Genomic DNA, 576,716 nt, shown 5'->3' on the forward strand with positions numbered 1-576,716 from the left:
ATAAATGTTTAAATAAAGAATATAATAATTGGTTAAGACTTAAAAGAATATTTATAAATACATCGCCGATTTAGATAAACACTCCACTACGATAAGCAGGATTAATGGTCAATTTGAAAATTATAGAGCACAATTTGTAAACACACTTGATATCTACTGTACAAAACACCTACACTAATTGATAGATCTACCGGAAAAAGGGGAAAAGAGGAGAAGGATACAGAAATAAGAAAAAGGAAAGGAAATTGATAGGGAGAGGTTGCGATTGACACTAGAACAATGTAAGACTCATTTCCACTTGAATCGTCACTTCGTCAGCTTGTAAATTTGGAAGTAGAATCAATGTATACAAGTTGGTTAGGATTGAAGTAAGTGAAGTAGTACTAAATTCCGTTTTACCGGATAGTTCCGATAAGAAGATTATTTTTGGAATACTGGAATCAGGTAGGATGAATAATCCAATAATATTATAGTCCAACCGAGCAGCACCTCTTCTATACTGACTGACCCACGCCGTTTCATCCAATCAGGACCCAGTTGGTATTCCATACGAAATCACGAAGCTTTGGCAAGGACTAGTTCCAAGGCAAGGGAATAGCAGAAACTAGAAATCATACTGACCACGTGTCACCCTTTTCAACAGTCCAGACGGCCAATACCAACGAGCGCAAATCTACATGCACTCAACTCGTCAGGCCACCCAAACTAAACCGCCCTTTTGACGAGTGTTGGCGAGCACCCGAGAAACTAGCCTTCCATCACAGATTGTGTAGAAAACGATTATCCCCACTCGACGTCGTCCTAGCAAACCCCGCCTACAGTAGATCACATCACCGCCGGCCGGCCACTCGTACACACACATATACACACACACGCACACAGGGGCAGCAGGGACAGGAAGAACAGGAGTCTAGGGGCCTAACGAACCCCCCCACGGCCCTACTGTGAGTTGGGGAGTTTTGCTAGGATATGGTGGGGCTAGCATTAGGCTCTTCTAAACCTCTAAAAAAGGCCATAACTTCGAAAGCAGCTCCGACGAAGCGAGTCTGTGCCGCTTCTGCTAAGATCCTAAGATTCCAATAATCTAAGATCTTAGCAATAAAAGCACTCTAGCCCAACTGGAGTGCCAACCGGCACATCAGGATCGACACCAGTAACATCCTGATTATGGAATACTGGCCATGGCGAACGTCAACGGACAGGACACGGATCACGAATAGGACGGCGACTTTGGGCTGACAGGCGTGCTGTTCAACTCCCTGTGTAAGGAAAGATGACTCCGATTTGAAATGGCGAGTGAGCTAACAACATGGCTGCCTTCGTCCCAACAAAACCGTGGCAGGTCTCCGGGTACGTTCGAAACTCGTCATCATTTGGTTGGTGGTACTAGGGTCGGTTGAAGCATTCCTGATTTACGCCGATCCGGCTCTGAACACTACTTCCCATGAATGATAGTGTCAACCCTTGCATGACCTCATTGCTGCTTTTTGGCAGCATAGATAATCATGGGATCACGAGAGGCAACTATGTGCAGCGAGTGGAGATAGCGGCCCGGAGTTGGGACCCAATAAAATGGAGAAACAACAAGCAACCAATATAAACGGAGCAGGAACGATGAATCCGTTTGCCAGAGGTGGGTTGGTGAGGTCACCACCACCAATAGTAGTTGCAGTCATTCAACAAGAGCAGGAGGAGGGGAAGTCGAAACAATAGCAACAGCAGCAGCAAAAACAGTCAGAGCAGAGCGGAATGAGCTACACCCCACAAAAGCCAAAAGTAGTGGCAGCGAAGCACATGGTGGAGGAGTTCCACAAGTTCGTGGACACGAGAAACAATGTCCATAAAGACATTAAGGAGATGGTCATCAAAATCCGGAAGGCGCTACTGTCTGCTGTGAAAGAGTATGATACGGCAACGCAGACGGCGGACTCAGCTGAGCGAGCATTGGCGTCGGCTAAGGCCATTATCCTCCTAGCCCCTCCGAAACAGGGTAAAGAGAGGCAGATTGGAGTTGAGAACACGTCAGTTCCCATGACTCCAAAAAGGACAAGATCCTCGCCAGGAGACGAAAGACCAGGCGGGTCAAAGAGCCACCTTACAGGGTAAAAGCTGGCGTACCGTTGTAGGTCGGAAGGAGAAACACGGGAAACAGCAAAAAAAGAAGGAGGAGCGAAAAGGGGAGCAGAAGAGGAAATCAAAACCCTCGGGTCGTCAGAAGGCGCCTAAGGGAGAAACCGTGCTCGTCAAAGCAAATGACGAGACTACGTACGCAGCACTGCTCAAAAAGGTCAGAGAGGACCCGGAGCTGAAAGATTTGGGAGAAAACGTGTTAAGAGTCAGGCGTATCCCAAACAATGAGATGCTCCTCGAACTGAAGAAGAATACTACGACTAGTAGCTCTGCCTTGCAGGAGTCTATAACTAAATCAATGGGTGGAAATGCAGAAGTTAAAGCCTTAAGCCCGGAGATGGTAATTGTGTGCAAGGACCTTGATGAAATAACGACGGAAGACGAGCAATGAAGCAGCAGTGCAAACTGGGCGAGGTGCACATGACGATCCGGTTAAGGAAGGGATACGGAGGAACGCAGACAGCGATGATTCGTTTACCGGTAACCGCTGCAGACAAGGCACTAGAGGTAGGTAAAGTTACAATTGGATGGTCGAGATGCCTACTGAGAGCCGCCCCACGAGTAAATAAACAAGCGGAGAAATGCTTCAAATGTTTAGGCTTTGGACAATTAGCAGGGGCTTGCAAAGGTCCAGACAGATCCGGGATGTTCTGGAAATGCGGAGAGACGGGCCATCTTGCGAGAGACTGCAGGCAGAGGCCGAAGTGCTTGCTTTGCACCCTAACGGAAGGAAACGACCATCAGACGGGTGGCTTTTAATGCCCAGCCTACAAGAAGGCGACTGCAGGCCAACGGTGATGGAGATGACCCAGATAAATCTGAATCACTGTGATATCGCACAGCAACTGTTGTGGCAGTCTACGACAGAAACTATGTGCGATGTCGCTTTGATCGCAGAGCCTTATCAAGTCCCCCCTAATAACGGTAACTAGGTGGCGGATAGATCAGGAACCGCTGTGATACAAGTAATGGGTAGATTCTCCATCCAAGAAGTAGTAGAACGTTCATATGAGGGTTTCGTGATAGCCAAAATCAACGGCATCTTCGTATGCAGCTACTACGCTCCTCCAAGGTGGACAGTAGAGTAGTTCAGCCTAATGCTGGAGCAGTTAACCAAGCAGTTGATCGATCGGAAGCCGGTAGTCATTGGTGGTGACTTCAACGCCTGGGCTGTGGAATGGGGCAGTAGAGTAATCAACACAAGAGGGTGTATCCTGCAGGAAGCTCTAGCGAAGTTAGACGGACGATTGTGCAATGAAGGTTCTGTTAGCATATTTCGGAGAGACGGGAGGGAGTCTATCATCGACGTCACATTCTGTAGTCCCTCATTGACGGCGAACATGGATTGGAGTGTATGCGAAACGTATACGCATAGTGACCACCAGGAGATTCGCTACTGTATCGGTCAACGGAACCCCGCGGCAGTACAGAGAAGGGTGACCGGCGAACGAAAGTGGAAGACGAAAGCCTTCAACAAAGACCTCGGATCGGCAAGTGACTAACAAACGTGGTACTGAAAGCTGCGATCCTGGCATATCCGGACATGTTCAGGATAGTGATGCAGAAGTGCCTAAATGAAGGCAACTTCCCCGAAATGTGGAAGGTCCAGAAGCTGGTGTTGCTGCCGAAGCCAGGGAAGCCACCTGGCGACCCGACCTCGTACAGGCCCATATGCCTGCTGGATACACTCGGAAAACTCCTGGAAAGGATCATTCTTAACAGGTTGACGAAATTCACGGAAGGTGAGCGCGGACTGTCCAAGATGCAGTTCGGTTTCCGCAAAGGAGCATCGACAGTGGATGCAATTCGAATAGTGCTCGAGAGTGCTGAGAAGTCATCTAAACAGAAGCGAAGAGGAGATCGACACTGCACTGTGGTCACGATAGATGTGAAGAACGCGTTCAACAGTGCTAGCCCAGCTGGGAAGCCATCGTTGCAGCGCTGCGTAGAATGAGGGTTCCCGACTATCGATGCCAGATCCTGAAGAGCTACTTTCAGAGCAGAGTGCTGCTGTACGAGACGAGCGAAGGACAGAAGTCATTGCGTGTCACAACGGGCGTTCCTCAGGGCTCCATTCTCAGTCCTACCCTTTGGAACGGGATGTACGATGGGGTCTTAACGCTGCAGCTACCTAGGAAAGTGAAAATCGTGGGTTTCGCGGACGACGCGTCACTAACGGTGATGGGTGAGACACTTGAAGAAGTGGAGGTGTCGGTGACGGAGACAATAGACGCGATCGAGAGCTGGATGAACGGGGTCAAGCTGAAAATAGCTCACCACAAGACGGAGGTGTTGTTGGTCAGTAACTGCAAATCGGTTCAACGGATGCAGATCGACGTCGGAGGGCACGTGATTGCATCGAAGCGTGCATTGAAGCAATTGGGACTTATAATCGACAATCGGTTGAGCTTCAACAAGCACGTTGATTACGCCTGTGAAAAGTCGGCGAAGGCAACGAACGCAATAGCGAGAATCATGCCAAACGTCGGCGGCCCGAGAAGCAGCACGAGACGTCTGCTTTCTACTGTTTCGTCATCGATACTCCGATATGGGGTTCCTGCCTGGAGTGCTGCGCTGAAAACCAAGCGGAACCGTGAAAAGCTAAACAGGACATTCCGGCTGATGGCCGTACGAGTCGCGAGTGCCTACAGAACAATATCGTCGGAGGCAGTATGCGTTATCGCCGGGATGATCCGCATCTGCATTACTCTGGCGGAGGACGTGGAATGCCATTAGCGGAGAAATACACGTAACGTTAGGAGACTAGTCCGAGCGGACTCGTTGGCTAAATGGCAACAGAAGTGGGACAACGCGGAGAAAGGAAGGTGGACCCATCGACATAGAAAGGAAGGTGGACCCACCGACTCATCCCAAATGTATCGGCCTGGGTACATAGGAAGCATGGAGAGGTGAACTTCCATTTGACGCAGTTTTTGTCCGGGCACGGATGCTTCCGGAAGTACTTGCATCGGTTTGGACATGCTTCGTCACCCCTTTGCCCGGAGTGTGCGACTGTGCAGGAGAAACCGGAACACGTGGTCTTCGAATGCCCTAGGTTCGAAGAAGTTCGTAGGGGTATACCTGGTATGACAGTGGACAATATCGTCAAAGAGATGTGCCGTGACGAACATACATGGTACGCTGTCAACAGAGTGGTCTCGAGCATACTCTACGAGCTGCAGAGGAAGTGGCGAAGAGACCAACAAGAAGCCACAAATCGGGTTTCGAGAGAAATTCCGCCGCTGGGGAACTCTCCAACTGTGTAGACTAGGTCCACCGCCGGGGGCCAGTTGAGTAGTACGTGACGTAGCACCGAGTTGGGTCGTCGGGGCGCCGCTTCATCGGAATCGCCGAACTGATCTCGACCGCCGGGGATTAGACCGAGTAGACTGCGTCGCAGAGCTGGCAGTGGGTCGTTGGGGCGCTGGTGAACCGGAAGTTACGCTCCACCCGGAATCGCCGGATAGACCTCAGCACCTACTGTATGGCCCGTTGAGTAGGCTAGATCCACCGCTGGGGACTAGATCGTGTAGATCGGGACGACACGGAGAGCTAAATGGCTCACAAAAACAAACATCGTAATCAGAAGAAATCTACCACTCGGTTGCAGGAGAATAGGCTAGATCCATTGTTGGGGACAAGGTGAGGGCGGGAGCTGAATGGCTCATCGGGAAAGTAGAGCGAAACGGAACCAGAGGAAGCGAAAGGGCTCAAGAAATTGTGGTGCTAAAACAAAAGAAGAATCGGTATCGAGAGAGCTTCCTTCACCGGGGAACTCTCCGTCGGCGTAAGCTAGATTCACCGCCGGGGACTAGACTGAGTAGACCGCGATGAGATACCACCAGTCGCAGGTCGTCGGGTCATCAGCGAACCGGACGCCCTGCTCCACCGGAATCGCCGAACTGACCTCGACACCTGGTTGGTTGGCTCGGTTTCGGAAGAACTTCTCTCGCCGGGGAATGCTCCGTCGGAGTAGGCTAGGTCCATCGTCGGGGACTAGACCGAGTAGTTCGCGAACAAGTCTGGTGCTCAACGAGTAAACGGCGCTGAATGGTGCGAGAAGGGAGTTGCGGTGCTAACTGGCACAAGGGAGCCGAAGGGCTCGGTGAATTAGACAGTCTGAAGTTTGCCGCCCAGATTGTCTTCGTAGGGGAGGAATTTGCCATGCAGAAATTGTCAGTCTGTGTGGATGGTGGAGAATTGGTGGTGCGTCGAGGAGTGGGGCTGTAACCCTGCGGAAGAAACGAACTAGTAAGTAGTTGAATTAGAGTGTGTGACATGCACAAACCCCTCCCCGAAGTAATGCCGTAAGGTTCTGAGCAAGAGCAGTGATTTTTTAGCGGGTCGAGTGATGGCAGCCCAAACCCGTTCCCTGAGACATTGGGGTTTTTGTATATTTTCCCTCAGGTCTCAGGGTTTTCCTGAAATTTTTTTACTGCTCTCCAAAAAAAGATAGATAAATATAGAATAAAGATATAGATTTTTCTAAACAGGAATCAGTTTCTCTAATTTATATGATATTTTTATAAAGAAATGTATATAAAAAGAATGGGTAGCCAGAATATCAGCGGTAGCGAAACGTTCAATTAAGACACGTTTACAGTCTACTTTCTACTTCTGCCGCAATCAGACGTACAAACGGGCCAAGTGAACAACAGGCCTCTCGATCTAGTGTGCATTGTCTCGAGAACAAAGGAAATATTGGATTATTCTTGTCATCATGAGTAAAGTTGACGAAAAAGCTCTACTCCGACCCAACGCTGCGGTCGTTGACTTTAAATTTTGTTTAAAACGACCGAGTTTTCGTGAAGTGGAATACCTTCTGAAGGTAAAAATGCAACATCATCTACGCAATGTAGTGTTAATATCATGCAAGACGTTAGCACAAGCCGAGCGTTTCGTTTTGAAGAACAACTTAAAACACGTGGTTGAAAGTGACAACGTTGGAATTAAGATTCCCGTATATATTGAGAATGATTATATAGATGTAAGGTTATATGACCTATCACCTCGTACCCCTCCTGAGCCAATTGCAAAATGCATGTCGCAATACGGAGAAGTAGAATCCATTACAACTGATACTTGGAGAAACTTCTTCCCGGGTACTCCTAACGGCGTTTTTGTAGTGAGGATGCGGGTTGAAAGGCCTGTACCCTCCTACTTGGCAATAAAACTCAAAACTCACGGAACTACAATTATGCAAACTACGCTATGGACCCATGAGGGGCAAACTCCTACGTGCAAGTATTGTAATCAGACAGCTCATCATGGACAACCTTGCGCGGAAGATGCAGAGGAAAATGCATCTCAACCGATTGCCAACTCATCTACGGCAAACCAACCTAAAACAGAGTTTTCAATACCAAACGCCTGAACCACAAACGGTGGCCAAATTTGTGGCAGCTGTTCAGACCATAATGACAACCGCAAAAGAATCATCCAGCACCACAAAAGCAACTGTAAGCAACATCGGCAACGAATGCAGTAACAATGACGACGGATTTACACTGATCAACAATAAGTGCAAGAAGCAAAGGAGAACATCTGATCCCGGACACCGAGCTAGCTTCGACCAGGACGTGAAAAACAAGATAGAATTAAATGACCCCCTGACGCTGTTTGCCAACAGACCTCGCGAAGGAAGGTGAATACGCGCACAAGATCCAATTAATTAATTCTTGTTTGTATTTTTATTTTTACATGTATTGTAAACGTATAAAAGATCCACGGCTCCGTTAAGCTACCGCGATGAGCCGTAAACGAATTAAAAAAAAATTAAGACACGTTTTCGACTTCCTGTTCCGATTTGCATAATATGTTTATACAGTAAAATTAATGTTGAAACTGTTTTCCGTCGATAGTGTTCCATCCAATGATGTCATGCAGTTCCGAATTGGTGAATTATTCCAAGTCATTATAACAGCACACATACGCTAGCCAAAATAAAAAAAAATGCGAACGTCCACCAGTAAAAAAACCATGGTGCGAAGTAAACCTGTTTCATCAGTTTATGTCACAATCACTGCAAATTACAGCGTGTGCAAAACAGCAGCTCAAAGGGTGCGATTTACCAAAGTAAAAAGAAAAGTTGAAAAGCCCACGTGAATAAATTTCAGCAGAAAGCACGATTTAGTCGCATCCATCGTGGCTTCCCAAAAACGGTGTACCTCGAATTCTGTCGCATATCAGCGCTCGACGTGTAAACACATGGCGAATATGAAATTTGCAATCATAACATTTCTCCGCATTCGTAGCGTTGATATCGGGCGCCCTGCTGGAAGTGATTTTTCTACGCAATTAGTTTTTAATTTTACTCCATCATTCATGGTGTTGTCTGCGTTTCATCAATTTTTTGGCGTGATTTTTAATTTGGCATTTTTGTATCAAGGTTTGAAGTTTTAACTAAATCGACACGTGCGGTAATCAAAATAGTAAAAAATCGCGTTAGACATCGAATAATGCACCTTCGGGTAGGCACGTGTTTAACCAGGTGGTGACGATGCTGTGGTTGAATGCAAAGGAAGCTTAATTTACATTTCCATTTGACACGAATAATTTCATTTTGATTGAAATGTTGCCGCAAACATTCATAAAAGTGGATTTGAATGAAAACCAGTTCGCGGTATAGACGGACAAAAGGACGCTTTATTTGTTATTGGCAGCCGATGCCTTTGCTTTAGATTTGTGTGGGGTTTTTGCATTTTTGGAATGGTAAACGTGAGAGATATTAGTTTTTTTGTTTGAGCTAAAACCACAAGCATAACAATTGTTAGGCATAACATTCTGTTTGATACCCTGCAGTTAGCAAAGTTATGAATGATAAGCAAACTAGAAACGGTCCATGAAAAATAATATTAGCTTACTAGTTTTTGATTTGGATATTAACACTCTAAGCAGAGTGCATGGTACTTTTCAAGCTGCAAAGAACGCTAATATTTTCAATATGAATATAATAAATAAATGACTTTAAAAATTATAACACGAACAATAAACACAATTTCGACCACGCACAGAAACGACGGTCAACACCATCGCTTTTTTCGCGCCCCCAAAACCCTTACAGTGCCCCAACTTCCCGTTCGTTAGTTAGAACGCTATTCACGAATGAACCAATCACGCATCAGTGTGAGTCAAACAGTCAATCACATAACCCAGTAGCTGTTTTGTCGTGTGAATTTTGATCACGTCCCACGCTCCGTCCGTGTTTTAACGCAACAACGCAACCGCTCGATGCACGTGGCTGGTAATCCGTTGAAAGGATGCGAAGCTGAAATTTAGAATTCGCTCAAACTGACGGAAAAGCTGTACGCGACAGGAGAGTGATGGTAGCAACAATTGAACTATCGTGAAAAAAGAGCAAACTCATCATCTTCTGAAACGCTCAAAGTCATTGAATTGCTGATTGACTTGGGACGAACTGAATTTGTTTTATAAACATCACCCTTTTTCTTGATTTCGCATTATTAGCATCCGCTACTTGTGTGTTTCGAATCATGCAACACACGATGCTTTAGCAGCTTTGATACGTGACGAGGGCGGAAAGCTTCCGCAAAGTTTACACTAACCTCCACCATTAGACAGTGACATCATCCTCTCCGACGTCAACTGTATTCTGTAGTCAACCCACGTGTCGGCGAGTTGGGAAGTAAAGAATGGAAAATAACTTTGAAAGCACGTAAAGCAGAAATTTTGGAATTGAAGTTTTGCACTGGAATGTATTGTGAGTAAGAGTAGACCCGAAGTGGCTTTTGTGTTTGTTTGACTGGTTGGTATTAACCCTGGTCGGGTGGTATCGAGGTAGTTTTCATAAGCTAGGCAATATATGTTCGAACCCCGATTAGGAATGATTCAAAGTTTTGTTCATAGCTCTAGCTCTAGAATCATCCGGCGTGGCGGGAACGGAAATGAAATATAAAAGTATCGTTCTGGATTAATTAAAAAGTGTATCAGAATATATTGACTCGGCCCCCTGTAATTCAGAGATTTTTACCTTTAAAGTTTTATTTATTGTCGTCAAACAAGAGTAGACCGTTTTGTTACAACGATAAAATATAGTATACACTTAAAACATAAAATACTAATAACTAAACTAGACACTATCTGGTTCACATAGCACTACTTTAGGATGTTCTTTATAAGCGAATAGAATTGAAATATTTTTTTAATTTGCTTTTTGTCATTGTTAAGTCAATAGCTTCGCAGTGCTTGTTGTAAGTTGCCATCATCTGATTTAATGGTCCAAACTTGGCATAATTTGTACGATAATTGTTTGTTATAAATGTATTTCGGATTCGTAACTGCCGGGAAGGTATATAAAAATTAAGTTTAGATAGAAGTTCGACTGAATCAATACGACACGAAATTATATCGTTTAGAAATGAAACCATTGCATATTCTCGGCGCTCTTTTAGTGTTTGGATGTTAATGAGCATACAGCGAGCTTTATAAGATGGGAGAGGAAATCGTGTCCAACCTATTTTGCGAAGTGCAAACAATAAAAATTGCCTTTGTACTGATTCTATTCTTTCTTCATGTGTGATTGAGAAAGGTGACCAAACTATGCTACAATATTCCAGTATTGACCTTACATACGAGATGTATAATGTTTTAATTGTATATGGATCATTAAAATTGTAACTAAAACGCTTTATAAATCCAAGCATGTTATTTGCTCTATTGATGATTGTGTTGTAATGGTCAATGAATGTTAATTTTGAATCTAGAATGACTCCCAAATCTTTAACTCTTTCGCACTTTTGTACCACTTGATTTCCTAGAGTGATTGAAATGTCAGGTGTATTTCGTTTCCTACTAAAAGTTATTGCATTACATTTTTTTACGTTTAGTTGCAGAAGGCTTTTGTTACACCAGAGGTAAAACATATGTATTTCTTCCTGTAATATCTTTATGTCTTGTTCGTTCCTAATTTCTAAAAAGAGCTTCATGTCGTCGGCATAGATAAGAACTTTTATGTTTTTGAGAATGTATGATATGTCGTTTACGAATAAAATGAACAAAAGTGGGCCTAGATGGGAGCCTTGAGGAACTCCTGATGTGACTTGAATGGGATTCGATTTCTTCCCTTTAAATCTAACTATTTGTTGACGGTTAGTTAAATATGATTCGAGCCATTTGAGAAGACCTGATTCAATTCCTAATTTTTTCAGTTTGAATAATAGCAAGGGTATGTCGATACGATCAAATGCCTTGCTAAAGTCCGTGTAAAGAGCTTCAGTGTAGTTTCCATTCTCCATTGCAATCAATGAGTAGTTAACGAATTCTAGTAAATTTGTATTAGTTGAACGTCCTTTGAAGAACCCATGCTGCATGTTAGTAATTCTGTTTTTGATTTGATTGAATAGTTTTTCGTTAACGATTGCTTCAAAGAGTTTAGGCATACATGACATAATGGCAATTCCACGGTAGTTACATATGTCAGATTTTTTGCCACTTTTAAAAATGGGTACCAGGTACGAGCTTTTCCATAAATTGGGGAAAATGCCAGATTCAAGCGACATGTTAAAAAGCCAAAACAGAGGAGCTGTGAGTTCCAACGCTAAGTTCTTCATAAATACGGGTGGGATCCCGTCAGGTCCAGAACCTTTGGAGGCATCTAGTTTGTTTAGAGCCTCCATAATATCTTGCACACTGACATGATTGACGCCAATGTCTGTGGTGAATTCTGGGAAGAAACCGAAATATTCGCGATCACGATCTTCTTCAGAAAATGTGGTATAGATGTCTTGAAAGAAGGTTGCGAAAAGATTGCAGATTTGTTCCGCGTTGACACCGACATTTTCTTTAAGTTTCATTTTTGAAGGGAAGTTTTCCGATTTTAAATTATTTTTAACATGATTAAAGAAATTTTTTGGGCAAGATTTTATTTGAAGTTCGGTTTTTGAGTTATACTCTTCAAATGCTATTTTAATGGATAGGTTTAGTTGATCGCAAATGTCCAAATAGTTAAATAAGTTCCTTTCATTTCTGATTTTTTTATACTTTTTGTGGGCCTTTTGTTTACGATTTTTTAAATTTTTAATTTGCTCGTTATACCAAACTGGATATTTTGTGTTGCCTTGTCGCCTAATTTTTTTCAGTGGTACTTGTTCAACTATTATATCAAACAATTTTGTGTAAAAGACGTCTACTGAATTTTCGATACTTGTTTCATTTCTAAACAACGTTTGCCAATCTATACTGCTTAGTCTTTGTTTTATGTTGTCAAAATTTGCCAATTGAAATTGAAAGGCCTCTTCGTACTCGCAGTCATCGGGTCTTTTGTTATCATGTACAAATACAGAAAACTCTATTGCTGTATGAAACGCTTCATTTTTCCATAGTGGAGTTAATGATTCGGTGACGCAGAAGTCTTCAAGAATGTTTGTGAATAATAAATCTAAATAACAGTTTTGCTGATTTCTAACATGATTAATTTGGTTAAGTCCTAAACTTGCAGTTTTGTCAAATATGGCCTGCAGAGTTTCGTTATCCCCAACGACTGGAAGTAGAATGCTTTCATTTTCAGTGTCTGGAAAGAAGTCAATGCTTCGTTGATTGAAGTCACCATAAATATGAACTTTTACCTCTGGGGGGAGCTTGGTTATAATGTCTTCGGCAATAAGAAAAAACTTTTCAAATGTATCTTTGCGGGCATTATTTGGGGGGAAGTACACACAGGCAAATATATGTGTTTCACCTGCCAGATGGGTTTTAACCCACACATGCTCAAATTCTTTAAATTTCCTTGTAGTAATGATTTCTGCATTAAATTTTGATGTAATTGCTATTAAAACTCCCCCTCCTGACTTCTTTTCAGACATATGAATGTCTCGGTCAGCTCTAAACACATTGTAGCTGTTCCCGAAAACTTCTTCACTTCTAACACTTTCGTCCCAACTAGTTTCTGTAGCCAAAATAATTGTATAGGAGCTACTTAAAATATTCTTGTAAATTTCATTCATTTTCGATGCACTTTTCATTCTATTAAAATTTTGACAGTAAATTAAAATTTCTACTGACGACTCTACTTGAGGAATCGAGATTACCTCTTTTTGTTGTCGTTCAAATGGCGTCGAATCTTGGAAAACTACGGTGTCCTCGTCATTTCCTTCTTCTAGGGAATGCGTCAATGTCGTCGAAAACACGAATGTTGAGAATGGCACGCCTTACACAAAACTGTTGACAAGCGCTCCGATGTTGGGTGCATTTGCATCGTCGACCGTGGTAAATCATCCACTGGATAGGGATTCAATGTCGGTCCTCTTTGAAACTGAATTGTTGGCCTATAGTTCGTGGGGGGTCCTGAGAAATGATCTTTTGCAGCCGCAAGAAGCACTCTATCCGGTGGCAGGAAACTATTGTTGTAGTGACTACTCGTATGGTTTTTGTTATAATGGGTGTTGCCGGCCCTAAATGTGATTCTGCGATTGGTATTACTCGTATGGTTACTATTAACTGGCTGTCGTGAGTGGCGCGCTGCTTGCTCTTGATCAGGTCGAGGAAAATTTGTGGTGCTTTTGTTTTTTTCATTAACGTTATTATTATTATTTCGCCTCGATCTTTTTTTACGTCTTCTAGCCTTTTCGGCCTGTTTTTGCTGGTTCAGGTTTCTTAATTTGCGTGCATCGTAATCGCTCCAGTCTGCTTTCCATACTTTCCTTGTACCCAAAAAGCGCCAACCTGAGTTATCGATATTTTTGTCGTTATTTAATTCGGCTTCCAAACTGGGGCATGAATCAAGCGATGATGTAGCGTTTTGACTTGCCGTTATGTTTGATGAAAGCGCCTTAAGTTCGTCGAGGATATCAATAGTTAGCGCAGAATTTGTGAAGTTTTGACTGGTGGATATGTTCGCTGACAGAGACTTAAGCTCGTCAAGAATATCAATCCCCAGCGTCGGGTTTGACGTCATAGTAACACTAGCCGCTGTGTCCAGAGACAGTTGATTAAGCTGGTTTATTTCATCATTCATGGTGCGCAGTTCAGCTGATAGCTCTGACGTCACTGTTTTCAGCGTGCTATAGACATTATTTTTCGTTGTCGTCATTGCTGTATCGAATAGCGAGGTAATGTGATTTTTAATGGCAACAACACTTCCAGTCAAACTGCTGTTTTTGTTTATTGCTATCAATTCCTGTTTTATTGTTGTAAGCAAAATTTCTAGGCCATCGATCGCTTCGTGAACTATGTTAGGCTTCTCCAGTTGAAACGCGAGCCGGTGCATTACTTCCGTATTGGCTTGCAGTTGTGATTCCAGAAGTTGTTGTTGTTCAATAAGCCCTTTGAACTCAATCTTGGCCTGCATCAATTCTTGACATGATTCACAGCACGGTAATAGATACGAGTTGATGTCCACCCTCTTGTCCTTCTTCCGCAGTGATCCCCTCGGAACAGTCACTCCAATGCAAGCGGCGTGGAATTTTCTTGGGCAACCTATACACGTCCACATAACTGTATCGGCGGAAGTGTCGAAAGTGCAAATTTCGCAACTCATTATGATTGATGTACACACACGAAAAGCTGAATTAATAAAAAACTAAATGAAATATCGCGCACGGCACCTGGATCGAACGATAAAAGCGTGCGAACTTGACGACGACTTGTTGTGAATGAAAGTGTTAAGAGTCGAGGAATTGCGCTTTGACTTTGTCTCACTATCTATAAATCACGAAACAAAATGAAATTTCCTGCTTTCCATAAATTGTGGCTAAACAGATACTAAGAGTTCCAATCAGATTAAAGCAGTTTGCAAACATCTTGGGATCATGGAGATCTGGGACGATGGCTACACTCAATTATCCCTAAAGTACCAACGAAGGCATGGTTCAAAGGATTGGATGCAAGTCAGGACTTCATCCGTGTTATGCTTATGTCCAATTATTATACTTTAGATGCGCATCTCCGCCGTATTAGGCTCGCGGAGGGTAACCACTGTGCTTGTGCAGAGGGTAACCACGACATTGAGCATGTTGTTTGGTCGTGCACCGAATATATGGAAACATTAAAGTGATTATAGTGTTAGTTTTAGACAAATTACTAGTATAGTTAATTTAAGGATTTTTGTAACATGCTATGTAAAAAAAGAAACTTTGGCGTAAAAAGCTTTTGTAAATGCCTTGTCAAATAAACGAATGAAAAAAAAATCAGATTAAAAATATTCATTTAGTAGTTTCTGTGATCAATGCATCGGCCGATTTAATCCATCTAACACTGAGATGAGACACTTTTTATACATATCATTGTGTTTGCTCATACATTAGTTTGCATAACTAAAGCGAAATATGCATCCGAGCAAAATGAGTTTCCAGTCCTGCGTGAAAAACATCTTGAAAACAATGTAATTATTATAGAAAGTCATTTGAATGAATAGGATTTCAACAAATTAATCAGAAAATAAAATTATGAAAATATATAAAACGAATTTAGCGTTATTTAAAAGATGGTAAAAAAATCTGATTCCAAAAATGAGCAAAAAGTTTATGTAAATCAATCCAATGAAATAAATAAAAAAGGGATCAAATGAGAAAAAAAATAAATAAAATGAGTATTATTATTTGTTTATTTGTTTAATACTAATCAAATTTTTCAAGAAACTAACTGCTTCAAATATTTAGGACTTCACTTAGACCCCACACTCTCCTGGATTGAGCATATAACATCTATAGAGAGAAAAGTTGCATCGTTATGTGGGGCTATGCGTAAAGTATGCTCTTTTGTTCCCCAGCATGTACTTCTAAAATTTTATTATGCGCACATCCACTCATTGCTGAACTACCTTGTATCTGTGTGGGGCCGTGCCAGTATTTCGAATCTGAAAAAGCTACAAACGCTTCAAAACAGATGTCTTAAAATTATTTATAAAAAACCATTTATGTACCCTACTATTTTGTTATACAATAATAATGCCCATAACATTTTACCTTTGCTTGGGTTGACTAACTACCAAACAATAATGTACATCCACAATGCTTTGCATAATACTATTGCTCATAATAATCTAGAATTTACGACAGGAATTCGAGCTCACAGCACCAGACAAACCAATCATTTATTATACTCCAGAGTATCCACGAACCTTGGTCAAAGACGCATTTCTTTCATCGGACCTAAGCTATTCAACCAGCTTCCTACGGATTTAAAGCAAATAACATGTCGCACTCGTTTCCAAGCAAAATTGAAACTAATTTTAAAAAATAAAGTAGGAGAATTTTTAATATAAACTTCGTTCACCACCAATCGAGCTTATTCCTTTAGCTATAATTTGTTAACATTTTTTAAATAAAAACAATTGATAAATGCATTTTTTATAGCAATAAGTAATAAATAAATTTAAATTATTATGAGCTTCCTGCAAAGCTACGATGGGACCCTTAAAAGGATTCTTTTCCGCTGGGTACTCGCCGTAGCTTCTTGTCAAATTTTGTGTTTTGTCGGTCTCGTATTGTTTTTTTTTGTTCTCAGCGTTTCCGCGATTCGTAACTTTGTTTTGTTGTGCTGACCTTTTTTTTTGTACGCTGAGAACTGATGTGTCCACTACCAGGGGGCTCCGTTTGTGAACTTTTTGGTGTGGGGGTAAGAGGCGGGCTATTAAAAAAAAATATTAAAAAAAAAAAAAAAGAAAATTTCTAACAATCAAGCACACAAAAACAATAGTCATACAAAAATTAAAATCGAAGAACAAAAAGGTCAAGTGTTGTTAGCTAATTGATTAAATAGTCTGGAAAAACGTACACGAAGAGTTTATCGAAAGACTTTGAAATCGAATGCTGAAGCTGTCTGGTTAAAAATTCGTTGCAGACCAGTGATAGTTATTGCTTTACCAACTGCATAGGAGACGTGATGTTTAAACGTAAGTTGAGAATCCAGAATAACTCCCAGATCTTTAACGTGACTAACGCATTCAGTAGCTGTTTCTAGTAGACGGTAGTTAAAATGAATCGAATACTTTTTCCGTGAAAATGAAATTACCGAACACTTCTTCGGGTTCATGCACATGTGGTTCGTGTTACACCAAACATTGAAGTATATCAGAAACATCAATAGTCACAAGTGGCTTCCTTGAGCTATTCCTGACGTAGAAATGAAGGTGGGGGCCTGAAAATCTGCTATGATAACCGCTATCTCTCGGTCTGTGAGGTAATAAAATAAAATGCTTAAAATGCATAAAATGCATAAAATGCATAAAATGCATAAAATGCATAAAATGCATAAAATGCATAAAATGCATAAAATGCATAAGATGCATAAAATGCATAAGATGCATAAAATGCATAAAATGCATAAAATGCATAAAATGCATAAAATGCATAAAATGCATAAAATGCATAAAATGCATAAAATGCATAAAATGCATAAAATGCATAAAATGCATAAAATGCATAAAATGCATAAAATGCATAAAATGCATAAAATGCATAAAATGCATAAAATGCATAAAATGCATAAAATGCATAAAATGCATAAAATGCATAAAATGCATAAAATGCATAAAATGCATAAAATGCATAAAATGCATAAAATGCATAAAATGCATAAAATGCATAAAATGCATAAAATGCATAAAATGCATAAAATGCATAAAATGCATAAAATGCATAAAATGCATAAAATGCATAAAATGCATAAAATGCATAAAATGCATAAAATGCATAAAATGCATAAAATGCATAAAATGCATAAAATGCATAAAATGCATAAAATGCATAAAATGCATAAAATGCATAAAATGCATAAAATGCATAAAATGCATAAAATGCATAAAATGCATAAAATGCATAAAATGCATAAAATGCATAAAATGCATAATATGCATAAAATGCATAAAATGCATAAAATGCATAAAATGCATAAAATGCATAAAATGCATAAAATGCATAAAATGCATAAAATGCATAAAATGCATAAAATGCATAAAATGCATAAAATGCATAAAATGCATAAAATGCATAAAATGCATAAAATGCATAAAATGCATAAAATGCATAAAATGCATAAAATGCATAAAATGCATAAAATGCATAAAATGCATAAAATGCATAAAATGCATAAAATGCATAAAATGCATAAAATGCATAAAATGCATAAAATGCATAAAATGCATAAAATGCATAAAATGCATAAAATGCATAAAATGCATAAAATGCATAAAATGCATAAAATGCATAAAATGCATAAAATGCATAAAATGCATAAAATGCATAAAATGCATAAAATGCATAAAATGCATAAAATGCATAAAATGCATAAAATGCATAAAATGCATAAAATGCATAAAATGCATAAAATGCATAAAATGCATAAAATGCATAAAATGCATAAAATGCATAAAATGCATAAAATGCATAAAATGCATAAAATGCATAAAATGCATAAAATGCATAAAATGCATAAAATGCATAAAATGCATAAAATGCATAAAATGCATAAAATGCATAAAATGCATAAAATGCATAAAATGCATAAAATGCATAAAATGCATAAAATGCATAAAATGCATAAAATGCATAAAATGCATAAAATGCATAAAATGCATAAAATGCATAAAATGCATAAAATGCATAAAATGCATAAAATGCATAAAATGCATAAAACGCATAAAATGCATAAAATGCATAAAATGCATAAAATGCATAAAATGCATAAAATGCATAAAATGCATAAAATGCATAAAATGCATAAAATGCATAAAATGCATAAAATGCATAAAATGCATAAAATGCATAAAATGCATAAAATGCATAAAATGCATAAAATGCATAAAATGCAAAAAATGCATAAAATGCATAAAATGCATAAAATGCATAAAATGCATAAAATGCATAAAATGCATAAAATGCATAAAATGCATAAAATGGATAAAATGCATAAAATGCATAAAATGCATAAAATGCATAAAATGCATAAAATGCATAAAATGCATAAAATGCATAAAATGCATAAAATGCATAAAATGCATAAAATGCATAAAATGCATAAAATGCATAAAATGCATAAAATGCATAAAATGCATAAAATGCATAAAATGCATAAAATGCATAAAATGCATAAAATGCATAAAATGCATAAAATGCATAAAATGCATAAAATGCATAAAATGCATAAAATGCATAAAATGCATAAAATGCATAAAATGCATAAAATGCATAAAATTAGCGAAAAATGTATAAATTGGCGAAAAATGTATAAATTGGCGAAAAATGTATAAATTGGCGAAAAATGTATAAATTGGCGAAAAATGTATAAATTGGCGAAAAATGTATAAATTGGCGAAAAATGTATAAATTGGCGAAAAATGTATAAATTGGCGAAAAATGTATAAATTGGCGAAAAATGTATAAATTGGCGAAAAATGTATAAATTGGCGAAAAATGTATAAATTGGCGAAAAATGTATAAATTGGCGAAAAATGTATAAATTGGCGAAAAATGTATAAATTGGCGAAAAATGTATAAATTGGCGAAAAATGTATAAATTGGCGAAAAATGTATAAATTGGCGAAAAATGTATAAATTGGCGAAAAATGTATAAATTGGCGAAAAATGTATAAATTGGCGAAAAATGTATAAATTGGCGAAAAATGTATAAATTGGCGAAAAATGTATAAATTGGCGAAAAATGTATAAATTGGCGAAAAATGTATAAATTGGCGAAAAATGTATAAATTGGCGAAAAATGTATAAATTGGCGAAAAATGTATAAATTGGCGAAAAATGTATAAATTGGCGAAAAATGTATAAATTGGCGAAAAATGTATAAATTGGCGAAAAATGTATAAATTGGCGAAAAATGTATAAATTGGCGAAAAATGTATAAATTGGCGAAAAATGTATAAATTGGCGAAAAATGTATAAATTGGCGAAAAATGTATAAATTGGCGAAAAATGTATAAATTGGCGAAAAATGTATAAATTGGCGAAAAATGTATAAATTGGCGAAAAATGTATAAATTGTCGAAAAATGTATAAATTGGCGAAAAATGTATAAATTGGCGAAAAATGTATAAATTGGCGAAAAATGTATAAATTGGCGAAAAATGTATAAATTGGCGAAAAATGTATAAATTGGCGAAAAATGTATAAATTGGCGAAAAATGTATAAATTGGCGAAAAATGTATAAATTGGCGAAAAATGTATAAATTGGCGAAAAATGTATAAATTGGCGAAAAATGTATAAATTGGCGAAAAATGTATAAATTGGCGAAAAATGTATAAATTGGCGAAAAATGTATAAATTGGCGAAAAATGTATAAATTGGCGAAAAATGTATAAATTGGCGAAAAATGTATAAATTGGCGAAAAATGTATAAATTGGCGAAAAATGTATAAATTGGCTAAAAATGTATAAATTGGCGAAAAATGTATAAATTGGCGAAAAATGTATAAATTGGCGAAAAATGTATAAATTGGCGAAAAATGTATAAATTGGCGAAAAATGTATAAATTGGCGAAAAATGTATAAATTGGCGAAAAATGTATAAATTGGCGAAAAATTTATAAATTGGCGAAAAATGTATAAATTGGCGAAAAATGTATAAATTGGCGAAAAATGTATAAATTGGCGAAAAATGTATAAATTGGCGAAAAATAAATAAATTGGCGAAAAATGCATGAATATATAATGTAATTGGCGCAAAATGTATAAATTGGCGAAAAATGTATAAATTGGCGAAAAATGCATAAATTGGCGAAAAATGTATAAATTGGCGCAAAATGTATAAATTGTTGAAAAATGTATAAATTGGCGAAAAATGTACAAATTGGCAAAAAATGTACAAATTGGCGAAAAATGTATAAATTGGCGAAAAATGTATAAATTGGCGAAAAATGCATAAATTGGCGAAAAATGTATAAATTGGCGAAAAATAAATAAATTGGCGAAAAATGCATGAATATATAATGTAATTGGCGAAAAATGCATAATTTGGCGAAAAATGTATAAATTGGCGCAAAATTTATAAATTGGCGCAAAATGTATAAATTGGCGAAAAATGTATAAATTGTCGAAAAATGTATAAATTGTAGAAAAATGTATGAATTGCCGAAAAATGTATAAATTGCCGAAAAATGTATAAATTGGCGAAAAATGTATAAATTGGCGAAAAGTGTATTGTCTGCGACCTGCCTTCAACTACATCCCTGGTGCAGACAGTTTGAAAACAGTACATTGTTCTGCTGTAGGATCGCCTTACCCGTCTAGACATCCAAAACAATACGGCATCGATCGTCCGGTGCCCTTGATAAAGAACGAGCCAGTGATGAGAAGCGGTGACGTCATCAATAATCTGTCGGACTCTCCGAGAGATTAGCCAGGGAAGGAGAATCCGGCTGATTACACTACCACATGCTGCAGCTTCAATCCCGAACGGACTGACAAAGATCGATCTTGAGATGCTGTGAGTTAGTATCCATCTAGATCGCGCCGGAGTGACACCGATAAGGCCCGCATGCCAAAATTATTATAATTAAGTTAAAAAATATGTGTTAGGCAATAAATGTTTTATGGTAGATTAAATTGTGTGCAGATAATAAAATGTGTTTAGTGTAATGAACTATAATAAATTGGATTGTTACTACCGAGTGATGTGTTAAGCATGCAATTGGAGAAGTCCTGGATCAATTTAGTTTCGGTCGGCGCTGGTGGAATTGTTTAGCCTGCTGGATCCTATTGTGTCGGGAGACATACTTGATTCGATGTTGGGAGGCCTGAGCTGGTCCACACTCTAGCTATCGAAGACCCTCTGGTAAGCCTTATACTCAGGAACCCATCATTTTGGTCCTTCGAACCGGATCCAATTCGGTCGGACCTTGGAAGGACGCCGTCGATGCTAGGGGCATTGGACGCGTGGATACTTTGCTCCTATTCATCTCGTACCGCTATTGTATCCGGATATATGGAGCCATCGACACGCCGAACAATTAAATAGCGCCCATTATTACGGACATTGTACCTTCGGACAATTGGACTTCAATTACACCGCGCGCTTGGCGTCATTTTGTGGCTTGGCGTCCCTTTACGGATTGGCGTCTATTGGATGGAGATAGTGCATGATCAATTTTGGAGGAACAATACATCATAGTGCTGCTGCAATTTGACGTCGGTGAATATTAAAATTTGGAAGGCAGTAACGGACGGTAGCTGCTAGTGAAAACTCCTTCGTTGCGGTGGATTTCGGATACTCGATTGGATTTTCTACGCTGATTGGACCCTGAACAGGAGAATCAACCTGTTCTTCCAGGTAAATATTACATGTTCAGGTGTATGTCCGGTCGAAGCTTTCTTGTAACAAAACTAATGCCATCTTTCGATATCTGGACCACTGCAATCTAATCTCATCACGGAGGATACATCGGTCTTCAACAACGGAAGGAAGGCAAATTCGACTGCATGTGGATTACAACCTTATTACTTCATCTGGAGTTTGATGTGCGCGTGTCTCATACCGGTTCGTCGACATATGCTGAGAGCATTGATGCTGGTTTCATCGGTATCCTGAAGACGTTTATGCATGCTAAGACCTGGGAGCCCCAACATATTTTTCTCCAGGTTAGTAAATGCACAGTATATGCCCACCGTTGTCTAGGCATCAGATAAATACACATTTGGTGATTGAATTTTCGTCCTTTTGACTGTACCATACTGATCCCTGAGCATAACTCCAGCACGGTTGTGCATTCACAATTATTGGTTGTCGCTTTTCATCGGAATATTTTGGAACTTCGAATCTTCTGTTGGTTGTCGTGGTGAGTGACCACAGTATATGTCCAGCCGTCGCTGGCATTCTTTTTGATACTACATACTCGCTTCCTCTCCTCTGCCCTCGCACATTGGCTGGTTATACATCGTGCACCAAGTGTTACATCTGCATGGAGTTAGTGTGACGTCATTGCATTGCTTGTAGTTTGACATTTTAACGCTCTGGGGCGCATCTATAGTTCCTGTAAGGTCAGTGCTGCAGATAGTATATGCCTAGCGAAGCTAGGGCCGTTCACAGGGTATTGCACTGAAATCATCTCTCATTTACCGGTTTCCTGAGTGAAATAAGCACCATGCCTCCTGCCGCATCCAGCACGAAGAAGTCTCCATCGTTGAAGTTGCTCGTTACCAAGCTGAAGGATGTCCAATCTTCTTTTGACGATATTTATCGTTTCGTCGAAGACTTCAAGGAAAATACAACTACTACCCAGATTGAAGTGCGTCTGGAAAAACTCGACGAACTGTGGGAAAAATTCAGCGACACCCTTATAGAGTTGAAATCTCACGACGACTATGCAGCAAAGGGTGATGACTACGAGGATGAAAGGTTGGACTTCAGCGATCGATACTACAGGGCAAAATCGTTTCTTGTGGATATGGCCAAAGAAAGACAAGAGGCACCAGCCATGGAACAATCGATACGGGTCGGTGATACGTCGGTGCATAGCACAATGGACCATGTGCGGCTGCCTCAAATAAAGCTGCAGACGTTCAACGGCGACATTGACGAATGGTTAGGATTCCGGGATCTCTTCACCTCACTTATACACTGGAAGGCGGATTTACCAGAGGTGGAGAAATTTCACTACCTAAAAGGATGCCTTCAGGGTGAACCTAAAAGCTTGATCGAACCGCTACAAATCACTCGGGCTAATTACCAGGTGGCTTGGGAAATGCTGTTAAAATGCTATAATAACAGTAAGCAATTGAAGAAGCGTCAGGTCCAATCGCTCTTCAAACTACCAGCACTAACAAGGGAATCCGTTGCTGATCTCCACTCCCTATTGGAAGGCTTCCAAAGGGTAGTTCAAACACTGGATCAAATTGTGCAGCCGCATGATTATAAGGATCTTCTATTGGTAAATTTACTTTCTGCACGTCTCGACCCGATCACGCGAAGAGGCTGGGAGGAGCACTCATCGAATAAGGATCAAGATTCGCTAAATGATTTGACGGATTTTCTTCATCGGAGGATTCAAATTTTGGAGGCGTTACCTTCAAGGGCCGTGGACACTAGGGGTGTCCAGCAATCACAACCTCCGTTGAAGCCGAAACTCTTTGCAGTTAAAAATAGTTTCAACACGGTTCAAGCAAACCACAGTAACTGCGTAGCGTGCAAGAGTAGCCATCCACTATATCAGTGCGGTAAATTCCGAGAAATGCCGGTTTCAGAGAGAGATGTGTTGTTGCGCAACAACTCACTCTGTCGCAACTGTTTCCGCCAAGGGCATCATGCAAAAGATTGCCAATCAAAATATTCCTGTCGCCATTGTAAAGGACGTCACCATACATTGGTTTGCTTCCGAGCTGGGAGGAATGAGAAGCCCAAGGATACAGCTGGTAGTCAAGGTTCCAATGCTTCCGTTTCACAAGACAATTCAAGTAGCTCTATCGCTACACCCTCCTCCTCCTCCTCCTCGCAAGTGGCTAACATGGCAGCCACTGAAGTTTCGCTAGTTGGATCAGTACATCGACACTCGTCGCAGGTTTTGTTGGCTACAGCGGTGGTCATCATTGAGGATGATGGTGGCACTCAGTACCCAGCACGGGCTCTACTCGACTCAGGTTCGGAGAGCAATTTCATTTCGGAGCGATTGAGTCAACGTCTAAAGGTGGATCGAGATAAGGTGGACATCTCGATATTAGGGATTGGTCAACGGACTAGCAAGGTAAAGCAGCGTATACAGGCCACAGTATTGTCACGAGTTACTGATTTCTCTCGGGCGATGAGTTTTTTGGTGCTTCCGAAGGTGACGGTAAATTTACCAACGGTTAACATCGACACAATCGGTTGGCCGATTCCACGAGATGTTGAGTTAGCAGATCCTGCTTTCGGTGTTTCTCAGAGTATTGACATCGTACTAGGAATCGAGTCATTCTTCGAGTTTTTCCAAACCGGACGCAAGATTCCTTTGGGAGAACGATTACCCTCATTAAATGAATCCGTATTTGGATGGGTTGTGTGTGGCGATTCATCTGTGCCCGATAAAACATTGAATATTAGCTGCAATGTTTCTACTACGGAAGGCTTGGAAGAGCTGATGGCTAGATTTTGGACCTGCGAAGATATGGGATCAACCAGGAACAATTCACCGGAAGAAGCACGCTGTGAAGAGCAGTTTGTGCGTTCGATTCAGCGTGGGGAAAGCGGCCGCTACACTGTATCATTGCCAAAGGATGAGGACAAACTAAAACAATTGGGCGATTCTAGGGGAATCGCATTCCGACGTCTCCAAGGTACGGAACGAAGATTGGAAAGGGATGCTGCATTACGGGAGCAGTACAAGGCCTTCATGACCGAATATGTGCGATTGGGTCATATGCAGCGAGTCGATACTACCATTCCCAACACGGATAAACGGTGTTATTTACCACATCATCCGGTGGTTAAAGAGGCGAGTACCACCACCAAGGTTAGGGTAGTATTCGACGCCTCCTGCAAAACGGCCTCAGGAGTGTCGCTGAACGATACATTGCTGGTAGGGCCAGTAATACAAGAGGACTTGAGGTCGATTATTCTCCGTTGCCGAACAAGACAGATAATGCTGGTTGCTGATGTGGAGAAAATGTTTCGTCAAATTAATGTGAACCCCGACGAACGACATCTTCAATCGATTCTATGGCGCTCATCACCAAGGGATGAGGCAGTTACCTATGAGCTGAACACCGTTACTTACGGAACCAAGCCTGCTCCATTTTTGGCCACAAGGACACTGAAACAGCTAGCGATGGAGGAGGAGCAACGATATCCGCTCGCAGCCAAGGCAATTTCGGAAGACACATACATGGATGATGTACTCACGGGTTCTGATAATGCAGCGGAGGCACTTAAGATGAGGATACAATTGGACAAGTTGATGGCTAGTGGGGGATTCCAGCTCAGGAAGTGGGCATCCAATTGTGTCGAGGTTTTACGTGGTATTCCTGAAGAAAATCTGGCGATCCGTGACTCAGAAATCGAATTAGATCCAGACCCATCGATCAAGACACTAGGATTAGTGTGGCAGCCTAGAACAGACGTCTTCAAATTTCAATTCAGCATACCTTCCATTGACGATAATCTGCTTATTACCAGGAGGCAATTTTTGTCGATCATTGCGACTCTGTTTGATCCTCTGGGTCTGGTTGGTGCAACCATTACAATGGCCAAGCTTTTCATGCAGCAATCTTGGATGCTGCGTGACGAACACGATCAGAGATTTGGCTGGGACCAGCCGTTACCTTCGATGGTGGGTGAGACGTGGCGGAAGTACCATCAGCAGCTTCATCTACTTAATCAAATACACGTGGATCGCTGTGTAATCATCCCCAGGGCAGTCGTGATGGAATTCCATTGCTTCTCAGACGCGTCACTGAAGGCCTACGGTGCGTGCCTATATGTTCGAAGCATCGATACAGCAGGAAGGGTGAAGGTTCAATTGCTCACATCGAAGTCAAAGGTGGCTCCGGTTAAATGTATGACGATCCCGAGGTTGGAGCTTTGCGGAGCGGTCTTAGCCGCTCAACTATTCCAAAAGGTGCAACAGGCAACTCGCTCGATCGCACGTGCATATTTTTGGACAGATTCAACGTGTGTGCTTCGATGGTTGCAAGCTTGTCCGGCCACATGGACTATATTCGTCGCAAATAGAGTGGCAACAATCCAGACTATAACAGAGGGGCATGAATGGAGACATGTTCCAGGAATTCATAATCCAGCCGATCTTATCTCGAGGGGAATCTCTCCAGAAGAAATAATTCATAATAATTTCTGGTGGAATGGCCCAAGCTGGTTAACGCACGACCATGAGGAATGGCCAAATAGTTTCGATAATTCATCGAGTGAGGGGGTTGAGGAAAAGAGGAGACGCACAGTTGTTGCTAATACGGCCTCGGTGGTGGCGGAATTCAATGAATGGTATTTATCCAAATTCGCTACATACTCCAATTTAATTCGCCGTACAGCAATATGGCTCCGATTGATTTCGTTACTTCGTACCCCGAAGAAGGATCGACGATCCGGTTGGATTACTACAGAGGAGCTGAAAACAGCCGAATATATACTTATACAACGGGTGCAACGGGAAGTCTTTCCTGATGAACGAAAAGCACTGCTAAAAGGGGATATGCTTCCAAGGAAATCTCCTCTGCGATGGTTCAATTCATTTGTGGCAGAAAGGGAGGAGCTCATAAGAGTTGGCGGGCGGTTAATCCATTCAAATGAACCAGAAGATGCCAAACATCCCATAGTGCTCCCAGCTCGACATCGCTTGACACGCATGATTCTTAAGCACTACCACGAACGTTTGCTCCACGCGGGGCCACAATTGTTGCTGAGTGTGGTCAGACTTCGCTACTGGCCGTTAGGAGGACGCAATGTAGCCAGGGAAACTGTTCATCGTTGTCAAAAATGCTTCCGATCAAAGCCCACTCCGTTGCAGCAATTTATGGGAGATTTGCCAGCAGCGCGAGTGACTATTTCTCGTCCTTTCTCAAGGTCGGGAGTGGACTATTTCGGACCTATCTACGTGCGCCCTGTACCACGACGCGCAGCAGTAAAAGCGTACGCGGCAATTTTCGTGTGCCTTTGCACGAAGGCGATTCATCTGGAGCTTGTCGGGGATTTATCTACGGATCGATTCTTGCAGGCTTTGCGTCGGTTCGTTGCCCGTCGAGGAAGGCCAACCGATATTTATTCCGACAACGGTACTAATTTCGTTGGAGCTCGGAACAAACTGGAAGAAGTACTACGTTTGTTGCGGGATAAACAGCATCAGGAGAAGGTATCCAAGAAGTGTGCAGAAGAAGGCATTCGCTGGCATTTTAGTCCTCCGGCATTCGCTGGCATTTTAGTCCTCCGCGTGCACCTCATTTCGGAGGCTTGTGGGAGGCGGCTGTGAGATCGGCCAAACATCACCTCTTGCGCGTGATTGGGGACAGCGTCGTGTCGCCCGAAGATATGAACACGCTTCTTGTGCAAGTGGAAGGCTGTTTAAATTCTCGACCACTTACACCTACATCAGACGACCCGAACGATCTTGAACCGTTAACTCCTGCGCATTTCTTGGTTGGATCGTCATTGCAGTCACTTCCAGAACAACACTTGCAAGCAGTTCCCATAAACCGTTTAAACTATTGGCAACGTATGCAAAGGATGCTCCAGGATTTTTGGAGAAGATGGCAGAGGGAGTACTTGTGTCAGTTGCAGGGTCGAACGAAGCGCTGGCGACCACCAATAGAAATTCAAATCGGTAAGCTTGTCGTTATTTTCGAAGAAAACCTACCTCCAACTCGCTGGAAAATGGGTAGAATACAGGAGTTACATCCAGGACCAGACGGTATTGTTAGAGTGGTCACTCTTAAGACCGCTTCTGGAACATTGAAGCGTCCGGTTGAGAAGCTGTGTTTGCTGCCTACACCAGAATTCAACGAACAACCTAGCAGCCACCAGCAGCAGTAGCCTTGCCTATCCCATACTAGTCGAGAGGAGTTTCTTTTCTTTATTTCAGAAATAGCGAATATTTCAGGGTGGGTGAGGATGTCTGCGACCTGCCTTCAACTACATCCCTGGTGCAGACAGTTTGAAAACAGTACATTGTTCTGCTGTAGGATCGTCTTACCCGTCTAGACATCCAAAACAATACGGCATCGATCGTCCGGTGCCCTTGATAAAGAACGAGCCAGTGATGAGAAGCGGTGACGTCATCAATAATCTGTCGGACTCTCCGAGAGATTAGCCAGGGAAGGAGAATCCGGCTGATTACACTACCACATGCTGCAGCTTCAATCCCGAACGGACTGACAAAGATCGATCTTGAGATGCTGTGAGTTAGTATCCATCTAGATCGCGCCGGAGTGACACCGATAAGGCCCGCATGCCAAAATTATTATAATTAAGTTAAAAAATATGTGTTAGGCAATAAATGTTTTATGGTAGATTAAATTGTGTGCAGATAATAAAATGTGTTTAGTGTAATGAACTATAATAAATTGGATTGTTACTACCGAGTGATGTGTTAAGCATGCAATTGGAGAAGTCCTGGATCAATTTAGTTTCGGTCGGCGCTGGTGGAATTGTTTAGCCTGCTGGATCCTATTGTGTCGGGAGACATACTTGATTCGATGTTGGGAGGCCTGAGCTGGTCCACACTCTAGCTATCGAAGACCCTCTGGTAAGCCTTATACTCAGGAACCCATCATGTATAAATTGGCGCAAAATGTATAAATTGTCGAAAAATGTATAAATTGTCGAAAAATGTATAAATTGTCGAAAAATGTATGAATTGGCGAAAAATGTATAAATTGGCGAAAAATGTATAAATTGGCGAAAAATGTATAAATTGGCGCAAAATGTATAAATTGTCGAAAAATGTATAAATTGTCGAAAAATGTATAAATTGTCGAAAAATGTATAAATTGGCGAAAAATGTATAAATTGGCGAAAAATGTATAAATTGGCGAAAAATGTATAAATTGGCGCAAAATGTATAAATTGTCGAAAAATGTATAAATTGTCGAAAAATGTATAAATTGTCGAAAAATGTATGAATTGGCGAAAAATGTATAAATTGTCGAAAAATGTATAAATTGTCGAAAAATGTATAAATTGTCGAAAAATGTATGAATTGGCGAAAAATGTATAAATTGTCGAAAAATGTATAAATTGTCGAAAAATGTATAAATTGGCGAAAAATGTATAAATTGGCGAAAAATGTATAAATTGGCGAAAAATGTATAAATTGGCGAAAAATGTATAAATTGGCGCAAAATGTATAAATTGTCGAAAAATGTATAAATTGTCGAAAAATGTATAAATTGTCGAAAAATGTATGAATTGGCGAAAAATGTATAATTTGGCGAAAAACGTATAAATTGGCGAAAAACGTATAAATTGGCGAAAAATGTATAAATTGGCGAAAAATGTATAAATTGGCGAAAAATGTATAAATTGGCGAAAAATGTATAAATTGGCGACAAATGCATAAATTGGCGAAAAATGTATAAATTGGCGCAAAATGCATAAATTGGTGAAAAATGTATAATTTTGCGAAAAATGTATAATAAGGCGAAAAATGTATGAATTGGCGAAAAATGTATAAATTGGCGAAAAATGTATAAATTGGCGAAAAATGTATAAATTGGCGCAAAATGTATAAATTGTCGAAAAATGTATAAATTGTCGAAAAATGTATAAATTGTCGAAAAATGTATGAATTGGCGAAAAATGTATAATTTGGCGAAAAACGTATAAATTGGCGAAAAATGTATAAATTGTCGAAAAATGTATAAATTGTCGAAAAATGTATAAATTGTCGAAAAATGTATGAATTGGCGAAAAATGTATAAATTGTCGAAAAATGTATAAATTGTCGAAAAATGTATAAATTGGCGAAAAATGTATAAATTGGCGAAAAATGTATAAATTGGCGAAAAATGTATAAATTGGCGCAAAATGTATAAATTGTCGAAAAATGTATAAATTGTCGAAAAATGTATAAATTGTCGAAAAATGTATGAATTGGCGAAAAATGTATAATTTGGCGAAAAACGTATAAATTGGCGAAAAACGTATAAATTGGCGAAAAATGTATAAATTGGCGAAAAATGTATAAATTGGCTAAAAATGTATAAATTGGCGAAAAATGTATAAATTGGCGACAAATGCATAAATTGGCGAAAAATGTATAAATTGGCGCAAAATGCATAAATTGGTGAAAAATGTATAATTTTGCGAAAAATGTATAATAAGGCGAAAAATGTATAAATTGGCGCAAAATGTATAAATTGTCGAAAAATGTATAAATTGTCGAAAAATGTATAAATTGTCGAAAAATGTATGAATTGCCGAAAAATGTATAAATTGTCGAAAAATGTATAAATTGGCGAAAAATGTATAAATTGGCGCAAAATGTATAAATTGTCGAAAAATGTATGAATTGGCGAAAAATGTATGAATTGGCGAAAAATGTATAAATTGTCGAAAAATGTATAAATTGGCGAAAAATGTATAAATTGTCGAAAAATGTATAAATTGTCGAAAAATGTATAAATTGTCGAAAAATGTATGAATTGGCGAAAAATGTATAAATTGGCGAAAAATGTATAAATTGGCGAAAAATGTATAAATTGGCGAAAAATGTATAAATTGGCGCAAAATGTATAAATTGTCGAAAAATGTATAAATTGTCGAAAAATGTATAAATTGTCGAAAAATGTATAAATTGTCGAAAAATGTATGAATTGGCGAAAAATGTATAAATTGGCGAAAAATGTATAAATTGGCGCAAAATGTATAAATTGGCGAAAAATGTATAAATTGGCGAAAAATGTATAAATTGGCGAAAAATGTATAAATTGGCGCAAAATTTATAAATTGTCGAAAAATGTATAAATTGTCGAAAAATGTATAAATTGTCGAAAAATGTATGAATTGGCGAAAAATGTATAATTTGGCGAAAAACGTATAAATTGGCGAAAAACGTATAAATTGGCGAAAAATGTATAAATTGGCGAAAAATGTATAAATTGGCGAAAAATGTATAAATTGGCGAAAAATGTATAAATTGGCGACAAATGCATAAATTGGCGCAAAATGCATAAATTGGTGAAAAATGTATAATTTTGCGAAAAATGTATAATAAGGCGAAAAATGTATAAATTGGCGCAAAATGTATAAATTGTCGAAAAATGTATAAATTGTCGAAAAATGTATAAATTGTCGAAAAATGTATGAATTGCCGAAAAATGTATAAATTGTCGAAAAATGTATGAATTGGCGAAAAATGTATAAATTGTCGAAAAATGTATAAATTGTCGAAAAATGTATAAATTGGCGAAAAATGTATAAATTGGCGAAATATGTATAAATTGGCGAAAAATGTATAAATTGTCGAAAAATGTATAAATTGTCGAAAAATGTATGAATTGGCGAAAAATGTATAATTTGGCGAAAAACGTATAAATTGGCGAAAAATGTATAAATTGGCGAAAAATGTATAAATTGGCGAAAAATGTATAAATTGGCGAAAAATGTATAAATTGGCGAAAAATGTATAAATTGGCGAAAAATGTATAAATTGGCGACAAATGCATAAATTGGCGAAAAATGTATAAATTGGCGCAAAATGCATAAATTGGTGAAAAATGTATAAATTGTCGAAATATGTATAAATTGTCGAAATATGTATAAATTGTCGAAAAATGTATAAATTGTCGAAAAATGTATGAATTGCCGAAAAAGGTATAAATTGGCGAAAAATGTATAAATTGGCGAAAAATGTATAATTAGGCGAAAAATGTATAATTAGGCGAAAAATGTATAAATTGGCGAAAAATGTATAAATTGGCGAAAAATGTATAAATTGGCGCAAAATGTATAAATTGTCGAAAAATGTATAAATTATCGAAAAATGTATAAATTGTCGAAAATTGTATGAATTGGCGAAAAATGTATAAATTGGCGAAAAATGTATAAATTGGCGAAAAATGTATAAATTGGCGAAAAATGTATAAATTGGCGAAAAATGTATAAATTGGCGAAAATGTATAATTTGGCGAAAAATGTATAAATTGGCGAAAAATGTATAAATTGGCGAAAAATGTATAAATTGGCGAAAATGTATAATTTGGCGAAAAATGTATTAATTGGCGCAAAATGTATAAATTGTCGAAAAATGTATAAATTGTCGAAAAATGTATAAATTGTCGAAAAATGTATAAATTGTCGAAAAATGTATGAATTGCCGAAAAATGTATAAATTGGCGCAAAATGTATAAATTGTCGAAAAATGTATGAATTGGCGAAAAATGTATAAATTGGCGAAAATGTATAATTTGGCGAAAAATGTATAAATTGGCGCAAAATGTATAAATTGGCGAAAAATGTATAAATTGGCGAAAAATGTATAAATTGGCGCAAAATGTATAAATTGTCGAAAAATGTATAAATTGTCGAAAAATGTATAAATTGTCGAAAAATGTATGAATTGGCGAAAAATGTATAATTTGGCGAAAAACGTATAAATTGGCGAAAAACGTATAAATTGGCGAAAAATGTATAAATTGGCGAAAAATGTATAAATTGTCGAAAAATGTATAAATTGTAGAAAAATGTATGAATTGCCGAAAAATGTATAAATTGCCGAAAAATGTATAAATTGGCGAAAAATGTATAAATTGGCGAAAAGTGTATTGTCTGCGACCTGCCTTCAACTACATCCCTGGTGCAGACAGTTTGAAAACAGTACATTGTTCTGCTGTAGGATCGTCTTACCCGTCTAGACATCCAAAACAATACGGCATCGATCGTCCGGTGCCCTTGATAAAGAACGAGCCAGTGATGAGAAGCGGTGACGTCATCAATAATCTGTCGGACTCTCCGAGAGATTAGCCAGGGAAGGAGAATCCGGCTGATTACACTACCACATGCTGCAGCTTCAATCCCGAACGGACTGACAAAGATCGATCTTGAGATGCTGTGAGTTAGTATCCATCTAGATCGCGCCGGAGTGACACCGATAAGGCCCGCATGCCAAAATTATTATAATTAAGTTAAAAAATATGTGTTAGGCAATAAATGTTTTATGGTAGATTAAATTGTGTGCAGATAATAAAAATGTGTTTAGTGTAATGAACTATAATAAATTGGATTGTTACTACCGAGTGATGTGTTAAGCATGCAATTGGAGAAGTCCTGGATCAATTTAGTTTCGGTCGGCGCTGGTGGAATTGTTTAGCCTGCTGGATCCTATTGTGTCGGGAGACATACTTGATTCGATGTTGGGAGGCCTGAGCTGGTCCACACTCTAGCTATCGAAGACCCTCTGGTAAGCCTTATACTCAGGAACCCATCATGTATAAATTGGCGCAAAATGTATAAATTGTCGAAAAATGTATAAATTGTCGAAAAATGTATAAATTGTCGAAAAATGTATAAATTGTCGAAAAATGTATGAATTGGCGAAAAATGTATAAATTGGCGAAAAATGTATAAATTGGCGAAAAATGTATAAATTGGCGCAAAATGTATAAATTGTCGAAAAATGTATAAATTGTCGAAAATGTATAAATTGTCGAAAAATGTATAAATTGGCGAAAAATGTATAAATTGGCGAAAAATGTATAAATTGGCGAAAAATGTATAAATTGGCGCAAAATGTATAAATTGTCGAAAAATGTATAAATTGTCGAAAAATGTATAAATTGTCGAAAAATGTATGAATTGGCGAAAAATGTATAAATTGTCGAAAAATGTATAAATTGTCGAAAAATGTATAAATTGTCGAAAAATGTATGAATTGGCGAAAAATGTATAAATTGTCGAAAAATGTATAAATTGGCGAAAAATGTATAAATTGGCGAAAAATGTATAAATTGGCGAAAAATGTATAAATTGGCGCAAAATGTATAAATTGTCGAAAAATGTATAAATTGTCGAAAAATGTATAAATTGTCGAAAAATGTATGAATTGGCGAAAAATGTATAATTTGGCGAAAAACGTATAAATTGGCGAAAAACGTATAAATTGGCGAAAAATGTATAAATTGGCGAAAAATGTATAAATTGGCGAAAAATGTATAAATTGGCGAAAAATGTATAAATTGGCGACAAATGCATAAATTGGCGAAAAATGTATAAATTGGCGCAAAATGTATAAATTGTCGAAAAATGTATAAATTGTCGAAAAATGTATAAATTGTCGAAAAATGTATGAATTGGCGAAAAATGTATAATTTGGCGAAAAACGTATAAATTGGCGAAAAATGTATAAATTGTCGAAAAATGTATAAATTGTCGAAAAATGTATAAATTGTCGAAAAATGTATGAATTGGCGAAAAATGTATAAATTGTCGAAAAATGTATAAATTGTCGAAAAATGTATAAATTGGCGAAAAATGTATAAATTGGCGAAAAATGTATAAATTGGCGAAAAATGTATAAATTGGCGCAAAATGTATAAATTGTCGAAAAATGTATAAATTGGCGAAAAATGTATAAATTGGCGCAAAATGTATAAATTGTCGAAAAATGTATAAATTGTCGAAAAATGTATAAATTGTCGAAAAATGTATGAATTGGCGAAAAATGTATAATTTGGCGAAAAACGTATAAATTGTCGAAAAATGTATAAATTGTCGAAAAATGTATAAATTGTCGAAAAATGTATGAATTGGCGAAAAATAAATAAATTGTCGAAAAATGTATAAATTGTCGAAAAATGTATAAATTGGCGAAAAATGTATAAATTGGCGAAAAATGTATAAATTGGCGAAAAATGTATAAATTGGCGCAAAATGTATAAATTGTCGAAAAATGTATAAATTGGCGAAAAATGTATAAATTGTCGAAAAATGTATAAATTGTCGAAAAATGTATAAATTGTCGAAAAATGTATGAATTGCCGAAAAATGTATAAATTGTCGAAAAATGTATAAATTGGCGAAAAATGTATAAATTGGCGCAAAATGTATAAATTGTCGAAAAATGTATGAATTGGCGAAAAATGTATAAATTGGCGAAAAATGTATAAATTGGCGAAAAATGTATAAATTGGCGCAAAATGTATAAATTGTCGAAAAATGTATAAATTGTCGAAAAATGTATAAATTGTCGAAAAATGTATAAATTGTCGAAAAATGTATAAATTGTCGAAAAATGTATGAAATGGCGAAAAATGTATAAATTGGCGAAAAATGTATAAATTGGCGCAAAATGTATAAATTGTCGAAAAATGTATAAATTGGCGAAAAATGTATAAATTGGCGAAAAATGTATAAATTGGCGAAAAATGTATAAATTGGCGAAAAATGTATAAATTGGCGCAAAATGTATAAATTGTCGAAAAATGTATAAATTGTCGAAAAATGTATAAATTGTCGAAAAATGTATGAATTGGCGAAAAATGTATAATTTGGCGAAAAACGTATAAATTGGCGAAAAACGTATAAATTGGCGAAAAATGTATAAATTGGCGAAAAATGTATAAATTGGCGAAAAATGTATAAATTGGCGAAAAATGTATAAATTGGCGACAAATGCATAAATTGGCGAAAAATGTATAAATTGGCGCAAAATGCATAAATTGGTGAAAAATGTATAATTTTGCGAAAAATGTATAATAAGGCGAAAAATGTATAAATTGGCGCAAAATGTATAAATTGTCGAAAAATGTATAAATTGTCGAAAAATGTTTAAATTGTCGAAAAATGTATGAATTGCCGAAAAATGTATAAATTGTCGAAAAATGTATAAATTGGCGAAAAATGTATAAATTGGCGCAAAATGTATAAATTGTCGAAAAATGTATGAATTGGCGAAAAATGTATAAATTGGCGAAAAATGTATAAATTGGCGAAAAATGTATAAATTGGCGCAAAATGTATAAATTGTCGAAAAATGTATAAATTGTCGAAAAATGTATAAATTGTCGAAAAATGTATAAATTGTCGAAAAATGTATAAATTGTCGAAAAATGTATGAATTGGCGAAAAATGTATAAATTGGCGAAAAATGTATAAATTGGCGCAAAATGTATAAATTGGCGAAAAATGTATAAATTGGCGAAAAATGTATAAATTGGCGAAAAATGTATAAATTGGCGAAAAATGTATGAATTGGCGCAAAATGTATAAATTGTCGAAAAATGTATAAATTGTCGAAAAATGTATAAATTGTCGAAAAATGTATGAATTGGCGAAAAATGTATAAATTGTCGAAAAATGTATGAATTGGCGAAAAATGTATAAATTGGCGAAAAATGTATAAATTGGCGAAAAATGTATAAATTGGCGAAAAATGTATAAATTGGCGACAAATGCATAAATTGGCGAAAAATGTATAAATTGGCGCAAAATGCATAAATTGGTGAAAAATGTATAATTTTGCGAAAAATGTATAATTAGGCGAAAAATGTATAAATTGGCGCAAAATGTATAAATTGTCGAAAAATGTATAAATTGTCGAAAAATGTATAAATTGTCGAAAAATGTACGAATTGCCGAAAAATGTATAAATTGGCGAAAAATGTATAAATTGGCGCAAAATGTATAAATTGTCGAAAAATGTATAAATTGGCGAAAAATGTATAAATTGGCGAAAAATGTATAAATTGGCGAAAAATGTATAAATTGGCGACAAATGCATAAATTGGCGAAAAATGTATAAATTGGCGCAAAATGCATAAATTGGTGAAAAATGTATAATTTTGCGAAAAATGTATAATTAGGCGAAAAATGTATAAATTGGCAAAAATGTATAAATTGGCGCAAAATGTATAAATTGGCGAAAAATGTATAAATTGGCGAAAAATGTATAAATTGGCGCAAAATGTATAAATTGTCGAAAAATGTATGAAATGGCGAAAAATGTATAAATTGGCGAAAAATGTATAAATTGGCGAAAAATGTATAAATTGGCGCAAAATGTATAAATTGTCGAAAAATGTATAAATTGTCGAAAAATGTATAAATTGTCGAAAAATGTATGAATTGGCGAAAAATGTATAATTTGGCGAAAAATGTATGAATTGGCGAAAAATGTATAATTTGGCGAAAAACGTATAAATTGGCGAAAAATGTATAAATTGGCGAAAAATGTATAAATTGGCGAAAAATGTATAAATTGGCGAAAAATGTATAAATTGGCGAAAAATGTATAAATTGGCGACAAATGCATAAATTGGCGAAAAATGTATAAATTGGCGCAAAATGCATAAATTGGTGAAAAATGTATAATTTTGCGAAAAATGTATAATTAGGCGAAAAATGTATAAATTGGCGCAAAATGTATAAATTGTCGAAAAATGTATAAATTGTCGAAAAATGTATAAATTGTCGAAAAATGTATGAATTGCCGAAAAATGTATAAATTGTCGAAAAATGTATAAATTGGCGAAAAATGTATAAATTGGCGCAAAATGTATAAATTGTCGAAAAATGTATGAATTGGCGAAAAATGTATAAATTGGCGAAAAATGTATAAATTGGCGAAAAATGTATAAATTGGCGCAAAATGTATAAATTGTCGAAAAATGTATAAATTGTCGAAAAATGTATAAATTGTCGAAAAATGTATGAATTGGCGAAAAATGTATAATTTGGCGAAAAACGTATAAATTGGCGAAAAATGTATAAATTGGCGAAAAATGTATAAATTGGCGAAAAATGTATAAATTGGCGAAAAATGTATAAATTGGCGAAAAATGTATAAATTGGCGAAAAATGTATAAATTGGCGACAAATGCATAAATTGGCGAAAAATGTATAAATTGGCGCAAAATGCATAAATTGGTGAAAAATGTATAAATTGTCGAAATATGTATAAATTGTCGAAAAATGTATAAATTGTCGAAAAATGTATGAATTGGCGAAAAATGTATAAATTGGCGAAAAATGTATAAATTGGCGAAAAATGTATAAATTGGCGAAAAATGTATAAATTGGCGAAAAATGTATAAATTGGCGAGAAATGTATAAATTGTCGAAAATGTATAAATTGGCGAAAATGAATAATTTGGCGAAAAATGTATAAATTGGCGCAAAATGTATAAATTGTCGAAAAATGTATAAATTGTCGGAAAATGTATAAATTGTCGAAAAATGTATGAATTGCCGAAAAATGTATAAATTGGCGCAAAATGTATAAATTGTCGAAAAATGTATAAATTGTCGAAAAATGTATAAATTGTCGAAAAATGTATGAATTGGCGAAAAATGTATAAATTGGCAAAAAATGTATAAATTGGCGAAAAATGTATAAATTGGCGAAAAATGTATAAATTGGCGAAAAATGTATAAATTGGCGAAAAATGTATAAATTGGCGAAAATGTATAATTTGGCGAAAAATGTATAAATTGGCGAAAAATGTATAAATTGGCGAAAAATGTATAAATTGGCGAAAAATGCATAAATTGGCGAAAAATGTATAAATTGGCGCAAAATGCATAAATTGTCGAAAAATGTATAAATTGTCGAAAAATGTGTAAATTGTCGAAAAATGTGTAAATTGGCGAAAAATGCATAAATTGGCGAAAAATGTATAAATTGGCGCAAAATGCATAAATTGTCGAAAAATGTATAAATTGTCGAAAAATGTGTAAATTGTCGATAAATGTATAAATTGGCGAAAAATGTATAAATTGGCGAAAAATGTATAAATTGGCGAAAAATGTATAAATTGGTGAAAAATGTATAAATTGGCGAAAAGTGTATAAATTGGCGAAAAATAAATAAATTGGCGAAAAATGCATAAATTGGTGAAAAATGTATAAATTGGCAAAAAATGTTTAAATTGGCGAAAAATAAATAAATTTTGCGAAAAATGCATGAATATATAATGTAATTGGCGAAAAATGTATAAATTGGCGAAAAATAAATAAATTGGCGAAAAATGCATAAATTGGCGAAAAATGTATAAATTGGCGAAAAATGTATAAATTGGCGAAAAATAAATAAATTTTGCGAAAAATGCATGAATATATAATGTAATTGGCGAAAAATGTATAAATTGGCGAAAAATAAATAAATTGGCGAAAAATGCATAAATTGGCGAAAAATTTATAAATTGGCGAAAAATGTATGAATTGGCGAAAAATGTACAAATTGGCGAAAAATGTATAAATTGGCGAAAAATGTATAAATTGGCGCAAAATGCATAAATTGTCGAAAAATGCATAAATTGGCGAAAAATGCATAAATTGGCGAAAAATGTATAAATTGGCGAAAAATGTATAATTTGGCGAAAAATGTATAAATTTGCGAAAAATAAATAAATTGGCGAAAAATGCATAAATTGGCGAAAAATTTATAAATTGGCGCAAAATGAATAAAATGGCGCAGAAAGCAAAACAAATATGAAAAAGCAGGAAATGCATAAAATGACAGAAAAATGCAAAAAAGCAAAGAATTTTGAAGTGCACAATATGGCATAAACTGCGTAAAAGGGCGAATACATAATGCATAAATTAATTAAAATGGATAAAATGAACAAAGTGAATAACAAAGATAAATCAATAAATAAAATAAAATTATTAAAATAAATAAAATTCATAAAATAACTAAAAATAATAAAATATAAAATCTAACGGAAATGAATTAAATGAATAAAATAATTAAACAAATGAAATTAAAAAATTGATAAAACGATTAATAGGAGTGAAATGAACTGCATGAATAAAATTAAATTAAAGGAATTATATAAGGGATCATCCATAAATGACGTAGCATTATATGGGGGAGGGGGAGTTTTGTATTTTGTGATGATGTGTGACGACAGAAGGGTAAGAGGTCATGTCATGCTATGTAGCTTTTTTAAAGGGGAATAGAAGAGAATTTTTAAAAATTTACGATGAAAAGGGGGGCAGAGTTACCGTCAAGCTACGTAATTACCAGGGGGTTTTTAGAGGTTTGTGACAAAATGCTACGATGGGGGAGGGGGGTGTTAAAAATCACTCAAAAAATGCTACGTCATTTATGGATCATCCCTAAATAAAACGATAAATAGAGAATAAAATGAAAAATAGAATGCATAGAATACATAGAATGCATAGAATGCACAGAATGCATAGAATGCATAGAATGCATAGAATGCCTAAAGTAGTCAAATGCCTAAAAAGTAGTAAAATGCCTAAAAGTAGTGAAATGCCTAAGAAATAGTAAAATTCCTAAAAAGTAGTAAAATGTCTAAAAACTAGTAAAATGCCTAAAAAGTAGTAAAATGACTAAAAGTAGTAAAATGCTTAAAAAGTAGTAAAATGTCTAAAAAGTAGTGCCTAAAAAGTAGTAAAATGCTTAAAAAGTAAAAAAAATCCCTAAAAGTAGTAAAATCCCTAAAAAGTTATAAAATGCCTAAAAAGTTACTACTTTTGTCTAAAAAGTAGTAAAATGGCTAAAAAGTGGTAAAATGCCTAAAAAGTAGTAAAATGCCTAAAAATTAGTAAAATGTCTAAAAAGTAGAAAATGCCTAAAAGTAGTGCCTAAAAAGTAGTAAAATGCTTAAAAAGTAGAAAAATCCCTAAAAGTAGTAAAATCCCTAAAAAGTTATAAAATGCCTAAAAAGTAGTAAAATGTCTAAAAAGTAGTAAAATGTCTAAAAAGTGGTAAAATGCCTAAAAAGTAGTAAAATGCCTAAAAATTAGTAAAATGTCTAAAAAGTAGAAAATGCCTAAAAAGTAGTGCCTAAAAAGTAGTAAAATATCTAAAAAGTAGTAAAATGTCTAAAAAGTGGTAAAATGCTTAAAAAGTAGTAAAATGCCTAAAAATTAGTAAAATGCCTAAAAAAGTAGGAAAATGCCTTAAAATTAGTAAAATACCTAAAAAGTAGAAAAATGCCTAAAAAGTAGAAAAATGCCTAAAAAGTAGTAAAATGTCTAAAAACTAGTAAAATACCTAAAAAATAGTAAAATACCTAAAAAGTAGTAAAATGTCTAAAAAGTGGTAAAATGCCTAAAAAGTAGTAAAATGCCTAAAAATTAGTAAAATGTCTAAAAAGTAGAAAAATGCCTAAAAAGTAGAAAAATGCCTAAAAAGGTAGTAAAATGCCTAAAAAGGTAGTAAAATGCCTAAAAGGTAGTAAAATACCTAAAAAGTAGTAAAATGTCTAAAAAGTGGTAAAATGCCTACAAAGTAGAAAAATGCCTAAAAAGTTGTAAAATACCTAAAAAGTAGTAAAATTCCTAAAAATTAGTAAAATGCCTAAAAAGTTGTAAAATGCCTAAAAATTAGTAAAATGCCTAAAAAGTAGAAAAATGCCTAAAAAGTAGAAAAATGCCTAAAGAGTAGAAAAATGCCTAAAAAGTAGAAAAATGCCTAAAAAGTTGTAAAATACCTAAAAAGTAGTAAAATTCCTAAAAAGTAGAAAAATGCCTAAAAAGTAGAAAAATGCCTCAAAAGTAGTAAAATGCCTAAAAAGTAGTAAAATGCCTAAAAAGGCGTAAAAAGTAGAAAAATGTGCAAAATGCTTAAAAAAGCCGTAAAATATTAGGTATTTAGGTACGTGAAATGTCCAAAAATGCGTGAAATGCCTAAAAGGCGTAACATTTCTTAAAAGGCGTAAAGTAGCTAAAAAGGCATAAAAGGCCTAAACAGGCGTAAAATACCTAAAAAGGCCTTAAATGTCTGAAAAGGCGTAAAATGTCTAAAAAGACGGTAAATGCCCAAAAACGCGTAAAATGTCTAAAAAGACGGTAAATGCCCAAAAACGCGTAAAATGTCTAAAAATGCGTAAAGTGAATAAAAAGGCATAAAATGCAAAATGCAGAAGCAAAGTGATCAAAAAAGATAGAAACTGGCGAAATCGACGTTAAGAGATTTCAACCAATGTTGGAGCAATTATTCAACTAGGGCCAATGTATAGAAATTTATTTTTTTGTGTCAATTGAATCACCCCTCGGTCCTTGAGAGCACCCCCGTTTGGACAAAGATAGATGAAACCCTTGATTTTCTTTTGATTATATCTGCGGTTCTATCTACTCTAGAATCGAACCGCGAAATGTTTTAAGAAGGAAATCTCTTAAAATATCAATATAATTTGAGCCAATCCCGAGATACATCGTTCTGAAGGAATGATTCGCATGTTGCCATATAAAATTGCATTTTATCGACAAATTTTGTCGATTCTGATCTGCCAGATGCAAAACAAAAACGTACTTTTGCATCATTTCTCGTGTACTTCACGATAAATTACGTGTGAACGCAGTATACTAAAGTTGGATTTTGGCCAATATGCGCTTGTGATTTTATATAAGAAATTTGGGTTTTTTCGCTTCAAAACGGTGTATGTTCAGGATAGACACAACATTTTCATTATCTACCTGAGTATACAACCAAACTGCTTCATTACCACTATACAACCGTACAATAGTCCTGTGGTCTTGTATACCCCAAAAAACACTTGGTCACGTAAAATACAATAATTAAATATTCAATAAATAGTATAGAACTCCAAAACGAACTTTTCTGCATTAATAACTGAAGTCAAAAGTTTGTTTACTCTACATAGTCGCAATCGGATCGACCGTTCCGATTCGACTAAATTCACTTAGAAACATTTTCCCCATTCGCTATATTTTCCACATTCGGATATCAACCAGCGCCTGCATACAAGCAAACTCCGAATTAGTTTTCATCAAATTTATATGCTAATCACGACATCTTTGCTAAATCCTCCGTAGCAAGACAACTTTCGCTTCATATTGACAGTCCTTCCGATGAAAAATTATTAGTCAGCAGCAGCTGCAATCTGTGGCCTGCGGATATTCGGATGTCCGAAGATGACATTTGTTTGCAAGAAAAATCGAAAGTTTAAATTTTGTATGAGGAAGGCTGCCGTCAAGATCAGACCGTTTGAACGTTCGCTTCGCACGTGTTTTATTTCAAGATGAGTAGCATTTTAGTGTGATTCTAGCAAATTGTATTATCTAATTATAGGTCTTTCAGCTGGGATTTGGTGTTTTGGACTTATTTGCTCTACAAATCAATACAGCTGCTTCCAAGAAGGTACAATTGTAGGAAAATACAATTTAGTGCCATATTTCAAGGGCATATATTTTTCTCACGATCGTTCTTCTGTGTACCTGGTTTAGAAATACTCACTGATATGTAGTACCAGTCTCAAATATTTATGTGCATCTCATGATCGATTAATAGCTTCAGTTGCTCCAACTGAGCTATTGTTATGCACGCTGAGAATCGGCTTTGAAGCCTTTCGAAGTCGATAGCCATGTTCCGCAATAGAAAGTAGTACTACAGGGCTTTACATTTTCGCTTGCTCTGCTTAAAATATGAAAACCACTCTCGCATCATTTGTTAGATGGTACCGGTTTGGAACGTTCTTGTTGCTCATGCTACTAGTTGTCATGGTCATTAATCATGGAAACAACGTGCCTTGGAAACGCACATTGGGTGGAAGCCGGACAAAACCTAAAAATATTATATTTCAAATATTTATACCTTCGATTTTTCTAGGTTGGTTATGTATTGAATAACAAATACTTCCAATTTTGCGACCACTGAGTGAGGATTAGATTTTTAATAACAATTTAAACGTCGGCAACTCCAATGATTTTCATTTTTGAAATCACTGTATCTATCTTCATCTCGAAAACATCTTGCTTATTCAATTTTGATCCGATTTGAGCACAACTAGTTTAATTTTAAAGGAAATTTAAAGAACTTTGTTTACCATTTCAAAATATTCACCAAATTTGATTCGAACTATGATTTTATTTTACAAACATATTTTAAGTGGTCTGATTGCTATACTTTTCTCACAAATGTATTCTGTACAATTAAGTAAAACAGTTCGGAATGGTCACTTATTTTATAATCTATGGGAAATCATCTCTACTTTTAGAATTGTTCTACCCATTTTCGCCTGGAGGGGAAAAAGTCGACATTTTTAAATGTTTGCTGATGTGGAGGCGCATAGTCATTACTGCAAAATAACAAATATTATGTCGAAATTGTTTTTCGCGTTCCGCTCTTCAGCACATGATAGCCGTCGTGACCGCCATGTAGACGTTAAGTCCAACAAAGCAAACATTAGGGGAACTGGGGACAAGCCCGACACCCTGGGTAAGCCCGACACCCCACGACTGTTCCCAGTTCTCAAATTTTAAATCATACAATAATGACAGGATATTATTAGTATGATTATTTTAGGCATTTCGATACAAATCGATGCCATATGGATTTATTAAACGTCAACAAAATAAACAAAACAAGCGAAAGCAAAGTTGATGCGCTTTTGCATGTTATTTTTAGTTGATACATTTTAAGGTTTAAATTACACAAAAGCTTTGAAAATTACCAGTTTTTTTGTCGCACATTCTATTCTACTCTCCATATCGTTATTTGTGTGTATTGAAGATAAGTTTGAGTATTTCAATACTGTTAATTGAGCATTTAACAAAAATGTGCGCTGTTGGGGTAAGACCGACAGTTTTTGGGTGGGGTAAGACCGACACGGTGTTTAGATGATAGGATTCGTTACCGAAATACGAACGACTGGGTATATTTATTGTGTTCAATTATACTATAATTACGTCATGTTAATAATTAAAATACACGAAAACAATGTTTTTTGCATTTATTTATCAGTATTGTCTCAAGCCGACAAAAAAAAAAAAAAATAAGAATTAAATTGAACGTGATTAATAGTTATATTACAAAACGAAACGAAAAGTATAATCTAATATGAGATTTTGAAATAATATTGATGAAAAATTTTCATTGATTGTCGGATTGTTGATCAACAGTGTTCCGAAAAATCACAACACGAACCGGATAGCTTACCACGAAGCGTGCGTCACTTCTAAGTGAATGAGTCCTAGTAACAGTGTATATAATCTGCTTGCAGAACAGCTCTTCCTCGTTCGAATGGCTATACAAGTGGCAATAAAGCTCTAAAGAATTACTTGAGAAAAACCATAATATAAACCATGCGTTAAACATTATTTATTCATAACACCACGCATTCGAATGCTCTTCCTCTTGCTACGCGATGAAACTACAGAAAGCATGCGTTTGCATCACACATACTCATATATACATAATTGCATTTTATCACACATACACAATATATTTTTAATGGAAAAAATGGACAAAAAGAAAGTTCAAAAGGTGGTCGCTCTTGCCCCGTTGGGGTGTCGGTCTTACCCGCAGTGTTTTTAAAATGTAATTTTTCTCCATTTTTTGGCAACCAATAATTTTTAATGAATTCAATTTGAAGCGCTGAAAATATTATATTTTGTTAAGAAAAACCTAAACAAGGATAAAAATATTGCGCTTAAGGATCGGACTTGCCACGCGATCCCCCCTCCCCGTTCACTTCGACAGGTTGACGGATTTGAGATTGTCTCAGTTTCGAGCGGGAGTGGCATTAGTGAAGATCGGCTAAGATCTGTGGTCGTATGCTGACAGGAAAAGGGGGACAAACGACGCGCGCGTAGAACTGCTAGTGTACCCGTGTTCCAGAGTGAATATTTGGGTACAGTCAATGGTTATTTTGGGCAGCTCAAAATTATTTCTTGGTTTTCTTTTGTAGGTTCGGGTTGTATACAACCCTCGATTAATATTTTTTATCAGCCCCAATAAGAATTTAATCTGACTAGACGATGGTCACTGGTCAATACGTACTGAAAATTCGCCGCTTCTGTTTTTATGAATCTAATTTCAAGTTCCGTTATTGCTAACAAGCCCGTGCATCAGATTAACGATCCTTTGTATTTCCCATCGATGTTCGATATTATCGTTCATATACATGTATTTCATAAACAATCCGATATGGAAAATAATAAATACTTCCTTTGATTTATAACATCTCGAGCAATCATAAGTCCTTGTCTATACAATGTGTTATGACTCGGTAGCTTTCAACCTAATAAATATATCGTAGAGAAGGAACAGTGAAATTTGTCTGAATACTGTCGCAATAAATAGTGAACCAGCCCATTATGTAGATAGGATTGGCTTTTCTAGGCAATACTCTCACGGTCGACTGTGTGAAGTAGAAAATTTAGAAAACATACGATACTCTCGGTAGCTGGCTACCCAGAGTTTAAAATGAAGCAAAAACTAAACAAAATCTTTCCTTTTTCGAGTGATCGTGTGATCAAAAACAACTAAACTACTACCTAATAAACCATGTTTTACAGGTCGCATCGCTTGCTTCGAGCGAAACCTAGACCTTATACCCTTCCAAACCACCAACTCCGCGACAGCTAAGGAAGAGTCTGATGAGTGGCGGCCGGCAATGATGGCTATCATGCTGTGGAGTGTTAATATGGGTCGGATTGGTATGAATTCCTACTTACCACTACCAAAGCAACTCTTACTAGATAAATCTGCAGTCAAACATGATGAGGTCAGTATGCAATCCGTCAAAATCATCGTCCCACCGTACAGTGCACAGTGGTCCGAATGTGAATTTAGTAGAAATTTTGGCTTTTTGCTAAATTTAAAAGACTTAGCCTTACAATATGTTTAAACAGATGCTATGGTGGTTATAATTTTAGCAATATTTAAAATTAAACTTTTTAACGGTTCGAGATAGAGCTTTACTGTCTTCGATGAAGTTGTAGAGCAACACATTTTAGACAAATTTGCTGAAAACATGCAAGCTCTAGCTTTTATGCTTTCCATTGCACGAGAAATCCAAATGTAAGCTATAGGGTGTTTGTTAAAAATCCGGTTTTATTTCTATAAACTTTGTAGTTTTTTCTTTTACACAACTTGAAGATTATTTTAGGGCGCATAATTTACTTTAGAATACCAACTACTAAACTCTTTTTGTTTAAGTGTTATGAGAAATTTTATATAAAGAACATAACTTTTTCAAAGAGCATTATCTTCGATTAGTTCACTTGACATTAAATACCGTTGCTACCATTTGAAATAGCGTGTTTTGTAGTATAGATCACAACGAAATGGCAAAAGCAATATTTCGTCATGTCTTTCAATATTTACTCAATAAATAAGTTATTTTTAGTAAAAAGTATATATAACTTCCTAACGAAAGAAACTAGAGGTTCGGTTAAGACAAATTATTCTCCTTCAAAATATCTGTAAGTACACTGAAGTTTTTTTAGGCGGGGGACACGTAGCGCATAAAAAAACCGCATAATTTCGAAAATCCGTATAAAAACATATAAGGTTTGAAATATTTTCCAACATTAAGAGCCATAGTACTCGAAGAAACAGCAAGGATTTGAAGTAAGAAAGTTTAGAAAAGCGTGGAGTAGGGTCCTATGAGCAAGCTTAGAGTTTCCCGGCTACTTAACTCTTTGTCTTCTGCAACGCAGGAGTCAGGATCTTTTGGCATTAAATGCGAATCACCTGAGTTTGCGGCATGTCCGGACAAGCGTAAAGTCAAAGTGACTCCCTGGAATCGCAGGACTGAACTCGGCACCTAACCGACCAGCATCGAAATAACGATGTCGACGTCGGGAAATTTCTCTGTCGAAGTAGACTAGGCCAACCGCCGGGGACTAGTTCGAGTAGATCGGGAAGTAGCACCGGTAAATGGTTGTCGGGGCGCCTGTCATCTAGAAGTTACCCTCCACCCAGAATCGCAGGACCGACCTCGGCATCTGCCCGTGTTGATTGCCCCGTTCATAGAGTGACACCGATAGTGTACTGAGGGTGCACCAGCCGAGGGATCGTCAGCGATGGTGAAGGTGACCTACCTAGCTTATATCGATCGAGCGCAAGTGACAGAGAGGAAAAAGAGAACAGATTGATAACGTGCGAAGTGATAGCTAGGCGTCCCATCATATATTCTGCTAAGTAGTTGAAATCTAGGGTTTCCTATTGAATATATTGAAACTTAAATCTAATTAAAATATCTCGGTGAGAAAATACTTGAAGAATCTTAAACTTAACTTAAATTTATTGGAATACTAATTAAAACTAAATCTTAACCTAAATTGAAATAATAGCTAAGTACTGAAGAACAATAGTTCGGACAGGTGGCTGGTTGCTGCATATAGGCAGCTCGTGCATAATTTAGGGTAATAACTCAAAAAATTTACTAGTATTTATATTCTAAACGAAATATTTTACTTGTTCAGAATCAATATAGCTTGAAACTCCGCATTGCGCTGTGTAAGAACACTTGCGAGAACAACTATTAGGTGAGTTATTATAACAGTAGCCATAGCCATCTCACCTAAGCATATTTACTACTAGATTCCGCGAACTTTAACAGTTGCAACGCGTGAACATATGTAAAGGTTATACGGAGCGTTGTACGACAAAAAGAAATACTAAGCGTAAGCACAATTCGTTTACAATCTTAAATCTACAACTTACATCTACTTACTTATTTCCTAGAAATTTTATAATCTAAATAAATTAAGGATTGATAAAATTGGATTATTTCTTGTCGCTGCAGCGTGCGTAACAGCCCGGGTAGCATCGGTTTCGGAAGATCTTCTGCCAGGGAACTCTTCGTCGGAGTAGGAAAAATCCACCGTCGGGGACTATTCCGAGTAGTCCGTAGCGAATCGCTGGCTTGAATTGTCGGGGCACCAGTGAACAGGACTCAATCCTCCACCCGGAATCGCTGGACTGACCTCGGCATTCTGCCGGACTGCATCGAAGGAAGAATAACGCGTCCGTCACTCTGACCCAGTAACAGGTGCATTTGTAGATGCCAAGCTATCACACGGAGTGTACTGGAGTGTCGGGCTCCACCATGACAAGGTAATACCCACAAAATTCTATTGGCTCCGCCATTGTCCTCCCCAGGGACTACCCCATGGTATTACTTCTGGGGGATGGCTGTACTTGATGTACTCACTCACTCTCGCTCACGCGTTCATACATCCTGTATGAGGCTTACTTGGGTGCTCGCTCTTTCACACCTGATTCAGTCTCTAACACTCCATATGAGGCTTACTTTTGTGCTCACCTCTATCACGCCATGCGAGGTATACTTGTGTGCTCAGCTTTTTTGTACCTTGTGAGGCTTACTTTTGTGCTCATCTCTAACATACCATGTGAGGCTGACTTAGAGTGACAGGAAAAAAATGACCCCATTCGGCCCACCACTGATTCGATTCCTAGTCCCACCAGGAGTACTTGCACCAAATTTGAAGCAAATCGGACAAGTCTAGCTACTGGACCAACGTGCCTGAAGTTTGTATGGGATTTTTCGACAATTTACATGGAGAAAATCCACTAACACGCAGTTTTGCCGTTAGGTGGCACTGTATGTATCGTATTATCACTGTAAGTAAAAATAAGAAAGATACTTTAATTGTCTACAACTTTGTCGAAGACTGCTAGTGAATCCGGCTTTGTTAAAAGAAGTTATCAAACTTTTAACGAAGTGATGTCTGAGTCAGTTTTGCATAGGGGATAGCATTGCATGGTTGTGTATCAGAACTCGATTCGCGCGAACTAAACATTTTTGTGGAATAACTGTAAGATTTAGCTCTATGGTATGTTCAGAAGAATCCGTCATAGTCAAGAGCGCAGAGCGTAACCGTACCTGAGGATAGATACGGCAACGCCTGCCAGTAGCCTACGTCTACTGGCGCACACCTTTGAGCTGTTAGACATTATCCTCGCTACAGCAGTCGAAGCTCTTTTGCACGTATAGTCGACATGGCTGCCGAAGGTCAGCTTGTCGTCTATGATGACTCCGAGAGAATTCAGACTCCGCTGTGAAGTGATCGCGACTTCTCCCACATGGAGGTAGGCTAGCTTCACCGCCGGGGACTACGCCGAGTAGCACCGAACGCGACAAACCACCAGTATAGGGTCGTCGGGGCACCAGTGAACCGGAAGCCACCCTCCAATCGGAATCGCTGGATCGCACGGCATCCAACTGGTCAACGTAGAGAGGAGGGCATGTAGAATATCATGCCGTGAAGGACTGATATGGCGGGTATGAGACCAGCGAAATCTAGCACGACCAGCTAGACTTGGAATCAAGTGAAGTGCATTAGCACGTCTCCTCCGAAGTAGTCATTTCAAATGGAATCCGGGGGTCCGGTAAATGTCGGATTTGTTGGTGGAGAGACTTTTTTCCGATATCGCCGAAATGAGTCGAATGGTATAAAATATTCGGCCCTGCGGGCTGTTTTTATTTTCACTGACATCATGAATGCTCCCCATATCCTTAACTCAATGACTAGTAATTAATACACTCAGTTTTTACGCGGGGGATACGTATCGCGTAAAAAAACCGCGTAAAAAACCGCGTTTATTGGAAAATCCGCTTAAAAACCGCGCTAATTCGAAAATCCGCGTAAAAAACCTTCAGCAACCTTTTGGAAGTTTTTTTTTGCGCGGATTTCGCCATCTTGGATTTAAGAATAAATTTTTGGAATCTACTCGTTAAGTTCATTCCAAAAACACTCATATTGACTGGTTTATAGTGAATGCGGCTACCCCGGAAGTCGCCATCTTGGAATTCAAAATGGCGTCAAACATCGATCTTTGTCTACTACTCGTCAAGACCATTCCGAAAATAAATTTTTTGAATTTGCATTCAAAAGGACGGTTTTTTGCAAAAACCGTGTTAACCCTCTAGTTCCCAACACCGCCTCTAGGCGGTCTCTATAAAAATCTAAATAAAACTACTAAAACATGATTGTATGTTGTCATCCGCACTATCATTTCTTCTCAACGCTCACACCTTTCATACACACACATTATTTGAATATTCGTAGCTTTCTGTCAAATGCAATTGAAGCTCAAAGTTGAAAACTCGAGGAAAACGTGGAAAAAAATTATTTTGTGTTTAGTGGTGATCTTCATTAAACAAATTTTAACTATTTTTGGAAATTTCAAAATCTAAAAAAAATATTTTTGAGTAGCCTGTTACTAGCATTTCACTGTAGATGTGAATTGGTTTAGTGGAATAATTCGGAAGTTTTGGTTTTTTGGTAAAATACTTTGCCCGCCTAGAGGCGGTCTTGGGCACCCGAGCGAAAAAAATTTTCAGTCTTTAGTGATTACTTATCGTACTGAAACAAGTATTATGTGCAATTTTAGCTGAAAAGAAGTATGTTTTAAAAACTTTGGGTGAATTTTTCTGTTAGAATATGGATATTCTTATCATTTAATAATATTTAGGGGAGTCTGGGGCTAGCTGGCGTCATATTTTTTTCTCGTTTTGAATTAGACATATGGTGCTGTCTCTAGTTCTGCACTCCGAGTACTGTTCAATCCATTCTCCAATGTGTTTATGTTGCATTAAATTCTGTCGCATTAGGAAGGGTGCCTCACCATTTTACTAATTACTCGGAATACAATTGATGCAATGCGTATGAATTGGCACCAATATCTTTGCTTTCTTCTTATGAACCATTATGATATCAAAAATTGCCATTTGAACCAATACGTTGAACAAAGATGGCTAACGCCGCTCTAATCAACGGTTTTACATGGTTAGGGCGAACATAGGCTCATTACCCTAAGTATAGTTTTTAAATTTCAGCATTTTTGTTATTTAGGGCTAGTTCAAAGCTATTCCACGAATGACTAGATTTTTCGATAGCGCGCGAAAACAACTTTCCTTGGCCGTATATGTAACCACAAGCAAAATTTGTTTTTTTGTTTGTTTTTTTTTGTTTGTTTACTTCGGAATTTCACCTGAAGAATTTCGAAAATTTAGCTTTTGAATACAAAGTGTGTGCAGATATTAATATGCAGGAGCATTGGGGCTGAAAAATAATAACTAGTCTCGATTGATTTGCAGTTTTATTCAAAAAGCATCTCACGCGATCCATACTTTATCATCAAAAAAGGCCAGGTGGCATCATAGTGCGTATAGTCGTAAATTGGCGACATTCCCGCGTCACATATTTAAAATTCTGTAATGCAGCTAACAGTCTGCTCTTTTATGCAACGCATTCACTTTTACACGATCTTCTTAAATGTTTTTAAAACATGATAAGTGTAACCATCGCCAGCAGACCATGGACTCCCCTACTATAAATTTGAAGTCAAAAATTAAACAACCAAAGCACCAGAGAAATACTCCTTACAGTTTAGGCATTTTGCGTTCTGATGGAGTCCAAAATATAAGCAAACATCTGTATTCGCTTATGTTGAAGTAACCAGGGAAAAAAGTTTTTATTTTTATTCGCCCAAGTGCCCAACACCGCCTCTAGGCGGCCTACTTATTTTAAGGCTTTAATGAAAAATCCATTACTTTCAAGAATTTTCAACATTATTTTCGTTTTTCTCATCACGAAGCCCACATTCAAAGATTTTTTCAAGCCAAAAAAAAAATTTGGGCACTAGAGGGTTAATTGCGAAATCCGCGCAAAATTAAAACTGCTAAAATTCTTATAAGTTCTTTGCATTTAAAGAAATTTTTTCAGAAGAAGGTCAAGTCTTTTGCATTCAAAAGGACTTTAATTGGAAAATCCGCGTAAAAAAACGCGTTAATTGGAAAATCCGCGTAAAAAAAACCTCGCGAAAAACCGCGCGAAAAACCGGGTAAAAAAACCCTGGGTGTAATGTAAAATAAAAATATGACGATATTATGTTTTTTGTTTGCGTATGTGCATTCACGAGGATCTATCTTTCGATAAAATTCGCTTCAGGTGATGCCCCAAAAACTAAAAGGAGGCTGCATAAAAAGAATCGAATAACTTTGAAAATCCGCACAAAAAACCGCATAACTTTAAAAATCCTTATAAAAAACCGCATAACTTTGAAAATTCGCATAAAAAATTAACATAAAAACCGCATAAATAAAAATCGCATAAAAAAGACTTCAGTGTATTCTTAAAGTGATCTTGATGAAAATCAAAACAGCGAAAGTTAGATAAAGAAAACGTTTTTTTAAGAAACGCTCTAATTTTTTTTTGGCAAATTTCTTATAAAATTAAAAGTACACGACATAAAGTTTCAGGGTCTTCAACAAAGTTTTTTAAAATTTTATTTTCTTCAATTTTCTGCAAAACTCTATCTCGAAACATTAAAAAGTTAATTTTCTGACTTTAATATATTTGGAACCACCCTACCCACTATTTAAAATAATTGAAAAGTGCAGTAAAGTGTAATGTTTTATCATGAAAACGAAGCTTTTTTTTATTTTGTTCACCGTGAAAGTAATTAAAAGATATTACAAAGGGTCAATTCATGAAAAACCAATTTTTTAATATATATTTTTCAGTTTTCATTTTTTTGTTCTGATGTTTTTGAAGCTTTTAAAGATGAACATTTTCTTCTAACACTTCAAAACTCTAGCTTCTATCGTTCAGAAGATATAAGCACTTAATGTGTCAAAAATAGATTATTTTAACCCAATTTTCTAAAATTTACAAAAAATATCGTGTTCGCCATTTTTTGCTCAACTACAACTCTAATCATGGCCTTATTTATAGTTGAAAAAGAATTACCTTTTGTTTGCCCCAATGAGCTATATTGTTATTCCAAAAAATCCCATTTGTGGCGAAAAAGGGTTCATAACTTTTCAACGATAACCAGTTAGATGTGTGATGCCGCGAAACAAATTATTTACCTTAAAACAATCTTAAAGTTGTCTGAAGACTACTGCTGTTTAAAATATTGCAAAAGTTGAATAAAACAGTTTTTCTAAGAAACACCTTAACCTTCGATTTCAAATTTGTTGTAAAAGGAAAGGTATGAGAGCTAGAACTTAAATGTCTTCAGCAAACTTTTTTCATTCTACAACTTCGCTGAAGGCCGTGTGGCTCTAGCTGGAACGATTAAAAATTTAATTTTTTGATCTTGGTAAAATTACAATCACCGTCACTGTTGTTTTAACAAAAAGGAGGAGCTCACAAACTACGAAAACTTCTCCAAAGACTTAATGACACTAAGTTGTTTGGTTTTAGTAAAATTACAAAATTACTGCTAAATTTGAATTCGGCACCACTGTGCACTGGTCATAAGATAGCACAAAAGCGACGAAATCGGACGTAAATGTCACTAGATGCGGGAACGGCAAATGAATGACGGAGTCATAGTTCTTAACAAATAGTGTATACCTGTTGCGAATATAATCATCTTTGTTCTGCCTTGATTTTGTTGTTACTTTGCAAGAAAAAGTCCGCTTACAATATAGCAAAGGTCAACGAAGTTAAGATGATAAATGTAAAGTTTTCGGAATTTTCGACGATCATTTGACATCATCTCTGGAATTTAATTTTAAATAAAAGTATTATCAAATAAATAGTCCAGTTCAGTATTGACTATCAAGTGCAACTGAAGTGTTCACTGGTACATGACAAAATCGTTCTCAAACTCCGTTATTCCTTCAATAATGGGGAATCTATAGACCAAACTCGGGAACCCTACCAAACATTCCCCACTCTTTTTAATGATTCACTCTCAAACCCGTAACCATAAACCAGTAAAATCGTTATTCAAATATGCTTTTCACTCAAAGCGTGCGCCCCTACTCTCAATTTGGGAAAGTTAACAATCTTGCTTTTGCACGCACCGAAACCAATTTCCACCGATACTGGGCAAACAAACCGAAACTGGTTCCGACATCCGGCATCGGTTCCCCCGGTTCAACGGGTAAACCAACCATACAGCGTGCACATCAAACCAGCGCTTGGTATTTGCTTGAAAATTCCTCTCAACCATGTTTGCTCCCTCGTTGGAAAAAATTCAATCTTCATATACTTATCAAAGACCAAACTGCCTCCTACCGTTTTGCACTCCGTTTCGCATCTTTATGGCTTTGGAAAAGCGTTTTTTTCCCTCCCACTCTACTGTGCCGGCTGGTCTGGGTCGAATCGGGTTGCTACAGAATGTGTTTCCCGGATGTGCCTCCGCACACGCACGCAAGCGGCTAACACTCCATTCATGCTCGCCTCCGCACTGTTTATTCTAATTCAACTGACTTCAATTTGAATTATATGGAAATGTTATGTTTCCACTTCGTTGTCCCACATTGCCGGCTTGCTGGGTTGCTCTTAACGGCCGACGCACGCTTCGGCATCTGTAGGCAATGCACCGGGATAAAATTCAATCGCTTTTAGAGCTAGGTAGGTACATGGGCCGCTCGTTTGGCCGCTAACAATCTCAACAATCGAACTGGTGCAGCTCTGTGGTCGAAATGTGCCTGCTAGCCAACCGGACCCGATCACAAATGATAGGATCAAAGGCATTTTATTTGAATTTCATGTTTTACGGGCATGTTGTGATATACTATACATACCAGTATAAACTTGATACGAACGAATAGAAATAAAGACACTCAATTAAGTTAAAATTATATTCGATACGATATTAAAACTATCAATCCCTGATACATTAAATGTTAAAAAATTACTACTATCTACTACATGCTGACAATAGCAATTAAATGAGGAGCACTGCATTTGTTTATGAAGACGAACGTAGAAAAAAAATTTCGCGGTATTCTTATATTGGGTCGCTGTACATTCGTTAGAGCTATCACCTTCCATCTCAACGAATTTGGTTGATCAATTATAGCAACTTTTTAACAAATTTTAGTTAAAATATAATTGAACAAAAAATTTACTAAATCATAACGTGGTTATATACTTGATACACTCCTGGAATGCTATATGTAAAAGTGTAGAGTGTAGTGGGTGATTTTATCAATTCTTCTGGCTTCTATAAAAGTTTGAAAATTTAGAATTTAAATCTTCTTCAATACTTCTGTGACTGTTTTTTTGACATTGAAAATGTCTTACTGCACTCTCTGGGGTAGGGTGTCAATCTAAAATCAAACGACGTCACGTTTTTGCGTCACTATTCTGAACGCTAATAACTTTGTTATTTATGGACGGATTTCCGTCTGGTTATCACCAAAGAATTCGGAATTAACTGAAATTATGTTTTATTGCTGTAGTGTTTTTGTATTTCAATAGCACACTAGCAAGCAAAAATGAACAGATCTCGCAAACGTGAAAACTCCCATACTTCAGTTAATCTATCCCCGGCAAAGCCGTCAATAGGGAGCAGCTTAGCAGAGCTTGGAAAACGAATCAGCTGAAAAAGAACGAACACTCTTCATTCGTTCTTCGCTTCACGAATATACCACTCATTGAACCATTCACCACTGAGCTGCGGAGTTGACGGCTTTGGTTCACCACTACCGAGGCTGGTGAACCATTACTGTTCTATAGTGTAGGTATATGAGCATAGCGTAATAGTACCCGTTGCTCATTCTCTCTCTCCCATTCAAAGCATTGGAAGGAACAAGAAGTATAGGTTTAGTCGGTAGGCTTACTACAAACCACTCCAATAAAAATCCGACACTACCATAAGCCAGCAGGCGGCGATGTCTGATCGATAACAATTTGTTGAACCAAGACACAAGACTCAGCCCTACGGGACTCGGAAAAATCTTCATCCTTTGAGGGTTTCTATAACTTCCTTATATGAGGCTGAAAAAAAACCCCTCCCTTGAGAATTTTCTGCGCACGGGCCTGCAAGACATATCAATCTTCTAAGCGAGGTTTTTAAAGGCAAAAGTTTGCTTTTAAAACTTCAAAATTGCTTTTGTTGAGAAGCGCCTAAATAATTTGAGAAATGGACGGTAAAAAATATCAATATTTTCCAATATCGCTCAAATGTTCTACAAGTCATGACATACTATGAAGTTGAACAAAAATAACCATTGCTTGCCCTAATCAGTGCTACTGGAATATTAAACGGAAATATTTTTAATGAAAAAGTGTTCATAACAGTTTCATAAATAAATGCAAAATGTCCAGCGTGAAAATGCGTTCCGCGAAATGTTTTTTTTTTAAATCGAGTAATTTTGATCAGAAATGTGTTGATTATCTTGAAGCTTGAGTTACTAAATTTGATCAAGATGTTTATTTTAAGTGAATGAATCTTAATTATACGATTGATTGGAACTTGGTACTTCTAACATATTTCGAAAATGTACGTAAATTTAATTGCTCCGACGACAGAGTAGGGGAACATGGGGAGACTTGACTAAGCGAAAGTTTCTACAATTGGCTATAACGTATTCTATTATCATCGACACTCTGCCCACAGATCACCACTTCATCATTTCGGACAGCCTCAACTCTATCGAGGCTCTTCGTGCGATGAAGCCCAAAAAGCAATTCCCATATTCCCTGGGGAAGATACGGGAGTCCTTGTGTACGTTATCTCAAAAATCTTATCAGATTACTTTTGTTTGGGTCCTCTCTCATTGCTCTATACCGGGCAATGAAAGGGCCGACTCTATAGCAAAGGTGGGCGCATTAGATGGTGACCTATACGAAAGACAAATCTGCTTCAACGAATTTTTTAGTATTTGTCGTCAGAGGACACTCAACAGTTGGCAAACCTCGTGGAGCAATGGTGAACTTGGACGATGGCTACATTCCATTATCCCAAAGGTATCAACGAAGCCTTGGTTCAGGGGGATGGATGTGGGTCGGAATTTTATTCGTGTAATGTCCCGAGTTATGTCCAACCACTACACCTTGGATGCGCATTTGCGGTGTATTGGGCTTGTGGAGAGTAGTCTGTGCGCTTGTGACGAGGGCTATCACGACATCGAGCACATTGTCTGGGTATGCACCGGGTATTTGGACGCCAGGTCTCAGTTAAAGGACTCCCTTTCGGGCCCGAGGTAGACCACCCAATATCTTAGTTCGAGATATGCTGGCAAATCGAGATCTTCCCTATATGTCCCTTATTCATACTTTCATAAAAACGATAAATATCCCAAATTAGCCCCTCTCTTTTATTTATCGTTTTTAGAAATTTTCTCTTGTCTTGTGGAATCGATCAGCTCCCCCGACCAGGAGAAAATAACTGGGCAATAACCCGAGCATACTATTTTTTGGTATTCATACCAAAACTTAGTATTAATTGATTATTATACCTCATTGAGGTATTAAGCAGGTATTGAAGAAACATTTTTCAATACCTGCTTAATACCTCAATGAGGTATAATACTTTGTTTTAGTATTATTTATGTATTCCAGTTATTTTTACAAATACCAAACCAATACCTTATTGAATACCTCCATAGAGTGAATTTTATTATTGGAAGTTTGAAAAATGTTTTATTATTATTCAGGTATTATAATAACTCGTTTCATTATCAAATAGTTATTTGTAGAATATGTCTGTGTTATTTTTTTGTGGTATTTTACCTCTTATGTAGAGCTCATTAATACCATATTGTGGTAAACAGTCGTTGGTATTGATACCAAAATTTAGTATTCCGCAGTTATTTTCTTCTGCTCGGGCCAGAGTGCCAATATGTAACCGCCGTCGCCCTTACCATTACGCCTGCATAGAAGGAAACCGAAGCGAGAGCGACTCGAGGTCCGAAGACTTTTGAAGGAATTCCCGCAGGTCCGAAGAATACCATCCGCCAATCCGGTACTCGACGACTTACTAGACTGAGGCGCTAATTTGTATCATGATCTCCCGTTCGCCTGAAAGTTGCAAGTTTTGCTCTTCTTTCCCTGTCACCATCTACGCCTTCTCTCCCCTGTCTTTGATACAACTGCTGCTAACCTGATGTGGAAATAAGCCCTCTTCTGAATATCTTGACCAAGCATAAGTCTTCGTTAAAAAAATCAAATTTGTATTCTGTATTCCTAGTTTTAAGATAGCTGTAATTTTTACTCTTTCATAAAAAAATATTTCAACATTGAAACCTCCTAGTTTTAAGATATCCAAAATGTAAAAACAAGAGAATTTGGAACCGCCAAGCGAACGCATTTGTGCCTATCAAATAAACGAAATGAATAAAAAAAACCTGTTTTAATCCACCTAATGGTGTAATTGTGCCTTTCTCATTTATCCAATAGCAAGTTATATTCAATATGTGAAAATGTCTATTACATTCTTATTACACTTTGCATATATTTACAAGGGCACAAGTGCCACGAACCTGATGAGCAACATGCTGACGATGACGTCCTTGGAACAAAAAATATAATATTTAAGTGGATAAATCAGCATGAATTAAATGTTGTCTTCGTATAACATATTTTGGAATGCAGTCAGTGAGATGGGAAAGGGATTATACCTGTAAAAGAGGATGTGAGAGAGGCCTAGTTGGTGAAAATGGATTCAGTAATCACCGAATCCGATGAGACTTTAATTCTGGAATATGCCCGGTACCTTATTTCGGTTTAAATTCCTATGTAACCGTAGTAACTCCGAAATCAAAAGTCAGATCTGAATGAAATTCAATAGCAGTCAATGGGTGTCTTGTATTTATCATTTGAAATCAAGTTTGTAAAAATCAGTTAAGAATTTGTTGAGAAATAGGTGTGAAATTATCATACAAACTTTGATTGTTACCCGAGAGTATCAAGAACCGTCATAGGTGGCCAATATTTTTTTGCTTTGATTATAAAGTTTTCAACCTTGGGATCATTCGCCTCTTTGTCGGGTTGGAGAAATCTCTATCTGCGGGGTTGGGAATTGAACCCAGGTGAGCTGGGTACAAGGCAATCGATTTACCAACTACGCTATCTCCACCCCTCTAAGTGGTGGCCAATATGGCCTAAACTACTTTGATTGGTCTTTAGGGATCTAGGCTCACTAATCCAAGTAATGTTAAATCCGTTTCAATATGTATTGCATCATTTGAACATCTTCATGTTGCAAGTTTGTATAGGAATTTGCTATGTGGCTGCAGTCTTCAGCCCATAATTCCGAAACCGGAAGTAGAATCAACAAAAAATACTATAGCAGCTTGTGGGAGCATTAGAACCGTTCATTTGAAACTAAGTTTGTGCAAATCGGTTCAGCCATCTCTGAGAAAATTGAGCGGCTTTATTTGATACACACATGCACCCGCAGGCATTTTGCGGCACTCAAATGGCATGTCGATTTTTGAAGTGATTTGCTAATATGTATATAAGAAAGCCAAAAATCATTTATATTTCCAAACCAAACTAATTTCATATCTGTATTGCAGAGTAGATTTGTTTCGTAATGACGTATTTGATAGGTCGATTGATTTGAGGTATCAACTAATGAAAGTAGTACTGTTCGTGAAATCTTTGTTCAGGTTGTAGCTTCGCGAAACGGTTGACTGCTCATCATTTTCGTTTAGCTGTATAAATATTTTTTCAAGAACATGGTAAGCATGTTTGGTTATATTCAAGATGATGCTGTTCGAATAATACTTCTAACATTGATAGTATTAATTCAGCAAAAATTATTAGCTTTTATCAGCCCACGATTTTGTCAGGCTCATATGAAAATTGATAGTTGGTAGTTTGATGAGCTCTAGCAGACGAACCAAGTCGAATTCGAGTAAATTTTTTCTTGAACATATTTTTCTTATCTTAGGATCCTTAATATGAAAAAATCCAAATTTCAATTTTATTTTAAATTTTGCGCTGTCTGACACTATTAAGCGAAAATTATACTAAATAATCGGAAAGGGTTATCAAGCTATATCCAGGGACTAAAGAAGCTTCGGTTTGTTAAAAAGAAAGAAAAATTATGTCCCGATTTTGTCAATATCCCCGTTTTAACAGCCTAAAACTCACCAAAGGGCTGTTAAAAACGGATCTTCACTGTATTAGAATTGTCTAAAGTTGATGCAAGTTATTATGAAAATTCTGCTAGTTAACATGAGTGCTTATGCTTATGCTACAGAATTTGCGAAGTTAAAGGCTGATGAAGTACTATCTCTGATCGCTGACACTAAGTTAACAAGGCATCAATACTTATTAATTTGCGCATAAGTACTAGAAAGGCGCCTGGAGTACTAGGGCTCTAAATTTTCATAACTTTCCCTACCCAGTAATCTCTAACTAATATAATGTCGTTAAAATGTAAAAAAGTGTTATATCTAAATCGAAAATACAGCTAAGAAATCAACCGAATTGAGGCTAGCCTAAACACACAATTAATAAAATCGTCAATTAAAACCAATAAACGATACCGAGTTGATAGCTGAAAGTCATAGTAAGAATAGTAAGAATGTCGATAGATTCTCTCATCTAATATAAAATTTGTAGTAAAAAAAGTTACAGTTCACTAAAGTACGGTGAAATCTAATCCGCAAGAACCGAATTGACGATAATGAAATCTTATAGTTTATTTATGTTCTCATTCGTATTCATTACCAACTATTGGCAAAACTTATATCATAAAATGTGTGACAAAATCAATTTATCACTATAAGATGGATTGATCTGATCTTTTCGATATCAAATTTGAGCTGAGCGACTCCAAATTCACTTATAATATATGGCTATGGGGCGAAATTCTCTAAAAATGTATATGGCGGATGAAGAGAATGTAGGTTAAAGGGGAGGGAGGGGGAGAGGTAGATGTAGAAAGAGATTGTGTGAGGGGAAGCTGAGGGGAAGCTGAGGGGGGGATGATGGAGTATGCAAAACCAAACCGCATATTATACCCACTATTTGAGATTTGGTTTATGAAAATCGGTTCAATCATCACCGACTAATCGATGTGACTAATTCTGGAATACGTCCAGAACCCGAAAATTCCGGAACTGTCGATAGTGGACATTATATTCAAAGAATCTTTGATTGGCCATCAGTGATCTAGTCTTGTAAATAGAAATGATGTTATCTAGATTTGCAAATAGAAATGGATAATACCTTTGAAGTATTACGATTGTACCGATATATATGGGAAATTCCTATGTGGTCGTAATAAACAACCTTTAACTCCGGAACCAAATGTCAGATACGAATGAAATTCAATAACAGTTCATGGGAGTACTGTATCTTTCATTTGAAACTAAGTTTATGAAAATCGGTCAAGAATTCCCTGGTGTGAGTTTACCTGGAAAGTACCCGGGGCATCAAGAACCGTCATAGGCCAATGTGGTCAAAGCTGCTTAAAATGATCATTAGTGATCTAGACCCGCAAATCCGAGCTATGTTGCACCCTTTTTGGTATGTATTACACCACTTGGACATCATGGTGTTACCATTTTATATGGGAATTTGCTGGGTGACCGCACTCTTCAACCTGTAACTCCGGAACCGGAAGTCCGATCGACAAAAAATTCAATAGCACCTTATGGGAGCGTTATACCTTTCATTTGAAATCAAGTGCGATTCGGTTCAGCCATCTCTGAGAAAAGTGAGTGAGATTTGAAAACACACACACACATACACTCATACAGACATTTGTCAATTTCGACGAACTGAGTCGAATGGTATATGAGACTCGGCCATCCAGGCCTCGGTTAAAAAGTCGGTTTTCAGAGTGATTGCATATCCTTTCTTTATGAGAAAGGCAAAAAAATTTCGAGATAACGTAAAATCTCGACGTTTCATGCATTTTAAAGATGTTTGGCATCAAAAATACGAATTCGATTTCTAAAATTTCATGGGGTCCTCCCATTGAAAAAAATTTTGAGTTCCGGCTTATATGGGATTTTCATATGTGACCGGACGGTTCAGTCTACATTTCCGGAACCATATAAGCGATCCATGCGAAATTTTATAGACATCTGTGGGAATATTATAGCTATCATTTGGGACTAAGTTTGTGAAAATCGGCCTAACCATTTCCGAGAAACTGATATGAGTTTGCTAGTTTTGAAAGATGGGTGCTTTTCCCGGGCATTTCCGGAACCGTCTATGGTGGTCAATGTAGTCAACGAAAATTTGTTTGGCCGTCAGTGACCTAGAACTGCAAATTTTAGTTGTTTGAGAGACATTTTAGCGAATTTTTTACCTTTTTTGCTTTTATCGGAGTATCGGTTTGAATCACAATTTGCTATGTGATCGCACGCCACAACCCGTAACTCCGGAACCGGAAGTCGGTTCGAGATAAAATTTAATAGCCATTCACGGGGACGTAATATCTTTCATTTGAGGCCCAGTTTAGTCGAATCGGTCTAGCCATCTCCGAGGAACCGATGTGACTGTTATTCTGAATTTAGATTCTTCCGCCGGGGCTTCCGGAACCGATGATGGTGGCCAATGTGACCAAAAAGACTTTGAATGGCTGTTATTGACCTAGTACTACAAATTGAAGCAGTTGTGGTCACATTTTGGAAAAATTTTCACCATTATACATTCATTGCATAATTTATTAAAATCGACATTTTCTGCGTGATCGTACTCATCACCCTGTAATTCCGCAACCGGAAGTCGGATCCATTAGAAATTCAATAGCAGCCTATGGGAACGTTGCACCTTTCATTTGGGACTATTTCTGAGAAAAGTGAGTGAGATTGTGTTCACGCGCACACACACACAGACGCACATGCACACACATACATACACACACAGACATTTGCCGAACTCGACGAACTGAATCGAATGGTATATGTCACTCGGCCCTCCGGGCCTCCGTTAAAAAGTCGGTTTTCAGAGCAATTGCAATACCTTTCTATTGAGAAAGGCAAAAAATCCATAACTAATTTAACAATCATATTCCGTCACTGCAAAACACTTCAATTCAAGGTCCGCGTTTCCTTGACCATGATGTATTGGTGTACAATATGTGCTCAGTTTGTTTGATATATAAAATGTTCATGGCACAAAAAAGCAATAGTTTCTTTTCTTATGAGAAGAATATTTTTCTTATTGATTTCATTTTTCATGCATGTTTTATGATATTACGTAAGAAAGGACGGAGCTTCCCTCCCCATTAGATAAGGAATTTGTAAGATATTTTGAAACACCCTCTCCCATATGCCCTTACGTAATTAGTGTATGACCTTTAATTAATAAATTTGTGTAAAATTATGTATTTTTTTTTATCAAACTGTGGTACCTACTGTTAATGTTAACCACGTCACAAAAAATCTCACCTTGAACGTCAATCTATCTTTATAGCATTAGTTAACAAAGTTAGCAGTGATGGCTGAATTCGTGATGTGTGCATATTAGACTGGTTCAATTTTTGACTTTTAGCTCCACCAAGCTTTACTAATTCCTTTTATGACCCATAGCAATTGTGCAAATTTTGGTACCGATCGGTTGTGTCCACGGACCTTCTAAAAATTTCAAAGTTTATATGGGAATTAGTATGTAAAATCGATTAAAATTGAAAATAAATTCTTTAAAAATCACCTCATCAATCAGTTCATGAGAACACTATATATTTCTAAAGGTATTCTTCAACTAAACACATTCGTGGAACATTTTAAGTTTGTAAAAATTTGCTGAGAAAATTTATTAACTTAAGAAGCAACATGACTTCAAAACAAGTGGATTTTATTATTAATCATAGCAACCCTGTTTGAATAGTTGCATCTGCCGTACGGGAGCGGTTGGTGGTAAGCCTAGTTTACAATTGTATAACGATGGAGTTATTAAAACAGGGCTGCTATGATTAATAATAAAATCCACTTGTTTTGAAGGCAACATGACTTAAGTTCTTAAGTTAACGTGAAAGTCAGGTAAAATGATTTTTTCGTTCTCGGAGATTAACTCAAAAATAAAAGCGTTTTTCGAAAATCCAAGAATACTTATCTCTTCGTAATTAAATTTTCTACAACTAAGTATGCTTGGAATTTTGAAATTTTCCTTTCTGAAGCCGGGAATGTCTTTTGTAGCAAGAAAATGGCTATAACTTAGCTCTGACAGCATACATCGAAAATTGAAAAACACTGTTCGATGCGGAATTTCATAGGTAATTCCAATATATAATAATATATTCAACAATTATTGCGAAAATAGTAGAAATTTTCATTTTCCGTCTCATAGTTTTGGATATTTTTTCCGGTTTTCAATGATTCTTTTCACCTACCGCATCGCTTTGTTTCGCATTGAATTGGTGTGCGAGATGCACGGGTGGTTCGATGGCATAATATTGAAAGAAAAAATGCATGCAAACAATCCAAACAAACCGATGCAACTTGCCAAGTACAGAAAATGATAACTATTTTGGAATTGCTTGTTACTATATTTCAGAATAGTGTTAAAGTAAAGTACAGTGTAGACTTTATTTACTAAATCGTTAGTTTCACTTTCAATGCCGGTTAGGTTGATAGCAATGCCTATACATATTGTGCGCGTTTCTGATATTTCTGCTGTTTAGAAGCTCGTATATAAGGAAAACCAGCTGAACAAATATTTGTGCTCATTTCGATTTTTTGCTTATTGTTGGAGAGCAGGTAATATGATTTAGATTTAACTCTTCTGAAAAGTTCTATTAGTTGTAATAAATTGGAGCTGCGGTTCCTGAAGCCGTAAACAATCCGTTCACAAGCAATGAGGTGTAAAGCAAACCGATAAAGTAAAGCAAAGTCATTTTCGATAGACTTCACAGCGCACAGAAAATGTAATTTTACATTGATTATCATGCACGTATTTGTAGCATGAAAATAGATGTAAAACCAAATTATTCCGCAAATACACGTGTTTTATTCAACGGATTTTGCATTCATTTTTCACGTCAATTGAAAACTAATGCATTTCTGCTTTTATATTCGGATGTGTTTGAAAAATACATGGCGTGTAAAAGCATATGAATAAAGAAATAAAACTATATATGCCTTTTGATGCTCTAAATATGTGCGTTGATTCGAATTTGATTTTCAATTCAATTTTCGATTCAAGCTATGCATGTTTACAACCATGCTTGTTTGCATGTCGTATACATTTCATCATTTTTATTATGTTGATTTCTAGTGCATAACACAATTGCAGGGCAAATGCTACTGAATATATTGTTCCAATATATTTGTTCTATTGATAGGTTCTATTCGACTTCTCGCTGTATTTGAAGAATTGTGTACAATAAGGTTCAAAGTTATACAAGCTCTTTCAATAATTTTGGGAAAGGTTTTGCGTGAAACGGGCCTGATTCTCACAGATAGGCTGCGGGTCATAGAAGAGTTTGACTCGGAGTTTTCTATACTATTGTTCAAAAGTCTTTCATCACGGTCATGGTAACTGATCCCATGGCTTATTTCTTCCTCATCTTGTTGATCGTCTTGCAAATCTTCCGTACTACGTTCTTGATAAAGTTTTCCACTGACTCTACGTGTATCTGCTTGTCGCACCCATATTTTTTGCGGCTGTCCTCAGTTCGCCATATCATTTCCTATTATGACTTGTAACCACTAATAACTGACGTGCAAATCATGTTTCTAACGTGTGTAAGAGAAATAACTATCCTTTCCAAATGACAGCAGCAAGTAGCAATTTATCACTAGCCGGCGCTACGATCAGCCGGTGATGTTCCAGCAATCGGTATTTTGAATAGACCGATTATTTGTACAACCCTTCGTCGCTCGAGGTGTTTGTCTATTCTCTGTAGTAAAACTATTCTAAAATGTGTTACCGGGAATCACGTTTTCGTTATGAGAGAATGTGCACTGCAAAGTATGACATTTGTCAAATAATTAAAACCTAATATTATATTTTATTATTTTTGTTGTCGGATGCCCCGTGTAATAAAACATAATTTCATAGCCAAAATGCCTATAAGAATAATCTTCCAAAATGTAAAAATGTAGTAATTTTCGAGATAATTTAAATTTTGTTGCAGTGATTTACTTTGCCGTCAGACTGATCGGCCTTCTGATCTTTATCTCCTAACAGGTAACACGACACCCTTTAGAAGCCGTGTGGTGTCCGGCGGGCTGAAATCTTTTTGCACTATTTCAACCAAGAATAGAACCTCTGGGAACTGCTCCCATGTCGTAAGAGGCGACTAACAACATGCTAGGAGTTCCTAGGCCGAGGTTTTGTTCCGTACCGAAGACTTAATCTGGGCGGACCTTAAGGTTTTCCATATTACCCTCTTTCCAGTCTGTATTTAGTGAATCACTGACATATACCTTTTCTGATTCGCCTTTCTTGATTGTGTACCAACGTTTTAAGTTTCTTCTGGCGGTTGTATATTAGCCGTAAATGACGAAATCTAATTCTACACTAAGTAACAGAATATATTAATATACCGGCACTTCCACGCCAAGGTTTAACTTCCAAAGCTTTGGCTTAAAAACCGTTTTTAAAAAATGGAAACTTTCATGCAGGAAATTTATTGAATTGGCCTAAGATGGAGCTGTCGAATTTCACAAAAAGCTTTTTATGTTGCAAGTGATCTGTAGTTGTGTTAAATTAGGTATTTTTCTATTATATTTGGAACCGTCTACCGACAAATCTACATTTACGAATACCTCCAAAAGTGACTTCTTGAGGTCTCATGAAGGCCTGACACTAGCTTTATGATACTTTTGCTTTTCTAAACAGTAATAAAAATCTCAACATTCAAGAACTTCACTTTGTCAGAAAATGTAGGGCCATCGGAAGCTAAAACTTCGTAAAATCGCACTCCTGGTCCTTTTTTCAGTGCAGTACTCTACGTCACTCGTTCAAATTTGCACCGCTCTTATGGTAGTCGGTATTTGCTAGTATTACTGTTCTCCCATCCATTCTGGTAGTCAAACGGTGGGATAGCAAAATTCTTACAAGTTTCCTATCTCATGCCTCCACGCGATTCTAAGTCTATTGATGACATTTGGTCCTTAGACCGCAGAATGAGAGGGTGCGAACAGAATGAGAGGGTGCGAACAGATCTAGTCGAGAAAACATTGCCGTAAAAATGAATAGTTGATCGGAAATTAGCCCCAATACGACTAATCTGACTAGTATCTATGAACATGGCTCAATACGTATTGAAAATTCGCCGCGTCTGTTTTTATGAACCTAATTTAAAGCTCCGTTATTGCTAACAAGCCCGTGCATCAGATTAACAATCCTTTATATTTCCCTTCAGTGTTCGGTATTATCGCTCGTATACTTGTATTCCACAAACAATCCGATATGGAAAATAAGAAATACTTTCCTTGATTTATAACATCTCGCGCTATTTTTGCCAGTATAATATGCTGTCACTTGGTAGTTTTCAAGCCAATAAATATATCGTAGAGAAGAAGTAGCGAGTTCTGTCCAAATACTGTTGCAATAAATAGTGATCCGGCACATTACGCAGATAAGATTAGCTTTTCCAGGCAATACTCCCACGATCGGCTGTGTGGAGTTCAAATTGTTTTTGTTTAGGGAACATAGTATACTCTCGGTAGCCGGCTGCCCAGAGTTTAAAAATAACCAAAAACTAAACAAGATCATCTCTTTTTCGAGTGATCGTGCACTCGAAGACTAACTAAACAACTACCTAATAAAATATGCTTTACAGGTCGCATCGTTTGCTTGGAGCGAATCCTAGACCTGATACCCTTCCAAACCACCAACTCCGCGACACCTATGGAAGAGTCTGATGAATCGTCGTCCTTCCGTTAAGTAGGTGGAGCATCAACACTTCCTGTCTACCTTATCCTTTATCCTTCCCCGTGAACGATGGAGATGGGGGCGGCCGGCAATGATGGCTATCATGCTGTTGAGGTTTTAATATGGGTCGGATTGGTATGAATTCCTACTTACCACTTCTTAAGCAACTCTTATTAGATAATCAGCAGTCAAACATGATGAAGTCAGTGTGCAATCCGCCAAAATCATCGTCACAACGCAACGCAACGCAACGCAACGTAACAGGTAACACGACACCCTTTAGGAATATATCTAACAATTATTTGCTGACGTAATTTTAGAATCTATTCTGTTTGAAGACGACAGCAAGATTTTTCATAATATGTTTGAAGTATTCATAACGTTTTATAAGTAGAATTGGAAAGATTTAATCTTTTTTCGATTCCCAAGAATAATTATATTTTTTAAATATAACATATAACGTTAAAGAGTATTCAGTATTTGTATAGATCTTACATATAACCACAAACAAAAGATATTTTTAATACTTTACTAGTAACGCATACGGGGAAAGTTAGCGGTCTAGAACTACAAATGCATGTAATTTTAATAGGTTTTGCATCATCTTGAAACCATGGCGGTACTAGTTTATATGGGAAGTTATCGTTTGACTGCATTGTGCACCTGAACCAGGGACTCCAATCGACAAAAACATCAATGTCCTGTGTGAGCGCTATAATGTTTGCCTGAAACTAATTTTGAGAAAAAAAGGTTCAGCCATCTCTGATAAAATAAGTGAATCAAAATTATACATTAGACCGGCAACAATTTCGACATTTTTTCGGAACACTGTTAAATCAAACGGTAAATGGCCTCACATACCATTTGTCAAATATGAGCTTTTTCCGAAAACTATAGGTCGCTCACAAGAGTTTTCAAGTTTGTATGTGAGAATATATGAAATATTGGCAAAACAAACAATAAATTCAGTGAAAAATACCTGTATCATCTTATACATCACCAGTGGCGTAGTAGTGGGGGGGGGCGTTGAGTGGCATAGTTTCCCCTCACAAAAAAGCTAAAGATAATCGTTGAGAGTCTCTCCCGAATCGCGATCCAACTACATGGTTACCGACACCGTACGGTGAAGAAGAAGAAGCTAACACAGCCGAGTGGCAAGCGACTAACGACGAGCTCAAAGGAGCGTCGATACAACTAAAATAAAAGTAAGCCCTCGGTCCGGATGTAATACCAAACGTGGCGCTGAAAGCGCGATCCTGGCATATCCGGACATGTTCAGGATGCGACTGCAGAAGTGTTTAGACGATGACAATTTCCCCTAAATGTGGGAGGCACAGAAGCTGGTGTGTGCTGCACAGAAGAATGAGCCAGATCCTGAAGAGCTACTTCCAGAGTAGAGTACTGCTGTACGAGACGAACGAGGTCAATGAGAGTCGGAGGGAGCGTTCCTCAGGGCTCCATTATAGGTTCAACTGTTTTGAACAGGATGTACGATGCCCGGGAAAGTGAAAATCGTGCTTTTGGCAAACGACGTATCACTAACGGCGATGAGTGAGACACTTGTAGAAGTAGAGATGTTGGTGACGGAGACAATAGACGCGATCGAGAGCTGGATGAACGAGGTCAAGCTGCAATCACCACAAGACGGATGTGTTGTTGGTCAGCAACTGCCAAGCGGTTCAGTGGATACAGATCACCGTCAAAGGGCATGTGATTGCATCGAAGCGTGCACTGATGCAATTGGGAGTAAGTGACCGGTTGAGCTTTAACACTACGTTGATTACATCTGCGAAAAGTCGGTTTATTATCTAGCGTTTCGTCATCTATACTGCGATATGGGGTTCCTATCTGGGGTGCGACGCTGAAAACCAAGCGGGAACGCGAAAAGCTGAATACGACGTTCCGGCTGGTGGTCGAAGGAGTTGCGATTGCGTAGTGAATAATTAATTCGATGGTGACCTGGCAGCAGGAATGGGATAATACGGAGAAAGGAAAGTGGACCAACCGGCTCCTCCCAAACCTGTCGACCTGGGTCAATAGAAACCACGGACCTTCCACCTGAAACGGCTCCTGTCGGGCCACGGTTGCTTCAGGAAGTATCTTCATCGGTTCGGGTACGCAACGTCACCATTGTGCCCGGAGTATGAGAACGTCGAGGAGACACGGTAGCATGTGGTCGTCGAATGTCCGAGGGTTGAAGCGATGTGCAGAGAGTTTCTTAAAACGGGAGGACCGGGCATCAACCCGGATAATGTAGCTTACAGAATGACAGCGATGTAAAGACGTGAAACGCAGTCAATACAGTTATGATGTAGATTATGATCGTCTTAGAGCGGAAACGGCGTGATGAACATCGATCAACGGTTTCGGGAGAGCGATCACCGTCAGGGAACTCTCCGCAGGAATAAGCTAGACCCACCGCCGAGGACTAGTCGAGTAGACTGCAACAGAGCACCGAGTATGGGTCGTCGAAACGCCAGCGAACCGAACGCCACGCTCAATCCGTAAGCGCAAGACCGACCACGTCACCCCACCGGTTATTCCGATAGAAATATAGCGAAAACCAAAGAAGAATCGGTATTGGGAGAACTTCTTTGGCCAGGGAACTCTCCGTCAGCGTAAGCTAGATTCACTGCTGGCGACTAGATTAAGTAGACTGCGACGGGACACCACTAGTCGCGGATAATCCGGTCACCTTTGAACCGGACGCCCTGCTTCACCAGAATCGCCGAACTGACCTCGACACCTAGCTGATTGGCTCTTCTCTCGCCAAAGAACTCTCTGTCGGAGTAGGTCAGGTCCATCGTCGTGGACTAGACCGAGTAGTTCAAGAACAAGTCGGGAATCTGAATGGCTCATCAAGAAAGTACTGCTAAATGGTACAAGAAAATAACTAAAAGGCATAAAGAAGTTACGGTGCTAAATGGCACCGTCCACGGAGCTAAAGGGCTCAAGAACTTGTTATACTGAAATCAAAGAAGAATCGGTATCGGGAGAACTTCTTTAGCAAAGGAAATCTCCGTCAGCGTACAGTCAGATTTACCACCGGGACCTAGACTGAGTAGACTGCAACGAGACACCACAGCCGCGCTGGGGCTCCAGCAAACAGGACGCCCTACTCCACCGGAATTGCCGAACTGACTTCGGCACCTGGCTGATTTGCTCGCTTTCGAACTTCTCTCGCCGGGGGAACTCTTCGTCGGAGTAGGATAGATCCATCGTCGGGGACTACACCGAGTAGTTCGCGAACAAGTCGGAAGCTCAACGAGGAAGTGGCATTAAATGGCACAAGGGGGGGCGAAGGACTCAGTAACGTAGACAGACTGAATTTTGCCGCCCAGATTGTCCTCGTAGGGAAAGAGCACTAATTCTAGACCCATAGTTAGCTTTCCTACTACCATACAGAAATTGTCACGTTGTGTGGATGGTCGAAAACTGGTAGTGTGTAGAGGATGGGTGCTGTAACCAGAGATGCGAACGGTACCGGTAATTTACTTTTTTTCAGGTACATTTACATTTGCACAAGCCGTACAGCCTGCTACAGCGACGCATCACTACTGCTCTTGCCAGAGCGGTAGCCAAACCGAGTACACTTTTCCGTACAGCAGTAAAATACATTTTTGTTTTGCTGCTATAGTTTGCCCTCTCGCTTTGTACACTTTTCTCTGCATAGTCAAAGGGAGAGGCCCACACACGAAAGCGTTGATGCCGGTCGTGGCTTAAATGAACCGCATTCATTGTCGTCGTTTGTGATTAAAAATATTGAAAAGTGTAAAATTAGGAAAGGGAAGCTTTACCGCTCGCGTCTGGTGGCTGTCCTGGGGGCAGTATTTTTTGTTATGTGTTGCCTCTCTTTCTCGCACATGTTTAGAATTCCTTAATTAATATTTCAAAAAAATCGGTTGGTCTTCAAAGTTTGTCGGGGAACCTCTAATCAATATGCAACCTTCATCAGAGCTGTTCGTTTTAAAATAAGCTATACGACCGAAGTTTTGGGATATGCAGAGTTACTGTGGAATTTTTTATTTGATTTTAAATTTTTATTTCCAAGTTTCCATAAATATTACTATAGAAACTGGAAACCTATTGTGGGTGAACTAGAGTTATCGGAGAAAGCTCATATTTTGCACATGATTTTTGCATCGAATTACCATTTGAGTTAGCAGTGTTCCCAAAAAAATCAAAATTGTTGCCAGTCTATTATACATACACTCATAAATTTTTCGATCACGACGAACCGAATCAAATGGTATATGGCTCACAGCGCTCCAGGCCTAGATTATGTTGCCGATTTTCAGAGTGATTGCACAACTTTTCTATAGGAGAAAGGCAAAATGATGCAGGGAAATTCATGTGTGATCAGACTCTTCAACTCTTACCTAAGGAGCCAGAGCTCCAATCCAAATTAAATTCGATTACAATTAATAACGTTAAGAGAGAGTGGGTACGCTTGATCCCACTTTTGTTTGTGCTACTCCAAACATTGTCGTCCAGAGCACGACACAATTCATCTCCGAAAAATAAGCCCAGCACATAGCGAACCCTGGAAGGTTGCTTTAGGACTTCAGAGATCGCTTAATCCAGCAAGGGCCTCAAGATACTTCGTTCGCAACTGACTATTCAGTCATCGGCACGGAGATACACTTGACGGCTGCTGTTTGCAATCGCCTCCTACGACATGGGGAGCAGAAACCTAATGGATATAATATTGGCCAAGATAGCCTAAACTGCCGGTTTTCCCTCCCATAAACTGCCATTGAAAAAGAAGAAAATAAAAAAAAATAGCTAGCTTGCAGTACTCCTCTGTATTTGTGAAATTATGTTGTGAACACCGGAAATAAAAGTTATTAGCAATAAAATCTATAGCTTTCGTGAGCTGGCAGTATATTTTCCAGCTTTCTCATTACAAAAACAATCTACAATAGTATTTTTAAGTAAAACATAATTTGGGCATCAGAGGGTTAAGGCTCATCACCGCGTACTCCCCGTGATCAATTACAATTCGAACAACTGTGTTACCGTTCTGAGGATGGCACAAAGGAAACAAAAAAGTAGGCTGAAACGTAAACGGTAAAATGTATTTCTTTTTAATTAATTATCACAGAAAAATATCAACTGAAAAACGGTATCATTCATGAACGGTAACTAAAACCTGGAAACAATTCGAAGAATTGGAATCCGTTACACATGATACCTGGATAAATTACATCGCGGGTAACGGTGTTATTGTGGGGAGGATGCTTGCCGAAGGACCTATCCCTATTGCTGAGGAGAATGCATCACAACCGATTGACATCATTTACGGAAAACCGATTCGAAACACAATCTTCAATACCATCACCTGTACTACAAATGGTTGCTAATTTTGGGGCAGCTGTTCAGGCCATACAAACAACTGTAAAAGAAGCATCCAATAGCTCAAAATCAACTGCTATCACCAATTACGACGGATTTACGCTGGTGACCGGTAATGCTGTAGGCAAGGAAGAACATCTGATCATAGGCATCAAGATAACATTAACGGTAATGTCATTGACGTGAATAAGAGAAATTGACCCCCAAGATGCAGTAGATGAGTAGAAAAATCTTTCCACTCCGCGAAAGAAGTATGCAAAGGGGTATTGAAAGTTGCGTGGAAGAGATCCGAAGGACACTCACTAATATTTGTTTTTGTTTTATTTTATTTTCACATATGGTAACTTCTTAAAAGATCCACGGTTCCGTGATGTTACCGCATTAAGCCGTGTTATATAAACGAATTAGATAATAAAATGAAGAAAGCATTGAATTTATGCTGATTCAGCTAAATAAATGTTTTTTTGCCTTTCTCAATAGAAAGGTATTGCAATTGCTCTGAAAACCGACTTTTTAACGGAGGCCCGGAGGGCCGAGTGACATATACCATTCGATTCAGTTCGTCGAGTTCGGCAAATGTCTGTGTGTGTGTATGTATGTGTGTGTGTATGTATGTGTGTGTTTATGTGCGTCTGTGTGTGTGTACGCGAACACAATCTCACTCACTTTTCTCAGAGATGGATGAACCGATTTTTACAAACTTAGTCCCAAATGGAAGGTGCAACGTTTCCATAGGCTGCTATTGAATTTCTAATGGATCCGACTTCCGGTTCCGGAATTACAGGGTGATGAGTACGATCACGCAGAAAATGTCGATTTTAAGAAATTCTGCAATGAATGTATAATGGTGAAAATTTTTCCAAAATGTGACCACAACTGCTTCGATTTGTAGTACTAGGTCATTAACAGCCATTCAAAGTCTCTTTGGTCACATTGGCCACCACCACCGGCGGAAGTATCCAAATTCAGACTAACAGTCACATCGGTTTCTCGGAGGTGGCTAGACCGAATCAACCAAACTTAGTCGCAAATGAAAGATGTTGCGTCCCCGTAAATGGCTATTAAATTTTATCCCCAACCGACTTCCGGTTCCGGAGTTACGGGTTGTGGCGTGCGATCACATAGCAAATTGTTATTCAAACCGATACTCCGATGGAAGCAAAAAAGGTAAAAATTTCGCTAAAATGTCTCTCAAATAACTTAACTTTGCAGTTCTAGGTCACCGACGGCCAAACAAACTTTCGTTGACTACATTGACCACCATAGACGGTTCCGGAAGTGCCCGGGATAAGCGGCCATCTTTCAAAATTTACGAACTCACATCAGTTTCCCGAAATGGTTGGGCCGATTTTCACAAACTTAGTCCCAAATGATAGCTATAACATCCCCATAGATGTATATAAAATTTCGCACGGATCGCTTATATGGTTCCGGAAATATAGACTAAATCGTTCGGTCACATATGAAATTCCCATATAAGTCGGAACTCTAATTTTTTTCAAAAAATTTCAGAAATCGAATTCGTATTTTTGATGCCAAACATCTTTAAAATGCATGAAACGTCAAGAGTTTATGTTATCTCGAAAAAAATTTATTTATGAAAATCGACTTTTTGGGACTTTGCCGATTTCGCACCTTTTTTCAGTTCAATATTATATCAATATTTTTCTTTTACAAAATTTTAGAACTCGAATAATGATTTATTTTCCTGTATATGGTTGTCATGTGATGTATAATAATAAAATGTAATATATGCATTTAAAAGTTTTTAATGAATATAAACAACGCACACATTCTCGTGATTCATGATTGAGAAAGGCACAATTGCACCGCTAGGTGGATTAAAATAGGTTTTTTTTTGTTTCAAGTGTGTCTACGTTTACGTGTTGCTGATCAAGTTCATCGCCTTCGTGTGTTTGTATATACTTGCCAAGTGTAATAAGAATGTAATAAAAATTTCCACAATTATATTGAACAGCTATCGCATCATAATTTGAATAAAAGAGAAAGGCACAAGTTTGAGAGTATATTAAATTGTTGAAACCTGTTGAAACATTTACTAGATCACTTGAAAAGTACAGGATGGGGCAAAATTTTGGTTTCCTTAATAGATAGGTTATATAATTACTCTGAAGATCGATTTTTTACCGAGATCCGGATGGCCGAGTTTCATGTTCCTTTCGATTCAGTTTATCGATTTCAGCAAATGTCAGTGTGTGTACTGTGTATGTACTGGGTGACAATAAATAATATCTTTTCTTATAGTATGGTTTAAAAATCTTCAACACTTTTGTGTCAAACTTTAGGTCATTTAGATCATCTGTGCACTTGAGCCATTTGACTAAAAAAATCCAATTGGACAGTGACTGGCGGTGAGCTGCCGAGTTATTTAGCTCCCGTCGATATCTGCTCCGATAGGTCCCTGCGATGAATTTACCCTAGTCCGACTGAGAGTTCCTCGTTGGCGGTATTTTTACCGACACCGAAGCGTGGAGGTCAGTCCGACGATTCGGTATGTAACGCAGTTTCCGGTTTGTTAACGCTTCCACCACGTACCGCTGGTAAATCGACGCGGATTTAGTCTACTCCACGGGGAACCGGTAGGATGAGTTTATTCAAATTGTCAGCTCCACCCTACTAGTATCTGTGCGACTATGATTTTCTACGCTTAGAGCCGACATATCGCTTCACACTTCCCCGAATCAGGGGTACTCAAAGACCACGTGCTCCGGCGTATCTTCATCACATACATACAAACACATTTTAAGACAGGAGACGGGCATAGCGTAGTTGGTAAATCGATTGGATTGTAGGCAGCTCACCTGGGTTCGGTTCCCAACCCCGCACATAGTGTTAGAAATTTTTCCAAAAGAGATTTCTCTAACCCGGAAAGAGGCGAATGACCCTAAGGTTAAATCCTCTATAATCAAAATAAAAAAAAACATTTTAAGACGTTGGGCTCAAGTTCTCAATGTGGCCAGAAAACGTCTATTACTGCTCCATCACCTAACATCACTGTTGTTTCAGTACACGCATCGATGTGATTGATATGCCTCCAGCTGTGTTTTGAACCAGCTGTAACACTTTTCAGTTGCTGCCAGCACCACCTTATTTTGTGGGTAGCTTGCTGTAACCTAAAACCATTCAGTTTTCTATCGTCTCTCTTGTAATTGTGAGAACGACGTCATCTACGAATCCAACTATTTCGACTACTATAGGCAGCTTTAGCGTTAGAACGCCATTATACATCATGTTCCAAAGTTGTAGGCCAAGTATGCCTTATTTCACTCCCGTCGTTACACTTGTCGATTTCTGTCCCGAATGTGTGTCGTAGACCAGCACTTGGTTCTGAACAGACTACTGCACAGATGTTCGGGTAATCGCATTTTGTGCACAGATTCTGCTATATCTTCCTAGCTGACGCTGAAAAACGCGGTCTTGACGTCTATCGTTACTACGGTGCAGTAACAGCTCCTCCTCTATTTGAGCGTCTCTTCTGCTCTGTCCAGCTCGCTTCTCTGTAGATTTTATTTTCCAGATTCCAAATTATCTGTTTGACAGACCGCATTCGCGTTCCGTGCATTTCGTTATCCTGTTGAGGATAACACTTGACAAGAACTTTCCGAGAACATGCACCCGGAATAACGTATGCGGAATAAAATTTGGACAAAATTCAAAAGGCATTTTTTTTGTCGAAAACCATTTATTAAATGTTCTCTCTATATGAAAACATTTGTCAGCTTTTTACTTAAAGTAGAAAAAAATTTGAGCTCATTCGAGAAGCTTTACGACAGTTTGCAGGAACTTTTTGCAAAGGAGTCGAAAAAATTGATGTTGGCATATTTTTAATTTCTTTCTTAATTTTGATTATCATTTTTGTTAGTTTTATGTCGAAAATTATGAGCATTTACTCTCTGCTTCATATTATCCCAGAAAAACCTCATTTGGACGCAGTTGTGGTACATTTGGAGGGATATCAGCCTTTTGTACAAAATATATACCATAATCCTCCAATGCGCCAAAACTTTTTTTTGGCATAATAGCTAAGTGCCAGATTGGGCGTTCGCTGCCATTTTGTTCACATGGTATCTCCTAGTGGGTCGAAATTAACACTGGATATTTGAAATAAGTGTGCCTAGAGTATGACATTTAGTATGGTGCTTTGCGCAGGGTTGCATTTTTGTTCTAATGCTGGAAGCGTTGTCCAAATTTCATTCCGCATACGTTATGGGTCTGAATAATGTTAAATCTCTTGGCGGTTTCCGTTGTTTAGACAGCAGCACAGGCTTTTAAAGTTTTCATCTCACTAAAATCAGTAAGCTGAATAAATTGGCTCGATTTGCACGTTTCCCATGTTATTAGGAGCTATAGCTCTTTACTCCAAAGGGTTAGGAACAATAACATGTTTGGGTTTAATTTCATGTAGATTGGTTCGTCTATATATGAGGAGCAAAATATCCAGATACGCGATTGGAGTACTGCAGAGTTGTTACATATTGAGTCAAACCACTTCAAGTGGTTTTCCACAAAATCACCGATTTTCATGTTCCTATTCAGAGATATGAAATTTTTGCGGCGCATTTCGATGATGCCCACGATAACGCACTAGCCACAGCCCACGTGCGCTCGACCAACCGGCATGTTCAAATTTGCGTTGAGCACCTTGCGGTATCTATCGTTTAACACGCGGCAACTTCTATTGTATAGCACATAGAAACTTCTATTGTTTAGAACGTCGTCAGTTCTATTGTAAAAATTTAGTTTAACATGCGTTAATTAAAATTATCATTATTGAGGTTTTATAGTTGTAACGAGTACGATACACATACAACGTATATGATTTATAGTGCACTTATTGTAAGCTTGAATGTTTCATATTCGCATCAAACTTACAAATGTCTTTACCAATGTACTGTTCGAACTTTTCATTCCATCAAGTTACTGAGAATAAATTGCGACTATTGTGAAATATTTTGCCGCATTCCGCATTTATTCAGCTTAACCATAAATTGAAACTCAAACCACCTCGCAAATCGAAAACGAAAACACCGTAGGCTAACAAAATTCATATCTCTGGATAGGAACAAAAGGACAAAAATATCTTTACAAATTATTGAAGGCGAAAGTTTGCCGCGTCAGTTGACATATTTTTAATTTTTTTTTCAGCGCCGAGAAGATAAAAATATTTTTAATTGTTTATTAAAAATGTATGTAAAATGCAGCTATAAAAGCAATTATTCCGTAAATTTATATTTATACGATAGTGTAAACATCATTCTATAAGTGTGCAAAATTTCATTCAAGTATCTGAAGTAGTTTTTGAAATAAAAGAAATTGAAAAAAAACAATTTTACTGTTTTCAAAAGTATAAAAGCCCATAATTTAAACAAAAAAAGCAATTTTGCAAATATATTTATATCAAAAATTACTCTCCATGTCCCCTACACAAAAAAAAAAATTTTCATGAAAATCGGTGATTTTGTAGAAATTTCGAGGCCCACTTGACGTGGTTTGACTCTATTAAATAATATGTAGTTCCGAATTCGAATTCATAAAAATTATACGAATAATATTCAACAGTAGCCATGTGTAGATTGAATGCTGCAATTTTGCTTGGAGAACAAATTCTTTGACACTTTTGGACTCATATCAAGCATAAATATTTTTGTTTGAGCGCAAGTTTGCAAGCTACGTCCATAACTGACAAGTTGGACAGATGGAGTTCAAGAGCAAATTTTGTTTTTATCCGTAGTTCCCAGTCTTATACGAGCGCGCAATTTGATTTTATCTACGAGCAAATGCCCACGCATTTCAACTACCTGAAAAGAACTCAGGGGCAGTCGCTGTTGTTTGGTCGATACACCCTGAAAAGTGTGTGTTCAAAAGAAGTTCAGTACACTCAGGTTTTTTTTTACGCGGGGGATACATGCCGCGTAAATGAAAACCGCGTAAATGAAAACCGCGTGAATTTCAAAATCCGCGTAAATAAAAACCGCGCAAATTTCGAAATTCGCGTAAATGAAAACCGCGTAAATTTCAAAATCCGCGTAAATGAAAACCGCGTAATTTTCAAAATCCGCGTAAATGAAGACCACTTAAATTTAAGAATCCGCCTTAAAGGGAACCTCGTTGATGGATACCGCGTAAATTTCAAAATCCGCGTAAATGAAAACCGCGTAAATTTCAAAATCCGCGTAAATGAAAACCGCGTAATTTTCAAAATCCGCGTAAATGAAGACCACTTAAATTTAAGAATCCGCCTTAAAGGGAACCTCGTTGATGGATACCGCGTAAATTTCAAAATTTCGAAAACCGCGTAAATTTCAAAATCCGCGTAAATGAAAACCGCGTAAATTTCAAAATCCGCGTAAATGAAAACCGCGTAAATTTCAAAATCCGCGTAAATGAAAACCGCGTAAGTTTCAAAATCCGCGTAAATAAAAACCGCGTAAATTTGAAAATCCACGTAAAAAAAACCGCGTAAAAAAATCCGCGCAAAAAAAAACCGCGTAAAAAAACTTGAGTGTACTTCACTTTCGTCAGTAGAGTATTCACTATTACCAGTTCCAATTGCACTGACATTTTTTTTTTTTATAAAATAGAGATAGAATATCAAGATGTTCAGTGGAGTTATTACAAAATGCCTGTTCTACAACTTTGTAGAAGACGCTTAATTTATATCTCTCTCCGTTCAAAAGTTAGTGTTTGCGCCCTCTATGTAGTCACACTTGAAACATACATTTTCTAACCAAAACATAATTCGTATTATGTACCAAAACTCTTCTGAACATACCATTGAGCTAAATCTAACCATTATTTCACAAAAATGGATAGTTCATGGGAATGGAGTATTGATACACAACCATGCACAGCTAGTCCCCATGCAAAACTGACTCAGACATAACTTCGTTAAAAGATTAATAACTTCTTTTAACAAAGCCGGATTTTCTAGCAGTCTTTAACAAAGTTGTAGACAATTAAATCATCTTTCTTATTTTCACTTACGGTGATATAGGATGCATACAGTGCCACCTAGCGGCGAAAATACGAGCTAGTGGGTTTTCTCCATGTCGTTTGTCGAAAAATCCCATATAAACTTTAGGTCGTTGGTCCGGTAGCTAGACTTGCCCGATTTGCTTCGAATTCGGAGCAAGTACTCCTGGTGGGACTATAAATCGACTCCAGGGTGGGCCGATAGGGGTCATTTTTTGTCACTCTATTGCATAAGTTTCTATATTAAAATGGTTTCTGCAATATTTACGAACAACAAATCCTACAACATTTTTGTTACATTATAATTGTATAGTTAAACACATAACCTAGTTAAAAATATGAGTCTATATTAGTACTTTGAAAACTGTCACTATTACTATAGACGCTGACCAACACTAATAGTTGAACCTATACGAAAATTTGTTATATTAAAAGTATAATAATTGTTTACAATTCCGTCAATCTCATTAATTTTTGACTCTAACGGATAAAATCAATTATCTATAATATCCTACATACAGATACTGACAACCCAGCTACTAGTTTGATTTCACACTAAGGGAATATTTTTGTAAATCTGCTGCGAATAGGTTTCGTACAGAAAACTTTCGTAAAACAAACGAATTTTTCGCACATATGATGAATCATTCGTAATTCTACGGAAGCACTTTTATTTTTATAACCAGTTTTTCATAAAAACCATGGAACGACTTTCGTAGGCTTATTACAAATGTAGTTCATTAGCCAAACGAATTGTTTGATGAAATATAGGAAAGCTTTTCTAATATTTACGAGCATCTTTCATAATATAAACAATTTTTTGGAGGAATCCTTAAAATTATTATGCACAAAAAATCTATTCGCTGAACGAATTTATTCGTAAATCTGCTACAAATAGGTTCAACCACGGATCCGAGCATTTTCGTGCATTGTAAATAGTTGGTTTCGTTCATTTCACGAACTAAAACATGGTGACTTGAACAACAATTTTTTTGTAATTTTTCGTATTTAGTGTTCGCAGAAAAAATTTGTAGAATGAAAATAGATGTAAAATTAAATCATTCCACAAATACATGTACTTTTTCAACGGATTTTGATATAATTTTACACGTTGATTGAAAATTACAGTTTGATTAACTGAATGACCAATTGATTTTATTTCATTATGATTGAAAAATATGTTACCTGGAATATTATACGGATAAAAGTGCAAAATCATATGTTTTTATGCTTTATTTATGTGCATTGATTTTAATTTGATTTTCAATCATATTTTCGATTCAAGCAATATTTGTTTACAACCAAGGCGGTTTACAGGTCGTGTAAATTTCATCATTTTTTGTGTATATATTACACGAAATTTATCGTCGAAGACGAAACTATTTCTCGTAATTGAAAAAAAATGTCCGATCTCGAAGTCGGTTTGTATACGATACGCGGCCCTCCAGACCAGGATTAGGTTGACGATTTCCAGAGTTATTGCAAAACGTTTCTATATGAGAAAGGCAAAACGATTGTTCCGGCTCATATGGAAGTTTCATATGTAACCGGACGATTCTGTCTATATTTCCGGAACAATATAACCGATCCGTACAAAATTTTGCGGCAGTCTATGAAGGTATATCGTTTGAGACTAATTATGTGAAAATCGGCCCAACCATATTCGCGAAACTGACATGAGTTTGGTAATTTTGAGAAATGGCCTTTTTCCAGGGACTGCAATGACCTTTTATAATCGTCAATATGACCAACGAGATTTCGAGATGGAGGTGAAGGTATGACCTGGGGTGCACCAGCCATATTTTAAACCTTCTATTTCATGCTTGGTTTGTGATGTGAAAATCGGTTCAACTATCGCCGAATAGCTGGTATGGGTTTAGTTTTGGAATATGCCCGATACCTGGGACTTCCGGAATTGTCGATAGTGGACAATAACTTCAAAGAATCTTTGATTGGCCATCACTGGTCTAGAACTGCAGATCGAAGTTTGTAAAAAGTTTGTAAAAATCGGTCAATAGGTGTGACATTAACTTGCAAGTAAGCAAGTTCCCTGGGGGCATCAAGAACAGAGCATAAAAACATTGACCTCCCTGCCTGAACTTGAAACAGAAACGAAATTCAATTCATGCCCGCCGCGATTTCCTTCGTCATTCGTTTTCCCTATACAGCGCATTCTGGTTCGGATATGTCCGGTTTCAGAAGCAAACTGAATTTTGTTTCTATGATAGCGAGGAGAGGGATTATATTGAGCAAAAGTGCACCAGATATAGATTACGCAGTTCACTTAGGCTTCGAAAATGTAGAAGATGTCATCTTCTGTCTTCAAACTGTCCACATAATAACAAATAAATGCTTCGGTTTCTTGTATTTCCCTTGCACTCGAGTGTTCGATTTTGCATGAAAGCACTGATCAAGAAGCGTCATAAGTGGTCATTGTGATCAAAGCTACTTCGATTGGTCATTAGGGATGTAGACTCGCAAATTCAAGTAATGTCGCACATATTTTAATGTGTATTACATCGTTTGGACTTCATGGTGGACTCTTTTATATGAGAATATGCTGTGTTACAGCTTTCTTCAACCCGTAACCCAGAGTCCACAAGTCCGATTCAACACAGCCGATCGGAAGGTTGTACCTTTCATTTGTGTAAATAGGTCCAGGAATCTATGAGAATCAAAGGTGACATTATTTGCCTCATGCACACATACATACACATATGTACATTTTCCGATCTCGTCGAACTGAGTTGATAGGTTTATGAGACTCGACCCTCCGGGCCTTTGTTAAAACTTCAGTGTTTAGAGCGATTGCATAAGCTACACGAGAATGGCAAAAATATCACAATCATTCTAGTACTCAATTGTTCTGAGCTCTTTAAAATAAAATCAATTTTGTTAGATTGATCTCTTACATATTAAACCTTTTTAAATCCACCTACTGGTGCAATTGTGCCTTTCTCATATCACCAAACTCTGATTCCATGGCTGGTTATGTTCAAAAAAATTGTGGAAATGTCCATTAAATTCTTAGTACACCTTGCACCTATATACAATGGCTCGCCAGCCACGAATTTGATAAACTAAATGTCGACGCTGTAACATTCGAAACAAAAAATATCATAGTTTATTAGCCTAATTAGCATTACCGTCGAACGGGGTAACTTGCAACAGCGGAGCAACATGTTTCTGTTCCGATGGACAGCCCTAGTAACAATTCAATACAATACCGTAAAGGGTAGTTTTATAGCCACCGATAAAAACTATAAAACTATAAATGTTACTTGGGAGACAACGCTAACAATAATGTTTACAATTTAGCTCCACTTCAATGGTAAGAGCATATCATTAGTATCCCTTACGTACAGATCGAGTATACAACAGTAAACGTTACTGTTAGATATATGATTGCTAACCAACTCAAATATACGCAAGATAACGATTTAACTATATAAACGATTCATGTGGGGTAATATGAAACAGTAATTTCTGTTATTACCAATACACCTTGAGTCTGCTGACTGATACAGCGATTAAAATAATCGAATTTATATTGTTGTAAATCACATTTTGAACGTTTAAACTGTAGAACTAGAATAAGGGGCTCACTAACTTCCAAAACTCTCTTAAAGGATTCTAGAACATTTTCCCGAAAACCATCTCCCAACAAATACAATTTCGAAGCTTTTTCCTTAGAAATACATTTACCAGAATACATCAATTTCCAGAAATCTAATTTCCAGAAAGTACCAAAGCCCAGAAAATTACTTGACTGAAAATTCAATTTTCTGAACTAAATTTCTAACAAACGTTTCGTTTAGATTTTATTCACTTAAATGCTTATTGTGATTACAAAAATAATGATAATTTAAACAAAGTACACACACCTAAATATTTGAATTGTTTTCATTCTTTTGATTGAGTTATTTTAAGAATTGTTCAGTTGGCACTTATATATAAATGTGGTGGTTATGTTTTCGCTAATTCTCAATGTGCAATTCAGAAAGAACTTTTCTATGGCTGAGTAGTTCCTCGGGCTCGGGGAAAGCGTTGTTTAGAGTAACAACACGTTTCAGATGGTGAATCGGATTACAAATTGTTTGAAACAGTTACATGAAGTAGCAAATTACGTGTTACGACCAAAATTTGGTCCACTTAAACGTGATGCATTTCATTTAAACATTTATTTAAAACCCCTGCGTACCTCTTATTTTGTCATCCATAAATGACGTAGCTTTTTTAGTGAGGAATTTTTAACACCCCCCCATCGTAGCATTTCGTCACAAAATTCTAAATACCCCCTGGTAATTACGTAGCTTGACGGTAATTCTCCCCCCACCCCTTGTCGCCGTAAAAAATAAAAAAAGTAAAGAACGATGTTAGTTAGATGAAACGGGTAAGGTTGTCGTGACATCAGGTTAACCCATTCCCCTTTAAAAAAGCTACGTAGCATGACATGATCACCTACCCCCCTGTCGTCACACTTCATCACAAAATACAAAACTCTCCCCTCCCCCATATAATGTTAAGTCTTTTATGGATGGTTTATAGGAGTGTGCAGAATTTTACCCCTATTCGATTTTACCGTTTGCTATTCAGTTATAAAAATGGTCTTCAAGCAAGAGGAGCAAAGTTTTGCTCGAGCATTGCGAAAATCCGACCAATTTGCACGAAATTGAGGAGATCGTAAAAGTATACATATGTATCAACAGTCACCAACGTATTAATGTGTTTGAGAAATGTTTGTTGATAGCCAAAATGTGTAGATTGGGGGGAAGTTGGAAATTGCAAACACTTTCAAACAAATGAAATTGTCCAAGATCAATAAGAAATGTCTGGTTTGGCAGCCTATCTGCTCCTGTTGTTTGAAAGGCATTTTGATTGCGAGGGCAACCGTCAGCTAGGAATTTCTGGGGAATGAATATCTGGTTATTTGTTAAATTTGGGTAATACTTTTCTGCGAAAGGAAATATTGTTTTCCAAGAATTGGTACTTTCCAGGTAATGGTTTGTTGGAGAATAGTTCTTTCTGCGGAACAACTTCGGTGTTTTAGTTTCTTGACGAAAACTGACTTATAGAATTTCCGGTGCTCTTTCTGCATTAGTACTACAATACTTTGCCGAATTTTTATTCTGATACGACATACTTCAGCTCCATATTTCTATATAGAAAAACCCAGAGCCAATTCGAAGGGTTTTCAATGTTCATTTGTTTACTCTTTTTAATTTGGATAGATCGAGCAAAATTGACAGACAAGTGCAGACTATTGCATACAACTCATTGTTTTTTTTTATTTTTGATGTATTGCCTTCAGTTTTACAGATATAAATGTATGATGCGAGAATTCGGTCATCTTCCCTATTATCGTATGTGAGGACTTCCACAAAGATCCGTCCGAAAATCTCCAAAATCGTGACGACTATTTTATATTCCGATGAAACTTTACAAGTTTCACAGGCATGGAAGTCTAAACATTTTCAACAACCAATAAGATTATTTTGACTCAAGCGCAATTTTTTAAAAGGGCGTAGATGTTTCTACGTGCATTAATTTCAATTTTTTGTTCAGTTACTTTATTTCATACAGCAAAACAAGTTACAGGGAATCCTTCACGAAAAAAATCACACCGAAAAAAAATGTGTCATTTTTCACAAAACCAGAAAATTATATTAAAAATTTAAAATGCAAAACACCCATTTTTTAAATTTTTTATATTTTGAAACCTAAAACCTAAAAAACCTAAAGAGAAAAGAAACATTTTGAATGTGATTGCATGATGGAGAACTTTTCAGTGAAAACTTTACACATGTTTTCAAATTTTATACTAATTGCCTGTAGAAAAAAAACTGTAATTTTATTACAGAATAATAATTTTTGTAATGAGCATTTTAATTTAATTTTTTTTCCTATTTAAAAAAAAATATTTTATCGGCAAATAGTATGAATTATAAAAAAATGTCGAAAGTTTTAGTTAGGAAAACTTTGTTTATTAAAAGCTTCTCCATGATCCAAACATACTGAAAATTTTTTGTTTACGTCTTTAAAACGACAAACATTAGAATGTTGATATTCTAAAAAGGCATAATTACACAAATTTATTGTTTTTGTTGGAGCAAAATTCCAAATATCTCGAAAACTATTCCATTTTGGAAAATTTTTGTTAAATGAATTTTGATTTAACCCATTCATGCCCATGTTGTTTGTGGACAACAACGTTTTGAAACAGCTATAACTTTTGATTGAGTCAAAATTTGCTCACAAAAATAAGTAAGGCTGATAAATGTGACTATTAACTTTCATTTGAGTATTTAAAGTTAGAAGGAACAGCTCTAGAACTGAAGCTATTGCAATTAGTCTGATTGGATTCCGATGGAGCAGTGCTGCCAGGGACCGTTTACGTCGATGATCGAAAAATTATTTTTCATATATTTTCGTTATGTTGCAAGATTATTGAAAACTGATAAAACTTGTCAATTTAGACTGTCTTTGGCTACGTTCTCCACGCAAGTGGACTATTGTAAATGTTCTAGGAGAATTGTATTGAGCATTGGAAGGTAAAAATTGAGCTGCTTCTAGCACTGCGTGAGAGACACCTATCTTTATGAAAAAAACGCTTTTCGTGTTTCTTGACCCCACTATTTTCAAGGAAAAATAGTTTTGAAACCCTATCTGCACTAGAAAAAAGTTGGGCATGAAAGGGTTAAAATGATACTTAGAATTATATTCTGTAATAAAATCACAATTTTGTACGTCAATTAGGACGAAATTTAAATACATGCACACCAAAAAAATCTGAATTTTATCGTTGACGTAATTGAAAACATGACACAATTCAACAAACCGTAATTTACGAAATGACGGAACATTAGCTTGTTCCATTCAATTTTACATGAAACATATACTTTACATGCGCAATGACATAAAATTACACTTCCTACCATTCAGAACAAACGCTGTATGTGGAGCAAAATTACATGTTTTACGAAATTAAACGCCATGTAAAATTAAAATCAAACGTAAAACTAAGTCATTTTTGATGCTCGTATATGTCAGGGTCAGGAGACGTAAATTTACACTATTTTTTCTAGGTGTGTGTATAAAGTTATTGTTTGAAAAACTTTTTATCGATAAGTTCTCCTTCATGCAATTACATTCAAAATGTTTATTTTCTCTTTAGGTTTTTGTAGACAAAATTTAAAAAATAGAAAAAATGTTTTTTTTTTGGAATTTAAATTTTTAATATAAATTTTCGGTTTTGTGAAAAATGACAACATTTATTTCAGTGCATATTTTTTTCTTATAGAAGTATTCATTCCCTGTAACTCGTTCTCAGCTAGTTTTGTTGTATAAAATAGGGTAATCGACCAAAAAAATTTGGAAGTTATTGCACGTAGAAACGTCTACGCCCTTTTGAAAAATTACTCTTGCATCCAAATATTGGAATTGCCAGAAAATGTATGGAGATTCATAAACCAAACACAGCTGTAAAGATGCGTTCGAATCGATTTTGAGGTCGGCCGGTCTCTCATGGAATCCCCCAGGAAGAACCTCATGAAATTTCAGAAATCGAATTCGTATTTTTGATGCCAAACATCTTTGAAATGTATGAAACGTCGAGATTTTATGTTATCTAAAAAAAAAATGTTTGATGAAAATCGATTTTTTGGGACTTTGCCGATTTCGCACCTTTTGTCTTTCTCTTAAAAAGAAAAGCTATGCAATCAATGCAAATATCAATTTTTTAAACGAGGCCCGGAGGGCTGAGTGTCATTTACCATTCGATTCAGTTCGTCGAGATTGGAAAATATCTGTGTGCAGATATATGTGAGTGTGTCATTTGAACTCACACAATTTTCTCAGAGATGGCTGAACCGATTTTCACAAACTTAATTTCATCTTAAAGGTATAACACTCCCATAAGTTGCTATTGAATTTTGAGTTGATCCGACTGTTTCGGAGTTACGGGTTGAAGATTGCGGTCACATAGCAAATTCCCATATAAACTGGTACAACTATGATCTAAAACATATTAAAGTGGGTTGCGGGTCTGAATCACTATTGATTAATCAAGACAGCTTTGACCACATTGACCTCCGGTGGAACTCGCCAAGTTCCTAACCCATGTAACAATTGAAGTTTTATAGCACGCTGCAAGTGCAATCTATATTTTATCAGTGCCTATAAAACTATCACAAAACTACATTTGTTACTAGGGTAAGCTAATATCACACCTATTTCCCAGCAAATTTTCTACCGATTTTTGCAAATTTATTTTCAAATGAAAGATACAGTAACACCTTTGACAGCAGCTGAGTTTCATTCGGTTGTGACTCTTGGTTCCGAAATTACAGGTTGATTAATAAGGTTACACTGGAATTTCCCATATAAATCGTTACAATCGTAATACCTCAGAGGCTAAAAACTATTGAAATGGTCACCAAATTACTTCGATTCACACGTCTAGGTTAATGATTGACAATCAAAAATTCTTGGAATATACCCAAGTAGCAATTGCAACTTGTTGAAAGTTTTAAATGTTGCACAACTGCTACACAATATTTTTTGTTGTTGGATATATTTGAAAATAATTTCCACGGGTTTTTAAACTGATTGTGCAACTATGTAACTGTAGAGCTGGCCAATAGTGTTAAGTGTGCAAACATCAATTACAGTTGTGAAACTAATCAGAAACTTTGCTAACTTGCACAAACAGTCTAACAAGTTGCAAATGCCTCTTTGTTTGCCAATCCACCCTAAAACAGAACTGTCCAACTACCGAGTGCCCGAGAAATGGCACAGTTATTGTTTTCATTATTTTGCTGCAATTAGGAACATGTTGCACAACATACAAACAAAGTGCGCTTTTTCCATAACATAGTTGTTACCAAGAGAGTTACAAATACTATACAGTAACAAAGTATGCTACTTGGGTATTGTCCACTGTCGACGATTCCGGAAGTCCCAGATTCCTGGCATATTGCACAATTGAAGTCACTGAAGTGATGACTGAATCGATTTTCTCATACCAAGTCTCAAATGGAAGGCAAAATTTGCAGTTGAGTATTGTGTCGTCATCCCTCCGTCCCTCCCCTTGCCCTTACACTTCTCTCCTTCATCACTCCTCTCCCTGTGGACCACCACAATACGCGCATTTCCTTCGTCCACCCCATATACCGAAATAAGATGAAGGATTTCTGGCGTATCATCCACTCCCACTCTACCAACCCCCTACCCCCATCACTTCCAAACATATTCCATCAACATTTCAAAATATAATCACATGAAGATAACATTGAACTCATGCTGATTAAGCTAATTAAATATTGTATTTTTTTGTTTAATGTGAGTCAGTGACTACTTTCGTGGTAGTCATGGAATACCTGCTAAGTAGAATAAGAATGTAATACACATTTCCACAATTTTCTTGAACAAAACCAGCTAAGTTTGGATAAATGAGATAGGATCAATCGTACCACTAGGTGGATTAATACAGGTTTTCTTCTAAATTATTCATGTTACCCCATCATAAAAAGTTAATAATCTAATTTTTATCACTTTAAAAGCGTAAAAATTTTGCGTATTCATGGAGAAGCTTTCAATAAAAATGTTTTCATAACAACTTTCGACATATTTCTATAATTGATACTATTTGCAGTCAAAAATACAATTTTCTTTTTGAATATAATTTTAAACGCCATTTTAAATCAACATGCCCATAACAAAAATTTTCTGAAATGTAATAGTTCTCGAAATACTATAAATTTTGTTTAAACAAAATAATTAATTTATTTTATTACGACATTTTCAAAAGTTATTTGCATTTTTATATCAACAACAATTGGTTTTTCAAAAGGCTTAAAAAATTTCCTGTAACTTTCTCTTTGAAATCACAACGATTTTGTGAACCATTTGCAAGTTATAGGAAAACAACCAAAATATTATTCAACTATATAGTTTATGGTTGAAAAATATACTGATTGTTTTCGAATAACTTTCAAATGGTTTACAATATCGCCTTGACGTTGATGAGAAAGTTACAGGAAATATGATGCATCTTTTTTAAAACTTATTGTTGTAGATGTAGAAACGCAAATGACTTATGAAAAGGTCGAAATTAAATAAAACAACTGTGTTGTTAAAACAAAATTTTAAATATCTCGAGAACTACCACATTTTAAAAAAATGTTTGTTATTAAAATTTTGATTTAAAATGACGTATATAATCAAATTCAGGAAGAAAATTGTATTTTTGACTGCAAATAGTATGAATGATAAAAATATGTCAAAAGTTGTAAGGAAAACTTTTTTTAATGAAAACTTTATTGAAAATTTAAAACGATAAACATTAGCTTATTGACATGTTATAATGAGGTAACGTGAGTAACTACAATAATTACACGAATTAATTGTTTTTGTCTGAGCAAAATTCAAAATATCTCAACAACTATCGCATTTTGAAAGAATTTGGCATTTTGATTTAAAATGACATTTAGAATTGTATTGAGCTTGAGTTTGAGCTTGTGCGACCACCCCTGGCTGCTACTCCGTTATCGATCGGGACTAGCTGAAGTTGCACAGGGAATCACTAGATAATCATGCTTGGGATTAGCGAAACATCATTCAATGTGCAAATTCTGGTAATCCTAAAGTGTTTCTGATCAATACCGGCGCCGGCCAGGCCCGAACGTAGATCGCGGAAGGAAAGGGAAGGAATTGTTAGTCCGATACTTGCTTTTGCTAGAGGCCGTATATACTACTGCGCACTCCACAAGTATCACGGGAGGAGGATATTTTTGTTAGTAGAGTATAGAAGTTGGATATACTTCTTCTTTACCGACGCCAGAGAGGTGATTCAACTACCTGGACTAGATATCGATCCACCAATTTCATGGACCGGGGACCAACGGCTTTACTTCCCTTCCGAAGGAAGACGTGACCACAGATTTTTTCACCTCAGAAAAATCTCAACGACCTCGGCTGGAATTGAACCCAGGCAAATTGGAATGAGTGGCGGTCACGCTTACCACTCAACCACCGCACAGTGTCTCCTAGCCGGACAAAACCTCAAAATTTTATTATTGATTTTTCATTATTTAACATTTTTATCTATTTCTTAACAGGTTGAATAGAGTCTTCTCGAAATATTAAGTCCCGAGGACGATAGTTCGATTTTTTACATGACTTCAAAGGTGAAATAGATGATAAATTCTGAGGAAAACTATTTTCAAACCTAAGTTATTCAAATGCATATATCTTTTTAGTTAAGATTCCAATTGGGGTCAAACTGATTTCATATGAAAGGTTATTCGCTGGATTTATAGCTGCCATTCGATTTAGTCGATACAAGCCTTTCTTCTTGCTCAGACATGAAAAACAAATAATAAATCGAGCAATAGTTTAACGTTATAATGTTCAAAGTAGCTGTACTTTTTTTTGAAACGGTTCGGAAAGATCGCTTGTTGTTCACGATACTTGAAAATTAGTGTACTTTCCGAAAATGAATATCTTGTTTTGCCCCTTTCTGCCCCGAGGTATGAAAAAAGGTGGTTTTTCATGATACGTCTGAAGGAGACGCATGGTAGCCTTTGACTACTCAGGGTTCGCAATATAATTTATAGATGTGTCTTATCATTATCAACAATTGAAAAGATGTGTGTTCTGCTAAAAAATTCACCGAACCTAATTTTTTGAAAATGAATTTTTGGAAATAGTGCACTTTATATTTGTAAATGTTGAGTTTTCGAACCACCCTAAGTGCCAAAATTTTGAGGAAATAAAAAACAAAAAATAAACATCAAATATGAATTTAGCGTCACAAAATTACCCTAATGTGAAGTTTTCATCAAATTCGGGCCACTTTTGAGGTTTTGTCGGACTTTTGTATGGAAGGTGATCACTGTGCACCGGCGCCGTCAAAAAATGACATTTAGAATTGTATTCTGTAAAAAACTAAAGTTTTGTATGTCAATTAGTTGAAACTAAAAAAACATGTATAGTCATTGTTAGAAAAAAAAAATTTAACGATAAGATCTCCATCATGCAATAGCATTCAAAATGTTTTTTTACTCTTTAGATTTTCGTTAGAAAAATATAAAAAAATTAAAAATGGGATGTTTTTGCAATTTAAATTTTTAGTATAAATTTTTGTTTTACTTAAAACTGGCAACATTTTTTCACTGTAATTTTTTTTCGTACAGAAGTATTCATTCCCTGTAACTCGTTCTCAGATAGCTTTGCTGTATAAAATACAGTAGTCGAATTTCTTTTTGAAATTAATGCACCTAGAAACGTCTACGCCCTATTGAAAAATTGCTCTCGTATCAAAATTCTACAATTGACAGAGAAAATTATGGAGATTCATAAACCGAACACAACTGCAAAATATCGTTTGAATCGACGAAGATAACATTTTGCGGTCGACTGGTTTCTCATGTCTAGAACACATTAAAATTGCTGAAGGAGTCCGTATAGAACGCGTTCCATGTGTTTTCAATTATACTTAATTCCAATCGACTCCATGCTACTCCTTTCCAGACAACAATGATCAATATTCTCAGTTTATTAGTTCTAGGTCATTTATAGTCACGAAATATGCATTTGTTTTAAATGCTTACTCCTATCAGCTTCTGAACCTTGGAGCGAAGTGACCATAATTCAAGATAAATCAAATACTACCGGAATATGGATATGGGTACCAAATTACCTATTTTCGTAAACCTTTATTACTTGTAGTAATAAATAGTAATGTGGGTCGAGACTTCATTCGTGTAATGTCCCGGCATATGTTCAACCGCTACACGTTCGATGAGCATGTGCGACTTATTGGGCTTGCAGAGAGTAGTCTGTGCGCTTGTGACGAGGGCTATCACGACATCGACAATTTAAATGTATTTTCTAGATTCGTTTACTTAATCCAATAATACCTCTTGATAAAATCTGAATTACCAGGTCCAAATAATATATATGGGCCATTTCGCGCGAAGTGATCTTGAAGTCGACCTTCACAGATTTAAACCAATTTTGGAGAAATTATTCATCTAGGGCCAATATATAGAAATCGAAATGTTTGTGTTAATTAAATCACCCCTCGGTCCATGGGAGCTACCCCGTTTTGATAAATAGCTAAAACTCTCGATTTTCTTTTGATTATATCTCCGGCTCTATTTACTCTACAACCGTAAGATGCTTTTAGAAGGAAATCGTTCATGGAGTCTAGGAAAAATATTATTTTAGCAGCAGTACTATGCTATTTTCGAGGTAAAAATTAATAGTTTATTTTACTCGCTATACGGATATTTCAATTTTGAAAATTCTTATTTCATCGTATTCCTCAGATCAATTCTAATATCAATATAATTAAAGTCAATCCCTAGATTCACCGCTTTGAAAGAAATCCGTTACAGGAGGTAGGATCAAATTGAAATTCAATAACAGCCAATGTGAATAATGAAACCGATATAAATGTCCACACACACACAGACATTTTACGATTCGAAAAGTATATGCAACTCGGATGGTTTTTGTAGCAACAGCATAACCTTTATATATTGGAAAGGTAAACAAGTTGCAAAGTTCAATAAAAAAGTCGTAGATTTTTGTCAACGTTTTTTTCGAGATCACATAAAATCATGAATTTTAAAAACATTTAACAGCAAAAAGGCAAGTTCCGTTTTTAAAATTTCAATCTTTGAACCAACATTTTTTCTCCCCTTTGGAAAAAAATTCCGATTCCACCTGACAATGGAAATTCATGTATGACCGAACAATTCAGTTTATATTTCCGGAACCATATAAGCAATCCAAACGAAACGTTATAGCAAGCTATTTGGATGCCCTTGATTTAAGATTAAGCTTGTTTTTATCGGACAATCATCTCCGATAAGTCGATGTGACTGTTAATTTTGAAATATGGTCACTTTTCCTGAGACATCCAGAACCATCTATTTGGTAATAAATGTGGCCAAACAGACGTTGAATAGCAGTTAGTGACCTAGAACAACAAATTCAAGCGATTATACTCACAATTTAAAAAATATTACCTCAAATTCAAGTTTGTGAAAATCGCTTTAGAAAATTACGAGAAACCGATGCACAGTGGCGGATTTGCCTAAAAACCTGGCCAAAAGTCGAAAATTGCATGGTAGTACCTTGGGTTCTAGTACATATATTGTACTATTTCAAGTGAAACAGCGAAATATAAGTATTATTCAAGTGCAGCTAGATTTTGATAAAAGTACTGGTTTCAAATGTGTAATAATGAAAAGTTATGCTGACGGTATGTACTTTATTTATATGTATTGATGTCAAAATATATTATTTTGTTTGTTTATAGAAAATGTCAATAACTTTCACGCTTTTGTAGCAGATGGTTTCAACAGACATTTTTGCTAAATTATTGAAATACTTTTTTTGTCCACGTATGTCCACTATATTTCAAGGCAATTTGTGTTCCTTGAACGATTCTCCATTTGGAACATAATAGAATTCTTGCCCGAATTTGCCCGTTTATGAGTAATCTTTGATTAAGTGGAGACGGAGATGGATTATAATATTTTCAGTTTAAAATTTGGACTCGTACTTTTAATTACTGCTGCACTTCCGGTTGTCATAGCGAGTCGCACAATACTGCATTTTGGTCAGGAAGAATTGTGTATTTAGTGGTGAAAATTTGATCGAGATTCATAAACATGTTCAAAAATTATCAAAAGTGGAACGCAAAAGACGTAGATAATTTTAGTCATTCATATTGAAAATCAACGAGGTCAACAGAAGTAATCCAAATATCAAAAATTGATTATGAATATCATGATTAAACGTTACCGGGGAACTAGGATCATTGATCATGCAAAGCAAAACAAATCTAGAGGTAGACTATATGACTGAATACCACAAGCGAAAAGAGTAGAGTAGTGCAAAAGAATACTGGGATCTCCGGCCGGGATTTTGCCAAAGAGCTCACTTTGGCGTACACTCCAGCTTGTCAAATTTGTTTGTGAGAAGGTTAACAGTCGTAGCATGTCAGCAAGCATGACAACAAAACGTGGTTGTTCAAAACTATACTAGGAAGCAGTACTAGCATGTTCTGACCAAGTATAACGCATGAATTTAAATGGACGTTTTATCGTAATAATGTACTTTGGACAAATCCTCGGTCAAATTTAATTTAAATAAAACTATGAATCTTAGTGAATTTCACTTATTTTCGTATTTTGCTCATATTCATTTTTAGTTACTGCAATTTGCATGCAAACTTGTTGTCAATTTTCACTCCATGCATTTCATCGCAGAATCGGCTTATTTTCTGTATATTAGAAAAATACTATTTTTCGTTCTTTGAGAAATATGTGCATCAGCAATTGAACAATAATCGTACAGAGAGTTCAAGGGCTTTGTAACTATGTTGCATAATATTTCAAAATACATAGTTTGAAATGACTAATAAATCAATTCTTATAATAGCTACATTATCCAGACACTCAAACATCTTAATGCGTGAAAATCAACAAATTCTATCATTTAAATACACACTATTTAAAATTCGATACATTATAAACGTTATTGGCATACACTAGAACCATTTAATCTTCATTCGTGAAAATTTATTTGTATGTAGATTAAAATGTTGGCCATTTTGCATTCGCCATTTTGAATTTTGAAAATTTGACATCAAAATCGTAATCTGCGCCCCCAAAAACCATGGTATGCAACTTTGCAGATCAATCAAAATCATTGTCGACTTTTGGCCAGGTTTTTAGGGAAATCCGCCACTGTGCGATGTCGTCAAATTATTTAGAGATTTTCTATGTAACCGTACTCTTCAACTCGTAACTCCGGAAACAGACGTCAGATTCAAAATGAAACTCAGTAGCAACCGATGGGAATAACAATCAGTACGATTTGCACATAGTACATACAATGGATCGACAGCCACGATTTTGAGACACTATGTGTCGACACTGAAACATCGCTTAAAACCAGCGGCGGATCAAGGAGGAAGATCCGTTAAGAAATTTTAAACTAGTTGTAATTTTAAAGTAGCAACCCCTTACTGCATACTCCTACCTAAGACAATACAAGCCAAAAAAATTAGGTTGACGATTTTTAGAGCGATTGCATAACCTTTCTATATGAGAAAGGCAAAAATGTGCCAAAGTCAAAAAAGTCAATCTTCGTAAATTTTTTTTTGAGATTACATCAAATCTCAACGTTTCATGGATTTTAAAGTCATTTGGCATCCAAAATACAAATACGATTTTGAAATTTTCCCTTACTCCCCCCTTTGAGAATTTTTCATTTCAGTTTATATAAGAATTTGCTGTGTGGTCGCACTCTTCAACCCGTAATTCCGGAACCAGAAGTCCAATCAACCGAAAATATAATAGCAGCCGATGGGAAGGTTGTACCTTTCATTTGAGGCTAAGTTTGTGCAAATCGATCCAGCCATCTCTGAGAAAAAGAGGTGACATTTTTTCCACATACACACATACAAACATACACACACATGCATACACACACAGACAGATCTTGACGAACTGAGTAGAATGGCATATGACAAGAGGCCGGGGTTGGGTTTGCGATTTTTAGAGCGATTGCATAACCTTTCCATATGAGAAAGGCAATATTCCAGCACTGTAACCTACTTGTTTTAATATATTCAAAATGTGAAAAAATAAATTGACACTGTCAAGCTAACGCATTTGAGCCTATAAAATAAGCGAACTGATTAGGAAAAAACAATGATTCAATATTTTTAAATAGAGCATACTTCCGAAATATTTTGAGGAACTATATTGTTCGGCACAAAATGAACATCGTTTACTTTGTACCAATTAATTTTAACACTTGCGCAAATAGCTTGAATTAAGGTACTATCAACATTTTCCTCTTGAGAATGTGTTTTGCTATGGGAATAAAAGGAGCATCGTCTTATTCGTATTACGGCTAGTCTGACTTGATGTGCGTCTCGTTGTACACCAAAAACGCAATACATTAGGTGTAAAGCTCTTTAGACGTTTTTGCAGCGTTATTTATTCCGTTTTTACTTGAAGCGAAACTGAGCCAGGTTCTAACCCCAGCTGCTGTCAAAATGTTCGAAATGACAGCGATTGGGGTCGCAACCTGACGCAGGTTCGTGGTCAAGCTAAAGCAGCATTAATTTATCGCCGAGAGGTCCATAAAGTTTAATTGTTATCTGAATGAAATAACCTAAAATATTCATCCTTTTTCATACATATCAAATCAATAAGTTTGAACGATATTAGAAATTGTTCTGTTCCTTTTTAACCATTATCGAAACAACTTAATCACATTTTCTGCCACAATCAACCTCCGGATTTGTGCTGCCGATAACTTTTCACCGATCAACATAAATGTAGCCGGTTTCTCTCCAGCATTCGCACTAGATTTCATTCTGGTCGTGGTAACTCAAATTTCCTTCGCGCACATTTTTGCGATAACATAAAAACCAATAGTTTCTTCCAAAATTCTAATCATTCTACTACATGTTTTCGAATACAGTCGTTAGGAGTATTGACACTAATGATCCGTCCTATCCCAGGTACGAAGGGTGCCTTACCGTTTGCACCACAGGATAAAGAAAATGATTCATACTTATTTATAGCCATGCTAATAATTACGTACAGTCGCAATAATTGATATGATGCAAGACTTTATCATACTATCATATTGGTTTACTTATGCTAACTAATTTGCTAACCTTCGTTTTTATGAAAGAAAGAATAAAAGCCATCATCAATAGAAACATAGCTTTACATTATGATCATCAAAAACGAGCGCTAGACCCACTGCGTACCATTTGTGTAGTGATCATGTAGGATATATGTGTCGGTTTTTTCATTTTGCGCTTTGTGCGGAGGTTCGTCACCCCAACTCGGTTGATTTTTTGCGCGCGCTTTTTCGACCTGAATTTCACCTTAATAACTTTTCTCAGCAAATTTTTACAAACTTAAAATGTTCCACGAATGTGTTTAGTTGAAGAATACCTTTAGAAATATATAGTGTTCTCATGAATTGATTGATGAGGTGATTTTTTAAGAATTTATTTTCAATTTTAACCGGTTTTCCGTACTAATTTCCATATAAACTTTGAAATTTTTAGAGGGTCCGTAGACACAACCGATCGGTACCAAAATTTGCACAATTACTAAGAGTCATAAAAGGAATCAATAAAGCCTGGTGGAGCTAAAAGTCAAAAATTGAACCACTCTAGTGCACATGCAATGTAATCGTTATAGTTAATCCTTAACAGGAAATGCATTAAAAAAATAGAAATTCAACCACTTTATCTCGATCTCGACAATATGGAGAAATATAATTACAGCACGTTTTTATGCCTTTATTTTCACAACCCTCTTGGTCAAGTCTTCCCCGATGGGGGAACAAAAAGTAATATTTGTATTGTCCATATTACATCCACTACACACTGTTAACAACCGTGCTGATTAAGCGATTTCGTCGTGATACTAGTACAACATGCGCGATAGGTTAAATTACTGTGATATAACGCCATGTGCAGATTAAAATCAAAACTTCATCCAAAAGAATTTTATTTTTTTATGCCTAATTTGATCACCAATTCAATTTCCTTTGAATACTTGACAAACAAGGTTTCTATTAAGATTGTTCTATATTTAACAAATATTGCCTTGATTCGGCTGTTAGTTTAGCCCATAGTTTTGTACTGAAGAACCAGTAGCGCATTGGCTTGTTCCAAACAGTACAACGCATCAGAATAAAAATATATTTCTCGACAAACATATGATAACGGCCTAAAAGCCAACTGTCAAAATGCACTTTGAATGGAAATTCCAGACAAACCATTATTAGTCGAACACAGTTCACAACAGTTTATAAAAGAGAAAACTTTTCTCTTTCGTTTACTACCAACATCTGTGATTGGTTTGTAACGGTTTGTCCGAAATTTCCATTCAAAGTGGATTTTGACAGTTGGATTTTAGGCCGTAATCATATGTTTGTCGAGATTTCTTCGCGAGCCATCATTCTGCGAAGATAAAATTGTAGTCATCTTCATCAAAAATTGTAAACGATCATCGCTATGGTGATGAATGGTTTGCTGAAGATTTTATTCGTCATTCACTTTATAGCTTCCTCGTGCAGTTCGATGAGATGAGTAGCAAGGCAAAAGTGTATGGATAAGGATTTGATTCATATTCACCGTGCTTCGTCGCGATGAAGATTCTGAAGCAACATTGTTTGGGGGTCATCCAAATATAACGAGCTATAACTTTTTAAGCAATTAAAGAGGAGACTTCATGTATTAAGCAAAGATATTTGTGAAAGAAATCTCCAGAACTTCTCCAAAGACATGAGAAATCTCGCTTATAGGAAGATTAATCACGGAAATCATAGTTGCAAATAAAAAATTTTGCTATTTTTGATTAGTAGTTTGAAAACACTATTGACGTAAACTCAGCCGCTTCCACATTAATAACCAATCACCATTTGAAATTCTTTATTTTTTAAAAATTGCCAAATTAATTTGGAAATGCACGAGATAAGCCATTATTGTAGTATAGAAAGTTGTCCATACCGAACTTGTCAGAATGATATTTAAAAATAAATAATAATGAATTAGCTTTAAAGGGACCATCAACAAACAACCAGTTATAATGTTGAAGATGTTAAAGATAAAGACTTTGTGTCTTCAGCAAAGTTGTTGACAAAAACAGGCTCTACAACTTTGCGAATACATAATTTTAATATATGCACTTGGAAGAAAGTAAGTAAATGTATCGCACTTTTAGGGGAATAATCAAATAAATAACAAAACTATATAAAATGGCTTTTAATGTGCATAAATTTCTCCAAAGACATCATTGATTCAAATTCAACGATTTAAGCGTAATTATTAGATCGCACGGTTTTGGCAAAAAACCACTGTGAAATGGTGGAAATTGGTTATTTAAATCAAATTATTACACTGATAGAATATATTCGTAAATCGCTATGAATTAGTTTCGTACAGATAATTTTCATAAAATATGCGAATTTTTCGTACATATAATGAATCGTTCGTAGTTCTATTAGAACACATTTATTTTTTATTACGAGTTTTTCGTGAAAACCACGAAACGACTTTCGTTGGCTTATTACGAAACAGCTTCGTTCGGCAAACGAATTGTTCGCTGCTATATACGAATATCTTTATAATATTTACGAGCACCATTCGTCGAACCGTCAACGTCAACAGAGCTTCAATATGGAGTCATTGTTGCTATACGTCATATAACTGTTGATGATCACGACGGTCTCGGTCTGACTATTTAGTAGCCGTATCCGCGTCCGCCGGTTTCAGGAAGATTTTCTAAACCTTTTCCGCTTCTAGTTGATCCAGTTGAGCCATCGCAAACTGCTCGATGGTTTTGTATGAATAATTTTGAGTTTTTCTCTGCTGGAGCAATGTGATAAGAAAATGCTATTAAATACGAAAACTTCTCTTAGATGAACGAAATGAATTCGTGCGATCAACGGAATTGTTCGTAATATACATAGACGTTTATTAAAATAAACAAAACATTTCGTTTCATTCACGAAAATTAATGTCGTTTTAAACGACAACGTTCGTGCAATGTAACCTAAATAAGTAAAATTTACGAAAATTTTCGATCATCAAGCGGCTATTTCTTCGTACCACAGTAAAATCGATTTGGCCACATCGATTTTAAAATAATAAAAATAATAAATAATAACAATAAAAATATATTTCAATGTGATAAATAAAAAATTTCTTAGCAAAAAAGCGGTCGGATTTACCCCAATATTTAGAGGTCGGATTTGCCCCATCGCGTCATTTTTCATTACGATGCAATTAAAAAAAAATATGAAAAAGGCTGAACTAAATTCATCTATGCACTTTGTAGGACTTAAATCAAAGAATTTAAATCCACTTACATTTATTATGCAATTACTTTTACAATCAGAAATATCCTGTAGTCAATGATGCACAAAAGTCAAAACAAAAGTTGTAAAAACACACTTTTTGTCGTATGAGAATCTAAATGCAGACTAATAAAATGCTGTCATACCATGATTATTTTCGCTGCTCTACACGACAACATTGATATTAGTTCGCGCAGTGCTTCTGATTTTCGGTAACAGAGGGGGGTCGGGTTTACCCAACGGTCGGATTTTCCCCACCTTACCCTACATAAAAATGTATTAAAATTCACGAAACATTTCGTTTCGTTCACGAAAAATAATGTCGTTATCAACCATTACATTCGTGCAATGTAAACTAAATAAGAAAAATTTACGAAAACTTTCGCTCATCAAGCGGCCATTTCTTCGTACCACAATAAAATCGATTTGGCCACATCGATTTTTTTAAATAAAAAAATCTATGTTGTCAAACATCGATCCCAAAAGATCGACTGAAAACAATAAGAGGATAATAAATACGAACACTTTTCTAAGATAAACGAAATTAATTCGTGCGCCCAACGAAATCGTTCGTAATATACACACACGTTTATTAAAATAAACAAAACATTTCGTTTCATTCACGAAAAATAATGTCGTTATCAACGATAACATTCATGCAGTATACATCAAACGTGTAAAATTTACGAAAGATTTTGTTCACCAAGCGGCTACTCTTGTTCATGAAATGAACGAAACCTACTATTTAGAATGCACGAAAATACTTTGTTGCAGAAAACGACGAATGAATTCGTGTACTGTATGATCGATTTCATTATATTTACGAATTTATATTATCAGTGTATTTTTCTTCACTATGTACCAAACAAAAATTTGAATTAGAAACAATGATCCTCAACACATGTCACTTTCCTTAAAGGTGAGCTGAGCGAAAAATATATGATTTCGAAATTAATTTACGTTAATGAAAAATTACATTCATTTAACGGTGCACTGACAATGCAATGGCAATGTCACATCTGACGGGTTTCATACCACGCGTTAACCAACTCACCTGTTTATCACGCTGACCACCAAGTGATGTTGAGCTTTCCGCAGATGCATCGACTACAAACACTGCTAAAGATAAACATTTAATCCCAACGAAGCTGAAAAGGTGGAAAATTGTGTGAACTCAAATTCAACGGAAAACCCCGGACGTAAATATTTATGCGGACAGACCGGACAGGGACATTCAATATGAAAGAAAAACTCACGAGTGATTTATTTTTAATCCAAATATATTTTTATTAAACCGAGTGTTTGTGTGTGGGTGTATGTGTGTGTACTGTGTCTGTGTACTTGCTTTGCGTTTGCTCTATAAATTACACCTATTTTATCATCAGCGTCGTCATCTGCGACTAGTTTTCAATCGATTCTGTATATTCTTTGTTTTAATCGGTTTTTTACCAGTGGGACAACTCTGTGATGAACATTCGGCCCAGGATAACATATATTTTTTTTTCAATCGGTTTTCATTTCTACACTGACACTTGTATTTACAATTTTACATTTACGTAGATAGTTTTTTTTTAATAGTATTTTCTGTTGTTTCATGTGATCATTTGCCAACATCAGGACAGTTTTTACCGCTGCTGTATCAGCTTGTTAATCGTGTACATTGATTTTTTTTCTATGATTCCGCTGCTTTGCTGCGCATTTTCAGTTAGCAGAGGGATTTTCCACCATTCACAGCCTGTACCTTTGGTGGCTTTCCGTCGGAGTTGAGTAGATTTGTTAGTTGTTCAGTGGGGAGGAAAAATGTTTGCTAAAACGTGTTTCAAATTAAACAGAACATGTTTTATTATTTTTTTTTATAAAAACTAGTTCAAAGTTCGTATAATCTATAGCATCGAGCTCGTATGTTCTACCGTTGTTGTTGGGGTTTAATGTATGAGTGTGGCGGTATGTACAGGATTCCATCAATGTTGTGTTGTGTTGTGATAGTTTGCCGCGAAAATTTCCCGTTCAATCGGAATTAGCGGCCGCGGAAGAGAGTTTAGTTGCAATTTGTTACCCACTGCGAATGTTCTACTGGAGTGCGGATCAAAAAGTTGTTCTTTATTTTCTATTAGCAGGACATCAGTTCCTATTTGCGCTGTGTTGATCCGCAGTCTGTTTTACACTACATTTTCTCTAACCTATATGTACAAATTGTAACTCTTTTTGTTCGAGTAGGCTGTGAGCGGAGTTGAGTGCGTGCGGTCGGTATGTTCGAGTTTATTTAATCGGAAAATCGGCTGCGAATTTCAGTTGCAGTTTCTGATAGAATCACCAAAATTCATTAACAATTCAAAACAACAGTTCAACTGAAGTTTCATTCAACAGGCTACTGCAATTTTATTCAACAAAGCAGCCGATGCGGAAATGCTCGCCTCGGTCGCTTGGTACATTTCAGGGTAACGTCGGTTTCTTCAGGAAATGGCAATAGAGGATAGCAGAACACTTAAAAAATGTTAAAATGGGAAATGTTATAAATTAAATGTGGGGAAAGGTAATATTTTTTTGATCCAGTAGAAATAAAGATAACAGTTCTTTGCTTTTGACATCTACTGAGTTTTTCGACAGCAACAGTCTTTCTCAAGATCAATCAGCAGCAGCATACCAAGAGGCGTGTCCGCTTCCGACCACCTTCCTTCTCAAATCAGTGGCACGTTTAATCGACCAGTGCATTCGGGATGTTAGTTTGGGTGAGCACCCGCTGCAATCAATGCAACCAGGGGAAGTCTACTACCAACTTGTTAAATAATGTTGTCTACAACATTGAAAAAACTTTTTCGCAAAGGTAATCAAGTTTGGGAGTTTTTCTTGATATTGAAAGTGCTTTTGATAACGCGTCTTTCGAATTCATTTTGGAAGCAGCATGAGGTCATGGAGTATCTTCGTATATCATGAACTGGATACACGCAATGCTTAGCAACCGATATCTGTGCTCATCGTTAAGACAAAGTAGAGATAAGGAATGCTCTAAATGTGGTGTGCTGTCACCACTTTCTATGGAACCTTGTCGTCGATGGCTTGTTTAGAGAGCTTAAGGGGTTTTATCACTGTAGTGCACGAAAAATAGGCATATTTCGGAAATTTTTCTTGACTCAATAAAGAGACGAATCGAGATCCTTTCAAATAGGATTTGTGATGCACAAAAATTAATATTTTTAAGTAATTCCATTACAAGATGGCGGCAGCGCAGCATTTTCGCGCAGGCGATGTTTACGATAGCAAATGATGTACGTAGGATACTTTCGAAATTTTGATGTTTCGTGAAATGGCTTACTTTTTAATAGAAAAAGGCTGAAAATGTGTTAAAAATCTAAACAAAATTGTTTTCTAAAAAAAATTGCTTATGAAAAATTGCAATGAAAAAATAAAATCCTACATATGTAGATGGACAAAAAAGTTTTGAATATACTATGAAAATTTCAGCACGATTTAAAATCATTTGTTTTAGTTACATTTCCGGCCAGCTAAAGTTTTCAGTACGCTCAGGGTGTAGAGTAGATAGGGTTAAATAGGGATGGGAGTACAATAGGTATATGAGATTTGCCGAAAATAACCATCAAAATAGATACAGATTGGTATTAGTATAACGTCGTATATAAACGTATAAATTGTATTTGCTCTTAATTTATTTTGAGACTATCAGAGAGACGTAGGCTTAATATCGTACGGGCTTAATCTTTGTCTTCTGCTAATGAGGGTCGAGCTTAGGCAGCATAACTACGAATCATACGAGTTCACTAGCATGTGTCCTGGTATAGATGGACGTGTCCATCTTTACCGTAACAACCGACACGGTAAATTTCATGGTGGTACGATCACTTCATATTTACCGTCACAATTCAAAGGCCATCGTGGGGGACGGGCATAGCCATGGCCGTCTTAAGACACTCGAGGCCCCTGGGCACAGCTGAGGGGCCCCTATAATGGAATAACTATAAACTGCTGTAGAGTAGGATGGCTAAAAAATGATCACCAGCATCAAGAAGCCATTTCCGCTACTTAGACATGTATTTTTTTAATTTAAACCAAATCGTTCAACCATGTGAAAGTATTAAAAGGTATGTTTGAATCAAAATTGAACAATGATTTTGAATGATCTTAAAAAGATATTAGCATTCGTGACCTATTTGACCGAAAGTGGCAAAGGGCCTAACACACTACATGCGGTTGTGGGAGTTCAGGTGAGCTGCTTACAGTAAAATGGACTTATCAAGCGCAGCAATTTCCTCCCCGTATGATATAGTCTATCTTCATAGTTGTAAGACATTGTTTGCGGCTGAAGCGTGTTTCCGTCAATAATGAGGAATAATGGTGTAAGGCGAGTTTGATATCCACACTGCAATGTCGACGATTCATTCAATAATTATCCTTACTCTATGACAATAAAGGAAAAAAAATATTTAGCAATATTCCAATAAAACTTGTTAATAGATGATGACTACGTGATTTACAAAAGTCTAATTCGTACAATGTTGTTCTCAATTTCTTACTGTTCCTGATATGATGAAACTGGAAAAAGCCAATTTCCAGCTTTAAAAAAGCCAAATTTCTTTTAAATCAAAATTTAACTAGATTTACAGATGACAATATTGAATATTGCAGCCATAGAAATCAATCGATATTGAGTCGAATATAAGTGCGCGATGCGAGGTTCATTCATTTTAGATAATCGAATTTTTCGCAGCAGGAATGGAAATTTTTTTGAAATCGTGTCTGTTCATGTACAAATTGTTGGTTTGGAGGATTTTGGTTATATATTCTGACAGAAGTTTTGTGTTTTCTTTTATAGTGAACGATTTGGAGAGGTGAAGATAGCAAGCAAGAGCATTATAAGTAATATTAATATTTTCATATTCAATGAATTAGTATCTGAAAGACTGCGCCGGTAGTTAAGTGGCAAGTCAAAACTCAAGACTGATAGAGTTGCCTCTCTGGTATCGGTGATAGGCACTCAGTGCAGAAAGAGACCGAAGGAAAAAAAATTAAATAACAATAATTAATCTTTTCGCCTTTCGAAAGTACAAATGTTTAATGCCTTCATTGTTATGTAAACAAATAAACGTAGCGAAACATCGAAATTACTCGAATCTATTAATATGAGCAACACCATTCATTTCAATAATTCACTACCACAACTAATAACATTTCATTCATAATCAGCCACAAACAGAAATGCAACCATCTACCAACGAAGCTCATCAAAGACGAAAAGCTAATGTTATATCACTTAGACTGCAATATTCTACAAAATGTAAGCCCAAACATAAATTAATAAAAATTTAAGTTAAAAAAATTCATTTCAATACCAGTCATGTAAAACAGTCGAAATAAGAAAACGCATCGAATGCTGCCGTGAGGCACAAATCCTCGACTACCTACGGGATACGTTCTATTTGAGTCAGTATATTCTGATTTCTAATTCTGATGGACTAAATATTTTTTTAAGACGGACTGTCGCACAAAAATAGCATAATTATTTCTGTTCCATACTACGACGGCGTAGTGGAAAATGCCTAATATGGCCACGAAAGTATCGTGAGACCTCAAGGTGTCCAAGTGTCATTTTTAGAGGTTTTTATGTAGATTTGTCCATTCACAATCCCTGATGTGATGAAGAAATGAAAATTTTCCACGTGCGCGGATCGCTTGCCAAACAAGGATTGTGATCCTAATTTCGATATCTTCTTCTTCCACTTTCTGTACAGCTTGTTTATGCAAATATTGCCACATTGTTGGTTGCCGCTCCTGCTTGTGCCCATGCGTAAAGACGGTACTGGGCATAGCGTAGTTGGTGCATCGATTGCCTTGTGCGCAGCTCATTTGGGCTTGATTTCCAACCCCGCACATAGAGTAGAGATTTTTCCAAAAGAGATTTCTCTAACCCGAAAAGAGGCGAATGATCCTAAGGTTAAAACTAGGGCTCGTCGCGGTGCGGATGTGGGCGGTAAATGGATAGTCCGCACCGCAACCGCAAAAAAATAATAAAACCGCACCGCTTACCGCAACCGCATTGCATTTACCGCACCGCACCGCGCGGTAATGCGGTAAATGCGGTAAAATTCATGTATTTTAAAAATTGTGCTGAAAAATTAGTCATTTGTTTTGTATAGCCATATATGGTAAAATGTTATTCTTATTTACACGAAAATTATCTGTGACGGACTCCTCAGAATGTAACATTTATGAAAATATTCAACTTTGCAAGTTTAATTAAGATGGGTAAGGGGTTTGGCGCGAAAAAAAACGCTTTTTCACGATTTTTTTTTGAAACCTTGCGTGAAGCGAACTGATTAAAACTTTTGTACATTATAGTGTATCATTTCAATTACATGCTGTAATTTTTCCATGCAAAAATATCCACAAACGACTTGGTAACGAAGCTTTTTGCAGAACAGAACGTCTCTGGAAAAATATGATTTGCTGTGTTACCTGCCATTCAAAAACTACTTAACCAATTTCTTTCAAACTTTGTATACAGATTCTATGTAAAAATACCTAACCCCTACGTTGAAGTTTCGAGATAAATTTTCAATTAAGGCAAAAACTGTCCAAACTATGCAAAATTTGGTATCTGGGCTAACTTTGACACTTGTCACAATATGAAGGAAGACCTTAAGGGAGACTTTAAGAAACACAAAAAAACGCAATGCCCTACACTAACTTCGAAAGCTTTACTTTCAAAAAGTTACCAAATTCTCCTAACTGAAAAATATTATTTGTTAATTTGATAGAAAATTCCCAGTTGGACGAACAATAGACGCACGCGAAATTCTTCCAAATTCGTTTGGTTTGATTGATTAATTACATTCTTTTGATTGTTTTTAAGTCGTATCATTAGTTCATCTCTAAGTTCTCCAAATTAATCAAAATTCACAGTTGAGAATGTCATCGAAAACGATTGATAATTCCTCGATTGCCAAGACGAATCAGGAGAAATGAAACATTTTGAAATTGGATTCGACAGTAAAATTTAATTGTTTTTCAATGATTCAAATTAATTTTTTTCCTTTGAAGTATAAAATGAATAGTTTTTAAAATATGTCGTAAAAATAATGGTGCTAAATTATATTGGACACAACTTATAGATTTTATTTCTTAGTAACAGTATGTTTTATCATATTTGAATGACCAAAATGTAAAAAATCAAGTAGAGTAAAGCCATGTCAAGTGATCCTCGAATTTTTCGCAAAATCACCGATCTTCATGAGGTATATTTTATTGGATAGGGATTATGGTGAATAGCTTTTGGTATAAATATTTCGTTAAAACACCTTTTATTCTTTAAGATATTAACCCTTAAACTTTATTGCCTGATAAAATTGTAAATTTTATATCTCAAAAACTACTGAAGATAATTCAATGATTTTTTGCACACTTATGGAATGATATTTGCACTATCCCTTAAAAATATTTTTACTGTATAATTATGTGAATAACGGTACTTTGCATCTATTTAAAAATTTCAATTGTATTTTTTCTTGTGTTCTTCACGCTAAAAATTTTCAAAACGTATGTCAAATTATGCGGCAATTTTTCACTTTCAATAATCTGTATTGATCATTTTTCATTTTTGTTCCTATCGAGAGTTATAGAGGATTTTGTAACAGTGCGCTCTTTCAACGCACGCCCCACTTTGATGCAGCCCGCGAGAACATACATATTGGCAACGTCGCACGTCGCAGCGTCGGAATGCGCATCGCGTTGGAAGTGCGCATCGCATGACTAAAAGAAACCACATCTCGATTAGTGCAAAAGGGTAAACTTTTCTATACGGATTATCGAAGATGATTTTTTTCCGGATATTTTAAGATGCTAAAAAAAATTTTGATCGAAGTAAACAACAAAAATTGTAGTTGCTTAATTTTTTTTATTAATATAATTTAACGTTTCTAACAATTAACATCATCAAAAACACTTTTGTTAGGGTATATCTACGTTATATCTAAATTCATTTTTAGTCTACTACATTAATATAGGAAAATGGTAAATATTATGACAACAGCATTTTATTTAACGTTTTTATTTTCACAGAGTGATATTACCTTTAAACAACTATGTGTCTTTTGAAAAAAAATTTACTTAGAATCTGTTGTTCAATCGCATCGATGTAAAGATTTTTTATCGCTATTGCTCCTGTTAATTCTGTTAATTTGTGGTTCTCCAAGTTCTGGTAAGATATTATTTATTTTATCGAATTTCAGTTAATCATCAACGTAACACACATGTATTGACCAATATAATTTTTAAATTTATCACTCCACATGGATACGTCAGGTGGGTTAAACAGATACGACGAACACATTTATGATTTTTTTTCTTACGAAATACATAATTCGTGTGATCGACCCATATTTATAACATAAAACAATCGAAAGTTTTTTTAAGCAAACTTTGTCTATTTTGAGATAGTCTAGCATTTCGCCGAGTTTTTCCTATATGGGAAACACTCGAGTGCGATCGAAACCAAAACAAACGTCAAAACGTTTTATCACTCGCACTGATGCAAATTAAATGGGCGCGTAATTTAACGCAAGGCCCGATGGCGCATGGCTGAAGAGTTGTAATGTGGATTTAAGAAAAGATTCGCAATATACCAAGCTACCTCTCTGACAAACGAACTGACAACAAAATGTGGTGAAAATGTTAATTTGCAAAAAATATGTCAACGCAGGTTAAAACATGCCTACTGCTCAACTTTCCTCATCGGCTGCCAATATCCGAGCGCACTTGTCCGAGGTATTGAGTGACAGAAAATTAAATAACTCCTGAACAAAGCATTCACCTTAAATAATCCATAAAGAAAAGCTTGACTTTTTGCTTTAATCTCAGAGATTTCCGATTTTGCACATGAGATACGCTCCTTCAAAGCGATGCGCATTAGGACGTTGCAACGTGTGGCGTTGCCAATATGTACATACGTTCTCGCGAACTGCATCAAAGTGGGCCGTGCGTTGAAAGCGCGCACTGTTATAAAATCCTCTATAACTCTCGATAGGAACAAAAATGAAAAATTATCAATACAGATTATGGAAGGTGAAAGATTGCCGCATAATTTGACATGCGTATTGAAAATTTTTAGCGTGAAGAACACAAGAAAAAATGCAATTGAATTTTTTAAATAGATGCAAAGTACCGTTATTCACATAACTATACAGTAAAAATATTTGTATGAAATAGTACAAATATCATTCCATAAGTGTGCAAAAAATCATTGAATTATATTCAGTAGTTTTTGAGATATAAAATGCACAATTTTATCATGCAATAAAGTTTAAGGGTTAATATCTTAAAGAATAAAAGGTGTTTTAACGAAATATTTATACCAAAAGCTATTCACCATAATCCCTATCCAATAAAATATTCCTCATGAAGATCGGTGATTTTACGAAAAATTCGAGGATCACTTGACATGGCTTTACTCAGTAGCGATAGGTCGAATACAGATTATATTCGGATTTCTTTTCAAATCATTGTCAAGTCTATGGAAATTAGAGCAATTAAATGGTCGGTGTTAAGTCAGACCGGACCAAGTCGCAAAACATCAAAAAATGAGTTAATGATAGCACTGGATAAAGAATTTCTTCATCTACATTCCACTTTTACCAGATTTGAAATATGAAACAATAAACAAGAATTATGGTAAAAATTATTTTCCAATTATAATGTAAAGGATGCTGCGATTCAAATTTTAAACGCGTTTTTCTTGAAATCAATTCACTGTCACTTAGTCCGGTCTGACCTAACACCGACCAAATGTTTATCATGTTTCTTTATTGTAGCGTAATAAATAAAACTCGAACGTTCTGACAGAGAGATGTTCCTAATAATGACATTGCTAAGCATTCGTTCAGAAAATAAATCTAGTTGCGTCCTTCTTAAATGGTAAAAGTCATAGTTTTAATTCACTTTTTAATGCAGACTACAGACTTTTTCAATTATTTTTTGAAGTGCGGTTGCGGTAATACCGCGCGGTAAAAGCTCATTTCCCGCACCGCATCCGCGGGAAAAAGTGCCTCACCGCACCGCAGTTTTTACGGTGCGGGTGCGGTAAATACCGCGCGGTTGCGGTAATTACCGCAACCGCGACGAACCCTAGTTAAACAATCTATAGTGAAAAAGGACCATCGTGAGATTGTACAGCACTGCACGTAGGGGAATTATGGTTAAAACCGACACCTTAAGCTTAACAATTTTTCTAAGTTGCCACCAAACCAATAAAATTATAGTTTTTATGCAGAATTCTTCTTCAGAAAATTCTTAACAAGACTTAATTTTTTCAGCGCTTCACAAAATTAATTTCATTAAAAATTATTGGTTGTAAAACTTGGAAAACAAAGTGACTTTTTGTAGGCACTGCGGGTAAAACCGACACCCTATAGGGGTAAGATCGACACCCCCTTTAATTTATTTTCTCTCCACTTTATTAAAATCTTTATGTTTATTAAACATGAGATATATGCGTGAATAATAAAGTGTGAGTATGTATGATGCTAATATGTGCTTTTTATTGCTTCATCATGTAGTGAGGGGAAGAAAGTTCGAAAGCGTAGTACTATAAATAAGAGTATTTTATGCTATAGAATTATTTATTGATGAGTATTTCCAAATAATCCTTGCGCACATCGTTGAAACCTCCAGTTTCATATTATTTCGTAAGAGAAGATTTGCAAGCGTTCTACGTTCTGCTAATTGGATTCATTCAATTATAAGTGACACACACACTTCTTAGTAAAACTATCTTTTTCAGATTTGATTTTTCGGACTCTGATCATCAACGATCTATTGGGTTACACATAAGATCACTGTCTCATTGTGATAAAGTTCGTCTATGACAAACCAAGAGAACACTAGAAATTCGGTTTGATGAGCTTTTTGCAGAAATAGCAACAGCTTCGATAGAATCAGATAAGCAAAAATTCCAATTTTCGATTTTTAAAGAGACTTACAAGAAATAAACACAATAAGAGTATTTCTGTGCATTTCTGTTGATACTATAGTGTTCTAATAGGCTAATTGAAGTGTCACAAAGATCCCCAGTATTTTGAAATGAATCGCAAATATACACAACCATCTTAACAGCGTGTCGGTTTTACCCTAATCATAGGGTGTCGGTTTTACCCCAACAGCGCACATTTTTTTTATAAAAGCGATTAAAAATATTGAATTTCTCAAACTCGTCTTCAATGCACCTAGTTGATCATAGGACAGGCCGATAATAATAGGTAGTGAAAAATGTGGTGATTTGAAAAGCTTTTGTTCGGTTAAAACCTTAAAATCTACCAACGAAATTTAACATCCAGACGAGTATGAACGCTGCTGTCGTATGTTTTGTTTATTTTTATTACATTCGGCGTACTAACATAGATCCAATTTTTCTTCAAATGCTCTAATTAAACGTACTAATAATAATGTATCATTATGAAATGAATAAAAATTTGATTTCTAGGAAATGTTGTGGGGTGTCGGTTTTTCCCACAATTCCCCTACGTCATAAAAACAATAAAATGGAATCGCTGACGTTAGCTAAAATTCACAAGGTTTACACAAAAAAGTAAAAATTAAAGCAATTGGCCTTGTTCCTCGAAGGATTCTGCACATTTTGTACTGAACAGATAGTTGCAACATTAAACCGACTTTTGGAAACATCGTTAGATTCACCTTTTTGCTGCCTCCTTCGTTACTAAATACATACAAAGCAAAACAATCAAGACAACGCCTCTTCTTCTTTTGATTCTATGGAAGCGAGTAGCAGAAGTGGCGACTTTCGTTTTTCTATGACAATACGAAAATTCAATCTAGTTTTAATTTTAAATCAGTACTTTTGATTCTCATTTTAATTTTCCTGAAATGAAGTTATAGCAATGTGCATCGAAGAACGCCGCAAACACGGAAAATATGCACACCAATAGTCGTCCAATATCATATTAATTCCGCAAAATCGAGCAACGAATATCGAAGATAGGGGAGATCGGGGCTAGTTGGCGGTGTTTTCAGTTTTCAATTTTTGTCGATAGGTAGATCGTGCAAAATAGAACACGCGGCATGAAGAAGCAGACTGTTGACAACATCTCTGATTTTTTAAAGTGTTTGCTGCATTGTCTCCATTTTTTTTGAGACAAAAATATGTGACGCGGAAAACCCGCGAATTTACCCCGACCCCGGGGTAAGTTGGCGGTATGTTAGTATACGCCAAAAATTAAGCAATCATATGGAGATTCAATTACTTCAAGATTCCTTTTGGAACGTGCTGAATGTCTGTGAATGAGAAACCTTATATTAAATGACATTTGCTATTATATTTCTGTTTCAATACCCAGGCATTTTGACTTTGACGCGTACTCCGTACTATTCAAAAGCAAATTTTCGAAATTCTTCATGCAATTGGCCGGAATAAATGTCTCCTACATTGGCGAGATACACAAGAAAAAGATTTTCTAACTTTGGAGTGAATTCCAGAAATAATTTTTTTTTGATAACTTTTTTTGTACTGTAAATAGTACCGTCAACTTGCCCCGCGTGCAGCACCGCCAACGTACCCCAACCGCATATTTTATTAAAAACTATTAAAAAAATAGCTGTTGTTTGTGGTTAGATGTAATATCTATACGGATACTGAAAGCTCTTTTCACACGCTATCGAAAAATATAATTTTTCGGGAAATAGATTAAAACTCACCCTAAACAACGCAAAGTATTTAAAATTTAGAAAATTTACTTGGTATGCTCGAAAACAAAATATCACCCACAGCTTCCACCAAACAAATCGTTTTGCAACAAAAGCACATTGGATAACGGGTTTCACATAACTTGAGGTACACAAGAAGAAGCAGAGAAAAAGAGATTCCTCCAACTTACCCCAACCGCCAGCTAGAACCGGGCTCCCCTACTAATCTCGTTCTCAATCTCGAAGCGAAAACGAGTGTGTGGAGGAAATAATGAAATTGAACTTACACGCACGCTTTTTCGTAAGGCGTTGTTTCATTTTTGTTTTCGCAATGTGTTCTGGTGGTTTAGAAAGTAGGGTAGCTCTCTTTTAATTTTTGCCTGATTTTGGTAAATGAAAAAAATGTATTCTTTTATTATTATTTATTATCATTATCTTCATTGCTCCGAAGTTGAAGAGGTCAAATATTTAATCCATATGCATGCTTTATTTTTTCCTGAGGAGAAAAAATTGGATGTACCGATTTACGCTTAAGAGCACAACACCTAACTTAAAGAAGTTGGATTTGAATGTTTCGTGTTCCACTCGTCAGTAACTGAGAACAACTTGCTGCCAGTTAGACTATATACCCAAACTAACACCAAATTGGCACCAGTTTGATATTAAATGCAAACAGCTCACATAACATGTGTGAACGCCTCTTGCATCTGGGTGGTACCGAGCGATGTCTCGGTTACCCGAAGCATTCATCCAACTTCTCTACTTAAACCGGCCAAACCAGTGGTAAACTGTTAGATTAGGTAAAGGAGAATAGGGCCCCTTAAAATGAAAGGTAAAGTAGATGAAAGTGAAAATTGGCTGCCACACGGAAAACCGATTCATCATAATTTCAACTAAAAAAAATATTGAGTTTTTGGTTTCGTCTAGTTAATATTTGGGCGAACTAAGTTTTTGTTAAAAACAACAATCCAACGCTGTTGGTTTTATGCTGTCAGTTTCAGTCTGGACACGAACGTTTCAGCCTAACACAAAACTTAAAAAGCCTACCTGAGCTAAAGCTTGAAACGCTTGTCTCAGCTTGTAACGCTTGTTTTAGTCCAGACACAATTGCATATGCCGTTACACTACCTTTTCAGCCAAGACACAAACGACTGGAATTCAACGGATCTCATTGTTAAATAAAACTGCTTCATCGTAAAATACAACATAGGATATTCCAAACGATTTGTTTCACCGAATGACGGATGAAGGTATGAAATTGAATTGTTGAAATATTCCGTATGCAAGTAATTCACACGTAAATAGAATATAGAGTTATGTTTCTCATAGTGTTATCTTTTAATAAACTGCACTCTTAACCCATTATATCCCAGGGGTTTCAAAAAGTGAGCCAAATGCAGTGATATCTTCAATTCCATCAAAAAATGTATCAAAGATTATGGGAAAAATAAAATCGCCGCTTAAAATGGTTTTGAGAATGAAAATATCTCGTGCAAAAAATTTCGTGCGATTAAATAAAAACAACAAATTTTGAGTTGTTTCACATATTTCTTCGTATTTTCTGATAGACAACACTTCTTTTATACCTGTGGGAACGTTTTGTCACATAATGGTATTGTTAGAACGAAGTCCAACAATAAAATCTAATTAAATGTATTGCTTACTTTTCAGCCGCCATTTGCCCTAACTATACACGGTTCAAAAATGTAAATAAAATTACCAAAAATGGCGGCAGTCTTGTTTCACATTGAAATATGAGGTGTAAAGATCCCATTAGTGCAATAATAAAGCAGTTAGATTCCAAAATTCTACAGCAAATACACGATAAACGATGGATAGTTCTGCGTATGAAATTTCATACGCTAGGATATAATGGGTTAAATGAGATGAACTAGCCAAAGGTATTTAAGGATTGTTGGTAATTGATTAATGATTTCAATTTTAGATGAAAGGTATAATTTTTATTTCTTCTCTATTTAGTCAGCCAGCACTACAAAAAACTTCATGGTTATTCCATATAGATGAGTTTGTAATCTCAAAAGATGAAAAATAATTATCATATTGCATATTACATTTGTTAATAATTGAAATTTTACTATACAATCGACTAAATCCGAAATAGAATGATTTTGACAATTTTCGACAATACTTTCAACTTTCAGTATACATGTATTGAAAAAAAAATGTGAATCAAAATCATTCCTTTATTGAAATGTGTTTAAAGAAAATGAAGTCAGTTGAATTTCTGTTTTTTGTGTACTGGTTCAGGTAGTTGAGTCCAGGCTAAAACAAACTTTCCAAGCTGAGACAACTACCTACCGGTATAACCGTTATGCCCAGCGTGTATGAACATAGTTGCTGTCGCTACCTTGATGTATTTCAGTAAGGTGTGCATCTTGGCTACTTTGCTGTCATTTCGATGTGCGTCTTGAATCAAAATCAATAATAATTTTCAATAACTATTATTTGAGAATCTCGCAAAATTAAGAGAAAATTTAGTTACATTTTTCATTTTTCTGTTGAAATCAACTAATTAGTTTGAGGATGTTATCGGCTGAATCAGTCAAAATAAAACGGCTAAAACGAAGTATTGCTTCTTAATCCTGAGGATTAAAAAGCAATACTTCGTTTTTGCCGTTTTATTTTGACTGATTCAGCCGATAACATCCTCAGAATAATTAACAACAGTCGACAAACAACTTAAAGTCAACTAATTAGGAAACAAGAATTTGTTTTGTTATTTTCTAGTGGGAATCAAGCTTGTGCAAAGGTGCTCATTAGAGTGACAGGAAAAAAATGACCCCTATCGGCCGACTTCTGAGTCGATTCCTAGTCCCACCAGGAGTACTGGCACCAAATTTGAAGCAAATCGGACAAGTCTAACTACCGGACCAACGTGTCTGAAGTTTGTATGGGATTTTTCAACAATTTACATGGAGAAAACCCACTAGCTCGCATTTTCGCCGGTAGGTGGCACTGTATGCATCGTATTATCACTCTACATGAAAATAAGAAAGCTAATTTAATTGTCTACAACTTTGTCGAACACTGCTAGTAAATCCGGCTTTGTTAAAAGAAGTTATTAAATTTTTAACGAAGTGATGTCTGAGTCAGTTTTGCATGGGGCCTAACAGTGCAAGGTTGTGTATCAGTACTCGATTTCCACGAACTATACATTTTTGTGAAATAATCGTTAGGTTTAGCTCAACGGTATGCTCAGAAGAATTATAGTAAATAATACGAGTCATACTTTGATTAGAAAATTTTAGTTCCACATGTTACCGCATAGAGGGCGCCAACACTAACTTTTCAAGGAAGAGAGATAGAAATTTGTTGTCTTCTACAAAGTTACAGAACAGGTATTTTTCAGTATTTCTTCCGAATATTTTGATACTCTATCTCTCTTCTATGAAAAGTTAGTGGTGGCGCCCTCTATGCGGTCACAGGTGGAACTAAAATTTTCTAATCAAAACATAACTCGTATTATTTACTACAATTCTTGTAAGCATACTATTCAGCTAAATCTAACCCTTATATCACAAAAATGTATAGTTCGCGGGACTCGAGCACTGATACACAACCATGCACTGCTAGGCCCCATGCAAAACTGACTCAGACATTACTTCGTTAAAAATTTAATAACTACTTTTAACAAAGCCGGATTTACTAGCAGTCTTCGACAAAGTTGTGGACAATTAAATTATCTTTCTTATTTTTACTTACAGTGATAATACGATGTATATAGTGCCACCTAGCGGCGAAAATACGAACTAGTGAGTTTTTTCCATGTGAATTGTTGAAAAATCCCATACAAACTTCAGACACGTTGGTCCGGTAGTTATACTTGTCCGATTTGCTTCAAATTTGGTGCAAGTACTCCTGGCGGGACTAGGAATCGACTCAGGGGTGGGCCGATTGAGTTTTCAAAAATTCATCATTTTTCTGGGCAGTCTAGTGCTCATATCCTACATCTCCGTTTCAGGTAGATTGCTGTCGCTGATTACACAGAAAAAAATCTTGTAACTTTCCGTCTTGCCAGATGCACATAAAAGGAGCGTCCCAATTCACATAAATTTTAATTTAATTTAACATGTAAAAATGTGAGTTGCTCGGCGTTTTTAGGTTATTCAGTCTGAGTTTTACATCAATAGAGCCGCAATATTTAATTTTAGATATCATAACATGTAAAATCCTATTGTCAGACAGAAAAATACGTCGCTACGTTGTTTACGTAAAAATGCAATTTTCATTTTTTCTAAGAGTGAGGGTTAAATAAAGAAAACGTTTTAATTTTATCTCTGTAATGTGAATGTAAATTCTCGGTCGCACCAACTCAACCCAGCTCATTGCCCTACGCCGGTATTTTCTACTGCCTATTACCATACAATTGTTATAAAAGCCATTTTCCACATTTTTTTTGGTTCACTTTTCATTCTACAATGGACCACCGTTGTCGGGGGATTTTTCCCGTGCGTTGGTTGCCTGATTTATACCTACTTGCGTTTGTCATTATCATATCTCACGGTGCTTTTGCACCTGAAGCGGCGATGCTCACTTCCTTCCCCATTCAGCAGCCCCGTGTGTTGGCTTGGCGCAGGGCGCGTTCAACGGGAAACCGGGGTTTCCGTTTGTCCGTTTGGGGGTTTGAAAAAAAAGGAACCGTTTCCACACTGTAATTTCGTTTCGTTGCCCCTTCCTTGTCTTGCCGTAACCTCTCTCTCTCTGTGCATGTACGTAAACGGGTGCGCAATCATATTCGCCAATACACTTTTAATGGGCACATAATAACGAATTGATGACGTGATATGTTACAATTGTCGCCAGCAGGTGGATATGGGCGGCCGCCAGGATAGCGTTACCGTGGTCGCCGTGCTGCATCGCCGCCGGATTTTCACCTGGGAATGTGGTAGACAGAGAGAGATGAAGGAGAAAATAATCCGATTAATAGGTCATAAAAATACTTATTTTTTTAATATCATTTTGTGACAATAACATGAATGAATGATCCCAAGTAAATAATAGCATACAAGACCAGTGATTATCGGTATCGATAGGAGATTGTGATGGAAATTGCTAGTTAATTGGGAAAATACAACCGATGTAAAATAAACAGATTAAGAAGCGTAAATTCAGAAAAATATTTGATTTCTCATTACAATATGATGTTAAAATGTTACTGTCAGAGACAAACCTCAATTTAGAACTCTTCTCTGAAATCTCGCAGTAAAATTTTAAAACCTTCTATTTTTCAGGTCATCAAAAAAAATAAAATCGAGGGCAAAATGCTATTGGGCAGCACCGGCCGTTGGGCCAAATGGGTAATTTGGACGAATGTCGTTTAGCAGAACGTCATTTGACCGAATAACGAACGCATTTTAATCTAGTCGAGTCCATCAATTTGTATTACTGGTGGATGCAAAGTCTAAGCTTATCGACAAGTTGTCTTATAATATCGTGAATATTAATAAAATGCTCTTCAGAGTAACGAAAAACATGTTTACATAGACTCAGCAACCAGCGTTGCCAATGTTCCAGATTTATCTGGAAACTTCCAGATTTTTCTCAACTGAACAGACATTAGTCCAAACCAGACATTTTGCCAGATTTTTCCAGATATTCTGATTTCTACGTTACAACCCAGCGGGGTTACCTTGATGCCAAATTTATCTGGAACAGTAGAGTTTTTTTTAAGCGCCTAGCAAAAAGTCAAATTTTTTATTCTATCAGATTTTTAAATTAAGGAAGTTGTTACACACAATTTCTGGAAATGTTGATCATATTTGATTAATATACGTTCTATGAAGACCAAAATGTATGCAAAATTTCGATGACTTTAAGGTCGCTGTCAAGTGACAGATTTTGCCAGACATTTTTTGTTGAACTACCAGATTTTCTCCAAAAAATAGTGGTAACCCTGACAGTAACGTAGATCAAGGCATTTTCGCCATTCGTTTTCGAGCGTTCGGTTGAGACACAAGTGTTTTATTTCCAGCGTGTAGCTACAAAGAGTAGTGCTAATCCGCGTTCAAGGTTATCTTGCGCACTCCTTGCCTCGTCGAGGTATTTTTTCCCTTCTTTTGTGTTTCTGCTTCTGAGTACCGTTAGCCGGCCAGTGGCCAGTGAAGCAGTGTTTTTCAAGTAAGCTGTCTGGATACTGTTACAGATACAAGTTAAGTATTAGTTTACGTTTCCCCTTCTTGGTTGTCTTAATAACGTGCACTGGGCAATAGGCCCGTGCAAAAATGACTTCCCCTAACAGCGGTTCATCTCAAGGTGAGATAAACGTCGAAACAAAATCGTGATCTTCTTCCGGACCAAAGACAAAAAAGTGTTTGAATCTGCTGCAGATTTCTCGAGTTCTGACGGATCATTCGGCCGTGACAGAAATATCGAATATTCGCCCTGATAAGCTTCGGGTTGTAAACAGTTTAACTCAGGCAAACGATATTGCTTGCTATGCGCCCTTTATGAAGGAGTACAGGGTGTATATACCAGCTAACAGGGTTGAAGTCCGTGGGGCCGCTTCGGATTCGAGACTGAGTTGCGAAGACCTGCTGAAATATGGGACTGGCTGTTTCAAAGACCCTATGCTTAAGCCAGTGAAGATACTGGAGTGCAAACGTTTGCATTCAGCATCATTCAGAGCTGACGGGAAGAAAACATACGTCAACTCAGACTCTTATCAGGTGACCTTCGCCGGTTCTGCTCTACCTAACTACCTCCTCTTTGACAAGGTTCGTCTACCTGTTCGCCTCTTTGCGCCGCGGGTCATGAACTGTACTAATTGCAAACAATTGGGACACACAACCTTCCATTTTAGCAATAAGGCCAATTGTGGGAAATGCGGTGGAAATCATGAGGATGATTCTTGTGGAAGGGATGTGGAAAAGTGTCTCTACTGTGGGGGAAACTCGCATGGTCTCTCGTACAAATAGCGCGAGGAGAATCTTAAGCGTTCCCTTCAGGGACGCTCTAAGCGATCTTTTGCAGAAATGCTTAAGATAGCTACGCCACCGGCCTCTACGAACATCTATACCAACTTGTCTACTGGTGAAGGCGACTGTGATGAACCCCAGGAGGGAACATCTTCTGCTGTGTCTAGAAGCAATGGAAAAAGGAGGAACATTTCCTCTCTCTAGCTTCGTCATAAAGGCCAGAAGTCACTTCATGGTCCCCCTAAAATTACTACTCCAGGAAGTACTGGTGCAAAACCGAAGCAAGTCACTCCCGGTCTCAGAAATCTGAGCTCAGAAAAGGAGTTCCCAACACTTGCAGAAACATCTAAAACCCCAAGTGTTTCCATATCTCAACCAGAGAAAGAAACCAGCGCTGGTTTAATAAATTTCTCTGACATTGTGGATCGTATTTTTACAGCACTAAATATTTCTGACCCTCTTAAAAGCATCTTGATAAGCTTTCTCCCCGCAGTAAAAAGCATTACCCCAAAAATCGATTCCATTAAAATCTTACTAAATAACTTAAATTATTTGCACCATGCGAGACATGGCTTACTTCAGAAATAGACCTACACTTCCACAATTTTAACATTATTCGCTTGGATCGAGAAGACTCTTACGGAGGAGTACTTTTGGGGATCAAAAAGTGCTATACTTTCAATCGAATCGACCTCCCCTCGACACCAGGCATTGAAGTTGTCGCTTGCCAAACCAGAATTAAAGGCAAAGACCTTTGCATTGCTTCCACCTACATCCCTCCTAGAGCCTCAGTTAGGTGTGATATTGCGGAACTCCTCCCCGCACCGAGGCTAGTTTTAGGTGACTTCAACTCCTACCGTACGGTATGGGGTTGCCTTCATGACGATAATCGATCTACTCTACTCCATGAACTTAGCGACAACTTCAATATGACAATTTCGAATACGGGTGAAATGACACGGATTCCGGCCCCTCCAGCGCGTCCGAGTGCCTTAGACCTGTCCCTCTGCTCGACATCGCTGCGGTTAGATTGCATGTGGAATGTAGTCTCTGATCCTCACGGCAGCGACCATCTGCCAATCGTAATTAATATTGCTACCGGTTCTGGGCCACCGAATACAATCATTGTTTCTTATGACCTCACACGAAATATTGATTGGAAGAGCTACGCGTCCGCGATATCCGACAAAATCGAGTGCACTCAAGAGCTTCCTCCGGAGGAAGAGTACGGGTTCCTGGCTGGCTTAATTCTCAATGCCGCGATGGAAGCTCAGACTAAACGCATACCGATCGCGAACTCACGCAGGCGTCCTCCAAATTAATGGTGGGACAAAGAGTGCTCAGACGTGTACGCGGAGAAGACCGCTGCGTATAAGACCTTTCGACAGGTTGCCAGATAGCTACCGACAGTATGCGATGGCGAAATGCGCATGAAGAGTTTGATGAAGCCAAAAAACGTAGCTACTGGCGCCGGTTCGTCGACGGACTAACGAGAGAAGCATCGGGGAGCACTCTTTGGAGTACGGCCCGGCGCTTACGAAACCGTTGGATATTAGATTTTGCCAAGAGGGTTTGTCCGGATTCCGCCCCGGCACAGAAGATCTACCGCGCCGTGTCCTCTCACGATTTTTTTTATTCCTTCGGCTTTATTTGGTTGGCTCGGAAGCCTTTCGGCGTTAATGAGCCGGAGTATCATTATAATAAATTAGAGTAAAACATAAACAATATAGATGGTGGTCTGTGGGGCATTTCTTGAATCCAGATGGCGCATTCGCTTGTCGAATCGTCGTTCCTTTTCTTCTTGGCAGGTGTGGTAGTAACCGGTAGTCCATGGTGCTTGTTGGTAGTCCTTGCAATAGATCGCTCGTTGGGTGGTTAATCGCAATTCCCTTATCCGCGCCGACGTCGAATCTCATAACAGATGGTGTATCTGCAACGAGGAAATCCCAGTTCTCGTTACAGTCAAAATGTCTGTAACGAGAACTGGGGAGAAGGGGTACTGGTGTAGATATCTGCTGATGAGGTGTATTACTTTGCTAAGTAGGAATTAGTATAAGAAAAACATTATAAGTTCACATTAATCGACTTGAGGAAGAGATATATGGGGTACAGGATTTGGAGGTTTTGAGTTGCCAGGGCGTCCCGGATCGGTATATCGGGTGGTCTTCCGTGTGCTTGTAAAACTCCATTAAGTTTTGCTCTAGCTTCCCGATGATCAGAGTCAGGCTCTGAGCACGACCAAACGATGTGGTCAATGTCTTGGTAACCTTTACCACAATGACACAGTGCACTGTCGGCAAGCCCTATACGTGAGTGGTGAGCATTACTGTTGTAGTGATTTGACATCAGTCTTGATGCAAAACGGATAAAGTCTCTTGACAGATCTAAACTCTTAAACCAAGGTTTAGTTGAAACCTTTGGAATAATGGAGTGCAACAACCGACCTTTATCGCCCATTGTCCATCTCGTTTGCCAGGCAGCAAGGGCCTTTTGCCGAGGAACACTGAAATATTCGCTATACGTGATAGGCCTTTCGAAGACATTTCCTTCAGTAGCACCTTTTTTGGCGAGCTCGTCCGCTTTTTCATTGCCCTGTATTGAGCAATGGGCCGGGACCCACACGAATGCCACGTGGAATGACTGGTCGACCAAAGCATGAAGAGTCCTTCGTATTTCCAACAGCAAATGCGAAGGGTGCTTGGTCGGTTTCATTCATTGGAGAGCTTCAATGGAGCTGAGGCTGTCCGAAAAAATAAAATATTTGGCTGAAGGCAGAACCTGTACTAGACCAAGAGCATAATGTTTTGCTGCCAGCTCTGCAACATACACGCTACATGGCTCTTCCAATTTGCGAAAAACACTATGATTCACGTTGAATACTCCGAATCCTGTTGATCCATCAATACTTGATCCATCGGTGAAAAATTGTTTGTCTTGATCGATACGATTATAGTTAGCCGAAAAAATAGCTGGTATAATCGACGATCGCAGATGATCAGGGACACCTTGTGTGGATTGTTTCATGGTTAGATCAAAGGTAATCTGTGGGTTGTTCAACTGCAGTGGGATATTTTCAGCATGATTTGTTATTGATGGACTAGGTAGCGTTAAGTAGTCGTAATAAGGGAACATGCGCTTTCTATGCACTTCTAAGCTATGCAATACTTCGAAATTGTTGATGACGAGTGGATTCATAATTTCACTGCGTATAAGAAATCGAAGTGACAGCTCATAGAACCGTTCGGAAAGAGGAAGCACTCCAGTTATTACCGCAAGGCTCATCGTGTGAGTAGAATGCATGCAGCCCAGAGCTACACGTAAACACCGATACTGAATTCTCTCTAAATGAAGAATATGTGTTTTGGCAGCGGATCTGAAACAAAAGCTTCCGTACTCAATCACTGACAAGATAGTTGTTTTATACAATCTAATCAAATAGAGTGGATGAGCACCCCACCAAGTTCCAGTAATCGAGCGAAGAAAATTTACTTGCTGCTGGCATTTTTGCTTTAGGTAACCAATATGTTTACCCCGTGTGCCTTTGGAATCGAAAAAGATCCCCAGGTATTTGAAAAACATCGAATGAGTAATTGGTTTGCCACCTAGTAGAAGCTGAAATTTAGCGGGATCGCGTTTTTTCGAAAAAATAACCATCTCTGTCTTTTCCGCCGAGAATTCGATGCCCAGCTCGAGAGCCCACACAGATAAATTGTCTAGGGTATCTTGCAGAGGCTTTTGCATATCTCTGCCGTTTGTGTCTACTACCGACACTACGCCATCGTCTGCAAGCTGCCTCAATGTACAATTACCTGTCAAGCAATCATCAATACTGCTGACGTAAATATTATACAGAAGTGGGCTAAGACATGAGCCTTGAGGAGACCCGAGTAGCTAAATCTCAACGTCGATGAAGAACCATGCGCAAAGTTCATGTGTTTTTCACGCAGCAAGTTGGTTAAGAAGTTGTTCAACTTGGGTGAAAGACCCCTTCGGTGAAGTTTCTCTGACAGGACATCGATGGAAACTGAATCAAACGCTCCTTTAATGTCCAGAAAAACCGAGGTCATTTGTTGACGTTTGGCGAAAGCAATGTCCATCCCCGTTGCGAGCAGCGCAAGACAATCGTTTGTTCCTTTGCCTCTCCGAAAACCGAACTGTGTTTCCGAGAGCAACTGGTTTGCTTCGGCCCAGTTGTCGAGACGACGAAGAATCATTTTCTCGAGCAATTTTCGTATGCAAGATAACATAGAAATTGGTCGATACGAATGATGGTCTGAAGCTGGTTTACCAGGCTTCTGGATAGCGACGACTAAAGACAACAAACGTTTCTTAGCTGAGTCAGAGGCAAGTTTTTAAGCAGAGCAAATTTGATGTTATCCGGCCCTGGAGCATTATTGTTGCACGATAGTAGAGCTATTGAGAAGTCCACCATCGAGAACGAGAGCTCAGAGTCATTTAAAGTATCTCGAGAGACTTCTTGTGGGGGGACCGTATCTGGACATACCTTTTTCGCAAAGTCAAAAATCCAGCGATCTGAATACTCAACCTCCTCATTTGTCGTTGGCCGATTACGAATGTTCCTGGCTATCTTCCAAAGAGTACTCATTGAAGTCTCTTTTGACAAGCCTTCCACAAAATGACGCCAAAAACCTCTCTTTTTTACTTTAATGAGACTTTTTAGCCTACGCTCAAGTGAGGTATATTCGACACGAAGTTCTGGCTTGCCTTCTCGACGCGAGTTGTAGTATGCATTAGATTTTTTTTCGTACAATTCCGAGCATTCTTTGTCCCACTATCGGTTTGGGGGGCGTGCTTGAAAGGTTTTTTCGCGGAAGTGCTTAGTTTGAGCTTTAACTGCACTGTCGTAAAATAAGCTGACGAGAAGTTATACTCGTCCAATGGTGACATAACTGCAGTAGACTCAATTGTCCTTGCTACCGTTTCCGCATATTTCTTCCAGTCAATATTACGTGTAAGGTCATACGAAATACCTACTGGCTCCACTGGACTGGGTTCATTGGTAATATAAATAGCGATCGGCAAATGGTCGCTGCCGTGAGGGTCTTGAGTAACTTTCCAAGTACAATCGAGCGACAGTGAGTTCGAGCGTAGAGAGAGGTCCAACCTACTTTCTCGAGCGGGAGACTCTTGTGGCTTCTTTAGTATTCATGATAGCCATGCTGAACTCATCACAAAGGTCAGAGATGAGAGGGGCTCGATTATCATCGTAAGACTCCCCCCAAACGAGACCATGTGAGTTGAAGTCCCCTAAAATTAGGCGGGGCGCAGGGAGAACCTCAGTTATATCTTTGAGCTGCTGGAAGTTTAACAGAGCTCTAGGTGGGATATAAACTGATGCAACGCATAGGTCTCTTACTTTGATCTGTATTTGACATGCCACCACTTCAATACCTGTGAAGGCAAGGGGGTTGACTCTATAAAAAGAGTAACATTTTCGTATTCCCAAAAGTGATGATCGTCCCTATCTTTTCTAATAATATTGAAATCACGAAAACTTAAAGTATGATCGGGCCGAAGCCATGTTTCAGAAATAGCGAAAATGTCACAATGTGTGTGGTGCAGAAGTTGCTTGAATGTGTCTAATTTTGGGATGAGACTTCTACTGTTCCATTGAATAATGACAGTATCCTTAACACTGTTCGATGTATTAGCCATCGAACTGATTAGTGAAGACAGGAGGGGCCATTTAGCGACTAGTTACTTAGCAAAATCGCTAATAGTTGGGAGCCAGGCAGAAATAATACTTTTGAGTTGTGTCGGAATTTCAAAAACATTAGGAATCCATTCTACAAATGTTTTGAAGGAGATCAGACCTGTTTCAGTCTTGCTCTCCTGCTGTGGTCGAGCGCTACGGTCTTTCTTTTGAGTTCGAAGACTCGGAAAGTCCTTGCGTTGAAGTTGGAAACCAGGGACTGCTAATTTATTAGTCGATGGCTTCTTTGAGGTGGCTGGTTTGGTCGGTACCCACCCTTTTTTACGTGGGAGCTTCTTGGAAGAGGCAGCACTTCTCTTCCTTTTGGCTCCAAGAATAGGTACATAATCGGTGTCCCCTTCCGAACTACATCCATCATTTTCAGATAAATCTGAGAATGTGTTTTGCAGTGGTATGGGATTCGGATTCGATGCTTTTAGAATTTCCGCAAAAGTGCGTTTGGATCGCTCTTTCGTGGAACGCTTAAGCTTGTCTGAACGTAGTTTATATGTTGGACCATCACGTGCAGAGTGAGGGATACCACCACAAAGAACGCATTTTTCAGCTTTCTTTGTACATGTGTCATCGTTGTGTGCTTCTTCGCACTTGGAGCACTTCGCTTTGTTGCAACAGTAGGTACTTGTATGGCCCAGCTGTTTGCAATTAGTGCAGCTCATAATTTTTGGTACGTACATGCGGACCGGAAGTCGAAGTTTGTCCAAAAGTACGTAATTTGGTAGAGCGGCACCTTCGAATGTCAATCGAAATGATTTCGAAGGAGTGTAAACTTTTGTATCGCCTGTGCCTGATACTGAGTTCAACTGTTCGATTTCCAGTATCTTAACCTGCGGAATGGCTTTAAAAATGCCCACACCATTCTTTAGGTCGGCGATAGTTAATGATTCTTCCGTTACAACGCCATCTATTTCGTCGACGTTAGCCGGAATATACACGCGATATTCAATATTAAAACGTGGATCAATAACTATTGTGTTAGCCTGCTTCCGGTCTGAGAGCACGACGCGAAGTTTATTCGCGTTGACTTTCATTATTTCGCGCACGCTAGAGAAATTGGCAGTTAGGCTTTTACTAATTTGGGAGACCCTCAAGGGTTTTCCTTTCGGCCGGAAATAGACCACGAATCGATCGCCTGAACGGTCATTATATTGCCGAACACGCGGAACATTATTGTTGGGAACGAAATTTTTGTAGCCAGTACCACCAGTACCAGTACCAGAACCCGCCCCTACACCCGAACCAGAACCGTCACTAGAACCCAATGGAACCAAGGGAGGTAGGGGGAAAGAGGAATTTTGGTTATTATTTTGAGTTTTCGGTATTGCACAGGTTGGGTTAATCAAGGGAGTGGCGTGATAATCCATGTCGTCCTCGTCAGACATCGGGACGGCAGGTATCACCGGCACCAAGAAAATTTAAAAGCAAAAACAAGCAAAATTAAAATAAAACAAAACTGAAGGAATAATAGAATAAAAGCGGGAAACTTAGCTTTTCTGCTACTCACTGATGCGCCAGCTGGATGGCGCGAAGTGGCGAAATCACCAACACCGTCCAATCACCCTACGCTTCAACACCGATGCGGCCGCCGCCGCTACGGTGATCGATGCGAGTTGAAAAATACCACCACCACTGCGTCGCCGCCGAAGTCACCTATACTGCAACAGCCGATAAGCGCCAAAGCACAACTTCTGGGCGAAACGCCCCGTCGCACAGTGGCTCAAAACAGCGTTTTGAGGTACTTAATTCATTGGAGTCAAAACTGTCCATATTAGCGATTTTACATATTCTACAATGTTTGTGTGTGTAAAAAGCGCCATCTTTTGGTAATATTATTATTTTTTTTAAATTGATCATGGTAGGCTACAGAAAATTTAACTTTTGAACTGAAAGAGATAGCGCTTGGCTGTCTTCGACAAAGTTGTAGAGGAGAGTATTTTTATAAATTTTGCAGAAGATATGTTGTCTCTGTCACTCATAGTAATCGAGTTATGAGAAGTTCTCTATGGTGAACTCCTTCATTTCCTATTTTTACTTAAAACTTTTTTATTTCTGATTTTTCGCATTAACAATGTTCTAAGGTATTTTTTATCATCATAAAACACACAACTTTTCCGAAGAGACCAGATAGCTGTGAATGCTGTTTAATCGCTTATAGCTGATTTTGATTTAATTTTGGCCTGTTTTTGAACCCGCCTTTGGCCTGTTTTTCAAAGACGCTTTCGCTTGATTTCCTGAGTGACGCGCACTCTGTGTACTAGCGCGTCTGCCGGAAGGTTAACACTGATATTGAATGATTTTGCAACGGGTGACATACAATTTATCTCGGTCCAGATTATCGTATGAATGTTAACTTCAGGGCAGAAAAGATGATGCATAAAATTGCTGCCTTCACCACAGTCTGAAAAATTTGAAAATATCCAGTCGGTTAGTGCAGCAATTATATGGAAAATGTGTATCTTTTACTTCTTTATCCATATCGTGAAACTAAAATTCATACGATATAAACCAGACCGAGATGAAATTGTATATTACCCATTGGAAAATCATTCAATATCAGTGTAAACCTTCCGGCAGACGCGCTAGTACACAGAGTGCGCGTCACTCAGGAAATCAAGCGAAAGCGTCTTTGGACCACAGCGCCTACTCGTTCAGTGAGCCATTCACGCGACTTCAAGAGGGCCAGAAATAAAGTTTTCAAAAGTGTATAACTTTTGAACGGGTGCTTATGGACAAACAATTTTACCTTCGTTTTGTAGGTGAAACCTAGTTCTATCAGAATAATTGATAGTATATTTGCAATTTTTGCCGATAGTGAAGTTACACGGGTTCAAAAACAGGCCAAAATTAAATCAAAATCAGCTATAAGTGATTAAACAGCATTCACAGCTATCTGGTCTCTTCGGAAATGTTGTGTGTTTTATAATGTTAAAAAAATACCTTAGAACATTGTTAATGCGAAAAATTAGAAATAAAAAAGTTTTAAGTAAAAATAGGAAATGAAGGAGTTCACCATAGAGAACTTCTCATAACTCGATTACTATGAGTGACAGAGACAACATATCTTCTGCAAAATTTATAAAAATACTCTTTTCTACAACTTTGTCGAAGACAGCCAAGCGCTATCTCTTTCGGTTCAAAAGTTAAATTTTCTGTAGCCTACCATGATCAATTTAAAAAAAAATAAGAATATTACCAAAAGATGGCGCTTTTTACACACACAAACATTGTAGAATATGTAAAATCGCTAATATGGACAGTTTTGACTCCAATGAATTAAGTACCTCAAAACGCTGTTTTGAGCCACTGTGCGTCGCCACCCTCTTCACTCTCGCTTGTGCCGTATGCGTCACACGATACACACCAGCACAAATCACTCCCGAAAGCGCGCGGGAAACTCCACTCGTAAACTGACCCGAAAGGTAAAAAACTGCCGAGCACCGAACAAACGCAGACCGATAAATCACGTCTACCTCGTCCGAGATCAACCGAAGGAATGACCTCTCACGATATCGCGAACGAAACACCGTTTTCGATGGTGGAGTTCTCACTTGCACTCTTGTCATGTAACAATAAAGCCAGACAGAATCAAATTTAACTTGTTAAAGAAATTGCCAGACTCTGCCAAGAGACGCTTGTTGAATTTATTTAATAAATTTCTTGAGGGTAATTTTGTCCCTCATGACTGGAGGCAAATGAAGGTTATCGCCATTCAAAAACCACGAAAACCAGCCTCCGACCACAACTCGTATTGACCGATTTCGATGCTGTCCTGTATCCGAATTTTTTCCGAGAAAATGATCTTGTTTTGCCTCGACAATTGGGTTGAAGCAAATGGCTTACTGTCAGATACACAATTTGGTTTCCGCAAAGACAAAGGGACGAACGACTGTCTTGCGTTGCTCACAACAGAAATTCAAATGGCTTATACTAGCAAAAAACAGATGGCATCAGTTTTCCTAGATATAAAGAGGGCTTTTGATTCAATCTCTATCAAAATTCTTTCTGAGAAGCTGCACCAGCATGGTCTTTCACCGACTCTAAACATTTTTTTGCTAAACTTGCTGTCTGAAAAACACATGCATTTTTCGCATGTGATTTATCGACATCACGAATTAGCTACATGGGTCTTCCCCAGGGCTCATGTCTAAACCCCCTTCTCTATAACTTTTACGTGAATGACATTGACGAATGTCTTGTCAATTCCTGCACGCTAAGGCAGCTTGCAGCTGACGGTGTGGTCTCTATTACAGGACGCAAAGCCGTCGATCTGCAAGGACCATTGCAAGATACCTTGGACAATTTGTCGGCTTGGGCCCTCCAGCTGGGTATCGAGTTCTCCGCGGAGAAAACTGAGCTTTCAAGGAAGCGTGAACCAGCGCAACTACAGCTTCAATTAATGGGTCAAACTATTGCTCAGGTTTCAACTTTCAAATATCTCGGGGTCTGGTTCGACTCTAATGGAGCCTGGGGATGTCACATTAGGTATCTGAAACAGAAGTGCCAACAAAGGATCAACTTTATCCGTAAAATAACCGGAACATGGTGGGGTGCCCACCCAGGAGACCTGATCAGGCTGTACCAAACAACGATATTGTCGGTGATGGAGTACGGGAGTTTCTGTTTCCGCTCCGTTGCGAACATACATTTCATCAAACCAGAGCGAATCCAGTATTGTTGTTTGCGTATTGCTTTGGGTTGCATGCACTCGACAAATACGATGAGTCTAGAAGTGCTTTCGCTGAAAATCGATTTCTTCGCTCATCCGATGCGATAGCTTAAACCCGTTAGTAATTGCAAATTTCTAAAGGCTTGTGGAGCTCAATTCTCAAACCCGATTTATGTCCTTGTACTTCGATTACATGGCACAATATATCAATTGTTCTTCATATTATCGCAGCCGTGTAAATCTCCCTCATGCTTCTGTTTCAACTGTATTCTTCGACACATCCATGAAAGACGAGATTCGTGGAATCCCGGATCACAAATGCTCGCAAGTGATCCAAAGCATTCTTCATAGTAAATTTCGAGAAGTTGACTGCAACAAAATGTTTTACACCGACGGGTCAAGCCTCGACGGCTCCACTGGCTGCGGTATATTCAATCAAAACCTCAATGATCCTGCTTCGTACAAGATTACCTTAGTTTGGGTTCCCTCGCATTGGTCCATCTCAGGTAATGAAGAAGCGAACTCTTTAGCTAAGGCGAGCGCTTTAGAAGATGACATCTATGAAAGACCAATCTGCTTCAATTAATTTTTCAATATCTCTTGTCGGAGGACGCTGGAAAGTTGGCAGACATCTTGAAGCAATATGGAGAGTTAGGAGGATGGCTACCATCCCGAAGGTAACAACAAAACCTTGATTTAGAAGAATGGATGTGGGTCGGGATTTCATTCGCATAATGTCTCGGCTTATGTCCAATCACTGCACGCTGAACGCCCATCTCCGACGTATTGGGCTCGCGAATATCAGTATCTGAGCTTGTGGCAACGGCTATCACGATATCGAACATATTGTCTGAGCATGCGTCGAGTACTGTTCTGCCAAATCTCATTTATTAAATTCCCTTCGGGCTCGAGGAAGATCACCCAATGTCCCGTTTCGAGATGTACTGGCAAGCCGCGATCTCCTCTTTATGTCCCTCATGTACGCCTCCCTAAAACCCTTAAATATCTAGAATTAACTGCCCCTATTATTTTTCCTATCATTCTCGGAAGTGCCCTCTTCCGTCTGTACCACGATCAGAAACACATAACAGAAATTTTTCAAAACCATATCTCGCATTGTTACTTGTTATAAATGTCTGTTATTTTAACTACTAACGAGACCTAATTTATAACACAATATGTTATAAAAATTGTGTTCTGTTATAATCTTGTTATTTCGTTCTGATCGGGATCGCACATGATCTGATGCGACTTTAAGACGACACAAAACATCTCTGTCATTTCCCTACAAACAGGAGACCTACATCACGCGCGCAACGCGGTGTGTTGCCGACCCGAATCAGAGCTGTACTACGAAATAGACTGGAGGAACCCCTGCCGGTTCGAGTAAGACCGCCCGATGTTCCAATACATTATGCATCCTGATGAGTACCTTCAAAGCCTGTAATCGTTACCGTCGATTCCCGATTCCGGAAACTGGAAGTTAATATCCTTCTCTCCCTTACCAGCTTTGTCCACCTTCTCTCCCCCGTCTCTGATACACAGATATAGGACTTCATCCACCTCGTCTCCCTGAATATCTTCCCAAAACTTAATTGCCCCCTTGTCTTTTCTATTTTAGTTGATTAATATAAAATCTCTTTAACCCTCCGGAACTCCCGCCATTGTATTTAGTGCAACACCTTCAGAAAATCTAGCGAAATCTTCTTTCAACACCAGCAGCTGCTCATTCGAGGAGCCATTCGCGCGAGTGCCGGAAGGTTAAGAAATGCCCAACAGTACCACTACTTAAAAATAGCCCTAATTAATCACCCTAATCTTAATAAAATTGAATCACTTCCTCTAGTTATTCCTAGTTTTAATATGGTTGTAAAATGTTGCGCTTAGTTAACATATATGGGTGTATCCCATTAGGCATAAATACGTTAGGCATACGTACGTTAGGCATAATGGACGTTAGGCATAAAGACGTTTGGCATAATGGACGTTAGGCATAATATACGTTAGGCAAAATGGACGTTAGGCATAATGGACTATTGGCATAATGGACATTAGGCATAAATTATCATATTGAAGTATCCTTTAAGGAAATAACTTTTTGGTGGTGACAGCCTCGGGTGGTAAGAGCGCAAATGTTTAAATTTTTTTGAATTACTCATGAAATAAAGAATGATGCAATTTACTAATTCATTCAACGAATATACGAATATTGCTGGTTCTATATTGATTATCTCCCATATTCTTAAGCACAGTGACTGTATTCTCGAGGCTATCACAAATAGAACTACGGAAACTCTTTGATGTGAGAGAGAGTTTATTCCTGTACTGTGATGAGTTACCGAAACGAAAAAGGTATCGCCACAAACGTAGAATCCGTAGCCTAATGTGAATCCTGTACATAACACTGCCAGTTTCCATTGGATCCAAAATTTAATGTCTATTCATTATTTTTTCCCATTTTTTTGTTAACAACTTATTGAGTCAATTTGTTAAATGTTGTAATGGCATTTAATTAGCAAGGGACTGGAAGGTGGAGAATATTTTTCCAATATTAAGAGCCTTAGTACTCAAGATAGAGCAAGGAGTTGAAGGAGGAAAGTTTAAAAAAGCGTGTGAACGGTCTTATGAGCAAGCTTACAGTTTCCCGGCGACTTAACCCTTTGTCTGCTATCGCAGGAGTCAAGATCTTTTGGCATTAGAAATGCGAATCACCTGAGTCTGCGGTATGTCCGGACGAGCGTAAAGTAGCTTTATATTTCATGCTGTCGGAACCGATCTTCAATTCCTTGCTCTCCCTTGAGTACTATGGCTCTTAGTATTGAAAAACATACTTCACCTTCCAGTCCCTTGCCAATTAAACGCAGTTACAACCGTCTGGTCATTATTTTGCTTTTTTTAAATATATGGATGCAGCTATATTGGTAATACATCTAAAAGGCTAAGAATTTACTTGTAACAAAACTGAAGGGATGTTTTCTTCATCTCGTCTACTGAAAAATAGAAAAAAAAAACTCTACACTTGTAAGGGTTAAATATCTCGCATGGTATTTTTCATTTTGGAGTCTCTCGCCAGAGTTATGCGAAGGTATGGTATAGCAATGCGTCATTTTTTCCTAACCTAAAAAAACAAACGAAATCTCTAACGAAAGCCTTGCGATTATTTTTATATTTTTGTGAATTATGCCTATCGTCTATTATGCCTAACGTACATTATGCCTAACGTACATTATGCCAATCGTCCATTATGCCTAGCGTATATTATTCCAATCGTCCATTATGGCTAACGTCTATTATGCCTAACGTACTTTTGTCTAACGTATTTATGCCAAACGTCGCGCACCCATATTTATTGCTCAAATAATCTCAAAAAAGAAACACAAAAAGACCCCCCTTTGCTTACGAATGTTATATTATCCTAGGGTGACCATACGTCCTGGATTCCCAGCACATGTCTTGGTTTTTCACTGACTGTCCTGGTGTCCTGTGAAGTCCAGGCAAAAGCTTGATTTGTCCTGGTTTTTCTTCTGTAAGGCTAATAACAGGCGTTCAATAAAAATAAAAGTTTTTTCAGTCATGTAGTTGAAAAACAAATAAAAAATTCTTCAACGAATTCTTAATTTTTTATTAAAAGCATAATGTTTATTCTCCAAAAACACGTCACTGAATATTGGAGAAGGGGCCCTGGTCAGCCGTACGACGCAACTTAGTCGCGATGCTCTCACAAGAGTACTGGACAGCACTGATGTCCTTCTTCCGGATCCTGGTGGTCAACTGCTTCGTATCCTTGACTCGCCAATTATTTTTATACACTAAAGCACTGAGGGAGCTGAAAAAATCCCCAATGGGACGGCACTGGAGCAAGTTAGTCGGGTTTCTTTCTTTCGGCACGTACGGTATCTTATTCTGCTCAGCGTCTTCTTGGCGTAATGGGAAGATGTCTTGTCCGACCAGAAGACGTACTTCCCAACCGTATGATGCGCCTTTAAGAACGGCAGAAGAATTTTCTCAAGACACTCCTCCTGGTACACTTGTTGATTGATGGCCAGACCGCTCGGCTTGAACCACGGTTTTGAAATCCCTCTGATACGGCAATGTACAGTTTAACATTTCTTTTAAATTTCTGCTTAACTTATATTTTACGTAGGGGTGTGTGGCCTACTTGTCGCTGGAATAGTAGCTGTCATTTCCGATTGTATACTATTCCCCCGAAAATCATTCCCCAGAAGGCCATTCCCCAGAATTCCACTCCCCAGAATATCATCCCCCAGAATATACTATTCCCCAGAAAGTCATTTCCCAGAATGTACCATTCCCCAGAATTCCATACCCCAGAATACAACATCTCCCAGAAAGTCATTCCCCAGAAAAGTTTAACTTTTTTTTTATTGATTTGATCTTTTCAAACGTACTAATCGTTGCAAGAGGCAGATCACTTGTGATGCATTTTTAAAAATCAGCGAAATTAAATGCATTTATTTCCATCAAAATAGAAATTCATAATGTATTTTGCTTTGCGTACAATGTCTTTTGCGTTGCGTGCAAGACGTCAAAACCCTACGAAAAAACTAGCCTTACATTCCAAAAAACGTCGAACAACTTGTATCAGCGTAGGACGTTTGTTGAACAAACTTTTCTGCGAGGGAGTGCAAAGTTGATGCAAAAATGGAAATCAAATGCATTTTTCTAATTTGATGCAAATTTGTTATACATTGCTAGAGTGATCTGCCCCTAGACTCGTACCCACTTCCATCGAACGACATTCTTCGATTCGGTCACATTTGAAATGATTTGCATTGTGTTGAAACCGGAAGTTAGGATGACATTATTTATTCCGAATTTAAATAAAGAATATTTCCCATATTTTCCATTTCCCAGACATTTTTTTTGAAGTGGGAAATTTTTTTGATGAAAATCAAAATATTTTTTCAGTATGTTGCCCATATTGCTCCCCTCGAAAAGTGCACTGGTAGCAGCATTAGACAATAACAATATAGGACAAATCGCAAAATTCAGTACAGGTGTGTTTTTCAGTGCCATTCAACAGAAACCATAGAAAGCGGTAGCCCCCTTTCTAGGATCTAAAAGAATGAAACAGTGTTATGTAAGTAAGGTTATGTGGCGAAACCAAAACTTTGTACATTACCTAAGTCAATGCATGATGCTGGTACGGATAAGCCTTCGAAAGCGGCGGCTCCTCGCAAAAATATCGTTGCACCAGTTCGACCAAAACACCAGCTACACCTTTTATACACGCTTACAACCACTCATTTACAAATTACTCAACCCTCAGGCCCAGGAGCAATTGGTATATCCCCCGTATACTTGCACATATGTCAGTAGCGCCATAATCGCAAATGCGATAACAGTCCCAACTAATAATATATTTAATTCAAAATGATCGCTAACATTGACGAATAATTGTTGTCGAGTATTATGTCTAACTCTGTGGTAAAAGCACCATTTGGCGTAAGGTATGAAAATACTTTCGAATGTATTTAGTGCTACCTGTTTGAGTAAACCGAGCAATCGGGTGGATCGTACATTTGCGTACGAAACATTCCCAATACAAAAGAAAGATAAATGCTCTAAAAACCCACGAAACTATTTGTCAAAATATGCATTCATTTCGATTTTAATATGGATTTAACCAAAGCTCCAAAGAAGGAATCAACATATATGTTTGAATAAACCGGGCAGACGAAAAGATCACAAGTTTGCGAGCAAGAGTTACTTGGCGTACAAATTCAAAGAACTGCTCATGTTTGAAAGAAGGATCCAAGTCCTATGTTCGAGTAAACCGGTTATACGAGAGGATAACAGGTTTGCTTGCGAGAGGCCGCCGCTCTCGACGGCACATCCTCAGCAGCTTAACACCGCATAAGTTCCTTTAATTAGGTATGCGCAAACCTTTGACCTAACCACAAATAATGAATAAAAACCATAAGTTTTCTGGGGAATGGGGCATTCTGGGGAATGACTTTCTGGAGAATGGGGCATTCTGGATAATGGTTTTCTAGGGATTGGTACATTCTGGGAAATGTCTTTCTGGGGTATGGTACATTCTGGGGAAGGGAATTCTGGGGAATGGCTTTCTGGGAAATGGCTGTCGGGGGAATGGTACAACCGTCATTTCCTAGAATGTGGGTGTTCGAGAGCAGCACGAACGACGTCTCGCGGTAGTTGTTCGTCATCCACAGGCACTGCGATTTTACGATCGCTATCTGCTCGTCTGTGTCATCGGGGGACCGAGTCTTCTTCCGACAGATGATATCCTCCATCTTGAGGGCTCGGTGAATCAAGGCCGACATCACGCAAACTCGTTTCGTCCTTGTTGTCGAACAGCTTTTTCAACGATTCCTTCTTCTTCTTCTCCGTCATTATCTTCGCCGGCGGCCGCTACTGGCCTTCCGTTCCACGCTCAGGGATGCCAGGATCTGGTAAACTGTACTCACGGGCACGTTTTCGTCTCGAAAGTGGTCTACGGTAAACTTTTTTCACGATGGGCAAGTGTTTCGTAAATCCGCACAACACGCTCGCGGAGTACTTTCTGTTTCGACGCCATCTTCGATTGAACTGACAGCACCCGAGCGAAAAGAAACATGTCTCCCATTTAAAGGGAGTCCAGAGAGCAATTCTCTTGGAGAGAAAATAATTTACGCTCTTTTCTTTAATTACAGAAAGGTATTGAAATCATTCTCATTTTTTATTGAACACCCGTTATATTTCTAATTATTGAGTTTTCGCTTTATTCACTCTGTTCCAGAGTACGACAAACAAAACATAATATGTTTATGTTTATTACCTTCACCAACAGGCCCCTTGGACCCAATGATGGTTTCTTAATCTAATACACTAATTAACTAATACACTCGAATCTCTCAATTATACCATCCGATGCCTTTTTTAATCTCTCGATAGTACCTCGTTATTTACTTTTTACATGGAAATTGAAAAGAGAAAGAGGCGTTCGTATGTACGTACCATATGAATGAGCTGTAGTCTGTTTGCAACAACTGCACTGGGTCAAGTTAGTGATTCCGGGATCCGAAAAATTTCCTTTAGTACCTACCTCTAAGAAGACACATCGAAGTTTTGGCGATTCTGCTTCTTCTAGAGTTCTCTTGGAAGTGGCAGTTTTTCGTTTTACTGAAAATCCATTTCATAAAAAGGAAAATGGCAAAACAACAATAACTGTCGTGGAATAACCTTATTGAGCGCTCTCTCGAGCTGGTAATTATGAAACCCCTTTAGGATCAATACCAGTTCCTAATCAGTCCATCTCAATCGGATCGGAAGCTATAATCGCGCTGCTTGTTAACAGTGCAGTGAATCAAACGAACGTTTCTATATACAGTCTGCTGTCTATATGTACCGCGCCAGTAAAACAATCGAAAAATAACAGTTGACCCAAACCAGTGTGGAAAATAATGCATCGTTACTTTCATTGATGCGGTATAGATCGTTTATTTAAAAATGATTGAAACTCAGCACAAAATTTGAACAATCTTCGATACAATACAGTGGTCGTTTGTCCAATCCGCCCTTGTGTTCGCGAAGTGGAACAATTTATGAAGGCGCATACTCGTAATGCGGTACTGATAGCATTTAAAACTTTGGCCATGGCGAAAAGTATGGCTATGGGAAACAACATGCAACACGTCGTTGCACATGACAATGTTAGAATCAAGATACCCGTTTAGATTGACGATGATAAGACTGGTGTGCGTCTGCACGATCTATCCCCGCGTACAACCAAAAAATTCACTATTATCACCATTCACCACTACGTAACGGTGAAAGTTTGAAACCTGGAGAAACTTTTTTCCAGGCGTATCCAATGGTGTTCGTAAGAATGCGATTTACGTAACCTATTCCTTCATATCTGAACATTCAATACGACATATAAAGAGCAAGCAAATCTCAAATAACGCCGTGCACATATGAAGGACAGATCCCTACGTACCAAGCCATGTGCGAAATCCTCTAATGAAACAACATCAAATGCGAGCAAATCCAACAACATTAACTAAATCACCAACAACCGGAGTTGCAACTCAGCCACCAACGAATGCTGGAACAACAGAATCGACACACAGCGTGTCCGATCATTGTGATGCTACTTACCAAACAACTACCAGCACCCCCGACAATAAAGTAAATGACAAAGAATACGGATACACGATTGTTACCCGTTGGTCCCACAAACGATTCAAAGCAGGTAATCGTGAAAACCCATACAACATCAAGATGACAGCATGGACCAAAACGATAAACCGAGCGGGGGTGGGCGTGGCGTAGTTGGTAAATCGATTGCCTTGTACGCAGCGCACCTGGGTTCGAGTCCCGGCCCCGCACATAGGGTTAGAAATTTTTCGAGAAATTTTCGAGATTTTTCTAACCCTAAGAGGCGAATGACCTTAATCGAAATCAAAAAAAAAACGATAAACCGAGTGAATCGGACTAAGTGATTTACATGGCTTCGCGCTTGGGCATGGCTACTTGGGACCGCTGATGTTTCTGCTTTGCTTCAATGGTGTGTATTTAGTGCTCGCCTGTTCCTGCACAGACGATCTCATAATAATTCGTATCATTTGCTCAATTCAGGATTTCCAATTTCTTCAACAACAGCATGAAACTTTCGCAAGAACTTTGCGTGTATGTGTAAATCCTAAAAAGCACGGTGATCGAATTCCCACGGAAAATTTTCTGGTAGAGCTTCCAGACCCACAGAACTTTTTTGCTGCCGAAGCTCTGCCTGCCCCAGCCAAGATCTTTGTAACTGCCGAAAACCTGTGGAGAAGGCACAGTCGATTGATAGGTAACGGGGGGAGGGAGTCCCCTTTCGACTGTCCTGGTTTTTTACTCGCCTCATATGGTCACCCTAATTATCCCCTCTTGTATATGTATAAGATAGCTGTAAAAGCTCTCTAGTTTCATTATGAATCAAATAATAATAATACTTAAAAATCCCCTAGTTTTAAGAAATTTTAAATGTAAAACAAAAAAAAAATGGCACTTTCAAACTAATTCTAACGTGCATTATCAAATAAACGAATGGAATGAAATCTACAAAATTGAATGAAAAAATAGTTACATTTTTTATGAACTAATCTAATGCTTGAGATGCGCCTTCATATATTAAATCAAGAACCAAGATGTCCTCTAATATCAGATGAGAGAAGCGAAATAGAAATTTTATCGTTAGCTTACCGTTCAGAATGTGCACCAGTGTAGAAGCCGCAACAGCGTTATTCGATACACAGGAATAGTTGCCAGAGTTGAGGGTGTTGGTGTGAGTTATCACCAGTTCCGAAAATCGGTTATCTTAAAAAGAAAAGAACAAAAAAACAAAATATGAAATTATGTATCTTTTTGGAGTGACTTATAAAAGTAAATATGTATTTACATGCAATGCAATACAATACATTTCAAACTACTGCAACAGTTATTGTTTCCTGATTTTTACATATTAAATTTCCTGGAGTATTCAGAAAAACAAACTTCTGACGCGAAAAGAAATTTTCATTGTTTTCAATACAAAAAAAATGGATATCGTTCTCGCTCATTTCTTTTACTTGTCTTAAGCGGAATCGTTAATAGTTATTAAATTAACTTGAACCCAATAAATTGAGTTTCATTTCCCAAAGACATCAAGCACGATTGGCAGCGATATTTGCCATACCAAATTGGTTTCCGTCGTGTCTTCGACAATATTATGAATAAAGCAAGTGTATAATTAGCTATCTATTCAAGATTGACTAATTATTAGCACATCAAGATTCCATACATATTAATTTAATGAAATCAAAGCTGCCGATAACCATATCGTGATCCGCAAACCCCTCCCGGGATACGGTCGGGCGGCAAACTTTTTTCACTTACCGGCCTCGGTGGACACGTTCACGCCCCGGTGGACATCGTAATTGATCATGCGATTGTTGTGATACCAGAAAATATACAGCGGCGGTTCATTGCTTTGGACGACCCGACAGGTCAGCCGAAGTGTCGATCCCGGTTTCAGATACTTTTCCGATGGTCCAAAAATTTCCGCTTTCGCTTCTGCAAATAGACACACGACACCGAAACAACCGATGAGAGAAGGGGTTTTGTTTGCTTATTATTGAATGCCGGAGATTAGTTCGGCTTATGGAGCTGATGCTGCGACTAACATACCTACGACATCCAGCTGGATGAATATCGATGTTGGCGGATGTGTTGATACCTGGCACTCGTACAGGCCAGCGTCGCGTAACTGAACATATTTGATTTGGAGCGGCCATTCCTGAAAACATATAGAAACTAATATTAGGTTGTTATTAAATGTGGTACCAGTCACGCTCGGTTCTGGGGCTAATTGCAGTCGCTATGGTTGATCGAATTTCGCGCATATTACTACCTGATATTGCTAACTGCCAAACGAGCTAGTTCGTCCAATTATAAAGTTCCACGTTGGAATAGGAACGTACACGATGTGAAAAATATATGAGTTTTTGGAAATTTAAATAAATCGTCGTTCCTATCTTCAAACTAAGATCCAATTTCCTTTGAATCGCGTTGAGCGGAGAAGTGAACATGACAGTCTTAAAATGACACTGACAAAGATCACACTTGATCAAAATATGCATGTCTGCGGGTTAGTCTGTCCCAAAAAAAATATGTTTGGAAAGTCATGGTGCTCGACCCCAAAATGAAAGATATGCATATTTGAAGTAACTTTTGTAGAACACATCAATTTTTTAAAAAATCAACTAGAGATTCCGCAAATACGATTTATAAACGTATACACGGTATACGGGTTTTGCAACTTTTTCAAAACGCAACTATGATTTAAATACATTTTTCTGTGTGCCTTACAGAACAAATGTCATTTTAAAGTGTTTATAAGAAAAGTATTTATATCATTGATAAAACCCCGTAAACATAGCGAAACAAAATATTTTTTTAGCCATTTTCGAAGAAACACAAAACAAATAGAGTTTTAGAATTGATCAATATCTCAACCGTAACCACCAAAGTAGGCATACTGGGTGTCAAATAAAAAGAAATTTCCTCCATCTTACAAGGTCTTTTAATGTTCAAAACTTCCCATCTAATTTTAAAGTAGTTATTGAGATATTCAAGCAACTATTCATGTCAAAAAAAATTTCGAATGAGCAGTGGTAACACCGAAGATGCTAAAACTAATATTTGTTTATTATGTAATGCGAATTTATGATAAGTCTTGTAATAAAACAATCAAATTGAAATCATTTCATATCTTATCGATTAAATTTGGCATAATTGAGGCTTTAGAAGGGTTATTTTTATCCCCTATTTTTGGCGTTAGTTAGCAATAACTTATTTTTATAAGTGCCATTCTTAGGGCCATCTTCGTTGAATTCTTCATATGAAGCTACTGCATTTTCACCACGATCATTATTCACGGTGTGTCCAAAACCATTATTAACAAAAAAAATGACCATAAATTTGGCATACGGAATTCGAAAGATACAGTATCCAGGCATCTTATCAGAGAATTTCAAAATGATCCATCGAGAGATTCGAGAGATATGGCGATTTGAAGTTTTATGACACGTTTTATAAGGCTACCAGCAAACACCCACGGGTTTGGTCCTAACAAAAAATGTTGTCTACTTATCGGCAACAAGGTCCCAGTTATGCCAGCGTAGCCAGAGGTAACACCAAGGACGACGAACGGGACAAAATCATAGCACAGCTACAGAATGAGTTAGTGACTCTGAAAGAAAGCAAGGCCCAAAGTTCAGTTGATGGTAAAGATCAGGAAATTAAACGGCTGAAGGAATATTGTTCCAAGCTACAGAAACAGCTTCAAGCTGCTACAGCAGATATAACGAAACTGCGGCATGCCTTCTCCGAGCTTCACCAAAAGTCGTCTATCCACCCTAGGGAGAACACTTCCACCAACGAAAACACCCCTACGGGAACAAAAGCTAAGAAGACTATTTTTTTAGACCAACCTCTGCTGCCGGAGCTCCTGCCGGCCCGTCCAACCAACCAGAACCCAGAAGGTCCAGTCGCCAAAAAGTAAAGGATACCAGAAAAAGTGGTACCGATAAATCCAGAAGCCCCAACTTCAAAACAACTCCCGATATGACCTTGCTTACAGCCGATCTTGAAGCCATCATGTCCTGGCCCCGATCCAGTTCAACAAGAGCACTCAACACGTCAGGCCAAGAACCTCTAACAACCGTTGACTACTCGGACGTCATCTCAGAGTAACACAACGCACAAAGGCTCAACCCAGCAGTCAGCAGAAATCAAAAGCAACAACATTCAATAGCCGAAACCAAACAAACAAACCTCCCGCGTCGACCCCGACCGGGGACGTTCCGGGTTCTCCCGATGCACCCCCCGGCAGCTGTTGGCGCGGGCCCGAGTTTAACTCAGGCAAGTACTCATACACAAAATATAACAGAAAACAACCGACTGCCCTCAAGTCCTTCCAGCCAATGCTTACTAGACGTCACCTTGCCGTCAACCATGCAAATACAAAAAACAAACAGCAAACGTAGTGCTATGACATCGTCCCCTGGACGCAGGGACAACAGTGACACCGATCGTCGGCTCCGCAGCCCCAGCCCCATCGCTGGCTGCTCTTGGTATCCAGTTCGGTTCCACCACAGGATCAGTGACACCAATACCAAAGAACGCAACATGTACACCTATTCCACAAGTATAATAGTGGAAGCTACCCACTCACAATCATACCGAGACATCACTAACAAAACCTGCTCTCCGTGCATCAACAAAGCCTCTCTCCCCGCGTCGCCTCCGACTCGGGAGGTACCGGAAACATCCGATGAGTCCCGACGGTTGCCGGCGCGGGAAACCCGGGGGTTTCCCGCGTAAGTTCCATCAATCCCATAGCTCGATCGTATCCATCTGCCGCACTTTACTCTCGTACAGGATCCTATGGTACATCAACCGAATCAACACCAAGCACTAGAGACTCCGGAGAAAACATCAAAACCTGTTCCCCTTGCATGAGCAAAGTCTTCCTCCCCGCGTCGCCCCCGACTCGGGAAGTACCGGAAATATCCGAAGAGTCCCCGACGGTTGCCAGCGCGGGGAACCCGGAGGTTTCCCGGGTAAGTTCCACCAACGCGTATCCACGATCATATCCGTCTGTCGCTTTCTGCTCTCCCTCAGAACCCTATTGCATCAACACAGCTGAACAAACATCAAGCATCGGAGAAAACATACAGCCTTCGGAGGGATACGAACCAAGTAAGGAGCAGCCTTTGCATACACAGGCAGTCGAAAGAGAAGGTTGCGACCTGGCATTGCAGTAGAATATTAACGGCCTGAATGGAAACCTAGGAGATTTACAAATCCACATTGCAAACAGAATATGTCTCGCCATACAAGAGACTCACATAAGAAGCACCACAGACCCGTCCCCATGGTTTGGGCACAAGTATACTTGGGACACATGTCAAGGGAACAACATCTTCCAGACGGTCGGTCTGGGGATCAGGGCGGACATCCCATCGAAAACTATACCACTCGATACAGACCTGATAGCAGCAGCTCGCAGGATCGCGTACCCTGTCGAATGTACAGTGGTATCCGTATACATCCCGAGTGGGGTTCGGGACTGGATCTCGACAAAGGAGGTAGTGATCATTTCCCTATATTGATCACTTACGCCCTATCTCAACAACACGACGTAGGCGATGGCTGTACGAACGAGCCGACTGGGAGACATACGAAGATGCAATCGAATGAGCTCTCGAATTTAACGAGACTCACACACCTGAGGCCATTGCAAAGCTTATTGTTCAAGCCGCCTCCACAAGCGTCCCCCGAACTAGCGGGACCCCCCCCCCCCGCAAAGAGCAATCCACTGATGGAACGACGAGGTTGCAGCTGTTCTGAAATCCCGAAGAAAAGCCCTCAGACTATTTCGAATAACCCCGCAAGAACATCAACTATGGGAGGAACGCGAAGCCAACTACCGAAGGCTTAGGAACCAGAGAAGAAAGGCGATTGAGGAAGCTAATGCAGCAAGTTGGGGAGAGTTCCTCGATGGCATTAATCCGAATTCCTCCACCAAGGAACTGTGGGGAAGGGTCAACGCACTTAGCGGTAAACGCCGACATACTGGATTTACTCTTGGAACGACTACTGTGGACCCTACTGAAATAGCAAACTAGATTTTCAGGAGCTATTATCCGACGAATCTCTACCGGCATCCTTTAGGAAGTGGAAAGCCGGCATAGAAGCACACCCAACGAGCTTCGGACTCGACTGTAGTGCACCGTACAATCAACCTTTTTTGGGAATGGAACTCGCCACTGTACTAAGTGCAAAACGCGGGAAATCGGCTGGACCCGACGAAGTGGGCTACCCTATGCTCAGACACCTCCCACCAAGGGCGAAAAGAGCCTTACTAGAATGCTTGAACATAGTCTGGGAAGGTGGAGACTTCCCAGAAGCTTGGCGCGAGGCACTGGTCATTCCTATTCCCAAAAAAAAAAGAAGCGGAAGAAAGGAGCCCAGCGACTTCCGCCCTATAAACTTGATTGGTTGTATAGCTAAAACGATGGAGAGACTAGTAAATCGGCGCCTTGTGACCTATCTGGAGGAGGGAAACTTCTCCATCTCGGTTCGTTTGGAGAGGTAGTTGGTCACCACGCTGATATCGCGATCCTCGACCTCGCCAAGGCCTACAATACGGTCTGGCGAGAGGGTGTACTGCGGCAATTGCATCAGTGGGGAATCAGAGGGAATATGGGCCGCTTCGTCCAGGAATTTCTCAGGAACAGAACCTTCCGAGTGTGCATCGGAGGAAACAAATCTGATACCTTCCGGGAAGCCAATGAGGTCCCGCAAGGATCCGTGTTGGCAGTCACCCTTTTTCTCGTTAGCATGAATACTCTATTCGATGCTTTACCGAAAGGAGTATTTATATTCTTATATGTTGATGATATCATTTTGGTGGTGATCGGACAAACAAAAGCTAGAACCAGGATAAAATTACAGGCTGCTGTTAACGCCGTAGGCCGGTGGGCCGAAGCAACCGGTTTCAATATTGCCCCAGAAAAATGCGCTATTGCACACTGCTGCAACTCCCACCACGTTGCTTTCGACCGACTCGTGAAACTCGCCGGTGCAAGCCTTAATACACTCAAAAATATTCTATGGCCTTGAGCTCACCTGCCGAAACTGGGAGGGTCTGGCCACCACACTAGCACCTGTCTACCATGGTGCGGTTAGATTCGCATCCAACCTGCTCCCTAGCACACCAGCGGAAGCCGCCTGCATGGAGGCAGGTATTTTACCATGTCGATGGGAGGTAGCGATCAACGTTGTGAAACGAGCACTGAGCTTCCTCGAAAAAACGACAGGGGGAGAATGTCAAATATTAGATATAGCTAAACATATCTACTCAGAATTCACTAATACCCAACTCCCTGCAATTGCCAGTATGCGCAGGGTCAGGAATCGCCCCTGGAACAAACGCTGCCCAAACCTGGACACCAAACTGACACTATCGTAAAAAAAAGATGATCTTCACAGCGCAGCGCAAGCAAAGTTTCTGTAATTGGTCAACCGCAAATACCAAAATCAACACAAAATCTTCACTGATGGATCAAAGCTAGAAGAAGAAGTTGGAATAGGGGTACAAGGTATCTGTGAAGGATTAGCTCTATGTCTGCCTCCAGAATGCTCGGTATTTTCCGCAGAAGCAGCCGCGATCGCCATTGCCATACGCAGAATATCCGAAGGTATACCAACGGTAATTTTTTCCGACTCCCTCTCTGTCATCTTGGCACTCGAGACCGGAGAATCGAAGCATCCGTACATCCAGGAAATCGAAGATACCTGTGATATTCTCACTACGATTTGCTGGGTTCCGGGCCATTGTGGAATCAAGGGCAACGAGACCGCTGACCATCTGGCCTCTATCGGTCGGCGAACGAGGTCAATGGTTACCCGAGAAGTCCCGGTAAATGATATCACCAAATCATTCAAGTAGAAAGCCTCCAACCACTTCATCGACCACTGGAGGAACCTGCGAGAAAATCAAGGGATCTCTCCAAAGATGGGAAGACAGAGAGAGCAGAATATAACAAAGGGTACTCTCGCGACTCCGTGTAGGGTACACCAGAATTATCCACGCCCACACTATCTCACGAGTAAATCCACCACTATGTTCCACATGCAACAGCAGGTTCACAGTCGAACATATACTCGTCAACTGCCCCGTCTACGAGGACCTTCGTCGGCAACACGATGTATCATCATCCATAAAGGATATACTTGGAAATGACCCGTCACGAGAGGAGAAACTACTGACATTTTTAAAAAACGCCAACTTGTTCGCAAAGATTTGATGAGAAAGGAATACCATGATCGCCTCGGGACCTGCTGCGCATTTCTAGCAATGACTTTCGACTTTAAATAGACTTCGTTAACTGTAACAAATGAAATAGACTAAGAGGTGAAATAGAATATAAGCACCCTTTGGTAGGCGAATGGCCACTTCGGTTAAAGCCTATCAATAAATAAATAAATAAATCTTTTCTCTTTAGGTTTTCGTTGGCAAAATATAAAAAATTAGAAATGTTTACGCCCTTTTAAAAAATGGCTCTTGTATCAAAATATTGCACTTGTCAGAGAAAATCATGGAGATTCATAAACCGAACACAACTTCAAAGTTTCGTTCGAATCGACGATGATCATATTTTGTGGTCGGCCGGTTTCTCATGGAATACCTCAGCTATGAAACGTCACTTTTACTGAGATCTCAGGTAAAATTTTTTTTACAGCGATCTCAGCTGTTGAGATTTTGGAAAAAAATGCGAAAAAGGCATTACTAGAAAAATAACATCATACAGGGTGTTTGGTTCATGGTTAAGAATCTCTCGGGGGTGATAGACTGTCATATTTGGAGAAAAAAATTGTTCTACACATACCATCAAATCTCAACCGTTGCAGAGTTATTGAACTTTTAGTGTAAAAAACTTATTTGTCTTAAAATACCTCTAACTTTAAAAGTGTACTTTGTATTTTGAATGTTTTAGTTCCATTCGAAAGGAAAATTTCGCATTGAGTGATGCCCTCACATATTTCAGCTAATGAGTTTAGGTAGCCTTTTCAAAGTAATTTATTGAAAATTAAACAATTTCAAACGATTTTTCGTTCATTTCTTGAAAATCCTAATAGTTAACCTCATCATTTTAATAATTCAGATTGTTAGTCTTGATGAGCTGCTTAATTTGTTCTTTGACATGATACACTTACCTTTTCTTATTTTCATGATTTTGGGTTATTCAACTTAGATATTTTTATCTCATTTTCACTAGTACCATCTCTAATTGAAAAATTACGGCGCTTATTGTACTTTTTTTCTTTTTATTCAAAAGCCAGGAAAATTTTACAGTGAAAAATGTATTAATACCTTTCAGTTAAGTAAATTTACTATTCTTTTAAAAGTAAATTAATTTAAAGTTAGTGCTATTATTAGCATTTTCGTTAATTTTCTTAAAATAGTAAATAATAAACATCATCATTATTATCATGGAAATAATGCATCTCAGCAAGTTCTACAGTTCTTTCTTTGACTCCATTCAATTATCTCTTTTGGTTTCGACGCAAAATCTTTTTTATCACATTGTTTTATATGCAAAAATAACGATTTCGAACCCACTACATTTGTGGCGAGCTCATGCTGTGTTAACTATTAAATAGCAGCAAAATGAAAGGAGATATAGACAAAGTGTCTAAAAAAAGTCATAGAGAACATTAAGGGGCATCAAATGAACAATAGTTACGATAAATTTTGTTGATAAATAATTAAAATAATTAAAAAACTCTTTAAAAAACACAAATTTTGAGTTATTTCGTTAGTAAAAAATCATTTAGTACACTTAACTAAAAGATATTTGTACATACACTGATAGGACATTTTCTCAGCTTTCCAATGAAATCTTGTAAATAACGATATAAAGCATATTTTTTAGATTAGAGCCTTTGAAGCCCTTGCAAGTCGGTTACAGGAAGAGTATAGTAATGAAATTACAAAGAAATGAGAAGAGATAGAAATATGACGTCCAAGAACAAATCATGAACCGTCCTAAATCCCAACTTTTGGATAATGGATATTGCTATAATCATACTTCATTATTTCGAGAAAATTAGCGAAAACCTCCTCAAAAACACTATCTTTTAACTACTTTACAGTTAAAAGGTAATTAAAACTAATTACTTAAAAGATATGAGAACACCATTCAATAGGAAATTTTCTCACCATTCAAATGGAACTGAAACATTTAAAATACAAAGTATACTTTTAAAATTAGAGGTATTTTAAGACAAATAAGTTTTTTGCACAAAAAGTTCAATAACTCTGTAACGGTTGAGATTTGATGGTATGTGTAGAACAATTTTTTTCTCCAAATATGGCATTCTATCACCCCCGAGAGATTCTTAACCACGAACCAAACACCCTGTATATTGATCTCATTTTGATGTGCTTATATTCTTTGCGTTTTTTAGAAAAAAAAAGTTTGTTTCTATTTCTTTGGCAAACATCAAATTGATTACTTAGAACAAAAAAGACAGCTCAATGAGTTTTCAATCGATGATCAATAACACCGGTATTTTGTTAGTAGCGTCGTTTACAGTTCTACGGTTTGGCAACACTTCAACCCATCGCTCAGTGGTTCCATTCCTTAAGAGAGGCGGTCATAAATATATTTAATGCAAATTTTTATACAAAACTGCATTTCTATAGTAAATTTGGCTCGCAGAATTCAAATTTCGCTATAAAGAATCGGTTATATGCACCTAACAGTGTAATACGGCTTTTCTTATTATATTAAGATTCAGATATTAAGATATTTGTTCCAGAATTTTTTTTAGTATCGAATAGTACAAGTTGTGCTGCGCTGGTAAAAGATAAATAGTTATTCATTGAAAGTTCTCTAAATTGTAGCTTCTGCACCTGAACGCAAATATTATGATATCGTCTTCGGTGAGCATAATATCTCGAATTTTACATAAATCGTGTATTTTTTTTCCTTTAAAATGATGGCTTTCGTGAACAAACAATGTGTTTTCCTACAATAAAAATTATCCCATAATAAAAAAAAACTCCGAGTACCAGCTATTTTAAAATGGAGAAATACTACTTGTACTTGAGAACGTAGTTGTAATACGAAGTGGAGTGAGACATTTGCCTCATACATCAAAGATTCCGTAGTGACATGTGTTTCAAAGAGAAGCGTCAAATAAATCGATATAACTCAAGTTCTAATGATTCGATCGATAAGAAATTTTGGGAAAATAACAAAGAAGCTATATAGTTTCGAGATCAGTAGTAATTATTATAGTAATATAATTTGACAGTCTGATATAAAGTTTTTCGTCTTGCATTATCCCGTTAAACATGTACAACATCTTAGATTTTCTAGGCATTCTGGGCGCAGAGATGCGCAGCTGAAGCCTAGTTTAAGTGGAAGTGGAATGTCTGACGACCATTTTGAAAAGAAGTTCGGGAAGGATATCGAGGGACAAAGTTAGTTAAAGTCATATTGAAAATTTTTAGGTTAATTTTTTCTATTACTTATGCAAATAAACCCATATTTCTGCTCTCCTTACACTCCAAAAACTGAAAATTATCATTTAATACAAAGCTAATAGTAGTGTTATCTGAAAAAAATTAAATATTAAAAATTACAGATCGACAAAAACATTTTTCTGGCGAGCAATCGATTATCGATATTATTTACATTATCGGTAAATAACGAGCCACCCTATGCATTCTTCTATATACTAAGAAAACCAGTTCAGTATTGACAAAATTAATTATGAAACTATAAAATATACATACAGAACGATGTAATCGCAAGATAAAAACACGCCTTCGCCGAAATATTTTTTTTGCATTATTGGCCTATGGGGGGACCACTGTGCATCGTTGAATCGTTCGTACTCCGCTTGAAATAAGCAATCAGTGCTCTCTCGGTTTCTTTGACGTTGTTTCTGATTTTCGACCAGTTCCTAGCTTGTGATGGAATTTTTGGAGCATTTTTGTGACGTTTAAATGATGTACATTCATTAGGTTTCCCAAGCTGCGATGCGACAATCCAGGATTTTGAATGTGGGTGAACAAAATCACTATGCAAATTGTTTGTTGATTTTTTTTAGAGCTCAGCGGGAATCTAATTGACAACTGCCCAACTAAACGGATGTAAACAATTCACTTTAAAGAACAACTGGACAATATGGGGATAATTTCGGTCAAGCATGAAAAAAAAATTAAAGTGTCGCAATAATTATCGACTCATCCTTTAAAAAAGAATTAAAATAAAATTAATAAATTAATTAAAGTCGAGAAAAAACTTTTTCTCACAGCTTCATTTTTTCTTGTCAACTAGTGTAATTGGTCCAAGAAACGTGGTAAATCATAGAGATGATGTAATATTTATTACGTTGTTTTGTTATGCATTGCAATATTTTCGAACTCCGTATAGTTCAAATAAGGACAATGTTTTCTAGTGTAAACTGTTTCACTGGACAATAAATTCGTCTTTATCATTCATAAATCTTTTTATTTGGCCCCAACCATGTGGTTTGTGGGGGCACAAGGTTAAATCTTTCAGACAAAACAATCACATGCGCAAAAAAACTGCATAAATATAAATCAAACATGCGAGTCCTCTGTCGGGATGGGATAAAGTTTGTTCAAGCAATATTACGAAGATTTTCTCTATCCACTGGTGGCAGTAAGGATTACAGAGTATGGTGACAGGAAATGACACGAAGTCGGGTGTTGATTTGCTTTGATTCGTTCGAATCGGATATTGCTGCCGTGAGCTATAATTGCACCTTGGGTGCGGAACGACCGATTGAGAGAAAAACAACACCGACTGGTGAGTATGGAAAAAACGGTCAATCGAATAAATCGACGATGATGAAAGTGGCTGGTTTGGTTGAAGCGGACCGGTTTGAGAATTGCGTTGGCGATTTTTCATCTAGAACTACACTGCCCTAGATCGCAAATCAGTCCCATAAAAATAGGAAATCCCACAGAAAACGGGACAAATATGCGCTCATGGGCAGTACTTTGAGCGCGTAAAAGCTGATAGAGTATTGCAAAGTCACAGTGAGCTATGGTAATTTACAACATGTTGCCGATCACCAGAACATCCAAATTAATTATCACATTTCCCACAGCACGATTCGAAGAACACTTCAAAGTTAATCATTTGCGAAATAAACTTTCCTCCGAGTAAACTCACCAGCTTCCGACTCGTTATCATCCACCTTCATCAAGCGAAAAGCAACGGCTGCATTTTGCACGAAATCAATTCGGGTTTGCTCCTACTGGTGATACCGCAAAGTGCTCTCACCAGAAGTTATCACCAGAGCAAGCGACAAGTTGCCATTTCGGTGTACCACGGTGTACAAACTATGAACCCGAATCACACGAGCGAGCAGGATAAACTTCGGTCCATGATGACACCGCACAATAAATTCTATCGCAAACTTTGCAGTTTCTCATTAGAAGAATGTTTGCCGGAGAATTTATCACAGATTGTGTGAGCCGAAAATTGCTTGCTTCCATCTCAAAGGTTCTACCGGTTCTGCTTACCACCCCTTGTTCCAATTTAGCTTTATGTTTAGTTTACCGGGTCGGCAAACTTTGAGTGGCCCCATCGGATCAAGCAAGAGCTTGTTTTATTATGCATATCGGAAAGCTTCGAACCGAGTACACATTGAACTCTTTGATCTGATCAAGTATAATCAACAAATCTTCAAATTGCTATATCCTTGCGTAGAATTAGGTTACTCGTTGAACTGTTGAAAACCTGAGAACGGGACGTAAATGGTCATCATCCCTCCAGGATCCGGTTACCGCACCGAGGAATATGAAATTGGTAGCAAACGTCATGGCTCTGAGATGGGTATAAAAATGGTTTTCTACAAATTTCAAGCATTCATCGTAATACGATTCTGCGGCACGTTGACAGTCGAATTTGAAAAGTTTTTTAACCCTATGAAATTGAAGAGTCTTCAATTTTTCGGCGTTCTTACGGTAATTAAGATGAACCTTTTCTTTAGTGTATCTTTTATTTGAAATCTTCCAACCGGGATGGCCCCACTCGCAGCAGCACAGGACGCGGAAACCAGCAGTGAGTTGACTGGGAGGAACTCTGATCTAAGCTGATGCATACTAAACTGACAAAAGGTAGGGTTACGGGGTGGAAATTTCAGAGTTCGGAAAAGTTTTTATGCAGTAAACTCTATCATAGCCGTGGTGGTATTGTTTAAAAGCAAATGAAAAGTTCTTTAATTTGTCCCAGGAGTTTGCTCACGGTGCTGCTGCAATTCGGTGAAAGGATTATGATGCGAAGAGCTCTGCTTTTCGATTCGATGGTATGAAAATTTCAACGGACTTTATATTTGTTGTTGTTTATCCCTTTTAACTATAGATAACATTTAGAAGGAGTTAAGAGCTGAGAGCAGCTATTATTTAATCCCGATATCCATTAGTCTTAAGTAACAAATTACATCGTGATTTACTTGATTTTGATCTAGGGGCTGTGAGAATTTTTTTGAATGTATACAATACATCATACAGAGGTGCAATTGAACCCCTCATTTTCATTTAAACAAAGATATAAATTTGAAAATGACTTACTTTTGTTATTACATTTATTATGTATATATTATGTACATTTATTATGTATGCGAAATATAGTAAGCAAATTCGGCGAAATTTACAATTTCATTCTAATATTTATGTGGGTGTATCTAGGCCCGTAACGTGCGGTTGGCCGCCGCCAAGGACCTTAACCTATGGGGTGCGCTGAAATCTATATCTGTTATATATTAAGTTATGATCACTTTTTCGTCAAAAAGGGGTTCTTTGGAATACCAATATCACTCATTAGATAATCCTTTTTCAACTATATATAAGGTCATGATTCGAGGTATAATTGCGTAAAAAATGGTATGCATGATATTTTTTAAAATTTCACAAAATTTCGTTCAAAAAATAGATTTTTAAGTACTTATATCTATTGAATAATAGAAGATTGTATTTTGATGTATTAAAGGAAATGTTCCTTTTCAAAATCTCTTAAAAACATATAAAGGATATGTTAGCAAAAAATGAAAACGGCAAAAACCATATTAAGAAATTTCATATTCATATTTCATGAATGGACCATAAGTAATATGTTGAAATTTCACGGTGGACAATATAAAAAATGTAGCTTCGTTTTCATGATAAAATTTTGCACTTTAAATAATGGGGAGGGTGGTTCTAAAATTAATAAAATTAAAAAAATATTTATTCAATGGTACGAGAAAGAGTTTCGCACTCTTCCAGAAAAAAAGTTAAATTTTACAAAACTTTTTCGAATACATTGGAGCTCTAATTTACAAGAAGTTTAGAGTGTTTATTTTTAAAAAAATGGCTTTATTTAAATAACTTTTACAGTTTTTATTTTTCATTAAGATGACTTTGGAAATACTTTGAGATATTTTGGAGGAGAACAATTTGTTTTAATATGCTGAACCTCTAGATTCTTTTTCTACAAAGTTATATTTACTATTTACTAAAAATGAACTATTTTTTGAGTAAATATTGCACCATACTCAAAAATAACGTTTTTGCTATTTTTGGTGACCTATACTAAAAGCATTTATGTGACAGCGACGGTATTTAATGATAAGTACCCTAATCGAAGATAATGATATTTCAAGCAGTTAAAATTTTATGTAAAAGTTCTGATAACTTTAAAACGAAAAAGTTTAGTAGGTGACGTATAAAAAATTATGCATTCTAAAATAATCTTCAAGTTGTCCAAAGGGTACTGTACAGGCCCGTCGAGAGGGGGGGTCAGGGGGGGCAACTACCCTGGGGCCCGGGTCTGTTTTGGGGGCCCGCATTTTTAACCGAATTAAATTTATTTTAATTTAATTGTTGAAGTTTATTGTTTCTGTTGACACTGCAAATATATTACAATCAAATACGTTCCAATGGTTTTCTGAAGTAGGTGAACGTAACCCAATCAGATTCATTCAACAGTGCAATTGAACCATTCTGGTTTCATTTATCGCAAGTCTTTTTCAAAGTGTGCAGTATGAAGTGGTATACAATTTATCATATTCCTAGCTAACTATCACTAATAAAAGTTAGATATTCTCGGAATAGGATTGATGAGTAGATGACGAAAATCAATGTATTTTGAAAATCAAGATGGCGAATTCCAGTTAAGACATCATTATAACCTAAAATATTGACGTTTTCGAAATAAGATAATCATATAATCGATATAGGTATAGTGATTTGTGATGCGAATGATATGATTATAGAAAACTTTTCTCAACCAGAAGACGCTATATTGGCCTTCAAAAGGGCATCGCTCATCTACTCATCAAACCCGCTTAAAAATACCCTCATAGTTTATACAGATATTGTTCGAAATAGCTCCAAGCTACCGTTTCTATCATCTACTCGTCAAGCCCTTTTCAAAAGTTCCCAAATTGTTAGGGTTATCGAGATTATTGTTCAATCGTAAGTCTCCATCCTGGATTTCAAAAAGGTACCAAATATCCATTTTCATCATGTACTTGTCAAGCCCGTTCCGGAAATACCCATATTGTTAGGGTTATCGATAATATTGCTCAACCAACGAATTTTAATAAGAATGTGAAGCGAACTTTTTTTACGATCTAAATCCCAAAAAACGAACTAATTTAATTTACGAACCCTTGGCTTGATTTGTAAATGGAGGTTGCAGTGTACACATTTGATGCAGAAAATATGGGAATTTAACTAGATACTTAATGTACCCATTAGTTTCCACCAAAAGTTGAAATTCTTTCTCTCACAACTCTCTGTCTCAGTCTTTTAACAGCAGATTTCGCTGTTGGATCCCAGTCATCGCATTCGGAATGTTTTCTCTCTGAATGTCAGCGCAAATGTAACAACTGATTCCAAAACCGATTTCCAATGGGTGACATACAATTTCATCTCAGTCCAGATTATCGTATGAAAGTTAGCTTCAGGGCAAAAAAGATTATGCATAAAATTGCTGCCTTCACCACAGTCTGAAATATTTGAAAATATCCAGCCGGTTAATGCACCCATTGGAAAATCATTCAATATCAGTGTTAACCTTTCGGTAGACGCACTAGTACACAGAGTGCGCGTCACTCAGGAAATCAAGCGAAAGCGTCTTTGAACACCAGCGCCTACTCGTTCAGTGAGCCATGCACGCGACTTCAGGAAGGCCAGACATAAAGGAAGGCCAGACATAAAGTGTATAACTTGTGAACGGGTGCTTATGGACAAACAATTTTACCTTTGTTTTGTAGGTGAAACCTAGTCCTATTAGAATAATTGATAGTATAATTACAATTTTTGCCGATGTGAAGTCACACGGGTTCAAAAACAGGCCAAAATTAAATCAAAATCAGTTATAAGTCTTTACACAGCATTCACAGCTATCTGGTCTCTTCGGAAAAGTTGTGTGTTTTATGATGATAAAAAATACCTTAGAACATTGTTAATACGAAAAATTAGAAATAAAAAAGTTATGAGTAAAAATAGGAAATGAAGGAGTTCACCATAGAGAACTTCTCATAACTCGATTACTATGAGTGACAGAGACAACATGTTTTCTGCAAAATTTATAAAAATACTCTCCTCTATAACTTTGTCGAAGACAGCCAAGCGCTATCTCTTTCGGTTCAAAAGTTAAATTTTCTATAGCCTACTATGATCATTTTTTTAAAAAGATAATATCACCAAAAGATGGCGCTTTTTACACACACAAACATAGTAGGATATGTGAAATCACTAATATGGACAGTTTTGACTCCAGTGAATTAAGTACCTCAAAACGCTGTTTTGAGCCACTGTGCAAAGTGGCGTTTACAGAATTTTGACAACCTGCTTGGTTACTGAGATATAGCGAGAAACGTGCTGAGAAATTTTTCATTTTTTACTTCAATTGACTGTGTCTAGGGATTGGCTCAAATTATCTTGATGTAAAAGATGTTTTTATATGTAAACTATCTGAGAAACACAATGGCATACTCATTTTCAAAACAAAAATGCACGAATTGTGAGAAAAATGCAAGTTAAGTTTTAAACTGGAAATGTAGCATATTTGGCAACACTGTAACCAAAAATAACTATTTTTTCTAAATTCCCTCACTCATTTCCTTCAAAATGCATCTCATCGATTGTTTATAGACCAAATGAAGCCAAAGATATGAATAAAAGTTAATAATTGCTGATTTTTTTCTATGGAAAATTTTCCATGCACGATTATGACACCCTACAAATTTTGTCATCAATACACGCCTATGGCACGTGTAAGTGTGACTTTTGTTCACATTTATAGTGAAAACTCGCAACATAGTCAACCGATCTTCGTAATATTTGAGAGATTAATACAGAATAGATAGAAGCATCAATTGCCTTCTTTGAATTGTTTGTGCAATTTCTAAGTTTCAAGATATTCAATCTCAAACTTTAAAAATCGTTTTTCTCGAAATGTGCTAAATGGCGCTTGTCATAAGATAGCACAACAGCGACGAGCTAGCATAGAAACAAGATTCAGTTTGCTCCTGAAACCGAACATATGCGAACATGAATGCGTTGTACCGAAAAGCAAAGGACGAGGGAAACAAACCAAACATTCGATTCATCGCGGCGGGCATGAATTGAATTTTGTTTCTCTTTCAAGCTCACGAAGGGATGTCAATTTTTCTAAGCTCTGATTCTGGGCAGCATTATTGTGCGTCAAGGGAGCATGAACAATGCCGATATGGACTGTATGGCAATGCCACAAAAAAGGTCGCAAGTCATTCTAATGGCCAGACACAAATATTCCTTTATTAATTTTTATTTTTTCCATCTATTACATGTTTAAAATACTGACGACTCTGTTAAGCTAACGCGTTGAATCGTGTCAAATAAACAATTTTCATAACAAATAGTTTAATTGAAACGGTTGCATCCGTATAGTTTCTTTAATCGATATTGAAATAAGAAGTCATATATGGTAGGGCCCGTCAGTACTTCAAACCCCGGGGCCCGGCGCGGCTCTCGACGGCGCTGGACTACTGTACTGGTAATGTAAAATGAAAACTACAAAAATTATCGATATAAAACAGTTTTTTTAAGGCACACCCTAAAGCTTACATTTGGATTTGTCGTGCAATGAGAAGTATAAAAGATGGAACTTGTGTGTCTTCAGCATTTCTTTCTAAAATCTGTTGTTCTACAACTCCATCGAAGGCAGTCAAACTCTATCCCGAACCGCTACAAAATTCGTTTTCAAATCTTGCCTTAAATTAGAACCACCCTAGCTTCTGTTCAAACGAAAAGAAGGGCCTTGTAAAGCACAATAACTTTCCTAAACATATTCTAAGGCTAAGTTATTTCAATACGACGAATTTCGCGCTAAAACGTATTCAGAGTTGGCAGCACCCTCTCAGATTTTAAAGAAACTTTCTTGTAGAAGATTTGTATCTTCAGCAAAGTATCTTGGATGGAAATAATGATTATTTTAATTCTGTGTCTCATCACTACTATTTGGCAAACTGCTGAAAGCACAAGATACAGCAGGTATTTGAATAAAACTACTTTATAAATTTATTTATAAATTTATTCTCAATCCGAAATTTGAATTCAAAGACAAGAAAATATTTACATTTTCTTAGACTTCTCAAAAATATTCAAGCAAACTAAGAACTATTTCACGTGAATTTTCCTTATTTCATATGTCTGTGGAAAGAAGGCACTAGTTTGCCCAAGTTTTTCTCTTCGTAGTTATAACAATCGAGGTCTGGACTATTAACAATTGAAATTTCAGATGCCGCTATCGTGCGTTAATAAAATCGTATTCAGAGTTGGCAGCACCCTCTCAGATTTTAATGAAACTTTCTGTACATGAAGACTTTGTCACAAAAAGTCACTTTGTTATCCTTTTTAGATTGATGTTTTCGGTGATTAATGTAATCACCAATCATCAATCCAAAAACGATCCCTAGCAACAATTGTGGTTTTATGGTACTCTAGAAGACCTTCTTAAAACTTAGAATGTGCTTGTAGTGTACTATAAAACTAGAATTGCTACTTGGGGATAGCATTTATCAACGGTGACCGAAAACAAAAAAACAAAAATCCACTTTGCATACTTTGTTTTTTTTTTCCAAAAATTATTTAGACTGTCTTTTGAAAAGGGTGAAACTTTTTTTTACCAATTTTTTCAAATGACTATAGTCTAAAACTGACAAATCCTACAAAAAAATATTGTGGGAGTGATTTTCACAAAATTAGTCAAATTATAAAAAAATATTGAAAAAATTCCTCATCGACTCCTACTCTGAAAAAAATCGATTTTAAAAATTTAAGGCGATTTATAAAAAAACCCATCTTTGATTTGGATGAAATTTTGTTCCAAGATAGGTAATTATGTTCCTTACCTACCGTCAAAAATTCAAGGGGCGTTGAAAAAAGCTGCTTGAAAAAAAACCTGTCCAAACTGTTTGTTTTTCAGTGCATTTTTAGTTAAAACTAAACCAATGAAAGTCATATTCATCTCAGAATCCAATAAAACTCAGTATGTTAGAAGATAATGTCTAATTTAGCAACTAAGTATATTTTAATTAATCAAGAATTGAATCCCATTGAAAAGAGTTTATATCATTAAACAAATATTCCATTATTACTTCTCTATTTTCTTGTTTAGTTTTGAGGAAGGATCACGTGACAAACCCATTAACGTACATCCAAGAACGCACGCGAATATGTAAATGGCCACACGGTTACAAAATCAAGTTTTGTGCACTCGAAGTAGTCCATGTGCGATCACACGCGACAAACACGTTAATATACGAACGCTTAAGCCCTTCTCGATCAACCACACACACACCTATATCCGCGATCGCGCAAACTTGATAACACCCAGGTAATAATACAAACGTTTGAGCACTTTCGAAGTTTCAAACGCGGTCTCAAACGCAAACCCACAAACGTCCGTGTTCGCGCGATCATGAATCGGCCACGTCCGGAAATTATTTCCCTCCGTCCAACAGTGGCGGATTTTCCTAAAATCCTGGCCAAAAGTCGAAAATGTTTTTCATTGACCTACAAACGGTTTTTTGGAGCGCTGATTACGATTTTGATGTCAGATTTTCAAAATTCAAAATGGCGGATACAAAATTGCCGACATTTTCATCTAAATATAAGTAAATTCATTAAATAAATAAGTCACAAGTGAAGGTTTAATGGTTCCAAAGTATGCCAATAATGTTTATAATGTATCGAATTTTAAATGGTGTGTAATTAAATGATGGAATTTGTTGATTTCCACGCATTGAGATGTTTGGGTGTCTAGAAGTTGTAGCTATTATGAGAATTGATGTTATTAGTCATTTCAAATTATGTATTTTGAAATATTATACAACATATCGATTCTCCTATAATTCAAGTGTGACGCTGAAAAGTATTTCACTATTGAGACATTCAGTTGGCAACGAAAGAATTAAAGGTGAATGGTGTAATTTTATGATTCTTTCTATTTTATTATATAGTATCCTACTTTCTCCGTCGCACAGTAGGGCAGAATGCTGGAGGATTTGTATCTTCAGCAAAGTATCTTGAATGGAAATAATGATTATTTTAATTCTGTGTCTCATCACTACTATTTGGCAAACTGCTGAAAGCACAAGATACAGCAGGTATTTGAATAAAACTACTTTATAAATTTCTTTATAAATTTATTCTCAATCCAAAATTTGAATTCAAAGACAAGAAAATATTTACATTTTTTTAGACTTTTCAAAAATATTCAAGCAAACTAAGAACTATTTCACGTGAATTTCCTTATTTCATATGTCTGTAGGAAGAAGGCAATAGTTTGCCCAACTTTTTTCTCTTCGTAGTTATAACAATCGAGGTCTGGACTATTAACAATTGAAATTTCAGATGCCGCTATCGCGCCGTAACAAAATGTTTGAAGGACATTTTTTTCAAATATCTTTGATGAAAACATCCCTTTAAATATAATGATTACATTTATCATTCTTTAGAACCAGTTTTATTAAACATTTTTGATGATTTAGGAATAAAACTTTTTTTTCCAAAAAAAAATTCATAAAAAATGTTAAAATTGATTTCTTTGAATACTTTTTGAAATTTTGAAATTTCATGTAGCGCCATCTGCATAGGTTATAGAGTATAAGTGTCTATGGTACATATGGTCGGTGTTATGTCAGACAGGACTAAGTGACATTGTATTGATTTAGATAAAAAATTAGTTTGAAGTTTCAATCGCAGCACTTGAAATTAATTTTCGCCATAGCTCTTGCCTATTGTAACATATTCCAAATCTGGTAAAAGTCGAATTTGGCTGAAGAAATTCTTTATCCAGTGCTATCATTATCTAATTTTTTAGAGTTTTGTGACTTAGTTCGGTCTGACTTAACACCGACCATATTTTAAAAACATGAAAACAAACAACTTCACCTTCTAGAACAAAAACGAAGTTATCAAAAATAATTCTCATTTACATCTAAGATACTTTGCTGAAGACACTAATCCTCTAGGAAGCAAACGCGGGGCACTAGAGGTTTTGAGTGTCGTAAGTAGCATTCAACCCCACTGTGCGTCGCCTTCAAACACCTAGCGTCGACTGATTTCATGAACTGCGGCAGGAATTTATATGAAATGAGATTCGGTCAGTTCTCTTGGAAATCTTATATTACAAATTTCCAACCGTCGGAAATAAATATAAAGAAATAAATATTAAAATAAATTCTTCGTATTGTTGCATGATAGAGGCGGGTTGAATTTCCTAATAAATCGTCTACTCAGTAAACTTTTCTAGACATACAGTCTTCCGGAACAACCTACCGTCCGTCGCCTTCAAATACCTACTGTCAACTGATTTCAAAAAAAAAAAGCCCGAAAAAATACTCTGTCCGTCACCTTCAGACACTTGATTTAGATATATTAAAGACAATTCTTCAACGAACGTTTATTTAAAATTTTGCGAAATAGTGTTCTGCTGGTTCTCCACATTGAAGGCTTTGTCCGAAATAGTCTGAAAATTTTTTAACTTAACTTTCCCGCGACATATTCGCTGACATGGCTGCTAGCATAGACAAAAGCCGCAAAACTGAGACTCCAAGTTGCAGTGCTGGGTGTACCCTAGCAAGCATAAATACGTCAGGCATAATTTATCTCGTTGATACCCATATTTCGACGGCAATGGCATCGCGTGACAAGAGCGTGAATGTTTGCACTTTTTTGATCTGGTACGCTGGAGGGTGGCCAGAATCGAAACTAGAAGAATCATTTTCCCAAGTAAAAAAAGTAAACCACACGCTTACCATTGGAAAACTCGTTTGGATTTAGATGCAGAAAATGCACATGCTATGACTAGTGCTTACATACACTCATGTTGCAATTGTTCAAGAAGAACAGCGAACAGCTCATGAAATGAAGAAAAACTACTTTTATTCATATTCATTTAACGAGTATACAAATATTGCTGCTTCGACAATGCTTCGTTTATTTGTGTTATATACATTAACTGGCATTATAAGACCTCAACATTTCCATCTATATTATTCAGCTCGATGATTTTATATTTATTGTCAAATCTAAAACTATGCAAACTGTCTGATGTGAGTGAGAGATTAGTAGTCCAATAGAGCATGCAACTAGCCTCTTAGTGACTTACTCTTAAATGCAGTTTTTTTTTTCAAACTATTGATATAAGAATTTTTCCTCACAATAAATGACTATCTGGCTGTATGGAGCGACAACTTGAAGAATGCATATGTAGTTTGTTACACTGACGCTTCTTTGTTGGAGGGCCCAGCCGGTGCTGGAGTCTATTGTCATGTACAGTATTCCAAGCAGAAATCTGCGATTCGCTGTGAAAGAATTTATTTTTGATCTGACAATCAGAGTGCCCTAAAAGCACTCAGTTCGACAGATTTGAGATTAGTAATTAATAATCGAATGTCGAAATCAAATCGAAGAACTCAGTATTTCAAATGGTATCTATCTTTTATGGGTACCCGGTCATTCTGTTATTACTTAAAATGAATGGGCGATCGAATTGGTTAGAGCGGGTGTTGCGATTGACTTCGTTTTCTCAGTACCAGTAAATGAGAGATAAATCTCCAGGATATGCCATTGTTCCTAACCTAGTGTGGTAAAGAACTATAGGCTTCATCAGTAGGGTTCATTATTCTTTCGAGAGTGAAGAATCCAGCCAGTTTATTGTATTGTGTTATGATTGTATTGTGCTGCCATTTTCCTTATCTCTACCTTTTTCGCCTTTCTTTCCCTTCCCATCAGGAAAGTGATGAGACAACATGGCAAGGCACAAATCTCCGAATAATATGAGGAACGTGCCAATCTAGCCACTATATTCTGATTCCTAATCCCTGAAATCGGCTCAGTCATCTAGGAGAAAATTGTATTTATCATCGTTTGACACACACTTCGATACAGATTTCACGATCTTCGCGAAGTGATTCATTTGGCACATGCCACTCGGCCTATCACGCCTCTATTAGACAGTTGCGTTCAGATGTGATTGCCTAGCATTTCTATGTATGAGAAAGATAGAAATCATAGTAGTAAAAGAGAATAATGTTTGCGTTTGCTGTCTGATAATATATGCAAAGCTCCGAACCCAAGCTACAGTCTCAATCCATCCGGCGAAGCCAGTCAACTGAAGTGAGCCACACTATTGATCAACGATGATTACGGCATCAGTGGGATTTTTTTTTCCTAAATTCGGCCATGTGCATCAGCTTCCCTCAACAGGGAAAGTAATTCTACTAAAAGCTTTGGGCTTTCCCAAATGAATCCCGCAACGCCGAATCATCACAACTATCATTTTGTCGTGAAAATTCAACGGATTTTCGCTTTCCCCGCCGGTGTTTGCACCGAATTCCCACGACTTCGGCCATGGTGGCACCGTACCTCGCAATCTTTTATCTTGAGAAACAATTAACACGAAGCTTTTCCGCGTCATGAGCGCGCGCCGCGTTCCGTTTGTTATTATCTTAATCCGTCCCGATAAAAGCCATCGTTCGGGTAGCATTAACCCACTCTAGGTGTAATGAAGAAAGGCAGGGGGTTTGGCGGGGAACAAAATGAACCGGTGAGCGGTGTGTATTTACACACCATCGCAACATAGAGCACGTAGTGAAGCTACAATCTGTGGATCCGCGATGAGCTACCATTCCAATTCTATATCTAACTCTCTTGTTGGCAGAGTACTTCTATGACGCACAAAGTCAAGCTCTAAAAGCTGGTCAAAATCGAAAGAATTATATTTATAACCATCATAAATAGATTAGGAAACTTTTATAACATTTAGGTGCGAGGGAAATGTTCATAAGAAAAGTAAAAATGAAATTTGCTTCTTGACAATTGTTGAATCTTCGAAAGTTATCCAAGCTAATTAATATTTTTTTACCACTTCTACATAGCGAACAAAGCTTAAAGTGCTATTTACTTTTTGACCAAATATTTCGTTCAATTACTCCATTGTGCAGTGATGTGATTGTGCAAACTTCCAGCGAAACGACAGATGAAAGCTGTTTGCAACACACGCTTCACCGACCATGTTTTCCAGTTAGCGTACACCACCTCAATGTAGCCTTGGAACGGTAGACACTAATTAGAAAACCTCTTCTGATTGAATTTCTTTGTGCGATATGAAGAAAGGTTTTCATGGTTGCTAGTGGGTTATCGCTTTGCAAATGATTATCTATTTGAGCATGCCATATAATGTCTTATAATTGCAACATAGTAAAATTCGCTGGGGTGTTTTGGCCACCAGGTGAACCATGGAACCGCCACAAAACATGATTCAAAGATGGTCTCTGCTTGATAATCAACACTCGTGCTTGGAGTGTTAGTTTAGTGTAACGATAGGGGTCCTGCATAAATTAAAACAATTTGTGATATACCTGACCTGTCCATGCGATATGGTAACTATTAGAGATATTGCTTCTGTACTGTACCTATAATATGAAGTTAGACTTTATTTCTGAGAATATAAATATTTATATGAAATCTTCAATGGTAAGATAAATTAAATGGTGAAATTTTAAATGGATGATATCCAGTGCTGTTTCCATTTGTGGTATAGTACTTGTTGCTAGTCATGTAAATAGTTAGAATGTTAAGCGTGAGTCTTATGTTACACCATGTTTTCCCAGATCGAAACAATCGAGTATTTTTATTGCCCGAATCGAAGCAAAAGCTATCCAAAAATATAACACAACAAATTCAACAAAAAAAGAATATCCTCGTATAACCCATGTCGCTAATTGTCATCGGAATCTACAAAGAGAATGCTTTCAGCTTCCATTTGAATTTAGTCGACGATACGACCTATGACAGATATCGCGGAGCATACTATAAATGACTGGATTTATTTTCAAAACATTCACTTTCCTAACCCAGAAGATAGACAAATCTGCCTTGGCGTTCACGTGTCACATTGATGGCCCTAAACAGGGCCAACATATTGGTGGTTCGCTAGATAGCAGAAATTATTTCGAGCTGGCGTATTTCGTAAACTTCGAATCGGTTTAGCTCATTATCTCTGCCTCTCAATTTAGTAACGAAGGGTATCCAACTAGTATGACTTTAGGTTTATCCTAAGCGCGGGGTTAAAAAACCCAGGGCCCTGACCCTAGCCCAGTGTGCTCATGCGTGAAAACGGTTCGGGGGTGTTTTGAAATACAAATTAGAATACACTCAGGGTTTTGTTTACGCGGGGGATACATGCCGCGTAAATGAAAACCGCGTAAATGAAAACCACGTAAATTTCAAAATCCGCGTAAATTTCAAAATCCGCGTAAATGAAAATCGCGTAAATTTCAATATGCGCGTAAATGAAGACCTCTTAAATTTAAGAATCCGCGTGAAAGGGAACCTCGTTGATGGATACCGCGTAAATTTCAAAAACCGCGTAAATGAAAAACGCGTAAAAAATACCGCGCAAAAAAAAACCGCGTAAAAAAAAAACTTTAGTGTATTGGAAAATTTGGGCCAATTGCCGAGAGCCGTGTGGAACAAGTTCTTTAAATCCGCAACTCTCCCGCCAAATCCGGGAAGTTTGGTCACTTTATCTTAAATGTAATTCATATGAATTGCGACGCTCCTTTATGTGCATTTCGAGAGACGTAGTTTCAAGGTTGCTAATAGAATGACCGTTTGGTGAATTACATCGGTTCTACATTTTCAATTTAATGTCTTCACTATCGAATTCATCCCTGTCCCAAGAGAACACACGCTGGCGAAAAAAATGGCTCTACAGAACAGTCTCAATTAGCTACCATTCTAGCCCATTAGCTAGTGCTCGAGCGCTCAAGCCTGCATTTTGTTACCTATTCAAGAACGAATTTGGAATCCCTTGTCGCCAGCCAGCTCCCATCCCAGCCCATCCCAGCCCAGCCCAGCCCAGCCCAGCCGCCACCAGGGGCTGGCAGAAACAAGTTCATAATTATTACCTCAGAATCCTCGGAGCGGATAATGTTGAAGCGCTCATCGCTGCTGTACGTTGTCACCCCGATCGTCAGCAGATGGTAGTCTTTCCTCCGGATCCAGGACACCTGCGGGAAGAAGGGGAAAGCGAAAAAGAGACATTCCAAGAGTTAGGCAAATGGAGATTACAGTACTTGTGGGGTTTTTCAACAGCGTTTTCATGTATGTATGCACAGCTGTCACCTTGCGAGGGTGTCGGAGTGGAAATTGTTTGACGTTTTGCGTTGAACGGATGTTAAGTGGTTCATGGTTCGTGTTGTCTAGCTCTGTTGACGAGCTGTTTTGTTCGACAAAGTAGGTGCGAAATGTGAAAGAGTGGAATGAAAGTGTGCTTGAAATGCGTAATGTATTCCGCGACTGGGATGAAGGTGGCAGGTTGATGTATGTGGTAGGGTAGGGTGTATGACACTTTCAGCTGATAGTTGTTTGCGTACTATTAAATCGAAGAAACTAAAAAAGATAACATACTTTGTAACTTTCGGACACAACACAGTTGAACGAGCATATTGGCCATTTTTGGCCAAAGTTTGTCATAAGTGGTGCATAATTCTCTCAACGTGAAGGATAACAATAGTAATGTGATGGTGATAATGATAGTGTAATCTAATCCATTTGTTTCCAATATTTTTTTTTTTCATAAACAAGTATTTATTCCCTATAAGTCGTTCTCAGATAGTGTTCCTGTTTAAAATAGAGTAATTGAACAAAAAAATTGAAATTAAGGCACGTAGAAATGTCTACGCCCTTTTAAAAAATTGCGCTTGAGTCAAAATAATCTTATTGACTGTGGAAAAGGTTTAGGCTTCCATGCCGGTGAAATGTGTAAAGTTTCACGATTTTAAAGATTTTCGGAGGGACTTTCGTGGAATTCCTCAGCTGTTTTCTTTCAAAGTGCTTGAAAGTATTGCTGTAGTCATTTTAACAAAAAATCTAAACTACAAAAGTTATATATAAATAAAACCATCCTTAGAAAACACCAATGGACATAGAGCTCAAATGTCTTCGACAAATAATAATCATATTTTTTAATATTTGATTTTCTTTAGGGGGTTACACCACTGTAGAAGACGAAATGAGCATTAACCGGTAACTTTTCTTGAAGCAATGAAGATGTAATTTAAAATCTTGAAAATGGGATTTATAATAGGTACTAGTTTTGAACTACAAAAATCCAAGTAATTTTGTTACAAGATGGCGGTTGTACTGCATTTTTCCGTTGACGAGTAAAAGTCCACGGCAGGAAAGCTGTCACCCGCAATTTTTAACCTAGAGCTTAAAACTAAAGTTTTTTCGATTAAATATTTAGCAATAGGAAGTCAGTCTATCTCCTGATCACAAACAAAGCAAAGGCCAAAAACCACTACGCTATAGACACCAGCGAAGCAAACCAGCGCTTTGTTCTATCTCCAGTGCACAAACAGTATTGTATCATCGCCCCCAGCTGCGCAGTGAAATGAGTCTGCCAAAGCAAAACAAAAGTGCCCGTGCTACGGGATAACACAATTTCGATCGACTCTGAGAAAACTCGTGTTAGACCCACAGTGGAGGTGGAACAACTAGAACAAGTTAATATGGAGCTTAATCTAGTGGGAGTTATGTACATTCAGCTACACCACGTCAAAAACTGTGTTTTGATTACGTTTGGAATTTTAGCACAGGCAGAAAACTTCATTGCAAAGAACAACATGCAACACGAGGTCGAATTTAATAACATCAGAATCAAGATCCACCTACATATGGAAAATGACATGTTAGATGTTCGTATCCACGATCTGGCACCGTGCACTAAGGAAGATTACATCAACGAATTTTGTCGCGATACAGAGAAGTGGACTCTATTACGAGTGACACTTGGTGAAATGTTGTCACCATTTCCAACGGCGTTGGTGTTGTGAGGATGCGAGTGACTTAATAAATACTTTTTTACATGACTATCGAATGCAAACCACAAAAGGATGGCGTAACCTATAAGCAAACAACGCTGATCACATATCCCGGGTAGACCCATACATGCCAATTCTGTAACCAGACAGTCCACTACGTAAAAACATACGACGAAGCAACTAGGCAAAATTCATCTACTACAGCCAACTCTAACAAGTAGCTACCGACACTTGCAGATAAACCAAAAACAACGAACCAATTAACCAATAATGAAATAATGAAAGACAAGGACCACGACAACCGCTCCCAAACCAACTACTAGAATTACCAATAAAGAAGCAGTGACCGATGAAAAAGGATTTACAGCAGCGACCCAGAACAAGAAACAAAAAACAACCCCTGACCGAAGACAGCAAGAAAGCGGTACCGATGATGACATGGACGTCGCGAAAATGCGCTCTTTTTAGTAAAAGAACGCTGAATATGTCATAAAAATCGACACAAAATTGATGATTACAACTTCAAAATCATCAAATATCTTTTTCTTTTTTATTTTGACTATGTTAGTCACATTTTTCTTTTACGGTCGGTTCCCACGGTAAAGATGGACAAGTCTGTCTATGCCAAGAGACATGCTGGTGATCTCTAGTGATTCGTAGTTATACTGCCTAAGCTCGACCCTCATCAGCAGAAGACAAAGGTTAAGCCCGTAAGGTATTAATGAGTAATGACCATGCCACTTCTAGTTTTCCGATCTGTATACTTCACATCCTTGCTCTCACTTGAGTACTATCCCGATCAGAAGAGCATAATAAAACAATAATACTATTATAAGTATGATTGATATTTTTAACAACTGGAGTTATATTTAGATAACGGAATGGAAAATAGATTGCGGACAGTTTTCTTTACTATCAGTATTATAACATAATCCATTATGAAACGATCAATTTATGAATTGATCGTTTGTTACTAGGTCACTGTCATTAGATGATTATATCTAATACAGTTCTCTTACAGAGGACGTTTCTAAGTTTGGAAAAAAATTATATCTCATTTAGTTTTAACTTTGATAAAATCATATCAAACTTTGTTACAATTTTGTTATCGTTAGCCATTTTTTGTTTTATTTTATGTTATTTTAACAACTAACCAGCCGGATTTATAACAGGTTCTGTTTCAAAATATGTTTGAAATAAATAACTTCAGGTGTTATAAATCAGTTATGCCCTTCTGATCGGAAATTCCTTACCCAGTAATCTCTAGCTAATTGAATGTCGTTAAAATTGTTCAATTGTTTTAATTGTTCGAGTTACGTTTCGGGCCAGCTCAATAATGAGGTTTCGAGAAAAACGCCGGTAGGTTTCAGTACACTCGAGGTATACATAAGAGACGTTGCGGAAGAATTGAGCAATCGAACATTTGTCAATTTTTACTCCTGCGATTTTTCGGTATACCTATCATTCTCAAGGGTCATGAAAAAAATCGATTTTTTTTAAATTCTACACTGGTGCAACCCCTTAATTCTCTGAAAGACTACGAAACTTGAACTCAAATCATGAAACCGTTAATATTCAGATTTTAATAAATTAAATCCACCCTACCCGATCAGAATGAAATAACAAGAATATAACAGAACACAATTTTTGTAACATATTGTGTTATAAATTAGGTCTCGTTAGTAGTTAAAATAACAGAAATTTTTAACAAGTAACAATGCGGGATATAGTTTTGAAAAATGTGTTTCTGATCGAGTACCCACCATTTAAAATAATACAAAAGCAAATCTTTTAATATAGCAATTTTAGTGATTAATTCTCCTTGAAATAATTATGGAGAATTAATACCTCAAAAATAGTAAGAGACTTGGTGTCTTCAGCGAAGTTATTGTTAATGTGATTTTAAACAACTTTGTTAAAAGATATGAAGGCTACATGAATGTAGCATATCGAAATAGGATATAAAACGATATATAGAAAATTTTCAGAAAGCCATTTATTTTCGATATAATTTTATATTGTTAGCTTCAGAGACTTACTTACTTTGACTAGAATGTGAATTTTATTGTTTCTAAACAGCAGCCGAGTTGTCAAATACAGTAATATCAGAATAGTTTGTATTAAAAGTTTTCTTTCACATATAGTCTAATATATTTCGCAACTCTGAAAATTGAGAGTATTCATGTCTTCAACAAAGTTGTTTGAAATAGCATTTTCGAAAAGTTTGTTGAAGATATTAGGTCTCGAGCTAAATTTACTTGGACAGTAAATTTTCTATAACTACATCTAGAAGTATAATCCATTAAAATTGTTTTATCAAAGATGCACTAACATTGTAAAATTCTTCAATGATCCAAAACATTCACAATATGCTTGAAACAATAGGTTCTTAATGTAGTGATCAGACAATATACTTCCATAATTATTTTGTACAATACCTATTTGAATTACTCAACAATAATTAAAATTGTTTCAATCCATTCAATTCTAATTTAGGGTGGGGGAATTGTAGTATGACCCCCAAAACCACCCCTGGCTACGCCATTGCCTCTGAAGATGCAAACTTTGTAGGTCCTGTACGTTTCGAGAGGGAAATGGAAGCTTCAAGGGTTGCTGGTTCGAACCGTGCCCCTGGGGTGGGGGGAGCGTTAATTTTTTCACTTTATTGCTTTCGTTTAGCTCACAACTTTGATTTGTTTTCGGGAAAATGTACTTTTGCATATAAAATATTTAAAATAATCCATAAAGAATTGTAAAACGATCCATAAAAAAGTTGTCAATGTTCCATAAAACAAAACTGAAAATCCATAAAACTGTGTGAATGATCCATAAAAAAGGGTGATTTGATCCATAGATTATGTAAAATTGAACCATAAAATGGTCTCAAAAGAGCACTAAAATAGTAATAAAAGAGCAATTAAAATGAACCAATGCCCCATAAAAATATTGGAAATGTTCCATAAAATGATACATTTTGCGCCATAAATTAACTGACATTGATCCATAGAATATTAACAATGTACATTAAAACACGTCGATATGTTCCATAATATCGACAAAAATGTTCCACGGTATTACAAAATGGAGCAATAAAATGTCAGAAAAAGTTCCATAAATTTGATGAAAATGTTTGCTAAATAATTTTTCTTGGTCCATAGAAGATGTAAAAATGAACATTAGAAATGATTCATATATCGAACGTTAAATTATGGTTCATGGATATTTACAAAACGATCCATAAGAAAAGAAAATGTAAAACGACCCATTAATATGTGCTTATGCATTAGAAAAAATAAATTTAATGAATTCATGCGAAATTTTATGGTAAACTTAAAAAATAAGTTGTGCTTAATAATTCTCATAACAGTGACAGTGTTTTAACAAGTGAGCTTATACTGGGAGCTAGTGTGATGCGGCTTGGCCGCATATCCGAGGCCAAGGATCCGAAGCGGCGCAAAGCCGCTGAGGATCCGTTGGACGAGGCATTGATTAACCCGTAGCTGGAATTGCAGGCAAACCTGAGGTCCTCTCGTTTGCCCGGTTTACTTAAACATAGGGGCTATAGCTAGTTAAAAGCCGACTGAGCGGCAGCGAAGTCGGACAGTGCACAAGAAAGCGATGTGGCGTAGCCACATTAGTCAGTGTTCGTGTATAAAGTGTCCGTTTTCGCTTCAGATAGTTATTCAGATAGTATTTGCGACTCATGCCAGCCTGTATAGGTGGTCTAATAACACTCAGCGCTCTAATATCATAAATACCCTGACGTTTAAAGAGTTGCCATAATGATTTCAGGTTAGCTAAGGTCAGTTAGCTGACTAGTTAGGTACGGAAGCTGAAGTTTAACTATAATGTATGCATTGTTTGTTGTAGTTTGACATTACAACCAAATGTAATAAACTTTATTATTAGTTCGAATAGCAAAAATTTCGCATGAATTCATTAAATTTAATTTTTCTGATGCATAAGCACATATTAATGGATCGTTTAACATTTTATTTTCTTATGGATCGTTTTGTAAATATCCATGAACCATAATTTAACGTTCGATATATGAATCATTTCTAATGTTCATTTTTACATCTTCTATGGACCAAGAAAAATTATTTAGCAAACATTTTCATCAAATTTATGGAACTTTTTCTGACATTTTATTGCTCCATTTTGTAATACCGTGGAACACTTTTGTCGATATTATGGAACATATCGACGTGTTTTAATGTACATTGTTAATATTCTATGGATCAATGTCAGTTAATTTATGGCGCAAAATGTATCGTTTTATGGAACATTTCCAATATTTTTATGGGGCATTGGTTCATTTTAATTGCTCTTTTATTACTATTTTAGTGCTCTTTTGCGATTATTTTATGGTTCAATTTTACATAATCTATGGATCAAATCACCCTTTTTTATGGATCATTCACACTTTTTTATGGATTTTCAGTTTTGTTTTATGGAACATGGACAACTTTTTTATGGATCGTTTTTCAATTTTTTATGGATCATTTTTGTTGTTTTGGCGGCGCAAACTTAGGGCTGCCTTTGTTTTCCCCTTTGGATACCACCGAAAATGTCTTAAATGAGGTAATTGAAATTATCTTTTAAATTTTATTGAAAATTAATAAAGTTCAGATTACAGTGGAGACCCGATTTTATCTACCCCCGATTTTATCTACCCCCGATTTCATCAGCTTCATGTGAAAATTGATAGTTGGTAGTTTGATGGACTCTAGCAGATGAACCAAGTTTTAATTCGAGTAAATCCTTTCTTGGGCATATATTTCTTATCTTAGAGATCCGAAAAATGCAAAAATAAAAATATTAACTTTTTTTAATTTTGCACTGTCAGACCTCCTTAAGGGGAACTTAATGTAAATAATCAGAAAATGTTGCATGAATGAATAATGTTATGAATAATAAACGTCGTATTCATGAAACCATTTTCAGCAAACTAGTTCAAAAATATACACGGTGTTACAATCAGACATGATGCACGCGCGCTATAATTTTTTGCGCGCGATATGTTTACTCTCATGCTCACAAGAATGGCCCAGCGCATGCTATGTGCTTTTTCTTTTCTCATGAGAATACGCACCGCATATGCACCCTCGCAAAATAATCTGATGTGTCGCATTTTTCACGTTCTCATCGCATTAGGCCCAGGCACGTAGCCAGAGGGGGGGCTAGGGGGCTAAAGCCCCCCCCCCCCCGAAATTTTTCAAAAATAAATTTAAAAAACCGGTGACTTTTAACAAAACTTGTTGCTTATTTGGTTTGAACAAATTATTGAGAAAAAGTTAAAGAAGGCTATTTCTAACCACCGAAGGCAATGGTCACGAAATTCAGTGTGCTTTATGCTTTTGCTCGAGCCAGTGCGAAGCGAACAACAAAAAAGTAACTTTTATATTGTGTGCCTTGTCTGAAGAATACAAGAGACTGTTACTTTAATTGTAGCTGTAATAATCTGTCGAGATTAGTGATTAGCAGAAGCAAGAATTGGTGCTCCAGCCAAATGCGGTGATTATAAAATTATTGATCATTCGCATCCTGAAGGTGTAAATAGAGATTAGACTTTCGGAAACCGGCTCTATCCAGTTCTACCATGGCAGGCATTTAGCGCTCAACAAATTAGTGCAGACGAAACCATTCATTTCGCACAACTTAAAGCACAAGGTTGTGTGTGACAATGCTATAATTAAGATCCTTCTGTATATGGACTATGAGAAAATGAATGTTCCGCTACAAGATCGGATACCGCTTACTCGCAGATTAATGTCACATTTGGGAGAAATGGAATCTATTTGGAAGGGCAATTATTGAGGGCGAAAAGCAAGGAAGATATTCGCGAACATAAAGGCAGCAACTACGATGATGACACGGAAATGTACAATAGCGAGATAGAAATGAACTACTCCCCCCCAAGACATAGTTGGTGAGGAAAAAAATATTTCCTCGCCTCGTAAACAGGTTTCCACGTGCAATGGCTAAGCGCTTGCGCGAGATCTGTAGGACAACCACATAAACTCGTTATATTATTTTTATTGTTTACATAAGGAAATATATAAAAGACCCACGACCCAGTTTGTTATTTTTAAATGATAAGTTTTTGAATTGCACACAATTTTGAATTTCTGTATTAGGTCAGTGCACACTGTACACTCTGTTCTCTGTACACTACTCTGCGCTACACAAAAAGTATTTCAATTTATCTGAGAACGATTGAGCCGAGAATAGAATTTTCATTTCGCGTCATTTTAACGCAATACCATTTTTATTAACGCTTCATTTCATTGTTACGAGTAATTCGTTCCGTACTAATACACTGTTAATCCGTAAATCCGTGATATCTTCGACAAACGTACAAAAAAAATTCTTTTAAAAGTGGACCGGGCAAAAAGTGGTAAAATAATAGGCAATCACGAAGAGGGACTAAAATGTTGGGACTGATTGAATCTATAAGTCAATAAGTTGGGATAACAGTTTCGATTTCATGTCTTAAGTATGTGACAGTCTTTCGTTCCGTTTTTGCTCGTCATGGAATAAAATGAGAGAGATAATCTTAAATAAGAGAGCAAAGAGAGGAAAAAATCAACCAATCTAAATCGACTCAAGATCACTCTTCTATCTTTACTATACACTCAACACGAGTTCTTTCCGAATTGCGCTCTGATCTTCTCATTTCGTCTTCGTTGCGTTAGGTGCAACAACTTTAATTGAAACTTTTTCCCAAATAGTGATAAAACAAACATGTAATCAGACAAACATTACAACTTTCTTCAAGAAATCATACATCTCTTCCAATCTTGATGATGATTGAAAAAAATCAAGAGCTAATTATTTTTATTCACAAACAAACCTATTACTAAACAGATTAGTGTTCATATTTGTTTAATGAATTGGCAAAGAGTTTTGCAAAAGTTTTACAGGAAACGGATAATTTGCTGTAATTTAAAACAGACAACTCTAAAAGAAAGCCTCGGCAAATTAGGTGCAAGTGCGATGTGTTCTCTTCCATGTGTCGGAAGCAAGTGATGCTGAAATTATTATCTATGTTTATAGTCTCTAGTTATTTTGGTGGTGTCATCAATGTTATATTTACCAAATTTTATGTAAATTAGAAGCATTGAGTAATCAGTGCTCAGTAATTTTCTTTCGATTTGTGAATAGATTCTGAGCAGTTTCGCTCAGTAGATTAAATTCTGGGTAGTTTCCATTAGTAGATTAAATCATTGAAATATATATTTGACATTGTCCAAAACCCCACGAATTCCGAAATAAAACCTTCAAATAAATAAATAAAACCAAAATGTTCAAATATAATATTTACTTAATCTAGGTAATCTTCTCAAGTTACAACGGTTTTGCAAGATTGTCAAAAGTCAATAGAGCTAAGGCATTCTTGCTTTGTAGTGAAATCAGTAGTTTTTGCACTCACTTTACATTTTGACTTTGACTATAGTTTTAGGGATCTAGGAAAATCAGTCTACGATATTTTTAATTCATAAGTACAATGATAGAAAAAGTACCTAAAAAGAATCAACTTAAATAGATAAAAAGATAGTTATTCTGAGTTGCCTGATAATGTTGTCGAAGATAGTCTTTAACCCATTACCTATGAGAGTCAAATGAAAAAAACATGTGTTTTTTTCAGGATTGTTTTGATTACGACATGATCAGTATCATTTAAATTGAAAATTTCATAAAGTCGAGTTAACGCAAACTTCGGATGAAGTCAAAGAGCTAGTAATAGTAGAAAGAAACCTGATCATGAAAATAGGAGTTGAACCTATTTTCTGCATCTACAAATCGCCTGCCTTATCAGAAGATTTGAAGCAAATTTCGACATTCACTTTGTTCGGACATTCTTTGCAACGGTAAACTTTGATTTCACACTGATATATTCCTATTCATGGGGACAACCTTGACGTTGGTTTCGTTCTTCTGATTAGCAAATGCGTGTAAAGTTTCATGAGACGGGTTTTTGGATATTTTTCTACTCATTCCAATTTAGCGTCTTCTACAAATTGTAAAGGTGTATCGAATGTGTAGCATTTTCAAGCAGCGTAGCATGCAGCGTAGCATTTTCAAGCAGCCCTTAATACTTTGAGCTCTTGACTATTCATTTTTGTAACTAGAGAAATTTCTAACTTGTAAATCAAAAATAATCAAATTTAATTCGTCGATGCACTATAGTCTTTCTTGTAACAGGCAACATATTATTATAGTTTTTAGTGTCTATTGTCTTATTTTTGGAATTGTTTTCACTAAGAACTTTTCATAATTACGTTCAGTTTCCAGTGATTGTTTCAAGTCATCAGAATTAATACATTTATGCAATAATTTTTAAGCCCCTCCCGAAACAAAATCCTGGCCACGGGCCTGATTAGGCCAAGCGGGAGTTTCATGTATTCCCATCGCATCTCTAGCGCGGCGCGCTCGTCTCATGCGATTTGGATGTGAAATGGAGATGAACACCAGCTTTGTACTGGTGTGGTTTTTCAAATTAATTTCCATGACGTGTTTTCAATTTGAAAATTTCAATATCTGCACAATGTTCGGGTTGGCCCCTGGTTATTTTTCTGGCTAGATGCTAGAAAACCACACGTCGTTTCGCTTACATGGCACCCGGTTTGTTTTGGATTTTCATTCATCGGTACACGAACCTCGTTTAGTTCGGAAAGTGGAGTTGTCAAAAGAAAATCGTTGTAAATTGATGGTCAATTTTTATGCGCAAAATACGGAAAAATCTAAAGATGACATTTTTTCATTTCTTTAAAAATCTCTAAAGGTTGAAACAGTGGATCGGTCAGCAAGTTCTCTTGTGACCTTGGAAAAAATATCATGTTAATCCAAAGATGATGAAAATTTACTTGCTAGGGATGGGCATACTACGGAAATCTAAAAAAACTTCTATGCTAAAAAGAGTAATGTTCAACGTTCACATCCAGACTACGGGTTCGTAAAATATTTTTCTGAGCCCCCGGTAAGGTAAGGTTTAGGGTATTGGAACCAAACTTTTTATATTCTGTTGCATTTTTTCAAATAATGATTTTTTACAAACTGGCGAACAATTTTGTGAAAAGTTTTATTTTATTTATTTATTTATTGAAAGGCTTTAACCCAATGATCATTCGCCTTTGAAATTTCGGTAATAACATAACATTATAATTTTAATATTGTTCATGGTTCGTAGCACAAGTGGCACCTTTACAGCTGGTCGAGTCCCGCGTCCTTCAGAAAGGCCAGTCACATTTCTTCTCGGGCGGTGACGTTTGCAAGGATCTCTTTAATGGAGAGCGATAGGTCGGCTAACTCTGGACAGTTCACTAGAAAGTGTTCCACAGTGGTTCGGGTACCACATGTAACGCATGTTGGTGGGGGAACACGCGATACGGCGTGAGCATAAGAGACCTTCGTATGCCCTAATCTGAGCCGCGACAGTACTCGTTGTACCCTCCTATCAGTCCGGTCTGTCCAGCGGTCGGGTGAGCCTTTGATTCGCTGAAGGTGTCCGGTGCTGCCACGCTAGTGGCGTACGAAGGCTTCGTTAATCCCTGACTTCAGCTGGCCTAAAATATCTGCGGTCGGGACGAGTCGAGTGAGACGTCGGCTAGTGTGTCTTCTCCTGGCCGCCAGACGATTAGCCTTTTCATTACCGTCGATGCTGCAGTGATCGGGGACCCAACAAATTGTGGTGAGTGGGTCAGCCTCGATGGCCTGGATGAAGGGGTGGCGGGATTTCCCCGACTCGAGGGCGGATATGACCGCCAGAGAGTCAGACAGTACAACGACGGGTCTATCTTCCGTTTTCTGTACCAAGGCAAGCGCGATGGCCGACTCTTCGGCAGAAAACACCGAGCATGGCGCCGGTAGGCGAAAGAAGAGTCCTTCTCCTATTCCAACCTCATCACCGCTCTTGGAACCATCGGTGAATATCCGCACGTGATTTTTATACTTTGTAGCTATCAGTCGGTTATATTTGGTCCTGGCCTCACTACTGGCAGCGCCGGCCCTCAGCTCTATTGACAAGCTTGTGTCAAGATTGGGTCCGCGGTTGTGCCAGGCCCGGTCACGAACTCGGTGTAGACGGGCGATTGGTGGCAGGTCGGCGTCTGTATATTCGCGATGAATCTCGCTGACCGTCCGTAACATAAAGTCATCTCCGGCTGACCGCTCCAAAAATCCCAGTACTCTTCTAGCGATGGTGAGTGCAGCTGCCCAACGAAGGGGTAGGGTCCCGGCCTCCATGCAGGCCGCTTTGGCAGGCGTGCTGGGGAGCAAGCCAGAAGCAGTGCGGATTGGCCCGTGATATAGAGGGCTTAAAATGTTGATAAAGCCTGCCATATTACAGGACGTCAGCTCCACACCGTAAAATATCTTGCTGTGGATGAGTGCCTGGGTGTCTTTCCCGTCGCGACCAGCACGATATCATCAGCGTACACGAACACGTAGATCCCCGCCGGTAGGTTGGCGAATAAGGAGTTCATGGATACCAGGAACAGTGTGACGGCGAGGACTGATCCCTGGGGAACCCCATTGTCCTCCGGAAAGGTGTCGGATTGGGTACCTCCGATTCCCACCCGAAAAGTGCGGTTAGATAGGTAGTCGCTCAAGAAGTGGCCCATGTTTCCAGTGATTCTCCAGTTGGCAGTACTCCGTGACGCCACACGGTATTATAAGCCTTCGCCACGTCGAGTATGGCGATATCAGCGTGCAGGCCATCAGTTACGGATTGACGCACCACCTCTCCAAAGCTGGCGAGATAGGCACCTGTTCCTGCTCCACGTCGGAACGCAAACTGCCGTTGATACAGGAGTTTACGCTCCTCCAGTAGGTCCATCAGCAGTCTGTTAACCATTCGCTCCATCGTCTTAGCAAGGCAGGGGAGCAGGCTGATTGGGCGGAAATCATCCGACGTTCTGTTACCCTGGCATCGCTTTGGGACAGGAATTACTAGAGCTTCCTTCCATGAGGCGGGCATCGGTTCACCATTCCAAATGCGGTTAATGCTGTCTAATATCGCCCGCTTGGCTACCGGCGGGGAATGTTGCAGTAGGGGATAGCCAACATCGTCCAGTCCGGCAGACTTACCTTGTACCGATCCCAATGCTGCACGCAGTTCACTTCCGGTGAAAGGCCGGTTGTACACTTGCCCTGAATCGGGTGCGAAGAGGAAGAGGCTACTCTCAGCCCTTTGCTTGATGCGTAGGAACGCAGGTGGGAGAGCGGCGTCTGCAGACAAGGAGGCGAAGTGCCTGCCTAGCTCGTTACCGATAGTCGTGGGATCGAGCGTCGTGCACCCGTTAAAGGTAATTGCGTAGCCACTGTGTCGCCGCTTTCTGGGGTTTTGGGATTTTCGCCCTCATTACACATCCACTCCCGCATGACAAAATGAGTTAGCAAGCACGAATTTGGAATGGAAATAAACACGGAAAAAAGTTGGAAAAAGTGAATCCATTGATGGCTAGGAACCAGTGGACCGATTGTCTGACCGGGCAAGGTGGAGACACAAATAACTCGGACTACATGTAGGACGTACTGTGACTCGAGCCTCTAAACAGGACACTGCGCTGCGAAATGCTTAAATTCAAGTTCTGAAGTTCTTAAATTTAACTGTTCTTGCTTAACGATAATTCACCATGAAATTTGCTTTTTTTCTAGCTACATCTTCGTGGTACAATTCAGACAATATAATTGTTATTAATTGTTTACACAATTGTATTTTATATACTAGATATATAATGTCATGTAAGAAAGGTCACTCCCCCTGTGTTCCACAAAGATAATGCTTTGTAAGAATGTTCCTTTAAGGTTGGACAGAAAATGGGCAGAAATCGAAAACAAAAAAAGCAGTTTTTTTCCACACCTTGTGTAAGATCTTCATAAAAATTAATCAGCTTATGTAGAATGTTGTTGCAGTATACTGCTGATTAATTTTTATGAAGATCTAACATACGGTATGGAAGAAAACTGCTTTTTTCGCTTTCGGTTTTGCCCATTCTCTGTTCAACCTTAAATAATTGGTGTACGGCCCCTAAAATACGCCTAGCAAAAGAAATGTGTATTCTGCCATGAGTGCATAGAAACAAATCATCGCAGCACACTGGTACAAATCTTAGGAGACAAGCACGAGCGCGTCGCGATGTACCGTCTCATGCGCTGTCTCATGAGGCAAATTCGCTCGAACCGCGCTCTAGGTCCAATGCGATGCGAAAAATATAACTGTACGTACATTAAATTTCTATGCGCTTGCTATATGGTCGCGCTCAAAAAAATTCTCATCTTTTGTGATACCTCTCCTGCTCTTGGAAAAAAAACATGCAGCACAAAACTGTTTGCTGCGATCTCTCTGTCGCATTTGCGGACGCTTGAGTAGTTGGGAAGACTGGTTACAATGCCATATTTGATTGGGTTACTTTGGCTATTCCCTGGATATGTTTAGTTTTTCTTATGATTCTTGTTCAAAATTTGGGGATACACTGATTTGTATGAATTATATCAACTGAAAGAGCCGACAGTTAAACGATGTTTATAATTTCAGAAGCTTGGTCACGATTTTCGTAATGCTCATCACGTTACCATGATATTTCATTCATAAGTTTACTATCGGATTTTACTGGCAGTGTAGCGTGATTTATGTTCATGATTTGATGATCTTGGTCACGATTTTTGATATTTTAGTAACGTGTAGTGAGATTAATGTTCATGATTTCAGGATTTTGGTCTCGATTTTCGTAATTTATATGCACGCTGTCGTGATAGTTTACTCATGAGCTTACTTTCGAATTCGAAACGTGGAGCAATGAGACTCATGTTCATGATATCAGCAGTTTTTTCGTGATATTCATATTTTCTTTTCGCCTTATCGTAGGTAATTCGTTCATAAACGTGTGACTGATTGGCGGTATCTTGTTTTGTGAACTATATCACGATCGCGTATTTTTAGTGCTCAGCGCAATTTTAGTTTTCTATCCGAACATCACAATGAACCTTATCAAACAATAGTTTGCTTATACAGGGTGTTTGGTTCATGGTTAAGAATCTCTCGGGGGGTGATAGACTGCCATATTTGGAGAAAAAAATTGTTCTACACAAATCTCAACCGTTACATAGTTATTGAACTTTTAGTGTAAAAAACTTATTTGTCTTAAAATACCTCTAACTTGAAAAGTATACTTTGTATTTTAAATGTTTTAGTTCCATTCGAAAGGTGAGAAAATTTCGCATTGAGTGATGAGCTCACATGTTTCAGCCAATGAGTTTAAGTAGCTTTTTCAAAGTAATTTATTGAAAATTAAACAATTTTAAACGATTTTTCGTTCATTTCTTGAAAATCGTAATAGTTAACCTCATCATTTTAATAATTCAGATTGTTAGTCTTGATGAGCTGCTTAATTCGTTCTTTGACATGATACACTTACCTTTTCTTATTTTCATGATTTTGGGTTATTCAACTTGGATACTTTTATCTCATTTTCACTAGTACCAGCTGTAATTGAAAAATTATGGCACTTATTGTACTTTTTTTCTTTCTATTCGAAAGCCAGGAAAATTTTACAGTGAAAAATGTATTAATACCTTTCAGTTAAGTGAATTTAGTACACTTTTAAAAGTAATTTAGTTTAAAGTTAGTGTTATTATTAGCATTTTCGTTAATTTTCTTAAAATAGTAAATAATAAACATCACCATTAGTATCATGGAAATAATGCATCTCAGCAAGTTCTACAGTTCTTTCTTTGACTCGATTCAATTATCTATTTTGGTTTCGACGCAAAATTGTTTTTATCACATCGTTTCATATGCAAAAATAACAATTTCGAACCCACTACATTTGTGGCGAGCTCATGCTGCGTTAACTATCAAATAGCAGCAAAATGAAAAGGGATATAGACAAAGTGTCTAATAAAAAGTTATAGAGAACATTGAAGGGGCATCAAATGAACAATAGTAACGATAAATATTGTTGATTAATATTTAGAATAATTAAAAAACTCTCCAAAAAACACAAATTTTGAGTTATTTCGTTAGTAAAAAATCATTTAGTACACTTAACTAAAAGATATTTGTACATACACTGATAGGACATTTTCTCAGCTTTCCAATGAAATCTTGTAAATAACGATATAAAGCATATTTTTTTAGATTAAAGTCTTTTAAGCACTTGCAAGTCGGTTACAGGAAAAGTATAGTAATGAAATTACAAAGAAATGAGAAGAGATAGAAATATGACGTCCAAGAACAAATTATGAATCGTCCTAAAACCCAACTTTTAGATAATGGATATTGCTATAATCATACTTCATTATTTCGAGAAAATTAGCAAAAACCTCCTCAAAAACACTAACTTTTAACTACTTTACAGCTAAAAGGTAATTAAAACTAATTACTTAAAAGATATGAGAACACCATTCAATAGATAATTTTCTCACCTTTCGAATGGAACTGAAACATTTAAAATACAAAGTATACTTTTAAAATTAGAGGTATTTTAAGACAAATAAGTTTTTTACAAAAAAAGTTCAATAACTCTGTAACGGTTGAGATTTGATGGTATGTGTAGAACAATTTTTTTCTCCAAATATGGCAGTCTATCACTCCTCGAGAGATTCTTAACCACGAACCAAACACCCTGTATACACTACTTGTACTGGTCGCTAGCTGCTGGATACAAACACAACTATATAAAATTTCATAAAAATGTTCGCGGAACAGAAATGATTCCGTAAACAGTATTCCAGATTTTGTAAAATATTTCACGTGCAAATTTCATGACTACATCCAGAGTTACATGAAGTTGAAAATTATTAGGAATATAATCTAAATATCAGAAGTACGCAACTAATGTTTCATGAAGCAAGAACCGTTTCAAGAATTCATGAATAATGATATAATAATATGATATATATGATTTTGTGAACTATTTCACGAGCAGGAATTGTAAGTTGTGACTAATATACCAGGAATCATGAATTAGTTCACGTATCCATGAAAAATATTTTATGATTTTGTGACCTATGTCACTGGCACGTATGGTCAGTATCGATTATAGTAATAATGATCCCGTGAACTGGAGTAATATTTTATGATTTTTTAACTATTTCGCAAGCACGAATGGTGAGTTGCGACCAATATACTTAGAATCTCGAACTAGTTCAGTGATTCTTAAATTTTATTTTACGATTTTGTGAACTATTGCACGAGCATGGATATTGAATTTTGACTAATATAGTAGGAATTAAAATCACAATGATTGAAAATAGCCATGAATAATATTCCGAGTTTCGTGAAATAGTTCACGAAAAAAATGCAGACTGTTTTGATTTTGGAACTAATTTACACACACGAAAACTAATTTAACAATAGTTAAGCTGAGTAACAATCGTACAACTACATCCGGATTTTGGTGTTAACGGCATTTAATAGGATGCATGCTCATAGTCCACATTAAATATCAAGTATTTGAGCAACACACATATTGGGGAACGACTGTTCGGGCCGAATTGGCAACGTACAATGCCATCCATCTCGGTTATATATTGATCTTAGGTTGAGAAGGGCATAGCGTAGTTGGTAAATCAATTCCATTATACACAGGTTAGATTCTCAACACTGCCGTACGGTTGGAGATTTTTCTAGAGAATTTTTGCCTTTGGTTGAATCGCAATTATTCACTCGCTCGCAAAGTCCCAGCTCTCCTGGTGATCAAATTTCGCCCTGAATGTGCTTGAACCTGACCAAATCAGAGATCTAAATAAGTGCAACAGTTTCCATCAGCATGAAACAGCGATAATGAGCATTTATAATAACTGAAATCCATCCAAAATACTCACCACACCCTCGCCGATGTTCCGCACCACGCACGGCAGCACCGCAATGGATCCCACCTGCGATGATATCGTCGTCAGGTTCTCCGTTTCGAAGAACATTTTGCTAAAGTTCCCCTCGATCTCCCGCTGCTCTACGTCGATCCGATTCGCTCCGGGCTCCGATTCGGATGGTGCTAGCCCGTGGGCCACCATGCTCTTTCCACCGGAACTGGCGTTCGATTTTCCCCGCACAACGGCACTCCCTCCACTGGTCTTATCGGCTAGGCTTAAATTAACACTTTTGAATTTGCTACTGCCACTACTGCTGCTTTCGCCTAAATTAACTAGATTGGGTTTCGAACCCTGCTGGGGCAATCTGCCCCCACTGTTACCGGTAGCCTCCAGTGGGCTAGTTCGTGAGTGTTGTTTTTCACTAACGCCGATGGGATTTGCACTTGCCTTTCCAACGACCGGGATGGGTTCCGGGTGCAATTGGGCCGGAAATCGGAACCCTCCGAGTAGGAGCAGCGGATCGAACGCAGTAGCAGTAGACGACTCTGGCACCAAGCCATCATCGAAACCACGTGGCAGAGGTTGTACCAGGGCTTCGAATCGTGGGTGCATTCGATTGGTCTCTTCTGAATTGCTGCTGCTGGTGGTGGTGGTGAGTGTGGGTGCTGCTGTGCTGGCCGGGGTGGGAGTGGAGCTCATATTTGCCATCGATGACGTTGAAGCTATCAGGCCTGCAATTAAAAAAGAAGACAGGTAATTTATTACATGCTTGTTCAAACAAACGTGGAGATAGAACGGAGATTCTTTTTTCCCTATCGTAGAATTGTAATTTATTGGGTTTAATCGGTCAGTTCGAATGATTTATGATCATGCGGTAGTAGAAAGGCTGACCACCGAAGTTTGCCGCGGATCACGGGTCAGGTTGGAAACGTCGAACCACTAATTAGAATAATTGCTCAACATTTATCGCCAATTTATTTCGAACTTGCCCAGTACTTTAGGGAAGCTTGAAGCCACACAACGCACCGCAGTTTGCGCCAACCCTAATTGGAAAATTTAAAAGCAATTTCACTCACCACAAAAGCCAGTCAATCTCCAGAAGAAAGGAAATGAAACCGTAGCCGGAATTGTAATCCAGCGGAGCCAATCTTCTCCATGATTGTATTTAATTTTGCTCGATGGCGGTTCTAAACGCGACGATAATGAGTGTGATTATGCTGATTACGGTCGCATAAAGTTTGCGTTTCTTTGCTACGTTTTCGCTCATTTCGGGATACCAGCCGATCGGTTAGCCGAGGTTTGGCCTACAGCTAGTATAATATCTCTGTAGTGGCCCACGCAGTGAAAGAAAAGTTCCGTTGGATGTAATGCTTGCCGTAAAGTGACTCCGAAACAGAAGGTACTAATTAGAATATAATGAGAATTTCTTTTTAATTACGCGGTGTTGGTTCCTTTATCATAACATGGCTTAAATTGCGATAAAAGCCGCACGATTGCAGTTAACCCTAACGGAAGGATTGAGTGGTGTTTAATTGTTACGCTGAAAAGTATTACAAACAAAAAAGTTTATTTCCTCATTAGAATTTTCTAAAAAAAAAGATGCTGTTTGTTAAAGTTTGAAGCGAGTTTTCCAAGTAAATCGTACCAAAAACCGTCCAACAAATTGAATAGGGTTTAACACCGGTTGGTGACCATTCGATAAACCCGTTTTTGGGCTGAATTTCTTTATTCATTGAACAAGCTCTGAAATAACTAGCACAGGTGATATTGGCTTTGGATCGCTTCTGTTGAGGAAAACGATATCTCAATAGCAATAAATTCTAATCACTAACCGTTATCGATGTAGTATTTAGAACGGCAGAATTATTTCTGAACAAACCTAATATTTTCTAATATTCTCTTTCCGCCAGCTGCAACGGATGCTAAATGGAAATGTTTGCACTTCAGTATCTTTACAGACTGAAACATGGGGTTTTTTAAACAGCCATGTGACAGCAGATCCGCGCAATTCGAACTTGAATCGGAGACGACTGCACAGACTTTGACCCGATTAGCAGGTACATATACTCTGTACTCCTTCGTAAAAGGCTGACTGACTAAGCTGACCAACTCTAACAAAAGAATCCGTACACCATTCTGCAACGAAGCGCGATCGTTCACCACGGTCAGGCACACAGTTCGCATGGTGTACGGATTTTTTCGTCAGAGTTGGTCAGCTTACCCATAACCAATAATATCATTTGCCTCCATCACACTAAATTAGTGATGGAATTTGCGTTTCGACTTCGTCTCATCAGAATCCGACACTAACTTAGTGACAGGACTAAGCTAGCGCCGGATTGACGCTAGCTTCAAAAAAAGGAGACACAATTCGTGTTCCTGAGCAAACTCCTAGTCAAGCGTGATGTCTTGCAACCCAAGTAGCAATTTTTGTTTCAGTAACTATTTCATAACCAGCTGGTAACAAAAAATAGGTGCTGTCAAAAATTGCCAATGAAGCATCAAATTTTACTGCGCATCAGAGTCGAATGATATTTTATTCCACTTATTATTATTTCACGCGTCCTTGGTGAAACCAAATTATAAATAGTATTTAAAAACATTTTTTCAAGGGGAAAGCCGAATCATATTAGAAATCCAATGTTATTCAATAAAACACGGTTGTATACCATACCCCAGAAAGCAATTTCCCAGAAAAACCAATCCCCAGAATTCCATCCCCCAGAATGTACCGTTCCCCAGAAAGACATTGTCCAGAATGCCCCATTCCCCAGAAAAGTTAATGTTAGTAATCATTTTTTTTTGTGGTGAAGCCTGAGGTGTGCTCATTACCTAATTCAAGATACTGATACGGTGTGGAGCTGCTGAGGTCATTCCGCCGAATGTGGCTGCCTCTCGCAAGCAAATCTGTTATCCACTTGTATAACCGGTTTATTCGATCATAGGTATTAGTTCCTTCTTTCAATTATGAGCATTTCTGATTTTGCATGCCAAATAACTCTTGCACGCAAATTTTTCATATTTTCGTTTGAACGGTTTATTCAAACACAGATGTTAATTCCTTGTTTTGAACTTTCCTTGAATCTATATTAAAATCGAAATGAATGCTCATTTTGCAAACGGTTTGGTGTGTTTTAGAGCATTTCTCGACAAACATATGACAGCACAGTTCACAGCATTTAATGAAAAAGTAAACTTTTCTCTTTTGTTCACTACCAACATCTGTAGTTAGAGAGTAACGGTTTGTCAAGAATTTCCGCTAAAAGTGAATATTGACAGTTGGCTTTAACGCCGCAATCATATGCTTGTCGTGATTCATCTTTCTTTTGCATTGGAAATGTTTCGAAAGCGCAAATGTACGATTTACCCGAAATACATTCGAAAGTATTTTTATACCTTATGCCAAATGGTACTTATACCACAGCTTAACAGACATAATACTCGACAACAATTCTTCGCCAATGTTAGCGGTAATTTTGAATACATTTTTAGTTGGTACAGTGATAGCATTTACGATTATAATCCATATTCCACTGATATATGCGCAAGTATACGGGATAGACCACTAGTAAAAAAAGTTCCTGGGTCTGAGGGTTAACTAATTTGTAAATGAGTGGTTTGAAGCGTGTGTAGTGTTTGGCGGGTCGATATTTTTAAGGAATTAATCATAGTGTTATGTCTGTTTGTCTGTGCTTATGCTACACGACTGTTAGGTCAAATGGCCAACTACCATATAATGTCTTATGTCAGACGATGTTGTGCCAAAAGACTTTATGCCGAACAGGATAGACTTGCTCAAAAGTTGGAACAATTCTTCAAGTGTAAACTGGGCAGACATAAAGAGTCATTTTCATGATGATTCAATGAACTGCTCATGTTTGAAAGAAGGAATCAATACCTATGTTTTGTGGAATGCGCACGAATCGAAAGCGTTAATTGGACCGACTGACAGACGTCCAAAACTATCCAAAGGAGACGTTTATAGTGTAAATGCTTCTGTTCACATCTCTGATTGTTTTCAGTTTGATCGTCAAGGTGATTTTGACATAGGATTTTAACATTAAGATGCTTTTTAGTTAGACAATGGTCCAACTAGCAGAGGTCCAACTAAAAAGTGGTCCAGTTCAAAAGTGACCAACCAGCGAATCACAACTGTAGTAAATTAAAAGATCAAATGAATAAAAAATAAAGCTTTTCTGGGGAATGACTTTCTGGGAAATGGTGCATTCTGGGGGATGGAATTCTGGGGAATGGTACATTCTGGGAAATGACTTTCTGGGGAATAGTATTTTCTGGGGGATGGTATTCTGGGGGATGAATTCTGGGGAATGGGTTTCTGGGGAATGATTTTCGGGGGAATAGTATACAATCATAAAACATACATTAATCATAAATCAGGAACATAACTTGCTTTAACGATAGACTTTTATAAATGTTCGCGAGCCGGTTGAGGTTTTTTCCAATACAATAGAAAATGATGTATATAAGCAACATAGCTTTCAAGCCATCCAGGGCCAAATTTAGGATGTGATTTTGGTGAATACGAAGCAATACGCTTTTCGAACAAATTTATATCAATGAGCAAAGATTTTTATTTGTAAGCAATTATTATTCCAGCATACGTTTTGTCTCCATCGAACAATTTTCAGTTTACATCCAAATATACCTTTCCTTAATATGACCCTGTACTATACTATTCTTGCTGAAAACGTTCTAGTCGTATCATTGTCATACGCATGTATCAGGCACATGTCATCGTTATACCTTGAATCACAAACTCACACGTACCTTATGAAAGGCATTCGCAACACTGAATTGACCAATAATAATTAAGTTGTATTTTTGTTTGCATTACGGTGCGAAAATTCACCGATTACACTTCATGCGCTACACTTCATATTATACAGGTGTCGAACTGTACGGTGGCGCCAACTATAACATGTTCGGTGTATCGGGAAAATGTAAACATGTGACATGTATGATTTGAACGAAATCTTTATGTTGCCGCAGTAGTAGCATTCAGGGCCGGCGAAACACTTTTTCCCGAGTGGGTAGTATGGTGTATGTGCGAAAGTGAAAATTTCCGGATAATACCTGGTAGCTATGTGGAAATATCCTTTGTTAACGGGATCTGCGACCGACGGCTCAGCGAAATTTTTTTTTTTGATTATTGATACTACAAATCTGCCACAGCAAGGTACCAATTGATTTATTATTTTAAATCTCGTTGCATTAATTTTCTGTTTGCTCCTTCTTTGTGCGGGTACGGAAGCCCGCATGAAGGTATCTGACAACAGACAGCCCCTATGGCACTCTGGAGGTCGATTTGAATATTTCTCCGAATGCAAAATAATGCCAATAAATCTCCTTTTCGATATAAATTATATTCATCTAATACAACAGCCCCCTGGAAGGTCTATTTCCGGACCGAAGATACCCCATTTAACATCATCGATATATCACGTAAACAAACTAATCAACACTTGGCCGTGTACGAAGAAGTATCTTGTCTACGTACCCCCTTGGAAGTAGAGATTGATGGTGTAGTCCTCCACAGGGGCCTTAATTGTGAAATATGTTCCCCTATACATCGCACCTCAGGTGGTTCAAGAAGACTTCAACTCCCACGGTATGCCATCACGTTGATAACCAATGCATGATATTCGCAACGATTTCAATATGATCATGATGAAAAATGATCAAATTAAAAACATAATGAATGCTGAAAACGCGGTTATTGGCACCGGTTTGTCGACGAATTAACGAAAGAAATAATGTTTCATCTGATCGCTAGGCCTGTATTCTATTCAACCATTGATCGGAAAAAGTTCGTGGATGATATCTCGGGTCATTTTCAGTCATTATACGTTGAATGAGCATTAGACTGGGTCAATTTTTGACTTTTAGCTCCACCAGGCTTTTCTGATTCTCTTTATGGTCCTTAGTAATTGTGCAAATTTTGGTACCGATTGGTTGTATCTACGGACCATCCAAAAATTTCAAAGTTTATATGGAAGTTTGTATGGAAAAACGGTTAACATTGAAAATAAATTCTTAAAAAATCACCTCATCATTCAATTAATCAGAACACTATATATTTCAAAAGGTATTCTTCTACTGAACACATTCGTGTAATATTAAAAGTGTATGAAAATTCGCTGAGAAAAGTTATTAACTAAAGAAGCAGCATGACTTCAAAACAAGTGGATTTTATTATTAATCATAGCAACCCTGTTTGAATGGGTGTATCTGCCATATGCGAGCGGTGGGTGGTAAGTCTAGTTTACACTGGTATAACGATGTAGCTATTCAAACAGGGTTGCTATGGTTACTAATAAAATCCACTTGTTTTGAAGTCATACTGCTTCTTTTGTTAATAACTTATCTCAACGAATTTTCATAAACTTGCAATGTTCCCCGAATGTGTTCAGTAGAAGAACACCTTTAGAAATATATAGTGTTCTGATTAATTGAATGATGAGATGATTTTTTAAGAATTTATTTTCAATGTTAACCGTTTTTCCATACAAACTTCCATATAAACTTTGAAATTTTTGGAGGGTCCGTAGACACAACCAATCGGTACCAAAATTTGCACAATTACTAAGGACCATAAAAGGAATCAGAAACCAGTCTAAAGAGTATCTCCGGTGTAGAGGAGTCTTGGAGGGCGGTTTCTACGCTTGTGGTGACTATTATCGCAACAGTAAACATGTTGTCTAGCCATGCGTCTAGTACCCTAGCGTCAGATCTCCGTTAAACGAATCCCTTCGGCCTCGTTCCAGTCAGAGATGTGCTAGTTATCCTCTATCTCCCTATATGTCTCTCATATACAAATTTTTAAACACAACAGATACCCAAGTTTAGTTGTCTCTTCTCATTTGGTTGATATGCTAACAGCTACCTGGAAATCTGGTCCCAAAAGAGTTCCTAACGGATCCGAGGAGGGCAGTCGGCGATCTGGTTCATGATGTCATGTAGTATTCTTCCGTTTTCCAAAAAGAGCAAAATTTAATTTCTTCTTTTCCGTAACATTGTTGTTCGCCCTTCGCTTTCCCTGATACTCTGAAGGTGAAATCAATTCCTCTTGTATATAACTTTTGCCTTCCATATAATAAGCCTAACAGTGTTCCTCTTTGTTTCAATTGTTAATCAAGTAATAATTCGTGCTAAAAAAAATAACAAATTGAATATCTATTCTTTGAAAATATTTCTAACTGCATCCTTTAGTCTGAATAAAAATGCACTAATATTTTTCTACATATTTAGTTTTAGTTTGTTCCAAACTTTTGAGTGAGTATTTCCCCTCTCGGTTGTTTTCGAGTGGGTAGTACTACCCATAATTCCCACGGTATCCGCCGGCCCTGGTAGCAATTATACCAATAGTTGAACTATTGGATTATACTTCTATGCGAAGCACTGGATAATATTATTACAAGACAATAAAAAGAAACTATTTCCACTAAAATAGGAGCTATTTTCAAACAACGGCAAATCAAATGTATTTATACTTGCGCATCTTATAAAAATGAATGGACAGGAATAAGGACTCAATGGTTATAGGAACTTAAATTGGTAATAACACAACCAGTGGTACACATATGTTCCGTTAGTGAACCACGAGCAGTCTTCCCAAATGAACATCGAACACCATGTTCGCTCTAGTTCTGTGCTCATCCTACACCATCATTTCGTGTGCAAACTCGAACGCGCTAATGCGTACCAAAACATGAGCACATGTTCGTCTGCACAACCGAACCCCATGTACGTACGCGGTGTTCGTACACACAGGTTTTTTATACTAGTTTTCTCTTTCTCTCATCCATCATCACTAGCATTGACTCATTTTGTTTTGTGTGTGCCTTTCTTATGTATGCACACGGTGTACGTACACGATGTTTAAACCTAAGTTTGCACATCGTTCGCTTGGGTTCGGTGTTCGCTGCGAACCTGTACACAAAGGCAAAGCATGTTTGGGGTTAAACGCGTGCACGAAATTTTGTACATGGGTGCAAATTTGTCGATGTTCATGGGACGACTGACCACGAGATTACAAATTGAAAAATAAATTTAGTCGCAACTTTGATATTTTTCCAAAAAATAGGAATTGAGAGTATTTTATTGCTGCAATATTTTTCTACTTAGTAATACATTTTTCGATAAAAATCGAAAAGCACAAAATTTAGAGGGAGCCACGGAGTTTCTAGGATATCTTCAGGCCACTCATCATACTGACAATCGATTTGTTTGTTTTCATACCCAGTTAACCAAAAATTAGCCTCGTCTAAAAAGTAATTTTTTATGTAAAACAACAAAATTCGAGAACGTAGCTCAAATGTAGATTTTTTTTCATGAAGGCTGCAATAAAAAAATAAGAATACCACACCAACTCATTTGGTAAATAATCTCAATTGTAATTTAAATGCAACAAAATACCCATTATACCGCCGCACGAATTGGAAAAAAATGTTTTAGTGGAACATTTTTAAATACTGTTTGTTGGAAAAAGCCTACTCAAGTCTATGAATGTCGAGTGGGTCTAAAAATGCCGGAACTTTGCCTACATGGTTTGTTGACGGTCCCTTTCCGGGTGCCGTTATCAAGAAATTTTTGCATTCATAGACAAAATGTCATTCAGCAAAACAAATTCAAAAATTTTTTTTTGAAAATTAACATATCATGAACTAGTATTTTCAGACGCTTCACCTATTAAACAAGGAATTTGCTAAATAGTATAACTCCTAAGATCACGTTATTTTGTTGTCGGAAGGTACTCTAAGTAAATGATTACTACTACTACTCGTTCCACCTATCTTCTTCTCAGTTCCAAAATTATTTTCTAATATATTAATTGTATAATCTGTATGGAGAGGATTCAATCGTTTCGTTTAAATTCAGCAATAACATACATGCTGTTTGTTTATATTTTTCCAAAACACCGAACATAGTATAATTGGCGCAGACGTAGAGTTCAATGCCTCTATAATGTCAAGTGTGGTCAATTAATTTTCGCAATGTAATGCCAACAAAAATACAACTTGTTTTTCGTTTTGCAAAGCAATAGTTGCACGGAGAACCAAAATTCGGCTCAGATGTGAAAACCTTAGTCGATTTACTGAATTGAATTAGTTATTATTTAGGACAACTAAGCAAATTCTCAATTTGCTGATTTTGATTAGTTGTTCTCAATCTTCCTGAAAAGAGCTAAAATTCTAGTTGGAATTTCTGTTTTCTCTGCTGATTTGGCGAGAAAATGATGCTGTCACTTTTAGTGGAGACACATACTCCATCTTCTCAACTAAATTTAGTGCTGAATTTAGTGCTATTTTCTGTTATTTCAACTAATATATACTCTAAATTCAAAACTTTTTGGCATTAAAATTATCTAGTTATTTAGGTGAATTCTTGAAAAAATATTCTAATGTTTTGTTCAATTTAGTTTTTTCCTCAGTTGATTTCAACAAATTTCAGTTTTGAATTTAAGCCATTCTGTTTTTAAATTTAAAATTTTTCGTAGTCAAATTTAGAATGTCAATTTTTTAAATTTACGACAGCTTTGGTTAAATTTGGCGATTTTTCTACTGATTTCAAAAAATAAAATTCCTGCTTTTTAGACTTATATTTCGACATTAATTTGATTCAGTTGAAGTCCTTTAGAATACAATCAATATGGGTATTTTAGAAATGGTTTTGACGAGAGTGTCGGAGGACAATGTTTAGCACCATTTTTAAATCCAAAATGGCGACTTCCGGTTTAAAGAAATTTTCTTTAAGGGGGGTAAAGGTTTCAGCGTAAAAAAAACAATTTTTTGCGATTTTTTTAGAACTTTGTGTGTAGCGAATTGATCAAAACTTTATAGTGTATTTTTTTAACAACATGCTGTAATTTTTCTAGGCAAAACTATCGACAAGCAACTCGGTGACGAAGCTTTTTGTCTCTGGAAAAAACATGATTTGCGGTGTTACCTGCCATTCAAAAACTACTCAACCGATTTATTCCAAACTTTGCATACACATTCTATGTAAAAAATATCTAACTCCTACGTTGAGTTTTGGAGACAATTTTTCGATTAAGGGACCACTTCAACGGAAAAATTATATCGACGATGAAAGTATTTTAGGAACACTGTTGATTACTATGATGGGTTTTGACAAGACACGCATTACAAATAAATGAGCGTTACATCTGAAAAGGTCCTTTAGTTGTTACACGTATTAATAACATGCGAATAATGTCGATTTTGCATGAAGCTGATCTCAGATGCGTGCCTAAAGTTTTTTCAGCATTGAACAAAAAACCGAATTGGGTTCTTACATGAATTGCAACATAGATTCCTTTTTATCACCAGGGTTAGGAAAACCCGTGCGATGGTTTCGAATCGGACCCAGGTGAGCTGCGTACCTCACAATCCATTTATAAACTATGATGTATCCGCGCCTTTCAAGAGATTTCGAAGCAGACATTCAGTATATAGGACAATTGCAAAAAATGAACACCATGACACTGAAAGTATTTGCAGATTGGTTCATGAACATACGACGAAAGTCTCATTGGATGACCATTGCTGCGTATCTAATCCTCATAGTCGATGGCCGTACGTCGTCCTAGGAAAGGAAGACTCTACATATCACCTGCAATCTTGTCGATTTTTTTCGCCCGCTGATCATCTCTTGTCCTTCTGTTGGATCAGCTGTTGTTATATGACCGACGGGGAAGTTATTCAAGCAGTTGTCGCAATTCGTGTTCCATAGGTTGTCTTCATGGTTTATGCTATATCTGCTGTCCACCATAAAGTTTTCACAATATCTTCCACTCGAAAACACTGAGGGTGCTTTGGTCCTTTGGCAGCACTACAATATCACTAGCCTCTGTCTCTTCTCCGTGTTTCTGAGGTTCGCATAGTACTTGGTCGTTTCTTACCGAACACGCTATTCACTTGACTAGTATCATGACTGAATGTCATAAACCACACCATTTCGTGGATTTGTTTCAAAATTTTGTCTTAGAAGGGTCGCTAGCTACAAAAACAATTGTTCAGTTATTTATAATATAACAAACAAGACCTCGCATTGTTTACTCATCCACCAGCTCTCGATCACACGCTGCTGTAACCCTTTACCGATAGTGGAAACGTACCTGACCTGGCAGTACAGAGATATAGAACTGATTTTACAAAACAGTAATGAAATGTCCGAGGTCCATTCAAAAAGAATTCATAAATTCGGTAGATTTGCATCCGTTGTTCCGTTTTGCGTCGAATCTTGGGAACGATGGCTTTACTTTGTTTTTGTTGACGCCTAAATTGACACATTTTGACGATTTTTTGCGTATAACATATGGCAAAGGGGCGTAATCGTACACCATGCTCCTGCACACAGTCCGTAAGATGAATGAAAAAATGGTAATCCTCGTAAGTAGTTGAAAATAACGGTCTATATCAAACGAATATATTCAATTTATTCGTCAAACGTGGCCGAATTTTCTATGACAATACACCTCGTTTATTTCGATTGATTGTGCCAAGCATGCATGCAATTAACCATCAATTCGAATAGGCTTGTATGGTACCTGGTAAACTTGAGTTTATCTTTTGTTATACAGAGTACTTACAAAAGTCACATGTTATTTGTCGTGCAATATGATAGATGTCGGCTTGTTACATTGCAATTATTATACTGATACAAATTTATCTCCGAAATAAACATACAGTTACATTACAGGTACAATGTACAACATTGGCCTTAGTAGCATGTGAAAAAATAAAACATCGATTCCCCAAAAGTAATATAAACCCTTTTCAACTTGCGGCCTAGATTTAGAATTTGACATCAATGCAAGTCAAGTCATTTATATCAACAAATAAGCGAAACTGTGGCTAGCTGGCCATGAGATATGATTTTATCCAAAAAGCTTTCACACTGTAACAAACGGTCGATAATGAATGGTCAATTATGCTAGCAAATGTTCATAGCTTTATTTCAAAGAAATGAGATAAACGCTTACCTGTATTACTTTTTCCGAAATAAAACTTACTCTCAAAGACCTATTTCATGTTTAAATTTTACTATGATGCAATATGTGTGTTTCGCAAGATTACATATCCAATTTTGACCACAATCTAATGATTTTCACGTAGTGCTCGAAAGCCTTCTGATATGCTATAGTGTTGCCGATGGACATGTAAACAAACATGTTTTTACGCAAAACTTACGGACAGGAAATTCCTGTTTCGGCACTATTTTTCAGGGAACTATAAATTAGGAAAGCTTCTAATACTTATCATAAAGGGATCAAGGTACGTTGAGTGAGTTCTATTGTTTAGTTACGGAGATAAATGACCCAGAGTGCTGCAGTGTCAGAGAGCGCCATACTGCGGCGATCTGAACTGAGATGCGGATTTTTGGGACAGGAAATCTTCGTAACGGATAAATATTTTTATTCGCTGAGCGTTTCTAAATGTTTTTCGACTTTTATTTTAGGTATCAAAGAATAATGGAGGCAATGCACATTACCAATACATAGGAAAACATGATAACATACAGATGCGCTATTATCACAGATAACATTGAAGTGGTCCGTTAAAGGGGTGTTTACTAAAAGGCGGAATTTTTCGCGAAACGAAAAAAAATTTAAATGAGTAAAAAAATCCTAATTGAAAATTTATCTTAAAAACTCTACGTAGGAGTTAGGTATTTTTAAATAGAATGTTTATGCAAAGTTTGAAAGAAATCGGTTGAGTAGTTTTTGAATGGCAGGTAACACCGCAAATTATGTTTTTCCAGAGGCGTTCGACAAAAAGCTTCGTCGCCGAGTCGTTTGTCGATATTTTTGCATAGAAAAATTCTAACATGTTATTGAAATAATTCACTGTGATGTATAAAAGTTTCAATCAATTCGCTTCACGCTAATTTTTAAAAAAAATCTCAAAAAAGTGTTTTTTTTCATGCTGAAACCTTTGAACACCACCCCCCCTCACCCCCTCAAATATTGCGACGCGGAGGGACGCACCCGTTCCTCCGCGTCGCAATGTGTGTAGGGATGTAAGGAGTATAACTAGCACAAAAAATATGTGAATTTGTTAATTACTTATTAGTTATAAACAATTAAAACTCGAAAATCTCGTATTTTACAATAAATTCGGCTGTGTCTGAACTAAAAGTCCTAGAGACTCAAACATTTTTTTGAAAGTATCTCAAACATTGAACTAAATAATATATTTTTTGCAAAATTTTTCGTAGGTCAGTTTTTTCGAAAAAAATGCGCATAAAACTCGATTAACGAGAGCTTTTGGGGTCACTAATTACGATTCTGATGCCAGAGTTCGAAAATTCAAAATGGCGCCTACAAAATGGCAACCATTTTTACGAATTTGACAAATTTTGTTACCGTCAGTATAAAACTCGATTCACGGTTTTTTGGGTCGCATAGTCGTTATACTGGATCCGCATTTTGAATTTTACATTTTTGACGTCAGAATCAGAATCAGTGACCCCTAAAACCTACATAAAGCTAAAAATAACAGTACAGGTATACCTCGATTTAACATACTCACGATTTAACATACCCTCGATTTAACATACCCTCGATTTCACATATTTCGATTTAATGTAATTTACCTCGATTTAACATACATGCATTTTTTTTTATTTTATTTTTTTAAATGTCGATGGTACTAAAACGAAATGTTAAGAATCAATATCAATTTTATTCTATGATCCATTACCAATGCTTAAAGAAACATAATTTATTTTCGTTTTTTCGCTAGATTATGTTTAAGATTCTGAGATACAAAAACATTCTTATTTTGATACCGCACAACAAAATAAATACACGGTTCGGTGTGAATACACGGTAATTTGTAGTTCAAGTTATTTCCTGATAATAGTTTTATGAGTTTTTATGTGTAAGCTAAAAATAGATAACTGGAAAGATATGGTTGATTGAAGGTATACGGCGGTGATGAGATATTGGCGGACGGTGAGTCCCGCTACTAGGCATTGGGGCTGTACCGGTTATTACGAAACTGTTGGAAATTTGTAATGAAGTCATAACAGTTCCTCGATGTTAATGCACCCAACTAAAGCTTGAAAGAACGTAAGCTTGATTCCTGCTAAAGATAATATCAGGCTGTATTGAACAGATGAATTTATCAGTGCATGTGGACATTTTTCAAAAAAAAAACTTCGTTATAGATCGACTCCTCTTGCAAAAAATGCAATGGACGATAATGATGGAAGACACAGAGGGCAGAGGGTAGAGAATGGTCGTTAGTAGAGATTGGGATTCAAATAAACTGTACTGGCATTTGCGTACGATTTAAGATGATCGAAGACTGTGGATACTTGGCCCCCAACTTTTTCCTTAAGGAGAACTATAGCGCTACAATGACAATTTTTTTCTGCAGGTAGAACTCCTGTGCTTACAAAACTTCGTGACTAGTCGTTTGCTCGTGAACTCAAGTAGTGTTCTCTTTTTGAATTCTGCTATTATCTGACGGACAGGTTGGTCTACCAAGATAAAGATGAGACAAAATAGAAACACAAATTTTCTTACTTACTAAAGTTTAGGCATTGTGCTCTTCATGCACACAATGGTTAATCCAACTTTGTTGATGTTAGAAAAAATCTCGTCAAAAAAAAACTAATACTGTACTACTAATAACACTATTCTTATAAGTTATCCTGAATTCTGAGAAAATTTTGCGACGAACTTTATGAACTGAATATCTGTTAAAATTGGCGAATACTTGGCAAGGTAAAGATAAATATGTTGTTTATGTTCAGAAGAGTTTGTTTACTTTGTTTACTTGTGAATATGTGGCTTCTATGTCACTGTTAGGTAGATACAATCAGTAATATCCTCGTAAATATTTCGTGTGATGAATAAAAAAATAATTCTATTCGAAAACAAATATTTCATTTGTGTTTCGATTTTACATAAAATTCGATTTAATGTACATGATTGAATCGGAAAATGTATGTTAAATCGAGGTATACCTGTATTAACAATGAAAAAAAACTCGCGTCGCAAAGGGTTAACCCAATCAAGATGAATATAATTCTGTAACTCATTCAGTATAGTTGTTTTCGGATAGGATTGATGAATATTTGCGAGAATTTTTCCTTGGTTCCTAACCTTGGCTTATAAAAATTTCTTGTTAAGAATAAATTCCCGTAAATGGGATCTAAAAACGTAAACCACAAACTTTGACAAATATTTCTTATTTGAATCTATCATAATTTCTGGATTAATCACATAAAACCCCAAACAATATCGACCTTTAATACCTATTCGTCACCTCCATTTCGAAAAAACTGTGATTAGATTATAGAATTTCACTTAACTTACACGCAGAAAAAAAGATTTGTAGGTTTAATAAAAATATGGATCAAATTTAATATTAAATTTATTTATTTTGATTTCAATAAAATTTATTTATTGTTTCAAAAAAAAATATTATTCCATTTTTTAATGAATATTTTATTGAATTTAAAACAAAATTACTGAAATTAAAAATGATTTTATTGAAAACAAAATTTTATTGTTGTTGCGATAAAAAAATATTTTCAGACCAATAAGTTTATTATTTGAAGTAATAAACAATAAATGATAGGATTCAATAACACATATTTTTGGTTTAAATATGCTTAATTTTTCTGCGTGTAAACTTGGATTTTAGAATAGCGTAAAACATCTGTCTCTGGAAACAACTCATCCGAACCATTCCTAGAATAACACTAATGATTAGGTTTTTCCGAACTTCGTTAAACCGAAAGTCGCCATTTTTAATTTTGAAATGGCGCTAAACACTCACTCGTCAGTCATTTTTAAAAATTCCTATACTGATTATGCTGCAAAAATTTTTGATTAACCGGGAGTCGCCATCTTGGATTTCAAAATGGCGCTTAACATCCACCTCTGACACATCTTATACGTAGGGAACTAAACGGCCGTAAACATGCTAAATAAATACAATATGCGATGATACTATAATTGTTTCACTGACATTAAGTCTTCTTTCTTGAAAATACATACATTGCCACAATTTCACTTCACCAGGCCAGATTATAAGAGAAAAATAAAAACTTACCACCATTTTCAACCAAAATACTACACTTTTCATGGACAATTTCATGCAACATTAACTTCTCATTTTATCTGTGCACTACTTATTGACAATAATCCTTTTGAACTAAAACTAAACAACGTTAATTCACAAAATATTTTGTGCAAAAATCTGCCACTAGACCAATTATTAACAATTTATTTTTTTCGCTCAAGTGAATTTGACATGAGCAACAACTGTTCTGTTTTTAACAATGTTTCTGGTTATAAAATTCAGTAAAGGTTTTTGTTATTCGCCGTGCTGAATTTTCACAGCATATATACACTGCCCTGAAATAACAAAATAGCATTCTTTATCTATTTGGTAGAGAATGCTGTTTTCATTCCTAAATTCAACCGCAAACAAAGTTGAAAATTCAAATTTTATTTTTAGTTTTTGTTTTGCTGGATTGTGTCCTAGATTTTATTTAACTGAAACCTTCTATTAAAAACAAAAACTTAATTAGAAAAATAAAAGCTGAATTTTAACTAAATCGCTTGTTATTTCTAGGAATTTGTTGTTAAATTCAACTAATTTGAAAACAGAAATAGGATTTAGCATTTGTTGATCCAGTGTTGCGAAAGCATTTTATTAATACATGTGAGTTTGTGCGGAAAGGCGTAATTATGGTTTGTGACGGAAACATACGTATAACACGAATATGACTTTGTAAACTGAAACGTTTTCACTGAGAATTGTGGTGTTGGACAAATGTGCAATTGTGAAAATATATATCATAAAATCAAAATCGTAACTAAATTTCAACAAACTCTGCAGCATCAGCAATCAGTTCGGAACATTAATGAACATATTATAACTGGCAACATAAATTACTATTTGGTGACAAAAGATGTTATTAAATAACTTTAATGTTATCTATGTTCAACCAGTGCCACAAAAATAACTTTACTGTTTTCTCGTTGCAACATAGTTCGGACTTAGACGGTTTAAACTAGTTACGATTTGCTACTTGGGAAGCTACGCCTACTAAGGCAAATGTTTCGATTTAATTAGTTCTTATCATCTTAAAATGAGCGCTCCTTTACTCGCGGAACATTTCGTTTGACTAGAGGTTTCCTCATCAGGAACGCAAATTGTGTGGGGCAGTGTAGTTGGTAAATCGCATCTCATATGAGTTTAAGTCCTAACCCCGCACATAGGGTTAGATATTTTTCTAGAGAGATTTTTCTATCCAGGAAAAAGAGGCGAATGGCCCTAAGGTTAAAATGTCTATAATAAAAGAGCAAAGAGCGAGCAAATTGTAGCTCCGTTTTTTTTTAGCTAGCGTCAATCTGGCGTTAGCTTAGTCCTGTCACTAAGTTAGTGTCGGTTTCTGATGAGACGAAGTCGAAACGCAAATTCCATAACTAAATTTTTCTCCACTCCAGAGGAATCTAGCACAGTGCTCCTTCGTAGTGTTTACCACCTCCCGAAGCTGATCAAGGCGAATTTTCGTTATTTTTGTCCCGATCGAATATTTTTCCGTGTCAGAACAGGAGAAATCTGCAATAAATCCAAACATTTATGTATTTGGACGGAAAAAGACCACATAAGGCTCGTTGGACGAGCATGGGCATACCTTGAGTCGGGGATTCGAGTCCATTGCCCAATGTGCATTAGTAGGACAGCCTTGATCGAGGAACGTTATATAATAGTGGTATTTATCTTTTATTTATAACGGTATCCGAGCACCTCACTAAATGAGAAATACTGCCACTGATCTGCTAGTCGAATATCGATTAACGTACAAACACAAAAGAAGAAAAAATGCCGAAACCTCGAAGAGGCGGAGAACGTTCGAAATAAGCTTGAAAGTGGATTAGCTAGCTTTGTTTTACTGCGCTACACTGCACGAACTGAAAAAAGCAACGACGACGCACTCCGAGAGTCACTGTGCGAATGGCAGAATGATGAGTTAAAGGCGATTTTTTCATAATACAGCTAATTCACTTATTTGTAAGTTTTCGTACCTCAACATACTATGTGTTTTCAACGATTTCGATTGTAAAAGTAAGATGGAAAACAAGTATATTTTATTCGAGTTTTTAACATTGTGGTATATAATGTGAATTATGTTGTAATAAAACACCCACGATTTATGCAACATCGAAAAACAAATTCAATTCTAAAGTGTACCAATCTCAAAATATATGAACTGTGTGCTTCCTCTATTTGTTCAACAAATCCAATTAGTGGATTCCCAATATCAAATAAATTTTTGTGCTTTATTGTCGATGTTGGGTCACTCCAACCGAAACCGGGGAGCAATAACGAAATTAGAAAGTTTACCATTTTGATAAATTTTCCGCCAACATACCGATGACACAATAACACCGAACAGACAATTTTCGTTCGATTCCTTTCCCGAACCCTCCCTTTCACCCTGACTGTGAAATTAATACACTTTTTCCAAACCATAAAGTTACACGTATATCAAATTAGATCCGGCATCAGACTCCTTCGTTCATTTGACAACATCCTCCCCCCCCATCGTCACGGTTTTCATTTATATGTTCATCCCTCAACCCTAACTGTACATTGTACAATTCAGCCACTAACGAGACAGCTCGATCTAAAAATGTTTCTAATTCGATGCGTTTGACACACCCCATTGACCTTCCTGCTCTGCCCTCCATCCATCCCCATCAGACGATTCCAAATGTGACACGGTTGAGTTACGGGAGAAAGGGAAATGTCTAGCCTCTAGCTGAATACCGATTATAGTGGACCGGCAAATTGCATGTAGCGCCGGTGGCGTATTGAATCTATAAAAATACGAAAATCTATTTCCATTTATCTGCTAAGCTCGCTCGTTTTTTGTACTCTCTTTTGTCTACCACCCCCCGGAAAGGTAGTAATTTTTCTGTTCAACTTCAGTTCGGAGGTTTTGTGCGTGCGTGTGTGTGTGTTTCTTCGAGTTCAATAAAACACGGAATTCAATTTCGATGGAATGCAGGACACTTACCGAGGAACCGGTTAGAGAGGTAGCTAGGAGGAGACGCTGTTCCAATCACCATCGCCATCATCATCATCATCATCATCATCATGATCGGCATCGTTATCTATAGATCTACAGTAACTTCAAACGAAGCCCACATCGTTAGCCATCAGGGTCGGGCCGAAGTTCGGCAAGGTTTGACAAGTGGGAGTGCTTGATTTGATTAGAAAGCATTCGGGGGGAAATTCTAGTGACGATTTTGCTCAACGGAGCTGATGTGTAATAATTGATTGGAATTGTACCGTTTGTTAGCTTCGACCAGCATTTGTGACGGATCGGAGGTTTCGTTGTATGGAAAATGGAGGTTATAGTTACTCGGTGTTTTCGGTGACATGACTATCGAATTATGTTGGATCTATGGCATAAGTGGTAAACACTAAGAGGAAAATAATGTGGCGGAGTCACATTCTAATTTTTAATCTTATCTTTTTTTCTTTTTTGTTTCGACTAATGTGTAGTCACATTTTCTTTTTTTTTTACTTTTTAACGACATTCATTTAGTTAGCGATTACAGGCCATATTCGATTATCCGTACTCTCGATTATCCGTAGACTCGATTATCCGTAACTCGATTATCCGTAGAAAATGATTCGATTATCCGTAGTCCGAAGAAATTGTTTCAATTTTCCGCATATTATGTTTTCTAAAGCTACATTACACGTCTATTATTGTAATTGATACCAACTACAGTTTCTGAAAGAATAAATATTTTCTAAAAATTATGAAATCTTCATAGAAATACAAAAGTTTTATTTAATTAGCATATAATTTATAATTTGAATTCGATGCGATGACTTACATATTTTCGTACACCAATCGATTACAATTGATACTACCTACAGTTTGTGGAAAACCAGAATTTTATGTTCTCACAAAATAATCACAAAAATACGTGGAAATACAGAAATTGCGCATTTTTAACAAAAAACTTTTTTTCTATCATAATATTTAAATATAAAAATCGATAGAAATTGATATCAGCTACATTTCCTGGAAGCACAAAATTTTAAACTATTGAAAATTACGATAATTTGGGAAAATAAAGAAATTTCATTTAATCAACAAATATTTAAATTCAGTTCAGTGTGCTATAAAATTTGGAGCACCCGGTTGGCTACAAACTACATTTTCCTGTAGATGCCTGTGATTTTCTCTGTAATTTTTAGAATGAATATAATGCCCTCCCCAAGGTTTAGGGGTTTGACAGTATTGCAAACATCATAAAGCATATTGCGTGCATCAGTCCTACAGAACCTCTGACAGACATATGCTTTATGATGGATATTGCATTACGTCTCGAGAGTGGTGCATCGAGGAGACCGAGAGGGCTTATGCGCTTTTTTTATGCTATATGTTGCTTCATACTCTGCACCTGCACATACCAACGCTAAACCACTGGTCTATGCGCGATGGCGTGGCGGACTGGCGGATCGACGTGGATTGACTTTTGCTGTGTGCCGTGTTTGCAAGTATTGTTCTATTGGTGGTATTCGTGGACGGGGCTCACAGAGGGAGTCATTGTGTGTCTATTTAACGGTCGACTTCGCCATAGTGCATATACTAATTAAATTAATTTAATAATTAAATTAATTTAATAAAGTAGAAACCTGTTTTGTGATAATCGTAGTTTTTCGTACTAGTGTACATCTGTTATGTGCTAGTCGTATGTCTATCTATGTATGTATTCGTCTGAGAATTTGTGACCGTTGGGTCAGGGAATGGATGCAGAACTGACGTTTATGATAGAATAGTGGCTAATACTTCTGGTGATCAATCTGAGCATTTGGTTCTATTCATTCGGGAAAATCGGGTTGGATAACTTAGGGTACAATAAATTTACCGACGCACGTGAGTCATCCATTCCCGGCCAGTATAGCATGATGAAAGTCTAACAGCTAGCAATTGTCGTTAATGATAAATATACAACATTTGCTGCATTTAGACGAGTTTGATTGCATGTTACATATGTTTTTCTATTCTACTTCATTAGTCTGTTTCTTTTGAACATCTATTAGTTTGCTTTTCCATAGTTTATGTATACCAAAATAGTATTGTTCAATTTATACACTTCTAGTCAAGCTCTTTGCATCTTTTTTTTCTTTATTCGGCTTGTTATGATTCCTTTTATTAGTATATCTCTACTTACGCTATCTATACTCACATAGGTACAAACGCTCGTGTCTTTCGCGATAACATGAACCTGGCTACAAATGCAACCATGCAACTGCAATAATCCACACATACTTACGTCCGCGATTTCGCCTACATGAAAACAGCCCGGTACTAAACAACACGTTCCATGGTGATATGACCTGGAACTCTAGTGATATGGAGGAACGGACTACCATCTGTACCATACACTAAAAGTTAAGCATCAGATTCACGGTTCGCGCGCGATCAGACAAGAATACACGCTACATCATTATAAAATCAAAATTATACACGCGAAGTCACATACACGTGACAAACACGTTAATATACAAATGTTTGAGCCCTTCGCGGCCATCCCCGGCACCTACACCCGCGATCTCGTAAACATGATAACATCTCGGTGATAAAGTGAATTACTTAGCTCCTATAAATTTTCAAACGCGGTCTCAAGCGTAAACCTAAAAATTCCCGCACTCGCACGATCATGAATCGGTTACTTCCGGATGTTTCTATCCTTGATATCAGCAGACTAGGGGACTGCCTTCAAATGAATCAATTCAAAAAAAAGAAAGCTCTCATATCCACTGGACACCACGTTACATGGCGACATGACCGAGGACTCTAGTGATATGGGGTAACTTACTCCCTGTCAGAATATGAATTGTGCACCGAAAACTAACTATCAGAATAAGGGTCCGCGTGACCACCCAAGATATAATCGTTTTGCTCTTGACGAATGCGTAGAATATTATGCTAACATTAAACATCAGTCGAAAGCAACGTCGTTGGTTCATGCAGGGAACATCCACATAAAACTCAGAATACCCAGGTTCAAATCGCTATAATCCACAAATAACCATCAGCGCGTCATATATTCGTAATAACAATCAGCCAGCATGTATGCAATCATTTGACCAAACTATAAAAAGCTTTTGCTACATGAAGCTTTTTGCTGCCAAACGAAAACGCCTTAATGTATGCTATATATTTTTTTTTCTATTATATTCTATTTTTAGACCTACACGCTAAATTTGTTGATACTGTACAATAGGTAATAAAAGCTATATTGGCCGTGGGAGAACCTAACAAAATTTGTTATAATTCTGATAGAAGCCTATCACAGGTTGTCATATTTTTGATATATACTAGAAGAACTTTTGTTATGATTTCTGTTATTTTACCAACTAACGAGACCAGAGTTATAACACAACTTGTTATCATAACAAAGTAACACAGTCTGTAATAATTTTGTTATTTCTTTCTGATCGGGGATGCCACCTTCCTTGTCTCTACACATTTCGGCCCGCGGCACAAAACCGTTGCGAGAGTCATTCAGCTTCCTGAAGAACGCCTGTGTTTCCTGAGAGCGATATAGCAGCTCCATCTGCTCTCTCTCAGACTCTGCCAGTCGGCGCTTTTTGTCCTAAAAACGACGAGTCTGCTGTTTTCGCTTTCGTCGATATGACTCCACGAGTTCTGACGAGTGGCTTGAAGCAACATCACTGCGCGTGCAGCATTCTTCTCTTCCAATATCTCTTGGCACTCGCCATCGAACCAATCGTTTCGTCGACTCCTCTGTACGTATCCCAGGACGCTCTCCGCAGTGCTGCTTATGGCTGCTTTAGTCCTGGTCCAGCATTCCTCAAGGGGAGCATCGATGAGCTTCTCCTCCAGTGGCAGCGCTGCTTCAAGATGCTGCGCGTACGTTGTCGCGACGTTGGTTTTCCTCAGTCGGTCCAGGTTATACCGCAGCGGGCACCACTCTTACACTGTTCACTACGGATAGTTTTGGATGCAGTTTAACCATCACCAGATAGTGGTCCGAGTCGATGTTAGCGCCCCGATAGGTCCTTACGTCGATAATGTCCGAGAAGTGCCGTCTATCAATCAGAACATGATCAATTTGCGTCTCTGTTTATTTTGCTGATCTCCAGGTGTATCATTGCAGGAGCCGGTGCTGGAAGAAGGTGCTCCTTACGGCCATGTTCTTGGAGGTGGCGAAATCGATTAGTCTTAGGCAGTTCTCGTTCGTCTGCTGGTGGGCGCTGAACATTCCAATTACCGGTCTGTTATCCCGATCAGAAAGAAATAACCAAATTATTACAGACTGAGTTACTTTGTTATGATAACAAGTTGTGTTATAACTTTGGTCTCGTTAGTTGGTAAAATAACAGAAAACATAACAGAAAGTCTTCTAGTATATATCAAAAATATGATCACCTGTGATAGGCTTCTATCAAAATTATAACAAAATTTGTTAGGTTCTCCCACGGCCAATATAGCTTTTATTACCTATTGTATAGTATCAACGAATGTAGCGTGCAGGTCTAAAAATAGAATAAAATAGAAAAAATATAGCATACATTAAGGCGCTTTTCGGTTGGAAGCAAAAAGCTTCATGTAGCAAAAGCTTTCTATAGTTTTGTCAAATGATTGCATACATGCTGGCTGATTGTTATTATGAATATATGACACGCTGATTGTTATTAGTGGATATAGCGATTTGAACCTGGGTATTCTGAGTTTTATGGGGATGTTTTCTGCATGAACCAACGACGTTACTTTCGACCGATGTTTAATGTTAGCATAATATTCTACGCATTCGTCAAGAGCAAAACGATTATATATGCAGAAGATGTTTCCAGAACGCACACATTGAACTTTGTCAAAGCCAAAGAACTGTTTGTTTTCCTTGTATAAAACGCTTTGTTTTCATACAGTTTTGCTCACTACTACAGCTGCCTATATTACGATAGACTGAATTGCTTTATAATATCTTTTCAGATTAGGAAAGTGGGGCTATTTTTAGATTCTGAATAGTGCGCTTCGGTGCTTCTCTTGTACGTTAACATGATTTACACGATTTTTGGGAATAATGTCGATGCGATATGGCAACATTTAGCGAATAATTTACCTACATTATTTTACGGAGAATACGACAAATGTTACTTATACCAAAGTTTTGAGGCTTGCATTTTGAGATTTCAAGTAAAGTCGCTTTTGGGGTTTTGTTATTGGCATTTTTAAAATGGGGAAAATTAAGCAAACCGGTACAATTATCTCACATCTCATAAATTCGCAGAAATACAATTTTTTACAATAGTTCAATCTATCAACTGCGAATATTATAACAGATAATCATAAAATTCGAGAAATTGTTGAGGATTCTTCGGTGTGACGAATTTTAGAATATTTCATGTTTTCTAAAATACATTTTCTTTTCTAAATTTTATTTAGTTTTAAGGAGGAAGTTATTCAATATTTTTACATGAAAGTTTTTAGCTATTTCAAGCACTATCTAAAACACATATTTAAATTGTAACAGCAAACAATAATACCAGCTGGGATGTGTATTTATTCAGAGATTTCTTGGCCATTTTGAAATATTGATAGCTTTATGCAGCATACTCACAAATATTAATCTTTCAACAATTTGAACAGGTCGCATTATTCCTTTTTTAGCTTTCTACAAAATGAATCAAGTATCTTGAGTATTACGAAAATTTGTTAGTTAGATGTTTTTTTAAGACGAACGAAGCACCATCGAATGCAACGAAAACATTAGTACATATGCGCATTCAAAGTAATGGTCAGTTCATTGTAAATGTCAAACTGTCATAGGTGGAATGAAAAGATACAACAATCTCAAACTTAAACATTTTTATGCGGGAGTTGAAATAAAAGAAATAACAATGCTTTGGTAATTCGGAGAACGCACAAAATCAGATACCCACAAACGGGACAAGTTTCGGTTGTTTATAAAAAACCCGCATAAATTGGAAAAATCGGACTGAAGTTCCTCGAAGATCCTCAAAATTCATAACGGTATTGTGGAAATCAGTATATATCAAACAGTTTTTCAAGTTCTGGAAATTCGATTTCGCAATATACACAATTAATTAAAAGAAAATTATTTATAGAATCATTTGACTAAACCATAACAAATAGTTTAAAAATGCTTTTTTATTTGAATCCGCGTTTCTTTATTTCATCTGGAGTGCTTGATACTTCCTGCATCTTCTTTAAAATAAGTTTTATATGAAAATTATATTCTTTAGAACAGCTTGTTGATAACTTTGCGATTCCAAAACTTTTTGAATAAAGGCTTCAACATTGACATCATAAGCCACATATTCGAAATTGCGTGTCAGACGAGTGTCTCAGAAAATAGGGGATTCTCTTAATCAAAATGCAACCAAGTAAGTTAAACACTTTATTTTCAAGTTTTCCGACCTCTTGCATCTAAAACTTATCTATTCTTAAAATCGTGGAACTTTGAATGTCCATGTGGAAAACGCAAATATAAGGAAATCAATAAAAACTTAGAAAATTTGCTTTAAAAAGTTGAATAAATACGCATAAAAAGAGGCTTCAGCGTATTAGCAAATAGACGATCATTTGTGTAATATTACACTCATTCACAGTTGATTGATTGATTTGTTTATTGGGGCTTTAACCAACTGGTCATTTGCCCGCTTTACAGTTTACAGTTAGCGTTCAAAAATAATTGTGAAAGAATATGTAATATATTATAACATCATCGTTATATGCGTACATTAATATCATATTAGCAGTTCAATGATATCACCAGAAGATATAATCTTGATATAAGTTTGCTTGCCTTGCTGATAGGGATATCACAAAAATAACACAGTGAGTGATAAATATCAACATGGGATATAAATTTGATAGCTTTCTTTTATGTCGTTCTGATCGGGTATCCACCTCCTGGCCAACCTGAGCAATAAGGTCGCCGATCTTGACATCATGCCATGGACAGCGATCGTATTCACGCTCCAGCTGCGCGTAGAATTCGTCCTTGTCATCATCGCTACTTCCGAGGTGGGGACTATGCACGTTAATTATGCTGATGTCGAAGAGCCGGCCCTTGATCCTCAACCTGCACGTTCTGTCGCTGAACGGCCATCATCCGATCACACGCTTTTTCATCTCCCCCACCACCATATAAGCTGTTCCCAGCTCGTGTGTATTGCCGCAGCTCTGGTGCCGTGAAAGACCCGTACCGTAGACCCCTTCCAACACACCTCCTGCAGCGCCACAATGTCGAACTTGCGGTCTTTCACTATATCGACAAGTATGCGAGTGCTCTCGATAAAATTAAGCGACCTGCAGTTCCATGACCCAAGTTTCCAGTCTCTTGTCCGTTTCCGTTGCGTACGTTTGTGCGAATTTTGTCCATCCGAAATTTCTTGTTGAACTTCCTGAGCATGCTATTTTTATGGGCGGCTAGCTAGACTCGCGCCAACCTTACAGTAACGCTGAAGGATCACGGGAGGAGAGAGATTTGGGCTAATCGCTTATTTAAAGGCGGCGCTGGCTCGCCTTGTCAGAGCTGCTTTATGGCATGTGGTATTTAGTCCTAGAACGTGTAGGGCCTACTACCTCGTCCTACCACACCCGCAGTCAGCCCCTGCTACTGGTTCGTGTCGCGAATCACAACTAGTTGCTATCGCGACTAAGCATTATCCACCACCACCCGCCCGGTTGCTTGTAGCTCAGCTTCCCACATAGCGTTCCTCCAACACCACGGGGCCCGGGAGGAATTAATAAAACAAACAATAAATAATATGGGTGAAATTAACTCTTTCATGACCAACCTTTTTCTAGCGCATGTAGGATTTCAAGACTATTTTTTTCAATAGCGTTGAAATAAAGAAACAGGAAAGACCTGTTTTGATTAACATACCAAGAAAGAATCGTGTAAATTTACGTCTCCTGACCATGACATATACGAGCATCAACAATGACATAGTTAAACGTTTGATTTTAATTTTATTTGTTGTTGAATTTTGCGAGTCATGTAATTTAGTCCACATATTGCGCTTGTTTAAAATGTTGAAGAGTGTAATTTTATGGCACTGCGCATGGAAAGTACATCTTTCATGTAAAATTAAACAGAACACGGTTATATTTCGTCATTTCGTCAATTACGGTTTGTTAGATTGTGGCAAGTCTTCTGCAAAGTTTTCACCAGTTGAATTGGGTGGAAAAGAGGGTCGAAGACAGTCTCAATTGATAAAATTTACCAGTTTTCAAAAATATTTTAAGACAACGAAGATATATGATTTTGCACCGATAACTGGAAATGTCTCTGGCAACCGTGTTCCAGTGGAATGTAATCAGAACAATTACAATTCTTGGAACTGTTAGCGCTCAAATAAAACGTAATAGTCACAGTAACTAGCCTTCCTTGTTTTCGTGGTGGAATCTTGTCTAACCTCAAAGTTACAGCTGATTGAAAACTTTGTAGTTTAAAAACACAATGGGCACGCAATGGTTATTAAAAGTAATGAAACGAACAAATTGAATAAAATAAACAAGGTGAAGAAAATGATAAAATAAGCAGAGGCATAAGAGATAGCCAGTGGTTGCTACTCCGTTATTGACCAACTGAGATTGCAAAATGGAAACAATATGCTTGGGTATAACATGATTGTTAAATCTATATTGATCCCAGCATGCTGATCAATAGGAACGCCGGCCACGTCCGAATGCAGATCTTCTGGGAATATTAGTCCGATACATGTCGCTTACAGTGACAAGAAAAAAATGACCCCAATTGACCCACCCCTAAGTCGATTCGTAGTCCCACCATGTGTATTTGCTCCAAATTTTAAGCAAATCGGACAAGTCTAGCTACCGGACCAACGTGCCTGAAGTTTGCATGGAATTTTTCGACAATTTACATGGAAAAACCCACTAGCTCGCATTTTCGCCGCTAGCTGGCACTGTATGCATCGTATTAGCACTGTAAGTGAAAATAAGAAAAATAATTTAATTATCTACAACGAAGACTGCTTGTCAATCAGGCTTTGTTGAAAGAAGTTATTAAACTTTTAACGAAGTGACGTCTGAATCAGTTTTGCATGGGGTCTAGCCAGTCTTCCCATGAACATCGACACGTTTGCACCCGTGTACAAAATTTCGTGCACGCATTCAACCTCAAACATGCTTTGCCTTTGTGTACAGGTTTGCATTGAAAACCATACCCAAGCGAACGATGTGCAAACTTAAGTTTAAACACCGTGTACGTACACCGTGTGCGTACACAAAAAAGGCAAGCACAAAACAAACTGAGTCAACGCTAGTGATGATGGGTGAGAGAAAGAGAAAACTAGTGTCAAGATTTTGTATGTACGAACACTTCGTACGTACACGGGATTCGGATGCAATGTATTAAACAGGTATGGCGAAGAGGGCTCTTTGATATTCGTAAGATGAATCTTACATGAGTGGTGTGAGTGATCACAGAATAAATCGACTTGCTTTTGTCATACCGTTCGTTCCGCTCCCATTGAATTGTGTGAACGCTAAGACGTCGAACCGATGTGCTTCTGGATTGTTTACATATTTTTGGTTGCCAACACTAGCAAACCGTGTGTTCTGCCACACCTATATATACCTCAGTGGTTCGAACACGTGCACATGTTTTAGTATGCATTAGAGCGTTCGAGTTTGCACACGAAATGTGGGTATAAGACGAGCACAGAACTAGAGCGAACATAGTGTTCGATGTTCGTTTGGGAAGACTGGGCCTAGCAGTGCATGGTTGTGTATCAGTACTCGATTCCCACGAACTAAACATTTCTGTGAAGTAATGGTTAGATTTAGCTCAATAGCACGTTCAGAAGAATCATAGCAAATAAAACGAATCATGTTCTGGTTAGAACATTGTAGTTCCACATGTTGTCGCATAGAGAGCGCCAACACTAACTTTTAAACAGAGAGAGATAGAAAGTAGGTGTCTTCTACAAAGTAGTAGAACAGGAATTTTGCAGTAATTCTTCTAAGCATCTCGATATTCTATCTATCTTCTATGAAAAGTTAGTGCACTGCTAGGCCCCATGCAAAACTAACTCAGACATTACTTCGTTAAAAGTCCAATAACTTCTTTTAACAAAGCCGGATTGAGTAGCAGTCTTTGACAAAGTTGTAGACAATTAAATCACCTTTCTAATTTTCCTTTGTAGTATACCAATGATCAATATTCACATTCTTTATTATCGCTTATCAAAAGCCAAGTACAATTTTTCCTCTACACTTTTGTTTCTACCAATTATAAAAACCTCCTAATTGGATCAAATAAAACAGTATACATTGTTAATCGATAGAAGTACGACCCTTCTTTTCTTTTTATCGAGTACGTATCACACAGTCCCCGATAATTCCGTCCGTCGAGTGACTTTCCGCTCTTTTTGTTGGACCTCACGTCCATAAAATTACAGTGAAATGGAGTAGAATAGGAATAAACTAATTATTTTAATTTATTTAATTTTTTTGGCAATTACCGATAACATAGTCAAAAATATTCACTTTCCCCCTATGTCTCCCTATAACTATTGAACAGGCCAAAAGTGTTAAGTATGCAAACATCAATAACAGTTGTGAAACTAATCTGAAACTTTGCTAACTTGCACAAACAGTCTAGCAAGTTGAAAATTCTTCTTTGTTTGCCATTCCACCCTAAAACAGAACTGTCCAACTACCCACTGCTCGACAAATGGCACAGCTATTGTTTTCATTATTTTGCTGTAATTAGGAACATGTTGCACAACATACAAACAAAGTGCGCTTTTTCCATAACATAGTTGTTACCAAGAGAGTTACAAATACTATACAGTAACAAAGCGTGCTATTTGGGAGGGGTACTTTTAGGGATCAAAAGTGCTACTCCTTCAATCGATCAATCTTCACTCGATGGCATTGAAGTTGTCGCTTGTCAAACAACAATCAAATGCAAAGAGCTTTGCATTGCTTCTATTTACATTCCTCCTAGGGCCATGATGGGATATCGAAAACTCTCTAACGTGATTGAACACCTTCCCTCGCCCCGCCTGCTTTTTGGAGACTTTAACTCTCACGGTACATAGTGGGGATGTCTGTACGACGATAATCGATCCTCGACAATTCAAGACCTTTGTGACAACTTTAATATGACAATTCTGAACACAGGGGACGGATTCACGGATTCCTAGACCACCAGCGCAAGCAAGTGCACTGGACATATCTCTAGGCTCGACATCACTACGGTTAGATTGCAAGTGGAAGGTAATATCTGATCCCCACGGTAGTGACCACCTGCCGATTGTAATTGCAATCACCACTCATTCAAGACCTTCGGGACCAATCAATGTTTACTATGACCTCACACGAAACATTGATTGGAAGAGCTACACTGCTGAGATATTCAAAACTATCGATTCAACACAGGTACTTCGCCGGAGGAAGAGTATAAGTTTTTGTCCAACTCGATTCTCGATATCGCGATTCAAACTCAGACGAAACGAGTACCCGACGGGAACACCCAAAAACGTTCTCCCAACTCGTGGGGAAAAAGAGTGCTCAGACGTGTACGCGGAGAAGGCTGCCGCGTATAAAGCCTTCCGGAACGACGGGTTAGTCGCTAGCTATCGACTGTACGCGATATTTGAAAAGCGAATGAAAAAATTTAATGAAAGCCAATAAACGCAGTTACTGGCACCGGTTTGTCGACGGGTTAACAAGAGAAACATCGATGAGCACTCTTTGGGGCACGGCCCGACGTATGCGAAACCAAAACAGTACTAACGAGAGCGTGGAATATTCAAACCGTTGGATATTCGATTTCGCCAAGAAGGTTTGTCCGGATTCCGCCCCGGCACAGAAAATCTACCGCGCCGCATCGCCTTACAATACCGCGAACGAAACACCGTCTTCTATGGTGGAGTTCTCACTTGCTCTCTTATCATGTAACAATATAGCTCCAGGGCCAGACATAATCAAATTCACCTTGTTGAAGAATCTACCAGACTCTGCCAAGAGACGCTTGTTGAATTTATTTAATACGTTTCTTGAGGGTAACATTGTCCAACATGATTGGAGACAAGTGAGTGTCATCGCCATGCAAAAACCAGGAAAATCAGCCTCCGACCACAACTCGTATCGACCGATTGCAATGCTATCCTGCCTGTATCCGGAAGTTATTCGAGAAAATGATCTTTCGAATCAAATGGATTACTGTCAGATACACAATTTGGCTTCCGCAAAGTCAAAGGGACGAACGATTGCCTTGCGTTGCTCTCAACAGAAATTCAAATGGCCTATGCTAACAAAGAGCTGATGGCATCAGTATTCCTAGATAATACGGGGGCTTTCGATTCAGATTCTATCAACATTCTTTATGAGAAGTTGCACCAGCATGGTCTTTCACCAATTTTAAATAACTTTTTGCAAAACCTGTTGTCTGAAAAACAAATGCATTTCTCGCATGGTGATTTAACGACATCACGATTTAGCTACATGGGCCTTCCCCAGGGCTCATATCTAAGCCCTCTTCTCTACAATTTTTACGTGAATGACATTGACGAATGTCTTGTCAATTCGTGCACGCTAAGGCAACTTGCAGATGACGGTGTGGTCTCTATTACAGGTCCCAAGGCCGTCGACTCGCAAGGACTACTGCAAAATACCTTGGACAATTTGTCTGCTTGGGCTCTCTAGCTGGGTATCGAGTTCTCTACGGAGAAAACTGAGCTAGTCGTATTTTCAAGTAAGCATGAACCAGTGAAACTACAGCTTCAGTTAATGGATAAAACTATTGCTCAGGTTTCAACATTCAAATATCTCGGGGTCTAGTTCGACTCTAAAGGTACCTGGGGATGTCACATTAGGTATCTGAAACAGAAGTGCCAACAAAGGATCAACTTTCTCCGTACAATAACCAGAACATGGTGGGGTGCCCACCCAGGAGAACTCCGTTGCGAGCATACATTTCATCAAACTAGAGAGAATCCAGTATCGCTGTTTGCGTATTGCCTTGGGTTGCATGCACTCGACCCTTATGATGAGTTTAGAAGTGCTGGCGGGCGTCCTGCCACTAAAAAATCGATTTTGGGGCCTCTCGTATTGATTGCTCATTCGCTGCGATATTTTGAACCCATTGGTGATTGCAAATTTCGAAAGGCTTGTCGAGCTTAATTACATGTCCTTGTACTTCGATTACATGGCACAGAACATCAATTCATCTTCGTATAACGTTAACCGTGCTCATCTCTTAGATACTTCTGCTCCAACTGTATTTTTCGACACATCCATGAAGGAAGAGATTTGTGGAATCCCGGATCACATTCGCCCACAAGTGGTCCCAAATATTTTCTATAATAAATACCATCAAGTCGACTGCGGAAAAATGTTCTACACTGACGGATCAATTCTCGACGGGTCAAAAGGCTTCGGTATCTCCAACGAAAATCTTGCTGCCTCATTCAAACTCAACGATCCTGCTTCAATTTACGTTGCAGAGTTAGCTGCCATTCAGTATAATCTCGGGATCATTGACACCCTGTCCGCAGACCATTACTTCATCGTTTCGGACAGTCTCAGCTCCATTGCGGCCATCCGTGTGGCGAAGCCTGGAAAGCACCCACCGTATTTCCTGGGGAAAATAAGGGAATATCTGAGTGCTTTATCTGAAAAATCTTACCAGGTTACCAGGCCCGATGAGAGGGGGGGTCAGCCGGGGCAATTGCCCTGGGGCCCGGGTCGCGTTTGGGGGCCCGAATTTTTATCCGGAAGATGGGTGAAAACGACTGGTATTCATAGAAGAGCAAGAAAAATAAGAATTGTAATTTCTTTGTAATTATTCACCCTATTAAATTGTCATATGATGAAAACGGAGAAAAATTTGAAAGACATTTTAATCTAATAACTTGAGAATTCGAAATTGTGGATACCAGAGCTTTATTTTATATTTAACTTTTTTCCTTTTTTGTTTCGACTATGTTAGTCACATTTTCTTTTTACATTTTAACGACATTCAATTAGCTAGAGATTACTGGGTAGGGAAATTTATGAAAATTAGAGCCATAGTACTCAAGTGAGAGCAAGGATGTGAAGTAAACAGATCGGAAAACTAGAAGTGGCCGGGTCATTAGAACAGGCTTAATATCGTACGGGCTTAATCTTTGTCTTCTGTTAATGAGGGTCGAGCCTAGGCAGTATAACTACGAATCACCCGAGTTCATATCGATAGACGTGTCCATCTTTACCGTGACAACCGACGATATATTTAACATTTGTTAAAACAAACGTTCTTAGAGGAGTTGTCTACTTTATGTACTAGGTCAACAAAACCGAGTTTTTTGTTTGAATTGGCAGAATACTTTACAAAACGTTCAGAAGCCAATTCAATGTATTTTCGAAGAGAACAGCGCCAAACAGAAATGCAAGCACACGGACGTATCCGTCCTCTTCTGGTACCGGTTGTTGGATTGCAGATACTGGGATTATTTTATTGAGTGAATATTTGTTTCTGTAAGATCCACAAATCTTGGTTTTGAAGCTTTTTGTGGTTTGGCATAAGATAACGATGTGCTGTTAGCGGTAGGCGAACTTTTCTTAGCTACTTCTGTACAATGTTTTAGGTGGTGCAGTGTTTTTTGGAGAATTTGCGCATAGGAATCTGCCCTGGGTGCATAACCGGTGTTGTCTGATGAGATGTTCCATGTTCGGTTAATATGCATAAAATGGTTTTGTAAAAAGGAATTAGTTTGTTCACAAGCATTCTAACCACAGGAAAAGGATTAGAATTACCCTGAAAAATGTTCCTCAATGTTATTAAATCCATTTCTCCGTACCTTGATATAAACTTTTTTTTTATCGCCATGTCAGGAGTGGGCAGAGATAAATCGTGTAAGCGCACCTGTTTAGAGCCGTTGTCTATATATACGGGGATGCTTTAGTTAACGTTGCCGCATTCGTTGGCGTGTTGTATGTTGTTTCGCGTAACGAATGATTGTGATTAATATTTTATATGGTGCAATTGTAGGATATTAGCTCCTGCCACATTGAGCACCTTTTTCACTTTTAGTAATTGTTTCACTTCTCGAATAGCTGGTCTCAAAGAACATTTCCAAAAAAACAATAGCAACACAATTTATCCACAGTGGGGCTAGTTTTTGCAGGGGATCTATGGCGGAACGATTTTAGCTTGGACTCCGGGAGGGATGAGAAGGTAGACTGACCTTAATTAACCGGTAATTGAAATAAATTTTTATTTGTATATTTGTATTTTTATAGCACGTTAAAATAATTTTTCGCCAAAAATGCTTTGTGTTAAGATGGAACACTAATTTTGGGCGTCGCTAGAGATGTTTGTGATATCCATAAGAAGCCAATTGCTATGTGCCAAATAAGGAAATCAAATCAGTTCAATTCAGTCACCAGTACTGGCAGTCGTTTGCCCGCTGTACTCGCAGTTGTTTTATTTGCGTTTAATTCCTTATTACTGCGTTCTGTGTCATTTTTTTTGTCTATTACTGCATATTCCAACAGCGTATTAAAACCGACTTCTACATTAAAACGTCACATTCCTTTCCAAAAAAACCTTCATAAAAGCTATGATTAGAAAATTTTCTCGGTTGTTCTATATTTTTAATCCTACAACGGTGGTTTTGATGACAAAATATGATTTGTATATAATATGTACTACGCACCACTCAATTCCTCATCTTCTGTAGCCCAAGTTCTGGAACGTACAATGCACTGGTCTGTTCCTTCATCGCCTATTTTAACTTCGTTACTGCATATTGCTGTATATTTACTATTTGTATTGTATTTGTATTTGGTGTTCAAACAAGCATCGGAATAAATGCACTTTTTGGTCGGTTTTTGAATTATTTACTATTTGTTCAAAAGGCAATTTAATAATATTTACAACGCCGTATAGATAGTAAAAATCGGTTAGAAGCTTCCGAAGTTATAGCAATATTAAGGTTAAAAAGGGATGTTGACGTATTTTTAGGACAAATTGTATAAAAATGAAAATGTGCATAAAAAATTTGCAAAGCACGATTATTTTTGAAAAGGCTGCTTTGATTGGCTTATTTTTGAATAAAACTTTCTAATTTAATTATAAATTCAATAAAAACTAGGCATATTAGAGCGGTTTTAATTCTGGGGTACGAATGTACCCACAAAACCGTTTACGTATAGAAAAAGTTACGAAACCGTTGTAGGGTTAAACGAGAATTACGAGCTGAATTTGCTACCTTATTCTTGCTAACAACAAAAGCTAAAAACTGCTCCACCGCTACCAACAGATAAATATACCCGTGTATCATTTTGTCTAAACCACAGAAGCAAAATATCGTAGGGGAGCCCGGGGCTAGTTGGCGGTTGAGGTAAGTTGGCGGAATCCCTTTTTCTCTGTTTCAATTAGACATATAGCGCTGGCTCTTCTTGTGTACCTCAAGTTGGGTAAAACCCGTTATCCAATGTGTTTTTGTTGCAAAACGATTTGTTTGGTGGAAGTTGTGGGTGATATTGTGTTTTCGAGTATACCACGTAAATGTTCTAAATTTTAAATGCTTTGCGTTATTTGGAGTGATTTTAAATCTATTTCCCGAATGATTATATTTTTCGATAGCGCGTGAAAAGAGCATCCGTATAGATATTACATCTATCCACAAACAAAAGTAATTTTTTAAATAATTTTTAATAAAATATGCGGTTGATGCAAGTTGGCGGTGCTGCACGTGGGATAAGTTGGCGGTACTATTTACAGTGCAATAAAATCATGAAATATTTTTATTTCTGGAATTCACTCCAAAGTAAGAAAATCTTTTTCTTGTGTATCTCGCCAATGTAGGAGACATTTATTCCGGCCAATTGCATAAAAAATTTTGAAAATTTTCTTTTGTATAGGGAGTACGCGTCAAAGTCAAAATTCCGGGGTATTGAAACTGAAATATAATAGCAAATGTCGGTTAATATACAGTTTTCTCGAAAAGACATTCAGCACGTTCCAAAAGGACCCTTGAAGTAATTGAATCTCCATTTGATTGCTTAGTTTTTGGCGTATACCCACATACCGCCAACTTACCCCGGGGCCGGGGTAAGTTAGCGGGTTTTCCGCGTCACATATTTTTGTCTCTAAAAATGGAGACAATGCATCAAACACTTTAAAAAAATCGGCGATAAAAATTGAAACCAAAAAACCCCGCCAACTAGCCCCAGTCTCCCCTACTTCATCCTACTGTGTCGAACGTGAATAAAAATGAATGACGATCAAAGCGGAAAGTACTGTGGTCAAACTGTATTCCTGTTTACTTTTCGAGGTGTCCCTTAAAATCACCTGTTGGAGAAGTTAAAAATATCAAATTTGCAAATGGAGGTAAAGATGATCAATGTCTATACCTTACAATTTCATAGTTGGACATAGTGTACTGATTATTTTTCAGACTAATAATCAAGTAGAAGCGTTTATTGCGCAAAATTAAATATATCATTGAATGTGGCAACATGAAGTCAGTACCTCTGTATATATAAAGGCGATGACACAAACGTGGTGCGAATACACGGATTATCTCCATATACCTCTAATAAGGTTGTTAACCATTGTGTACATTTTTAACAGGGCAAAAGAGTACCCGGGAACCCGCTAATTGAAAAACTCGTAACCATAGCAATTTTAGCAACAGCAACATAGTTTGATATATGACTGAAGATATACAAGTCCTCTAATCAAGATTCAAATAAGTAAGTTGAGAAGGGCCCGTCAGTAACACTAGCCTTGGGGCCCGCCGCCGCTCTCGACGGCCCTGCAGGTTACCTTGGTTTGGGTCCCGTCACATTGTTCTATTGCGGGCAATGAGAAGGCGGACTCTTTAGCCAAGGTGGGCGCATTAGAAGGCGACACATACGAAAGACCAATTTGCTTCAATGATTTTTTCAGTATCTCTCGTCAGAGGACGCTCGAAAGTTGGAAAACTTCATGAAGTAATGGACATCTGGGACGGTGGCTACATTCTATTATCCCGAAGGTATCAACGAATACTTGGTTTAAGGGCTTGAATGTGAACCGGGACTTTATTCGTACGATGTCAAGGCTCATGTCCAACCATTACTCATTTGATACGCATCTCCGTCGTATAGGGCTTGCTGACAGTAATCATTGTGTTTATGAGAAAGGCTATCACGACATCGAGAATGCTAATTTTACACTAACACGTGCGATGTACCTTAAAAAATGAATTATCGGCCTCGTTAAGCTACCGCATTTGAGCCTAAATAAACTTAGTTATATGTATATATATATATATATATATATATATATATATATATATATATATATATATATATATATATATATATATATATATATATATATATATATATATATATATATATATATATATATATATATATATATATATATATATATATATATATATATATATATATATATATATATATATATATATATATATATATATATATATATATATATATATATATATATATATATATATATATATATATATATATATATATATATATATATATATATATATATATATATATATATATATATATATATATATATATATATATATATATATATATATATATATATATATATATATATATATATATATATATATATATACGTGCTACGTGGCTACGTGCTGCGACACATCACTACGTTCATGTTAACCAAGTCTATAAAAAGACATCGAAGCGTTGCCATGCCGATTACTTGCGAAACGTGCAACGTAAGTTGAAGTCCGAACCTAAAACATTCTGGAAGCATGTAAACGAGCAAAGAAAGGAATCCGGGTTGCCTTCAACGATGAGCTATGGAGGACGTATGAGCTCTAGTTTACAGGAGATCTGCCAACTATTCTCTGAAAAGTTCGCGAGTGTTTTCTCCAACGAGAAGTTGACACCGACCCAGGCTTCACGCGCGGCTCTCAATATACCTCAATCATACCAGTCTTTGAACTCTATCAATATCGACAATAATATGGTACAACTGGCGGTTAGGAAAATGAAGGCTTCAACCTCGGCAGGCCCAGATGGTATACCAACTATTATTCTAAAAAAATGCTCTGCCGGTCTAATTGAACCTCTTTGTCATCTGTTTCAATTGTCGCTAACAACCGGAGTATTTCCCGAACTCTGGAAATCCTCCTTCATGTTTCCAGTTCACAAAAAAGGTGATAAAAAGGTAGTTGACAACTACCGTGGTATTACAACGCTAAGCGCAGTTCCTAAGCTGTTTGAAATGGCTGTGTTGGAACCCATCTCCAGCCACTGCAAACAGTATATCTCCGAGACTCAGCATGGATTTATGCCGAAACGTTCAACATCTACGAATCTTCTGTCGTTCACAACATATGTTACAGATGCTATGTCGGACGGCCTTCAAACTGACGTTATCTACACGGACCTTTCAGCTGCTTTTGACAAGATAAATCACGCTATTGCAGTGGCAAAATTGGATAGACTCGGCTTTGGTACTAATATTCTCCGTTGGATGCAATCGTATCTCAGTGATCGTCGTCTAGCAGTCAAGATAGGTGATTGTGTATCCGAAGAGTTCTGTGCTTCATCTGGTATTCCGCAAGGCAGCCATCTCGGTCCATTGATTTTTCTTCTGTATTTCAACGACGTTAACTTTTGTTTAGAAGGACCACGGTTGTCTTTCGCCGACGACCTCAAGTTATACCATAGAATCCGGAATACTCATGATGCAGCTTTCCTTCAACGCCAACTGGAAACCTTTGCGGAATGGTGCGAGATCAACCGAATGACCCTAAACCCCAAGAAATGTACGGTCATTACGTTCTCGAGGAAAAAAACGCCAATTCGATTCGATTACTGTCTAGCTGAATCCACAATTGACAGAGCGAATTGCGTCAAAGATCTCGGAGTTTTTCTCGATGAACAACTGACGTTTAAACAGCATATCAGCTATATTGTCGCAAAGGCATCACGCTGTTTGGGGTTCATAATGAGAATATCTAAGCACTTTTCAGATATTTACTGCTTGAAATCTCTCTACTGCTCACTCGTTCGATCAACTCTGGAATATTGTTCAGTTGTGTGGAACCCTCATTATCTCAACGGCGTCCATCGAATTGAGGCAGTACAGTGCAGATTTGTTCGGTTTGCCCTTCGTCGATTGCCTTGGAGCAACCCTCACCAGCTGCCAAGTTATGAAAGCCGGGGTTTGCTTATTGGACTCGATACATTGCAAGTGCGACGGGATCTATTCCGTGCTATGACGATTTCGGATATTTTGCAAGATCGAATTGACTGCCCCGAGCTTCTCAGTGCGATAAACATGAACGTTCGCCCTCGCGCCCTTCGCAATAATTTATTCCTCCGATTACCTCTTCGCCGGACTAACTATGGAGTGAACGGTGCCATCATTGGTTTGCAGCGGACTTTCAACAGAGTTTCATCCGAGTTCGATCTTCACATTCCACGTAGCAGATTACAATTTGACTTTTTAAATAGATTAAGAAATTATCATTAGGACCACACTGTGTCTGTTGATATTAATTATAAAATAAAATAAAATAAATATATATATATATATATATATATATATATATATATATATATATATATATATATATATATATATATATATATATATATATATATATATATATATATATATATATATATATATATATATATATATATATATATTTATATATATAAAAGGATAGTAGGATAGTACCACTGACCATGCAATTGTCCTGTACGCTAAGATTCGACTTCGAAATCTGTTGAAGCAGGAGACGAAAATTCCACATTCCCTCACGTGGAATGTATTTTTAAAGCGACAATGTTCATCGTTTCAAAACCGCGTATGTTACAAATGACAACACAACTATTATGACAAATAAACGCAAACAGCCTGAGTGCATGGGTATCCCATGTCAGTGCATGCCACACTTATTTCGTCCATCAATATAGCCTGCGAACTATTGTACTGTTTCAGCTGTGGTCACGTTCTGCTGCTGCTTTGATAACTAAATCCTATAATGGTGCTTCGCATTAAATAATTGAAAATTTTCATAATCGGAATTCATATGGCATAATAAATCTCATAAAACCCTATCGAACCATACTAGATTGAAAAATACATACAAATTCATTGAGTATTCATTTTTGCTGGAATGTAACAATACGAGACCAGTCCCAGAAATACGTTGATTCAACGCGAAAGTATCAGCTTCAATTTCCACCGTTCGCAAACCCCGCTTTGTGCCGCCCTATTTATTGCGTTAAATTCAATTGAACAGAACATTGTTGACGGTTCCCCGAAGCCCATCTACGGATCCATTTTGATCCACTTTAAACGACTCCGGTGACTAATATTGAACCAATTCACTTTTTCGTACATCCGACGGACCCTCCTTGGCTTGAGGCAAAACAAAAATATTACCAAAGAAATCAGGACTTACGCATTTTATGTAGGAAAACAAACCAGAAAATCTGGACGGTATTTGTATTGAAATCGTTTGGGCTCTCGCTCGTTCTACTTCCGGTTTCCGTCCTGTTATTTTATTTATTTTTTATCCCTCGATATCGGGGCCAAGTCCAATCAAGCTTGGTCCAACCAGTTTCGAGCCATTTTCCCCCCTTCGATTTATACTAGCTTATTGCTTTTCATGGACTTCATCATTCGCTGTTCCGATATACGGTTATGCGAATACAGCGTGAGCGAGTGGAAACTTAATCAGTCGTGAAACGAGCCCCGAAATTCTTATGTTTCCTGTTCCTGTGCTGCTTCCTAAAGCCGTATCCATAGATGGACGGAACGAACATGTCACATAAGGCGAAAAATTGCCGGTCGGTTGAAGAAATTTTGTTAAATTAACCCTAGTCCTATCGCCCGTTCAGGCTATCCTTTTTGGTGTGACGGCGTGTCGTGAGATTCTCCATCGGCCGATACGACGATGTCTGATGTAAGCTCATTTTTTGTGTGACGATTCTCATCAAATTACATCTGATGCTACATAGTTTGTTTCAGGTCAAAGTGAAAGTTCTCTGCGTCCGAGCCGAGTGCTCCCGTGATGGACCGAGCTAATGGAATAATAAATATGGGAAGCTTTTCGTCTTTGTCGGCTTAGAGGATCAAGAAGAGCAGTGGAAATGATTGTTTATGTTAGTGTGATGAAGGATGCTCAGAATGTTATGATTTATTTGAATTTGTTTTTCGTGACACTGATTTCTCGTATTTCTTATTTTCATTTTTTTATATTTTTTTTCCGCCGGTCTCACACTGAGTGTCTATTACCGACAGCAGAAGGGGACTTCACTACCGAAATATCGTTCAATCAACACATGTACCGGGATTAACGACTCTACTTTCCTTTTGATGTAAGATGTTAGCAGAGACTTTTTGCCTCAGCAAAATTCCAACGACCTAGCTTGGGATTGAACCCAGACCCACTGGGGTGACACGCAGTCACGCTTACATCTTACCGGTCTTTATCTATTTCTATGATATGGCTCAATGCGTGAGCTTACTAGAATCTTTTAAATAACAACAACAAGTAAATGTTAAAATATATTGAATGTTTGTCCATCAAATTATTCGCACACAATTTACCAGTGCTTGCGGAGATTCTTTTCCGCTGCGGTGTATCATTTTCAACGTTGCCTGATAACGCCGAAGGGTGTTTCCGTCCGCTTCCTTGGTTGTTGCTTTCGTCCATACTGGCATTACTGCCGCTGTCTCAACGATTGCTTTGATCTGTATCTTCAGTTGGCGGACTATGGTTAGGAACCCTAGTTTCCTGTTTTAGTGTTGGTAGTGCTGTTTATTACTTCAAACATACTAGATATAAATAATTTAACATTCGCTGACAGTTTAACAGATGTTGATGGTTTGACAACAATTTGAAAATTACTGCTATATTTAAGCAAACAATATATTTATAGATTGTCGGGCAATCTATAAATATATCGTTTGCTGAAATATAATAGACTGAGAAAGCCGTAAATATCAGTGAATGTTCCGTAACCAGTCGTCAAACATCTAATTATAACTTGGAAATTAATTTAAGATCTTTGTTTCAGTTTTGGTTTTTGCTTAGGATAACCTGCACAAGATTTTCATAGTGAGCAAATTGATAGCAATATTGGCACGCTGGAGACTGATTGTCTTAAGTACGCAGCGTGGTTTGAGCATCGGTAGAATAAAAAATCCAACATATTTTCGAAAGAATCTATGAGTTTTAGGACATCATTGGTCAATTAATTCCACAGATGTTCCAGATCTTCTGAAAGGTCACAAAGAAGCCAAAAAATCCATGTCCTTTCATTCATTCAAATAATAATACCAAGTTCTAGGACAAACTCTATGAATTGGTCAAGTCAGCGGATGTTTCGGGTCTTCTGACAAGCAAACGTCCGACAAAAACTCGTCTCGGTTGATTGCAATGATCTGTGTCCGGAATTTCGTTTGAGAAAAGCTCGCCTCGACGAGTGGAGCGAAACAAATAGCTTTAGAGTTCAAAGGGACGAGCGATTACATTGCGTTACTTTCATCAAAAATTCAAATTGCCTACACTAGCAAAGAGCAGATGTTCTTAAATAATAAGGGAGTTTTTTATTCTGTTTATCTAAATTTTTTTTCGGAGAAGCTGCACCAGCATTGCAGTTTCTCCGAAAAAAAAAATTAAATAAGTTTTTGCTAAACTTCTTGTCTGCCGTATGGTAGATGGCGGCTGAAATCTCTCGAAGTATTTCAGCAAAGAATTAACTCACTGGGTTTCTGTTCTCAAGTCGTAAGAGGCGACTAACAACAGCTAGGGCTGTGATAACAGTCCATTATCTTTCTCCGGACAAAATTTGCCTAGAAACCATGTGAGGCGACTGAAAACAGTCCTGAAGCCAAGGTGTTTCTTGTGCTGAGGACTGAATGGTTGACGGGACTAAAATATGCCAATCGTACACGAAGTATCGAGGGGCTTACTCTTGCTGTGTTACGCGAATCTTTGACACAGTGGTCTTTTGTTTCATTGCAAATAGTCAAGTCCCTAATACTCATTTCGGGGTTCGCTAAAGGCAATTATAAGCCACCGTGTTTGGTATCTTTTAGTTGCTGTACAATACGTGCTGATGATAAAATGTGAAGTAATCGAGTATGATTAGAGTAGCACAAATTAATCTTCAGTATACCCGTTCAGCAGCTGTGAATCTAGCTCGAGTTTTGCAGGAAGGAATGATTTCCATAGCTTTGGTTCAAGAACCGTATATCCATAACGGAAACATCTGCGCTATAATGCAACTTGACCCCATCTTCGTAGCTTTCAACAAAAATGGCATGATAAATCCACGTGCAATGTCTCATGTATATTGCATACTTACGAATAGTGCTATTGAAGCATGTCTTATATCCGATTTCACAACTCGTGATATTCCTGCTGTCACGGTCAATATGACTATTGATAGCAGGAAATACGTCTTGTGCGACACATTTGCACATTTTGATGATTTCAAAAGAGATGAATCATACTGTTGTAGATCAATTACCGGCAGTGATGCAAATGGCCAACACATAATTTGGGGCAGCTCGGATAAGAATTTGAAAGGCACTGAGTTGATGGAATACTTAAGTTGCACAAATATGTATACACTAGACCTCTCCACATTTTGAAAAAGTTTTGAAATATACATCGGTCAGCTCAAATTTTTATTCTAGGTGTGAATTTAAGAACTTTCACCAAAAATGGCTTAATTTGGACATGATTTAGAGGTGTCTCCAATCAAAAATCGTGTTTTTGCTATGTTTCCGTAGAAAGATCACTTTCACTCTGATTTAATAGGCCCTACATGCCCACATATCATCAAAGGTTGATCCATAGACATATCTTAACATTTTTTAACAGGTGAACATAGCTTTAATCACAATAGAAAATTTGTGAGCTGGATTTTCATATAGAAAAGTATATCAAAACCAAGGAAAATTAGTAGTATTTTTTCTTGGTTTTGGTATTCTTTACTATATAAAAAACCTGTTAACAAATTTTTTATTGCGATTAGAGCTATGTTCACCTGTTAAAACATGTTAAGATATGTCTAAGGAACAATCTTTGATGATATGTGGGCATGTAGGGCCTATTAAATCAGAGTGAAAGTGATCTTTCTACGGAAACATAGCAAAAACACGATTTTTGATTGGAGACACCTCTAAATCATGTCCAAATTAAGCCATTTTGGTGAAAGTTCTTAAATTCACACCTAGAATAAAAATTTGAGCTGACCGATGTATATTTCGAAACTTTTTCAAAATGTGTAGAGGTCTAGTATATACTTACTGTAGTAAGCCTCCCAACATTTGCACGATGTGGCGGAGAAGAGGTGTTAGATGTAACTCTTTGCTCTGACGATATTACACAGAAGTTGGAAAAACTAACTCATAGCCAACGAGCTCGAACCGTCATTATTTGACTATAATCAGAGTAAAATGGGGTCAAATAGGTATGGGCGTATAGGCTCTATCCCATTTGGCATAATGTCATTCGGCATAATGCCCTTTGGCATAATGCTATATGGCATAATGACCATTTGGCATAATGGCAATTTGGTATAATAGTCATTTGGCATAAAGGTTATTTAGCATAATGGTCATTTGGCATAATGCCATTTGGCATAATACCATTTGGCATAAGAATTATTTGGCATAACCAATTAGCACCCCGCATTTACTGAATGTGCGCAAACAAGGAGAATGCCTATGCGTTATGAGTGCCGGGTGAATGGTGATTGACGGTCCAGGAACGATCAACCTGGTCTACAATACATTTCACTAGTTTATTTCGTCTGATTTTTACTATCGAGGGGTGAACTGCACTTTCCCACGATGCTGCGTTCCCTTTGGTGTTTGCTCTGATGACAAGCAAATCAGAATCTCTCTATAGAGCAGCATTGTCTAAGCTTATCGAAATTGCTGATAAGATCGACGTTGAACTGCATCCAGAAGTGATTTTAACAGATTTAGGAAGGTTTTTACCAATGCGTTTGTCGCAGAGAAGCCTGGTTCAAGGCATAATTGATGTTTTTTTTTTCATTTAAGCATGAACTGGTGGAAATATATCCAACAAAATCGTTTGTTGCAGATTTTCAATAAAAATGAAAACTATATTAATACACACAAAAAAACACAGACTCTCGCATTTTTACCTGCCGAAAAAATATCTGACGCCTGCGCAAACATCAAATCATCAGCACCGACTGAACTTACTGGATTTTTCAAGTATGTTGAAGAATGTTATGTGTTAGGCAAATCTAGACTAACAACAAAATCATGTTCTATCAATGACGATGCGGTAGACTTGGGTGGAACGCCCAACTCCTACTTAGCAGAAGGCAAAGGATTCTTCATATTTCCTTTCGATCATGTCCATATGAGCCTGCCTAGTCCTAGTTTTCCGTTCTAAGTTTATAACTGATTCACTCTAGAATACCTATCCGTCTTTCAGTTTCATTGCTTTCATTTCTCTTAGTCTTAAATTTGCCGAAAATAGCCAACAAAATCGATACAGTAGAACCTTCGGGCAATTAAAACATAGTAACATAGTAACACAAAATCAGGCCGAGTACATACAACGGAACCTTTGTATCCTCCTGATCTTTGGTCGGCTTACCGAAACATGAAAGATGGAATCCCACGTACCACCAACCAAATTGAAGCATGGCGCGGTAGTTGGAATCGTCTGGTGGGTCGCAGTGCTGGTCAGATGCATATCACCGAAGGACTGAGACTAGAAGAAAAATTTATCGCTTCACAAATCTTGGTGCATATGTCACTAACCTCCGAGAAGAAGCGTCGTACCAAAGATCAGATAATTGATGCGAAACTCTGCAAAATTGTTACGAACTTACAAAATTTTGATACTATTGATTATCTTCAATAGCAGCAAATCTGGACTCGCAATCAAGACGATTTTTTAAATTAAATTTTCTTATCCCTATGACGGTTAATACGAATAAAATCATTGAATATCATTTATTTTGTTTTAATTTGCACATAAACTATCAAAAGAAACAGAACAACCAGAACAAACGCTTAGTTCACTGAATTTATCTACACAAGGATTTTAAAAGCAAAATTTGTTTTCAGTCAGATATCATAAATTGTGGAAATATGAAATTAGGAATTTGCAAACTTTCGCATTAAAGAACAGGTCGTAGTTAAAAGAAGGATGAATTTTCAGTAAAGTATGTCATTTATCTTTCAATAATTAGTATCAGTACAGACTAGATAGTTCGGTATAAATCATTGATGATTTTCCCTTCTTTTAAACATAAGATGTTCTTAAATAGAAAGATTGTCAAAATTTCTATTTAAAATTTACATAAGTAGAATGAAATCCTTAGATGCTAACTTGTCGTTAATCCAATGTTCACTTTGCCAAATAAAAAATATAATAGAATTATGGCAAATGGCGTTACACCAAATGGCGTTATGCCAAATGGCGTTATGCCAAACGGTTTTTATGCCAAATTGCCATTATGCCAAGTCACCTTTATGCCATCTGACTATTATGCCAAATAACCATTATGCCAAATGGGGTAGAGCCTTGGCACTCACTTTCCGACTTCATTTCGACAAGGCAAACCGCCAGATGAGATTCATGTTTAAAATTTCTAATGAATTTAATGACCCTCTCTGTCGCCGCTCACTGCATTGCGCATTGGTACGGTTGATATTGGAATCTAACTCCATAAAATGGTGTCCGTATCAAGCAACATGGATAGCAAAAATTGAAGCAATTCAATGAAAATTTGTTCGTTATGCACTAAGACGCCTTCCGTGGCAGGTCCCTATTAATCTTCCACCATACGAAGACCGTTGTAGATTATTAGGTTTCCACACGCTTGAAACGAGAAGGAAGCTGTTTTCGTCGCTAAGATTCTTCTAGGAATGTCGGATACGCCGGAACTGTTGGGTCAACTCCACATCTATGCACCGGAACGTGTGCTGAGAGAGGGTATAAAGAATTTCATCTGTTCAAGTGGATCAGCCTCCAAATAATGCAAAGTTCCGTTCGAAACATTACCTGATCGTGTGAAAGGAAAGAGCTCGTCATCAATGAAAACGCGTCTGATATTTCGCGTGAGTATATTATAATAAATAAGATATTGTTGCAGTGAATAATCGAAAGCAACATGATCGAAGGAGAAGGAAAAGGAATTCACAAAAAAATGCTCCGAAGGGCAAACGTGATCGTCGCACAGCTAAGGAACCACGTTAGCCGGAATGCACAACTTCAATTCTACACTCTGACGACGACGAAGACACCTAAGAAGTCATTCACATGTTCAAAACCAGACGCAGCTGCTGAAAACACTTGTTTTTCAACATTTCTTTCCGCGGTTTCATTATTTGCACTTCTTCATTTTCTTACTTGAATGATGCCAATGGATTGAATTTAGTATTTATGTTAATAGTTTTCAAATAATCTGCAGGATCCATACTCTTCAAAGAAAAGTTTAACCGCTGATTTTCTAGACATAAACATTGTTTTATTTTATCTCGCACATAGTGATCCCCAGATTTTAAAAACATCGAAAAAAGTACCTTCGCCTTATTGGATTTATTTTTTTTTTATTCATTTCGTTTATTTGATAGGCACAAATGCGTTAGCTTGGCGGTGCCAAATTCTTTTGTTTTTACATTTTGTATATTTTAAAACTAGGAGGTTACAATGTTGAAATATTTTTTTAAAAAAGAAAAATTTTACAGCTATCTTAAGACTAGAAATAAGATTCTATATACAAGAGAGGGGGCGAAAGATTTTTTTTATGAAAAAAATTTAAAACAAGGAATTCAATAGTAATAATTTTTAGGAAATATTTACAGTTATCTTAAAACTAACAATATAGTTTGGTACACAAAAGGGGGAACAAATATTTATGAGAAAATTCGCAGGTGTTTTAAGACTAGGGATACAATTCTATTTACAAGATGGGGGACAATAGTTTTAACAAAGAGGTAAAATTACAACTATCTTAAAACTAGGAATACAGAATACAAATTTGAACTTTTTTAGCGGAGACTTATGCTTGGTCAAGATATTCAGAGGGGGGCTGTAGAAGCAGTTGCATCAAGGACAGGGGAGAGAAAGCGTAGATGGTGACCGGGAGAGAAGAGCAAAACTTGCAACTTTCGCTCAAACGGGAGATCAGCGAAAGATTACCGCCTCAGTCTAGTAGGTCGGATTAGCGGATGGTATTCTTCGGACCCGCGGGGAATCCTTCAAAAGTCATCGGACCTTGAGTCGCTCTCGCTTCAGTTTCCGTAGTGGTAAGTGCGACGGCGGTTACATAGTTGCAGTCTGGAGCTGATCGGTCCCACAAGGCAAGAGAAAGCTTCTAAAACGAGAAATAAAAAGAGAGGGGCTAAATTGGGATATTTGTCGTTTTTATGAAAGTATAAATAAGGGACATATAGGGGAAATCACGATTTGCCAGTATATCTCGGACTGGGACATTGGGTGGTCTACCTCGGGCCCGAAGGGAATCCTTTAACTGAGACCTGGCGTCCAAGTACCCGGCGCATACCCAGGCAACGTGCTCGATGTCGTGATAGCCCTCGTCACAAGCGCACAGACTACTCTCCGCAAGCCCAATACGCCGCAGATGCGCATCCAAGGTGTAGTGGTTGGACATAAGTCGGGACATTACACGAATAAAATCCCGACCCACATCCATCCCCCTGAACCAAGGCTTCGTTGATACCTTTGGGATAATGGAATGTAGCCATCGTCCAAGTTCACCATTGCTCCACGAGGTTTGCCAACTGTTGAGTGTCCTCTGACGACAAATACTAAAAAATTCGTTGAAGCAGATTGGTCTTTCATATATGTCACCATTTAATGCGCCCACCTTTGCTAATGAGTCGGCCTTTTCATTGCCCGGGATAGAGCAATGAGAGGGGACCCAAACAAAGGTAATTTGATAGGATTTTTCAGATAACGTACACAAGGACTCCCGTATCTTCCCCAGGAAATATGGGAATTGCTTTTTGGGCTTCATCGCACGAAGAGCCTCGATGGAGCTGAGGCTGTCCGAAATGATGAAGTAGTGATCTGTGGGCAGAGTGTCGATGATCCCAAGGGTGTACTGAATTGCAGCTAGCTCTGCGACGTAAACTGAAGCGGGATCATTGAGCTTGAATGAAGCGGTGATAGTATTGTTGAAGATACCGAAGCCAGTGGACCCATCGAGATTTGATCCGTCAGTGTAGAACATTTTGTCACAGTCGACTTCTCGGAATTTATTATAAAATATATTGGGGATCACTTGCGGGCGTATATGGTCCGGGATTCCACGAATCTCTTCCTTCATGGATGTGTCGAAGAATACAGTAGAATCAGAAGTATCTAGGAAACGAACACGGCTGGGAGTATATGAAGAAGGATTAACGCTCTGTGCCATGTAGTCGAAGTACAAGGCCATAAATCGGGTTTGAGAATTAAGCTCGACGAGCCTCTCGAAGTTTTCAATCACCAACGGGTTCAGAATGTCGCATCGGATGAGCAATCGATATGAGAGTTCCCAAAATCGATTTTTTAGCGGAAGAACGCCCGCCAGCACTTCGAGACTCATCGTATGGGTCGAGTGCATGCAACCCAAGGCAATGCGCAAGCAACGATACTGGATTCTCTCCAGTTTGATGAAGTGTATGTTCGCAGCGGAGCGGAAACAGAAACACCCGTACTCCATCACCGACAATATCGTTGTTTGGTATAACCTGATCAGGTCTCCTGGGTGAGCACCCCACCATGTTCCAGTTATTGTTCGGAGAAAATTGATCCTTTGTTGGCATTTCTGTTTCAGATACCTAATGTGACATCCCCAGGTACCTTTAGAGTCGAACCAGACCCCGAGATATTTAAATGTGAAAACCTGGTTGATCGTTGCACCCATTAATACAAGCTGGAGTTGTGCCGGCTCACGCTTCCTAGAAAAAACAACCAACTCAGTTTTCTCCGTGGAGAACTCAATACCCAGCTGAAGAGCCCAAGCAGACAAATTGTCCAAGGTATTTTGTAATGGTCCTTGCAAGTCGGCAGCTTTGGGCCCTGTAACAGAGACCACCCCGTCGTCTGCAAGTTGCCTTAGCGTGCATGAATGGGCAAGACAATCGTCAATGTCATTCACGTAGAAATTGTAGAGCAGGGGGCTTAGACATGAGCCCTGGGGAAGACCCATGTAGCTAAATCGCGATGTTGTTAAATCGCCATGCGAAAAGTGCATGTGCTTTTCAGACAACAGGTTTAGCAAAAAGTTATTTAAAATTGGCGAAAGACCATGCTGGTGCAGCTTCTCTGACAGAATGTTGATAGAAACTGAGTCAAAAGCCCCCTTAATATCCAAGAAGACTGATGCCATCTGCTCTTTGTTAGCATAGGCCATTTGGATTTCTGTAGAAAGCAACGCAAGGCAATCGTTCGTCCCTTTGCCTTTGCGGAAGCCAAATTGTGTATCTGACAGTAAGCCATTTGCTTCAACCCAATTGTCGAGGCGAAACAAGATCATTTTCTCGAACAACTTCCGAATACAGGACAGCATTGCAATCGGCCGATATGAGTTGTGGTCGGAGGCTGGTTTTCCTGGTTTTTGGATGGCGATGACCTTCACTTGCCTCCAGTCATGAGGGACAATGTTACCCTCAAGAAACTTGTGAAATAAATTCAACAAGCGCCTTTTTGCAGTGTCAGGTAGATTCTTCAGCAAGTTGAATTTGATTCTGTCTAACCCTGGGGCGTTATTGTTGCATGATAAGAGAGCAAGTGAGAACTCCACCATCGAAAACGGTGTTTCGTTCGCGGTATCGTGAGGAGACGCGGCGCGGTACGTTTTCTGTACCGGGACAGAGTCCGGACAGATCTTCTTGGCGAAAGCAAATATCCAACGGTTTGAATATTCCACGTTCTCGTTGGTACTATTACGGTTACGCATACGTCGAGCCGTACCCCAAAGAGTGCTCATCGCTGTTTCTCTCGTTAACCCGTCGACGAACCGGCGCCAATAACTACGTTTTTTGGCTTTCATTAGACTCTTCATTCGCCTTTCTAACGACGCGTACTGTAGATAGCTAGCGGGTAACCCGTCTTCCCGGAAGGCCTTATATGCAGTAGACTTTTCCGCGTACAGCTCTGAGCACTCTTTATCCCACCACAGGGTGGGAGACCGTCCATGGGTATTCGCGCTGGGTACTGGTTTAGTCTGAGCTTGATTCGCACTGTCGAGAATCAAGCCAGCCAAAAACCTGTACTCTTCCTCCGGAGGAAGTTCTTGAGTGGATTCGATTTTAACGGATATCGCGGTCGCGTAACTCTTCCAATCAATGTTCCGTGTGAGGTCATACGATACATTGATTGTTTCCGATGGTCTTGAACCGTTAGCAATTGAAATCACGATAGGCAAATGGTCGCTACCGTGGGGATCAGGGATCACCTTCCACATGCAATCTAACTGTAGCGAAGTCGAGCATAGAGATAAATCCAACGCGCTCGCGCGTGCTGGTGGTGTAGGAATTCGCGTCATTTCTCCCGTGTTTAAGATGGTCATGTTGAAATTGTCGCAAAGATCTTGGATTAATGTTGATCTATTATCATCATGAAGACAGCCCCATACCGTACCGTGCGAGTTAAAGTCTCCCAGAACTAGCCGCGGTGCCGGTAAGGATTCCGTGATATTACAAAGCGTTCGGTGCCCTACCGAGGCTCTAGGAGGAATGTAGATGGAAGCAATGCAAAGGTCTTTACCTTTGATTAAAACTTGACAAGCGACAATTTCAATGCCTGGTGTCGAAGGAAGGTTAATTCGGTTGAAAGAATAGCACTTTTTGATCCCCAAAAGTACTCCTCCATAGGGGTTTTCTCGATCCAGACGAATTATATTAAAGTCGTGGAAGTTGAGATTTATATCGGAAGTTAACCAAGTTTCACATAATGCGAAAGCATCACATTTTAAACTATTTAGTAAAAATTTAAAGGAATCGATTTTCGGGAGGATACTTCTGCTGTTCCACTGTAGAACAGTGATCGAATCGGTGACCTCGTTCGATGACTTAGCCATCGAAGGATACGATCGCTGCAAGGAGGGGCCATTTAGTAGTCAACTGCTTCAAAAATGTTTGCACTATAGGGAGAAAACGTATCAGAAGGCTTTTAAGAGGATCAGTAACATTGAAAGCTGTGAAAATTAAGTCCACTATGTCAGAAAATTTCATTAGTCCGCTACTGGACTGAGTATCTGTTTGAAAAAAGGGGACACTTGGGGTTTTTGGTGTCCCTGGAAGTGGTGGGTACTCCTTGTTAGAATTAATATTTCCAAGTCCTGGAGCAAATTGCTTCGGCTTTTGTGCATCACTTCCGTTGGATTTATTGATTGCGGTTGGCGCACTCTGAGTGGACGACACCTTGGCACCCTTACTAGGCAATGTAGGGGATGCTAGATTTCTCCTCTTCCTGGATTCACCTGGGTTAACCAATGATGTTCCCTCTTGTGGGTCGTCAGATTCTTGCTCAACGCCAGCCAAAAGAGCAAAGCAATTTTCGGAAGGGACAGATGGCGAAGCACTCTTTAGCATTTCTGCATAAGAGTGCCTCGAGCGATCCTTAAGGGAGCGCTTAATTTTATCCCCGCGCTGCTTGTACGCCGGGCATGACTTAAGAGCATGCGGAGGGCCCCCGCAGTAAATACACTTCTCAGTTTCTCCACCGCAAGTGTCATCCTCATGCTCTCCCTCGCATTTGCCGCACCGTTTTTTATTGCCACAATAAGTGGCTGTGTGGCCCAGTTGCTTGCAATTGCTGCAGTTCATTACCCGCGGTACAAATAGGCGAACAGGTAGGCGAACCTTATCCAGGAGGACATAGTTGGGAAGAGCAGATCCGGAGAAAGTCACCCGAATCGAGTCTGACGGAGAATAAGTTGTCTTATCATCTTCAGTTTTTGCGGAATACAATTGCTTGCATTCCAGAATTTTCACCTTTTGAAGTGAAGGGTCCTTAAAGCAGCCAACCCCGTACTTCAACAGGTCTTCGCACTTTAGACCCGGTTCGGCGACGACCCCATCGATCTCCACAACTCTACAAGGCACATACACTTTGAATTGCCTCGTAAAACGCTCGCTGCGAGCAATCTGGTTTGCCTGGTCGAGGTCATTTACTATAACGCGTATCTTATTAGCTCGAACACGTGTTATCTGAGCCACGGACGGGTAGTTGGCAGTCAGCTCCCGTGAGATTTCTAGAATATTGGGCGATTTCGTGTTGGGCCGGAAATACACCACCCAGGGTCCAGTCGAACTGGCTGGGTATGTTTTAATACGGGGAGGACTGGGGGAATCAGGGGAGGGAGTAATTTCGGGTTTATCCGGTATATCCATGGGAATATCATTCCCATCCAATGTTACTTCGCCCTCGGCCATTTAGGCACGAGGATAACACGTGGTGTAAACGAGAGATGAAACTTATATTCAGGGGAAAGGGCAGAAGTAGAGACCGAGCGGGGAAAGGGAAATGAAAGAAAAAAAAATACTTAGCTTATATAGCGGCGATTCCGGCTATTCTGGTATTCACTTCACCAGCCTGGGCACCGGCGAACAAAGACTGCCTCGAACAATGGTTGACCTTCACTGACAATTTATTCTTGTTCACTTTATGCACAGCACCAGAAAACGAACTGCTTCGATCGAGAGCTCGGAGAGTTATGAATTGGATTTATTTTGAAAAATATTTAACCAGGTATAAAACCATTACAGCCAGAGCGTTGCTAGATGTATAACTTTTTCAACGATTACTTGCTTGTCAAAATCAAAAATACCAACGAGCTTGCCAAAGAAAGTTGACCAACTCTACTCTACTCTACCTTTGATCATTTAAACGTCACGCTAGTTATCGTCACATATCGCAATCCTAAATCTACTAACTGGGACCTCTACAAAGAGGACTTGGAGACTAGGTACCAATGAATCTTCCGACGATCGATCTCAAAGTGACTTTGATGAGGTCGTGAATAAAACAAAGTTATGTGCGGGCGAATGACCATCCGGTTAAAGTCCTCAATAAACAAGTTACGATTACAATGTTATGTAGAAGACGTAGAAGAATTACTGGAATTACTGACGTAGGATCGAGTTGGGAGCATTTAAGTAGGTTTGCAATGCATACAGAAATGCCCTTCTCTAAGTGAAGTGGTTGGGAAGATATCTGCATAAAGATCTCGAGTCTTAACGAAACTAGTTCTAATTCTTGGGCATTTGCTCGTAGAATCATGACAACCGAATCGATCAAATAAGCGATTTCAAGTTTTGCTCCTTATAAGTCTCCGGAAAATGATGGAATCATTCCAGAGGATAAGAAATTTTTTTTGAAGAAGCATCTTACTTGTAGTCTTGCAAGATACATTCAATTAGTGTGACGATTATTTTATACGATTATCTCGTAAAATTAATTTTCATACCTATAAACCGACCAGTCTGACCTCCATTTTTCTCAAAGCAGTGAAAAGTTCAATCGACCACTACATTCGGGACTACCACCCTGTTGCACAATGTTGTCCACAACAGTGGAAAAGCTTTTTGGCAAAAGCAATCAATGTTAGGAGGTTTTATTGATAATGAATGTGCTTTTGACAACGTGTTTTTCGAACCCATGTTAGAAGCAGCACGGAGTACCTTTTTATATATAAGGAACTAGATACACGCAATGCTTAGCAACCGACATCTGTGCTCATTGTTAAGACAAGTAAAGAAAAGGACGCTAAGTGTCAGCGGATATCCTACAGGTGGTGTGCTGTCACAACTTCTATGGAACCTCGCCGATGCCTTGATGAGACAACTTAAGCACTATTTACATCTATCCGATCCGTTTCAGTTCCGGTTCAGTACAGTGCACGGAAGCCAATATTCTTTAATACAATGCAAATGCGAGCATTCACACTTGTCCGGGAAGGTGCCGTGCCGGACAAGTGTGAATGCTCGCATTTGAATTATATGAAAGAATATTGGCGTCGGTACACCGTACTGAACCGGAACTGAAACGGATCGGATAGGTGTAAATTTGAGTTTTATGAGCATGAGTTTTGTACATATTATGATGAACGGGTGTTCAATAAAAAATGAGAATGATTTCAATACCTTTCTGTAATTAAAGTAAAGAGCGTAATTTTTTTCTCTCAAAGAGAATTGCTCTCTGGACTTCCCAGAAATGGGTAGCATGTTTTTTTTCACTAGGGTGCTGTCAGTTCAAACGAAGATGGGGTCGAAACAGCAAGCACTCCGCGAGCGTGTGGTACGGTTTTATGAAACGAATGGTCATCGTGGAAAAAAGTTTACGGTAGAACATTTTCTAGACGAAAACGTGCTCGTAAGTACAGTTTACCAGATCCTGACACCCCTGAGTATGGAGCGGAAGACCGGTAGCGGCTTTCCGGCGAAGATAATGGCGAAGAAGAAGAAGGAAGCGCTGAAAAAACTGTTAGAAAACAAGGACGAAGGGAGTTACGGCCGTAAATGTCACTGCTCCCATACCTTGATTCACCGAACCCTCAAGATGGACAACATCATCTGTCGAAAGAAGACTCGGTCCCCCGAGTACACGGGTCGAGCAGATAGCGATCGCGAAATCGCAGTGCCGGTGGATGATGAAGAACTACCGCGGGATGTCGTTCGTGCTGGACGACGAAAGTTACTTTCCGCTCTCAAAAACCCACATTCCAGAAAATGACAGCTACTATTCAAGCGACAAGTCGGCCACACCCCCCGAAGTAAAATATAAGTTTAAGCATAAATTTGAAAAAAAAAAAAATATATAATATACATCGCCACATCGGACAGAAGGATTTCAAATCCGTGGTTCAAGCCGAGCGGTCTGGCCATCAATCAATAAGTGTACCAGGAGGAGTGTCTTAAGAAAAAATTTCTGCCGTTCTTAAAAGAGCACCATGCGGATAAAAAGTACGACTTCTGGCCGGATAAGGCGTCTTCCTATTACACCAAGAAGACGCTGGAGTATCTTGAGCAGAAAAAGATACCGTACGCGTCGAAACAAATGAACCCGACCCAGACTAGCCCCAATGCCGTCCCCGGCTCCTTCAATGTGTTTAAAAATTGTATAAAAATGCCCTAGTGTACAAAAATAATTGGCGGGCCAAGGGTACAAAGCAGTTGACCACCAGAATCCGAAGTTGTATCCGGGAGATGGACGTCAGTGCCGTCCAGCGCTCTTGTGAGAGCATCGCGACTAAGTTGCCTCGTACGGCTGACCAGGGTCCTTCTCCAATATTAATTGACGTTTTTTTAAGAATAAAGATTATGTTCTTTATAAATAATACTGAATTCGTTGAAAACATTTTTTTTTGGTTTTGAACTACACGACTGAAAAAAACAAAATTTTTATTGAACACCCGTTATATTGACGGCTCTGGTCGAGATGAGCTCCAAATTTGCCTCTTTTGCTGATAGTTTGAAAGATTTTTCAAACACACAGTTTTTTCGTTATTAATGCATGTTATACATACTCTCAAATTTAATACCACATTGCTGAACATATTTGCTATAAAATGGCGAACAAATCGATTAATTCCATGTAGTAGAACAAAAGAAATAAATGTGCCAAACCTTACGCGACTTTTCTTCCGAAATTTTCAAAAGGGCTCCCTATATTGAGAGGTGAGTCGTTAGTCACGACAAAAAATGCATTATCCTGATATCAACCATCTTTGTAAAGTTTTATCACTATAGTCTCATTCCTTTGAACAGTACCCAGCATATCACATACTGTGAATGTGATCCTTCTAAAAGGCTCTTATTGGCGCATCGTGAAAATACATGAATCTACAATTTATTGGAATTATTCATGGCTCATAAGCTTGTGAACATCCAAAAGTTTTCGATACTGACGGCGCAAAATCGACAACATTTCTTAACGATGATTTCAATTGCAGAATAACATTCCATAGCGTGCAGCTTACACCGGCATTACGACTACATGTCTTTGTCTGCCAGTTATAAGCCTCTTATTCAATTACTCAATACAGCCACTTAATTATAGTGCTGCTACTCAAGCCCGTCCCTATACCGACATCAATTCGTTCAATCTGATGAAGTATCATACCGAAACCAATCCACAAGTTCAAGCCGCTGTTAGGGCTTTGGAGTACGGCCCATATATCAATCTGCTCGGCAGACATGACAACTCTCTCTCTCTCTCTCTGTGCTGGAGCCCCATCCCGGCCGTCAACCCACACTTACCATTTCCAACGCTCGTAGATTCCAAAATGATAAACAGAGTCGTGCACCATTTCGTCAAATGGACCAGCCCACTCGGGGGCTCCAGTCGCCTTCTTCGTCGGCCGCTACCCCAAAGCATTGGTTTGCGTGGCTTTTGTGGGTTTGCCAATGATGACAACGTCGCTCCGTCGGACTCGTATACTTCCCCGGGATTTCAGTACGAGCAAGCTGTTCGCATCGGCCTATGTTCGAGGATTACCACACCAACCAGATATTTCAATTTGCTGCCGCCTGTGCCACTGGTATTGAGTGTTCTTTCGGATTCTTATCGGAATGGAACCGGAATGGTCGTGGAAAAAAGGATCAATTTAATACAGGCGCCGGCAACGGCGACGACGACGACGACAACGGCTACAATCGTCCGATGCTGGCCCAATCGCTGTCCGGGGATTCAACTCGAGAGTGACCCGAGCGAACAAAGAAGCATAATTTCGGAAAATATGGGCAAATATTGGCGGTGGTTTCACGACACTGTTGGCAGGGAAAACTTGTCCAATCCACTGACCCGAAGATTCCATCCCTTCTTAGTTGCCACTTTGACGAAATTTGCGCGCGGCTTATCGCATCGGTCCGGCCAAGCCTAGCCGGCGGCTTTTCGGTTTAGTGTTGGGTCGGCGCAATCTGTGTGAACGAGAGAGAGAAAAAGATCCGATAAATATAACGTTCGGGCGGAAATTGATTAAATGACATTTATGATGCATATATCACGTTCTGATGGAAACTATACACAGTTAAGTCACGTATTCGGCTTAGACAAACTGAACCGTCTTTATTGGTTTGGGAAACCTTTCATTGCGGATGCTTATATTTTCAATATCGCGTAGGACCAATCTTGTCGATGCGAGAGCCCATCAAAATGTGAAGCATGTTAAAACAACTGCAACTATATGACTACGATCCTGTCGACACTAAAGAAGGTCAATGTTTGAATATTTCATGACGGATCACATTATGTTCCAAATCAAATCAAGTGACGAGTATGACCATGCATCTTATAATTCGCCCCATAAGTGTTTTACCTTTTAATAAGTCTGAGTTACAACAATAACAAAATTAATTGCCAGCGATACTAGTCAAAATAGTAGCCAAGAAACTATGTACTATATAACAAAAGCTTCTTTCAATTAATAAAATTTACAGTGCGTTTGACAAAACTTCCCGTTCTGGCGCCATGAACAATTCCCATTCTCCAGCGCTCCGTTGTTGGTTTTGATTAACTCTCCGTCGTCGGTCGTTTGTTATCGTTCTTCGCTTAGTCCTGCTGCGAGACAATAGATACCCAGGAAAAGTTTCCGCTCGGCAAGCACTAACTTTGCACGCAGTTGGACAATAAGAAACGGCGACACAGAATCAGTGGAATCGAGAAAAGCGCAAAGTTCAGTACAAAAGAATTTGGGACTGAAAAGGCTTCAGAAGGAAGCTCTATCCACCCTTTGACATAGTTTTCTCCGGGCTGGACATTCAAAACGGGGCCCATTCGAAATATTTCCATAGAAGTTGATTAAATTGTCCGGGTTGGGGATAAATTGGGCCTTCTTGTGGAATACTCAAAGCGAACGGGTTTAAAACTTGTATTTCCGTTGACGTGGTTAATGATTGGTTTTAGTAATTGATAGTAACGGTCACCTTATTTGATAACTGTGAAGCACAGTGCGCCAGGGTTGTTAATGCGATACATTTTTCACGATAATTTATCGGCGTTACTCGTTAACGATAATGTATCGTCATCGGAAACTCCGTTAACGATAATGTATCGTCGCCTTCATCGTCATCGTCGATAATTGTATCGTCGCTTTCATCGTCATCGTCGGTTCATCGGTTATCGCGATACATGTTGCGTTACTTTCCCGTTTATTGGAGTTGAAGTAAATGCGGTTAACTTTCAATTGTTTAGAAATAAATACCTATTGAAAGACATGTTGTTGGCAGTTGAAAATCAATAGTTTTGGACATTTTCTATGCACAGCGGGGTCTGACGATGCGTCAAAATGAAATTATTTGAACTTTTCGGGAAAATGTATTATGTTGAAAGGAAAGCTGTTGGCAATTGAAAATCAATAATTTTGGACATTTCAATACGCAGAAGGAACCGACGATGTGTTAAAATTGAATTTTTTCAACTTTTCGAGTAAGTTGGTGCACAGAAGAGTCCCAGGTGCACAGTGTTTCCAAGCGGCAAAAGGTGATCAATATTGTTTTGACCATGAAGAAAGCAAATTTTGAGCTATTGTGCAATTAGTAATTTTTAGCACGCAAAAACATATATTGAAAAAACTACTAAACCACTATTATTAGGCCATTCACAAATTATACTACACATTCAAGTCGTGTGGTGATTAATAGATTTTATTATAATTTTAATTTAAACCAGAAGATTTCGGATTTTGAAAAGGAGAATATACATACATATTTCCAATGTTTGATTTCCTTTTCTAGTTAGGAAGCTTTTAGCCCCCTCCTCCGTTTCTTCTCTCCACTATGTAACAAGATGCTTCATGCTTCTTTCTTTTACCCTTAAATATGTAGTGTAATTTATGTACGGCCTCATAATAGAGTTTTAAACGTTTTTTGAATACAGTGAAGACCCGTTTTTATCAGCCCCTTGGCGAATTATAGGCTGATAAAACGATGACATTGACAAAATCGGCACATGTTTTTTCTGGTTCTGAAGAGACGAAGTCGAAACGCAAACATCTGCACTAACATATATTTTTTCTTTCTTTATAATAAACCGGAGCGGTTAAAATATTCTTCTTCAGTTCCTCGACAAAGCCTCATAACCCGTTCTGATCATTTAGTAAAAAAATTCCCTTAAGGAGGTCTTACAGTACAGTATTATTATTTTTGTATATTTTGCATCTCTAAGATAAGAAAAATATGCTAAAGAAGGAATTTACTCGAATTTGACTTGAACGTAAGCTAGAGCCCATCAAACGATTTTGATAGTGTTTGTTTTACAGATTCGTATTGGTATTCGTCTGCGGAAATTGGCGGCTTCCGTACCAAAATATCGCTTTTTGGGCACTAAAACATTCGATAACTTCTAAGTTGTAAGAGATACAAATAAACTTACATTACAAAAATTCTGTATTTTCTTATGCTGAACAACATCTTGGAACATTTAGAAATTCTACAAAATTACCAGGAAAAGTATTTTGAAAAAAGCAATTTTCAGGGGTATATCAAAAAAATGTCCACAAATGTAAATTAAAATTGACAGATAGACACATAGTCTCTTCAGCGAAGTTAATACTTAAGATATTCTCAACAACTTTGCCAAAGATTTTTTTTTTATTTTCATAAACATAAGCAAAAACTTTCTTCTCAGCTTTAGAGGGATTTATGACCCAACTAATACTTTCTAAATGCAAAAAATATAATTAAACTTTGCTGAAGACACTATAACTAAAAATGTTTTTCGTGGTTCAAAGAATTTCTTTCACCTTTTTGCCAATTTGGATCCTCGAGTGAATTGAAAATGTCCAAAACTATCGATTTTCAACTGCCAACCCTGCCCTTCAATATAAAAAGTTCGCGAAAAGTTGAAAAAAAATTCTATTTTGATGCACCGATGATACATTGAAAATGCCCAAAACTATTGATTTTCACTTACCAATAACTTCTTCAATATAACAAACTTTCCTCAAAAGTTGAAAAACTCCATTTAGACACATCGTCGAACCCCCTGTGTATTGAAAATGTCCAAAACTATTGATTGTCAACTGCCAATAACTTTCTCTTCAATATAAAACTCTCCCGAAAAGTTGCCAAAAAATTCCATTTTGACACATCGTCGGACCCCCCCCCCCCTGTGCATAGAAAATGTCCAAAACTATTGATTTTCAACTGCCAACAACATGTCCATCAATAGTTATTTTTTTCTAAACAATTGAAAGTTAACCGCAATAAACTTCAACCCCAATAAACGGGAAAGTAACGCAAAATGTATCGCGATAACCGATGAACCGACGATGACGATGAATACGACGATACAATTATCGACGATGACGATGAAGGCGACGATACATTATCGTTAACGGAGTTTCCGATGACGTTGACGGGTGGTTAACGTTATCGACGATGACGATTAATTATCGATTAACAACCCTGCAGTGCGCGAAATAAGTGTACCGTACACAATATAATATAACATAATATAACAGTTCTACGAGCTAACTCAAAGATTTTTGTGCGATTCATTAGATATAAACAAATAACAGGGATCATATGTTGACTTCTATGAAATAAATTACAAACAACTTATAAGAAATAATTATACCGCACAAATCCGAGTCAATGACTTTTATGCACATCACAAATCAGAGTTCAATTGATGACCTAATTGGTCAAGGCTTCTGTCTGTCACGTTTCAAGTTTACGCTTATTTCATAAGTCTGCAAAAACGATAAAATCAGATTCTATCACAATTGCTCATTATTAAGGTCACAAAATGCATACGTCTGAAATATTTATATATTTCATATTTATTCATATTTTTATTCAGATACAAATTTCTTTCCTTTACAATTTAAATTTCTTCAAAAATATGGGATAATAATTAGGTTTGGTTTGAAATTTTATCATTTTTTATATTTATACTAAAGGGAATACATTTTGACACATCTACATCTTAACAAAAAGTTAAGATCAACTTACTAAAAAAATAATGCAATTTTATTCAGACTAATGGATGCAGTTAGAAATATTTATAAAGATTAGATACACAATTTGTAATTTTTTGACAAGGCGAAACACTTGTAGGTTTTTTTATAAGGATGACAAAAGACACACACACAAGATGGTTTGATTCCATCATCAATAGAAAAGACCGTATAAGGAGTGGCGAGGGGAGGGCGGACAACAATGACAGGAAAAAAAGGAAATCAATCTTGCAGCATTTTGGCAAACAGAAAACTGTCAGTACATCATAAACCAGATCAGTGGCTGGCCTCCTTGAATACTCTGGGAACTCTTGGGATCAGATTTATAGATAGCTGTTAGCATGTCAACCAAAAGAGATAACTAAATTAGGATATCTATCGTGTTTAAAAATGTGTATATGGGAGATTGAGGATAACCAGCACATCTCAGCCTGGAACGAGGCCGAAACGATTCGTTACCCGGAGATCTGGCGCAAAAACACTAGGCGTGTGACCAGACAACATGTTTAATGTCGCGGTAACCGTCACCAATGATGATTGGACAAGACCCGAAGGAAGGCACGACCTTCATCTATCCTCTTTAACTAAGATTTGTTGATACCTAAACATTCATTGTCCCACGAAATTTACCAATTTTCGAGCGTCCTCAGACGAGAAATACTGAAAAACTTGTTGAAGCTACTCGATCGTTCATAAATATCACCTTCTAATGTTTAAGTGTCCGGCTTCTCATTACCATGCTAATCTAAGTGTCCACTTTCTCATTACACGAAATGGAGTAATGTGAAAGAACTTAATTTAATGGTTGTATCTGGTAATTTGGTAAGTTTCTTTTTTTGTTGTCGTCGAAAAAATATTCTTGGTTCTGTATATTCCGATTAAAGGTTGAATCTAATATACAATGTAGGGCCTAGTTGCGTTGCGTTGCGTTTCGTAAACTCGGTATACTTCGTAGATTTCAGACTGATGACTCTCATTTCCAGCCAGACTACTTGAGGAACATTGTTTGGGAATAACAATTGAACCAGTCCAAGTCCAAGAATTTCGCCTGAGAACCGCCATTGCTGGCCACGACCATCTTTACCGTAACTTGGGATATGAGAAAGGAAGTGTTGATGTGGTACTTACTTAACGGAAGGCCCCGACTCAGTGACACTCCCATAAGTACTACGGATTGGGTAGTGGGTGGGTTGTTAGTCAGGATTCGCCTCAAGCAAGCGATGCGACTGAGAATATATTTTCGTGCATAAGGAGTTTGAATATTTTATTGACTGCAGGATCCGTAAATGTTCTAGATGCGAAGGCGTTTGGCTCTGGATAACCGTTTATCGAGTTCATTAAAAACAACTTGAACTCCGGACAGCCGGCTGTCGGGAGTGTTGTCGGCTATATAAAATGGTCCATAAATAATGAATTTAAAGGGATGCGTTAATCTACATAAATTTCAGCAAATTGGAAAAGGGGTATTGTGGGCCGTTCATAAATTTGGTCACGCAAAGATTGCCCAATACTAACTAACTCTCTTATATTACCGCGTTCTTTATCCCCTTTGTCTAATACGAACCAAATGATGTTTTTTTTTGAGTACATTACTTTCATTTTCATTTCATTTTCATTTTGCAGCGTTTGGTGGGGCAATGAGAGCGCAAGTCAGGCCGATGATAGGAAAGGTAATGGCAGAATGGTCCATGCAGACCACAAAAACTCCATGGGAAAGGAACAGGGTGTGGGTTTGGGTTAGGGTTAATGGATTGATGTATACTTGACGAATAATTGCGCTGCAGAATGTGATGAAAAGGTACATTGACAGTACTACTGTTGACTGTTCAGAATTAAATATAGTATGTTTCTCCATAAGATTTGATAGCTAATGTATGTATTTTGTGATTATGTGATGCCAATTTATAAGTGCTAAAAAGTTCATTTTATCCCGTGGTTTTATCAAGTTTGTGAGACCGCAACCGTAGATGTGCGTGGAAGATCGCGAAAAGCTCAAGCGTTTGTATGTTCACGTGTTTGTCTCGTATGCCAGAACGTATGTGATTTCGCGTGTATAAATTCGATTTTGTAACTGTGTGGTCATATGCATATTCGCGTGTGTTCTTGAATGATCGCGCGGACCGTGAGTGTGCTGCTAATTTTTTAGTGTACGGTCAGGTACTAGAAGATAATTCCCCCATAACACTAGAGTTCCCGGTCACGTTTCCATGGAACGTGTTGTCCAATGAATATGAGCCTCATTTTTTTATTTGTCCAACTGAAGACATGAATCTAGGCTGTTAAGAACGAGGGCAGGGACATCCTAACGTGACCGACTCATGATCGCGCGAGCGGTGGGTTGTTGGCGAGATCGCGAGTATGTATGGATGATTACAATTACATGTTCGCGTTTGTGATCCGACTTGTGTTATCGCGAAGGCCAACGGCGTTTGTACGTTTTGAATGAGATATTATGAGTGTATATGAGAGAATATGCAATTGATTGTGTCAGTGAGCGTTACAATGAATATAAGTTAAGATATAGTAATAAAAGAAAAATGAACATGCGGAATTAAAAGAAAAAAAATGAAGACATTAAGTAGAAGCGTATAAATTCACTGATTTTTTGGTTTACTTGAGTAGTAGAAAAGCAAACTAATAGAAGTAAAACAAAAACAGACAAAGAAGTAGAAGAAAAGAACGGGAGGGACATATTCTAAGTTGCTTATATTTGGGAACATAGCCACTTTAATTTACGGTTTGATTCGCGTGGATGGTGGTTCTTCAAAATTACTAGGTACATTTTGAGCATTTGTCTTGATATGGTCCCAATACTTTGGATAGCTCACTTAAATTTTAAATTCAATACATTGTGCAATTGAATGATATTTACTTTAGATTTGGGTTTAAACTGGTATGGTCCGAGTACTTGGCTAATTGTTTGGCTAAGTTTTAATGCATTGTGCAAATTGGATGATATTTATTAGATTATATGTAATGAACCATCACCCATAGGATACTGCATCGGTCTGGATCTAGTTGAATTGATAGCAAAAATAATTCAATCTGCCAGTCGTCAGGGTATCCCTTCGCTTTCATCCACCGCCTGAAGCACGCGCCGTGTTGCTATTAGGTTCTAGGGACCAACAGAATCTACGGTCTCCAAGCTACAAATCCCTAAACATAAAAATTTGCAGTCTGGAGTCCACTGCCAAGCCCACGGCTAGGCCCTACATTGCTAATATACAACGTAGGTCCTAGTGACCAAAAATTAAAATACTGTTTCTCTCCTTAATCCGTCGACGAACCGGTGCCAATAACTGCTTTTTTCAGCTTCCATAAAAATTTTCATTTGTGTTCTTAAGGTGAATATATGTGAAGCCAAGAGCAAAAATTGTAATAATGTATCTACATTTTTTCCATACAGTAATGATATTTGTGAAAGAGATGAATGATACTACCAATACAATTTTGCCACGACTGCCGATAAAGCTGAGTAGTATTACCAATACTAAATCACAGCATGCGTGTTGGTAGGCACCGTCGCGTTTATTGGCATTGCGAAAAATTGAAAACTGAAGTGAAAATTCAAACGCACAAACAAGAGTTTTCGAACGTTTTTCTTCGATTATCTGCACATTGACAGCAATTTTGAAGTTTTAGTAGTAAAAGATTAAAGTGTCGTGGGTGTTTCTTGCTTTAGTGTGTGATAAAAGTGCATTTGAAAAAGTGCAGTGAAAATTCGAAGGAGAAAAATAAGAGTGTTTCGCAAAGAAACCCTGAGTGAAGAAAACGACGCACAAGAGAAGAACTACTGATAGTATTCTGCCATAAACTCGGGTATAGTATATAGGAAAATGTTCCAGCTTCTTCAAGTAGCAATTTTGTGGCACACTGACAAGGTTAGTGTACTGAAAAGTTTATTTTTATATTTGCTCATGTCTGCTACATGGTTAGTCAGGGGAAAGAGAGGTGTGAGTGTAGCTTAGGAGCCATATTACGTGGGACCATTAACCGTTATGGGGTACCCGGGTACCTTTTTAGGTTTAAATTGATGAAATTCCAATGTTTTATCCATAGCTGGGAATTGAAACTTTGTATCATCTTAGAACTTCACTAAGTCAAGCTTTTCGTTTAATAATATTGTTGAAATAGTAAGGGGGAGTAAGGAGGGGCTCCTGATTTTTTTACTACGTGAAAGGCCGTCGAGGGTACCCGAGTACCCACAAAACTGAAATGCCAATAACTAACGCAACTAACCGATTTATATGCGGGATATGTCGACAGTTCATGCAGGGTCTCTCCACAGAAGGAAAACTTCATGATTCCCTCCGCATTTTCCTCACCGTGCCTTGTGTCTACAATGGGTAACTCTAGGGCCCCATTATTTGCAATAACGGCAGTTCATGTCCCTCGGTACAAAAAGGTGAATAGGTAGACGAGTCCCGTTCAAAAGAACCAACTTTTGAAGAACAGATCCGACGAAACGCTCGAAGTGAGTCTGATGGAAATTAGGTCGTTTTCTCATACTAATCGACTTTTGCTTAACGCAATTGCTTGGATTACAGAATTTCTACTGCCTGAAGCGAAGGGTTATGAAAGAAGGCTACCCCGTATTTCACAAGTAAGCCTCTCTCTGAGACTACACCATCAATCTCTACTTCCCGGGCGGGTACGTAGACAAAATAGTTTTTGTACACGCCCGAGTGTTGTTTAGTTTGGTCCAAAAGGTGTGTATTGAAAAGAAGATTAATCTGCATTATTTTTGCCTTCGGTATTCAAATCGACCTCCATTAATCCTGAAAGGTCGTCGGAGATACCTTCCCATTAGTCAACAATGTCATGCGGGCTTCAGTATCCACCAAATCGCAGTTCTATCGCAGGGTATGGAAAATTAATGCAACAGAGTTTAAACGAATGGAGTAGTTGGTACTTAGCTGCACAAATGCTCCATCAGTAATCAACAAACACATTTTTGCTGAGCCGGTAATCATACAGCCCATTAACAAAGGGTGTTTTCAAATGGGTACCAGCTAAGGAATTTTCATTTTCACTTACACACGCCATGTCTGAGCTTTCGTCAGTACGGTTAGAAATGACTCCAAATCTCACTACCCACTCGGGAAAAAGTGTTCCGCCGGCCCTGCTGAGTTTGGAGGTTGCCCGACTAAATTGAAAAAGTCTTTTCCGTTGGGCCCCAAGTTTGCATGAACACAGTTTTAAGTTGAAGCTTGGAAATCAAAGAAAAGTTTGAAATATAGTTTTCGCGAAGAAAACCTTTTTTTCGATTTTATGGAGTACAGTAATACCTCACTATAAAGTAACCTCGATATAAAGTAACCCCGACATAACGTAACTCGATATAACGTAATTTCTACCTCGATATAAAGTAACTTTATTTTGAAGACCAAATATTGACAAATGTCAACTCATAATCGATTGTTATGGTTATAGTTGCATTTTAAATTATTTTGGACAGAGATTTATTTATTTTTTCTTTGCATTAAAAATACCAAAGTTATATCATTGACATAATTCTGAATATTTTATTTAATTAAATAAAACCCACAATTTAATAAAACCCAAATCTCGAAATGGCGATATGTAAGTGTTCCATTTTCACAACATGCTATCGAGGTTGATTCGTTTCTGGCTATCCCTCAGTTCATGAAAATTGTAGGAAAAAATCTGTTAAACTTTCATTAGATTTGAAGTGAGAGCCCTATGTACTATCACGACACTCAGGTTATGCCCAGACAATACCCACAGGCACAAAAAATTTCTTCAAAAACCATCTTCCGGTTTGATTCTAGAGTAAATAGAACCGGAGATATGATCAAAAGAAAATCAAGGGCTTTGGCAATTTGCCCAAACGGAGAGTGCTCCCATGACCCGAGGGGTGGTTCAATTGATACAAAAAATTGGGTTTTTATATATTGGCCCTAGATGAACAATTCCACCAAATTTGGTTCAAATCCGTGAATGTCGATTACACGTCCCTTGATCACTTCGCGTGGAATGACCCATACACATTCTAGGTAAAAAATACCTAACCCCTACGTTGAGATTTCGAGATATGTTTTGCTTTGCTATTTTCACGAAAAATTCCGCCGTTTTATTGTTATTGTTATTTATCAGTGTGCAATCGGGCTCTCAACAACCTATTTCTGCAATCTATGTGCATTAACTGTGCACCTACCGTCTCACCGTTGCACTTGACAGTTTGTGCAGTGAGACACCATGGTCACACCTATGACCGCGCACCCGGCTTCCCATGAGCATTTTGGCGGCTCAGAGGCTGTCCTTCCATGTTGCTCAGGTATACATTGCTCCCATACACATCCATGCATACAGGCATACATACGGGCTTACATTCATACATACATACATAAATACTATTTGGCACAAGTTTAGAGCGTGTAACGTTGTGTCATCTAGTCTGTGTAATCCTATGGAAACTAATCCTAGCATCGCCTTGGAGTCTACGTCATACTGGCAAATTTCGCATTGAAACCACTTCTGTCTCTTCTTAATGTCCTTTTTGTCTTCTAGGTCCGAAGTGGATCAGCCGACTATTAATTAATACGGTAAACTTACTAGCAGTATTAGTCCTTACTCCCAGATACTTTTTCCTACAACTGTACTATTTCATCTCTATCTTATAACAGAATTCGTTTATCCCTGTTCTAGTCAATATACATATTCATTACATTATGAACCAGCCAAACCCTCAATTTTTTCTATTGTTATTATCCTTGGTAGCTAGACGAATGAAGGGATTTTAGGGTTTCACAAAAAGAATCTCTGCCTATAAAGGACATAAGAATTATTTATCCACTATTCCCCACAAACTTTGCTCGAACCGATTGTCCGCCTGGTTCGACTCGAACAGACCACTCCGACGCGAAAGGGCTGCTCATCATTTCTGAGAGCCGGTGTGCTTGGTCTGGTCGAGTTAAATAATCGTAAGAAAACGTCCTGAATAATTAACTATCTCTTAGGTGCCAATTCTGCACTCCTTTTCTGGACTAGCCTCATACCCACGGTCAAAAGAGTCGACAACTGGAAGGCTTTACATGTTACCCTCTTAACATGCAAGTAGGAGCACACATCCACCAAAACCAGCCAAGAAGACTTCCGAACCAATGAGGATGGACCATACCAGTCGAAGGCCACAGGTCCAGCGCCATCTCGTACAGTTATTAAAATTAAGAGATTTGTTTGTTATTCTGCTCCTAACAAACTACGCATTGATTTCGCTTCTGTCTTCTTCCTGTTCTATAGTAAATACTATAGAACAGGAAGAAGACAGAAGCGCCAACTTGCCGCGCGTGCAGCACCTCCAACTTACCCCAACCGCATATTGTATTGAAAACTATTTAAAAAATAAAATTGTTTGTGCATAGATATAATATCTATACGGATACTGAAAACTCTTTTCACGCGCTATTCATACCCCTCTAAACCTCCAACTCCGCGATACCTACAATGGAAGATGCTGATAAGCCTTCCATTAAGTAGGTTAAGCATCAACACTTTCCGTGAAAGGCGGAGATGGGGACGGCCTTGCAATGATGGCCATCATGCTGATGAGGTTTTAATATAGGTGGGATTGATAAGTGTGAATTTATAATTCCCTAAGCAACTCTTATAAGATAATAATCAGCAGTGAAACATGATGAAGTCAGTGTGCAATCCGTGAAAATCATCGTCACAACGCAACGCAACACAACAATATATAGAAGGCAATGAAAATGTGCCACTTCCAGTGAATCATACTAAATTATCTTATATAGATCCTTTGAGAAATTCATAACGTTTCAGTTGCCAGATCTCCCATTCCAGCGAATATCTTTTCCCACTTGTTTGGAAAACTCACCGGTTCACTTCACTTGCTGAAGGCTCGAGTCTTTACTGGCGAATTATCACAACTGGAAGATGCAACAATTTCAAACCACCACATTGCGTAGGTTCAGGCTCCAGAGTTTCCAAATTAATCACATTGTCAGTTTCTTTTCTTCTTGCATAGCTCGCACCCTCGCCGTTCCCGCGACAGGTGGCGATTGATTTATGAGCAACGTTCGAGCAGAGACCTACCTTCCTGGGATTGCTATTTATGCCGAGCTTCGCGTAGCTAGCAATTTTAAATTCATCACGTGCTGCCGCCGCCAATTGTTCGTATATTTACACTCCCCACCCATTCGAGTAGCGAATGATTGCCTGGCATTTAAGAATGTCGGTTTTAACTGTGCAAAATAAAGGAGATGAAAGAGAATTTTGTTGTTGTTGTTGAATACCGAACATTTTAACTATGCATAAAAAGCTACGAAGCAACAACGGACATATTTTCTCTCATCCACGCCACGGCATAATCAAGGTATTCCAAACTATGATAACGTCTATGTTATTAAAGGATGTTTTGTTACAATAACAATTTCCACGAATACGTTAGTGGGTGAGAAATGTCAGAATATAAAACTGCTCAACATACGAAGACAGTCAAATGCAGCAATTATTATACAACTTTCGTGCTATTGAATAATACTTTTCCAATTGCTGGAGACCTACACTCTTAGAAAAAATGAAAATTGCATTTGACGTAAACAAAGTAGCGACGTAATTTTCTGTTTGATAATAAGATTTTACATCTTTTACATGATATGTAAAATTAAATATTGTGACTCTTTTGATGTAAAACTTAGACTGAATGACCTAGGAAAAGCCGAGCAAGCCACATTTTTACACGCTCCTTTTATGTGTATCTGGCAAGACAAAAAGGTACAAGTTTATTTTTGCTGTGTATAACACAATGTGTAGATCACGTAAGATTTACTCAATATACCAGGCCAGTCGGAATCGTGCACAGGGTTTAATTGTGGGTGTGGGCGGGGTACGATAATTTTAAATTTTTTAAATATTTGATTTGTCATCCATTAGTGTGATTCCATTAGTGTACTTGTAATGTTGAATATCTGAATGAAACCAGCCATCGGCTCGTTCCAAACGAGTACTCTGCGATACTTCCCTTATATGTTTGAAACTTCAGTGACACGAGAATTCTCAGTATATTGAAAAAAAAATTATCGCGACTAATTGAGTCTAGTAGTCAGTCGTACCCCCTCGCTCCATGTGCGGTAATAAAACAAGCATCTGATTGGCCTAGAATTCTCAGAAAAATATGTTCGCACAATGAGCAATAATGACAGTATTAACCGAGTCAGAACGCTGTCGTCTCCAATCGCTCTGATTTCCCTTTTCCCTTGAAAATGCGCCACAGTCAGCAAATTTCCGCCATCAACGGTCCATTGTCAACTGTGCTAAAGCAAATGCGAGGGTTTATTTGAGAGGAGCTCCTGCTGCTGTTGCTGCTGCCGCAAGCAGCTTATGATGTAATACGATCTCGGTTATTCCCTTCGGTTGAATCAACTTTGTGATGTGTCATTGAAGATGCTGCTGCAATAAAAACGACATTTCCTCGGAGTACATAATTGGGGATGTTAGCAACTTGGTTTTGGGTACATTTGAAACATAGTAAATCCTTTTACGAACATCTTATTATCAGCAGTCAGTGTGCTCTTGATGAAATAAAATGCCACCATTTGTTGTCGTGTTGTCGACTTTTGTTGTGTGTTTCCATGGTGGCTAGGTACCAGAAACGACAGTCGACAGCTCGGGGATGGTTCGGCATTCAGTAAAGCTTTTACGACTTATGTAGTTCCACGAATTTTCTTTCATCAATTAGTTGCGGTTGTAGGCTTAGAAAGTTGACATTTTTGACGGTTGCCAAAAGACCCAAATGGATCCTCAAATAATTTGAATTTGAACTTGCCCCAACATCTGTTGCCGGTTACATGGCGCTATAACAGTGTGAAACTTTAGAAAAAAAATCTTTTTGGCGACTGGTAATACCGTAAAGTGGTCTTCTTTGATCACCGGGGTAAGTTTGATCAAATGAGACTCTTTTCAGTAACATACGATAAGTTTATTCCCTCTAACAAATTCATCGAAACAAATTACAAATCATATTCTAAACAGCATATTTCTTCTTAGTTGAGAAAAATGAAGGTAAAAAGCTATTTTTTCTTCACTAAGGAGAAAATTGTTTAAAACCAACTTTACGCGTTAACAGCACAAAACCTATAACTGAATTAGCTATGGAATCTGCGTTTCGAATTCGTCTCATCAGATTCCAATACTAACTTTGTGACAGGACTACCCTAGCGCCGGATTAACGCTAGCTTCAAAACGAAAACACGATTTATATTTTAGGTATGTCCGGTTACGATTCGATTGATCGATTAATAGCTATTCAGCTTTTTGTTGGTGGCTGCGTCCCCAAATGCGCACCCCACTTTGACAAGTCGTCCGTCCAATGTCAATTTTGACAAATCATCAGTCTTGTCAAATTTGACAAACCGTCCTTCCGATTCAATTTTTTGATCGTGGTAGGCGTTCACTTCTGCTCTCAACTAAAATTGAACGTCAAATATAAATAGTTTTTCAGTTGAAAAACTAAACTGATTTCGGTACGGATCCGCACAGTCAACTGTAGTCCCATTCAACAGCGGCACTTAACTCGAAATGTAGATACAGAACATCTGCTATTCAAAACTATTCGCTACTCGCAATCGACATACAAGAGTCGGTCGACCAATACGGCAATTAATCAGTCTTATCATGTAATTGGGCGATTAGCAAACTGAGTAAAACCAATCAGCGATACTCAATCTAGTCGAAACTAATAAGTCAGGTGAATTGCAACCGATTTCTTCGGTAAACGCAGATGCAGCTGTAGCTGACAATTGTCAATTCTTGGTGCTAAATTTTGCTACAAATTTGTATTCAAAATCAGGTGTGAACAAACATTGTTTAGGTCTAGGTTTAGGTACTGTATCGTTAGAAGATGCTTTTACGGGCAAGTTTCGTGTGCTATTATTAGTCATTTCATGTGGGATGTATTTAGGTAAAAGCAGAGGTTCAAATCGCATAATTCTCTCGACACTTTCAAATAGCTGAAAATATGCTTATAAATAAATTCACGAAGAAATTAAAATCATCGAAAAAGGCGTTTGAAAATAAACTAACAAATTTTAAATTTGACGTTTAACGTTTATTAAGAAAATAAATAAGCAGGATACATGATAGCCGTGAAACTCAAGGCTGATGAGATTGTCAAAATTGACACCGCTGACGAGTTGTCAAAGTTGATACTGTACAAACGACTTGTCAAAATAGAATGCGCATTTGAAAACGCAGCCACCAGCAAAAAGCTGAATTGTAATCGAATAATTTTAAATCGATTAGTAATTGTTAGATAATCGAAATAATCGGTTAATTTGTCTCGATTATTGTCGCGATCAGTGCCAGAAAAATGAAAACGATTGTTCTTAATAACTACCCCATAGTAAAAATTGACAGCTGTCCAAGTCGATTGCTTCGGGGTCGACCGATTAATAAACCGACCAGGTCGGTGCACAATTCCCGTCAGCATATTAATTGCCTTTAATAGCCGTAAGCACAAAGTCGTACCAACAGTTTTTAAACCGGACTAAAATATTTTGTAAGCTTTAATCAAACGATGCTGTCATTTATATGGCTGCGTTCTGATCTGCATTACACGACAATGTTAAAAAACAACAAATTCAAGTTAAAGAAAATGAGTAAATTAGGCAACATCGTGAATTGTTTTTCATTCCGATATTTGCTTGCAGTAAAATAGCTTTTCTTCGTCAAATGTCTCGTTCCATAGCGTGTGAAAACAATTTTGTCAACTTGTAGCCGATATGTTTCTGAACTTAGAACTTTAACTTGTTGGATCGTTGTTAGTTGGCCAATGATGTACAGCATTTTGTAGTGACATAATCTTCAATGCCCAAAACAAATAAATTGGTGTACATATGCATGTTTTCATTCAGTTTGAATACACGCTCGTCCAGTTTGAGGTGGTTGAACCATTGGTTGTATTTGGTGCAATGATAGCTATTTCTCGACAAACATATGATTACGGCTTAAAATCCAACTGTCAAAATTCTCTTTGAAAGGAAATTCCGGACAAACCGTTACTGGCTAAACAAAGTTCATAGCAGTTAATGGAAGAGAAAACTTCTCTCTTTTGTTTTCTACCAACAACTGTGATTAGCGAGTAACGGTTTGTCCGGAATTTCCTTTCAAAGAGAATTTTGTCTGTTGACTTTTAAGCTGTAATCATATGTTTGTCGAGATTTCAAACTTTGATTAACACTTTGGTTAAAATGTTTCAATTTGAACTCCAAATGAACTGTGAATGTCATTCTAATTGAACATGATACCTATCGACGTGAGGGACAACAGTTATATTCGTTTCAAGCGAATTTTCACAAATTTGGAATAAATATCAATTATAAATATAGGTCTGCGAGGCTTAAATAAAAAGTAAAAAAAGGTCAAACAAAAAATTAAACTTCGACAGAATGATTATTTTAGATTTACAAGTGTTATATTTCATATTTTGTTTTTTTATTCTTATTGGAACAATGTGCATATTTAAAATCAATGATTTAATCTTAGCTTAGGGTATTTGTGGGGCTAATTTCTAAGCTGTTAGCATTCTGATTCAATTTGTTAACAAGTGTAAAAAAAATCATAAAATATTGTATTTTACAATCTATATCTATTTATCATTTATTTGGATCTATCCCCTAAAAAATATTTTCTTACGTTATTTCCTTTTTTTGATGTGAGTTGTTGATTTATATTAACATATTAAATGGTCCCACTTATTTTCATAGCGATAAGCAAAAAGAGAAGAATCAAAACAATTCTTCAGTTTTTTTAATTCGCAAAAACAACGATTCAATTTATTCAAACGTGCTCTACTGTAACCATTTGATGTGCAATTGGAATGAAGCGTATAGAGAGAAGAAAAGAACGAGGAATTTTAAAATACGGGTAGATTTAATTCGACAGTGCTTGTCTTTCCTACCTGATAAAACTGGCTTATTTATTGCCATCTTTATTGCGAGCAAAGAGAGAAGGGGATTGAAAATAACGAAATGTGCGCAAGAGAAGTATGACAAGATGATGCTGCCATTTGCATTGCTGCGTTCTGATCGGCAATACACGGCAACGCTAATAAACTGTACAATGAAGTTCAAAATTCACTCTTTATGCCATTTAATAATCTGATGTATTTATGTTTTTAAAACAATTTTGAAATCCTTTATTTAGCTTAAGGGGTTACACCACTGTAGAGCACGAAAAAATAAGCTTACTTCAAGAATGTTTATGGCTCAATAAAAAGGTGAATTAACAGCTTGTTGAATGGGCTTTATAACATAAAAATTGAATCAAACAAAATAATTTCTTCGAGATATTTCTTCACAAGATGGCGGCTGTGCAGCATTTACACCTCATGCGTGTTTTTTTGGAAGGGGTCCACGGCCGGAAATCTATCTCCCGTGATTTTTGACCTAGCGCCAAAAACTAAAGTTTTTCTGATTCCTTATGTCAATAGCGACGTACGTAGGATTTTTTCGATATTTTGATTTTACGCGAAGTTGCGCACTTTTGAGTGAAAAAACGTCGAAAATGTCATAAAAATCTACACAAAATCGTTAATTAATAAAAAGGTAATTAATAAAAAATTAAATTCTGCTGGTGAAATCAATTTTGAATATACTGTGAAAATTTCAAAGCGATTAAAAATCATTCGTTTGAGTTACATTTCCATTCACCTCAAAAAAATGGTTTCGAGAAAAACGCGGTTTTCAGTACACATGGGATATACATAAGAGGCGTTGCGGCAGAATTGAAAATTTGTATATTTATTAATTGTTTTCGTCTTCTATGTTTTGGGATATCATTTTTAACTAGCTAAAGCACAATTAAAGACTAATAAATGGAAAATCGATTGGTTTAAAATTCTACAGTGGTGTAACCGCTTAAACAATTTATTATTCATGGTCCCTAATTGGCTAAACGTTATTTTGCTAACAGTGGTGCAAACTATCGAGAACGTTACAGAGTTGCATTGTTAGGCGCTAGCCATTCCAAGGACCGAGAGATCTTTTCTAACATTACACTTATTAGTCTGACAGTATAGACAAAGCTGACTGTTTCAAATTAGAAGTTCGGTAATTGAACTGAGAATTCGACAATTTCAAAAGCTGATTTTCAGCGAAGTAAATCTGTCAAACGGGTCCAAATTGCTGAGCTTTCAACATTATGGATTGCCAAAACGTTCAGTTCAACAAAATTTTGCTGATGTCATGCAAAAATTGTGAAAGCGTCAAATCCCGGTTACAAAATAATAAATTACAGCTAATTACTTCATATAGTCTGCGATCTGTCTGATAATGAATTGACAATTATAACTTTACAAATTGAACCTGACACTGGATGCAGACAGTGAATCTTCCTTTTGTCGATAATAGCTTACACAACCCCCCTTAAGTTCTGACACGGTTTAGGCGATTTTTCCGTATTCAACTTTTTGCGTCATTTTGACAAGTCATCTGTCCAGTCTTAACTTTCACAACTCAAGCTTCTATATCATTAAAATAACGATCAAAATGAGAATATTTGTAGCAGACTGTTCGCCATCATAGTGTTACTTAGGTTGTAGGTTATTTAATCTTAGTTTGGATTCTTTCGAAAGCAGTAAAATATAAGAAAACTTCCATTTGCTTATTGTGTTCTTTGTGAGAAGATATAACTAGAAAAGAGTACAAATTGTGGTTATATATTCTTTTGTTTTCCTCTTGTTAAACTAACTAAAAAATTGTGGGTAAATTAAACAGCTTCACTCATTTTGATAGCCATAAGTAAACTAACAAACGAAAACAAGTTTTATTTAATGCAGACCTGTACTGCCGTTATAAGCATATTTGTCCCATGTTCTATGGGATTCCCTATATACATGGGACAATTATGCGTAGAACGGCAGTGTATCCAATTATAAAATTTCGTTCTACGGTTTGTTTCAAAATTATTCGACTTCTGCTAACCTGCAATATTACTCTTTGACATGGCATTTTCAAATGAGCGTGCAACACCTTAAACGACGATAAAGAATATCAAAAAGATTTAGAACTCGATTATACCTGTTTTTCGTACGGGGTAAAACTTGCTTATTTGCCCTCATACGGTTTGTGTGCAACATGGTCCATAATATTGCACATAAAGGTCGAAAAGTTGATTCAAATTATTGAGATGTATGCAAGAGGAACATGGCGCCTCTTTATACTATTTTCATTTGGCTTCAGGATGCAGCCATTTCTGCGATGACAGGTACTAACGACTTAGACCGGACTAAACTCAGGCCTAAAATCAAAGATAGTACCGTGCGGCGGTACCAACTAGCTGTAAGGCTCAAGTTACCGCAAGGCTTGCTAGTATGCGTAAGAAAAATTGTGTTCAGATTTGCCACCAGATTATCCATTTAAACCTTTTCAAAACTCTAAAAGAAGAATATCAGTCGATTTATTAGATCATCACGATTCAATTCATGAAAAATTTTTGCTGGAAAAACCATCGGCTTAGCTGAATGGTTCTTTTGAAAAAGTGGCTGTGGTTTTTTCATTGCGCAGTTGTGTTGCGTATCCCAGCACGGTGTGGTAGTGTGACAAAAAATCACAGCCACTTTTTCAAAAGCACCATTTGGCTAAACCGATAGTTTTCCAGCAGCTATTTTGTATGATTTGAATAGTTTTGATTTAATAAATCGGCTGATATTCTTCTTGTAGAGTTTTGAAAAGGTTTAAATGAATAATCCGGTGGCAAAGCTGAACACAATCTCTCCCAACCATACTACCCAGCGTTTAAACCTAACACAGGCTCAAAAAAGGTAACTTGAACCTTAAGCTATATATAAATGGTGTGAATCTGGGGTCAGTTTCAAATTACAAACTAATCGATTTAACTGGCTCAAGTTCAACAGATTTCGTCGATACTTAATCAGATGTCGCGTCGGCAGACGCCTATGCTATACTGCCGTACGAGTCCGTGAAACAATCAACAAAATTTATTGGTTGCTTAGTCGGCCGATTGTACTGACACAAACCGGTTAAACCGGTGAGAAAGTCGGGAGAATTTTTTATGGAGCACTTTAATATGCCACAGCTCAACGGAGCCGCCCGCCTTTTATTAATTTTTACAAAAAACGAATATTTGTCCGTCCGATCTCATGCGCACATTTCCTCTCCAATTGCATCTAGGGAGTCAAAGATTTCGCTCTTTTTATAATATACTTTCATGTTGACGTGGCTAATACTGACCTGGTGCTCACGAGCTTATGTTATTCTTTGTTTGTTGTACCCTCGAGTCACGAGTGTGAATCCGCCTCCGTTAGTATTAGTTTCCTTACTGATAGTGCTGACTGATTTTGTAGTACTGGCAGAGCCGTAGCGTGATCTTGGCGGAGTCTCAGCTTTGCGCCTCTTTGGTGATTACTTAGGCTTTCTTTTTCAGTTCGACCTTCAAACAATAATTTGTGTACATGGAAATGGCACACCTACTCCCCATCTAATTCACGTTTGACTTTCACTCATTTTATGTAAATTCCAGCCACAAACCTTTTACTGTGCATTTATGAAATCATTCGACGGGAAAGGAGGAAGCACCTAATCAGAAGACTGTTCATCAGGGTGCCATGTATGGGAAACAGGGAATCATCAAATATAATAACCAGACGCACCTCGAAAAGTATCTTTGTAAAAGTTTAGCTCAATCAATAAAACACAAAAGAACCCGTAGAAGATTCAAAGATTTAATTCTAATTTTTTATGTTTAATGGTTTAAGATGTAATGAAACGGCGAGTACAAGTATACTGAGGAGACAATTTTAAGAACTGATTGATTTTTTTTCCATACGTTTATTTGACACGGCATTTGCAAAAGCTTTTTACGCAGTTTCTTTTTTTACATAGCACGTTACAAAAATCCTTAAGACTAATTTTAACTATACTAGTAATTTGTCTAAAACTAACACTGAAATCACTTTATTGTTTGCTTTTTTCCTTACATTGTTGTATTTCATTATGATCTAGTATTTTCGGCTGTATTTATTTACTTTTTTCTGTTATTGTCTAAATTTAAAAACTGAATATTCTAGGACACTTTAATTGGTGAATGATTAGCCTTGGGTGAGAGTACGAGGAGATGAATTTAATTAAATTTTGACAGGCGCTGTTTTTAGAAAATGATAGATAAATTCCATGTATAGAGGATCGCGATACGCCAGGATATCTCTAACAGGAACATGGATTGGTCTTCCTCGGACTTGTAAAGAATCTACTAATTGTGATCTGGCTACACGATATTCAGTGCAGGACCAAACAACATGCTCAATGTCATGGTAGCCCTCTCCACAAGCACAATGATTACCCTCAGCGAGCCAAATACGACGGAGATGCGCATCTAAAGTATAATGATTGGACATGAGCCTAGACATCACACGGATGAAGTCCCGACTTACATCCAATCCTTTGAACCATGCCTTCGTTGATACTTTAGGGATAATTGAGTGTAGACATCGTCCCATATCTACATTGTCCCAAGATGTTTGCCAACTAGCCAGTGTCCTCTGTCGAGAAGCGCTATAAAATTCATTGTAAGCGATGGGTCTTTCATATATTTCACCATCTAGTGAACCAATCTTGGCTAAATTATCAGCTTTCTTATTGCCCGCAATAGAGCAATGGGCGGGGAGCCACACAACTGATTGATGGATTGTTTATTATGGTGCATATCAGATTTGAATTGTCAGTTCAAGGGCCGTCACAGCATTTCGGTTATATTCCAGACTACACCCATTCATCTTTTTGCACAAGCAAATGATACAAAGATGCTTTTATGATCTTTTGCTGATTAAGTTTTGCACATTTTCTGCGTTCCAGTTTTTAATAAAATTGGTTGCATCCAGTCATATATCTTGCGAAGATAGACGACCACGTTAATTCTTTACTATCAAATTCAGACAGTCCTTCAAATTATATCCCCCATGAATTCTGTCTCTTCCTTCCTATGCTTCAGTTTTCACTTTGCGTGTAGATCCTTGTCCGTGCATAAGTAAACTGAATTATCCCAAATGATCCTAAAATGGATATCGAGCAAGATTCGTTGCCAAAGACTCCGAGTTTCCATTTAAAATCAAACACAATGAACTAGGTTCGACCATATCTGACCATATGACGTTACTGGTGACAATACGTCAGAACTAACTGAAGAACTAACGCGTTTACATTCCCGCTCACAAGGTTAAGATCGATGGTGTAGTTATCGATTTGAGCTTGGTATGCGTGGATCTACTGAAGGACGGGATTGACTGTTTCAATAACTTCTTGCTCCAGTGAGCGAAGATTTTGAGTGGCAATCGCATCGGGCAAGACTGCTTTGCGTCTTCTTCGACAAGAATCGTCAGCCTGATGGGTTGTTTGTGTGCTTGTAGTATTGCACTAATTACAAGCAAATGGGTCTTCAAACAATATTTTTTCTCTTGAAAGACCGCCAAATATACCAGCAAGAGAAAGCTCTGCCACAAATCCGAAGCAAACAGCACCTGGTCTTAGACAATTGAGAAGAAACAAAGAGTTTTCAACGCTTCCAGGAACACCAAATATCCCATGTGACATGTGAACCAGAGATTCAACTTATTCAATTTAGTGCAGAATTGGTTGGACCTAGGTTAGGCATCGGCAACTTTATGATATTGCGGAACTCCTCCCAGCAACGAACGGAATTTTAGCTATTTTTGTTGAAAATTGAAGTCTTTGTATTATTTGTTGTTTGTTGTTGTTTCTTCTGTCTTCTTTGGCTTTCTTTTACAGTTCGACTTTCAAACAGTAATTTAGTGTGTACCTGGGACGATACTCCTATCCTGAATTATTTTATGACTTAACCTTACTAATTTTATAGAACAGATCAAAATTTTAGTTCCCACCTAAGGTTGGCGCCCTTGGGGCCATCCTGGCCAACCGCATGCTGCGGCTCTGAGTACTGGATGCAGCTTTTGCTGTTGTCATTATTGGATGAACAGTAGCCAGAATTTTGCTACCCGTTCTATTCACCTAACGGTATTATGGATTGTTATTTGTTTTATAAGAATTTCCCTTGCGTTCTCTGAGCATGATTTTTCGTAATTTGTACTCCGATCATAGCACTAACATGTATTAATTTGCCTATGATATACGCAAAGAATGATCTTGTAATGGAATTGCAGTATATTTTGTATGATAGGTTCAGGTAGGAGGGAATGGGTAGGTACAATGCATAGTCGCGATGAAAACACTATTAGGAATAATTAGTAAGAAGTTTCTCCAAGTATCTTCTCCGTATTGTAACAAGAATTTTTTTTCAGCCATATAGCAAGTACGCGATGCCAGATAGTGAAGCCAAGCCTAGATTTTCTCATTATCCGCACAAACAGATATCTTGCTTTTCTACACTGTTACACACAGATGTGTTTTAGATTGATATCAAAAATGAATACTTTTGGCTTGGTCGATTTGATGAACGTTATACTTTTTTTAATTTAGATTATAGAGGTTTTAATCTTAAGGTCATTCGCCTCTTCGGGTTAGATAAATCTCTTATGAAAAATTTCTAACCCTATGTGCGGGGTCGGGACTCGAACCCAGGTGCGCTGCGTACAAGGCAATCGATTAACAACTACGCTACGCCCACCCCTCCGTTATAAATACTGTATGCCTGTCGTGATGGAACTGAATACAGCCAACTTGTGTAACGGACCGTACAGTAATTACGTAAGCCTTTTATTAGATCGTTCCCAGATAAGTCTTCATAAGATTTTGGTGAACTCCCAATCCCTCCTGCCTAAGATCTTACCATTTTTTCGTAATTACCAAATTATATTGTCAATTCATGATAATTCAAGCAAAAATGATACATTACAAGAAGACTCATAGTAATAATGAACTGTAATCATCTGCAGTGATTTTACTTACATCCCAATTTCGCACAGTACTAATTCAGAATAATTATTGCGAGATATTTTATTTTTATTTTCTACATTTTAACGACATTCAATTAGCTAGAGATTACTGGGTAGGGAAAGTTATGAAAATTTAGAGCCATAGTACCCAAGTAAGAGCAAGGATGTTTTAGTATACAGATCGGAAAACTAGAAGTGGCAGTGTCATTAGAACAGGCTTAATTCCTTACGGGCTTTACTTTTGTCTTCGGTTGATGGCGGTCGAACTTAGGCTGCATAAATGCAAATCACTCAAGTCCACCAACATGCCTCCTGGTAAAGACAGACTTGCCCCTCTTTACCGTGCGAACCCAAAGAACGAGATATTCAGAAATTACGATTTTGTCCACATAATCTGCTTCAATATATTCCTCTTCCTTTGAATCCATTCCCTTGTAATGTGGAGCACAAAAAAAATCAATCACATCTTTTGGCTGACACGTGTATATATCCTAAGCTGCAACTGTGACGGTTGTTGTACGCATAATTCCGATATGGCCATCTACGGATTTTCTAGAAACAAACTACAGATCACAAACTGGAAATAGTCGACCTAACAGATCTGTAGCAATCTGGCTTGATAGAACATTTTCCGAAAAACTTGCTGGTTTGAAAAAAGACGTTTAGTTCTTATGGAAAGAATTATTTTCTTAATGGTTTCAATTTCTTTACATGGTATTATGTGAGAAAAGACAAACTTCACTCGCTGTCAAACTAATTAATAAACAAGCGGCGAAATGCTTGAAGTATTTGGACTTTGGACATTTTTCAGGGGCTCGCAAAGACATGGATAGATCCATGATGAGCTGTAAATGCGGGGAAACGGGCCATCTTGCGAGAGACTGCACGCAGAGGCCGAAGTGTTTGCTTTGCACTTCGGCGGACGTAATGACTTTAAATGCTCTACCTACAAGAAGGCGACTACAGACCAACGGTAATGGGGATAACCCAGATAAATCTGAATCACTATGACACCGCACATCAACTGTTGTGGCAATCTACGACAGAAACAAGGTGTGATGTCACTTTGATTGTAGCGCCGTATCAAGTTCCCCCTGATAACAGTAACTGGTTACGGATAGATCAGGAACAGCTGTGGCTGGGCAGATTCCCCATTCAAGAAGTGGTAGAACGCTCACACGAGGGCTTCGTGATCGTCAAAATCAACGGTGTTTTCGTGTGCAGCTGTTACGCTCCTCCAAGGTGGACTGAGGAGCAGTTCAGCCTAATGTTGGAGCAGTTAACCAAGCAGCTGATTTGTCGAAAGCCGGTAGTCATTGGTGGTGACTTCAACGCCTGAGCTGTAGAGTGGGGCAGTAGAGTAACCAACATAAGAGGGTGTATCCGACAGGAAGTTCTAGTTCTAGTTAGACGTACGATTGGGCAATGAAGATTTTGTTAGCACATTTCCAAGAGACAGGAGGGAGTCTATCACCAATGTCACATTCTGTAGTCCTTCATTGCCGGCGAACATGGATTGCAGAGTATGCGAAACGTATACGCATAGTGACCACCAGGCGATTCGCTATCGTATCGCTCAATGGAACCCTGCTGAAGTGTGGAGAAGGAAATCCGGTGAACGAAAGTGGAAGACGAAAGCTTTCAACAAAGACCTCTTCGTTGAGGCACTTCGGCCGAATGGCGGGACCGAGAACGTGAATGCGGCTGACCTAACAAGAAGGATTGTGGCGGCTTGTGACGCCACAATGCCGCAACAGCTGGAACCACGCAACAAACGGCGTCCAGCTTACTGGTGGAACAATACGCTTGTCTCAGAGCCAGAAAGCGGGCTCAGATAACGATATCGGAACCAGAAAGAGAAGAGCGCAAGGCGGCGTTTCGAAGGCTAGAACCGCTTTTAAAACGGGAGATCAGACTTAGCTAGTCAGATTGTCACAAGGAGTTGTGCCGAGAAGTAGAAACCAATCCCTGGGGCGACGGGTACCGAATCGTGATGGCGAAAATGAAGGGATCGATGACGCCAACCGATGTGGACCCTGGTAAGCTGAAGATAATCGTCGAGGTTTTTTCCCACTATGTGGCCATCGACACCGTACGGCGAAGAAGAAGAAGGAGCAAACACGGACGGTCGGTAAGTGACTAACGACGAGCTCCCTTTAGCATCGAAGCGCCTGAAATCAAAGAAAGCCCCCGGTCCAGATGGAATACCATGTTTGAAAGCTGCTATACTGGCATATCCGGACATGTTCAGGATGGTTGTCAGAAATGTGTGAATGAAGGCAACTTCCCCGAAATGTGGAAGGTACAGCTGATGATATTGCTGCCAAAGTCAGGGAAGTCACGTATAGGCCAATGCCGCAGCGCTGCACAGAAGAATAAGCCAGATCATGAAGAGCTGCTTCCAGAGTAGAGTTCTGCTGTACGAGACGAACAAAGGGCAGAAGGCAATGCGAGTCACAGCGGTCGTTCCTCAGGGCTCCATTCTCGGTCCAACTCTTTGGAACGGGTTGTATGATGGGATATTAACACTGCGGCTGCCTAGGAAAGTGAATCGTGTGTTTCGCGAACGACGGGTCACTAATAGGGATGGGTGAGACACTTGAAAAAGTGGAGGTGTCGGTAACGAATATAATAGATGCGATCGAGAGCTGGATGAGCGGGGTCAAGCTGCAAATAGCTCACCACAAGATGGAAGTGTTGTTGATCAGCAACTACAAAGCGGTTCAATGGATGCAAATCGAAGTCGGAGGGCCCGTGATTGCATCGAAACGTGCACTGAAGTAATTGGGAGTGATAATCGATGACCGGTTGAGCTTCAACAAGCACGTCGACTACGCCTGCGAAAAGTCGGCGAAGGCCACGAACGCAATAGCGAGAATGATTCCAAACGTCCGCGATCCGAGAAGCAGCACGAGAAGTCTGCTATCTACCGTTTCGGTATCGATACTGCGATATGGGGTTCCTGTCTGGGGTGCGGCGCTGAAAACCAAGCGGAACCGTGAATAGCGGAATAGGACATTCCGGCTGATGCCCGTACGAGTCGCGAGTGCCTACAGAACAATATCGTCGGAGGAAGTATGTGTTATCGCCGGGATGACTCCCATCTGCATCAGGCTGGCGGAGGGTATCGAGTGCTACAATCGTAGAATAATAATGTCGTGTACAGACAAGCGACGTAAACACGAGGAACGCGGTCAACAGTGTGGTAGCGCAGATCATGACTGCCCTACAGTGGAAATGGCGCAATGAACAGCGAGTAACGGTTTCGGGAGGCTAGATTCACCGTCGAGCCAAGTAGACCGCGATAAAGAACCGGGTATGGATTGCAGGGGCGCCAGCGAACAGGATACCATGCTCCACTTTGAATCACCAGACCGACCACGACTCCGTGCTGTTTGACCCTAGAGAAATATAACGAAAACCAGAATCGATATCGAGAAAACTTCTTTCGTCGGGGAACTCTCCATCGGTGTAAGCTAGATTCATCGCCGGGAACTAGACTGAGTAGACCGCGACTAGACACCACCAGTCGCGGCTCATCATAGCACCAGCGTACCGGACGCCATGCTCCACCAGAATAGCCGAACTGACCTCGATACCTGATGGGTTGGTTGGTTCGGTTTCGGGAGAACTTCTCTCGCCGGAGAATTCTCCGTCGGAGTAGGCTAGGTCCATCGTCGGGGATTAGACCGAGTAGTTGGCGAACAAATCGGGAGCTCAGGTGGTGCTGAATGGTACGAGAAGGGAGTTGCGGTGCTGAATGGCACAAAAGAGAGCGGAAGGCCTAGGTAAATTTGACTTTTCTGGAAAAGGTACCACGTTTCATTAAAGTGGTTTGTATTGGACAAACGCATTTCGACAAGCTTTCCAACTTGCTGTAAGTTAGACGAGCAAGCCTAGCTGACACCAAATTGGTGCCAATTAAACTATGCGTTAGGCGTTCATATCAGTACTGTGCAATCTCACGATGGTCTTTGAAATGTGACGGTGAATATGAAGCGACCGTATCACCACAAAATTGACCGTTATTTCATTTCCATTGTCCTCGGATAGTGGTTCAGTTAACTATCTCTCACAGAAGCCGTGCGAGAGAGAACGCATTGAAATGATAGACAGATTGAGTACCATTTATTTTGTATTGGTATTGTAAACGAAATGTTATCAGTTTCTTTTATGCATAGCTATTTATGTTAAACCACCTATTTGTTAATTCTAGCTCGTTGTTTGTAATAAGATGACCGTCATAACCGTATTTATATTGTTAACCGTTATGTGTCCGACGCGGTACCTGGGTACCTTTTTAAGTTTCAATTAATGAAATTCCCATATTTTATCCATAGCTGGAAATTGAAACTTTGTGACATCTTAGAACTTCATTAAGTTAAGCTTTTGGGTTAGTAATATTGTTGATATAGTAAGGGGGAGTGAGGAGGGGCTCCTGAATTGTTTAGTTCGTAACAGGCCGACGTGGGTACCAGGGTACCCACAAAACTAAAATGCCCATAACTAAGGTAATATCCAACCGATTTCGATACTTTTGGGTGATTTGGATTCAGGAACTCATCCACTTTTGGACTTGGTAAAAATGAATCGGGTTACTTCATTCGGTTCCCGGGAATCCGGGTTTCCGGAAGGAGGTTCCAGTACTGGGGTACTATTCGCGAACTTCAATGGAATACTCGCAATATGGGTATCAAAATTATTGGAATTGCATCAGTAGGCTGTATCTCGTGGTTTTGGAACCATTTGGAGATTTGACCCCGTAACGGACATTCCGGAGCAGGTTCCCGTGGGGCCGTGAGTGGCCATACCATTCCAATTCCATTTTTCAAATTGCCATAGGGTCCCGTAACAATAAAAAAACAGTAATATTTCAGAGGTTTTCTTCCATGGAAGAAAACCTTTGAAATATTAGGTACATTCCACTAAGACCTCCGTTCGCGTATATAGTGTAATAAAAACAGACTTCCGAGACAATTTGAAGAATTTTGATACTCATATTGCTAGGACATTATTAAAATTTACAAATCATACCCTAGTACTGGAAAATCCGGATTACCGAAAACCAGATCCATTCTTCCGATTCTATTTAACAGAATCAAAAAGTGGACAAGTTTCTGAATCCAAAACATCTAAAAGTGTCCGAATAGGTTAAAGGAAGCCATAGTTATGAGCATTTCAATTTGTGGGTACCCGGGTACCCTCGTTGAACGTGTTCTTTTTGTTGGACACATAACTGTTAATAAAATGACGGTCAGTTTCCCTTCCTCTCAATAATGATTTCAATGAGTGAGAGCTTCTGAAGAGAACCGTCTGACTGTTGTCAATTCATTGGAATTAAAGACACTGAATTACTGAATAGAGACTCGTCATCTGATCCCATCTACATAAAATGGTTTGGCAACATTATTTTCTGCAAACTAGCACCACTATCACAGCGTTAACTTCAGTTGACTCGTATATTACAGTCAGTGGCGGATCCAGAGGAAGGGTCCTGTGGGTCCGGACCCCTCCTGAAATTTTTAAACTTGTTGAGAATTTTAAAATTGTTTCTATTTTAACTAGTTCTAAGCTCAAATTCACTTCAAATCAAATTCGACCACCAAAAATGGTTTTAATTAAATGAGGTTATTACATATTACGTATTGTACAATGAACATTTCAAAATCAAAATTTCGGATCCCATGCGAAATTTTTTTCTGGATCCGCCCATGACTACAGTTACAGCAGAGTTGCAACGTCGATAATTTTTTCCACCATGAAATGCTTATGAAGTTTTGTACCAATAAAGCTACCGCCGGTTTTAAAAATATTGGTTTTTTTCGCTTCCCGGTAAACTACGACCTTCGTGCGGAATGGGTCCGGCTCTACGGATTACCAGAAAATTACAACATTACGGATAGCTGCAATGGTTGAAGCAACTTTTAGTAGGCACCGTAATGATAAAAGTTATATGTTTTACCTTGCCTTAGAGATTCGATTCAGAAACTTATTCCAATTATTTTAACTCACTATCACAATAATTTTCAAAATTCATTCATCAGATTGTAACATTTGACAAGCCTTCTTCTCGATTGGAATGACATTGACAGGCCTCGTGCTCGATTGGAATGACACTGACAGATAAATGGTAAACAAGCGATGGACGTGTCGAGTCTTTATCCAGAGGGATCCAGCGTCGTTAATTGGAATGAGAACCGTAACTCAATAACCATCGCTTACTGTTTTAACTGCTAACCGTTTCATTCTCTTTTGTCTAACAAGTTTTCCATAAGGGGCCGTACACAAATGACGTAGCTTTTTTTCGGCGATTTTTGACCCCTCCCTCCCCCCTCGTAGCATTTGGTCACAAAATTCTAACCTCCCCCTCGTAAATAACGTAGCATTTACCTACCCCCCCCCCCCCCCTCTCATCCTGAGCAACGCGACCGGGGACGAAAAAAATACATATTTTTTTCAATTACTTTAAATACTTGTCCTTTCAAAATCTTTGACGATTTTTATCAACATCATTATAACAGCAAATTGCGTACAAAATAAGCCCATTTCTTGATAAATATAGTGGTGATAGTTTTGTTTTGAATTTTATATGTCAAGGAGAGCATGTAGAGAAGTTCTCTCAGTTCACAATCCTGCTGCTACCAATGATATACGTTCACCTAAATTATTAAATTTTATTTGGATGAATCCGATGAGAAAATTTAATTCAGCTACCAAACTAAAACATTAGCTAACTAACTAACTTAAAACTAACTTAAATCCGCATACAAAACTTTTTTGTATTTTTGCCAGCTTGTAATTCTGCGAATCGTAAAATTTTCCTCATGAAAAACCGCATGAGTAACTCGTGTGAATTTAAATTTATTGCTCTTGGAAATGGAGGCACATTAAATTGTTTTCTCTAATCAATGGGTTTTGACGCCCGTCAAAAAAAATTCAAACTTAATGCTACGTCGCACAACTTCTGACTCTACCCTCCCCCTCGTCACACTTCGTCACAAATTTGGTATACCCTCCCTACCCCCCAAAATGCTACGTCATTTATGCATGATCCCTAAGTATCGTGATGGAGCTCAGCTTTGGTTCATATACGTTGTGTGAAGTGTTTGGGTTTTGTATCTAACTGGCGCCAATTTGGAGTCAGTTTGGATTTCTCGTCAAATTGACAGTAAGTTGGTGTCAGTTATTGACGAGCAGAATACGACATGCAAAAATACAGCTTTTTGCCTTTCTCACTAGAAAGGTATTGTAATTGCTCTGAAAATCACCTTTTTTAGTTAGGTGTTGTACTCTCATGCGTAAAATCGGATAACTTTCTTTTTTTTCTCAATAGAGATGTTGAAATATTTCTCTTAGAAGCTCGATGTGACTAATATAAAAGCGATTATTAAATTCCCTAGTATTTACAACATTGTGCAAAAGTGATATCTAAATTAGAATTGTTTGATCAAAACCCAAAATAAATCGCGAGCCATTCAAGAAGAGCAAGCGAAGCCCTTCATGTTGGGAAAATATAAAATAAATATATAACTGATTTCGTTTTTCATTTGTTGTCACAGCTGTGGCAGGTGACACGTTTGTGTTCGCGAAACCAGATTACTATGCTTCATTTTCTATACAAGCACAGCGATGAAAGCTTTCTTGTGAATGGAGAAAAAAAGGCTCGTGATGCGATTTGGATCTTTCGCCCACCGTCCGTGAGTATTTGCACCTAGTACCTGGTTTATTCCAAACTCCAATTGAGTCAGGCTAAAACTTCTACTCTTCTTTCGATGGAAGATGTGTATTCTATAATAGAAAGTAATTATAGGAACTGTTTTACACCCAGAATTAGTAGTAATTCGAACAAATCCTATCGGCAATTTATCCTATCGAAAAATACCCCTCGTTGAAATTCCTCCTTCCAACAACTATCAATTATCGAAACAACCACAGCATAAAGCAGTAATTAATTTTATCTTAACTCCAAAGTTTTGGCTTACCTTTAATTTATCGAATGATAAGCACAAATCGAAAGTTTTTCACCACCGCTTAAAAGGGCCCGAGCGGACAGAAAGAAGGTGAAAATAAATGCTCACCGACCAAAACGAACGGAAGGATTCCGTCGCTTTTAGTGGAAAGTTGGGAAACGGTAGGAAAGAGAGCGTAACAGAAAACTTCGATTCGGAAGCAGTACCGGGCAAAATACTGCTTTTATCAGTTCGTGTAAACTTTAAACAATTTTCTTCGCTTGAACTGGAACGAAATTTCTCCACTCAACTCCTTCCCATAACCGGCACCGGGCTCCATCATATCCCTCTATTGATGCGAGATATTTAGGTTAAACTGGATCAACAGAAGTACTAGCAGCAGTAACAGCAGCAGCAGCATCATCGCATCTCTTGCCGAAGCTATTAACTTAATATGGAAAGTTTTACCAATTTTCCGAATAAATGTGCGTCTGTAAACGATGGCTTGCTGATTGCCTGCATTTACATAGTTAGTAAATGGGATCAGTTTCATTTTCCCACTGGAAACGGGTCAGGAAAGCTTCCTGGTACGATTCTGGCCCCGAGGCCAATGGAAAATATTTGGAAGTGTAATAGGAAACAGAAATGCTAGCCAGAGTAGGACGAAATTCCGGTGGCATCTTTTGGAATTTAAGTTTGGGCGGGTGGCAATTGGGGAATGTTACCAACTAGAATGGATTAATTTATGGAGTCGTCACTAATGTCATGAGAACGTAATCAATAAGTTCAAAGTATTGTATTAAGGCTCTGTTCTTGACATTAGATTTTTTGGGGTAATCTGAAGATTATTTTAGTTTTAATTATGGGTTGATTATCATAAATATTATATCGTTCCACTCATCCATAAATAAGAGCACATAATTGGCATGTGATGAAAACGTAGCTAAAATATTAAATACGTATAAAGTCCGTCTGTTCTGAAAAGTTTTAAAAAGTTTTTGGTATCCATGTACACGCGCCATGTGCCTCGCGCCGAAAGTCGTGGCAAACAAATTTATAATAATGATTCTCGGAAAGTTTCTTAAACAGCTCCAACCATAAACACAAATAAATTTAAATTTTCAAAACCTTAAACGAACGCCGCAACCACCACACACTATTGAATAGTACATGCGCTTCGCCGCATTAGCTCCCCGTGAAGACAAAGTGTTAAAACTTCATAAAATATTCAAACCCGCTGGTTATTGTCGCAACTGTTTCACGCGGGATCGCAACAAGCAATTGTAAAAATACGTCTTCGAAACTGGTACAAGCAGAACGACCACTAAATAAGTCCCATTCAACGAAGGACAATTAATAAACCATTGTTCAAACGCGCTCAGCAGCCCGGGCTAACGAGTATTCCAGCAGGGCGAGATTTGCGCTGATTGCCCGACCAGCCAGCCAGTAAGCCTCTCTGATAAGCCAGACCAGTTGCAGCATAACGGTGGCGGCGTAGGCTGCATGCTGGTAGTTCGTACATACTTAGGGAGGGTGCTATTTAATTAAGTCGGCATCGTTGTTCGCGGGGCTCATAATGGCTCGCGTATGTAAAAGGCATTAAAAGCATATTTCGTTCAAATACGGGCCGGTGAGAGTTCAGCCAAATTCCGGAGCGCCTTTGTCCGTCCGGTAGCATCCGTGGGGTTTCGAGTGCGACAATTTATCATAATAATGAAGTCAGTCTGCTGAATCTCTGCATTATGACGCATATATAATTAAGAGACAGCCGTGCTGGCGAAAGTAAATATCGTCGAGTCGTAACCATGTCCAGGGATGGCGTGTGGGAGGGAGATTGTATACCGAAGATAATGAACGGTGGAGGTAAAGGTCAATTGTGAAGCGAAACAATGGGTTTTTGTGCGACGAATTTAATTATCTGAATTTGTTGAATAAAGCACGATGCGTATTGTCTGTATGTATTGTCTGCTTGTTTGAAAATGATTTTCACTTCTTCACGAAGTACTTTTGCAAGAATGTTTGTAATCGCTTTTGCAGGACGAAATTTCAAGTCACTTTTCCCCTATCAGGGTTGTCTGATTAATGTTTTGATAGGAAAAAAAATCTTTTCCCGCGAAGAAAACTTTGGACAGAGGAAATGTAATGTGCTAGATTCTCGTAATATTGTTGAACTTAAACACATTATTTTAGGAAAATCTGACTACATCACTGTACGCGTCACATGAAGTTGAGATCCAACGGTTTGTTAACAGAACCGTCAAAAACCAAATCGTTAAAATTATCGTACACAGCATGTTAAATACTTGATGACTGGGAATTAACAACCACGGCTCTCCAGTTTAGCGAGATCAGGTTCGGTACACGAAAGTTACAGCTACTGCGCTCTTCTGTTTGATGCAACTTGCCGGTAAGCGAAACTCATAAACGAGCTAGGACCACATGTTGAATTTCAACCTGTCCTGAAATTTTCTTTGATCCTGGTATTCACCTATATGTAGGGACTGCACTGCAATATGTTCACATATTGTTATTATTTCATTTGTTTAACAAGATTCGACACATTAGCTTAAATGTCATTCGTTTATGAGCGCTCTATCGAGACGCAAGTGTTTTGTTCCAGTCCGTAAGTGTAAGACAAAGAATAGTGCTAATCCGCGTTCAAGGTTATCTTGGGCATTCTCTGCCTCTCGAGGTTTTGGATTTTTTCTTCTTTTGTGCGTGTGTTAACCGTTGGGCCGCATTCCTCAGCTTTTTTTCGCATAGTGAGGATTGAACAGCTATATAAGCTGGATTGGTGCGTCGTGGGAAATAAATTTACAGATAAGTGAAATCTACCTCTTTTGACACATTTACGTCTTAATCCCGTCTGCGTGGGTCAGGCCCGCGCGCGGGGGGGGGGGGGTGGTTCAAACCCCCCCCCCCATGAGCGTTTTGAATTACTTTTAAAAATTTATTATTTTCCTGTCCAGGAAAAAATATACTGCAAACCTTTTGGACACATAAAATGTCATTTGAGTTCGGTCACATTAGAAACAAGTCAAACCAAGGACGAAACTTTGCGAGAGTGGCTGGAAAGGGATGTATGCTAAGTTGGACGGCTTCTTTGAAGGATCTGTTAACGTTTCGACAAGCTTTGATATTAGCAAAAGTAGTGAGTAGACAACAGATGTCGGTCAGAGGGCTAGCAACGGCAGTTAAGGAGGAAAAACACGAAGTTGGAGACAATCGGGATATTGTTGCCTAGAAAATTTTTACCGCCGATGATTATTCCGTTAGAGTGGCAGCGAAATGGATCGCGAAGGTGGGCATCGGTATAGGGTGAAATACTGCCGCCAAGAAGTTCTCAACACCAGCTAGCAGATAAATAGGAACGACTAGCACCAAGAAGGATAAGAAACCCGGCAAATGTGGTTGTAAACAGATGTAAATTCTTATGGTCGACACCCCCGAATCGGTTCATGTCTCAACAGGGTATGATGTTTGCAGCAGACCTGAGCTGGTGAGATATATCGCGAAAGTTTGACAGCAAGTAAGGAAAAGTAGCTGTGGATAAAAACATGACGATTAACACAAAACATCATAAGCAAGAACACAATCAGCAATACTTAACGGTTGCCCCGGATGGATGAGAATTACGAGATACAAGAGGTTTAAGTATAGTCGGATGGCTTAACTACTACAAACCAATCCGAATCCACCACGAGCCAGCAGGCAACGCATAGTGGTCGGAAATGCCAAAAACGTCACTAGAGGACAAACCATTGAATATATTCATAGGGTATCTTTGGAGGAATTGTTCGTAAGAATATCCCCCACAATCTGTTAAAAATTAAAATGAGGCATGACTTATTATGATTGAACTAGAAAAATTAACTTTTTATACTGACGAGATAGAAAGTTGGTGTCTTCGACAAAGTTTTAGGAATGCTCATAATAAAGAATTTTGTTGAACAACTTGAGCTTAATGTTATCGATTTATAAAGCGTTTTCTAAGGCAAACCCCTTAAATTTAACTTTTTAATATAGATTTTTTCGCTGTGACTTTTCGTGCAAATGATGTTCCAGACAAATGTTGAGGTATTAAAACCACATAATATTGTTGAAGACTGCATGTAAAAATTAAATTATTGTTGAAGACTGCATGTAAAAATATTGTTGAACACTGCATATAAAATTTCACCTGAAATCGACGGCGCGGCGCACACCTCTTGTAAAAATACATTCGTTTTAGAGTTATTGAAGAATTTTAAATTTGTTTACAGCAAGTTCAACTGCGTATAAAAGAGAAAGGTGCACACCAAGATGGACGAGCAGGCACTATTTTCAATGTCCGAACTACGCATAATAGAGGTAAGTAGGTTTTAAGCTCATTTTGTAATGTTTTTTTACTTGGGTATTTTTACTTACAGTCTTCAACAATATTATGTGGTTTTAATGCCTCCACATTTGTCTGGAGCACGGTTTGCACGGTCACAGTGGAAAAAGTTATATTAAAAAAACTAAATTTGAGGGTGTTGCCATTGAAAACGCTTTACAAATCGATAACATTAAATCCTACAAGTTCAACTAGTTCAACAAAATTCTTTATTACGAGCATTTCTAAAACATTGTCGAAGACACCAACTTTCTACCACGTCAGCATAAAAAGTTAATTTTTTAATTTGATCGTAGTAAGCCATGCCTAATTTTAATTTTTTTAAGTTTGTGGGGAATATTCTTACGACCAATTCGTCCAAAGATACCTTGTGAAAATATTCGATGGTTTGGCCTCTAGTGAATTAAGTTCACGTTTTTGGGGTTTCCGACCACTATGCAGCGGTGTCTTTTGATGACTCCTTCTCGATAGCAAACATTTACCCAATTTGTTGAGCAGAGTTGTCTGGTTCACAAGACTAGGTCCAGGCCTATGAAACAATCTTCAATGTTTGGGGGTTTCTGTACGTTTCTTTTAAAATAAACGTTAAAAATTCAAAACCTCCCCTTGAGAATTTTCTGCGCACGGGCCTGGCGTGGGCGCTAACCCCGTGCGTCGACGGTGTCGATGGCTCCTTCCCCGGACGGCCAAATGGAGGTCGAATCGACTCCCAAGGCTCTCCCCCGACCCAAACAATATCCAGAGCTCTCGACCGGTCCCTTTGTGGTCTTCTTACGGCCCAAAACAAAATCGCTGAATCTATTACAGATTTCAAAAGACCTGACGGAACTATTCTCGGCTGTGACCAAAATAAGAAAGGTCCGCTCAGGCAGGGTCAGGGTCGTGTTGGCTAATTCAAAGCAGGTAAACGATATTGATTGCTGCGAGCACTTTACGAAGGACTACTATGTGTATATTCCAGCTGTAAAAGTACAGTCTGAAGGCGTTGTCATCGATGAGAGTTTGACATGCGAGGATCTGCTGCAGTACGGGGTTGGAGACCGCTCACTTCAACCAGTGAAAATTCTTAAGTGCTAGCGTTTGTCCTCAGTAGTAGTTGCGGGGGATGGTTCAAAAACGTACACCCAATCAAACTCTTATCGGGTGACCTTCGCTGGTACCGCTTTGTCGTATTACGTCCTCTTACGCGAGATTCGTCTGCCTGTGCGTCTGTTTGTACCGCGGGTCATGAATTGCACAAAGTGTAAATCATTGGGTCACGCAGCCACCCATTGTAGCAATAAGGCCCGCTATGGAAAAAGCGGTGAGAATCATGTGGATGATTCGTACAGTAAGAATGCTGAGAAGTGTGCTTACTGTGCAGAGAATCTGTATGATATTTCGGCATGTCCCGCGTACAAACTACGCGGGGATAAATTAAAACGTTCCCTTGCGGGACGATCCGAACGCTCTTTCGCAGAAATGCTAAAGAAAGCTACGCCACCATCCTCAACAAACATCTATGCTCACTTGCCTCCTGACGAGGGAGAGGCTGGTGACCCACAAGAGGGAACATCTATTAGGGCGCCTACACGTTATAGGAAGAGGAAGAACATTTCCTCTCCCAAAGTTCCTTGTAAAGGCCAGAAGGTGTCTCTTGAAGGGCCCGAAAGCCTCGGAGGATTAAGCTCAGAGAAGCAGTTCCCAGCGCTTCCAGGAACATCGAAAATCCCAAGTGTTCCTTTGTTTCAGTTCCATAATAATCACAGCACTGGAATTATCAAACTCTCGGACATAGTGGACTGGATAATAAAAACTTTCAATGTAACTGATCCTATTAAAAGTATTATGTTCGCTTTTCTCCCTACAGTAAGAACATTTTTGAAGCAGTTGACTGCTAAATGGCCCCTCCTTTCAGCGATTGTATCCTTCGATGGTTAACTCATCGAACGAGGTCACGGATTTGATCACTGTTCTACAATTTGCGATATTGGAATTGCAGAAGTATCATCCCAAAAATCCTTCAAAATTAAAAAATAGTTTGAGTTGCGTTGCATTTGCATTATGTGAAACTTGGTTAACTTCCGATATAGATCTCAACTTCCACGATTTTAATATTATTCGCCTGGATCGAGACACCCCCTATGGAGGAGTGCTTTTGGGGATCAAAAAGTGCTGTTCCTTCTTGACGGCGCCGGTGGTTGAGTGGTAAGCGTGGCCGCCACTCATTCCAGTTGGCCTGGGTTCAATTCCAGCCGAGGTCGTTGAGATTTTTCTGAGGTGAAAAAATCTGTATTCACGTCTTCCTTTGGAAGGGAAGTAAAGTCGTTGGTCCCCGGTCCATGAAATTTTGGTGGATCGATATCTAGTCCAGGTAATGCATTCACCTCTCTGGCGTCGGTAAAGAAGCAGTATATCCAACTTCTATACTCTACTAACAAAAATATCCTCCTCCCGTGATACTTGTGGAGTGCGCGCAGTAGTATATACGGCCTCTAGCAGAAGCAAGTATCGGACTAACAATTCCTTCCCTTTCCTTCCGCGATCTACGTTCGGGCCTGGCCGGCGCCGGTGTTGATCAGAAACACTTTAGGATTACCAGGAGTTGCACATTGAAAGATGTTCCGCTAATCCCAAGCAGATTATCTACTGATTCCCTGTGCAACTTCAGCTAGTCCCGATCGATAACGGAGTAACAGCCAGGGGTGGTCGCACAAGCTCAAACTCAAGCTCAAAAAGTGCTGTTCCTTCTACAGAATGAACTCCTCGATAACAGGTATTGAAGTTGTCGCTTGTCAAATAACATCCAAAGGCAAAGATCTTTGCATAACTTCCATATATATCCCCCCCAAAACCGCGATTGAGCATCGCCGGCTACATGACATCATAGAATCCCTGCCTGCACCGCGACTAGTTTTAGGAGACTTTAACTCTCGCTGTGCGGAATTGGGTTGCCTTTATGATGATAACCGTTTCTCTGTAATTCACAATATTTGCGACAACTTCAATATGACAATTCTAAACACGGGTGAAATGACACGGATTCCTCCCCCACCAGCGCGCCCAAATGCATTAAATTTATCCCTTTGCTCGACCTACAGTTAGAATGCGCGTGAAAGGTAATCCCTGATCCCCACGGTAGCGACCATCTGCCGATCGTAGTCTCAATCAGTAACGGCTCAAGGCCATTGGAAACAATCAATATTTCATATGACCTCACACGAAATATCGCTTGGAAGAGCTATGCTGCCGCGATATCCGACAACAACGAATCTACTCAAGAACTTCCTCCGGAGGAAGAGTACAGTTTTTTGGCTGGCTTGATACTCGACAGCGCGAATCAAGCTCAGATTAAGCCAGTACCCGGCGCGAACATACAAAAACGTTCTCCCGATCTCTGGTGGTATAAAGAGTGCTCAGAAGTGTACACGGAGAAGGCCGCCGCGTATTAGACCTTCCGGGACGCGCGTTTCCGCCATCGCTACCGACAGTACGCGATGGCGGAAACGCGCATGAAGAGTTTGATAAAAGCCAAAAACCGTTGCTATTGGCGCCGGTTCGCCGACGGACTAACGAGAGAAACATCGATGAGTACTCATTGGAGTACGGCCCGGCGCTTACGAAACCGAAACAGTACTAATGAGAGCGTGGAATATTCAAACTGTTGGATATTCGATTTTGCCAAGAAGGTTTGTCCGGATTCCGCCCCGGCACAGAAGATTTACCGCGCCGCGTCTCCTCACGATAGCGCGAACGAAACACCTTTTGCGATGGTGTAGTTCTCACTTGCTCTCTTGTCGTGTAACAATAAAGCTCCGGGGCCAGACAGAATCAAATTCAACTTGTTGAAGAATCTGCCAGACTCTGCCAAGAGCCGCTTGTTGAACTTACTTAATAAATTTCTTAAGGCTAACATTGTCCCACTCGATTGGAGACAAGTGAAGGTCATCGCCATCCAAAAACCAGGAAAACCAGCCTCCGGCCACAACTCGTATCGACCGATCGCTATGCTATCCTGTATGCGGAAGTTGTTCGAGAAAATGATCCTATTCCGCCTCGACAATTGGGTCGAAGCAAATGGCTTACTGTCAGATACACAATTTGGCTTTCGCAAAGGCAAAGGGACGAACGGTTGTCTTGCGTTGTTCTCAACCGAAATTCAAAATGATTCAGTTTCTATTCTTTCAGAGAAGCTGCACCAGCATGGTCTTTCAGCGACTTTAAACAACTTTTTACTAAGCTTGTTGTCGGAAAAGCACATGCATTTTTCGCATGGTGACTTATCGACATCACGATTTAGCTATATGGGCCTTCCCCAGGGCTCATATCTAAGCCCCGTGTTATACAATTTCTATGTCAACGACATTGATGAATGTCTTGACAATTCCTGCACGTTAAGACAACTTGCAGACGATGGCGTGGTGTCTGTTACGGGACCCAAAGCTGTCGATCTACAAGGACCATTACAGAATACCTTGGACAATTTGTCTGCATGGGCTATTAAGCTGGGTATCGAATTCTCCACGGAGAAAACTGAGCTAGTTGTATTTTCTAGGAAGCGTGACCCAGCACAACTACAGCTTCAATTAATGGGTCAAACTATAGCTCAGGTCTTCACAGTAAAATATTTAGGGGTCTGGTTCGACTCGAAAGGTACTTGGGGATGCCATATTCGGTATCTGAAACAGAAATGCCAGCAAAGGATCAACTTTCTTCGTACAATAACCGGAACATAGTGGAAGACCTAATTAGGTTGTATCAAACAACGATACTGTCGGTACTGGAATACGGATGCTTCTGCTTTCGCTCCGCCGCGAACATACATTTTATCAAACTCGAAAGAATTCAGTATCGTTGTTTGCGTATCGCCTTAGGGTGCATGCAGTCGACCCATACGATGAGTCTCGAAGTGCTGTCGGGCGTTCTCCCGTTGAAAAATCGATTTTGGGAACTCTCATATCGATTGCTCATTCGATGCGATATCTTGAACCCGGTCGTGATTGAAAATTTCGAAAGGCTTGTTGAGCTCAATTCTCAGACCCGTTTCATGTCCCTGTACTTTGACTACATGGCGCAGAACATTGATCCTTCTACAATCCAAACCGTGTGCATTTCATAAATACTTCTGAATCTACTGTTTTCTTCGACACATCCATGAAAGACGAGATCTGTGGAATTTCGAACCACATACGCCCACAAGTGGTTCCAAACAGCTTTTTTATAATAAATTCCGAGAAGTCGACTGCTCTAAGATGTTTTATACTGACGGATCAAACTTCGAAGGGTCCACTGGCTTCGGTATTTTCAATCAAAAGTTCACCGCCTCCTACAAATTCAGTGACCCCGCTTCAGTTTACGCCGCAGAACTAGCTGCTATTCAGTATACCCTTGGAGTCATTGAAACATTACCCGCAGGCCATTACTTCATCGTTTCGGATAGCCTCAGTTCCATTGACGCTATTCGCTCGATGAAACATGGAAAGCACTCCTCGTATTTTTTGGGGAAAATACGGGAGCTACTGAGTGCTTTATCTGACAACTCTTTCCAGATTACCTTGGTATGGGTCCCTTCTCATTGCTCCATTCCGGGCAATGAGAAGGCGTTTACGAAAGACCAATTTGCTTCAGCGAATTTTCCAGTATTACTCATCAGAGAACCCACAAAAGTTGGCAAACTTCGTGGAGCAGTGGGGAGCTGGGAAGGTGGCTACATTTGATAATCCCTAAGGTATTGACGAAACCTTGGTTCAAGGGGATGGATGTGGGTCGTGACTTCATTCGTGTGATGTCCCGACTCATGGCAAACCATTACACGCTGGATGCACATCTTCGGCGTATTGGGCTCGTGGATAGTGGTATCTGCGCTGGTGGTGACGGCTATCACGACATCGAGCACATTGTCTGGGCGTGCACCGAGTACAGTTCCGCCAGGTCTTGGCCCGAGGAAGACCAACCAACGTCCCGGTTCGAGATGTGCTGGCAAGCCGCGATCTCCTCGATATGTCCCTCGTATACACCTTCGTAAAAACCATCGATATAAAAATGTAACTGCCCCTTTTTTCAATCAGGCCCTCTTCCGCCTGTACCATACACCCACGAAGGTTTGACGCGACTCCAAGGCGACACCAAACATCTTTGTCGAATGAGCCAACCAACACGGAACCTACGTACAAACCACACGCGCAACTCGAACTCTTTCCGATCCGCATCTGAGCCGTACTACGAAATCGTCTGGAGGAACCCCTGCCGATTCGAGGAGTTCCCGGCGTCCCAGTACATAAGTCTTCCTAATGATGGCCACCAGAGTCTGCAACCTATGCCGTTGATCTTCCGATGCCTGAAACTGAAAGTTAATAACTTTCTTCCCTGCCATCTTTGTCCACCCTCCCTCCCCTGACTCTTATACACAGAATTATAATTCCCCCCTTTCCAACAAATATCTTCCCTAAGAATTTAGCTCTTTCTGTCTGTTTAATTAATTTTAATTAATTAATCTCCCCGACTCTTTACAAAATAAAATCCCGCCCTCTAGTTATTCCTAGTTTTAAGACAGTTATAAAATTGTCCTCCTTACTAAAAAATATTTGCTTCAATAATCTTCCTGCTAAAAATGTCAAACCATATAGCCATAAAAACTAAATGACCCCCTAAGCTTACGAAAACTATATTACCTTCTTGTGTATATGTATAAGATAGCTATAAATTCTCCTTAGTTTAATTTAAAAAAGAAATCAATATGTAATCCCCTAGTTTTAATTAATTAAAATGTAAAACAAAACAAAATTGGCACCCTTAAGCTAACGCAAACTTGCCTTATCAAATAAACGAATTGAATAAAAAAAATGGTTTTTTGCTTGTTTTACCAGCGTATAGCTTGCAATTTAACGTTCTTAAATAATTTTAGTCAAATGTCAACCGCGACTACGTTTTGCAAAACCCATTTCATCGGTCTAATTTGAGCCATTTTTTCAAGAATGCCCAGATAAATTTCGTGAATAACGCACTCAATGTTGACCTCTAGCTCATCAGTTGTTAACTTGTTGTCGATGTAGACGATAGACGACGTAACACCATAAAGGAAGTTCAAAGACAAATATCTTTTTTTTTGGTTTTTTTACGTAAGTTCCAATACTTTATTTAAGGCTCTTTGGTGGTATCCAACGGGGAAAACAGATCGAATGGTGAGTTAAGCGAAAGTAATTATGTGAAAAAAATCTCCACAGAGGCTGGACCTGCAACTATCCCTGGGATATGATGACGTCCCAGAAAGATCACATTATTATCGAATTGGCGACAGTAATCGTACCCTGCCTCTAAATCGAAAAAATACACAACCGCAGCAGCCACCCAAACGCAGGACTTGATATCTAGCGGGGAAATTTAATAGATCAAATGTGTTGGGTGGCAGCTCCGGTTGTGTGTGATGTTGCTTTAGAGGCAGGGTACGGTCACTGTCGCCAATTCGATAATCATGTGATCTATCTGGGACGTCATCATATCCCAGGGATAGCATAGGGTTTTGTGCATTGGGTCAGAGGCCCATGGGTTGCAGGTTCGAATTCTGCCTCTGGGGAGATTTTTTTCAGATAATTGTTTTCGATTAACTCGCCCTTTCGATCTGTTTTCCCCTTTGGGTACCACTAGGGTTGTAGTACCGGTAATACCGGTACCGAAAATTCAGGGAATGCCAACCCATTATTGGTGCCCTAATACCGGTAGGGGAGCCCGGGGCTAGTTGGCGGTTGGGGTAAGTTGGCGGAATCCTCTTTTCTCCGTTTCTATTAGACATATAGCGCTACCCCTCGTTATGTATCTCAAGTTATGTGAAACCCATTATCCAATGTGTTTTGTTTGAAAAAAAAAAATGTTTTGTGGAAGTTGTGGGCGATATTGTGTTTTCGAACATATCAAGTAATTTTCCTAAATTTTAAACACTTTGTGTTGTCAGGCCCGTAGCCCGGATTTTGTTTCGGGAGGGGCTAAAAGTATGCAATTTTTAAAGTGTTTACGATTAGAGATGACCGAACAAGTTGCAAACCAAAATGAGGTGCAGGAGACAACAAACCGAATTGTCATCACAAAAGTTCGTGTTCGTAAATGCAGTTACTCTTCAATTCGATATACATCGCGATCGATGACGCAATTTGTTTGTTTAAATTTTAAATACTTTTCACAACTAATGCAACAGAACTATTTACATTCCCATTACGAGAATAAATCTTGTATTTTTTTATTATTTTTTTTTTTTCCATACGTTTATTTGACACGGCATTTGCAAAAGCTTTTTACGCCAGTTTCTTTTTTTTACATAGCACGTTACAAAAATCCTTAAGACTAATTTTAACTATACTAGTACTTTGTCTAAAACTAACACTGAAATCACTTTATTGTTTGCTTTTTTCCTTACATTGTTGTATTTCATAATGATCTAGTATTTTCGGGTGTATTTATTTACTTTTTTTCTGTTATTGTCTAAATTTAAAAACTAAATATTCTAGGACACTTTAATTGGTGAATGATTAGCCTTGGATGAGAGTATGAGGAGATGAATTTAATTAAATTTTGACAGACGCTGTTTTTAGAAAATGATAGATAAGTTCCATGTATAGAGGATCGCGATACGCCAGGATGTCTCTAACAGGAACATGGATTGGTCTTCCTCGGACTTGTAAAGAATCTACTAATTGTGATCTGGCTTCACGATATTCAGTGCAGGACCAAACAACATGCTCAATGTCATGGTAACCTTCTCCACAAGCACAATGATTACCCTCAGCGAGCCCAATACGACGGAGATGCGCATCTAAAGTATAATGATTGGACATGAGCCTAGACATCACACGGATGAAGTCTCGACTTACATCCAATCCTTTGAACCATGCCTTCGTTGATACTTTAGGGATAATTGAGTGTAGCCATCGTCCCATATCTCCATTGTCCCAAGATGTTTGCCAACTAGCAAGTGTCCTCTGTCGAGAAGCGCTATAAAATTCATTGTAAGCGATGGGTCTTTCATATATTTCACCATCTAGTGCACCAATCTTGGCTAAATTATCAGCTTTCTCATTTCCCGCAATAGAGCAATGGGCGGGGAGCCACACTAGGGTAAATTTATAACATTTTCTTGTCAGGTTACTCAGAGATTCTCGTATCTTCCCCAAAAAGAATGGATCGTGATTATCAATCCTCTTTGAGCGTAGAGCTGCAATTGTGCTGAGACTATCAGTGAGGATAAAGTAATGGTTCGGGGGTAAAGTATTAATTATTTGAAAACTATAGTGAACTGCTGCTAGTTCCGCTATATAAACAGAGGCGGGTTCTGCAAGTTTGAGAGAAATTGAAAAATTATTGTTGAAAATACCGAAACCAGTGGCCTCACTGATTCGTGACCCATCAGTGTAAAACATTTTAAGGCAGTCTATGTGTTGATATTTACTTGTGAATATCTTAGGGATCTCCCGCGAGCGTAGATGATCCGGAATTCCACGAATCTCTGCTTGCATGGACGTGTCAAAGAATAAAGTGGAATCAGGAATATCTAGTATATTGACGTATGTGGGAACATACCTAGCAGGCGTTATTTCTTGTGACATGTGATTGAAATACACTGTCATGAATCTGGTTTGGGGTTGAAGCTCGACAAGTCTTTCAAAATTTTCAATTACCAGTGGGTTCATAACCTCACATCGAATAAGTAAACGAGAAGAGAGATCCCAGAATCGGTCTTTTAAAGGAAGAACTCCCGCTAGTACTTCAAGACTCATTGTATGGGTCGAATGCATGCAACCTAAGGCAATTCGTAAACAGCGATACTGTATCCGTTCCAGTTTAATAATGTGAGTGTTCGCTGCTGAACGGAAACAGATGCACCCATATTCCATTACTGAAAGTATTGTTGTTTGATACAATCTTATCATGTCACTTGGATGAGAACCCCACCATGATCCAGTTATTGTTCGCAGAAAATTTATCCTTTGTTGGCATTTCGTTATTAGATACCTAATGTGGCCTCCCCATGTGCCTTTAGAATCGAACCAAATTCCAAGGTATTTAAAAGTCAGGACTTGGGCTATCGTTCTACCAACCAACTGAAGCTGAAGCTGAGCTGGATCACGCTTCCTTGAGAAAACGACCAACTCTGTTTTCTCCGTAGAGAAATCGATGCCCAGCTTTAAAGCCCAAATTGATAAATTATCCAAGCTATCTTGCAATGGTTGTTGTAAATTTATAGCTTTTGGTCCTGTGGCAGAAACCACCCCATCATCTGCAAGTTGTCTTAAAGTGCATGGGCTGACAATACAATTATCAATGTCATTCACGTAAAAATTATAGAGAAGGGGGCTTAGACAAGAGCCTTGTGGGAGGCCCATGTAACTTATTCTGAATGTCGCCAAATCGCCATATGAAAAATGCATGTGCTTTTCTGACAATAAATTGTATAAATAATTATTTAATATCGGTGAAAGACCACATTGATGTAGCTTCTCCGAGAGAACATCAATGGAGACTGAGTCGAATGCTCCTTTTATGTCTAAGAACACAGACGCCATTTGTTCTTTTTTTGCGTAAGCGAGTTGGATTTCTGACGAAAGTAGCGCCAGACAATCATTCGTTCCCTTTCCCCTCCGAAAACCAAACTGGGTATCTGATAGCAAGCCGTTCGCCTCAACCCAATTGTCGAGACGTCGTAGGATAATTTTTTCCAACAATTTCCTGATGCAGGATAGCATTGCAATCGGTCGATACGAGTTATGGTCGGAGGCTGGCTTTCCCGGTTTTGGAATAGCGATAACTCTCACTTGTCTCCAGTCGTGCGGGACAATGTTCTGCTCAAGAAGCTTATTGAATAAATTCAACAAGCGTCTTTTTGCTAGGTCAGGCAGATTCTTCACCAAGTTGAATTTAATTCTGTCTAGTCCCGGAGCATTATTGTTGCATGAGAGGAGTGCAATTGAGAATTCCATCATTGTCAAAGGCGAATCTATGAAATCGTTACTTGTGGGAGCATCGCGAGTGATTTTCTGCGCAGGAGCAGAATCGGGACAAATTTTCTTGGCAAAATTAAATATCCAACGATTCGAAAAATCTTCGCTTTCATTAGTCACGTTTCGATTCCTCATTCTTCTGGCTGTGTTCCAAAGAGTACTCATTGATGTTTCTCTTGACAAGCCATTAACGAAGTGTCTCCAATAACTAGATTTTTTGGCACGACGTATACTGTCAAATTTGTTTTGCAAAATGAAATAATTTTCAAAGTTCTCACGTATACCCCCTTTCTGTTTCATAATTTCTTTGTAGGCAACTTGTTTAGCTTCATATGCATCAGAGCACTCTTTGTCCCACCAAGGATTAGGGGGCCGTCTATTTATTGTCATTCCAGGATTGCATTTCGTTTGGGCTTGTTCTGCTGCTTCAATAATTAAACCCGCTAAGAATTCATATTCTTCGGTAGGGGGTAGCTCTTCTGTCGAAGCAAGAGAAGTGGAAAATAATGTTTCGTATGTTTTCCAATCAATATTTCGTGTTAAGTCATAAGGAACATTGATTGAATTCGTAAGGCCTAATTCACTGTTAATTGAAACAACGATTGGCAAATGATCGCTACCGTGAGGATCAGGTACAACCTTCCACGTGCAATCTAACCGAAGTGATGTCGAGCACAGAGATAGATCTAATGCACTTGGACGTGCAGGAGGTCTGGGGATGCGTGTTGTTTCGCCAGTATTTAAAACTGTCATATTAAATTCGTCACATACATTGCATATCAAAGAGGATCGATTATCATTGTAGAGGGAACCCCACAATACTCCGTGCGAGTTGAAGTCTCCCAGTATCAGACGCGGAGCAGCCATGGATTTCACTACCTCAAAAATTTGACGTTGTCCAATTTGAACTTTGGGAGGTATATATATAGAAGCGATAGACATGTCTTTGCCTTTAATGTTCGTTTGGACAGCTACAGCCTCAATGCCCGCAAACAAGGGGATGTTAATTCTATAGAAAGAATAGCACTTTTTAATTCCTAGAAGCACTCCTCCATACGGGGTGTCTCGGTCTAGGCGAATAATGTTGAAATCATTTAAGTTGAAATTAATGTTTGAGGTAAGCCATGTTTCACATAGAGCAAAAGCATCGCATTTTAAATTATGCAGTAAAATTTTTAAGGAATCAATTTTAGGTATGATACTTCTGCAATTCCACTGTAAAACAGTGATGGAATCTTTCATTGGAGGAGGTGAATTACCCATTGAAAGATACAATCGCTGCAAGGATGGGCCATTGAGCAATCAGCTGCTCTAAAAATGTTCTAATTGTTGGGAGGAAAGCTGAAAGTATACTCTTTAGTGGTTCAGAAATATTGAATGCTTTAAAAATCCAATCAACAATTTCAGAAAATTTCAATAATCCTACCCCCGGCTGAGGCTCAGAGGAAGTCGAAATTTTATTATTTCCAGTAATGGTGTTCTGTTTGGATTGTACGTTCCCAAAACCGGGCGGAATTGATTTCGGTTTTGAATCGGAATTTTTCGGTTTTGGGTGCAGTTTATCTATTGGTGGAGAAATTTTAAGGCCCTTTCTTGGCAGCTTGGGAAAAGAAGACTGTTTTCTTTTTCTGGAATTTCCGGGTAAAACAAATGATGTACCTTCGCACGCTCCGTCAGAGTCAGACTGTTCCGAAAATAGAGATGTGTAAGTGTTTTCTAAGAAGATGGGTTTAGGGGTAGCATTTTTCAACATTTCTGCATAGGAGCGCTTAGACCTCTCCTTCAAGGATCGTTTAATTTTATCCTCACGCAATTTATAAATGGGGCATGCAGGGAGCTCATGTGAGTTTTCTCCGCACATTAAACATTTTTCTGAATTTTCATTGCATATATCCTCTTGATGAGAACCCCCACATTTGCCACACCGTGCCTTATTGGAACAGTAAGTGGCTGTGTGGCCAAGCTGTTTGCAATTAAGGCAATTCATTACACGAGGAATAAAAAGGCGAACAGGGAGACGAATCTTATCGATAATGACATAGTTGGGCAGCGCAGACCCAGCGAAAGTCACTCGAAATGAGTCAGACAGTCGATAAACTTTTTTATCTCCTTCGTGTGATACTGAATGCAATTGCTTGCATTCAAGTATTTTTACGTCTTTAAGTATGGTGTCTTTGAAACGACCAACCCCATGCTTAATTATGTCATCAACAGTCAAACTCGATTCTGTGATGACCCCATCAATTTCAATTTCCTTTGAAGGAATATACGCTCTATACTCACGCGTAAAAAGCTCGCAAGAAGCAATTGCATTGGCTTGTTTGAGACTACCAACGACAATGCGTATTTTATCTTTATTGACTTTGACGATCTCTTTTACATCCGAGAATCGCGAAGTCAAATCTTTAGAAATTTGAATAATATTTAGCGCCTTTACTTTACGCCTAATAAATACAATCCATGGTCCCGTTGACGACTCTGGGTAAATTTTAATTCTAGTCGGATTTACATTTTCAGCATAAGGTTTAGGGGGAGGGTCTGTTACTCGTTCTCCCATCTCTTCATCCATTTTACCTAGGAAGAAAAACTATCACAAAAAGGAATGAAAAATATACCTGTTATACCTGTAGAACACACCTCATGTGTTACGTTGTAAACTCGGTGCCCGTTGTTTGACAATGTGACACTTGCTGTCCTTCTTCGTCGCGTTGCTTCTTCAGTAGAGAAATAGGCCTACCTGCAACACTTCAAAACTCTCTCCGGTTAAGCTGCTCGTCGGTATCACCACCACAAGCGCGCTCTCTCCGTTTCCACCGCCGCGGTAAACAAATGTGGCTACCTGTGGCTTGCTGCGAAAATCCCACTGTCGATGCGGCACTTTTCGGTGCCACTTGTTTTCCTTATTCGTCGTACCACTTCTGCGGTAGACGAATAGAGCAAATGAATCTACCTGTGACGCTTCCCCTCTCGTCGATTAGAATTGCCCGACGACACCAATACAATATATTTTTTCTGTGTGTACAGGCACGATCACTGTCGATTTCTGCCACCGCGGTAGGCAAATTCGTCTACCCGCGGTTTGCTGTCAAAACACCGAGGATGTCGTTGACCACGCCTCCGACGTATCAACTGTCGACTCACACTTAACAAACTGGTCTCTCTCTCTCCCACAAAAACGCATACAGCGTCTCGCACTCCGTCACTCTCTCGAGAACAAAACCTTCCACCTGGAGGCACAACCGTCTCGGCCGGTTGCAAAAACTGTTGAGTATTTTTTTTTATTTTGCTTGAATTAAAACAAGTAAATGTTTGAATTATCGCCTGGGCCGAAAGACTATCCAACTCAATTCATTCGCCAATATCAAAAATGGGAGTGGGAAATACCAAACCATGAAAGAAACTAATCTGCTCAGTAAACTCACGTGATACATATTCGATAAATCTTGATCGCGTTCATGAATTTTTTATTACTCCAATCTAGGGGCAGATTACTCTGGGGATGTATAACAAATTTGGATGAAATCCGCACAAATGCATTTAATTTCCATTTTTGCATCAACTTTACACTTCCTCGTAGAAAAATTTGTTTTAACAAACGTTTTACGCTCATCCACTTTGTTCGACGTTTTGTTGAGTATAGGACAAATTTTTTATAGGGTTTTGACGCTTTACACGCAACGCAAAATACATTGCACGTAACGCAAAATACATGATGAATTTCTATTATGATGAAAAGAACTGCATTTCATTTCGCTGATTTTTAAAAATGCTTCACAAGTGATCTGCCCCTATACTACAATACTAACAGTGCACAACCGCAATTAAAAATAAACGGTTGTTTTCTAAATAGTATAAACACCCAATTATTAAAAGTATTTTAATCAGATGATTCTGATTCGGTTAGTGCATAAAAGAACACAATCTACCGACAACCTGCAAATTTTAATGTCTCATGGCCTTTAATAGTAATTTTGGACATTTTTAAAGCCAAGTAGCGATGTTTCGCAAAGTGAAATCTTTGAAAAGTATCGTTGACTTATCCACTCCGGACACAGCTTTTGACTACTTGGATATGAGCACCGCTGGTTTTGAACTGATTACGTTTTGGCGTCTCTGCTGTTTCCTAATACATTACGCATATATACAATCGTGTAACGCGACTAAAATGTTGCTACTGATAGCCACATTAGGTTCCTCATGATAAAATTATCTAAGAGCGAATGATGGAAGCAAAAAATTGATACATATTGACGTGACTAATAAATCTATATGTGATCGGAATCCGACCAAAAGAGACGACTGAATCACGTTGCTTACTTTACTTACTTTAAGGGGAGGCTTTCATTCTCCTGACCAAAAAGTCAGAAAAATTTGGATTTTTTTGTGGGCCAATGAAGAATTATAGAAGGAAATAATATTAGGATTCACTTATATTTTCGTCTTCATTTACAATTTTTTTTCAAGACGATAAAACAAAATGGCGCCCGTGGCGACGTTCTGTCTAAGGTTAGTTGCGCGTGGAATACCAAACTTATTATAATGCTCTAAAATAAACTAAGTTTATTGGAGGAATTATCTAAGAATGGGTAAAAAACTTCAAATTTGACGTAATGGTGCGAACGCAAACTTTAAGATTGATTTTTAGCCCTTTTTTCACTTTAAAGATTCACTAGAAACGGTGAATACGAAGAATTTGTAGATTTTATGGGTCATTCCCCCATTTAAAAAAGTTTTCTTTCGAGGGGTAAAAAGATGAAGACTTTTCAAAAAATTATGTTTTGAGATAAACACGTTTAAAGTTTTGAGCACACCTTCGATTATTCGTGGTAGAATGTCAATACTACATAGAATTATGTGTTTGGGACATCGCTGATCACGAATCTGAAGTCAGTTTTTTATAATTCAAAATGGCCGGTCCAATATGGCGGACCCCTCCTAAAAATAAGTGGTATTTCATCCAAAATCGTCAAAAGAAGAATTTGTGGTTTAAAAACAAGAATTTGAACCTAACCTTAATATGAATTAAAATTTAAAAAAAATGAAAATGGCGATTCCAATATGGCCGACTAAAATGTTATTTTAACAATTTTGATCAACATTTTTCGTTTTTCACCGTTTTCTGTGGTTGTTTGAAAACTCACGTTTAGTCTGCGATGCCTCTACAGATCAAGCCGTGAAACACGTTCCCGAGAACTGTACACTACTCTTCTACCTGATGAGTGCGTATCGAGCCGAGAGCGTTCTATGACGGCAGGTACGCCGCTTCGAACAATGGCCTGTAGGAAATTTTTTGATGCGCCGTTTAACACAATATAGTAGACATTAGTGTCCTTTCCAAAAATGGAAAAAGTCAAATTTTTGCAAATTTTAAATGAGAACCTCCCCTTAAACATTTTGTCTTAGACTATTATATACGTACGTAATTCTGGCTAACATGAAAACACCATAGGCTCTCATGACTAGATTCGCAAACCGCTTAAGTTTTATTGAATACATTGTTGATTATGATTGTAGCAATCAATTTTATCGCAGTCTTCTATAAATTATCTTCTACAACATTTTCACGTTAAGATGTATTCACTAAACAGAAGTGTATTACAAATTGTTTAGGATTACTCGAAATTTCGCAAAAGAAATATTTTTTCAGAAAAGTTTCGGGAGGGGCTTTAGCCCCCCCTCTGGTTACGTGCCTGTGTGTTGTTTAGGGTGATTTTCAATCTATTTCGCAAATGTATATATTTTTCGATAGTGCGTGAAATTAGCTTTCAGTATCCGTATAGATATTACATCTATCCACAAGTAAAAGTTATTTTTTAAATTGTTTTTCATAAGGGTAAGTTGGCGGTGCTACTCGCGGGGCAAGTTTGCAGTATTATTTACGGTGCAAAAAGAGCCATCAAAAAATTTTATTTCTGGAATTCACTCCAAAGTAAGAAAATCTTTTTCTTGTGTATCTCGTCAATACAGGAAACATTTACTTCGACCAAACGCCTGAAGAATTTCGAAAATTTGCTATTGAATATGGAGTACGCGTCAAAGTCATTATTCCTGGGTATTGAGACTGAAATATAATAGCAAATGTCGGTTAATATATAGTTTTATTGAGAAGACATTCAGCATGTTCCAAAGGGACCATGAAGTATTTGATTCTCCATTTGACTGATTGTTTTATGGTGTATCTGTACATACCGGCAACTTACCCCGGGACCGGGGTAAGTTGGCGAGTTTTCCGCGTCACATATTTTTGTGTCTAAAAATGGAGACAATGCATCAAACATTTTAATAAAATTCTGAGATGTTGCCAACAGTCTGCCCTTCCATGCGACGTATTCCGCTTTGAAAAATGTAGCTGCATCAAAGCGGTAAACAATGAAAACTGAAAACACCGCCAACTAGCCCCGATCTCCACTCCTGAGCAAAAGCCAGTGGATCCGTTTCCAAATATCGGTGTGCAAGGTAACTTAAAATAATATTGTATTATTTTATTGTATCTACATAAATCGTTCAGCTTACGAAATGAGGTGCAGCCATCATAATAATAATTCTAGAAGTTGATCATTACTAACTCCCGTTGTACTGAACGATATATTTAAATTCTTACACTATTTGGTCGAAATAAAATTTCAACTAGCTTTTACTACAAAGGATTCACATAAGAGACGTAAAAATTTGATTTTTTTTATTAGCGAAATTCTGATTGGTTCCAATTAATGCAATAATTATTCAATGCGTGGCACGTAATAAGACTGTGGTGTAAGCCATGTCTGCATATGATTTGCGCTTAAATCTTTATCTATTAAAAGAACAAGCAGCGATTTAGTAGCTTATGATTTAAGATTTTATGAACTTTTTGTACCCGATTTTATCAACCTGCCGTTAATTCATTCTTTTATGCCAGCAATCAAGGTAGTTGGTTCTGCACTGTTAGGTAGTAGTCAAAATGTAGGGTAGTTTACCTAATTTTGATGCTGTTTAAAGTAATTGATGAACTAGAATCGCATTTTCCTCAAATTTTCAAAAAAAAGTAAAATTTTTATAATAAACTAACAATTTGTCACATATTATCTATGGAAAACATAACAATTGAAAGTGACGTTGTATGCAATACGAATTGAATAGGGGAGAGTGGGTACGCTTGATCCCACTTTTGTTTTTGTCTCATAATTTTTCAATGAAATAAAAATTTCAATTGCAAAATTCTCCATCTTATAGTCAATTCGAATTGTAAGAGCTATGAATAATGTGTAAATCCGAATACTATGCCCTGTCAGTAATAGGAATAGTTTTAAAAATCATGTCAAAATGAATTTTATGTATAATCGTGTGGTAACTTGATCCCCCGCCTATAGATACGAAAGTTCAGCTAAACACCTGTCCTGACAAATTAATTATTAAGATTACCTTTTTAGTTGCACGACAAACTTTAACCACAGCAGAAAGTCGAGACAAATATTTGCGGTAAATCAATGCTGTTTAACTGGCTTTTTCAACATTCAATAACGTATACCATCATTTGTTCATGTAAAAAAACATTTTATATCAAATTATAGTGCCAGATACGTTATAAAAAATTTGTTTTTCTATTTCTGTACAATTCGAAAGAGTTTGAGAGATATAATGATAGGGATCAAGAATACCCAGTGTTACGGGGGTCAAAGATACCTGTTGTATGAGGTGAAAAAAAAAAATTTGTTTCTGTGGGTAGTGAAACTTTTTATTCGAAAAACGTGTTTTTCTAGGCAAAATCCCTTAGAAAGTAATCGTACTTGAAAATTTTCTAAAATATTATACAATTTTTCCAAAACAAATACAATACATCAGATTTGTTTTTTAAACATCATAAACGACCAAATACTTCATTTTCTGTTTTATATTGTGATAACTTTATGCGTATAGATTAGGAAATATGGCCAGGGAATCAAATATTTCCAAGGATCAAGTGTCCGCACTCTCCCCTACTTAATATTATTTTTTTTATGTTGTGAACGTGCCAAACTGCAAACAAAATTTATTTTTGCGAACTGTCTATAAACACCGGTCCGGAAGGTACAATTTAGCGCATATTAGTCTCTAAGACTGCGACATCTGTTCTTTACTTTATCTACCCCTTTTAAACGATCTCCTGCCAGCGCGCTTGAATCTTCACTAAACAAACTTCGAATTGAATCAGCTAACAAGATTCCTGTTCTCGTTTGTTATCTTCTATGTCATCGAAGCGTATTAATCTATTCATTTGTAAGTAGGAACACACCAACCTGTCCGAACCAATGAGAACGGGCGAAGCCTGTCGAAAGCCACAGAACCAGGCTCAAACCGCGTATCTCTATAAAAATGCCTCTGCCCGGGTGCCTGTTGTTTGTTTGATGACGGAAAACCCTAAATAATAGCGAACCTGTTAATCCCACTGTTGAAATTCTTCGCATAACTTTCCCACTAATAAAACAACCAAAAAAGTAAATAGTAAGTTTGTGGAAAGAGAAAGTTTCATTGACTTAGACATGGATACGATATTAATAACTAGAATAGTGAGATCGATCTTGTAAAACTATTCATCACTGTCGCTGCTTACAAAAACTTAAAACATGGCAAATACATCCTTTTCCGATTTTAGTAAAACTAAAAGTCGCCCGCTCAACAAGAAAGTTATCAGCGTACACGTTCGCAAATAAAATGAATAGCATCGTGGATCGTGGCTAGACCAACAGACTGAGAATCTTCTGATTTCTATCAGATTTTACCACTGAAAATTTTTCGTCAGTCGTTCGTCATTTTTGGAACATGGGCGTAGAATAGTTGTGAACTACCAACGCCCTGTGTCTAATTAATTAAAGAATAAATTCTGCATTGTACTTTTAAGGAGATTAACTATTAAATTTCGTTGGCAGATTACATTGTCATTCATAATGATTCTACCTGCAAAATTTCAGATCGATCCTATGCTTGGAAGTTGGATTAGACAACTGTCGGACGGTTCGGCTAAATACATTTTTTTGCACTGATGGGGCATTAGGTTTGATTTTTCTGCCAACTAACAACTTGAGATAGTTCTCTGGTTGCTTCTAATTATGTAGGATGATAAAATGGAGATAAAAAAAATCCCGATTTTATTAACTTCCCCGTTTTATCAACCAAAATTTTTCGGCTGGTTGATAAAAACGGGTCATTACTGTACCTATGTATTGATAGAATCAAAGGGGAATAGGCTGAGTGGAAATGAATTTCGTGGAATCAATAAGTTGATGAAACGGAAATAGTAAACCTTGGTTGCACTTTCCTCTATCCATTCGCGTGAATTTGTTGCCAAGAAAGTTTTCGTCTCCTTAGCCTGTCATGGAGACGACAACGCAAAGAAAAACCGAAAGCTATCATACACGCAACACTTGAATATGAGTAAAGCCATGTCAAATGATCCTCGATTTTTTCGCAAAATCACCGATCTTCATGAGGTATATTTTATTGTATAGGGATTATGGTGATTAGCTTTTGGTATAAATATTTCGTTACAATTCCTTTTTTTATTTAAGATATTAACCCTTAAACTTTATTTCATGATAAAATTGAAAATTTTATATCTCAAAAACTACTGAAGATAATCCAATGAATTTTTGCACACTTATGGAATGATATTTGCACTATCTTATAAAAATGTTTTTGCTTTATAATTGTGTGAATAACGGTACTTTGAATCTATTTGAAGTTTTCAATTGTATTTTTTCTTGTGTTCTTCACGCTAAAAATTTTCAAAACTTATGTCAAATTATGCGAAAATCTTTCACCTTCAATAATCTGTATTGACAATTTTTCATTTTTGTTCCTATCAGGAGTTATAGAGGATTTTGGAACAGTGCGCTCTTTCAACGCACGGCCCACTTTGATGCAACCCGCGAGAACGTACATATTGGCAACGCCGCACGTCGCAACGTCCTAATGCGCATCGCTTTGAAGGAGCGTATCTCATGTTCAAAATTGGCATCTCTGAGATTAAAGCAAAAAGACAAGCTTTTCTTTGTGGATAATTGAAAGTGATGTTTTCTGAGTAATTTGCATGCTCTTTAGCGTTATTATATTGTTCAAGAGTTATTTAATTTTCTGTCACTCAATATCTCGGACAAGTACGCTCGGATGTTGCCAGCCGATGAACCGATGAGAAACCCCCCCCCCCCCGAAATATTTTGGAGAAATTTGAAAAAATTGAATATGTTAAACAAAAATATGCCCAATATTTTAAATGAAATTCTCAAAGTTTCATTTGCAAAAGTTATCTTGTAAAAAAATTTCCTTGTGGTGAAAATTGGCTGCAGACTCGACACCTACCTGTCGGCACGTTGTGGAGGCTAGCTCAATCGCCGAGGACTATAACGAGTAGATCACGGCGAAGCGAGGAGCTAGGAGCTTAATGGTTCACGAAACGGATATCGGTACCGAGAGAAATTTCGCCACATTCTGTAGTCCTTGACTGACGGCGAACATGGACTGGAGAGTGTGAGGGAAGTATCCCCATAGAGGCCACCAGGCGATTCGCTACCGCATCGGTCAATGGAACCCTGCTGCAGCACGAAGAAGGACGGGCGGCAAGCTAAACTCGAAGACGAAAGCCTTTAACGAAAACCTCTTTGTTGAGTTACTTCGGCGAACAACGGAATCAAATACGTTGATACGGCTGACGGCTAACAAGAAGGATTGTGACGGCTTGTGACGTTACAATGTCACGAAAACTAGGGCCATGTAGTAGACGGCGTGCAGCTTACTGGTTAAATGAGTAACTCAGTATGCTATACGCTGCTTGTCGTAGATCCAGAAGGCGGGCTCAGAGCGCAAGATCGGAGAGTGAGAGAGGAGTGCAAGCGACGTATCTAGAAGGTAGGGACTCTTTAAAACAGGAGATCAAGCTTAGCAAGCCAATTGCCATAAGTAGCTGTGCTGAGAAATAAACGCCAGTCCCTGGGGGACGCGTACTGAGTCGTCATGACGAAGATGAGGGTCCGTCGACACCAGCTGAAATATGTCCGGGTAAGCTAAAGATAATCGTTGAGGGTCTCTTCCCGAATCACGATTCAACTACCTGGTCACCGACACCGTACGGCGAAGAAGAAGGAGGTAACACAGTCGAGTGGCAAGTGACTAACGACGAGCTCAAAGACGCGTTGATGTGACTAAAATCAAAGAAAACCCCTGGTCCGGAGGGAATACCAACAGCGGCGCTGAAAGCTGCGATCCTGGCATATCCGGACATGTTCAGACATGCTGAAGTCTTTAGACGATAGTAATCCCCGGAATGAGGAAGGTGCAGAAACTGATGTTGCTGCCAAAGTCAGGGAAGTCACCAGGCCATCCGGCCTCGAATAGACCACTGCCGCAGCGTGGCATAAAAGAATGAGCCAGATCCTGAAGAGCTACTTCCAGAGTAGAGCACTGCTGTACCAGACGAACAAAAGGGCAGAAGGCAATGCGAGTCGCAGCGGGCGTTACTCAGGGCTCCATTCTCTGTCAAACACTTTGGAATGGGATGTAAGATGCACTGATAACATAAATTCGTGAATATAATAAATCATGCAATGCATGAATTCATTCGTCGTTTTCTGCAACGAAGTATTTTCGTGCATTGTAAATAGTTTCGTTCATTTCATAAACAAGAATGGCCGTATGGTGAGCGAAAGCTTTCGTAAATTTTACACATTTAATGTACACTGCACGAATGATATCGTTGATAACGATATTATTTTTCGTGAATGAAATGAAATGTTTTGTTTATTTTAATAAACGTTTGTGTATATTACGAACGATTTCGTTGGTCGCACGAAATCTTTTCGTTTATCTTAGAAAAGTTTTCGTATTTATTGGCCTCTTATTGTTTTCAGTCGATCTTTTAAGATCGATGTTTTTTTTATTTAAAAAAATCTATCTGGCCAATACGATTTTATTGTGATTAGAAGAAATGGCCGCTTGATGAACGAAATTTTCGTTTATTTTAATAAACGTTTATGTATATTACAAACGAATTTGTTGGTCGCATTTTATCTTTTAGGATCGATGTTTGACAACACCGATATCGCTCTGGCAGAGAAAAACTCAAAATTATTCATACAAAATCAATGAGCAGTTCGCGACGGCTCAACTGATTCTGTACTGCTCCAGATTCTGAAATTACTGGAAGCGAAAGAGGTTCTGGAAATCTTCCTGCAACCGGCGGACACGACTACGACTACTAAATAGTCAGACAACAACAATTATCTGACGAATAGCAACAATGGCTCCATATTGCTCTTTTGACGTGGACGGTTTGACGAATGGTGCTCGTAAATATTATAAAGATATTCGTATATAACAGCGAACGACTCGTTTGCTGAATGAAGCTGTTTCGTAATAAACTAACGAAAGTCATTTCGTGGTTTTCACGAAAAACTCGTAATAAAAAACAAAAGTGTTTCGATAGAACTACGAACGATTCATCATATGTACGAAAAATTCGTATATTTTATGAAAGTTGTTTATACGAAATTAATTCCGAGAGATTTACGAATATGTTCTATCAGTGTGGGGTCTTAACACTGCGGCTGCCCAGGAAAGTGAAAATCGTTGGTTTTGTGGACGATGTGTCAATAATGGTGAGACACTTGAAGAAATGGAGGTATCGGTGACGGAGACAATAGATGCGATCGAGAGCTGGATGAACGGGTCAAGCTGCAAATAGCTCACCACAAGACGTTGTTGTTGGACAGCAACTGCAAAGGGGTTCAGCGGATACAGATCACCATTAAAGGGCATGTGATTGCATCGAAGCGTGCACTGAAGCAATTGGGAGTGAGAATCGACAACTGATTGAGCTTAAACAACCACGTTGATTACACATGCGAAATGTCGGGTCTTTATCTAGTATTTAGTCATCGATACTGCTTGGGGTGCGGCGCTGAAAACCAAGTGAAACCGCGAAAAGCTGAACAGGACGCTTCGACTACTGGTCGTACGAGTTGCGATTGCGTACCGGAGGCAGTATGCCGTGATGCCGAGATGATCCCCATCTGCATTACCCTGACGGAGGATATCAAGTGCTACAATCAATGAAATGTCAGAAACGTGAGGAAGATGATGAGAATCGATTCGATGATGACGTAGCAGCAGGAATGGGATAATACGGAGAAAGGAAAGTGGACCTACTGGCTCATCCAAACCTGTCGACGTGGGTCAATAGAATGCACGGAGAGATGACCTTCAACCTGAAACAGCTTCTACCGAGCCACGGCTGCTTAAGGAGTATCTTCATCGGTGTGGGTACGCAACGTCAACACTGTGCCTGGAGCGTCTTTGACTGTCCGGGGTTTCAAGTATTTGAATGTCCGAGGAGAGTCTTTGAATGTTCGAGGTTTGAAGTGACGTGCAGGGAGCTACTTAAAATGGGAGAACCGGACATCAACCCGGATAATGTAGCCTACAGAATGACAAGCGACGTAGAGACGTGGAACGCAGTAAACAGAGATATGATGTAGATCAGTGATTCTCAACCTGGGGTCCGCGGGCCCCAGGGGGCCGCGAAGTCATTGCTGGGAGTCCGCGAAGAAAAATATATTTTCCGAGTGCATATTGAAATTTCAAATCTTGTTTCCTAACAAATTGAAAATAACATATTGATAGCATACAAAATTGATGTTTATCTGTGGGGGTCCGCAGCAACCCAGTGTGATATCTAAGGGGTCCGTGGTACGAAAAAGGTTGAGAACCGATGATGGCATGACCGTCTTACAGCGGAATATGCATCGAACAACGATTTCGGGAGAGCAATCACCGCCAGGGAACTCTCCGCAGGTATAAGCTAGATCCACCGCCGAGGACTAGTCGAGTAGACCGCAACAGAGCAGCGAGTATGAGTCGTCGAAACGCCAGCGAACCGGACGTCACGCTCCATGCGAATTCGCCGGACCGACCACGGCTCCCCAGAATCGATATTGGGAAAACTTTTTTCGCCAGGGAACTTTCCGTTAGCGTAAGCTAGATTCACCGCTGGGGACTAGACGGATTAGACATCAATGAGACACCACTAGTCGCGGGTCATCGGCACACCAGTGCACCGGATACCCAGCTTCACCAGAATCGCCGAACTGAACTCGGCACCTAGCTGATTGGCTCGATCTCGGGAGAACTTCTCTCGCCGGGGAATTCTCTGTCGGAGTAGGCCAGGTCCATCGTCGGGGACTAGACCGAGTTGTTTGCGAACAAGTCGAGGACTGAATGGACCATCAAGGAAGTAGTGCTAAATGGCCCAAGAAGAGAACTAAATGGCTTAAATGAGTTGCGGTGCTAAATAGCACCGGTTACGGAGCCAAAGGGCTCAAGAAGTTGTAGTACTGAAACCAAATAAGAATCGGTATCGGGAGAACTTCTTTCGTCTGGGACCTCTCCTTTAGCTTACAGTCAGATTCACCGCCGGGAACGAGACCGCGACGATACACCACCAGCAAACCGGATGCCCCACTCTACCGGAATCGCCGAACTGACCGTAGCACCTGGTTAGTTGGCTCGAACTTCTCTCGCCGGGGAACTTTTCGTCGGTGTAGGCTAGATCTATCGTCGGGGACTAGACCGAGTAGTTCGCTAACCAGTCGGAAGATCAACGAGGAAGTGGTACTGAATGGCACAAGGGAACTGAAGGGCTCAGTAAATTAGACAGCCTGAAGTTTGCCGCCCAGATTGTCCTCGTAGGGGAAGAGCATTTATTCTCTACCAACAGCTAGTTTTCCTACCTTGACTACCCAAACCTGTTCCCTGAGTTGTTGGTTTTTGAACATTTTTTCCTGCTCAGAATGTTTTTGAACATTTTTTCATATATATACAAAAAAAATTTCATATCCCCGCCCGAAAAAATTTCTTACTACGCCACTGGGTCGATCACACGAATGATGTATTGCGTTAAAAAAATTTCATAAATATGTTCGTCATATTTTGTTTTTGTGGCATCCATGTGGAGTGAAAAATTTAAAAATTGTATTGGTCAACACATGTGTAGCATATGTCGTAATGGGCGCAAAAAATACAACGAAAATATGGACATGAACAAAACACAATTTTCCTTAAATTTTCAATTTTACATCCCATGTTTATAGTAATGGGTTCCTCTATAACGCGTTTAAGATATAGGAAAATTTACACGTTTAACCGTTGTGTGTCCGACGCGGTACCGGGGTACCTTTTTAAGTTTCAATTAATTAAATTCCTATGTTTAATCCATAGCTGGAAATTGAAACTTTGTGACATCTTAGAACTCCACTAAGTCAAGCTGTTGGATTATTAGTATTGTTGATATAGTAAGGGTGGGAGTGGGGAGGGGCTCCTGAATATTTTTACTACGTAACAGGCCGACGTGGGTACCCGGGTACCCACAAAACTAAAATGCCCCTAACTAAGGTAATATCCAACCGATTTCGATACTTTTGGCCGTTTTGGGTTCAGGAACTCGTCCACTTTTGGACTTGGTAAAAATGAATCGGGTTACTTCATGCGGTTCCCGGGAATTCGGGTTTCCGGAAGCAGGTTCCAGTGCTGGGGTACTATTTGCGAACTTCAATGGAATACTAGCAATATGGGTATCAAAATTCTTGGAATTGCATCAGTAGGCTGTATCTCGTGGTTTTGGAACCATTTGGTGATTTGACCCCGGAACTAACATTCCGGAGCAGGTTCCCGAGGGGCCGTGAGTGGCCATTCCATTCCAATTCCATTCTTCAAATTACCATAGGATCCCGTAACAATAAAAAACAGACTTCCGAGACAATTTGAAGAGTTTTGATACTCATATTGCTAGTACGTTATTAAAATTTACGAATCATATCCTAGTACTGGAACATTACTCCGGAACATCAGGATTACCAAAAACCAGATCCATTATTCCAGTTCTATTGTACAGAATCAAAAAGTGGACGTGTTCCTGAATCCAAAATATCCAAAAGTGTCCAAATCGGTTAAAGGAAGCCATAGTTATGAGCATTTCAATTTGTGGGTACTCGGGTACCCTCGTTGGCCTGTTAATTTTTCTTCTTATAGTGTTTGCCAAAGCAATGGAACTGGAATATTCGATGACTCAACAGGTACATGCGGAAAACTGTAACAATGATTTTGAAATAAAGATCGTTGATGATTAATTGAAATTCGACAAAAATAAATAATACCTTACCAGAACTTGAAGAACCACCAATTAACAGGATTAACAGAAGCAATAGTGATATAAAAACCCCGACATCAATGCGATTGAACAACAGATTTTATATAAACTGTTTTCAAAAGACGCATCGTTGTTTAAAGGTGAAAATAAAAATGTGAAATAAAATGCTGTTAGCATAAGATTTTACACTTTCATATATTAATGTTGTAGACTAAAAAATAATTTGGATATAACGTAGATGTATTTTGACTAACAAAAGTGTTTTTAAAGATGTTAATTGTTAGTAGCGTTAAATTATAATAATAAAAAATATATTAAACAACTATAATTTTTGTTGTGCACTTTAGTCAAAAAAATTTAACGCATCTCAAAATATCCGGGAAAAAATCACCTTCGATGATTCGTATTGAAAAGTTTGCCCTTTTGCGCGAATCGAGAGATGTAGTTTCTTTTAGTCATGCGATGCGCACTTCCCACATGATGCGCTTTCTGACGTAGTGACGTGCGACGTTGCCAATATGAACGTTCTCGCGGGCTGCATCAAAGTGGGCCGTGCGTTGAAACAGCGCACTGTTACAAAATCCTCCATAACTCTCGATAGGAACAAAAATGAAAAATTATCAATACAGATTATTGAAGGTGAAAGATAGCCGCATAACATGACATAAGTTTTGAAAATTTTTAGCGTGAAGAACACAAGAAAAAATACAATTGAAAACTTTAAATAGATGCAAAGTACCGTTATTCACACAATTATAAAGAAAAAATATTTTTATAAGATAGTGCAAATATCATTCCATAAGTGTGCAAAAATTCATTGAATTATCTTCAGTAGTTTTTGAGATATAAAATTTACAACTTTATCATGCAATAAAGTTTAAGGGTTAATATCTTAAAGAAAAAAAAAGGAATTTTACCGAAATATTTATACCAAAAGCTATTCACCATAATCCCTATACAATAAAATATACCTCATGAAGATCGGCGATTTTGCGAAAAATTCGAGGATCACTTGACATGGCTTTACTCATATACTTACACATTCGCCTCAAACAATAAACCCAAGCGAACGGTGTATCGTGCTTGAATCAAAAAGCAGTGTCCGTACACGAATGAAAGATACGCACCAAGCAAAATGAGTCAACGCTGGTGATGATGGGTGGTGCGAAAGCATGCAGCGCAGTTCTCTGCTCTGCCTGCTGTCCAAAAGGCAACCGAGCTTGCCCGGCCAAATCTGCTCGTTAAATAGTCGATGATGAAGCGTTGCGCGTTAGGTACATAAATCTGTCGTGCCAGACTAGGGAAGCGCAACCTTCTGTGTGAAAATGCGTGGTATTTTAACTATGTTGAACATTATTTAAAATTTTATTGCCATGCTATCAAAAATCTTTTGGTTTATCTATTGGAATCTATTCTTAGAAGTATTTCTGAGCGATATGCGCAAAAATTGAAAATTTACCCTAAGATGGCTGAATTATAACCGTTTAAAATTGGACCACTTTTCGTTACATACCATTTTTGTTGAATTTGCAAAGTGCACCCCCATATCGAAAACAAAGACGTAGTCCTACGTCAAAAATATTCGAGTACCGGTACTACAGGTACTGGGGGCTTCTGTACCGCAATACCGGTTCTCGTCAACATGGGTCGGTACTGCGAACCCTAATACTGATGTCAGTGTTTTAGATTTGGATGGAATCTGTCCGGACAATTTTGGCGTCAGTTTCATGTGTTTTTAAATAAAGTTTCCTTGCAGAACATAGTAAATTAATTTTTTTTAAATATGCAGTGTATCATACACACGGAGATCAAAAGAACGAATAAAAATGAGCATCAAATTCATGCTCGAAAACCTGCTACGATTTACTAGCATCTGCTTCTTAAGCCATTCCCTGTACGGATAATTAATTTTGTGCCTAGTGTCCTGCATGTCCGATGATAAAACTCATGTCCGCTGAGTTCTTCGGTCTAGACATACAAAATACATAAATGCCTCCTACTCAAAAAAGGTTTCTCGAAATGTATTCGCAAAAATGCGTCAAATCATGCCGCCCGCAACCAAGTTGACATATAACCGACGGTGTCATCGATGTCGGTCGGTACACGTTACATTAATCAACATTTTGTGATGAACAATGGATGACAGCTGGTAGGTATGGTTTTTGTACCGGGTAATAAATCTAATAGAAGGGGCAGCACGCACATAATCTGCGGGTGTTGTGTCATGTGGCGTTTTGCGGTACCTGATGAGATGAGCAAGTCAACAAATGAGTGTGTGTTGCTATGCCACTCAACCCGCTTTGATGAACACAGGGTGGTTGTTTTAATTAGAAAAGTTCACCGAGCAGGGCCAATTTGTGCTAGTAGAGGATGGTAGCCAGGGGAATGGAATATGTAGTGTTTTACCAGGTGTTGATTGGAGTGTGGTTTTAATGAGTATCGTGAAATGAGGGATTTCGTATAGGAGTGACCGACTGCGCGAATGAGTACGTTACATTTGTTGCTGATATGTTCTAGATATTTGTTTCAGAATGCACAATAGTTCCATGTACTTACTTTATTATTATCACAACTACTACAAAGAGATGCAAGTATCACGATTGCATAACCAAGGTTGCTCATTTTCAAAGATAGCACTGTTGATGAATCATCAAATAAAAATAGGTAGCAAAAATTCACAAATGCCCAAAATCGGATTCGGTGCCTGAATTTTAACAGTTTTTCACGTTATTTCCTCTGGTAAAAATGATCGATTTTATGCAGTAAAATTTTAAAATTAATACACTTTAAATAACCAAAATTTCCTTTCATCATTGCGCTGACAGAATATCAGAGATTGTACCGAACCTGTCACCCATCGCTGCTACTGGTTCTTTATACGTTGAAGTAAACGCTTGAACATCAAATAAATCTGCGCCTAATTCGCTGAAGTAGGAGAACAGTTTGTAAAAAAAAGCACAAGTAGCTTTCGAGTATCCTCCGGAGAGCGATGTGAGTGGTTATTTTTTGACACGTCGCCATCAAAGCCCTTGCGTACAGAAAGCTGAAAATGGCTCGTCGCTTGTTGGTTGCGGTTGATTCGGAGATGTGGTTACCAAAACATTCGAGACCCGTTCCCTGCTGGCATCTGTTGATAAAGAAAGCGGAATCACGTAAAAAAAATGGCCTTAGTTTATCAGGCACGGAAGAAAACTCAATCATCTTGTCGTTATAAAATTTAACCACGTCCGCGTTCCAAAACGCTTTGTCTCTGTTACTAACCAAAAAAAAACCGGACGAACACCCACTGACTGGCGGTTGGTGGAGCTGAATAGCAAGAGTGAAGGCTTCACTGGAATCAACTTTTCAGCTAGCGGCATCATCAGTCATTCCCAGCCACCCGGATACACAAAGAACGGCTCCAATGTCCTCTTCATAAATCAGCCACGTCTAACGAAAATAATGATCTAATTTTTCCCCGCTGAAACAGCATCCCGTTCCATTTCAGCGGAAGAAGTATGATCGAAAAGCGTTGGGGGAGCGAATTTTGCGGAGAGGGGGGGCTTTTTTAAGGTAACTTATCGAAGGCTCAATTCACGCGTCATTTCCGTCCGTGTTTGGTGTGGATGTGTTTTTTTTTTTGGAACTGAAACGAGAAAATACACCAGGGCATACGGGAAATTCGTCCTTCCGAGAAAAAAAATGATTGTATCATATATACATATAGCATATGGGCAGGGTTCATTATTGCAATTCCAGTTCAATATACCTATACGTTATACAGCTGAGTCAAAATTTTCCAATCGGAAATTAGCTGAAATTTCAATTGAAGATTTATTTTTCGGTAGTGTTTGTTATTACAAAATTAATTCCAGATGGTATCCGCGAAAACAATATTTGTGTCGAAAATATTGCCTTTCAAATTTTTTATCTCATTTGATTTCAAACATTTACTGCGGACGACCCTATTGGCCGATTTTAATGATCAAATCAAAAATAAAACAATCAAAAGATTAAAATTTTTTGCGATCCAAAATATCTCAATTATATATAACAACATGGAGAAAACTATCTTGGCCTCTTTATCAAGCGACATAAATCCCCATACACTAGCATTTAACGCCGTGGAAAAATCGACCCGCCATTTGTAGAAACGCTATTCCAATCCAAAAGTCGGCTTGTACCGACTTCAAACAACGGAGTGAAAACTGTCGTAGTTTTTGACGCATTTTCAAACTGCCATGGATGGATAGTTCGTACTCATGGTAAACTAGTGGCATCACCGAGAGAAAATGAATCGAAAATTTCAAGTGAAAATTCAACCTCTTTTCCTAGAGCTACTCGCTCCCTGTCTCTACATCACCCTCTCTCCATAGTTCTCTCTCGTCGTGTTCGTGGCTAATATCATGGCTCATACCTATATTTCCATATTCATTTCCACGTTGTGTCATAAGATCAATTGTTTGTATTGTATTGGGAAAAAACCTTAAACTAATTTATGTTCAAACCCTGAAGAAGAAGACATATGCTTTCGAAACGTTGATAGCTTGATCTAAAATTAATGTTTAGGCCAGAAATCGATGATCGAAAAAGCATCTTTTAGTACTAAACCAAATAAGACGTTGTAGCTTTCTAATAATTGATCAAGGTCCTTTAGCAAAGTTGAAATACAAAATAAACAATAGCAATGTTTCCATAGAAGGAAAAACGAAAAAATGGTAAATATGAATCGAATAGAAATCAATATTGTTTTTCAAGTACTTTTTCAGATGTTGGCGAAAAAACTTTCGAATAATAGGGTGTTCAAAACCACCTACGAACTTTCTGAAATCATGGCCCTCAAACTCATCTTGTTCGTTTAGTTTATTTACTATATTTAATCCATTTTTTAAATTTCATTCCTTAAAATCTTCTTATGGTTTTTATTGTTCTGTATATTTTATTTATTTTATTTTATTATTGTATTTTATTATCTACATTCACATTAATTGGACTCAGTTACTTATTTGATTACTTTTTTCTTCTTAGTTATTTTAATTATCTTATTATTTTCAGTAATTTCATTAATATTATTAAATTTATTATTTTTATTCATTCTACATAGGGGAGCCCGGGGCTAGTTTGCGGTTGGGATAAGTTGGCGGAATCCCTTTTTCTATTAGACATATAGCGCTGCCTCTCGTTATGTACCTCAAGTTATGTGAAACCCATTATCCAATGTGTTTTGGTTTCAAAACATTTTGTTTTGTGGAAGTTTTGGGCGATATTGTGTTTTCGAGCATACCAAGTAAATTTCCTAAATTTTAAACACTGTGTTATTTAGGGTGATTTTCAATCTATTTCCCGAATGATTATATTTTTCGATAGCGCGTGAAAAGAGCTTTCAGTATCCGTATAGATAAGTTGGCGGTGCTGCTCGCGGGGCAAGTTAGCGGTAGTATTCACGGTGCAAAAATAGTCATCAAATATTTTTATTTCTAGAATTCACTCCAAAGTAAGAAAATCTTGTTCGTATGTATCTCGTCAATGCAGGAAACATTTACTTCGGCCAATCGCCTGAAGAATTTCGAAAATTTGCTTTTGAATATGGAGTACGCGTCAAAGTCAATATTCCGGGGTATTGAGACTGAAGTATAATAGCAAATATCGGTTAACATAAAGTTTTATTGAAAGGATACTCAGCACGTTTCAAAAGGACCCATGAAGTATTTGATTCTCCATTTGATTGCGGTACACTGGTACAAGCAGGTTTTGTGTTTCGTTTTGTGCCCATGCTTAGGATTCGTACCGCACTCAGAATTTTGTACCTAAACTCGTACCGGGTGCATGAGTGCGGTTCACTCGTGGGGAACTGAACCAAGTTTGTACCGGGTACAATGTTGGGTACAGTTTTCGTTTTCTGCTTTGTGCTTCGCTCTGTTAGTTCGTACATCGCAGCACAGCTCGGTTAGTTTCACGCAGTCTTTACAGTTGAATGTGGTACACGTCCCAGGCGATTTTTAGCTTCGTCTATACTCTTCAATGTATTGCTTTTTGCTAGGTTGAAAACGTACATCTTTTTGTATTTAAACGAATTTCAGATCATGCTCATGTTTCAATTTTTGTGACCGGTCTATTACACTAAATATTTAAGAAAAAATAGGTGTAAGTTATATTGTTAAACACATCAGTATTATAAGTTCAAAATTCGTCATCGTAAAATTTATTGCCACAATTACTTTTACAGGGTATAAGTATTACTGTAATTTATATCAGACTTACTTAATCTTTTACTTCAAACGGGACTTTGAATATTGTTTACAGGCGGGTCGCGACAATCAATACAAATGGACAAACATGATCTAATTATTATGTTTATAATGTTTATATTACATTATTCGATGAAAATATTATTCAGCGTGCCGGGCTAGTTGTAGCATTTTCACGTCGTATATCTATATCTATGAAACTAAATTCATTTCATCAAGCTGAGTGATAGAGCAGTGAGATGTTAAATTATGACTGACCTAAATATATTATTTTGATTCATTGATTTTTCAAAATATGAATACGATCAGCTGCAATTGAATTGTAATATGTAATAATATTATGTTTCCAGGGTTTAGCTTTGATCGATAAAAAAGACATTATTCTAAAAGCTTACAATCAAAAGGTTCGATATTGGGATGCCTAGTTCAAAGGAATTAAGAATAAATTTCAATGTAAATTTTGTTCTAAAGCTTGACTAACATATCAACGTTTTACGTTCAAGTCAGCCTTGAATACGACACAAAGCACAAAGATAGCATATTTTTGACGCATGTTAGCAGCTTCTACAAGTAGAATGACTGGCTGGCCTTCTCGATAAAGTGAATACGAAAACAAAATTATGCTCCTTCGAAAAATTCCAACCACAGTGACACGCCGGTATAAACCACAACCGAACTGCACCCGGTACCGGTTTGGTACAAACCGGGGTACGAAATCGGGTACAAACTGTTGTGTATTGTACAAGCACGAAGGAAAGGCACAAAACGAAACACACAATCGAGTTCTTGCCGCGTTCAGCAGGGTGCAGTGTTCACTACAAACCTGAACCGATCGAGTGCAAGAGTTTGGTGCTGTACGCGTACCCAATATTTTTGCACCGGGTACAAACTTGGTGCGGTTCCAGGGAAGTTATAATTTATATAATATATAAGTTATAAACTCTTATAATATATAAGTTATAAACTCTTCTCACTTTATTTCCAAAATCTGTAGGTGACACGACATTTGAAAAAGTTTTTGTATACCGAATTTTCTTTTTTTGTTTTCAAGAATTGTTCCAAGGACCGGAGGGTGAATGGATTGACGGTATTGAGTCAAAAAATTTTAAACGGGTTAACCAAACTAGGTTTCAAATCCAATTTCATTTGAAGATCCATTTAGGATAGTATTTTTTATTGCATCATCAATCCACAAGGATTTTGCGAAACAATAGGTTTTGATGAAAATATTACCTTGGGTTCAAAAATTTATTGCGGGTGACCCAATTGGTTAGGTTAGGTAAGTTATTTAGTTAGGTTAGTTAGTATGAAAAGTGGATTTCTGTGATAAAATCTTTATGTACAGAAAATTTATATCTATATATTAGTTTAATCGTGAATTTTCATTTAATGGGTCACCTAGAAAAATGTCATTCATAATTCATAATTCTAGCTCTTCATATTGATCTCTTGTAGAACATAGCTTTAAGATTTTGATTTTGATGTTGATTGCAATATTCCTTAATAGTGGTGAATGAAGAAATCCGTGAGTAACTTTTTAATGTTGTATGCTTTTCACACCATCAACTGTCCAAACCAAAACTCAGCCAGTGGTTGATATTTGTATGGTGTTTGGAATACTGATGTATATTTGTGATGTGCTGTATGCTTACCTTTCTCACCTTTCATTTTGCTTTTGTCACAATATAGAATTTTTGAGTCTTATTATGGCATACAAGTAGTACGTCCATCTAATCTATACTGAATGAATGTCTAACTAATGTGTCATTTTTTCCTTCACTGTTTCTCTTTCGGAAAAATTCAGAAGCATTCGGGAATATGCAAACGTACTCGACCTTACAAGCGCACTAGCACATACCACAAACAAACATCCACTTGATAAAAAGACATACAAACGCTTGAGTCTTCCGCTGTAATGCAATCCTGGTAGCAAATGCGATCATTCACGTAAACATAAGCCCGCGATCTCGCAATCATAAAACATCCCGGTTATTAAGTTAACGTGTTAGCAATTTAATTTATAAACATGGTTTTAGCTGCCCGAAAGCTCCTACTTTTGGTCAATTTTGAAAGCCCGATATTGACACTAGCCATGCCATTAGAAAGCTTGAATTGGCTGTTTATTCCGGTTGGTTATCGGAAATTCGTTCTCGCACGATATGAATAATGTTTGATGAAAATTTACTTTAATAAGAACATAAATACCTTGCCTCGTCCCTCGCGGCAAGTTCTCTGCGTTTGCTTTCTAGGATTAATTGCATATGGTCGAATGAAATGAATTAGGGGAACATGGGGGAGACTTGACCATGTTTTCAGCTAAACCTGCGTAAATCTCTAAAAAGGCCCCCAATCCCTCAAAAGTCATTGAGATATAATGTGCAAAGTATTTTGCAAGTTCATGAATTTTGCAGAATTTAATTTTCCAAAAGTTTTAAAACTTTTTCTGTGATCGTTTCTTTTGGTCAAGTTTTAAAAATCATAACAAAAAATAGTGACATAGAACTGTAATTTTTTCCATATTGTCGAGTTTCTTAGGTAGCAGTAAAAATATAGAAGGGTTGCATTTCAAAAAAAATAGATTTTTTAATACAGGATGTTTTAAGCATTAACTATACTGCTTACATTGCATGTTCACACGTCACGAAATCAGTCACATTACTGCTAACTTTGTTTAATAATAATAAAATATATAGACTGATGTTTGAGGTGGGATTTTTTGTGGCGTGATTAACATTAACAGTAGATACCAAAGCATAGTAAATATCAGGAATTTTGTACCTTTCTTCAGCTTATTGCCACTTGGTCAAGTCTCCCATAAAATATTGGTCAAGTCTCTCCAACATTAGTTATTGCGTTCAATGTCGTGCAAATTTTAGCAATAAGTAATCCAATATTCCGATTAAAGTAAAATTATTTCACTGCTTCATAAGGAATAAGTTGATATATGAGTACTTTAATAGCAATTAGTAGACGGGTAGATATGTCCGTACAAAGTTTGATAAAAAAAATAACATCATTTAATGCAAATTTATTAATTACGGAATATTTTCTACAAGGAAAGAATTTTTCATTCCAAACTTTTAAAATTACCTTAAGGGATCGAAACAAGTATAAAAATATTTTTGAGAACATTTTAAGAACCAAATAGAAGACGTCATAGCCAAATAATATAATCTTGTGCTTGGTCAAGTCTTTCCATGGTCCCCTATGCCGAATATAAATTTCAGGAAGAGTTGCAAAACAAATAAACTCACAGCATTACGATAGCATCATATCGGTTGTATATTTGCACTATATTCGTCTTATATACGTATACAGAACAAGTGAAAATGTTATATTTCGGTTGTACCGGTATACATTTATGATGCTAATTTAGAGCTATAGTGCATTGTTAATACTACAACTTTATTGTAGCATTTACAATGCACTATAGCTCTATATTATGCAACATTAGTGCAAATGTATAACCAATATTGTGCAATGGCTTAATGCTTCTGGTTACTTGGGTTCAGTCTACGTCTCAAAAAAGACATGAACTAGAAGTCTCAGGACGCTATTGCCGGAGTGATTTCTTTTCATCACATACATTCCGAATCGCCGTTTGTGAGAATATTAGAAAGCCAAAGCGATTAAGCTTTTACGAATGAATTTATGCATCCGAAATTATTTGCATACAACGCATACAAGCCCACGTGATCAAACCCGTTAAAATAAAAACGCTCGTACTCTGCGCGATAATACAACCGTGGTCGCAAACGAGAAAACATACAATTGTAATCATCCACGCCAATTCACGAAATGGACACCTCATAAACCTAAAAACTCCGCTGTGATAAGGGGAAACCGATTACTGTTTAAAGGGTGAACGTTTCAACAGCTATGAATTTATAGAGGTGGAATCAAGAGCGATTAGGCAATCAAACACGTTATCATACAAGCGCTCGAATCTTTTGCCATCATCTACGTATACCCGCTTGAAAGCACGAAAACACTCCGATAATTAAGTGAACGCTTTAGCACCCATAAATTTATAAGCGCGAAATATGTTTATGTTTGTTGATTCATTAGCTTGCAGAATTCATGCGATATACGCACTCGATTAGAAATGAAATGAAAACAGGATCCAGTTCGGTGTGAATAAAAACCTTGATGAATCAATTATAAGAATTCAACAAATTTTTAATTACAAACTAATTGACTAAAATTAAACAGTTACGAAAATCGGCACAATAAATTTTGTACATCAAGTTAACAAAATTAAAAATATATAAAATAAATGAAATAATTACTGTTCAAGAAAAAAATGAAATGAATGAACCACTTCCACCGATCAAATCTATTCAATTAGGAAAAATAATCTTTATGTATTAATTGAATAAAACAAACAAAATGAATGTAATAATAAAAGCGCTAATAATATTAATGAATCCCATTAAATGAACAATATTGGTAAAATGATAATATAACGAATGAAAATTACATACCGACTAGATCGAATAAAACATTACTTCAAATATAGGGTAAGGTGGGGTAAATCCGACCTAGTAAATGGTTTTGGCTGTAAAATGCTCATTTTACATCGGATCGTCGTTTTATATACCAAATTAAAGGTTAGACTCCTGGGCAACTTTCTGTATATAGAATATTATTCGGATCTTGATAATATTTTGTGATACAAGCGTTTTACGAAAATGTTCATTTTTGCCGTGTTCAACAATGGTGGGGTAAACCCGACTCCCTGTGTTTTTGGTTGATTTAGTGCAGATATTATTCAAATTTTATGGATTTTAATGATAAATCAATGAATGTTGTGTTATTGAATTGTAACATGAAGAAAATGGAGTTCAATGTCAATTTTGGAATGCTACAATCACAAGCAGTAGCACGTAATTATATTCCCATTTGCATCGGAGAAATTGCTTGACGAATACTATAATCATCACGTTTTTGTGTATTTCGTTTGAAATTATGAACCATTTTTCATAAAAATAATATAAAATAACAATAAAAATATATTCCAATTTGATAAATAAACATTTTCTTAGCAAAAAAAGCGGTCGAATTTGCCCCACCGTGTCATTTTTCATTACGATGCAATTAAAAAAAAGTTATGAAAAAGGTTGAACCCAATTCATCTACACACTTTGTAGGACTTTAATCAAAGAATTTAAATCCACTTACATTTTTTATGCAATCACTTTAACAATCAGAAATATCTTGTAGGCAATAATGCACAAAAGTCAAATCAAAAGCTGTAAAAACACACTTTTTGTCGTTTGAGCATCTCAATGTAGATTAATAAAATGCTGTCATGCCACCATTATGATTATTTTCGATGCTCTACACGACACCATTGATATTAGTTGGCGCAGTGCTTCTGATTTTCGGAAACAGAGGGGGGTCGGGTTTACCCAACGGTCGGATTTGCCCCACCTTACCCTACATGAAATACCCAAATGAATTAAGAATTTGCCCCACCTTACCCTACATGAAATACCCAAATGAATTAAGAATATTGTCTATAACAATGTTTTAATGGCCGCAAGGTTCTACTGTATCGATTTTGTTGACTATTTTCGGCAAATTTAGAACTAAGAGAAACGAAAGGACTGAAATTGATTGACGGATAGGTACTATAGAGCGAATCAGTTAAAAAACTAAAACAAAAAGCTATGGCTAGGCAGGCTCATATGGACATGATCGAAAAGAAATGTGAAGAATCCTTTGCCTTCTACTGGTTCCACCCAAGTCTACCGCAAGGTTGTTGATAGAACATAACTCATCGTCCCGTTTTACGATCGACGCCGGCAATATGCGTCACAAATCATCGCTAGCTATTTAAATGATTGTAACTAATAAAATGAATATAATGTACAGGACGAATAAAACGCAAAAATGAATGAAACAAAGAAAACGAATAAGATGAAGAAAATGAAATAATGGTACTTACCGAATTGTTAATAAAGTAGGGTAGACCGGGGCTAGTTGGCGGTGTTTTCAGTTTTCATTTTTTACCGCTTTGATGTAGGTAGATTTTGCAAAATAGAATACGTGGCATGGATGGGCAGACTGTTGGCAACATCTCTGAATTTTATTAAAATGTTTGATGCATTATGTTCTGCATTCTGTTTGTATTTTTATGCCGTTTACAGAGATACAGATTGTGAATGAACGAGTGAAGTCCCTATACAGGGTAATGAGTATTTTTTTTAATGAGCATGTTCTCGCCACGTTTCTATTATCACCCTGCCCATTTTGTGACGTTAGTTAGCTCAGCATCTGCCATCATTGTTCAATGCATTGGGTCAAATGGTCAATTGGGACACTCGGTTCGAGTTTTCGTTGCACTCAAACACGTGCATTTCACTGTTTTCAAGGTATTTGTTGTATTATATATGTTTTAACAACGAAGCAAACCTGCTAGGTTATAAGCGTTACATCGATTGTAGGCCGAGTAATTAATAAATTTGTGCCGCATTCTCTCTAATAGGTTGAAAATAGGCTCTTTACCCTAAACTAGTATCACCATAGTATCGAAATGATCAGGACTGTGTCGGAAATAAGTTATCCACAATATTTCGCGTTGTAAAGCGAACCTTACACGAGTGAAAATATTGATATTGACAATAAATCTATTATTGATCTTTATATTGAAGGTTTAATGGCATCTTGTAAATACTGATTATTTAGCTATCAAACAGGATTGACGTATTGAAGCAAGACTGCTTTTAATATTTTTACGTACGACTACGTCTTTGTTTTTTGATAATATTGTTGTCTCATGTAGGATTCGCTTAAGTACGTAGTTGTAATTAATGTGCTCATCACAGTATGTATGTATTTATACGATTATTCTTCATTTCCAAAATGTCGTGTATTGAAAATGGAGCTTTTGAAACTTGGTTAAATAAAAACTATGGCTATGTGAAAATTTGTGAAGCGGTTTGGAATTAATCTTGCGAGTGTAAAATCCATCATAAACAATTTTGGGAGACACTATTCTTGAATGAACTGGCAGGAAAAGAGGAAGAATAAGGATTTTCCAATGTGGATACGAAATTTGACCAATAAAGTGAGAACGAACGTCAAATCCTACGTATCAAGAAACAACAATCTGAAGCCCTATAAAAGCAGAAAATTGCCAAACAAAGTGAAGAACAAAAGCAAAGTCCTGCACAAGGACCCGAAAATTGAAAGAGGACTCACAATCTATCCCAACTCCACAATCTTATACTGCAGTGGAAGGGTACTATGTAAACGTTACGGACTGGTGGATTCAAGTGAAGAAATGTGGTCGAAAAAGGCTGATATGGCAAGCAATATGTTCCTGCTGTTTGAAGACTACTAGTTTTTACACTACCGGGACAATAAATCTGTCGATCTGCATATATAATTATTGCCTTTATACGAGAAGCATAGTACTGTGTTGGCCGACTTTAGAGTCGGCATACTACCCTAAAACAACTCCCAATTGGCTCAAGGTATAAACTTCGTTGAGAAAGACATCAATCTAGCGAATTGCCCTCAGCTTTGGTCCATCGAAAGCTACTGGGCAACTGTAAAAAGGGATCATAAAAAGATTGTTACGCAGCTTGGAATATGCAACAGTTAAATAAGGAAGGTGTGGATAGCGTATTTTCGGTACAGTTTTTATAAGCATCAAAAAATTTCGATTAACAGTTCTGTGTCATTGGTGGCCAAAAGAACTTTTAGCCATATTGGCCGCGTAAGTGTCAGATTCGGAAGGGTTTAGAGAGAACCTAATTAAAAACATTTTCGTGTCAATGAGTATTGGATGTTTATTTGAATAATTGCAACTATTACCACAGGAAGCAGTTAATATTTAATGAGCAGCAGTATAAATGCATTGCTCAGAAATATCCGCGAATCGTTCGGCTTGCAACTCGAATGAAAAAATAAACTGAACACATGTTTTATTTTATATTCTCATGATCCGGCTGTCACAGATTTTTTTCTTATTCTTGACCTACTCTAATATATATATACCCGCAAATGAAGAAAAATTAAAACAGTGCTGCCCTCATAAAGTTACCACACAACCGATTGCAGCTAGCAATCCAATAAACGGGAAAATAAATGTTGATGTTCAACACGACTTGGATACCACTACTATCAAGTGTCTGGAAGATGACTTTCTAATGACACCACAAATGCCACCCGCTGCTGCTGCAATGCGATTCCGGATGTAGAAGACAGCCTCTTCCGAACGGGGGGTAATGTTCGGACAGTTTCGGAGTCACATAAACAAGCAGCCTGATATTCACGCAATATGTACAACAGTTTTGCCACAAGCAATTGGTGAAGGTGTCACATTGTGGTTCCATGAATAGAATTGTGGTCATCCACTGTGAAACGTGCTTCAAACGATGGGTGTTGAAGCAAAACACCACTCAGGCGGAAGTTCAATGCATTCCACATAGCGATTTCTGGGAATAGATCCTTAACAATGCCCCTTTCAATCAACGTGAAGTCTTTAAGCAGCCTGTCGATTACTTCAATGTTCCGGGAATTGATAAAATAGGCAGAGCCTTTCTGTAGATAATTGTCATTCCATCTAAACGCTGATTTTGGTAGAATCTTAAAATTAATTAAGGGGTTACATACTTTTTTGTGCGAAAAATGTCGGAAAAGTTTGACTTTACGTAAAGGAATAAAGCAATGATTTCATTTCATCAAACTCATAGTATTTTGGTAGTACATTTTTCAGTGAAATAAACAAGCATATGGGTCATTAAACGCGAAGTGATAAAAAAAGATGAAAACTTGAAATCGACCTTTACGGATTTGAACCAAATTTAGAAGAATTGTTCATCTAGAGCCAATATATAAAACCCAAATTTTTGTGTCAATTGGACCACCCCTCGGGTCATGGGAGCACCCCCCGTTTTGACAATTTGCCAAAACCCCTGATTTTCTTTTGATCATATCTCCGGTTCTATTTACTCTAGAATCAAATCGCAAGATGGATTTTGAAGAAAATTATTCAAGGAGTCTAGAAAAAATATTAATTTTTGGCGGCAGTGCTGCCAACTATGCGATTTTTTCAGTTAAATATTAAAAGTTAATTTTTTCTCTCCATACATTCTTTTGTACATAATATGTTACAAGTTTTGAAATTTTCAGTTTTATATTAAAGAACTGTGCCAATTATGAAACTAGAACTGTACTACAGAAGTTCTAAACTCGTTTCAAATGAAGCAATAAAGAGAATGGCTGCGTATACCAGTTTTAATTTTTGTAATAGTAAAACAATACGCAAGGTGTTTGTTTCCGTTCCAGTTTTGCTTTGAATCTCCTATATAAAATACTACGCTGCTTAATATGCCCTATGAAATTTGAACAAAATACACTAATAATGCTTGCAAACCTGGGATAAAACTAATCGATATTTTCTCTTTGTCATATGGCTTTACTTTTAGGTTGACTACCAATGTTCAGTTTAACTTTTTTAAACACAAATCAATTCTAAAGCTACTCCTACATAAACTCCCGCTCACCCACTGACATCTTCAACAACCCCCCCCCCCCCATTTCATTAGACTCAAAGCCAATTAAATTTACTCGTGCTTTAAACATACAGAAACATGGCAGAGGCCTTAGTTCCAAAACAAATCACGTATATTCGAAATATAAAGCGTGTGTGTCAATAGGCTCATTACCCTACGCACATACCAACCACCAAAAACATTTGGCTTCTCATTAACCGAACACGCACACAATCATAAAAATAAATTAATTTGCCCCGCTTTGTCCCAGTCACAACGCAAACACACAAGCGGCATTCAAACACGTTGCACCGTTGCAGTGTTCAACCCAAACGCCATCGTGTATACACGACCTGAACTTATCGCACCCCACAGTGGCTCGGCTTAAAACAAAAGGTGGACTTAAGTCAAAACATTGTCGTATCAGTACAAATTAGGCAATCCATTAGACGTTTGTTGGACAATTCAGTGGTGGGTTCTGTCAACAAGTTTACTCCTGCGAACAGAAAAACTCGTCCGACAAACAACTTTGTTGGTCCGATTCGTTTGATGTTGGATCGAATCAACGATATTGTCGGACGTCGCACCCCTCGGAGTAACGTCAGAATAAGTAAACAAGAAATAATCAGCTGATCAGAAACGTCTCATGGATTGCCTAATAGACCGTTTTTTGTGATTTTGTTACGTTCAATTCGTTTTTGATATAAAAATACATTAAAAATAAACATTTACTGTTCATTAGAGTGGCTCAAAAAATAGTTTTTTGTCGAATCGGTTCATAAATTATTTTAAAAGTAACTGTTGTGCACTAGATTCGTTTTTAATGTTAAACATGCTAGAAAAAAGGAATTCTCACTCATTGGGGTGGCTCAAAAATAATTATTTTTATGGAATCGTTCATGAAATTGTTTAATTGTAATGTTAGTGCGCTGAATTTATTTTAAATATTAAAACATGTTAGAAAAAAGTCCCCTCTCATTAGGGTGGCTGAAAAATAATTATTTTGTGGTAGCATTTAATATTTTGTAGTAGAAATGTTTGTGTACTGCATCCCTGCACTCATTAGGGAGGCTTAAAAATAATTATTTTGCCGTTAAGTGTCTTAATTTTTTTTGTTAATTCTGATACGCCGCATATTTGTTTGATATTCAAAAGAGTTAATTTTTATCTCATAAGAGTTCTTTAAAATTATTGTCATGTCTTAACGATTTAAATAAGATGGTTTTGAATTATAATAAATTTTAATAAGATGGTTTCACGCATTATGAATGTTTTATGATCAAGTATTCGGGGCTGCCGTAAGTCTACTTGCATCCATTGGAAAAGCCATGAAATGATTGTGGCTTCATATCCCATTATATCACATGTGATTAATTCAAACAGATTTTATTTTTTTAGGATTATTTTGGGACACTGAATCGATTCATCTAAAAGGGTTGAGTAAATGATAATTTAAAAAGATACAGTTTTATTTTATGTTGATAAAAAATTCTTATTTTAATTCGCTTATTTAAAAAAAATAAGCATAATTTATTTTAATCTTCATCCGATTCTGATGATGATTCTTCCGGTATTTTCTGTTTCATGGAATGGATACTATCAGCATCTAAGTAATTACTCTTTCCACTTGGTTCCCCTCATTTGTGCACTTGTGGAAACTTCGCGGATCATCCTCTCAATATTATTTGAAAGCTGTGCATGTCTTGATGTCCTTATTCTAGTTAGCAAATAATTATTGAAATTTTATATCAATAAATAGCACGTGTCTCCATTTGCAGTTTTTTTAAATTTTGATTGCTTATCGCAAGTTTTCGCAAAACTACCATGGGTTCATGTGAAAGAGAAAATTAAAAGCTTTCGAATGAGTATAGTATAGTACGATAGAGGGCTTTCGCGGGCGTCGTAGTTGTTATGGCTTTAGAAGTTCGTGCTTTGTTAAGTATCATGACAAACAGCTATTTAAACAATGTATAAACAAACTAGTAACTCATTTGTGGTAATTTTACGATGTAATTTAATCAAACGAATAATTTTGCTGAAGTAACCTATGCCATAGGACCAACTGTTTCTTCGAAAATACAAAAATAACCGGATAAAGTTCCGATGAGAAAATTATGCAAAAACACTGGAGTTACACCCTTCTAAAAGCTGTGAAAAATTCATTTTTCATCCAAATAGCCTAAAATCTTGCGAAATTGTTTCCGGTACATAAGCAAACGCAAGAAATATATTGATGAACATATCGCGTGACCTTCATATCTGGACTTAAGGCCGGGATCGTCCCACTGTGCACCCGTTTCTTTACCGTGTGCAATGGCACAAACTGTACTGCGTTCCTCTTCACCGTGCTGTGCGATTTGAAACTGCATACACGAATGAGTTCGGTTATGCAAAGTTTGCCATCACTGCCATGCCCACCTCATCGCATCGTCCGGCATCATTGTCCAGGTCCTGCTCGTGCGAAAATCGAGCAATGACTGACGCAAACAAACACGCGGTACCTCTCTAAATAGCCTCCCGTATCTGATTGAGTTGCTGGGGAGCACCCCATTGACGGCTCTGTCCGGAATAGATTGACTGATGTGGGGGAGCTTTCACGTTTTCCGAGATCTATTTATTTTTGCTTGTTTTTCAATAGTGTTCTATTGCAACACAAAAACATTATATAACAAAGTTATCAGCGCTCGAGATAGTGACGCAAAAAAAAACGTGACATCGTTTAATTTTAGATTTTAGAATGACACCCTGCACACTCAATTCAGCTCGGTAATTTCACAACAGCTATGTAGTCAGCAAATTTAGAAACTCGGTCGATATCTCAGTAAAGTGAGATTAGTTTGCTGATATTTTCCGAGTCTCAGCACTCAAACGTCACTTTTACTGAGATATCTGCAAAAAATAATGTTTGCTGAATCTCAGCTGTTGAGATTTCAGCAAAAAATGCAAAAAAAGCTGAGATTCGGCAGAAAAAATTAAGTGTGTGCCCGAGGTAGTGCAGTAAGACATTTTTAATGTCAAAACTTTAATACAAGTTACCAGAACATTGTCATGGTAGAATATACTATAAAACATTTTCTGTTTAATAAGATAATATGTTGTAGAAAATTGATATGGTACATTATTTTACATTTAACCCTTGAAATAGTAACATCTACCATACTTGTCGTTTCGGTGTACTGTTTTGATATTTCTATGAGATTTTGGTGTATGTATTTCCAACAAATTTCAATTTTTTTTTCGTAAACTCAAGCCATTATCATTTGAATACGGATGTTGTACAAACTGTATATGGTATCGCTTTGAATTTAAAGTTATTAGCTGACTAAAATAAATTTCTGAAATTCTACGTATTCCTACAATTTGTTGGAAAAGATCCAATAAATTTCAAAAAAAAAATCCTATAATAATTGTAGCCTTCATAAGTTGCAATGGTTCGAAGAACAAAAATATGCATGTCATCGCATTGAATTCAAAATAAGTGAAATTTCTGAATTGCCTTATATTTCTATTTTTTAATAATTTCCTATGATCGTCAAAAAATATTTTACCACAAATAGTAGCCTACATTAATTGCAACTGAATGATCTCTGAAAATAATGTGTCACTCTTTCGAATTCCAAGTTATTCGTTAATTTAATTCATAGCCACGCACGTCTGCCGAACGCGCTTGCCGCATTCATTTTGAGAAATTTTAAACGCTGCAACTGCCACGAACAAGCTGGATCACAGTCATTGTGGGTACACGCATGCAATCGACATGGTTTTAAAAAATTGCCGCGCCGAATCGCATTGATTGTGTTCAGGCCTATAATTGGAAGTACATTAGCAAAACCTCAAAAAGTGAGAAAATGATTGCATTGGATCAAGATTTTAGTAGCATCTTTACGCATTGGAACAGTGGGCTAGGGCCATGGATTTCGGGTTTTAGGTAGCCCCGCACATCAGGAGCGGATCCAGAAAAAAATTTCGGAGGGGGTCCGAAATTTCGATTTTGAAATGTTCATTGTACAATACGTAATATGCAATACCCTCATTTAATTAAAATCAGCTTTAGTGAACGAATCTGATTTGGAATGTTTTAAAATTTAGAACAAATTGGAAATAGAAACTGCTTTAAAATTTCTCATGAAGCTTAAAATTTTCGGGAGGGGGTCCGAACCCCCAAGACCACCCCTCTGGATCCGCCACTGCCGCACATAGTTTAGATGGAAGAGATGGCATTTATAATTTTTATTTCATGTGACAATTCCATATTCAGTCTGTTACTAGCGTTACTAGTTATAATAACTAATATAATCTAACCTACAATATCGGTAACCATTTGATAGTGATAAACTAGACAAATATCAGCATTATTTGGGGTGACCATATCAGACGAGTAAAAACCCAGGTCAGTCGTATGGGACCGCTCCCTCCCTCTCGCTGAGACAAAATCAATTTTACGGTACTATCTGGTCGAACGTGAGTGGTAGATTTTTTTTTCCTAAGATTTCAGTTGTGAAACAATTTTGCTTTCGATTGCTGCAGATAGTTAAAACAACCCATGTCTTTGTTTCGTGAAAATGAGATCACCGAGCACTGCTTCAGATTTATACATATGGGGTTCTTTCTATACTAATTAACAAAAACAGGTTGCTGATGTTTAAGAAATCTTCAATTCAAATATTTAGAGATCACCCGCGAAGGACAGTCGTGAAGCTTTCAGCACTAGATATACATCATTAAATTACAGCTGAAATATCAACTGTACCGGGTGCCTTCCTTGCAGTAGTTGTTGACATTGAATTAAATGTGGGTATCCCTCGAACCGTGAGGTGAAGTGACTTCAAAAAATATTGATTCCAAATAACTGTATTTCAGCGATTGTTATATTGTGGTTCAAATTACCAAAAGCTGAAGATTGGTTGATGCAAATAACATCAAATTGATCCAGACTCTGTATAATGTAGAACATTAGAAGATGTTCGACACAGAAGGTTAGTCGCTGTCAAACGTCCAGCCGAAAACCATGTTGATCTACACTAAGATATTGCTGGCAGTGAGCCTTAAAAGATTCCATAATAACCAGCTCGAAAACTTGGAGACAGCACTCAATAAAGATATTCCGCGATAGTGCTTGACATCTCTCTCATTTCTCTTTTTCTTTTCTTTTTGTTCGCGGACTTCTAGCTAAATAACAATAAGCACCGACAAGATATTCTCGAGAGATGGGAATAAGCGGAGACATCTGTCTAGGATTGAAAGACGATTTAAAACCAAGAAAAAGCTCTGATAATTATTGTTTCATCAACATCGATAGCACCCGGTTCACGACCGGAACTTGTTTCTATTTGTTTACGTTGCGACCAGACTGAATCAAGCAAAGACTTCGCAAAACATTTCTATTGGCTTAGAGGAGAAACCAACATTTTCCTTGAAATCCAAGGACTTCTGGATAGTCAGTTAAAAACCAGGACATGTCCTGGGAAACCTGATAATAAAAACTCAATTTGAAATCGTCCGACACTACAAGTACAAGAGATTTGTTAAACTCGGTGGTTTAAGCGCCACTCTCGCGATCGAGAGACTACCAGTCGTTTGCTTACCCGACTACTTTTCTAAGAGACTTCTCAGGGCACGTTATTGCGGTTATTGGGAGTTCGTACTTCGTACTTAGAACTCGAGTTTAACGTTGACCGAAAGCAATCTAAATATGCAAAATTCTCAATGAAAATGCTAAATGTTAAGAAATTGCTTTAACCCTTTCATGTCCAACTTTTTCCTAGGTTTCAAAACTATTTTTCCTTGAAAATGGTGTGGTCAAGAAACACAAAAGGCCTTTTTTCATAAAGATTTATAAAGGTATTTCCTCTGCAGTGCTAGAAGCTGCTCAATTTTTACCTTCCAATGCTCAATATAATTCTCTTAGAATATTTACAACAGTCCAAATGCGTGGAAAACGTAGCCAATGACAGTCTAAATTGATAAGTTTCATCAGTTTTCGATAATATTGCAACATAACTAAGATATATGAAAAATTAATTTTCCGTCGTCAACGCAAACTGTCCCTGGCAGCACTGCTCCATCAGAATCCAATCAGACTAATCACAATAACTTCAGTTCTAGAGCTGATCCTTGTAATTGTTAATACTCAAATGAAAGGCAATAGTCACTTGTATTAGCCTTAATTGTTTTTTGTGAGAAAATTTTGCCTCAATCAAAAGTTATAGCTGTTTAAAAACGTTGTTGTCTACAAACAACATGGGCATGAATGGGTTAATCATGATAACGGTAACGTGAGGCAACTGAACTTAAATGAAAAAGAATGAAAGTTGAAGTTAAGAACATTCTTCAATTTAACTATTTTAAATCGAACAGCTTAGCTGTGGACAAGGTTTTTCGTTGGCAGCGATGGACGAAGGCTGGCGATAGGACTTATATTGACGGATGAATCAGAACGACGGCTATTAGAAATGGCGACAGCTGTCGTGTGTCGTGATGGCAGCGGATGATGTTGGCGTCAAAGTGTTCGATCCCGGGAAAAAGCGTCTATAGAGGCCACCGTACTCCGGATGGTCTTCGCGTACTGAGCTTACCGACGCGTACTGACCACCGTGATGAAACCCACTGTTTGCGTCCCCTTAGCTAGCTCAGACACCGCCAGACTTTGGTGGTGAATAGAGCTATGGAGAAGGATATTGAAGTATGACCTTGAAGCCTGAACGAAACAAAAGCTAAATATAAAATAAAACATGAATTCTTCGATGGCGGAGTGGCTAACCCAACTAGAGACTGGCAGATCGCTGGTTCGATTCCTGCTTGAGGACATATCTTTTGGTAGCCCCAAGTTTGCGCCGCTAAAATAACAAAAATGATCCATAAAAAATTGAAAAAACGATCCATAAAAAAGTTGTCCATGTTCCATAAAACAAAACTGAAAATCCCTAAATCAGTGTGAATGATCCATTAAAAAGGGCGATTTGACCCATAGATTATGTAAAATTGAATTATAAAATGGTCGCAAAAGAGTACTAATAGTAATAAAAGAGCAATTAAAATCAACCAATGCTCCATAAAAATATTAGAAATGTTCCATGAAATGTTACATTTTGCGACATAAATAACTGACATTGATCCATAGAATATTAACAATGTACATTAAATCACGTTGATATGTTCCATAGTATCAACAAAATTGTTCCACTGTACAAAAATGGAGCAATGAAATGTTAGAAAAAGTTCCATAAATTTGATGAAAATATTTCGAATAATTTAAAAGTTATGGATTGTTGTTTGAGGATTACCCTTTGTCGCCTATTTATTGTTCAATATAGTAATAATCCATTTAATTGAGTCAATATTATTTCGATAAAACGAATTTCGTATTTCATTTTTCTATCTACAACCGCTAGAATAACCACCGAACAATTCCAAGTTGTCTAGATGGAACTTGATTACTTATCCGTGCAAAAAATTTGATTTGCGCGAACCTTCTGACTTATAACCATTTTTTTGGGTCAAATCACGTTTATTCAGAACATCAGTTTACAATTATTCGTGGTTTAAAAAACATATTATGGGCAGTTACAATCTATATAAAAATCAAGCGCAGCCACTGTCAACGTGCTATTAGCATCTCGTCGCTGTTGTGCTATCTTATGACAAACGCCATTTTGGGGTGAACTGAGTTAGATATGCCATGTTACTAAGTTTTAAAATCTCCATAAAGTCGCGTTTTCAGAATTTTGAAATTCTGCTGGGTTACTGAGATATAGCGAAACACGATTATGACAAGCGCCAATTTCTCGAGTGATCGAGTTGTGCTATCTTATGACAAAGAAAAAAGAGACAACAACCTTATAGCAAGCCAACAGATGTCTCTGATGACATAGGTAATTCCTATGCAGATCAACCATAACCATTAGCTAGGTTCTTGTCTCGGGAGCAAAACTTTTCCTACCATAGTTTTTTTCTGGGAATGGTCGGCTTATATATTCATGATTATTGAACAAATTTGCTTTTGAGATTTCCACTTGTTTTGGAAATTATACCGAAATGTAGTGATGGATTATGCAAGAACAACATTTGTTTCGTCTAGTCACCTGTCAACAATAACATTGTTTGATATAGGGTGATGTGCCTATTATGGCAGTAGAGCCTATTGTTACCCTATTTCGTACCCCTTGGTTTCGAACCAAGCATATGAGATAATGACACTATCGATTTGGCTAAAACAGATGAGAAAAAATAAGCTCAAGTTATATTCTTCATTTGTTGTGCACATATGTATTTAGTACTATCCTCTAAATCCAACTTTTAATTAAAACAAAATCACCTTATTGAAATATCTACTAATCCGCCTCACTCACGTAGTGAACCGAAGCTGGATGCAACGGCGCTTAGCAAAATAAACACTTACGAGCCAGCATTTACCGCCTCATATCTCGTTATTCCGGCACAAATATACTAAACATTGCACTGATACATACCTTTATTTTAGCTGGAGAACCTTTTTACGGTAATTTCACTTTAAAATCACTCGTCAAACACTAGAATAGGCCTAGTGTTATAATAGGATAAAACTAAATACGGGGGTTCCTATTATTGGCATGTTTTGCTGATACACTACCACAATCAAAACCAACTTTTGGCATCCACCATACAGAAAAGTATCACCAGTGCGACCAAACCAAAACATGAACTTGTAAATATAATGTAATGCAATTTCAGGTATAAGTAATCAATTATTTCAAGTTATTCAAGTAATTGTTGATTGCAGATATTTTATTTTCATCTGCATATACAATTCGGATCGGGAGAAAGCAATGTGTAATTCCAGTTGCTAACCTTCGAATGGTTGTTTTTCTGCGTGCGCAATTCTGGGTGCTCTTCTACTAACAGCTGATGAGATTCATTGATGTGCGTGATGTTTACATTTGTTTTGATCGGCTGAAAAAAGCACAATGATTCGTTTTACAAATCACACGTTGGCGTCCATGATCTGGATACCTACAGTGCACAGTGGTCCAGATCGCTAATTTAGGAGGAATTTTTACTTTCTGACAAACCTGTATAATTTAGCCGTATCATGTCTTAGGATGAATTTGTGTACTTTAGAAGATGCTTCTTTTTATTGGAATAGTTATTAGGGTGGTTCTAATTTATCTAAAATACGAAAATAAACTTTTTACTGATGAAAGATAGAGCTCCACAGTCTTCCACAAAGTTGTAAAGTAACTTATTTTGAATAAATTTGTTGAACATATTAAAGCTCTATCTCTTTTAGTTTTTGTTATACAAGAAATTTAAAAAAAAAGATTAGGGTGTTCCTGAAAAAAACGTTTTTTTAGTATAACTTTCGTATCTTTTACTTTTTGTTAACATAACCTTTGAACAGCTTATTGAAAACTTCAAGCCAAGTATTTTTCTCCAAGACACCGAAGGTCTAACTTTTTTCTTTAAAAAGTTATGGACACTTTTCGTTAAAAAAATAGCCTATTTCAAGGCTCAATATCGCTGATGCGGGCACCTAAAATTGAATTCTGTTTCCACCACATGAAAGACCATACTTATTAGTATATTTGAGCAAAAATTGGCGAATACGATATTTTTTTAAAATTTGCAATTTAGATTTAAAGTTTGTAGTTTTGCAGGTTCAACGCATTAAAGCATTTACACACATATCGTTGTATTATGAAAAAAGCCACTTTCAAATATCATTCTCTCATCGCAGCAAGCTTTGCATAAGTGAAACGACTGTCAAAAAAGGTTTCTGATTGTATTCGTTTTAAATAAAACTAGTAAATATGGATATTAGTCGAAGAGAGTTGGCGAATTTGCTTATTGCTGGTAAAAAGACAGATGAACTGCTTAAGTTCATTACAAGTAGTAATCCAAATGTAAAATTGAGACTTGTTAATGTTCGAAAGAAATTTTATATTTTGTTAAAACAACCTTTGAACAGCTTTTAGAAAATTTCAATCCACGTTTTTTCATAACTCTGAAAGTCTAACTTTATACTTTCAAAAGTTATGGAAACTTTTCGCTCATAAATAGCCCTTTTTCAAATGTCATTATCTCTGATTGGGGCAAATAAAAGTAAGTTCGGATTGAACCATAGAAAAGAACATACTTTTAAGTATATTTGAGCAAAAATTGGAAAATATTATTTTTTTTAAGCATGTAATTTTAAATTTACTAACCAAAGTTTTAAATTTTATCGCATAGCGACATAAAAGAAATTGCCTAAAGCCTTTGTATTTCCTTTTCTGTTTTGCTTACATATCAACAATACAGAATGTGTTCATTAAAAATAATTTGGCTATGACAACAATTTATGATTTATATAAGGAGAATTTATTCAATGCCAATTAATTCAAAAGTAGATGCATTGCATTTGCAGGTATATCCAGCGGTGCTCGTTGAATTCGACGTTTACATTTAAGAGAAATTATAGGATCTGATGAAACAAGAAGTCTTTTGAAAACGTCATCAAGATTGACAAGTCGATCGAATTTGCGTGCGTGGAATTCTCGGAATCTGCGAATACTTTTATTCCTGGTTTCTTGAACTTCTTCACTGCACATACCTACTGGCAGCATGTTATGTTGAATAATGCTTCCTCCATGGACCAGGAGTTTATGCACGGTTGGTGAGAGAGCGTACCGACCATACAGGCGTACATAAAGCAATCGTGTATCTTCGGCGTAACTCCGGTAAGCATCCGCGTTAATTCCCAATTTGCTGTTGATGATTGTTAATAGCACATACATACGTTCTAGCAACATTTCGTCCAACCCGGTTTCTTCTGCAACGACATCTCGGTTTCTGAAAAATTTTCGAGCTGTGTTACCATCGTTAGAATTTCCGCCACCTGGCAAAGGTTCGCTAATACGAAGACCTAAACGGTCACGTAACGCTTGTCGAATTTTTATTTGTCGTTCCTTAAGCTCGCTGGTATTTTTGCCTACGCGCCAACGCGGTTTTGCTAGAGCTAAACGGTAAGCAATATTCAATAGTAAATCCATTGCTCGTATTAATGCATGTAAAGGTGAAAAAACATATAAACTATCCGGTGGATCGCTGGCTTCCAGTAAAGGATCATTCAATCGCTTTCCGGAGCGTTTGCATATATAACACGCTTGAGACGGTGTGCCTGTTACGTCATTCACTACCTTCGTATCAACCATGGAAAATATGTAGCTTGAACTAATCGGAATCTTGCGCATATTAACATTTACTATAGTCGGGACTAATTCATCGATTTGCTTGTTCATCGCGGCAACTTCATCCTTTGTTAGTTCAGGATTTTCCTTCTTGAAAATTAATTTTACTGGTCGGCACAGGGATACTGAAGATGGAAAATCATTATTCCAAAGAATGCAATCTCTTGACTCATCTTTCCGGCGACTAACTACACGTAAAGGTACTATAGATAGAGCAAATATATGCGAATCGTTATACTCGAATAGTTCTCCATTTTCATCTTCGTCAACGCACATTTGCTTGTATCTATGTTCAAGTGGAAAAGAGACTGTCAGTCAAAGTTTAGAAGAAAAATAATGTTGCCTACCGGGAATGGTTGCTGCTTCCATCGCAGCCCCACTTAAAGATAACAAACGTATTATCCTCAGGATGCAGTGGTAGAACTCCAATATTCAGAAACGAGATGAGTCGTTCCACGGTATGGTTAACAAGAGCTTGAAGGGGAACATACGCACAAGAAGGCTGAACAGAAATTCCTGAAAAAAATTGTTGATTCAGGGACGAATCTTTGAGAATAGTACATACCGATCGGATAGCATAGTTTCTTTTCTTCTACTATTTTATTATACGCGGGATAAATGTCCAAACCCTTCTGCATAACTGAGCTGCGTATGTTTTGGTACTGCGCCTTAGAAAAATCATTTTCACAAATAAATCTAAGTGCCTCCTCCGCAGTAAACGCTTCTGCAATCGGGACAGCCATAGATCCTAAATTCTCTACGGTAGATCTGACGGGACTTTTCGACAATCGTTCGATTTGTCTGCCAACTAAACGGAAACCAATAGAATTAGCGTTGACGGCTGACGCTAAACCAAGTTCTTCCGTGGAATACTTATCGCGCAACTTTCCTAATCTTTTTATTTTGGCTCTGCGACATATTTCGGAAAATGGTTTCCTCTTTCGGCCTTTACCTTTACCTTCGACTTCGAATCTTAGCTTTCCTTCAAGCCACACAAAATTTTCCAGCTCAAACCGAATTTGCGTGCGCTTACTCCGAATCCACAACCTTCTAAATTCCAACATGAAGATTTTTATTTTCTTCCGAGCACTAACAAGTCTCAATTTTACATTTGGATTACTACTTGTAATGAACTTAAGCAGTTCATCTGTCTTTTTACCAGCAATAAGCAAATTCGCCAACTCTCTTCGACTAATATCCATATTTACTAGTTTTATTTAAAACGAATAAAATCAGAAACCTTTTTTGACAGTCGTTTCACTTATGCAAAGCTTGCTGCGATGAGAGAATGATATTTGAAAGTGGCTTTTTTCATAATACAACGATATGTGTGTAAATGCTTTAATGCGTTGAACCTGCAAAACTACAAACTTTAAATCTAAATTGCAAATTTTAAAAAAATATCGTATTCGCCAATTTTTGCTCAAATATACTAATAAGTATGGTCTTTCATGTGGTGGAAACAGAATTCAATTTTAGGTGCCCGCATCAGCGATATTGAGCCTTGAAATAGGCTATTTTTTTAACGAAAAGTGTCCATAACTTTTTAAAGAAAAAAGTTAGACCTTCGGTGTCTTGGAGAAAAATACTCGGCTTGAAGTTTTCAATAAGCTGTTCAAAGGTTGTGTTAACAAAAAGTAAAAGATACGAAAGTTATACTAAAAAAACGTTTTTTTCAGGAACACCCTAATCTTTTTTTTTAAATTTCTTGTATAACAAAAACTAAAAGAGATAGAGCTTTAATATGTTCAACAAATTTATTCAAAATAAGTTACTTTACAACTTTGTGGAAGACTGTGGAGCTCTATCTTTCATCAGTAAAAAGTTTATTTTCGTATTTTAGATAAATTAGAACCACCCTAATAACTATTCCAATAAAAAGAAGCATCTTCTAAAGTACACAAATTCATCCTAAGACATGATACGGCTAAATTATACAGGTTTGTCAGAAAGTAAAAATTCCTCCTAAATTAGCGATCTGGACCACTGTGCAGTGGCGAGCAAAACTGGATATATGTTTTAAATATTTTGTATTTTTGATAATATATGTAAACTACTATTCTGTATTAAGAAACTATTACACTAATTATTAAACTGAGTGTGTGCTCCGACTTTTGAAAGGTAATGAGTAGCTTTGGTCGCCCTATACTGTTGTTGAAAATCTTTGCATCCCTATGTTGCCATGTATCCACTTTTGCTCCTTTTCAAAAATCATTTTCGGTTACCATCAATTTCAACTATAGCCATTATTATCCGAGCTTTTTGTTGTTTTGTACTTGTTTACGATCTATTCTCAAGAAACAATCATTTTAATATCGTGTTTGGAAAAATCTCTCAGCAATCTTTGTGTATTTGAATCGATAACATTACACGTAGGGGAATATGAGAAAAATATCAAAAGATCTAGAAAATATGATTGTGGTCCTTTATGAAAAGAGCTTATCTGCATGAACATTTGCTAGCTTGGTGTACGTTTGTCACAGAACACATTTGTAGGTCGCAAATGGATGGAATATTACAATGAACCTTTTTTTAATTTTTTTATTTCGACTAGTATGCAGCACCATTTTTTTAAATTTTCAATGACACTCAATTAGCCACAGATTACTAAGTACGGAAAGTTATGGAAATTAATAGCAAGGATGTGAAATATACAGATTGGAAAAATCGAAGTCATTAGACACAGGCTTAAAAACTTACGAACTAATCTTTTGACTTCTGCTGGTAGGGGTCGAGGTTAGGCAGAGTTATTACGAATCGTTCGAGTCTACCAACATGTCTCACGGCAAAGACAGACTTGTCCCTCTTTACCCCAGAACCGGATAAAAATGTAAAAACACGATTGAAATTCTGCAAGGATAATAAAAGCTAGATCGAGGTCGACTGGAAGCGAGTTATCGGACGGTAAGGAATATTTTTGGCATCTGCCGAATGAAAGTCTTCAAAAACACCAAGTGAAGCAAACCGTAAAACATGGAGATGAGAGTTTGATGGTGTGGGGTTGCTTTAGATGGTGGCATGTTGGACCACTAGTGCGAATAGAGGGGATTATACAAAAATAAGATTACCTAAACATATTGCAAAGTAGTTTACCTAACTTTGTCGACGAATGTGCATATCCCGAATTAGAGATGATTTTCCAGAAAAATGGTGATCCAAAACACATGGCCAAAATAGTCAAAGCTTGAGTACAAGAACAAAAATTCAATGTATTAAAATGACCATCACAAAGTTCTGATTTGAACCCGATAGAAAATTTGTAGGTAATTGTGAAAAGGAAACTTTCACAATATGACACACTCCTCCCCCAAGAATATAAACGAGCTGCGGTTCAGAGTTTAAGAGGAATGGTGCAGAATTCCAATCCATATAATCGAAACATTGGTCGAGAGCCTCCCACAGTGTCTAAAAATGTAATAAAAAATAAAGGACTTTGGACCAAATGCTAGGATACTAGTAAAGTTCTAATGATAATAATCGGGCAAAAGTGGATAAATGGACCTTAAACGGATTGTTATGGTTTTTTACTAGCAGGATGGAATAAAAGGCGATTTTTTTTCAATCCTCATAACTGTCATTATATAGATGATAAAAGAAAATAAACACGTCTTAAAAGTGTGGTGAAATAAAAAAGCTAGTATAAGCTTATATAAATTTTAAAATTTTGTATCCAGTTTTGCTCGCCACTGTAGTTAGAATCGACGCAAATGGATTATGAGGCATTGCGTTTCAACTAGATTGTTTTTCGATGAGGTGGAAATGGGCACACCCATGAGGCGATAATTGGATCGTTAAGGTGGGAATAGATGCACAGAATGGAACATTTATTTTCATTTATGCTGAAAATTGAGGCAATTCTGCTAAATAAGCATTATATAGATGTTTAAGAAACAGTACACTGATACTTTATTCTGAGAAAGGTTATAGATAATCTGGCTTCTTTTGAAGTTGTTCAAAAAATAGTGCGACCCTCTTCCTAATGGTGCCAAAATAGGCTCATCACCCTACATTGTCTCTAAATTGTCAATGAAACCAATTTTTGTTCATTGTTTTTCCTGAATAAAGGAGGAAAATTGGAAAAACTTTGTGTTCTAATACCATCATTTTGTAACCTGATATTGCTGCTATCACATGGAAAAGTATGATATTGGACATAGTGATCTATAACGCATAATTTTACGAATCAGTTATAATTCATTTTTATATGAAATCTTCTGTACACATTTGTGACACGTCATACATATTTTATCATCAATACACAGTTATGACACGTATGTGAGCGACTTTGGTTTACATTTTAAGCAAAAACTGTAAATATAGTCAACCGATCTTCGCACAAATCGAGAGTTTACTTCAGAAAATATAAAAGCATCGAATGCCTTCTCCGAAAAGCTTCTAACATTTATAAATTTTAAGATATTCAATCTCAAACTTTAAAAATCGTTTTTCTCGAAAAGTGCTAAATGGCGCTTGTCATAAGATAGCACAACAGCGACGATCTATGATAAAATTTACAAAATTTATAAACTTTTTTAGTGCTTTTCTCCTATCTTCTGCTCTTGTGTTTCTTAGTTCAGGAATTAGAAAACTATGGAAATTGACTCGTCTGTGCAAAATTATTTCTAACTTCACATTGAGATTATCCCACAAATGTTTTACTCTATAGAACAAACTAAACTTATGTTCGAGGTCTTCAGCAGTATTAGGACAATTTGGACAAAAAAGGCTGCTTTGACGGTTCTGTCGGTATAATAATTCGCCGTGAGGTATTTTTATATTCACCAATTGATAAAGAGTGGATTTTTCCATCGATGTTAGTTCTCTACAATTAATATTTCTCCAGACTTTATTCCATTGTATGGTTGGGTTTTCTGTTACAATATTGGGAGTTTTTAGCTGACATCTGTATAAATCAAAAAAAAATTGCTGCTGTCGGATTCGTTGTTGTACTTTCAAGAAGATAAGGAAGCTCTTTAGCGATGACTTTGAGAAACGGATGTAGTGCTGGTATTCCACGAATGTACGGTGGGTTAATTATTTGGTCGTTGAATGAAGCTGCAAATGGTGTGTGCTCTCTTTCGATAATAAACCTGTTTAGTGACTTACACTTTAATATCGGTACGTGCAGATTCAAACCACCTTCGCTTGCAGGAACCGCTAACTGTTCCATTGCTATTCTTGTTGGGGTTCTTTCCCAGATAAATGATCCCATTTGACTCGTAATGCGGGCCGCAATTGTATTAGGAAAACTTAGAATAGATGCCATGTCGTCGCTGTTGTGCTATCTTATGACAAGCGCCATTTAACACTTTTCGAGAAAAACGATTTTTAAAGTTTGGGATTGAATATCTTAAAATTTATAAATGTTAGAAGCTTTTCGGAGAAGGCATTCGATGCTTCTATCTTTTCTGAAGTAAACTGTCGATTTGTGCGAGGATCGGTTGACTATATTTACAGTTTTTGCTTAAAATGTAAACAAAAGTCGCTCACATACGTGTCATAAGTGTGTATTGAAGATAAAATATGTATGACGTGTCACAAATGTGTACAGAAGATTTCATATAAAAATGAATTATAACTGATTCGTAAAATTATGCGTTATAGATCACTATGTCCAATATTATACTTTTCCATGCGCTAGCAGCAATATCAGGTTACAAAATGATGGTATTAGAACACAAAGTTTTTCCAATTTTCCTCCTTTATTCAGGGAAAACAATGAACAAAAATTGGTTTCATTGACAATTTAGAGACAATGTATATCAAACAATGTTATTGTTGACAGGTGACTAGACGAAACAAATGTTCTTCTTGCATAATCCATCACTACATCTCGGTATACTTTCCAAAACAAGTGGTAATCTCAAAAGGAAATCTATTCAATAATCATGAATATATAAGCCAACCATTCCCAGAAAAAAACTATGGTAGGAAAAGTTTTGCTCCCGAGACAAGAACCTAGCTAATGCTTATGGTTGATCTGCATAGGAATTACCTATGTCATCAGAGACATCTGTTGGCTTGCTATAAGGTTTTCGGCTTATAGCAAGCCAACAAACTAATAATGTTGTCTCTTTTTTCTTTGTCATAAGATAGCACAACTCGATCACTCGAGAAATTGGCGCTTGTCATAATCGTGTTTCGCTATATCTCAGTAACATAGCAGAATTTCAAAATTCTGAAAATGCGACTTAATGGAGATTTTAAAACTTAGTAACATGGCATATCTAACTCAGTTCACCCCAAAATGGCGTTTGTCATAAGATAGCACAACAGCGACGAAGTACCACAATTTGAATGTGATCATGGTATTCAACAAGACTACTTTTTGGCGAATCGACAGAATTCGCGGTTTGAACATCCACATTAAATAAGACATTTTCCTTACGATATCGTTGCAGTTTGTATCTATTGTTCGCTTGAGGGAGTTGTAAAAAGAGACTCCTAATATCCTTACTGAATCACTAATTGTGAGGCATGTTACTAGTTGCCGTGTATTGGGATCAAATCTACCTACATTAATTGCTGTTGTTTTGGTCATGTTGAGAACAGCTCCCGCGTATCTCTCAAACTCAGAAAATGCTTGTCTTATTGCTGCTAGCTTGTTTTCATCAACGATAATTACGGAGATGTCATCTGCATAGGCTACTACCAACTCTAGCGGGTTGTTGCAAATCGCAGTGAGTTTGTCAAGCAGAGGGTGCAGATATATTACGAAAAGGTGCATACTGAGTGGATCACCTTGGCGAATAGATCGTTCGATTGGAAATTCGGGTGATAGGTTTCCATTGATCAGTTATCTAGAACGAGATAAACGCATGATTTTTTCTAGTAGTATCACCATATTGTTGTTGAAGCACAAGGTCCTCATGATTTCGAAGAGGAAGCTTTGGTTGACCTTATCAAGAGCGTGGTCCAAGTCAAAGAATATGAGCTTTCCCTGCTTTCGTTTACAGTTTATCTCTGCAATTCTGTCTTTGATAGCGTGCACTGCCTCAAAAATGGTTCGTTTAGAGTTGGAGCATTTCTGACTTTCGTTTAATATATGGTTCTCTTCGATAATTTTTTCCATGCGTGTTTTCAGAATTCGCGACAAAAGCTTATAATCATAATTTAGAAGTGTAATAGGTCTATAGCCTTTTATTGTTTTGTCATTGTTATTTTTTTTTAGTCAGAACAACAACTCCGTCTAGAAACTTTGGCGGGAAGTTGCCTTGTAGAGTCTCATTTAGAATTAGGTTGAGTTGCCTATGTATTATATCAAAGGTTTTCAAATAAAACTCTTTCGGTAAGCCATAACTGCCGGCAGACTTCCTCGAAGCACTAGCTTTAATGGTATTAAAAATCTCTTCGGTAGATATTTCCTCCATTGCCCTATTATTTGGTCGCAGTCCGCTGCAATCGTGCGGTTACAAGAAAATTTTGTATTACATGCCGCGTTTTCAGCGCTGTACATCTTTTGAAAATATTCAAAAATATGGTTTTGAATATTTTTTGATCAATCAAAGGCTGCCCTTCATTGATAATCGAATGAATCATAGTTTTCTGTCTCCTACTAGTTCAATCTCCCAATTGAAACGTGGATAGTTTTTCTCCACCAAGCATTTTGTCGTTTAAGCATCGTATGATTTTGAGAATTGACTCTGGAGCAAAAGCATTTTGTCTTTAATTTTATTAATTTTAGATATCATAGAAGGGTTTTGATAAAGTTTATCATAAGCGGCTCGTAAATGGCTGTAGAGTATTTCATTTCCGGCATGAAAGGATCGGAAAGTTTCATTCGTTTTCCACCTGAAGAATTTTCGAATTTTGGGATTGGCGCTTTCTATCCACCATTCTGTACAGCTAATATAGTTTCGTTTTTCGTGCAACCATCGATTCCGTTTCTGTTCAAATTCTGCTATATTCTCGTCTATTAGCACATGCACTCAAAAATAGACCAGTGCCCATTTCCATGTGGCCTGCCTTGATTTTGCAAACAACACCTAATAATGTATGCTTTGTGATCACTGAAGGGCGTTACGAAGAATTTGGTGTTTCGGAGGTTCTAAACCATCGATTCAGATAGATAGATACGATCAAGACGAGACGAACAAGTAGGGCGAACGTAGCTGTGCTCAACACGATTCCCCTCTGTGTACTTCCCACCAATCTTTCAGCTTTAAATTATCCACCAAATACTTAAGTGCTGAGCTGTAATTACTTGAACCTGTCGCATCTTTTGCGGAGATAACACAGTAGAAATCTCCTCCGATAATTAATTTTTCCTTACAACCTTGCAAATAGAATGGAACTGAGTGCCTAAACAAATATTCCCTGGCTAAATAGTTTTGATTTCCTGATGGGGCGTATATGTTACATATGGTCACCGAATGACCTATTGCTAAAGAAATAATTCGGGAATCTAAACTAAATACGTTGTACATTCGAGTAAGATATATGTACCTAAAGGGCAATCGCTGTACCTCATCTATCACTATCCACGTTGGTGATTACGTTGAAGCCCGGAATTGACAAATTTGCATTTTCTACCTCTTGTAATAGAATAATATCCAAATCAGTAAGTCTAACAAACGTACGGAGAGCCTGTACTTTGTTCACATTAGAGATAGCGTTTATGTTAATACTAGCGATGTTGTAACTATTGGCGAGATTATTCATTTCAACTGATTTGTTAGGGGAAGATGGGGTAAAACGCACCCCCTAAGGAAATATGCTCATAACTAAGCTATAGAACATCAATTGGGAGAATTTTATTAATGATATCGTTTAGCCAACATTTTCCTTTGTAATCAAAATCATAACGCTTTGCAAAATATTCAAAAACATGAAAATAATTCAATTCTTCAAAATCAATAAAAATCACCTTTTGAAAAATAAGCGGGGCAAAACGCTCCTGTGCGGGGGCAAAATGCACCACAACAACGGGGCATAATGCCCTACAACAACGGGGTAGAATGCACCGCAATAACGGGGTAGAATGCACCGCAACAACGGGGCATAATGCTCGGCGAACAAGCAAGTAGTTTTGTTTTCTGAAGAGATTTCACAAAAGCGTGATATTAAATAGCCTTAGGTTATGCAATTGGTAGGTTTTCAGAACGATTTTTCTGCTTTCGATTAAAAATCAGAAAAAAACAGAGAAGAGGGCCTTTTGCCCCCGATGGAGTAGATATATAAATTTAGCAAAAAGTGAATTATTTTGTAGATTTTTCATATGTAGTGCGACAGAATAATGAACAGCGGTATAAATAGAACTGGAATGCTCAAATATAATAGTAAAACAGTATTTATAAGAGCGGACAATCCTTGTTTTACGAGCCACAATAATTACATGAGAAGAGCACGTTATTGTTTTTTATTTATTTCTCGAGCTGCTATTGATGTACGGTTATCAAACTTTGACAAAGTATGTTTACTATGGCTGACTTTCGACTGGTGTTACCGTTTTCTAGAAATTTTCAGCTGTTTTCGATATAAGCAAGGGGTGCATTTTGCCCCGGGGGTGCGTTTTACCCCATCTTCCCCTATATGTTGATTTCGATCTCATGTTTCTCGTTGTGTGTAGCCACTGAGGGATTCCATGAGAAACCGGCCGACCGCAAAATATGACCATCGTCGATTCGAACGAAACTTTGCAGGTGTGTTCGCTGTATGAATCTCCATGATATTCTCTGGCAATTGGAATATTTTGATACAAGAGTAATTTTCCAAAAGGGCGTAAACGTTTCTACGTGTACGAATTTCATTTTTTTTTGTTCGATTACTGTATTTTATACAGCAAAACTATCTGAGAACAAGTTACAGGGTATGAATACTTCTGTCCGAAAACAATATACACTGAAAAAAATGTTGTGTCATTTTTCAATAAAACAAAAATTTATGATAAAAATTTAAATTGCGAAAAAACCCATTTTTTTTAATTTTTTATGTTTTGTTACCAAAAACCTAAAGAGAAAAGAAACATTTTGATTGTGATTGCATGATTGCATGTAACTTCAAAATGTTTCACAATATCGCCTTGATGTCAAAGAGAAAGTTGCAGGAAAGTTTACAGGCCTTTTGAAAAACCTATTATTGTTAATGGAGAAACGCGACTAACTTATGAAAAGGTCGTAATAGAACAAAATAATTGTGTTGTTAAAACAAAAGTTAAAATATCTCGAGAACTACTACATTTTAGAATTTTTTTGTTAAGAGCATTTCGATTTAAAATGGCGTTTAGAATCATATTCAAAAACAAAATTGTATTTTTGACTGCAAATAGTAAGAATTATAAAAAAATGTCAAAAGTTGTTGTTAGGCTAACTTTTTTATTGAAAGCTTCTCCAGGATCCAAATACACTAAAAAGTTGCTTTTACGTCTTTAAAATGATAAACATTAAATTTTTGACATTTTTTGATGGGGTAACGCGAATAACTTTTAAAAAGAGCATAATTACACGAATTAATTGTTTTTGAAGGAGCAAAATTTCAAATATCTCGAAAACTATCCCATTTTGGAAGATTTTTGTTAAATGCATTTTGATTTTAAATGGTGCTTATATTATATTCTGTAATAGAATTACAATTTTGTATGTCTATTAGTATGAAATTTAAAAACATGTACGAAGTTATTGTTAGGAAAACTTTTTTACCGATTTTTTCCATCATGCAATCACATTCAAAATGTTTCTTTTCTCTTTAGGTTTTTGGTAACAAAATAAAAAAAAATTTAAAAAATGGGTTTTTTCGCAATTTAAATTTTTATCATAAATTTTTGTATTTTTTTTGAAAAATGACAACATTTTTTTCAGTGTATATTTTTTTCAGACAGAAGTATTCATTCCCTGTAACTCGTTCTCACATAGTTTTGCTGTATAAAATACAGTAATCGAACAAAAAAATTGAAATTCATACACGTAGAAACGTTTACGCCCTTTTGAAAAGTTGCTCTTGAGTCAAAATAATCTTATTACCTGTGGAAAATATTGAGTCTTGCATGACGGTGAAACGTGTAAAGTTTTATTGGAATCTAAGATGGTCGGTCACGATTTTAAAGATTTTCGGACGGATCTTCGTGGAATTCCTCCACTGTATCTTGCACCATTTTGAGCTCGGCACACTTCACATATGCGCAGTTTTGTGCATGATTCATTTGTAGTCTTTTCACTTGTTCTAGTTTTAAACCCAAAGTGTTGTGCACAAACTTATGCAAATCTTCAAATGATGGTCTTTTTGGGAAGGTGGACCACCTTAAAGGTGTTTTCTCTGGATCTCACTTGGGCCATTGGTGTTAATTTGAGTTTTCTAACGCAAAACACAAAGAATAAAATGTACTATCGTCAGTAAATCTGACGCGATAGCAGCGAACTACACGATCGTGTAGGTGGAAAAGAAACGTGTTTCACTATATCACTGACCACATCGCTTTACACGACCTCTCGCTTCAAACGCTCGATGCCGACTATAACCGCTAGATTAACCACCGAACAATTCCAAGTTGTCTAGATGGAACTTGATTACTTATCCGTGCAAAAATTTTGATCTGCGCGAACCTTCTGACTTATAACCATCGGATCGATCTGAAACATATCTCGGAAACTGAAAAGCGAATTGAATAACTCCAATCAGTGGTGTAGGTGCTTTGGGGTTTAACCACACCCCCTCTCGCATATCCAAAAAAAATGATTGGATTGAAGTTAAAAATGTAATGATTTGATTCAATATTACAATGATAATTATCTGATCAGTACATTGATAACCTATTGTTTGAAACATCATGAGGACCTTTGAAAAATTGTGGTAATGCGATCCTGATCTGTAACTGATCTATTGGTCTTGATCTCACAGTTGCCTAATAACATCAATATCAAATACTTGCCTAAACACATTCCAATAGAAACTCATTCCAGAGTTCTGAAATCAATCATAATCATAATCATAATTTCCTATCTTATTGAGTTCAATTTTGAAGGGGTATACTGTAATAATGTACTGGATTAGGGTCTTTTTTGAATAGGAAGCGAAACTGGAATTGCTTTAAGGTCTATGAAACTTAGAACTGCTCACCGAAAAATTGCATAACTTCCAGCATTTGCTGAAAATGTTTTTCTTTTGGGAATGCGTCGAGTTGAGACGAAAACGTTATAGAATTAATATCGAGAAAACCACCTTCCAAAAGTAAGAGAATTTTTGAAAAATGGCGTTTTCCGTTCCGCCAGTTTCGCAGGTTTAGTACCTTCGATGAATTTTACAAACGTTAAACAGCACATCATTTGATAAAATAATGTTGGCGTTATATCCTACAAGAAGAATTTATGGCGAATTTATTCTTCAAACAAATTTAGTTGCAGACTTTATGCCTTCAGCAAAATTTTGGGGAATGCTACTACAAACCACTTTGTTGAAGACATGAAGGCTCCATGTGTACAAGGTATTAACATATTTTAGGTTATTTGTATTTAATTTTAAATTAAATTATTATGATTTTACTGTTTATGATGAATCTCTTCCATTGTTTATAAACGATAAAACTTTCATTTTATGCAAAGCTTGAGTTTGTGAAGCTCACAATAGAAAGTTATTTTAGAAAAAAACTAGATTCAGGGACACTCCGTAAATATCATAACTTGATATACTCCATATACGTAGTATATAATATAAAGTTGTTTTAAATGAAAGTCTCAACAACTTCGCTAAAAACAGGAACTTTGTTACAATTTTTTGAAAACCAGATTCTCCATAATTTTAAAACTTCAAAGATGGCGGTTTCGTAATTATGCCATTTGGACAGTAAGTTAGATTTTCACAAAATCCTCACCAAACCGAATTTCTGACTACGCCGTTGACTCCAAGTAAGTAGAAACAAAGTCGTTCTACACTCGTCCACAAGAAACTTCATCGAATACTGCCTATCTATTATAATACATTGAAGACCCGATTTGATCAGCCCCCAATTTTATCAGCCTCATATGAAAATATGTTTGATAGGCTTTAGCAGACAAACAAGGCTGAATTTGAGTAAATCCTTTCTTGAGCATGTTTAAGGAAATCTTAAAGATGCAAATATGCAAAAATAAAAAAAAATCATTTTTTTTAATTTTTGCGCTGGAAGACTATATTAAAAAATCGGAAATAGTTATTACACTACATCAAGAGAAGGGAAGAATATTTTAACAGCTTCAGTTTGTCATGAAGAAAAAAAAATGTCACGATTTAGCCAATGTACCCATTTTGTCAGCCTAAAATACACTATTTTCTGAGGATATTTTCTTTCAATTGCATCGAACTATACCAATTTTTAGGTTATTTTCAATGGGTTATTTTATCGACTTTTTCGAAATTCGGCGAACCTATTCCCATTCGTGCGATAGTTTATGTTAAAAGCGTATCCTAAATTAATTGGTATACTTAAGGGTTTATATGTTGCAGATAGAGAAAATTCACAAATTTTCAGCTTTTCCTACAGAATATTACAAAAGCTTTGGAGTATTTGAAAAAATTTAATAAAAACTTTTATTGACATTGGAAATTGTTTGGTCCCGAAAACTTTTATCGACGAAATGCAGTAGGTACCTATATATATATAGTCAAGGAGACTCAATCTGTTTTGCAAGCATTTCGTAAGAAATATCCTTCTCGAGTGATGCGGTTGAGCTGCCATGCTTTGATGTTGTGCCATTTCAAACCGCAACATTGAACCGAACAGCCAATCAAGCTTAAACGAGCACCAGCATCAGAAAAGGCAACGGTAGGTATGTAGGTACCTGTCTGTCCTGTTTCGAAGCAATGTTTGTGCTCCTTGAACTGCCCGTCACAACTTTGAGCTGTCGAAATTTGTTTTCTGATTGATGATGATGATGGTGATGCTGGCAGCTGGCTGGATAAACTGATTCGCCCTACATTGGGAGTGATTCAGGTTCGTCAATGATTTAACTTGATTTGCTTCGTGTCTTGTCTTGTGGAAGGATGAGCACTTGCAGTGTAATCATCTTGACATAACAGATGCCAACATCAGCTCGATAGGCATTGAGCAGTATGTCTAAAACGTACCTCTGGACATGCGATTATCAAGGTCTCTTTTCAGACTACAGGCGCAAGATTAAATAATATGCGAATGGTAGTTCTGAAAGGCGCCGCTGGTAACTAAGACCAAAATCTAAATCAAAATATAATTCGTTATTGGCATAAAGTGTTTGGTGCGGTTAAATGCGGGATGAACGAAATTTTCTCTATCTAAAAATTCACTTTATATAACATTCAGAAAATTCGTTTAATAAATAAAATAACATTTAAATTCGAATTACAAACATTTCGAAGGAGATTGGATCCACTGTACAAACTATTTTCTGACTACTCGACAGTATTTGTACCATTTGTACTTTTTGAGTATAGTTCAATAAACCTACTGTGTCAGATTAATCCCGGATTTAGTTAGTTGACTTGAGAAGATTGTTTAAATAATTATTAAATAATAAAAGCATTTTATTTTGTGGTGTAGTTGTGGTTCGCTTCTTGGATACATCTCAACTAAACCATTTTTATTGGACCTCCACTGGTTGGATAATTGAACTAACAAAAGTTATATATATATATATATATATATATATATATATATATATATATATATATATATATATATATATATATATATATATATATATATATATATATATATATATATATATATATATATATATATATATATATATATATATATATATATATATATATATATATATATATATATATATATATATATATATATATATATATATATATATATATATATATATATATATATATATATATATATATATATATATATATATATATATATATATATATATATATATATATATATATATATATATATATATAGATAGATATGCTAAGATCTCATTTAACCAGTTTTTGATATGTCGTTCCAATTAGCGAATCAAATCAATTGAACGCAGGTAATGGTCCAATCAGTGAATTTGGATTATTATCGATTTCCATAACTATGAAATGGAATATGTAGAAATTCACCTTTTATTTGTTTTAAACAATAAACATAAAAAGTCACCATACCGAAAATCGTCGTCGATTAACTGGTGCTCTGCCGAATTGTGATTCTTATATTAATTATATTTTTTTTTCCTTTTTTATTAACGACTTATAGTGAGTCAATCTTTTTTCTTTTTTATATTGTAACGACATATAATTAGCAAGGGACTGGAAGGTGAAGTATTTTTCAAATATTAAGAGCCATAGTACTCAAGGGAGAGCAAGGATTTGAAGTAAGAAAGTTTAGAAAAGCGTGGAGTAGGGTCAATGAACAAGCTTAGAGTTTCCCGGTTACTTAGCTTTTTGTCTTCTGCAGCGCAGGAGTCAGGATTTTTGGCATTAAATGCGAATCACCTGAGTATGCGGCATGTCCGGACAAGCGTAAAGTCAATTTAATGACTTATGCGGTCAGAGCCGACAGCATAAGTCATTAACAATATATATATATATATATATATATATATATATATATATATATATATATATATATATATATATATATATATATATATATATATATATATATATATATATATATATATATATATATATATATATATATATATATATATATATATATATATATATATATATATATATATATATATATATATATATATATATATATATATATATATATATATATATATATATATATATATATATATATATATATATATATTAATTATATTTCAGATAAGATTGAGTCAATTTTTGTCAAATCTATCGTACTTTGTTAGAATAAGTAGTACTGTAGTTACTGCATCAAAGGTAATTTAAATTGTACCTGAAAAATAATCTGAGCAAGGATAAATGGCTCAATATTTTGGTTAGATGTGTACATACCTCAAAAGTTCTTCCGATCGTGATGACCGGCAGTGTTTACCCCATTTTCCCAGCGAATGTTCATCAGCGAAATGAAAGCCCCGACTGTTGCCAAACTTCAGCACCGCACGCTTGTAAATCAATCATATCGCTGGTTCCTTCATCAATCATCTCAGTTTACAAGCACATGATATAATATTTATAAAGTCTTCTTCTCTTCCCGCCCATCAACTTGCACGCAATGAACCGGTTCAATGCCTAACCCTGAAATTGACAGTAGGTAGCTACATGGTAAAGTTGAAAATGACTTTTGTGATTCTGGGAAAAGCGAATAGGCACAAGAAAGTTCTCCGTAATTGAGTGTTGGCGTGTTGGGATGAAATTTATAATGAAACAAGTGTTCCATTATTGTACTGTTGTATGTTGTATGTATGTTGTTCTAGGATTCGCGCTGTTTTTGTTCAGCAGGGATATCATGAGACGATTTGCGTCAGAAGACGACAGAGTGAGCATTCAAGAAGTTGACTTGAAAGCACAATGTTTTTGTCGGCACGTTGAGTAAGATAATTGATGTGTTCAGAAATTAATTTGGCATGCAATTGTGGAGGTGTATGATGTAGCCGACATAAACTTACTAAATCATTTTACCACGACATTTGGTCCTCGTTTCATGATTAAAAAAATAGGTTGAGCTAAAACAACATTTCAACTATTTGCAATGGACGAGCAGCACTTATGGATTTATAAAGATTTTAGGATATATTCAATGACTTACCAGTATTTTAGTATTTATCCTAGGATTTTGCAAGATCGGAGATGAAAAGCAAAAGGGCTAGTCGCTTAAATCGTACAATATGAAAAACAAGATAATACTAAGACAGAAAAAAAAATACAAATTGTTGTAGAAATAAATATGTATGTGTTTTCCCCAAAAACGATAAAATCAAATACAAGTTCGCAATAAATCGATTTTTTGAGCATTTAAACACCATCTTCGTCATTCGCTTAAACTGATTGTCGAGGAATCGAACATACCTGGAAAGAGAAGAAATAAACATTCGGTAAATAGTGAGGCTTAAAATGTCAAACAGGATACCGAACTTCAAAAAACCCAAAACTATTCGGAAACGTTCTGACTAGAACACTGCAATTCGGAAGTTCTGCGTCTAGTTTTTAAATTTTCATAGTTTCCAAATTTCATAGAAATTCGTGCTGTACTTCTGAGAGCATAATGATTGATAGTTGCATCTTATAACTGGATGACTATGATTATCTCTCTTCAGGCATAAATCATTGTTATTTCGTGGACTTGTTGACTTTTCTCGGTGAAAATTGAATTGATGAATTTTATTTTAACCGAGAAAAAGTAAAGAAGTCAACGAAATAAATATGTTGCGGTGACCATAAAATGTTATATAAACCATTGTTCGCAAAATCGCGAAAAAATGCTATGAATTCTGGAACAATCACGTTTTTACGTTACGAAAACAGGATCATGAACAAGAATCATGTGTTTTCTAATTATGTTCAATTTCCTTTCAGTAATGCCCGCATAACGCTTTTAATAGTGGAAATATTTTTTATTGTTTTGAGAACTTCAGACACGGTTTCCTCCATGTCTTTACTAAATAGATTTTCTGTTCGTCAACTCTTTCACAAATTTATGACCATTATTTATAAAACCAATGAGGTTATTCATAGATTTGGATACATCAATTCAAAAAATCAAAACATTTTGGATACTTTTGTGTGTGAAAAATTTCACGAAAGTCGGAATTTTATTCATGAATCCATTCAATCCTCATAAACTACTTAATGATTCTTAATATATTAGCCACGATACAATATTCGTGCTCGCGAAATAGTTCACAAAATCATGAATTATTCATGTATTCGTGAGTTGGTCCATGATTCCTAATATAACAGATTAACCATGCGTGCCCGTGAAATAAATCACAAAATTTCAAAGAGAAGTTATAGGAAATATTATGGGCCTTTTGAAAAACCTATTGTTGTTGATGGAGAAACGCGAATAACTTCTGAAAAGGTCGCAATAAAGCAACAGAATTGTGTTGTTAAAACAAAATTTAAAGTATTTCGAAAACTACTTCATTTCAGAAAATTTTTCAAAATTCAAAAATAAAATTGTATTTTTGACTGCAAATAGTATGAACTAAAAAAAATATGTCGAGAGTTGTTAAGAAAACTTTTTTATTGAAAGCTTCTCCATGATCTAAATACACTGAAAAAGTTTCTTTTACATCTTTAAAGTCGATAAACGTTTGATTTTTGCTATTTTGTAATGGGGTAACGCGAAAAACTTTTAAAAAGGGCATGATCACACGAATTAACTGTTTTTGTGGGAACAATATTCTAAATATCCCGAAAACTATCGCATTTTGGAAGATTTTTGTTAAATGCATTTTCATTTAAAATAATACTTAGAATTATATTCTGTAATAAAATTAGTATGAAATTTTAAAACATGAAAAACTTTTTTACCAATAATGTTTCTATTCTCTTTAGGTTTTTGTTGACAAAATATAAAAAATCAGAAAAAATTGTTTTTTGCAATTTTAATTTTTAACACGTTTTTTTCTGTTTTTGTGAAAAATGACACAGCATTTTTTTCAGCGCATATTTTTCGTACATAAATATTTATTACCTGTAACTCGTTCTCAGAAAGTTTTGCAGCATAAAATACAGCAATCGAACAAAAAAAATTGAAATTAATGCATGTAGAAATGTTTACGCGCTTTTGAAAAATTACTCTTGTATCAAAATATTGCAATTGTCAAACAAAATCGTGGAAATTCAATAACCAAACACAACTTCAAAGTTTCGTTCGAATTGACGATGGTCATATATTGTAGTTGGCCGGTTTCTCATGGAAATTCCTAGAAGCGAGATTCAAAACAGCAACCTTCGAGACTCCGGCCCAATTACCTAACCTGCTACCTCAGACATTGAGCGGGAGTCTCGAAGGTTGCGGATTGTAATCTCACCTCTGGGGGGATTTTTCATATAATTGATTTTGCTTCACTCACCATTTTCGATCACGGTTTTCGCCATTGGTTACTACTAAAAAGTCTTAAATAAGGTATTGGTGTTTACGTCACAACAGTTATAAGGCGGAAACCGATTAGCGAGCGAATCTGTGTATTGAGGGTACGGGGAAAATTCTTCAACTACAGCTTGATCAACAACTATGTACTGACAAACGATAAACCCGATGACGTGAAGGACGCGTTTTACGACTGTCTCGCCAAAACCTACGGAGAGTGCCCAAAGCATGATGTGAAACTTGTTATCGGGGACGCCAATGCTGAGGTCGGTAGAGAGGACTTCTCCGTCCAATCATTGGTAAGGAGAGCCTTCACTCTGTAACCAATGACAACGGCCTGAGACCTTCGTTGCAGCTAGAGGGATGGCCATCAGCAGCACTTACTTTGCACGCAAAGACATCCGTAAGCACACCTGGATGCACCCGAATGGCGAAACTTGCAATCAAATAGACCATGTACTGGTAGCCGGCCGACACTTCTCGGATGTTATAGATGTGAGGAATTTCAGAGGACCAATCATCGACTCTGATCACTATCTCGCTCTCAGTAAGATTCGAGCACGGTTATCAACCGTAGCGAACTCAAGAACTCAGCGACCGTTGCGTTCAAATATCCAGCGCTTCTCAGCAGAAGGTGTGATAGACGCGTACCGCCAGAGGCTTGATGAGCGGATAAGGGGAATCAATGTAGACGACTACCTCAACAATCTGTGGGAGTCAATCCATGGAGCGGTGAGCAAAGCAGCGCGAGAAGTAATAGGTATTGCTCAGAGACGACCCAGAAACGGTTGGTTCGATGAGGAGTGCCAGAGAGTGAGAACGGATGAGAAAAATGCTGCCAGAAGCCGGATGTTAGTGACTGTTACCCGGCATAACAGAAAGCGGTACAAGGAAGTAAGAGGAGCCGAAAAAAGAATTCACCGCAGAAAGAAAAAGCAGTATGAAGAGAACGTCGTTACTGAGACGCAAAACAGTATGGAACAAAATGATATGCGAAAATTTTATGAAACTGTCAATAGCGTACGGAGAAAAAAAAAAGCGCCGTCTCCCGTCATGTGCAATGACCGTGAAGGTAACTTGCTGACAGATAAAACTATGGTAGCAGCCAGGTGGAGAGACATTGTTGAATGGAGAGAATGTTAGCGCGTCAACGAACAGAATAAGGATAAGTGACGATGGACAAGCTGTGGAGCCTCAGATGCTAGAAGAGGTGAAAAAGGCAATCAAAGAGCTGAAAAACCATGCTGGAAAGGACGAACTCCCGTCCGAACTTTTCAAACACGGTAGTGAGCAGCTGCACAAAATACTTCACCGTACTCTTTTGAAGAAGAAGAACTACCTGCTGACTGGCTAGAGGGCCTCATTTGTCCCTTATACATAAAGGGACACAGACTGGAGTGCGCCAACTATCGAGGAATATCGCTCCTCATTTCGGCGTACAAAATTATGTCACGTATTCTGTTCAACAGATTGAGGCCGTTAGAGGAGTCTTTCGTCGGCGAATACCAAGGTGGTTTTCGTGAAGGCCGATCAACTACGGATCAAATGTTTACCCTGCGACAGATCCTAGATAAATTCCGGGAATACAACTTGCAGACACACCATCTGTTTATTGATTTCAAAGCGGCGTACGATTCAGTGAAAAGAAACGAGTTATGGCAGATAATGGTAGAACAAGGATTTTCCGACGAAACTGATTAGACTGATTCGTGCAACGCTGGATGGATCGAAATCAAGTGTTCGGGTTGCGGATGAGATTTCGACGTCCTTCGTAACCTTAGACGGATTGAAGCAGAGTGACGCGCTGTCAAACTTGCTGTTCAACATTGCTCTTGAAGGTGCCATCAGGAGAGCAGGCGTGCAAAGGAACGGTACCATCGTCACTCGGCCGCATATGCTCCTAGGATTTGCGGACGATATTGATATCATTGAAATCGACCGCCGAGCCGTGGAAGAGGCATTCGCGCCTTTTAAAAGGGAGACAGCAAGAATTGGTCTCACAATCAACACCAGCAAGATGAAGTACATGATAGCTGGAAGAATACGTGGGTCCAATAGTGATGTTGGTGGTGTTAGGTGGTGATAAATTTGAAGTAGTGGAAGAATTTGTGTACCTTGAAACTCTAGTGACATGCGATAATGATGTTACCCGCGAGGTGAAAAGGCGTCTTGCAGCTGCAAATAGGACTTTTTACGGACTTTGTAGCCAGCTGAAGTCCCGTAGTTTGTAGACGAATACAAAAGTCGCGTTGTACAAGATATTGATAGTTCCAGTTGCCTTGTACGGCCACGAAACGTGGACGTTAAGGTTGCACGGAGAATGCGCAAAATTCGCAAACGAAAAAAGCAGTTTTTCTCCACACCGTATGTCAGATCTTCATAAAAATCAATCAGCGTGTGTAGAATGTTGTTACAGTACTGCTGATTGATTTTTATGAAGATCTGACATACGGTGTGGAAAAAAACTGCTTTTTTCGTTTGCGAATTTTGCGCATTCTCTGTGCAACCTTAAAGGATCGTAGAGCGATCGGTGTCTTCGAACGTAAGGTGCTGCGAACAATACTCGGCGGTAAAGAAGAAAATGACATCTGGCGGCGTCGCATGAATCACGAGTTCCACCAAGTATATAAAAGAGGGGATATTGTCAAGCTAATAAAAAAACGGCAGGCTGCGGTGGGCTGGTCATGTGGCATGAATGCCGGAAGAACGACAGGTGAAGATAATATTCAGTAGAGAACCGGGAAGAGGCCGAAGACTCCGTGGCAGGACGCGTAAACGATGGCTGTTTGCAGTGGAAGAGGACCTAAAAGCACTCAATGTCCAGGGTGACTGGAAGAGATTGGACCAGGATCGGGTCCAGTGGAGGAGAATTCTTCACTCGGCGTAGATTCAACGAAGTGAATTGTAGCCCATCAAGTATCAAGTAAGTAAGTTTGCGTCAAAAAGACAATTAAATGAATTATTAGTTCTTGGCAAAGAAATTTTTACGTAAACTCTTTCACAGAAATTGGAGAACAGTTCGTCGAATGAGCTTTGTTTCATGTACTTTTTCTTAAAATATCCAGCTGCTAGCGACCAGGAATAGGTACGAGCAATAGATATAGTAGAAAACTATTAGGATCTTAAACATCGTTATTCATTTGATAAGGTTCAGTGTGATGTCTGGAAAAAAACGAAAACTGCACTGAGCACCACAAATCTGTTTCGTGATATAGTTCACAGATAAAGATATACCGTGAATCAGCCACACTTTCATGATTCAGTTCATATTGTCGCATTACCCCAGGTAAAAAACCGATTATAACCAAAATATAATTGATTGCGATAAGGCGAAGAGAAATTACGAATACTATGATAAAACTGCTCATATCATGAATATTAGTCACATTACTACACGTGGAAAATTCGAAAGTAAACTCTATAATAAAATATCACGATAACGTGAGGGTAAATTACGAAAATCACGACTATGGCCCTAAATCATGAACATAATACACACAACTCGCGACAAAAATATCAAAAATAGTGACTAAGATCTCGAATTTATGAACATGAATCATTCTACTAATGACTAAAATATCACCATAACGTGAATAAAAATTACGAAAATCGGGACTAAGATCCTGAAATCACAAAACCCGCTAGTTTGACAGAAAAATTCGATAGTAAACTCATGAATAAAAGAGCACGTTAACGTGATGAGAAATCACAAAAATCTTGAATAAGCTCCTGAGATCTGTGTATTCCCCAATTATGAACAAGAATAGTAACAAAAACTAAACATGTCCAGGGAACTATAACAATAACCGAATCAAACATTCGGGGCAAACTAATTTTTTAGGAAACACAAATAGTTTCATGAATACGAAGTTTATGATTCATGATTTCAGGAACTTGGTCACACTTTTTGTAAATCGTTCATTTCAGGAAATCGTGAGTTTTTTTTTCATGAATTTATGAACGGACTTTTTTCATGTACCGTATGGCATCCGGCGGGTACACGTATCTGGTCAACTCTCCCACCGTTCTTATGTCATAATAGGGAACAGAGAACAGGAGTCCCTTGAGGGAGAATGGAGTATACACGGACAAAAATTGTTCCAAAATTCGTGATTAGAGTCAGGAATTCTGCAACCATCTTGTTTTTACGTTAAGAAAACAGGACCTTGAACAGAAATTATGTATTTTATATTCTTCGGTAACGTCTGCAATACTTTTTGTTTTCGCAGATAGCTGATTTCTTGTGAACTTCAGTCACGGTTCCCGCTATGTCATTAACAGATTGTTTTCTGCCCTTTAACTAGTTTACAACTTTTTGAATATTATTCATAAACTTAATATTCACTCGGGGTTTTATCGATACATGCGAATAAGTTCGTAAACTCTGAAGTCTTGTTATTTTACCGTGAATTTTTCACGAAGGTCGGAATATTATTAATGGGTCACTCATGCCCCGTGAGCTGATTCATTATTCCTAGTATATTAATCATCATTCGTACCATTCGTCTTTGTGAAATACTTCACAAAATCATGCAATACTATTTACGGATTCGTAAACTTAGTCATGTTTCTAAGTATATTTGTCATAATTCACCATATGTGCCCATGGAATAAATTAAAATTTTTAAATTATTCATGGATTCGCTATCTAATCCATGGCTTCTAGTATATCCATGAATATTTTTTAATTTATGAATTTCTCGTGAAGAGTACGAATGATGAGTTGTTCCTAATATACTAGAAATATTTTTTGTGACATTGTTAACTATTTCGCGAATACGAATGTTGAGTCGCCATTAGTATACTAGGAACCATGAACCAGTTCACGAACCATAAATGCAGCCATAGATAATATTACGAAACAATTCATAAAATTATAAATGATTCGTGGGCTCGTGAACTGGTATAAAAATCATAAGATATTAATCACGACTCACCATTCGGGATCGTGAAATATTTTTCATTATCATTTTTACATTGCTGCTGATACTTGGATTCGTGAACTGGATTCCTAGTACATTAATGACGAATCAACATTCGTATTGAAATAGTTCACAGAATCATAGAATTTTATTCCTGGATTCATGAACACTGAGCGCCAATAATACATTACAAGTAACAATTCCATTCATATTGTCACGTTACTACACGTGGAGAATCCGACGGTAAATTAATGAATAAAATATCACGATATCAGGAAATTACGAAAGTCGTGGAATAACTCCTAAAATAATGAACGTGAATCACACGAAAAATCCGGGAGGAAATAGAAATAAATAATTCAATTTATGGAACACAAAACTCGTGACAGAACCTCCTGAAACTATGAACATCGTTCAAATATCAGCTCTTTTAGTCGAAACACTTTAGACGAATTAGTGTATCCCCAATTTATGAACTATTATCGTAAAACAAAACAAAATAAAGTGACACAACAACACAACACCAATCATCTGAGTGCAAGGTCATGTATTTTTTGACGTCAACTTGTTTTGAGGAACCACAAAAACTTTTTTGGCTACTAGGTTTTCTATTTATGATTTCCGAAGCTTGATCACGATATTCGTTAACGGGTTATTTTACGAAATCGTGATAATTTTTAATTTAATGTACTGATAGGGTCGTGCTCCCGTTTTAATCTCGACGAATGATGACCCTTTAATGTTAGTACCAGAACAAAAGTAAACGGTTTTATAATTTGGACGAATTTCGCGTTAAATAGTATTCAGAGTTCTGTACATGAGAACTTTGTCACAAAAAGCCACTTTGCATACTTTGTTTTTTTTTCAAAAATGATTAGTCAAATTTTTGAACAATTTGGAGGTTCTTGCTTCCAATAAAAAGGTGAATTTTCACCGTTTCTCCATTCTCACCGTTCCAGTAATTCTTTCTTTGTCGGTTTTCCAGCGGACACGTTCATAAAAATCCTAGAAAAAGGGAAAAAACAAAGACTCAGGTCAAAACAAGGGATATATAAATTCCATCAACCACTGGATTTGTCGTTGGCATCTACCGATAGGCTTTGAGGGCAGACATCAACATGCCCCTGCATAGCTCTACCCGCTGCCAGAGTCTGGCGGTGACTGAGTTAGATAAGGGGCAAACAGTGATAATAAATATCTCAAGCCTGAGTGCAGTCCACTGGACCTAAAAAATAGATAACGAGAGAGATTTGGTCCGATCGATGAGAGGGAGAGGTGACGATCTGCTTATAGGAGACATTGGGAGTTTATAGGTCCATTCGGAGGTATTGGAGGCTACGGCTGTGATCATGATACTGTTGGGAATATGTGATGGCGTCATCACAGTTCCTCGATGGTGGAGTGGTTAACGCACTCAGCTAGAGAGTGGGAGGGAGATCGCAGGTACGATTCCTGCTTGAGGACATATCTTTTCGCAGTATTTCTAATACAAAGGTGATTTTTCACCGTTTCTTCATTCTCACCGTTCCGGTACTTCTTTCTCTGTCTGTTTTCCAGTGGACACGTTCATAAAAATCCTTGAAAAAGGAAAAAAAAACAAGGACTCTCGTCAAAACAAGGGATAAACAAATTTTGTTCCAAGATATGTAATTATGTTTCCTACCTACCGTCGAAAATTCAAGTTGGGCACTTTTAAGTTATTTGAAAAAAACTTTTTCTTGTCCAAACTTTTTTCAGAGTATTTTGTTCAGGGTCTATTGCCCAGAGACCAGAACCCAGAATTCCGAGGAGAGAACCTAGACTCCAGATTCCATAGCCCAGAGTCCAGAGTGCCGAGGAGAGAGACCAGAGTCCGGAGTACAGAGTTCCGACTGCAGAGTGCATAGTTTGGAGTTTAGAGTCCAGAGCCCATAGCTCAGAGTCCACAGTCTAGTCCAGAGTCAGCACAGAATCTCGAGGCGAGAACTCAGAATCCAGAGTTAAAAATGCAGTGTCCAGAGTTCAGAATGCAGAGAACAAAGTCGAGAATCCTGGGTCCAGAGTCCTCAACCCAAATTACTGTGGCTACAGTCCAGAGCTCTGAGACCAGAATTCAGAGCCCGAAGTACTCAACCCAAAATACTGAGGCAAGAGTTCAGACTCCAGAGCACAGAGCCCAGAACCCAGAGGCCAGAGTCCAGAGCCCATAACACAGAATCTCGAGGCGAGCGTCCAGAGTCCAGAGTTCACAGTCTAGAATGTAAACTGACTGGGTATTTTAGGTGTGATCTTGACGAGTAAGTGCCAGAAATTTATGTCTGACGCCATGTTGAAATCCAAGATGGCGACTTCCGGACGTAAATTATTACGATTACACTTCGGATTGTTTATCATTGCACAGCACTCGATACTGTTTAACTTTGATTTATACAATTGATACGTAATGATGATTTTACTAGATCTGCTCTTCACAACTGTTGCTACGAAACGAATACCAACTAGCAGTTTGGAAATTGGATTCAGAGATGATTATGACTTTCATTGGTTTAGTGTTTGATAAAAATACACTGAAGAAAAATTTGGTTTGGCCAAGGAAAAGTTTTTTTCGAACTTTTTTCCTTGAATATGCCCAACTTGAATTGTTGACGGTAGGTAGGAAACATAATTACCTATCTTGGAACAAAATTTCATCCAAATCAACAATGGGTTTTTTTTGTAAATCGATTTTAAATTTTTAAAATCGACTTTTTTTCAGTGCAGTGATGAAGAATTTTTTTAATATTTTTATTAAAAAAATTGACTAATTTAGTGAAAATCAAATATTGTAGGATTTGTCAGTTTTAGACTATATCCATTAAAAAAAGGGAAAAAGTTTGACCCTTTTAAAAAGACAGACAAAGTGGCTTTTTGTGACAAAGTTCTCATGTACAGAAAGATTCATTAAAATCAGAGAGGGTGCTGCCAACATTTGTTCAAGTTGGCGCGAAATTCGTCTTTGGAAACTTGAACTCAAAACCGAGCTCGTTGAGATTTTTTGAGATGAAATATCTGTAGTTCCGTATTTCTACGGAAGGGAAGTAAAGTCGTCAGTCATGGTCTATGTGTTCAAGGATCACGATACTAAATCAAGATTAGGCTTCAGAATTAACGAATAATAAACCTCATATACACTAAACTATTTTGGTTTCTACAAACCTAATTCGCATCAAAAATACTCTCAAATATTTGGTAAGTTTATTGTGGCTATGTCCTGATTCTGTTTAATTTTTTTGACGTAGGAGTACGTCTTTGCTTTGGATAAGAGAGTGCACTTTACAAATTCTGCAAAAATGGTATGGAATGAAAAGTGGTCCAATTTTAAACGTATATAATTCGGCCAACTCACGATAATTTTTTTATTTATTTGCGCATATCGCCCCGAAATACTTCTAAGAATAGATTCCAATAGATAAACCCAAAGATTTTTGATAACCTTGTCAAAATATCGCGCAATTACACAAAGAAGACAGCGCTTCCCAAGCCCGGTACGACAGATTTGTGTACCTAGCGCGCTACGCTTCTATGAATGACGTCATCATCGGCTATTTAAAGAACGGATTTGGCCGGACAAGCTCAGTTGCCTGTTTAACGGCAGGCGGAGCACTTCACTGCGCTGTGTGTTTTCACAGCCAGTGTAGTTGAGTTAGAAGTCCGTTACACTGGCTGTGGGGGTACGCTACCCAGAGCCGTCCGACATGCGACTGAGCTTGTCCGTTCAAACACTATGCTTTCTTTTGTGTTGAGCTCGTTTCCATCATACTTTTATGCACAATCTCGAACACAATTATTCGTACTCAAAATCGCGTGTACATTCGAGCTCCATTAGCAAACACAATTAACATAATGTCGTGGTACTAGTTGTCTCTTTCGCTCTACCCATCGTCATCAGCGTTGACCCATTTTGCTTTGTGCGCTTGGGTTCAGTGTTTGAGGCGAATGTGTAGGTAGGTATATCTAATTTGTTAGCAGGGTTAACATATTCACAGATTTTTCTGTAATGTCACAGATTTTTTCACAATTTTTGATCACAGAATATTTTTCACAGATGGCAAAAGCCGTGTGGTGTCCGGCGGGCTGAAATCTTTTTGCACTATTTCAACCAAGAATAGAACCTCTGGGAACTGCTCCCATGTCGTAAGAGGCGACTAACAACATGCTAGGAGTTCCTAGGCCGAGGTTTTGTTCCGTACCGAAGACTTAATCTGGGCGGACCTTAAGGTTTTCCATATTACCCTCTTTCCAGTCTGTATTTAGTGAATCACTGACATATACCTTTTCTGATTCGCCTTTCTTGATTGTGTACCAACGTTTTAAGTTTCTTCTGGCGGTTGTATATTAGCCGTAAATGACGAAATCTAATTCTACACTAAGTAACAGAATATATTAATATACCGGCACTTCCACGCCAAGGTTTAACTTCCAAAGCTTTGGCTTAAAAACCGTTTTTAAAAAATGGAAACTTTCATGCAGGAAATTTATTGAATTGGCCTAAGATGGAGCTGTCGAATTTCACAAAAAGCTTTTTATGTTGCAAGTGATCTGTAGTTGTGTTAAATTAGGTATTTTTCTATTATATTTGGAACCGTCTACCGACAAATCTACATTTACGAATACCTCCAAAAGTGACTTCTTGAGGTCTCATGAAGGCCTGACACTAGCTTTATGATACTTTTGCTTTTCTAAACAGTAATAAAAATCTCAACATTCAAGAACTTCACTTTGTCAGAAAATGTAGGGCCATCGGAAGCTAAAACTTCGTAAAATCGCACTCCTGGTCCTTTTTTCAGTGCAGTACTCTACGTCACTCGTTCAAATTTGCACCGCTCTTATGGTAGTCGGTATTTGCTAGTATTACTGTTCTCCCATCCATTCTGGTAGTCAAACGGTGGGATAGCAAAATTCTTACAAGTTTCCTATCTCATGCCTCCACGCGATTCTAAGTCTATTGATGACATTTGGTCCTTAGACCGCAGAATGAGAGGGTGCGAACAGAATGAGAGGGTGCGAACAGATCTAGTCGAGAAAACATTGCCGTAAAAATGAATAGTTGATCGGAAATTAGCCCCAATACGACTAATCTGACTAGTATCTATGAACACGGCTCAATACGTATTGAAAATTCGCCGCGTCTGTTTTTATGAACCTAATTTAAAGCTCCGTTATTGCTAACAAGCCCGTGCATCAGATTAACAATCCTTTATATTTCCCTTCAGTGTTCGGTATTATCGCTCGTATACTTGTATTCCACAAACAATCCGATATGGAAAATAAGAAATACTTTCCTTGATTTATAACATCTCGCGCTATTTTTGCCAGTATAATATGCTGTCACTTGGTAGTTTTCAAGCCAATAAATATATCGTAGAGAAGAAGTAGCGAGTTCTGTCCAAATACTGTTGCAATAAATAGTGATCCGGCCCATTACGCAGATAAGATTAGCTTTTCCAGGCAATACTCCCACGATCGGCTGTGTGGAGTTCAAATTGTTTTTGTTTAGGGAACATAGTATACTCTCGGTAGCCGGCTGCCCAGAGTTTAAAAATAACCAAAAACTAAACAAGATCATCTCTTTTTCGAGTGATCGTGCACTCGAAGACTAACTAAACAACTACCTAATAAAATATGCTTTACAGGTCGCATCGTTTGCTTGGAGCGAATCCTAGACCTGATACCCTTCCAAACCACCAACTCCGCGACACCTATGGAAGAGTCTGATGAATCGTCGTCCTTCCGTTAAGTAGGTGGAGCATCAACACTTCCTGTCTACCTTATCCTTTATCCTTCCCCGTGAACGATGGAGATGGGGGCGGCCGGCAATGATGGCTATCATGCTGTTGAGGTTTTAATATGGGTCGGATTGGTATGAATTCCTACTTACCACTTCCTAAGCAACTCTTATTAGATAATCAGCAGTCAAACATGATGAAGTCAGTGTGCAATCCGCCAAAATCATCGTCACAACGCAACGCAACGCAACGCAGAATATTTTTCACAGATGGCAAATTTTTGGCATTTTGATGAAAATTTCACAGATTTTTCGGAAATTTATGATAGGTTTTTTTTTCTGTTTCAGTTATCATAGATAGTAAAACATATTTTTCTATATGTAATTTTCGATGTTGATTGGTTGTGCTTACATAAGAAATATACTTGATTCATTATTACTCTAAATATTTTACATTAAGTAGTATAGTCCTACGTCTACAGTTCGTGCAACCCCATAGGGCTGCCCCTTGTAGTTTTTATGATTACAGATAGTAGTTTTGAGATTCACCAATTTGTATTAACTATATCAGCTAAAAGAGCTTAGAATTGAACGATGTCTATGATTTCAGAAGGTTAGTCGTGATTTTCGTAATTTCTATGTATGTTACGTATGTTATGTTGATATTTGTGGATGAGTTTACTATCGGATTTCTCTGGTAGCCACTATTTTCGTTATTGCTCCTCGGGTTATCGTGATATTTTATTCAAAAATGCACTCTCGAATTTCGAGGATAAAGTAACGCGATTCATATTCATGATTTTAGGTGTTTAGATACGATTTTCATAATTTATATGTGCGTTATCGTGATATTTTTTCATGAGATTACTATCGAACCTTTTACTTGGAGTAATGTGACAAAAGGAACTGGAAAATAAAAGCGTAACCAATCGACAGTATTTTATGGTTTGGTGAACTATTTCACGAACATATTGTGACTTTGCCAACTGCATTTTTGGCGCTCAGCACAGTTTTGTGTCTTTTCCATACTTCAGTTTTTTATGTATACTGCTCGTACCTATAACTGGTCGCTAGCAGCTGGACACAACAATGTTATATTTCCTGAAACAGTTCACGGAACAAAACAAAGAAAATCTGTTAATGATATTATGGTTTGGTCAAATAGTTCACGCAAAAATTTTAAAACCATGAGAAAATGATAAATATGTAGATCATGAAAAATATACTATGATTCGAAAACCAGATTACGAATCCTTGAATAAGATTTTATGATTTTGTGATCCATTTTACGAGCGCAAACGATGAGTCGTGACGAATCATGAATCAGTTTCCTGAAGTAGTTCATGAGAAAATAACAAAACTATTGCAATTTTGTGGACTAGGAACTACGAAAATTAGATCATGTCAAAATGCAATAAACCATGAATCTGTTCACGCCGTAAAGTCGTACCGTAAACAATGTTCCGAAATTGGTGGATAAAATCTCGAATCAACATTTGGTTTGCGAAAATAGTTTATGAAGTTATGAACTAGTTCAAGGGTAGAAAACGATTTATAAGTGAGATAAAATAAAAGCGTTACACAGTGGCGGATCTTCGAACAAAAGTCGGACAAAACATAAAATGTTGCATAATTTGGCTGAGACGCAAAAGTTAGGCTAATTGACTGTGCTCATTCTTGATGTCAGAAGTCATAACAAATTAGATTCATTTTTCCATACAGTTTCTTATGACTATGATTTTTATGGTAGATTTTCCGTTACTGTTCACCAATCAATAATGTCATGAAAAATGAAAAACACCATCCATTGTATAACGTGTTGGTTTACTGAACATTTTCTAATTATCCTACACAAAACACCATGCGCCTCCATGTCAGTAACAAAAATGTAAAATCTTCTAAAACCCGTTTGTGCACCGAGGCGCAGAACGAGACCATTATATTCGAAAAGTGGAGATAATTTCCCATAGAATGTATAATATTTAACCGTTCTAAACTGTTTCGCCTGATTGTACAGAACACATTAATGGAAAAAGTATTTTTGATCAGACCACCTCAAACGAAAAAGTCAAATTTTAAGCAAACATGCCCTCTCAAGGCTCTACTACTTTGCTATGAACCATTTCTGCGAAAGGAAATCTTTAACAGTTGGAAAAAAAATGCAACGATAATAGTGACTCCCGCATAGATTGAAAATATCCATTTCATGTAGGAGTATCTATTTTGGAAGCAGAATGCGTAAAAATAGGAATAAATCCAACATTGAGATTCGTCATAATTGAGCCGTTTTCCGTACCACTTATTTAATATTGCTGGAATAGCGTCAAATTTTGAGACTAAATAAGAATCGCCTGGCACAAGTTCAATGTGATAAGAATTTTGTAAATTGGCACATTAATCACGATTTTAAAAGACCAACAATGTTGCCAAAAAAGCATTTTTAAAGCAAAAGGAGTCCTATTCAAACAAATTAACACAGATGTTACCAGCTTTTCAGCAAACCTATAATTCAACTGTGCCTATATACACTCCAAAGTTAGACAAATTACTCCACCTAGAACAAAAAAAAAACCACATCACCATCGCCACCACTACCACCACCACAGAACACGGACGGCTCGCCTACAGATCGCATGATGACCGAGGACCTAACAGCAGAGATAAATCTTCCCCAACGGGCTCCCCCCGAGAAAGGGAAAAGCACCAGCTGCAGGTCAGCTGCATAGGTCGGCCAAACCATTTGCCTGACCAAATACTTTTTCCCCACTTTCAGCCGGGTGCACACCGGGGACATTGGATAGGGGAGCCTTGACCAAGCGCAAAATTCTATTTTTGGCTATAACGTCTTCTATTCGGTTCTTAAATTTTTTCCAAAAATATTTCTTTACTTATTTCGATCCCTTAAGGTAATTTTATAAGACTCCTGACTGAAAAATCCTGTCCTTATAGAAAATATTTCGTAATTAATAAATTTGCAATTTTTTTTATCAAACTTTGTATAGACATATCTACTCGACTACTAATTACTAATAAAGTACTCATATATCATCTCATTACTTATGAAGCAGTGAAATGATTTTATATAAATCGGAACATTGTAATAGTTATTATTAAAATTTGCATGACTTTGATCGAAATAACTAATGTTGGGGAGACTTGACCAAGATTTTATGGAAGACTTGACCAAGTGGCAATAAACTGAAGAAAGATGCAAAATTCCTGATATTTATTATGCTTTGGTATCTACTGTTAACGTTAATCACGCTACAAAAAAAATCCCACCTCATACATAAGTCTATATATTTTAGTATTAGTAAACAAAGTTAGCAGTAATATGACTGATTTCGTGACGTATGAACATGCAATGTAAGCAGTACAGTTAATCCTTAAAAAGAAATGCATTAAAAAAATCAAAATTCATGAAACGCAACCCTTCTATATTTTTTACTGCTTCCTGAGAATCTCGACAATATGGAAAAAAAATAATTACAGTATGTTTTATGTCATTATTTTTTGTTGTGATTTTTCAAAATTCTCTTGGTCAAGTGTCCCCAGGCCTTGGTCAAGTCTTCCCGCAGTGGGGAGACTTGATCAAAAGAAGCGATCACAGAAAAAGTTTTATAACTTTTGAAAAATTAAATTAAAAATTCTACAAAAATTCATGAACACGCACAATAAACTAGGCACATTATATCTCAATGACTTTTGAGAGATTGAAGGCTTTTTAGAAATTTATGCAGGTTTAGCTGAAAACCTGATAAAGTCTCCCCAAGTTCCCCTATGTGTTTGTGCCACAGAGAGGGAGAGAGAGACAGAGTGCGAGAAAGAGACAGCCAGATAGAGCGTTTGAATGGAAAATGAATCACGGACCAAAGTAGTGTCCTCGGCTAGTGGCCATGATTCTGGGAAATGTTTTCGGTTGGTTTAAGCTGTAAGCAGCACCAAAGGTCACCACAATCAAACACCAGAGGGAATTCCCATCAAACGAGATTGGCACGGTGCTGGTTCTGCGACAGCGTAGTGGTACACTGAAATAAAAAAAAAACTAGACGTGATACCATCACAGCAAAGTGAGACTGGTAGTAGTCGTGTGGATATTTTTTTTAATTTCGATTATAGAGGCTTCAACCTTAAGGTCATTTGCCTATTCGGGTTAGAAAAATCTCTTATGAAAAATTTATAATCCAATGTACGGGACCGAGACTCGTACCTAGGTGAGCTTCTTACAAGGCAATCGATTTACCAATTACGCTATGTCTACCCCCACGTGTGGATATTTTATGAATACAGTTTAAAAACGTTACATGAAATACTAATAGATTTCAATATTGAACCTTTAAAAAGAAACTATTCGGGTTACTGTTAGACATGAAAATGCACTTAGTATAGTTTGATGGTGTGGATTATTATCAGTGTAGACACAGATCGAGCAGAGAGGATGGGAAATAAACGTGGAAAATGTGAAATATATGCAGTCGACGTCATTACTGTACGGACCTGTAGTTTTTCCGTTGCCGACCGGATAAACAATGTACTAACGAAGTGGTGATGGTTTGTGTGTTGCGTTGCGAGTTGCGACATACGCTAGGTATCTATGTTTATGGTTCTTAAATTCTTGGTGCTTCGAATGAAACCTACCTTTCATGGTTAGTTCGAAGATTTGTGCGCTTTGGGTGCGGTTGCACAGGGTGCTAGTGTTTTTAGTGGTGCGCCATTGTTCAATTGTTCAGATCAGTTGGATTTCTGTCATTATCCGTGGTGTTATTTTAACGATAATTTATCGTAGTTCGTCGCTGTTGTGCTATCTTATGACAAGCGCCATTTAGCATATTCCGAGAAAAACGATTTTTAAAGTTTGAGATTGAATATCTTGAAGCTTATAAATGGTATAAACAATTCAAAGAATACAATTGATGCTTCTATCTATTCTGTATTAAGCTCTCAAATATTACGAAGATCTGTTGACTTTGTTGCGAGTTTTTACTATAAATGTAACCAAAAGTCGCGCTCACACGTGTCATAGGTATGTATTGATGACAAAATTTGTATGGTGTGTCATAATCGTGCATGGAAAATTTTCCATAGAAAAAATTCACCAATTATGAACTTTTATTCATATCTTTGGCTTCATTTGGTCTATAAACAATCTGTTAGATGCATTTTGAAGGAAATGAGTCAGGGAATCTAGAAAAAATAGTTATTTTTGGTTACAGTGTTGTCGAATATGCTATATTTCCAATTTAATACTTAAACTGCATTTTTCAAACAATGCGTGTGTTTTTGTTTTGAAAATAATTATGCCATTGTGTTTCTCGGATAGTTTTACACATAAAAACATCTTATACATCAAGATAACTTGAGGCAATCCCCATACACAGTCATTTGAAGCACAAAATTGGAAATTTCTCAGCACGTTTCACGCTATATCTCGGTAACCAAGCAGAATGTCAAAATTCTGAAAACGTCACTTTGTAGAGATTTTTTAGATAAGCAATGTGGCGTATCTATCTCAGTTTAGCCCAAAATGGCGTTTGTCATAAGATAGCGCAACAGCGACGAGTTGAGCATAATACCTAATTCAACATAGTTCATGCGAAGTCTATAGCATAACGAAGTACGGTTTATAATTGCTATGTTATCAGTTAACAAAATGTTTGGTAAAAGGTGAATGCGAAAACACATACGTACAAAAGCACTACGTTTTTATTTTTAAAGACAGTTCATTTTATGATGTTCTCTAACGAAAAAAAAATTATTTTCGAATAAAATCAGTAGTTTATCATTCTTTTTTTTCGAGAATTATCCTACTGCCACTGTAGAGCTAGGGTCTCGGCAGGGCTCTCCGTCAGAATCACTAAAACACTACTCAAGGCCAATTGCAGCGGGCCGTGATTTTGAATATGATATCCATTGTACAGTTCAAATATGTACGGGCGTAGGGACTTCGCGATCGCGTGTATCTTCGCGAACGGTTCGAGTGTTAGTACGTTAACTTGTTCGTTCGTGTGTGCGTTTGCATATCGCGTGTGCTAACGTGTATGTATCTTCGCGTGTATAAATTCTATTTTATAACCGTGTGCCTATTCGCGTGTGTTCTTGAATGATCGCGCGCGGACAGTGAATATAATACTTAAATTTTGGTGTACGACTCAGATGCTAGAAGAAAGTGCGTTCTTTTATATCACTAGAGTTCCTTGACATGTCGCCATGAAACGTGTTGTCTAGTGAATGTGAGCATTATTTTTTGATTGGTTCAACCGAATATAAGTTGCTAAGACAGAGAGTAAAGATTTCTGAACGTGATCGATTCACGGTCGTGTGAACGCAGGAGTACATAGGCTCACGTTTGAGACCGCGTTTTTTAACTTCATAAGTCCTAAATCGTTCACCATATTTTCGGGGTGTTACCAAGCTTGCGTGATCGCGTAAACCCTTCGCGTTATGTTAACATGCTTGTCGCATGTGCTCGCGAGTATATGACTTCGTGTGCATTTTTTTTTTTTTATTCATTTCGTTTATTTGATAGGCACAAATGCGTTAGCTTGGCGGTGCCAAATACTTATGTTTTTACATTTTGGATATCTTAAAACTAGGAGGTTACAATGTTGAAATATTTTTTTACAAAGGAAAAAAAAGTTTACAGCTATCTTAAGACTAGAAATAAGATTCAATATACAAGAGAGGGTCAAAAGATTTTTTTATGAAAAAATTTAAAACAAGGGATTCACTTTGATATACAAGAGGGGGAGTAATAGTATTTTACGAAATATTTTACGGTTATCTTAAAACTAACAATATAGTTTAGTACACAAAAGGGGGAACAAATATTTATGAGAAACTTCACAGAAATCTTAAAACTAGGGATTCAATTCTATTTACAAGATGGAGGACAAGAGTTTCAATAAAGAGTAAAAATTAAAGCTATCTTAAAACTAGGAATACAGAATACTAATTTGAATTTTTTAACTAAAACTTATGCTTGGTCAAGATATTCAGAGGGTGGCTTATTTCCGCATCAGTGTAGCAGCAGTTGTATCAAGGACAGGGGAGAGACAGGGAAAGAAGAGCATATCTTGCAACTTTCGCTCGAACGGGGGGGGGGGGGGGGGGGAGGGGGATCAGCGAAGCAAATTTGCGCCTCAGTCTAGTAAGTCGTCGATTGGCGGATGGTATTCTTCGGACCCGCGGGGAATCCTTCAAAAGTCATCGGACCTCGAGTCGCTCTCGCTTCAGTTTCCTTCTATGCAGGCGTAGTGGTAAGGGCGACGGCGGTTACATAGTGGCACTCTGGAGCTGATCGGTTCCACAAGGCAGGAGGAAACTCTAAAAACGAGAAATAAAAGGGCTAAATTGGGATATTTATCGTTTTTATGAAGGTATAAATAAGGGACATATAGGGGAAATCACGAGTTGCCAGCATATCTCGGACTGGTACATTGGGTGGTCTACTTCGGGCCCGAAGGGATTCCTTTAACTGAGACCTGGCGTCACAATACCCGGCGCATACCCAGACAACGAGTTCGATGTCGTGATAGCCCTCGTCACAAGCGCACAGACTACTCTCCGCAAGCCCAATACGCCGCAAATGCGCATCCATGGTGTAGTGATTGGACATAAGTCGGGACATTACGCGAATAAAATCCCGACCCACATCCATCCCCCCGAACCAAGGCTTCGTTGATACCTTTGGGATAATCGAATGTAGCCATCGTCCAGGTTCCCCATTGCTCCACGAGGTCTGCCAACTGTTGAGCGTCCTCTGACGACAAATACTAAAAAATTCGTTGAAGCAGATTGGTCTTTCGTATATGTCACCATTTAATGCGCCCACCTTTGCTAATGAGTCGGCCTTTTCATTGCCCGGGATAGAACAATGAGAGGGGACCCAAACAAAGGTAATCTGATAAGATTTTTCAGATAACGTACACAAGGACTCCTGTATCATCCCCAGAAAATAAGGAAGTTGCTTTTTTGGCTTCACCACACGAAGAGCCTCGATAGAGCTGAGGCTGTCCGAAACGAAGAAGTAGTGATCTGTGGGCAGAGTGTCGATGATCCCAAGGGTGTACTGAATTGCAGCTAACTCTGCGACGTAAACTGAAGCGGGATCATTGAGCTTGAATGAAGCGGTGATAGTATTGTTGAAGATACCGAAGCCAGTGGACCCATCGAGATTTGATCCGTCAGTGTAAAACATTTTGTCGCAGTCGACTTCTCGGAATTTATTATAAAATATATTGGGGATCACCTGCGGGCGTATATGGTCCGGGATTCCACGAATCTCTTCCTTCATGGATGTGTCGAAGAATACAGTAGAATCAGAAGTATCTAGGAAACGGACACAGTTGGGATTGTACGAAGAAGGATTGATGCTCTGTGCCATGTAGTCGAAGTACAAGGACATAAAACGGGTTTGAGAATTAAGCTCGACGAGCCTCTCGAAGTTTTCAATCACCAACGGGTTCAGAATGTCGCATCGGATGAGCAATCGATATGAGAGTTCCCAAAATCGATTTTTTAGCGGAAGAACGCCCGCCAGCACTTCGAGACTCATCGTATGGGTCGAGTGCATGCAACCCAAGGCAATGCGCAAGCAACGATACTGGATTCTCTCCAGTTTGATGAAGTGTATGTTCGCAGCGGAGCGGAAACAGAAACACCCGTACTCCATCACCGACAATATCGTTGTTTGGTACAACCTGATCAGGTCTCCTGGGTGAGCACCCCACCATGTTCCAGTTATTGTTCGGAGAAAATTGATCCTTTGTTGGCATTTCTGTTTCAGATACCTAATGTGACATCCCCAGGTACCTTTAGAGTCGAACCAAACCCCGAGATATTTAAATGTGAAAACCTGGTTGATCGTTGCACCCATTAATAAAAGTTGGAGTTGCGCCGGCTCACGCTTCCTAGAAAAAACAACCAACTCAGTTTTCTCCGTGGAGAACTCAATACCCAGCTGAAGAGCCCAAGCAGACAAATTGTCCAAGGTATTTTGTAATGGTCCTTGCAAGTCGGCAGCTTTGGGCCCTGTAACAGAGACCACCCCGTCGTCTGCAAGTTGCCTTAGCGTGCATGAATTGGCAAGACAATCGTCAATGTCATTCACGTAAAAATTGTAGAGCAGGGGACTTAGACATGAGCCCTGGGGAAGACCCATGTAGCTAAATCGCGATGTTGTTAAATCGCCATGCGAAAAGTGCATGTGCTTTTCAGACAACAGGTTTAGCAAAAAGTTATTTAAAATTGGTGAAAGACCATGCTGGTGCAGCTTCTCTGACAGAATGTTGATAGAAACTGAGTCAAAAGCCCCCTTAATATCCAAGAAGACTGATGCCATCTGCTCTTTGTTAGCATAGGCCATTTGGATTTCTGTAGAAAGCAACGCAAGGCAATCGTTCGTCCCTTTGCCTTTGCGGAAGCCAAATTGTGTAGCTGACAGTAAGCCATTTGCTTCAACCCAATTGTCGAGGCGAAACAAGATCATTTTCTCGAACAACTTCCGAATACAGGACAGCATTGCAATCGGCCGATACGAGTTGTGGTCGGAGGCTGGTTTTCCTGGTTTTTGAATGGCGATGACCTTCACTTGCCTCCAGTCATGAGGGACAATGTTACCCTCAAGAAACTTGTTAAATAAGTTCAGCAAGCGCCTTTTTGCAGTGTCAGGCAGATTCTTCAGCAAGTTGAATTTGATTCTGTCTAACCCTGGGGCGTTATTGTTGCACGATAAGAGAGCAAGTGAGAACTCCACCATCGAAAACGGTGTTTCGTTCGCGGTATCGTGAGGAGACGCGGCGCGGCACGTTTTCTGTACCGGGACAGAGTCCGGACAGATCTTCTTGGCGAAAGCGAATATCCAACGGTTTGAATATTCCACGTTCTCGTTGGTACTATTACGGTTACGCATACGTCGAGCCGTACCCCAAAGAGTGCTCATCGCTGTTTCTCTCGTTAACCCGTGGACGAACCGGCGCCAATAACTGCGTTTTTTGGCTTTCATTAGACTCTTCATTCGCCTTTCTAACGACGCGTACTGTTGATAGCTAGCGGGTAACCCGTCTTCCCGGAAGGCCTTATATGCAGTGGACTTTTCCGCGTACAGCTCTGAGCACTCTTTATCCCACCACAGGGTGGGAGACCGTCCATGGATATTCGCGCTGGGTACTGGTTTAGTCTGAGCTTGATTCGCACTGTCGAGAATCAAGCCAGCCAAAAACCTGTACTCTTCCTCCGGAGGAAGTTCTTGAGTGGATTCGATTTTAACGGATATCGCGGTCGCGTAACTCTTCCAATCAATGTTCCGTGTGAGGTCATATGAGACATTGATTGTTTCCGATGGTCTTGAACCGTTAGCAATTGAAATCACGATAGGCAAATGATCGCTACCGTGGGGATCAGGGATCACCTTCCACATGCAATCTAACTGTAGCGATGTCGAGCAAAGCGACAAATCCAACGCGCTTGCGCGTGCTGGTGGTGTAGGAATCCGCGTCATTTCTCCCGTGTTTAAGATGGTCATGTTGAAATTATCGCAAAGATCTTGGATTAATGTTGATCTATTATCATCATGAAGACAGCCCCATACCGTACCGTGCGAGTTAAAGTCTCCCAGAACTAGCCGCGGTGCCGGTAAGGATTCCGTGATATTACAAAGCGTTCGGTGCCCTACCGAGGCTCTAGGAGGAATGTAGATGGAAGCAATGCAAAGGTCTTTACCTTTGATTAAAACTTGACAAGCGACAATTTCAATGCCTGGTGTCGAAGGGAGGTTAATTCGGTTGAAAGAATAGCACTTTTTGATCCCCAAAAGTACTCCTCCATAGGGGTTTTCTCGATCCAGACGAATTATATTAAAGTCGTGGAAGTTGAGATTTATATCGGAAGTTAACCAAGTTTCACATATTGCGAAAGCATCACATTTTAAACTATTTAGTAAAAAATTAAAGGAATCGATTTTCGGGAGGATACTTCTGCTGTTCCACTGTAGAACAGTGATCGAATCGGTGACCTCGTTCAATGACTTAGCCATCGAAGGATACGATCGCTGCAAGGAGGGGCCATTTAGTAGTCAACTGCTTCAAAAATGTTTGCACTATAGGGAGAAAACGTAACAGAAGGCTTTTAAGAGGATCAGTAACATTGAAAGCTGTGAAAATTAAGTCCACTATGTCAGAAAATTTCATTAGTCCGCTACTGGACTGAGTATCTGTTTGAAAAAAGGGGACACTTGGGGTTTTGGATGTCCCTGGAAGTGGTGGGTACTCCTTGTTAGAATTAATATTTCCAAGTCCTGGAGCAAATTGCTTCGGCTTTTGTGCATCACTTCCGTTGGATTTATTGATTGTAGTTGGCGCACTCTGAGTGGACGACACCTTGGCACCCTTACGAGGCAATGTAGGGGAGGCTGGATTTCTCCTCTTCCTGGATTCCCCTGGGTTAACCAAAGATGTTCCCTCTCGTGGGTCGTCAGATTCTTGCTCAACGTTAGCCAAACCAGCATAGAGATTTTCGGACAGGACAGATGGCGAAGCATTCTTTAGCATTTCTGCATAAGAACGCCTTGAGCGTTCCTTAAGGGAGCGCTTAATTTTATCCCCGCGCTGCTTGTACGCAGGACATGATTTAAGAGCATGTGAAGGGCCCCCGCAGCAAATACACTTTTCAGTTTCTTTGTCGCAAGAGTCATCCTCATGCTCTCCTTCGCATTTGCCGCATCGTTTCTTATTTCCACAATATGTGGCTGTGTGGCCCAACTGCTTGCAATTGCTGCAGCTCATGACCCGCGGTACAAACAGGCGAACTGGTAGGCGAACCTTGTCAAGGAGGATGTAGTTGGGAAGAGAGGACCCGGCGAATGTCACCCGAAGCGAGCCTGATAGAGAGTAGGTAGTCTTACCTCCCTCGGTGTTTGCGGTATACAATTGTTTGCATTCTAAGATCTTAATCTGTTCAAGAGAGGGGTCCTTAAAGCAGCCAACCCCGTGCTCCAACAGTTCTTCGCATTTCAGGCCCGGTTCGGACACTACCCCATCGATTTCACAGGCCACACAAGGCACGTACGCTTTAAATTCCCGCGTAAAGCGCTCACAGCAAGCAATCGCGTTTGCCTGGCCGAGATCACTCACTAGAACACGTATCTTGTTTGCCCGAACACGTGTTATCTGAGTTACGGCCGGGTAATTAGCAGTCAGATCTCGAGAAAGTTTTAATATATTAACCGGTTTCTCTCCGGTCCGAAAATATACCACCCATGGCCCAGAGGAACCTTCTGGGTACTGCTTTATACGGGGAGCAATGCGAGTATTAGGGGGATCAGGGACTTCCATGATTACATCAGATGGTATTTCGCCCTCGGCCATTTAAGCACGAGGGCAGAGCGTTATATAAACGGGAATGTGTCTTATTATTTGATTACAAGGTAGAGTAAAAGTAGGGAAAAGGAAAGAAAGCAAACGAGGAAAAAAATAAAGCAAAACTTATCTGCAAACAACGTCGATTGTTCCGCACCAGCGAAAACAATGTACTGGGTTTACTGCCGGCACCAGCAGAACGGCAGCTACCGAACGAACAAAGGATGACCTTCGCTCACTTTACACACCGAACACTACTTTGAAATATAACGATCCGTTCCGTTCAAAGGTTGGGAGACGTATGTTCGTGTGCATTGATTCGATTTTATAACCATGTGATAATTCACATATTCGCGTGTGTTCTTTGGTATTGAGTTTTTGGAGTACGGTTCAGATTCTGACAAGGAGTGAGCTACCCCATATCACTAAAGTTCCCGGTCATGTCCAGTGCTTACAAGTTTTCTTTTTTTAACCCTTTCATGCCCAACTTTTTTCTAGTGCATGTAGGGTTTCAAAACAATTTTTCTTTGTTAGCGGTGGGGTCAAGAAACACGAAAAGTCTTCTTCCATACAGATAGGTACTTCCCTCGCAGTGCTAGAAGCTGCTCAATTTTTACCTTCCAATGCTCAATACAATTCTCCTAGAATATTTACAATAGTCCACTTATGTGGAAAACGTAGCCAAAGACAGTCTAAATTGATAAGTTTTATCAGATCAGTAATAATATTGTAACATAAAGAAGAATTGTAACCAGCATCACTGTTTGCTATATTCCGGTCGTCAGTAGAGCTGATAGTTTTTTTTTTTGATTTTTTAGTGTTTTACACTCGCGATTATTTTTATTATCGTTTTATCTGTATATCGCTTTATTCGGTAGTACGTGTGCATTGAAATTTCGTGACTTCAAGCACGATTATATCTGCCGGTGTGATTCGTGAAAGTGATTGTTTTTGGTTGTGATTTTTGTTTTCACTTGTCATTATCACTGCACAGACGTTACGCTCAATTTTTTCGCCAAAAGCGACATCTGCTGGTGGGTAGTTGAGTTGTCGCACGTTGCGTGCAAATTCGCTTTCATTGACGCACGTTACCCGTTAGCGTTTTCCTGCGCATATTGCATACCCGCTAGACGTTATTTCTACATCAAAAGCATGGCTTGTAACAACTGCTCGAAAGTGGTTAATGTTTCTGATCGAATCACATGTCGTGGATACTGCGGAAATTCGTTCCACATGATATGCGTCAAGATGGATTATGATGTTCGTGACGTCTTGGGAACCCACCCACGGAATCTATTCTGGATGTGCAACGGCTGTGCTGATTTATTCTCTAATGATAATTTCCGTAGAATGGCTTCGCGTTGTTGCGACATAGTGCCTGACGACAATTCTCTGAAATCTATAAAGAACGACATAGCTGATTTGAAAGATGTCGTCAAAGCTCTCTCGGTTAAAGTTGACTCAAAACCGCTAACCCCAACTATAACGCCTTGGAAACGAATTGCTGAATATAATCCAGTTTCAAACACGCCTAAGCGCAAACGCGAAGATGATTCGCTCAAAACAAAAATTCCTAATATTCGTGGATCCAAAGCTGCGTTTGAAACAATAAAAACAATTTCACCACCTGAGGAACCGTTATGGGTTTACTTGTCAGCATTCGATCCCAGCACGACGGACGATGAAGTTTCTACCCTTGTGAAAGATTGTCTGGGGGAGAATCTGCAACCGAGAATAGTTCGTCTAGTTCCTAAGGACAAGGATCTCTCATCTTTGCGCTTCATTACTTTCAAAGTTGGCGTTAGCAAATCATACAGAGATAAGGCTCTGTCCAAAGACTCTTGGCCGGAGAACATCTACTTCCGTGAATTTATGACCAATTCAAAAATCCAACGACCTATCATCAGGATTGCGGCGGAGAAGAATCCATCTGGTAGTGGACAGTAGCGCCAAGCTGTTCCGGATAAACTCATCTGTCCAACTTCTTGTATCCCGGCGAGCGATTTAGGTCTACCTGGCGAATCGGCGACTTCTTCTGTGTCAGGTAAAGCCAAGAAAGGTATATGTCCTTCTAAGCAATACAAGATGCTGCACGCCCTCAATGTAAATTTCACTTACAGTCTGCTGATGAACACAACTCTACCGCCGCTGTGAATCTTCAATGTCAAAAACAAAATTTTGAACCCATCGTAACAAGCACGTCTCTTCATAGCACATTCGGCTCTACAACGATCACGGAAGGACTAAGCACTCTATGCTATGCTTATATGACTCATCGCACCCTGGGACGCACTGCAGCTAGCACTATAGAAGCCCTTGATCCCCCTGCCACAGTCGAGCCATTGCAGCCAGCGTTCACCAGTCGTCCCGGTCCTGTGTGCAGGAGTGGTGAAGGGGTCTTCCAAATCGATACCAACGGCAATCAATCGCGGCATTCAAACCTACAAATATATTACCAGAATGCCGGTGGTATGAATACAGTAATCGAAGATTATTTGGTAGCAAGTTTAGATGAATGCTTCGACATAATCGTCCTCACAGAGACGTGGCTTAGCGATAGCACTCTGTCAGTGCAAGCATTTGGTGCCAACTACGATGTTTTCCGAACTGATCGCAGCTCACGCAACAGTCTCAAGGCTACCGGCGGCGGGGTACTTGTGGCTATCCATCGTCGATTGAAAGCGCAACTGATTGACGATACTTTGGGGGTCTGTGTCGAGCAGGTGTGGGTGCGAATCATACTGGCTGGCTACGCACTTTTTCTTTGCGTGGTTTATCTTCCACCGGACCGCACTCGCGATTCGACATTGATTGATTCACATACTGAGTCACTGGAACGGATTTCCGCTCAAGCAAGCCCGGTTGATGAGATCCTGATTGTTGGTGATTTCAATTTCTCCGGATTAAAATGGCGCTGTGCTTCTGACGGATTTATGTTCGCTGATCCCGAACTGTCATCTTTTCATGCTGGTATCACCAGTTTGCTTGACTGCTACAGTCTAAATCTGCTGCGTCAAACGAATAATGTGGTGAACGAGAACAACAGAATCCTTGATCTCTGTTTTTCGAGCAAATCTGACTACGCGCCAAAAGTTACCGCAGCACTGGTTTCCCCTGGTAAAGACTGCTAGACACCACCCTCCCCTGCATATATTGCTTGAAGCGATTCGAGTGAAGCATGACTGCAATGCTTCTGACACCGTCAGCTATAATTTTAGAAAAGCCAACTATAATAGCATTATTGACTTCCTGTCGAATATCCACTGTACTGAAATTCTCGACAATGATGATGTCAACGTTGCAGTACAGACCCTCTCCAATGTTATGAGCTATGCTATCGATCGCTATGTACGCAAAAGAAGTGGCCTTCAATATAAGCATCCAGCGTGGCACACTGCCGAGCTGAGACGGTTAAAAGCGACTAAAAGAGCCGCTCTGAAGAAGTACTCCAAGTTTGGGGGCTACGTGCTGCGACAACACTACGTTCATGTTAACCAAGTCTATAAAAAGACATCGAAGCGTTGCCATGCCGATTACTTGCGAAACGTGCAACGTAAGTTGAAGTCCGAACCTAAAACATTCTGGAAGCATGTAAACGAGCAAAGAAAGGAATCCGGGTTGCCTTCAACGATGAGCTATGGAGGACGTATGAGCTCTAGTTTACAGGAGATCTGCCAACTATTCTCTGAAAAGTTCGCGAGTGTTTTCTCCAACGAGAAACTGACACCGACCCAGGCTTCACGCGCGGCTCTCAATGTACCTCAATCATACCAGTCTTTGAACTCTATTAATATCGACAATAATATGGTACAACTGGCGATTAGCAAAATGAAGGCTTCAACCTTGGCAGGCCCAGATGGTATACCAGCTATTATTCTAAAAAAATGTTCTGCCAGTCTAATTGAACCTCTTTGTCATCTGTTTCAATTGTCGCTAACAACCGGAGTATTTCCCGAACTCTGGAAATCCTCCTTCATGTTTCCAGTTCACAAAAAAGGTGATAAAAAGGTAGTTGACAACTACCGTGGTATTACAACGCTAAGCGCAGTTCCTAAGCTGTTTGAAATGGCTGTGTTGGAACCCATCTCCAGCCACTGCAAACAGTATATCTCCGAGACTCAGCATGGATTTATGCCGAAACGTTCAACATCTACGAATCTTCTGTCGTACACAACATATGTTACAGATGCTATGTCGGACGGCCTTCAAACTGACGTTATCTACACGGACCTTTCAGCTGCTTTTGACAAGATAAATCACGCTATTGCAGTGGCAAAATTGGATAGACTTGGCTTTGGTACTAATATTCTCCTTTGGATGCAATCGTATCTCAGTGATCGTCGTCTAGCAGTCAAGATAGGCGATTGTGTATCCGAAGAGTTCTTTGCTTCATCTGGTATTCCGCAAGGCAGCCATCTCGGTCCATTGATTTTTCTTCTGTATTTCAACGACGTTAACTTTTGTTTAGAAGGACCACGGTAGTCTTTCGCCGACGACCTCAAGTTATACCATAGAATCCGAAATACTGATGATGCAGCTTTCCTTCAACGCCAACTGGAAGCCTTTGCGGAATGGTGCGAGATCAACCGAATGACCCTAAACCCCAAGAAATGTACGGTCATTACGTTCTCGAGGAAAAAAACGCCAATTCGATTCGATTACTGTCTAGCTGAATCCACAATTGACAGAGCGAATTGCGTCAAAGATCTCGGAGTTTTTCTCGATGAACAACTGACGTTTAAACAGCATATCAGCTATATTGTCGCAAAGGCATCACGCTGTTTGGAGTTCATAATGAGAATATCTAAGCACTTTTCAGATATTTACTGCTTGAAATCTCTCTACTGCTCACTCGTTCGATCAACTCTGGAATATTGTTCAGTTGTGTGGAATCCTCATTATCTTAACGGTGTCCATCGAATTGAGACAGTACAGCGCAGATTTGTTCGGTTTGCCCTTCGTCGATTGCCTTGGACCAACCCTCACCAGCTGCCAAGATGTGAAAGCCGGGGTTTGCTTATTGGACTCTATACATTGCAAGTGCGACGGGATCTATTCCGTGATAAACATGAACGTTCGCCCTCGCGCCCTTCGCAATAATTTATTCCTCCGATTACCTCTTCGCCGGACTAACTATGGAGTAAACGGTGTCATCATTGGTTTGCAGCGGACCTTCAACAGAGTTTCATCTGAGTTCGATCTTCACATTCCACGTAGCAGATTACAATTTGACTTTTTAAATAGATTAAGAAATTATCATTAGGACCACATTGTGTCTGTTGATATTAATTAATTATAAATAAATATGAAAAACTCGTTTTCCGTCGTCAACGGAAACTGACCCTGGCAGCACTGCTACATCGGAATCAAATCAGATGAATTGCAATAACTTCAGTTCTGGAACTGATTCTTGTAACTATTAATACTCAAATGAATGGCAATAGGCACATTTATTAGCCTTACTTGTTTTTGTGAGCAAATCTTTCATAAATCAAAAGTTATAGCTGTTTAAAAACGTTGTTGTCCACAAACAACATGTGCATGAATGGATTAATTGGTCTAATTGACGGCATGGACCTAGTCTGGTACCGAGGATAGACTTTCGGAAGTAACCAATTCATGATCGCGCGAACGCAGGAGTTTGTAGGCTCACGCTTGAGACTGCGTTTATAAACTTATAAGTGCTGATTCGTTCACTTTATCATCGGGATATCATGATGTTTGCGAGAACACGAGTGTAGGTGGTGTGAATGACCCCGAAGGGCTCAAGCATTTGTGTGCTTGCGCGGTTGTCGCGTGTATTAATCCAATCTTTTGTCGCCATGGAACGCTAGTTAGTGGATCTGAGCGTCATTTTTTTTGTTTGCTCCTCCTGAAGGCATGAACCTATGCTACTAGGTTAGGACTTAGGGACGCAACCGATTCATGATCGCGCGAACCCAGGCACACTTGGGACCGCGTTTGTAAATTTATAAGTGCTAAAAACGTTCACTTAGTCATCGGGATGTTTTCATGTTTGTGCGATCGCGGGCGTAAATGTGTGTGGATGATCGCGAAAAGCTCGAGCGTTTGTATGTTAACGTGTTTGTTACTAGCGTGTATGTAATTTCGCATGCAAAAATTCGATTTTATAATCATATGCCGTGTATTCTTGAACGATTGCACGCGGACTGTGAATTTGATGCTTAATTTTTAGTGTATGGTACAGATGCTACAAGAGAATCAGTTTTCCTATATCCCTACGGTCTGGGTCATGCCATGTCATGTTACTGGTTCAACTGGAGCCATGAGACTAAGCTGCTAGGACCGAGGGTAGAGACTTTCAGACGAGACCGATCCATGATCGTGTGAGCGGTGGTTTAATGCTTTAGACCGCGTTTGTAAGTTTATAGGTGCTACAACGGACGAATTTCGCGCTAAATCGTATTTAGAGTTGGCAGCACCCTTTCAGATTTAAATGAAACTTTCTGTACATGAAGACTTTGTCACAAAAAGCCACTTTGCATACTTTGTTTTTTTTTTCAAAAATGACCTAGACTGTATTTTGAAAAGGATCAAACTTTTTTTACCATTGTTTCCAAATGGCTTTAGTCAAAAAAGACAAATCCTACAAAAAAAATGTTGTAGGAGTGATTTTCACAAAATTAGTCAAATTTTTGAATAAAAATATTGAACAAATTCTTCATACTCAGTTGCGTTTCGGCATCGCCTCATCAGCAACCGACACTAACTTATTGTCGGAATAGATTAGCGCCGGCTTGCAAATCCCTTAAAACTGAAACACACTTTGTGTTTCAATCGACCGACTGATCAAACGTGATGTCCCGTTCGAGCAGAAGTTCTGTTTATGCCGATGAGACACAGTGAAGCCGAAACTTGTCTTGGCTTAGCAGGCCTATGCGAAAGCACTATGCTATATTTATATAGTTTTAAGGGATTTGCGTCAAGCCGGCGCTAATCTATTACGACAATAAGTTAGTGTCGGTTTCTGATGAGGCGAAGCCGAAACGCAACTGAGTATGAAATAAGGATTTGTGTCCCCCAGTGAAAAAACTGGTTTTACCAACAAATTTTCACCCTAGTGAGAAATTTTGGTTTTTACCAAATTTTCCTCCTTAGGGTGAAATATAGCAAAATTCTTCATAGATCGATTTTAAAAATTTAAGGTCGTTTTACAAAAAAAACGTTCTTTGATTTGGATGAAATTTTGTTCCAAGATAGGTAATTATGTTCCCTACTTACCGTCAATAATTAAAGTTGGGCACTTTGACAAAAACTTTTCCTTGTTCAAACTGAATTTTTTTCAGCGTATTTTTATCGAGAACTAAACCAATGAAAGTCATAATCATCTCTGAATCCAATTTCCCAACTGCTAGTTGCCTGATACATGAAAAAAGTATCAGTAACGAATTTGGTATTCGTTTGGCATATTATCCTAGTTACTTGTACCTTATTTGCATCATAAAATTAAAATTGAGGTGTTGTCCTTTTGAGGGTTTGTCCGACTTTTGTATGGAAGGTGATCACTGTGCGTCGCTGAATTTGATGAAAACATGAATAAAATTATTTTTTCTTATTTTTTTCTTTCATCTCATTCCATTTCACACATGATTACAAATTCTTGAAACATTTTTGAAGTCGTAAATTGAAAATCCAAGCTTCAAAAATAAGGTTACATTTTTGGCACGGTTTCGGCTTTGGCAACTGAAAAAATAAATAAAATTGTTTCCAAAAGCGGAATCCTACTGTACTATAAAACTAAGGCCTTAAAGCAGTCTAGTAATAACAGTTGTAAAGAGCAGTTCTAGTAAAATTATCAGTATGGATCAATTGTATAAATCAAAGTTAAACAGTATCAAGTGCTGTGCAATGATATACAATCCGAAGTGTAATCATAATAATTTATAATAATAATTTAAATTTCTGACACCTACTCGTCAAGACTATTCCGAAAATACCCAGTCAGTCTAGATTCTAGACCGGGTTTTGGCCTCGATATTTTGTGCTATGAACTCTTGATTCAGAATTAATGTTTCTGGGATCTTGATTCTGGATTCTGAAATCCGATCTCTAGACTCTGAAGTCTCGACTCTAAACTCTGGAAACTACGCTCGGGACTCTGGATTCTGGACTCTTGGCTCTCTCCTCGAGACTCTGGATTCTGGGTTCTGGTCTCTGGACTATGGACACTGAACTTTAGATTCTGGACTATTCACTAGACTGGTTCAATTTTTGACTTTTAGCTCCACCAGGCTCTACTGATTCCTTTTATGGCCCTTAGTAATTTTGCAAATTTTGGTACCGATCGGTTGTGTCTACGGACCCTCCAAAAATTTCAAAGTTTATATTGAAATTAGTATGGAAAATCGGTTAAAATTGAAAATAAATTCTTAAAAAATCACCTCATCAATCAATTCATGAGAACATTATATATTGCTAAAGGTATTCTTCTACTGAACACATTCGTGGAACATTGTCAGTTTGTGAAAATTCACTGAGAAAATGTATTAACTAAAGAAGTGGCATGACTTCTAAACAAGTGGATTTTATTATTAATCATAGCAAATCTGTTTGAATAGCTCCATCGTTATACAAATGTAAACTAGACACACGGAAAAAATCCGTTCATAAATTTATGAACAAAAGGTCACGATTTCGTGAACTGAACGATTTACGAAAACCGTGACCAAGTTCCTGAAATTATGAATAATAAATCTCGTATTCATGAAACTATTTGAGTTTTCTAAAAACCAGTTCGCCCCGAATATATACATGGCGTTACATTAGAATGTTTGGTTGGGTTTGGTGTTCTTCCCTGGACATGTTCAGTTTTTGTTGTGATTCTTCTTCATGATTTGGGAATACACAGTAGACAGCCAAACGTTTTTCACGATTTCAAGAGCTTATTCGCGATTCTTGAGATTTCTTATGACGTTAGCAGGTTTAAAGTTCATGATTTAAAGATCTTAGTCGCGATGTTCGTAATTTCCATTCACGTTATCGTAATATTTTAGTCATGAGTAGAGTGCTTCATGTTCATGATTTCAGGATCTTTGTCACGATTCTAAATTTTTTGTCACGAGTTGTGTGATTTAAGTTCATGATTTCAGGATCTTAGTCGCAATTTTTGTAACTTCTGTTCATGTTATCGTGTTTTTAAAACATCAATAGATCAAATCATGTTCATGATTTCAGGATATTTGTCACGATTTTAAATATTTTTGTCACTAGTTGTGTGATTTGTGTTCATGATTTCAGGATCTTAATCACGATCTTCGTAATTTCTGTTCATGTTATCATGATATTTTATTTTAGAGCTTACTTTCAAAGAGTAATGTAAGTAATGTTCATGATATCAGCAGTTTTATCATGGTTTTCGTAAATTATCTTCGCTTTATCGTGATCTATTACTTTTGGGTTAATAATGGGTTTTTTACTCGGAATGACGTGACAATATGAACTGGATCATTATAATAAGACTCATTCGCGATATCTGGTTCTGTGAACTATATCACGCGCAATATTTTGGGTTCTCAGTGTACTTTTCGTTTTCTGTCCGGACAGCACAATGAACCTTATCAAATAAATAACGATGTTCGAGGTTCTAATAGCTTTTTTATATCTACTGCTCGTACCTATTACTGGTCGCTAGCATATCTATTATTGGGTATTTCATAAAAAAATGATTCCACGAAAAATACTCCAACTTTTGTGATAGAGTTCACGTAAAAATTTCATTACCTTTTGCATGGAATTGTAAATAATTAGGGATATCTTCTAAATATCACAAGCACGCAAATAGTTACTAGATAGATCGTAAATCATGTATTAGGAATCATGAACCAGTTCACGAAAACATGAATATTTTATGATTTCGTGAACTTTTTCAGGAAAACGTATGGTAAGTTGTGACTATTATACTAGGTATCATGAACCGGTTTACGAATACATGTATAATATTTCATGATGTCGTGAACTATTTCCCGAGCGTGGATATTGGATCGTAACTAATATATTAGAAATCAGGAATCGTTTCACGAATACATGAACAATATTTCATGACTAGTATGTTAGGAATCATGAATAAGTTCACGAATACATGAATATTTTTTGATTTCGTGAACTATTTCATAAAAACGAATGGTAAGTTGTGACTACTATACTAGGTATCATGAACCGGTTCACGAATACATGAATAATAAATATTTTATGATGTCGTGAACTATTTTACGAGCATGGATATTGGACCGTAACTAATATATAATAAATCATGAACCTGTTCACGAGGGCATGAATAATATTTGATGATTTTGTGAACCATTTCACGAGCACGGATATTGGATCGTGACTAATATATTAGGAATCATCAATTAGTTCACGAGGATTGAATGGATTCATGAATAAAATTCCGAATTTCGTGAAATAGTTCACGAAAAAATAGCCAGAATATTTTGATTTTGTGAACTATTGTTCCTATAACTATGAAAAAATCATGAATCAACCTTTGGTTTTATGACTAATGTTCATAAAGTTGTGAACTAGTTCTCGGCGGAAACCGTGACTGAAGTTCACAAAACAAAATCAAATATTTCCACTAATGAAAGCGTTATGCGGGCGTTACTGAAGGGAAATTGAACATAATTATAAAAGCCATGATTTTTGGTCATTGTCCTGTTTTCGTAACGTAAAAACGTGATTGTTCCAGAATTCATGGCACTTTATTCACGATTTTGGGAACAATTTGTTTTTTCCGTGCAGATACAGCCAAAATTTACACAATTACTAAGGGCCATAAAAGGAATCAGTAAAGCCTGGTGGAACTAAAAGTCAAAAATTGAACCAGTTTACTATTCACTCTCATCGCTGGATGATGGACTCTTGGCGCTGGTCTCGAATTTCGAGACTCTGGATTCTGGTCTCTGTACTCTGGACTCTGGGCTCTGAACACGGGACACTGGGCTCAGTATTTTGGGTTGAGGACTCTGGGCTATGGGCTCTGTGCTATGGACTCTGGGCTCTGAGCTCTGAATTCGGGACACTGGGCTCAGTATTTTTGGTTGAGGACTCTGGTCTCTGGACTCTGAACTCTAGTCTCAGGATTCTCGTCTCTGGACTCTGAGCTCTAGATTCTGGACTTTGAACTCTGGATGGTGCACTCTTCACGCTGGGTTCTGGACTCTGGACTCTTACCTCGAGATTCTATGTTATGGACTCTGGATTCTGGGCTCTGGGCTCTGTGCTCTGGAGTCTGAACTGTTACCTCAGTATTTTATGTTCCCAAGGAACACGGTATGTTGATAAGTTGTTTTCTACAACACCAATGTCAAACATTAATTTGTGAAAATATTCGCGCAGCAAGCATTATTCAACTGCTATGCAATTTAAAAAGCGCAAGAGGTGGAACTTGTAGGCAACATGTTCATTTGTTACAAATGATGTACCAAGAATCATACTAACAACAGAAAGAGCCGCAGAGAACATTTAAAATTATGGCGTTATCTAGACTACAAAGTGTCGGTAATTTCGTATACCGGGTAGTTACAGTGACAACTGAAAAATAAGTTCAATTGTATGGCACTCACCGCAAGGCATAGGGAAGATTTTATAACCCTCGCGCGTCTAATTTACATATGCTGCCCGACTAGCCAACTTTGATTTTTCAAGAAATGTGAAATTGGTTCATATAGGGTGATGAGCCTATTTGCACCATGTTTCTATTATCACCCTACCCATTTGAAGCCGTTGGTTAGTGCAGTGTCTGCCATCTTTGTTCAACGCATTGAGTCAAATGGTAGCGCAGGGGCACTCGATTAGAGTTTTCATTGTGCTCAAACACGAGAATTTTACTGTTTTCAACGCATTTGTGTTATTATATTGGTTCTTAACAACGAAGCAAAGCGGTTCATGTCAATTTTTACGCATTCCATTGATTGTAAGGCAAGAAATTACCGAATTAGTGAGGCACCTTGCTTAGTATGGTGAAAATAGGCTCATCACCCTAGAATGTTTTAATCTGAAATTATTTAAACAAACAAAACTAATATTTTGACAACTTTGGTCGGAAGGGGTGTATCATTTTCAACAGAGTTTAGAAAAATACAAGAAGAGGTGAAAAAAGAAGCCAGTTGGCTCATCCTGTCCTAGCCAGTAAGTGTCATCTTGCCACTAGCCGGCGGCGCTACGGACGGCTAGCAAACGATATACGGGCATTGCGTGCGAACTTGGATACAATGGTGATTTATGCATGCGAACCTGTATGCAATGTGATTTTCGTCGTATTTTCATTTAAATGTTTACACATGTATTTCAGGAAAGATTGTTCTTGCTGTTATGTCTGTTCTCTGTGTATAAAGTGACCAAATGTTTTCAAGACGAATGCGGGACGCGCTCAAGAAACCTACGTTTGCCAAATATTTGTACAACTTGAAGAGAAACTTTTCGTAAGGATTCATGACAAGCGCACCGTCACAATCAAGACAAATAGGCTCAATTAGCACATATCCCACGTAGTTCGGAGTTATGGCAGAACCGTTCAAAAATTTTATGAGTGATTTGGAAAATGTGAATGTACAATATGGGTATTTTAGAACAAAAATCCTCTTTGCGGGACACATTTCAGAAGGTTTGACCATGTCGGAACAAGACCTCGAAATCCGGGACGTTTTGTCATTTTATGCTAGTAGCAAGTCTGTTCAATAAATTTTCAATCTAGATATGGAACTGATGAAACATAGCCTGTTCAGACAATGGTATAATGTTTATTTTCTACACTTAAACTTACACTTCTGTTGTAGCACCACGTCAATGAAGCAAAGCGACACGTACTAAAATTACCATACAAACATACATTTGTCTGCCAGATACTGTTTGACAACAATAAGTAAATAAGTGAGTGTTAACAATAGGTTATAATTCACATTTGAACTACAAGAGTGCCTTCAAAGCAATCTCCCACAAGTATACTGTCTCATCCATAACTGATAGTCCCTTGCAACCCAGAAACAGTAACAGATGTTCAGCGAGATACTTTCCGATCCACTTCAAAAAAGAGAACTAACTGCACAAACATAGTCCCTCGGGAAGATGGAAAATAAAATAAAGTATGCATCGTAAAATAAACCAACAAATCATCAAACCGGTGTACCGACAGAGAACTGAAACTGGAAATATAGGACAGACGTGTTCCGGAAGCAAAGCATGATAAGCACCGTGGCAAATGTATGCAACGACACGTCCTTTTTGCGATCGCACCGAACGAGGACACAGTTCGTTTTTTTTTTGTTGCCCAGTAGATAGTAAAATAAGCTGCGGGGAATAGTGCTTCAAAAGTACTGCTAGATACAAGCAGGGCAGGAAATATTCGAACCGAACCTATGTTCGAATACTTTCAAAGCGCGAAGCTTTGCGTTACTGGTTCGTATTCACAAGCTTCGCATCACAATTGCTTACCATCGTAATTGCGGACATTTGGGCGATACTTTTGCATGCTCTTCGGCGAGGACAAATGAAGCTTCTTGTTCATTTCATTGATGTTCGGAAAGATATGTAAAAGCTTTTGCGTAGTTTTCGACGAACACGAGCTAAGCTCTTGGTTCGTGTGATCGATATTTTTGAAACAGTTACACGGAGCTTCGAAGCGATGTTCGCGAACACAGAAAAAAGATTACCTCGAAGTATTTCAGAATCGCGCACACCGAAGGATTATATCAATTTAGCATCGCGAGGGCCATCGCTAACATGTTCGCCGGACGATATTAGTTTTCTTTATTCAAATACCTACCTACTAGTTATGCAAAAAAAGTATATTCTAGACAGAGGCCTTGTATTAGGGGTGGAATAGGTGAAAAATAATTGTGACAATGTGTAGCTTATGGATGCTGGGGTTAACTGAAAAGTGACGTAACAAGTTTATTTAAGATACCCTACTGATATATTACCAGTAGGGATAAAATCAAGATTTCGTGACAGGGCGGGGATAAATTTTCAAATGAAATAAATTAGCGCTAGAAAATGAAGTTAAACACAATGTACACAACGTATTGAGTGGCTCGCTTATCTTAGTCATGTTCCTATGTCAGTTTCTTGAGGATAAAGATATCGATATCCATTCAAAGGAAAAAATCGATTATCAGTTAAATAAATAACGTCATGATGTGTATGATGAATCCTAGAAATAAATAGGGAATGTCAATAAACTCGACCATTCCCGATTCATATTTGGCAGTTCTGGTCGTTTTGTAAATCTTGTTTTCGACTAACAGTAAAACCATTTTGATTCAGAAGTATGTTTTAGAAGGGCGCATGTTTTTTCGTGCACTTATTTAAAAAAACGCTTTGAATCCATCTACCAGTGTGATGAGACATTTTTATAACTGTTTTCGAATATTATATCGGTTGAGAACTTTTAGAACATGATATTTCGAGAAATTTTGAAAGTGAAATTAAATCAGTTGTAAAGTTATAGAAAATAGCCTTTTAAAATGAACGGACAATCGAATTATTACTAATACTTTATGAATACATTATCTAAGTTCTTCATTCAATGCAATATGTATGCAGAAAGTTAAAAACTGGATTTCCCTTGAGAACTGGGCCAAAAAATCGAAAAAAATGTGTTGGCGATCCGAGAACTAGAACAGAAATTGTAACCCTTGAACCTCTGTAGTGCATGCGTACAAAATGCTATAGTCTAATGTTTGTTTTCATTCATTTCATGTAATAATTTTCAGTTGAGCAATTCTATCGCAAACTGCATTGTGGAGCGAGGGTCATAACTTCCTAAATTTAAGTGTTCCTATTAATTTAGTACACTCTCTTTAACATAAACTACTCTAACGAATGAACGAATGGGAGTAGGTTCGATAAATTTTGAAAGAAGCCGTTAAATCAACCACTTAAGGGATTACACCACCGCAAAATTAAAAAAAAATCGAAATTGATCTTGATTGATTTTATTATTCCATATCAACATTTGAATAGGGCTAATAAGATTTGTGAACAAACTTTTGTTTTGCTGATTTCTCTTAATTTGTTATCATTTCGACACAGAAAACATTTGAAATCGATTCTACCAAGGGCAAAGATGTTGATTCATGTGTATTTTGCATAAAATTCAACTCTGTAGCGGAAAAATGAGCGAAATAAGTTTGTTTACAAAAGTCTCATTAGCCCTTTTGAAGAATTACTATTGTATTGATCCTTAATATGGGTCTTCAAAATAATATATCAAAATATGGAATGCGACAAAAAGCGAATAATGATGGAAAGACAGTATTCGAAAAAGTTCGAAGTTTAGAACGACTTTCATTCTACTTGGAGTTATTTATTTCGCTTCTCATTTTCCTCATTTTCCCTTACATAAAGCATTTCGGCTATAACTGATTCAAAAAAAAATGCAGGGGCCCTAAAGATTTCTTTCTTTTATTTTTTATTAGTAAAAGTCAAATAAGTGAAGATTACATCATGGAGAAGATAAACCAAATTTTGTCCTTTTCAGAATTGTTTTTGGATTTCCAACAAAAAAAAATCACTAGAACATTGTTTGTAAGTTCTTTGCGTTTCTCCATCAGTAATTAGTTAACAAATACAATACAAACAAGTTGGAATATCCTTCTCATTATTTATCACAAAACACATGTACAGGAGTCAGGAAATAAATTTCATAAAAGTGGAACATGTAATAAGTTTGACATTTCATTTATTAAGTGAACAGATTCTGTCGAAAATGTTTGAAAATAAATATTTTGTCTCTTGTGGTTAGGTAATCAACCAATAAACTTATAAAACAATATTATAAAAATCATTTGGAAGCTTTCCTCTTGGTTTGGTACAGATGCCAAGAAATTATAATTCAATTAATGACAATAATAATGGATTCAAGTACGTAGGTATTTGTTAATAAATTCATTTGGTAAAATTAAAAATAACGTTTAACACACAAATCATCGCATATTATTGAGTGAATATGACTAGCCGATTTAGGAATGTTGCGCAAGAACGTTAGAAACCGCAACAAGTTGAAAACAAAGGCCAACGGACTACGCCTAACTACCCCTCAGTGGATGCAAATAACTGAAGTTCGCCGTCTAACTGAACTCGGACGTCAGCAGTGAGATTCCATCCGAAAATTGTTCTTTTTAGGAAGAATTTGTTTTAGATAGGGAGATTATTAAGAGAGGGGTAATGGTTTTAGCGTTAAAAAACACTATTTGCGATTTTTTTTTAGAAATTTGGGCGAAGCGAATTGATCATAACTTTTGTACATTATAATGTATCATTTCATCCAAAAGAGTCATTTCACCAAAAAACATTTTTTCACGCTGAAACCCTTACCCCCTTAAACATACTTTATACATCTTCACCTAAACTCCTTGGCAGGGAAAATATACTCCGATTGAAGAAGAAAAGACGAATTTGCAATCAAAGTAGCTAGTAAGCATAATTGTATTCCGAAAAAAATAATTTGAATTTCACTACCACTACGCTCATTCAAACTCGTGGCTCATAAATTGGTAAGGTATGCGACGCACCTAATCCCTAAATCCTAAATTATAATCTTAAAATAATCAATTTTATTTATACTCAAAATAAGATTTACAGTTTATGATTTTAAGACAGATAGTCACGTAGCGAACATGTTCGCGGTGGCCTCATGATGCTGATGCTTGAAGCGATATAAAACTTCGATGTTCGCGATTCTCAAATAAACGAGGCATTCGCTTTATATGTGTTCACCGAATATCGCTTCGAAACTCTGTGGAAATGTTCCAAAAACGCAAAAACCACGAGCCAAGAGCTTACCTCGTGTTCGACGATGTGTGCTTCTAAGGTTAATGTGAACTTTTTCGAACATTGTAAAGAGCGAACTAGATGCGAAGCTCGCTTCGTCCGAGCAGAGATAAGTTTTACCCCTAAATGTTCGCAGCGATTGTGTCAAACTCATCGATTGCATGTGGTATGCTTGAGAAGGTGCTTCGTGAAGCTTCGAACAGCAATCAATTCATTTTTCGAAATTTTCCTGCCCTGATACAAGTGATCGATTTATCCGACCGTTAGTTTTATATTACGGAAAATCACTCAAGTGGAATGATTTTATCATCACGCAATGCACTCTGCTATTGTATTGCAGTGATGTCTGGGTTCACTTTACATCCAGGTTAAGGCAAGCCAACGTTCAGTTGTACTCTTCGAGCAGCATATTATGCACCAATTGTCAGTTGGATGAAATCCGACGCTACGAATCGATCCATAGAACGATTATAAACAACTCCAATTAACACTTTATACCAGCAGCGGAAGTATAGAGCTGCATATTGAGCTGATGGGCAAACACAGCATACCGGCAGAGGTTATCAGCTAGCTAACTTATGCCAACCAACAGTAGGTACCGTAGCCCGATCTGAATGATAGAACAATTTTTTTTTATTCAATTCGTTTATTTGATAATGCAGCTTAAAGGTACTATTTTTTTCTTTGTTTTACATAATGAAACTAAAGAAATTTTACAGCTAACTCATACATATACAAGAGGGGATTATATAATATTCGTAAGATTAGTGGGGGGGAATTTTGTGTGATTTTTGGATAGTAATGCACTTAGTAATAGGATTTTTAGAAGGGAGACTATTGGAGCAATTAATTATTAACTAAGCGGAGTATTTTATAAGCATAATAAAACTATAAATAACTAGAGTGGTTCAATTATATTAAGATTAGGGGAGATTAATTAGGGCTATTTTTGAGCAGTGGTATTGTTGGGAATTTCTTAACGAGATTATATATTGATCAATTAAAACAAGAAGACAGGGGGGCACACAAGTTTTGTGAAGATATTCGAGGGAGAGGAGGGGCCGGGTGCAGTACTACATCTCTGTATCAGAGACAGAGGAGAGAGCGTAGACAAGGCTGAAAGGGGAGGGGGGGGGGGTGGCGAAGATATTAATTTTTAGTTTCCGGCATCGGGAATCAACGGTAAGGATTACAGATTTGGATTTATCAATCATGTATTGTATTGTTTTTAGGAAGGTGTATCCGAGGGACATATAGAGCAGATCACGGCTTGCCAGTACATCTCGAACCGAGACATTGAGTGATCTTCGTCGGTCCCGAAGGGAATCCAATAGTTGAGATCTGGCAGAACAGCACTCGGCGCATGCCCAGACAATATGGTCGATATCGTGATAACCGTTGCTATAGGCGCTATTCGCGAGCCCAATACGTCGGAGATGAACATTCTAATCTATAAAGCAAACGCTATCAAATCCAGCAATAATCATTTGTCCCATGCAGTCTCTTCCTTGCAAAATATATTTTCAAAAACGTATACAATACTGTTTTATAAGGCTATTTAAAAATTGCATCACACATTTATGGGTAGAAGGAAGAAGTATGAAGCATTTTGTTACTTGGAGTTTTAAACCGCGCAAATTGTCGTTGAACTGTACGATTGGTACATAAAATCGTAATTCAAGTGCCGAAGTGATTTCGTCTTTTCTAATTCCTATTGGTCCCCGCAATCCATGAACGAAGGCATACGAAATTAGAAAAAGGATCATACTCGAAAGTTTTCCTGGGTAGAAACCAACACAAATCTAGTACACCGATTGTTGGAGACATCTGATCCCCTTATTTCATTAATCAGAGAATTTGCGCCAAAGAACAATACTTCGTTATCGGAAGATGCGCAAAATCTTTTGGACGGGCCGGGTGACAACACAGTCACTGAGAGCGACACAAGTGGAAATGATGACATTTTATTATAATTTAAATCCAAACTAAAAGATTTTGGAATTAAAAAATATAGTATTAGAATATTTCCAATGATTGATTCCATTTTGTATTTGTTAAGCTATGTTAACACCCGTCCCATTCCTTCTTCCTCCCACCCATGTACCAACATGCTTCATACTTTCTCTTTTTACCCTTAAATGTGTGATGTAATTTTTGAATGGCCTTATAAAACAAATGGTTATTCTTGAATTCGAAAGCGTTCGATTTATAGATTCGAATGAATATGGCCTTGTATGTGGAAAATTGCAGATAAAAATGTTATTTCATACCAAAATGTTGCTTTTTCGGCACTAAAACCTTCGATAACTCCACAGATATAAGAGATAGAAATAAACTTGCATAACAAAAATTCTGTACTTTCTTAAGCCGGATAAAATCTTAGATCATTTTTGAAATTCTAAAAAATCATCCAGAAAAATTATTTGGAAAAAGGTGATTTTCACGGGTGTACCATTGAACACTCCACAAATGTCTATTAAAACCAAAAGATAGATACATAGTCTCTTTAGCAAAGTTGTTTCTTATTATGTTTTCCACGACTTTGCTGAATACAGTTTTTCTTTATTTTCATAAATGACCAAACAAAAATTTACTTCTCAGCTTTAGGGAGATTAATCACCAAACTAATACTTTAATAACATGGGGAATATTTTATAGACAAACTTTTCTGAATACACCATAACTCGAAAATCAAGATCAACAATTTAGATCAGGTTTTTGCCTATTTGGAAACACTGTGCGTCGATTTCATTTAGGACAGCCTATTCTCCATATCGTCGCTGTTGTGCTATCTTATGACAAGCGCCATTTTGTACATTTCGAGAAAAACGATTTTTAAAGTTTGAGATTGAATATCTTGAAACTATGGTATAAACAATTCAAAGAAGACAAATGATGCTTCTATCTATTCTGCATTAATTTCTCAAATATTACGAAAATTGGTTAACTACATTGTGAGTTTTCTTTAAAAATGTAAATAAAAGTCGGTCTCATACATGTCATACAAAATTTGTATGGCATGTCATAATCGTGCAATTTTTCCGTGAAAATTTTCCATAGAAAAAAATCATCAATTATTAACTTTTATTCATATCTTTGGCTTCATTTGGCCTATAAACAATCGGTGAGATGCATTTTGAAGGAAATGAGTCAGGGAATCTAGAAAAATAGCTATTTTTGGTTACAGTGTTGCCAAATATGTTATATTTCCAGTTTAAAACTTAAATTTCATTTTTCTCACAGTTCGTGCATTTTTGTTTCGAAAATGATGATTCCATTGTGTTTATCAGATAGTTTTACATATAAAAACATCTCATACATAACGATAATTAGAGCCAATCCCCAGACACAGTCATTTGAAGCAAAAAATTAAAAATTTGAAGCAAAAAATTAAAAATTTCTCGCTATATCTCAGTAACTAAGCAGAATGTCAAAATTCTGTAAACGCCACTTTGTAGAGATTTTTTAGACAAGTAATGTGGCATATCTAACTCAGTTTACCCCAAAATGGCGTTTGTCATAAGACAGCACAACAGCGACGATATATAGATGAACCTGTATACACACGGAAAAAAATTGTTCCCAAAATAGTGAATAAAGTGCCATGAATTCTTGAACAAACACCTTTTTTATGTACGAAAACAGGACCATGAACAAAAATCATGTGTTTTATAATTATGTTCAATTTCCATTCAGTAACGCCAGCATAACGCTTTTATTAGTGGAAACATTTGTTTTTGTTTTGTGAACTTCAGTTACGGTTGTCACCATGTCACTACCAAATCGATTTTTCGTACGTGAACTAGTTCACAACTTTATGAATATTATTCATAAAACCAAAGGTTAACTCATGATGTTGTTCATAGATTTAGGAACATTAGTTCACAAAATCAAAACATTTTCTCGAGAACTAGTTCACGAAACTCGGAATTTTGTTCATGAATTCCTTCAATCCTCGTGATCTAATTCATGATTTCTAATATATTATTTACGATCCAACATCAGTGCTCGTGAAATAGTTCACAAAATTATGAAATATTTTTCATGTATACGTGAACTGGTTCACGAATTCTAGTGCAAAAGTCACTACTTACCATTCATGCTCGTGAAATAGTTTACAAAATCAACAAATATTGATCATGTATTCGTGAACTAATTCTTGATTCCTAATATATTAGTCATAATCCATTATCCATGGATGCACAAAATTATGAAATATTATGCATGGATTCGTGAACTAGTTCGATATGAACGCAACGCTCACGTAAGAAATCGATAACACACACTCACACACAACGAGCTTTTGTTAGCGTTTTGTTTCGTATCAAATTGCTGCTTACGAATCTCACAAAAGATTCCCTTTTTCTCCACCTTACACCTTACATGCCCCCCACCACTGCATTTTGTTTTGTTCAATTCTTTTCTTCGCTACTATAAATAGCTTATGACCTGAAACTTCTAGTAAAAAAATCCAAATTCCTAGATTAGGACCGACAAACATCTATTCGCTAAAAACATCTCGTTACAACCCGTTCCATGACGACATGTACTCGCTGACTAGTAAAATGGCATATATACGCTTCACACTAGTGATGAGTGCGATAATATCATTTGGCTCCCCACTGCCGCGCCGGTATTTCAGTATCGATATTGACGCCATTTACTTTGTACCACTTTCCCGCTGTTTTATTCTGTTTGTATGTATGTGTTGGGAACTAAGCCTTACTAAAAAAAGCTAACGGGTAGCATCTGAACCCGAATTCACAAACATCTACTTATTAAAACGCCTACTTACACCATAGGCCATAGCGACACATGATGGGTAGCTGTTCGAATGAGCTATATAAACTTTTCACCACTGTAGCAGCGATCATATGCGGGACAGAATGGAGACGTTGGTATGTGTTCTTCAAGTTTTCTCTGTACTGTGTAGCCAATATTTGTCTTTCGTTTTGAAAACTTTAGTCACGGTTTCCGCCATGTCACTACCAAATCGATTTTCTGTACGTGAACTAGTTCACAACTTTATGAATATCTATCTATCTATCTATCTATCTGTCTGTATATATAAAAGTCAAAGTTTGTATGTATATGATTTATAGACTCCCAAACGGCTTAACCGATTTCCGTAAAAATTTGCACACAGCAGGTATTTGGTATGAGGCGTGTTTGTGTGCTATTAGTTGGAGATTATCTGCCCGCCAGATGGCGCTTTGGAATAAATTATATTTTCCTCCTATTTCGCAGAGTGTCGCAGCAACGCGCGATGGGTATTAGCTAGTTATTCATAAAACCAACTAACTAAATTAACTCGTGATGTTGTTCATAGATTTAGAAACATTAGTCCACAAAATCAAAACATTCTGGATAATTTCTCGTGAACTAGTTCACGAAACTCGGAATTTTATTCATTAATCGCTTCAATCCTTGTGAACTTATTCATGATACCTAATATATTAGTCACGATCTTGTATCCGTGCTCGTGAAATAGTTCACAAAATCATGCAATATTTGTCATGTATTCGTGAACTAATTCATGATTCCTAGCATAATAGTCACGACGGATCATGCGTGAAATAAATCACAAAATTATAAAATGTTTCATGTATACGTGAACTGGTTCATGAATCCTAGTATAATAGTCACGACTTACCATTCGTGCTCGTGAAATAGTTCACAAAATCATCAAATATTGCTCATGTATTCGTGAGCTGTTTCATGACACCTAACATAACAGTCACTACTTACCATTCGTGATCAGTGATGGCATTTCACCCTAGTGATGCACTGGCGCGTAAGTGTGATGCCTACACAGAGGATACAATGATCACACACCACAGAAAAAAGCAGAACGCTCTTTCTTTCGGAGCTGTAAAGACCGATTTCAAGTGTGCGCTGGTGTTGTGGTAGTTGGGTGCGAGATAACCGTGCTCTCTTGCTCTTTAAATTCTCTGCGGCGCGCTCAGATAAAGTCACCACCGTGCGCGCCCCAGAGTCGCTGTGGTGTATTCACTGGCGTGGTTTCACTGGCGTGTATTCACTGGCGTGTGATCTTTGGTTTGTTTTCGTCTTACAAGCGGCATTGCGAGTGAGATTGATTTGATTTGCACAGGTTGTTGCGTTGTGTTGTGTGGATGGTGGTGGCTTATTTCAAGCTTATATTATTTTCTACTGAAGATTTCATACAAGTTGCTTGGTAAAGCGAACGAGTTTATAAAGTATAGTTACACTACCTGCAAAACTAAAAGTACTCGGTCCTCGGAGCAAATTGGGAAAACTTTTTACGTATCATCGTATAGAGAGTTTTATAATGACCAGAGTCAGCTGATATGCAAACTCGTGTTATAAGTATTAATAGTTTTATTATAACTTAATCCTACAAGTTTAAAACGAAATCTTAGATTTCGTCGACTGGCTTGACATATTCAGTAAAATTAGGTATACGCTTGTGACGATAATTAATTTACATACAACATCACGATTGAGCGTACACCCGTTATTCATATGTTTATTTGTCTATTATTTTGCGTGGAAATCGTTTAAACAGCAGACGAAAGCGAATGTTTCAAGAGCATGGGAGCTAGGACCGGGATTCTGCGCGTCAATGAGCGAAATAAATTGGCTCAGTTTTGGGGTCAAGAAAAAAGGCCACTAGTGTTCACGCTTATTTTAAATGAACAATGAATCATGTGTTCCATAAAAGGATGTTATAAATGGGTCAGCAGCAACAATGTTTATTATACGTATTCTAGATTTTTGCGTCAGTTAGTATTTTAGACCGTAATTATAATGCACGGATTCATTGCACGTAATATCAACAGCAAAACAAAGTATTAGGTATCTGGTAGTATCTGTCGGAATCTCTGTCAATCTCTATGAAATTTTCGTATTTTCAAGTAACAAGTAAGGTGTTTCCTCAAGTTTAAACAAGCGATTTTTGTGTGATAAATTATTCCTCATTATAACTTTCTTGAATGCGGTGTTTTATCAAAAAGGTAGTGTTGGGAAAATATCAAAATATCAGTGTTCACAACAGAATCTTTTCATCGCCGATTTTCTAATAAAAAGTTCACTGATATAAAATATCACTACGGAAAAAATCGTCAGTGAACTTCAAGAGTGCCGATGTTTGGGAACATTATTCGGTTCAAGCAAATATCGGAAGAAGAAAAGATCGCTTGCGAACTTTTATATCAACGAAAATATAGAAAAAAATTCGCCTTATGAAAACATCTTGCACGATCTTCGAACAGGGGATTTCCAAGGGATTTCCAAAGATTCCAAAAACCTGTAGATTAACATGATATAAAAAACTACGTTCTATAATATTACGGCGATAGCTCAATAGGATAAAGCGTCAGGCTACTTTAGTGTCAACGAAGCTTTCTTCAGAAGCCATCGTGTAAAAACAAAAATTCATCAGTCGACAGAATTAAAATGGGAGAGAATTAAAATGGTGCTTGAATGGTATGTTGTCAAAATATATATATGGAAAAAAAGCAAATTCTGGTATGGTGGCCGGTTCTTAACAACTCGTTGTTTGTATGACCGAGTATGAAAGTTATATATAGTTGAGCTAATGTATCTATAGTTGCATGACCCATAGGAGCCGTAATTAGCAATGGCTATATTAATGATACATGGTAGTGGTAATGGTACAAGAAGTTTCACATACACATTGGTTAATAAACAATCTTAACATTTTTTTTTTATCATTTTTGGGATTTCGTTTAATATATTGACATCGCGCATAGAACATCGATTTTTTAGCAGAATTTTCACTCAAATATTCTAGAGCTCTGCACACATACCAAAGATACGTTGAACGATTTCCCATATTTGCAATTAAAATTCTAGGGCAGTTCATAAGACACGTAGAACAGCTTTCAAAATTCTGCTTTTATTGCACTATATTATTAGTCTAACTAATGCTATCGTTGTAATGCAGTACAAGTGTAGATTGTCAAAAAATTTATATTAGAATTAGAACGAAATATTTTTTTGTATCGCTACGTCGCTCGAGAATAGCCAAAAAAGCGTAAAATATTTGGCTTTTACTGACCCAAGCATGATTTAAATGCGACTCACACCTTAAGTGTGGAACTATTAAACTATTATGTATTTACTTTGTTAGCATTACTAGAGCATTCGAAATTGATAAATTTTGAGAAGAAAATGGAATATGTTGAGGATAATTAGTATTGTTGGATATAATATTACTAAACATCCATAAAAACTTATTTCATAAGGAATCAAATCCTATATTTCTGTTTATCAGAAAATTTGAATCACCTAATTGGACTAAGAATAAAAATCACGGAAGTGTACTCGATTCGAAGTGTATGCATGAATACTTACAGGTGAATTGATTAATATATGTATAGAATACGAAGTTTACGTTAATTTTTGGGATAAACGTAGATCGTATTCCTTTTTCGGATCGAAATGAAAACAAAAGCACATCCTCACGTCACGAAATCAACTATAGGTTCAAGGTTTATACAAGAAGATTTTTTTTCGGTGAGGTCATAAACATCCTCTGATACATAAACTTAATATTATAAGTTTTACAAATTTTAAAATCACGGTAAACAAATAAACGTTCTTTGGAACAATTTAGTATGTACTGCAAAGACGGTGGATTTGCCATTTTGAACTTCTTTGCTGTACTCGTACCCGAACATGTTAGGTTTCAATTTTAATTCTCTCTCATTATTCCATCGCATGAAAATTCGAGAGAAAACCAGCTAATTTATTTAAATGATGGCACAGAAGAAAAATGCCGTCAAAAGATTATAGAACTAATTATTGAGGGGTTACACCACTATAGAGCACGAAAAATAGGCATATTTCGGGAATTTATCTTGACGCAATAATGAGATGAATCGAGATCTTGTTTAACTTTCCGACAGTGCACGCTGCTCTGAAAATCTAGCGAACCCGTCTTAAAGCATCAGCGGCTGCGCGTTCAGTGGGCCATAAGCGCGACTTTCAGAGGGTTAATGAGATATATAACATTACTTTATTGCAAAAAAATGATTTATTCGAGTAATTTCGTCACAAGATGGCGGCTGTGCAGCACTTTCCCGTCGGGGAGTTTTTTTTTGGAAGGGGTCTATGGCCGGAACTCTATGTCCCGTAATTTTTGATCCAGAGCCAAAAACCAAAGCTTTTTAAACTTCTTAGAACGACAGCAAGCAGCATACGTAAGATATTTTCTACGTCTTGATTTTTCGCGAAATGGCACATTTTTTAGTCGAAAAACGCTGAAAATGTGTTAAAAATCGACACAAAATTTGCTTATTAAAAATTATGCAATGAAAGAATTAAATCCCACGTACATCGCTGGAGAAAGTAATCTTGAACATGCTGAAAATTTTTTAGGCTGATCAAAAATCATTTGTTCGAGTTACATTTCCGGCCAGATCAAAAAAAAAATATTTCGAAAAAAACACGGTTAACGTTTTCAGTATACTCGAGGTATACATAAGAGGCGTTGCGAAAAAATTTGAATATTTATTTATTGTTTTCGCGATTCATTTTTTGGAATATAATTTTCAGCATCCTAAAGCACCAGTAAACAAAATTCAACCAATAAATAAAAATTAAATGTTTTAAAAACTCTACAGTGCTGTAACCCCTTGAAAGCACTGTACCGGTCAAATAGAAGCGCTTCTAAATTGGGACGTCATTATTTTTAATAACGCGCTACAGAAAAAAACAAGTAACAATGTGAATTCTCGTGAACGTTATCTTGTTTTATGTGGACTTTATCTCGGAAAAGTTGGACATCGGATAAGCCTCTTCTCGCATGAGTGAGAGAGAATTACAATGCCTGCGTATGATAATAATCGAAAACGTGTGTAATACCAGGATATTACTTGTAATGGATCACTTTACTTTTTAGCGTCGCCAAATTCGCAATCAAAATAAGTTAACTTACCATTGAGTTATTCAGTCGAACAAAAAATAGGCCGTTCCTAATGTGGATGTACAAATCCTGTCTTACATCTGTTATACGATTAATCTGATACTACAGATCAGTATAAAACTTTGTTTATACCAGCCGATACATTGACACGTAAAACGTTTTCCTTGTTTGCCCCTAGGCTCGAATACTTCAGGTTTCCCACGGTAGTGTAACAACACTTTATAAACTCGCAAGCTTTACCAAGCAACTATCTTCAGTAGAAAATCATATAAGCTTGAAATAAGCCACCACCATCCACACAACACAATGCAACAACCTGTGCAAATTAAATGAATACACGCCAGTGAAACCACGCCAGTGAATACACCACAGCGACTCTGGGGCGCGCGCGGTGGCGAATTTATCTGAGCGTGCCACAGAGAATTTCAGGAGCTCTTCTCCACGCTCTAGATCGTTCCAGTGTTGGGTGTATGAAAATTTACCTCTGCCATCAACGTGCGCTTACACATATCAAATACGGTGGTGTATATGAACGAAAGAGAAGCGCTCTCGTTTTGCTTGCCACAGTGTGGGGAGTAATTTCAATTTCTCTTTACTGCACAGAGGATAGGGACATCACTGTTCGTGATCGTGAAATAGTTCACGAAATCATAAAATATTATTCATATATTCGTGAATTGGTTCATGATTTCTAGTATACGTTTGACAATTCGTGCTCGTCAAATAGTTCACAAAATTATGAAATATTATTCATGGATTCGTGAACTAGTTCATGATTCAAAGTACATGATTTACGATTTATTTTGTGTGCTTGTAATATTTAAAATATATTCCTTATCATTTTCAATTTCATGCAACATGGTAATGAAATTTGGGGTAATATTCGTGAAATTATTTTTGTTCCATGCACTTTTTCATGAAATGTTCATCTTCTAGCGGCCAGTAATAGGTACGAGCAGTAAATATAAGAAAACTATTAGGGCCTCGAACAACGTTATTCATTTGATAAGGTTCAGTTTGATGTCTTGTCACCTGTCAAATTGAAAAGTAAGCTCTATAATAAAATATCAGGATAACGTGAACAGATATTACGAAAATCGTGACTAAAATCTTGAAATCATGAACATAAACCACACTATTCGTAACAAAAATGTCAAAAATCGTAACTAAGATCCTGAAATCGCGAACATAAATAAACATAAATCTCTACTCGTGACTAAAATATCACGACAACGTAAATAGAAATCACGAAAATCATGGCAAAGTTCCTGAAATCATGAACATAAATCACATTACTCGTGATAAAAATATCAAAAATCGTGACTAAGATCCTGAGATCATGAACATGAATCACTCTACTCATGACTAAAATATTACGATAACGTGAATAGAAATTACGAAATGTGCGACAATGATCCTGAAATGATGAATTTAAATCCCGCCAGTCAGACAGATAAATCCAATAGCAAACTCATGAATAAAATAGCATGGCAATGTGATGAGAAATCACAAAAATCGCGAATAAACTCCTGCAATCATAAACATTGTTTGACTGTCGGCTGTGTATTCCCAAAATTTGAACAAGAATCATAGCAAAAACTAAACATGTCTAGGGAACAACAACAGTAACCCAACCAAACAATCGAATGTAACGCCATGTATGTACTTGGGGTGAACTAGTTTTTTTAGAAACACAAATAGTTTCATGAATACGAGGTTTATTATTCACAATTTCAGGAATTTGGTCACGATTTTCGTAAATCGTTCAGTTCACGAAATCATGATATTTTGTTCATGAATTTATAAACGGATTTTTTTCCGTGCAGGAAGCATAAAATTAAGTGTAGTAAATAGCATCAGGCATTATCCGTAGGGTTCATTATTCCTTCAGGAATGTTTGTTGTTTTGTGTTCTGATTGTACAGTGTTGTCATTTTCCATTTCCCTACATTTTTTCTTTCATCTCCCAGGAAAGTGATTAGACGACAGGGCAAGACACAAATCTCCGAATAACAAGGGGAACGTGCCAATCAAGCCAATATATTCGGATTCGCATTTTTTGATATACTACTTTGATCGGGACATGCATACACATAGTATGGATAAGGCATTGTAGTGTCGACAGGAAATCGATTACAACCTTCTCCCCCGCTCCGCTTCGCCGTTGAACATGTGCGAGGAAATTGATTTGCGGTAAATTATTGCAATAGTCAGAAGGAAATGTACCTCAGGTTCTGATTTGAAAGGTAATCGGACGGATACGGGATATCGAGGAAATGTTTGATAGAATTAAAATGCCTGAGCATAAATTTTAATTTATTTTTTAGCATAATTGTGCTTATCATATGTTAATAGTTTCGCACTTCGAAGCGTCACATACTGCTCAACTACATTAACAGACTAAGCCTTAATTTAAAGTGAAATTAATGTTTTCTTGTATAAAATAGAGTGAATGCACACATTGTGGTATATTTGTTTTACGTTCGTTCTTCGGTATGCATAAGACACATTACGTTTTTTTTTTTTCAATCAGTGATAGTTCCGTAATTGTAGAAGTCATAAAAACGTCTGATCGATGGCGAGAAACATTAGTTCAGAAAACAAGAAATGATTTGTATAATTGATGTCATCAGCAAAAATTTTAAAGCACTTTGTTCTGCCAGTTGCTGCCAACAGACCATTGTGAAAATTGCTCGGAGCATAGATAAACTTTTCTTTCCCAGCTCAGTTCCCGGTCCGGTCAGGAACAGGTTGTCGGTTTGCCTGGAAATGCAAAAGTTGTTGATCTGTGTGAAGAGCACTTTGTGAAGAACGAGCAATGCTAATACTATTTATTTCATGAGGACCATATGCTGCATATCTTATAGAGCTCTTACAGAGAGTATCGAGAACATGGAATTAGCGTACAATGATTCCTTTAAGATAGGTACTTACTCGCAACATTCTGACTAGCGCAGAGGACTCCGAGTTGCTGGTTCGTTTTATTAGTAAGCTGGATGCTATTTGTTTTAACAAATAAAGATTCTCTAACTATATAGATTTTTCTAATAATTTTTACAAACTGGATCGAATCCCTATAGATTTGGCTATCATATTATACAAAGAGTTAAGTGGCAAGCGTGGACCTCACTATTAAAAAAATAGAAATTATCACACATTATTGTTTACGTTCTATTGAAAATTATGTACAGATTTCCTTATATCACTAAAATGTTTCCGTTTGGCAAAAAGTGCGGACACGTTTCTGACTCTACCCACTTTAATTTTTTTCACAATTTCAACCGACTAGTACAATCAAACGTAACAACTGATTCCGTAAAACCACAAGCGCTCTCATTTCGCACCGCACCGATTGGCGAAAAGTGCCAAAAAATATCCCAAACAACCACATTACGACTTAACAGATTGCTTTTAACACCCACTTTTCGCCAGTACCACCGTCGCTTCGCCGTCATCAAAGGCACATAAAACACCCCCGACTCACTCACGGAAAAACACCCAATAATTGATTACCGCTGCGAGAGAAGGAACGATATGATGCCTCGAGATTTTTTTTGCTGCCCTCCCAATTTAATGGTGATTTCCAGAATGTGGCTATAAAAGCGATCAGCGTGGAAACGAACGAAAATAAAGAAAAAAATTGGTGCTAAATTGGAAGACATCGTAGACCCACACATGGCGTTCTCCGGTGGGACGTGGTGCCATAACACAGTGTATTGCCGAATTTGCCGAAGGCATAAACACCACACTCGTAAGCCGGGCGCATTGCAGCACCAGTTGTTACAAGATCGAATTGATTATTCTATACGTCCTCCTATACGTCCTCCAAAAAAATTGCAACGCAGTACAAGACGACTGTTGAAGCCTTGGTTGTCGCGTTCCAATTTTTTTTTGCAATCTTTACAAGCACCCTTTTGATCTAAATTTTACTGCAAAAACAATTCGAAATGGTAGCGAACAACCTGCCTCCAGCATCAAAATAAGAGCATCATTGAATTACGGGCACAAAAACCGTTCGAGGCGGGAAAACAAGTCGATGAACATTTTTTGAGCTTATAAATTGCATCTCGTCGCTTCAGGGTGACATCTGTCTGGAAGGATAAGGATCGGATGTGTTCTGAGTATTTCTCTTTTTTTTTGCACTGTTCAGAGAACAGAGGGATATGTTGTGCCAATACTCGTGGGAAACTTTTCCCCATTGGCATTCGTCGCCGTAGCCCCTCCCCCTCTTCCACCGTTCAGAAAACAAACCAAAATTTCCGCCCTTCACCGAGCGGAGCGTGAACGACGAATCCGGAGCAGTCGATGGGGATACCGAGTACGTGGGTATAAAGGATATAAAGGAAGGATCGTAGCAAGCACCACTGCTGTTTGCCTGCTGCTACGACAGGTGAAATGGAAAGGGTGGGCCCAGTGTGTGTGTCTAAACTGTCAGTCACCCAGACTTGCCATCGACTTGCTTCGAAAGGGATGGATCTGTCGTGGAAGGAAATCGTTTTAGGTTTTTTTTTCGAGCTGACGCGTCTGATTGGGGAGGTGTTTGATAACGGCTTACAACTCAACGATATGGGAATTCTGCGTTCTCTGGCTGGGCGGGTGTGGATCACTAGGTTTCGTCATGGGTGGGGCACCAACGGAAAATTGCTGCAGAAGAAACTTTAGGAAATTGTTTATTGAGATGTGCAAGCCAGTGGACATCTCGGTGATTTATTAAGGACGATTGATGATTCATTTCAAATGTTTGGCCATTTGCAGGAGCGGTTCTTTGAATGTTGGAAAAGTTTGATTGACAAATAGCATTTCCAACCGAGATAGTTTTGTCTGAAATAGTTCTCGCTTGCGATGTACATTTCTCGAATCTACGGTTAGCAATTTGTTCATAACGTCAGTGGGGTGCGTAGGTCACATTACAAATTATGATGTGAGATCTTTCTTTTTTTGAGAATGGTTCCATAAAAGTGGTGACAGAACACCACCTTGAGGACATCCGCAGACACTCAGTTTCCTTATCTCTTTTTGACTTACCGATGAGCACAGATGTCGGTTGCTAAGCATTGCGTGTATCCAGTTCGTGATATATGAAGATACTCAATGACCTTGTGCTACTTCCAAAATGGATTGGAAAGACACATTGTCAAAAGCACCCTCAACATCGAGAATAACTCTCAAACTTGATTGCTTTTGTGAAAAAACTTTTTCAATATTGTAGACAACATTGTGTAACAGGGTAGTAGTAGACTTCCCCCGCTGATATGCATGTTGGTCGATTAAACGTTCCATTGATTTGAGAAGGAAAGAGGTCAAACTGATCGATCTAAAGCTCTTTGCCTTTGCCTGGAATGTTGCAAGACTGCAAGTAAGAATTTTTTTCAAAGTATATTTGAAGTGCTCATATCCTCTTTGAAGTAGAATTGGATTGATTCCGCCATCTTTTCCCGGAGACTTATACGAAGAAAAACTTTTAATCGCCTATTTGATCGATTCGGTTGTTACAATTCTACGAGCAAAGATCCAATAATCAGAACTGCCTGAAAAGAGCTCAGGGCAGTCACCGGTGATGGCTTCGTACAGTCTGGAGAGGTGTCAAAAAGTTTACAATCAAGACAGCTGAGTACTAACGGGTGCTCAATAAAAATGAGAATGATTTCAATACCTTTCTGTAAATAAAATAAAGAGCGTAATTTTTTTTTCTCCGAGAGAATTGCTCTCTGGGCTCCCTGGAAATAGGTGACGTGGTTCTTTTCGCTCGGGTGCTGTCAATTTAATCGAAGATGGCATCGAAATAGCAAGCACTCCGCGAGCGTGTTGTACGGTTTTACGAAACGCATCGTCATAGTGGGAAAAAGTTTACGATAGACCACTTTCGAGACGAAAACATATCCGTGAGTACAGTTTACCGGATCCAGGCATCTCTAACCGTGGAGCGGAAGTCCGGTAGTGGCCATCCGGCAAAGATAATGACGAAGAAGAAGAAGGAAGTGACAATAAGGATGGAACGAGTTTGCGTAACGCCGGCTGAAAATATCACTGCTCCCATACCTTGATTCACTGATTCACCCTCAAGATGGAGGACATCATCTGTCGGAAAAAGACTCAGTCTCCCGAGTACACGGACGAGCAGATATCGATCGTGAAATCGCAGTGCCGGTGGATGAAGAAGAACTACCGTGGGACGTAGTTCGAGCTGGACGACGGAAGTTACTTTCCTCACTCGAAGACTCACATTCCAGGAAATGACGGCTACTATTCCTATTCAAGCCGAGCGGTCTGACCATCAATAAACAAGTGTACCAGGAGGAGTGTCTTGAGAAAATTTATCTACCTTTTACATTTCTTATAAAAGAAATGTATAGAATTCGCTCAAACTTTCAAGATTTTTTCCGAGGCCCGGAGGGCCGAGTCTTATATACCAATCGACTCAGCTCGACGATTTGGGACAATGTCTGTGTGTGTGTCTGTGTGTGTGTCTGTGTGTGTGTGTATGTAACGGACAAATTCTCATTCGTGTTTCTCAGCAATGGCTGAACCGATCTTATCCAAAGCAATTTTAAATGAAAGAACTACAGTATGAACGCTATTAATTTGTTTTTGATTCTGATGTTTAGTTTCCAAGATATGAATGTTTGAATGCGTAAAAATGGCGTTTTTCGCAGTTTTTTTTAAATTATCTGTCGAAAATGACAACATAGATTAACAATTTATATGTTTTTAGACAGCTTTAACGAATACCTTTCGAACAAGCTATAGATTGTTGAAATCGGACTATTATCAAAAGAGATATTAAACATTAAATGCGGACGAAAGATTTTTATCATTTTCCATTGCCAGAAATATGACCAAAAACATGTAATCTATTATTAACGCCAAAACGGCTTATTTTAGGTCAATAGTATCTTCGGAGAATTTAATGGAGGCAATATGCCCTTTCTTTTGGTGTTGTGCTTTTGCTGATTAATCCCCCTATGAGTGAGATATTTTCACAAATTTTCTTGGAAGTGATTATATCGAAATGATGCCTTCAGCAAATTTGTAGCTCTTACTTTTGCGAATAACTTTACTAAAAACTTTAAATATCTATTTTGAATACTTTAAAAGTTATGGCTTGTTGTTTGTTGATTACTCTTTGTCGCCTATTTATTGTTCAATATAGTAATAATCCATTGAAATAAGCTAAACATTATTTCGATAAAACGAATTTTGTATTTCATTTTACTATCTACAACCGCTAGAAATAATCACCGAACACTTCCAAGTTGCCTGGAAGGAACTTGATAACTTATCAGTACAAAAATGTTCATTTGTGCGAACCTTCTGACTGCAATTTTTCTAACTTATAACCATCGGATCGATCTGAAACATATCGGAAAATGAAAAGCGAAATAAATAACTCCAAGCAACGGCGTAGCCAAGAGAAGGTTTTGGGGTTTAACACCATACAACAACCCCCCTCCCACCACACCCAAAAAAAAATATTGGATTGAAGTTGAAAATTTATTGATGCAGACTGATTTAATTCAATATTACAATAACAATTATCTGATCCGTACATTGATAACCTATTGTTGTAAACATCATGAGGACTTTTGATAAATTGTCGGAATGGAGTCCTGATATGTAATTGATCTATTGGTCTTGATTTCACAGTTGCCCAATAGCATCCATATCAAATTCCTGCCTGAAAACATTCCAATAGAAAATTCCTGAGTTCAGTAATCAATCATAATCCTCAGATTTATTTTCAAATTGAGCTCGTTTTTGTAGAAATGTACTGTAATAAGGGTCTTTATTTAATAGGAAGCGAAGTTAAAATTGATTTAATGTCTATGAAACATAGAACTGCTCACCAAAAAAATGCATAACTTTCAATATTTGCTAAAAATGTTTTTGCCTTTCTCATTCACTCTAAAATTCGTCAATCTAATCCCGACCCGGAGAGCCGTGTGTCATATGCCAATCGACTGCGTCGAGATCGGAAAATGTCTGTGTGTGTATGTATGTGTGTGTATGTGTGTATGTGGAAAAAAATGTGACCTCAGAGATGGATGAACCGATTTGCACAAAGTTAGTCTCAAATGAAAGGTACAACCTTCCCATCGGCTGCTATTGAATTTTTTATTGATTGGACTTCCGGTTCCGGAGTTACGAGTTGAAGAGTGCAATCACACAGCAAATTCCCATATAAACTGAAATGAAAAATTTTCAAAATCAAATTTGTATTTTTGATGCCAAATGACTTTAAAATGCATGAAACATTGAGATGTTTGACAAAAATTGACTTCTTTGGACTTTGGTACATTTTTGCCTTTCTCAATTATACCGGCCCGGAGGGAGTATGCAGTGAGGGAATTTTAAAACTAGTTTAAAATTTCTTAACAAGTTGAAAATTTTCGGCAGGACCCGGACCTCCCGGATCTTTCTCCATGATCCGCCGCTGGTTTCAAGCGATGTTTCAGTATCACATAGTATCTCAAGATCGTGGCTGTCGATCCATTGTATGTATGTGCAAATCGTACTGAACATGTAATATTCATTTCCACCATTGTATTGAACATAACCAGCCATGGAATCGTAGTCTGGACAAATGAGACAAGCACAATTGCACCACTAGGTGGATTAAAACAGGTTTTTATTTTGAGAATGCGTCGAGTTGAGACGAAAACGTAATATGATTAATAAAGAGAATAACACTTTCCGAATGTAGAGAGAAATTTATGAAAAATGATCGATTTTGATGAGCATTTGATTTTTGTTGTATGACCAATTATATGTATAGGTCAAATGTTCAAAAACAGTAATTTAAAGTCAAGATAACATCATTTTGAAACCGCCAATTTCGGAGGTTTAGTATCTTCGATAGGTCTTACAAACGTTAAACAGCGCATCAAGAAGTATGTATGGTGAATTTTCTCAGGTTAATATTCATGACTACAATAAAGTCTCAACAAATTCGCTAAAGACACGAACTCTGCTACTATTTTCTGAAAAATTAATTCTGCATAATTTTAAAGCTTCAAAAATTACGGTTTCGGAATTATGCCGTTTGGACAGTATGATCGATTTTCACCAAACCCCCACCAAACCGAATTTCTGGCTACGCCGCTGACTTCAAGTAAGTAGAAACAAAGTCGTTCTACACTCGTTCACAAGAAACTTCTTCGAATGCTGAATATCTATTATAACACATTGAAACCCCGATTTTATCAACCATATATGAACATATGTTTGATGGGCTTTAGCAGACGAACAAGACAGAATTCGAGTAAATCCTTTCTTGAGCATGTTTTCCTTATCATGAAGATGGAAATATGCAAAAATAAAAAGTTCATCATAATCAGAAATAGTTATCAGACTACATCAAGGGACGAGAAGAATATTTTAACAGCTTCAGTTTATTATAAAGAAAAAAATTGCCCGATTTAGTCAATGTCCCCATTTTGTCCTCCTAAAATACACCATGAGATAGATAAAAATGGGTTTTTATTGTATGTATTATTCGCTGTGTTTCACATTAATAGGTACATTTCATTTTTAGAGATTTTTATATTGCATCGAACTACAACAATTTTTAGGTAGTTTTCAAGGGGTTATTTTATAGGCTTATTCCAAAATTTGGCGAACCTATTCCAATTCGTATACCAATTAATTGGTATACTTAAGGGTTTATATGTTGCACATAGAGAAAATACTAAAATTTTCAGCTTTTTTCCTACATTATAAACTATTTGAAATTTTTTAATAGTTTTATTTTTATTTAACCGTGATTTTTTAATAAATAGTGACCATCACTTCACAACGTAGTCTATTTTTCATGGCTTGCGGTGAGCACGATCTCTCGAATTGCTGAACTGAAAATTATGGAATAGAAATTAATTTTTAGTATTCTTTACAGACCCGCTGGTGCCCTAAAACGATTTCGCTAGATTTTCAGAGCACTGTGTACCCAGTGCATTAACGCAAGTAACGGAAGGTTATCGAAAAGTTTCGTGAAAATGAAAATTCCAGTAATGATGATGATTTTCCCAAACGGTTCGTTTTCGTGAGGTTTTTATTTGTTCTTTGGCATTAGGATTAGCGATAATAATTTAAATCAAGGATACTAATGGGAAGTCACCTTTAGAAAAAGTCGTTGTCGAAGTAAAATTTGAAACTATGCACGCATGCACTTCAGAGATAGCGTGATATCAGGAGCTGCGATTTCATTTCAACGCTTTTTTGTGAAAAGGGCGATACTTACAAATGTAAACATAAGGCTTTTTTCATACATGCGAATAAGGGCTTTGAAACGCAACAAATTAACCTAAAAATTTTAATTCTACGATATTGCTTTCTTAAACTACAGCAAAAAATACAACGGGCGAAACTGTATTTTTGTTTGTTTATTTAAAGTTTCGCCCGCGATACTTCAATGCTGATAGGTGAGACCGAAAAAGTAAACAATCGCCAAAGGGGCGATACTATCATTTTGTCAATTTCAATAGCAAAAACAAATTTAATAATTTCAAATACTTTAAGAAGTTTTGGGTTTCGATAACTGAATCATGCAATCTAGGATGTAAAAAACACAATAGTCATTAAATAGGAAATAAAACCAGGTCTGGAAATATTCACTGTTGATTTTCTTTGAATGGTATCACTGCTAGTATCGCCCTTTTCAAGAAAAAGCGTTGATTTCTTAGTTCTCAGTCGCGTTGGAAATTTGAGTAAAGTATAAACGTCAAATCGATTCAACAAAAAAAAAAATCGATTTTTTTGGCTCAGTACAATATATAACCCCTTTAGGCAAATTCAGTTTTCCCACCACAATTCAGATATTTTATTAACAGAGCATTAACAATAATTCGTTGGTATGTCTATTTTATGGGCCATTTTTTCGCTTTCCCATTGATTTGGTTTGAGATTTCTAGCACTGATGTTGTCCTATGCTGATTTGAGCGATTCTCTGAATCCTGCCACTATCCCATGTAGTATGTGTAATCAAAAACATCGCGAAGCATCAAGTTCTAAATGTTCTCAAACGATATAATATCCGAAGAGTGATAAGAGTTATAAGAAATGTCTCATCACACTGTTAGGTGGATTAAACACGTTTTTCAGTAACGTAACGTACGACAAAATCATCGAAACAAAAAACAAACCATATTCTAAACATGTTTATACACATATTTTGCTGATCAAAGTTACCCCGAAAACAACGAATGAAAATTTACAGCAATGTAATTTTATTTTTATAGTAAAACGAATTAAAATACCCAACAATTTGAACATTTTCAATCTATGGCTTGTTTTAAAACTGCAAACAGTTAGGGTGGGTGCTCCTATAGTTGAGGTACTTATATAGTGCTTCTCAACGCACGTGTGGCTGAACACTCAATATATAGAATTTGAAATGTAATGTAAACTAAACAATGTAATCAAATGCGAAATTAAAAATATTAAAACATTACCTTGACCAAAATCGGGGGTGATTTAATAATATATTTATAACATTTTATTATATAGTTATAAAATCTATGATTCCATAGAATGATTAATTTCATAAATAAATACTGTTCATTTCATCAATTCACCCATATTTCAGTTTTTTATTTAATTTATTTTGTTCATTTTATTTGTTTTATTCTTTCATTACCTTTATTCATTTTATTTAATTTATTTATAATATATCATGCAACAGATTTTATGATATTAATTAATGTTTCATTTTTCGCACATTAGTCTTAATATTAAATTTATTCATTTCATTCATTTTGTAAATTTTTTTCATTTTTGTTTTTCTCATATAGAAAGGTTATGCAATCACTCTGAAAATCGTCAAGCTAATCCTTGCCCGGAGGGCCAAGTGTCATATCCCATTCGACTCAGTTCGTCGAGATCGGATAAAGTCTGTATGTGTGTGTGTGTGTGTTTGAGTGTGTATGTGCGTGTATATGTATGTGCGTATGTGTCAAAAATTTCATTCATTTTTCTCAGATATGGCTGGACCTATTTGCCCATACTTAGTCTCAAATCAAAGGTTCAACCTTCCCATCGGCTACTATTGACTTTTCTGGCGATCGGAATTCCGGTTCTGAAGTTACGGGTTTGAGAGCACGGCCGCTCAGAAATTTCCCATATTAACTATAGGAAAATTTAAAAATAGATTTTTTTTTTATTTTTGATTCCAAATGTCTATAAGGTGCATGAAACGTCGAAATTTGATGCAAACTCGAAAAAAATTTGGCAAAAATTCACCTAATTGGATTTTGGTACATTTTTACCTTTCTCATATAAAAAAATAGTTATGCAATCACTCTGAAAATCGTCAACTTAATCCTGGCCAATTTTTTTTTTTGACTGACATAAGGTTTCCGGATTTTAACAGGAGCGTAGTTGGGGGTGTGCGAAGAGGGGTTTCCACAATTATATTGAACATAACCAGCCGCCGGGCCATAGTTTGGAGAAATGAGAAAGGCACAATTAAAAATTGTTTACTTTAAATTTAATTACTTCTGTTGATTTTTAATAATGTATTTATTAAAATAAAAAAATAAATTATTAAAAATCGAGGTTTTATTCCTGAAAAACTCGAAACTGCGTTTATCTCATCTCTAGTTAGGAGCGAACTTCGCTCAAATTCTCTAAAGTAATGAATCTGCAAACAGTTTTATGTTTTAGAAATGTCTCATCTCGTTGCTAGGTGAATTAAATAGGTTCTTTTTTCTAAATTCAGGCTTCCATCGAAATCGCTATCGTCGTCGTCGTCGTTGATAGAAAATACCACTCGGGTTGTAATTCATCAGAAGGCCGAAACGGAAAGATACCCATAATTGGAAAATATTTTCCGGCAACATGTAGAAAGTTGCTAACAAATACTCTCTTCCGGTAGCAGCAGCTACTGATTAAAGAAAGCTATGGGATCAGATGCTGCTTCTTCCTTTGCTGTGCCGGGTGGGCATCGAAACTGTCTACCAGGCGGAATAAATGATGTAAAATTAGATAATACAGCTGGCTTCACCTCAAAAGTTTCATTCGTCCTCTTCCATTCCGAAAAGAGACAGCACATTTGTCGTCGGCAGAGAGAGAGGTTAGCACAAGGCGGCAATCCAACAAACTAATTTTACATGGTAATTATTTCTGTCGGACCGAGATAATCGGTGACAACCGGCAATATTAGCTAGATTGAGTGTTGGGGTTCAAATTGACAACTTTGTTGGTAGTTTTGAACAGTTTCAATTTTCACCGAAACTTTATCTATAATTCATTTATTGAATACTTAATGCGTAGGAGAGGAATGGACATCCATCTTTTTAATCTGTTTCCATAAGACTGGTGACACTGTGTTGGAAGGTTAGCCGGAGAAATCTCATCAGACGTAGATTGTTTATCAAACTCAAACTAAACTGAGAGATGCTTAAAAGGATTTCGTAACTAGTTGGTCTTAAGACTCTTAACTTTTTTTTCGTTTCCTACGGATGCTACCGTTCCTGAGGTTATCTTTGGTGGCTAGCCCCATTTGTTTTTCATGTTACAAGTTGCCCGAATCCAATGTGACTGGAGGCAAGTTGTTGGTTTGTCCACCTGTGTCATTCCAGATGGGTCTTACATTATTTATGTAGCTGTGGAACGGTTCGGTACCGTTATGTTGTTTATTGCTAGGCATGATGAAATGCCTTCCGAGGAATTGCTACCTTTGATGAATTAATGCTGTACAAGGGCAGAGAGTATGTTCCGAGCTTTCGGATCATGGTTGCAGAATCAACAAATGACATCTTGAATTCTGCCAATTTGTTTCCATGTCATGTAAGTAGACTTATGATTGTTGTAAGTCTTTACGTTTCAGATCCATTAATGTTTTAAGTGTACATTGTGGGAAGATGAATTTCTTAGCTTGTTTACCGCCTAAATGATAACGTAAATCGGTCAATAGTTGACCTCTTGTTTAAGCTAAAAGTTCCAGTTTGATGGTTTAAGTAGATATGCTTGGAAATCGTTTTGGTTCAAAAAACATGATTGATGAACCACGTTTGGCTAAATCGTGGGCCACTTAGGAACGATACCTTGATGGCGAGGCACAGTGGGATGGAATCAAAAAATCCGGACATTGATATTTGCGACGAAACTGTTGGTTATGGCACTTTGATGTCTTCGGAAAGGTTTCTTTATTTTTTAAGTAGTTTAGTATAATGTTTTGATTTAAAGGGGTATATAAGCAAATAAACAAAATAGTTGCCAAAATTGATAGTCATGTATGGAAAGTTTATAGACGAAATGATTTTATGAATCTATGTTGAAGTAGCGAAATGGCTATCTGTTAAGCGAAAAAAGAAAGATGAACGAGACTGTTGTGTGGGACCAAAAAAATATCGATAAAAAATAAGAGGATACATTTGAAGTGCATGCTCTCAATAGCGTTCACTTAAATTTATATAAGACTCGGCCCTTTGGGGTTCGAAAAAATCTTGAATGTTTTAGCTAATTCTATACATTTATTCTACAAGAAATGTAGAAGGTCTTCTGCGTTTACATACCCACCAACTAAGTTGAGATCGATGGCGTGTTCATTGATTCGAGTTTGTCAGGCATAGATGCAGTGAAGCACGGGGTTGGTTGTTTTAAGGACATATTACCCAAAGTGAGCGAAGATTTGGAATGGTAAAGGCTCGGGGCGACAAACGCGCGGTGAATCTTTAGTATATCGTTTGCATAACAAATGCTGAAAAGCGTGACCATTGTGGGGAAAGTTTCCATTAGGTATCTATTGCCATGTACCAAAAGTACCCGGAGAATCTGAAGCGTTCCCTTATGCAGAAAAACTGAAGAGAGCTACACCATGCATCAAGAGTGCGCCTCTAACATACCCTTGTGGGGACATATATTACTGCACCTGAAAACTATAGGTACATGAGATTCCTTTAAAAGAATTTTTTTCACTTTAGAGGACACTGACACTGGACTCGAGGAAGTACTGATACCATGCATAAGCAAATAGCCTCCAATCTCAGAAATTCTAGATCAAACGAGATGTTTCCAACGCTTCCAGGAATACCAAAAACCTCAAGTGACTCTACATTTTAACTAGACATTCAACTTACTGCACGATTGGGTGGGCTTAGGTTGAGCACTGGTCACTTTGTGTTATTGTAGAATTCCTCGATTTTTTTATTTCGATTATAGAAGTTTTAACTTTGGGGTGATCTGTCGTGTTTCGGATACGGATAGGATACGGGATTTTCATTTAGACTTCGTGTTTCTGTGACGTTGTTCCAACAAATGAAGTTAAGTGTTTTGACGTAGGACTACGTCTTAATTTTCGATATGGGGGTACATTTTTCAAATTCTACAAAAATGGTACACAATTTTAAACGCATATAATTCAGCCATATCACGATAAATTTTCAAATTTTTGTACATATCTCCCCGATATACTTCTAAGAATAGATTCCAATACATAAACCCAAAGATTTTTGATATCGTGGCATTAAAATTTATATAATGTACAACCTAGTCAAAATATCGCGCATTTATACACAGAAGAGTCCCAAGTCCGGTACGACATATTTGTGTACCTAGCGCGCTACGCTTATATGAATGACGTCACCATCGACTATTTAAAGAACGGATTTGGCCGGACAAGCTCAATTGCCTGTTGAACGGCAGGCGGAGCAGGTCACTGCATTATGTGTTTTCACAGCTAGTGTAGCTGAGTTAGAAGTTACACTGGCTGTTGAGGTACGCTACCCAGTTCCGTCCAACACTCGACTAAGCTTATTCGTTCAAACACTATGCTTTCTTTTGTGTTGTGCTCGTTTTCAGCACACTTTTATGTAAAATCTCGAACACAATTATTCGTACACAAAATGGCTTGCACATTCGAGCTCCATTTACAAACACGGTTAACATAGTGTCGTGGTACTAGTTGTTTCTTTCGCTCCACCCATCATCATCAGCGTTGACTCATTTTGCTTTGTGCGTTTGGGTTCAATGTTTGAGGCGAATGTGTTGGTAGGTATATCTAAATTGTTAGCGGTTGCATGCGTAACCTGCATGATAGCAATCTGTGCTTTCGTTGCTCAAAGACGAAAACTTTCTTGTTAACAAATTTACGCGGATCGATAGAAAGCACAACGAAAAATTATTATTTACGTTCGATCAATTCATTGATTCATTTCCGGTTCAGGAGATTCATTTCCACTCCGCCTATCCTATTTTAATTCTGCTAATAGATGCCAACTACAAAGTCTATGCCACTCGAAAAACCGTTGATAAAACGCATTTAAAACCACTGCGTTCGCTACATTTGTATGCGTACTTTAGGAAAGTTACAATCATGGCAAAATATAACTAGAAAGCTTGGTCTATACCTGAAATATGATTATATTGTCTAAAATAGTCACAGCGTAATCGACCGAAACCCAAGAAAGAGCTCAACATCATCAACGACGACTACTTTCCAGAGCTGAACCAGTCACGGAGACCCGGCCCTATCCAAATTCCGCCTCTAGGAAAACGTGAACCACCTGCAACACTAGTTGGCCCCAACTACTCATCCCCTGGATACCGCACGTATGCCCAGGCATTGACAGCCACCCCAGATGAGGCCCTATACTCGATGGATCAATTGGCGTACCTCTTTTCAGAGCTGGACAGGCAAACACGGGCCTGTCGAACCAATAATGAACAAGTTGCAGTAATGATGCGATTTTACTATCAACATCGTAACATTCTCACTGCGACTGCTTAATTTTAATGCCGCATCAGTGGCAGCTAAACAGTTAGAAATTAGTGAATTTCTTCGATCCCACGAAACTGATATCGCATTCATAATAGAAACACACTTGAAACCGCAAGTCAACTTTAGCCTGCCAAACCACGCGTTCATCCGGCTAGATCTAAACGGGACTCGAAAAGGTGGTGTTGCGATTGCAGTACGACGAGGAATTGAATTTAAATTGCTTAGTAATTTTCGACTCTCCTTTACAGAAGCGGTTGGTAATGAGCTGACTTCATCCGATGGACCAATAACCGTAATCGCTGCATACTGTCCAGTGCAGTGCAAGGATTCCAATGGCAGTGCTACACAGCTGAAAAATGACATCCAAAAACTTACTCGCCGAAGTGGAAAGTTCATCCTAGCTGGAGACCTAAACGCTCGTCACTCGATATGGGGCAATTCGAGAAATAACAAGAACGGCCTTATTCTGGCCAATGATATTCAAGCTGGACACTACACCATAGTCCATCCGGAAACACCAACGTTCTACTCCTCAGCTGGTGTTGGATCCATACTAGACATCATACTCACCAACATCCCGGAGAAACTAACTGCACCTCAATCTCTCACCGAAATGTCTTCTGACCATCTTCCCGTGATTTTTGAGATGAACTGGATGATCAACCACCGCGAAGAACAACAAAGACGAAACTACCATCGTGCAGACTGGCCCCGATTTCAACAGTTCGTAGAAGATAGTGTGAACGAGAATCAACCTATAGTTTCAACCGAAGATATCGGTCGCACCCTCGAAACGCTCGTCGCCACCATCCACGTTGCCGAAGACCGCTTCATTCCCACATCAACAACAACACGTAAGTTTCTTCGACTTGATAGTGAAACAAAACGAATCATCGCGCTTAAGAACAGTGTACGAAGACAGTTCCAAAGAACCCAAAATATCTCCAGGAAAATCCTTTATAAGAAATTAACTAAAATAATTGCAACAAGAATTCAAAAGCTTAAAAATAGGGACTTTAGAAAAGATATTCAAAATCTTCCAAGCTATTCCAAGCCCTTCTGGCGTCTAACAAAAGTGCTTAAAACAAAACCAAAACCTATTCCACCTTTGAGAGACAATGACATTACGCATATAACATCCAGTGAAAAAGCCAATATTATATCTCGGAATTTTTCGGCATCGCATAATTTGGGTCGGGACATGGTCAGCCCGATGGAAGCAACCGTAGCCGAAAGCGTAGCTCAGCTTGCTGGAACACAAAACTTCCTACCTGAGGGTCGAAAAATTACAATAGAAGAACTGAAACTTGCAATTAAATCCTCTCGCAACATGAAGGCGCCGGGATTTGATGGAATCTTCAATATAGTGCTTAAAAATCTCGGTCCAAAAGTTCAAACCCTCCTGGTAGACATTTTCAACCGTTGCCTTGAACTCGGTCATTTTGCCTCTAATTGGAAACTATCCAAAGTTATACCTGTATTGAAACCAGGAAATGATCCTACAAACCCGTCCAGCTACCGACCTATCAGCTTGCTCTCGTCTTTGAGTAAACTGTCTGAGAAATTTATCTACACCAGGCTCCTTGAGCATACTGTAGCTAACAACATTCTACTTGACGTCCAGTTTGGTTTCCGAAGTGGCTACTCAACGACCCATCAACTACAACGAGTGACTAACACCATAAAGCGGAATAAGCAGATCTTAAAGACAACGGTAATGGCCTTCCTTGATGTGGAGAAGGCCTTTGACAATGTGTGGCACAATGCAGTAACTCACAAGCTCCTCAACTACAACTTCCCAGTTTACTTAGTAAAAATTGTAGCAAATTACCTTTCCGATAGAACGTCCCAGGTCTCCATTGGAAATACACTCTCCCAGCTGTATGATGTGCCGGCTGGTGTCCCCCAAGGCAGCATTTTGGGCCCAATTCTCTACAACCTCTTCACGTCAGACATACCGAAGCTTGCAGACGGTGGTACTCTCTCCCTGTTCGCCGACGATTCTGCGATCAGCTACGAGGGACGCATTATCCGAGCTTTAGTCTCTAAATTACAGAAAGGTATTAACACGTATATCGATTATCTCTCCACCTGGAAGATACGTGTGAATGGCATGAAAACTCAAGCGATCGTGTTTCCCCACAGTAAGAGCCAGCGTCTTGTTCCAACGACGAAAATCCGGATCCAGAATGTCGAAATAGATTGGTCTTCTGAAGCGCTTTATCTTGGTCTAATATTAGACAGTAAATTATTATACCGCTCCCACATCGACAACAGAGTGATTAAAAGCTCGATCTACACATTCGTTTTCGAGCTCTCCATCGAGACAGAGGTTATTTTTTCTAGTCCGTAGTGCTGTGTGAGGCGATAAAGAATAGTTTTAATCCGCATTCAAGGTTATTTTGCCAGTTCGGTTCGGTCCTCAGTCTTTTGTTCGCGTGTGAGGATTAAACAATAGCCAGCTGTATAAGCTGGATCGGTTCGTCGTTGGACACCAGTTTAAAGCTAAGTGGTTTTTGTCTTTTGTAACACATTTATTGCTTTCTTCCGTCTGCGCGGGCGCTGACCCCGTGCGTTGACGTTTTCTATGGTTCCCTCTCCGGATGGTCAAATGGAAGTTGAATCGGGTTCAACTTCTAAGGCTCCCCCCCGGCCCAAATGCTATCCAGAACTCTCAACTGGTCCATTTGTGGTCTTCTTTCGGCCCAAGACTAAATCACTGAATCTTCTTCAGATTTCTAGAGACCTGACGGAACGGTTCTCGGCTGTGACCGAAATTTCAAAGGTCCGCTCGGACAAGATAAGGGTGTTGCTAGCCAACTCAAAGCAGGCAAACGATATTGCTTGCTGTGAGCACTTTACGCGGGATTATAACGTGTATATTCCGGCTGTAAGAGTACAATCCGAAGGCGTCGTAACCGATGAGAGTTTGACGTGCGACGATCTGCTGAAGTACGGGGTTGGCCGATTCAGAGACCGCTTACTTCAGCCAGTTAAAATACTTGAGTGCAAACGTTTGCACTCAGTAGTAGTTGCGGGGGATGGTTCAAAAACGTACCCCCAATCAAACTCTTATCGGGTGACCTTCGCTGGTACCGCTTTGCCAAATTTCGTCCTCTTGCACAAGGTTCGTCTGCCTGTGCGTCTGTTTGTGCCGCGGGTCATGAATTGCACAAAGTGTAAACAATTGGGTCACACAGCCACCCATTGTAGTAATAAGGCCCGCTGTGGAAAATGCGGGGAGAATCATCTGGATGATTCGTGCAGTAGGCAAGCCGAAAAGTGTCCTTACTGTGCGGAGAGTCTGCATGATATCTCGGCATGTCCCGCGTACAAACTACGCGGGGATAAACTGAAACGTTCCCTTGCGGGACGATCCAAACATTCTTTCGCAGAAATGTTAAAGAATGCTACGCCACCATCCTCAGCAAACATCTATACTCACTTGCCTCCTGACGAGGGCGAGGCTGGTAACCCACAAGAGGGAACATCTACTAGGGTGCCTAGAATTTATAGGAAGAGGAGGAACACTTCCTCTCGTAAAGTTCCTTGTAAAGGCCAGAAGGTGTCCCTTGAGGGGGCTCCGAAAGTCACATCTATTGGAAGTGTTGCAACCAAACCGAAGCAATTAGCTCCTGGTCTCGGAGGATTAAGCTCAGAGAAGGAGTTCCCAGCACTTCCAGGAACATCAAAAATCCCAAGTGTTCCTTTGTTTCAGTTCGAGAGTAATCACAGCACTGGAATTATAAAACTCTCGGACATAGTGGACTGGATAATAAAAACTTTCAATATTACTGATCCTATTAAAAGTCTTATGTTAGCTTTTCTCCCTACAGTGAGAACATTTTTGAAGCAGTTGACTGCTAAATGGCCCCTCCTCTCAGCGATTGTATCCTTCGATGGCTAACTCATCGAACGAGGTCACGGATTTGATCACTGTTCTACAGTGGAATTGCAGAAGTATCATCCCGAAAATCGATTCCTTCAAAATTTTAATAAATAATTTGAGTTGCGATGCATTTGCATTATGTGAAACTTGGTTAACTTCCGACATAGATCTCAACTTCCACGACTTTAATATTATTCGCCTGGATCGAGACACCCCCTATGGAGGAGTGCTTTTGGGGATCAAAAAGTGCTATTCCTTCTACAGAATTAACCTTCCCTCGATAACAGGTATTGAAGTTGTCGCTTGTCAAGTAACAACCAAAGGCAAAAGCCTTTGCATAGCTTCCATATATATTCCCCCCAACACCGCGGTTGGGCACCGACGGCTACAAGACATTTTAGAATCTCTGCCAGCACCGCGACTAGTTTTAGGAGACTTTAACTCTCACGGTACAGCATGGGGTTGCCTCTATGATGATAACCGGTCTTCCTTAATTCAGGATCTTTGCGATAACTTCAATTTGACAATTTTAAACACGGGTGAAATGACACGGATTCCTGCTCCTCCAGCGCGCCCGAGCGCCTTAGACTTGTCCCTTTGCTCAACATCGCTGCGGTTAAATTGCACGTGGAAGGTAATTCCTGATCCCCACGGCAGCGACCATCTGCCGATTGTAGTCTCAATCAATAACGGTTCAAGGCCATTGAAATCAATCAATATTTCGTATGACCTCACACGAAATATCGATTGGAAGAGCTATGCTGCCGCGATATCCGACAACATCGAATCTACCCAAGAACTTCCTCCGGAGGAAGAGTACAGCTTTTTGGCTGGCTTGATTCTCGACAGCGCGAATCAAGCTCAGACTAGGCCAGTACCCGGCGCGAACATACAAAAACGTTCTCCCAATTCCTGGTGGGATAAAGAGTGCTCAGACGTGTACGCAGAGAAGGCCGCCGCGTTTAAGACCTTCCGGAACGACGGGTTACCCGCTAGTTTTCGACAGTACGCGACGTTAGACAAGCGAATGAAGAGTTTGATGAAAGCCAAAAAACGCGGTTATTGGCGCCGGTTCGTCGACGGATTAACGAGAGAAACATCGATGAGCACTCTTTGGGGAACAGCCCGACGTATGCGAAATCGAAACAGTACTAATGAGAGCGTGGAATATTCAAACCGTTGGATATTCAATTTCGCCAAGAAGGTTTGTCCGGATTCCGCCCCGGCACAGAAGATTTACCGCGCCGCGTCTCCTCACGATAGCGCGAACGAAACACCTTTTTCGATGGTGGAGTTCTCACTTGCTCTCTTGTCGTGTAACAATAAAGCTCCGGGGCCAGACAGAATCAAATTCAACTTGTTGAAGAATCTGCCAGACTCTGCCAAGAGACGCTTGTTGAACTTATTTAATAAGTTTCTTGAGGCTAACATTGTCCCACACGATTGGAGGCAAGTGAAGGTCATCGCCATCCAAAAACCAGGAAAACCAGCCTCCGACCACAATTCATATCGACCGATCGCAATGCTATCTTGTATCCGGAAGTTGTTCGAGAAAATGATCCTATCCCGCCTCGACAATTGGGTCGAAGCAAATGGCTTACTGTCAGATACACAATTTGGCTTTCGCAAAGGCAAAGGGACGAACGATTGTCTTGCGTTGCTCTCAACTGAAATTCAAATGGCCTATGCTAGCAAAGAGCAGATGGCATCAGTGTTCCTAGATATTAAGGGGGCTTTTGATTCAGTTTCGATCAACATTCTTTCAGAGAAGCTGCACCAGCATGGTCTTTCAGCGACTTTAAACAACTTTTTACTAAACTTGTTGTCGGAAAAGCACATGCATTTTTCGCATGGTGACTTATCGACATCACGATTTAGCTACATGGGCCTTCCCCAGGGCTCATGTCTAAGCCCCCTTTTATACAATTTCTATGTCAACGACATTGATGAATGTCTTGACAATTCCTGCACGTTAAGGCAACTTGCAGACGATGGCGTGGTGTCTGTTACGGGACCCAAAGCTGTCGATCTACAAGGACCATTACAGAATACCCTGGACAATTTGTCTGCTTGGGCTATTAAGCTGGGTATCGAATTCTCCACGGAGAAAACTGAGCTAGTTGTATTTTCAAGGAAGCGTGAACCAGCACAACTACAGCTTCTATTAATGGGTCAAACTATCGCTCAGGTCTTCACAGTAAAATATCTAGGGGTCTGGTTCGACTCGAAAGGTACTTGGGGATGCCATATTCGGTATCTGAAACAGAAATGCCAACAAAGGATCAACTTTCTTCGTACAATAACCGGAACATGGTGGGGTGCCCACCCAGGAGACCTAATTAGGTTGTATCAAACAACGATACTGTCGGTAATGGAATACGGATGCTTCTGCTTTCGCTCCGCCGCGAACATACATTTCATCAAACTCGAAAGAATTCAGTATCGTTGTTTGCGTATCGCCTTAGGGTGCATGCAGTCGACCCATACGATGAGTCTCGAAGTGCTGTCGGGCGTTCTCCCGTTGAAAAATCGATTTTGGGAACTCTCATATCGATTGCTCATTCGATGCGATATCTTGAACCCGGTCGTGATTGAAAATTTCGAAAGGCTTGTTGAGCTCAATTCTCAGACCCGTTTCATGTCCCTGTACTTTGACTACATGGCGCAGAATATTAACCCTTCTTCTTACAATCCCAACCGTGTGCATTTCATAAATACTTCTGAATCTACTGTTTTCTTCGACACATCCATGAAAGACGAGATTAGTGGAATTCCGGACCACATACGCCCACAAGTGGTTCCAAACATTTTTTATAATAAATTCCGAGAAGTCGACTGTTCTAAGATGTTCTATACTGACGGATCAAACCTCGAAGGATCCACTGGCTTCGGTATTTTCAATCAAAAGTTCACCGCCTCCTACAAACTCAGTGACCCTGCTTCAGTTTACGCCGCAGAACTAGCTGCCATTCAGTATACCCTTGGAGTCATTGAAACATTACCCGCAGACCATTACTTCATCGTTTCGGATAGCCTCAGTTCCATTGACGCTATTCGCTCGATGAAACAAGGCAAGCACTCCTCGTATTTTTTGGGGAAAATACGGGAGCTACTGAGTGCTTTATCTGACAACTCTTTCCAGATTACCTTGGTATGGGTCCCTTCTCATTGCTCCATTCCGGGCAATGAGAAGGCAGACTCCTTAGCTAAGGTGGGTGCCTTAGAAGGAGACGTTTACGAAAGACCAATTTGCTTCAGCGAATTTTTCAGTATTACTCATCAGAGAACCCTCGAAAGTTGGCAAACTTCGTGGAGCAGTGGAGAGCTGGGAAGGTGGCTACATTCGATAATCCCTAAGGTATCGACGAAACCTTGGTTCAAGGGGATGGATGTGGGTCGTGACTTCATTCGTGTGATGTCCCGACTCATGGCAAACCATTACACGCTGGATGCACATCTCCGGCGTATTGGGCTCGTGGATAGTGGTATCTGCGCTTGTGGCGACGGCTATCACGACATCGAGCACATTGTCTGGGCGTGCACCGAGTACAGTTCCGCTAGGTCTCGGCTAATGGATACCCTGCGGGCCCGAGGAAGACCAACCAACGTCCCGGTTCGAGATGTGCTGGCAAGCCGCGATGTTCTCTATATGTCCCTTATATACACCTTTGTGAAAACCATCAATATACAAGTCTAACTGCCCCTTGTTATCTCCTTATCATTCTCAGAACGCTCTTCCACCTGTATCAAACCATCTGTATCGAATGAGCCAACAAACACGGAACCTACGGCACGAACATAACACGCTTAACTCGAAATGTAGCCGATCCACATCTGAGCCGTACTACGAAATCGTCTGGAAAAACCCCTGCCATCTTGAGGAGGACCACCCGGCGTCCCAGTACATGATTCCCCTGATGAAGGCCACCCGAGTTTGTAATCCATCCGTTGATCTCACGATGCCTGAAACTGAAATAGTTTTCTCTCCCTGCCATCTTTGTCTACCCTCCCTCCCCTGACTCTTATACCCAGAAGTAACACCCCTACCCCCCAATATCATCACGAAGCATTTAGCTCTTCTTGTCTCTTCTAGTTTTAACTATTATATTATATAATCTCGTTGAAATTGCCCAACTCTACTACCCACAAAAATAACTATAATTACGAATCTTTACAAAATTCAATCATGCCCTCTAGTTATTCCTAGTTTTAAGTTAGTCGTAAAAAATTGTCCCCCTTAATTAAACATTATTTGCTCCAATAATCTCACTGATAAAAATGTCAAACCATATTGCCACAAAAACTAAATGACCCCCCTAATCTTACGAAAATAATATTATCCCCTTGTGTAGATATATAAGATAGCTATAAAATCGCATTAGTTTCATTTTAAAAAAATCAATATGTAATCCCCTAGTTTTAAGCAATTTAAAATGTAAAACAAAACAAAATTGGCACCTTTAAGCTAACGCAACGTGCCTTATCAAATAAACGATTTGAATAAAAAAAAAAAAAGCTCGATCTTGCTTAAAAGGCTATACCCGATCATAAATCGCCACTCGAAGGCTTCAGCAGACACCAAATTAGCCGTTTATAAGATGATCGTCTACCCAATGCTACTGTAGGCCTCTCCAATCTGGCGAAATTGTGCGAAAACACATATAAACAAGCTGCAAATAGTCCAAAACAAATTCTTGCGAATGATACTAAACAGTCCCCCACGAACTAGAACTACTGACCTCCATCAATTAGCAAATCTTGACTCTATAATAGATGGAATATCCAAGCAAGCGAACAAAGTCCAAACAAAAGCTCTTACATCTGCATCTGAAGCCATCAGAAACATCTATCTCCAATAAATACATCCTGTATTCCCTGTAAAATGATCCAAGATGATACATACCCTAGATAAGCAGTGAGTAAGGTTTAGGTTAAGTCAATTATTTCTCTTCATAAAAAACTATAATGTTTATAATGTAGACTAGCCCACAAGCAAAGAAAAGAACAAATTAACAAATAACGCAAAACCAAAGAAGAAAAACTATACAGTTGCATCACTTGATATGTAAGAATAAGCCTGTTAAAAAGACAAAAAGTTGCAAATAAATATATTATTTAATGTAAAAAAAAAAATTTAATCTTGTTTTGTATCAGTACCCGATCAGAACGACATAACAGAAAGCTATCAAATTTATATCTCTTGTTGATATTTATTACTCACTGCGTTATTTTTGTAATATCCCTATCAGCAAGGCAAGCAAACTTATATCAAGATTATATCTTCTGGTGATACCATTGAACTGCTAATATAATTTTAATGTACGCATATAACGATGATGTTATAATATATTACATATTCTTTCACAATTATCTTTGAACGCTAACTGTAAACTATAAAGCGGGCAAATGACCAGTTGGTTAAAGCCCTAATAAACAAATCAATCGATCAACTATGAATGATTGTTATATTATACAAATGATCGTCTATTTTCTAATACGATGAAGCCTCTTTTTATGCGTATTTATCCAACTTTTTAAAGCAAATTTTCGAAGTTTCTATTGATTTCCTTACATTTGCGTTTTCCACATGGACATTCAAAGTTCCACGATTTTGAGAATAGATAAGTTTTAGATGCAAGAGGTTAGAAAACTTGAAAATAAGGTGTTTAACTTACTTGGTTGCATTTTGATTAAGAGATCACTTATTTTCTGAGACTCTCGTCTGACACGCAATTTCGAATATGTGGCTTATGATTTCAATGTTGAGCCTTTATTCAAAAAGTTTTGGAATCGCAAAGTTATCAACAAGCTATTCTAAAGAATATAATTTTCATATAAAACTTATTTTAAAGAAGATGCAGGAAGTATCAAGCACTCCAGATGAAATAAAGAAACGCGTATTCAAATAAAAAAAGCATTTTTTTAACCATAAACTTTTTTTTGGTTTAGTCAAATGATTCTATAAATAATTTTCTTTTAATTAATTGTGCATATTGCGAAAACGAATTTTCAGAACTTAAAAAACTGTTTGATATATACTGATTTCCACAATACCGTTATGAATTTTGAGGATCTTCGAGGATTTTCAGTCCGATTTCTCTAATTTATGCGGGTTTTTCATAAACAACCGAAACTTGTCCAATTTGTGGGTATCTGATTTTGTGCGTTCTCCGAATTACCAAAGCATTGTAATTTTTTTTAATTTCAACCCCCGCATAAAAATGTTTGAGTTTGAGATTGTTGTATCTTTTCATTCCACCTAAGACAGTTATACATTTACAATGAACTGACGATTACTTTGAATGCGCATATGTACTAATGTTTCCGTTGTATTCGATGGTGCTTCGTTCGTCTTAAAAAAACATCGAGCTAACAAATTTTAGTAATAATCAAGATACTTGATTCATTTTGTAGAAAGTTAAGAAAGGAATAATGCGACCTGTTCAAATTAATATTTTAAAAAAAGATTCATATTTGTGAGTATGCTGCATAAAGCTATCAGTATTTCAAAATGGCCTAGAAATCTCTGAATAAATACACATCCCAGCTGGTATTATTGTTTGCTGTTACAATTTAAATATGTGATTTAGATAGTGCTTGAAATAGCCACAAACTTTAATATAAAAATATTGAATAATTTCCTCCTTAAAACTAAATAAAATTATGAAAAGAAAATGTATTTTAGAAAACATGAAATATTCTAAAATTCGTCACACCGAAGAATCCTCAACAATTTCTCGAATTTTATGATTATCTGTTATAATATTCGCAGTTGATAGATTAAACTATTGTAAAAAAATATATAATGAGATAATTGTACTGGTTTGCTTAATCTTCCCCATTTTAACAATGCCAATAAAAAAAACCCCAAAAACGACTTTACTTGAAATCTCAAAATGCAAGCCTCAAAACTTTGGTATTTGTTTCTTTGAATCTATTAGGAATCATAAGTAACATTTGTCGTATTCTCCGTAAAATAATGTAGGTAAATTATCCGCTAAATGTTACCATATCGCATCGACATTATTCCTAAAAATCGTGTAAATCATGTTAACGTACAAGAGAAGCACCGAAGCGCACTATTCGGAATCTAAAAATAGCCCCACTTTCCTAATCTGAAAAGATATTATAAAGCTATTCAGTCTATCGTAATATAGGCAGCTGCAGTAGTGAGCAAAAGTGTATAAAAACAAAGCATATTATACAAGGAAAATAAACAGTCCTTTGGCTTTGGCAAAGTTCAATGTGTGCGTTCTGGAAACATCTTCTGCATCTATAATCGTTTTGCCCTTGACGAATGCGTGGAATATTATGCTAACATTAAACATCAGTCGAAAGCAACGTCATTGGTTCATGCAGGAAACATCCCCATAAAACTCAGAATACCCGGGTTCAAATCGCTATATCCACTAATAACAGTCAGCGTGTCATATATTCATAATAACAATCAGCCAGCATGTATGCAATCATTTGACAAAACTATAGAAAGCTTTTGCTACATGAAACTTTTTGCTTCCAAACTAAAAGCGCCTTAATGTGTATTTTTCTATTTTATTCTATTTTTAGACCTGCACGCTAAATTTTTGATACTATACAATAGGTAATAAAAGCTATATTGGCCGTGCGAGAACCTAACAAATTTTGTTATAATTCTGATAGAAGCCTATCACAGGTTGTCATATTTTTGATATATACTAGAAGAATTTCTGTTATGTTTTCTGTTATTTTACCAACTAACGAGACCAAAGCTATAACACAACTTGTTATCATGACAAAGTAACTCAGTCTGTAATAATTTTGTTATTTCTTTCTGATCGGGTAGGTGCTCGCTTACTACACGAGCAACATGCTCGTCCGGACGGTACAATGAGCGGTATCATGTTTGCGTTCCCGTATCAAGCGTCATCGCAAGGTTCTTCGTGATAAAATCCAGGGAATCACCAAATCTGCCATTCGGCGTCTGGCTCGTCGTGGTGGTGTAAAATGCATCTCCGATTTAATCTACGAATGCTGATGGTGTGCAGGAAAATGTCACCCGAGATGCCGTGACCTGCACTGAACACGCCAAGCGCAAAACCGCAATGAATGTCGTCTATACTCTGAAGCGGCAGGGACGCAATTTGTATGGATTTGGAAGTTGAAAAGGTAGAACTCACTTGTATCATTATAAAAAAAGGCCCTTTTCAGGGCCACCAAAATCATTTCAAAGAATAAGTTTGCATTTTCTGTTTCATGGACTGTTTCTCCCTGGAGAGCAATTTCGGTTAAACCCTAAATTATGATTTATTTCAGTACGCAAATTGCAAATATGGTCAGAAAGAAACTGGAGTGAAGTGGAAAACATTTTTACTAGGCGCATTCAAAAAAGGTTTCAATTCGCAAACATTTTACCAATGTGCCGTATTACATTACTCTCTTTACCCTGAGTGTTCGATAATCTCCGTATTGGAAACACAATTTCAATTTTGTTCTTTATCAAAAATATGTGATCGACCAACGAAAGGGTGGAGCTACGAAAAACACATATTGAGGACAACACAAAAAAGGACGAGCTTACATTGTGCTGTAGTCAGGTATAAAAACTCAGCATGCTGTTGCTCACGCTCAGTTCGTTTCCAGCATCAGCATGCAACAGTTCGTTTACAGCATCTTCCGCAAAATTCAAACCGCCGTCCGTTTGCTGCTGTTAGAAGAGTTGGCCAAGCACGCCGTCTCAGATGGCACCAAAACTGTTACCATATACACCAGCTCCAAGTAAATTCCGAACACTGTCCAAACAAAAGGCCCTTTTCAGGGCCATCAATTTATCGACAAAGAATGAAAATGAAGTTTTGTTATTACAAGCATCAGAAAGTGGCTTGCCAAGAGCGTTGGATGGTAAGTGAGCCACTTGTGAACAATATCGTCGCTCTCAAGTAGAATGGCACAAAATAAAAAAAGTTATTTGAGTGATTTGTAGATGATTCAATTTACAAAAATCGAACGTTTTCTAACGTTTCGATATAAGTGCTTCGTTTCAAAATTTTCGGCCAGAATTTTGCCTGTTTTTCTAAAAGTGAAAATCTGCTATTGTACTGAATGAAAACCTTCGATTTTTGCGCTGATTGGAAATAGTTGTGACTAGTTGTGTAGAATGTTCAATTACTGAAAATAACAGATTTTGTGAAAATAATATAAAATAATACAATTCGATTCCAAGCGAGCCAGACTAGTTTTCGTTGGAAGGTCCATCTCTGACAATAGAAATAAACTATTTTATTTTGAATTCAACTACAACTTCCTTGAAAACAGCACAGCTAAAAAACTTTTGGGAAAAACGCGCAAACCTAAATTTTCCACTATAATCAAAACTAGTGCCCCCGCCGCACAGCATCATCAAGATTGATAGTTATTTCAAGCCGGGTAGAAAGGGGGAGGGAGGTTGTAAGGCAATGGAAAATTTCATGTATAATAATAATACTTTATAATTGTCAGGTTCTGAAAACAACTTGTTGATTTGTGGTTTATTTTGGGTCACAATTTAGGCCCGCTCGATTTCTGATAGCTGTGAATTTTTCGCAGGGCGACAGTTTCTGTTCGGTAGCGATGAGGCTTCTTAACGCCAACCGTGACTGGGGTACTTTTACACGGCCACTTACGAGCGCACAGTGTCGCCTAGCCGGACAAAACCTCAAAATTTTATCCTAGATTTTTCGTGATTTAACATTTTTCTCTGTTTCAGGTTGAATAGAGTCTTCTCAAAATATTAAGTCCCGAAGACAAGAGTTCAATTTTTTACAGAACTTCAAAGGTGAAATAGATGATGAATTCTGAGGAAAACTCTTTTCAAACCTAAGTTATTCAAATGAATATATCTTTTTAGTTTAGATTCCGATTGGGGTCAAACTGATTTCATTTGAAAGGTTATTCGCTGGACTTATAGCTGCCGTTAGATTTAGTCGATACAAGCCTTTCTTCTCGCTCAGACATGAAAAACAAATAATAAATCGAGCAATAGTTTGAAGTTATAATATTCAAAGTGGCTGTACTTTTTTTTTGAAACGGTTCGGAAAGATCGCTTGTTGTTCATTATACTTGAAAATTAGTGTACTTTCCGAAAATGAATATCTTGTTTTGCCCCTTTCTGCCCCGAGGTATGAAAAACGGTGATTTTTTATGATACGTCTGAAGGAGACGCATGGTAGCCTTTGACTACCCAGGGTTCGCAATATAATTTATAGATGTGTCTTATCATTATCAACAATTGAAGAAATGTGTATTCTGCTAAAAAAGTCACCGCGCCTAATTTTTTGAAAATGAATTTTCGGAAATAGTGCACTTTATATTCGTAAATGTTGAATTTTCGAACCACCCTAAGTGCCAAAATTTTGAGGATTTAAAAAGCAAAAAAATAAACATCAAATATGAATTCAGCGTCATAAAATTACCCTAATGTGAAGTTTTCATCAAATTCGGGCCACTTTTGAGGTTTTGTCCGACTTTTGTATGGAAGGTGATCACTGTGGAGCGGTCTGTTTGGTACAGGCAATGTAGCGAAAAATGCTGATCTGCTACTTCTCTGATGCTGGCAGTAGGACGACGGTTAAACGCTCGTTTGCGTGCCTTCATTCATAAAAGTTCAACAATATTTTCAAAGAATGTTGCAAATTGTCAACTTGATAATTCCAAAAATACTCCAAATAAACTATGAATGTGCTAAAGTCGACAAAATCGCATAGAAATTGCTTATTCCAGAGCAGAATTTACCGGTCTAAAGTGTATTCTACTTCACTCCGGTTATGTCTCTGACATTACCCACCCATCTTTTTTTTACATTGGAACAATGTTTACCTATGAAATATTTATAAGAGAAACTCCTTCGGAAGCAAAAATAAATATATTGCGTTAGAAAAACTTAATCTGGTTAGTCACAGTTGTCGATGTATTTTCTATGATGTGGCGCGTGCAAGCCGCTGAACGGTGGTTGATGGAATAGGGGGTCCGAATAGCCCCGTAAAACGCAGATATTTTCAAGACGCTCACCACTTTTGTGTGAAATGCGCATTTCGCGCAAAAATGGTGAGCATCTTGAAAATATTTGTTTTCACCCAAACGAAAATCATAGGAGCCTCAAGCTTTCCAAAACACTTACCCTTTATTTTTTCACTTTTATTTGCTGCTTAAATCACGGTTTATATAATGATTTTTGTTTTGAGGATGGCAAGAAAATGAAACACGTTTTATCTTCTTTCTACAAAAGAAAACAAAGAATCAAACTCAGTTCTCAAAATTAATGTTCTAGAATAACGGTTCCATAAATATGTACGACAGTCAGAAAGTCTTGCGATTTTCTGAGAAATCGAGGATGTCCGAATTACCCCCACTGTCTTATTTTTTTTTTTTTTTTTTTTCATACGTTTATTTGACACGGCATTTGCAATAGCTTTTTACGCCAGTTTCTTTTTTTACATAGCACGTTACAAAAATCCTTAAGACTAATTTTAACTATACTAGTACTTTGTCTAAAACTAACACTGAAATCACTTTATTATTTGCTTTTTTCCTTACATTGTTGTATTTCATACTGATCTAGTATTTTCGGGTGTATTTATTTACTTTTTTCTGTTATTGTCTAAATTTAAAAACTAAATATTCTAGGACCCTTTAATTGGTGAATGATTAGCCTTGGATGAGAGTATGAGGAGATGAATTTAATTAAATTTTGACAGACGCTGTTTTTAGAAAATGATAGATAAGTTCCATGTATAGAGGATCGCGATACGCCAGGATGTCTCTAACAGGAACATGGATTGGTCTTCCTCGGACTTGTAAAGAATCTACTAATTGTGATCTGGCTTCACGATATTCAGTGCAGGACCAAACAACATGCTCAATGTCATGGTAACCTTCTCCACAAGCACAATGATTACCCTCAGCGAGCCCAATACGACGGAGATGCGCATCTAAAGTATAATGATTGGACATGAGCCTAGACATCACACGGATGAAGTCCCGACTTACATCCAATCCTTTGAACCATGCCTTTGTTGATACTTTAGGGGTAATTGAGTGTAGCCATCGTCCCATATCTCCATTGTCCCAAGATGTTTGCCAACTAGCGAGTGTCCTCTGTCGAGAAGCGCTATAAAATTCATTGTAAGCGATGGGTCTTTCATATATTTCGCCATCTAGTGCACCAATCTTGGCTAAATTATCAGCTTTCTCATTGCCCGCAATAGAGCAATGGGCGGGGAGCCACACTAGGGTAAATTTATAACATTTTCTTGTCAGGTTACTCAGAGATTCTCGTATCTTCCCCAAAAAGAATGGATCGTGATTATCAATCCTCTTTGAGCGTAGAGCTGCAATTGTGCTGAGACTATCAGTGAGGATAAAGTAATGGTTCGGGGGTAAAGTATTAATTATTTGCAAACTATAGTGAACTGCTGCTAGTTCCGCTATATAAACAGAGGCGGGTTCTGCAAGTTTGAGAGAAATTGAAAAATTATTGTTGAAAATACCGAAACCAGTGGCCTCACTGATTCGTGACCCATCAGTGTAAAACATTTTAAGGCAGTCTATGTGTTGATATTTACTTGTGAATATTTTAGGGATCTCCCGCGAGCGTAGATGATCCGGAGTTCCACGAATCTCTGCTTGCATGGACGTGTCGAAGAATAAAGTGGATTCAGGAATATCTAGTATATTGACGTATGTAGGAACATACCTAGCAGGCGTTATTTCTTGTGACATGTGATTGAAATACACTGTCATGAATCTGGTTTGGGGTTGAAGCTCGACAAGTCTTTCAAAATTTTCAATTACCAGTGGGTTCATAACCTCACATCGAATAAGTAAACGAGAAGAGAGATCCCAGAATCGGTCTTTTAAAGGAAGAACTCCCGCTAGTACTTCAAGACTCATCGTATGGGTCGACTGCATGCAACCTAAGGCAATTCGTAAACAGCGATACTGTATCCGTTCCAGTTTAATAATGTGAGTGTTCGCAGCTGAACGGAAACAGATGCACCCATATTCCATTACTGAAAGTATTGTTGTTTGATACAATCTTATCATGTCACTTGGATGAGAACCCCACCATGATCCAGTTATTGTTCGCAGAAAATTTATCCTTTGTTGGCATTTCGTTATTAGATACCTAATGTGGCCTCCCCATGTGCCTTTAGAATCGAACCAAATTCCAAGGTATTTAAAAGTCAGGACTTGGGCTATCGTTCTACCAACCAACTGAAGCTGAAGCTGAGCTGGATCACGCTTCCTTGAAAAAACAACCAACTCTGTTTTCTCCGTAGAGAAATCGATGCCTAACTTCAAAGCCCAACTTGATAAATTATCCAAACTATCTTGCAGTGGTTGTTGTAAATTTAAGGCTTTTGGTCCTGTAACAGAAACCACGCCATCATCTGCAAGTTGCCTTAGAGTGCATGGGCTGACAATACAATTATCAATATCATTCACGTAAAAATTGTAGAGAAGGGGGCTTAGACAAGAACCTTGTGGGAGGCCCATGTAACTTATTCTGAATGTTGCCAAATCGCCATATGAAAAATGCATGTGCTTTTCTGACAATAAGTTGTATAAATAATTATTTAATATTGGTGAAAGACCACATTGATGTAGTTTCTCTGAGAGAACATCAATGGAAACAGAGTCGAATGCTCCTTTTATGTCTAAGAACACAGACGCCATTTGTTCTTTTTTTGCGTAAGCTAGTTGGATTTCTGACGAAAGTAGCGCCAGACAATCATTCGTTCCCTTTCCCCTCCGAAAACCAAACTGGGTATCTGATAGCAAGCCGTTCGCCTCAACCCAATTGTCGAGACGTCGTAGGATAATTTTTTCCAACAATTTCCTGATGCAGGATAACATTGCAATCGGTCGATACGAGTTATGATCGGAGGCTGGTTTTCCCGGTTTTGGAATAGCGATAACTCTCACTTGTCTCCAGTCGTGCGGGACAATGTTCTGCTCAAGAAGCTTATTGAATAAATTCAACAAGCGTCTTTTTGCTAGGTCAGGCAGATTCTTCACCAAGTTGAATTTAATTCTGTCTAGTCCCGGAGCATTATTGTTGCATGAGAGGAGTGTAATTGAGAATTCCATCATTGTCAAAGGCGAATCTATGAAATCATTACTTGTGGGAGCATCGCGAGTGATTTTCTGCGCAGGAGCAGAATCGGGACAAATTTTCTTGGCAAAATTAAATATCCAACGATTCGAAAAATCTTCGCTTTCATTAGTCACGTTTCGATTCCTCATTCTTCTGGCTGTGTTCCAAAGAGTACTCATTGATGTTTCTCTTGACAAGCCATTAACGAAGTGTCTCCAATAACTAGATTTTTTGGCACGACGTATACTGTCAAATTTGTTTTGCAAAATGAAATAATTTTCAAAGTTCTCACGTATACCCCCTTTCTGTTTCATAATTTCTTTGTAGGCAACTTGTTTAGCTTCATATGCATCAGAGCACTCTTTGTCCCACCAAGGATTAGGGGGCCGTCTATTTATTGTCATTCCAGGATTGCATTTCGTTTGGGCTTGTTCTGCTGCTTCAATAATTAAACCCGCTAAGAATTCATATTCTTCGGTAGGGGGTAGCTCTTCTGTCGAAGCAAGAGAAGTGGAAATTAATGTTTCGTATGTTTTCCAATCAATATTTCGTGTTAAGTCATAAGGAACATTGATTGAATTCGTAAGGCCTAATTCACTGTTAATTGAAACAACGATTGGCAAATGATCGCTACCGTGAGGATCAGGTACAACCTTCCACGTGCAATCTAACCGAAGTGATGTCGAGCACAGAGATAGATCTAATGCACTTGGACGTGCAGGAGGTCTGGGGATGCGTGTTGTTTCGCCAGTATTTAAAACTGTCATATTAAATTCGTCACAAACATTGTATATCAAAGAGGATCGATTATCATTGTAGAGGGAACCCCACAATACTCCGTGCGAGTTGAAGTCTCCCAGTATCAGACGCGGAGCAGCCATGGATTCCACTACCTCAAAAATTTGACGTTGTCCAATTTGAACTTTGGGAGGTATATATATAGAAGCGATAGACATGTCTTTGCCTTTAATGTTCGTTTGGACAGCTACAGCCTCAATGCCCGCAAACAAGGGGATGTTAATTCTATAGAAAGAATAGCACTTTTTAATTCCTAGAAGCACTCCTCCATACGGGGTGTCTCGGTCTAGGCGAATAATGTTGAAATCATTTAAGTTGAAATTAATGTTTGAGGTAAGCCATGTTTCACATAGAGCAAAAGCATCGCATTTTAAATTATGCAGTAAAATTTTTAAGGAATCAATTTTAGGTATGATACTTCTGCAATTCCACTGTAAAACAGTGATGGAATCTTTCATTGGAGGAGGTGAATTACCCATTGAAAGATACAATCGCTGCAAGGATGGGCCATTGAGCAATCAGCTGCTCTAAAAATGTTCTAATTGTTGGGAGGAAAGCTGAAAGTATACTCTTTAGTGGTTCAGAAATATTGAATGCTTTAAAAATCCAATCAACAATTTCAGAAAATTTCAATAATCCTACCCCCGGCTGAGGCTCAGAGGTAGTCGAAATTTTATTATTTCCAGTAATGGTGTTCTGTTTGGATTGTACGTTCCCAAAACCGGGCGGAATTGATTTCGGTTTTGAATCGGAATTTTTCGGTTTTGGGCGCAGTTTATCTATTGGTGGAGAAATTTTAAGGCCCTTGCTTGGCAGCTTGGGAAAAGAAGACTGTTTTCTTTTTCTGGAATTTCCGGGTAAAACAAATGATGTACCTTCGCACGCTCCGTCAGAGTCAGACTGTTCCGAAAATAGAGATGCGTAAGTGTTTTCTAAGAAGATGGGTTTAGGGGTAGCATTTTTCAACATTTCTGCATAGGAGCGCTTAGACCTCTCCTTCAAGGATCGTTTAATTTTATCCTCACGCAATTTATAAATGGGGCATGCAGGGAGCTCATGTGAGTTTTCTCCGCACATTAAACATTTTTCTGAATTTTCATTGCATGTATCCTCTTGATGAGAACCCCCACATTTGCCACACCGTGCCTTATTGGAACAGTAAGTGGCTGTGTGGCCAAGCTGTTTGCAATTAAGGCAATTCATTACACGAGGGATAAAAAGGCGAACAGGGAGACGAATCTTATCGATAATGACATAGTTGGGCAGCGCAGACCCAGCGAAAGTCACTCGAAATGAGTCAGACAGTCGATAAACTTTTTTATCTCCTTCGTGTGATACTGAATGCAATTGCTTGCATTCAAGTATTTTTACGTCTTTAAGTATGGTGTCTTTGAAACGACCAACCCCATGCTTAACTAAGTCATCAACAGTCAAACTCGATTCTGTGATGACCCCATCAATTTCAATTTCCTTTGAAGGAATATACGCTCTATACTCACGCGTAAAAAGCTCGCAAGAAGCAATTGCATTGGCTTGTTTGAGACTACCAACGACAATGCGTATTTTATCTTTATTGACTTTGACGATCTCTTTTACATCCGAGAATCGCGAAGTCAAATCTTTAGAAATTTGAATAATATTTAGCGCCTTTACTTTACGCCTAATAAATACAATCCATGGTCCCGTTGACGACTCTGGGTAAATTTTAATTCTAGTCGGATTTACATTTTCAGCATAAGGCTTAGGGGGAGGGTCTGTTACTCGTTCTCCCATCTCTTCATCCATTTTACCTAGCAAGAAAAACTATCACAAAAAGGAATGAAAAATATACCTGTTATACCTGTAGAACACACCTCATGTGTTACGTTGTAAACTCGGTGCCCGTTGTTTGACAATGTGACACTTGCTGGCCTTCTTCGTCGCGTTGCTTCTTCAGTAGAGAAATAGTCCTACCTGCAACACTTCAAAACTCTCTCCGATTAAGCTGCTCGTCGGTATCACCACCACAAGCGCGCTCTCTCCGTTTCCACCACCTCGGTAGACAAATGTGGCTACCTGTGGCTTGCTGCGAAAATCCCACTGTCGATGCGGCACTTTTCGGTGCCACTTGTTTTCCTTATTCGTCGTACCACTTCTGCGGTAGACAAATAGAGCAAATGGGTCTACCTGCGACGCTTCCCTCTCGTCGATTAGAATTGCCCGACGACACCAATACACTATATTTTTTTCTGTGTGTACAGGCACGATCTCTGTCGATTTCTGCCACCGCGGTAGGCAAATTCGTCTACCCGCGGTTTGCTGTCAAAACACCACTTGTCGAGGATGCCGTTGACCACGCCTCCGACGTATCAACTGTCGACTCACACTTAACAAACTGGTCTCTCTCTCTCCCACAATAACGCATACAGCGTCTCGCACTCCGTCACTCTCTCGAGAACAAAACCTTCCACCTGGAGGCACAACCGTCTCGGTCGGTTGCAAAAACTGTTATGACCCACTGTCTTATTAGTTCCGGGTCTCCCTAAGTATACTGTTTCTCAAACATCTATACAATACTTATTTAGCAGAATAGTTACAATTTTCAGCATAAATAAAAGATAAATGTTCTGTTCTGTGGATCTATTCTCACTGCAACAATCCAATTATCGCCTCCTTGGCGTACCAAATTTCGCCACATCGAAAAAAAAATATCTGGTTGATACACAATCCCTCATATTCGATTGCGCCTAAAATGTCTATCTAGGTATCCTGGTCATGACCGCCATCGCTTCGTCAAACGAATCATTCTACTTTCTTCACTAGATCAAAACAAACATTAACGTCACACACATGAAAGAACTTCATCACCTATTAGGAGCATAGCTCCCATAATAACGCTCGCAGGAATTATCCATGCAAAGGCTAACAACTGGTAGTACATCAAACATTAAATGGTCACGAGCCGAATTTTATGTGTTGATGCAAATAACACCTCTGAAATCAACAGGCAGTTGAAAAAATTTAAATAATTGATTACTTATACCTGAAATCGCTTTACACTATATTTTCAAGTTTATGTTTTAGTTTGGCCGCACTGCTGATTCTTTCCTGTGCGCTGAATGCAGACAAATTGTTTTGATTGTGGTAGTGTATCTAAAGCAAACATGAAGAAAAATGGAGCCACCGTATTCCTGAATCACGTATTAAAGCACTAGCCTTATCCCAGCGTTTACCGAGTGCTTTTGTAGTAAATTAATCATAAATGGATTCTCCAGCTAAAATAAAGGTACCTATCAGGGCAACGTTTAATATATTTATGGTTGAAAAATGAGATATGAGACGGTAATTGACCGCTCGTATTTGTGGTTTTGCTGAGCGTCATTGTGTTCTGTTTCAGTTCACTGTATTGATGAGACGAATAAGCAGATATTTCTAGAGGGTAATTCCATATTTTAACCAAACGTTGGATTTAGCCGATAGTTCTGAATATAACTGTGCATAACTGATGAAGAACTTGCGCTTTTTTGCACACCTTTCATCCAAATAGGTGTTGTCATTAAATCATACGCTTAGTTCGAAACCAAGAGGTATTAAATTGACTCTACTACCATAATAAGCACATTACCCTATCATTCCATTTTTCAAATGCAGAAACGACATTTCAAAATTCCGAACACCCGCAGTTTACAATTACGCTTCGATAGCACAGACTAGAATAGGCTATACATACAATACAATATCATCTATTTCTACGAACACTTGAAACGCTTTGTTTCTCGTAATGGATTTCTCTTGTTACTATGCACTGAAAATAGGCATTGTATTTATACGAAATCCATTATGCGATGCGATATTGGCCATCAATATCTATTATTTCTGTTCCTACCGAGAAAATCTATTTTTCGAAGTACTGAGCAACTACATAAATCCACCATTGATTCCGCTATCATTCTTTGCACAAACTACGTCAGTGCTGAGACCTGCGTATTATAATGAATAAACAAAAGAAATCCTGTCTGGTGGTGGTTTGACACGGGGCCGTCTCGCTCTTGGCAAAGAGCATAGGCCAAGGACGAATGAAATCTCATCCCACCACTGCAGTGGTGCATGAAGCTGTTGTAACGATAGCACCGTTAGGCCAAGTTTAGTCACCGGTGCTCACGTGACAATGTCCCGTGAGAATGTCTCGTGTCGGAAGAACAAACTTCTCCCCCGGTTGGTGGAGAGTGGAAAAGACCAAACATTCATGGAATGTGGAAGACTGTTGCCGCGCAAATGAGTTAATTATACAATGTCAGCAGTGCATAAGAAATGCATCACTGCTACGCGTAGGGAAGGTTGATGTTGATCTTAAAAACCCGAAAATGAAATGAAAAGAACACAGAAAAAGGGATCACTGTCTATTTACCAACCTCCCGCGCCTAATATACATAAGCGTGCCATACGCAGTCCGATTAGCTAGCTTTGGTTTTTCCTTACTCACTTACTCTGCGGTTAGGATAGTAATAAAATCTTAGAAAGCGGTACAAATGTAACCGCATATTTTGTGAGCCCTTGCGGGACTGGACTAGGATTGAATAGCAGGAATCCGTATTGTGGTTAAATACGTCAGTCTTGAAGAGGCAGGGCCAAATATATAAGTAAACAAATAGGAATTGCGCCCTTCTAAGGCCATAGGAAATCTACACCGTATCTCAGGAGAATAAAGAAAAACTTAAGGACTAAAAGGGACAAATTTTCCCGTAGCGATATATGAATCGCGCGGGCAACATGTAGCTTTAAGATAACTTTTGTAAATATTTTCTGAATAAATTAAGTTTCAAGTTTCAAAGTGATTCACAGTGCTTCTTTAACTAACGAAAGAAAATCAAGTTTGAAAGTTCTAAAACTCCAGACGTCCTCCTAAGAAAGAAAACCCAACCACGGAAGCAGGACCACAGCCCAAGGAATATTAGGTGAGAAATAAAGTCCACGGCCTCGCTCTGGTAAGCAAAGTGTTGGGAAAACATTCCCGTTGTTTCATGGTGGCTCCGCAGAGAGGAGCACTGGAGAGTGATAGTTGAAATCTATCACTGAACACTGAAACTTCCGGACAGTCGAAACCTGGCCGATAACCAAAAATAGTGTGATAAGTATAAACGGTGTACAGCATAGAAAGCATTCTCCCAGGATTAAGTGCGATTAAGGAGGTTGCGCGGATGAAGTGGCAGCTTCTGAGGATACAAATGTAAACTAATGTTCTAATACAGTGTTACAAGTACAAGATCCATAGAAAGTAAACATACATACCAAGTGTATAGTGACTGTAGTGGAAAGTATAAGAGACGCAGCAGACACCTTAGACAAGGGGAATTTGCTGAACCTTTTGACAGCACGCATATTAACACTGATAGACGTGGGTGCGCGGAATCTACATTTGATGCAGTCTGACATTTGTAGTAGTGTTGTGATAACTATCCGTGAAAACGCAAAAGTTGAGTAGTGTTTCTTCACGGAAGACTGGGGACAAAAGTTATGTTTTACTGCAACTAGTTAATAGGAAGGAAGAACACTGTCGGTCTCGCGCCGGCACCTGCAGATTAGAAGAACACAGTCGGTCTCGCGCCGGCACCTGCAGATTGGAAGAACACCGTCGGTATCGCACCGGCATCTGCGGACTACGAAGAACACCGTCGGTCCAACACAGAAAAGGAAACAAGTAAGCTAATTTTAAGAGTAGCTATGGAGTATAATTTTGTACAAAATCCAAATGGCAACTGTCGCCTATGTGTTAAAGCTAATGATGTAGACAATATGGTGGCCTGCGACGATTGCGATCGCTGGTTCCACCTGAGTTGCGTAGGGTTGAAACATAAGCCAAAGAAGAGCGAGCTTTGGCTTTGTAGGAAGTGCCAGGCTATTAGAGACTCTCTCGCGGAGAAAGAGAGGCAATTAAGAAAATTTAAAGAGAGAAGTCAATTAGAAAATCCCCAAGCGGAAATTTTTGACTTATTAATTCAAAAAATTAATAAAATCAACGTCGGTAACCAGACTACCGCAAATAAGTACGCCCTAAGGCAGTCCCTAATGGACTTGCCTTATTTTGATGGGTCCTGTAAGATGTGGCCCAGATTTAAACAAACCTTCTACGAAACAACTCGTGAAGGGGAATTCACTGATTTAGAAAACCTGCATCGATTGCAAAGATGCTTGAAGGGAGGCGCACTACAAGCAGTTAACGCGCTGCTTTTAGACTCGCGCAACGTAAACAAAATTATCCAAAAATTAGAGGATCAGTTCGGAAGCATCGAGCTGATATATTCAGGCCTTTTACGAGACGTGCTAGAAATTAGGAATCCACGTTTCGAACAACCATAAACCATAGTAGACTTCGTATCTCGAATTGGTAACCTCGTCACCAATATGGACTGTTTGGGACGTAAGGAATATCTCAATGACCAACGTTTAGTCCGTGATTTAGTCAGCAGGTTACCACAGGGACTGCACTTAAAATGGCTAACTCACGTTAATGAGGAAAGGGCGCTTTCAACCACTGCAAATCCCTTTGTCGCTCCAACGGTAAGCGATTTATTTGATTGGTTACAGCCCCAGCAAAAGCTAGCTACCATGTTGATAGCTGAGCGGGGATTACAAGACGATAAACCCGTTAGAATAGAAAAATCTAACAGGATTAATTATCACGCTACAAGCTACCAAAAGTGCTTGTTATGCGAGCTTGACCACAGGATAATAGATTGTGGTAAATTTAGAGAACTCTCTCCCGACCAACGGAGGAAGATCGTTAAGGAGAAGAATTTATGCTTCTCGTGCTGCAGACCGAATCACTCGGTAAAGAATTGTAGAACCACTAAAATTTGTAACATAGAAGGGTGCAAAAGTAGACATCACCAACTGTTACATGTTATGGCACAGGAAAAAAGGTCTGATGAAAGCGACAATGAAAATATAAATTACCACCATTCTGGTAAAATAATCCATTATCAAATAATTCCCGTCACTCTTAAGAACGGACCGCATGAAGTAGAAACCTTTGCCTTCATGGATACAGGGTCCTCAGTAAGTCTAGTACAAAGTGACATAGTAGAAAAACTACATTTAAAAGGTATTGAACGTCCAATGACATTAGCATGGACGAATGGTAAGACTCAAAAAGAAAAATCGAGTCAAGAAATTCGTATGAAAATAAGAGGTCAGTTTGATAAAACTTATTCGTTAAATGGCTTGAGAACGATAAAGCAATTATCGTTACCTACTCAAACTCAAGCGCGAAACAAACTGATTAACAAATACTCTTACTTAGAAAGTACAGAGTTACCGCATTATGAAAATGCAACTCCTACATTATTACTTGGATTGCCACATGCGTACTTAATGACTGGATTAGAGGAAAAATCCAGAGGGTTCAATGAACCGGTAGCTAAGAAAACTAAATTAGGTTGGGTTCTTCATGGCGCAACACAACGTGGAAAGTTTTCGCCAAAGCATGATGTAGGTCCAAAAAGGGAAAACAAAAAAGAAATGATCCTAAGTCATTTCTGTATTGAATCTCTCAGGGTCAAGGAACCTGAGAAGCCGTTCATCTCAAAGGGCGATGAACAGGCAGAGAAAACAAAGTATGACGATACTTCAGGTCGTTTTCAAAGGTTGGAACAAGGGTTAGGTAGAAAGCCCTACCGACAAACAAAGCAAAGAGAATATTTTAAAAACAAATATTCAAATTTTGAGATGAAACAAGTCGTGTCGGGCGTTGACCCACAGACTTATACTTTATCGACAACACGTGTTTTGCCAACACGCCCTAAAAATGTTAGGAATAAGAATAAGGCACATGAAAGATTGAATTGTCATAAAATTGAAGACAACAAACAAAAAACCAAAGGGCAAGAGAAAACAAATGCAGACGCTGACAAAAATCAGCCGGAACTTATCAGGAAAAGGAACCCGGCGCTTACGCTGGTACCTTTTCCGCAAAACATAAATAACGAAGGGTACAAGAAACACTTCGTCGGAACGTTGAATGAAGTAAAAGAACCTTATGTCTACTGCACACGCAAGCGGGTAGACATTGGGAAAACTAAACAAATGGTGGAAGGAATACTACCACCAAACCCTAGGAAAATGAAGAGCATAACTAGACCTCGTACAAGGGCCAAAGCACTTCCAAGTAGGTGCGCTGATACTCTTCGTATCAGTAGATCAAGTACCAACCTGACGTTTAATGAACAGTTTCGAAGAACTTGTAGTTAAATAGAATAACGTCATGATTTACACCCGTAAGAATAATACTAAGATTTTTGCGCGGTAAAGCGATAATTTGAGTAAACCACTAGGATGATTTACGGGCCCTGGAATGTTGCCGCGCAAATGAGTTAATTATACAATGTCAGCAGTGCATAAGAAATGCATCACTGCTACGCGTAGGGAAGGTTGATGTTGATCTTAAAAACCCGAAAATGAAATGAAAAGAACACAGAAAAAGGGATCACTGTCTATTTACCAACCTCCCGCGCCTAATATACATAAGCGTGCCATACGCAGTCCGATTAGCTAGCTTTGGTTTTTCCTTACTCACTTACTCTGCGGTTAGGATAGTAATAAAATCTTAGAAAGCGGTACAAATGTAACCGCATATTTTGTGAGCCCTTGCGGGACTGGACTAGGATTGAATAGCAGGAATCCGTATTGTGGTTAAATACGTCAGTCTTGAAGAGGCAGGGCCAAATATATAAGTAAACAAATAGGAATTGCGCCCTTCTAAGGCCATAGGAAATCTACACCGTATCTCAGGAGAATAAAGAAAAACTTAAGGACTAAAAGGGACAAATTTTCCCGTAGCGATATATGAATCGCGCGGGCAACATGTAGCTTTAAGATAACTTTTGTAAATATTTTCTGAATAAATTAAGTTTCAAGTTTCAAAGTGATTCACAGTGCTTCTTTAACTAACGAAAGAAAATCAAGTTTGAAAGTTCTAAAACTCCAGACGTCCTCCTAAGAAAGAAAACCCAACCACGGAAGCAGGACCACAGCCCAAGGAATATTAGGTGAGAAATAAAGTCCACGGCCTCGCTCTGGTAAGCAAAGTGTTGGGAAAACATTCCCGTTGTTTCAAAGACAAAAACATCATACAACACCCGTGATGAATAAAATATTGCTGTGGTGTGGTTCATTATGTGATGATCCGTTTCCACTACACACCTGACAATATAGGAGTTTGACACCGCTCAAGCACCAAGCAGGGGGATTAAGGATTATGGTGAGTGTTTTACGATAATTCGACTAGATTGGTGTTATGAATGGATGAGCTTGCTCTAGTTTGTTTCAAGAAAATTAATAGATTGGTTTAATTAAATATGCATCCAAGCTATCAGCACTTTACCAAAATAACAATTCATGCATATTTGGAAGTGATGGACTGAAGCTACACATAAAGCAACAATTCAATTTCGAACTAACAACATATTGATGAGAGAATTTCAACGAGCATCTATAATGTACAGGAAAATTAACATTATCTGATTTATATTAATACTGCGAAGCTGCTTGCATGCCCTCTGATCAACCTGCTCTGTAAATGTATCTATTGTTACTACGAAAATCATATTCACATGGGTGAAACGGGCAAAGGCTCTGTTTTCATAACGCTACTCCTACGTGCGTCGGTGCGATTTCAGCGGAAATTTGACCAATCGGACCGTTCATCTGTACCTATCCGTTATCGATACATTGCCAACTGGTAAGTTTCCCGTTCGCTTCGTGTTTCCTGCTAAAAACTTTCTAGTTCCATCAATTGACCCTCTGTATCACCGGAGGGTATTTGGCTAGATCCGTTCCCATACACACATAGTCTGGCAAATGTTTTCAGAATAAATATTTTGCGAAACTTTGAACGGTTTCAATGGTAAGACCAGCTGAGCTGAACCAGATGATGTACGGACCCATGCTGTGTTGTTTCAGACCGTTTTGTGTTGACTCGACAGCTGAAAGGATTGCTGTCTTTATGTTTCAACGTAAACCTAGGACTTGAAACATTCTTTAATGCGTTTTATTTGAATCGTTCCAGAGAAGATTACAGAGCACATTTGGTGTTTCATTCCTGTTACTCAACGATGAATAAGGGAAAACTTCGTGGAATGGAATTAATTATTCGAGTTTACATTTCCTACCCCTCCGATGTTTCATGGGTGTCAGAATGAACAAAATCGTTTCTGGTGAAGAGATTACTTCCGTTCAGTTTAGCAACGCTTTTCAGAAATAAAACGTTCTATGTCATCATGATACTGTGTTTGTATTAACTGACCCACCTCCCACTTACTGGCAGCGATTAACCCTTGTGAAGGCAAGCTAAAATCCTAACATTAAAGGGCAAGCCGGGCCTCTAAGGCCCGTCTAAATTCAAGCTCCTTTTTTGCCGTTCTCATATAGAAAGGTTATGCAATCGGTCGAAATTTCGACTTTTTAACCGAGACCCGCAGGGCCAAATCTCTTATACCATTCGACTCAGTTCATCGAGATCGTAAAATGTCTGTATGTGTGTGTATGTATGTATGTATGTATGTATGTATGGATGTATGTATGTGGCAAACAATCTCACCGATTTTTCTCTGAGGTAGCTGGACCGATTTGTACAAATTTAGTCTCAAATGAAAGGTGCAGCCTTCCCATCGGTCGCTATTGATTTTTTTTATTGATCCGACTTTTGGTTCTGGAGTTAGGTGTTGAAGAGTACAATCACACAGCAAATTTCCATAGAAACTGATACCACCATGATGTCCAAATGATGCAATATATATTAAAATATGTGCAACATTACTTGGCTTTGCATGTCTAGATCATTAATGACCCACCGAGGGTACTTCGACCACATTGGCCAGCTATGGCGGTTCTTGATGCCCCGGGGGAACTTACCAAGTTCCTAAGATAATGTCATACCTATCTCTCAGCGAATTCTTTTCCGATTTTTACAAACTTGGTTTCAAATGAAAGGTACAGCATTCCCATTGGCTGCTGTTGAATTTCTAATTGATCCGACTTCCGGTTCCGGAATTACAGGATGATGAGTACGAACACGCAGTAAATCCCGATTTCAGCGTATAAGGCGATGAATGTAAAAAGCTCAATTTTTTTCCAAAAGGGTAGTACTCGGAAGATCACGTCGACTGTCGATTGGTTCTAAGCTCCATTTCGTTTGAACACGACCAATAAATGTTTCTGGGTTGCTATCAATTTCTTCTGATGCATAACCGGAGTACATATTCATATTTTTCTACATCAGATTCATCATCGGAAGCAATATCATTCACATCTTCTTCCTCGCTTTGCAAATCAATTTCGGAATCGTCTGCTGTTGAATTTGCTCGAATTTCTTCCATTACTTCAGATTCTTTGAGACGATTGAAAACATGGGCATATCGTCTTATAGCCATTTCAATTTTTTGTTGTTTTTAGATCCTACAATTTGAATTATTACGAAAACTATAACAGAAAGAATAGACAACAAATAGACAATAACGACAGAGTTAGGTTATGTTGTATCCAAATAATTGTCAAGTAGACCACAGTGAGTGAAATAAAAGTATTTACCCAAAAAAATATGACACACGTCATTATCGTATGCTATTTCTACATTTCTTATAAAAGAAATGTATAGAATTCGCTTAAACTTTCAAGATTTTTTTCTTAAAAGAAAAGGTAAAAAGATAAAATCAATCAAAACATGAAAAAATTCCTGCTAATATGACGATGAACTCATCCAAATGTTTTTTTCAGATAAATATTAATGTATAAAACCCGTGGTATTCCTAGTAGTAGTAGTAGCCTAGTATTGCATGCACACCGGGCCTGCCAGACCCGGCTTGCCTTTTTGTGCATGTAAAAAATTCAAACATAGCTGCGCATCACTCCATAGATGAAAATTTCACAATTCTTTATTTTTGTTATAGATTTCAAAGCTACTTATCAAAATTTTCATGCCCAAGCTTATACTGCATACACATTTTTTTGTAACTAAAAAATTGTAACGTGCCGGGCCTCTTAGACCCGGTTGCCTTTTTGAGGGTTAACAGAAAAATTATGTTTCTGTGTACACTCAAGTTTTTATGCGGTTTATTTTCGCGCATTTTCCAATTAACGCGTATTTTTTTAACTAACGCCGTTTTCGCAAAACTTTTAAATTCAAAGAACTTACAAGAATTTCTGGCAGTTTTTTGCACGCATTTCGCAATCACCACGGTTTAAAAAAAAACCTATTTTAATCCACCTAGCGGTGCAATTGTGCCTTTCTCAATCATGAATCACGAGAATGTGTGCGTTGTTTATACTCATTAAAAACTTTTAAATGCATATATTACATTTTATTATCATACATCACATGACAACTATATACAGGAAAATAAATCATTATTCGAGTTCTAAAATTTTGAAAAAGAAAAAACAGCCACGGTAATATTGAACTGAAAAAAGGTGCGAAATCGGCAAAGTCCCAAAAAGTCGATTTTTATAAAAAAAAAATTTTTCGAGTTAACATTAAATCTCGACGTTTCATGCATTTTAAAGATGTTTGGCATCAAAAATACGAATTCGCTTTTTGAAATTTCATGGGGTCCCCCCTTTGAAAAAAATTTTGAGTTCCGGCTTATATGGGAATTTCATGTGTGACCGGACCGTTCAGTCTATATTTCCGGAACCATACAAGCGATCCGTGCGAAATTTTACAGACATCTGTGGGGATAATAGAGCTATCATTTGGGACTAAGTTTGTGAAAATCGGCCCAACCATTTCCGAGAAACTGACATGAGTTTGCTAGTTATGAAAGATGGCCGCTTTTCCCGGGCACTTCCGGAACCGTCTATAGTGGTCAATGTAGTCAACGAAAGTTTGTTTGGCCGTCGGTGACCTAGAACTGCAAAGTTAAGTTATTTGAGAGACATTTTAGCGAAATTTTTACCTTTTTTGCTTCCATCGGGGTATCGGTTTGAATCACAATTTGCTATGTGATCGCACGCCACAACCCGTAACTCCGGAACCGGAAGTCGGTTGGGGATAAAATTTAATAGCCACTTACGGGGACGCAACATCTTTCATTTGAGACTAAGTTTGGTTGATTCGGTCTAGCCACCTCCGAGAAACCGATGTGACTGTTAGTCTGAATTTGGATACTTCCGCCGGGGCTTCCGGAACCGATGATGGTGGCCAATGTGACCAAAGAGACTTTGAATGGCTGTTAATGACCTAGTACTACAAATCGAAGCAGTTGTGGTCACATTTTGGAAAATTTTTCACCATTATACATTCATTGCAGAATTTCTTAAAATCGACGTTTTCTGTTCGTACTCATCACCCTGTAATTCCGGAACCGGAAGTCGGATCCATTAGAAATTCAATAGCAGCCTATGGGAACGTTGCACCTTTCATTTGGGACTAAGTTTGTAAAAATCGGTTCATCCATCTCTGAGAAAAGTGAGTGAGATTGTGTTCGCGTACACACACACAGACGCACATACACACACACATACATACATACACACACATGCATACACACACAGACATTTGCCGAACTCGACGAACTGAATCGAATGGTATATGTCACTCGGTCCTCCGGGCCTCCGTTAAAAAGTCGGTTTTCAGAGCAATTGCAATACCTTTCTATTGAGAAAGGCAAAAAGGTGCGAAATCGGCAGTCCCAAAAAGTCGATTTTTATAAAAAAAAAATTTTTCGAGATAACATAAAATCTCGACGTTTCATGCATTTTAAAGATGTTTGGCATCAAAAATACGAATTCGATTTCTGAAATTTCATGAGGTCCCCCCTTTGAAAAAAAATTTGAGTTCCGGCTTATATGGGAATTTCATATGTGACCGGACGGTTTAGTCTATATTTCCGGAACCATATAAGCGATCCGTACGAAATTTTATAGACATCTATGGGGATATTATAGCTATCATTTGGGACTAAGTTTGTGAAAATTGGCCCAACCATTTCCGGGAAACTGATGTGAGTTCGTAAATTTTGAAAGATGGCCGCTTTTCCCGGGCACTTCCGGAACCGTCTATGGTGGTTAATGTAGTCAACGAAAGTTTGGTTGGCCGTCGGTGACCTAGAACAGCAAATTTAAGTTGTTTGAGAGACATTTTAGCGAAATTTTTACCTTTTTTGCTTTCATCGGAGTATCGGTTTGAATCACAATTTGCTATGTGATCGCACGCCACAACCTGTAACTCCGGAACCGGAAGTCGGATCGGGATGAAATTAAATAGCCATTTACGGGGACGCAATACCTATCATTTGAGGCCAAGTTTAGTCGAATCGGTCTAGCCATCTCCGAGAAACCGATGTGACTGTTATTCTGAATTTAGATACTTCCGCCGGGGCTTCCGGAACCGAGGATGGTGGCCAATGTGGCCAAATAGACTTTGAATGGATGTTAGTGACCTAATACTACAAATCGAAGCAGTTGTGGTCATATTTTGGAAAATTTTTCACCTTTATACATTCATTGCAGAATTTATTAAAATCGACATTTTCTGCGTGTTCGTACTTATCACCCTGTAATTCCGGAACCGGAAGTCGGATCCATCCGAAATTCAATAGCAGCCTATGAGAACGTTGCACCTTTCATTTGAAACTAAGTTTGTCAAAATCGGTTCAGCCATCTCTGAGAAAAATGAGTGACATTTTTGGTCACATACACACACACATACACACACACATACATACATACACACATACATACACACACAGACATTTGCCGAACTCGACGAACTGAATCGAATGGTATATGTCACTCGGCCCTCCGGGCCTCCGTTAAAAAGTCGGTTTTCAGAGCAATTGCAATACCTTTCTATTGAGAAAGGCAAAAATATTTGAAGTCCTTTTGAATGCAAAAGGCTTAGAAAACTTTCGGAAAGATGAAAGACGGGTCTGAAAGATCACTTATGGCCCGCACCTCAACAATACGGTTATTTTCGGAATGGTCTTGACAAGTAGGTGCCATAAATAGATTTTTGGCGATATTTAATTAAACAGTTGAATTTATTTGAATTTTAGCAATGTGTTTAATTTTAATCAATACAAACCACTTCCATTCTCTTTTGAACTCTTCTGAATGAACACATAAACATATTTTGCATTTCGCTAGTTTATGATTAGATATTATTTTCGGGGAAGGTTTGAAAACGAGGTTTTTTATGCGGGAGATACCACGTCAATTGAAAAATTCCTATTGATTAGTTCACAGAGAATTTCGGTGAACCGGAAGTCGCAATCTTGAATTTCAAAATGACGTCAAACATCGACCTTTGCCTTCTACTCGTCAAGACCATTCCGAAAATACCTAATTGAGTAATAGAAAATTTCGCCAAGCAGGAAGTCACCATTGGATTTAAAAATGGCGTCAAAAAATAAATTTCTGACTCCAGCTCGTTAAGACCATTCCGAAAATACCTATATTCTTGGATTGCGGGCATAAGGAGTCCTCCAGACCTGTCTCTTCCATCCTTCCGCAAATCTAAGTCTTTTGCATTCAAAACCGTGTTAATTGCGAAATCCGTGCAAATAAAACTTCCAAAAATATTCTGAGCAGAGTTACAAATATTCAAATGCATTGAATGAAAATTGATCATATTCAGTAGCTTTCATTTTCAATATTTATTGACGCAGCCAAGGCCGGCGGAACACTTTTTTCCCGAGTGGGTAGTAAGATTCGGAGTGATTTCTCCCCGTACTGACGAAAGTTCAGCTATGGAGTGTGTAAGAGAGAATTAAAATTCCCTGATAATATCTTGTGGCTATTTGGAAACACCCTTTGTTAACAGAGCTGTATGTCTGACGGCTCAGCTAAATTGTGTTTGTTGAATACAAATACTACAAATGTTCTACAGCTAAGTACCAATTACGCCATTCTTTAAAATTTAGTTGCATTAATTTTCCGTTCCCTGCTATAAAACCTTCCTTTCGCGGATACTGAAGCCTGCACGATAGTGTTGACTAACGGGAAGGTAGTGGAGGTCGTTTTGAATATTTCTCCGATGGCAAAAATAATGACGATAAGTCTCATTTTCGTTGCTAATTATATCTAATACAACCGGCCCCTGGATGGTCTACTTCCGGACCAAAGACAAACCATTTAACATCATCGATATATCGCGTGATCTAACTAAACAACACTCGACCGTGTGCGAAAAAACATATTGTCTACGTACCCGTCCGGGAAGTAGAGATTAATGGTGTAGTCTCCGAGAAGGAGTGCTCCTTCCAGATCCCTGTGCTTCAGTCAGTGAAAATTCTGGTACGCAAGCAATTGCGTTCAGCAAAAATCGAGGAGTAAAAGAAAACTTATTTTCCATCAGGTTCATTTCAAGCCTTTCGCCGGATTTGTTCTTCTAAAATTTGTTCTTTTGGACGGGGCTCGTCTATTTGTTCGCCTTTTTATACTGTGGGGCATGGACTGCCGGCGTTGCAAACAACGAGCCCTTTGTAGAAATAATGCACGGTGTGGAAAATGTCGCTTGTTAAATCCGAATCATAGACAAAGATTTATTGATATTGTTTCCATATACATTTCACCTTAGCTGATTCTAGAAGACATCATTCTGATAACCGATCTATCTTACTGAGTGATATTCGCGACAATTTCAATATGACCATCTTGAATACAGTGGAAATGAGACCAGCGTAGCCAAGCACGTTAGATTTATCGTTGTACTATACCTCATTAGTGTGCTCATTGATCGAAGGAGAAACGCGTCCACTATATCCGAAACAATCGAATCAAAATAAGAAATTTCTCTGGTGTAAGTGTCCAACGTTTTGACTGGCTGGTTTCTTTACACTGCGATTAAAGGTCAGACGAAGTTAATATTCGGCGCTAAAAACCGTGGACGGTTTTCCACTCCGTTATTATCAGAGAGTAGGTACTCAGAATTGTATGCGAAATGATCCTATGAGGACTTTTTGAACGCCGGATCGTCCAATTTTTTCGAATACTCGCGACGTTAGAAACGCAAATAAAAAACTTGATTGAAACTGAAAAACGTGGTTATTGGCACCGGTTTGTCAACGGATTAACGAGAGAATCAATATTTCATCTAGCAGCTGGGCCCTACGCTGTGTACTCGATTCGACCTTTGATCGGAATACATGGGACAAATAATCTTTTATCGGCGACAACAGTATTCTACGTAGATTCACATTCAAATTCACAGACGTTTCGCTATCAAAACATAATAATGTAAATAAACGTAATATTTATTATTCAAATACACAAATTTATCTGACAGCAAAGATACTCGCACTAAGCATTCTCCCCAGAAAACTTATCGTTTTTTACGACCACGTCCACATCGTTACAGTAGGCGCTTCGATCGATGGAGCATGGAAAATACTTCTCATTTTCCTGGAGAAAATATGGGTGCTCCTAGATTCTTTATGTTAAAATCGTTATTAGTTTGAGTTCTTTCGCATTCTTCTATTCCAGGTAATGAGAAAAGTGCCACTTAGATTAGAATGGTAATGAGAAGGCGGACACTTAGGCATTGGAAGGAAATATTCGTGAAAGGTGGCACAGCTTTAACAAATTTTTTAATATTTCTTGTCAGAGGACGTTCAAAAATTGGCAAATTTCGAGGGATAATGGAATTTTTGGAATTCCAAAGGCATCAACCAACCTTAGTTAAAAAAGGAAGGATGAAGGTCGTGACTTCCTTCCGGTGGCAATCATTATACGTTGAATGCGCATCTCCAGCGTATTGGGGTGGTGGAGAGTGTTCTCTGCGCTTGCGATGAAAGCTATCGCGACGTTGAACATGTTGTCGGGTCGTGCGCCTAGTGTTCTACACACCAAAAAAAATCTGAATTCTACCGTTGAGGTAATTCCAAATTTTCCAAAATTTAACAACACCGTAATTGACGAAATGACGAAATATAACCGTGTTTTGTTTAATTATACATGAAAGATGTACGTTCTAGGCGCAGTGCCCAAAAATAACACTCCTCCCCATTTTAAACAAACGTCATATGTGGAGTAATATTACGTGACTCGCAAAATTCAACATGTTAAATTAAAATCAAACGCAAAGCTATGTAATTTTTAATGCTCGTATGTCATGGTCAGGAGACGTAAATTTACACGATTTTTTATGTATGTAGCGCCAGATCTCCGGTAAACGAATCCCATCGACCTGGTTCTAGTCGGGGTGTGCTGGCCACCCTCCAAATTTATTTATATCTTCTCTTTTGGTTGAATTGCTAAACAGCTACCTGCAAATGTGATCCCAAGAGTTCCCAGCGAATTCAAGGAGGCCAGTCGGCGATCCGGTTTATGATGTCCTGATAGTGATTTTCCGTTTGCTACAAAGCAACAAGTTTAATTTCTTTTTATCCCTGTTATTTTTGTCCGCCCTTTTCCCGCTTTCTGTGCTACTGATGTTGGAATCAACAATCTTTTGCCTTCCTTATACAAAGTCTACTGATTGTTTCTCCTCGCTTCAATTTTTAATCAAATGATTATTCATGTTAAAAAATTACAAATTGTTTAAATTGTCCTTAAAAATATTTCTAACTGCATCCCATAGTCTGAATAAAATTGCATTAATATTATTTGTTTATCGATCTGAAATCCTTGTATTAATGTGTAGATGTGTCAAAATGTATTCCCATGAGTATAAAATATAAAAAACCTTTTATAACCTAACGGTGCAATTGTGCCTTTCTCATTTCTTCAAACTATGACCATTACCATTACCATTTCTTCAAACTATGACCATGACCGATTGTGTTCAATATAATTGTGGAAATTTCTATTACATTCTTAACTCTAGAACGTTGCACTTGCGTTTTCCACCCTAGAATGTTGCACTGGGGTATAAATGTACCCCACGCGTTTGATCGCATTTTTCGCAGGTAAAAATGCAAACAAAAGAAATGTATGATACATCACTTTCTTCGTTTTTAAATTTAGAAAACAGCTGTGTAAGTGAAAGTAAGGAATTTATTGAATCAATGATACATAAATTGGTTTGAACAAAATAAAAAGTGAAAAAATCGCTTGCTATAATTTTGCGAATTTCGAACCGATTTGAAAAAAATCAAATGATTGTTCAAAGAATGGTCTTGAAACGGTAAAAAATTGAATTTCGATATTTTTAAAAAAGTGCAATTGTTTTGAAGAGTGAAAGTTTATAAATCGTGTTTTCGAAAATATGTACCACGAAATGGATGGAAATTGAAATGAAAAAATATTTCTGACCAGTAATACATTGGTAACACGCAACGTTACTGTTACTGCAGTTACTGTGCGCAAATTATACTTGCGAAACATTGCTTTCAAAAACTATAAAATATAAACAATAAAAATCAGCAAAAATGAGAACAATTTTTTGATCCGCTTTAAAATGAAATTAAATAAATTGAAAAAATGATTAAAAACGATCATATAATATTAGTTGTTATTTACGCAATAAAACAACCAGTATTTAAACTGGTATTGTCACGAATCACATTTCCACTGACAGCACGAAATCTGACGAAACGCTAACGGCAACCGTACACTGGGGTACAAAGGTACCCCACGCTAACTTTGGAACCTGCTTCCACAAAGGCTATAAGCAAACCACATTTTTCTACTCTTACTAGGAACTCTAAATTGAATTATGGTGAGGGTCCCAGGTCGGTAAATGCCGAATTCTCATTTTCATTTGTAACCCCAGTGCAACGTTCTAGGGTTTATACACTTTGCACCTACAAACGCTCGCCGGACCTGATGTCCTCCTTACTTCCCTAGCTACGCTCCTGTAAAATCCGTAAATCCTATATCAGTCGAAAGAAAATTAGGTTGACGATTTTCAGAGTGATTGCATAACCTTTCTATATGAGAAAAGCAAAGGCAAAAATTTGCCAAAATACAAAAAAGTCAATCTTGGTCGACTTTTTTTCGAGATTTCATCAAATTTCGACGTTTTGTGCATTTTAAAGACATTTGGCATCAAAAATATAAATTCGATTTTTAAATTTTCTTATTCAGTTCCTACTTCTGTGAACTCTGGAACCGTCGTAGATGCATATCAAAAAAATATGAATTTTATCGTTGACGTAATTGCAAGCATGATAGAATTAAACAAACCGTAATTCACGAAATGACGAAATATAACCGTGCTGCGTTTGATTTCACATGAAACATATACATTACATGCGTAATGACATAAAATTACACTTACTGCCATTCAGAACAAAGGCTATATGTGGAGTAAAATTACGTGATTTACGAAATACAACGTCATGTAAAATTAAAATCAAACTTAAAAGTAAGTCATTTTTTATGCTCGTATATGCCAGAGTCAGGATACGTAAATTTACACGATTTTTTCTAGGTGTATGGCCAATGTCAAAGCGACTTTGGGGTGTCATTAGTGATTTAGACTGTTATATATGTGTGATCGCACTCTTGTGTCAAGAAGCATCGTAAGCCTCTTTTTTGTCGTTTTATCAGTGAGAGAATCGAAGCCCCGAAAACATTCGATCATTTGTATTTCAAATTACAAGTTAATTGAATACAGAACAGTAACTAGCCTGGCCTCTGAGATCCCTTGTCTTTTTGTGGGTTAAAGCGATAACTCCGGAAACGGATTCAAATCGACATAAAATTCAATAGTAGCCAAAAAAAATTTTCAACATGCCACAATATCTAGTCGTTTCATGCATTTTGGAGATATTTGGCATCGAAAGTACGATGCTTCGATTTCTGAAACTTCATGTAGTCCGGCTTATGCGGGAATTTCATATGTGACCGGAGGGTGCGGAACCATATAACCGAACCGTACGAAATTTTATAGACATGTATGGCGATTATATACCTTTCATTTGGGACTAAGTTATGAAGATCGTCCCAACCATCCCCGATAAACTGATGTGAGTTTGTTAATTTTTATATGTGGCGATTCTTCCGGGGCACTTCCGGAACTGTCTATGATGGTCAATGCGGTCGACGAGACTTCAGTTGGCCGTCAGTGACCTAGAACGGCTAATGCAAGTTGTTTGACACAAAGATATATTCATTTTAGCGAAATTTTTACCATTTTTGCCTTCATCGAGGTATCATTTAGAGTCAGCATTTTCTATGTGACCGCATGCCACAACCCGCATTAAATTAAATTTAATAGCAGTTTACGGGGTAGTAAAAGCTTTCATTTAAGTTTGGTTTAATCGGTCTAGCCATCTCCGAAAAACCGATGGCTTCCGGATCCCTCTATGGTGGTCAATGTGGCCAAAGAGACTTTGAATGACTGTTAGTGACATAGAACTACAAATCCAAGCAGTTGTGGTCACATTTTTGAAAAAAATTTCACCTTTATACATTAATCGCAGTATCCGTTGAAATCGGGATTTTCTGCGTGATCGTACTCATCATCCTATAATTCAGGAACTAGAAGTCCAATCCACACAAAATTCAATAGCAGTCGATGGAAACGTTGTAGCTTTCATTTAAAGCTAAGTTTGTGATAATCGGTTCAGAAAATTCCGAGAAACCGATGTGGACAAATTATAACAAGATTTTCTATGTAACCGTACTCCTCAACTCGTAACTCCGGAACCAGAAATCAGAATTAAATGATATTCAATAGCAGCCGATGGGAACGTTGCACCTTTCATTCGTGACTAAGTTTGTGAAAATCGGCCATCTCCGAGAAAACGATGTGGACATTTTGTTAAAATATCCGCACATACACACACACATACATACACATAGACATTTTCCGATCTCGACGAACTGAGTCGAATGGTATATGACACTCGGCCCTCCGTAAGAAAGTCGGTTTTTGCTTAACCTTTTTATATGAGAAAGGCAAAGTAATTCCAAATTTCAAACAAATCCCAATTATTATCCCATATTCTCAAAAATAATTGTAAAGCAAAGAAATTTGTATCTGAATAAAAAATATACACATTTACGTGGTTGATCTTAGGTTTTGATTTGTTCCAAACTTTCGAGTGGGTAATTCCCACCTCGGTAATTTTCGAGTGGGTAGTACTACCCATACTACCCACGCATTCCGCCGGCCCTGGACGCAGCTGAAAACGTCAAACGAACAAACCGCCCCTTCATCCATGCAGATTTTCATTCGTCTCCGATTATTGAATACTTTACGGTGACGTCACAAATGAACTGAGTGTGAAAAATTCTTTGCGATTTGCTTCGAGTGAATCGTCGAGACTCGTCCACAAATTTTTCTAAGTCCATGTAAACAGTACAAGCGAACTGTCAAGAAAAGTGTGGTTAACTGTGTGAGTAAAGAACCTAATTACACGAAGCGACCGTGCAGTAACGAATCAAACACATCAAAGTAGGCCCTGGTACAATGTAAGCGATGGTAATTGTTGTTTTATAGGCTTTACTGACAATTGAAAACATTTGCCTAGATAATTGGGGAAATGAATTTACTATACGATATTCAACTGAACATGGCATGTTTTAATGATTTTTTTCTATTCATCATGAGTCTCATCAGATTCATTTTCAGCCGTCAAAAAAGAGCTTCGTTTATGTTTAACTCTGATTCTGAGTCGTTTGATGCGAGTTTTTAAGCGTATTTTTCAATCACCACGTTTTTTGCGCGGATTTTCCAGTCTACGTGGTTTTGTAAGAGGTTTTCAACGCGGATTTTCCAATTACCGAGATTCACTACGCGATTTTTTACGTGGTACGTATCCCTCGCGTAAAAAAACCTTCGTGTACCTTTATGCAAATCCATGAAAATTATTCGATTGACCTTCTTTAGGTGCTGGAATCAACATGAACCGAAACGATCATTCAAAATACGATAGCTTTATGTTTCACATCTAAAAGATTGAAATTTCTCGACTTTTTCTCTTTTATACAGAGCCACAATTCGTAATTGAAGTTAAAATTTTCAGACATTCCTGAAAAGCTGTACAAAAAAAATACAAATAGATGCTAGCGGTTCAAATTAACACGAATCTCAAAATCAGTTTTAAAAATTTCGATTGTTAGTTTCTGGTAAAGTTTCCCAGTTCACCGAGGAGTAAATAATATCAAAACCTGATTATAAGTCCAGTGGGGTAGCCAAAATATCTTGCTAGAAAAAAAAACTTGTAGTGATACTCAATGATGCAAAATGTCTACCTTTTCTACGGCTGTAATATTTCTGCCTACATTCTCCTTTCTCATACGACGCTGCTGTCGTTCACTAATGCAGGACGCCCAGCGCTGTATGGCTGCCTGTGTGCAAAGCAAAAAAAAATACTACCCCCAGTACAGCCACCAGATGCGAGCGGTACAGCTTCTCTTTCCTTATTTTACATTTTTCAATATTTTCAATCTTTTTAATATTTTTAATCAAAAATGACGACAATGAATGCGGTTCATTTGCACCACGGCCGGAATCAACGCTTTCGTGTGCGGGTTTCTCACACAACAGTACAACAGCAAAACAAAAATGTATTTTACTGCTGTACGGAAAAATGTACTCGGTTTGGCTACCGTTCTGGCAAAAGCAGTAGTGATGATGATGATGATGATGATGGTCCCACCTCATACCCCCACAAAGGTGTGAGCTGAACGATTTATCTAGAAGATAATTAATATTTTAACTCATGACAAGACCAGTTAACAAAAAAAACGGACTGGTTCAATTTGCAGACATAGCCTTTCCTTTAAACGAACGTAACCAGATATATTTCGAATATTCCATCAACAACCAGAGTCCATCAAGAAAATTTCCATTCCGGAAAGATACTTGATAGAATCGGGAATTGAACCCAATAGCTTCCATTTCTGATAATTCTCTGTAAGACTCCCCCCGCTTGACCAAGACATCGGTACTACCACCTGCTAAGGTGAGAAGTGACGAGCCTAGTGGCAGTGCAGAGTCCAGTCGAGTTATATCATCCACATCAGGCCCCTTTATTGAAAGTTGCGTACCACTAACCCAAGGCAATCCACGGATATTCCTTTCTGGGAATACCGTGGATTGATCAGGAATTGAACCCGATATCTTGTTATATGAGAAGAAGTTACCAAGCCCCACACTCAACGAACCAACTCCGTTATTGCCGCTATCGCAGCAATAACCGAGATTAACTCTATTGTCGAGCAAAGCCAGCAAAGCAACAAGTCCAAAAGCTTCGATTCAACCCGATGAGATCTTAGTACTGGTCACCATGTTCGATTTCAATTTAGTCTCTATCTGCTTATCGCGCGCGTGGCTCAGACTTCTGTAGACATCTCAGTATTTTTAAAAACTATAATAAACAACTAACAAAAATCCATCATCATCATAGCGTATATAATAACTTAGTGTGACTAAATGCAAATAATAGCAGAGAAAAAAATACAATCTTCGTGGTATTACATAGTTATTTAAATAACTCCAAAATATAAAAATTCAAAAAATCTGTCTGCAAAGCAGATTTTACGCGTGAAATACATAGTGTTTTGAACTCCGCCAATGTTGCCACACGTTTAATATGTCTAGTAGAGTGCCCAGAAAAAAAAACAAATTTTTGAGAACTCAATCGGCCCACCCCTGAGCCGATTCCTAGTCCCACCAGGAGTGTCTGCTCCAAATTTGAGCCAAATCGAACAAGTCTAGCTACCGGACCAACGTGCTTGAAGTTTGTATGGGATTTTTCGACAATTTACATGGAGAAAACCCACTTGTTCACATTTTCGCCGCTAGGTGGCACTATCTACACCGGATTGTCACCAAAAGTGAAACTTAAGGATATAATTCTATTATTTGCAACTTTGTCGAAGACTACAAAGCGATCCGACACAAACAGGAAAAGTTATTAAACTTTTAACGAAGTGATGTCTGAGTTAGTTTTACACGGGGCCTAACAGTGTTTGATGAACATGATGGTGGTGATTCAAAAGGCGATATTAACGAACTTATTTGTTTTGCGAAATAATGGTTGGGTTTAGCTGGATGGTATGTTCGGAAGAATGGTAATATATGAGATGAGCAATCTTTTGGCTGGAAACAGTTAGTTCCACATTTCACCGCATAGAGAACGCCTACACTAACTTTTTAATGGAGGGAGATAGAACATGGGTGTCCTCTAGAAAGTTGTAGAATAGGCTTTTTGCAACAATTCATCCGAATACGATAACTCTCTATCTTGTATTACAACCGGTTCATAAGGTGTATTCTGTAAATAGCCCTCGAAACTCAGCTTCTAGGCAAATTACAATGTAATCATTTGGATCATGTCAATGTTTGCTCATCGCAACTGTTTTGTGGCATCGCAGTAGGTGGTGATTGGAAATGATAGATTTACAACTTGTCGCACTGTGTTTTCTCTCGGTACTAGTCATTTCATTTTGATTTTTCACATTTTATGAATATTGCGCTGTTCTACGCTAAACGTTAAAAGATATTTAACTAAGACTCAATCAATCGAGCACTGATTTGTCCGTTTGATATGTAAGTTGATTATGGTATTAATATCTGAGTGAATTTAAAATATAACTAAACAAACAATAATATGTTTTAGTGTATTGACGATTCGTGATGGCACCTCTAGTACGGGTACCAATCAAGGAGCTGTTGGGTGCTAAATTGCCCTCTCGAGGTCAAATACTGGGACGCATACAGTACGAAACCAGAATGAAGAAAAAAAATTAATAGCATTTGCAGGTATTCATTACATATAATAATTTGATGCCTTAGTAATAGTGGAATAATAATAGTTCTACTAATGAGTTAATCGTCATATGTTTACTAGTTATACTGCTGTTATATACAGAACATTTTTACATATGGTAATTCAATAAGTGGGAGTTTTATGCGTATCGCGGCAGTATAGTACATAAATAATATAACATGGTTTATAGAGGAGTTTACAAGAACTTTTTTTGTAGCGAAATCGGAGCCGAAGCAGTAAAATTTTATAATAAGCACAATATTCCTACAAAATCGCCTAGAGCCATCTGTAAGCAGATGCAGAAACTCTATCAAAGGTGGAAAATTATTAAAAAAAACTTGAGCCGCCGTGCAAGAACTACAAAGAAGCAGAAGTTTATAACCGAATTGGTCGATTTATTCGACATTTCTGATGTCAACGCATTAAGGTTAATGCAGAATGAGAGTGATAAACAATTTTTAATTTCGCAACAGCAGCCAGGCCGAGAGCCATTTCTTAAAGGCCATGGGCGGAGATCTGCTCAGTCAGCCCAGCTACACCAAGAAACTCGCGAACTTGCTGATACGTTGGCAACTTGTTCAGAGACAAGTCTAGCATCAACAATGTTATGTTCAGAACAAAGTCAGTAACAATAAGCATTATTTTGAACATTTATTAATCATTATTATCTCCCCAGACGCATTGTCGATTAGCGAAACTGTCGTCTTACAAAAAAAGAAGATAATGACGACAAAGCTCGCAGCAACTTTCGATCGCATTGGGTTAAGTGACCGAAATGCTATGCACGTGATCTCCGCGGTGTTGGAAAGTGCGGGATTAAATTTGAGTAAGTTTGTACAGCTTCAACACGAGGAGTTTATACATAATACTAAAATATAATTTCAAACTTTGGTTATACAAATCCCTTTTTATGCAAGTATCCTCATTAGCATTAGCTTAAAACCGTAGGAAAACCATTAAAATATTTTTCGTGGAGTTAAAAATCCGTTAAATGAAAATTAGGTTGAATAAAAACTGCATAAAAAGGACTGTGGGTAATTGGGTATATATCAAAATAAGTTTGCTTCGTTCAATGTATTTGTCTTCAGTTACCACCTTATCATCATCACATTACATTATTGTTACGATTCGTAAAAATAATGTGTTATTTTCATTTTCGAAAACTACTTAGGATCATTATTGTGTAGAAAAAGTGATACTTATTATTATTTGTTTTAGACGATTATGTTTTGAGTCGAGAAAGCATCCGAGTTTCAAGGCAGACGGCTCGTAAATCACTCACAGCTGAGTTGAAGTCAAACTTTGAAACTACTGGCATCATTGTGGCGCATTGGGATGGAAAAATTTTGGAGGATATCGTTGGTAATATCAATCATTTATACGGATTTCTTGCTTCTATTCGATAGTTTTATTCAACAGGAATGGCATATGTCGATCGTTTACCGGTGATGGTATCCACCAAAGAAATTATTCCGCTATTGGGCGTTCCGAAATTTGTGAGTGGAACGGGGGAAAACCAGGCGAACGCGGTGTTTCAACAGCTGCAGGAGTGGGGATTGGCCGAAAGGGTATGCGCTATGGGTTTTGACACAACTGCCACTAATACTGGTATGAACAAAGGTGCGTGTATCAGGCTTGAGCGGATGCTTGGTGGAGAACTTCTCTGGCTTGCCTGCAGGCATCATGTTGTAGAACTACTCATGAGTGCAGCATGGGATACGCTTTTTCCCGCATCATCTAGCCCGAATGTTACAATATTTACAAAATTTCAAAACGCTTGGCCTAATTTGGATCAAACTTTCGAAAGCCAAATGGTCCATAAAAGGCTAATAGCACAGCTCGGAAGCGAAAAGCAGGAATTGATTTCAATAATCGAACACCATCTCAATCAAAACCACCATCGAGGTGATTATGGCGAATTACTAAATTTGGTCATGATGTTCCTAGGTGCTGGTACTGGTCATTTTAGACAGCCAGGTGCACACAGCAGGGCGCGTTGGATGGCGAAGGCAATTTATTGTCTTGAGATTTGGTTTTTCCGAAACAGTTTCAAGCTGGGCAAGGAGGAAAAAAATGGAATCTCTGTTATGTGTCTATTTATTATAAAAGTACACACCTAGAAAAAATAGTGTAAATTTACGTCTCCTGACCATGACATATACGAGCATCAAAAATGACTTAGTTTTACGTTTGATTTCAATTTTACATGACGTTTAATTTCGTCAATCATGTAATTTTACTCCACATACAGCGTTTATTCTGAATGGTAGGAAGTGTAATTTTATGTCATTGCGCATGTAAAGTATATGTTTCATGTAAAATTAAAAGAAACACGGTAATGTTCTGTCATTTCGTAAAATACGGTTTGTTGAATTGTGTCATGTTTGCAATTACGTCAACGATAAAATTCAGATTTTTTTGGTGTGTATATATAAGGGCCTGGTTTTCCGCTCCATCAGCTATCGAAGCTGCCTGCAACGATCTTAAACTTATAAAAAAATTGTTACGGTATAGTGATGAAAAAAAATCAGGCACTACTTATCTAGCTGCTGCCCGTAAGCTACATTCGCATTTGTGGGAGACCACAACGTGGGGATGGCCCTGTACGACCCGAACGTGTCATTTGATGAAAAAAGCCAATGGTGGCGGTAATTCGGAACAAAGATCCAAGTGATAACTCCCGTATTCGTAATCAGCATTTTGATTTGCAGTCGTTCAGAAACCTCTCGCTGTCAGATTTTTTCTCCAATAGAACAATAGAATTCTTCGGAATAACAGGACTGTCCGAAAGTTTCCTCAAGCGAAGTCCAGATGAATGGGATAATTCGGAAAATTATTCGGAAGGTAGAGAAGCAATTAATAATCTACAAATAGTGAATGATTGTGCTGAGCGAGGCGTTGCTCTTATACAAAATTATACCAAAAAAATTACCAAAAACGAAAAGCAGTTCAGGATGAGGATCGGTGCACTTTGGGAATTTAACCCAAATGAGCTGCGTACAAAGTGTTTTCAACGCCCTGTGGTGTTTCTCAAACACAATATTGAAGGAATTCGAATTTTCCGAATTAATAAAGCATTATGTATCATAATCCATAAAAACTGTACTTCTCTTAATTATTAATTGAGTTCAAGTTGTACAAATAGAACATTGACATGATCCAAATGATTATATTGTAATTTGCCTAGAAGCTGAGTTTCGAGGGCTATTTACAAAATACACCTTATGAACCGGTTGTAATACAAGATAGAGAGTACAAATAAGTTCGTTAATATCGCCTTTTGAATCACCACCATCATGTTCATCAAACACTGTTAGGCCCCGTGTAAAACTAACTCAGACATCACTTTGTTAAAAGTTTAATAACTTTTCCTGTTTGTGTCGGATCGCTTTGTAGTCTTCGACAAAGTTGCAAATAATAGAATTATATCCTTAAGTTTCACTTTTGGTGACAATCCGGTGTAGATAGTGCCACCTAGCGGCGAAAATGTGAACAAGTGGGTTTTCTCCATGTAAATTGTCGAAAAATCCCATACAAACTTCAAGCACGTTGGTCCGGTAGCTAGACTTGTTCGATTTGGCTCAAATTTGGAGCAGACACTCCTGGTGGAACTAGGAATCGGTTCAGCGGTGGGCCGATGGGGGTCATTTTTTTCTGTCACTCTAAATTGTCTAGGCATCGAATTGAAAAAACTTATTCCGTTGTACAACAAGGAGTTCTGTGATCTACTAAATAAAAAGTTAGGTGATCTTGTATCAGACGCGTTTCTACACACTTAGAAAAAATGAAAATTACATTTGACGTAAACAACATTGCGACGTATTTTGCTGTCTAATAATGGAATTTTACATGTTTTGACATGTGAAATAAAATATTGTGTCGCTTTTGATGTAGATCTCGGTTGAATGGAGATGGATAATTGTTGACAAAGCGCATTTTTACATGTTCTTGAATGTAAATTGAAGTGAATTGTGACGCTCCTTTTATGTGCATCTTGCGAGATGTAAATATTTTTAAGTGTGTAGTGTTGTACCTATGCACATCACTTCCTCTTTCAATTAACTTTCGATAACACAAATATCGAGGCAGCATTCCATTAATAATTTTAAAAATGAACACCATAGTCAAGTAATAAATTCTTTGCTTCACAGAAAGCCATTGTAATGCATCTAGCATGAAACTAGAGGAAGTGTACCTGTTACATTTTAAAATTAATCGCATGATTCTATTTTGCAATCGCTGTAACCTCAATATTTGTGTTTGATTGGCAAGAAACAAAATAGACGGACAGAAGTCAATATGTGGTGAAATAATAGATTTATATAATAAAATTTTACTACTAATTGTTAAATCATTTTTCAGACGACACAATATACCATACTTTTTAGCAATCTTGTCGATGTGAGACTTAAAGGTTAACTTGTCATCAATGATTATTCCAAGATATTTTAATTCACTAACGCGATCAATAGTCTCACCATTTATTTCAACGTTAACGCCAGGCCTAGTATTAGCCGAAGAGATAATCATATATTTAGTTTTGACAACATTCAACTTTAATTGATTAAATTTTAACCAACGAGCAAGGGAATGCAAATCTTCGTTGAAATGCGCCACGGCTTCATCTACATCCTTAGCTGCAATGAACAGAACAGTGTCGTCAGCAAACAAATTTAAGTCACAAAATCGTAAAACTCGCCTAATGTCATTTATATACATAATAAATAAAATAGGACCTAAGACACTACCTTGCGGCACTCCAAGAGGATTGTCGAGAGGACTAGATACAAAATCGTTGAAACTAGTTTTCTGAGTTCTATCACATAAATAGTTTTCAAACCACTTATGTGCTATCCCTCCGATACCAAATCGCTCTAAAGTTTTCAAAAGTAAAGGTATCAAAATTGTCTCAAAAGCGCGTTTAAGATCCAAAAATACAGCAAAAATAGTCTCTTTAACCTCGATTTTCTCTTTCCATTTTGCTAACACTAGATTCAAAGCGGTTTCCCTCTCGGTATCCGGATTGCTCCGGAATTAGCAAATTACTATTATTCAAATAACTCATCAGCTGACCCTTAACAACAAGTTCTAAAATTTTCTCTAATGTGTGCAACATGTTAATGGGGCGGTACTCTTCGGCTTTATCCATCCCAGTAACTTTGGGAAGAGGAATCACAAGTGATTCCTTCCAAACTGTCGGCACGTGCCCAGTTTGTAGCGATTCATTTACAAGGTCCAGCAGATCGTGTCCAATGACATGAAAGCAATCCTGTATCACTTTTGCGTTGACGTTATCGATACCAGCCGATTTTCCCAAAGAAAAACAAATATCCTTCAACTGTTCAAAAGTGATTGAGTGAAATCCGTAAAATCTACAATTAATATTAATCGGCTGTGTTATTTCCATAGGTTCACTGACCAGCTCAATACATTGATTGATCAGTTGGACACTGTTAACGAAATAACTGTTTTATTTTTCAGCTATTCTTTGTTCAGATTGTTCTTTTACCCCGTTAAAAGTTATGGACTGTGAGGAACTACGTTTAGGTTTAATTAAATTCTTTAAGATTTTCCATAACTCTTTGCTGTTATTTTGATGTTGATCGATCTTCCTTTGAATATATTCACATTTGGTCTTCTTCAAGGCCCGTAAATAAATATTTCGCGCGTGCGTGTACCCATTCCAAAGACGTTCACTATTAGTTCTGCAAAATTTCTTGTACTTTTTATCCCTTTTACGTTTAAGGCGCAAAAGATTTAAAGAGTACCAGCTGTTCGAGTTATTTTAATTAACAAACTTTTGAGAAACTAAACTATTTGTACACTCTTTTAACACGTTAGTTAGAACAACTGCCTTGTTATCCAAATTTACATTCAATTCCGTAAAATCCATTCTTCTCAAAACCAGTTGAGACATAGCTTGTTTCGAATATCTTTTCCAGCTCTTGATTTTAACTTTATCCGCTTCACGATTAGGTTCATTCTCCAGGTTACCATATTCACTTTCACAAAAGCAAAAGTTCTGATTATTGGAAATTGTGATAGCCGAATCGATCAAATTGGTGCTCGAAGGATTGTTTCATATAAGTCTCCGGAAATAGATGTAATCTTTCCAGTATCACCTCAATGAGCGTATTCTGAATAAAGTTCTTACTTGTAGTCTTGCAGCACGATAAATTCCATTAGCGTGGCTGAAATATATCGCAATGCTTAGCAACCGATATCTGTGATCATCGTTGACATAAGTATAGATTAGGCAACTGAGTGTCTCCGGATGCCCTCAAGATGGTGTGCTGTCACCACTTTCATGGAACCTTATCGTTGACTACCAGTTAATCCAAGTAAAATATCAATGGAGCCTGTCCGATCGAGCTAAGGATCTTGAAGGTAATTCTGAACTTAAAACTTAATTGGTCTACTCACATCGACTTTAGAATTAAGACAGCTGGCATTACTGATAAGCTTTCGTAAAATAATGGGGACTCAAATTCAAGTACAAGTGGAGCTACACAACAATTACTGGATCAATACTGGTATACGGGTGCCTTGTATGGTTGCAAAAGAGTGAAGTCACATCACAATCCAGTCAAAGTTAAATCATCTACATAGTTTACGCGTTCATGACATGACCCACTGCTGCTCTAGAGGCACTCTGGAACATTAAACCACTATATGTGTTTTTGAACAAAAAGCACTTTCATGTGCATACCGTCTTAAGGTTACCGGGCTCTGCAAAATTAACCCAATAGATCGTGCAACTAGCCATACAAGATTATGGCCCCAAATGGTTACTTGAGATGAGTAGTGAGAAATGGGGTAATTCGTATCACTGGCCAATTCGAACCCCCAGCTGTTTCTCAGCTATGGTAATATTCTGAAAAGCGTATATATCATTTTCTTGGCTGTTATGTAGCTCTGTTCTGTCTCACAAAATATTGCGGTTTTCAGTTTTCGTGTGCGTGCGCTAGGAGCGAATCGAAACAACAGCGTTTTTTTTGAAAAATGTGTAAATCGAAAAACAAGATTTTTGTTGCCAACAACAATTAATTAAATCAAGTGCATTATCGTGAGTTTGGATATGCCGGATAATATTTTTTAATTATACCCTGTTTTGGGCAAAACTATCAACTGTTACTTAGGCCAACATAGAAATTCATTTCTATTTCAAGAAATCGAAAAGAAATGGATGGTCCGAATTGGAACAGGGTTGGGGTATATATATATATATATATATATATATATATATATATATATATATATATATATATATATATATATATGTATATATATATATATATATATATATATATATATATATATATATATATATATATATATATATATATATATATATATATATATATATATATATATATATATATATATATATATATATATATATATATATATATATATATATATATATATATATATATATATATATATATATATATATATGTATTTGTGATTTGGTTGACACGTTTCAGTTCTATAGCTGATAAACCCGAATTCGAATTGACCCAGCTCCCCCTATACACTGGCTTCCAATGAGCTTACACTCACATGCAAATTTTAAGCCTTCAATGGCTGCTAGGAGTGACAACTTCAAATACACGTAGTATGTAACACAGACGGTTCAACGTTGGGGGTCCGAGCGGGTGCTGATGTCTACTGTCGTGAAATGCGATTAAAACAATCACATTCGCTGGGTAGATACTGTACCATATTCCAAGCAGAAATCTTCGCAATCCTGTGTGATTTCCAATTGGCAATTTAACAGGGAATTTGCGGTAAAAGAATTCATTTTTTTTCTTTTGCAGTGTGGCTGCCCTAAAAGAACTTAGTTCGACAGAAACGACATCGAAATTAGTAATCGCATGTCGAATTGACAGACGCAAATTGACTAGAACAGGCCACTGTGACTAATTTCCAGTTTTACCACTGTCAAAAAGTTGGCTAAAGCACAAGATTCGCTCTTAGGCTGCATCCGAACATGCCAACCATTGGCGTAGTTTGAAAACATCCATTTAAACAAAAACTTTCCTCCCGGATGTGCGTTGCGTTGTGACGATGATTTTGGTGGACAGAGAAAAAGATTTCCTGCCGGATGTGAGTCCGAAAGTGTCAAAAGATTTGTTACATGTTTCCATGCACAATTGCGGCATTCTAGTCAGGGTACTGACTGGACATTGCAAACTCAAATATCACATGGCTACTATTCAGCGTGCTGAGTATTATTCGTGTGATCTTTGTTAATCCGATTACGGAACTTCATATTTTTGATATGCAACTACCCTATGGTATTGTAATTATGTATACGAATTTTTGGGTCTCCACACATAGATGAACCTATGTACACGGAACTAAAACTCAAGGGCATACTAACTCAGTGTAGTAAAGAGCTATAGGCTTTATCAGTAGGATTCATTATTCCTTCGGGATTGAAGTATCCAGACTATTTATTGTTTTGTGATGTGATTGTATTGGGTTGTCACTTTCCATTTCCCTACCTCTATCATTCTCCTCCCTATCCCTTCTCATGAGGAAAATGATGGGACGACAGGCAAGGCACAAATCTCCGAATAACATGGAAGACGTGCCAATCAATTCTGATTCCTGATATCTGCCACTAACAATGATCCCAATACCATCAGTGAAACACGTTATTTCGAATTCCAGAACTTTCACGTTGTTTGAAAGCCGCATTCCTTGAACTACAAAGATGTGTGGAGTTTATCACCTGGTTACGCCACTGTTAGGGGAGACTGAGGAGACTTGATCCCCTTTTTTATTTTTCAGTCCAACTCCGTGGAATGATAAAAAACTATGTATTTTTTTGTAGTTTTATATTGTTTCTAGGGATGACTAATAATCATAAAAAAATTACATGGAAATATTATACTGGACATTAGATATGAGCATTTCTGGAAAACAACAAAAAAATGGAAAATTCATAGATTAGTGGAGACTCGATCCCTAATTTTGGGACACTTGATTCCTTTATGAAAACGTGTTTAAAAGAGCATGTAGGGTAATAAGCCTATTTTTGCCCTGTTTCTACTATCATACTACCCATCTGAAGCCTTTGGTTAGAGCAGCGTCTGCCATCTTTGCTCAACGCATTGACTCAAATGGTATTGCGATAATGGGGGTACTCGATTAGAGATTTTGCTGCGCTCAAACAGAAGATTTTCACCATTCTCAAGACAATTTTGCTATTATATTGGCTCTTAATAAGAGGCGAATGACCTTAACGTTGAAACCTCTATAATCGAAATAAAAAAATGGACCTTAATAACAAATCAAAGAAGCTGAAATAATAAAATTATTGTAGTAATAATGTGGTACCCTTCTTAATAGGACAAAAACGGGTACATTACCCCATTCAATTTGTTAAATGGATTGTAGTATTGATTAAATAGCTATGATTAGATATTGTTATTTTTGTTACTACATATTAGGCATCTCTCACCTGATTTTTTACGAATTCCCAAATCTCCGTGCAATTATTTGAAAGCTGTCTTTATTAAGGTTGAGCAACGTCAAATGTGGGATGAATGGTTGCTACATATACTGTAGTAAACAATTACAGTTATGTTTCTTTACGATGAAGCGTTCATTTTTGACATTATTTTTTATGACATCAATGACTTCAATTGTTCTGGTGTGAATTTGGTTATTTTCAGTGGTAGGTATGAAGTATGGCGAAGGGGATCAAATCTCCACGAATTTGAAGGGATCAAGTGAACCCATAGCATCTATTTCAGCAAACTTTAGTAAAAATATAGTTGAACAAAAGAATCAGCTCAATCATAACGTATTCATATAATTGACATTCTCCTGTAATTCTGTATGCAAAAGTAGAGTATGTAGTGGGTGATTATATCAATTTTATAAAAGTTTGAAAATTTGAAAAATAAATCTTCTTCAGTTCTTCTGAGACTTTTTTTTTAAATCTGTAAAAATTCGGTTACACAAAAGTCCAATTTCTTTTTTCTGTGTTAATGAAATTTATGTTTAGATAAAACTACGCAACTTTATAATATATTCGATTAATGTATTCTGATCCGCCTTTGAGTTATAATGATGGGATCAAGTCTCCCCGGGGATCAAGTCTCCTCAGTCTCCCCTACAGAAAACCGATTTTCGTCAAGAGATCCTCGAATAGGAAGTTGATTTTCAGAATTTTTTCAAATAAAAATAGAGGCAGATGCGAATGACGGTAGAAACGTATTTATTTGAAACAAAATAAAAATAATGGAGGAAATTCCACACTTCTGCTCAAAACTTCGGTACCAGAACTTCTACTTTTCCTGTTCCGGCGGAAATGAGGAAAGTGATCAAAAACAGGTATGATTGGACATCAGTGAGATGGGCCTAAAAGTCCAAGCATTTTAGAACCCATTTCAGCATGTTTTGCAGTGTGGCTGCACTCTTATATCCGTTACTCCGGAACCAAAATTCCGATTCAGATGACAGCTCAATATCAGCGAGAATATAACTTTAATTTAAGCCTAATATTGTTGAAATCAGCCTAGGCATCTCTGAAAAGGCGAGTGCCACTATTCGACCTATAAATACATACGGTATCTGTCATACACACACATACACATATGTATTTTCCGAACTCAACGAACGGAGTACACATAAATTTCAATAATCAAAATAAAAAGATGCCCCCATTTCAGAAGAAAATTTATGCGATACTGAAAACTAGATTGTGATGCTTCTGGACTGCAATATATCCCACAAAACTCGAAACAATCTAATCGAATCCGTTTCTAGCTAAAGAAAAAAGTCTTAATTTTGATTCAATTTTCGATCCCTACAAAAGTTTTCAATCTTACCTTCAACTTTCTCCTTAACTCCCAGGAAAAGTGTATATTTATATGAGTCCTAAACGTGTTATCCTTGATCGACAAACTCTTTCTCACTTTTCAAATTAAATTCGCAATCTAAACTAAAGAATCACTTCCCCGCCGAAAGGGGACAAATTCCGTCGGGACCGATTCAGGACTCTACCTTCTTCTTCACTCTCACCCGCACACACACACCACCCGAGCTAGCTTGATTGGCAGTGCGAATCTTCTTTTTGGATCGGTTTATGGCGTCGTCGTTTGCTTGTGCTTGTGTTTATGTTCAAAATCCTTTTCCAGAACTTTTTCCCCTTCAACCGTATTTTTGGCGTCAAACCAATCAAGAAATTACCGAATTCCGTTGTTCAGTGTAATGTTGTTCCAATGGCTGCCGATTCCTGCCGCCTTGGCACAGATTTGAAATCAGTTCACCCAGTTGTCAGCAAGCCAACGCGTCGGGCGTAGAGCCTGAAGAAAGAAGCTGGCTGTGCTGTGGTGGAATTTTCACTTCGCTGCTGCCACTTTGAAAACTTTCGGCACTGTTTGCATTGGGGGAAGCGTTTTTTCGCTATCGGTAAGGCTGAAATAGACACACTCGAGAGCTTAGTTGCGTGGGAGCAGATTGGGACGACGATGAAAAACCGTATATATTCCGTATGCACACAATTACTTTTCAAAATCTTATTTCTTCTTTTTCCGTTGATAATACGGCAAACTTAACTTCCTACACTACAAGGACGTCACACTCTCTCTCTCTGTCCTTCTTTTCAAAAAGTTTAGGACGCTTGGGATCGGGTTTGTTTAGTATTGAGCTTAAGGGGTAACGGATGGGGGGATATTTCCGGAAGCCTCCAAAACAACTACTGACGAAAAAGTGTTTCCTGGAAAGGTCGGTCTATGATGTTGTTTTCAACTTTCAACAAGCGGGGCTCTTATCCATAATGCATACAACACACACTTATTCGTGATGATACAATGTTGACTACAGCAGAGACGTTAGGTGCGGAATAAATAAACCTGAACTTTACAAATATTGTGGAATCGATATTGACACTTCTAGTTTTCGGTATCAATGCAAAAACACTAATATTTTGTTATGACAGGACGGCTTTACGCTAGTTCAAGTAAAAACACGTTTCATCAGAATTAGATAATCCCAGCTATCCGTGAATTCTCGTTTGAAATTCCCTAATTGTGGTACACCTTGTTTACATAACACAACTTCCAATGCTGTCGATTAACATTCCAATCTAGCACATTCCGGCAGGAAACCACACACTTCGATCAACGTTATTTTCCTCGAACCTGGCTGCGTGATTCTTCTTTCCTCGAATCTCACTCTTCCCCATCGACCAACTGGGTGTGATTTTTCACATTACAACCAAAACCTATTTCTTAGCACTTTCTCACATCGTCATCACTTGTTTACGGGGTGGAGCCGCAGCAGCCACAGCGGTACACAAGAGAGCATTTTATAACCGAATCACACACGCGCGCTTCCCTGAATAATTGAATTATCCTTTTCTCAACCTTGCACTCGGATTAGACGGTGCCGGATCAAACACCTCCGCCGGGCTGGTGGTATCCCATCTTATCGTCCTTCGCCCGGGAAAACCAATCCACTTAGTGGCGGTGACCAACGAATGTCCGAATTTCTTATGCGAACACTTGGAACTCCCCCGCTTGTGTCGCGACAGCACCTTGAGGGAGAGAGAGAGACACCTCGGGGAGATAGCACGAAAACCGTACCAATGCGCTAAGAATCTCGTTCGATACTGACACGGCCACCGAAAAGATCAAATCAGTCCTCCGTGATGGCATCCCGCACGCATTCGCGTCCTCCTCTTGCTCGACAACCCGCATCCACGAGGCTCGCCCTCTCTCCGATCCTTCTCAGCTCAGCGAGTTTGAATTCCATCGTAAAAAGCGAACGGAGCGAAGCAACCCGGTAGTCGCTCGCATTTCTCCAGTATTGTGGTGATTGTGCTGGGAAAACCAGCGCCAGTGGGGTGCAGTACCAGAATGCCGGATTCAGCTAGGCCGATGCTTTCGGTACTGGAATAGAGCAACGAACGACATGTGGGCACTCACGCAAGCTCAGCTGTGCATGTTTTCTGCTGGAAGGGAAGGATACCTGATGTACGAGAAAAGGTACTCAGAACTCCGGCTCCCGCATGATACGGGTAGCTTGGGGTAGTCCGACGGAGAAGCAGCATACAGAGCAAACAAACAAATAAGCAACGGATGTCCTTCAAAGTCAATTTGTTGCGCTTTCCTTTTGCCACTCACAGTGGGCGGTGATGCGGCATGATAGTTTTGTTAGAGAGCTTCCATCGGCGATGGTGCATGTTTTGAAGAGATAGTATATCGACACATCTTTCATTAGGGCCTAAGTCGCAATGTACTCAAATGGAGAAAAATCAGTTTCAATATTCGGCGATGCTTTTCTAAATGTAGTTTTTATTGTAGGTATAAATTACTTTATGATCATGTTTTTCCGGAAGCATCTTTGGTTAAACCTTATGACAATATAACAAAGAATTTAATTCCTATGTGCTTTTAGTGGGTAGAAACTAAAAAACCTGTTTTAATCCATCTAGCGGTGCAATTGTGCCTTTCTCATTTCTCTAAACTATGGCACGGAGGCTTTTTATGTTCAACATAATCGTGGAAATGTCCATTACATTCTTAGTACACTTATACACAATGGCATGCCAGCCACGAACTTGATGAGCTACGTGTCGACGGTGAAACACTTGAAACAAAAAAATATCATACTCCATTAGCCTAATCAGCATTAGATCAATGTTATCTGCTTGCTAACTCATTTTGTCATGCGGGGGTGGGTATGTAAGGAGGGCGAAAGTCCCATGAACGAACGACTCCCCAGCTTAAATTAGTATGCTTTGTGATATAGTGGTGGTTTAAAGATGATGGGGTTGAAAGGGAGGGGTATGAGGGCTGGATGGGGTGGTGGTCTGAGGCGTGATTTAAGGAGATTTTTAAAGGAGCGGAGTGAACAGTAGAGGGGGGGGGGGTGTAACCCCTCTTCGTAAACCATCAACTCCGCCCCTGTTAAAATCCAGAAACCTTATGCGAGTCAAAAAAAAAAATATTAGGTTGACGTTTTTCAGAGTGATTGCATAACCTTTCTATATGAGAAAGACAAAAATGTGCCAAAATCCAAAAAAGTGAATCGTCGTTAAATTTTTTTCGAGTTTGCATCAAATCTCGACGTTTCATGCACCTCGAACACATTTAGCATCAAAAATAAAAATTCTATTTTTAATTTAATTTTTATAATTGAGTGACATTATTTGACACATACACACACACATACACACACACATACACACACATACATACACTTACACACACACATACAGACTTTTTCCGATCTCGACGAACTGAGTCGAATGGGATATGACACTCGGCCCTCCGGGCCGGGATTAGGTTGACGTTTTTCAGATTGATTGCATAACCTTTCTATATGAGAAAGGCAAAAATGCTTACGCCCAATTTGCATCCCAGTCGTGATTTCGCCCTTCAGCAACCACCATTTGCGGAAGGGCTAAACTGTGTACATAATTTTCAGAAGGGCGCGGTAAATGGGCTAAACTGACTCTGTCTTGCTGGGTAGGGCTGGGTAAATGGGCGAGCTTGACAATATACTTTTTAATAGGGCTCAGCAAATGGGCGCATAGAAACCGAATGTAAATGAAAGGGCGCGTGCATCTTTTCTTCGAATTACATGAAAATATCGAAATATTCGAATGTTTATGTGCAACAACTATCGAGTAGACATGATCATAGTAGATATTGCTTATCATTTATATAATAGAAACGCCGTTTAAAGAATAATTTTGTGAATAATAACCGTATTCCCGGTTCTGTCAAAAAATGTAAGTTTAGCCTTTATATTCCATACGAGAATAACGGCCTAAGTCGAAAACTCGAAGAAAATGCATGTTTCGCCGTTTTGTTTTCTTTAATTATAAATCGAACTAAAAACCATTTTAACTAATTTTCACCTCAATCTTGTAGTATTTTTGTCGCAATAATGTCATAATAGCGAAACCGCTGTTCATTTACATTTGTGATTTAAGCCCTAATGAAAGATCTATGTCGATATGTAGTTGTGTTATGCATTGAAAGAGTGATGTCTAGTGCTAATGCCACCAATTATTAGACTACTGCGCGAATTGATAACATCATAATGCAGTGGTAGGGGAATTGTGGGTAAAACCGACACCCCACAACTTTCCCTAGAAATCAAATTTTCATTCATTTCATAATGACACTTTATTATTAGGACGATTATGTAAAGTATTTGAAGACAAATTGGATTTACGTTAGTACGCTGAATGTCATAAATATAAACAAAACATATGACAGCAGCGTTCATACTCGTTTGGGTGTAAAATTTTGTTGGTAGATTTTAAGGTTTTAACCGAACAAAAGGTTTTCAAATCAACACATTTTTCAGTACCCATTATTATCGGCCTTTCCTATGATCAACTGGGTGCATTGAAGACAAGTTTGAGAAATTCAATATTTTTAATTGCTTTTTAAAAAAATGTGCGCTGTTGGGGTAAAACCGACACCCCTTGGTTAGGGTAAAACCGACACGCTGTTAAGATGGATGCGTTTACTTGCGATTCATTACAAAAGGCTGGAGATCTTTGTGACACTTCAATTACACTATTAGCACACTATAGTAATAGCTGAAATACACAGAAATACTTTTATTGTGTTTATTTCTTCTAAGTCTTTAAAAATAAAAAATTGGAATATTTGCTAATTAGTTTCTATTGAAGCTTTTGCTATTTCTGCAAAAAGCTCATCAAACCGAATTTCTAGTGTTCTCTTGGTGTGTCATAGACGAACTTTATCACAGTGAGACAATGATCTTTTGTATACCCCGGTAGATCATTGATGATCAGACTCCCGAAAAATCAAAGTCTGAGCCAGGCAGTTTTGCTGCAAAGTGTGTGTCACATATAAGTGAATGAATCCTATTAACAGAATGTAGAACCATTTCAAACTTTCTCTCACGAAATAAAATAACACTGAAGATGTCAATGATGTGCGTAAGGATTATTTGGAAATACCCATATCATGAAACAATTCTATAGCATAAAATATTCTTTGTTTATAACAGTACGCTTTCGAACTCTCTTCCCCTCACTAAATGAGGAAGCTACAAAAGCACATGTTTACATCACACATATTCACACTTTATTACTCGCGTATATATCACCTTTTTAATAAAAACGTTTTTAATTCACCTAACAGTGTGATGAGACATTTCTTATAACTCTTATCACTCTCTTCGGATATTATATTGTTTGAGAACATTTAGAATTTGATGCTTCGCGATGTTTTTGATAACACATACTACATGGGATAGTGGCAGGACTCAGCATAGGCATAGGACAACATCAGTGCTAGAAATCTCAAACCAAATCAATGGGAAAGCGAAAAAATGGCCCATAAAATAGACATACAAACGAATTATTGTTAATGCTCTGTTAATAAAATATCTAAATTGTGGTGGGAAAACTGAATTTTCCTGAAGGGGTTATATATTGTACTGAGCCAAAAAAATCGAAAATTTTTTTGAATCGATTTGAAGTTTATACTTTACTCTAATTTCCAACGCGACTGAGAACTAAGAAATCAACGCTTTTTCTTGAAAAGGGAGATACTAGCAGTGATACCATTCAAAGAAAATCAACAGTGAATATTTCCAGACTTGGTTTTATTTCCTATTTAAGAACTATTGTGTTTATTACATCCTAGATTGCATGATTCAGTGATCGAAACCCAAAGCTTCATAAAGTATTTGAAATTATTAAATTAAAATTTGTTTTTGCTATTGAAATTGACAATATGATAGTATCGCCCCTTTGGCGATTGTTTACTTTTTCGGTCCCACCTATCAGCATTGAAGTATCGCCCTTACGTTTTTTTTTTACAATAACTACCGTTCTACACCACCGATTTCGTCCGTTTTTCAATAGCGATCATTGTTACTATTTACAGCTGGTATCAGCTTGATAATCCTAAAAAAATACGAAAATAACAGTTTCGCCTCTAAACTGCTAGCAAAAAAGTATCGCCCTGTTTGTTTGCATGGAGTGTGGAGGGTGAAACTTTAAATAAACAAACAAAAATACAGTTTCGCTCGTTGTATTTTTTGCTGTAGTTTAAGAAAGCAATATCGTAGAATCCAAATTTTTAGGTTAATTGGTTGCGTTTCAAAGCCCTTATTCGCATGTATGAAAAAAGCCTTATGTTTACATTTGTAAGTGTCGCCCTTTTCACAAAAAAGAGTTGAAATGAAATCGCAGCTCCAGATATCACGATATCTCTAAAGTGCATGCGTGCATAGTTCCAAATTTTACTTCGACATCGACTTTTTCTAAAGGTGACTTCCCAGTAGTATCCTTGATTTGAATTATTATCGCTAATCCTAATGCCAAAGAACAAATAAAAACCTCTCGAAAACGAAGCGTTTGGGAAAATCATCATCATTGCTGGAATTTTCATTTTCACGAATCTTTTCGATAACCTTCCGTCACTTGCGTTAATGCACTGGGTGCACAGTGCTCTGAAAATCTAGCGAAATCGTCTTAGGGCACCAGCGGGTCTAATTCAGAGCTATCTGCGCGGCGAGTTAAATCTGTAAAGAATACTAAAAATTAATTTCTATTCCATAATTTTCAGTTCAGCAATTCGAGAGATCGTGCTCACCGCAAGCCATGAAAAATAGACTACGTTGTGAAGCGATGGTCACTATTTATTAAAAAACCACGGTTAAATAAAAAATAAAACTATTAAAAAAATTCAAATAGTTTATAATTTTCACAAACTTATTAGGAAAAAATGTTTAGTAAGCTTTCGTAATATTGTGTAGGAAAAAAGCTGAAAATTTCAGTATTTTCTCTATCTGCAACATATAAACCCTGAAGTATACCAATTAATTGGTATACGAATTGGAATAGGTTCGCCAAATTTTGGAAGAAGTCTATAAAATAACCCCTTGAAAACTACCTAAAAATTGTTGTAGTTCGATGCAATAAAAAAATCTCCAAAAATGAAATGTTCCTATTAATGTGAAACACAGTGAATAATACATACAATAAAGACCCATTTTTATCAGTCTCATGGCGTATTTTAGGCTGACAAAATGGGGACATTGACTAAAGCGGGCAATTTTTTTCTTTATAATAAACTGAAGCTGTTTAAATATTCTTCCCGTCCCTTGATGTAGTCTGATAACTATTTCTGATTATGATGAGCTTTTTATTTTCGCATATTTCGCATATCTTCATGATAAGGAAAACATGCTTAAGAAAGGATTTACTCGAATTCAGTCTTGTTCGTCTGCTAGAGCCCATTAAACATATGTTCATATTTGGCTGATAAAATCGGGGTTTCAATGTATTATAATAGATATTCAGCATTCGAAAAAGTTTCTTGTGAACGAGTGTAGAACGACTTTGTTTCTATTTACTTGAAATCAGCGGTGTAGGTTTGATGGGAGTTTGGTGAAAATCGATCATACTGTCCAAACGGCATAATTCCGAAACCGTAATTTTTGAAGCTTTAAAATTATGCAGAATTAATTTTTCAGAAAATAGTAACAGAGTTCGTGTCTTTAGCGAATTTGTTGATACTTTATTGTAGTCATGAATATTAGCCTGAGAAAACTCACCATAAATACTTCTTGGACGATATACCGTCAAAATTATTTTATCAAATGATGCGCTGTTTAACGTTTGTAAAACTCATCGAAGATACTAAACCTCCGAAATTGGCGGTTTCAAAATGATGCTATCTTGACCTTAAATTACTGTTTTTAAACATTTGACCTATACATATAATTGGTCATACAACAAAAATCAAATGCTCATCAAAATCGATCAGAACCTGCTAGAATCGAAAGGAAATCGTCTTTTTTTTCAAAAATTTCTCTCTACATTCGGAAAGTGTTATCCTCGTTATTAATCATACTACGTTTTCGTCTCAAATCGACGAATTCCCAAAAAACCTGTCTTAATCCACCTAGTGGTGCAATTGTGCTTGTCTCATTTGTCCAGACTACGATTCCATGGCTGGTTATGTTCAATACAATGGTGGAAATGAATATTACATGTACAGTACGATTTGCACATACATACAATGGATCTTGAGATACTATGTGATACTGAAACATCGCTTGAAACCAGCAGCGGATCATGGAGAAAGATCCGGGAGGTCCAGGTCCTGCCGAAAATTTTCAACTTGTTAAGAAATTTTAAACTAGTTTTAATTTTAAAGTAGCAACCCCTCACTGCATACTCCCTCCGGGCCGGTATGATTGTCGATTTTTAGAGTGATTGCATAATGAGAAATATTTCTATATGAGAATGGCAAAAATGTACCAAAGTTCAAAGAAGTCAATTTTTGTCAAACATCTCAATGTTTCATGCATTTTAAAGTCATTTGGCATCAAAAATACAAATCTGATTTTGAAAATTTTTCATTTCAGTTTATATTGGAATTTGCTGTGTGATTGCACTCTTCAACTCGTAACTCCGGAACTGGAAGTCCAATCAATAAAAAATTCAATAGCTTGGGAAGGTTGTACCTTTCATTTGAGACTAAGTTTGTGCAAATCGGTCCAGCCATCTCTGAGAAACAGAGGTCACATTTTTTCCACATACACACATACACACACAGACATTTTCCGATCTCGACGATGTCAGTCGATTGGCATATGACACTCGGCCCTCCGGTTCGGGATTAGATTGACGAATTTTAGAGTGAATGAGAAAGGCAAAAAGCATTTTTAGCAAATGTTGAAAGTTATGAATTTTTTTGTTGAGCAGTTCTATGTTTCATAGACATTAAATCAATTTTTACTTAGCTTCCTATTAAATAAAGACCCTTATTACAGTACATCTCTACAAAAACGAGCTCAATTTGAAAATAAATCTGATCATTATGATTGATTACAGAACTCTGGAATTTTCTATTGGAATGTTTTCAGGCAGGAATTTGATATTGATGCTATTAGACAACTGTGAAATCAAGACCAATAGATCAGTTACATATCAGGACCCCATTCCGACAATTTATCAAAAGTCCTCATGACGTTTACAACAACATGTTATCAATCTACGGATCAGATAATTGTTATTGTAATATTGAATTAAATCAGTCTGCATCAATAAATTTTCAACTTCAATCCAATATTTTTTTTGGGTGTGGGGGGGGGGGGGGGTTGTATGGTGTTAATCCCCAAAACCTTCTCTTGGCTACGCCGTTGCATGGAGTTATTTATTTCGCTTTTCATTTTCCGATATGTTTCAGATCGATTGATGGTTATAAGTTAGAAAAATTGCAGTCAGAAGGTTCGCACAAATGAACATTTTTGTATTGATAAGTTATCAAGTTCCTTCCAGACAACTTGGAAGTGTTCGGTGATTATTTCTAGCGGTTGCAGATAGTAAAATGAAATACAAAATTCGTTTTATCGAAATAATGTTTAGCTTATTTCAATGGATTATTACTATATTGAACAATAAATAGGCGACAAAGAGTAATCAACAAACAACAAGCCATAACTTTTAAAGTATGCAAAATAGATATTTAAAGTCTTTAGTAAAGTTATTCGCAAAAGTAAGAGCTATAAATTTGCTGAAGACCTCATTTCGATATAATCACTTCCAAGAAAATTTGTGAAAATATCTCACTCGTAGGGAGATTAATCAATAAAACACAATACCAAAAGAAAGGGCGTATTGCCTCCATTATATTCTCCGAAGATACTATTGACCTAAAATAAGCCGTTTTGGCGTTAATAATAGATTACATGTTTTTGGTCATATTTCTGGCAATGGGAAATGATAAAATCTTTTGATAATAGTCCGATTTCAACAATCTATAGCTTGTTCGAAAGGTGTTCGTTAAAGCTATCTAAAAACATATAAATTTGTAATCTATATTGTCAATTTCGGCAGATAATTTAAAAAAACTGCAAAAAACGCCATTTTTACGCATTCAAACATTCATATCTTGGAAACTAAACATCAGAATCAAAAACAAATTAATAGCGTTCATACTGTTTTTTAGTTCCTTCATTTAAAGTTAGTTTGGATAAGATCGGTTCAGCCATTGCTGAGAAACACGAATGAGAATTTGTCCATTACATACATACACACACAGACATTGTCCCAAATCGTCGAGCTGAGTCGATTGGTATATAAGACTCGGCCCTCCGGGCCTCGGAAAAAATCTTGAAAGTTTGAGCGAATTCTATACATTTCTTTTATAAGAAATGTAAAAAGAAGAGAGAAAATAAATTAAAGTGGGTGTCGATTTTACCCCTATGCGGTGTCGGTTTTACCCGCAGTGCTTACAAAAGGTCACTATGTTTTCCAAGTTTTTCAACCAATAGTTTTTAATGAAATAAATTTTTTGAAGCGCTGACAAAATTAAGCCTTGTGAAGAATTTTCTGAAGAAGAATTCTGCGTAGAACTTATAATTTTATTGGTTTTGTGGCAACCCAGAAAAAGTGTTAAGCTTATGGTGTCGGTTTTAACCCTACAAACTTAAAATTTAACAACAATAAAAATAAAATCGGTTTTAAAAAGTTATACACATAGTTGTGGCGATAAAGTCAGTTAAGTTCGTGATTTTTTTAAAAATGTTTAAAGAACCAGCGCGCTGCAAACGGCTGTAATTTAAAATCTAGTGCTTCGATCTGGATGAAATTTCGCATAGATATTTTCAAAAGTATGTACTTTCAGAATATTCAATTTAAAAAAATTTCGATTTTTTGAGTCCCAACTTTGTATATAACCCCTTAATTCACAATGTTGCCTTTCTCATTTATTAACATTAGCTTTCGATGATTTGTTATACTCAGAGAATCACCTAATGGGGCCTAGGCGTAGCTACCCATTCTTAATGTGCACGTTTCGCAAGTTCTATACTTTGAAATGTCAATAACGGCGCCGGCCACGTCCTTACAGTCATCGGGGAAGGATAAAAATGTTAGTGTAACAAACGTTGTTATGGAGACCGTGTATACCTCTGCATCTCCACGTTTGCCAGGGAAGGAGTTTTTGTTAGAGAGATAGGAGTAATGAGTTACACAATTCTGGATTTACCTTGATAAGTAATACGATCTATGCAACTCTCAGAAGTGTTACCATGTATTTACTACACTGGGCAGAAGGCTGCCGAGAATTTATTACAGATTTATCGTTTTTTTTTAATCAATTTGGAAAAGCTCTGTTTACAAAATAAGCAACTTCAACTTCGGGCAGTCGACAATAGGGAGTGTTGCTTATGTTTAATTCAATCAAACAGTTTGTGAACGATTGTATTATTCTTTGTTCCTTTATTCTGGCGGGACACAATAATTCAAGAATAATACAATATAGTGGATACCCGATTTTATCAGCCCGAATTTGACTGTAATACAGGTATAAAAATACTCGTATTATAATTGAGCGGGGCTTGTCGATGGGAAAATACCTCGGAATGTACCTGTTGCGCAAACAATGTGTTATTACATGGTTGGGTTTATATGAACTGATTTGTATTTCTATTTGATCAAGGTTGTTACATGTGTACAAGGTTATTAATGTGAAGTACAACATGTTGATAAAATACGCTATAGTTTTTTCATATAAAGTAGGCACCATCATAACAGTACCGCTAGGTCTCTGTCATTCTTAAGTGGGTCATTGGAAAATCGGCAGAGCTAACACCTCCTACATCCCGAAATCAAGTTGTTTGCAAGGGGAAACCATATATAGAAAACTTTTTTTCATGATGCCGCTGCCGGCCAGTGCGATTTGAGACACACATACACTGAGTTAGATATGCCACATCACTTGTCTAAAAAATCTCTACAAAGTGGCGTTTTCAGAATTTTGACTTTGTGCTTTGTTACTGAAATATAGCGAGAAACGTGCTGGGAAATTTTAAATTTTTTGCTGACTGTGTCTATTAACTCAAGTTATCTTGTTGTATAAGATACTTTTGTGTGTAAAACTATCTGAGAAACACAATGGCATAATCATTTGCAAAACACAAATACACGAATTGTGGGATAAATGCAGTTTGAGTTTTGAACTGGAAATATAGCATATTGTGCAACACTATAACCAAAAATAACTATTTTTTTCTAGATTATCTGACTCATTTCATTCAAAATGCATCTCACCGTTTGTATAGACTAAATGAAGCTAAATATATGAATCAAAGCTAATAATTGATGATTTTTTCTTTGGAAAATTTTCCATGCACGATTATGATACGCCATACAAATTTTGTCCTCAATACACACCTACGACACGTCTGAGTGCGACTTTTGTTTACATTCATAGTAAAAACTTGCAACATAGTAAACCGATTTTTGTAATATTTGAAAGATTAATACACAATAGATAGAAGCATCAATTGTCTTCTTTGAATTATTTATACTATTTATAAGTATTATGTAATTCAATCTCAAACTTTAAAAATCGTTTTTCTTGAAATATGTTAAATGGCGCTTATCATAAGATAGCACAACAGCGACGATATATGACTGCCACAAACTGGTAACTGATTTTAGATTCTTCTTGTGAATTGTTAATTCGCAGCCCTCATACATAGTTCAACAGCCATCATTCCACTCAGACAAGACCATGTGTATTCACAACGAACATTAAATTCCCAGTGGATTACTTACCTAGTTGTTCAAACACTGAACAAACCAAGAAATTAGTTCACTCAGTTCAGAGAAATGTCAATGCAATGCTATCAAATCATGGAACACTTAAAATTACATACGCTAAAATATGTGCAATTCTGCATATAATAAATGAAGACTACTTAGTTACTTGCAGTATTTGCTTGAAAAACCTAGTCAATACCTCAGTAGAGAGATATTCACAGGATCAATGAAATTGAAAATAAATGGACAATGATTGAACAGCTCGGCTGTTTGAATGCATGATGCAACTGATAATCGCGAATTGAACATAGTGGGGAAGGATTTGGGATTTGTTCCGCCTTAAAGTGTTTGAACTTGTTGAAAATTAGCTGCTCTGCTCCGTTTTATTCAACCATGTTAAAATTATAAATAAAGTAATTTTGAAAAAATGGAAACGAGAAACACGATAAATTGAAAGATTAAAGTAAATATAACGGAAAATTTTAAAATAAAATATTGATAAATAGCAAATCAATGGGTATTTTTGGACAAGAATTTTAAAGAATGAATTTGAGAGATGATAAAGTGAAAAAAATAAGACATTGAAAAAGAAAATTTAAATTGAAGAAAGGAAAATTGAATGATTGAAAATTGATAAATTCCATTTTGGAAATTGGAATTTGAAAAACGGAAAAGACTAAAATGACAAATCCAAAGACGGAAATTTGAAAAATGCAAGTTTGGCAAAAAATATGAAATTGACAAATGCTAAATTGGATAACTGAAAATTGAAATGAATTATAAAAACTTGTTTTATTCCAACTATCGGTGCAATTGTGCCTTTCTAATTTCTTCATACTATTATCCTAGAGCGGGTTATATTCAACATGATTGAGGAAATGACTATTATTGAAAAACTTGAAACAAAAGAATTTATCATATTTATTTAGCAATATCAGCAATAGTTCAATAGTGTCTTGATGCTAACTTAATTTTTCAAGCGGGTGTGGGTTTGTGAGGGGGATGAAAAACCCACAACTCAGAGCTGGTGGTACCCCCAGCTTATTTTGGTATGTTTGGTGGGTGAAGGCGACTGGAATGAAAGAGTTATTGGTCTGTATGAGATATACACACATATATACGCACACACATAAAAGACCCATCATAACGAACAAGGGCAACAGCAAGTGCAACCGCAACAGCAGCAGCAGCAGCGAGAGCAGCCTAGCGAGGTCATACAGAGCACGAGCGGCGACAAACCAGCTGGATGCCAAGGAAAGCTAGGATTTCAGGTGCCCACGCCGAAACCAAGCATTACCCAAGAAGACCAGCAGCCTGGGTTACCTAAAGTGACGAAGTTGAGGCAAAAAATCGAAGAACTCTACGAATTCGTGAAAAGCAAGGGCAACGTGCACGGACAGATCAAAATTACAGTGATTACCATCAAATCCTCCGTAGCAGCAGCCGAATGTGAACAGATGGCGTTACTAGAGCGAGCTGAAAACGCCGAAAAGGCGCTGAAGTCCACAGAGATAGTAGAAGCAGAAGCCTATGAGACACCGAAGGGTGGCCGATATTCTCATTCTGTGAAAAGAATAAGGGAAACGTCAGGAGAGGAGGAGGAACCGAAGAAGCCCAGGAAGGTCGGTGAAGGACAGCGAAACAGCCGAAAATCGCAGAGTGATTGGCGAACCGTAGAAACCGCAGAAGAGAGGAGGAAAAAAACAGAAAGAAAAGGAGGAAAAAAGAAAAAGAAGAAACGCCAGCAGAAGCATAGGGGAGACGCTTTAGTCGTCAAAGCAAACGAAGGCGTGACAAACGCTGCGATCCTCAAAAAGATGAGAGAGGATCCCAAGTTGAAGGAGCTGGGGGAGAACGTTATAAGAACCAGGCGTACTCAGAAAGGCGAAATGCTGTTCGAGCTGAAGAAAGATCCATTGATCAAGAGCTCGGCCTACTGAGAGCTCGTGGCAGAAGCGGTGGGAGGAGCTTTAGTTCAGGAAGCAGTGGTCGAGTGCAGGAATCTGGACGAGATCACAACGAAAGACGCAGTGAGAAGCGCTAATCGAGCAAGGAAACCTGGAGAGAGAGAGAGAGAGAGAGAGAGAGAGAGAGAGAGAGAGCAGATATCAATCAGGTTGAGGAAGGCGTACATAAGCACACAAACAGCAGTGATACGCTTATCGCCAACCGCAGCCAACAAGCTTATGTCGACCGGTAAGTTCAAAATCGGGTGGTCGGTGTGCTCGTTGTGATTGATCCCTAGAGCCACTAAACAAATGGAGAGGTGTTTCAGTTGCCTGGGTTTCGGCCATCAGGCAAGAAACTGTAGATGCCCGGACAGATCTGATCAGATCTGTGCAAAAAATGTGGGGAGAAGGGATACATTGCTAGAGACTGCACAAAGCAACCGAAGTGCTTGCTGTGCACAAATGAGGGCGGAAAAGACCATATGACTGGAGGCTTCTTATGCCCAGAGTACAAAAAGGCGAAGCCAGGCCTATGATGATGGAGATTACCCAGCTTAATCTCAATCATTGTGACATTGCACAGCAACTGTTGTGGCAGTCAACAACAGAAATGAAGTGCAACGTTGCGATTATTGCTGAACAGTATCGTGTCCCTCCCGATAACGGTAACTGGGTGGTGGATAGTGCAGGGATGGCGGCAATCCAAATGATGGGCGGTTTCCCTGTTCAAGAAGTGGTAGATAGCACACACGAAGGTTTCGCGATCGTCAGGATCAACGGCGTATTCATGTGTAGCTGTTATGCTCCACCAGAGCAGTACAACCGGATGCTGGACGCATTAACCGACTCCTTAGTCGTGCGAACACCGGTTGTTATAGGAGGAGATTTCAACTTTTGAGCCGTGGAGTGGGATAGCAGGCTGACCATCGCAAGAGGTTACAGCTTATTGGAAGCTGGTCGTAAAGTTGTGCAACGAAGGTTCCGCTAGCACATTCCGTAAAGACGGCCGGGAATCCATCATCGACGTAACATTCTGCAGCGCGTCGCGGATGGATGACATGAATTGGCGAGTTAGTAAGCAGTACACACATAGTGATCACCAAGCGATCCACTACACCATTGGTCGGCGAAATTGTACGGTAACGCCGGTAACTGGCGGTCTAAAGTGTAAAATAAAGGAATTCGACAGGACCTATTTGTGGAAGCACTTCGTGCTGACAGCGTCACTCCAGTTCCGAGAGCTGATGAGTTGTCGGAAACAGTAGCTAGGGCATGCGATATAACAATAACCGGCGTACTGGTGGAACGAAAGGCTAAGCATCCTCTGGGCTACTTGCCTAAAGGCCAGAAGACACGTTCAGAGAGTAAGGTCTCAGGCAGTCAGAGAAGAGTGTAAGGAAACATTCCGGGCGGCCAAGGCCGCTTTTAAACGTGAGATAATGTTAGGCAAGTCCACCTGCTACAAGGAGTTTTGTAGAGAAGCTGACGCTAACCCCTCAATCAAGCGTCCAATGACGCCAGTCGAAATGTGCGCCGAAAAAACTGAAAATTATCGTGGAGAGCCTTTTCCTGAAGCATGGCCGCCTACACCGTACGTGGATGCAGACGGTGGTAATGCAGGTGACAAACGAGTTCTCAACGACGAGCTCCTTATAGTGGCAAAAGGGTTGAAAGCGAAGAAAGATCCCGGACCGGATGGTATTCCCAACGTGGCACTGAAGACTGCGATCACGGCGTTTCCGACCATGTTCAGGATAGTCCTACAGAAATGCCTGGACGATGGCTACTTCCCGTATAGATGGAAGATCCAGAAGCTGGTGTTGCTGCCAAAACCAGGAAAACTCTCGGTAAACTCCTGGAAAGGGTCATTCTCAACAGGTTGACGACCTACGCTGAAAGGGAGAACGGACTATCGCAGAGGCAGTTCGGGTTCCGGAAAGGGATATCGACGGTGGACGCCATCCGCATAGTCATCGCGAACGCGGAGAAAGCATTGAAGTAAAAGAGAAGGTTTAATCGCTACTGCGCCGTGGTAACGATAGACGTGAAGAACGCGTTCAACAGTGCTAGCTGGGGGCCATCGTCGTAGCGCTGCACAGAAAGCGGGCTCCGGAATATCTTTGCAAGGTTCTGAAAAGTTACTAGTTCTACGAAACGCACATGGAGCAGAGGTCGATTAGGGTCACGGCGAGAGTACCTCAGGGCTCCAGCACTCTGGAATATTATGTACAACGTAGTGTTAACACTGGAACTGCCCAGGGGAGCGGAGATCGTCAGTTTTGCAGATGATGTTGTCCTGACGATAACGGGTGAGACATTTAAGGAGGTGGAGATGCTGACGGCAGAGACAATAGGCATCGTAGAAATCTGGATGGCTAACGTCAAGTTGCGGCTGGCCACAAGACCGAGGTAGTGCTGGTCAGCAACGGTAAACAAATCCAGCGTGTCGAGATCAGCGTCGGGGGACAATCCATCCCATCGATGCGCGCGCTGAAGCACCTGGGTGTGCTGGTCGACGATCGGTTGAATTACAACAGCCATGTCGACTATGTACGTGAGAAGTGTAACTACCTTCGTTACCGCCCGCTCAGTAGCACGGAAACTCTACCCTAATCCCAGGGTCGGCACAACCCTCGCCGTGTGGTTTCTCAATGTGCAAAGGGGAAAATCACTTTTAATCCTAGCCGTCGTTTTATTTGGCACTTTAACCTCAAGGTCCCTAACGTCCCCAATGCCCTACTTCGGTACAAATGATTACTTACAGGAATTGTGTAGGTGTGTAGTGTGTGGGCCCGTTGCGCACCTGCCGTTGCCGTCGTCCTTTTTTGGTTCTGGTTCCGACAACTCAGACCAAGGCGATCTTCTTCCGGAGCCCTGATGGCCTTTTTGGTGGTAACAGGCTGGTTCGGGAACTCGTGCGCTTCTCCCTCGATCTTGTCGTCTCTCTGAAACTCTGAAGCACGCGGATCGGTTACTTTACCTCCGGAAAACCGCAATCCGATGTGCGACCCGTAATTGTTGGTGCTACGGCTGTGACGGCAAACGCTCGTTCAAGATGATGGTTTCCACGATTTCAAGGTTGATATTTGTAATATAAACTTTTTATATTTTTTCTTAGCTTCGCATTGATTACTTTAATAAGTTTCTCCAAAAACTGTGTGGATGGTTTGCTGTTCCAAGTCCAAGTGACGATCGGTCGGTTGCCGAATTTCCCGGAACCCTGCCTCCGATTTCCAATTGTTCAGCCGTGGTTACCGAACTCAACTTTAGTTCTCTGGAGTATGGGTGTTGGTGGGTGTTTGTGGCGTGTAGTGTTGTATGAGCTGAATATAAATCCTAGTTTGTGTAGAGTTTTTCAGTTTGATCGTTGTGCCGTCTAGCTAGCTGGAGGTTATTTTAATATTTGAATTTTATGCATGATTATTTTTAATTTATTTTATTATTATTGATTTTTCTATTTGACTTTTAAATCTCATAGTTCGTTTTAATATTTATTTTAATCCTATCTAGTTAAATAATATTAAGTGATTTTCCCCATATATATTTAAATTAATCCGTAAGGCATGATAAAGTACAGTGAACCTGCGAAAAGTGAACGCAAGGTCACAGAAGGCTGTGAGGACAACTTGGCAAGGATCATGCCGAATCACGGAGGAGCAATAAGCAGCACGAGACGTATCCTGGCGGCTGTCTCATCCTCAATATTGAGGTATGGCGTACCGGTCTCAGCTGCTGCGCTGAACTCTGCTGCTGCTCTCTGTGTCTGCTTGGGTACATAGGAAGCATGGAGAGGTGAACTTCCATTTCACGGGCATGGATGATTCCGGAAATACCTACATCGGTTTGGACACGCTTCATCACCCCTTTGTCCGGAGCGTGTGAACGTGCAAAAGACACCGGAATACGTGATTATCGAATGCCCTAGATTCAAAGAAGTCCGAAGGGGTATAACTGATATAACAGTGGACAATATCATCGAAGAGATGTGCCGCGACGAGCATATCTGGGACGCTGTCAACAGAGTGGTTACGAGTATACTCTCCGAGCTGCAAAGGAAGTGGCGAAGGAACCAACAAAGTAACGTCATTGGTTAGAACGCCGCCGAGGAACCACGAATCAGGTTTCGGGAGAAATTCCGTCGCCGGGAAACGCACCGACGGTGCAGACTGGGTCCACCGCCGGGGACCAGTTGAGTAGTACGCGATGTAGCACCGGGCTCGGGTCGTCGGGACGCCAGCGAACTGGACGTCAGGCTTCACCGGAATCGCCGGACCTACCTCGACACTCTACCGGGAAGCTCGTGAGTAGGCTAGATCCACCGCCGGGGATAAGACCGAGTAGACCGCGTCGAATAGCCAGAAGTGGGTCGTTGGGGCATCAGTGAACCGGAAACTACGCTCCACCCGGAATCTCTGGATGGACCTCAGCACCTACTGGCTGGCCCGTAGAGTAGGCTAGGTCCACCGCCGGGGACTAGACCGAGTAGACGAAGCGGGGAGCTTAATGGCTCGGGAGCAATCTACCGCCGGGGAATTCACGATAGGGTAGATTCGGTGCCGTGGACTACCCAACAGAATCGCGATGAAAAGGGGAGCTAATTGGATCACGAAACAAACACCGGCAACGAAAGAAATTCCGTTGTCGGGGAACTCTCAGTCGGAGTAGGATAATATCTGAGTTGATTTCGGTAAAGCTGGGAGCTAAATGGCTCAAGGAAGCGGGTATCGGTGTCGGGGGAAATTCCTCCGTCGGGGAACTATCGATCGGAGTAGGGTGAGTTCACCGTTGAGCACTATCCAAGCAGATCTTGATAAGGCCGGCAGCTGAATGACTCACGGAAAAATGAACTTAATAGCTCAAGGAATCAGCGCCTAAACGAGGGTTAATGGCGACGTGATATATGGAGACAAGAAATAGGAGAGGAGTCGAGAGTGAAATGAAAGCTCATAGGTCGAGTCATTACATGAACCAAGTGAGGCTCCGAGATGGAACAGAGGAAAGAGGTGAGACGAAAGCACGACGATCCCCCCCCACGAAGTAATACCTTGACGTAGTTGCCGTGGGGAAGAAGGGCGTAAAAGTAAGGATTGTTTTTAGTGGTTAGACACGAACGTGAGTCGTGCTATACATTTGGAAACATTTTAAAAAGATTAATGCTATATTTCAGATGCAATGCCACAAAATGTGATGAAGTAAAATTATCTTATACAGGATCGTGAAGGAGCAATCAATGGTATCGTTTCTTGCATTCAATAGCTTTTTAACTACGCTCACGGTCTTGATTTGCATTTTCCATTAAATCTCAGCCTAATAATTAATTGCAATGAAAATTGCACTTCGCTCTCTGCCTTTATGGATTTTAACCCATTAAAATCCAACGTAGCATTATCTTTATGGGGTATAGTTGCCCGAAGGCAACGCTACAACTTAAAGGGTTAAGTACACTTAAATTTGAGCTTCAATAGAATTCAGAATGGTAAATATTCCAAAGACGCTTCTGAAGGGAATTGGCAAGTGAACTTGAACAAAATTAGAAGATTCAGCTCGTTGTACCAGATTGGATTTGAAGTGTGAAACAACTCGTCAAGAAATATTCAAATATGTATCTATCCTAGGCTTGTAGCACTTGTTACGAATCTTCATATCTATCCTTCCTCGCGCGGGATCGGTTTTGCGGTGTATCCTCATTTTACTGAATTGAAAACGTGATCCTTTTCCTAGCTGATTTCTATATTCAATCAGCAATGGTTGCCGCCCTCGCTTCATCGGATAATTTTATTGATGTTTTCCTCGCTGAAAAACCGCACCAATAGATAAACACACAGAACAAGAAAGCATAATTTGAGGAAAATCACCAGAAACTGCCATTGAATATTTATTAATGTTTTATTTATGCCTTCGGGGTTCCACGGTTTCGCTCGAGAAGTCTTTCGACGCCGTCGTCGTTATGCCACAACCCAGCTAGAGCTAGCTGTGTACCTCAAACCGTTCATCCAAACCCGTCCCAGAAAGCAGTGGTAGTGTCTTCGAATGGTAAGACAGGAACTGGTACTAAGAGCAGAAACCCCCCCCCCCCCCCCCCAACTAGGTTAGAGAAAGAGAAGCACAAGAAACGTTTGAAACGTTCGTTTGAACAGCTGCTGAATGATGGGAATTTGATTTATGACAGAAAGGAGCGATTTATACTGCAAGCTTCATTTTTTTTCCTCCTGCAGCAGGAGGCATCCTTGGGCGGAGTTGGGTTTGGAATGATGCCGTAGCAGAATCGCCGATCGCGATGATGGTGCGGGTGTCTCTCCGAATAGGTCACGGCTTAGCAGCGGAAAGCAGAAGGATAACGATCGATGAAAAATGAGTTTTTAACGTGTTTACCAGTGCAGCATTAATCCCTCCCGTTGACCGTTAGCCGGGGTGCCACGCGGTGCCGGTGGGAGATTTACTTTTCGCAATCAATCGCTCTTGCGATAGATACGTTTTTTTTTGCATTCATTCTGTTTGGTGGGAATGTTGGTTCAGTTTGTACCGACAACGAGTGATTTTTGTGTACACCGAGTAGAATGCAAAAAACAACACTGAATTAAACCGATTTTTGGATTTATTTATTCTATTCCCAGCAAGCAAACGTCGTTTCTCATTTCGTTAGCGGTGGTTGAAAATTGTGCCCGGGTCGGTGCTGTACCGAGCGAATGTTTTTCAACTACCCTAAACCCTTCTTTCAACTAAGTAAATCTTCTTATATTTTCTCACAATAAACAAATTAAAAATACTAATTTGTTTCCCACAGATTCAATTTGTGCAGTGAAAATCGTTTCCTAGAAGTAGTGATATTTTTGTCATGACGATTATGTAGCGTTTTTTTACATTCCACCTTTAAGCTACTATTGTAAATTAGTCCCTTGTGTTGTTTGCTCTGATGAAACTGCAGCTCTATTTTCTGGACTGGGTGACATCTCAAGTTTGTATAAAACGGAAATATTATTCAAATACTTATTGAAAATAAGAATATTTCCAATCCAAAAAAGATGATCAAAACATTCATTGGCTTTCTATGGTGTTTTCGTGCTTAAGTGTCTTCTGAAAAGTTTCTGTTCAGCACATAGGCTAATGCTAAATTTGTGAATGCTAAATACCTTATTACTACCTAATACTAAATAGCTTATTGCGATCTACAATTCAACTATAATTACAACTAATTACTAATGTGAATAATTGTAAGGATAAAGACAAATTTAGTGCACCATTTCTATCAATTGCAGCAGTATAGCACGGAAGACGATTTGTTCACAACTAACAGTACTATCACAGATAACAGACGTTTAGGGTCGATTTAAATCGTGTGTAAATACCCGCTACTGAGATACCGAATAAATCAGACGTCTGAAACACGTTTGGCAAACGTTTGCAGATGGCGCAGTGATCAATGCAATGCAGTTAGAGTGCAGCTGTCAAACACGTATGGCAAACAGTTGCGCAGATGGTAATAGTGAAACACGGATTTCCAACGTATATCAATTTGAAGGTTTACACAGGTTTTTGAAGAAATTTTGTTCTAGCCTAAACGTCTGTTATCTGTGGTACTATAGACACGAGGATTGTTGTGTGGAATAAAGAATAGCGAAAACGATCGTCGTGATCATAGCTTCGATCTGAACTGTGTATATGTACATAGAGAGAGAGGGAACGTTCATTCAAGCAGCGGTAAGCTTGAAGTATTATCTTTGAGCCATCAGAGACATTTTTGCGAGATTTTAGGGGATTTGAACGTAAAATAAATTTTTGACAGCTTTTTGAAGGGCATAACTCATGTGTTTTTGCATTATTTAACTATAGAAACCAGTGCGGTAAAATATCAATTTCAAACGAAAATATTCGTTTCAATTGAAACCGCGAGTCTTTCAGTGTAAGCATACCGCCACTATATCAGTTGAGTTCTGCTGCCGTCTTCGTTTGAGTCACTCAGAGTTTACTGTCAATTGAATAACAGGTTCTGTTCATTTGACGTTTTTGTCTGTTTAGTTTCTATTGAAAACCTACCTCACATTAGCACGGTCTCAGCTAATGGAAGTGAACCATTTCAATGAACCGCTCACAAATGAATATGAATGAACACTCACTGACATGAAAATAACTCCGACCAAGATAATAAATACATATAGGGTAAAGGCTATGATAAGACGAAACAACTCAAGACGGATACAGGTAGGAACATTTTTTCTCTGTATGAGTGAAGTTGTCATTTTTTTCGATGAAGCTGATAAATCAGGAGGATATGAAAAAAAAAGAATAATCAAATGACGTAGTGGGCTTTTCTGTTACTATAGGTTTTGTTTTGGTTTGGTAATAATTATTTTTTATCAGTAGTTTCGAGATAAAAAGGTAAAACCCGGCCTTTTCTCTCTTTCCATCGTGCGCCAAAGAATCGGGATGCTCATCCGGATGATTATGTTTACTACCAGGGGCCCGCTGGCCATGCTTAATTTGACAAGTATAAAACAAATACACTCAAAAATGACAAATGTTCCGAATTTTTCTTTCTCCTCATCTTGGAGCAGTTGTCTCTGTATTTTTGGTTTTCTTACTTTTCTTGTACCCTGCTGAATAATTGTTGACAGATGACTGTATGCAGCTAGCGAGTTTGGCAGTGCAACCAATTTCTTTGTCATATTTAGATATGTTGCTATAATACACATAATAAAAACCGTTTTATTTACTCTCATTTCTTCAAAATGTATCTGGAACCAATCAACCCAACATTTTTATCACATACTACATGTTTCTAGCAAATTTGGCCAGCATAACAGCCCATTCATCAGAATCAAATTTGCCACAAAAATTTATATAGAGATGGAATACTACCAAAATACAGAAATATACAGAAATCGTATTACTAGTTGCCTTGTCTTGTCTTTGGATTAAACGGTCGAACTCGTTAAAGGTCCAAGATGATAGATAACGGAAATCGATGGTTAAAGTCATTTTAAACGAATGCGCAGTTGGTTGAGTGGTAAGCGTGACAGCCACCCATCCCAGTTGGTCTGGGTTCAATCCCAGCCGAGGTCGTCGAGATTTTTCTGAGGTGAAAATTCTTCCTTCGGAAGGGATGTAAGGCCGTTGGTTTCCGGTCCATGAGTTGATGGGTCGATATCTAGTTACTAACAAATATCCTCTCCCGTGATACTTGTGAAGTTCGAAGTAGTATATACGGCCTCTAGCAGAAGTAAGCATCGGATGAACGTTCCTTCTGCGATCTACGTTCGGGCCTGGCCGATGCCGGTTTTGATCAATAAATACTTTAGGATTACCAGGCGTTGCACATTGAAAGATGTTTCCCTAATCCCAAGCATAATTACCTTCTGATTCCCTGTGAAACTTCAGCTAGTCCAGATCGATAACGGAGTGGCAGCCAGGGGTGGTCGCACAAGTTCAAGCTCAAGCTCGATGGTTAAAGTCATTTTAAAATCAGAGATGAGGGCATCATGGATACCGTTTAAAAGGAGGTGAGGCCATTTTGAAATCCAAGATGACGACCTTTTATTACCAAGAAACATTGAAAACAACTATCAATATGGGTATCATTTAAAGTAGTCATAAAACACCGGAATTTATGAATTTAGGCCATCATCTATATCGCTTTTGCAAGACTGGTCATAAGATGACGGAAACTGATGATTGAGGACATTTTACAATCAATCCAATATGGCGACTTTTGGCTACTTCAAATCAATGAACCCACCATCGATATGGCCTGTTTATAGCATTCATGTCGAGCAAAATCTTTTCGAATTCTTTCTGATAGAGAACATCGACTATTCTCGTGTCTGTACACTGTGCTCGTAATGTGTTCCTATAGTGTGGAAGTGTTTTACCCCTTTACTATGTCATCGGAACAGGAAAATATTGGTAGAGGTTCAAAGAAAATTGCTGAATTACATATTTGATTTTAGCAATGAATTTGACAGTTTCGTACAATAATGATAGCATACTGCGGCTGTAATTATTTTTCAAAATTTCATAAATTCGCAGATTTCAGACAAAAAATAATGAATCTAGTAATAACAGCTTGTTGGACTATTGCAATGAAAAACGTATTTGGTAGTACGTTCATCTTTATTATATTTTTGTTGCAAATTTGATTCTGATGAATAGGCTGTTATGCTGGCCAAATCTGCTAGAAACATGAAGTATGTGATAAAAATGTTTGATTGATTAGTACCAGATAAATTTGTGCGAAATGTGTGTTAATAAAACAGTCATTATTATATGTATTATAGCAACATATCTAAATATGACAAAGAACTTGGCTGCACTGCCAACCTCGCTAGCTGCATACACTCATCTGTCATCTGGCACAAGAAAGGCAAGATAACCAAAAACACGAAGCCAGTTGTCTCTTCTTGTCTTAGGCTTACCCGGATCTCATTTGACTAGTGCTCACTGGGTAAATTGAAAGCGGATCTATTCATTTGAGAGGATCAAACGAAGGAGGTTGACTATGCATTGCGACTCATTTGAAAGCGACGGCGAGTGAAGAGCCATGAACCGAGCTTCAGATCCACAGCATCTGATGCGTTAAATGAATATGAATGCTACCGAAGACGACTGATTGACTGCGTTCATTCAGTTTCGATTGAATGAAATGAAATTTTACTGCACTGAATAGAAACTACACCACGTTATTTTGATTTATCAAAGAAACGGTTGATTTTATGCATTGGATTACTTCACCAAAATCATCCGTGTGATGAAATTACATGGTAAAATCGCCAGAAATAAGTCACTAGTTGGTTTAGTTATTGTTTAGATAACTGTTTGTCATTAATTTTTATTGAATTTGAATTTCTAATGCGATAACCACAACGACGCCCGTGAATGCACGCGATCACACTATACTCATTCGAAAGCTTTTAATTTTCTCTTTAAAATAAGCATATGGTAGTTTTGCGAAAAGGTGCGATAAGCAGTCAAAATTTGAAAAAAACTGTTAATGGAGACGCATGGTCATTACTGATGGTGAATTTGAATAATCACTTTATAGTTAGAATAATGACACGAATACATGCACAACTTTCAGACAGCATTGAGAACATGATCTACGAGGGTTTTACTAGTGATCAAGTGGAAGGAGCCGAATGGGAAGTATGGTTTTTAGATGGTGAAGATATTCAGAATGTTAAAAAATCAGTAAATATGTTCAACCAATTGTAATGTGTTATTAAATGTTTCTGGAACAATTTCATGCTATCTTACGTAGTAACTGTCAAATTGAGTGAACGCAGTTGAGTTCTAGTCATATTGCAAGACTATGTTGATCCAAATTTGTATGGCACTGATATATCTTAAGGGTAAGCGATATTATCCAAATAAAATAAGACCATTTTTAAATAAACCATATACGCGAAAAAAAGGTTTTTGATTTTTTTAATGTAAAATATGAAATAAGCAATCTAAGTAACTTAAAACACACCTGCGAAAATCGTTAACCATCTTATTGAATAGTGAATGTAATTAAACATTCCACTAAGACACTCAAAATGTTTGTTTTGAAAATTAACCCTCAAAAAAACAAGCTGAAATTGTGACTTCATGAAGAATCGCCAACCCAATGAAATCAAAGCCTCTTTTTGTCGTTTTATCGGCGAGAGAATCGAAGGCGCTCGATCAATTTCAAATTACAAGTTGATTGGAACTAGAGACCTGTAACTAGCCGGGCCTCTGAGACCCCTTGCCTTTTTTAGGGATTAAAGAAAATGTAGTTTTCATATCAAGTAACCCACTAATGAATTAAACGTTCCAAAATTAGTCGAACACATTGATCCGAAAAAAACTAAATATTCATGTCTGAAGCACCATAATGAGATATAAATCAATTCGATTCAATATAGAAAAGAGATTCAGCTTACCATAACTACCATTCAAAATATCATTATAAAAGACAAAATACTTACTTATGAGCCACCCTAATAAGAAGTAAAGTTAATTTATATTTTTATAACCAAAATATGAATTCAGCATACAAAAAATTCTATCAAAAATATTTTGAACCTTAGGAATAAAATTATTATTTTGAGCCACCCTTGTGTATAATGATGTTGTTTTTTTTACAAATGTTAATATCAAAAACGATTTGGCACACAAAAATTAATATACAATAAATTTAAAAACTATTTCGATAAAATATATATTTTTGAGACACCCTAATGAATAGTAAATGTTTATTTTTAATATGTTTTAATATCAAAAACGAATTCAGCGTACCAAAATTACATAAAACCGTCCTATTTGAGCCGATACGATAAAGTTTCGACTTTAGTCCACCTTTTGTTCTAAGTCGTGCCACTGTGCGGTAGTACCTGTCATTGCAGAAATGGCTGCATCCTGAAGCCAAATGAAAACAGTGTAAAGGGCTGTTCCTCTTGCATACATCTCAATAATTGGAATCAATTTTTCGACCTTTAAGTGCAATATTATGGCGCATGTTGCACACAAACCACATGAGGGCAAGTAAGCAAGTTTTATCCCGTACGAAAAACAGGTATAGTCTAGTTTTAAATGCCATTTTTTATATTGTTTATCGTCCAATCTATAAGGTGCTACACGATCATTTCAAAACGCCACGTCGAAGAGTTATATTGCAGGTCAGCAGAAGTCGAATAATTTTGAAGCAAAACGTAGAACGAAATTTTATAATTGGATGCAGAGCTGCTTTAAATAAAATAAATAAAAGATTGTAAAGCCATGCCGTAAAACCTAAGTAAAACTTTTAAATATGACGGCAAACAATCTACTACAAATATTTTCATTTCGATCGTTATTGAAATGATATCGAAGCTTGCTTATATTGTTTCACTATTTATAATTTTCTATCAGATCTTGGACGATTAGCCTTTCCACTGTAGAACAAATTGTTGTTTAATTCTTAGTGATAGAACAGAAATGCACAGGGTTTGAAAGAAGTTGTGAAAGTTGAGACTGGACAGTTGACTTGGTAAAATGACGCAAAAAGTTGAATACGGAAGAATCGCCTAAATCGTGTCGGAACTTAAGGGGGTTGTGTAAGGTATTATCGGCAAACAATTGGATTCTATATTTTATTCGATACAAAGATTGTTTGTCTATTCAGTCAGGTGCCGCGTCGATAGCATAAGTCATTAAAGTGACTTTACGCCTGTCCGGACATGCCGCAGACTCAGGAGATTCGCATTTAATGCCAAAAGATCCTGACTCCTGCGTTGCAGAAGACAAAGAGTTAAGTAGCTGGGAAACTCTAAGCTTGCTCATGTAACCTTACCCCACGCTTTTCTAAACTTTCTTACTTCAAATTCTTGCTCTTCCTTGAGTACTATGCCTCTTAATATTAAAAACTTTTTCACACCTTCCAGTACCTTGCTAATTAAATGTCGTTACAATATAAAAAATAAGAAGTATGTTCAGAGTAGTTTCGCTTGAAAAACATAATCAAATAAAGGTATTCACAGGGTCAATGAAATTGAAAATGAATGGGAAATGATTGAGCAACTCGGCTGTTTAAATGAATGATGCAAACAAACAACTGCTAATTGAACATAGTAGGGCATGGTTTGAGATTTGTTCCAACTTCAAGTTGAAAACAACCTGTTGAAAATTTGTAGCTAAGCTCGATAATATGCACCATTATTAGAAAAATAGTAAAATAACGTTTTAGCCAATTATGAATCTTAAATAATTCTTTGTATAAGCTTAATCGAGGATTCCAAAATTGTTTTAAAAAAATAAATACATCAGACTATTAAAGGGAGAACACGAAATTATTGCGACACCGAAAATGTCATGCCAATTTTCTTATAATGTTTAAAATCAAACCAAAATTTTAGGGTAGTTTTATACATATATTTACTTTAAAAATAAAAAAAAATTTAATCGATGGAGCCTTGAGTGTAAAATTGAATGGGTTTTCGCTTGATGCCCTCCATCAAAGTCTTTTCAGTGTCATCCGGTACCAGTTTCTCAGTTTTTTTCCATTTTCTTAACATGTCCTTCTCGTCTTTGACTGTCTTCTTGCTCTTCCGAAGTTCCCGCTTCATCATTGCCTAGTACTGCTCCACCGGGCGCAGCTCCGGACAGTTTGGCGGATTCATGTCCTTTGGAACAAAATGGACAGAATTGGCCTCATACCACTCCAGGACACTTTTAGAATAGTGGCATGATGCAAAATCTGGCCAAAATAGCGGAGCTTCGTCGTGCTGCTGCAAGAACGGCAAAAGGCGCTTCTCGAGGCACTCAGATTTGTAGATCTCGCCATTTAGTGTGCCCTTTGTCAAGAAAGGCTCACTCCTCAGTCCGCAAGAGCAGATGGCCTGCCAAATGAGATATTTGGAGGCGAACTTCAACATTTTCTTCTTCCTAAATTTGTCGTCCACTTGCTCTTGCCGGTGAAAACTCCAACCCCGGAATTTTCTTAAAATCGGTTTTTATATACGTTTCGTCGTCCATCACACAGCAGCCATATTTTGTCAGCATCTTCTCGTAGAGCTTCCGTGCCCGAGTTTTAGCCGTCGATTGTTGCCGCTCATCGCGGTTTGGGAAGTTCTGTACCTTTTTTTTATTTCGATTATAGAGGTTTTAACCTTAAGGTCATTCGCCTCTTCGGGTTAGAAAAATCTCTTAAGAAAAATTTCTAACCCTATGTGCGGGGTCGGGAATCGCTGCGCTGCGTACAAGGCAATCGATTTACCAACTACGCTACGCCCACCCCCTTCTGTACCTTGTATGTATGTAGTCCAGCTCTCTTCTTTGCATTCTGAACGTAGCTCTGCGACATGCCGATCTTTTCAGCCAAATCACGGCTTGAGACGTTTGGATTTGCTTTAATCATCTGCTTCACCTTTCCCTCCGTGTTTTTGTTCTCCGGTCCCGGTTTTTCTTCCAGCTCCTTTGCCGTGGTCCAACGTCAACCGCTCCTGGAACCTCTTCAACACTCTGGAGACGGTTGAATGGTGAATGTTCAACATTTTTCCCAACTGCCGCACAGTGGGGCGAAACTGAAAAAAGACGGTCAAAAGTCTTTCCTGAGTTTCACAGATGTTTTCATGATTTGATGTCTTCAGGAAAGTTTCCTAGGACTACATCCCACATCTTTTAGGATAACCACCTTAATTTTTCTTAAGGTGCAATTGTCACTTAAAAAAAAAAAATTTTTAGCTCGGCAACCAAAAATGTTTTTTGCGCGGAATCTTGTAGAGCAATTTATTTTGAACAACTTTGAAGAACATATCTGCCATCTATATATTTTTCCTTAAGTGATATGTACGTTGCACCTTAAAATCAATTTTTCAACTTGATCAACTATAACTTAATTTTTTCTACATTCATGTATTCTAGAAAGTTTTAGATACCGTCGATTTTCACAATAAAATATTCATATTACTAATGCTATAAATAATTGGATTGCTGTTAAGCGTGTAATGTACCCGCGTAAAAAGCAATTTGGGCGTCCTTCTAATTAGTGCTTCATACACTTCATTGTTTTTACATGTTGATTGTTTATAATAGAAGATATATTTTGCATTGAGTGTAGTATTCTGTATTATTACGTGTTGATTTACTAACGCCCGCTCTGTAGATACTGTGAAATATCGATACATTATACAGTATAAAAATGTAGGAAAACTAAAAAACCCGAAAAGTCCGGATTGTTATACTTCGCTTACAAATACTACATAACATGACGAATCTAATCATGCTGAGTTTTGGTTCAAAAAGTTTCACAATTTTGAGAAATTTTGTAATGAAAAAGAGTATTTTTTAAAGAAAAATCGATTTAAATCCCGATATACATGTTATACATCATTGGAGTCTTCAGAAAAGTTGTGTGTTTTGACGGTATCTTAAGCTTTCTAGAATATACAAATGTAGAAAAAATTAAGTTGTAGAAGAGAAAGTTGAAAAATTGATTTTAAGGTGCAACGTACATATCTCTTAAGGAAAAATATATAGATGGCAGACATGTTCTTCATGGTTGTTCAAAATAAATTGCTCTACAAGATTCCGTACAAAAAAAAATTTTTGGTGGTCGAGCTAAAAATTTTTTTTTAGGTGACGCTTGCACCTTAAGAAAAATTAAGGTGGTTATCCTAAAAGATGTGGGATGTAGTCCTAGAAAACTTTCCTGAAGACATCAAATCATGAAAACATCTATGAAACTCAGGAAAGACTTTTGACCGTCTTTTTTCAGTTTCGCCCCACTGTGTGCCGGTGCGACAGGTCAGGAAATTCCAGGTGTTTGGAAAGAATTTTTCTCTCGACTCGCGTTGGCTCACCTTCATTTTCGTTGAATCGAAAAACACGACTTCGAGTTTGACAGCATGTAAACAATTCACGTCAATGAGAAAGTGTGCAAAATTTGGTTGATTTTTACCCAATGGTAAAAAAAGTTATGCCCTGTTGAATGTGTCGCAATAATTTCGTGTTCGCCCTTCATCAACAGTGTATTTTCAATTAACTTCATTGTACTGTTTTTTAACATTACCGTGTATTGCTGATCAGAACACAGCAATGCGAATGGCAACATCATGTTACCAGAAGAAAAAAGAAAAAGAAAAAAACGATTTATTCCACCTATCAATGAGATGAGACATGTCTTACGCATATCACTGTTATATTATTCATTAGTTTGCCGAACACACGCAAAAGTTGGCAAGCAACTAGATGTGAGATAAGCACAGTTTCGAGTCTTGCATGAATAACACTTCGAATAAACTCAATACATTAAAAAAAAATAATAAAACAAAGAAAAATTTAAAATAATTATGAAGCAATAAAATAAAAAAAGTAAGTCATAAATGAATAATTTAAATCAAACTAATAAAATAAATCAAATTAGCTCAAAGGAAAATTAGACTATTAAAAAATGATGAAATTAAGAGAGTAAATTAAATTGTTTCAACCTAACAAACTATCATCCAATAACAAAAAGAACTGACTAAATCGAATTAATAAAATGAAGAAACCGAATAAAATATATGAACTGGTGAAAATTAACTATTTAATAAAATGATTAAAATAAATGAAATAAATAATATCAATAAAACAAAAAAAAAATAATTAATAAGATAAACAATATGAATAATATGAATAAAATTAACCTTTTCATACCTAATACTTTTTTAGCACATGGTTCCAAAACCGTTTTTCTTAAAAGTGCTAGAGTAAAGAAACACGAAAAACGTGTTTTATCAAGCTGGATGCTTATCTAACAGTGTGCCGAAAGCAGTCTACATTGATACAATTTATCTGTTTTCAACAATATTTGAAGACAACGAACATATATCAAAATACGTATAATTTTTCACCGATAACTGAAAATGTCTCTGGCAGTACTGTGAAATCCAATCAGAACAATTGCAATAACTTCAGTTCTACGGATATTTCTTGTAACTATTACCGCTCAAATAAACGGTGATAGCCACAATTATTAGTTTTAGTTTTTTGTGAGGAAATCTTGTCTAACCCCAAAGTTATAGCTGTTTGAAAACATGGTTGTTCATAAATAACAGGGTATGCAGAGGGTTATTAAAATCAATAAAATGAATATAATGAATAAGATAAACGAACTGAATAAAGTGATAAAATGAATAAAAATGTTTTCTTTTTATATAATTTATTATTTTTTGACGTAGGACTACGTCTTTGTTTTCGGTATAGGTGTGCACTTTGCAAATTCTACAAAAATGGTATGTAACACAAAGTGGTCCAATTTTAAACGCATATAATTCAGCCATCTCACGATCAATTTTCAAATTTTTTGCGCATATCGCCCCGAACTACATCTAAGAACAGATTCCAATAGATAAACCCAAAGATTTTTGATATCATGGCCAATATATATCGTCAAAATATCGCGCATTTACACGCAGACGATAGCGCTTCCCAAATCCAGCACGACAGATTTGTGTACCTAGCGCGCTACGCTTCTATAAATGCGTCATCATCGACTATTTAAAGAGCGGGTTTGGCCGGACAAGCTTAGTTGCTTGTTGAACGGCAGGCAGTGCAAATCGCTGCGCTGTGTGTTTTCACAGCCAGTGGAGCTGAGTTACAAGGCCGCTGTGGCTGTGGAGGTACGCTACTCAATGCTGTACAACACGCGACTGTGTTGTGCTCGTTTCCAGCACACTTTTATGTACAACATCGAACACAATTATTCGTACACAAAATCGCTTGTGTATTCGAGCTCCATTTGCAAACACGGTTAACATAGTGACGTGGTATTAGTTGTTTACGTGACACCACAATGAGAATATATCAGATTACTTGCGAGTACAGATTCTCTTTCGCTCTACCGTGATGCAATTCATACATATTTTGCAGTTTTTCTAATGTGAAAAAATCTCAGGGATCGAACGGAGCCTTTTTGACCTTTATCCGAATACGAGAAGTTGGGGTTATAGAGCCTTTTGTCATTCATATTAAATTTGATCATTTTCTCGTTCATATATCTCTAACATTCTTCTATCAATTTTCATAAAATGTATCTTGTTGAACGTAAAAAATTCTTGGGAATAAATCAAAAATAGATTCGCTACCGGTGAAATTCAGAAACATAAAAAAATTTGACATTAACTCTACAAATCACATTTTTTTTCATTTTTTGCCCTAATACCTCAACTTCCCCCATTTTGCCAGGAATGAAACAATTTTCATGTGATTCCTAAGAATATTTCACACTAAAAGTAGTAAATTAAATAATAATTTATTGTTAAATGGAGTTGATATGAGCGATATAATGATAAAAATGTGAAATCGAGACCTATTGTCAGAAAATTTGATGTTCATGAATTTTACCGGTAACGAATCTATTTTTATTTTGTTCCTAAGATTTTTCCACGTTCATTAAAATTGAGTGAAGAATAATAGAGATATATGCAATAGAAAATTGATAAAATTTAATATGAATGACAAAAGGCCCTATAACCCCAACTTCCCGTTTTTGGACAAAGGTCAAAAAGATACCGTTCGATTTCTAAGATTTTCTCACATTAAAAAAACTGCAAAATATGTATGAGTTGCATCACAGAGCAGAAAAAATATTGAAAATAGTGGATTTTGGGGATAAAATGGCCCAGTACCCCCTTTTCCCGTATTTTTCGAGAAACAAAAATATTCCATTCAAATACTAAGGTTATTGCCTTTAAAAAAAGGTATGAATCGTAATTTTCTGAGTGCTATTTCAAAAGTTATAGCATTTAATATATTTTTCCTTCATTTTTTCCCATACCATCAATTTTAAAAGCTTCAAGCGAAGTGGTGATGTGAAATTTGGCATCTGAGCTTACTTTGACATTTGTCACAATATGAGAGGGGAGGGCCTTTGAGAATTCAAAAAAAAAACTTTTTTTTGCAATGCCCTACCCTATAGGGCTACCCCTTGTAGTTTTTTGAATTGATTTGAAAATGATCGGTTTGTAAAAAAAACCGAATTATTATAAGCAACAAGTCGAAATTTTTAATTATAAAGCAAAAGCATATCTATTTCAATAAATTTCTCGATACAGTAAAGGTTTTCGCTCTTCATTATATATTGTATTTCGTCGAAATAAAGAGACAAGGAATAAGAAAATCACTTACATGCCGTTTGATTCAATTAAGCACAGGCAGGCTCGATGAGAGGAGGGGTCAGCCAGGGCAATTGCCCTGGGGCCCGGGTCGTGTTCGGGGGCCCGCGTTTTTACCCGAAAAATAGGTGAACACGTCCGGTATTCATAGAAGAGCAATAAAAATAGTAATAGTAATTTCTTTGTAATCATTTGCCTTATTAAATTGTTATATGATGAAAGCGTAAAAAATGAAAATTTTATTTGATAATTGACATTTGTTAAAACAAACGTTCTTAAGGGAGTTGTCTACTTTGTGTACAAGTAAAAATAAACGAGTTTTATTGCTTGAACCGACGGAATACACTATAAAATATTGAGAAGCCACTGCAAAGTTATTTTTGTAGAAAGCAATTAAGCGCCGTCCTCTTCTACGTTCGCTTCTTTGATGGCGGTGCCGGTTGTTGGTTTGGAGGCGCTGGGCGCGATTGTTGTTGAGTGAATATTTGCTCCTGACAGATCCGAAGATATTGGTTTTGTATTTGTGCAATCGTATATGCTATGCTATGCTATGACAGATCCGTAGATATTGGTATTGTAACCGTTTGTGGTTTGACATAAGTTAATGGTGTGTTGTTTACGGTTATAGTAGGCGGGCTTTTCTTAGCTGCTTTTGCACAATGTTTTCCATGGTGCACTGTCTTTTTGCAGAATTCGCGCATAGGGATCTACCATGGGCGCATATCCAGTGTTGTCTGATGAAACGTCCAATTTTCAGTTGAACTGCATAAAATGGTTACCTATGAAGGAGTTGGTTTGTACGGAAGCATTCTCACCACAAGAACAACTTTAGGGATACCCAGGAAAATGTAAAGGTTCAGCTGTTATGGAAGCCACTCCGTATTTTGTTATAAATTTGTTAGTCACGATGTCAGGGGTGTGTGAAGATAATTCGTGTAATTCTCTCTAGAGCCCTTGCCTATATATATACGGTGATGATGTTGTTAACGTGGCAGCTTTCGTTGGGGTGCTGCACGTTTTTCCACGAAACAAACGACTGTGTTTCTTAATGTTTGATATGGTGAATTTGAAGAGCGTTAACTTCTCCCGGATTGAGTATAATCTGCACGTTTAGTGTTCGTTTCACTTCTCGAGTTGCTGGTCTTACAGGTCATTCACAAAAAAAACAATAGCAACACAATTTGTCTGCAGTCGTTTTTGCCGTGTATCTATAGCGGAACGATTTTTAGCTTCTGCTCTGGGCGAGATGAGAAGGTAGGCTGATCCTTATCAACCGGTGATTAAAATGCAGAATCTTTGTATTTTGATAGTACATTCAAGGAATTTTCCCTCTAAAAATGCATTGTGTTGAGATAGAACGGTGATTTTGGGCCTCGTCAAAGATGCGTGTGATGTCTATAAGAACCCACTTATAATGTGCGAAATAAAGAAATCAAATCAGTTCAGTTCAGTCAACAGCAGTAGCAAATAAATTAATCCATGTGTGTCGCTTTGTTTGCACAGTAGAAGCAAATTATTACACTCCAACCCACTATGTCGAAAAAAAATGAGTGACGATTATAAGCAGAAAGTACCTTATTGTGGTCAAACTGTATTTCTGTTTACTTTTCAAGACGTTCTCTAAAATATATTGTCAAAAGTACAAATGAAGCTAAAGATGGCCAATGTTTACACCCTAAAATTTCACCATGTTAGACATAGTGTGCTGATTATGTTTCAGACCATAAATCAAGCAGAAACGTTTGTTTCGCAAAACGAAATATATCGTTGAATGTGGCAACATGAAGTCAGTGCCTCTGTATATATCGGCGATGCCACAAACGAGGTACCAATACACGAATTAGCACCGTGCACCTCAAATTACGTTGTACATCGTTATGTACACCCGAGTACCCGCAAACTATGGAAATTTTACCCGATTTGGATACCACGGATTAAGAAGTTGTCGAAATTCACCTGCCTGGCACGCTATCTGCGGATCTGGCAATATGAGTTAACCGGAGACTAATAGAAACCACGGAATCACGAGTTTTCCATGGCTGAAGAGATACTAACTCATGCTGAACTATAGGGCTTAGGTTTAAAAGGGCTCGTTAGTAATACACGCCTTGGGGCCCGACGCAGCTCTCGATGGCCCTGGGCACAGGCAACACTCCCGACTGTATTACATCGCTCGGACATCATAGGATTACCAGTTCATTTTGGTATTTGCTGTATGACGGCACACATCAACCCGTAACTCCGGAACCGGAAGTCCGATCAACTAAAAACTTGTCGGAGCGTTATATTGTTGATTTTAAACTAAGTTTGTGCATTGCGCAAATTGAGTGACATTATTTGACACACACATACATACACACAGACATTTTGTGTTCTCGGCGAACTGAAACGAATGGTATATTACACTCGGTTGGAAAGTCGATTTTTGGAGTTATTGCATAGTCTTTCTTTATATGAGAAAGGCAAAAGTCCTTCCCGTGTAAAACGTGGCGATGTAGAGGTATAAACGGTCTGCAAAACACGGAGTCCCAGTCTGCCATCGTGTACGGTTGAGGATGTCGTTAGGGCTCAAATCACGGAAAATGTCGACTCCAGGAACTTGCTTACAGGAGTTGAGATCGGTTGATAGTTGTTTGTGCAAAACCCGATTTATGACGAGACATTCTTCAACGACTCGGGTTCCCATTGGAGAACAGTTGTAAAATCCGTCCAGAAATGTACAGTTGCACGGAGCTTCAGTTTCTCGTAGAGTTGGGCCGACAAATGTGAAGCGCAGAGTTCAAGTCTGGCGATTGTATAGCGAGTAGAGAGCGGTGCTAATTTGAACTTCGACATCAACAATCGGACCGAAAGTGTGCCGTATGCTTCGGATCTGACGTAACAGTGTGTCTAAGTTCATATGCGCGTTCAGACGCATCGCCGAACAACTGAAGCTGAATGCTGACGTCGTTGGGTATCGGAATGATTAAACAGTTATCATTACACTCAGACTAGACCATACGTATTCCCTACGCACACTAAATGCCCAGTCAATTAGCTCCCAAGGTGGTCAAATAAACACTAAACAAACAAAGAAATTAGTTTGCTCTGTTCAAAAAAATGTCAGCTCCATTGGCATCACCCGCCGGATACGTGTTCCCTTACAATGTTATCAATTCAAAGAACATTTAAAATTATTTACGACAAAATATGCGCAATGCTGCATATATTAAAATTGTTTGCAATAAACTAAGATCGGAAAAATTAGTCCCATAACCAAATTGGTTCATTTTCAAAGATAGCACTGTTGATGAATCGCCCAATGAAAATAGGTGATAAGGGACACGGACGAAAATAGCAGACCACCGCCCAAAATTGGAATGGATATAACAAGATTGGAGAACAGAATATAGACATTTATAAAGCAGAGCTTTATCAATGTATGCAAAAACATAACATTTTTTTTAGACACTTTTATTACACTAACATAATTTACATTGAATTACACAATACACTTACTAGACACAATTTAAAACAAATTCTAATTCATGAGTAGTATGCCTATTATCTTGTTCTAAAATGAACATTACATAGTGAGCGAATAATTTTAGTAATCTGATATTTATGCTCAATGAGATATTTTTGAATTCAGGAACGAAAAATTGGTAATATTCTGTTCTGCTGTTCGAAATGGTGTTTAATTTTGTACGCAGATAGGACCATAAATAGGAAACATTTGGGCACGTAGCAAATTTATGCTCCAATGTCTCAACCGTGGTTGCACAAGTAGCGCAATTTGGATTTGATCGCCGTCCTATTTTGTGTAAAAATTGTCCGTGTGGTAGTTTTTTATTCACAAACAAATATAACGTTGATTTTTCTATTGGGTTTAGCCGTTTGGAACTAATGTTTTTCCAAACTCTAGTCCAACTAACCGTAGGATTGTCACGAACAATTTTAGGGATAGTTAACTTGTCTATAATATTATTTTCAATACTGCTAGATGTGATGTTTACCAATAATCGTTCTCGGAGTTCTCGGAGTGTCTCCCATGCCACCTTAAGGCACGGATAAGAGGATGGAATCACTGACGTATTTGCAGCGTTTATCAGCTGATGATATATACATGATGCGAGAGGAGTATCATCCATCGATCGCAGGAATCGATTACACAGAAGTGCTCGACACTTATGTGTAGGAATATGAAGACCCAATCCGCCTTTGCGCATAGGCTGAATAATTTGTTCCATTGATACTCTGGGTTTTCGCTCCCACATGAATTGGCCAATCAACTTTGTAAGCTTTGCTGCGTCCTGTTTCGAAATGCTAAGCATAGTAAGATTGCGAGGTTTGTAGATCCACATCAGTCGTGACATTTTGCGTATAGTCTGGCTCCAGTTTTGATCTATCATTTTATGTGATCATTGAGAAATGTTATCCCTAGGATATCGATGGATTCATTGACGTTTAGCCAATCTAGGGTTCACGCTGAACATGTTGCACTATCACCAATGTGTATTGCGATTGTTTTAGTCAAACTCAAAATAGCTCCAGAATATTGTTCAAATTCAATGAATGCTTCCCTCAATTTATCCAGTTTCGAGCTATCTACTACAATAACTGTGATATCATCCGCGTAAGCAACTATCAGATCCAAGGGGTCGTTACAAACATCGGTTAGTTTCTCTAGAAGCGGTTGGAGGTAGAGCACAAACAAGTGCAGGCTAATTGGATCGCCTTGTCGTACCCCTCGCTGTATGTCGAATTCTTGGGTTATATGACCGTTTACTACTACACTCGACCGTGAATTTTTCATTATTTTTCTGAGTAACTGTATCAAGCCATCATCAAAACGCATATCACTCATGACACGAAAAAGGTAAGAATGTTCAACTCGGTCAAATGCGTGGTATAAGTCAAACGAGATCAAGTAGCCCTGCTTTTTCTCGTGTTTTATTTCAGCGTTTCGATCTTTTACTGCGAGAAGGGCTTCGAAAATACTTCTACTCCCATTGGAGCACTTTTGAGAACAGTTTACTAGGTTATGTGCTGTCATTATACTCTGCATCCTATTTTTTATGATTCTACTGAGTATTTTGTAGTCAAAGTTCAGCATAGTGAGAGGGCGGTATGCATTTATCGTATTATCAGTGCACCTTTTTTTACAAAGAACAACGACGCCTTCGACAAACTTTCTTGGGACGTTACCACGGATCGCTTCATTAATGATTAAGTTCAGTTGTCGATGTATGATATCAAACGCCCTCACAAAGAAGTCTTTTGGGATGCCGTCTGTTCCAGGCGATTTTCCCGAGGCACTTGATTTAATTGCCTTGTAGATCTCTTCGGTGGTTATTTCATTTAATACATTGCGATTTTGCTCTGAGTCATCAGGGATAATTTTTGTAGTGGTTCGGACGGCACACTCTGGTACATTTCCAGCGGTATACAGAGATTGAAAATATTGTTGCACATGGGTTTCTATTTCCATGGAATTAGTCATCTGTGATCCTTGATGATCGGTAATCTTATTTATGAAAGAATTCTTTTTTTTTCCTAGCGCGTTCGCCTAATTGATAAGATGAAATGCTTTCGTTGTCAATGAAGCAATCATTCAAGCGGGTGAATTTGGATGAGAATTCGCGTTGCAGTTTCAGCATTTTCCCTTTGATTCGATTTATTTCCGAAATCATCGGTGCGTTTTGATAGAGCTGATCGTAAGCAATTTTAAGGCGGGAGTACAAGTGTTCGTTCTTGGCATGGAATTCCCGAAACGATTCATTTGTTTTTCTTTTGAAATAACTTTTGATGCGCGGTTTGGCATATTCGAGCCACCACGACATCCAGCATCCAAAGTTTCTCTTCTGTCTTGTCCATAAGTCCCACTTATGTTTGAACTCTTCCAAGTTCTCATCAGTCAGTACATGAGCACGCATGGACCAGTACCCGTATCCAGTCGCTCGTCCTAGATCAGGTAGACATATGCGGATTTTGCACACCTTATGGTCAGAGAACGAGTTAACGTGATACGTTGCTGTGCGTATGTATTTTTGGAGATTTTCGGAGGCATATATTCTGTCTATTCGCGATTTACTGTTTGATCTGATGAAACTGAATTCGATATTATTTCGATTCAACACTTCCCACGTATTGCAAAGGTTTAGATTTTGCACAAAATGTTTTAAAGCTACGCTGTGGCTGTTTGTACCGGACGCGTCTGTAGCCGATATTACACTATTAAAATCCCCACCCACTATCACATAACTTGCAGCGTTTTGAAGGTAAAAAGGGAGATATTGATGGAAAACATTTTCACGATATTTGTAATTTTGTACTCCGGATGGTGCATAAACGTTGCATATTGTAATTGAGTTATTGATTTTCAATGTTATTATTCTACCGTTAAGACTTCTCTGCACATTCGTTACTGGGATATGTTAGCACATACTATATACCTCTTGCAACAGCACTATGTCAAGGTCAAGTAGTCGTATGAGGTTCCCTAGGCAGCTTAGTTTGTTAGCATTCGATATGGCGTTGGTATTCACACTAGCAATATTATAGCTTTTAAATCTATTTGGTTGGTTCATTCAATTCGCTAATTTCAGTTTCTTAGGTATACCCTTCCCTCTTTTGGTTTTTAATACGGATCCACGCTTACCCGGCTTCTCGCTGCTGGAGGTATCACAAGAGCCATCAGACAGGCCACCTGATACTCTCTCTGTTTCCTCATCCGATATATCCATTGTGTTGGAATTTTTTTTTTGGTACGAATATCTGGAACTTTGAAGTTTTCGTCGATTTTTGTTGCATTGTCGCTTCGTTGTTGTTCTGTATCTGGTATATTTGTCGCAGGGGGTTCATTTGAGTTGTACGCCGCTACAGACCTTGTCGTAGCTTCGCATACGTTGATCAGGTTCATCTCAATACCATCACAATCCGAGTTCATGGGTTGACTTCTTTGTTCCTCTTCTACATCCAAGGTCATCGTCTGTGACGTGTTAGATGCCACCAATACGGGGAAAGCTTCTGAGTTTCTGTTTGGTTGTGGTTCGACAGAGGAATTAGTGGTGGTGGTAATCGCCGAGCTAGAGTTTGGGAGCGATGAAGCTGGATCTTTTGTTTGGTTGTTGTTCAATATTGATGGGCGCTGCATTGTCTTTTGACTATGTATGCCAACGAAGTTTGGCAGCAGTGCGCTTGCAGCTGCATTGGCGGTTTCATTCCTACCAACGATTCTGATGGATTGCTGTGCATCAGTTGCACCTCCAGTAACTTGGGCATAGCTTCTTGGCTCAGAGTTTCGACTCTGCTCGAGGCGGTTATTTAGGTCCATCTTTTGCGATAGTAGTTTCTTATTTTGGACGCATGTAATTCCGGGGTGTACCAAATTTGTGCAGTGTTTGCAAGTTGCAGGCTGTCCAAAGTACGTCAGCAGGGTTTGCTCACCCTGTACCACAACATAAGATTTAATGTGTTTCCGAAGATTCATCCTTGCTACTCTAATACCAGTACTCCTTGGTATATAAAGTTTTCACCCCACATTAGCTCTTTCACAGAAATAACATCCCCATACTGCTTCAAGAAATCCCTGATGTGCTCAATGGAGACGTTTTCCGACAAATCGTGGAATTTAATCTCAACTCCGCCATCATCCATAACCAGCTTAACTTTGAACTTCACGTTGTTGATGACAAGATCGTGTTTGTCATTGTGTTTAGTCACTATGTCCTGAGCAGTCTTTAGATCGATGCAATTAACTTGAGCACAATTTAGCGCGTGGTTCACTTGTAGCCGCTTCACTGCATCAATGCTTAGCCCAAGAGTGTTATGCACAAATGCATGTGTTTCCTCGTAAGTCATACGCTTGGGAAGATTCGAGAAGTCGATTCTGAACGTGTTTTCACGGTACTTAATGGTCGACATTGTTGTGTGCATATAATATGCCAAGAAAGTAGTGTCGTCAGATGAACTGACGCAAAGGAAAGCTATCTACGATGTGAGATAAGACGCGCAACTCGAGAGCTGTTCTCACACATCTAGTCTGAACGGAGACTCGACCTGAACTGACATAATAAGTTCGAACTTAAAGCTCAAGCAATATTGGCCGATCATGTGCCAGAACGAAACACCCAACAGTATTCACAGAAAGTGATGAGCCGCACTTCCGGTCGATCCTCATAAAACCCGACAATTACTGCCCAAACTACGCAAAAAGTTGCCCGAAACACAATCAACCCAGCTGAGCATTACTCTGATCTCTCTTCAATTGTCGAATAAATCTTTCGCCTTTTAACCCAGCTGAGCCTCAAAATATCTGCCGGGAAGATTGATTACAGAAACGACATTAGTGTCATAATGCCCCCGCTCTGTTCTGGCCAGATTTGGCATCTTCTAACTATGTCAGTGCATGTTCAGAAACAAATAATGTTGATATTGCACCGAAAGAGCCAAGTTCACCGAACTGGCCCAGAGCTACGTCCTAACAATCGAAATTGGGCTCTCGTGATGAGAGAGCAGTCTAAATGCAAACACCAAATAACAGCCATAGAAAAATACAAAAGATTGAGGAACAAAGTAGCTAAATTGGCTATCTCTGATTTTCGTTGGGACTGCACATAACTTTTCTAACACGCATTTCGTTCGACGCTATTTTTGAAAGCGCTTTTTATATATCAACAAATTATGTATTTTTTGATAGAATAGACAAACGTCCATATCAAATTTTCATCGTTTAGTTAAATCTATGTGTTTTAAGTGTGCAAATTTTGTTGCGAGCAAGCCTTATTTTAACAGTTTCGGTTTATTAAAAAGGAAGAAAGGATAAGTCGTGGTCGATTTTGGCTGCCTAAAATATACCAAGGAGCTGACAAAAACGAGCCTTCACCATATATGTAGCTAGTTTTATGTATACAGTAGCATATTGACGTTTCCACTATAGGAATCAACTCCCGGATGAAGCCTAAATTTCTACGCTATCTACACATTCCTATTTGATGTCATGTCACCATCACCGACTGACAGAGTTGAAGGCAGAAATGCGCGTCCTCTGTCTTGATATATGCATGCGCTAATACAGTCCACTCTCGAATTGTACTTTTGCTTCACATAATTTGAAATTCTCAAGTTTCAACAAACCTCCTTATTTATCCGGTTTGATGGTGTATATAGAGATGAAGTGCTCATAAGTCAGTCATCATTCGTTAAAACCCCGACCTAATAGATATCAATTTGATCATAGCCTACATGTATGTATGTATGTCTCACTGTTTAAACTTCCAGTGCTTCCAATTTAATCATTATAGTTCATGAATGCGAGTTTTGATAGAAATTTTGTGCATACGTTCCAAGTTCCGGTTTTTCCGTAGACTAGAGAAAATTAAAACTTTTTTTTTTCATATTTGTAACATATATTCTCCTTTCACTAATATTATACGTTTGGAACTCATTTAACCGTACCACTAGCAAACTACGTTTTTCGTCGTACACACCTTATTCAACGATATGTAAATCACTTCAAAATCAAATTAGGCGTGCAACTTGCCCCCCAGAGACGCCATGCTTCAACGCGAATTGATAGTGCCATTGCAGCAGTGGCTGTACGTTACCAACCCAGGGTAGCCATTTCTGTCAACTAGGTTATCGGGACTCCATCAGTTCCGTGGCTTTTCTGTGCAGTTTGTTAGCAACCCAATCACCCAATTCCCTATCCACACAACCATAACACCAAGTGAGCGTATATGTTGTACACGACATAGCGCAGACACGGCAACCCGTTCTGGGGATACGCTTTATGTCTCCGTTTTCTGCGTCATTTCATATTAAAGTTTTGCATTGTCGTCTATTTATTCCTAGCTATTTATTCATTTATATAAACGTTTCTTTTTATATTCGCTCGCATCCCATCGAGTTGGCATTTTTGCGTTCCTTGTGTGATGCTGCTTGTTTCCATTTGGTGCAGTAATTTATAAAAGTGTGCTGCATACGAAGTGCACGTATCGCAAAAGGCCATCACATCGAAGTGAACGAGGGGTGTTCGAATAGGTTCTGGGAATGCGGTGCATAGCTCCTAGCTTAACCAAGCAAACTACACGAAGGATGCTTTCGTTGAAATTTCAAAACACGGACTTTGTATTTAATAATGTTATATTGATAAACTATTGCACGAATTGCTACAATACTTTCAAGGCTGCACCAGTTGTCTCCAGTTTTGAGAATTCGTCGGATAATTAAGTTTGCTTTTTGTGTTTCGAATTCATCTCGTCAGTAACTAGCACCATCTGGGTGTCTAGTTAGACGATGTATCTAAACTAGTACCCAAATTAGCACTAGTTAGACACAAAAAATTGCAAACAGTTCACACGACATATGTGAACGCCTAAAGCCACATGTCCCGAGTGATGTCCCGGATAATTGATTCCGAGGTGCGATTCGTTTACTTTTATGTTTAATAAAAATTCTCTTTTTCTTCAACGTGTTGGTCACCAGTACACATATATCTCTAATACATAGATTTTTTTTTCTATTTCATATAAGGAATTCCACGAAGATCTTTCCGATAATCTTCAAAAAAGTGACGGATCATCTTCTATTCTGATGAAATCTTGAACATTGACATGGACGACTAAACATTTTCCATGCTATTAAAAATCAAAATAGTCATAATTTTCTGTTTAATATTGTTGTGGTTTTCGAGATATATATATATATATATATATATATATATATATATATATATATATATATATATATATATATATATATATATATATATATATATATATATATATATATATATATATATATATATATATATATATATATATATATATATATATATATATATATATATATATATATATATATATATATATATATATATATATATATATATATATATATATATATATATATATATATATATATATATTTTGATTTAACCGAACGCTCATCACGACCAATATCACTCTGTGTATTGCCAGAACGTGAAAGGATTTTGAACGAAAATGCAAGCTTTTTCGCTGGTCCTGTCCTCCTGCGACTACGAAGTCATTTTCCTGATCGAGACATGGCTGCACAAAGACGTATTAAATTCAGAACTATCGATAGACTACCTCATATGTGATCGCAATCCAGCATCTGCGCCGTGGTGGTGGTGTTCTAATACCGCTGAAGAACTGCTTCGCAGGGTCTCTGCTTAGCTTAAACTGATTTGAAAATTTAGAGTAAATCGCAGTACTTAGTACCCTTCCGCATCAGTCTGTTTCTACTTGCTGTAAATACCTGAGGCCAAATAATGGTCAAAATTTGTATAATGCTTATGCCATTGCCGTTCAAACTATTTTGGACAAAGCCAGCAGTTCCGACAGTGTTCTCATCATCGGTGACTATAATTTTTCTCATTTTCCGTGGTCGCTTGACAGTGATTTGAAAAGTTACTTGCCTATTGACACCCTGTCAGCACAAGAAGAAACTGTCATGGAATCTATGGTTGCAGCTTCTCTATTCCAGATCTGCTCACTTACGAACGTGAACGGAAGGATACTTGCGATCTTGTGCTTGTAAACAACACCGAGGTAGCTGAGTTCCCCTTTGTGCTATGGCTTGATGTATGCACTAATGTAGGACATGATTTCTTTCAATCGAATTATAACCTGAACTTTGGTTTTGATTTTCGGAAACTTGACGAAATCTCCGCATTGATTCATCAATTCGAGCTACAGTACAAAAACGCCAGGAATTTCGTTTTTGATGATTATTTGAATCGAGTGCAAGGTAGTCTTCGTGACCACCCCGAAACGTTTTGAACTTTTGTGAATAGCAGAAAGCGTTCTGTTCTGGTAGTATAGTACACCCACTGACATTTTTCGAGGAAATTTCAATTCATAATCTCCAGATGAGGCTGTGGATCTTTTCGCCGATTTCTTTCGTGAAGTGTTCAATAGCGACTGCTTCACCCCTTCAGACGAGTAGCTGGCAACGTTTCTATCGTGCAATGTAAATACAACTCTCCTTGTTGTTAGTGAGGCCGAGGTCTTTTTCTTTTACAATGGAGAATACATTTACGTACCACACGGGGTGTACTGGGGGTGTGTCGGGCTCGAATGGTGACGCTGCCATTAATACCGACTAAACTCGATTGGGCTCCGCCATCGTTCCCCTCAGGGACTACCTCTCGGTATTACTTCTGGGAGGATGGGAGTACTTGATGTACTCATTCACTCTCGCTCACGCGTTCATACGTCCTGTATGAGGCTTACTTGGGTGTTCTCTCTGTCACACCTTGATTCACTCTCTAACACTCCACATGAGGCTGACTTTTGTGCTCACCCTTAACATACCGTGTGAGACTGACTTAGATGCTCACCATTTCGCTCCTCTGCCACGCCACGAGGCATCGATAGCTAAGTCCCAACATACTACGCTACGACCCTCCCATCTTGGCATGAGGCAGTCCACATATACGCCTATACACTCGCTCTTCTGCTTTGCTTCGGGGTGGCTGGGTTTACCCCTTACGCGGTTGCCAGTCGCTGCGCCAAACCTGCCTGAGCATGAATTCGCTCACTTTTCTGCGCTCGGGGCCTTTTTCGCTCCAACTAACCAATCACTAGTTAGTCGTGCTCGTCGTCTGTTGCTCGGTGCGCCAAATTCCCTGTAGCCTACAGGCAATCTGGGTGGTTGCAGTCGAGACTGCGTTCCACTTTTTCACCTATTGACACATCCGCTGAATAAGGGTATCAGGGGTTGTGTCCCAGCCGCAGACGTCGAGAACTGCTCTTCTTTCGACATCGAAACGAGGACATACGAACAGTATGTGTTCGGCAGTTTCGTCTACACCTGGGCAGTCCGGGCAGACTGGAACCTCCGCGTGCCCGAACCTGTGGAGGTACTGTCGGAAGCAGTCATGGCCTGACAGGAATTGTGTCAGGTGGAAGTGAACTTCCCCAAGGGGTCTTCCCACCCAGCTCGATATGCTAGGTATCAGCCGGTGGGTCCACCTACCTTTCGAGGAGTTGTCCCACTCACGCTGCCATCTGGCGACCGAGGTCACCCTGGTGCGCTCGCGGGCTCCCCTATTTCCACGTAGCTCAAAGCACTCCTCATCTTCCCGAATAACCAGCCCGACTGGCATCATGCTCGCTATCACGCAGGATGCATCGTGTAATACCGTGCGGTAGGCAGATATCACTCTGAGGCACATCACGCGGTAGGTGCTCTCTAGTTTCTGTAGGTAACTAGTTACCCTCAGTGCTCTTGACCATGACGGGCCGCCGTACCTGAGGATAGATACGGCAACGCCTGCCAGTAACCTACGTCTACTGGCGCACACCTTTGAGCTGTTGGACATCATCCTCTATAGAGCCGCAACAGCAGTCGACGCTCTCTTGCATGTATAGTCGACGTGACTGCCGAAGGTCAGCTTGTCGTCTATAATGACTCCGAGAGACTTCAGACTCCGCTGTGAGGTGATCACGACTTCTCCCACATGGATAACTGCATGTTGTGCCGACTTGCGGTTGTTGACGATAACTACCTCCGTCTTATGCTGAGCGACCTCCAGGCCTCTCGCGCTCATCCATTCCTCCACCGTGTTAATCGCGTGTTCTGAAGTTAGTTCTACCTCAGGGATTGACTCCCCGTAGACCTCCAAGGTTACGTCGTCGGCAAAGCCGACGATCTTGACCCCAGGAGGGAACTTCAGTCTCAGAACCCCGTCATACATGAGGTTCCATAGCACCGGGCCTAGGATCATGCCCTGCGGGACTCCGGCGGTAATCGGAACCCTTTTCTGACCGGCATCGGTCTCGTATAGCAGTACGCGGTAGGTTGTCGAAACACGCTCTCTTGCTGCTTTTAATGGCCTTGTTAAGGGCCAATTTCGCAGCGCGAAACACTTCACGGCGGTTCTCTCTTGCATCCTCGGTGCGAGCTCTTTGCATCCTACGTCTAGCTCTGAGGCAGGCTGATCGTAGAGCTGCAATCTCGGCACTCCACCAGTGCATCTGTCGTTTCTTGGCAGGGTTTTTCTCGGCATAGTGGCGTCGCACGCGCGTGATAGAACAGCTACCAGCGCATCCCCGCTTAGACTGTCGGTGTTGGCCTCCAGCCCCAGGGCCGCGGTGAAAGCTTCGCTGTCGAAGTGATTGGACTTCCACCCGCGTACCTGACAGGGATCTCCCGCCCTCGGATGCTGCACACCATAGTTGATCCTAAAGCGGATTGCTAAATAATCGCTATGGGTGTAGCCTTCGTCTACTCTCCATTCCATGCCTGGAACCAGACTCGGGCTGGCAAATGTTACGTCAATCCACGCCTCCACCCCGTTTCTACGGAATGTACTAGCGGAGCCATTATTAGCTAGCACAGTATCGAGTTTCGCAAGCGCCTCCATTAGCGCTTGACCCCTGCTATTTGTACAGCGGCTGCCCCACTCCACTGCCCAAGCGTTAAAGTCTCCCGCTATGACTACCGGTTTCCGGCCCACTAGGTCTGACGAGAGCCTGTCGATCATCTGGTTGAACTGTTCTATTGGCCACCTTAGTGGAGCGTAGCAGCTGCAATAGAACACACCATTGATCTTGGCAATCACAACACCCTCGGCGGAGGAGTGTATTACCTCTTGAACCGGGAACCGTCCCGTTGTACAGATTGCCACCATCCCAGGCCCGTCTGACACCCAGTTGCCGTTGCCGGCAGGGATGTTGTACGGGCTGATAGGAGGGCGACATCTACCCTCGACTCCGAGACCGACTGCCACAGCAGCTGTTGGGCTGCTGCACAATGGTTAAGATTTAGCTGTGTAACGTTCACGGCTTCTTCTTATTTGCCTCACCGAAGGGACACGAAGGTCCACCCATAGCATGATTACGGGCTTGCTTCTTAGCGGTGCAGATAAGGCATTTATGCGCCTTAGTGCAGCCCCGCTCCTTATGCCCCTCCTCGCCGCAGCGACGACATCGTCTGCGGTCGTGAACTCGTCCAGATGCTTGCACTGGAGAGTAATTTCCGCCCCTAGCGACCTAACCTGGGCGCCTTCACCCAGGATCTCTTGGGCCAAGGCCTCATACACTGTACTAGATTGTGCGCCTCGCTTCAGCACCAGAAGCATTTCGCCTGTGTTGGTGCGTCTCACGCTGCGCACGTCTTGCCCGAGGGTCGAGAGGCTTTCGGCCGCCCTCATCGACTTTAGGACGTCGGCATATTTGTCCTTGTCGGTTTTTAACCACAAGGCCACGCCTCTGTCTTTGGCCTTCTTCGCAGGCCGCGGTACCTCCGGTGCCGGTTTCTTCTTGGTAACCAGCGTCCAGGGGTTTACGCCCCCTGCCCCGGTTGCACCGAGTTGCTGGTACCTTCTCTCTGCCCAGCGGGGTCATTCTCGCCCCGGTTTACCTCGACCAAACGGCGTTTGGCCGTGACGGTTACACGCCGTGTGGTGTTGGTATTTTCACCCTCGCCTGGTGACCTCCTAGGGCGCTTCGCGTTCGGCGTCGTCTTGCGCTTGCCCTTGCCTTTGCCCTTCGAGGGGAACTCAGCCGCCGCTTTGAGCGACATGGCTGCTCCATAGAAGGGGAAGGGGAGGCCCCCTGTCTGGGTACCTATGTCGGCCTTCTCTCTTCCCTCCCTCTTGGAGGCCACTGTCTGGGTTCCTCTGTCGGACTTCTCCCGACATTTCACCCTCTTGGCGTAAGCCTGTTGTTCCTGTCTTGCGACACGAACAGCCTTCCGGAGCATCAGCAGGCTCCGTTTCAGCTTCTTGCTGATATTTTGCTTCGCGCTAGTGAACTCGATTATTGCATCGAGCTGCTCCACCACTTTGCGCATCGCGGTTAGTGGCCCGTCCAGCGCATTGGTAGGGCTATTTTCTACCACTGCTGAGGGGTCACTGGTGCTGTCGGATACAGCACTCGTCGCTCTACTACTCTCCCCACGGGGGGGAGGGGGAGACCTCGCCAAATCACCTCTAGCAAAGGGGTTCGGCACCTCTGTTTTTTTTTATTTTTATTTTTATTCACTTCACACATTAATCCCACGAGTAGCGCGAGAAAGAAAGGTCCGCCAAGCCAGCGCTCCTCAGTAACGTGGTAAGAGACGCTTACTGTGGGGGTTGCCCAGGTACCCCACAGGCTCCGTTAACGATCGAGCATCTTTTTCACCCCTTCGATCACTCATCCCTCGGCACGGATCGTTTCACGCCTTGGAATTGGGGTTATGACCTATTTTGCTTTACGTGGTAACCGCGGCCCAGATCATCACAACCATCCTCCTTTACCAGGGCTTTGGACCTGTAGCTCTGGTTCTCAATAGTTCCAGGTACGTATGTTATTACAGACATGCTACTATTGAGATCCGTCATTCGCTAGCGGAGTTAGGAGTACGCCCTGGCGCCCTCTATGCGGTCACATGTGGAACTAAAATTTTCTAACCAAAACATGCCTCGTGTGATTTATTATAATTCTTCTGAACATACTATTGAGCTAAACCAAACCATTATTTCACATAAATGTTTAGTTCATGCGAATCGAGTACTGATACACAACCATGCACTGCTAGGTCCCATGCAAAACTGACTCAGACATCACTTCGCTAAAAGCCTAATAATTTCTTTCAACAAAGCCGAATTGACTAGCAGTCGCCGACAAAGTTGTAGACAATTAAATTCTCTATCTTATTTTCACTTACAGTGATAATACGATGCATACAGTGCCACCTGGCGGCGAAAAGGCGGGCTAGTGGGTTTTTCCATGTAAATTGTTGAAAAATCCCATGCAAACTTCAGGCACGTTGATCCGGTAGCTAGACTTGTCCGATTTTCTTCTACTTAGGGGTGGGCCGATAGGGGTCATTTTTTTTCTTGTCACTCTAATGTACATTAGCAAATTTTCCATTGGTTTGATTCAGTAGACATAAAAAATGCGAAAACGAACGATGAAACTATCGGAAATTTTCGCCAGCTAACTGCACATGTATTGTATCTAATAGATCCCATGCCGCTATCCAAAATTATGTCCCGTGATAATTGTGAAGATATAGAGATATACTCGGTCCCCGTGACAACGGTTATCTCATTAACACTACTTTTCTTTGCAGATGAATGATGTACAAACTCTGCAAACTGTTGGACTAGACAGGTTCTGGTGAACGCTCGTTAGAATTTCGCTCGATGTGAAAATGCAACTCACAACAACAACAGTTTTCTTTCTGATTAGGATTACAATATGTTAGTAAGCATCACTTTAATTTTTAATACTTTTACCAAAAGAGTAACCGTTGAGTAATGAAACACAGATTGCTAGCAGCGTGTTTCGAGCATCCCTTCATCCTACTCTACAAAGCGGGGAGAAATCTTCGTTTTCCATCATCTCGCGCCAACGGCTGGTACAATTCCAGAAATGCATTTTTTTGTGTGTGCACAGCTTTTTGCTGCGCACTTCTCGACATCCAACAGCACTAGTGCATGTGCGTGCTTCAACTAGGAAGAACTTCTTTTTTGTGGGTTGATTATTCATATGTGTATGTGTGTGTGTGTATGTGCGAATGGATGTGTGCCAGGCACGTAGCCAGAGGGGGGGCTAGGGGGCTAAAGCCCCCCCCGAAAATTTTCAAAAATAAATTTAAGAAACAACATGTTTTTCGGTGACTCTTAAAAAAATTGTATCTTGTTTGGTTTCAACAAATTAATGCGAGAATTGTGAGGAAGATTGCTATTTCGAACCACCGAAGACAGCGGTCAGGATATCTACTCAGTATGCTGAGTGTGATAAAACAGTTCCCTTCATATTGTGTGACTCGTCGGAAGACAAACGAAACTGTTACTTTAATTCTTGCTGCGGGGATCTGTCGAATGATTGAGTCGCAGAAGCAAGAAGTAGTGCTCCAGCCAAATACGGAGGCTATTGACTTCAGGTCTTTTCGCATAAGATCGATCTTATGCGAAAAGACCTGAAGTCAATAGCCTCCGTATTTGGCTGGAGCAACATTAATGATGTGAAATATTTGCTGAAGGTGATTATGGAGGTTATGCTTACGAACATCGCCTTTAACGAGTTTAACCATGTCAGGCGTTCAGTGCTGATGCCATTTAACAAATTAGCCCAGGCGAAACCAGTCATTTTGCATAACAACTTGTAACATGTGGTTGATCCTCATATATATGGACGATGAGAAAATCAATGCTCGGCTACAAGATCTGATACCACTTACTTGCACCGTGGCTATTAAAAGATTCCTGTCACATTTGGAAAAAATGGTATTCATTATAAAGGACACATCTAGGAAGTATATTAATTGGTGTTTTTGTGGTGAAAATCTAGGTGAACAGACATATTTCCTCCAACCTGACCCTGCACGTAAAAACTGAATGCGATAGTATTATTTTACACATTATATCTTTGCATATACATAGTCTCCAAAACCATTTCCTGAAAAACAAACATTTGCCAAATTTTGGCTGCTGTTCGGATAATATTGACGGCAAAAACTGCGTCTAGTATCTCAAAATCAACGGTCGGCACCATCATTGAGGAAGTCGACACTCGTGACCCGTCAGAAATTCGCGAACATGGACATTAGAGTGGGACATGGTTATATGAAAAAAATTAAAGTTGGCTCCGAGTAACTTTTTGGGTCCCATTTAGCTCCCAGAACAACTCTGTAAATTTTTAGCTCGATCGGTGAAACTATATTTTTGCGCCCACGGTTTATAGTTTACATGGGATTTCGTATGGGAAAATTGTCTTTTGCAAATTAATTCTTCCAAGAGTCGCCCGTTATCTCCTAAAAATAAGTAGATATCTGATTTTTATAGGAAATTTCTCAAGGAAACAAAGTCTAGAAGACTGCAAAACGATCTAATGATTATGGAAAAAGTTATTAAGCGAAAACCGATTGATGCCCTGAAGATTGATGAAAATTTCACTTTTCATAGCATCACTGCTTCTGACGGTCTATTTGCATACAAATTTTTTAACTTTCTCTTATTATGTACAAAAAACCCTCGATTTATCCCTTAAACCCTTGCGAAGTGGCCAAATAGTACAAATAAACGATTTAGACACATTAAGAGAGGATTAAAACAAAATTGCGTATAACTGGACAACCAACAGCAGTGGTGCTAGAAAAAATGAATATTTTATCAATCGTCAGAGCATCAGTCGGTTTCTGCTTAATAACTTTTTTCTCAAGCGTCAGATCGTTTCGTGGTTTTCGAGACTTTGTTTCTTTATAAAATTTTCTATAAAAGCCACATAACGATTTATTTTTAGGAAGTAATGGGTGACTCCTGGACGAATTATTTTGTAAAAGTTAATTTTCCCATACAAAATCCCATGTAAACTTTAAACAGTGGGCGCAAAAATATAGTATCACCGATCGAGCTAAGAATTTGCACAGTTGTTCTAGGACCCAAATGGTAACTAAAAAGTTGCTCGGAGCTGGAATCTAATTTTTGTCCCACCCTAATGGACATGGCAGTAACCACTATGATGATAAGGAAGTGTACGAGATAGAAATGAACACCACCGCGACATTGTTGGTTAGGAAAAATATTTCTCAGCCTAGTAAATAGTTCTCCACATGCAATCGCTAGTTGTTCGCACGAGATCTGTAGGACAACCATTTACGTTTTATCACTTTCATTGTTCACATCATGGAAATATATTGAAGACACAAGGCTTCATTTAGCTAATGCATTGAACCGAATAAAATAAACGAAATATATAATAAAATTGCAGAAGTTTTATAGAAAAGTGAGCTCAAAAACTGTCCCAAAATGAGAACTTTATCGCTAGTGGTTGTGTCTAACAAAACTCAGATATTATGTTATATATTAGCCAGAATAAAGTTAGTTAAAGCATAAGCAGATTGAATTTCTGTAATAGGTTAGTGCACTGTACGCTTAGTAGAAACATCAGGCATCTCACTCAAGCGTGCTAGACAAAAACATTTCCGTTAGTTGATGACAATATAGTCGAGAAGACAGTTTTTGTTTTCGCGTCATTTTAATGCAATAGTATTTCTGTTGACACTCAATTTCATTTTATGCGGAGAATGCGGTCCGTATTTAAACATTATTAGTCCGCAAAGTAGTGATATTTTAAACAATCGAACAATAAGCAAGAAAAATGCCAAAAAATAAACAAGCCAAAAAGTGGTAAAACAGCGGTTTTTCTGAGGTGTTCATCAACCCAAGAATTGTATACCGTCGTATATTACTAATGTTGTTCACATACAGAAACGTACATAGTAGCGGTAGGACTATCTGTTGTGATTTTATCCTTACTTTTCAACGGATGTCAATAGATGCTAAACCACATATTAGTCAATCAATCATAATAAACTTAATGTTGTAAGCAGCAGCATTTCTGTCTCTTTCGATGGTTTCCAATTAATGTCCATGTAAGTCTAAAAACGACCTGACGATACAGTGAACAAACATCATTAGCCTATCACGGAGAGCGACTAAAATGATGTAACTAGTTGAGTCTACAGTCAATAAATTGGGATTAATGTTTCGATTTCATGTTTTAGTTTTATTTGTGTTCGTTATGGAATAAAATGAGAGAGATGAGCAGAGATAACGAAGAAAAAGAGAGAAAAAATAATAAATAAATTGAAATCGACCCAAGAGCAGCTGTTCTATATTTTCTGGGCACTCAACTACAGAACAACAGAAATCATCAAAGAAAGTTGGCCTTACACCTACGTTATTCTTCGACAGAGGTGAAGTAAGTGCGATGTATACCCGTCCATATGTCGGAATAAAGAGATGCTGAAATTATTGAGCTTGTTCATATTTATAATATTTCTTTTTTTTTCAATCTAAAATTTTATTTGAAACGGCTCAATGCGTTAGCACAACTGATCCGTGGGTCTTTTAATTTTTTTTACAATAAGTAAAAAAAAATTCTAAGAATGTCGGTCTGCCAGATCTTGTTGACGCAGTTTGCTGCTGCGTGTTGAGATCTTTTTCCTTGGCGGTGAGGCCGCTTGGTGGTCATTCAGTCTGCCTTCTCTCGCGTTATCGTTCCCGTCCATGTCGTCATCTGTACTGCTTTCTTCCTGTTCACGATCAGAGGTTCTTATTTGTTTCTTGTTCTTATGGGTCGCTGTTGTATATCCGTCTTCATCGATATTTGCTTCTTTATTGGCGATGCTAGTTGTTGGTTTGGGAGCGGTTGTCGTGGTCGTTGTACCTGCATTATTGGGTAATTGGATCGTTGTTTTAGGTTTATCTGAAGGTATCGGTGGCTGCATGTTAGAGTTGGCTGTAGTAGATGAGTTTTGACTAGTTGCTTCGGCGCATGTTTTTCCGTAGTAGGCTGTATAGTTACAGAATTGGCATGTTGGGGTCTGCCCGGGATATGTAATTAGCGTTGTTTGCTTATAGGTCACGCCATCCTTCGGTGATTTGCATTCGATAGTCATGTAAGAAGGTATTGGTTTAGTCACTCGCATTCTCACAATACGAACGCCATTGGGAATGCCGGAGAAAAAATTTCTCCAGGTGTCATTCGTAATAGATTCTACTTCTCCATATTGCGACATTATTTGTTTGATGAAATCCTCCTTCGTGCGCGGGGCCAAATCATGGATACGCACGTCCACCATGTCGTTTTCCATATGCACGGGGATCTTGATTCTGGTGTTATTAAATTCGACCTCGTGTTGCATGTTGTTCTTTGCAATAAAGTTTTCGGCCTGTGCTAAGCTTCTAAACGTGATCAAAACACAGTTTTTACGTGATGTAGCTGAATGTAGGTAACTTCAGCGAGATTAAGCTCCATTTTCACTTTAACTAATTGTTCCACTTCCTTAACTGTTCGTGTTATCCCGTAGCACAGGCACTTTTGCTTCATTTGGCAAACTCATTTTACTTCGCAGCCGGGGGCAACGATACAATTTGTATGTGTACTGATATAGAACAATAGCTAGCTTGATTCACTGGTGCCTGTAGCCTGCTATAGCGTAGCAATTTTTTTTGCTTCTGCTTTTTGCGACATCAGAAGGTAGACCTTCTAGTTCTTTTGGTAATACATTTAACAAATTTCACGTACCGTCAAGTCCCCAGTTACCGTGCGTTTAGGTGGATTTGACGTGACTTCAAATCCTTTTTTTTTATCAAAATGAAAACCGCCCTCATAGTCACCGTAAAAATACCTATCTAAATACGTCACAATTTAGAAATAATATAAAACTATTACCAAATACAAATTTGTATTTGCTATTACCAACAAAACGAGAATAAGTAGTTGAGGACATTTGTTTGGCACCAGTGCACGTTATATGATCAACTTACGGTGTATTTAAAATTTTGATTCAACTTTAGTTGGAATGTTTCAATAAAACGATGAAACGAAAGGATTTGGGATCTGGATCTCTCCGATGGATTTAGGGAGCTAGTTCTTTAAATTTCGTGATTTTGAAACTGCACGGTGAACGACACATGCACGGCGACTGGCGATTTGAAGGAAAATTAGAAGATATTAGTAATCAGTGTTTTCATTCGATTTGTAGACAATTTTCTTTAATCAATTAAATTGTGGGCAGTTTCCTTCAGTTGATTTAATCATTTAAATTTATATTTTGATCCTATTGATTACCAAAAATCCTTCCTAACTGGGGTTCTAATCTACCCGACCAAGGCTAGTCTTGAAAATAGTTTCATTTAAATAGAATATATCAAAAATTGTGTTAGCATGATGCCTTGGAACTGGTAATACTCGCAGAACACCAGACAAAGAAAATAGAAGTTGAACCGTCTCTGCGCATCTACAAATCGCTTGCTAAATCAGAAGATTTTGTACGAATTTCGACATTCTCTTCGTTCGAACATTTTATGGATATTTTTCTACTCATTTCGGTTTAGCATCTTCTACGCCTTTTAAAGGTGTAGCTTGGAACACCTAGTGTTTTCCAGCACCGTCAAGCATTGTCATATTCGGTTAGCGCATAAATACTGTGAACTCTAGAATATACTTTGTTGTAACGAGAGTAAGTACTATAACCTTTCTTGTGACAATGAACATATTTTTAGGATTGTCTTTGATTTGGAATTGATTTCATTATGAACTTTTCAAAATTTAATTTAGTTTCTAGTGACTATATCAAATTGTCAGAATTAAAAGCTTTATGCAAATTTTTTTAAGCCCCTCCCGAAACAAAATCCTGGCTACGGGCCTGATGTGTGCAACTATGAAGCAGCACACAAGCGAGGTGATGCTCACTCGCTGGATGGGAGGAGGATTTTCCGTTCAGTTTTCGGTAAGAGAGGAAACAGTTTTCCTTTTCCATTTGTTGCAGTTGCCACTTGACGGAGGACATCGGCTGATGGTGTGACGTAAAAGTAAGGAATGCAAAAGCTCAATATCAGAAATGTTGCGCGGAAGAGGCGGACGTCGAAGGAGGAGTTGCTCGGGAATGCATTGGCGGATTGTCAGGTTGAGGAAACGCACGTGACACGGAATGCAATAGTGCAGATAAAACTTTTCTCATTCTCGCCCCGATTCATACATGCTTGCTTGTTCATTTGCGGCCCCTTTCCCCCCCCCCCCAACAACCAGATCTGTCCAACTGTACTCGAAACAGATTCCGGTGCTGTCGTTAGGAAGAAAGTGATACAAAACAGCGGAGAGAGATGTGATTTTAAAGCCAGCATAAATGCGATTGTTGATTCCGGAAACTTTTTTTGCCGTACTGCTATTTGGTTGTCTATTTTGCAGTGGATAAAAATTTGTTTCCGCTGAAAGGAAGCCCTGATATGGTGTATCATTTATTCATATTTATTTTGAATTGGTAAAATTTCTCGGTGAATGCTGGTTTGTACATCTGTTTGCGCAGATTGTATAGAGGAAGTAGTTTAGCTTTGATTTACAAAATAAATATTAAACAGTTTTCCATTCATTTATACAGGAATTACTTTCCCGTCATGCTAATATTGTTTATAGGCAACGTTTTAAAGCAGCTAGAACTTTTGTTTTTGGCAGAATTTTCTCACAAAACCAGTAGCTGGTAGCCACAAGCCACAATTACCTTTCACTAGGTTTTAGAGGAAGGTTCCGATATTTGTAGCTGACCTGAACACAAAATAAAAAGAGTAAGAGCACAATTTTTCCTGAAGTTCTACCTAATTAAGAATCCGACACTATCATGAACCAGCTGGCGGTGGTGTCTGATCGAGATTGCTTCTTGATAACAGACATTTTAAAAATTTGTTGAGCCAAGTCGTCACAAGACTTAGCCCTCCAGGACTGGGAACAAATCTTCAACATTTGAGATATTATATATCGTCGCTGTTGTGCTATCTTATGACAAGCGCCATTTAGCGCATTTCGAGAAAAACGATTTTTAAAGTTTGAGATTGAATATCTTGAAACTAATAAATGGTAAAAACAATTCAAAGAAGATAATTAATGCTTCTTTCTATTCTGTATTAAACTCTCAAATATTACGATGTTCGGTTGACTATGATGCGAGTTTTCACTATAAATGTAAACAAAAGTCGCACTCACACGTGTCGTAGGCGTGTATTGATGACAAAATGTGTATGGCGTGTCATAATTGTGCATGGAAAATTTTCCATAGAAAAAAAGCATCAATTATTAACTTTTATTAATATCTACGGCTTTATTCGGCCTAGAAACAATTTTGAAGGAAATGGAGCAAGCAATCTAGAAAAATAGTAATTTTTAATTACAGTGTTGCCAAACATGAAATATTGCCAATTTAAAAGTAAAATTGCGTATTTCTCGCAATGCATGTATTTTTATTTTGAAAATTATTATGCCATTGTATTCCTCAGACATATTAACATATAAAAACATCTAAAACTTCTACAGTACTTAAGCGAATCCAAAGATACAGTGATTTTAAGCAAAAAACTGACAATTTCTCATCACTTTTTTCGCTATACAAGGTACATGCATCAATGTTTGACTTATGGACGGACGATCACTTTATATTCTATAAAGTGAAAGCAAGACATGTAATAAGTTATTTAGCCAACTAATTTTATTTTAAAGTATTGTTTTCGATTAATTTGGATTAATATACTTATGTTTGGTTTAATAATCAAGAAACATAAAACTAAATTCTCTGCGTGAAACTTCAGTCAACTTAATACTGGTTTCGGTAAATTCAGACAGAAATAACAACTGAATTTGAGATTACGCATCACTGGTGCGTATACAACAACAAAACTCCAATACAAGTCCAGTAATTGAAGCCTGCTGAACGGTCTGTTGGACGTCGTCCAACGTTGGTCCAACAAAGAACTAGCATTGGACGATTTTGAAACATGAATTTCTTAGGGGGATGAATTTTGCATACGTTACGAATATCAAAAATGCATAACTTTTTATGCGCACGACACCAAGAAGCGTGCGTCAGTAGCAGTATCATCATCGTCATCATGCGCTCTAAAGATATTGTGTGGTGAGCCAATCAGAAATTAGCAGAATCTTGATTCTTGGATATTTTTAGCTATAAATATGCTTGTTCTAACGGATTAAATGATTCAGTTTGTTATACATCATCGCACAGTAAACTTTTTTCTCTTGTTTGCTTGGTGGAAACATCATCCAGGATCTTCATTTGATTAGATGATTCTTCATCATTGTTGGCGTTCTACCGAGTCGCTTAAAGGCTGTTCAATGCATCTACTTCGTAAAGCATTGTTACAATTTTCTACAATAGAGTTTGTCAGCTTTTTGACCCGATTTTGTTAGCCACATTTAAGAATTAAGACAAAGTCTTCTGATTTAATTCCCCTATGTTACACTATGAAATTGAAGCGAAAGCCTTTGCGTAAGTGTGTTATGAATTCAAAATGTCGATGTTATGAAAGTTTTTAAAAAGTTTCAAACTTTTTTCAAACTGATGCGATAATAGACTGATTCCGAAGAATACAGGGTGTTTGGTTCATAGTTAAGAACCTCTCAAGGGGTGGTTAACTGTCTTATTTGGAGAAAAAAATCGTTCTACACATACCATCAAATCTCAACCATTACAAAGTTATTAGATCAGCTATGGCAGATTATGCACGAGTACGGATCCCCCGACAAACTGACGCGATTAGTGAAGGCGACGATGGATCGGGTGATGTCAGCCCGGGGACAACTTGACAGCTCCCATATATTGAACTCATAAGCAAATTTTGTGGTGATGTCATGGCGGCTCGAATGGAACAAAATTTAAAAAAGGTGCATCCCATCTATTATTTTCTATATCTGTAAAAAATGAACAATTTAAGCATTTCTATCACCAAATTTATTTCGCTGTTCAAATTAGAAACTGTCCATACAGACCATAGATTCCATTTTGGATCTAAATAATCCAAGAAAAATAAATCGATTTTCAGAAATACAAGAAGATGGGTTTCAAAATCGAGCCACTTCGACTTATATTGAAATTTCCGAAAATCTTCAGAGTCGAACCAACATGAAATCCTCCGGTAGACGCCATTCAATTAGTTTTCTGTCGGGCTGGAGCTCAGTAATATGCGAAATGAATTCTGATGGGATCCGTACCAAAACCATCGCAAAATCTTTTGGACAGAATTATTGCAAAAGTCGAACAAAACTCTGGCAAGAGTCCAACATAATTGTATGTTGCTGGCAGCATTCATGCTAAAACCGGGCACTACCGGTTTGCTGCCAGAATTCTGGTAAAAGCGCACAAATTTTGCTAACTGTGTAGAAAATCCTACATATTTCGTTTATATTCCCAAACAACATTCTAGAATTCTTGACGTTCTTAATTAATTTGAAACAAGATGTCATATCTCGAAAAACATATGATTACGGCCTAAAATCCAACTGTCAAAATTCACTTTTAGGGGAAATTCCGGCCAAACCGTTACTAGCTGAACACAGTTCACAACAGTTTATGAAAGAGAAAACTTTTCTCTTTCGTTTACTACCAACATCTGTGTTTGGCATGTAACGGTTTGACCGGAATTTCCATTCAAAGTGGATTTTGACAGTTGGATTTTAGACCGTAATCATATGTTTGTCGAGATATGTTCACGAATTGTTAGGCTTGGTGATTTACTTTCATTGGCCAAAATGATTTTCATTCATATTTCTCGGGCAAAAAGCACAAATGATTTACCGATTACACACTTCACACAACAATAAAACCAAAAAAACAACGACTTCCAGTTAAATTTATTTATTATTTATGTACCTTGCTGAAAGTTTCCAGTTAGGGATAAATTTATTCTCTAATAATTGTTTTCTTTATCCACATTTTGGAATACGCTTTTTCTAAATGTTGTTCTTGCTGCATTGACAGCGTTCATAACACACGTAACGAAACACGCTTTTCTCTTGAAACTATTTCGTTTCGTTGTTCGTGGTACTCGTACGGAGAAGGCATACTAGCGCCACCATCAAATTAGTGGTACATATATGAAACAAGCACTATCTGTCAAGTTGTCCCCGGGCTGGGTGATGTGCGTAGTACGTGTCTCAGGGACGCTCTCGAGTCCCTTCGAATCACGCAGAGGGTTTGGCAAGGTGATGGTCTCTCGTGTCTATTATTCAACATCGCGCTGGAAGGTGTAATAAGAAGAGCAGGGATCGACACGAGTGGTACGATTGTCACAAAGTCCGTTCAGCTACTTGTAGGGTTACCAAATAGACTGAGAGCAAATTAAGGACATCCCTGCCAAATGTTTTGCCAGTTATGTCACTTGATCCAGAATTCTGAAAAAAAACAGTCGAAATTCTGGCTAATTTTCCAGCGGTTGAACTGGGACGTTGTATCTCAATAGAGAAAAATTAGAATAGTATATTGCCAATACCGAACTTTGGCCAAACCTCATATGGAGCTATCCAACAAATTTTGGTTACTTCTGAGTAAAACAAATTTTGGTTGCCATGAGTCGCAGAGAGTATGCATTACCAAAAAAAATCGCTGGAAGAAATTGAAATTGATTCATTTGGAATAAAGTTGATCTGAATAATTTAATACAGGGTGATTCGTCATGACGTTTTTTTTAATCTAGTAAAAAAATTTAAAAATTCCGTAAATTGCGAATTGTTTATTTGTCAATCAAAAGAACATTGTTTGCCATTTATTGTTTGAAAACAATTTCTTTTAAATGTTGACCATGTTGGAGCTTCAGGTAGTCCATTCGACTGGTCCAAATTTTAATGACGGATTCGAGTTGGTAATGTTGGTTTCCCATGCTTGGGGATGTCACCCCCGCTATGTTTTCTTCACAGCGTGCTGGATGTGGTCGATTTGTTCGCTAATCATCCAATAACGAGAACTACAACGCTTACTTTTTGGTTGTATGGTGAATAGTTGAGTCAGTTGGCCGATTATGTCGACCATATTATGGACGGAGTGCACTAAACACATTTCCCATAGATCGCTGATTTTCGAAATATAGTTGAACAATTTGAAGATGGTGAGCCAGTGTAAGTCGTTCCATTATGAAATAGCAAACAATACTAAACTACAATAACACGACAGTTTGCAGTTAGTACCTGTTAACTACTGGAAAATGCCCTGTTAAAAAACTTCATGTTGAACCACCCTGTATATGCCAAGGTTTAAGACTAAAATTAAGGACATTTGAAGTAAAATAAGGACGCTTTCCAAAAACTTCGAAAATAAGGACATGTCCTTTAAAATAAGGACGGTTGGTAACCCTACTACTTGACTTCGCCGATGACGTTGATATTATTGCACGAAACTTTGAGAAGATGGAGGAAGCCTACATCAGACTGAAAAGAGAAGCCAAGCGCGTCGGACTTGCCATCAACACGTCGAAGACAAAGTACATGATAGGAAGAGGTTCACGAGAAGAGAATGAGAACCGCCCGCTTCGAGTTTGCATCGGTGGCGACGAAATCGAGGTGGTTGAAGAGTTCGTGTACTTGGGCTCACTGGTGACCGCCGACAATGATACCAGCAGAGAGATTCGTAGACGCATCGTGGCAGGAAATCGTGCTTACTTTGGCCTCCGCAAGACACTTCGGTCGAACAGAGTTCGCCGTCGTACGAAGTTGACCATCTACAAGACGCTGATTAGACCGGTAGTTCTCTACGGGCACGAGACCTGGACCATGCTCGTGGAGGACCAACGCGCACTTGGTGTCTTCGAACGGAAAGTGCTGCGTACCATCTACGGTGGAGTCCAGATGGAAGACGGCACATGGAGACGGCGAATGAACCATGAGTTGCATCAGCTGTTGGGGGAGCCGCCCATCTGTCATCCCGCGAAAATCGGACGACTACGGTGGGCCGGGCACGTAGCCAGAATGTCGAACAATAGCCCGGTGAAAACGGTTCTCAATTGCAATCCGACCGGTACAAGAAGACGTGGCGTGCAGCGAGCACGATGGATCGACCAGGTGGAAAACGATTTGCGGACCCTTCGCAGACTGCGTGGTTGGCGACGCGCGGCCATGGACCGAGTGGAATGGAGGAATCTTTTGTATACGGCACAAGCCACTTCGGCCTTAATCCGTTAATAAATAAAAAAAACAAAGTTATTGAACTTTTTGTGTTAAAAACTCATTTGTCTTAAAATACCTCTAACTCAAAAAGTATACTTTGTATTTCAAATATTTTAGATCCATTGGGAAGGTGAGAAAATTTTCCATTGAGTGATGCCCTCATATGTTTCAGCTAATGAGTTTAAGTAACCTTTTCAAAGTAATTTATTGAAAATTGAACAATTTTAATCGATTTTTCGTTCATTTCGTGAAAATCCTAATAGTTAACCTCATCATTTTAATAATCCAGATTGTTAGTCTTAAAGAGCTGCATAATTCGTTCTTTGACATGATACACTTACCTTTTCTTATTTTCATGAGTTTGGGTTATTCAACTCGGATATTTTTATCTCATTTTCACTAATACCAGCTCTAATTGAAAAAGTGTGGCACTTATTACACTTTTTTTTCTTTTTATTCAAAAGCCAGGAAAATTTTACAGAGAAAAATGTATTAATCCCTTTCAGTTAAGTGAATTTAGTATTCTTTTAGAAGTAAATTAGTTTAAAGTTAGTGCTATTATTAGCAATTTCATTAATTTCCTTAAAATAGTAAATAATAAACATCACCATTATTATCATGGAAATAATGCATCTCTGCAAGTTCTACAGTTCTTTCTTTGATTCCATCCAATTATCTCTTTTGGTTTCGGCGCAAAATCGTTTTTATCACATCGTTTCATATGCAAAAATAACGATTTCGAACCAACTACATTTGCGGCGAGGTCATGCTGTGTTAACTATTAAATAGCAGCAAAATGAAAAGAGATATATACAAAGTGTCAAATAAAAAGTTATAGAGAACATTAAGGGGCATCAAATAAACAATAGTAACGAAAAAATTTGTTGATTAATAATTGGAATAATTACAAAACTCTCCAAAAACACAAATTTTGAGTTATTTCGTTAGTAAAAAATCATTTAGTACCCTTAACTAAAAGATATTTGTACATACACCGATAGGACATTTTCTCAGCTTTCCAATGAAACCTTGTAAATTACGATATAAAGCATATTTTTTTAGATTAGAGCCTTTTAAGCACTTGCAAGTCGGTTTCAGGAAAAGTATAGTAATGAAATTATAAAGAAATGAGAAGAGATAGGAATATGACATCCAAGAACAAATTTTGAATCGTCCTAAAACCTAACTTTTGGATAATGTATATTGCTATAATCATACTTCATTATTTCGAGAAAATTAGCAAAAACCTCCTCAAAAACACAAACTTTTAACTACTTTGCAGCTAAAAGGTAATTAAAACTGATTAACAAACCTGTTTTAATCCACCTAGCGGTGCAATTGTGCCTTTCTCATTTCTCTAAACTATGGCACGGAGGCTTTTTATGTTCAACATAATTGTGGAAATGTCCATTACATTCTTAATACACTTTGCACTTATACAAAATGGCATGCCAGCCACGAACTTGATGAGCTACGTGTCGACGGTGAAACACTTGAAACAAAAAAATATCATACTCCATTAGCCTAATCAGCATTAGATCAATGTTATCTGCTTGCTAACTCATTTTGTCATGCGGGGGTGGGTATGTGAGGAGGGCGAAAGTCCCATGAACGAACTCCCCAGCTTAAATTGGTATGCTTTGTGATATAGTGGTGGTTTAAAGATGATGGGGTTGAAAGGGAGGGGTATGAGGGCTGGATGGGGTGGTGGTCTGAAGGGTGATTTAAGGAGATTTTTAAAGGAGGGGAGTGAACAGTAGAGGGGGGTGTAACCCCTCTCCGTAAACCATAAACTACGCCCCTGTTAAAATCCAGAAACCTTATGCGAGTCGAAAAAAAAATTAGGGATTAGGGGATTAGGTTGACGTTTTTCAGAGTGATTGCATAACCTTTCTATATGAGAAAGGCAAAAAGATGTGAGAACACCATTCAATATGAAATTTTCTCACCTTTCGAATGGCACTAAAAGATTTAAAATACAAAGTATACTTTTAAGGTTAGAAGTATTTTAAAACAAATAAGTTTTTTACACAAAAAGTTCAATAACTCTGCAACGGTTAAGATTTGATAGTATGTGTAGAACAATTTTTTTTCTCCAAATATGACAGTCTATCACCCCCCCCCCCCCCCGAGAAGTTCTTAACTATGAACCAAACACCCTGTATATTAGGGTATTATTTCATACCTTAGATAGTCCCAAACAATCTGAAACCAATATGTTCAGATTTCGTCAGTCCTAAATACATAATGGGGCACACACAATCAGTCATTGTATTCATTCTAAAAATTACAGAGAAAATCACAGGCATCTACAGGAAAATGTAGTTTGTAGCCAAGTGAAAATCTCTTTATTTTCCCAAATTTTTGTACTTTCGAGTTTAAAATTTTGTACTTCTAGGAAATGATATCAATTTTTATCTATTTTTGTGTTTATATATTGGGATAGAAAAAAAAGTTCTTTTTTGTAAAAAATGCGAAATTTCTGTATTTCCACGTGTTTTTGTGAATATTTTGTGAGAACATAAAATTCTGGTTTTCCAAAAACTGTAGCTAGTATCAATTGTAGTCGATTGGTGTACGAAAATATATAAACCATCGAATCTAATTCAAAATTATATGCTAATTACGTAAAATTTCTGTATTTCTATGAAAATTTCATAATTTTTTAGAAAATATTTATTCTTTCAGAAACTGTAGTTGGTATCAATTACAATTATACACTGATAGAATATATTCGTAAATCGCTGCGAATTAGATTCGTACAGACAATTTTCATAAAATATACGAATTTTTTCGTACATATGATGAATCATTCGTAGTTCAACTGAAACACTTTTATTTTTTATTACGAGTTTTTCGTGAAAACCACGAAACGACTTTCGTTGGCTTATTACGAAACGGATTCATTAGGCAAACGAATTGTTCACTGCTATTTACTAAAGTCTTCGTAATATTTACGAGCATCATTCGGCAAACCGTCAACGTCAAAAGAGAGGTAGAATATGGGTCAATAATTGTTGATCATAACGAACGATGTCGTTACCAACAACAACAATCGTTCAATGTACACTAAATAAGTAAATGTTACGAAAACTTTCGTTCATCAAGCGGCCATTTCTTCATACCACAATAAAATCGATTTTGCCAGATCGCGTTTTTAAATCAAAAAATCGGTGTTGTCAAATATCGATCCCAAAAGATCGAATGAAAAAAATATGCTAATATATACGAAAATTTTTCTAAGACGAACGGAATGAATTCGTGAGACAAACAAAATCGTTATTAATATACACAAACGTTTATTAAAATTAACAAAACATTTCGTTTCATTCACGAAAAATAATTTCGTTATCAACGATAACATTCGTGCAGTGTACACTAAATAAGTAAAATTTACGAAAACTTTCGTTCATCAAGCGGCCATTTCATTACACCACAATCTTTCTAGTCCTCAATAATGATGAGCAGGTTGAAATAAAATCGATGTTTCCAGATCGATCCATTTAATTAAAAAAAATCGGTACTGTCAAACATCGATCCTAAAAGATCGAATGCGACCAACGAAATCGTTCGTAATATTCACAACCGTTTATTAAAATAAACGAAACATTTCGTTTCATTTCCAAAAAATAACATCGTTTTCAACAATAACATTCGTGCAATGTACACTAAATATGTAAAATTTACGAAAACTTTCGTTCATCAAGCGGCCATTACTTCACACCACAAACTTACTAGTCCTCTATAGAGGCGAGGTTGAAATAAAATCGATTTTGCCAGATCAATCCTTTTAGTTTAAAAAATCGTTGTTGTCATAAATCGAACCTAAAAGATCGATTGAAAAAAAAATAATATTCCAACGAATACGAAAACTTTTCTAAGATGAACGAAATGAATTCGTGTGACCAACGAAATCGTTCGTAATATACATAAACGAAACTATTCGCTCCATTCGCGAAAAATAATGTCGCTATCAACGATAACATTCGTTCAATGTACACTAAGTAAGTACCATTTACGAAAACTTTCGTTCATCAAACGACCATTTCTTCATACCACAATAAAATCGATTTGGCCAGATCGATTTTTTTAAATTAAAAAAAAATCGGTGTTGTCAAACATCGATCCCAAAAGATCGAATGACAAAAATAATATGCTAATAAATGCGAAAACTTTTCTATGATGAACGAAATGAATTCGTGAAACCAACGAAATCGAGCGTAATATACACAAACGTTTATTAAAATAAACAAAACATTTCGTTTCATTCACGAAAAATAATGTCGATTTCAACAATACCATTCGTGCAGTGTACACCAAATATGTAAAATTTACAAAAGCTTTCGTTCACCATGCGGCCATTCTTGTTCATGAAATGAACGAAACCTACTATTTATTTATTTTGTATAGATGTGCAATGTAACTTTAGAAAAAAATAATATGCGTACAATTGAAACAATTTTTTCGGACTACGGATAATCGAGCCTACGGATAATCGAATATGGCCTGTATCTCAGTAATTAAGTAAAATTTCAAAATTATGAAAACGCCATTTTGTAGAGAATTTTCAGATTAGTAATGTGGCATAATATGTTATTATCAAAAGAAAACACACATAGAAGATTTGGGGCTATATGGATCAAAAAGTCTGAGCCATCAAACGAAGAAAGAATTCTTGAGCGTTTTTTCAAAACGTCATATCTGCAATGAGTTACTCTCTTTGTTTACTTTCTCTTCTGTTAATTATTCGGTCATTTTAACATTTATCCCTCAAGTCTTTGCATAATATGCTAGTTAAAACCACCGTCTTTCGATCTGTACTGTAAAATAAGTGAAAAGTGTTATAGTGACGCCGTAAAAATCGAAAGAGAAAGTAAACAAAGAGAGTAACTCATTGCAGATATGACGTTTTGAAAAAAACGCTCAAGAATTAGGATTTGAAATATATACTAGATTTAATTCTAAACAATGAAACTAGTAGTGTATTTAGGGTTCGTCGCGGTGCGGATGTGGGCGGTAAATAGATAGTCCGCACCGCAACCGCAAAAAAATAATAAAACCGCACCGCTTACCGCAACCGCATTGCATTTACCGCACCGCACCGCGCGGTAATGCGGTAAATGCGGTAAAAATTATGCATTATAAAAATTGTGTTGAAAAATTAATCATTTGTTTTGTGTAGCCATATATAGTAAAATGTTATTCTTATTTACACGAAAATTACCTTTGACGGACTCCTCAGAATGTAACATTTATGAAAATACTCAACTTTGCAAGTTTTATTAAGAGTGGTAAGGGTTTTGGCGTGAAAAAAACACTTTTTCTCGATTTTTTTGAAACTTTGCGTGAAGCGAATTGATCATTTCAATAACATGCTGTAATTTTTCCATGCAAAAATCTGGTATCTGGAAAAATATGATTTGCGGTGTTACCTTCCATTCAAAAACTACTAAACCGATTTCTTTCAAACTTTGTATACAGATTCTATGTAAAAATACCTAACCCCCACGTTAAAGTTTCGAGATAAATTTTCAATTAAGCCAAAAACTGTCCAGACCATGCAAAATTTGGCATCTGGGATAACTTTGACATTTGTCAGCAGACCTTGAGGCAGACTTTGAGAAACACAACAAAAATCGCAATGCCCTACACTAACTTCGAAAGCTTTACTTTCAAAAAGTTACAAAATACTCCTAACTGAAAAAATTATTCGTTAATATGGTAGAAAATATTCCCAGTTGGACGAACGATGGACGCACGCGAAAAAAAATTCCTCCAAATTCGTTTGGTTTGATGATGATAATTACATTCTTTGGATTGTTTTTAAGTCATAGTATCATTAGTTCATTTCTAAGTTCTCCAAATTAATCAAAATTCACTGTCGAGAAAATGCCATTGAAAAGGATTCATAATTCCACGATTACCAAGAGGAATCAGTAGAAATGATGCATTTTGTAATTGGATTTGACAGAAAAATTCAATTGTTTTTCAATGATTGGATTTTGCGTTTTATGTATTTGAAAAGGTTCGTTTGTAATTTTTTTCTTTGAAGTATAAAACAAATAGTTTTCAAAATATGTCGTAAAAATAATGGTGCCAAATTATATTGGGCACAGCTTATAGATTTTATTTCTTAGTAACAGTATGTTTTATCATATTTGAATGACTAAAATGTAAAAAATCAAGTAGCGATAGGTTGAATACAGATTATATTCAGATTTCTTTTCAAACCATTGTCAAGTCTATGGAAATTAGAGCAATTAAATGTTTATCATGTTTCTCTATTGTAGGGTAATAAATAAAAATCGAACGTTCTGAGAGAGAGAGAGAGAGAGAGAGAGAGAGAGAGAGAGAGAGAGAGAGAGAGATGTTGCTAATAATGAGATTGCTAAGCATTCGTTCAGAAAATAAATCTAGTTGCGTCCTTCTCAAATGGTAAAAGTCATAGTTTTAATTCACTTTTTAATGCAGACTGCATACTTTATCAATTACTTTTTGAAGCGCGGTTGCGGTAATACCGCGCGGTAAATGCTCATTTCCCGCACCGCATCCGCGGGAAAAAGTATCTCACCGCACCGCAGTTTTTGCGGTGCGGGTGCGGTAAATACCGCGCGGTTGCGGTAATTACCGCAACCGCGACGAACCCTAAGTGTATTACAGACAACTTGTTTTTCAAATGAATAGAAAGCCATCTTAAATGCATAAAGACGATAATAATACTCATAACTTCTAAATGTTACCAACGGTGCTAAGCATATTTTAATCAGAAGCGATGTATCACAAAGCTCTCCATTATGTTGATTGAATGTGTTCAACAAGCATCTACCAAGCGGTGCATTATCATTATCATCGTTCTGCAGTAAATCCAGCGTGAATGGAAAGTTAGTACCCTCACTCAGTTTCTAAAGCTATTGTTTCCTGTCAGTTATTGTACCTCGCTGTTACCATACAAAAGTCAAGGTTTGCTCTGGAAGCACAGACACACGGACACGGAGTTATGAAACATACTCGCCATGAATCAAAATGTTTTACACTTTCATGATAAAAAGTTTGCTAAACAATTTCGCAAAGTTGCCTTTTACCTCGGGTATCCTAGCTCGAACAATAGTGGTGAAGTAAGTGTTTGTAAAAAAAGGAAAATCTTCATTTAACGATGTCTATTGAGGTTTGTGAATTTATTAAAATCGTTTAATCACAATCACATATTGGAGAAGTGATTGCTATATTTCTATATTTTCTATAAACTTACCCAGGTTAGTGTAGTTTCACTTTCGCATAAATTAAAAGTATGTGTGATAACTGCTCCCAATTTCACTGCAATAACATCATCCTCCCATTTTGATTTGACTAATCTGGAATGCTGCTGGTTGTGTATTTGATTAACGATGAAAACGTCCAACCAACCGAAATCGAATTTTGGCAACGTGACAAGTGAGAAAAACAATTCCATAATCTACAGCTTGAAAGAGGGAAAAACAACCACCCATACAGCGAAGAGTATCGATCGGAGTAGGGTTATTATGGTTGGAAAGTGTTTATCCCTTCTCCCGTCACGGCCTATGTCGATGATGACCCGTGGAACGCGAACCTAACTCATAGATTTCAAAATTGGTTCCAGCAGCCGGTGAGACGAAGTGAAAAATAAAAATAGAAAAATATACTTCGGTGACAGTTGATGAATAGGGTTTCTGTTTGATGAAAATGTCAGACTACTTAATGGGAATTCGCGTAAATTGGGCAAATTCCATCGGTAATGATTTCACGATTTTCTTTAATATGCTTTAAATTTTTTTATGTTTTATCGGCATTTAATTTGGACTGGAAGGTGTGAAGTATGTTTAATAATTAATAATTTTTAATTAACCAATCCCCTTACCAAAGATGGCTTGCCTTTTTTCATCTTAGAAAATCGCAGTGACCTCGACTGGGATTAAACTTAGACACGCTGGGGTGAACAGCAGTCAGGCGTTTTACTTAACCACGCATGGTGTTTATAAAATGTGAGTAGGTAGATTCTTATTATTTAAAATGCATCATTTAGTTAATTTTCTACGTCTTTCCAAGCCGGTCATAATAAATAAGTGTACAACACGTCACGTGAATTATTTAAGAAAAAACTCACCTCAACGAAAAATTCGTTTAAAAAAAAATATTACAAGGAGTCGTTTTTTTCAATTCCCACAGCGAGGAAAGAACATCAGCGAATCTCAAGGCGATATGCGCGCTTAGAATCAATATTATATCAATTGATTGTAAAAAACTACAAGGGGCAGCCCTATGGGTTTGCACGAACTGTGGACGTAGGACTATACTACTTAATGTAAAATATTTATTTTCTTGGTACATCTAGAGTAATATTTTTCAAATATATTTCTTACGTATAGTTTAAGCACAACCAATCAAAATCGAATGTTACATATTGAACCAAACTTTCTTGGTTATCAGGTCATTTGATTTGTAGTAAGTGATCGAACCCGATTAAACTTATTTGAGAAGATCTGAAGAAAGAAGACAGAAAACCGTGACCGATCTAGTATCTGGAAATATTTATAGCACAAGATCAACTTTTAAAAATTGTAAAAACTTTTCGATTGTGCGGTAAAACCAGACCGATGCTTAAAAATCATGTTTTAGACAGTACAGTCACAGTTCATGTATAGACCAAGCTTTCTAGTTATATTGTAGCTTTCCTAAAGTACGCATACAAATGTAGCGAATGTAGTGGTCTTATTCATATATCGAAACTATAAATATACAAGAATCAAAAACAATTTTATATATGGGCTTAGATGAGCTTTTGCATCGGTTTTTCGAGTGTCAGTGTATTTATTCCAGAGCTGCAAATTTTCACCAGGTTGTTTTAAACCTGAAGGAAGAACAAATCTCAAATCATGCCCTACTATTAGGTTCTTTACTGACACAGTTAACCTCACTTTTCTTGACAGTTCGCTTGCACTGTTTACATGGACTTAGAAAAATTTGTGGACGACTCGATTCGCTCAAAGAAAATCGTAAAGCATTTTTCTAAGTCCATGTAAACAGTACAAGCGAATTGTCAAAAATGAACACTCAGTTCATTTATGACGTCAGCGTAAAGTATTCAATGTTCAATTCGCAGTTTTTTATTCATCATTCATTCAAACAGCCGAGCTGCTCTATCATATTCCATTCATTTTCGATTTTATCATATCTCTGTACTGGGATATTGACTACGTTTTTCAAGCAAAACTACTCTGAACATACTTCTTAGTGTTCATGTAAGCTTGAAAACGCAAAACTTGTCAACATTTAACGTAAACTGGCCTCTACAGAGCAGATGACAGCATTAGTTGGTGAATGAAAAAGCATCAATTTGAAATGAAGACGTACGGTTTGGTTATGAAAATCCCGCCCACTTAAAAGTGAATGATTAAGGAAGGCTTTGAATTTGAATCATGGTTGGGTTTGATTGAGCTGAAAGTTGGCATTCGAAAATGAAAATTTGTACTACTGATTTATTCATAAACAGGCTTTGTAGTATTACCTAACAGCAGAATCAAAATAGGATAGGCTGAGTGGAAATAAATCACGTAAAGTGGATATGAATCAATAAATTGATCGAATAATAAATAATAAACTTTCGTTGCGCTTTCCATCGATCCGCGTAAATTTGTTGCTAAGAAAGTTTTCGTCTTTGCGCAACGAAAGCACAGATTGCTATCAAGCATGTTACGCATGCAACCACCAACAAACAGGGAAGCTACATTGAAATCTGTGTTTCGGTCAAAAATATCTTTTTACCACCTGTGATAACTGAAGCAGGAAAAAAAATCTATGAAAATTTGTGATAAATTTCCGAAAAATCTGTGAAAAATCACAATATTTCCAAAAATCTGTGAAAATTACATCAAAATGCCAAAAATTAGCCATCAGTAAAAACGAATCTGGGATCAAAAATTGTGAAAAAAAAATCTGTGACATTACAGAAAAATCTGTGAATATATACCCACCTACACATTCGCCTCAAATATTGAACCCAAGCTTACAAAGCAAAATGACTCAACGTTGATGATGATGAGTAGATCGAAAAAGACAACTATTATCACGACACTATGTTAACCGTGTTTGCAAATGGAGCACGAATGTACAAGCGATTTTGTGTACGATTGCTTGTGTTCGAGATAGTACATAAAAGTATGCTGGAAATGAGTACTACACAAAAGAAAGCATATTTTTTGAACGGACAAGCTCAGTCGCGTGTTGGACGGCACTGGGTAGCGTACCTCCACAGCCAGTGTAACGGACTTATAATTCAGCCACACTGACTGTGAAAACATACAGCGAAGTGATCTGCTCCGCCTGCCGTTCAACAGGCAACTGAGCCTGTCCGGCCAAACCGTTCTGTAAATAGTCGATGATGACGGCATTCATAGAAGCGTAGCGCGTTAGGTACACAAATCTGTCGTGCCGGACTTGGGAAGCGCTATCTTCTGTGTGTAAATGCGCGATATTTTGACTAGGTTGCACATTGTTTCAATTTTTAATGCCATGATATCGAAAATCTTTGGGTTTATTCTTAGAAGTATTTCGGAGCGATATGTGCAAAAAAATTTAAATTTATCATGAGATGGCCGAATTATATGCGTTTTAAATTGGACCACTTTTCGTTACATACCATTTTTGTGAAATTTGCAAAGTGCACCCCCATATCGAAAACAAAGACGTAGTCCTACGTCAAAAGGCAAGATTCGGCGAAGTGGAATTTTCATTGGACAAGAACATGTGGCTTTCTTCGACGTTGGATGCCGACTACGACCAGTTTCATCATATCAGAAATACTGCTCACAATCAGGAAGTGCTGAACAAATCTAAACGGGACAATGTTATAGCGCACTAGTGCCGTATTCCAAAAACTAGTTGAATATATTTGACATTGAAATTTGTTGTTTGCATTTTTGTACGGTCTATAACGCGATCAATATTGCTGCCATACGCTGATCAGAAAAATTCGAAATTCGCACTGCGTAAAAAAACGCGGTAATTGGAAAATCCGCGTAAAAAACCGCGTTAATTTTCCAATCCGCGTAAAAAACCGCGTTTATTGGAAAATCCGCGTAAAAACCGCGTTAATTCGAAAATCCGCGTAAAAAAACTCTCATCAAAAGCCTTAGAATATTTTTGGAAGTTTTTGTTTTGCACGGATTTCGCAATTAATGCGGTTTTTGCAAAAATATTTTAAGTCCTTTTGAATGCAAAAGACAGACTTTTTTCTGAAAAAAATAAATTTTCTTTTAAATGCAAAGAACTGAGAAGAATTTTGGCAGTTTCTATTTTGCGCGGTTTTCGCAATCAACATGGTTTTTGCAAAAAATATTCTAAGTCCTTTTGAATGCAGAGGCGGGTTTGCAAGACTCCTTATGGCCCACACCCCAACAATATGGGTATTTTCGGAATGGACTTCAAGAGTAGGTGCCATAAATTGATTTTTTGACGCCATTTTGAAATCCAAGATGGCGACTTCCGGTTTAGCTAAATGCGCCATAACCCAATCAATATGGGTATTTTCGGAATGGTCTTGACGAGTAGGTGCCTGATTCACAGAGTTGGGGGGGGGGGGGGGGGGTGGGGGAGCGTGCACAGTGAGAAATTAAAGTTTCAGTGTAAAAAACACTTGTTTTGCGATTTTTTAGAAATTTGGGTGAAACGAATTTATCAAAACTTTTGTGCAAAAATATCGACAAGCGGGTCGTCGTTGAAACTTTTGTGGAATGTTTCTCTAAAAACTAGATTTGCGGTGTTAACTGTCATTCAAAAACTACTTAACCGATTTAGTTCAAACTTTGCATACTAATTCGTACGAAATACCAAGCCCCTACATTGAGTTGTCGAGATAATTTTTCAATTAGGAGAGTTTTTTTACTCATTTGAAATAAAAATTGTTATTTTTCACGAAAAATTCCGTCATTTTCAAGATTGGATTCTCCCTTGAAATTTCAACTATTGTTAAATTCAAATTAAGCTATGAGTTGATATTTTATTCCGTGTAGACAAACAGAGCTCATGTGTTCATCGTGTTTGTTTATTTCAGAGTGATGCATAATCATGGCAAACTCATTCGGTTCTTTTTTGGTTGAGTTAATAATAAATTGTCACTCCTTCAGTGAATCGCAGCTCTTTAAAAAAGAATCGCGATTCATTCACTCTTTTTGGAGAGTCGATTTTTTTGATCGATTCGCGATTCATTCGCCCATCTCTACTGTGCATGATAGAATTACTCGGCAATACTCGCTAGGGGTGTATCGTCTGAGTATCAGAGTCAGGGGAGAGAGGGTGGACAAAGAAGGCTGGAGTGAGAAAAATATTAACTCTCAGTTTCAGGCATCGAAAACGGGTATAGCGTAGTTGATAAATCAATAGCCTTGTACGCAGCTCACCTGGGTTCGATTCCCAACCCTGCACATAAGGGTAGAGATTTTTCCAAAAGACATTTCTCTAACCCGAATGACCCTAATTTCTCTAAGGCGAATGACCCTAAGGTTAAAACCTCTACAATCAGATTAAAAAAAGTGTCAGGCATCGGGAGGACAACGGGATAGATTACAGACTCGGGCGGCCTTCATCAGGAAGACATGATTCTACTGGGACGCCGGGTGGTCCTCCTCGAGCCGGCAGGGGTTCCTCTTGATGATTTCGTTGTACGGCTTAGATGCGAATCGGCAACACACAGAGTTGCGCGTGTGATGTTTGTGCTTTGGTATTTTTTGGATCGTTCGACATACATTTTTCAAACCATCTTTGGTGTACGGTACAGACGGAAGAGGGCACTGCTAAGAATGATACGAAAATAAAATGGGGCAGTTAAATCTATATATTTACAATTTTTAGGAAGTTGTATGCGAGGAACATGTAGAGGAGATCGGAACTAGCCAGTACATTGGCTTATCTGGGTCCGAAGGGAATCTAATAGTTGAGATCTGGCAGAACAATCCTCGGCGCATGCCCAGACAATATGCTCGATATCGTGATAACTGTCTCGACAAGCACAGATATCACTACTCGCGAGCGCAATATGTCAGAGATGAGCATCTAACGTGTATTGACTGCACACGAGCCGAGAAATCCCAACCCACATCCATTCCTCTGAACCAAGGTTTCGTTGTCATCTTCGGGATAATAGAATGTATCCACCGTCCCAACTCTCCCTCTCCATTGCTCCAAGATATCTGCCAACTTTTTAGCGTCCTCTGATGAGAGATATTGAATAGTTCTCGAGTACTTTTTCAAATGGACGTAAGTAACAATGAGAGATTCTCTTTGAAGTCTTCCTCTTCTGTTCATTACTCGGCCATTTCAACATTTACTACTCTACTCTTTGCATAATATTGTAGTAAAAACCGTCGGCTTTCGATATGTACTGGAAAATTAGTACAATGTGTTGTAATGACGTCGTAATAAACGAAAGAGAAAGTAAACAAAGAGAGGCTCTCAATGTTACTTACGTCCATTTGAAAAAGTACTCGAGAGTTTATTGAAGCAGATTGGACTTTCATAGATGTCACCTTCTAAGGCGCCCGCCTTAGCTAAAGAGATCGCTTCTTCATTACCTGGGATAGAGCAATGCGAGTTAATCCAAGCTAAGGTAATCTTTTACGATCTTACAGACAAAGCTGGAGGGCCCATACAGACAAATTTTGGAATATATCTTGCAATGGTCCTTGCAAATCGACAGCTTTGGGACCTGTAATAGAGACCACACCGTCATCTGCAAGCTGCCTTAGCAGGCAGGAATCGACAAGACATTCCTCAATATCATTCATGTAAAGGTTGAAGAATGGGGGGCTTAGATACGAGCCCCGGGGAAGACCCATGTAGCTAATTCGTGCAGTCGATAAATGCGAAAAATGCATAATTTTTTCAGACAAAAAGTTTAGCATAAAGTTGTTTATAATCGGTGAATGACAATGCTGTTTTATCTTCTCAGAAAGAATATTGATAGAAACTAAATCATAAGCCCTTTCATATTCAAAAAAACTGATGCCATCTGCTCGTTGCTAGCATAGGACATTCAAATTTCAGTTGAGAGCAAGACAATTGTTAATCTCTTTGCCTTTGCACAAGCCAAATTGTGTATCTGTCAGTAAGCCATTTTTTACGAACCAATTGTTGAGGTGAAACAAGATTATTTTCTCAGACGATTTCCGGATACATGCGATCGGCCGATACGAATTGTGGTCGGAGGCTAGTTTTCCTGGTTTTTAGATGGCTTTGAAATTTACTTGTTTCCAGTCGTGTGAAACAATATTACCTCCAAGTAACTTATTAAATTAATTCAGCAAGCGTCTCTTGGAACAGTCTGGCTGATTCTTTGACAAGTTGAATTTGATTCTGTCTGGCTCTAAAGCTTCGAGATCTCCCACATTGGAAACGGTGTTTCAGGCGGAATCCGGACAAACCTTGTTGGTGAAATCGAATATTCAACGGTTTGAATATTCCATATTATTCCAGGTCGTGCCCTAATGAGTGCTTATTAATGTTTCTCTTGATAATCTGTTAACGAACCGGCTCCAGTAACTACGTTTTTCGCTTTCATCAAACTCTTCATTCGATAGCTAGTAAGTAACCCGTCGTCTCAGAAGATCTTATACAAGGCGACTTTCTTGATGTACACATCTGAGCATTCCTTGTCTCACCAAGGGAAGCGAGACCACCCAAGAATCAAGTCAGCCAGTAACTCGTAATCTTCCTCCGGAGAAAGCTCTTGTATGAACTCAATTTTGACGGATATCATGGACGGGTAACTTTTCGAAACAATATTATGCTAAACATTGTATTCGGTGCCCGCGAACCGTTGGCAATAGTAATGACGATTGGCAGATGATTGCTACCGTTGGAATTAGGGATTACCTTCCACATGCAATTTAACCGTAGCGATGTTGAACAGAGGAACAACTCTTGGGCGCTCGAGCGCACTGGAGGAGCTGGAATCTGTGTCATTTCACCCGTTCTCAAAATGGTCATAATGAAGTTGTCGCAAAGCTCGTGGAATGAGGTATATTGATTATTGTCATGAAGACAACCTTATGTTGCACCGTAGGAGCTGAAATCATCTAAAACTAGCCTCGGAGTAGTTTCGCAATATCGCAAAGCCATCGCACAGTGGTCGGAAACGCCAAAAACGTGAACTTAATTCACTAGAGGCCAAACCATCGAATATATCCTCAGGGTGTCTTTGGAGGAATTGTTCATATGAATATTCCCCACAATCTGATAACAATTGAAATTAGGCATGGCTTACTATGATCGAACTAGAAAAAATAACTTTTTATTCTGGCGAGGTAGAAAGTTGGTGTCTTCGACAAAGTTTTAGAAATACTCATAGTGAAGAATTTTGTTGAAGAACTTGAGCTAATAGGACTAAAGGTTATTGATTTATAAGGCGTTTTCTATGGCAACCCCCTTAAATCTAGTTTTTTAATATAACTTTTTTCATTGTGACTTTTCGTGCAAACTATATTCTAGACAAATGTGTAGGTATCAAAATTACATAATATTTCCGAAGACTGCATGTAAAAATACTCATTCGTTTAAAAGTTATTGAAGACTTTTACATTTTTTAACACCAACTTCCCAGTTAGACTACCCAGTTAGAGATGTCATAATGAATTTAATGCTTACAAAAGGATGTCATACCATTAATTACTAAATTTGACGGGAAAAATTGAAAAAAATTTTTTTGCTGATTTTTGTATGGAAAAGGTCAAAAAACAAGATAAAGTAAACTTACCTTATTCATAGGGTTCTAGAGTGCCATGCACCAAACCTTCTTAACTTTATTGTGCATAGTTTAGACGGTGAAAAAAGTGCCTGTTCGTGCATTTTGGTTTGCACTTTTCTATATTATACATAGTTGAAGTTGGTGTAAAAAATTGTAAAAGTCTTCAATAACTTTTAAACGAATGAGTATTTTTACATGCAGTCTTCGGCAATATTATGTAGTTTTAATACCTATATTTGTCTAGAAGATAGTTTGCACGAAAAGTCACAATGAAAAAAGTTATATTAAAAAAACTGGATTTATGGGGGTTGCCATAGAAAACGCCTTATAAATCGATAACCTTTAGTCCTACCAGCTCAAGTTCTTCAACAAAATTCTTCACTATGAGCATTTATAAAACTTTGTCGAAGACACCAACTTTCTACCTCGTCAGGATAAAAAGTTAATTTTTTTAGTTCGATCATAGTAAGCCATGCCTAATTTCAATTGTCATCAGATTGTGGATAATAGTCATACGAACAATTCCTCCAAAGACACCCTGTGAATATATTCGATGGTTTGGCCTTTAGTGAATTAAGTTCACGTTTTTGGCGTTTCCGACCACTGTGCATCGGTGGCCAACTGAGGCTCTAGGCAGGTTGTAGGTGAAAGCAATCCAAAGGTCTTTTCCTATAATTGTAATTTAACAAGCGACAACTACAATATCTGGTGTCGGGAGGAGGTCAATTCGATTGAAAGTCTGAAAGAGTCTTCTCGATTCAAGCGAATAATGTTGAAAACGTGAAATCAGAGGTGTATTTCTGAAGCCACGTTTCGCGTAATGCAAATTTCTAAATAATGCTTCTGTAATTTCACTGTATCAGTGCTAGAATCCGTGACTTCGTTCGATGAATTAGCCATCGAAGGATTCAATCGCTGAAAGGAGGAGACATTTTGCAGTCAATTACATCAAGAATGTTTTTACTGGAGGAGATAGCTTATCAAGATGCTCAGAAATCCACAGTCCACAATCGGAGAATTTTATAAATCCAGCACTGTTTTTTTCTTTGGCTGAGATACATGAACACTTAGAGTTTTTGATATACCAGAAAGTGCTGGAAACTCCTTTTCTGAACTGAGAAACCTGAGCCCAGTAGCTACTAGCTTCGATTTCGCACCAGTACATTCTCGAGCTGTGATTTTTAGAGGACCTTGAAGGGACATCTTCTGGTCTTTACAACGTAGTTTAGGTGAGGCAACTTTTCTCATTCTCTATTGCATCTAGATGCAGTAGAAAATGTTCCTTCATATGGGTCATCAGAGTCGCATTCGTCAGTACACAACGTAGTATAGACCGGTGGCGTATCTATCTCGGAACAGACTCGGCAAAGGTTATAAGATACTGCTTCGCTTTTTCGCGGGCCGCAGAATCAGAACCAGAATCAGAAACGACCCCATCAACTGCAACCCGGTTAGCTGGAACATATACTCTGTACTTTCTCGTAAAACGCCTATGGCCAGCAATATCATTTGCCTATTTACCACTACCCGAAGCTTATCAATGCAAATTTTCGACATTTCTATCTCGGCTAAGTTGAGGAGCATGGATATAACTTGAGCCCAGGAGTCGATTTTCTTTCGATATCCATCTCTCCTTGAGCTGAGTTATTGTCAGGGGAAGTTTTTTTACACGAGCTTAGATAATAGAAGAGACAAGATTAGGGGGGTGGGTGTAGCGTAATTGGTAAATCGATTGCCTTGTACTCAGCGCACCTGGGTTCGAGTCCCGACACCGCAAATAGAGTTAGAAATTTTTCTAACACGAAGGGGCGAATGACCTTAAGGTTAAAACCTCTATAATCGAAATAAAAAAGAGACAAGATTTGGGAATGTAAATAATAGCGTTATTTAACTTCAGTCGAATATGCCGTTCGCACTTCGCACCAGCAGCAGGTAAGGAAACGTCAAGACCGAATCAATCGAAGCAACCTAGATTTCGTTGTGAAGCTGCTTACTTGCTAACCTTTCCTCTTCTGCGAGAAATGGTAGGAACTGTTCCGGTATCTCCTTCGGGCACACTAAAGCAAAAATTTTCAGGAACAATGCTACATCAATTTGCGAATAGCTGACAAAGCAATATTACCATATGTGGAAATGCACTTTTTTCGTTTAGAACGTATGGAAGAAAACCGTGAACGAAATAAAAGACTTGTCACAAACGAGAGCTCGCCTACTATGCACACCTGTACCCATGAAAAATTGAACCAGCAATTGAATTCTAGTATTCATGTATAAGAAAAGCATATTTGCATCACTAGATGGATTAAAACAGATTTTTATATTGTTGCTATATTAACTTCGAATGGCTGGTCTTGAATTATGAAGCATAGATGTGATTCTTCATTGCATTAGCGCCGGATAATACAGGGTGTTACGTTAAAAAATTGATCAAACAGGAATGTGTGTAAATCTATTAATCTTTTTATTAAAAAACCAAATAATGATTCGTTTTCGAGTTCAATTCATACTGAATAAAAATAAAATATTCACTCAAGCTTCCCTTTTAGCGAATGATAATTGCCCAGCCTCCTCGGTTGCTTGCCCAATCGCAGAACCACAATTTGTCTTCAACTGGCTCTCGCTGACAACTGTCGTTCGCGTCTTCTAAAGGTTCTACTCGACGGTTTTACAATATTTATCTATTGGGCTAAGCACTGGTGTGTTGGGATGGTTGATGTTCTTGGGCACCGCTTCGATCTTGATCGCAATGTACTATTCTCCGCTATGGCAACATACCAAATCCGACCTAATCAGAATGAAACAACTTTGTTGTTAGAGGAAATGCAACAGATATTTTTCCAGGCACTCCTGCATATAAATTTTCTGATTGATGGTCCCGGTTGAGATGTAAATGTCGCTCAAACCGCAGGAACAGATGGCCTGCCACACGAGATATTTCATAGCCTTAATACCAGACTGGTTTCTCCTCTTACTCAGTACAGAAGCTAAAGATCGCTACGTTGCCATAGCAGGGCACTGCATCAAATTTACCCGTGTGCTGCTTTGTCTATTAGTCAACGCAAAATATCATTCCTTCTACCTAGTGTGTGAAACGTGATCAAACAATGAGTGACAATGCAAAGTTAGTTTATTCCCCGATTCGGTCGAACTGTGTTGCTGTTGACTATTCGAAATGTCCGGAAAGTCCATCGATTCGTGAAGTGGAGCAATAGTTGACGGTGAAGCTCAACGTAGCAGAAGTAAATGCTGTGTAATTCCATCATCTACGGCACTGATTATGTTCAAAAACAGAATCACTTGCCATGCAGAACAAACTGAAACACGTTGTCGAGTGTAATGACATTTTATACAGCATCCCAACGTAGATAATGACACTAACGAAGTTAAGCTACATGACATGGCACCGCGTACTAATCTCACCGCTATCAAGCAACTCATGTCAAAATATGGAGAAGTGGATTCCGTTAAGGAAGATACTTGAAAGAACTTCTTTGTGGGTCTTCGCAATGGCGTGCGTGTGATGAGAATGCGTCCGATAAAAACCTATTCCCTCCTACCTGACCATCCAATGTAAATCATTTCAAGGCGTCACATATAGTCAGGGTTGTAGAGAGAAATTACGGGCACGGGGGTCTTCATCTTTGTTGATTTTTTGAACACAGAAACGGTAAAGCTCGAAATCTACTGAAAAGATAGCGCTCAGCTTTCAAGTTTAGTGCGTATAAACTTTTGTGACAGAGCTGTTGTAGAATACACTGAGTGATGTAAATTCAAATGATTTTTTATTATTTTTTTTTTCGTTTATTTTTCTTCGATCTCTGTCCGCCCTGAGTGCCTATCACCGACGCCAGAGTAGTGTTTTCACAACCAGATATCGGGTTATCAACACATAAACCGGGACCAACGGCTCTACTTCCCTTGCGTAAAAAGTCGTGACACAAAGTTTTCACCTCAGAAAATCTCACCGACCTCGACTGGGATTGAACCCAAAACCACTGGGCTAAGTGGCAGTCACACTTACCACTCATCTACCAGCGTAGTCCATAATCAAAATTTGGTCAAACAAGCATGCAACTGTAAATTGATTAAATTCTTCACCCAAAAGCATTTTTTTCATAAGCTCAATTAGGGTAAAATACAGAAAAATATTCAGTTAAGCTGTCGGTTACGCATCTTGTATCTACTACCATGAAATTCTATATAGACACCCCGTCCACTTTGTTCGCCACTTAAACAGTGATCAGGTTCCGCTTAACGTGGACTAATAGTCCTCAATTCGGCCGTACTGTAGTGTGTACGGAGGGTTCTTGCCCTTGTGCGCCACCTCAACGTTGTTGGCGGCATACCACTGAATGTCCTTTTTCCGTCAAGGCAGGATTCAAAATCCGGTCAAAATAGCATGGAACGATCATAAAAGATAGCAAACGTTTTTTTCGTTCACTTTTTTACATAAATTTCCTGGTTGAAGGTATCGGGTGCAATGAAAATGTCACTTTTCAAACCACATGTACAGAAAACATGCCAAATCAGATATTTCTGTGTGAACTTCAACAGCTTCAAATGCCTGAAAATATTTTCCCTTCCAGTTGGCATTACGCTGGTGGCAGTTGATGTGGTTACTTTTAAAGGCTTCGCTAATTAGGCGTGCAAGTAGTTCAGCTTCAGGCGATACGTAAGTGAAATTTCGCTGTGTTGCTCCTCTTGCTTGGAAGACACTTTTATAACTCAAGAACAAATGCCAAAATCGAAAAAGATATATCTTTCTGCATGCAGGCAAATTGGGGCTTTTCAGATTTTTTTTACTATCGCGCAAAGAAATGCGTTAAGCTTAAGTCGACCAAATTTTGATCGTAAAACCTTTTAAATATCCCTACGAAATTTTAGGTGACTTTGAAGGGAACCGAATTACCAATAATCCATTTTTAAGCAGATATCGGTATTGCATGGATTTTTTCTGATCTTTGTATAGTTTCACCTAGAATTCATTAAAGAAAAAATACATTCGGACAAGTCGATGCGCAACAATATTACCAGCCTCCGAAAATACAGCATCTCATTTGCTTGAAAGTGTGGGTAAACTGATTTTTACGAGTCTCTCTTTTATATATTTGGCACAGTCTCATTAAAAAACTCACAATCTTGTGCAAATTGCAGTAGCAAAATAGAAACGCAATAAATTTAAAAAAAAAAAAAGCAAAAAGAACATTAAATGGAAATATAGATTAAAGAGAGAAAAACAAAAAATATTAAATAAGGAACAAACGAGAAATAAAAAATTATAAGTAGATGAAATGGAACAAAACAAGAAAGCTGAAAGGGACATATAAAATAATGGATATAGATTAAAAAAAATATATTAATATTCCAAAATAAAAAAAAATCCAAAGTGGAGAAACGACAGAAAATGAATAAAATTGAGACGTTAATAAAGTTGAAATTTGAAAGTTTGTAATTTTTGTTGAATAAATAGCAAAATAAAACAAATTGAATAAAAGAAATAATCAAATTAGAGGAGAAAAATTAAAAAAGGAAAATAGACTAAAATTGAATCAATAGAAAAACATTGCAAATTGATTACAATAATGAAAAACGGGTGAACGATAAAATGAAAAATAAAATATCATAAGAATGGAAAACATGGAAAAACGACAAAAGGAAGAAAAATAACAACTAAAAATAAAGCTACAAAAAAGTAAACAAACATAAAAATGGACGTATTGGGTCCACTGAGTTAGACATAGAAAAAAATAATTCAAAGTGTTTAACATTTTTAACATGTTTTAACAAAATATAAAATGGACAGAATGAAAACAGGAAAACGGGAAAAATGTTGAATATATTTCAAAATAGAAGAAATGACAAAGATCATGGGATAAATATTTTTTTTTAGCTTTGTAAAAAATAAATAAACGAATATTTCTTTTTAAATGAGGTAGTTTAGTACTGAATAAGTGCAACACACTTAAAAATATTTACATCTCATAAGATGTATATAAAAGGAGCGTCCCAATTCACTTGAATTTACATTCAAGAACATGTAAAAATGCGCTTTGTTCACACTTCTCCATCTCCATTCAACTGAGTTCTACATCAAAAGAGACACAATATTTTATTTCACATGCCAAAACATGTAAAATGCCATTATTGATCAGGAAAATACATCGTAATACTGTTTACGTCAAATGAAATTTTCATTTTTTCTAAGTGTGAAGGGAATAAAGAAGCTGAAATAAATAGAAACGATTGGACGGAATAGATCGAAGGAAAAAAAAATAATAAAACAGGAACAAGTAGAAAGTGCACAAAAACAGACCAAAGTGAAACCATTGACAACACGTAAAATCAAATCGGTTTGAATAAGTAAAAATGGAAATGCTAGACGAAATGGGAAAAATAAGAATACAACAATAAAGAAAAATAAGAGAAAACTAAATTCATATAAATTCATTTAAAGTCAAACTAAAAATTAGATGGAATGGAAAACAGAAAATATGCACAAAACACAAAAAAATCACAATAAAATAATGAGAAAAATGTTCAAATGATAAAATAAACAAAATGGAAAACATAAAATTTAAAATTGTTTAAATGGGCTAAAAAAGTGCTAAAGAAACAATAAATAAAAATTGAAGAATCATTCAAAAGAGAAGTATAAATTTCAAAACTGATAATTGGAGCACAGAAAAATTCACAACAAAATAAAAAACTAAAAAGAAAATAATAGAAAAAAATGATTATTTTTTAGAAAATAAGAGACCCAATAAAGAAAAACATGTAAAAAGTGCGGATGTAGAAAATACTAAAATAGGTTTATTGGAAAATTATTACGAAAATAATCAAAAGGATTAAACTTTTGAGATAAAAAAAATAATAAATTTAGGGAGTGGGCGTAGCGTATTGGTAAATCGATTGCCTTGTACGCAGCGCACCTGGGTTCGAGTCCCGACCCCGCACATAGGGTTAGAAATTTTTCCTAAGAGATTTTTCTAACCCGAAGAGGCGAATGACCTTAAGGTTAAAACCTCTATAATTGAAATTAAAAAAAATAATAAATTTAATAAAATCAATTGAACAAACGGATGAAATTAAAACAAGTAAAACGATAAATAAAACGCAAAAATTTAAAACACATGAAAAGATGAAATGCATCGAAAAAATGGGACCAATATAAAAATATTGTGCGAATCGGAAGAAAAAACAGTAACAATGGCAAAAATAAAAAAGCAAAATATGAAGTAAAATATATTTTTTTTTTTTTTTCAATTCGTTTATTTGATAAGGCAGGTTTGCGTTAGCTTAAAGGTGCCAATTTTGTTTTGTTTTACATTTTAAATTACTTAAAACTAGGGGCTTACATATTGATTTTTGAAATTAAACTAAGGCTAATTTATAGCTATACATATACACAAGGGGGTAGTATAATTTTCGTAAGATTAGAGGGGTCATTTAGTTTTTATGGCAATATGGTTTGACATTTTTAGCAATGAGATTATTGGAGCAAATAATGTTTAACTAAGGGGGAAAATTTTTACGACTATCTTAAAAGTAGAAATAATTAGAGGGCGTGATTAAATTTTGTAAAGATTCGGAGACATTAATTAGAGTTATTTTATGTGGTAGTAGAGTTGGGCATTTTCAACGAGATCATATAATATAATAGTTAAAACTAGAAAAGGCAAGAAGAGCTAAATGTTTCATGAAGATATTTGGGGGGGGGGGGATGAAGGGGTGTTACTTCTGTGTATAAGAGTCAGGGGAAGTAGGGTGGACAAACATGGCAGGGGGAGAACATTATTTCAGTTTCAGACTTCGGGAGATCAACGGATGGATTACAGAATCAGGGTGGTCTTCATCAGGAAGAATCATGTACTGGGACGCCGGGTGGTCGTTCTCGAGATGGCAGGGGTTTCTCCAGACGATTTCGTAGTGCGGCTCAGATGTTGATCGGCTACATTTCGAGTTGTGCGTGTGATGTTCGTGCTTTAGGTCCCGTGTTTGTTGGCTCATTCGACAGGGATGTTTTGTGTCGCCTTGGAGTCGCATCAAACCATCGTGGGTGTATGGTACAGGTGGAAGAGAGCGCTTCTGAGAATGATAAGGAAAAAGGGGCAGTTAAAGTTGGATATTGATGGTTTTTATGAAGGTGTATATAAGGGACATATAGAGGACATCGCGGCTTGCCAACACATCTCGAACCGGGACGTTGGGTGGTCTTCCTCGGGCCCGGAGGGTGTCCATAAGCCGAGACCTGGCGGAACTGTACTCGGTGCACGCCCAGACTATGTGCTCTATATCGTGATAACCGTCGCCACAAGCGCAGATACCACTCTCCACGAGCCCAATACGTCGGAGATGTGCATCCAGCGTGTAATGGTTCGCCATGAGTCGGGACATCACACGAATGAAGTCACGACCCACATCCATCCCCTTGAACCAAGGTTTCGTCGATACCTTAGGGACTATAGAATGGAGCCACCTTCCTAGCTCCCCATTGCTCCACGAGGTTTGCCAACTTTCGAGGATTCTCTGATGAGTAATACTGAAAAATTCGTGGAAGCAAATAGGTCTTTCAAAAACGTCACCTTCAATGGCACCCACCTTAGCTAAGGAGTCCGCCTTCTCATTGCCCGGAATGGAGCAATGAGAAGGGACCCACACCAAGGTAATCTGGAAAGATTTGTCAGATAAAGCACTCAGTAGCTCCCGTATTTTCCCCAAAAAATACGAGGAATGCTTTCCATGTTTCATCGAGCGAATAGCGTCAATAGAACTCAGACTATCCGAGACGATGAAGTAATGGTCTACGGGTAATGTGTCAATGACTCCAAGGGTATACTGAATAGCAGCTAGTTCTGCGGCGTAAACTGAAGCAGGGTCACTGAGTTTGTAGGAGGCGGTGAACTTTTGATTGAAAATACCGAAGCCAGTGGACCCTTCGAGGTTTGATCCGTCAGTATAAAACATCTTAGAACAGTCGACTTCTCGGAATTTATTATAAAAAATATTTGGAACCACTTGTGGGCGAATATGGTACGGAATTCCAATAATCTCATCTTTCATGGATGTGTCGAAGAAAACAGTAGATTCAGAAGTATTTATGAAATGCACACGGTTGGGATTGTAAGAAGAAGGGTTAATATTTTGCGCCATGTAGTCAAAGTACAGGGACATAAAACGGGTCTGAGAATTGAGCTCAACAAGCCTTTCGAAATTTTCAATCACCAACGGGTTCAAGATATCGCATCGAATGAGCAATCGATATGAGAGTTCCCAAAATCGATTTTTCAGCGGGAGAACGCCCGACAGGACTTCGAGACTCATCGTATGGGTCGACTGCATGCACCCTAAGGCGATACGCAAACAACGATACTGAATTCTTTCGAGTTTGATGAAATGTATGTTCGCGGCGGATCGAAAGCAGAAGCATCCGTATTCCAGTACCGACAGTATCGTTGTTTGATACAACCTAATTAGGTCTCCTGGGTGGGCACCCCACCACGTTCCGGTTATTGTACGAAGAAAGTTGATCCTTTGCTGGCATTTCTGTTTCAGATACCGAATATGGCATCCCCAAGTACCTTTCGAGTCGAACCAGACCCCTAGATATTTTACTGTGAAGACCTGAGCTATAGTTTGACCCATTAATAGAAGCTGTAGTTGTGCTGGTTCACGCTTCCTAGAAAATACAACTAGCTCAGTTTTCTCCGTGGAGAATTCGATACCCAGCTTAATAGCCCATGCAGACAAATTGTCCAAGGTATTCTGTAATGGTCCTTGTAGATCGACAGCTTTGGGTCCCGTAACAGACACCACGCCATCGTCTGCAAGTTGTCTTAACGTGCAGGAATTGTCAAGACATTCATCAATGTCGTTGACGTAGAAATTGTATAACAGGGGGCTTAGACATGAGCCCTGGGGAAGGCCCATGTAGCTAAATCGTGATGTCGATAAGTCACCATGCGAAAAATGCATGTGCTTTTCCGACAACAAGTTTAGTAAAAAGTTGTTTAAAGTCGCTGAAAGACCATGCTGGTGCAGCTTCTCTGAAAGAATGTTGATAGAAACTGAATCAAAAGCCCCCTTTATATCTAGGAACACTGATGCCATCTGCTCTTTACTAGCATAGGCCATTTGAATTTCGGTTGAGAGCAACGCAAGACAATCATTCGTCCCTTTGCCTTTGCGAAAGCCAAATTGTGTATCTGACAGTAAGCCATTTGCTTCGACCCAATTGTCGAGGCGGGATAGGATCATTTTCTCGAACAACTTCCGGATACAAGATAGCATTGCGATCGGTCGATACGAATTGTGGTCGGAGGCTGGTTTTCCTGGTTTTTGGATGGCGATGACCTTCACTTGCCTCCAATCGTGTGGGACAATGTTAGCCTCAAGAAACTTATTAAATAAGTTCAACAAGCGTCTCTTGGCAGAGTCTGGCAGATTCTTCAACAAGATGAATTTGATTCTGTCTGGCCCTGGAGCTTTATTGTTACACGACAAGAGAGCAAGTGAGAACTCCACCATCGAAAAAGGTGTTTCGTTCGCGTTATCGTGACGGGACGCGGCGCGGTAGATCTTCTGTGCCGGGGCGGAATCCGGACAAACCTTCTTGGCGAAATCGAATATCCAACGGTTTGAATATTCCACGCTCTCATTAGTACTGTTTCGATTTCGCATACGTCGGGCTGTTCCCCAAAGAGTGCTCATCGATGTTTCTCTCGTTAATCCGTCGACAAACCGGCGCCAAAAACCGCGTTTTTTGGCTTTCATCAAACTCTTCATTCGCTTGTCTAACGTCGCGTACTGTCGAAAACTAGCGGGTAACCCGTCGTTCCGGAAGGTCTTAAACGCGGCGGCCTTCTCTGCGTACACGTCTGAGCACTCTTTATCCCACCAGGGATTGGGAGAACGTTTTTGTATGTTCGCGCCGGGTACTGGCTTAGTCTGAGCTTGATTCGCGCTGTCGAGAATCAAGCCAGCCAAAAAGCTGTACTCTTCCTCCGGAGGAAGTTCTTGAGTAGATTCGATGTTGTCGGATATCGCGGCAGCATAGCTCTTCCAATCGATATTTCGTGTGAGGTCATACGAAATATTGATTGTTTCCAATGGCCTTGAGCCGTTATTGATTGAGACTACGATCGGCAGATGGTCGCTACCGTGGGGATCAGGGATTACCTTCCACGCGCATTCTAACTTTAGCGAGGTCGAGCAAAGGGATAAATCTAATGCGCTTGGGCGCGCTGGTGGGGGAGGAATCCGTGTCATTTCACCCGTGTTTAGAATTGTCATGTTGAAGTTGTCGCAAATATTGTGAATTAAAGAGGAACGGTTATCATCATAAAGGCAACCCCATTCCGTACCGTGAGAGTTAAAGTCGCCTAAAACTAGTCGCGGTGCAGGCAGGGATTCTATGATGTCATGTAGCCGGCGATGCCCAATCGCGGTGTTGGGGGGAATATATATGGAAGCTATGCAAAGATCTTTGCCTTTGGTTGTTACTTGACAAGCGACAACTTCAATACCTGTTATCGAGGGAAGGTTAATTCTGTAGAAGGAATAGCGCTTTTTGATCCCCAAAAGCACTCCTCCATAGGGGGTGTCTCGATCCAGGCGAATAATATTAAAGTCGTGGAAGTTGAGATCTATGTCGGAAGTTAACCAAGTTTCACATAATGCAAATGCATCGCAACTCAAATTATTTATTAAAATTTTGAAGGAATCGATTTTCGGGATGATACTTCTGCAATTCCACTGTAGAACAGTGATCAAATCCGTGACCTCGTTCGATGAGTTAGCCATCGAAGGATACAATCGCTGAAAGGAGGGGCCATTTAGCAGTCAACTGCTTCAAAAATGTTCTTACTGTAGGGAGAAAAGCTAACATAAGACTTTTAATAGGATCAGTTATATTGAAAGTTTTTATTATCCAGTCCACAATGTCCGAGAGTTTGATAATTCCAGTGCCGCGATTATTCTCGAACTGAAACAGAGGAACACTTGGGATTTTTGATGTTCCGGGAAGTGCTGGGAACTCCTTCTCTGAGTTTAATCCTCCGAGACCAGGAGCTAATTGCTTCGGTTTGGTTGCAACACTTCCAATAGATGTGACTTTCGGAGTCCCGTCAAGGGATACCTTCTGGCCTTTACAACGAACTTTAGGAGAGGAAATGTTCCTCCTCTTCCTATAACTTCTAGGCGCCCTAGTAGATGTTCCCTCTTGTGGGTCATCAGCCTCGCCCTCGTTAGGAGGCAAGTGAGCATAGATGTTTGTTGAGGTTGGTGGTGTAGCTTTCTTTAGCATTTCTGCAAAAGAACGTTCGGATCGTCCAGCGAGGGAACGTTTTAGTTTATCCCCGCGTAGTTTGTACGCGGGACATGCCGAGATATCATGCAGATTTTCTGCACAGTAAGGACACTTCTCAGCATTCTTACTGCACGAATCATCTAGATGATTCTCCCCGCATTTTCCACAGCGGGCCTTATTGCTACAATGGGTGGCTGTGTGACCCAATTGTTTACACTTTGTGCAATTCATGACCCGCGGCACAAACAGACGCACAGGCAGACGAACCTTGTGCAAGAGGACGTAATTTGGCAAAGCGGTACCAGCGAAGGTCAACCGATAAGAGTTTGATTGGGGGTACGTTTTTGAACCATCCCCCGCAACTACTACTGAGTGCAAACGCTTGCACTCGAGTATTTTCACTGGCTGAAGTAAGCGGTCTCTGAAACGGCCAACCCCGTACTGCAGCAGATCCTCGCATGTCAAACTGTCATCGGTGACAACGCCTTCAGACTGGACTTTCACAGCTGGAATATACACGTGATAGTCCTTCGTAAAGTGCTCGCAGCAAGCAATATCGTTTGCCTGCTTTGAGTTAGTCAGCACGACCCTCAGCCTGTCTGAGCGGACCTTTTTTATTTCGATCACAGCCGAGAACCGTTCCGTCAGGTCTTTTGAAATCTGTAATAGATTCAGCGATTTTGTTTTGGGCCGAAAGAAGACCACAAAGGGACCGGTCGAGAGCTCTGGATATTGTTTGGGTCGGGGGAGAGCCTTAGGAGTCGACTCGATCTCCATTTGGCCATCCGGGGAGGAAGCCATCGACACCGTCAATGCACGGGGTCAGCACCCGCGCAGACGGGAAAAAGCCGTAAATGTATCAAAAAGGTAGATTTCACTTATCTGTATACTCGTTTCCCACGACGCACCAGTCCAGCTTAAATAGCTGGTTATTGTTCAATCCTCGCTTTACGAACAAAAGGTTGAGGAATGTGGCCTAACGGTTAACACACGCACAAAAGAAAATAAAAGTCCAAACCTCGAGGAGGCAGAGAATGGCAAAATAACCTTGAACGCGGATTAAGCACTGCACTGTTCTTTTTCCAACAGACCGAAAACAAAACACTTCTATCTCGATCGAGCGATGCGTAGAGACTGAAGTAAAATATATAAAACAACATGTAAAAAAAATACATGGCAAAAATAAAAAAAATAAAAAACCTGGATGAAATGGGAAAGAAGCAACAAAAAATGCAGTAAATTAATACGAAAAAATTGGAATGAATAGAAACTCTAGATTATACGAAGAATAAAAAAATTCTCAGACGAAATGCCTAAAAAATGAAAAAAAATTGAGAATGCTAGTTTAAAGGGGGGGCGGTAAAGGTTTCAGCGTAAAAAACAGTTTTTTTGTCAATTTTTTTTAGAAAGTTGGACGAAGCGAATTAATCGAAACTTTTGTACATTAAACTACATCATTTCAATAATATCCTGTAATTTTTTCATGCGAATAGATCTACAAGTGACTCGGTGACGAAGCTTTTTGTGGAACGTCTCTGGAAAAACACGATTTGTGGTGTTAACTGCCATTCAAAAACTACTTCACCGATTCATTTCAAAACTTTGCATACACATTCTATGTTAAAAATACCTAACCCCTACGTTGAGTTTTTGAGATAATTTTTCAATTGGGTTTTTTTTTGCTAATAAAATGGCGGAATTGCTATTTTCCAAGGGAAATTCCGCCGTTTTATGAGTATAAAACCCCCTTAATTGAAAAGTTGTCCCGAAAAATCAACGCAGGGGTTAGGTATTTTTAACATAGAATGCGTATGCAATGTTTGAAATAAGACGGTCAAGTAGTTTTTGAAAGGCAGTGAACACCACAAATCGTGTTTTTCCAGACACGTTCCACAAAAAGCATCGCCACCGAATCGCTTGGAGATATTTTTCCATGAAAAAATTACAGGATGTTATTGAAATGATATAGTTTAATGTGCAAAAGTTTCGATCAATTCGCCTTTCTCAACTTTCTACAAAAAATTCACAAAAAAATTGATTTTCTTACGCTGAAACCCTTACCCTCTCCTTAAAGATGAAAAATCTTTCGGGTTCTCGTATTTAAATAATATTTTTCAAGTGAACACGAGAAAATACTTTCTTCGTGGATTTTCAGGTTCTTTCTTAATTAGTTATTATAAGTTATTTGCGTTTCGAATTCATTTCATCAGAGTCCGACACTAACTTAGTGACAGGGCTAAGCTGGCGCTGGATTGACGCTATCTTTAGAAAACGAATACGCTATTTGTGTTTGTGAGCAAATCCCTGCATGATGTCCCGCTAAAAAAGAAATTCGGATTAAGCTGATGAGAATTAATTAAATCGAAACTTGGAATGGCGTAGCAAGCCAATGCAATATGCACTATGCTGTATTCCCTGTACCTGTCACTAAGTTAGTGTCAGATTCTGATGAGACGAAATTGAAATGCAAATTTCATAACTAACACTTCAGAGAAATTGTTATTGAAATATTATTTGTCAGAATCATTTCTTCTGTTCAAAACCCGGGCCCCCGTCCACAACTCCGGGCCCGGGGGAAACACCCCGTCCCCCTCCCCTCTCGAAGGCCCAGCATATAGTCAGCGAACATTAGTTACGTACCCAGGAAAGATTTATACGTGTCTGTGATTAGCCGCTATACCATGGAAAACCGTGAGCTAAGAAAATTCCATCTGTTACAAGCAAGACCGATATACAGTCGTCGTATGCTAAACCACAACCGGTTGCTAACCTAACGACAGCGGATTGGGCAGTAACAAACACTAATTAAATAATGATCGTGCCCAGTACCAGTAAACCAACTGCTTTAACCAAAAGGCGAAGAAACAACGATTGCATCAAATGCCTCCAAACCAACAACCAACACCACCAATAAAGAAACAAATGCCGTTGAAAACGGATTTACAACAGCGACCCGTAAGAACCAGATACAACTAGAACTTCCGACAATGAACGGTAGTGATGACCTGGATTTGAACGACAACAAGAGAAAAGGCAGACGGGCTGACTCCCAAGTTGCAGAGGCTAACGCAACTAATGCATCACTGTCAAGAAAAAAAGGATCTCAACACGCAGCAGCAAGCTGCGTCAATGAGGCCCGGCGGAAGGCATTAACATGGTTATTCTTTATTTTTACATCTTGTAAAAACACGAAAGAACCACGGCTCAGTTGTGTTAACGCATTGAGTCATATCAAATAAATTTAAAAAAAATAGCTTGATGTATTTTAAAATTTCCTCTCTAAGCAGCTGTTTGAAATATGGCTTGACAATGGGTTCGTAAGGCTTAATACAACACACATACATTTTTAAAATAAGGGGAGAGCAGGTGTTTTAATGCACGATGAAAAAATGCGCCAAGTTGAAGTTGAACAATTGTTTCATCATAACACCCTTTAAATGTGAGAGTTTTATAGAACATGTGAAGAGTGAAAGGCTAATGAATTGAATGATATTGTTGATTTGTAATATTTATTTAATATTAATTATTTATTAATTTGATTGAGTTACATCGAAATCGTTTTCGGAATAAATGAGACGGAAAACAAATGGCTCGACATTATCTATCACATCACCGTTTCCATCAGCACTGCTTATGGAAATTTCTGCGTTTGGCGCTGGCAACCCCTCCCCCCGGTACCAGTCAGTTTCCGACTTGACCGGAATCACGCTCTACTTAGATGAAAAGGAAGAAATAATTTAGCCTGGCTGAATAGATAAATGTAACATCCTACCTACCCTCATCATTTTCACTGTGAATTAATGAAACGGATTGCGCTTTCCCTCATAGGAACGAACTCCGGGGGCATAAAGGTGAAAAAGAAAAAAAATCATGCAAACACTGACCTAGTCCTGCAACTATGTATTTATCAGCAGAAGCATAACAGAATCATAATAAACAGAGCATTGGGCCACTGGAAGCATGAGTGCCTTTCGCAGTCGCCGAGCCGAGCGCTGCTGCTTCGGGTGTGCGGTGAGTGACTGCTCACATGGGCAACTACTGCTGGGTGAGGTTAGGTTCTAGTACCTCACGCGCCGAGTCTATTGCGAGATTCCCTGGATGCTAGTGAGTGAACAGACAGCTCTACGATCGGATCGGAGCAGGCTGTTACTGAGAGAGAATTTCGTCCAGCAGGGCACATTCGGCACGCGATAAGGAAAAACGCACAGGAAATTGGAGTTTCTCACTGGCGAGGCTCAGTGAATCGCTTGCGATGGAGGTGGATAGTAATGAATGGAAACTGCTCGCTGTCTGTCTCGGGAAAATTTTATGATCTACGGAACAAGTCGTGATTAATAATTTACGCAAATTGGCGCCGAGAGGGTCATTGTGTCGATTGGTTGTGAAGGGGGAGCCCGGCACCTTTCAGTTTGGCATCATCAAAAGTTTATCGCAGAACTCGACATTGCCCATAGAACATGGTCGTTTACATTGACGATGATGATGGTGATGACGATGATGATGATGATGATGACGGGCGATTTCTGGTGCTGTCTTTGCCGATGAGCCTGCAATAATCACGCCCTGTTTCGCATGATGAGATTTCCCGGCCTATCGCTAGACTGCGTTGACGAACATGAAAATAGAACAAAAACAACTGCCAAGATGACGAGGATAACTATCGAGTGCTTTTGATGCCGATGGTTCCCGTTGTACCCACATTTCCAACCATTATTTATACATTTTTTTCTTCTTTCGTTGGCAGCATTCTCCTCGCAAACCAGCAGCGTCCTCGAGAAATGTACTGTACATAAAGCGCCAGCTACCAAGAGTCAATGAAGGCTATCCACTTCCAGAGAAGCTGAGCCACAACACAGCAGCAGTTGATTATCGGGAAGCGAAATCAGTGAAATGTCATCAGCTTTGTCTTATCGCGTAATATGGCATGGTACGCTCGTGGAGCCAGAGAAAGAATAATTAGATTTCAGAAACTCAGCAAGACATAATATTGTGATGGCTTGGATTTCTTTGCATCTCGTGGCAGTTTGAGTCAATGTCACGTCGTAACCTTCAGTATCTGTACCACTTTATTTGCGAAAAATGATTTATTGAATTCAGTGCGGAGTAGGTTTCAGTTTTGGGCACGGGTGGAGAGTTTTCTGCGATAACTTCTACACAATGTCCATTGTAAGTGCTACATATGGGGGAGTTGTTTACGAACGTTGTATATCCGTTTTAGTACCACAGAATCATATACGGGCCCCACATTAATCTGCAGTAATAAATCACGAAGTAGATCTTTTAGTAAATATGTTCTAAAATATATACAATTGGTAAACTTTTCGACATTTCCGCTTCGCGACGACTATCTCCGGCAAAGTTTTGACATCAGCATCAAATTGGGATCTTATTTGATGTCTGTTTTCAAAAAGATGACATCAGAATCTAATTTTGTAATCTTTCTATTTTGTTCATGTTGCTGTGGTAAAATATCAAATTGAATACTTGTACTGTTATCAACAAGAAATTTCAACATCTCAATGAGTTTTCACTTTACTCCCACTGGTACATAAATAGTTTTCTATTCGGTATCAGAGGAAAATTTTGTTGCTCTCGATATTGTTTTTTTAAGCTTCAAAACGACCAAATCGATAACAACCTGAGTTATTATTACCTGCATTTCTGGTGCACTTTGAGGAGTCTTAGTTTTTACTTTAGCTTTTTTTTGCTTTAACTTTCATAATGTGTACATGGAACTGGCACACTTATCCTGACTCATTTCATGACTAATTTATTTATTTATTAAAATAATTCATTTGACAAAAAATAGTCCTTATGAATACAGAGTCACAGCAACCTAGGGGCAAGGAGGGGCTTTTTGAATGGAAAAATATTTTTCCAACCAGATTAATGTTTCTATAATGGAAATAAAAGTGGAGAAGACCGCCGTACTTTAAGAATTCAAGTCTCCGCAACAACACAAAGTGCCCGGTGCTCAACCTAAGCATACCCAGTCCCACATTAAGTTGACTCTTTTGTTGAAATGTTGAGATTTTTGATGTTCTTGGAAGCACTGGAAACTCCTCGTTGGGTGTCGAATTACTAATATCAGATGCTGTTTGTTTAGGTTTTATATTAAATAATCTCATTATAGATGCAGTAAATCCATGAAGATCCGGCCGAAAACCTTTAAAATCGCGACCGACCATCTTAGATTCAGATAAAACTTTGCATTTAGCACCGGCATGAAAGACTAAACATTTTCCACAGTTAATGAAATTATTTTGACTCAAGTGCAATTTTTTAAAAACAGGTAGCATTTTCGAAAAAAAGCTCGATTACGTCAATCGTATTCATTTTATATAACAAAGCTATCTGATGACGAGTTACTGGGAATGACTACTTTAGCACGAAAAAATATGCATCGAAGAAAATGGTTTCAGTTTTCATAAAAACAAAAATTCATGCTCAAAATTTAAATTGATAAAAAAATAAACTTTTTACATTTCTTACGAAAGAAATGTATAGGATTCGCTCAACATTTGAAAACTCTTTCCAAGGCCAAATTAGTTTCAAATGAGAGGCCTAACATTGCCATTTGACACTACTATTTTTGTTTTTCGATATGTTGTCTACTTTCTGAGATAAGAATGATTTTGTCAAAACACAACAGTTTTTAAGCAAATAACTTTCGAATTAAGCAATGTAGCCGTACAGCGTGCGTTCAGTCGTGATATAGACATTGGATGATATATGAATACACAGATCACCAAGTAATCCACCTAGTAGTGAGAAAATAGATTTCATATTCATATTACACTCGTATCATCAACGAGAGCAACTGTGTTTTTGATTAACAAAATTCTAGTGAAAGTTTATCTTCTTTTGCAAGATTTATGTCATACTAAATATGGCGTAAAAATTATCAGTTGCTTTATGTATAATAAAGATGGAAGGAATCATAATTTCGCCCTATTTACAAAAATAATGTCACAGCATTAACAATCATTTACCACTCCTCACTTGTCGCCCCTCCCCACCACCGATCTCTCACCAATCGTGTTCGTGGGAACTGTCACGACTCAGATCTATCCTGATATTTCAAATCCATTGCTAAGATGTGTCATAAGATCTTCAACTAATCAGAAATATTTGTTAGTATCAAAGCTAATTTAATCTTGCGATGTATTTGTTCAGGTTGAAACGAACAAACCTATTTTTGTCATCTGTTTCCCTATAAATAGTTTTCCATTTTAGTGTAGAACAGAGCCACCTGCGGAAACTAACTAAATATTACATTCTACTTGGAAAAAAAGAAAATATTTGTGGTCCTGGCAAAATTTGCAAAATATTTGTATTATGAGAAAACTATAACTAATTTATGTTCAAACCCTGCTTTCCTCTGAAGATGAGGAGCTATTCGTTCGAAATGTTGCACTAACGAGAGTCATATGGCCAAAAACCGAAAACTACATCAACTCCAATTTAATTCAATTCTATACTGAGCGTTTGTATATACTATAATTACGGAAATCCTTGGGTATTTCAAATTGGGCAATATGGTTGAAGACAAAAATGTTTAAAAGAGACATCCCACGTGCACTTTTTTAAACCTTTCGTATCACTACTGAATTTTGAATGAAACATATGCTCAAATGTGTCATTTGTAAATTGAGAACCACTGTTTTGGGGTGATATTTTTGAAAATGCAGATTCTTTGTATTGGAATACACTTTTATGAAAAATAACGGATCAAATTCCAAAACTCTCCACAAATTGGATCCGGGAAAATTGGCGCCCAAAGACACCTGAACTATCGAACTATACTTGCATCCCAGTAAAAGGATGCTATTAACGTAGAGCAATGGAACAATTCAATAGACGTTTCGTTTGAGTGCACCGTTTTACACGCAAATTAGCGAGGATTTCAATCACAGTTTATGCATTGGACAGATAGTTGATCTCACTGAATTTATGTCATACATATTACTGTGTAACAACAAAGGATACTGAGTTGTACTGAAACTCCCAATAAACATTTTTTATGATCAATGTGTCTAAAATTATATTTATTTGTGAAAAAAACGACTTGTAATTTCAAGAATGTTCGTGTCTCAAAAGCAGTCCAGGGACACTTTCACGATGGATTTAAATACTTATTCTGGTAGTGTGAACAACTGCTTTGTCATGGTATTGTTTTGTGTAGGACTCATAAACCCATATCTCCAGAACGAGAATTCCGAACGAAAAAATTCTCAAGTAATAAGGCTGGGTGGAAAGAATTGTAATTGACTGAATGTACGGCTGTTGTGCCATCGATAATAATATAATTGCCAACATAACCTAGACACTTGACACTCTTTTCTATATACTTCAATGAAAATGAATACTATTTACAGGTGACCTTATCTCAGTTTACTATTTGCAATTACGCGTTAAAATACTGGACCTGAAAGTTCCATTCTGTACAAAACTCATCTTTTAATTCCAAGACAAATTCCTGATTTCTAGATTTCCTGATGACTAATTAAGGCCCATCAACAAAGTAGAAACACCAGATAATCTTAAAGCACCGTCAAGAAAACAAGAACGAAATCGTGCTCTTTGCATTTCACAAACACTTCAGAATATTCTGAAAAAATTCCAAAACCATGGTTCGTGAAATTCGTTTTATTCATTTAATTCATTCAACTAACTTTTTTAAATTTTTTTTCTATACACTCATTTTTCATTCATTTCATGGATTATATTCGTTTTGTTTATTTTTTCATTTTAAATATTTGACTTATTTTAAATATGTTTAAATGTTTGACTTATTTTTAATTTTTTTTCATTTAGCATTTTTTTATTCATTTTGTTCATTTGATCTAATTTTATCTATTGTATTCATTCCATTCATTGTAAGTCCGATCAGTTTATTATCTCATGCATCTTATTCGTATCATTCATTTAATTTATTTTATTCACTTTTTTCGTGTTATGCAATTTTATATTATTTTTCGGGTTCACACATTTTATTCATTTTAATGATCTGACTAATTTTGTTTAGTCATTCATTTTATTTCGGTCTCCAGTAGAATTTCATTTGCGGGGCGGATTGTCAATCCTATGAGGGGATCCAGAAAAAAAATTCGGAGCGGTTCCGAAATTTCGATTTTGAAATATTCAATGTACAATACGTATGTAATACCTTTTTTAATTAAAATCAGTTTTGGTTTTCGAATCGGGTTTGAAATGATTTGGAATTTAGAACGAATTTAAAATAGAAACTATTTTTAAATTTCTTAAGGAGATAAAAATTTTGAAGGGGGAGGGGTCCGCACCCTGGATCCGTCACTAGGCAACCCTACCTTCGGTCTCTGGGCAAAGGAAATTTACAAAACAAAAAAAAACAAAACAGCGGACTAAATTAACCTCAGTACTAAGTATATGATAGACAGCTTAATTAGATAGACCATACATTTTATTGGAACAAAACACTAAAGGGAAAATACTTGCGCATATTTATTTCACGGATTACGGTATCGTTGCTCGACATATAGCTTCGATGGGTTTCCGGAACGGCGATGGCGAACATGAACTGGAGCAACTAACGATGTTTTCACACTGGGTACTTCCATCGGTCAAGATCCAGTTGCGACGGCAACTCGGCCTTGTAACGTATGGCCTGCGTTTCCGAAAATGGTCCGAGAGTGGTACATTGTGCATACAAACTATCGGGAACGACTTTGCACTTTCGAGTTGGGTTTGCGACTCCATCTATATGGTCAAAGATGGAGCTTTTAGTACTGGTCCATATCGCACAGCCTTTTGTAATGGCGTCATATTTTTACTATAAATAAATAAATAAATAAATAAATGAATGAATGAATGAATAAATTAATAAATAAAAAATAAATAAATAAAAAAATAAATAAATGAATAAATAAATAAATAAAAAAATAAATAAATAAATAAATCAATACTAACGGGTACCAACCGAAGACTTCAGAGAAATTCCACGCAATACCATAGAATAGTTAATCTGATAGGTTAGAGCGAAGCAATAGTTACGGCAAATCATCAAAAGCCCTTCATCACATACAATTGATTGCCTATTCCAGACTCCTCATCTTTACCAGTGCGACGAATTTTTAACGGTACCGTACTTCATTACCTTCAGGTAACAGGTATCAGAATATATTGGCTCAAATGGCACGTTCCCCGTATTTTTTTTACAATGGAGAAGACATTTACGTCCTAGCCCAGTACACGTGCTATTGGTAGGTGTCCAATCTACCACACGGGGTGTACTGGGGGCGTGTCGGGCTCGAATGGTGACGCTGCCATTAATACCGACTAAACTCCATTGGGCTCCGCCATCGTTCCCCCCAGGAACTACCTCTCGGTAGTACTTCTGGGGGTTCCCCGTATGTAGTCGGGGATTTGTGCCTCATTACCTTACATGATCCATTTCGCTAGGAAATTCAGTTTCGGTTAATTGTATTCCTTTATTGACAAAAGGTGATTGTCCTAGTCCTTTTGGAGTCGCATTTTAAGTGACAGATACGTTATCGACCCTCCCGCCAATTCTACATGGTACTCTTTAGATTTTGCGTAGTCTTGTCTCGTTAACCCCTTCATGCCCATGTTGTTTGTGGACAACAACGTTTTTAAATAGCTATAACTTTTGATTGAGGCAAGTT

At 38.1% G+C, this 576,716-nt stretch overlaps 3 protein-coding genes across 3 annotated transcripts; 1 reads left to right on the top strand and 2 right to left on the bottom strand.

Annotated features, from left to right (window-relative positions):
* The first annotated feature begins 23,175 nt into the window (after window positions 1-23,175).
* Window positions 23,176-27,981, top strand: LOC131679681 (uncharacterized). The gene has a single exon (XM_058960417.1). The coding sequence runs from the start codon at window positions 23,176-23,178 to the stop codon at window positions 27,979-27,981; it is 4,806 nt and encodes a 1,601-aa protein (XP_058816400.1).
* Window positions 27,982-117,330: 89,349 nt separating this feature from the next.
* Window positions 117,331-476,048, bottom strand: LOC131679266 (uncharacterized). Its single transcript, XM_058959973.1, has 8 exons — window positions 474,279-476,048; window positions 242,651-243,310; window positions 185,326-186,044; window positions 167,578-167,679; window positions 142,198-142,306; window positions 141,907-142,083; window positions 141,235-141,348; window positions 117,331-119,587 (listed from the first exon to the last, which is right to left on the bottom strand). The coding sequence occupies exons 2-8, from the start codon at window positions 242,766-242,768 to the stop codon at window positions 119,463-119,465; spliced, it is 1,464 nt and encodes a 487-aa protein (XP_058815956.1). The 5' UTR covers window positions 242,769-243,310; window positions 474,279-476,048; the 3' UTR covers window positions 117,331-119,462.
* On the bottom strand, window positions 291,101-293,813 carry LOC131679267 (uncharacterized). Its single transcript, XM_058959974.1, has 2 exons — window positions 293,169-293,813; window positions 291,101-293,118 (listed from the first exon to the last, which is right to left on the bottom strand). Exon 2 carries the CDS (start codon window positions 293,111-293,113, stop codon window positions 291,800-291,802), a length of 1,314 nt encoding a protein of 437 aa, XP_058815957.1. The 5' UTR covers window positions 293,114-293,118; window positions 293,169-293,813; the 3' UTR covers window positions 291,101-291,799.
* Window positions 476,049-576,716: the final 100,668 nt, after the last annotated feature.

This window comes from Topomyia yanbarensis, chromosome 2 (genome assembly GCF_030247195.1).
Source record: "Topomyia yanbarensis strain Yona2022 chromosome 2, ASM3024719v1, whole genome shotgun sequence".
NCBI classification, from domain to species: Eukaryota; Metazoa; Arthropoda; class Insecta; order Diptera; family Culicidae; genus Topomyia; species Topomyia yanbarensis.

Coding starts and splice junctions, on each gene's coding strand:
- LOC131679681 (XM_058960417.1), top strand. CDS start 23,176: ATGCCTCCTGCCGCATCCAGCACGAAGAAGTCTCCATCGTTGAAGTTG.
- LOC131679266 (XM_058959973.1), bottom strand. CDS start 242,768: ATGCTTTGGGGTAGCGGCCGACGAAGAAGGCGACTGGAGCCCCCGAGT. Junction 186,045..242,650: donor ATCTACGAGCGTTGGAAATG/GTAAGTGTGGGT, acceptor TTTTAATTGCAG/GCCTGATAGCTTCAACGTCA. Junction 167,680..185,325: donor GGAACATCGGCGAGGGTGTG/GTGAGTATTTTG, acceptor TTCTTCCCGCAG/GTGTCCTGGATCCGGAGGAA.
- LOC131679267 (XM_058959974.1), bottom strand. CDS start 293,113: ATGGATGAAGAGATGGGAGAACGAGTAACAGACCCTCCCCCTAAACCT.